The sequence below is a fragment of the Bubalus bubalis genome, chromosome 11 (genome assembly GCF_019923935.1).
Source record: "Bubalus bubalis isolate 160015118507 breed Murrah chromosome 11, NDDB_SH_1, whole genome shotgun sequence".
NCBI lineage: Eukaryota > Metazoa > Chordata > Mammalia > Artiodactyla > Bovidae > Bubalus > Bubalus bubalis.
Window position 1 is genome coordinate 18,754,257 of NC_059167.1, and position 576,716 is coordinate 19,330,972.

The 576,716-nt window shown below is 46.3% G+C and overlaps 5 protein-coding genes and 1 long non-coding RNA gene across 36 annotated transcripts in view; 3 read left to right on the top strand and 3 right to left on the bottom strand.

Moving 5' to 3' along the window:
• The first annotated feature begins 4,051 nt into the window (after positions 1 to 4,051).
• Positions 4,052 to 48,929, top strand: ZFYVE1 (zinc finger FYVE-type containing 1). 8 transcript variants are annotated; one of them, XM_006055198.3, is made up of 12 exons: positions 4,056 to 4,279; positions 5,619 to 6,559; positions 25,474 to 25,978; positions 30,243 to 30,457; positions 39,368 to 39,474; positions 41,779 to 41,887; positions 42,437 to 42,534; positions 42,621 to 42,738; positions 44,120 to 44,290; positions 45,034 to 45,214; positions 45,693 to 45,806; positions 47,258 to 48,929. In XM_006055198.3, the coding sequence occupies exons 2-12, from the start codon at positions 6,077 to 6,079 to the stop codon at positions 47,488 to 47,490; spliced, it is 2,334 nt and encodes a 777-aa protein (XP_006055260.1). In that variant the 5' UTR covers positions 4,056 to 4,279; positions 5,619 to 6,076; the 3' UTR covers positions 47,491 to 48,929. The 8 variants fall into 8 exon arrangements, with proteins under 8 accessions (XP_044780700.1, XP_006055261.1, XP_006055260.1 ...); XM_044924765.1 differs by lacking the exon at positions 45,693 to 45,806 and having other exon boundaries at positions 4,052 to 4,279; XM_044924767.1 differs by lacking the exons at positions 4,056 to 4,279; positions 5,619 to 6,559; positions 25,474 to 25,978; positions 30,243 to 30,457 and adding exons at positions 37,586 to 37,676; positions 37,788 to 37,850 and having other exon boundaries at positions 47,258 to 47,495.
• A 5,289-nt stretch (positions 48,930 to 54,218) lies between these two features.
• DCAF4 (DDB1 and CUL4 associated factor 4) lies at positions 54,219 to 89,113 on the bottom strand. Of its 4 annotated transcripts, none has more exons than XM_025295253.2 (14): positions 88,904 to 89,113; positions 71,162 to 71,258; positions 68,933 to 69,042; positions 68,336 to 68,493; positions 67,534 to 67,616; positions 66,322 to 66,424; positions 64,156 to 64,299; positions 63,412 to 63,461; positions 59,545 to 59,624; positions 58,452 to 58,547; positions 58,241 to 58,338; positions 57,209 to 57,382; positions 56,762 to 56,876; positions 54,219 to 55,222 (listed from the first exon to the last, which is right to left on the bottom strand). In XM_025295253.2, the coding sequence occupies exons 2-14, from the start codon at positions 71,248 to 71,250 to the stop codon at positions 55,029 to 55,031; spliced, it is 1,494 nt and encodes a 497-aa protein (XP_025151038.1). In that variant the 5' UTR covers positions 71,251 to 71,258; positions 88,904 to 89,113; the 3' UTR covers positions 54,219 to 55,028. The 4 variants fall into 4 exon arrangements, with proteins under 4 accessions (XP_025151038.1, XP_025151037.1, XP_006055257.1 ...); XM_025295252.2 differs by having other exon boundaries at positions 58,452 to 58,550; XM_006055195.3 differs by having other exon boundaries at positions 58,452 to 58,550; positions 68,933 to 69,030; positions 88,904 to 89,110.
• A 40,383-nt stretch (positions 89,114 to 129,496) lies between these two features.
• DPF3 (double PHD fingers 3) lies at positions 129,497 to 420,165 on the top strand. 7 transcript variants are annotated; one of them, XM_025295255.3, is made up of 11 exons: positions 239,901 to 240,724; positions 245,453 to 245,613; positions 265,727 to 265,834; positions 285,399 to 285,526; positions 292,400 to 292,495; positions 302,193 to 302,271; positions 327,755 to 327,892; positions 349,186 to 349,314; positions 400,203 to 400,315; positions 408,729 to 408,810; positions 409,342 to 420,165. In XM_025295255.3, exons 1-11 carry the CDS (start codon positions 240,459 to 240,461, stop codon positions 409,410 to 409,412), a joined length of 1,371 nt encoding a protein of 456 aa, XP_025151040.3. In that variant the 5' UTR covers positions 239,901 to 240,458; the 3' UTR covers positions 409,413 to 420,165. The 7 variants fall into 7 exon arrangements, 5 of the variants coding, with proteins under 5 accessions (XP_044780708.1, XP_025151040.3, XP_044780706.1 ...); XR_006542636.2 differs by lacking the exons at positions 408,729 to 408,810; positions 409,342 to 420,165 and adding an exon at positions 353,464 to 353,574 and having other exon boundaries at positions 239,905 to 240,724; XR_006542635.2 differs by lacking the exons at positions 400,203 to 400,315; positions 408,729 to 408,810; positions 409,342 to 420,165 and adding exons at positions 353,464 to 353,574; positions 360,812 to 360,949 and having other exon boundaries at positions 239,907 to 240,724.
• LOC102393161 (40S ribosomal protein S15a-like) lies at positions 231,430 to 231,859 on the bottom strand. The gene has a single exon (XM_044924774.1). The coding sequence runs from the start codon at positions 231,854 to 231,856 to the stop codon at positions 231,464 to 231,466; it is 393 nt and encodes a 130-aa protein (XP_044780709.1). The 5' UTR covers positions 231,857 to 231,859; the 3' UTR covers positions 231,430 to 231,463.
• A 36,607-nt stretch (positions 420,166 to 456,772) lies between the features above and the next one.
• The window catches only part of RGS6 (regulator of G protein signaling 6), a 639,493-nt gene continuing 519,549 nt past the window's right edge, over positions 456,773 to 576,716 (bottom strand). For 5 of the 15 annotated variants that reach the window (XM_044924776.2, XM_025295259.3, XM_025295258.3 and 2 more), the window contains exons 4-19: positions 573,184 to 573,234; positions 569,383 to 569,489; positions 567,712 to 567,763; positions 559,196 to 559,260; positions 555,167 to 555,243; positions 552,517 to 552,598; positions 550,889 to 550,963; positions 548,905 to 549,003; positions 547,757 to 547,818; positions 535,154 to 535,264; positions 520,664 to 520,789; positions 512,164 to 512,350; positions 495,061 to 495,150; positions 490,896 to 490,949; positions 477,675 to 477,741; positions 467,700 to 468,613 (exon numbers count right to left, since the gene is read on the bottom strand). In XM_044924776.2, the coding sequence (XP_044780711.2) occupies positions 468,447 to 468,613; positions 477,675 to 477,741; positions 490,896 to 490,949; positions 495,061 to 495,150; positions 512,164 to 512,350; positions 520,664 to 520,789; positions 535,154 to 535,264; positions 547,757 to 547,818; positions 548,905 to 549,003; positions 550,889 to 550,963; positions 552,517 to 552,598; positions 555,167 to 555,243; positions 559,196 to 559,260; positions 567,712 to 567,763; positions 569,383 to 569,489; positions 573,184 to 573,234 (1,472 nt within the window). In that variant the 3' untranslated portion in view covers positions 467,700 to 468,446. Of the gene's footprint in view, positions 457,229 to 467,699; positions 470,131 to 477,674; positions 477,742 to 490,895; positions 490,950 to 495,060; positions 495,151 to 512,163; positions 512,351 to 520,663; positions 520,790 to 535,153; positions 535,265 to 547,756; positions 547,819 to 548,904; positions 549,004 to 550,888; positions 550,964 to 552,516; positions 552,599 to 555,166; positions 555,244 to 559,195; positions 559,261 to 567,711; positions 567,764 to 569,382; positions 569,490 to 573,183; positions 573,235 to 576,716 lie in introns of those variants that run through there. The other 10 variants (XR_003112242.3, XM_044924782.2, XM_044924778.2 and 7 more) reach the window with 10 other exon arrangements.
• LOC123327977 lies at positions 546,115 to 549,265 on the top strand. Its single transcript, XR_006542640.1, has 2 exons — positions 546,115 to 546,253; positions 548,931 to 549,265. It is a non-coding gene; the product is annotated as an uncharacterized LOC123327977 (long non-coding RNA).

Below are 576,716 nucleotides of genomic sequence, written 5' to 3' on the forward strand. Positions count from 1 at the left end.
CCAAACTGTTTTTATTTATTTATTTAATGTTGTTACTATGTACTCGTGGTCCATGGTCAGCCCACTGATTGAACAAATGTCTCATCAACTCTCACACAACAGGTATATCTCCAAACACAGAAAAGAGATTATATATTGAGCACACTCTCTGTAGCAAATGTCCACTCTATTCACTGTTTTTGGATGTTAATTTTAAATGCCCTGGGCAGAAAATCTGACTGGCACAGCTAGAGATCAAGGTATTTTCTAGTACCTTTTTAACAGAGAAAAAGTTTTTAATTTGTTGACATCTCATTGTATCAATTTTCTCTTTTATGAATTGTGCTTTTACTGTCATGTCAACAAATTCTTTACTTAGCCTAGGTCTTGAAGATTTTCTCACGTTTTATTCTTAAAATTTTATAGTTTTGCATTTTACATTTACATCTATGATCAGTTTTTAATCAATTTTTGTGTAAGGTATGAGGTTCAAGTTGAGGTTAATTTTTTTTTCTTTTTACCTATTTTTTTTGTGTGCAATTACTCCAGCATCATTCTTCCTCAAAGATAAAGGAAAGACAGTCTTTCCTGTAACTGAATTGCTTTTGCACCTTTGTCAAAAATTGGTTGAGTGCATTTCTCAAAGATGAGAAATGGAGAAGGAAATAAGATCTTAAATATGTTATTTGACCCCAAGATTGAGATTTGGCAGAAATGATAATCACCAGATTGTGCAATTATGTGAGCCAAATCATTTCTTTTATTGATTAAGGCAGTTTGATTCACAACTTCTGCCTTAACTACTGGAAGGAAAATACAGCTCATAGGTTGGTGGACTCAAACATAATCTGATGAAATAGATTATTATATTTTATTTTATTTTATTTTTTTCCCCCTCCCCCAGCCGGCTGCCTCTTGCTCCCCAGATTATTATATTTTAAAATGACAAACCTGGAAACCTTTTACTTGTTTTGTATGTCTTGTTGGGGTTAAGACCTTTAAAATGCTGTGCTGAGTGACCTAAGGAAATCAGTAAGTCCATAAGCTTGGTTTGCTTACCTCGTAGATTCTACTTTCTTGTCACCTTTTGCATTATTCAGTTTTTTCTTATTAAAAATTTTTAAATTTTATTTTTTTATGGTGAGATGTACAAATGGGCTTCCCTGGTGGCTCAGAATCTGCAGGAGACCCAGTTTCGATCCCTGGGTTGGAAAGATCCCCTAGGGAAGGGAATGGCTATCCACTCCAGTATTCTTGCCTAGAGAATTCCATGGACAGAGGAGCCTGGCAGGCTTCAATCCATGCAGTTGCACAGAGTGACTAACTGTATTGTATTGTATTGCACTGTATACAAATGGGAAAGTACAAAAAACGTATAATTGTGTAAAGCAAAATCTAGTGAGTATTGGTACAGCTACTACGAAGGTCAAGAGTTGAACACTACCAACAAACACCCAGATGCTTACCATGTGCCCTGATCATATCAGCTCCTTCCATGAGCTAACCACTGGGTTTGTTGTTGTTCAGTTGCTAAGTCAAATCTGTAGTCCCTGCGTGACCCCACAGACTACAGCACACTAGGCTTCTCTGGCTCCTCCACTATCTCCCAGTTGTTGTTCAGTCTCTCAGTCATGTCCTACTCTTTGCAACCCCACGGACTGCAGAATGCCAGGATTCCCTGTCCCTCACTATCTCCCAGAGTTTGCTCAAACCCATGTCCATCGAGTTGGTGATGCCATCCAACCATCTCATCCTCTGTCATCCCCTTCTCCTCCTGCCTTCAATCTTTCCCGGCATCAGGGTCTTTTCCAATGAGTTGGCTCTTTGCATCAGGTGGCCAAAGTACTGGAGGATTAAATGCCATTTAAAATTTTAAAAAGGATTAAAAAATCTCCAAAGTCACTGCAGATGGTGATTGCAGCCATGAAACTAAAAGATGCTTGCTTACTCCTTGGAAGCAAAGTTATGACCAACCTAGAGAGCATATTGAAAAGCAGAGACATTACTTTGCCAACAAAGGTCCGTCTAGTCAAGGCTATGGTTTTTCCAGTGGTCATGTATGGATGTGAGAGTTGGACTGTGAAGAAAGCTGAGCGCTGAAGATGTTTTTGAACTGTGGTGTTGGAGAAGACTCTTGAGAGTCCCTTGGACTGCAAGGAGATCCAACCAGTCCATTCTAAAGGAGATCAGCCCTGGGTTTTCTTTGGAAGGAATGATGCTAAAGCTGAAACTCCAGTACTTTGGCCACCTCATGGGAAGAGTTGACTCATTGGAAAAGACTCTGGTGCTGGGACAGATTGGGGGCAGGAGGAAAAGGGGACGACAGAGGATGAGATGGCTGGATGGTATCACCGACTCTATGGACGTGAGTTTGAGTGAACTCCGGGAGTTGGTGATGGACAGGGAGGCCTGGTGTGCTGCGATTCATGGGGTCGCAAAGAATCGGACACAACTGAGCGACTGATCTGAACTGAACTGAACTGAAATACCATTTTGGAGAAGGAAATGGCAACCCACTCCAGTATTCTTGCCTGGAAAATCCCATGGGTGGAGGAACCTGGGAGGCTACAGTCCATGGGGTTGCAAAGAGTCGGCCATGACTGAAGCGACTTTACTTACTTACTTAAATACCATTTTGTCCTCAAGATATATTAATATCCTCATTTTATGGTTAGGAGTATGAGGCAAACTATTAAGATTATAAAAAATTATTGTGGTAGGTTAGAAATAAAACCTTCTAGGGAAATTTTGTGACATGCTAGCCAATCCTTAGAGCCTAGCTCAAGATCTTTTATCTTAAGTTCATTTCTAAAATCCCTCTTTTCCTCTTCTCTCTTTAAAACCTGAAAATTACAAAGTGCTACAGATAGCTTAGTTCTTAGTATCTTGGTTTGTGATGTGGCTTTCTCAACGAAGTTTTGCTATTAGTCCAACTGTTGGCTATCTGTCCAGTCTTGAAAACATGATTTTCAGCAATATAACCCTCACAAATAACTTATACTGTATTATGTAGATTTGGCTTTACTATTGGTCTAACTATGTCCCTTGAATCATCAGGTAAAAAATTATCTCACTGTAATTCAGGAGATGGGTTCTTGTCCCAGCTTTGTCAATTATTTGCTTTATGACCTTGGCGAGTCACTCAACCATTGGTGTCTCTCCTGGGTTAACAATTATCAGGACAGAGTCAGAGGACATGAGAATTGGCAGGGATCTTTGAGATTACATGGATACAATCCTTTTATTTCATAGAGAGTTGCATGATTTGCCCAAGAGCTTTCTAGAACAATCACAGTCTTCAGCATCTCAGACCAGTGCTCTTTACACCAGACTTTCTTCCAGTGTTGTTCTAAGAAACAATAGAAAAGACAAAAAGTGAAAGCACTGAATAAAAGACAATTTCCAAAACAAACAAACAAACAAAAAAACAGGTAACAATGTTAACCATTAGCTTGTATTGTAGCCTGAAAATTTACCAGGATAAATGTACCTCTCTCTTACCAAAAGCTGATTTAAAACTTGGAAGTTCTGAAGGTAAGTAAGGAAAGGTCAGAGAAATAAATTAATGGAGGAAAAAAAAAATAATGTTTGGCTTGCAGAACATTCCAAGACTACTTATATTCTCATATAAATTCTTTCTGGTCTTAGTTTGTGCAAGACGAAATTGGGTAACTGGAGACTGCCTGTTTTTAACACATTTCTGAAGGAATGGTGTGCTATAAAAGTTACTTGAAATCGAATTATTTGCCTGGCCTATACCACATATTACATCAGTTCTCTAATTTAGAGCCACTCCTTCTCTGGCCACTACCCAGAACAACGTGCTGAAACCTGCGGAAACCACAGTCAGCGCAAAAACTCCAAGTCCCATAATGCTCGAGAGCCTGTCTCTAGCGCCTCTTCGCAGGAGCAGCGTCTTCCGTATCGGGAGTTGTAGTCATTCAGAGGCTTCACTTCCGGGAAGTTGGGGAAGGGTGCTACTCCGAGGAACTACACTTCCCAGGAGGCCGTGCGCACGCCTCTCCGCCCTCGCCGCTGTCAGGCTCCACCTCTCCCGCTCCTCCCTTAGTGGGCTGCAGCGCTCACGCCTTCCTGTTAGTCCGAGCGGGGAGAAGTTCACTCCGATCAGCTGATCCTAACTGACAACAGGAGAGGAGGAAGCCCGGGAGGCAGCGAAGGAGGAGGGGGGGCGGAGATGGAGATGGGGATGGATCCACCGGTGCCCTGAAGAACAGCCCCCGCCTCCACCGGCGCCCCGTGGTTCCCGGACGCCGCCTCGCCGCGACGGAACTGCTTAGTGGTGGGGTTCCCGGGCCGCCGCGGTCAGGGAGGGAAGGGCACGGCCCTGCGCCGGGCGAGCGATAGCCCTGGAGCTCCCTCTGCCCCCGGGAGGAAGGGGGGGGGGGCCGGGTGCGGCTGGGGTGGGGGTGGGGTGGTATAAACAATGGATCCGGCTCTGGCCTCTGCCAGCGTGGGGGAGATTTGGGGGGACCTTCTTTGTTCTTAGATCCTGCTCCAGCCCCTCGGGTTGAGGTGGTGTTGCCTGGGAGGAAGGAAGGGTGAGAAATCCCCGGCTGGGGAGAGGCGCTGAGGTGGGAGTCCGAGTGGGCAGACTGTTTGCTTGGGTCTTGGTGGCTGGAGAGGTATCCTTTTGAAGGTTGGTTTTACATTTTTAATCAATTGTGACAATTTTGATTTTTGTTAACGTTGCGGGAGCTGCTTGGGCACGTCTGTGATTAGGGTGTAAATAAGGTCTACTAGTCATTCCTTCGCCTTCCCTGTTTATCTAAAAATCAGATGGATAGATTGATTTCTGTATGGGAGGAGTTGAATACCTGAAAGGAGGGCTTTACATTTCGTTGGAGCATTAGAATGGGTGTCCAGGCGAAGGGGAGTTAGAAATATGATTGTAGAAGGGACAAAAGCCCCTTTCTTGCTCCACTTATTTTTCTTTCTTTTTTTTTTTAAGTTATTTTAAAGTTGGGTTTTGAGTGACAAAGAGAAAAATTATTTAACTCACTGCATGCCTGGCTTTGCAGTGGGCCATAGTGAAGGAATTCTGTCTCCTGTCGCTCCTTTTTTGCAATTAGAGAAAAGGAGGAAAGGAAGTACAATAGTTATTTTTAAGTACCGTAGAATGGTTACTCTTTCCAGGTTGAGAGTCCTTAATAGGCATCTGTCTAGAGTTGAAACAGCCCAGTTACAAGGGTCTTTGGACCTGCCCAGGACTTTGATGGAGCTAGAGTTTATTATTATTGCTTCTGTAGCTTTTTACAGGCATCTTTCTTCGCCTCTCCCAATTGTGGAGCGCAGGGACGGGTGCAGAACGTTGTCCCTTCAAGGACTGTTTGCTTAGTGCTTTCGATCTGAATCTAATAACTCAAGGAACAGAGAATTTCAGACTGGGAAATAAAGCGACAGAGTCTGTTAAGTGCTTTGATCCTATAAGTAGTTGTTTTTAAAAGGAACAGCCTTAATCATGATTTTGAGGAGAAATTTCTAGGATCAGAATGAGTCAGTATTTAAGTTTCAAGAATGAAATTTCTCTTGGGAGTTTTGGCCTCATATTTAATCACAATCTTTTTATAAAGGTGCACTTCTTTTAGATGAGTGAAATACTTTTCCTGCCTCTATTGTAGGTATCCTCAGAAATATTGACTTGAGGTTGGATAATATTGAAAAGCTCCTGACCACTCTTTCATTACCAAAACCTTGCGGCTGAGGCCCCACCTATGAGCCCACCTCAGTAAATCCATCAGATCTCTCTCAGATAGCCACAAAAGACCCTTTCAAGTTGATTTTGACCACATATTTGCCTGCACTTTATGGAAGATGAAACTATCAAACCAAATCAACGTTGCTGCTGATTCAAGAGTCTTAGAGGCAGAAAATTAAACATTGGAACATTTGTGAGTGTGTGAAGAATTCTAATAGGACATCGATTGTTTTTTTTAAAAAAACAAAACACATTTTTTTAGGGTATTCAGAACCCTGTGGAAGTTGTGTGCAGTCTTCAGACTCAACACCACTGTCTTCACTTGCCCTGGGGAAAGCCCAGTTACTGTTACATGGTAGGTGGTTTCCTTCCAGTCTGAATATGAGTGCCCAGACTTCCCCAGCAGAGAAGGGCCTGAATCCAGGGCTGCTGTGCCAGGAAAGTTACACCTGCAGTGGGACTGACGAAGCTGTCTTCGAGTGTGATGAGTGTTGCAGCCTGCAGTGTCTCCGTTGTGAGGAGGAACTCCATCGGCAGGAGCGCCTGAGAAACCATGAGCGGATCAGACTCAAAGCTGGCCATGTCCCTTACTGTGACCCCTGCAAGGGCCCCAATGGGCACTCTCCAGGTGTGAAGCAGAGGGCAGTGGTGAGGTGCCAGACCTGTAAAATCAACTTGTGCCTGGAGTGCCAGAAGAGGACTCATTCTGGGGGTAACAAAAGGAGGCACCCCGTTACTGTGTACCATGTCACTAAGGTCCAGGAGTTGCTGGAAGAGGAAGGGATGGATGAGGAGACCAAGAGGAAGAAGATGACTGAGAAGGTTGTGAGTTTCCTCCTAGTAGATGAAAATGAAGAAATTCAGGTAAGCGCTCAGTGATCTAGGATTCATGTGGTAGTGGAGGAGATGTGTTGTTGGCAGGTGACTCTCAGGGAACGTCCAGGAGGAGCTCACATTTTAATCGCTAAGAGGCAAGACTTCCGAAAGCTTAAGTTGCATGGAGTCAGATTCAGTCACTTAACCAGCTGCATGACCTTGGGCTGAATTACCAGGACTTTACCTCTCTGAGCCGTAATGTTCTCATCTGTAAACTGGGGGCAGTGCCTGCTTCACTGGGTTGTCGTGAGGAAGAAATGACACAGTGTTTGTAAAGCCTGTTAGATAATGAATACTCAGTATATGATAGCTGTCATTATTATTATTAGCATTATTATCAGAAAGAACTGATTTAGAACCATTTTCTGAATGAGAGCACTTTGGTAAGTTGTGAATACATGTGAATGAGAAGAGACTGTGTGTACAGAGAAAGAAACACGGACTTTTTTGGTGGGTCCCAGGGGAGTGGAAGGCTGTAAGTCATAACCCTGCTAGCTCCATTGGGAGACAGGTCTTTGACAAGTGGGCATTTCCTAAGGGTAGTACCCTCTCCAGATGGGCTCTTATTCTCATATATTAGCTTCTGGTCAGTAGAGGCCAGTAAGGGCATCTGTGATTACAGGACTGGAGAAATATTTAATTCCGGGCTAGGGAGAGGGTGGTGAGTGATAATAGGAGCAAGTTGGGGAAATGAAAGTGTGTGACCGTTGGGCCGTTTGGTAAAGGGGGTAGATGAATGAATGTACTTTCCACTGAAGCTAGCTAGTATCATCATTTCTGTACTTTGGAATGAAGACTGCTTGAATTCACATCCTGGCTTCACTTATGGACTGTATCACCACAGATAAGTTATTTAAACTCCGTGCCTCAATTTTGCTTCCACATCGTAGTAGCAATTGAGAGGATTCAAAGAAATTAGGAATGGAAATGGAAAGGCCCTTATCACCCGGCCTGGCATTTGGAGTCAGCATCAGTTTGTTGTATTTGTCAGTATCAGGGAGTGTTGGTGGTACATCCAGTACTTTTGGTTGTGATGACTCCTCAAGCCTCCAGATTGGAGGAGTACGTTTGTAAGTTACCACTTGGAAACTGTCTAATTACCCTCAAATATTTTTCATCAGTCTTTTTCCTCCTTAGATAAGATTATGGAGATGAATTGCATCATGATTTCTATGTACATGTATTGTCAGCTACTCTGCTAACACAGGCTTTTCTTTCTTGGCTGAAAGGAACTAATAGAGTTATGGAAGAGTGACCCAGATCCCCTTCTGCCTCCCTTGTTAGCAATAATGTCTCCTTTATGGATTATGCTCTAATTGGGTGACAGTGTGGACTAAATATTTATAAATGGAACACTTGGATTTGGATGATTCTTGTTGGTTTTACCACCAGTTCTCTTTAATGTGGAATACTTTGCAGTGTTGTCAGTGCCATAAAATGAGAGGAAGATTTGGGATGACCAGTAATCCTCATGGATACTGGGTCAACACCAAAAAGAGTGTTTCTTAAGGGGAGGAGGCTGTAATTTATTCTTTTTTTTGTAGCATTGATAGATATTTCTTAGTAGAGAATTAAGAAAATAGAAGAATGTATACCAAAGAAGACAAATCCAACTGTTTGTGCACCTGTTTTTCTTGTAATGTGTCATATATATATATATATATATATATATATATATATAATATAATTGGGTTATTCTGTAAAGATTTCTCCTTCATAAACATTGACTACTTCCCAGGAAATAACAGTTTATTAATTGCAAGCAGCTTTGGTTGGGACTAATGGATTAGATGAGAATTTTAGGTGGAGATTTGTTCTCATAGAGTCATAGTGGTAACGTACGTGGAGAAACTATCTGGTTCCCTTTTCTAATGTGAAGGTCTGAAACAATTAGAGAGGTGATTGTCTGATATAAATCTAGATGATGAACTCAGCTCGATTGTAAACTCCTGGAGTGCAGGACCCTGTGTTGTGCCCTGGGTCATACAATGGTGGACATATCAGCCCTTAAATACTTGATTGGTGATGTCACATCTCAGCCTCAGTTTTTTAGAAATGAATATCGCACACATACTTAGTAAAAAGGCTAAAACCATATGAAAGGACATACAATGACAAGAGTTCCCCTCCTACTCCATGCTCTTGGTCTCTTTTGTTAGAACATTCACCATTAACAGTTAACTATGCGCCCTTCTAGAATTTTTGTCACGTATGCTTATGAACATATGTATGCATCTTTTAAATTTTTCAACAAAAAGGGAATCTAATATACTTGCTGCTCTGTCCTTGGCTGTTTTTCACCAAAGGATACTTGTAGAACTTTCCTTATCTCCACTTTGGGGTTTACCTCATTATTTAAAGGCTGCCTAGTACTTGGTTGAATGGTTTTTCTATAATTTTAGCCTATTATGGGATGTTTGAGTTATTACAACCAAGGATGTATTGAATATTCTATAAATCTATTTAGAAATGGAATCTTTGTCAAATGATATGTGCATTTTACCTTTAGATCAATACTACCAAATTTCTGAACCTTATTTTTTTTGTTCCTGCAGTGCTTCTCTGAATCTCCCCTGGGTTCTGGTCTTGGCTCATCATAGTTAAAATTTAAAGAGCTCTTACTGTGGTACTTGGCACTATGCATAGCATTTGCGCTCATTGAATCCTGATGACAGATAGCTCTGTATTAGTTTCTTACTGTTGCTGTAACAAATTATCACAGATTTAGTGACTTAAGACAAGTTTTTCTATTATAGGTCAGAGATCAGAAGTCCTAAAATGGATTGATGGGGCTGTGTTCCTTCTGGAGACTATGGAAGAATTTGTTTCCTTATCTTTCTAGCTTCAAGAAGCCTCTTGTGTACTTTGGCTTGTGGCCCCACCACCCAGCTTCAAAGCTAGTAGTGTTAACATCTTCTAATCCCCTTTTCCATCTTTTTTCTTCTGCTGTCACTTGCTTCTCTGCCTGTGGCCCTTCTGCCTCCCTCTTGCAAGGATCCTTGTGGTTACATTGGATTCACTTGGATAATCCAGCATATTCTCCCCACCTCAAGGTCCTTAATTCAGTCATATCTGCAAAGCCTTTTTGCCCCATGATGTGACGGATTTGCAGGTTCTAGGCACTAGGATGGCATCTTTGGAGGTGGGGTGGGGGCACTTTCACCCTACCACAGCCTGTGAACTAAGTGTAAGTCCTAGTCAGCTGGGCAGCTATAACAGAATAGCATAGATGGGGAGGCTTATTAACAACAGAAGTTTATTTCTCACGGTTCTAGAGGCTAGGAAGTTCAAAATCATGGCACTGATAGATTCAGTGTCTGATGAGTGTTTGGTTCATGACAGCTGTCTTCTCATCATGTCCTGACGTTGCAGGAAGAACCTCTCTGGAGTGTCTTTTATAAGCACACTAATCCTGTTCATAAGATTTCTACCCTCATGACTGAATCACCTCTCAAAGGCCTTACTTCCTAATGCTATCACGTTGGGAGTTGGATTTCAACATATGCATTTTAGGGGAATACAGCATATCATCTAGAAGCAGTGTATTTTCTTGATGAGGACACTGAAACACAGAGAGATGAAATGACTTGCCAAGGTCAAGTTACAATAAGTGGCAGAGGATTTGCGCTCCAAGATCCTTGTGCTATAATACTTCTGTTCTCTCTCACCAAGTCATTTAAATGTTCTAATCAAACTTCATTCTGGTCAGTAGCATCAGCTTACCAATTCCTCATGGCTACTGTGAGGATCAAATGAAACACAGCTCTGTGTAAATGCAGGACTGTTAGCATTGAAGAACTCCTTCCTCATATCAGTGAAGATTTCATGATTTAGGCCCCGATTTTGCTTTTCTCTGCATGTTTCTAGGCATTTGTGGGCTTTGATCATTTTCAGTTGAGTGCATAGGGATGATTTTAGCAGCTTGTAGGCTGTTACTGTTATGTGAGGTTCCCTCAAATTCTCTGGCCTAGAATCTCCTAAGATTTGTTGTTTGTGATCTGCATATTATTTAGTTTCTTTTGGAAGACCTGGGAGGACAAAAAGCTTCCTTTTGGAGGTGACAATTTTATCATTGACCCGTTGCCATTTGAGTGTATACTGGAATGGCAAATTTGGGGAGAGATTGACTTTTAGTCTCAGAAGCAGGAACTCATTGGTGGCTCTTAAATGGACACATTTGGCCTACTAGCCAAAGACATTTCATTCATTCATCACCTTTATGGTGTATATCTGCTGGTGCCAGTCATTTTCTAGGCTCCAGAGATAAGGCTTGGTCCATGCCGTCATAAGAGCTTACCATTAAGGGAGGAAAGCAAAGTTCACACATGTAAAACACATAAAAAAGGTGGTTTCAATGTATAATCAAGGAAGAGTGACTGAGAAGCCACTTTTGCCAGATGGTCAGGGAAGGTTTTATTGTAGAGGTGACTCTTAAGCAAAGACATGATGGTTAATACCACCTGGGGAAAGAGACCTCCAGACAGAGGAAAATGAGAACAGAAAGTAGGTGGGCTGGCATGTTTGAGTAGAGAAAGAATGCCTGTGTTGCTGGAGTGAGCTGACAGAGAGTGGTGAGGATGCAGGTGCAGAGCTAAGCAGTTGCCGGATGCGTGGGGCCTTGTAGGCCATGGAAATAAGTGTGGATTTTAAATGTTGTGGGAGGCACCAGATTGCTTTATGCTAGAAGGTCACTTGCGCTGATGGAAGTTTTTTAGAGATGCTCTTGACTTTGGTGTGAAGACTAGGAGACTTTGTAGTGTCTAGGAGAGGGCAAGAGGAAAGCAGGGAACCCACGTAGGAGGCTGTAGCAGATGCAGAGGGGAGAAGGAGCCTGGATTTGGTGCAGTTATTGTCATGGTGAGATGGAAAAACATTGATGAATTTGTGGCAAAGTTTGGATTGCTGGTATGTTGGGTGGGTGAGTGAAGGAGAGAACTCAGTAGTGACTCCTAGGCATTTGGTTTGTGCAAATAACACCTACTTAAAACCCCAGACTTAAATTGATAAAACTTTTAAGAACTCAGTTCACATAATAAAGAAAAAGTTAAAGTAATCTCATTTGTTATTATCTAGCACAGTAGTTCTCAACCAAGGGTGATTTTGCTTGCCCCCAGGGGTAGGGGTGGGGGGGCATTTGGTACTGTTTGGAGACTCCTCTAATTGTCACTGCCGGGGCATCAGGGATTATGTGCTTCTGGCTAGTGGGTAGAAGCCAGAGTCCTGCTGAGTATCTTAAAATGCATAGGGTAACTCCCACCTAGAGAATAACCTGGTACAAAATGTCAAGGGTGCTGAGATTGAAACTGATCTAAGAGATGAAGATTTGTTCTGATAGGAGACCTGAATTCCAGTGAAGTGGAAAACATTTAACCAATACACCACTTTTTATTCCCTCTTCTGGTTCTTTCTGTGCCTCAGAAGTAATTTAGCTGAAATCAATATTATCTTTTGGTATATTTTGTAACCTCTCTAGTGAAATGGTTAGACCTTCTGTGTTGTATTCATTGATTTTTCTAGACATTACTGGAACTGTACTTGGAAAACCAGAGACTCATGGGTCCATTATTTAGAAACTCGCAATAAGTAAATGATCCACACTGACAAGAGATCTATAGTTTCTTGAAGTTAGAGACAACGCCCTTAGCAAATAACTCAAAGGTTAGAAGAATAAAGTTCTAACAATTAGAGTTCTTAATGGAGGTAGGGGGTAGTATTTTTCTCTTTGTTGAGTCTTGTGAGGGATTCAGACATCTTGTCTTGCTGAAATATTTCTAGTCACAGAAATGGTGAAAAAATTTATATACATATATATATATATAAAACACAAAATTATACATTTATATATACACAGATCCACATCTAATATATGTATATATAAATACTTAAACCCCAAGTTTTTCTTCCTTTTTACAACCACTCCATTCTTCACTGTCTCTTTTCTACAAACTTGCTATAAGAACAGAGCAGCACACTAACAATCTCTTGCCCCTGTTTCATCCTCATGCTAACTGATCCCCAGTGGTAGGGTAGGGTAGCTGTGTGCTCTTCATGCCAAAAAGCTCTGGAAGTTAAATCCCCTCCTGCTGAACATGTGGGGTGATAAGGAAGCCCAGTGACCCAGGAGTGGTCCATGAGACCCTTAAGAAAGTGTCTCCTGGGGTAGGCCTTCCTAGCCTAGAAATCCAGAGCCCTGAGCCCTGTCTGAAAGGGAAGGCCAGGGTATGCCTTCCTGTCCTTCAGTGAAGTCGGTGGTGGACCTCATCTCACTGAGACCGTTCCTTTAAGAAGACCCATCACGTTGTTTGGCTGCTCCACTTGTTTACAGTCCCAGAATAGTGTGGCTCAGAACACTGGGAGTTGGCCTTTTTTTTTTTTTTTTTAATTGGCTAAAAGAGACATTATTCTAGTGGGATTCAGGAATGGAAAATAGCTGAGGATGTTTTTGTACTGTATGGGAATCCTTGACCCCAAACAGGCTGTGCTGGTCTGTCCCATTTCTTTTCTGCTTCTGTCTTAGACTCATCTGCAGGTGACCCCCTGGGGCCTTGTCCTCTGCTGCCTGGTCTAGGGTACCTTCCAGGGGCTTGCTCTTCCCAGGACCTCTGTTTCAGAGAAGCTGGCAGAAACCCCTCAGGACTTAACCGGTCGGTAGGTCAGGAACCTGGGGATCATAATTGTCTAACTTGTGGAACTTCCTTATTTTTCTCTTCGAATGGTCAGACTATTATAGTATAAGGACTCATTTTGGTGCTGTGGCTGGTTAGCCCTTTGGCAAATTCTGGTCAAAACACAAATATATTTACTCTTGGTTATTAGGTGCCATGTTAAAAAATGTAACAAAAAACCCCTCCCATAGATCTGCTTAGGAGCTGTCTGTCAAAATAATAAGCAGTAATTGGTACAACAGTAGAGACTCCATTTCCCTCCACGACCTTTTACTCATAGAAAGCCAAGTAAAAGTCCCTTTTGTTTAGTAATAGTAGTTGGGGGAGGGCATTGTATGATATTATTGGGAAACTGGGGTTGAGGATGACTCAGACAAACAGGAAGATGAAAGAACCCCTATTATATGCCTCTAATTTCTGCTCAGCATCTTGTGAGCTCACTCAGCCTTGGGCTTATTCAGTTGTAACAGACTCCTGGCATTTAACCTGGGAGGCTATTTTGTTTAGTCCAGGGCTGTTTAAAATTTGACCCATGCAAGCCATCAAAACCACTGTGAGTCAGCTTTTCAGGGAACCTATCTTTAACTATTTCAGGTTACCTCCAGTTTGTATGATTCTAATTTTTTTCTGGTCTGTCAGTTCCTTGAAGTGATTGATTTTTTTTTCTGGAATTTGGTAAACATTTGGCTTTTTTGAGTCGGGGTTAGTATACTAGGCAGATTTCTCATTAAGTTGACGGTGTATGTTTTCCCTGTGGCTGCATCTCCGGGCTGTACTACTCTTGAGTTGGTCCTGCAGATTGTGTCACGTGGAAGCCTTCTGATGGCTGGCTGGACTTTTCTGGGGAGTCCTGTCTGCTTTGGGAACAGCTCCCAAGAGATCAGTTCCGGCTGAGGTTGGAACTGCTAAAATGTATTGAACACATTTGATCAATGGGGAGCAACCAGCGGAAAACTAGTGGGTGAGATCACAAGGAAGGGAAAGAGATAGAAAGTTTTCAGGCAAGACGGATTGGAAAGACCTATGGGAAGGGACACGAGGAACTTTTGGAGGCAGGAAAGGGTGGGTGTTTCCTTGGAGAATGTTTTGTTCATTTTGCCTCTCTTTCAACAGCTTTTGGCCAGTAATTAAGAGGTTTCCTTTGACCTGTTTGTGAGGTCAACTTGGTGGTAGCTGGAATCCTTGGTGGTGGCAGAGAGGTATACCCACCATACGTAAGCACTTGGCCTCTGGCTTGAATTGATGGAGGATAATTCAGTTTTCTTGTAGCTTCTGGAATTTTTTTTTCCTTCCTAATTTTCTTTTGCTTGTGACTGGGTTATTGCTGTCTTTCCCAGGAACTTGACTCTTAGAGTACTTGAACAGACGGAGCCTGGTTCTGGCATGTACTCACAGAGACCGCAGGTTCAAGTTAAGAAGAGAATAAAATCCCAAGCAATTCAGCAGTCATAGAGTATTCTAGAAATTCCTCTACCTCTCAGCCCATTCTCCTGCCTAGTGAATATGTCATCCAATTAATACATGGCTGAACCGTTTTCCATAATCTCTTATAACCTTTCTTTTCAAAGAGTTTAATTCAGTTTATGTGTGTCATTCAACAGCAGTCATAAACATTTATTGAGTGTCAATTTTCTGCCTTACTAGTTTGAGTAATCGCTCTGAAAAATGCTTTAAAGTGAAAATTCAGAGGTTGAGCATGACTGGAGAGGGTTGGTGGGGCCTTCTTTCCTGGGAAGGCCTTGCTGTCTTCTGTCCTTGTCTCTGAGTAGAGGCTGCTTGAGGATCCTGACTCTTCTTGCGTACCCTTTCTGGTCCCGGTGGCTGGGCGTTCAGTCTGTGGCTGGTAGGTCACTGGGTGCACTCTTGTTCCTCCCCGTGTCCTTAGTCAGCTCTGTTGTTTGGAACTGGATCACCTCATGGGCAGCCAGAAAGACAGCCTGCTTTGCCTTTCTTCTTTTTCCTTCCCTCCCTCCTCCTCCTCTCCTTGTTTCCTTCCTCCCCTAATTCTCTCTCCCTCTCTCCTTTTCCCTCCCTGCCTCTAGACTCTTCCTTCCCTCTCTCCCTCCCTCATCTCTTCCCTTCTTCTCCCCCCCTACTTCATGAATTATGAAGTTAAATCTACCATTGCCAGGGGAAAAATGTTTCTTTCCAGCGCTACATGTAAAATTTTAGGCTTAGTGAAAGTCACTCAGTCATGTCTGACCCTTTGCAACCCCAGGATTGTATAATCCATGGAATTCTCCAGGCCAGAATACTGGAGTGGGTAGCCATTCCCTTCTCCAGGGGATCTTCCCAACCCAGAGATCGAACCCAGATCTCCCGCATCGCAGGCGAATTCTTTACCAGCTGAACCACCTGGGAAGCCCAAGAATACTGGAGAGGGTAGCCTATCCTTTCTCCAGCAGATTGTCCCAACCCAGGAATCCAGTTGGGGTTTCCTGCATTGCAGGCGGATTCTTTACTGGCCGAACTACAAGGGAATCCCTTTAGGCTTATGTACCATATTCTTTTTTTTTTTTTTTTGCCACACCATCATGCAGCTTGGGGGATGTTCCCCAATGAGGGATCTGATTGAACCCGGGCCCTCAGCAGTGAAAGAGTAGAGTCCTAACCATTGGACCGCCAGGGAACTGCTTATGTACTGTTTTGGATTGTTCGTACATTTCTTCTCCTTTAATTACCATGAAGATTGCATTTACTGCATTTTTTTTTTAAAGGATTGATCTAAAGAGATTTGGCTTTATAGTGCTGCCTTCCTTGACCACCAGATTTAAAACAGCAACTCCTGCCTGTTCCTATAGTCCTACTCCTCTCTCCTGGTTTTTCTTCACTCTGCTTATCATTGTTTGACATAACATGTACTTAAAACCAACCCTTGTGGTATAACTTACACATAATATAATATGTACATCAAAAACCAGTTTTTTGGCTTTGTCCCATGGCCTGTAGGATCTTGGTTCCCAGACCAGGATCCAACATGAGGCCCCTGCATTGGAATCTCAAAGTCTTAACCACTAGATCTCCAGGGACATCTCTGTAATACATACCTTTTAAGTGTACAGATTTGTGAGTTTCAACAAATGTGTGTACACCTGTGTAACCACCTCTGCAACACTCGAGATGTAAGTACCGCACGCTAACCAATTGCACCCCTGGGGCTCCCATAACGCTCAAGGTATAGAGTGCTTCCGCCCCCTCGGAAGGTTTCCTTCTGACTTCCCAGTCAGTCCCCAGCAATCACTCATCTGCCTTCTACAGCTGCAGATTTGACTTTCCTGGAGTTTCGTGTGAATAGAATAATTCCATGCTGCTTTGTATCTGGCTTCTTGCACTCACCATATGTTTTTGAAGGTCATCCGTGTTGTGTGTCTCGGTTCATTTCTTTGTATTGCAGAGAAGTTCTATTGTATAGATGTACTGCAATTTCTTCATTTGTCCATGGACATTTTGTTTGCCATATATATTGCTTGCTTATGGTCTTTCTTCTCCCCATTAGCATGTAAACTTCCTGAGGGTAGTGATTTTTTTTTAATAGGGGTGCAATTCATGTAACATAAAATTAACAATTTTAAGTGAACGATTCATTAGTATTTGGTACATTCAGTGTGGTGCCACAACCTCTGTCTAGTTCTAAAACATTTTCATCATCCCAGAAGAAAACCCTGTACCTGTTAAGCAGTCCATCCCAGAGGGCAGTGATTTTTTTGTCTTTTTTATGCAACATTTGTTAATTTCCAGTTATAAAACTAACATAGAATGGTCATGTTAAAATACTGAAGATACAGAACTACAAGAAAGTATCCACTTTTATCTTAATTTTACAATGAAAACCACTAGTACCTTTAGTTCTTTTGAATGTTGCATTTACTCTTTGAGTGTGACCTAGAGGCAGACCAGGGCACTGCAACATCCGTCGGCACTTAACAGCATTTACGGCACGCCTCCGCTGCGCTGAGTGCTTGCTGTGCATTCTCTCAACTTAATCCTCGCAGCAATCCTGTGAAGTAAATTACATTGTTACCCTCATTTTACAGATGAGATAATGGAGCCCAGAGAAATTAAATAATTTCTTTAAGGTTTTTCTGAAGTCAGTGAGTGGTAGAGGCAGATTGGACCCCCTCTGCTTTTTTTTTTTTTAATATATATTTTTATTTATTTGGCTGTGTTGGGTCTTAGTTGCAACATGAGAACTCATGTTGAGACAGGTAGGATCTTAGTTCCCCAACCAGGGATCAGATCCAGGTCCTGTGCTTTGGGAATGCAGAGTAAACCCACTGGACCACCAGGGAAGTCCCCCCTCCACTTTAAAAAAAAGATATTTTCTTGGCCACACTGTACAGCATGTGGAATCTTAGTTCTTCAACCAGGGATCGAACCCATGCCCCTTGCAGTCTTAACCACCGGACTGCAAGGGAAGTCCCCAGATTGGACCCTAAGGTGTAGCCTTCCCTAGAGAGAATATAGCATCTAGATATTCTGTGCTGTGTTTATTCACTTACTTAACAAATAAGTACAGATTTCCTATTGTGTGTCAGGCCCTGTCTTAGGGCTACAGTGGTAAACAGCATAGCTTAGACCCTTGCCAACCTGGAGTATGCTCTAGTGGGAAGCTGGAACCAGGAATAATGGGAAAATGCTAACAGAGGTGGTGGGTGGGGACTGGAGGCTGTGATTAAGAGAAGGGTAGAGAAAATTGTCCATGGCGCGATCCAGGTGGAGGTGGATCTGAATCGAGCTCTCGCTTTTTAAAAAATTAAAAACATTTCCTTTGTGGTTTATCACAGGATACTGAGTATAGTTCCCTGTGCTCAGCTCTGCTGTCTTCTGTCTAGCCTGGAGTTGTTACTACTAATCCCAGAGCCTTTACCAGAGCTTCCGTCTGTTTCTATAGCTGGCCAGATGAGTATGCCATGCCACGCCACTTCCATCTTCCATTTGGAAGCTCCTTGGAAGAGTTCCTTGAGGATGATGTGGGTCTTGAGGATGATGCGGTATTTCCAATCCCCAGAATCTAGCATTGCTTTGGAAAGCTTTTCACTCAGATATAAATGGACAGCTGAACTGGGTGAGTTGGGTGAAGTCAAAGAAACTGACCAATGAGCTAAAAATGACCCGTCTAAAAGAATTTGTTTTGTGGATCATCCCTACATAGAAACATTTCTCTTTCCTGCTAGAGGAGCTCTAGGCAGCACTGTGAGGTCATATGTCAGAGGCACCACTGGTAGAAGACATGGGAGGAGAATTCCTGACCTCTCAAGTAATGGAACTCTTTTGAGGACACTGGAGTGGAAGAAAATGATCTTTGCCCTTACCAAATGCGCTCAATGTGTTTGTGAAGCCAATCTTGTGACTTTAGTGGTCTTAAGAAAACATTTGATTGAGAAACAATTGTTTTTTACATGAAACTTGATTGGCACATGCATGGGTAAACACAAACATGTACAGTCCTTTGAGGATAGGATGAAATGTAATTTTCTGAACTAGCTGGGTTGGGGGGAGCAGGTTTACTAGAACTTTCTGGCAGTAGGGATTTGCTGTTGGAAGGGAACCTCCTTTGATTTTGGACTTGAACAGTGGACTGGGTCCTGATCTGTTTGACATTGTTTAAGTAAAATTTTATCTGAAAATTAGGCCATGGACTTAAATCTTTGTCTGGAGTTTTTTTCAACATGATGAAAATGGCTCTGGATTTTTCAGAGAAGAGCGTCCTCACTTTTCACTTCTCCTTTCCTTCCTACAGAAGATGGAAAATGCTACCTAAATTTATACTTAAGTTGGTCTTACACCGTTAGATTAGTGCCAGATACTAGATGAAGCTTGATACATATTTGTTGATTGGTCAACAGAGAAAAAACACAGCCTAAAAGTTGAGAATTAGGTTTTACTTGGTGAGTTTACTGAGGAGTATAGCCTAGGGTAGCCTCTTAGATAGCCCACTCCAGTATTCTTGCCTGGCAAATCCCAGGGACAGAGGAGCCTGGTGGACTGCCGTCTCTGGGGTCGCACAGAGTCGGACACGACTGAAGTGACTTAGCAGCAGCAGCAGCAGCCTCTCAGATGGCTTGGAGGAACTGTTTCAAGGAGTTGAAGGAGGAACCAGAATACAAGGGAGTTTTTGCTGGGGGGAAAAAAAGAAAAATTTTCTAGTCCAACATCAAAAGATCACTGCTAATCACAAAGAATAGAAATCTCAGGTTAATGATTTCAGTGCTTTTCTGTGGGAAGATGCAAGAGTCTGGGCTCATTGAAATTATTCCTTTGATGTACACCTTTACTATCTAGAGTCAGTATTCTGTTTTTCTCCATCCTGAATCCCCTCAGGGTGAACCATGGCAGGAGGGCTGGGGTGGCTGCAGTGGCTGATGGCTGGATGGAGGCAACATTAGTTGTTTACCAGAATGGCAGGCAGCGTTCTTTGTTTACTGAAATGGCAAACAGCATATTTTTTGTGTACAGATTAAATGAAGTAATCAAGTTCTCATTTCCTTCTGAGATAGTGGTTCCAGTTCTGCCAAGATTGAGAATCTGGTTTGGTTTCTTTGGGTTCTGTCTCTTCGTTGGAGCTCAGGCAAAAATGGAATGAAAGCAGAATAAACCAGAGTAGTTGTTCAGTTCCTAAGTTGTGTCTGGCTCTGTGACTTCATGGACTGCAGCATTCCTAGCTTCCCTGTCCTTCCCTGTCTTCCAGAGTTTGCTCAAATTCCCATCTTGAGTTGTTGATGCTGTCTAACTATCTCACTGGCTGCCGGCCTCTTCTTTTGCTTTCAGTCTTCCCCAGCATCAGGGTCTTTTCTAGTGAGTTGACTCTTCGCATCAGGTGGCCAAAGTTTTGGAGCTTCAGCGTCAGTCCTTCCAGTGAATACTCAGGGTTGATTTCCTTTAGGATTGACTGGTTTGATCTCCTTGCAGTCCAGGGTACTCTCAAGAGTCTTCTCCAGCACAGACCCTCACATAAATGTAATTAGTGGGAACTTAACTTTGGGGATAATTTATCAATTTTGAGTAATTTTAGAATCTCAGTGGAGAGGTATAAAATCATCTTTGTTGTCCAAGGGTGGGATTTACCATGAGCGCTGTGCGGGGTGGAGCAGTCATGCCTCCCTTAGTCCTTTCATTACTTTGGAAAAGGACCTGATTTTTGTCCTCAGCTATAAAAACTTAGAGGACTGCGTGTTTGTAATTGGTGCAGATCAGATCCTCTGCACCCAGAGCGACCAGAACTGAGAGGACCTCAGTCCTGAGTTTCTTTCGTTTGGAGTATGTTCCGGTGTCTTTAACTTTACTGCCTCTGCTCTGTTGAACTTTCCTCCTTCCAAGGCTTTTTACTTCGATTTCTGTCCCATCTCGTGCTTTTTCCTCCCTCGGCTGCCTCAGAGCAAAGCCCACACGGTCATTCTTCCCGGAATAATTCTCTGAGGGCCGAGAAGGAATCTCTGAGAGACTGTCATCATTCCCCTTGCCTGCTTGGGTTGCCTTTTTCACTGTTGTAAACTGCTCTGAACTCGGAGCTGAAACAATGTAGTTCATTGAGTACTATAACATTTCATTCTAGAAACTCTCCTTGGAACTTGACACAAAATGAAAAGCTTTGATGGGTCAGACAGTGATAGAGAGAGGGGTGTGTTGTTTGGTTTCTTCAAGATGGGTATGGTGATAGTCAAAGTTGCTCAGTCGTGTCCGACTCTGCGACCCCATGGACTATAGAGTCCATGGCATTCTCCAAGCCAGAATACTGGAGTGGGCAGCCTTTCCCTTCTCCAGGGGATCCTCCCAACCCAGGGATTGAACCCAGGTCTGCTGCATTGCAGGCAGATTCTTTACCAGCTGAGCCACAAGGGAAGCCCAAGCTATAAAGTCAGTATCAATGATACTATGTTGTTTTGCTTAGGGGGAGTGAAAAGGAGTTACCAGGAGCAAGCAGTGAGAGCTTTTCATTTTCAGATAGAATTAGTTTAGATTTCACCCCATCACTGCCTCAGTCCCTGGATGAACAACCTCTGAGCCACAAGCAGGCGCAAGCCCGGGCGCTGCTGCTGTGCCCCTGGGTGTTTTCCCAGCGGGCTCGTCTTTACTAAATAATGACTGGCATTCATCAGGCGCTTGCTGTGTGCCGAGCGTTGTACTGTGCCCTTTGCGTGCCTTATTGCCTTTAGTCCTCTCAGTAGCCCTATGGGTTGTAGAATCTCTTACCATCTCATTTCCCTGAGGTTTCAGGAGTTAAGTAGCTTTTCCAGGGCCACACTGGGCATTGAATTTGGGTGTTTCAGACTTGCCTGAGGTCCATGTGAGCAGGAAGAGGACGGAAGGCAGAGGCTGGGGAGGAGCACCTTTGGGGTGTTGCTCCTGTTTTTGCTGTTGGGTCAGGGCCAAGGACCATTCCCAGCATGTCAAGTTGGGCGGGGTGACCAGTTGGCAGGGCTCAGAGTTAGGTAGCTTATTTCAGCCCAGGAATGGAGCAGAGTCGGGACAGGCAGGTGGTGAATAGGCAGAATCAGTAGAGCAGCAGCCTTGTTCCCTGGCCCCATTCTTCCTTCATCAAGGGGAATCTTCTTCCCTTTTCTTGACTTTCTCTTCTGCCAACTGTGGGCTTCCCAGGTGGCTCAGATGGTAAAGAATCTGCCTGCAGTGGGGGAGACCTGAGTTCAATCCCTAGGTCAGGAGGATCCCCTGGAGAAGGGAATGGCAACCCACTTCAATATTCTTGCCTGGAGAATCCCATGGACAGAGAAGCCTGGCGAGCTACAGTCCATGGGGTCACAAAAAGTTGGACTCAGAGACTAACACTTTCAGTTCACTCTCTTCTGACTGAAAAACGGGTCCTGCTACTTACTCCCTAGGCTGTTGTCTCCTTCCTGGCTCAGGGGAAACTGCCCACAGGTTAAGGATGAATTGAGGAGTATAACAGGGAGCAAAATAATGCGAAAGGCAGAAGAAGGAAAAACGAAGCATGGTTTCAGTTTGCCAGGCATTTTCTCCTTTATCTGTTGATTTGATTAGCAACCAGTACCCAGTCAGGGGAGGCAAGGATGGTTACATCCTCATTTTACATGTGGAAAAATGCAGTCAGTGCATATTGAATGATTATCCAGGGCTCCTTGGTAGAAAAACCAGCCTGAGGTTTGAGCTCCACCTCCTAGAATTCTTTGCGCTAGACTCATCTGCACATGCGCACATGAACTTGTATGTTTAACATACCCCGGGACACCTGGTGCCAAAATCATATCCCCAAATGCTGAGTCCAGTGAGTTACTTATATATGTTATGCACATCATTTAGTGGGTACTTCATTGGTATAAATCTTGAGACATTTAACTCTTAACAGCTCCTACAGGCCCCTTTTCAGGAGCCCACTCTTGAGTGTCCTGGATACCCGTTGTGGTTTTTTTTTTTGGATAGTGGATTCACGATTGAGTTCATTTCCAGGGGACAAAACCCCTGGGCCTCGTCTTCTTCCTCCAGACTGTTTGATGACTCTTGCAGCCGGCCACTCTGACCTTATCTGACTCCTTGCTGGTAGAGGTTTATGGAGCTTTTGTTTTGTTTCTCTTGCGGCCAGCTTAGCAGCTTGGAACGATACTGGAGGAGTGACATGGGTCCAAAGTGGGCTGTTCTGTGTAACTTCTTGTTCCTCTCAGTTGCCTGGGAGATCAGTGAGCCCAGTTATCAAATGCTGCCGCTGTGTTCAGCCCTGTGGACGATCCAGGGTGGAGAAAAGTGATCAAAGTACCTAGCAAGGTGCACTGCATTCATTCATTCGGTAGCTCGATATTGAACTCCTCTCCTGTGCCAGGCCGTATCCCGAGTACTGGGGTGTAAGGGCAGACTCGCTTCTGCCCTCATGCATCTATTGAAGGGCACTGTCAGTGCAGTGGGCATTCAGTAAATAAAATATTGTCATTTAGGCTATTCCTGTAATAATTGTAGTGATGTCATTAATAGAATAGTGAGTGCTTTACCATCTGGATGAGATTATGGGAAATGAAGAGATCATATTATCACACCCAGTGGTCTGCCTCCCTGTAACTTCTCCTTATCAAACCAGCAGACTCTTGAGAGTCAGGAATGTGTTTTCTGTTGTTGTTGTTTGTGTGTCTCCTGGCTGGAGGATGAGAGTTGTAAAGGTTCATCACTCCTTTAGCTGGAGTAGAACACCGTGTGTTTGAATTAGGAGCTTTGACCCTGGGGATTTGTGTTCTGAGAGTTACAGGCCCCTGAGCATCTTCCTGGAACTCCAGTCTGGGATGCATCTCACTGACGCCAGCGCCCTTCCTTCCTGGCCTGACTTTTTTTTTAAATTTCGTCGCGGCACACAAGTTTTCTCTGTTTGTGGCGTGAGCTTCTCTTACTGTGGAGCGTGGGCGCTAGAGCTCACAGGCTTCGTAGTTGTGGCGCTTGGGCTCACTTGCCCTGTGGCATGTGGGATCTTAGCTCCTTGTTTAGGAACCTGCATCAGCTGCACTGAAGGCAGATTCTTAACCACTGGACCACCAGGGAAGTCTCGTGGCCTGACTTCTTATAAGGACTGCAGTGTTTTTAAACTGTAAACAGAGGAATTATGGATAGATGGAGTTTGACTAGTAAGTTGTTCTTTGTTTTTTAATAGTCTTACTTAGATGTAAGTCACATACCATGTATTTATCATCCTTTTAAAATATACAACTCAGTGCTTTCAGTATATTCATAACATTGTACGGCCCTTAGTACTAAGTCCTTAGCATTTTCATCAACCCAAATAGGAACCGTGTACCCACTACCAGTCACTCCCTATTTCCTGCTTCCCTTCACCCCTGGCAGCCACTGATACATATTCTGTCTCTATGAGCTGACCTATTGTGGACATTTCATATAAAAGGAATTATATAATATGTAACATTTTGTGTCTGGCTTCTTTCACTTAATATAATATTTTCAACGTTCATCCATGTTGTAGCATATATCAGTACTTTTTATAGTTGAATAATATTCAGTCATTGTATAAATATACCGCATTTTGTATATTCACTCATCATTTGACGGACACATGGGTTGTTTCCATCTTTCACTGTTATGAATAAGGCTGCTGTGAAGATTCATGTTCAAGTTCTGTATGGATGTATGTTTCTAATTCTCTTGGTTTATACCTCGGAGTAGAGCTCCTGAGACATATGGTAACTCTATGTTTCACTTTCTGAGAAACTGCCATGCTGTTTTCTAGAGTGGCTGTGCATTGTGCATTCTCATCAGCAGCATTTGAGCACTGAAATTTCGCTGTATTGTCACCAGAACTTGCCATTATCTTTTTGATCATAGCCATCCTAGTGGGTGTGAAGGGATATCTTGTTGTGGTTGGTTTGCATTTCCCTGATGACTATGGTGTTGAGCATCTTTTCATGTGCTTATTGATAATTGAATGTCTTTTTTGGAGAAATGTCTGTTCAAATTTTTTGCTTAATATTTAATTAGGTTATATTTTTCTTACTGAGTTGTAAGAATTATTTACATATTCTAGACCATTAGTCCCTTATCAGATATGTGGTTTGCAAATATTTTCCCCCGTTCTTTGGATTGTCTTTTCATCTAATGGTACCCTTTGCAGAATAAAAGTTTTTAATTTTGATGAAGTCCATTTTATCCATTTTTTTCTTTTGTTGTATTGATTTTAGTGTCATATCTAAGAAGACATTGCCTAATCCATGGTTGCAAAATTTCCTCCTATGCCTTCTTTTAAGAGTTTATAGTTTTAACATTTTTATGACCATTAAGTTCTTATATACTGACTGAGGCTTTCAAAGTTCCTGTTAGCTGTTTGCTAGGGGTAAGTGTCGGAGAAGGCAATGGTATCCTACCCCAGTACTCTTGCCTGGAAAATCCCATGGATGGAGGAGCCTGGTAGGCTGCAGTCCATGGGGTTGCTAAGAGTTGGACACGACTGAGCGACTTCACTTTCATGCATTGGAGAAGGAAATGGCAACCCACTCCAGTGTTCTTGCCTGGAGAATCCCAGGGACAGGGGAGCCTGGTGGGCTGCCATCTATGGGGTCGCACAGAGTCGGATACGACTGAAGCGACTTAGCAGCAGCAGCAGCAGGGGTAAGTGTTGGGTGAGAGGCTATTATCCTGGGACTTCTTTTCCTTGTCACATTGACAAGTCAATCGAGGAGCCCTGGCAAGCACTTAATTCTTGCAGGTGTTTCTAGCTATTTTGCAGTTTTCGTATTTCATTGTCTTTCTCCTCCCCCCCACCCCTTTTTTGGGAAGGTAACGAATGAAGAGGACTTCATTAGGAAATTGGACTGCAAACCTGATCAGCATCTGAAAGTGGTTTCCATTTTCGGAAATACTGGGGATGGGAAGTCTCATACCCTCAACCACACTTTCTTCTATGGCCGAGAAGTCTTCAAAACCTCCCCTGCCCAGGAGTCCTGCACTGTGGGAGTGTGGGCAGCATATGACCCAGTCCACAAAGTAGCCGTGATAGACACGGAAGGGCTCTTGGGAGCTACAGTGAATCTAAGCCAGAGAACACGGCTGCTGCTTAAGGTCCTGGCCATCTCAGACCTCGTCATCTATCGAACTCATGCAGACCGACTGCACAATGACCTCTTCAAGTTCCTTGGGGATGCCTCAGAAGCTTATTTGAAACATTTCACTAAGGAGCTCAAGGCTACCACTGCCCGCTGTGGCCTGGACGTCCCCTTGTCCACCTTGGGCCCTGCTGTTATCATTTTCCATGAGACTGTGCACACCCAGCTGCTGGGCTCTGGTAAGTAGATGGGGTTCAGTTGTCACACTTTGACCTTTCTGGGTACACTGGGCTGCAGTAGTGACTTGGCGGTGGTACACGGCCCAGAAAAATTTTTGCCTGGGCAAGACATAAGGACGTGTTTCAAGAAGGATGACATGATCAACCATGTCAGAATCTGCTCATGGGCAGGATGAGGATTGAGAATTGCTGATTGGCTTTGGCAATATAGAGGGCCTTGGTGATCTGGGTAAGACCGTTTCCCAGGGATGGTGGGCCTGAAAGCCTGATCAGAGTGGGATCAAGAAAAGAGAAGGAAAAAACTTAAGGTAGTATTTTGATCTCTTTCACAGAGTTCTATAAAGGGAAGTACATAAGTGACAGCAGGAGGCTAATGTGGGATTTCAGGTTTTCCCTTTTTTGAAATTTAAGACGTGAGGTATTGCAAATACTTGTGTATTGCTGGGAATGATTCACTAGAGCAGGAGTGATGCACAGGTGGAGGGCTGACCTTGGGAGCGTGGACGGCTCATCTGTAACAACAGGAGAAAAGGGAGATTATATGGACACGATTACGGGTAAGTAGGTAGACGTGGTGGAAGTTGTCTTATCGTTTCTGTTTTCTTAGAGAAATAGGAAGCAAAAGCATCGCCCGAGTGGGAGGGTGAGGGAGCAGGTGCAACGGTGATTGGATGCAGGTGGGGGCAAGAGTGTCGGCTCCAAAAACAGTTTGATTATGAACGTTCGTTCAGGTAACAAAGTTATTAAGTGCACAAGGTCACATGCTGACTGCCAGGACCCCAAACTGAAAGAAAAACCAATTCCCACCCTCGAATAGCTGAGAGTCTAGTTAGAGAGGCCACACGTGTTCCATTCCGTGGTGGGTGTCGCTCCTGGAGCTGTGAGTGTGCAGAAGAGGGACACTGTACACATCTTTGTAGGAAAGAGGAGGTGACATTTGAACTTTAGAGACTGGCTAAATAGAGGAGGGGAGGAAGGATGGTCTAGGAAGATGAACCTGTAGTGGTTTGAAGGAGCTTGTTGTGTCCAGGGAACTGTAGGTATTTGTACACTGAGTTCCTGGATTCTGTTCCTACCCATTTCAATGCATTCTCCTCAAAGGATGGGGAGTGATGTTTTTTAAAAGCTTAATTTATACTTTAGGTCATGTCATACTCCTGCTTCCAACCTGTCAGTGGCTTTCCATTACATCAGGATACAATCTAAACTCCTAATTATAGTGTCCTCACTCCTGCCTGTCTCTGAACTCTGCTTTACCCCTTTCACTCCCTCCACTAGCTATACCAGACTTTTCTCTGTTCCCATCTTTGTACATGCTACTCTGTCTACCTGGAACACACTTTCCCCCAGCCAGCCATCCTCTTTCAGATTCAGCTCAACTCTCAGCCCTTTGGAGCCTTTGCCAAGTGTCTCCTTTAAAATGGTCCTTCCTGCACCCTGGTGGTCCTGTCTTGTTAGATCACCCTGTTCATGTTCATCAGGGCAGCTGTCGCTCTCCGAAATCATCCTGTTTGCTTACTGGTTTTTGATCTTTTCCCCTTGAAATGGAAACTCCAGGAAGGCAGGAACCTTACCTGTCTTATTCACTGCTGCTTTTGAAGAGCCTGGGTGAGTGCTTGGCGCACAGGAGGCTGTCATCAGATACTTGCTGAATGAAGAGGCTCAGTGTGTCTGAGGCTTAGATTGTGTGGGAGGGAATAGTGGACACAGTCAGGGATCAGATCATGCATGGATGGCCTTGATTTAGGTCTCAAGTATGACAAGATCCCTTGAAGGATTTTAAGTAGGGAGTTAATGTGATCAGATCTGTATTTTCAAAAAGATCCCCCACAGCCTGTTGCAGGATGAACCAGAGAGGCACGTGTAGAGGCAGGGAGGTGGCCAGGAGCTTATCACAGTACTAGGTGAGGAGTGATGGGGCCTGAGCCAGGGCAGGGCAGCAGGTGAGGAGTGGACAGACTGGGACCCTATTAAGGAGTTAGAATCCGAAGGATCTGGGTCTAGGATACCTCCCATAATTAGCATTTTTATGCCACTTTGGATCTTCACAGCTTTGGTGAGGGGAAGGTCTAATTTCCTGTTCAGGGTTTTGAAATAACCAGCCTTTCAAAGTAACTTTTTTTCCCATAGGCTTTACTTAAAAAAAAAAAAATCTTCTTTATTTTTGGCTGTGCTGCATCTTTGCCGCTGCACGGGCTTTTCTCTAGATGCAGCTTGCGGGGGCTGCTCTCTAGTCGCAGTGCGCAGGCTTCTCATTGCGGTGGCTTCTCTTCTTTCGGAGCACAGGCTCTAGGGCGTGCGGGCCTCAGTAGTTGCGGCTTGCGGGCTCTAGAGCACAGACTCAGTAGTTGTGGCGCATAGGCTCAGACACTCTGCAGCATGTGGGATCTTTCCGGAATAGGAATCGAACCTGTATCTCCTGTGTTGGCAGATGAATTCTTCACCACTAAGCCATCAGGGAAACACCCCCCCCTCCTTTTTTTCTTTTGCTTTATGCCTTGCACTATGCTAGGTGCTTGCTTGTTTTTTTAAAATAAAAGCTGAATAACAAAGATAACATTTTTTTCCTTAAGTTTGTAAACATTTTTATTTTTTTGCCTGTGTCACACGGCATATAGAAGCTTAATTCCCTGACTAGGGATCAAACCTGTACCCTCTCCAGTGAAAGTGCAGAGTCTTAACCACTGGCCTGCCAGGAAATCCCAACATTTTCTTAAAATAAATGCAGACTTAATTTATCTTTGTTACTCAGCTCAATCAACAGCATCTATATTTTACAAATGAAGAAACTGAACTCAGAGAGCTTAGGTTATGTAACCAAGGAGGTTCCAGATAGTAGACCGCAAAACTGGGATTCTGAATCCAGAGTTGTTTGTGGATCCAGAACTTTGGCTACTTTTCTTTGATGACTGTACCTTTAAAAATTGAGCTAAGGTCATATTTCCAGTGTTTAATTGGAATGATTTTGTTGTTAAAATATTAAAGGAAATTATGCTGTATGACTCAGGGAACTCAAACCAGGGCTTGGTCACAACCTAGAGGGGTGGGATGGGGAGGGAGGGGGGAGGGAATTTTCAAGTGGGAGGGGACATAGGTAAAACTATGGCTGATTCATGTTGATGTTTGGTAGAAATTAACACAATCCTTCAATTAAAAAAATAAATTTTAAAAATAACATAATCCTTTGTCAGCACAGAATCTAGTTTCTAAGGAATAAAATAATTTAGGTTTAAAAAAATATTAAAGGAAATTAAAACCAAAAGTCCTTCCAGTTTTATCTCCAAAATGAGTATGGAATCTGTTTATACTGCTGCGCCCTAAATTTCTGGATGAAAGTTGGAGAAACTACGGGAAGGCTGATACCCTCACACGATGGTAGTTGTCTGCAACTTCACCAGCATAAGACCAGCGCTTCCAGAGCAGCTATTTATTTTCAATGCTCATTAGAAGGTGACTGGTGAAATCCATCCATAGGATGGAAGACTATGTAGCTGTTAAAAAGAAGGAGATGTCTCCTCACAGTGTATCAAGTGTACAAGGACACACACTTACCGTATGTTATTAAGTGATGAAAGCAAGTTGCACGTATGTGTTGGGAATTATGTAGGAAAGAAAGTCTGAAAGGGTAATCACTGGACTGTAGTTCCCTTTGAAGAGTAGGAGGGAGCAGAGGACCTACGTTTCTTTCTTTTTGTGCTTTGACATGTTTGGATTTTTTACAATGAGCACACTAAAAAACAAAAAGACACTTCTAGTTAAGAATCCATCTTATAATGCAGGGGACTCTGGTTCGATCTCTGGTTGGGCAACTGAAACCCCCACATGCTGTGGAGCAGCTAAGCCCTCGTGCCGCAACTAGAGAGCCTGTGAGCCACAATGGAGATCCCTCGTGATGTAGCTTAGACCTGCTGCAGCCATTAAATAAATAAATATTAAAATTAAATAAGTGGCTGATTCTTTTTTTTTTTAAAGTTACTTCCTTGAAGTGTAACACACATACCAAAAAGTGCACAGTATATCAAAAGTGTATACCTGAGCACTTTCACAAGCTGAGGGTACCTGTGACTTCAGTACCAGGCCCCACTTCACAGAAACCCCTGCTCGTGCTTCCTTCTAGGCAGCTCCTTCCATCCTGACTTCCAACAGCATAGAGCAGTTCTGCCTGTTTATGTACTTATATTTACGGAGTTGCACCACATATTCCTTTTATAATGAAAGACAGGAGACTTAAGAAAGGCCCCTGTTCACACACCTGTTTCCGCAGATCACCCCTCCGAGGTGCCGGAGAAGCTCATCCAGGACCGGTTCCGGAAGCTGGGCCGCTTCCCGGAAGCCTTCAGTTCCATTCACTACAAGGGGACGAGGACCTACAACCCTCCCACTGACTTTTCTGGGCTTCGGCGTGCTCTGGAGCAGCAACTGGAGAACAATACCACCCGTTCTCCCCGGCACCCGGGCGTCATCTTCAAAGCCCTGAAGGTCAGTTGGTTTCTGGCCTGAGTGCTGCTCACTGGGGGACCAGTGGGTGGTGAGGACACTCAGTTCTCCAGCTTCTGTCGGTGCTGGTGATTAGAAACCTGGGCCGGAAAGAGAGGGTCTGTGAAAGGAAGGGCATGAGTGCAGTGTGTTACCTGTTGAATGGCGTCCTCTGGCCGGAACTTGAATCTCGGATAATAATTAAAAGGTCCTCATCTTGGAGAAAAACCTTATTTTACCATTCTTTATAATAAATACATCAACTCAGTTCCTGCCAAGACTGCTTCTGTTTTAAGGTTTACTTTGTATACACCTCTGTGTTACCATGCCTGCAGGTGGAGGACAGAGGAGCAGGAAGGGAACAGGGTCTTTGGAGCAGTGCTGGGAGTGTGGGATTTGGAGAAAGGACACTGTTGACAGGAAGACTTGAGCTAGGGATTTGAGGGTGCCCTGAGAGTTAGGGCATAGAGCCCGAGACTGGAAGAGATAGGAGAACCGGTTTGCATAAAGCTAGGCCGGCCCTGGTTGACCCAGGAACAGACTTTAGGCATATGCTGATTTGCTTCATCCATGGAGTCTAAAAGGTTTGCGGTGGGACACAATGTAAGCAATTTCTGCATCTGGGTAAACTGTATATGGAAGTTTGTTACACTATTCTTGCAACTTTTCTACAGGTTTGAAATTACATCAAATTGAAAAGTTAAAAAAAAAAACAAGAGGAGGGAATGAAAAGTTACCACTCAGACAAGTTTATGGTTTTTGCATAGTGGTTGCAAAAGGCTATGTTTAGTAACCTCACAAAATTCATATCTTGAAATACTTTAATGCCCAATTAGTATACATGTACTAGTATACATATATATCCAGGGGTTTGGGAGGTGACTGGGTCATCAGAATGGAACCCTCTTGAGTGACTTTAGCACCCTTACAAATGGAGCCCCAGAAAGCTCCCTAGCCCCTTCCACCAAGTGAGGACACTGAGAAGGCATCGTCTGTCAACCAGAAGGCAGACCCCCACTTGGAGGCTGCCATGCTGCACCCTCATCTTGGATTTCCAGCCTACAGGACTGTGGCGAATAAATTTCTGTCGTTTATAAGCTTCCCAGTCTGTGGCATCTCATTATAGTATCCTGATTGGACTAGAAAAACTTGGGACTCCGGAGTCAGACAGAGTTGTATTGGGATCCCAGTTCTGCCATTTACCTGTTGCTTGGTCTTAGGAAATTTGTTCGTTCATCCATTTAGCAAATAAATGAGTGGATCTCTGTGTCAGAGTTTGAGGTGCTGGAAATAACCGTGGAGAATAAGATAGACACCAATGTTTGCCCTTATAGTATACTTCTTCAAGGGCTTCCCAGGTGACTCCATGGTAAAGAATCTGCCTACCAGTGCAGAAGATAACGAGTTCGATCCCTGGGTCGGGAAGATCCCCTGGAGGAGGAAACGGCAACCCATTCCAGTATTCTTGCCTGGAAAATCCCAGAGAGAGAGGAGCCTGGTAGGCTAGAGTCCATGGGGTCACAGAGTCGGACACGACTGACCACATATGTCCTTGTAATGACTTAGAGGTAGTCAGGTGGAAGATAACACCCAAATATTGCGAACATTCTTAAATGGAGGCTGAATCCGTACTATGTTATACAAAGGGCTGTAAAATCTGATCCTTAAGACTATTGACAGCTAGGCCAATGGCTGCATTATAGAGTTCCTTAGGTTTTCTCAAAGTTAACCTGCTTAGTGTTTACAGAAGCCCTGAAGGGACACCAGGTGCCGTGAGCAGTGACCTGTGCTCAGAGTTCTTGGATGCCCTCCTCCAGGCCGGTTTGTCAGGTCCTTTTCTGCTGTTATTGTTGTTACATTGTGTTTTTATGAGGTGATATGATTCATGAAGCTTTCTGTGATTAAAAAGAGCCTGGTCAGCTGGAATTTTGAGGATTCTTGGTAACTGTTGGCCTCAAGAGTTTACCTGGATCTTGTATTTCCTGTTCTCTGAGGCAGGCTCTGTGCTGTACTGAGATGTGGGCCCACGACTCTGTCCATGGGATGGAGTTACCTGTTTAAGCTTGTGTTTCCGGCTCTCCTCAGGGAACTCTGGGGTCTTGCAACTTGTTCAGATCCTTGAAAAAATTGTTTTGTCTTTTTCTGGTTGTTTTTAATCTTCTTTAAATTAGAAGTTGTTCATTCTCTGATAATCACGCTTAGAGAAAGCTACCTTCAAGGTCTGAATTAGGCAAATTGACCTAGGAGAGGTTTATTGCTGTTAAAATACTCTTAACAGAAGTCTTCATAGTTCAAAGCAGTGTATAATATAATGGCCATTTATTTTTGTCCACTTATTTTTTGTTTTATGTTGTTGTATTTTCTTTTTTTAAGGTGGCCTTGCATTCTTTTTTTGGAACAAAAGAGTGGGGATGGTCATAAACAGATAAATTATCAGTGCCAAAATAGCTTGTTTGACTTTCTGTTTCTCCCATTTTTTTCTTTCTCTACTGGTATTCTTCACCTTTTCCAGTGCCTTACTGACTCCCTGAAGAAACACTTCAAGAAGCCTTGGGATATATTCTAGTATGATTTATATGATTTTGTTTCCTCTGTGATTTTCTCTTTATTTTACATAAGATACACAGGAATATTGTTAGGAAAAAAATGTATAAACCTTTTGGGAAAATTGGGAGGCACTGTGTGCACTGAGGCAAGACTGTAATGGCCAAATAAAGAAATTGCAACCCTCTAGCAAGACCACCACCGTGCAGGGGTGAACACTGACAGGTTAGGCAATAAAATGTCAAAGAGGATATAAAGCACTGTAAACTCTTACAAACTTCTGGTTGAGGTAAAATTAGTACAGCCACTTTGAAATGCAGTAGTATAAAGAAATGCATAATATATATTCCAACCATGTCATTTCTAGAAACTGGCCTTAAAGCAGCTCTTCCACAGGAACACAGAGACCTATATGAGGATGTTAATGGCAACAGCCTTGTAATAGCAAAGAAAAAAGCAAACTAAGTGTGCAAAAAATAGATAAATGGGGCATTATATGATTCTTTGCTACTTATTTTAAAAAGAGAATTGGGGTTGTGATGTATCTGTGTGTGCTTATATACTTTGCTTTTTTTTTATGGAGTGTTGAAGCCTAGCATTTTTTCCATGCTATTAAATATCCTATAAAACCATGTTTTTTTTTAAATAGCTGCGTGCTTTTTCATTTATATGGATGGATCATTTTTTATATGTAGTAGTTCTGCCCTTATTTTAATAGTACTTTCCATTTTTCCTTATATTTTCTGAGTACCTAAAGGTATTGCCCCGGAGAAGGCAATGGCACCCCACTCCAGTACTCTTGCCTGGAAAATTCCATGGATGGAGGAGCCTGGTGGGCTGCAGTCCATGGGGTCGCTAAGAGTCAGACACGACTGAGCGACTTCACTTTCACTTTTCACTTTCATGCACTGGAGAAGGAAATGGCAACCCACTCCAGTGTTCTTGCCTGGAGAATCCCAGGGACAGGGGAGCCTGGTGGGCTGCCATCTCAGGGGTCGCACAGAGTCGGACACGACTGAAGCGACTTAGCAGCAGCAAAGGTATTGCCCACATTCTGCCTAATTCCTTCAGGTAAATTGCAGCTCCCATTGCTGCTGGCCAACCTTTCTGTGGAGTGTTTACTGATGTCATGTTCTGTGCTCTGCACTGACATGTATTTTTCATGTTATCCTCATACTAACTCTGAGGTTGAGAAACAGAGGCACAGAGAGGTACACTAATTTGCCCAAGATGGCTTGTCTGGTGAGTGGTGGAGAATTTTTTCTTTTAATATTTATTTATTTGGCTGGGCCAGGACTTAGTTTGCAGCCTAGCACTCGGGATCTTCAGTCTTTATTGTGGCACGTGGGATTGTTTTTAGTTGCAGCATGTGGGATCTAGTTCCCGAAGAGGGATTGAACCCAGGCCCCCTGCATGGGGAGTGCAGAGTCTCAGCCACTGGACCACCAGGGACGTTCCAGTGGTGGGGATTTGAACCTGGTAGTCTGGCTCCCAAGTCTGTGCCTTTAAACCCTGGGCTGTATTCCTTCTCAGTAGTTACTCGACTTTTAAGAAGGTCAGAAGATGGGTCGTCTTTAAAGTTTCCTGATGCATACTGCCAGTTGCCTTTAGAAAGGACATTCTTATAAGTTGTATTTGAGTGTTTGGTTACTTTAAAAAGTTATTTTTTAGATTGTAAAAGCAATGTGTGTTTGTAATGAACAATTGAAATAGTACAGATTCAAATAGTACAATCCAATAGTAAGGTATGACTTGAATCCTTTCACTCCTGTCCCCCTCACTGTATGGTAACTGTTATAATACTTTCTGACATACGCTTCCAGAAATTTTTGGTGCTGCTTCAGTGCATTCAGAAATATATGTATGTAATGTTTGTATACATTTTCTCCCTAAATAAGTCAGATCATAGAGAAGTTAAATCTTTTTTTCCTTCCTCATATTCTTTTCCTGTTCATTATTAAACAGGAAATGTGATTAATGAGCAAGATTGAGGAGTTGTAGAATGTGTGTGTGTGTGAGCATGTGTGTGTGTATGAGACCTTCAGTCACTTTCTGCTCTAGCGACTTGCCGGTGTGTTTCCCATTCATTCTGCTGAGCTAGTCGCTCTTCCTGCCATTTAGCCTCTTTGTGGTCCAAGCCCCAGTTCCTTTTCTCCAGGGGAATTTTTCTCACTTCTTAACCTCTCACTCGTTTGCTAAGTTTCCACAGTAGCAACAGCTCAGATACCTACCAGCAGAGCATATTCTCACTGATGAAGTAAGTCTGTTTAAAGAAAAGAGATGCTCAGGTCCCTATTGACCAAGGAAATTGAATATTGAATTAACTGTTGTTGCCTGTATTTACAGTTATGAATAATGGAGAGAACCATTTTAAGGTTGGATTCTTACAGGTTTTATGTAATACCTCCTTTAGCCTCCGATCTCTAAATGTAGGAACTCTGACTCTCTGATTCTGTCACATCAGGAAGCACCTATTAAGTATTTACGAAGTTATTATACATTTCGGGGAGGGGGAGGTGGCATCGTGGATTACATAAGAGTCTCCATTTTGAATCGGAAAATTCACTGCTAGCCATTGATGACTGGAGTGAAACTTACAGGTTAGATAGTAAGAGCTGTACTGTTGTCAAGGCAGCTAAAGTTCAAGATCATCTAGTCTCCAGGCAACCTTTTCCAGACTGACCTCAGATACTTTCCCAAGCTTTCTCAGGAAAGGTCCTTCCCTGCCTCTTATGGCTTTGGGGCCTCAGGAGGGAGAGAGCCCAAGAAACCCTGGAATGATGTGAGGCTTGGAATTCTTGAAAGAGATGAAGTATATGGATTAGGTGGTAATATTCACACTGGAAAGAAACAGGTTATAGAGGAAGGAAGACAGTGTCTCCTTACCCTTGTATCTAAAACACATGAGCATCAAGCTTTTTTTTAACAGTTATTGTTATGTTTCCATACTTTTTTTTTGGCCGCATCATCCAGCATGTGGAATCTTAGTTCCCTGACCAGGGATCAGACCTGTATCCCCTGTAAGGGGCGTGTGGAGTCTTAGCCATTGGACTGCCAGGGAAGTCTTATTCCCATACTCTTGATTCATGTAAGTCCTCCTGATGCTTGTCAAGGTCTGATTCATTACTGACTGCCGGCTCTTCAGTGAGTTGTGAGAGAAATACGATGCTTGTGTTACCAGCATTTGAGAGGATGGGTGGCCAGCATCTGAAGAGGTGAGGCTGGTTGGTCTTGGAGTTCTCTTTCTGATGTCATAAGAAGTTACTGTTGCCTTGGCAAACGTAAGCCAACAGTTGCCTAGGGCCGGTGACAATGGAGGTTCTATGGGGATTTGTCTCATGGTGATCAGGCTGCAGATTGTTTCATGCTAATAAGCCTTGAGATATTTAGAAATGTCCTCATTTTTCTGAAGATCTTCCAGAGAAGAGAAGTGAATCAGGCCACTTGAGTTTGGAACAGAAAAAAACCTTATGCTGTCACTATTATTGGGCTGCAATTTTACATTTGCTGGGGAGTGGCATGCCTTCTGAGTTCAACCCAGCTGTTGGATTCATGCTAAATTTGATATTTTTCCTAAGAAAAAGTATTACTTAGGCTATCCTTTCAGTTACCTATTTAAAAGAGAAACCGAGGGCTAAAAATGCTCTTCTTTGGGTTTCATTATACATCTTTAGTAGCTTCTGCAGTCCTTATTTAGCTCTCTTTTTTTTCTTTCTTATTTTAACACTGCATTTGGTACTTAAGCATCTTTTTGCAGCTAAATATTCACCCACAAATGCAACCAGCCATGAAGACCAGGGAGCTGTCATGGAAAGGAGAGAAGCTCTTATATCCCTTCTGTTAGCTGGATCAGTTGGTGAGGGTATCTGAAGGATAAAATTAAAGAATTCTCAGCATAAAAAATAAAAATATTAATCGTGGCAGCTCACGGTTTCTGAGCTCTCAATCTATGCCAAATGCTCTATGGAGTAACTTCATTTGATCTCACAGTGTAATCCATGGAGACCCCTGCTCCAATAGCCACCCCCATTTTACAGATAAGGAAATTGAGGCACTTGAAGAGCTACCAACTACAGGCTGAAATAATTTTTTGTCGGGGGGTCCTCACATTTATGCAAATTTTCCATTTGGTTTCATGCTATACCCAAGTTTATTTTTTATGTAAAAATAACTTCCTGGGACTTCCTGGTGGTCCAGTGGTTAAGATTCTGTGCTTCCACTGCAAGGGGGTTCAATTCCTGGTCGGGGAACTAAGATCCTGTATACCACATGGTGTGGCCAAAAAATAAAGCAAAAACTTCCTCCCCAAATCTTTCAGTAAATTGACACATTAGGAAGATGATTCTCTGTTTGCCCACCAGCTAGCCCCAGAGGGCTGGGCACACAGCTGTTTGAGAAACACAGCTGTTTGAGAAATACAGAAAGAGTTATCAGTGATTTGGCCAATCAGGGAGTAGTTAGGCATAAATTAGAGAGGCCTGTGGGCGTGGGATAAGACCTGGTGCAGAGGCAGGGCCAAGGTGAGGAGGAGAGGGTGGGTGGGTTGGTGTGTGCGTGGGGCTTGGTGTGTGCGTGGGGCTTGGTGTGTGCGTGGGGCTTGGTGCTGGGGCACTTCATTGCAGAGGTCCTAGTTGAGTACTTGTTAAGACGTGTGCTGGACTGAGAGGAGGATCCAGAGGTAGTATGTGCCTTTCTTAGTGTTTGTGATCTAGTCTGGGAGATCAGATACATATATCAGGCTTACAGCTTTGCCTCATCACTTACTACCTGGTTCCTATGTTGAGGACAGGAGGTGCTCAGAGAAGGCAGAGTGTGATCTTCCCAGAGTGGTTGGGAAGGCTGCATGGAAAAGGTGAGACCAAGGATAGGTCCTACTCAAAAGTAGGAGAGAGGAGGATGGTGTAGGCTTGACTCTGCTGGGTTTGCATCTTGTTTATTCTCTTCAATATTCACATGTATATTCCTTTATAGTCTGTCTCCAAATCTTACTTGTTTTCCCTTAGTTACTTTTTACAAAATTACTACCAAGAGAAAAGGACGTATATGTATTAATCGTAGATTGTTTTTTTGGGTCCGAGTCAGAGATTGCCACTTGGTCAGCCGTCACTGGCAGGTGGTATTTTATGGGCATGTTCATTATCTTTGCAGGACCTGAATTTGAACGCACATGGGTGAGTCCCACACCCTTAGTCTGACACATTCTTTGCCACTACTCTTGTCTTGAACACCTGACCTGACTCAACATTGAGAGCTTGTGCTTTTGAAAACAGTTGGTTTACAACTCAGGATATTAGGCTTCATTGGGAAAAAGGAAAAGGAGTTTTAATAAATAAGTGCCCTTAAGCAAAATTCTGTTTAGAACTTGAGAATCTTAGTTTAGAACCTAACCTGCCCCTTTTCTGAATCTCATCTTAAAATTTCTTTCACCTTTTTACTAAAGAAAGTAGCATCTTGTCCTGTTTTAAAGCTACTTTTATATCTCTTCCCCTGAGTAGTGCCTAGGCTGCCACAGAAAGAGTCGAGACTTAGGAACTGTGAATATTTAATAATTTTTAAAGCCTAGAAAGCCTATTTAATTCATATGACTTTTTTCACTGCATATGACTGAAGGCTTGAAGGGGGAAAAGAAAATCAGCCTGAAGAATACTTTCAATTTAAAGTAGTGAATACAAAGAGGGTTAAAAATGGAAGCTTCCTTTAAACATAAAAATTTCAATCTGTTATTTCACATACCTTTATCTTTCTTCTTGGCATTTATTTTGACCGTTTGCTGTCTTTTAGGTTAGTTACTATAGTTGATAAAAAGGCTGCCAATGCCTAGAATAATTCCTCCTTGCTTTTTGGCTGATAACCCTTTTTTCTACATAGAGATAGTTCTGTGGCCAATAAACTCCAGTGAGTGTCTGTGGTTAGAACTGGTGGAGATGCCCAGAAAACTCCCAGCACACTTCTGAGCTCTGTCTCTCTCCGACTTGAAGACAAGCCACCTTCTCAAGTGTTGCTTTCTTTCCCAGCTTCACAAAGATGAAATGGGCATTTGTCAGTATCTGGTGGTTTTAAATGAAAAGTGGAGTGTGTGACATGTTTATAACTTCCAAGGTCATTAGGAGAGAACAGTAATTTTGCTTCCTTCTGAGCTCTTGGGAAATGGGCTGGTTCTTTCTGAGGTTTCCTGTGGTGAGGATTGGTGTAAGTCAGGCCAAGAAGGTGGAGGGTAAGGAGCAGAAGTCGCTGGCTTCCCGCTTCTAGCCGCAGAACCGGTAAGAAATAAGCCAGCCGTGAGGGCGTGTTAGAAGGGCAGCCAGTGGAAGGCCCAGAGCTCCGAGCTCTCTGCTGAGGCCCTTCGCGTGTCACCTTCCCTCCGCTCAGGCTCTGAGTGACCGCTTCAGTGGTGAGATCCCCGATGACCAGATGGCACACAGCTCCTTTTTTCCAGACGAGTACTTCACCTGCTCCTCCCTGTGTCTCAGCTGCGGGTAAGTCCCCACTGTGGGAAAAGAGCCTCAGAACAGTGCTTCACAGACTTCCCTGTGCCTGAAGATCACATGGGGTCTGCTTAAGTTAGACTGTGACTAAAGGATGGAGTGGGGCCTGAGATAGGGTATTCCAACAAGTTCCTCGGTGAGTCTAACGGTCCAAGGACCACACTTTGAGGTTGCAGGGGATTACAGGACACATGGTTATGAAGAATTCCCCGAAGATTCCAACCGGTTTAGATGTGAAATTGACTGGTTTGGGTAACTTTCACTGTAGAAAGCTTTCAGTTCAGTCCAGTCACTCAGTCGTGTCCGACTCTCTGCGACTCGATGGACTTCAGCACTCCAGGCTTCCCTGTCCATCAACAACTCCTGGAGCTTGCTGAAATTCATGTTCATCGAGTCGGTGATGCCATCCAACCATCTGTCATCCCCTTCTCCTCCTGCCTTCAGTCTTTCCAAGCATCAGGGTCTTTTTCAATGAGTCAGTTCTTCATATCAGGGAGCCAAAGTATTGGAGCTCAGCATCAGTCCTTCCAATGAGTATTCAAGACTGATTTTCTTTAGGATTGACTGGTTTGATCTCCTTGCAGTCCAAGGGACTCTCAAGAGTCTTCTCCAACACCACAGTTCAAAAGCATTTAGCACAGAAAAGAAAAAGCACGGAAAGCTTTAGGTTGCCCGTGTTTCTGTGTTTCTCTTACCAGAGCTTTCAATTCTAGTCATTCCATCCGTTCACTGTGCACAGCACTGGGGTAGAATCGGTCCTAGTGGATTCCTTTCATGATGAGGACAGATGCCTAGAGCACCGTAGAATTATCCAGGGAGCTTTCCAAATGATTGAAAGACTTTGCCTCCAGGGTTTCTCACTTACCAGATCTGGGGTGGTGCCTCAGCACTGGTGTGTTTAAAACGCTCCTCAGGTGATTCTGATGTGTAGCTGAGTTGAGAACATTGAGTTAGGGCAGTATTCTCAAACTTTATGTATGCATCGCCTCGGGCTTTTGTTAAATGCAGATTCAGAATCAGCAGGTCTCGGTGAGATTCTGTGTTTCCAGCCGGCTCCTGGGTGATGCTGCTGGTCCTTGGTTACAGGGGAAACAGCAGTGATTCTCAATTTTAGCATGCCTCGGGAAAACCTGAAGGACATGTTACAACAGGTAGTTGGGCCTTGCTCCCAGTTTCTGATTCAGTAGGTCTGACGTAGGGCCTGAGAATTAGCCCTTCTGCTAAGTTCCCGGGTGATACTGATGTTGCTGAATGGGGACCGCACATTGAGGCTCACTGGATTAATATGAACTGTTGATAGCTACTCGGTCACAGGCCAGTGACTTGTTGGATGGAGCCTGGGGGTTTAAATGCAGTGTGTCAGGGTCAGATAGCAGACTCTGTCTTGTAGACACTGGCCCACCTCTCCACTGCTTTCATCACTTCATCATCTAATCCTGTCCTCCACATTTGCCCATACGGGGGAGACCTGAGCCTTTTCTGTAATGAATCGCCTTTTTGCATTGATCCCTATAGGCCACCTCCTGGGCCACCATATTTGCTCTGAGTTTGTAACAAGGACGTGATTCTTGGATTATACAGTCTGCGCCAGGGAGGACTGAGGCTTGTCTTAGAGAGGAAAGAGGGATGTTAGTTGCCAGTGTGACTTCCTTTAGCGGGCCCCATGAGCCCAGCAAGAGAGGCTTAGACTCTGTTGGATCATCATCACTTTTCCATTCTAACTGTGCCTCACCAGGGTTTCCAGAGCTTTCCCTTCTGTCACAGTGAAATTCTAAAGTCCTGGTCCCTGGTTTTGCGTTGTCAGGAGAGCAGAGCTCACTGTTCATTTGGAAGGTTTTCTTGTTCAGCTTAAGCCTCCTCTTAATGCATTGTCAGAATTTGGGGGTCAATTTTTGTTTTGCATCTTGGCAGCCTGTTTTGATTAAACTTCTTATTTCATGCTCTTTGGATGTTTGAGTTCCCTGAAGGCTGTTCAGGTTTTCTCTCTCATCAAGGTGCTGTCTTCTGGTTCCTCCATTCCTATTGAGGGACCTGGTGGTTTTCCAAGAAGAGATACCCTTTTGGCCCTTTTTCCTCATGCAAGAGTAATAGGTACTCTACCTGTGTAGCACTGTTGATTGCAAGTATGAGAGAGGCCCTTAGTTTCCAAAACAAACTGCTGTCTCTCTGCTCCGTATTTGGGGCCCAATTAGTAACAGGGGGTCTAGTTTTGCCCTTGCATCTGGCTTAACGCTTGTGCGTAAGCGGCCCTGGCTCCTTTTGGCAGCTTCATGTCAGCTTTGGTGCCTCCCTCAGGGCTGGATGTAAGAACAGCATGAATCACGGGAAAGAAGGGGTACCTCATGAAGCCAAGAGCCGCTGCAGATATTCCCACCAGTATGACAACCGGGTTTTCACCTGCAAGGTGAGTCCGCCCAACCTCTCCTCCAGCAGCTGGCTTGCTGGCCACACTCTCCTCTTGGAAGACTGGCTCAGGACCACTCTTGACTGTTACCAAAGTATTTGATATTCAAATTGAGTCTATCTGAAACTTCTTTCCAGCTCCAGCCATTAAAAACTCACATGTCTGTTGCCAGGGGCCCCTTGGTTAATTTTTTTTAAGCTTAAACCTCCCCCCTTATCCTGTTGAGCCTGTATGCCGGGTTCATCTACATTGACTGTTTATTCCTAAGAGTGAAATTGCCCTTCAGAAACTTAGTTTGGATGAATTTCTCCTATGACAGTGATAGAATTTGTAGCTCAGTTTTGGGCCCCTGGGATGGGTACACATTCAGATCATAATCATTCAGGGCACTGACTTCTTTGAAGAAAGACTTTCCTCTGCTCTGCTAAAACCCAGGGTCCGTAAACCCTCAGCAGGTCTGGTTTGCAGGCAGTGGGGCCAGACAGGGGTGTGGAGAGGCCAGGGGTCTGGTGGACAGAACAGAAGCTGGCAGAGTGCTCCGTGTTTCAGGCCTGCTACGAGAGAGGCAATGAAGTCAGCGTGGTGCCCAAGACGGCTGCTTCCACTGACTCCCCCTGGATGGGTCTTGCAAAATATGCCTGGTCTGGGTGAGTTTCAGTGGCTGGCAGTTGGGTCTGTCTGTGTCTCCAGGCCCCTGGTGTGGGGTTCCAGTATCTGTCTGCCTTCCTTGTAGGTACGTGATCGAATGTCCCAACTGCGGCGTGGTCTATCGTAGCCGGCAGTACTGGTTTGGGAACCAAGATCCTGTGGATACGGTGGTGCGGACAGAGATTGTGCACGTGTGGCCTGGAGTAAGAGCTGTTTTATTTTTCTGTTTTCTCTTCGGGTTGTCCAGTTATTCCTGTGTATGGGAAAGTGGAGCTTGTTTACAATGGTCGTTAACCATGAATTTCAGTATATTGATGGTTTAGGAAGCTATGATCTGGAGTGCCTTTTTTGTTCTAGACTGTTCATTTTTATCCCATTTCTTGCATAAATATTAGAAACACGACTTAAACTAAAAATTGATATATAAATTGCCTTAGCAAATAAAACTTTCTTTTCATATTCTCCTCACTCATTTTCCATATGTATGTTTGTATAGATACAATTATAATTAACGTGCCACTTAACTGCTTTTTCTCATACCACAGTTTTGCTTTGTTTCCATATTGCTTTCACTTTTCATGATTTTCATTTGTAATAACTGTGTAATATTCTGTCTAATGTTAAAGTTTGATTTCCCCATTCTCTTCATTTTGAACATTCATGCTGTTTATGATTTTTTTATTATCAAAGAAAATGCTATCGTGACCATCTTCATGTAAGAAAGCCTTTTCTTTGTCTTGGAGTATATTCTTCTTGAAGTATATTCTAAGAAGTATAATCACTATGGACCTTTACTGTTTTTAAATTGGGTTTTTTAATTCAAGATGTTGGAAAAACAAATCTATTTATGAGGCAGTGATACAGTGCTTTCATTCTGCATTAAACCACGATTCACGCTTGGAATTACCCATCAATCACAGCACATCCAGTGCCTTTTCCCTTCATGGAAGAAAGATAAGCGATCTTCTATGTGTTGTTTGCTTCAGTCGTGTCAGACTCTTTTCAACCCCATGGATTGTAGCCCACCAAGCTCCTCTGTCCATTGAATTCTCCAGGCAAGAGCATTGGAGTGGGTAGTCATTGCCTTCTCTAGGGGATCTTCCCAACCTAGGGATTAAACCCAGGTCTCCTGTATCATAGGCAAATTCTTTATCATCTGAGCCACCAGGGAAGCTCTTTTCTATAAGGGACTTTTTTTACTTGGTGGTGTTCCCCTTTCTGGGTGATTCCTAAAGCAACAGATCCTAACCCAGCCTGGGGTGGGGGACCTCTTGGAGGAGGTGTCCTCTTTATAGGATTATTTATTTCCTGGGTTGTATATCTCACAAGCAGAGTAAGTTCTGAATTGAACAGTTGTGGACCAAGTCCTGTGGTCATCTTGAAGAGTAGTATCAGCAATGACTCATAGGATGTGATGTTGCTTAGAAGCCAAAGGGATTCTGATCTGACCCTGCTCTTCTCTGCCAGGGAATCTGTGGTTCTGAGTTGGCTGTGATGGGTATGTAACTCACCTGAGACCCCTCTCCCTCCTTCCCTTTACTCCCGTCACTCAGAACATGATGGGAGCCTGTGTTTTCATTTCAGACTGATGGATTTCTGAAGGACAACAACAACGCTGCCCAGCGCCTCTTGGACGGGATGAACTTCATGGCTCAGTCGGTGTCTGAGCTTAGCCTTGGGCCCACCAAGGCTGTGACGTCCTGGCTGACAGACCAGATCGCCCCTGCCTACTGGAGGCCCAACTCCCAGATCCTGGTATGGTGGCAGGATGCCCTGGGTCCCTGGCACGGCCCATTCTCCTTGTGTTGCTTCACCCTGCCCTTAGCTTGTTCTGCGAGGAAGGCTTGGAGTCTCTGTCCCAGCCAGATGAGCTTCCAGAGTGCGGGAAAGGGTGGGACACACCTAAGACAGCCAGTGTCCTCTTTGTCTGCTGATTTCCCCTGTTATTTTCTGAGTATTTCCCTTGTGGTGGATTTTAGTTCACTTTCCCACTAGAGCCAGTTGTTATTGGTCAAATGTCTGAGGTCATACCTATAGACTGGAGAGGAAAGGGAGCCTTTAGAGGTCATTTAGGGTCACCCCCAGCTTGATACACAAACCTCACGGCTCCCACATCAAGGGAGCCCCCAGATTTGGCCCAAACACTTGTGACAGGAGACCAGTTCCTCCTCAGCTTCCCAGAGGCTCATGAGAAGCCGTGAAAGAAATGAATCCTTGTTGCTTGTATGGCTGAAATTACATAGTCCTTTCTGAGATCCCTGTGACTCGGCCAGGTGGATGTGAGGTACCTTTCCAGCACTTCTTGGAAGAAAATGTTAATCACAGCTGTGCTTCAGTGAGGGTGTTCCATGTGGCTGGAGGTCTTAGGTCCCCTCTGTTGGGACCATCAGCGTCCTCAGATGATCCTCAGATGATCCAAAAGACTCCCTGGGTTGACTTTCTCAGCTGAGCAGACATGAATGACACCTGCCTCTCTGTTTGTTTTGGGCTTGGAACAGAGCTGCAACAAATGTGCTACATCCTTTAAAGATAACGACACCAAGCATCACTGCCGGGCCTGTGGGGAGGGCTTCTGTGACAGCTGTTCCTCCAAGAGCCGGCCGGTGCCCGAGCGGGGCTGGGGCCCTGCGCCTGTGCGGGTGTGTGACAGCTGCTTTGAAGCCAGGGACTCCCAGTTAGGTAACGTGGGGCCCAGGAGCCGCAGGGTGGGGGGGCCTCTCCTTGGCACTGGGTGTCGGGAATGGGACTCTCGCCTGCCCAACCCTGTTCCTCCCCGCCTCACTCTTTGAGAGCAGTTGCTCCCCTGGTCTTGCCCAGGCATCCTCTAAGCTCTTTGTTAACTGGGTCCTGGGGGCGCTGTTCCTTGGGTGGGGGAGGGTTAAAGCTGTCCTGTGTTTACCATAGGCTTAGACTGAGTCTTCTCCTGGAGGAGGTTCTAGGTCATGCTCCTGGCCCACTGTAAAGGAAGGTTATAAAATAGCCCCAGAGGCCTGAGGTAGAGGAGTGGCAGACCTCACTGGCTGTGGTGTGCGTGCCCACAGCCCAGACCCTTGCCACCCTTGCAGAATGGCACAGGGTGCCCTGGGAGAAGCGTCTAGAATTTTTCATTTGGGAAATGACTCAGAGGTGATGGCATTTCCTTCATCATTGTCTACAGATGTCACTGAGGCACAGGGGGACGACGAAGGTGGGACGCTGATCGCTCGGAAGGTGGGCGAGGCCGTGCAGAGCACTTTAGGAGCTGTGGTGACAGCCATTGACATACCACTAGGTGGGCCTGGTAGTGCCTCTCGGGTGCGGTGTGTGTGGGTGAGGGCTCGCGGAGTGCCGTGCCTTGGGCTGTTGTTTTGTCAGCCTGCTGACCTGGATTGAGTTGGGCAGCAAGGACGCGACTGAGAATTTACTTTCCCTGCTTCATGCTGAATACCTTGGTGGTTTCATGTCTATTCCTGGAGGCCATCCTCTTAGGCCATCTATTGCTGCGTAATAAACCACCTGAAAATGGAAAGGCTTAAAACAGTCACGTCTCAACAGGACAGGCAAGCATTCTTCTCTAAGTCGCATTGCCGGGAATTACTGCTGGACTTTCCAGTATGGCAGCTGGACGGGTCTTGGGGGGCCAAGCCAACCTCACTTACACGCTGGCTAGCCTGGCAGGGCTGCCTCGAAGGCTGGGCTCAGGAGAACTTCCCCCTCACCCCCATTCCCTGTATTCCCCACGCCTCTGCACATGGTTTCTCCAGTGCTGGCGACTCCTTACATAGTGCCTCAGGGCTCTCAGACAGGCCTGGGCCTGGAAACCAGCTCTTCTGCTAGAGCCTGCTGTAGTCACAGAGCCTGCCTAGATTCAAGAGAAGGGGCAGGGCCTCAATCTGCCACACCAGCCAAGCTGTTATTCCTTTAAGATTGAAGACAGCCACTCACCTGATGTGAGGGGGCGGGCTTATAACCAGGATGGGAAGAGGGAGATGAAGGGAAACCTGCCAGTGTGCGGAGGGCTTAGGCAGGGCTGACTGGGCCTGGGGCATTCCACCCTTCACGGGGGAGAGACCAAGGGCTCCTGGGCGGCTGTGATGACAATTGCTTGCATCAGATTTGATCACATGGCTCACAGAAGGAGCTGATGACAGGCTTTTGACTTGAGAGTGTAGAAATAGATGGACTGATCCAGCCTGGAGGCTCAGGTTGCATCTGCTCTCAGGTGACCAGGAGGTGCAGAGGCCGCCCTTGGCAGAACCTTCCAACTGTGCTTAACAGGCACTCACTTGCTGAGCACTCACTGGCTGTTGGGTCCCAGCTCATCAGACACTTTATTTCTTGTAATCTTGTAACTACTTTTGAAGGTGGGTTGTTATAGATGAGTAAACCCAAGGCCCTGAGACTCTAAGGAACCTGTCAATCCCACAGCTAACTGACTCAGGCTCAGTGGAACTGGGATGAAGCTGTGTCCTGACTCCAAAGCCCGAACTTCACCATTCCGCCAGTGGTTCTTAATTCAGCCGTAGTTTAGGCTCACCTGGAGAGCATACTAGATAGGCACATATCAGTGCCAGACATCCTGACCTGTGTGGTAGCGGGTGAGGGAGCCCTGGGTGGAAGGGGTGATGTGTGTGTGCTTAGACTGTGAGCCAGTGAAGTGTCTGTCGCTGGCGTCTCGCCCGGTGGGACTCGGGGTGCTGGGTCCCGCGTGCGCCGCCCCTCATGGCCCCTTCCGTGACGCAGGTCTGGTGAAGGATGCAGCCAGGCCGGCCTACTGGGTCCCGGACCATGAGATCCTGCACTGCCACAGCTGCCGGAAGGAGTTCAGCGTCAAGCTCTCGAAACACCACTGCCGGGCCTGCGGACAGGGCTTCTGCGACGAGTGTTCCCACGACCGCCGGGCTGTCCCCTCGCGAGGCTGGGACCATCCTGTCCGAGTCTGCTTTAACTGCAATAAAAAGCCCGGTGACCTTTAACCCCAGCTCCCTCTCCGAGTCCTTCACAATTCCTTAGGTTCTCAGGGTTAGAAACGAGGTCGTGTTGAGGTAGGCCCTCCTCCTGGTCACCTATGGCGGTGTGTGTCCTCTCTCCTCATCCCGGGGGCCCCGTTCCCACTGTGGGGTGGCGGGCGGGGGGTTGCAGACAGCGAGTTGGGGCGAGCCGGGCGGCGGGCCTGAAGGCGTGAACCCCGACAGGGCGGGCGGCCCGAGCAGCTTAGAGCAAAGGGGAATGAACTCGAATCCACTGCATTTTAATTCAGTTAAAAATAATAAGTATATAAATATATATATACACACACACACACACACCCATATATACATACAAAAGGAATGTGGAGGCATTCAGGCTGCTGCTGGCCGTGAACTCCCGCGCGGTCCGTCCCCAGCAGGGATCCGGGGGCAGCGGGCAGCAGGTCTTCCCCCACAAAACCGAGCCAGGTCCAAGGCCACTGCACCGCTAGCCTCCCTCTGCTGCTTCTCTCCGAGCCTTCGAAGCCTTCGCGCCCCTCAGCTGCCAGGGTAGGAGCTTCCCAGGGACCTTCTGCTGGGGGTGGCCTGCGGGGGAGCTTCCTGGGCCCTCCAGAGTCAGATCCCAATCCCTGGCCTTGGCCTGTGTCAGAGACCACCTAGCTTCGCGTGCAGGTCACGGACGGGTGGAGGGTGTGGTAGGGTCCCCGGACCCAAGGAGTCCCCAAGCGCAGTTGACGTGATGTCCCTCGAGCGGGGGCGGGCACAGAAGGAGACGGGCGTTCCCCAGCAGTGTTCCCTGCTTGTCGATGCTTCCATTCGCTCCACCACTTGGCTTTCGCTGCCCCGCAGTGGAGCACCTGCCCCCACCCTCCCCTCCCAGCCCCCGTGAGCCCCCCATCTACTGAGTGTTGCACTAGGGTTCTTGCTTATTTTGAAGTGTCTTAATTCTTTATTCCCAGACACACGACCCCTTGAGCTGTTGGAGGGGTGGTCATGAGAAATCTTCCAGGGAAAGAGCACAGAACGGACTGTTAGTGGTTCTTCAAAGTATATACAAACATTTCAGCGGATCATTACGAAAAAGTTCTCCAGTCCTGGCGAGAGAAGTCAGATGAACTTTTGTTTCTCAAGAGCTGGGACATCCATATCTGTCGTGACTGGAAAGAGACCATTGTGCTGAAATCCTGTCGTCATGGTGGATTTTATCGTCAATGGCCAAAAAGGAAGAATTCAAAGTGACACAGTTCTTCACTGAACTGGGGGGTGGGCCAAGCTTCAGGGAGGTACGTGGTGGTCACTCTTGGTGTGTCACTGTGACGTGAGCCCTGGAAATGTGTTGGTCCCTCTCACACCTGTTTCCTTCCTGCCTCCCGTGGCCCAGTGACTGAGGCCTGCTCTAGTACTGTGTATTAAATTCGCCGTTATAAAGGAATCTTCCTGCGGAATATGGACTGTGGCTTCTTTCCTTTAAGTTCATCAGTATTATCTTGCTACCTCTTTCTAGTTGATGAAAAGTGAAAGAAAGTGAAGTCGCTCAGTCGTATCTGACTCTTTGCGACCCCATGGACTGAAGCCTACCAGGTTCCACCGTCCATGGGATTTTCCAGGCAAGAATACTGGAGTGGTGGCCATTTCCTTCTCCAGGAGATCTTCACAACCCAGGGATTGAATCTGGGTCTCCCGCAGTGTAGGCAGATGCTTTACTGTCTGAGCCACCAGGGACGTCCCCTAGTTGATGAAAGCTGGTGGCTTTTCAGAGCAAAAGCCAAGTGAGAGGTGTATTTTACCTGTGAATATCTCAGTTTATTCCCTGGGAATGTTCTCTCCCAGAAGAGATTAGGTGTTACTAGTGACCTATGGAAGCCCTGGGAAGAGACTCTTCTCCTTTTGTATCTGCCCTTTGGTGTCGATCCTCTGCCCTGCCTTGCTCTGTCTGTTCGGCTCCCGTTGAACAACTGGTCACCGTCTCTTGTCCTGTCGTGTGGGGCTGCCCCTGAGTGTGGTGTCTGCTGGACCACACAGGAAAGATGCAGAAAAGTCTTCCGAACTCGCTTTCTTAGATTAGTCAGACCAGGAGAGGAGAAGAAGGTAACCCGGTATCAAAATAACCAAAAGTTCTCTCTCTTGTCCTACACACCCAGTGTTCATCTTGGTTTTGCGGTGGCTGCTTTAATTCAGATGAGGCCAAGAGTGCAGGTGGGTGGGTGGTAGGAGCAAGCAGGGAGATGGGTCCGGAAGTCACCTGTAGGAAAATTAGGTTTAAGGAGATCTTACACTTCCAGAGCAAAAGTAAAAATTCCATTCTCTCTGACACCAGGGGGCCGAATAGATTTCTTGAGCAGGAGACCTTGTTAGCTCTCTCACTCATTAGTAGGCCTTAGGCAAACTGCTTTCTTTTCAGTTTTTTTTTTTTTTCCCTCAGTATATTGGTGATCTTCACCTGCTTCATAGGGTCCTAAGAATTAAACGGGAATAATGGTGGCAAAACATACTCAGTGTCTAGATGTGGTAAGTAAGTGCTGGGGAAGCTAAGCGCCCTGGAGGTTTCTGTGAAGCTCAGACTCAACAGTTCAGTTCAGTTCAGTTCAGTCGCCCAGTCGTGTCCGACTCTTTGCGACCCCATGAATCGCAGCACACCAGGCCTCCCTGTCCATCACCAACTCCCGGAGTTCACCCAGACTGACGTCCATCAAGTCAGTGATGGCATCCAGCCATCTCATCCTCTGTCGTCCCCTTCTCCTCCTGCCCCCAATCCCTCCCAGCATCAGAGTCTTTTCCAATGAGTCAACTCTTCCCATGAGGTGGCCAAAGTACTGGAGTTTCAGCTTTAGCATCATTCCTTCCAAAGAAACCCCAGGGCTGATCTTCAGAATGGACTGGTTGGATCTCCTTGCAGTCCAAAGGACTCTCAAGAGTCTTCTCCAACACCACAGTTCAAAAGCATCAATTCTCAGCGCTTAGCCTTCTTCACAGTCCAACTCGCACATCCACACATGACCACAGGAAAAACCATAGCCTTGACTAGACGGACCTTTGTTGACAAAGTAATGTCTCTGCTTTTGAATATGCTATCTAGGTTGGTCATAACTTTCCTTCCAAGGAGTAAGCGTCTTTTAATCTCATGGCTGCACTCACCATCTGCAGTAATTTTGGAGCCCAAAAAAATAAAGTCTGACACTGTTTCCACTGTTTCCCCATCTATTTGCCATGAAGTGATGGGACCAGATGCCATGATCTTCGTTTTCTGAATGTTGAGCTTTAAGCCAACTTTTTCACTCCCCACTTTCATCAAGAGGCTTTTTAGTTCCTCTTCACTTTCTGCCATAAGGATGGTGTCATCTGCATATCTGAGGTTATTGATATTTCTCCCAGCAATCTTGATTCCAGCTTGTGTTTCTTCCAGTCCAGCATTTCTCATGATGTACTCTGCATATAAGTTAAATAAGCAGGGTGACAATATACAGCCTTGACATACTCCTTTTCCTATCTGGAACTAGTCTGTTGTTCCATGTCCAGTTCTAACTGTTGCTTCCTGACCTGCATACAAATTTCTCAGGAGGCAGGTCAGGTGGTCTGGTATTCCCATCTCATTCAGAATTTTCCAGTTTATTGTGATCCACACAGTCAAAGGCTTTGGCATAGTCAATAAAGCAGAAATAGATGTTTTTCTGGAACTCTCTTGCTTTTTCCATGATCCAGCGGATGTGGGCAATTTGATCTCTGGTTCCTCTGCCTTTTCTAAAACCAGCTTGAACATCAGGAAGTTCACGGTTCGCATGTTGCTGAAGCCTGGCTTGGAGAATTTTGAGCATTACTTTACTAGCGTATGAGATGAGTGCAATTGTGTGGTAGTTTGAGCATTCTTTGGCATTGCCTTTCTTTGGGATTGGAATGAAAACTGACCTTTTCCAGTCCTGTGGCCACTGCTGAGTTTTCCAATATGCCAATATGCTGGCATATTGAGTGCAGCACTTTAACAGCATCATCTTTCAGGATTTGAAATAGCTCAACTGGAATTCCATCACCTCCACTAGCTTTGTTCATAGTGATGCTTTCTAAGGCCCACTTGACTTCACATTCCAGTATGTCTGGCTCTAGGTGAGTGATCACACCATCGTGGTTATCTGGATCGTGAAGATCTTTTTTGTACAGTTCTTCTGTGTATTCTTGCCATCTCTTCTTAATATCTTCTGCTTCTGTTAGGTCCATACCATTTCTGTCCTTTATCGAGCCCATCTTTGCATGAAATGTTCCCTTGGTATCTCTAATTTTCTTGAAGAGATCTCTAGTCTTTCCCATTCTGTTGTTTTCCTCTAAGACAATTACAGATGAAATGGAGTGGAGGACAGCTTGCACAGATGCCCAGGTGAGGGTGAAACATGTCCCAAGAGAAGGGGCAACAGGGTAAGGTGTGTGTGTTCACATCTCGAGGCCACGTTTTATCTCGAGGCATAAGAAGCTATTGAGTGCAGGGATCTTTGGGGAAAGGTCATTCTCGTGGCGGTGGCCTGGAGAGGGAGACTTCAAGGAATGGGCCCGGAGGCGTCTACCGTCTTAACATGAATGGAGAAATTTAGCCTGCAGTTGTTTTCAGAGATGGTTACAGGGAACATTTAGACCAGGACAGAGTGAGGGCTCACAGGTAAGAGGTAAGCAGGTGGTGCCCTTGTTGTGGGCACCGAGTGTTGACCTGTGGGCATTTCTGGTGACCAGTCTGTGCTACTGTTCTCATCCGTTAAGAAGGCCACGAGCAAGGAAACAGCAAAGGGTTTATCGGAGCCTGGTGCTGACGCCACCCTCTGTTCATTCTAGACCTTTCATTGGCACCCGGAGGATCAGGGCAAAAGGCCCTAACAGACCTGCAAGTGAAAAATGCCTCCAGAGTGTATGACAGACTTAGTCTTCAGGACAGTCTTAACAAGCAGTGTGCCAAAATGCTTTATCAACTTAGCAGTGAAGTTTAACCACTTTTCATATCATCTAGACCAAATGTTAGGAGCAGTGACCACTAACCAAACATAAGAACAGATTGCTAAATTAAGAAGTTTTGATCATGTCCTCACCTCCTTTTTTTTTTTTTTAAAGCCTAAGGCAAACATACAACTAATTCTTTGACAACTGTATTTGCCTAGTAAGAAACTTGGGCTATGGCACAGTTGACAAGGTGTTAGGAACGTGTTTGGGAATGTGATGTGCTCAGTCATGTCCAACTCTTTGCGACCCCATGGACTGCAGCCCACCATGCTCCTCTCTCTGTCCATGGGATTTTCTAGGCAAGAATATTGGAGTGGGGTGCCATTTCCTCCTCCAGGGGATCTTCCTGACCCAGGGATTGAACCTCCGTCTCCTGGGTCTCTTGCATTGCAGGTATAACCACCGGCTATATCTCAGAGCTCATCAGGTACTTTTTTGAGTAGTCAGTTGTCTCCTGTCTCTGAGAGACAGTGTACTGTTCAAAAGTGGACTGAGTAGCCACAGCTTCTTTGCAGTACAGAATTGTGGCAAAAGCTCTGCACTAGAGGTGCGATACCAAAGATACCGTCTGTAGAAGGCAGATCCTGTTACGAACAAACTTGTGAGAACTTAGAACTTCCGGGGGTGAAAGTATGAGTGATATTAGGGTCATAGCTTAGCACTTATGCTTGTTTGTGCTCTTCGGGTGGGGGCATGTCACCAAAATCAATCCAAAAGATTCTGCTGTGATTGGTCAGCTGGACCTTTCAATCATAAGGCTATTTCCTGAGTCCTCCATGCAGGTCAGCATGCCAGGGCTGCAGAGATACAGGGGTGATGTCTAAATGATTGAACACCTAAGAATTCTGGTAATTGGCAAGCTTCTTAGCCTTTGAGTGCCAGAGCCAGAAAAACTTGTTTACTTGGTGATTAAATATGAAATGCTAGCATTGCCCCAAGCCGCCTTGTGCTTTCTCCTTAGCACTAGCAGTGTGATACCCCAGTACTGTCAGCAACTGGAGGAGTGTGGAAAGTAGAGGACGTGGTCTCTTCTGGTACCAAGTGCCAGGTCTGTGATCTGTGGTCAATTTCTCTGCCCAGAAAAGGATGTTGATAATTTTTATATTATTACTACTGCCCTACCTCCTTTATGGGTTGTTTTAAGGGTCTAGTCAGGTTAAGATAGGGGAAAGTCATTTATAAAACCTAAAGCTCTGAAAACATTTATTATAACATACAGCTCATCTATTGGATGACCATTCTGATACTCTAATGAGTTTTGGATTTGTTTCTCTGTACATTAAGTTGTAGGAGGGTTCTGGCAGGATACATATGTGTAACACTCAAGGGGGTAACTATAGAGTGTGTTAATTGGTGAAGCACATTGGACTAACAACAGAGAGATGCAATTACCAGCTGCAGGTCTGAAGGGACAAATGGAGAGAAGTTCCTGGAATCCAGAGAGCTGTGTTCCAGCAGAAGCTGTAGCCTGGGGTGGAGGGAAACAGCCACAGCCCTGCAAACCCCAACAGGAGGGGAGCCAGAAACTAACACTCTCCCCCCAACTCCTGCCCTCTGCTTTCCTGCTGTTATGTTCGATTGGCTGAACCCAACCCAGGCCAGGGAGCCTGCTGAAAGCTTTGCAGAAAAGCCATGAAAGCTGGCCTCAGTCTCCATCTTTTGTTCCCTCACCCAAGATCTGAGCAGGTGTTGCCGTAGCTGGTTTGATGCTACAGAAGCCAAGCATCACGAGGTTCTAAATCATGAACAGAAGCGACACACCATGTTGTGGTTCTTTATCTGGTAGAAAGACCCGCTCTTTATATTAACACTCTGTATAAACATCTCACAAACCACTTCTCTTGGATTACAAAAAGGCCAAGCCCGTTTTCTTTGAATTGGGGCCCTTGAATGGATGTTCAAGTCACCACGATAAATACAGGAGCTGCTGTATCTAACATTCTGGAAGGTGCTTCAAGAAACGCACGCTAAGGCCTGCCTAGCATCTGAAAGGATCCACCTTTCTTTTGAAAGCCAATGAATGGTAATAAATGAGAATCTGAGAGATCTGACACTGGTGTTGAGTGAGTTTGAGAAGGCTAATTTAATGATGACCAACTCAGCCTTAAAAATCTTCTTCTAGAGACTCAGAGAAATGACTTTCCCTTCTTCTCACCTGGCTTTCTCAAGGATGTCTTTCTGGGACCCAGGCACTGACTACTAATAGTCTCATCAGGCTTCTTGAAAGGGCTTTTGGTGAAAAAAGCAGCTTTAGTTACTGTCTATCTTCAGCCTTTAGAAAATTATTTTTTGTTAAAAAAAGGGGGAGAGAGATGCTAAGGAATTCAACAAGAAATAGGCACCTTTTGTGAAAAGGACTTTCAAGGCTCACAACTTAACCGAGATCACTTTACTGAAGTATCTCCACATAAAACATAGCACCTCTTCCTCCGCAGCTGGATGGGTGGTACATGTGCACACAGATGACCCACTTAAAATGCCCTCACTGGAAACAGCAATTGTGGCAAAAATACGGCTACCTTAGCTCCCTTGAGTAACATTCACACCCCTCCAGGCCGCACCCTGCAGAGTTAGCTGTAGGAGAAGCAGTAAAGGTCCTGCCGGACAGCCATGAGCAGCCCTGGTGCTCCCCGGGCACCCCCAAGCCGAGAAGAGAAGGCCACGCTGGGGATGTCGGCCTTGGAGGTGGGGTATGGGGAGGGTATGGTTCTGAGTAGCTGGCCGTCGTGGAGGCTCCAGATTCTCGTGTAGCAGTCCTGGCCCACTAAGAGAGGGAAGACGTGCGGCAGGTTAGTGAGAATGCACAGGACCAGGGCGGAGGGCAGGGGGTGGAAACTGTGGCCCTGGCTTCCACGATTCCTAAGGGCTAAAGGTGATTCCACATGAGCCAAGCAAACTCACAACGGAAACTGTCTCTACAGATAAGATGTCCCTTTTGAAAATTAAAGTCACGGGTTGCCCTGGTGCTCCAGAATTGCGAGTTGCCAGTGTTCAAAGGGACAAGACGCAAAGGCTGGCTGTGACACCCTGGGTGGTTCATGGGGCATCTTGGCTATTGGGTGGCCCATTCTGTTTCTCTTGGTGACAAGGGCTGTTCAAGAGGGAGCCCAGCCCACCTGTTCTAGATGACATGCAGCTCATTTCCTTTTTATGAGATAGTAACCAGGACGATCTCTTTAATTTCATTACATCCCGGGGCAAACTGGGTGATAACTCTCTCCAAAACATTTTCTGCTTTAATGATTCAGTTCATAAGACTTTATAGTCTTCAGTATTCACAGGTCAGAGGAAAGAGACACCAGACACCACTGATTACAGCAGCCTGGAGAGCCAGTATACGCTACTGGGGGAAAGGGCAGACCTCAGGCATCACAGACTTCAGTGTGTGCTTCCGACCATCTGAGTTGACTCTATGACCTTGGGGGTGGGTCAGTTCGGGTTGTGCAGTTCAAGGATTACTGCAGTCAGCCCACTCCCTACATCTGCTTCTCAACAAGGCTCGTATCTTTCCTATCGTCCAGAACACAGAAACTCTTCTGTAGTGAAAACTTGCGGAAAACAGACTTAAGGAAGCTAATTGCTGGTGGTGTGGTAAGAGTAGTAAAAAATTCTAAGAAAGTTCTAGCGAAGTGATGCTTCTCAGCCACAAAAAATTTCACAGCAGATAGGTACTTTCTGTAGGAATATTAGAAAATTTGAGATCTGTGAAGACTAAGAACATACGCCTTAATGCCAAGGGCCTACTATTTCATTTGTGAAAGTGCTGAATAATTATATAATATAATCTGTGATCAACTCGTAACTCCTTTCAAGGGGGTTTGGTGCTCGAAAGCTCTGCTTCTATTCTACACATCATGGGATCACAGCGGTGGTCGTAAAGGGACTGGGCATTGGTTCCTTTACAATGACCTTCATCTCTGTTCTCAGCATCCTCTGGTAGAAACATGAGTACCAAGAACAGGAGCTCAAGCTTTGCGACAGGATGGCCGCCCTGAATGCGGACCTGGTGAACAGACTTAACCCCCACACCCAGGTCTCCTAAGTTGCTGTGTTTTATTGCTCCTCATTGGCCTGTAACTGAAGTGATGTCTGCCCAGTGACATGGAGACAAAGGCTATCCACATGCTGGGGGTTAAACTGTTGCTCACTGATGGCCAACTTTGCACCCTATCTTGACTCCCAGACCCCAAGTGTCCAAACTCCCCTTTATTCAGCTTGCCATAGAGTCATGTCTTCTCTGCTTTAGCTGCTGGGGGTCCTCAGGGTCAGGGTCAGTGGGATGGAGTGCCTTGTCCCCAGCTACCTGCCACCACGATTCCTTCCTCCTCGTGCACGTGCAGGGGCAGGTGGGCATACTCGTTCACGTGCCCTTCGTACTGCCTGATGCACTTGGTGGTCCTCAGGTCCCACAGCTTGATCTGTGGGAAGAAGCACAGAGGCTGGTACTGGTGAGCCCTAGGCATGAAAGCCAGCGGGGGCGAGGTGGTCTCCACAGACCTCTTCAAGTGAGAAAATGTAAGTCGCCTGCTCTGAGTCTGAGAACCCATCAGAGGCACCAGGACAAGTGCCCCATCCCTTTAGACCAGATGGGGCTCCGAGTGGGCGGCAAAGCAACTGCCCTGCACACCTGGCACCTCACCTGGTCTCCACGTGCCTCTCTCCTGCCACGGTCTGACACAGGAGTCTCTCCTGCAGAGCCCCTCCCCTGGCCCAGAGCAGCTCCCGCGGCTGCAATCAGCAGTACCCCTACCGTTCCGGCCATGTCGGACGCCATCAGGCACTGTTCTTCTTGGAGAATCTGCACAGAGGTCACTGCAGAGTCGTGGAACAGGCGGGTGGCCTTCCAGCCCTTGCCCTGATTTTGACAACGCAGATCAATGGCAAAGATTTCGCCAGAACGACAGCCGTTAAACAGCAAAGGAGCCTGTGGAGAGAAGGACTGTTTGGTACCTCCCTCCACGTCTGCGAAGGGTGAGTCCCCCAGAACATACCCCCTGTCTCCCTTCTCTGGATCAGAGGGATGGGTAGAGGCAGGCTGGTTAGGGTTCGAGCTTCAGCGGAGACAGAAGGGTTTCTTATCAAAGGTCAAAAACTGGACACCACGTGTCCCTCCAGTGTCCTCCCCGCTGGCTGTGATGGGCCCTTAAGGCCTCACCCTGAACCCCTCCCCTCCCGTGAAGTGAGGGTGTCCCGTCCCCGCCCAGGTTGTGAGTGAGAAAGTAGGTGATGAGAGTGGAGTAAAACAGACTAGAAATCCAGGGAAGACACGGGTCCCAAATAGAGTAGGAAGATGGCTGAAGAAACCAGAATGATGAGTTCTGTGCTTATTGCCAAAAGCAGGTCAGCATATCTTTTCCACCCTTTGAAAGAAAGGTGGCATTTTCTATAGGTCAAGTCTTTGAAATGTAGTAAGGACCAGAATTTTAATTTTTAAATTTATCAAATGGGTAGCTTGACAACTGCATATAAAACTGTTACAAACTGGGACATAATTTATACATTAAAATTTTTTTACTGTCCTGCTGGCTAATCTAAGTACTCAAGAACTAACACTTCATTGAAACTTTAGGAAGTTGCTGAAAGCCAGCTGAGCCAGGCCTTTCTAGATCAGCCAAATTTCATTCAGCACTGACTTATTCACCCATGAATCACTTCGGATGCCCTCTTTTTCCCTATAAATGAGAGAGGAGGACTAGATTTCACACAAGGGAATCCCATTCCAACCCAGCTCAAGGTCGCCTCTTGGGAAACTCGGAGTTAGGCCCTCCCCAATGCAACCAACCGTGATAGCAAACTGCTGGGTCAAGACGTCACTGCTGGTCCCAAACGACTGCCGGTGTCCCGTCACCACGCTGGTCACCAGGACTCGCCGAGACAAGCCTGAGAGAGACAGAGACAGGGCGGACAATGTCCCTCTCGGTCCGGGGAGAGGAACTGTGGACTGGCGTTTCGGGTCTGTGCCCTCTGTCACCCTGGGCAGCTGGGTGGCTCACCTGTACTAAAGCAGTTGTTTGCCTGGATGTTCAGGGACCACGCGCAGGACCAGGCCCCGGGGATCCGGAAACTGCAGAGCATGCCAGGCCGGTCTCCTGCTGAGGGAACAGTGTTTCAAGTCCAGCTGTGTGATCTTAAGCAAACTTTCTGTTCATTTTTTAAAATTGATAAAACATACATTAAGGGCACAAATCATACTATACTCCTTAATGAGTTCTCTCAAAGTAAGTAGAGCTATGTAACCACCACCCAGGTTACTAGAACATTCTAGTACCCTGATACTCTTCATGTTTCTTCCCAATTACTACCCTCCTCACTCCGGCCTAAAGGAAACCACTATCCTGACTTCTAAAAGCATCTCTTGGTTTTGTAAGGCAAATTCTGAACCTCTTTTTGCCTCAGTTTCCTCATCTGTAAAATGATGATACTACATCCTCCTGCTTCACAAACTGGCTGTATGATGAAATGCTAGGCACAAGGCTAAGTGTGCATTAAATCACTTAATCTTCCATGTAACCCGAGGGGGCAGATGTTTACTTTCCAGAGGTTAAGCAATCTCTTCAAGATGGTTAGGGGCAGAGCTGGGATTCATGCCAGGTCTACCTGAGAGGCCTGACCCTTGTCTCTGATCCTAATTCTCTGAAACTGAAAACTTCATATCCAGAATGCTGCCAGGCCGTCAGACTGCCTTCAGCCATACAGAATCTAAGTATCCCTGACAGCACCTTCCATCCAGTAAGAGCTTAACAGATGCTCTCTTGGTGATCGTATATAGGCAGCCTAAATAAATATGTTCATCTCCTATATTGGTTACACATGCTTTTAACTGTTCTGGCTGCTGAAAAGACCCAAAAGGAGGGGATAAGTGAAGATGTACACGCTTCCAGTACAAATCCTGGGTGGGGTTTAAGGAATCCTCCCAGGTGCTCTGCAGACTGTCCCCATCCTGTGAGCTCCCACTTGGACTCACCAGCCTGTGGTCCCCACCCGTCTTGTCCAAGCCATCACCACAGAGCTTATGCTGCTGCTGGCTGCAGCTCCTGGGAGGCAGAGGACAAAGATGTCCCCCAGCACCTCCTTATCCATCAGTACCTGCATGATTACTGACAAACAGTGACGTGGGGAGCAGGGTGGCACAGCCTGGAGTCTCTGCAATTCCCATGAGGCACAGCCTGGAAGAGCTGTTAAGGACAGTCAAGAACGAGTCTCCTCCAGGAGGAGAATGGGCATCAGCACTCTTCAAAAAAATCATCCACATTTAACAGGCTCACATTTTCCATATTTAGTTTTGGATATTTTAAAAGGAAAAAAATGTCACAGATACACTTAAAGGCCCCTTTTTAACTCCCCCCACATAGAATTGCTACTCTAAAACAAGTCTGAGTTCTAGGCCTTAATATTTCTACTACACAGTATTTGTCCTTAAGCAATGTAAAATAAAGAAGCATTTGATTTTAAAATACATGTAAATGGCGTCACACACAATCTTCTACAACTGTTCAATGGTACATTGTCTTCGAGACGTAATTGTGGTCGTGTTTGTAGCTCTGGTTCAACCACTTGCACCACAGAGCACTCCTTTGTATGAACAGACCACAGTTTATTTATCTGGGATCCTGCTGCTGAAGTGGGTTTTGCCCCCGCCCGCATCCTTTTTTCCTCTCTTCTTGTCCTTCTGTCTTCCCCTCCCATGTATGGGAAGCTTCTCTTACGAGTTTCTTACACCTGTGATAAGGATTCCACTTTACACTACAGTGTGCCATATACGCACAAACATTTGAAACAGGAGTTCCGTAAAACATTCACCCTAACTAAATAGGAAACCGGCATCTTCTAGTAGTTTCCCCCATTCTCCCCCTACACCGAAACTTGGCTCTATCAGACCTTAAAAACTGTGTCTATCTGAATGGGTATAAATTGTTTTTCAATTCGCATTTCTCTGGCTACATCTGATAGTCATCAGGCTTCCCTTTCTTTGAGCTGTCACTTTATGTCCTTTGCCTGCTTTTCTACTGGACCGTCTTCTGATTTGGTTCCTTTCCCTTCAGAGTTTCAATAGAAACCTGTGTTTATTCCCTACTTCCTTGCCTTTTACTCTTCAACCCACTGAAATCCAGGTCAGACCTTCATCTTTTCAGTGAGATGTTCTCCACCAAGGTCTCCAGTGAGCTCTTAATACCTAAACCCGATGAATGCCTTCCGGTCCTGCCCTGAGCCATGCAGCACAGTTTCTAATGGCACACTCCTTGGCTCCATAAGCACTCCCCTGGCGTTCCATCCTTGGACCTTCTATCGCTAAGACACCCCAGCCTAGGCTCTAAAGCCTCGTAAACTCGTGTCTCTCCTCCACTCCTGCTCATCAGTTCACTCTCTCGACACTACTCTGGGTCCTGCAGCAGCCTTCCACCCAAGGTCTCATCCTCACCAGTCAACCACCCTCACTGCCATTTGAGAAGTGAATCCATGACCACCATTCTCTAGGGGCATCCCACAGCCCTGAGGATGTGGTTTTGCAAGGTCCTACCTAGCCAAAAACATCATGGCTACCAAGCCACTTACTGCTGCCCAATGTGCCAAGCTCGCTTCTCACTCTTCCTTCTAATGGGTACTCTGTCCCCTCCTTCCCATGTGGGAGTCACCTCCAGAAAGGTCACCCAATTCCTGTACTCTACAACTGCCCCATGGCCATCACTGCAGACTTGATCACCTGTTGAGGTGCCCAGTTCCTACCTTCCACAGGGGTTGCAGATACTCAATAAATGATGGAATGAATATACACACTTCATCGAAAAATGTACATCTGTGCCAAGCAGGCAACAGTCTTGACCACCGGCATGTGTGACGTGTGGGTATCATGTTGCCTTGGGTGGTAAGCCTCATGTTAAGTATCTCTAGTACCGAGGCTGTTGAAATTATACATGAGAACCCTGATCTGGGCAGCTCAGTACTTTCTTAAATAAATTTCTTTTCCCTTTAAGTTTGTAGGGCAAGGATGGGAGAAAGTCCTTACCCATGTTATTATGGCTGAAACCCAGGTTACACTCAAACTCTGCACGGTACTTGCAAGGGCCAGTATCAAAGATTTAATCCTTTAATAGGCCACAGGTCAATGAAGAAACTAGTTAAGTGTAGAAAAAATTCAGTTGACCCTTCCGCCATTCCAGAGAAAAGAGCAGATGGCTGGTCTGAACCAGGTGTCATTTTGTAAAGGGAGAAAGTTCAAGACCTTCAGTAAAAGCAGCAGGTGTGTAAAAGCCTGATTACCTGAAATGACCACCAGAGGGCAGGCTGCTGATCAAACAGCAACAGACCCCAGTCATTAAACCCCACTACAGGCATACTTTGTTTTATAATGCTTTGCTTTACTGCTCTTTGCAGATAGTGGACTTTTTAAATATATTTTTAAAACAAATTGAAAATGTGTAACAACCTGATGTTGAGCAAGTCCACTACTATTGCTATTTTTCCAACGGCATTTGTTCATTTTGTGTTTTTCTGTCACATTTTGGTAATTCTCACAACATTTCAGAATTTTTCGTTACTATTTTACGTTATAGTAATCTGTGATCAATGATCTTTGATGTCTATTGCAAAAAGATTGACTTGTTGTCAACAAGTCAAACTCAGATGGTGATTAGCACTTTTAACAACAGTATTTCTAAGATAAGGTGTGTACGTTGTTGCTCAAATATAATGCTGCTGCACACTTACCAGGATAGTGTAAACAACTTTTATATGTACTGGGAAACCAAAAAATTCATGTGACTTGCTTTATTACGATATTCTCTTTGTTGCAGTGGTCTGGAACTGAACCTACACTCTCTCTGAGGTAGGCCTATAAATGAATTTTCATCCTCACAAAGAGAAGCATGGAAAAATGCTATATTGTCTGAAGATCAGAAATGGGAGTGAGGTTCTTGTTTTGCCTTTTTAAAGGCTTGATCTCTTCTGCCCTCTGGTTAAGATCAAGACAGTAACAGGTAGTCCTATCACTACACAAACCCCACCAAACAAAAGCCACCTAAAACTTTCTACTTACAGAACACACACAGTTTGTCTTACATAAAATTTATAATCAGATCCTAATAAAACCCTTTGAAACAGAGTGTTGTGGAACAAATTAAAACAAAACAAAACAAAACAAAACAAAAAACACTCACTCCTTAAAAAAAAAACCCCACAAACCAAACTAACAGATTCCAATTGAGGCATCCTTTGTTGAGGACCCATGACATGGCCAAGCACTGTGCTGAGTGTACTCACAGATGTTAACCAGTTAACCTGAGGACAGCTCTAAGTTAGGTAAAACAAGGGGTCACACAGTTTCAAGAGCTCATTTGTTATGGAAGTAAACCACAAGACTTATTAGCACGCGGCTTCAACTTTGGGTCCTTCTCTCCATGAAGGACACGGTGGACAGCTGACCTCTGCACCATCAAGAGCCCCCAGGGAGCCCAGCTGCCCTGACTGGGCACTGTGTGCCCTACAATCTGGGAAGGGAAGATGGAGACTAGAATGAAGAGCGCTCTGAAGAAGGCCCAGAGCCCAGAGCCCCAGTGCACGTAGGGACACCCTTTCTGCTGTGCCCTCAGCCTCCCCGCCCTGCCTGCAAGGTTCCCCTTCCCTCTGTCTCAGGAGGACCTGGGGTCCCTTTTCACAGCTTTACTGTTCCTTTGCGCTTGGTTCCTCTGCTAAAGCACTGACTCTCGAGCCCAGGACTCTGTCTGATACGTGGTGCCATCAGCACAGTTTCAGCACTTCAACTACTTCTCTGTGCTCATGGGGATCCTGGTTTTCTAGCGGATGCGCTGTTCTTTCCTTCAGGGGAGACATGCCTGCAGAATGGCCCAGACCTCTGGACACCAAGACACCGAGACACAGTCTTACAAATCCCACAGGCGCCCAGGTCTACACCAGTGTGCAGCCTGCCCACCAAACCTCTTCACTGCCCAAAGATATAGAACGTGGGAATCCAGGTGATTCAGCGAGGCCCAGCACATGGCGTTCACCTGGTGAGGAAAGACAAGATGGAAAGACTGGTCTGACTGCCAACTTAGAATCAGACGCTTTCTTACAGAACAGACACGTGACTGCTTTCTTCAGGTCTCACTCCTTGAATAGGGGCTGGAACGAGCTTCTGAGGACAAGGAAGCTCCCTGCCCATCGTGTAGAACCTTGAGGGCAAGGGGAGGAAGCAACTCCTGGGCCGGGGTCCTTCATCATCAGCATGGCGGGGGGGGGAGGGCCTCATAATGAGGCATCTGGTATCCCGTCCAGGGAGGGAATGGATTCTCTGCAACGGATCTCACTTAACCCAGAAACCATTTTCAACCTGTGTCTGTCTTGTGGCCCAGGTCTCAACCAAAGAGGAAATCACAGCTTCTTACAGATGCCATGACCCCAAATCAATGTAAAGGCTGCCCCCTAGTCAGCAAGCAAGCCTCTTACATTTATGTAAATTTTAGTGCTGGCTAGACTGGCTGGGAGATGGATGGAACACAGGATGACACAGTGGGAGGACCCTCTGCCCACCGTGGCACACCTCCCAGGAGCTAAAACACAATGTTTTCCCTTGTGAAAATGAGGTAACAGAGCCCTGCCTCCTTCACCAAGCTCTCCTCTCCTCTGAGTGTGGCCAACTACCGCAGTGCCCTGGATCCAAAGGCAAAGCGGCTGCCAAGGCTATCGTGCAGGGCAGCGTACCTTCCGGTTGGTGAAATAGAGGTTTTCGTGCATGTGCACCCTGAACGTGGGGGTCTTCAGGCCGTGCAGGCTGATGATGCCGTACTTGGAGCCCCCGACTTTGACATCGTTCACAGTGAAGAGCCGGTCACTGTTGGTATCCGCCTGGAGAAGGGAGGTGGACTGTGGGTGACTGCCCAGGCTGAGCCAGGTGGGCTGCCTAAGACCAACTGCCCAGTGCCCACGCTCTCTGTGCATTTGCACCAGGCGAGGGCCCCTGCCCATGGGGATGCGGCGTGACCTGACTTGCCCCTACATGGTGTAGCCATCACCGGGCAAAGCTAACAGGTATCTAGTCTCACAACTCAAGGGCAAAAACGGCAGTGAGGGGCACGGCCAGCAAGTCTGACCTCACTCAACTGGCTGTGGGAGAGTCCTAACGTCCACCCAGAGGACTGCTCAGATGAGCCTTATGGTGACACAGCACGTGGCCATCATGCAGGCCACACAGCAATGTGGGAAATGCTAGTTATAACTGGCAAGGGCTAAAAGATTCCTATTACACAGCTACTGTGATTACCACTGCAGGAGACCCCAGTTCGATTCCTGGGTCAGGAAGATCTGCTAGAGAAGGGAAAGGCTACCCCCTCCAGTATTCTCAGGCTTTCCCTGTGGCTCAGCTGGTAAAGAATCCGCCTGAAATACGGGAGATCTGGGTTTGATCCCTGAGTTGGGAAGATCCCCTGGAGAAGGGAAAGGCTACCCACTCCAGTATTGTGGCCTGGAGAATGCCATGGACTGTAGAGTCCATGGGGTGGCAAAGAGTCGGACACGAGTGAGCGGCTTTCACTTCACTATGATTACCACCAAGTAAAAAAAGGCACTGCGTGGGGAAAAAAATTGTAATAAAAAGATGGCACTGGGATGTGGGCTATTTTTAAGCTTTTCTTTTCTCGTTTAAAAAATGCGGTTAATTATTTCAAAGCAAAACCTTTATATGTGTGTTTTTAATATATATGTATAAATATACACATATACACACCCGTTTGGATGCTGGTGAAAACACACTCCCTTTGCAAGTTGACTCGGCAAGAACAGGTATGTTCCTGAAGAATCATTTCCATGGCTAGCGTCGGATTGAACATATGATCCCTGGGTGACAAACTGGCCTTCCCACCCCTCTGGCCACACCTGCCATCCAGGCGGGGAGGGACCTGCAGGCAGCAGCACCGCAGCGTGAGGACCGAGGGCCCAGGCCGTGCTAAGCGGCAGGCGCACAGTGACCTCTACTGTCCCCGCCCGGTCTACTGGAGGGAAGGGGCTCCGGAGGGGAACCCACCACCAGAAAGGATTCTGCTCGATTCAGGTCAAACTGTACCCCAAACACAGGAGAGAATGTGAATCCTGGCCCCCAACACCCCTTCCGCAGAAGGGTTCTGCTGCCGAGGTCTCCTGGGGCCGGACCTCAATGGTCAATTCCATCGCCTCAGCCTCCCATCCTACCAGCAGACCACTGAGGTTCTCTCACTCTCCTTGACTGGCCCTCTGCCTCCAGGAAGGCCTCCTGGGGTTGCCAGTCTAGCTCAGTGGTCTGACTCCTTCCGTCTGTGGTGGACACTCTGATCCTCTGCCAGCATTTCTCTGGCCCCTGGCTTCTGGTTTGGGTCTAACCAGAAGTGGGAACTTTCTGTTCCCCAGAAATGATGCAATGGATGAGGAAACGGAGGTGTGCTGGACGAGCAGGCCCTGCTACTGAGGTCAGGGACAAAGCAAGAGACGAATACGCCATTGCTTCTGAAGGACGCTGGAACTTCAGGTTTGGCCACCAAATCCTGCCCAGCACGGAAAGGACTAGAGGCCCCTGGTCCACTGTGTACTTTCTCACCTGTGTACACAACACACCCAGTGGAAAGTTACTTAGTGATGGGTCTCCGTTGGCAGTGCAGACTGTGGCTTTAATGAATGTCAAGTGACACAGCTGTAGTGGGGGTGACAGCGGTCACAGCACAGCCTGTCCCGCCAGCTTGGCATCTGCCGCTGGTGGCTGCTTGTTAGAACCGCAATACCTGATTTCAAGGCTAGAGGCTTCTATGCAGTCAGGCTTGATGGAAACCAAAGCGAAGCCACGAATAGCCCAGGGGACGGCCACTACACCCCGGCACCCGCGGACGGCTCCCTTGCACTCACCATTATCAGGTTAAACTGGTCACTTGCCAAAGCGGAGGGATCCGAGCTCTGAATTTGGACTTTTTTCCTCTGCATACAGCTCACTCGCAGCTCGTGGGCTAAACTGCAGAGGAGAAGGAGAGCAGCATGGGAGGGTGGACGCCGCACGTAGGTATCCATGAAGAAGACGCAGGGCTTCTGCTCTGTCCCCAACCCAGAAGACCATCTTCGTGGGTCAGTTCTCTCTCTGTGTTAAATCTCAGCAGTGGAGCTGAACAAGGCTCCAAGAAAGCTCGATTTAAGAATCTTAGGAAAACGACAGCAAAGAAATGCCCAGCTCACTCATGGTGTCAAAGAAGGGCACACTAGAAAGATTGGTTTTGGATCATCTAATGTAACTCTTTCTCTTGGGATGAAGAGCATGTGACTGAACGGAACAACCTGCGGCAGGGCACACAGTTCACGTGCAGCCGCCCATCTGATTGGCTCCTTTCCTCTTCACCAAGGACTGAGCATGTCTTCGGGTGAAGAACTAGACCTTTAACTCTTTTCCACCTGCCCTGGCTGATACTGCCTGTAGGGCCGGCCTTCCGGGGAGGGGCCTCCCCAAGGGAGCCACCCCCACTCATGTTGTTTCTTCCCCGCCCAGCTGTAGCAGGAAGCAGAACGCAGGGGCTAGGAGCTCAGGCTTGGGGGTCAGATGGATGGTCGGTCCCCTTTCTACTTTTACCCTGAACAAATCATTCCACTCTGAGTCTCAGTCTCTTCGTTTGGAAGCTGGGGGAAGGGTCAACCTACCTCACAGGTCTGTAGTTAGAACTGTAGACATCACAAGTGTTTGAAATTTAGTACATACCCATTTAACGTGCCATTTTTGCTGACAACTCGTTAGAAGGAGAAAAGGAGGCAGAAGTCTGATGGAATGAAGTTAAAGGACCTTTTACTTAACTAGAAACAAACTACAGGTAACGAAGAGGAAACACCTTGAGAAATTCCTGCCCAGTTTCTCTGCCTAGATGCATTCCCCACTCTCCCTGGCTCTAGAGGGAAGGTGATGCTCCCAGCGCTGACTTCAGCAGCAGAAGGCAGGCTGTGGGCTGGAGCGCCTCCACTGTGAAGGTTCCTCAAAGAGCAGCTATGCACGCTATGCCGACTTAATTCTTGGACCATGGAAATAAAAAAATACGAAAAGAACACTGATGAAGAAAACATAACCATGAGGCATTATCTTACCGGCAGTAACTGGTGGCGTTGAGAAAACCCAGCTTGCTTTTCTGGAGTAAGGAAGATGCATTGAATCCCAACCTGGCTATTTTCTAAATTAAAGAGAGAAAGATGCGATGAAGTTTTCTGTTATTGTATAATGGATTCTGTTTTCAGGATGTGATGAAGAAACAGGTACTAAGTTGACAGAAATTACACGCATGAAAATCTGATCCTCTCCTTTGCTAGTCTCCTCTCCTTGGAAAGAGGAAAAGCCTATCACAAGACAGTACGTGAGAGCTGCAAAGTCTGCTCGGCACCCCTCTCTCCAAGGCCCCTGTCAATTTAAACCTGAGATGAGGCCACTGAGCTAGCGAGTGCAGGAACGGCCCTGGCCACTCAGGTCTGCACCGTGCTTTCCGCTGGAGCTACAGTGGCTGTGGGGCCTGGATTTCTATTCCACTGCTCCTGTGATCACTGAGACATCCTGGCCTCTCATTCCCAGAAGGGGTCCTGGAAACCCTCCTATCCAAACCACATGTTCTGGTTTTCCACTGAAAATATACAGTCACAGAGGCTGTATCAGGTTGCTAACCAAGAACCTCCGGGGGAGGAACAGAGTGTCAGGATTACTGATGAAACCCAGCGAATGAGAAAAGGTGGTGGTGGGAGGAGTATCTTGCCTGTTCCTATTCTCTTCATCAGGTCCCCTTCAGGGAAGTGTGCTACGCCGAGTCTTATGGGGGTTGTTTCACTGATGCCTCCTTGCGGCAGTGGGTGGACACTGGCAGGAGTGGCGGGGATGGGGCAGCCCCTGGGGTGCGGCACCTACCTTTCCCTGCTGCTTCTCTTCCTCTAGCAGCTTCAGCCTCTTGCGCTCCATTTCCTTCTGCCGGATACTCTCCTTTGTGAGTGGGTTGCAGTTGTTATGGCCAGGCAGCAAGCGGAAGTAGCGCTTCTTTTCAGGATCAAAGTAATAACCTGGTAGATCTTACATCAAAAGAGCTCTTACATCAAAAGAAATAAAATTCAACTTAAAACTCCATGAATTTAGCCACCCAACGAAGAGCCCAGGGGCCTGTCCACCACCCCTCCCGTTGCCGGTCCTTCCGAGGGACAGCAGGCGGACGAGCACTGCCAGTCTCCACCCTGGGCCCGAGTTCAGCCCTGCGGGGAGCCGTTTGCCTCAGGATCTCGGTTCTTAACACACTCGGCTCCTCCCTTGAGTGTTTCAACTTGCTCCCAGGATTTCCTCTGAGTAAGGAATGGGCTAATGACACACCTAGAGTGTACCACACACGAGTGAAGACACACGGGGCTGAGGAGAAGGACAGCCAGAACAGACAGAACCAGATGACGAGGGATGACTAGGTTTCACCTTTCCCCGCAGGCAGGCCCCAGAGGAGCCCTGTCCGGCAGGCGGCCTTACCTGGCACAGAAGAGCTGCCAGCTGAGCTGGAGGTCGAGGGGGCCTCACCATGGCCATCGCTGGAACCCTGCGGGCTCTGCTGCGCCCCTGCGTCCTTCCTGCAAGAGTAACTTGCGGCCAGTGAGTCCCAGTCATTCTCTGACCGTGGGGTCCTGCAGTTCCACAGCCTTCACATTCCCAACCCTCGATTACTTGGGAGGCACTGACCCTTCTCTTCCTTGGAAGCAGTTTACCTACTGCCAATATTCCAAAGTCAGGGCAAGGTTTGGCTTCTCACCCTTTACAGGATGCAGGTCACAGTACTGCCCCTTTTGTATCTCCTCCTTTGAGCATTTTCTGAGGTCTTTTGGAATTTTCCAGATGAAAATGAGAACAGAACTCTTGGCCAATAAGAATTTTACCAGCTGGGCTCATCTGTCAGCTCAAGAGTAGCTACAAGGCCAGGTGAATTCGAGTCTTTACTGGATTCAGCCGTACAAAGAATTTATATTTTACTTGGCTACCCAAGCCTACAGTTGGAGAAACTGGGGTTCGGGCACAGAGGTGATTTCCTCAACAACACTGGGACAGACCCATGGTTTAAAGACTCATTCTGCAAAGCTACAAGCAGCTCCTGTGGCAATTATAGGCTGAAGGATATAATGATAGAACAAAAGACCTAATTTTAGAATTCTGATAAAGTCCAAAATTATGAACTTTCCCTGCCCCCTATAACACTGAAAGGAATACAAACTGCAAAAAAAGCATAAAAAAAAAAAATCAAATAACTTTCTTTTTGCCTATAAATACAATACAGTTTCAGAGAATATTATTTATTCTCCCTTTTTATGGCCCAGAGCTTCCCGAGGCAGTTCATCTGTTATCAGCAGCAAGACAGAGAGGGATTAAGTGTCATGACAGATGTCTACATTTCTAGTCCAAGGACTGCGGTTCCCTTCTTTCCACGTGGAGTGCAGAGGACTGCCATCCTGCGTGTTTCCACACGACTCTGCCAGGCTGAGTCAAGGTACTCTTCTTACACAGACCACATTCTAGTGCATGTTGTGCTCTTGGGGGAAGGCCTGGGGCCCATGGTTCTCCTTATACAACGTATCAGCACTGGGTACTATCCTCATCTTTCTACAGCACGGGTCAAGTTTGGGATTTCAGCTCAGAGTCCCTATTAGCTTGAACCAGGTGAGGCCTGCCCATACAGGAGGCCTGCTCAGAGCCAGGGATCCTCATGGGGCTTTACATACACTACTGTGACCCTCGCAAGAGAAGCACTGTATAAGAAGAGTGACTCAGGGTGACCAAGTAGCTTGCTCGATTTCACACAGGAAAAACGCAGTGTCAAACCCAGATATCCTAACACCCTTGTTCCTTCCACAAAAATCTGATGCCTTATTAAAATTTAAATTTTAGGGTTTTTTTTTTACTCTTTATCTATTCTAGAGAAGCATACTGGCATTCGACAGCTTCTGATTCTATAATTAGAAATTTGTCCATTTTAAAAGGAGATCTGGAGAGTGGAAGAGTTCTGAAATTGGCAGATAGGTCTCCTTTGGCGAGGAATGGGCTGTAGAGACCTCCTAGGGCCAGAAGTCAGGTCAGCAGCCCTGAACTGTGAGGAGGTATCCTCTCCTGGGGTGGGGTGTGGTGAATCATGTCCTGAAACTAGACTGTTTGTACTTCATTCATGCAGAAAAACAAGTGTGGAAAATGTTTATTATAGGGATTCCACCTAAGTATATGCTGTTTTATTTTCTAAGCTGGGTGGTAGGTACATGATATTCACTGTATTATTCTTTATACCTTTCTGTATTCATTAAATATTAGCTATTATATATTACATAGCCTTCCTTGGGATTTAGGCTGAATTAATGAAATTAGGTTTCTAAGAAAGCTATTTTCAAGGCTGAAAAAGAGAGAGAGAGAAAAAAGGTCCAAAAAATGGAGAAACAGCTCCTCAGTAATACCAGACAGTGTTTAAGCCTGTGGCTAGGGCCCTGGCCACAGGTCATGGTCACACGGAAGAGAAAGATGAGTGTGGCCATCTCCTCACTACTCAAAGTGTGGCAGATGGGCTGGTCCACGGCAGAGCCACCCCCGTGGGAGCGTGTGAGATGTGTAGACTGGTCACCCCCCCCCCCACCCCCCCAGATGCTGCATTTGGCCGAGACCCTTAGGGAGTTACGTGTGTGTGAGCGTGCTGGCCGTGCTAGGAAGACACCGGGCAACAGCACTTGCCTCTCGTTAGAGCCATGTTGTCTGAACCAAGCGTTGTGTCGGTGGCCCCTTCTCCTGTGCCTTCTACTCTTCCAGCTGCTTTGATGCATTTCAGCTCCTAAAAGACAGAAAGAAGAAACAAAAAGAAATTACATGCAAACGCACGTGCGCACATCGTTCTCTTCTGTTTGCTTTTGACAGTTCAGTTCCTTCACGTACAGAACTGGGAAAGCCGCCACCAAGCCTTACCTAGAGAAGGCCTGCCACGAGGTGGACGCACGGATAAAACCCAGCGCCTGTAGCCACTGTCTGTCTGCAGCCTCTTACCTCATGACAGACACTTGGCCTGCCAACCCGCCAGCCTCCACTCCCCGGGTCACTGTGTGACGTGTGGACAGACTCTCACAATTACTTTTCAACTGAGGTCTGAGCCTGCCTTGAGAACCTTCTTCAGCTAGTCTTTTCCCTACGAGATTAACACCAGAGCTATATAATAACTATTCTTTCAATCCACACACATCCCTGATTCATACAGAACAGTTAATAGTGAACACTTTCTCTTCCTCAGTATCGAGCAGGAAAAACTGTGAACAAATTAAACAGGGCCAGTGCCTGTGATGTCTTTATGTGCTTTAGAGACTGTTTTAGCTTCCTGAAGTACATTAACTAAAGGCAAGGGTGTGCGTGTGCATTTGTTGAAATGATGACACTCATGTTGCCATAACTATTTCAAGTGGCTTTTTCAAATCTTACCTTGTATAGCCTGAATTTATCACTTAGTTGTCAAAATGTCATAAGTTTTAACATTGGGAATCACACTAGGAATTCTTAAGAGACTGAACAGTAGTATGGAGGCCAGTTGCTGCAAGATTCATGCTTTCCCAACACCTGGTTGGGATTCCTTCCACACTCACTGGAGATACCGTGACATCCGACTGAATGTACTTTATAAATGCAATTAAATGCCATGACAAAAATTGGAAAAATATTTCTAGGGCTGAAATACAACCAAAGAACAGATTAGAAAACCTACCTGCCTTTGTACAGGAGACAGGAATCAAGACCATCCCCAAGAAAAAAAATGCAAAAAAGCAAAATGGCTGTCTGAGGAGGCCTTACAAATAGCTGTGAAAAGAAGAGAAGTGAAAAGCAAAGGAGAAAAGGAAAGATATACCCATTTGAATGCATAGTTCCAAAGAATAGCAAGGAGAGATACGAAAGCCTTCCTCAGTGATCAATGCAAAGAAATAGAGGAAAACAATAGAATGGGAAAGACTAGAGATCTCTTCAAGAAAATTAGAGATACCAAGGGAACATGTCATGCAAAGATGGGCTCAATAAAGGACAGAAATGGTATGGACCTAACAGAAGCAGAAGATATTAAGAAGAGGTGGCAAGAATACACAGAAGAACTGTACAAAAAAGATCTTCATGACCCAGATAATCGTGTGATCACTCACACTCACCTAGAGCCAGACATCCTGGAACGTGAAGTCAAATGGGCCTTAGAAAGCATCACTACGAACAAAGCTAGTGGAGGTAATGGAATTCCAGTTGAGCTATTTCAAATCCTAAAAGATGATGCTGTGAAAGTGCTACACTCAATATGTCAGTAAATTTGGAAAACTCAGCAGTGGCCACAGGACTGGAAAAGGTCAGTTTTCATTCCAATCCCAAAGAAAGGCAATGCCAAAAAATGTTCAAACTACTGCACAATTGCACTCATCTCACACGCTAGTAAAGTAATGCTCAAAATTCTCCAAGCCAGGCTTCAGCAATATGTGAACCGTGAACTTCCAGATGTTCAAGCTGGTTTTAGAAAAGGCAGAGGAACCAGAGATCAAATTGCCAACATCCACTGGATCATGGAAAAAGCAAGAGAGTTCCAGAAAAACATCTATTTCTGCTTTATTGACTATGCCAAAGCCTTTGACCATGTGGATCACAATAAACTGTGGAAAATTCTGAAAGAGATGGGAATATCAGACCACCTGACCTGCCTCTTGAAAAACCTATATGCAGTTCAGGAAGCAACAGTTAGAACTGGACATGGAACAACAGACTGGTTCCAAATAGGAAAAGGAGTATGTCAAGGCTATATATTGTCACCCTGTTTATTTAACTTATATGCAGAGTACATCATGAGAAACGCTGGGCTGGAAGAAGCACAAGCTGGAATGAAGATTGCTGGGAGAAACATCAATAACCTCAGATATGCAGATGATACCACCCTTATGGCAGAAAGTGAAGAACTAAAGAGCCTCTTGATGAAAGTGAAAGAGGAGAGTGAAAAAGCTGGCTTAAAGCTAAGATCATGGCATCTGGTCCCATCACTTCATGGCAAATAGATGGGAAACAGTGGAAACAGTGGCTGACTTTATTTCTGGGGGCTCCAAAATCACTGCAGATGATGATTGCAGCCATGAAATTAAAAGACGCTTACTCCTTGGAAGCAAAGTTATGACCAACCTAGACAGCATATTTAAAAGCAGGGACATTACTTTGTCAACAAAGGTCCATCTAGTCAAGGCCATGGTTTTTCTAGTAGTCATGTATGGATGTGAGATTTGGACTATAAAGAAAGCTGAGCGCTGAAGAATTGATGGTGTTGAACTGTGTGGTGTTGGAGAAGACTCTTGAGAGTCCCTTGGACTGCAAGGAGATTCAACCAGTCCATCCTAAAGGAGATCAGTCCTGGGTGTTCATTGGAAAGACTGATGTTGAAGCTGAAACTCCAGTACTTTGGCCACCTGATGTGAAGAACTAACTCATTTGAAAAGACCCTGATGCTGGGAAAGATTGAGGGCAAGAGGAGAAGGGGACGACAGAGGATGAGATGGTTGGATGGCATCACCAACTCAACGGACATGGGTTTGGGTGAACTCTGGCAGTTGGTGATGGACAGGGAGCCCTGGCGTGCTTCGGTTCATGGGGTCGCAAAGAGTCGGACACAACTGAGCGACTGAACTGAACTGAACTTGCCTTTATTCCCCAACTTCTACTTTTGAGTAGGGAGTGCCTTGCCTGTTAGCATCAAACAGAGCACTGAAAGTCCAGACCTACGTTCCAGAATTCACTATTTATCCAAAGACTCTGTGTCAACCTATGATTGTGAGTTGGGGTTAATTCGATACAAATGAACAAAAATTAAGTGAGTATAGTACTTAAACATTTCATGAATTCTGTAACGAAGTCCTTGATTTGCTTCCTTTCAGTCTGCTTCCCACAGAGTCACTGCACAATTTGGATTAGTTTAAGCAGCCACTCTAGTCCTGTGCCAGAAAGCATATGCAGCACTGAAGCACATCATACAACCATGCTGACTTGGAACCATCACCAATGTTTCACTTTCATCCTCTGCCGGGACATCATAAACTGACCTGGTTTTATTTACTCCTAGTTTGGTTCACTGCTGACAATACGGAGCATTATCACTCTCCTAAAATCCTTTCCACTTCCTTCTAGTCACTGTTAGTACATAGCACAGCTCCCTACTTCACCCAGAAGACAGACGTTACCAGCATGAATACCCCAACTTCTTTCTCATCCCCTGCGCAAAGGTCTGCCTTTACTAACTCCTATCACCTCCGCTCCTGTCTAGGAGAAACACGTGGCCCTGTGCCGTTTCCAGGCCAACCCATCCCTCCTGACAGTTTCCTTCTCAAACTCTGCCGACATCTGTTCTCATATGTTTACTCAATTTCCCACTTTCCTTATCTCAGCGTATAAACATGCTCCAGCTTTTCATTTGTATGTGCTCCACCTCCAATCCAAAAGGAACAAGTGTTCTGGAAGCACAATCTGTATGTACACACCCTACTTCTTTATTTTCCAATCATTCCTCAATGCAGTCAGGCCCCCTCTATCCTCACCCTTCTGCCAAAATGCTCTTACTGAGGTGTGAACTAATGATCACCTACCTGCCAATGTTAGTGGTCTCTCTTTAGTCCTGATTCTCACGACATGTGACACCACAAAGTTTCAAGCTTCTTGAGGTTCCTGGAAGAGCTTTCCCTTGGTTCTCCCCTGACTTGTCAAGTTCATCCTTCTCTCATTTCTCCTGGGCCACCCACTCTGTGTTTCCCAACATTCTATCCCAGATGCTCTTGATTCCATACTTAATAGCATCTCACCTACAAACACAGTTTCACCTCTATCCTAGCATCCCTCCAGAGCAGGGGTCCCCAACCTCCAGGCCTCCAGACCGGTACCTCCTGCCAGATCAGCGGTGTCACTAGATTAGAAGCAAGGCACACAATAAACGAAGCGTGCTTGAATCATCCTGAAACCACCCCCCTGGAAAGCTGTCTTCCATGAAACTGGTCTCTGGTGCCAAAAGGTTGGGGACCTCTGCTCTAGAGCATCTAGTTCTCATGAAAAGGCCACCTCCTGTCTACTTCTACATGAAGCAGATTCAACGTGTTCCAAAGAGTTCATAATCTCTCTCTAGTTTCCTAGCCTGCTCTCTTACCTATCTGTATTTCCCGTCTCTGAAATTCCACCAGTGCTTCACCCCATCCAAGAATATAATTTTATTAATTTTCCTCAGTAACCACTTTAATGGCTCCTGAATTTACATCAATTACCTTAAGCCTCAGACAAAAACAAAAGTTGTATTTATTAAAAAAAAATAATAAGTTAATTAGGTCCCATTTGTTTATTTTTGCTTTTATTTCCAATATTCTGGGAGGTGGGTCATAGAGGATCCTGCTGTGATGTATGTCAGAGAGTGTTTTGCCTATGTTCTCCTCTAGGAGTTTTAGAGTTTCTGGTCTTACGTTTAGATCTTTAATCCATTTTGAGTTTATTTTTGTGTATGGTGTTAGAAAGTGTTCTAGTTTCGTTCTTTTACAAGTGGTTGACCAGAGTTCATTATTACCGACTCAATAAAAAGATAATGGTGAGTCAAAGGCTTCAGATCACCCAGCGGGAGGCGGGCCACTGGCCCACCAGCACCAGTGTCCTCAACAGAGCAGCGCACAATCACAAAGACACAGCTAATAAAAAAAATGGCAGCTGCTGGTTTTGGCTGAAGACAATACTTCTAAACTACCAACTCACACAAACAGAGGTTCAGGCAATGCAACAGAACAAGGGAGGCTGACAAGATCAAGCCGGAGTCATTTTTAAAAGTCATAACAAATAGATGTTGACCAAACATGGAAAAGAATTAAGAGTGGGATGAATCGGTATCTTTCTGTACTTTTAAGAAGTCTATTTCAGGGGTGGAGTGTGTCTTCCCCAAATGCAAACGTGGTTCAATCTCAATAACCACTTTATGGACCAGGTTTGCACCTACCCCTCTGCGTGGAACTCTGTACTCTCACCTCCCACCATTACATGTGATGTGAATTCTTTAAAACAAAAATCCTGCTTTGTTCTTTTTTCTATTCCTGGCACTCAGTAGCTGGCTCTTGGTAAATGTTCACTGAGCTAAAACCAACTGACCAACATCTAGCCAACCAACCAACCAGCCAACTCTGCAGCTATTTTAAATCCCAAGTAGCTTCCTTCTGCTCTGGGTATTTTCATTTGATATTCAACATACATTACAAAGTGCCCACTCACGTCAGGCACCGGGCATGGAGGGGCAGGCAGAGATAAATTGTGGTTCCCGTTCTCAAGGGACTCGGTGCTTAGAGGGAAGATGAATACGTGAACCAATTCCTGCCATGCATCTTGAGGGTGCTACAGGTCTCTCCAGGTGCAGTGGGGGAGAAGGCAGTGACGGCTCGGAGTGGAAGAGCCAGAGGGGACACTGAATTTGAATCCAGCCCGTCAGGCAAGGTGGCAGTGTGAGGAGTCTGTGAGCACTTTTTGGTGTGGCCAGAGCCTCAGGTACAAGGGGTTGGGAGATTGGGCTAGAGGCAAGCAGGGTCAGATACTGAGGTCCCTGGGTGAGTAACATTAGACCTGTATTTTAGAAAGGGCATTTTAGAGGCAGCGGTGGAGGGAATGAGCTGGAAGTTAAGGGCTGCTGCAGCAACTCAGGTTAGATGAACCCACCAAATGGAAGTGACAGTGACACCTGGGATAGAGAACCCTGAAGTTAGAAAGATGTAGAAGGGAAATTTCATGGGACAGCTGGGCAGAGGGCAACTGAAAACTGACAAGTGAATAACTGGCAGTGTTCTGACCTGAGAGTCCAAGAATAAAGAAGGAAGGGTGGTTTGGGGAACAAAGTCTGACCGTGAACAAGCCAATCTCAAGATGTGTTAAAACGGGCCTGAGAATCCAGAGGGGAAATGAGGTGAAATATACAGATTTGAAAGTCATCAGCACACGGTAACAGATTGAGACAAATGTGGCTCAAGCCAAATATACAGCGAGGATTAAAATTCAAAATTAGAGACAATTTTATTGGACAGTAACATGAAGTCAGCACAATCAGTTTTTAGATTGGTGTTTCTCTACCAAGGACGATTTCACCCACCAGGGGACATCTGGCAATTTCCAGGGACATTTTTGTTTGTCACAACTTGGGGGTGGGGAGGGGTGGACTGCTCTGGCATCTAGTGGGTAGAAGCCTGGGATGCTGCTAACCATCCTGTAATACAGGACAGCCCCTTACAACAAATTATCCAGCTCCAAATAGTGCTGAGGTTAAGAAACTCTGCTCCAAAAGGAAATACTCAATAACAATTTTGCTGGGGATAAAATGCTGGCTCTCAGCTCCTTGGGAACCACTCTGCCAAGCACAGATATTAAATAAGATGTGTTGTGGCAGGCTGAGCTTGGCTTTGCCTTTTAGAGTATCTTTCAAGCACTTAAAGGAATAAAGAATAATAATTTCTAAGATACCATTATTCTAGAAAGATAATGTTAATCTCAAACAAATAAAGAAACATGACATAACTTTTTGGAAAAAGTCTGAGCACTACTTATCAAGTAATTTAAATGTACATGCCTTCTTCCGGGCATTGATCCTAAGAAAATAATCCAAAAGATTGTAAGAATTATATGCAAGACATTTACTACAACTTTCCAACTTACTTTATGAAGCTAGTAGTCCTTTGTTGCCAAAACCAGACAAAGGTATCACAAGACAAGAAAACTACAGATCAACCTACTTTATGAACACAGACACTATTCCTCAACCATATGCTAGCAAACCAAATCTAGGTTCAACACTAAAAAAAAATCAGTGCAATACACCATATTAACAGAATAAATGAGAAAAAAACAAACAAACACCCATGTGATTATCTCAATAGATGCAAAAAAAAAAAAAAAAACTGGACAAAATCCAACATCCTGCTGGACGTTGGTCCTGGTGGTCCAGTGGTTAAGAACCCGCCTGACAAAGCAGGGGACATGGGTTTGATCCCTGGTCCAGGAAGATCCCACATGCTGTGGGGCAACTAAACGTGCGTACTGCAACTACTGAAGCTTGTGTCCTCTGGGGTCTGGGCCACTGAAACGAGAAGTCCGCACAGTGCAACTAGAGAAAGCCTGGCCCACAGAAATGAAGATTCAGCGCAACCAAAAATAAATAACATTCAAAAACAAAACAGCTCTTATCTTAAAAAAAAAAAATCCAATATACTGTCATGACAAAAACTAGGCACAGAAGGTAACTTCCTCAACTTGATAAAGGGCATTGACAACCCCCCCACAGCTACCACCATAATGGTAAAAGACCGCAAGCTTTTCTCCTAAGATCAGGAACAAGACAAGGATGTCTGTTCTTATCATTTCCATTTAACACTGTCCTGAAAGTTCTAGCCAGGAACAATTAGGCAAGAAAAAGAAATAAAAAGAATCCAAACAGGAAAGGAAGAAGTAAAACTATTTATATCTGTAGATGACATGATGTTATACATAAAGAAAATCCTAAAGAATTCACATATACACATATGCACAAAAACTATTGGAGCTAAGAAATGAGTTAAGCAAGGCTGAAGGATGCAAAATAACTGTACTTCTGTACATGAGCAGTGAATAATCTGAAAGTGAAGTGAATACAAATCCATTTAAAATAGCATAAAAAAGAATAAAGTACTTAGTGATAAATTTAACGAGTGCACAACTCTATACATTGAAACTACAAGACATTGTTGAAAGAAATTAAAGAGGACCTAAATAAATGAGAAGACAACCATGTCACGGATTGGAAGACTTTAGATGGTCTACAAACTGATGTACAGATTTAACACACTGCTATCAAAATTCCAACCGCCATCTTTGGAGAAGTTACTAAGTTGATCCTGAAATTCATATGGAAATATAAGGGACACAGAAGAGTGAAAATAATCTTGAAAGAGAGCAAAGTGGAGGACTCACACTTCCCAATCTCAGTGCTACAGTAATCAAGGCATCGGTATTGGCACAAGGACAGCAACATAAATCAATGGAGTAGAACTGAGAAATAAAGAAAGAAAGAAATCCAGAAGTAAATACATAAATACATATATCTATGGATGTATAAATATATACATCCATATATTTATGGATGAAATAATATCCAGAAATAAATCCATATATTTATTGGATATTTTATAGAAAATTTTAAAGAAAATTATTTATCTATTTCTTTTTAGCTGTGCTGGGTCTTCGATGCTGAGCATGGGCTTTTCTCTAGTTGCCTCAGGTGGGGGCTACTCTCTACTTGCAGAGCGTGGGTTTCTCATTGTGGTGGCTTCTCTCGTTGCAGAGCACAGGCTGTAGGGCACACGGACTTTAGGAGTTGTGGCTCGTGGACTCAGTAGCTGTGGCACCCATGCTTAGCTGCGCACAGCATGTGGAATCCTCCTGGACCAGGGATTGAACCCATGTACCCCACAATGGCAGGTGGATTCCCAACTATTGGACCCACCATGGAAATCCTGAAAACTGATTTTTGACAAAGGTGCCAAGACAATATGGGGGTGGGAGGCGGCAGCAGATAAAGAAAAATCTTTCAACTGCCCAAAGCTCTGGATATTCACCCGCAGAAGAAGGAATCTGATTCCTATTTCACACCATATATAAAATTAACTTGAATGGGTCTAAGCTCTCGAACTATAAAACTTATGGAAGAAAACAAAGGTATTAATCATCATGAACTTTGAACAAGCAACACTTTAAGTAGGACACCCAAAGCACAAGGAAAAACAGCTTAACTAGACTTCATCAAAAGTAAAAACTTTTGTGCTAAGAACACTATCAAGAAAGTGAGGATGAAACTGGAGCCGATTATACAGAGTGAAGTAAGCCAGAAAGAAAAACACCAATACAGTATACTAACGCATATATATGGAATTTAGAAAGATGGTAACGATAACCCTGTATGGGAGATAGCAAAAGAGACACAGATGTATAGAACAGTCTTTTGGACTCTGTGGGTGGGGGTGGGGGCGGTGGGGGGGGTGGGGGTGGGGGGGAATGATTTGGAAGAATGGCATTGAAACATGTATAATATCATATAAGAAACAAATCGCCAGTCCAGGTTAGATGCAGGATACAGGAAGCTTGGGGCTGGTGCACCGGGATGACCAAGAGGGATGGTATGGGGAGGGAGGTGGGAGGGGGGTTCAGGATTGGGAACACATGTACACCCGTGGCAAATTCATGTTGATGTATAGCAAATACAATACAATATTGTAAAGTAATCAGCCTCTAATTAAGATAAATAAATTAAAAAAAAAAGAAAGTGAAAAGACAACCCACAGAATGGGAGAAAGTATTTTTAAATCATGTATTTGATAAGGATCTAGTATCCAAAATATATATACAACTCAACAAGAAAAAAATAACTCAATTAAAAATAAGGAAAAAAATCTGAAAACAATTCTTCAAACATATACCACTTAGAAATGTGGTAAACAGCCACTTAGAACATGAAAAGATGCTCAACATCATTAGTCATTGTGCTGTGTGCTTACTCACTCAGTCGAGCAAGACTCTGTGACCCTGTAGGACTGTAGCCCGCCAGTAGCCTCTGTCCATGGGGATTCTCCAGGCAAGAATACTGGAGTGGGATGCCATGCCCTCCTCCAGAGGATCTTCCCAACCCAGGGATTGAACCCAGGTCTCCCGCATTCCAGGCAGATTCATTACCATCTGAGCCAGTGTCCGACTCTTTGCGACCCCATGGACTGTAGCCCACCAGGCTCCTTGGTCCATGGGATTTTCCAGGCATGAATACTGGAGTGGGTTGCCATTCCCTTCTCCAGGGGATCTTCCTGACCCAGGGATCGAACCCAGGTCTCCTGCATTGTAAGCAGATGCTTTACCGTCTGAGCTACCAGGGAAGGCCCCTCATTAGTCATTACTGCTGCTGCTGCTAAGTCGCTTCATTTGTGTCCGACTCTGTGCAACCCCACAGACGGCAGCCCACCAGGCCCCGCCGTCCCTGGGATTCTCCAGGCAAGAACACTGGAGTGGGTTGCCATTTCCTTCTCCAATGCATGAAGGTGAAAAGTGAAAGTGAAGTCGCTCAGTCATTACCAGGAAGATGCAAATCAGAACCACAATAAGATACCACTTTATGTCTCTCAGGATGGCTACAAAAAAAGAAAAAGAAAAGTACTGGTGAAGATGTGAAGAAACTTCTGGTGGGAATGTAAAACACTACACTCACTATGGAAAATAGTTTGGCAATTCCTCAAAGGATTACACACAGAGTTACCATATGACTTAACAAAATCCAGCAGAAATGAAAATATATGGCCATATAAAGATCTGGACAGTAATGTTCATAGCAGTATTATTCATAATTGCCCCAAAGAGTAAATAATAAAAGTTTCTATCAACTGATGAATCAGTAAAAATATAGCACATCCATACAACAGACTGTTATTCAGGCATAAAAAAAAATGTACTATTGACGGAAGCTACATCATGGATCAACCTTGAAAATACTATGCTAAGTGAAAGAATTGGGACACAAAAAGCTACATAGTGTGTGACTTATTTGATGTATATGAAATCTTCAAAACAGGCACATTCAAAGAGGCAGAACGAGAGAAGTGGTTTTTCAGGGGCTGAAGGAGGAGGGGTACAGAGTATGGGGAGCATAAAGGGCCAGGTCCTCTTTTTTTTTAAAGCTTCCTGAAAGCCTATTTTTCTGTTATGAATAACTGCTTTTTCCAGTTATCCCCAGATGAGTTGATAAAGACTCTGATTAAACTGTTTTATGCTTCTAAGAATAAGAGTAACTATTACATCTTTTTATTATCTAGGTGGTAGCTTTGAAAAATTTGTATAGAATTTTAAATGATTTATGATGTTCCATGTGTTCTTGTTTGTTTTCTTAGGTAACATTCCACCAAATTACTAGTGCCATATATAACACTTGAGTATGACAGCAGTTAAAAAATGTTCTAAATTATAATTGATTTACAATGTGTTAATTTCTGCTGAACAGAAAAGTGATTTAGTTACACACACACACACACACACACACATTCTTTTTTAAAGTATTCATTTCCAATATGGTTTATCACAGGATACTGAACACAGCTCTGTTCTGTGCCGTAGGACCTTGTTTATCCATCCATTCTACATGTAATAGCTCACATCTGAGAACCTTAACCTCCCACTCCACCCCTCCAACCCGCCTCCCCCTTAGCAACCACAAGCCTGTCCTCTATGAGCATGACAGCAGTTTCACTTGTCTTAAAGTCAGAATCAAACTGAATATGACTTTAAACTAAAATTTATGCTTTGTGCATTTGTAAAACATGGATATACTGGTATCATATTTCCTTTATTCTACTCGATTATGCACTTGTTGAAAGGTAAATTTACAGATCAAATGATGGAACTTAAGGATTCAGTGAAAGTGTTTTTTTTTTTTTTTTTTCTCTTTTTTAAATAGAAAACTTGTCTTTTTAGTTAAAGCTTCATGGAACAGAATTTATATTTAATCAGAATGACTAGACAGGATCCTTTTGGGAAGTCAATCTAAAAGAAGCTAACAGGAATTGGTAGAACTTTTGGCTTTTGATATTTACTTACTACAGGCACAGTGTAGTAATATGAAATACTTTGAAGCCCATAATTAAAAAAAAAAAAGTGTCAGAGTTATACAAAAAGACCATATATCACTGGGTAGGAAGTTGACTAGGTAGGCAGTGAAGTGACTGGGTGTGTAATATTTTTTAAAACCTTGATTTTGGGTCAGCATAAATAATCCTTTAATTTTCCCTCTACTTTCAGCCGCATTCCATTTTGATGTTTAGCAGAGCAAACCAGAATAAAGTTCTATTAATTCAGCAATCTGAAATCTGAGTCACATTAAGATAAAAATGAAAATGAGATGTGTACTAAGGAAAGTTAGTTTCCTTCTTCTGTAATATCTAATTCATCTTCTTATTGATCCTTTCTTAGTCCACAGGTGGACACTTGTCCTGTTCCAGACAGTGAGCTGAGCAATCTCTGAAAAGGACTCTGTGAATGTACTCTTACAATATATGTGAGATGGATAATCAGGTGAATACCTAGAGCTTCTGAAAACCTCAGAGCTTCTCATCAATCTTTTGTATATTTTGGTAGGGAGCAGTATATACCTCTGAAGCTTTGCTGAGAAAAAGCATTTCAATAATGATAAATTCTGAAAATACAGTCTTCATATCCTTTACTTTCTGCTTTTCAGAACTGCCAACCATTTCCTCCAGATGAGGGCTGTCTGTACAGCATCCACTGTAGCTCTTTATAACTGGGTTCATCAGAAAATAACACGTCCAGTGGAAGGGTGTGCTGATATATCCTTTCTACTTCAGGCAGCTGTTTGGCGACTTCATTTCTTGATGATGATGTCACTGTGAGGTCATCACGTTTCCTTTATGGTTCCTTCCACTCACTGCTGTGGCGTGCAGACAATCCTGAAGGTCAGCACAAGCTTCAGCGGTTTTTTGGCCCCTACTTCAAAGCTGGGGTCTTTAGTGAGGCTCTCATGTGGGCAAGTCGGCTCTGACTCGCAGCCTGGCAGCTTACTGTGCATGCGCGCCAAAGATTTGCACAGCTCACCAAACTGCTCCTGGACTGGAATGCAAAAGTAGGAAGTCAAGAAACACCTGGAGTAACAGGCAAATTTGGCCTTGGAATACAGAATGAAGCAGGGCAAAGACTAATAGAGTTTTGCCAAGAAAATGCACTGGTCATAACAAACACCCTCTTCCAACAACACAAGAGAAGACTCTATACATGGACATCACCAGATGGTCAACACTGAAATCAGATTGATTATATTCTTTGCAGCCAAAGATGGAGAAGCTCTATACAGTCAGCAAAAACAAGACCAGGAGCTGACTGTGGCTCAGACCATGAACTCCTTATTGCCAAATTCAGACTGAAATTGAAGAAAGTAGGGAAAACCACTAGACCATTCAGGTATGACCTAAATCAAATCCCTTATGATTATACAGTGGAAGTGAGAAATAGATTTAAGGGCCTAGATCTGATAGATAGAGTGCCTGATGAACTATGGAATGAGGTTCGTGACATTGTACAGGAGACAGGGATCAAGACCATCCCCATGGAAAAGAAATGCAAAAAAGCAAAATGGCTGTCTGAGGAGGCCTTACAAATAGCTATGAAAAGAAGAGAAGTGAAAAGCAAAGGAGAAAAGGAAAGATATAAACATCTGAATGCAGAGTTCCAAAGAATAGCAAGAAGAGATAAGAAAGCCTTCTTTAGTGATCAATGCAAAGAAATAGAGGAAAACAACAGAATGGGAAAGACTAGAGATCTCTTCAAGAAAATCAGAGATACCAAAGGAACATTTCATGCAAAGATGGGCTCGATAAAGGACAGAAATGGTATGGACCTAACAGAAGCAGAAGATATTAAGAAGAGATGGCAAGAATACACAGAAGAACTGTACAAAAAAGATCTTCATGACCCAGATAATCACAATGGTGTGATCACTGACCTAGAGCCAGACATCCTGGAATGTGAAGTCAAGTGGGCCTTAGAAAGCATCACTACGAACAAAGCTAGTGGAGGTGATAGAATTCCAGTTGAGCTATTCCAAATCCTGAAAGATGATGCTGTGAAAGTGCTGCACTCAATATGCCAGCAAATTTGGGAAACTCAGCAGTGGCCACAGGACTGGAAAAGGTCAGTTTTCACTCCAATCCCAAAGAAAGGCAATGCCAAAAAATGTTCAAACTACCACACAATTGCACTCATCTCACACGCTAGTAAAGTAATGCTCAAAATTCTCCAAGCCAGGCTTCAGCAATATGTGAACTGTGAACTTCCAGATGTTCAAGCTGGTTTTAGAAAAGGCAGAGGAACCAGAGATCAAATTGCCAACATCTGCTGGATCATGGAAAAAGCAAGAGAGTTCCAGAAAAACATCTATTTCTGCTTTATTGACTATGCCAAAGCCTTTGACTGTGTGGATCACAATAAACTGGAAAATTCTAAAAGAGATGGGAATACCAGACCACCTGACCTGCCTCTTGAGAAATTTGTATGCAGGTCAGGAAGCAACAGTTAGAACTGGACATGGAACAACAGATTGGTTCCAAATAGGAAAAGGAGTACATCAAGGTTGTATATTGTCACCTTGTTTATTTAACTTCTATGCAGAATACATCATGAGAAACGCTGGACTGGAAGAAACACAAGCTGGAATCAAGATTGCCGGGAGAAAGATCAATAACCTCAGATATATAGATGACACCACCCTTATGGCAGAAAGTGAAGAGGAACTAAAAAGCCTCTTGATGAAAGTGAAAGAGGAGAGTGAAAAAGTTGGCTTAAAGCTCAACATTCAGAAAACGAAGATCATGGCATCCGGTCCCATCACTTCATGGCAAATAGATGGGGAAACAGTGGAAACAGTGTCAGACTTTATTTTTCTGGGCTCCAAAATCACTGCAGATGATGACCGCAGCCATGAAATTAAAAGACGCTTACTCCTTGGAAGGAAAGTTATGACCAACCTAGATAGCATATTTGGAGAAGGCAATGGCACCCCACTCCAGTACTCTTGCCTGAAAAATCCCATGGATGGAGGAGCCTGGTAGGCTGCAGTCCATGGGGTCGCTAGGAGTCGGACATGACTGAGCGACTTCACTTTCACTTTTCACTTTCATGCATTGGAGAAGGAAATGGCAACCCATTCCAGCGTTCTTGCCTGGAGAATCCCAGGGACGGGGGAGCCTGGTGGGCTGCCGTCTATGGGGTCGCACAGATTCGGACACGACTGAAGTGACTTAGCAGCAGCAGATAGCATATTCAAAAGCAGAGACATTACTTTGCCAACAAAGGTCCGTCTAGTCAAGGCTATGGTTTTTCCTGTGGTCATGTATGGATGTGAGAGTTGGACTGTGAAGAAGGCTGAGCGCCAAAGAATTGATGCTTTTGAGCTGTGGTGTTGGAGAAGACTCTTGAGAGTCCCTTGGACTGCAAGGAGATCCAACCAGTCCATTCTGAAGGAGATCAGCCCTGGGATTTCTTTGGAAGCAATGATGCTAAAGCTGAAACTCCAGTACTTTGGCTACCTCATGCGAAGAGTTGACTCATTGGAAAAGACTCTGATGTTGGGAGGGATTGGGGGCAAGAGGAGAAGGGGACGACAAAGGATGAGATGGCTGGATGGCACCACTGACTCGATGGACATGAGTCTCGGTGAACTCTGGGAGTTGGTGATGGACAGGGAGGCCTGGCGTGCTGCGATTCATGGGGTTGCAAAGAGTCGGACACGACTGAGCGACTGATCTGATCTGATCTGAGCTGCGCAGGTTTTTCAGGGTACCGCTTCCTTCCTCTTCCCCAGGACACCATTCCAGGCCAGGCGACCAAATCCCGAAGGTGCAGCCCGGAAAAGGCCGGGCCTGGGAATCTCAGACCTAACCAGGAAGCCTCTCTCCTGGCCTCTGTGCAAGTTGGGTCCAGTCCTGCCAAAATTCAGCACGGGGCCGAGGCTCACTGCCCCGTCCTACCCAGCACGTGGCCCACAGCAGCTTCCTTGGGGAGTGATGAAAATGTCCTGGAATAAGATGGTTGCAGGGCTTCCCAGGGGGTGCTAGTGGTAAATAACCTATCTGCGAATGCAGGAGCCATAAGAGATCCAAGAGACATGGGGTTTGATCCTTGGTTCTGGAAGATCCCCTGGAGAAGGGCATGGCAATCCACTCCAGTATTCTTACCTGGAGCATTCCATGGGCAGCAGAGCCTGGTGGGCTAGAGTCTACAGGGTCGTAAACAGTCAGACACCATCTAGTGACTAACGCAGCACGCACACACGCAAGATGGTCAAACGACCTTGGAAATATTGTACAAAACCTGCCGAACGGTGCATTATAAAAAGGCGAATTATATATATCCAAGTGAAAGTCGCTCAGTCGTGTCCGTCTCTTTGCGACCCCATGGACTATACAGACTGCGGAATTCTCCAGATCAAAATACTGGAGTAGGTGAAAGTGAAAGTGAAGTTGCTCAGTTGTGTCCCACTCTTTGCCACCCCACGGACTATAGCTTACCAGGCTCCTCCGTCCATGGGATTTTCCAGGCAAGACTACTGGAGTGGGTTGCCATTGCCTTCCCCTTTTCTAGGGGATCTTCCCAACCCAGGGATCGAATCCAGGTCTCCCGCATTGCAGGTGGCTTCTTTACCAGCTGAGCCACCAGGGAAGCCCAAACAAAAATTTTCCTGCTACAAAAGTACTATGACGTTTATAAATGAGACATATCCTAAATATCCAGCGACAGATGAGTTAAGATTATAGAGGTTACTGGACTGCAGCGTGGGAAACGCTACCACCACTGGCTTGAAAAGCCCCACATAAAATGACCTCTGCAGGGGGCTTGCCCTGCCCACCCTGCGTAGTATTTAAAACCACCTCACAAATGAAGGAAATCAAGGCTTTGAAGCCTAAATATGGTACCCAGAAAGATACAATGGAATGGGGGTTGGGGGTTGGGGAAGGGATTCTACTCCTGCTGGTCTGCCTCAGGACACCACCTCAACTGCGATCTCCACGATTATTTAAAACTAGAGTTTGGGGTTTTGTAATTTTGTTTCGTCCTGGAAGCTGTGGCCTCAGTTTTCTTTCTTTAGAGCTGTTGGATTCAGAGGACAAGGTCTGTGGACCACCCCATGCCCGTCCAGGGGAAAGGGGAGGGGGTAGTCATGGTTTCCAAGGTCAACTGGGGAGATGACGAGGCTTCTTGGACATAGCTAGTGCTAGCTTCGTCGCTAAGGCACCTCGGTGCGGAAGTTAACTTCGGGAAGTGTGGTTTCACCCCGTGGCCCCACCGCTTGCTAGTGACCTCGTGTAAATGCCAATTTCACTAGGGCTCGTTCTGCGTCCTACAGAGGTACTGCCGCCGACCTCATGGGGTTAGTATGCGGAAAGCTTCGATAATGCTTATAAAGCAGTTGGTAGTGCCTAGCACTGTAGGTGCTTGCCTTAACTGCTATGCTGACCTGTCTGAAAGCCAACCACAATCTGAACTTCCAGGTAAAACCGCCACCAAGAGCCCGCAGTCCAGCCACTGGCAGCTATCGGGTGGCACCTTGACATCACAATTTAGAAAGAACGCTCCATCGGGGCAGACACGGAGCGGCGAAACTCAGGGCCTTCCTCTCCCGTCTCTACGGCTGTAAATCGAACAGGACGAGCAAGCTCCACGCGCCCACAGACTCCACTCAACCAGAGTTAGCCCGCCCAGCCCCCTACCCACGCCGGGGTCCGGGCGGCTCCTCCTCCCCGCCCCTTTTCTTGGGCCTTGCCCCCCACCTCCTATGTCACCCCGAGCTCTATCAGAGGAGCAGCAGCAGCCCCCGAACCGACGCCAAAAGTACTCCAGTCAGCGCAGACTTACTCGATCAGAGGATTTTTTCCCGGCTCTCCCTCGGGCCCAGGGTCCACAGGTGCCGGGTGCGAAGCGTGGAAGACCCGGAAAGACCGAAGGGTAGCGTCTGCCACTTAGTTGCGTCCACTCTCACGTTGTCGCAGCGGATAGGGAGATGGCAGCCGTCCCTCCTTTCTCATTGGACGCGTCTTCTGACGGGCTATGCCAATAAGGGTGGATCTTAGGGAGGGGCGGGGTTGAGGTCTCGGCTCCGCCCAGGCCTGGAGAAAAGACAGCGAATCGGCGGCTGTATTCTTTGGGCTCCGCCCTTTGGGGCGGGGTCAATCATGTTTCGGGTGGAGACAGGCGCGTTTTGGGGCTGGGCCTGGCCGGGCCGGGCTGGGCTGGAGGCGAGTTGAAAACTTCCCAAGCTGTAGCTACCCCACCCAGCACCGGGTATTTTCTGTGTCCAACCCGGTTAATCCAGCCCAGGAAAGTCCTCTCGCTGCTTGGGACCCCCTCCTTTAAACTTACGGAGGAGGAAAGAGTCTGTTGTGGAAAGGGCGAAGGAGGGTCTGAGATGAGAGGAAAAAGGAACCGGTGGTGAACTGGTGGTGACGTGTTCGGTTGTGTCCTCTGGTAGCTTGAGACTGCTGACCGTAGGTCTGCGTGGCTCCAAGCTGCAGAAGAGCGTGCCCTCAGCTTCAGTTCGGGAGCTTCCGCTGTAGATCAAGTTCTATTTCCTTCTTGCTGTGTGACCTTGGGGAAGTCTCTTCCGTTTCTGTGACTTGATTTCTTCTGCTGAAACAAGGAAGTAGATCTAACGTTCTGATGTTCTCTCTAGTGGAAAGTTTGTTTATACAATGAATAGTTCCAGTATTGTCTCTCTGTGCTGTGCCTGCTCCAGGTGTCAGCTGACATGAAAGATGGAAAATGGAATCCTGTGTAGGGCCCTTGACCAGAAGTGGCAGTTTGCTTTTTTTTTTCAGATTTGGTTTATCTTTATTGTAATTGAAATATAGTTGATTTACAATATTGTGTTAGTTTCTGGTGTACAGCAAAGTGATTCAATTTTGTATATATATATATTTCTTTTCCATTATGGTTTGTTATGTGATATTGTCTACAGTTCCTGTGCTATACAGTAAGACCTTGTTGTTTATTCATTCTATATATATTCTGGAAATCACAACCTCCCACTCCATGCCTCCCTCACTCCCCTTCCCCTTGGCAACTAACTACAGGTATGTTCTCTATGTACAAATGACAGTTTTGTGAGGAGAGCTGGGTTCAAATGGGCCAGGCTTGGTTGTTGCCATGAGCAGACCCGGCACACCATGTGCCCTGTTAACCCAGGGCCCTGTGAGTTGCTAGACCCCTTAGAAAATAGATTGTGGGGTTAATCAATTGTAGTCATGTGTGAAAGCATTTCAACAAATAACAAGGAAGGTAGGATTCTGCTTCTCAAGAATTTTATATAAGAAAGGGTATGAATGGGAAGAGATGATCAGAGTAAGGAGAGAAGTCAGAATAAAGGACAGCTTCATGAAGCTTGAGCTGCCTGGAAGAGAAAACAGAAATTCTAAGCTGAACCAACAATCTGACTGGAAGCCTGTTCAGGGAATAGTGAAGCAGTGAAGCAATCATTTTGACTGAAAGGGAGGGGAGTCTTGGAAGCTAAACTGGCAGAATAGGTTGGATCAAATGTCAAGGGTAAGGAGCTGGCAGAGGGAGCCTCTGTAGGTTTGAGAGGTAGGGAGTGACAAGATTAGAGCCGTGATTTGGGGAGATCATAGCTGTGATTTGGGCAGCACTGTAGAAGAAACTGGAGAGGAAAGATGTGGAAGTCACCTGCGAGTCTCCGTAGAAGATGAGTCCCTGCGGAAGGTAGACAGACCTGAACCAGAGTGGTGGCAACTGGGATGGAAGGGAGGGGTAGAGTCAAGACAGATTTCAGAGGAGGGGGAATCAGTAAGATGTGAGGAACTCTGGGAAGAGTCAAATGGGATTCCAGGAGAAGATCCAGGGTCACCAGAGGAAGTCAGAAGGAGTTGGCTTGGGGCTTGCTGAGAGAATGAATGACAAACATCCAGCCCCCAGGCTCTCTTGAATATTCACTGAGTGAACTGGAACAGCCTTGGGGATCTAAGGTAGGCACACCAGAAAAAGGATAAAAATATTTGCAAATCAGTGCCCAAAGGAAGCTTGGCCTTGGGCAAGTCTTGGCATTTGTGAACTCTAATTTCCTCATAGGTAAAATGAGGATAATGATACCTGCTGAAGTTTTTTTTTTTTCATATATATATTATATATGTCTGTATATACACACACAGGATATTGAATATATTTTTCCTGTGCTGTTACACCTGTGTGACCCCATGGACTATATAGTATAGTCCATGAAATTCTCCAGTCCACAATACTGGAGTGGGTAGCCTTTCCCTTCTCCAGGGGATCTTCCCAATCCTGGGATCGAACCCAGGTCTCCTGTATTGCAGGTGGATTCTTTACCAGCTGAGCCACAAGGGAAACCCACATATATATATATATATATATATATATATATATATATGTCTGTGTATACACACACAGGATATTGAATATACTTTTTCTGTGCTATACAGTAGACCTTGTTTATCAAAAAGAGTGGCTGTGAGGAGAAAACCAGAAAGCACCTTACTGCTTGATCTGTAACTTCTATGGACTGAGCATCCTTTATTATGTGGATGACTTGATATGTGAATAGTGCATATTACTTATCAAAAGTAAGAATAATTCCTTTTTCTCATTTCCTCTCCAGAATTTGAAGCCAATGCAAATAAGTTTTTCTTTGAAGTGGCACCTAAAATGAGTCAGCATTAACTTTGACTACATTAAAAAAAAAACAATACTTTTTGAGTCCTTCTCATATGTCACATATATACGCCCTTTCCATATATTTGTTCTTTTAATTACCACAACCCTATGAGGCATGTACTATTAATATCACCACTTTATTGATGAATTGAGTCACAGAGAAGTTAGGTAACTTGCTCAAGCTGGTGAAAGATTGAAGGCAGGAGGAGAAGGGGATGACAGAGGATGAGATGGTTGGATGGCATCCCTGACTCAGTGGACATGAGTTTGAGTGAGCTCCAGGAGATGATGAAGGACAGGGAAGCCTGGCGTGCCGCAGCGCATGGACTCACAAAGAGTTGTACATGACTGAATAGCAGCAACAAGTTGGTGAGCGGCACAATTTGTGCTCATAAGGCAAAAAGTATCATAATGAAAGTCTAAAAACATACTTCAATTTGGTATAAAATATTTACAACTCTTACCACAGAAAAGGCTAATTTTCCTAAAATATAAAGTGCTCCTACAAATAAACTCAATAGAAAAAGGTGCAGTGGCTATACCAACTATGCAGAAAAGGAAGTCAACATGAAAGGATGCTCAGCCTCACTCAAGGTAAGGAAAATAAAGTTGAGAACTCCTCTGACCTACTCTTTTTCATAACCAGATAGGCAGAATCCAAATGTTAATACTCAGTGAGGCTCCTGGGCTTCCCTGGTGGCTCAGCAGTAAAGAATTCGCCTGCAGTGTGGGAGATGGGGGTTTGATTCCTGGGTCGGGAAGATCCCCTGGAGGAGTACATGTCAATCTACCAGGAGCCTGGTGGGCTATGGTCTGCTGCTGCTGCTGCTGCTAAGTCGCTTCAGTTGTGTCCGACTCTGTGCGACCCCATAGACGGCAGCCCACCAGGCTGCTCCATCCCCGGGATTCTCCAGGCAAGAACACTGGAGTGGGTTGCCATTTCCTTTTCCAATGCATGAAAGTGAAAAGTGAAAGTGAAGTTGCTCAGTCCGACTCTTTGCAACTCCATGGACTGTAGCCTACCAGGCTCCTCCTCCCATGGGATTTTCTAGGCAAGAGTACTGGAGTAGGTTGCCATTTCCTTCTCCTGGGCTATGGTATATGGGGTCACAAAGAGTCAGACATGACTAAAGCGACTGAGCACAGCATAGCATGGTGAGGTCCCCATGCAAGCTCTAAGGGAGACAACTTGGCAATGTATCAATATTTATCAAAATTAAAAATGCACATACTTTTGACCTAGCAGTTACACTACTAGGAATTCACCCTAAAAATACATTTGCTTATATGAAAAATAACTTAGGTACATGAAATATTTTGTAATAGTGAAATTTTGGATGCCATCTTAGGGTCCATTATTTAGTAGTTTAAAAGGTAATGATACATTCGTTCAGTGGAATACTGTGCACTTAAAAAAATAAAAAGAGTCTCTTTGTATGCTGAGGTAAAAGTATCTCCAAAATAGATTCTTGGTGAAAAAAGCAAGGTGAAGAGCTGTATGTAAAGTATTATATAGGGTAAACAGTAGGTGTGTGTATGTATGTATATCTCCCTGGAATGATAATACTCATTACCTGTTGGGACCTGGGTGGTTAGGTGACAGGGATGGTAGAGAGTTTTCACCCTCTTGCACCTTTTGAATTTCGACTATTGGCTTATATTACTTATTAAAATATAAACTTTAAATATTAACGAAATCCACATATTACACACGGCAACCAATTGCAGGAGTTGTTCATTTTAAGAAAGAAAGTGAAGTCGCTCAGTCATATCTGACTCTTAGCGACCCCGTGGACTGTAGCCCACCAGGCTCCTCCGTCCACGGGATTCCCCAGGTGACATGTAAATGTGTTCTGTAGGAACACTTGTCAAATCCCATCAGAGAGACACTAATCTAAAATGTAATCAATACAAGAGAAACATAATCAATGTGTCCACTGTATGATAACAGTCCTCCCAGAGCCCAGAAGAAAGGATTCTTTTCATCAGAATGTGTCAGTGTTTATTCAGTATCAGGAGAAGGCAATGGCACCCCACTCCAGTACTCTTGCCTGGAAAATCCCATGGATGGAGGGGCCTGGTGGGCTGCAGTCCATGGGGTCGCTAGGAGTCGGACATGACTGAGCGACTTTACTTTCACTTTTCACTTTCATGCATTGAAGAAGGAAATGGCAACCCACTTCAGTGTTCTTGCCTGGAGAATCCCAGGGATGGCGGAGCCTGGTGGGCTGCCATCTATGGGGTCGCACAGAGTCGGACACGACTGAAGCGACTTAGCAGCAGCAGCAGCAGCAGCATTCAGTATCCATGGGATGTGAATGTCTTGGTCACTGGAAATCTCGATCCAGAGTAATTCTCTCATCCTTTTACTAATGTGAATTAAATATCCCACAAAACTCTTCCAACCCCTTAGTATGACTACATGTTCACTGAACTGCCAATGACTGATTCTACCACTTAGGACATGATTCTGGGAAGGAGAGAGCCCTGAGTAACAGGCAAGAATATTATGGGCACCTGGAAGTTATGTATCCTGGTAATAATTGACCTGTGGTATTGGTATTCTTGGGTGGTCTGAAGCAGTTTCCAAGGGTCCAGCCCAAGTAACTGATAATATCAAATGCTGGAATCCACAAACTCGACTTACGGTACTGCTAGAATATGATGGAATTCCAGTTGGGCTATTTCAAATCCTAAAAGATAATGCTGTGAAAGTGCCACACTCTGTATGGCAGCAAATTTGGAAAACTCAGCAGTGGTCATAAGACTGGAAAAAGTCAGTTTTCATTCCAGTCCCAAAGAAAGGCAATGCCAAAGGAATGCTCAAACTACCGCACAATTTCACTCATCTCACATGCTAGCAAAGTAATGCTCAAAATTCTCCAAGCCAGGCTTCAACAGTACGTGAACCATGAACTTCCAGATGTTCAAGCTGGTTTTAGAAAAGGCAGAGGAACCAGAGATCAAATCACCAACATCCGTTGGATCATTGAAAAAGCAAGAGAGTTCCAGAAAAACATCTATTTCTGTTTTATTAACTATGCCAAAGCCTTTGACTGTGTGGATCACAACAAGTTGTGGAAAATTCTGAAAGAGATGGGAGTACCAGACCACCTGACCTGCCTCCTGAGAAATCTGTATGCAGGTCAAGAAGCAACAGTTCAAACTGGACATGGAACAACAGACTGGTTTCAAATCGGGAAAGGAATACGTCAACGCTGTATATTGTCACCCTGCTTATTTAACTTATTTGCAGAGTACATCATGAGAAATGCTGGGCTAGAGGAAGCACAAGCCGGAATCAAGATTGCAGGGAGAAATATCAGTAACCTCAGATATACAGATGACACCACATTTATGGCAGAAAGTGAAGAATTAAAGAGCCTCTTGATGAAAGTGAAAGAGGAGAGTGAAAAAGTTGGCTTAAAGCTCAACATTCAGAAAACGAAGATCATGGCATCCGGTCCCATCACTTCATGGCAAATAGATGTGGAAACAGTGGAAACAGTGTCAGACTTTATTTTTGGGGGCTCCAAAATCACTGCAGATGGTGACTGCAGCCATGAAATTAAAAAACACTTGCTTCTTGGAAGAAAAATTATTACCAACCTAGATAGCATATTAAAAAGCAGAGACATTACTTTCCCAACAAATGTCCATCTAGTCAAAGCTATGGTTTTTCCAGTAGTCACATATGGATGTGAGAATTGGGCTATAAAGAAAGCCAAGCTCTGAAGAATTGATGCTTTTGAACTGTGGTGTTGGAGAAGACTCCAGAGTCCCTTGAACTGCAAGGAGATCCAACCAAAAGGAAATCAGTCCATCCTAAAGGAAATCAGTCCTGAATATTCATTGTAAGGGCTGATGCTGAAGCTGAAACTCCAATACTTTGGCCACCTGATGGGAAGAACTGTCTCATTGGAAAAGACCCTGATGCTGGGAAAGATTGAAGGCAGGAGGAGAAGAGGGCGAAGGGGAAGAGGGCATCACCGACTAAATAGATATGAGTTTGAGTAAGCTCCGGGAGTTGATGATGGACAGGGAGGCCTGACGTGCTGCAGTCCATGGGGTTGCAAAGAGTCGGACACAACTGAGTGACTGAACTGGACTGAACTGAAAATGTTATTCTTAGCTAGTAGCATCAGCCTGACTAATTTAAGAGTTCATAAAACATGCTTGATTCAGAAAATTTAAGAAACAGAGAAGCACAAAATAAAAAATACACCCAAATAATCTGTAATAAACTCATACCTCTCAAGAAACCACTGTTAATATTTGGATGTCTGTTTCTAAGCATGTATTTGTTGTCATTGTTTATATAGTTCATTAATTCTTCAACAAATATTTATTGGGACCTTGGAATGCCATACCTGTGCTAGGTGCTAGGGGTATAGTTGTGTTTTTTTAATAATTTAAAAAAATTTTGAAACAATTACAAACTAAAGATTCAACCAGTCAATCCTAAAGGAAATCAACCCTGAATATTCACTGGAAGGATTGATGCTGAAGCTGAAGCTCTGATACTTTGGCCACCTGATCTGAAGAGCCTACTCATTGGAAAAGACTCTGATGCTGGGAAAGATTGAAGGCAGGAGGAGAAGGGGGCAACAGGGGATGAGATGGTTGGATGCCATCACTGACTCAATGGACATGAGTTTAAGAAAGCTCTGGGAGATAGTGAAGGACAGGGAAGCCTGGCATGCTGCAGTCTATGGGGTCAAAAAGAGTTGGACACGCCTGAGCGACTGAACAACAACAAACTAAAAGAAAATTCCAACTAGTACAGAGACTTTTCACATTGGAATACTCTTAGTTGTGTTTTTTCAAATGAGGATGTTCTCTTACATACTCTGTCAAATTCAGGAAGTTAACATATTTATACCACTACCATCTAATCCTTGGTTCCACTCAGTTATCACCTATTGTCTCAATACTTTCCTTTATGGCAAAAATATCAATTCAGAATCACATGTGTTTAGTTATATCTGTTAAGTCTTCTTCAGTCTTTCTTTAATTTTAATAACCTTGACACTTTTGAATATTATAGTCCAGTTAATTTGTAGAATGTCCTTTAGTTTGGGTCCTCAATTTGGTTTTGTCTTCTGTTTTCCATGATTGGCTCCAGATTGTATCTTCAATAGGAAAATCAGAGAAGTGACAGCATTCTTCTTATTGCTTCCTATCAGAAGGCACATGATTTTGGTTGGTCCCATTAAAGATGATGATGTTAATTTTCACTTCTTGATTAAGGTGACAGCAGGCAGGCTTCTCCTATGTAAAGTCATTCTTTTTAAATTTAAAACAAAACAAAACAAAACTTAAGTCATAGAGGCTCACAGGAATTTGCAGAAATAGTCCAGAGAGGTCCCTGTACCTTTCATATAACTACCTGTGCTAATATCTCATATAACCATGGTACAAAATCACTCTTTATTTTTTTGTAATTTGGTTAGTATTTATGAGTCTATGTAAATATCCTATTCTTTATCAAACATTTAATTAATTAACCTATTTATGGGCTTATGGTTTCCTATGTTTTTCAGTGGGCTAAATCCATCCTTATCATTTATTTTGATGCTCAAATAGTCCCAGATTTGCTCTTCCTAACTACTTCTGTGTCCTTTTTACTTGCCTCATCATTCTTTTCTGGAAAAAAAGATATTCCAGGCTCATCTTGTTCTTTTTCTGCCCAAGCCTGAAATGAGTCATTTACCTAAGGTGTCCCAGTCTCACTTAGTGGAAATTGGTATTTAGAAGCCAAGATTTGAGTGCTAAGTGCACTCATTGCTGTTAGGGTATCCCTGTTCCAAGTATACTGCAACTTAGGGTTAAAGTTGGAAATATATACCCACACACTGTCACATACAACACAAACACATGTACACATTTACATCTATATTAACCCTATCTTGATAACCATGAGTTCACGCCAATACCTTCAATTCCAGTCCATCACCTTGGGGCTCATTCAAGTTTTTTCTCTTTCTATATTTGTATCTCCCTTCTCCAACAGTAAAATTATCATTATCTTTTTTTTTTTAATTTACTTATTTGAACAATCCCTCTGTATGTGGTCATTCATATAGCAGTCTCTACCACTGTCCTCTCCCCACTGCAGATGTCCTTCTAACCCCACATGGGTTCTGAGAATCTGTGTTGGGTCATACTCTCCACCCCCCACAAAGAGGATGCCAGCACTCCATGTGAAAATGTAGTTTTGGAGAGACAAAAATCCTTCCTTTCTTTCAAGGAGTTTACATTCTAATGGTGGGGGAAGGGGAACAAAGAAATAAAAGGTAAAACATGAGGTAATAAGTGCAATAAAAAACAACAACAGGATAATGTGATAAGAAGTGACTGAGGTGCTATTGTGGGTTGGTGATGCTGATTATTCTCTTCATGCACTCCCCCAATCCTTTTCTGGCTCTGTGCACGTCTACAAAGTGTTTTATGTTGGCTCCTCTGTGACTTCCTTCCTTTTTACCCCCTTCTTTTTGGCCACGCTCTGTGGTGTGTGAAACTTCCCTGACGGGATCAAGCCTGGTTCCCTGCAGTGGGAGCACAAGAGTCTTGACCACTGGACCACCAGGGAAGTTCTGCAGCCTGCTTTCTTTTTTTTTTTTAAGTATTTTATTTTATTTATTTATTTTTTTAATTTATTTTTTTAAATTTTATTTTATTTTAAACTTTACATAATTGTATTAGTTTTGCCAAATATCCAAATGAATCCACCACAGGTATACATGTGTTCCCCATCCTGAACCCTTCTCCCTCCTCCCTCCCCATTCCATCCCTCTGGGTCGTCCCAGTGCACCAGCCCCAAGCATCCAGTATCGTGCATCGAACCTGGACTGGCAACTCGTTTCATACATGATATTTTACATGTTTCAATGCCATTCTCCCAAATCTTCCCACCCTCTCCCTCTCTCAGAGTCCATAAGACTGTTCTATACATCAGTGTCTCTTTTGCTGTCTCGTACACAGGGTTATTGCTACCATCTTTCTAAATTCCATATATATGTGTTAGTATACTGTATTGGTGTTTTTCTTTCTGGCTTACTTCACTCTGTATAATAGGCTCCAGTTTCATCCACCTCATTAGAACTGATTCAAATGTATTCTTTTTAATGGCTGAGTAATACTCCATTGTGTATATGTACCACAGCTTTCTTATCCATTCATCTGCTGATGGACATCTAGGTTGCTTCCATGTCCTGGCTATTGTAAACAGTGCTGCGATGAACATTGGGGTACACGTGTCTCTTTCCCTTCTGGTTTCCTCAGTGTGTGCAGCCCGCTTTCTGACTGAATTCAACCAGTAGGAGACTGGGGGAGTGGGAGGAGAGAGAATCCCTTGCCTGCTTTGGGATGTATTTTCTGGCAGTGGCCCCTCGCCTGGCTCCAGTGCTTATCAGGCTCCCCAAATTCCATTTCTTCCCCTTGTCCCTTCAAGGCCCTTGGTGGTAATAACTTCTTTCTGTTACTAGCTCGTGGGTGCTCCAATGGTCTTGTCTTGTCTCTTTTTATCCGGCTTACACCTTTGTTAATAATATCTTCATTAAAATCCCTTGGATCATTGCGTTGGAGTCTATTTCAGGAAAAGGCTCTTTCAGGAAATGACTCTTTTTGTTTAAACAATATGGTTAATCATTTTTCAGGTCAATACATATTCTTATACTATATGATTTTCAAAAACTCAATTTGATCAGTTAAAAAAGGAAAACATTAGCCAGGTTTGTCCTTCTGGAATTGTGTGCAAAGTGAAATCCCTCCTTGTCCTGCACCTAACCTGAGACCTAAGAAGCTTGAGTTGTGCTTTCAAGGAGGCAGCATTGATCTTGGAGAGGCAGCAATGATTGGTGGCGTGAAGTAAGCTGTTAATTCCCTGCCCAGGAATTGAACCTGGGTATGCCGGAGAAGGCAATGGCACCCCACTCCAGTACTCTTGCCTGGAAAATCCCATAGATGGAGCAGCCTGGTGGGCTGCAGTCCATGGGGTCGCTAAGAGTCGGGCAGGACTCAGTGACTTCACTTTCACTTTTCATTTTCCTGCATTGGAGAAGGCAATGGCAACCCACTCCAGTGTTCTTGCCTGGAGAATCCCAGGGACGGGGGAGCCTCGTGTGCTGCCGTCTACGGGGTCGCACAGAGTCAGATACAACTGAAGTGACTTAGCAGCAGCAGCAGCAGCAGCATGCTGGATGAAAACCAGGAATCTAGTCACCAGACCAGAAAGGGTTAGAGGCTAGAGGTTAGAAGCTATTTTCCCTTGGCTCTTGCCCCTAGTGAAAAATGCATTTCTCATGGAGACAAAAACTATAAAAGCAGGTACATAGTTTATTATTAGAGACATAGCACAACAAGTGGGAGAGCACACAGAGAAACTGTTACGCTAGAAGAGAAGCAGAGATACACACCTGGAGAGAAAGACATGGGCACCCTCCTTAAAGAGGAGGAACACAGAAAAGAGGCGGTTAAATTATTTACATAGGGCAGTTCTTCCAGGTCTTTGTCTTCCTTCTGGCCAATCACCTTGTTTCGTCCTCCTTGGTTAATTTGTTTCAGGACCTTCCCCATAGATGTGCACGCATCTCTCAGCCAATATGGATCGCGACGCAAAGGCATCTGGGAGAAGCAAGATTGATTGTGGCCTGGCATTGGCCCCTGACTTTTGACCTCTGAGGAGTCTTTCTGCGCATGTGTAGTGTTTCCCTTGCCGCAAGGAGGGGGAATATGTGATCTCTTGATCCTTTACTCAAACAAGGTTTAACTCCTCTATGTTTCTGTCATGACTATTATCTTAAGGGGTCTTCCCTGGTGGCTCAGATGGTAAAGCGTTTGCTTGCAGTGCAGGAGACCCAGGTTCAATCCCTGCGTCGGGAAGAACCCCTGGAGAGGGAAATGGCAACCCACTCCAGCATTCTTGCCTGGAAAATCCCATGGTTGGAGGAGGCTGATAGGTTGCAGTCCATGGGGTCTCAAAGAGTTGGACACAATTAAGCGACTTCACTTTCTTTTTTCATTCCCTCAAGGTGTCCACAAAGAGACAAAGCCTGGCTATTTACCCTGTTTCTGTTGTTACTTCCATTTAGGGGGGCAAACAGGAGGCTGATTGTAAATGCCTCACCTGGAGCCACCTATCTCTGTTTCAGGAAATGCAAACAGGATGCTAGTTTTAAGCGTCCACCTGGAACCCATTTGTAAATAGAAGGCCGGTTGTAAGTGCCTAGCCTGGGGCCCGAGTGTTTCCTGCTCAGTATGCCGGATGTTGTGACTCTGCACCCTCATGGCATCCAGATTAGCTCAGAAATGCCTTTTTTGGCCTCTTTCGGATACAGAGTATTTTCATCAGGATTCATCCTCAGTTGTGCATTTCTTTAGTCCCTGCCCACCTAAAGAGGGTTCTCAGCCATTAGGCATCAACAGAGCCCTTTCTGGGTTATGCAGGTCGTTGCAGGAGCCTACTTCTTTTATTACCATGTCTCCTTAGTGCTGGGCTTCCCTGGTGGCTCAGATGGTAAAGAATCTGCCTGAAATGCGGGAGACTGGGTTCAATCTCTGGGTTGGGAAGATCCCTGGAGAAGGAAATGGTAACCCACTACAATATTCTTGCCTGAAAAATTCCATGGGCAGAGAAGCCTGATGGGCATCAGTCCATGGGATGGCAAAGAGTGGGACATGACCGAGAGACTAGCACTTTTGCTTTTTTCACTTAGGGGCAAGGACTGTGGTTCCATTCAGAGGATTCTGCAAATAATTAAAACCCCACCCCCATCCCTCAGGAAACATTTGCAGGCCTGGAGGTCTTCCCAGGATGGTAAAATGGAAGTGAGAAAGGGCTTGCCGGAAGAGTACCTTGCTAGAGCTTCCATGTGGTTAGTTGCTCAGTTGTGTCTGACTCTTTACAACCCCATGGACTGTAGCCCGCCAGGCTGCTCTGTCCATGGGATTCTCCAGGCAAGAATATTGGAATGGGTTGCCATGCCCTCCTCCAGGGGATCTTCCCAACCCAGGGATTGAACCCAGGTCCCCCTCATTGCAGGTGGATTCTTTACCGTCTGAGCCACCAGGGAAGCCCAGAGCTTCTGTGAGCATAATTCAAATATTTCCTCAGCAAGATTGAAGACCATTAAAGGAATTTGCCTTGTTTCCCGTGATTGGCTTTATCAGTGTCAACAGCTTTATAGAAGTAGGAAGCTGTAGATTGAGAGAAGGAAAAAAATATCCTGCAGAATAAGAGCAGGAAAAAAAAAGATTCATGCATGTAATTGTTCCAAATTTAATGCCTCCCTGGTAAATTCTGCATTTGAGTTTCTGTTTAGCACTGATAGGAGGATTGCCTTTAGGGGACAGGAGGAAGGGAGTAGGGAAGAATTCGGCTTCTGTTTAGATTTAGGGAACTACAGTGGACTTGAAGCAGAACTGAATTCATCAAGAAACCCACGTGTACTTGCACCTGGGGAGGCTTTTTACAAATCTGGTGGGAATGTTATTCCTGATCCCAGGAGAGGAATCTGTGGTGTTTCTGTTGTATTTTCTAGAATCATATATATAGACAGTCAAGTAAACCAAGAAGGCTAAAGTATGGAACCTCTTCAACCACAAATAGCGTCCTCTCCCCCTCTCTCAGATGAATCAACACTGAAAGCTATATGCTCTCACAAAATTCATTTCTTCCTTGTTTTGTCCTAAATTTAACTATCTAGTCCTCTGTTAAGCATTAAAAGAGGTAATTTGAGGTACTGTGATCCCACTTTTCCAGATCAGAGAAATACTACACTCTGGATAAAGAAGAAAACATTTGAAGGTGTTTTTTATATTGGAAGGAAGACACTTTTTTTTGGCCTCACCTCATGGCATGCAGAGCTCCCCCCATCAGGGATCAAACCCAGGCCCCCTGTAGTGGAAGCTTAACCACTGGAAGCTCAACCACCAGGGAAGTTGACACACCTTATGAATAACGTCGCTTATTACTGTTAACGATCATCTCAAATGCGGTCTAGAGTGTAAGACTGTGCCATGGAGTCAGTCAGCCTGTGTTCAAATTCCTGTTCCTTCCCTATTTAGCTGTAGGATCTTGGGCATGTTGCTTAACCTCTCTGAGCCTGTTTCCCCAAGTGGAAAGTGATGATACTAAGGCTATCCATCTCCACGTGAAGATTAAATACATGTGGATTTTGCAAAGCACTTAGAACAGTGCTTGACCCACCGTGAGCACCTGAGAACTCAGTGAAACAGAACCTCTAAAGTTGCACTGTAATCATCTTCCACACAGTGGGCATCCCAGAAGCTCAACTGTACTCTTTTAAGAGAGCGGGGAGAATCGCAGAGGGTGGTTTCCAGGCTTCCTTTTTCCCATTCTGAGGCATAAGTGTGATTTTCCACTCTCACGTCTGAAGTGATAGCTCCTTCAAACGAGGCTAAGTGTCAGCCATGGTAGGTTTTGTGGCAGAAGCTTTAACCACTTCATTTTACAGTGGAGGCTTCCGCAGAACAAGCTTCTCTTTCTATAAATGGCTTCCTCTCACTGCACCTTGGTGGACGGGGTCTCATGGTGGGATCGGCTCATTTTCTGGAGCTAAATAAACATTCGTTCCCACTAGCCCACGGTGCTAGTGCCGCTAGTAATGAGCGGGACATTGCCCACTGCTGCCGATGCCATTAGGGACGCCCTGGTAGAGTTGTGTTGATTGCCAGGGGGGGTGTCAGAGGCAGAGAAAGCACAGCTGGGCTTTCCGCCCCCAGCAGATCGTGTCACGCAAGCAGCCAGAGCAATCATTCTTAGACTAGTGAAGTCAGGACGTAAATTCTAAGGGGAATAAAAATGGGTGAGATAAAGGCTTTGAGGTCTGTGATTTAGAGTCGTTTTTCAGGTTTCTGAGATGTTGAATAAATTAAGGTAATATGACAATGCAATTGAAAGGACACTTTGTAAGGGAGTAACAGCTTGAGCAGCTCTGTATTAAGGAATGATCTCTGAGTTGGTTTTGTTGTCAGAGTTTGCACTTTCTGGCCGAAGCCTACACTCTCCATGCTCAGTAAATATGCATTTTAAGTGCTGAGCTGTGGGGGAAGTCTTCAGAATGAATAGGGCCCATGGCAGTGCAATATGCATAGCATAAGTGTGACAAAATCCACTGGTCCCTGGACTGTAAGACCGAAGCAGCCTCTGCAGATACTCTGAGCTTGTGCATGGCCATCTGGTTGGCGAGAATGCTGAACTGATACCAACATGAGATTGTTGTAGGAATAGGTGATTCTCAGAATTTGTTTAAGGTAGGCTGGACTATCCAATGCAAAGTGTGTGTAGGTGCTGATTTTAGATGAGGATATTTTTGGCTAGATGGACTGAGATTTGCAGATAGATGGATGTCCTAGTTACTCTTCTTCATGCAAAGCACCAGAAAGCCAGTCAGGCTAGCACAAGCCAGAGCAGAATTTAGCAGAAGGATTTTCGGGTATGTCATGGTGTCTAAACCAACCTTCCTTCTCTTGTAGCTCAGTCAGTAAAGAATCTGTGTGTAATTCAGGAGACCAGCTTCCATCCCAGAGTCAGGAAGATCCCCTGGAGAAGGAAATGGCCACCCACTCAAGTATTCTTGCCTGGAAAATCTCATGGACAGGGGAGCCTGGCAGGTAACAGTTCATGGGGTTGCAAGAGTCAGACATGACTTAGTGACTAAACCACTACCAAGGTGTCTAAGGGGAGGTGGCACTGGAATTAGGAATCAGGAACCCAGGTGATTTTTATCTTTGCCTTTTGAAAGCTACATGAACTCTCATCTCTGCTTCTCTCTGCACATATGATTCTTATCCTTGACATAAATCTCTGCAGCCTTGCACCTACCCTGATAAGCAATAAAGTTAAATATAAAAGGTCTAATAATGTTTTAGAAATGAGGAGATATAACTAAACAAATCTAAAGAAAAGAGGCCTCTGACAAAAAAAGAAAAAAAAAAGGTAGAACCCAGAGTTCAAGAAAAATGAAGAAAGATTCAGATTGCCTTGGCATCAATTGGCATCACTAGGAGGGAAGAAACGTCCAGGTCCCCCAGCGATAATACCATGAGAGTGGAGGGAGCCAGGACTGTCAAACTGCTCTGAGTGAGGCACCAGGCAGGAACCTGGTGGAGTCAAGAGGGAGCTGAAGGAAGAGAGACTCTTATATTGTATAATTGCTGAAATCAGGTCTGTGTGTTTGAGAATTTTTTGACTGTCCTGCTGACTCAGGTCTAGGCAATATGGGTAATAAATTGGACATGTCCTTGCCAACCTAGTTTTATAGTTTGCATTGCTACTAGAGAAAGCTGGCCTAGAAAAGGTGAAAAATACTCTGTAAAAATGAAGGTTACTTCACTGGTGATCCAGTGACTAAGACTCCACACTTCCAATGCAGGTTATGAAAGACAGAGTTTCATCCCTGAATCAGGAAACTAGATTCCATGTGTGCAACTAAAGATCCTGTGTGCTACAACTAAGACCCAACAAATATTGAGTATAGTTCCCTATGTTATACAGTAGGTCCTTATTGGTTAGTTTATATTTTGCAGTGTATATATGTTAATCCTAGACTTCTAATTTATCCTTCCCTTGCCCCTTTGGTAACCATACATTTCTTTTCTATGTCTGTGGGTCTATTTCTGCTTTGTATCTTCTTTTGAAATTTTTAAAAGATTTTAAATTTATTTTTTAACTGAAGGATATTTGCTTTAAGTATCTTCTTTTTTTAGATTCCACATATTGCAATAGAATGTAAGTGATAACATATGATATGCTATTTGTCTTTGGCTTAACTTGATGTGATAATCTCTAGGTTCATCCATGTTGCTGCAATGGCATTATTTCATTCTTTTTTATGGGTAAGCAATATTCTATTGTGTATGCATACCACATCTTTATCCATTCAGCTGTGGATGGACGTTTAGATTTCTTTTATGTCTTGGATATTGTAAATAGTGCTGCGATCAACACTGGGGTACATGTGTGTTTTCAAATTATAGCTTTCTCTGGATACGTGCCCAGGAATGGGATTGTTGGATCATATGGTAGCTCTATTTTTAGCATTTTAAGGAGCCTCCATACTGTTTTCCATAGTGGCTATACTAATTTACATTCCTGCCAACAGTGTAGGAGGGTTGCTTTCCCTTCACACTTTCTCCAGCATTTATTATTTGTAGACTTTTTGATGATGTTAATTCTGACCAGAGTGAGGTGATACCTCATTGTACTTTTGATTTGCATTTTAGAGGGTAAAAGTTTGATGAAGTAAGGATATGTACATAATTTCAAGATATTGCCTAGAAATACTTATTAATTACAAAGTGGGAAAGGGTGATTTATACAGTGGAGAAACCTGACAGAAACCACCTTAATAAAGTGACCAAAGTTAGTATCACCTGTCATGACACAAATTTAGATTGGGCACCATCTGCTAATATGCAGTGAAAAGAACACAGCATCACTTTTGTAGTATTCCTGACCAAAACACATCACTTGAAACTATTCATGAGAAAACACCAGATAACCCCATGTTGAGGGACATTCTACAAAAATAACTATCCTGTAATCTTCAAAAGTTTCAAGGTTATAAAACATAAGGGAAGTCTGAGGAACTATTCCAGGTTGAAAGAGCCTAAAGAGATGATAGTTTTATGCAACATGTCACCTGAATTGGATCTTCTAGTTTTCTAAAGGGTATTATTGAAACAATTAACAAAACTTGGAATGGGACTTTATATTAGATGGTGATCATGTGTAATGTTTATTTTCTGATTGTATTTTGGTTATGTATGGGGAATATCCTTGTTTGTAAGTATTATACCACCAAGTGTTCAAGTATGTTGGGGCATCCCATTGGTAACTTATTTGGAAATGGGCAGGAAAACAAAAGGTTCTTTGTCCTAGTTTTACAAATTTCTTTGCATTTAAAATTATTTCTAAGTTACAAAATTATCTATACAATGGAGTATTACTCAGCCATTAAAAAGAATACATTTGAATCAGTTCTAATGAGGTGGATGAAACTGGAGCCTATTATACAGAGTGAAGTAAGCCAGAAAGAAAAACACCAATACATTATACTAATGCATATATATGGAATTTAGAAAGGTGGTAACAATAACCCTGTATACGAGACAGCAAAAGAGACACTGATGTATAGAACAGTCTTATGGACTCTGTGGGAGAGGGAGAGGGTGGGATGATTTGGGAGAATGGCATTGAAACATGTATAATATCATGTATGAAACGAGTTGCCAGTCCAGGTTCGATGCACAATACTGGTTGCTTGGGGCTGGTGCACTGGGACGACCCAGAGGGATAGTACGGGAAGGGAGGAGGGAGGAGGGTTCAGGATGGGGAACACAGGTATACCTGTGGCGGATTCATGTTGATATATGGCAAAACCAATACAATATTGTAAAGTTAAAAAAAAAAAAAGAATCCACCTGCCAATGCAGGAGACACGGGCTCAATCCCTGATCCGGGAAGATCCCACATGCCCAGAGCAACTAGGCCCGTGTGCCACAATTATTGAGCCTGTGCTCTTGAGCCCGGAAATCACAGCTTCTGAGACTGCATGCCATAGAGCTCGTGCCCTGCAACTAGAGAAACCACCACAAAAAGAGAAGCCTGTGTACCATGGCTAGAGAGTAGCCCTTGCTTGCTGCAACTAGAGAAAAGCCACGCAGCAACAAAGACTCAGCACAGCCATAATAAATATATATTATAAATAAATAAAATGCTCTGTCAATCCAAGAAGGCAAAAAAAAAAAAAAAAAAGGAGAGAAAAAGGAACATAAAACATATGAAACAAGAATCAAGCACATAGTATTTAATCCAAATATATCAGCATTTACATTAATTGTATATGGATTATATTATTGTAAACATATTACAATAATATATTTGTATACATATTAATTGTATATGTATAATTTACAATTATATTAATTGCAAATGCCTCAGTTAAAAGACAAAGATTATCAGACTGTATAAAAAACAAAACCTAACTATCCACTATTTACAAAAGACACTTGAAAACCTAAGGACACAAAAAAATCTGAGAATCAAAGGAGAGTAAAATAATACCTTGTTAAATAGAAGAGACAGCTGTGTGGCTGTGTATTGAACAACATAGATTTATTTTAAGGCAAAAAGCATAACTAGAAATAAAATGGTCACTTCATGATGATTACCAGTTCAATTCACTAGGGTGATATGATATATCTACCTTGAATATATTAAAATATGTTAAAAAGTTGACAGAACTAACAAGGAGAAACTAGCAAATCCATAATAACAGGCTATTTTAATGCATCAGTTCAGTTCAGTCGCTCAGTTGCATCCAACTCTTTGCGACCCCATGGACAGCAGCATGCCAGGCCTCCCTGTCCATTGTCAACTCCTGGAGTTTACTCAAACTCATGTCCATTGAGTCACTGATGCCCATCCAACCATCTCATCCTCTGTCGTCCCCTTCTCCCACCTTCAATCTTTCCCAGCATCAGGGTCTTTTCAAATGAGTCAGTTCTTCGCATCAGGTGGCCAAAGTATTGGAGTTTCAGCTTCGCCATCAGTCCTTCCAATGAATATTCAGGGTTGATTTCCTTTAGGATGGACTGGTTGGATCTCCTTGCAGTCCAAGGGACTCTCAAGAGTCTTCTCCAACACCACAGTTCAAAAGCATGAGCTCTTTGGTGCTCAGCTTTCTTTATAGTCCAGCTCTCACGTCCATACATGACTACTGAAAAAACCATAGCTTTGACTAGATGGATTTTTGTTGGCAAAATAATGTCTCTGCTTTTTAATATGCTGTCTAGGTTGGTCATAACTTTTCTTCCAAGGAGCAAGCGTCTTTTAATTTCATGGCTGCAGTCACCATCTGCAGTGATTTTGGAGCCCCCAAAAATAAAGCCTGTCACTGTTTCCACTCTTCCCACATCTATTTGCCATGAAGTGATGGGACCAGATGCCATGATCTTTGTTTTCTGAATGTTGAGTTTTAAGCCAACTTTTTCACTCTCGTCTTTCACTTTCACCAAGAGGCTCTTTAGTTCTTCTTTGCTTTCTGCCATAAGGGCAGTGGTGTCTGCATATCTGAGGTTACTGATATTTCTCCTGGCAATCTTGATTCCTGCTTATGCTTCATCCAGCCCAGTGTTTTTCATGATATACTTTGCATATAATTTAAATAAGCAGGGTGACAATATACAGCCTTGACGTACTCCTTTCCCTGTTTGGAACCTTTCCCTGTTTAATGCATGTCTCTCAATAATTGACAGGACAAGAGGACGAAAATCAAGAAGCGCCTGAAGGATTTTGAATGACACAATGAACAAACTTAATTTAATGAACATATCAGTATACACAACATTGCATCCAATAACTGCAGGATACATATTCTTTTCAAGACCAAGTAGTGTTTACCAAACTTGGAGATATCATAGTAATCTTTGACAGACTTAAAATGACTTAAATAATACTGTGTGTTTTGTGACCACAATGCAATTATACCAGAAATCAGTAGCAAAAAGATAACAAGAAAATAAATCCCCTTGTGTATGCAAATTGTATAAGGTGTCTTTAGTTAGGTTATCCTGCAAGTAAACAACCTCAGACTCTCCTTGACTTACTAACACATTTCTTTTCCATTCATGTTAATGTTTTTGATGTTGCAGCTCTGCTCTACCCAAGCTATGGGTTAGCCTCAGGTCTGCTTTCCATATCTTTTTATTCTGGGATCCAGGCTGAAGAAGGCATCTCTAAGTGGGACATACCTTTCTGTGGCAGAAGGCACTGGAGTGCAAAACCCCCAGCCAAACCACACAATTTAGTGTAAAAGCTCTGCTCCAATATAGCATACATGTAACAGTCCTTGGGCCCAAGAAAGCCACATGGTCAAATCCAACATGAATGGGTATGTATTATCCTATTACAGTTTAGGAGGGAATGACTAATTGAGAAAAATAATATATCTACATCTTAAATTAAGAAATCCATATCTATGTAATCCACGATTCAAAAAAGAAACCACAATGGGCATTAGGTAAAAAATTGAATTGATAATTAAAAAACCCAGCATATTAAAACCCTAGAATGCAGCTAAAGCAATTCTTAGAGGAAAGTATATACTTAAATGCATATGTTAAAAATGAAGAAAGACTGAAAGTCAATGGGATAGGCACTCACTTCACCTCAGGAAGTGAGAAAAAGAACACTCCACACTAGTTGTGTCTTAGGAGGATACTGAGTGGCTGGGGGACAGGAGTAGAAAGAATTATTTTTCACTGTATATCCTTTTTATCTTTTAAATTTCGCATCATATGCACTAACAGTTCTTTTTAGGAAAACACAGTATTGAATATGGCTTATAATGCATCCATTCCTTATATACATTTGGCTTGAAGGGCTTGAAAGGAAAAAGAAAAAAAACAAAAAGAAACCAGTTTAGGAATAAGAAGGGCGATGTAACCATCGTCCAAAACAGAAAGATCAGAAGGATTTTGAGAGACTGTGACACACAACTCTATGGCTTCAAACTTGAAGCCTTTTAAAGGAAAGGATTATTTCCTATCAACACACAGTCAAATTTGACCTAAGAAGACATGAAAAACCAGAATAGATTACTTACCATAGGAGAAATCAGAAAGATGATTCAAAATTTACTATTTAAAAAATCTACTTTTTAGGACTTTCCTGATAGATTGTACAGTGGATAGGAGTCCCCCTGCCAGTTCGGGGGTCACAGGTTCGATCCCTGGTCCAGGATTCCACATGTTGTGGAACAACTAAGCCCGTGGGCCGCAACTACTGAGCGCTGGTGCTGAAAACACTGAAGCCCGTGTGCCTAGAGCCCATGCTGCACAGGAGAAGCCATGGCAGCGAGAAGCCGGGGCACTGCAACTAGAGAGCAGCCCCCACTTGCCACAACTAGAGAAAGCCTGGACACGGCAAGGAAGACTTAGTGCAGCCAAAAATAAATAAATAAAATCTACCTTTTAAAAATGGGGGCCAGGTAGATTCCAAGCTGAATATATTACCTAACCTTTAAAGAATGGATGATTCTGAAGTTATTTAAAATATCCCAGTCTATAGAAAAAAGGTAAAATCCTCCAATTTGTTTCACAAAGCCAGTATAATTTTACAACCAAAACCTGATAAAGGTAGTGCAAAAGTAGAATTATAGACTGATCTCACTAATGAATATGTGTTTGCATAAAATTTAAATAAAGTATCAGTAAGTAGAATCAGGCAAACAGAACCTAGAAATCTCTCTCTCTCTCTCTCTCTCTCTCTCTCGCACACACACACACACACACACACACCAGTAAGTACAAACAACAAAAACAATAAAACCCTCCTATAACCCTCCCTGGTTACAGGACTGGGAGAGCTTTGTTAAAGTGATTCACTATCAGGACACCTGTCAATAAAGTCCATGATTTAAATAACGGAGAAAAACCTTGTGATCATATCAGTAGCTTCAAAAATACATTTGATAACGTTTATCTCATTCCTAAAAAAATTCTAATAGTAATAGAATGAAATAAATATGTTGAAAGCTATCTACCGAAAGGGCTTCCCTGGTGGCTCAATAGTGCCTGTCAATGCAGGAGATGCAGGTTTAATCCCTGGATTGAGAAGATGCCCTGGAGAAGGAAATGGCAACCCACTCCAGTATTCTTGCCTGGGAAATCCCATGGACAGAAGAGCCTGGCGGGCTATAGTCCATGGGGTCACAAAGAGTTGGATATGACTTAGCAATGAAACAACAACAACAAATATACCAAAAACTAACAGTAAGTACTATCATTCATGGTGAAATATGAAAATAATTTCCGTTAAAATCACCATTATAATTTGACTGGCAAATCCAATAACAAGAGAAAGGTTATCTTTTTGTTCCTGATGATATGATTACATACTTACAGAAACTGAGAGACTCTGGTTAAAAAAAGATAATTTGGTATTGAGGATAGATTTTAAATAAAGATCAAGAACTTTACTAAATGTGTAAATGGGGAAAAGTATTGCATTTATAATAGCAACAAAAATAATGAAATACTTTGATAAAAATCTCATAAGACATAGGACCTGGATAAAGAAAAGTACAAAATATTATTATTACTAGTATAAAACCACTAAAGTCTGAATAAGTGCAAAGCCACATCATGTTCTTGGATATAAAGACAATATTTAGATGTCGGTTCTCCACAAAATAGTATGTACACTTAATGCAATTCCACTTATGATGCTCATAGGTTTTTTTCTTAGTTAGATAAAATAAACTTTACACAAAGGATAACTGAGATACTGTGGGACAAACTATCAGATATTGGAACTTATTGATGTAAGAATTGATATTGCTATAGGAATTGTTAGAGCAGTGGATCACAACTGAGAATTCAGAATTGGTGCACATAAGAGGTTAATACATACTAAAGGAGATTTGAATTTAGTAGATAAAGGATGAACATTTTTTTTTCTTTAGGATGAACATTTTTAAATGATGTTGGTTCACCTGGTTATTCTGCCAGAAGAAAGTAAATTTGAACCTCTATCTTACTTCATACCCACAAATAAATTCCAGATAGAAAAAGATAAATATAAAAAATAAAATATTTTATGAGGTAATTTAGGAGGCTACATGTATTTTCTAAAGATCAAGGAGATCTCTTTCACTAAGACTAGGAATCCAGAAGTTATAAAGAAAAGATAAATATATTGGACTAAAATATTTTAAAACCATTTATATTATAAATGGTATCATAAACTAAGTTAATGGGCAAATAATAATATCTGTAATGTGATGATAGAAATAATTTCTATAATCTTAATAAATTTCAGCTCATATAAATTGACAAGAAAAATACTAAGTAATGCAATAGAAAAGTGAGCAACAGATATGAAGAGAAAATTCACTCAGCAAGTCCAAATATTCTCTGTATAAAAATATGCTCAAATTTCTTGATGGTCAGGACAAGGCCATAGGTAGCACCTTCCCATAAACTGGAAAAGGTCAGGGCCCTTCCTCCACACTGAACACAGAAGGATGCTTGCTTTTGCAAGCCATTTGTGGACTGGATTTCAGCCATGACAAAGTGTGTACAAGCTGTATAATGCATGCAGTGGTCTGGACTAAGAGAAATGCAAATTAATAATGGAATATTGCTCTATCTCCATTAACCTGGCAAAACTTGAGCTATGGTACCTGTTGCCAGCAGGGATGTGGGGGAAGTATGCTCTCATACATTGGAGTTGTAAAGTGTTCCAGCCCTTTTGGAAAGCAATCTGGAAATATCTATTAAAATTAAAAATACATATTCCCCTTGACCCCAGAATCCTACTCCTAGGAATCTATTCCATAAAAATAAAAGTGCTAATTTGTAAGGACATGTGTGAGAGAATGTTTATTGCAGCGTTGTTTGTAGCTGCCAAGAACTGGAAACATGATGAATGGCCATTAATCAGGGAATGGCTGAAAAATTAAAATACATTACTCCATGGAATATTACATGGCCATTAAATGGAATGAATTATAGCCTTGCCAGATGTCTGACAGAGATTTCCATGAGATACTGGTTAGTGAGAAGAAAAAGATGCAAAATGAGTATCACGTGATGCCATTATGGTAAAAAACAACCAAAAAAACCCTCCTTACATATGTGGGAATATATGAATATGCATGTGTGAGTGTGTGTGATAACAAAAGGGAACCTAAATGCACTCTAGGTTGTTAATGTTGAAGGAAGAGAGGAAAAGAGGGAAAAAGTTGTCCATGATAAAAACAGCAATCCCATTCAGGTAAAATTGTGGAAATATCTGTTCCTAGGTGTGTACATATGTGTGTACGTAAATACAACAAAGGAACTTCACCTCAGTGTTACTGGTTAGGATGGTGAGATTTCAGTGGACTTTTATTTTCATGATGGTTTCTTTATTGCTGCTGCTAAGTCGCTTCAGTTGTGTCCGACTCTGTGCGACCCCATAGACGGCAGCCCACCAAGCTCCCCCGTCCCTGGGATTCTCCAGGCAAGAACACTGGAGTGGGTTGCCATTTCCTTCTCCAATGCGTGAAAGTGAAAAGTGAAAGTGAAGTCGCTCAGTCGTGTCCGACTCCTAGAGACCCCATGGACTGTAGCCCACCAGGCTCCTCCATCCATGGGATTTTCCAGGCAAGAGTACTGGAGTCGGGTGCCTCCGTGTATTTTTATATCCAGGAAGAAGATGAAGTTATTTTCACTTTGAAAATAAAAATGACAAAACTCAAATAAACCCCAAACCAGAAATACTAATATGACCCAGTAACACACACATTCTTATTTATAGTTGGCTGGAGGGGACTCAGCCTGAAAAGGGGATGGAAAAGAACGAACAAAGCGAAGGTCTATCACTCTGAAGTACTGCCTCCATCGCCAATTATGGGGCAGCTGGGAAAATGTTTAAAGTCACACATATATTAGCTACAGCATCTCTTTTTGATGGTTTCCCTGTGTCAGCAGAATTATTTGCTGCTTTTTGTAAACTTAGAAACCTTCAGTGGAAGTTTGATATTTTGGTATTTGTTTTTTTCTTTATGGGAGAATACGCGGAGTGGAGAGTCATGAGAGGGGAAAGGACTGTGTAAGGAAGAGACTGGGAGGCCTCTCTAGCAGTTGGGTCACCTCGTTTCAAAGTTGATGCTTTGAAGCCATACAATTTTTATCTTTTTTGGCTGCACGGTGCAGCGTGTGGGATCTTAGTTCCCCAACCAGGTATTGCACTGCGCCCCTTGCAGGGGACGCACGGAGTGGTAGCTACTGGACTACAAGGCAAGTCCCCGAAGGAGTATGGTTTTATCCGTTTAAGAAAGAGTTTTCCTCCCCGCTTTCCAGATGGCTAATGAAAATGGCATTATGTGATGTTACAAACCCAGAACTGCACATTTTAGGTTGAGAATGAGATTCACTTCTGTGTTTTGGACTTGAGAGAAGAGTTATTTGGACTGGGGATTAGAGATTGGGAAACCTGTTGACCTAGATTTAAGTCTGTGTTGGTAGTTAGCCCGGGTTTACTTTTACTCAGTTATTTTTTCACAACTGAGAAAAACAACAGAAATCTTTCCTGCCCATAAAATGAGCTGTCCTGAGAGTATGTCTAAGAGCTGTTGAGAGATTTAAATGGGCTCATTATGGGTAAAGTGATTTAGAATAGGGCCTGTACCTGGGTAGCTCACCGAGTAAGTATTGCTCTTACTGTTTTTACTAGTATTACTATCAATCTTTTCTTATAGGGTGGGCTTGACTGTCTGCTTGCACGGTGCACATTTTTTTTTTTGGAAATGGCTAATAATACATGTCATTGATGTAATTTAAGATCGAGATGCTATGTGTATTACTTTCTGTATAATACTTCATCCAACGCTGTGAACTTGAGGGCACCAAATTCTATTTGGTGGCAAAATTAAATCAATGGTTACTTACAGTCACCACATAATGACACTTAGGGATTTAATAAGATATAAAAAATACTTCTGATTTCCTTAAATAAATGGGGTTTTCAATAAAATCATGTGTTACTGATGCTTGACTTGGGATAAGACACATGAAAAGTACAGGTTGTGGGGATGTGCTGTGCTCAGTTGCTCAGTCATGTTAGACTCTTTGTGACCCCATGGACAGTTGCCCGCCCCAGACTCCTCTGTCCATGGGATTCTCCAGGTAAGAATACTGCAGTGGGTTGCCATGCCCTCCTCTGTGGGAGTACCTAGCAGTTTTTGTCAAGGGTGTCTTTTTCTAATAATTAAAAAAAGAATTTTCTGATGAGTAGTGACAGAGGATCTCTCCTTGTCAGACCCCTTTGAGCTCTGTTCCTGATTAGGAAGTCTTAAATAAAGACTTTCTTGCCATTTGAAAAAAAAGAATCTTTTACAATATCACGCACTGAGGACGAGTTAAGGGGTTTTGCTCTTGGGTTTGGTGTTCTGTTTCATCCAGATATGATGTCCTGTCACCTATGTGACCTCTATAGTTCTGAAAGCAGGGTCTTAGAAGGCCATTACTAACACTTTGTACCTCCTTCACCCTCCCTCGAGTTCTGGATGAGCTATTTTGACCCACCCACTGGGAGAGCACTCCTGGCATTGGAAGGTCAGGAGCCCTGAAAAGAAGGCAGGAGATGAGAAGGCCTCATTCCTCCTGCATTAGCTGTGAGTCGGCAGAAGAAACCCCCTGCAGGGCTTCCAGATTTTAAAAGCACCCTGGTGCTTAATGACAATTGTGTGAGTGCAGAGCAAATGCGGGAGGACTCTGCCCCTCTCCAGCTTTTTTCCTCATTCCATTTCTGTGAAAATAGCAACTAGTCAAATGTGCTGACCAGTGGTAGCCTTAATTTTTACTCCTAGGGCTCAACTGCCTGCCTTACTTTTGGCAATGTTGAGTAAGTTCCAGCTTGTGTTTGGCATCTCTCCTAAAGGGCTCTGTCTGTGCATAGATTTGTAACCCTTTCCTAGCAGCACTGACTTCCAGGCAGCGCTAGTGGTTAAGAATCCGCCTGCCAATACAGGAGACTCAAGAGACGTGAATTCGATCCCTGGATCCGGAAGATCCCTTGGAGTAGGAAGTAGCAACCGGCTCCAGTATTATTCTTGCCTGGAAAACTCCATGGACAGAGGAGCCGGGCAGGCTACAGTCCATGGGTTGTAGCACACCAAGCAGCACCATGTGCCTTGTTGCATTTAAGACATCCGGTCGCCCTTTAGTCTCTTGATCCTGGAAAGAAGATTGGGAACAATCCTGTGCGTTCTTAGTCTGTGCTCTGGGAACCTCTCTCCAGACTGTCTGAGGCATAAATGTCTGTGACTTCTAGGCCAAACGAATAGTCATCGGATGTATCACCCATCAGGAGACGTGGCCTGTGGGGCTTTTCCAAAAGGCAGGGCAGGGCATCTCAGGCCATTCTGCTGGATATTCAATTTCAGGCAACTGACCATTCGTTCAGGGGACGTAAATACAGGCTGTAGATACAACGTGCATTCTCATAGAAAGAAGTAGAAGGTGTTGTAGATTTCGTTAGTGAAGAAACTAACATGGTGTGTGGCATATAGCACAGTGAAGTTGTGTAGGGATTATCTTTCTCATTTCTCAGAGTAGGCAGCCTGCAGGTTCCAGTGCATTGCTGACTGTATCAGCAATTGTCGCACTCTGATTAAAGTAGTTCATTGCGCGCTGGGGCTGTTTTTTTTTTTCTTTTTCCTTAAGGAAAGATTGTTGCAATCTTCCTGCACAAAACTGGTATAGCCAGGGAATATTTGGTCCATATACTGTCAACTCCACTGAATATACGTTTCTGGCAACAAAAGAAACTGGACTGGCAAGCAATTTGAGGTAAGTCCATGTGGTTATTTTTTCTTCACCTCACAGTGAATCACAGATCTGATGCCAGAACTGCTTTGGAACTAGGCATTTTTTCCCCCCATCTGATGCAGGATGGATGATAAATAGATCAACCATGTTTTACTGCTCTAACAGTATGGGGGGGTCATGGGTAACTTTTTCTCAGAGGAAAGCCATGTTCCCCATCTCCCCCAGCTTTGCAGATGGACTCACCAAAGCTCAGAGAGGAAAAGGTGACCTGCTTTTATGACAACATGCCCATTTGGTTGACCCAAAGGAGCAGTTCCTTAATTTCAAACAGGTGATCCTGCCATGGTTCTTATTCAACTGCATCACTCAGAAAACATCCTAAAATGTGGAACAATCAAGTTTTCCGTTGCTGTATCCATTTGACAGGTGGCATATTCATTACATGTCAATGATGTGGCATTAATTCAGGACTCTTTGCCATGGACCTACTGTCGTTAAATCATTCAACAAACATCTTATGAATACCTACGATGCTCCCAAACCTCATGACAGTAGGACTCCCTTGTATCATCTTGATGCTTTTTCAACCCTCTTCTGCCTTGGAAGGTATCTATGTAAACATTGCTGGTTTGGCAGTTTCTTCCAGGGCTGGAACCCTGCATGATTCCAAACGTTGCGCTTTCAAAGTCTGTCTTCCCTATGAAATGACACTAGAGGGCGCTCAATTGCCAGTAACAAATTTGGGCGGGTGGACTTCGCGCGGTATTTCAAGACTTCTGTTTTATTCTTTTCAGTAAAGAACAGTTGCACAACTCCATCCTCCTACTAATGGGTGTCAAAACAGAAGACACTCTCTTCTCTTTTGGTGGACTAGATGGACTAGATGTTGGTTTCCATTCCGGCTTCCTCCCTGAAAATCCAGGCTTTTGAAATATCCCTGTTAACAGTGAGTAACTTGCTAGTACACACATCCTGGATATTAACATTTAATTACATCCTCTTGTCGTCCACCACATCCACATCTAATCCTTAGATATCCCAAAAGGAAATTCTTGAAAACACGGACTCCATCCATTATAAACTCAAAGACTTGACCGACAGACTAATTTGGCTCTCATTTTGCTTTGGGTTAATGTCCTTTTCCTTGTACGCAGGCACATCTTGCCTCCCATTTTGGCTGGGAATTATCTGGCTTCATGGAGGAGGAAATGGCAACCCACTCCAGTATTCTTGCCTGGAGGGTCCTATGGACCGAGAAGCCTGGCGGGCTATAGTCCACGGGATCGCAGAGTCAGACATGACTGAGCTGCTAACACTATCTGGCTTCATTGGATCTAGGGGAACACACACTATTTGCCTCTGACTCCCCCTAACCCCACCATCCCTTATCTTCTGTTCTTGCCCTTCTTTGTACCTCTTAAGCACCACCCAGGACTCAACCTTTCATCTTCTTCCTAAGGAGAAGGGAGAAATATTTCTCAGGTGCTTACATCATCAGTTGCTTTTCCTTATGTCACTTGCACTGTGACATGAATGTCTTCCCAGAAACCCTTAAGAGCTGGTATCTGATATCCCCATTTTACAGATGAAGAAACTGAGGTTCAGGATTAAGTCATAGGTTAGAGTTTGTATACCTTGTAAGTAGTTGAGCCAGGATTTAGTCCTGAAGTTTTCTGATTATGCTTTCCTCTGCACCTCCCTCCTTACTCTTCAGTATCATCATCAGTGTTTCCAGTCATGTCATTCCTTGTCACGTTCCTTGGTTTTACCACATGAAAGTTTACCAAAATTCACAATGTAGGATAAATACTAGCTTAAGAAAAACATTACACAAATGAAAATGAACCTCAATTCTGATGAAATCTGCCCTCCTATCCCCTCCTTATATGGGTTTCCCAGGTGGCTCAGTGGTAAAGAATTCACCTTCCAATGCAGGAGACTCAAGAGACGTGGGTTTGATCCCTGGGATGGGAAGATTCCCTGGAGTAGGAAACAGCAACCCACTCCAATATTCTTGCCTGCAAAGTTCCACGGACAGAGGAGCCTGGCAGGCTACGGTCCATAAGGTTGAAAAGAGTCGGACATGACTGAGCGCGTACACTCATGCACCACCCCCACTCCTTATAACTAAAGATTAAAAAGAAATCAAACTTGGGATAGGAGTAGCTTTGGTCATTAAGTAAAAATGCATTCTTGGTTCAGCCTCCTCGTTATGAAATTTCACCTTAGAAAGCATCCCAGAGTGGCTAATATGTGACATTACAACACTTATATTTGACTTTACAGAAAGACCAGAAATCCAAAGGCCTTCAGAATCTCTGTTAATGAGCTCATTTGTTTGGAATAGTTATAGCTTCAATATTTGAAGCTTTCCATGGCAAGGAATTTCCCTCTGTGTTATTTGGTATGCGGTAAGAGGTTAATATGAATATAGAATTATCAAGTAGAAAGTTGAATTTCCTCCAGTAGACATGCTTTCTACTGTCCAGTACGGTTATAAGGGAGAACTGGCCATAGAGATTTCTGGGGTAGTGGGCTTCTGGCATTATTATGAGTAGAGATTTAAAAAAAAACCACTTTGAGATATAAATTCATTTATTGTACAGGTCACCCTTTAAAGTGTACAGTTGAATGAGATTTATTGTATTCACAGATAAGTGCAACCATCACCATTGTCAACTTTAGAACTTTTTCATCACCTGAAGAAGAAATCTGGGGAATTCCCTGGTGGTCCAGTGATTAAGACTTGGTGCTTTCATCGCGGGGGTCCAGGTTCAATGTCTTGTCAGGATTTAAGATCCCGCAAGCCACTCAGTGCTGCCAAAAAAAAAGGAAATCCTTTCATCTGTTCCTCTCCTGTTCCTCGAACCTGCCCCATCCAGTCGTAAGTAACCACTAATACAGTCTTAGTCTATGGGTTTCCCTATTTTGAACTTTCATATGAATGGAACCATATAGAATGTAGTCTTTTGTGACTGTTCGCTTTCCCTTAGCATGATGTTTTCAATATTCATCCGTGTTGTTGCATGTATCAGTACTTCATTCTTTCTATTGTGTGTATATACCATCTTCTGTTCATCTGTTCATCTGTTGATGGACATTTGACTGTTTCTACCTTTTGACTACTAAGAATAATCCTGCTATGAACATTCATGTACAAGTTGTTGTGTAGACATATGTTTTTTACTTTAAAAAATTTTTATTTTGTGTTGGGATATAGCTGATTAACAATGTTGTGATAGTTTCAGGTGAACAGCAAAGGGACTCAGCCATATATATACATGTATCCATTTCCCCCCAAAGTCCCCTCCCATCCAGGCTGCCATATGACATTGAGCAGAGTTCTATGTGCTATACAGTAGGTCCTTGTTGGTTATCCATTTTAAATACAGCAGCATGTACATGGACATATGTTTTCACTTCTTGGGGATCTGTACCCAAGAGAGGAATTGCTGGGTCATACGATAATCTGTGTTTATTATTTGCAGAACTGCCAGCCAGTGTTCCAAAGCAGCTGCACTATTTTACAATCCCACCAGCAATGTATGAGAGGTCTGTTTTCTTCATATCCTCCTCAACACTTGTTATTTGAGTATTTGATTCTAGTCATCCTCATGGATGTGAAGTAGAGTTGTTTAATAGGATGGGATGTATATTACTAGATATAGTTATTTACGCTTTTATGTATCCTTTTAATTATTAACCATCTGCTTGGTCTAGGGCCAGGCTCCAGAGATTTAAAAGTGCCATACCTTCCATCCACATTTTGTGGGGTAGAGAGACAGAAAATGAGACACTTTAAAATATACATATATTTTCTTTCTTTTTTTGGCTATGCCACATAGCTTGTGGGATTTCTGTTCCCCAACCAGAAATTGAACCTGGGTTCTAGCACTGAAAGCCCAGAATCCTAACCACTAGGCCACCAGGTAACCCACCCCCCCCACCCGCCCCAATATATTTTAATGTAGCTATGGGTAAAACTGTGAAAACCAAATGTAGCAAGTGATTAATTTAATCCATTAAATCTAGAGATCCATTTAATCTATATAGGTTTACATCCTATACCCTACCGAATGGGTATGAGTAAAATATTTAGTATCAGCTTTATTAAAAGCCTTTTTAGAAACATGATGGTTTTCGGAGTCATCATGAGTGAGCCCACTTGTGTTTAGAAAATAGCCCTTTTTTCCAGAATTGTCAGTGAGTTCCAACTATTACAGTATGGCAATTATATGAAGTTTTGTCTATTGTGCAAAGATAAAATAAGTTGGCTGGTGAGAACAGAGAACATATGGTGACTTTGGGAATCCAGGTAACCAAAATAAATTTCATTTCTTGTCTGGAAACTTAATGATCCCCTTCCATTGGATTTTTGCTTCTCTTCTTTACCAGAACCAATCGCTTCCATTTCGTCTCCTCTTGCTGCAGTCCTGTCTCATTCATCCTCTATCACTATTTTCTTTCCGGGGGCAGGGGGGTTCTGGACTCTGTGGGAGGAGCTGTCCCCAGGCTGGCTGCCCCTGTTGGCTGAGATGCATTTAAAATGCACTGAGTCCTCTGTGGACTTCAGGAACGTTTTCTCACCTCCTTTTCTTTTTTTTCCCCTTGAGTAGAGTAAACACGGAGTTGAGGTCCTTTCGCAGCTATGTAGGCCAGAGTTCATCGCCTAGAGCGTCAGAGTAGAAAACATTGGCGATTCAGCAGGCCTCTGTCCCGGTCTTTGCCAGAGTGCGGGACATTTTAGGTCCTGTGGCGTCTGTCCACCTCTCCTGCTCGTGGACACCTATTTTTATATGGTGGTGTAAATATCTGCAGAACACCCAGACTTGGTGTGCTCTCCTGTGCTTGGCTCTCCCACTTCTCCTGGATGCGTCCTGCCTAGTGACAGAGGAGAAGCCGAGGTCATGTCAGTGGTTATGAGTGAGGGAGACAGGTGCCTCAGGGTGTCTCCACACTTAAAGCCATACCCCGCAGAAAGCCCTCTTTGGGGGGTTCTTGGGGCAGCCATTTTGCAGATGAAAGGCAGTTTCTCTTTACCCAGGAAATGGCTCAGGGGGTGGATTTATTTTTTTATGTGTGGATGCAGTCTGAACGGAAGTCGGGTCCTTTGTGTCTTGGTCCAGGCATGGTTCTCGTCCATCCCCGTGGGGGTAATGGTGGAAGGAAGGTCCCCGCTTCCTGCTCCATTCTGGTCTTCTCTGCAGGAGGACCTTGCCAGGGGCTTTGATTTAGGAGGCAAGAGCTGCCACAGTTTCAGATATGGCATCCACGCGGATGAGCCAAGGGAGGACTTGGAAAATTTTGGTCTTGGCAGGTAGAGAGAGGAGTTAGCTCTCTTTAAAAAAATGGACTGCGTGAGAGCTCTACAACCAGTGTTTCTATCGGGAAAAACCGAGGCCCACGTGTGATGGGCCTTAGTGAGCCAGTCCTCAGAGTAGACTGTGATTACGCCCTGTGATCTGAGTGGAGGAAGATCCTGTGTAAAAATATCCCGTTTGCTGCCTTTCGTGGTTACACCTGAGATTCTAATCAAGTCACTGCTTTTGTGTGTGTGTGTGTACTGTGTATTTCATGAAGTCTTGATTCCTTTCTTGTGAAGGTTTTGGGGTGTCCTAGAATCCCCTGCAACTATCCAGGAGGAAGACTTCTTTAAGCCGATTTGGAGCATGGCCTGAGGGAAAGGGTGGGGATTAGCAGGAAGGGATTTGGAAGAGGCCCTTAAGGTGCTTCCCTGGTGGTTCAGAAGGTAAAGAAAAACCTGCCTGTCAATGCAGGAGATGCGGGTTCCATCCCTGGGTTGGGAAGATCCCCTGGAGGAGGGCATGGCAACCCACTCCTGTATTCTTGCCTGGAGAATCCCGTGGACAGGGGAGCCTGGGGGGCTACAGTCCACGGGGTTGCAAAGAGTCAGACACGACTTAGTGACTGAACAACAACAACAGCTTGATGGAGGGTAGAGTCCATCGAGGAAAGAAAAGCCAGAGGAAGAGGGTATAAGAGTATCCTAGCCTAGGTCGCCACTCCCCCAAGGAATTCATACGAACATTATGGGGGAGATTGGAGAATGAGGGGTTATGATTTTTATTAAGACAAGCCCCTCTCCCACAGTCGAAAGTCCTAGGACTTCATTGGTCTCCAGTCTTTAGGACTTGGCCTTGACTTCATGTTTCTCTAGTCAGGGGGAGCTGGCTGTTGGCATTGCCGGGAGCCAGAAACCTGGCATTATCCCGGGCCCTTCTCATCTCCCTCCAGCCCACGGCAAGTGTGCAACCATGTCCTGAGGGTTCTACTTCCTTAGAAATCACACATTCTGTCCTTTATCTTCATCCCAGTGCGAACGTCTCCTAGCAGGCTCCCAGCCCGCCGGCTCAGTCTCTTGCCGGCTCAGTCTCTTTCCAATCTGCGGTTGCATCGCTGCTGAAATGAGCTTTCTAAAAAGGCACCAGCTTCATTTTCACCCCAGCTTAAAATCTTTAAGTGTTGCCCGACTGCCTTCCAGACAAATCTTAGCCCTGGCAACGTCCGCATCCTCACCTCTCTAGCTTTTCCTGTCTCACTTGTCCCCCCGCAACTACCTTCCTATGACGGGATCCCCTGAAATCATGATGCCCTCTCCCACCTCCGAAGCTTTTATGTGAGCTACCACTTCTGCAAGGACATTTCCTCTCCCACAGGTCATCTGAGACTCAGCTCAGGGATCATCTCTTCTAAGAGGACAGCCCTGACCTTCCTGTCTGGTTGATGCCTCATCCAGCCCCACAGTGTCCCCTGTTCTTCCACCTCATACATCTTCACTGCCTTCTCCCCCCTTCCCATATCTTTCAAATATGAGTCCTTTGAAGGTGGGGACTCTCTCAGGTCTCACTGCAGCCTGAGGCCCAGCAGAAAGGAGCATAGTGGAATAGAAGAGGGAATCTACAAATACTTGATGAATGCATTAGCTGTTTTTAGTCTACATTTTGCATCTGGAAAGTCTTTTACTCCTTGACTATGTCTGAAATCTACCTAATCAGGGTCCAAACTTTCTCCATGAAGCCTTTCCCTCCAGCAATGTTAGAGGTACTTTGCTCCCTCCAAAGAGGTTCTTTGGCATGTATCACTTCTCCCTTGTTTTATACTAATTTCTGAAAATCTTGATACCATGAAGTCTGGAAAACCCAAAGGAGTGAATGCATTCAGTGAACACTCAAGGATAGGATTATGGGCTCCATGCCAGGAAAAGGCGAGACTGGTTGGGCAGGCCACTTTTCCCTTTTAAGTCACATCAAGTAATTACACTACTTGCTTATAGGGTTGGGCCTACTATTTTTATTCTCTCTCCAGATGGATGGGAATTGCTTTTTGAGGGTTGTTTCCATGTCTGGTTTATTTTTATTTCACCACCTGTGCCTAGCACAAAGCCTCCCTCATAGAAAGCCTCTGATAGATGAGTGAATGAATGAACTGAGTGAGTGGAAGCAGTGTGCATTGGTTTCAATTCAGCTTGTCCTGAAATAGGTTTCACAGGTTTGGCCCTAGGAGCATCTCCCATATCCAGGCTTTTTTTTTTTTTTCCTATGCTTTGAGATTTTGTGAATGGATTAAGAATCCCACCACCACCTATATCCCCAAGAAGAGAGAAAACCAGATTACTGTTTTGTTTTGTTAAGTCTTTTGCTGTGCCACGTGGCATATGGGATCTTTCTTAATTTCCCAGGGATCAAACCTGCAACCTGTACCCTCTGCGTTGGCAGCATGGAGTCCTAACCACTGGACCACCAGAGAAGTCATCAGATTACAGTTTCCAGCCCACACCTCTTCAGCTCAGTGCCTATAATACACCAGAGCTGGTTCTGGATTTCAGGGGAACCAGCACGGCCAACCAGCTGCCAAGGCCATGACTGATTGTTCTGGGGATGAAAGGAGGGATTGAGGGTGAGCTTGTTCTTGTTTTTTAAACACCCACAGGACTTCAGACTCCTTCAGCTTGCAGAGACTGCTGGGAACTGCCTTTATTTTGGATGGCTTTTGTGGTGAGCTTCCTCTTTCATTGACCTCTCTGGCTATTTGTGAGGCCTGTATCTCCTCTTACTTCTCTCTCTTAAGAAGTCAGGTGGAAAGGCTGACACTTGCTACAGAAATGCCATTCTTCCACTGTTTCTGGATGGGCATCTCCTCACAGCTTTGATTCACTGTCTGCTGAGACAGTCTTCAAACTTTTAAGAGAAAACAGATTCCAGTTCCCCTAGTGGTTCAGGTACTTTGAGTCCTTGGTTGCACCCCAAATGGTACTTTGGATGAGTGTCGTGGAACACATGCTTAAGCTGGACCAGGGAGATTTGCTAACTGATGTCAAAGCTGAATCTGAGAGGACTACATGGGATGGATTAACATGACCGAGAAAGGCCTCAGCCTTCTTTCCCTAGTCACATACACTGTCTAGAGTAATGCTGTACCACAGAAACACAACATGAGTATTTTAAAATTTCTTAGTAGCTACATTAAAACAATTAAAAGGAAAGAGGTAAACTTAGTTTTAATAACATTTTTAATTTAACCTAGTAAATTAAAAGTATTTTCATTTCAACATGTAATCAATATGAAAATTATCAATGAGATATCTCACCTTGTTTTTTGGTCCTAAGTCTATGACATTTGGTGTGTGCTACTGCTAAGTCACTTCAGTTGTGTCCGACTCTGTGCGACCCCATAGACGGCAGCCCACCAAGCTCCCCCGTCCCTGGGATTCTCCAGGCAAGAATACTGGAGTGGATTGCCATTTCCTTCTCCAATGCATGAAAGTGAAAAGTGAAGGTGAAGTCGCTCAGTCGTGTCCGACTCTTAGCGACCCCATGGACTGCAGCCCACCAGGCTCCTCCGTCCATGGGATTTTCCAGGCAAGAGTACTAAACTTATAGCACATCTGGATCCAGACTAGCCATGTTTCAAATGCTTAGGAGCCACGTATGTCTCACGGCTCCCATATTAGCACAGCTCTAGACTCTCCAGGTGGGGTGAGGAAGTGGTTACTTGGGGCCTACTCTGTCCTTCAGATGAAGTCACCTAACCAACTAAATCATGCTGAAAGCTTTGGGGAATGGTGGAGTATATTCAAATATATGACTATCTATAGAGCCTTAGACATGGGATTTTAAAAGTGTCTTGATATTACAGTCAGGAAGGGGGCATTTAGGGGATTTAAGTAATTATATGACCCTTAACTCAATTAGCCCTATTTATTATTTCATTCTCATCAAAGTTGTTCTTTGCTTATTTTTCTTGGATTAATGAGTTAAAAAAACAAAACTTGATGGACACTCACTTTCTGACATGTCTTTTTATTTGGATCCCCTTCATTCCTTATGCCATCAGGAAAGAATTAAATACCTACATAAAAAATAATAATCAGCCTTAATTGAGAGCTTGCTATGTGCCAGACACTTAACATGCATTGCTTCATTCAAGTAGGTTCTATTATTACTGCCATTTATCAGATGAGGAGACTGAGACATTCAAGTTCCTAAATACATTTGCTCAAGATGACCCAGCTGGCAAATGGTGACCTCAAGCAGGTAAATTCTAGGGCCCAAGCTTCTAAATCATATACAGCACTTCCTTGCAAAATTAAAGTAAAATTTAACATTCTTCCCAAATTTTTAGGGTTATGGTCTTGTTTAAACCTGTCTGCTCTAAGTTCTTTTACTTTTGAGCATTCTGGCAAAAAACATGTGTTTTTTTGTGGGGTGAGAGCAGTACATTTTTAGTCCTATTTGAACAATTTAGCCTCATTGCAGATGGGTCAGACTATCTGCAAATTGACAGAACTTGCCTTATTGTAGAAAAAAATCTTGATCTATGACATAAAAACCAAAGTTAAATTAATAATAACTCTTATATGTCTTATAATTGATAAAAGGTAAATTCACAACTTAAAAGTCATATCTATGTTGACAGAGTTAAAATGGCATTCCATTAAATTATAAAAGGCAAGGCTATGCTACTTAAGAAACCAAAATCCTGTCTTTAATTCATATTTTTTAATTCAATTATTATAAAATATAACATAAATGCTTAAATTCTGGATTAGTTCCTCACAGTGGAGACAGATCTAGTCTGCCATTTTCAGATGTACTGGATATTTAGGAATTATGCTTGTTTCTGCATCCTGCTCTTAATAAATGACTATACATACTTAGAGTATGTAATATGTAATATAAATATATTTTCCCTCTCCTATTGTAAGCCTTGTTCAGGGCAGGCACTACCTTTTCTGATTATTTATCAAGTGCATATATTAAAACATGCCTTGCCTTCCAATCTGAATTGCTATGCTTTAAAAAAAAATTTTTTTAATCAGAGGATAATTGCTTTACAATGTGCTGGTTTCTGCTGTACAACAACATGAATCAGCTATAAGTATACCTATATCCCTTCCTTCTTAAGCCTCCTTCCCATCCCCCACAGTGCACCCCTCTAGATCATCCCAGAGCACTGAACTAAGCTCCCTGTGCTGTGCTTTTGATATCTCAAAGAGGCTTTGGGAGTTCTGACTGATAGTTCAAACTCATACTTCTTGGGCTTTTTAATGTTGTCAAGGCCCATCACAGCAAAGTATTAGCGTTTGAACCAATCCCTTGACAAATTAATAAAGGACCAGACTTTTCAAATTTTAATTTTAGAAAAGGGGAATAACTTTTCAAATTGTAAGATGCTGTGCAAGAGGTTACACAGGGAGGTTGGGATTAGCAGATGTATGATGCAGATGTAAACTATTATACATAGAATGGATAAACAACAAGGTCCTACTGTATAGCATAGACAACTATATTCAATATCCTATGATAAACCATAATGGAAAAGGATATTTAAAAAAGAATGCATATGTATAACTGAACCACTTTGCCGTGCAGCAGCAATGAACACAACACTGTAAATCAACTGTACTTCAAAAAAAAAAAGTTACACAGCAATCTATAGAACTTGACTCTGCTGTTAACTTGGCAGAAAGAAGGGGTTAAAAATGTCAAGTCTTAGAAACAGACTGATTTAGTCCTCTTCTGTTTATCTGTAACTCTAATAATGTATGGAGTTGAACTCTGAAAATTCTGGAACATAAAACAATTTTTATTTATTGTATCCATTGCTTTGAGAGCAGCACTGAGAAAAGAAGTGAGAGGGCACAGTTTTGAAAAACTGGCAATTTGGCATCTCCTCTCCCCCTTTTTTGCCCCTCCCCCACTATCTTAGCTATTTGACCCGATTAAACAACTTTGGGACGGGAGCCAGATTTCTGTATGCTAACGAGGCCGCTATTCATGATTTAGTGCGATTTCATCCCCCCAGAGCTTCCAGGCTGCCCGGTGGAAGCCTGGCTTCGCAGAAGTCTTCTGATTTTGTCAGGGGTTCATCAGTGAGTAGTTCACACTGGCTAGAAGCAGACAGAGACTTTCTGAACGCCTCGGGTCACATCGGATTATTCATTAGCAAAGTCTTTTCACCTTCTATCTAATCAGCTTAAGGTGACTCCAGAATCTTGTGTGCTACTCCCCGAAAGAGACCCTGGCAACATCCAGCCTAGGTTCCACAACTTTTGGCTGGTTACTCGCTTTCTTGGGAGCAGAAAGTTTGCAAAGTTCCTTTAAATCTCCTCTTCCCTAAGCCTAAAGGTCAGGGTGCCAGAGCCCAGTTAGCTCCCAAGTCAGCCGGAATCTGACCATTTCAGAAGTTTCTGGTGTGTGTGAGAAGAGAAGAGGGGGTAGTCGGGAACCGTCAGAGTGACCACCTCGCATTACGTAACGAAAGCCCAGGGAGCGAGCTTGACATCGAGACATTCCATGGGGAGGGGAGCTGCTGTCCTGGAGTCGCCAGAACGGCGGCGGCAGTTCAAGAAGCCAAGAAGGAAGGTGCCCGAGATAAAGACAACACTTCGGGAAGGAGAATATAAAAAAGCCGCAGGACCCAGAGGATTAGCAAACGACAGGACACGTATTAGACGAAACGGCAGCCTTTCAACTTTTGCACGGGAACAAGGGGATTTGCCGTTTGGGGGATTTAGGAACGTAACAGCAAAGCCAAAAGCTAATGAATGGAGTTCAGCGGTTTGTTGGCGCTTCTTAAATATTTCTATCCAGTACTTAAATATTTTTGTCCAGGAGCGCAACTCTCTGCAGTTATTTAGAAAGTAGGGATTCAAACCAAACTAAGATACTCTCCGTGCGTCTCCACTTTCCCCAATCCAAAAAGGAGCTGCTCCCGCGGTACTGCCCCTTTAAGACCTGCTTGCTCTCGGGCTCTACAAAAGGGAGTGACCTCTGGGCTTTGACAGCTCCCCTAATAACTACCACCGTGCAGGCTCCGCCCACCTGGCGACCAGCCGCGCCGATTGGCCGGCGGGCCGGTATCCCGTACTCTGATTGGCTCTCCGCTTCCCCTGAGCGAACCTTTAGAACTCTGAGACAGACAATATTCTGTTACATTGTAGCAAAATGGCGACTGTCATTCACAACCCCCTGAAAGCGTAAGTAAGACTAAAAAATGTACATATTCCGCGTGGTTTCAATATGAAAAAAAAGGCGCCTTCTGCGTGCGGAGCGCTGCCAATGCACAGCGCTTACAGGCACCTACAGCCGTGGCGGGGCTTCTCTCTTTTCTTTCAGCTCTTACTTCTTCATCTTTTTTTTTTTTTTTTTTTAAACCCCAACGCGCAGAAATGTCAGGAGATGCAATTAACAAGGAGAAAATTGTTACATTTGTGTTCTTTTAAATTGGCGGACCGAGAAGAGAGGGGTTGTCGGTAGGGGAGCCAGGCGCTCGAGAGCTCTACAGCTAGAGGATCGTGGGCAGCTCGGGGACAGCACGGTCCCCTGAGTCTCCCCGGCTTCGCGGGGCGGGGAGCGCGGCGCGCGGCGCGGGGGTGGCGGGGCCGGCCCTGCTGGGGGCGAGCGCCGGACTCTGTGGCCGCCTTTGGCGCACTTGGCTGAGCCCCGCGCCTCCGGAGCCCGCGGCCCCCCGCCCGGCTTCTAGGTCCTCCGGGGCGACCGGACCGCGGCAGCTCCGGAGTTTGCAGGGCGCTCTCTGCCTTCCGATCGCTTGCGGGGAGTTTGTGCAAACCTTCCGGAGTTGGGAGGACCGCAGGGGGGAGCAGCGGGTCCCGGGAGCCCTGGGGCCCAGGTGGTTGCCCGGGGCTTTCCTGCCGGGGCAGCCCCCGGGAAGGTGACGGCGCTTCGGGCGGTCGCCGGTGTGTCTACGGCTGTGTTTGTCCGGGAATGGGCTGTAGTAAATGAACGACTCGGGTTAACTTGGGGTTGATTTGGAGACAGGAAAGAGCTGCAGGTCTCAAGAATGGTGTTCTCGGCTCCTGCGGGTGAATAACCGAGGCGAGCGAGAGGCAGCTTATTGGGGAGCTCGCCGCCCGAGCCGGCAGCGTCTGCTCCCGGCCAGAGCGAGGGGCAGGTGCCTCTGGCCGCCGCCGGGAGACTTTGAGCGGACGCCCAGATCCGGGACGGAGGGGGGCGGGCTGGGCGAGGACACGCAGGGGCCAGCCCCGGGTCCCACAGCCAATTCCTGTCCGCCTTCCTCCCCCACTCCTTTTTATCCTGGCTTCCTTCCTTCCTTCCTTCCAGTCGGTGGAACTGTTAAGCCGCCAAGTCCGCTCGCGATCGTGGAGCCGGGGGTGGCTTCGGAAAACTAGCATCGCTCTAAAAGGGGTGCTTCTGGCAGTGATATTGGCAGAGGGGCGCTCCCTCTGGATCGCGGCGCGACGTGGGTGGGTGGCTGGGTGGGGGGTTTGCGCGCCTGGGATTAGGACTTCGCAGCTGGGCTGGAAGCCGCGGGCGAGAGGAGAGAGGGAGGTGCGGGTGTGTGTGTGCGGCGGGGGGTGGGGAGGGGGGTGCGTTTCGTGCCGAATTCTCTACGGTGCGTGGCGGATGCCCACTCTGGTTTTTTCAACTCAGCGCCTCCGAGTCCGCACCCGCGGCTCCCCTAGGAGTTGAAAGCCAGGTTCGCACGCGGGGTGGGAGGAGGGCAGCGGGGGGGTGGGTCTTAACGCGAAGGAAAGCGCCGAGAGAATGGGAAGTGTTTGCACCAGCTATCTCCTATCGGTAATAGGGGAAAAGGGTAGGAATGTCCCAGATCTCGGAGTTTTACATGTATATATATATACACACACACACACGAACGCTGCTAAGAGGACATTGGAAGCTGGGGCTGATTAGAGAGCAGCTCCCGCTTCAGTTCTCGCTCGGAAGCTCCGATGCACTGCACTTGAACGCCACAGTGTTTCACCCAAGGAAGCAAATGTTTTATGGCAGAATAAATGGGCGTAACTTCGCGGCATCCCCTCTCCTCGTCGCTCTCGCTAGCCACATCGCTGATGCTGTGAGTTTTTAACCGAGCCCACAGCTGATTTGCAGTTTTCACATTTCCAGGCGAAAAGGCATAGCGGGGCGGATACCTCCTGGTAAACCAAGTTCGAGAAATCTATTTCGCCTGTGCGCCAGGTTTGTTTCCTATTGGGAAAGCGGTACCCTCGTTACCGTGGAACCCGCTTACGCGCGGGCGGGCGCAATATCTCTGTACTCATTCCTGCCCGCTCCAGTTTTTTGTTTCTGTTTATTTTTGGACCGCTGAAGGGTGCGTTTTGCGGGGAGGGTGTATGTGTGGGGTGGGGTTAGAAGTGCGGAAAGAGACAGAGTCGCGGGCTGGTTATTGGAATTAGTTCTGAATTATTACACTTATACTTTGTATAATTAGAAACAGTTGCAATGTGATGTATTTGTAATTTCGTGTCCACACACACACTAGCATACACACGACACTCCAGTCGGCTTTTTCTAGGTGGCAGTTGAATGGTCATTTATAATTAGCCGCTCATTTTTTGCATCCCGATCCCTTTCCCTGGGGGTAAGTGGGTGTAAACAATACCACCAACCAGCCGAGCCTCCTGCGCCCTAGACGGTTTTTAAACTCCTAACACAGGAGCATGCACGACGTTACAGGGAGACCTACATCATCTGCCTTTATTTTGAAAAACAACTTGTTTAATAGAACATCTTATATGTTTCATTTGTTTTTGAAAGTTGCTGATCAGGAAACAATACACACGTGAATAAATTATGCATGGGATAAATTAGAACAAAGCGCAGAGACACATCAAGCGGAAGGGATGGATGGTGGTGCTGGGAGGAGGGGAGTAGGGAGAAAGGTTTGGAGAGCTATGTTTTTATCCTCCTGTGTCCCTCCTGACAATGAAACGGAGCTGAACAGCATTAGCATTTTCTCTGTCTGCGTTCAGAGTCTTTTTCTTCCTTCCCTTAAAAAAAAAAAAAAGCCACACTAAGGACGCCCCCTATAGAAACTGGTCACACAAAGGTTTGCTCTAGGACGGGGGATAAAGTGGCAGTAGGTAATGTTCTGGGAAGAAACGAGCAACACCTCTTTAGGGCTCTGCCTAAGCTGCGTAGGGACCATTTTTCATTATACCAGCTTTTTCCATGTGGAACATTCAGTAATTCAATAGCTTGAATAACTGGACGGCACAGTTTGAATCTCATTGCTTTGGGGTCGGTCTTCTGTTGGGACCCGAGCTCCTGGACCCACATCTTCACTCTCAGCAGTTCAGCTTTCTTCCTGCCTGTCTTTGATCTCCCTTCAACTCCCTTTCTTATTCCTCCTCCTTGTACCCTTCAGCCCCTTCCTCTCTGAAGTTGACAGCCTGGCTTCTCTGTCTGTTGTCGCCTTTAACATCTTATTACTGCCCAACAGGGTGTTAGAGGCAGAAACAGGAGCCGCTTGGACTGATCAGATCACAAAGGGAACGCGGCAGGTGGGCCCACAACCAAGCAGTCACATCTGGGCAGTAGGATATGAAAGCATCAATGGACATGTATGATGTGTAAATAGGTATTGCACATTATTTAATTTAGCAGCTACATTGTCTGAGCCTAGATGTGTGAGTCACCCTTATTTCTTACATGGACAAGCAAGATAAGGGCCATGTAAGGTAGTAAATACATGTAGGTAACATAAATATGGATTTGATAATCCATTTGTCTATGTGTAAGTCTGCCACATTACCTATCATATTCTGGTTGATTGCTACATACCTAGGGAACATAATGCCTTTTTTTTTTTGCTCTCCTATATTCTTAAAAAATTAAAAAAATTATTATATTGGGGCATACTTGATTGATAAACATAATGCTTTTAATATAAATTCTAATCTTATTTGATATTCTACTTCACATTAAACACCCTCCCTCAAATCTGCTATCAACACTTTAAACAACTTACTCTTTTATTAAGTTATCAAAACCCTGGTTTGTATGTACTTAACTGGGAATGTCTGCCACCTTCTGCCAGACTGGATTATGCACATATATATCTATTATACTAACTGCCTGCTTAGAAAAGAGTAACTGTTATTATTATTTAATTATTCCATATAAACCAACAGGGATTTATCCCAAGTAACTATTTGTTTATAAATAATGAGACCAGTAGACTGGTCATACCTATAACATGTGAACATCCAGATATGTAGTTGTATTGAAACTATTTTTGTAAGCAGTTTCAGAGGGTAAAGCGTCTGCCTGCAATGCAGGAGACCTGGATTTGATCCCTGGGTCAGGAAGATCCCCTGGAGAAGGAAATGGCAACCCACTCCAGTACTCTTGCCTGGAAAATCCCATGGACAGAGAAGCCTGGTAGACTACAGTCCATGGGATCGCAAAGAGTCGGACACAACTGAGTGACTTCACTTCACTCTCTTGGTTGGAGGCTTTTTTTTTTTTTTTTTTTAATAATCTCTGTTTTGAAATTAAGGATACAACTCTGGGAGAAGCAAATATACTTACTCAGCCAAGGTCAAACAGCTGGTCATGTGTATAGATGGACCTCAGATCTTCGTCTTTTTATTCATTCTCTGACCTGGACACCGTGTATTCTAATCTAAAGTGGTTTTGTGCCTGTGAAAGTTGTGAAATTGTTGTCACTTAGAAGCCAGACCTCACTCTTGCTGTGGCACTCAGCTTAGATTATCAGAGAGGATGGCGCAGAGGGGACACATTCCTGGTTCTAATCTGCTTCTGGCTCTTTCTGTTGGGGTGGGGGGATTTGGGTAGGTACTAAATGGGGAACACTGGGGTTGGGATTTGTGAGCTTTCAGCTTTTTATGGACATTATTTTAGCCCCTTATGAAAAAGGACCCTCAGACATTTTAAGCCAACAGATGCCTAAGAACCACCTTCTGCATCTGCTTCTGGTTGCCACTGGGGTGAGGGCGGAGGGAAGCCTTAAATTCTCCAAACTTCATTAGCACACATTAATTTTCAGTGGGAAGAATGTCTGGTTTTGATGAGATACCCATAAAGGTTATTAATTTCTGCCAGAACCCAAATGAAGGCATCATCTCAGAAAACTGCTGGGCCTGCAGACCACCTGGGAGACATTCAGAGGTCTCCAGTTGAATGGGAGTTGCTCAGCTCTAGAAAAGTGGCCTGGAATTCAGAGGCAACTTAATTGGAGACTTCTCATCCTCCTTTGTCTTTCTGGAACCATGCAGGTGGCTGAAATTTAGGTACATCTGAGAAACACCATACTATCTAAAGCTGTTCCAGAGCCATCTGCTCAGATCAGTGCAGAAAATAAAATGCCATGGTCACCAAGCTTTGTTTTGAACTTGCACCAGAAAAAGAAAGGAAACTGAGGCTGATGTTTCAGTTTTGAAAGTGCAGCCATCCTGATTGGAGTGGTGCTAGGTGTGGGTCATGAAAAGCAAAGAATTCAGGCCTGTCTATTATCCCAACCTCTGCAAAGTATCTTTTGTGGTTTCTGAGTGTTCTGAAAGTCACTAGAAGACAAATGTAGCCCAACGTGGCAAGCCCCTGACCAAAGAAATGCCACAACCACTGAAACAGTTTTTTTCACCCAGCCATGGTTTTCCAGCAGGGGCCTATGTAAGCATGACCCTAGCATTAAATAATCTTTAAACATGTAGGTATTTAACAAGAAAAGATAAAAATGTGGCCTGGGGAGAGGGGATGTGGAGGGGATAGGTAAGTGGATAAAACTACTGTGTGGTCTGGAACTCTGAGAAGATGATTGTTTAACAGCAAGAGAGACTGATGTTATGATCTATTGCAAGTTTCAAAGTTTTCTTTAGTTGTGTGAGCAACTGGGGAGAGATGAGGTGTTGTGGTGTTTTTGTAATCTGTTTTTCTTATTGGTCCGGTTACTAGTGTTTCGCAGTCTGTCAACCCATATGGATGAATGGAGCTAGCATCGTAAAACTGTCACTGAAGGAAGGTTTTTGAAGCCTGTGATTTGCATCAGAGTTTTAAAAGCAGTGGTTAGGAGGTGTTTGGGTGGGGGGAGGGGAGAAGAGGAGCAACCTGTGCTGGGAATGTCTAGGTTGGGTGTTGTGAATAGTAGTAGTGGGTGGGGGGTTACAAGGGAAGAGAGCAGCCTTGAGCAGGCTAAGATTTAGGGGGCTGTGTTTGGAAGCAGGGAGGGGCAGGAATAAACCCTAATAATGGGGTTCAAATAGCCCACGTTGAGACCTCCACCTCCAGGCCTTAGTTCTGAGTCCAGGGAATAATGATGGCACATGTCTAACCCCCCTTTGCACCCTCTCCTCCCTCCCCGAGTCCAGAGCTTGCCGTCATCTCAGGTTGCTATGAAATGAGTGCGTTTTTCTCATTGTTATTCACTTTGAAAATCTGCTGTGGTATTAACTTCAACTGGAAGCTCCACCAGAAAAGGCTTTTCAGCCCTCACACTTTCACCGGTCACTGTGTGGCCTTATTTCAAACTCCGTCCCTCTTACACATTTGTTTCTCACCAGTGGCGATGCTTTTGTAGCTTCAGAAGTAAAAGCTTCAGGGAGAGGATCCAGAGATTTGAGCTCGGTTTTTAGCCCTACTGCTCACTAGCTATGAGACCTTAGACCCAGAACTTCTCTGAGCCACACATTCCTTGTCTTAAAGATGAGGGTGATGCACCTTGATTGCCAAATTCCTTTCCAGTAAAAAACTGGTGGCTCTTGGACTATGGTTGATTAGGAAGGATGAGGAGGACAGTTAGGGACCAGTGTTTGAATTCTTCCTCATTTTTTAAGTGTGGCTCTAAAAGGGAGTTAAGACTGGTAGACTCTCCTGTAGTTTCATCTTCTCTGGTCCAGTCTTGCCACCTTCTGTTACCACTTGGGCTCTGATCTCTCTCTTCTCAGGGCCCAAGGCTGAGGGCCAGGTGGTGGCCCATTGAGAACGTGGTCTTTTCTTCTGATTCTCCCTTTTGAACACTTTTCTCCTCATTAACACTCCAACCAGAGGATAAAGACGGGAAAGAGAAATGAGAAGATTAATTGGCCTATTGTTTCTGTTTACAAGCACTCAGATTAAGTTTTTGGTTGTGCAAAAGACTAGAATTATTGAGAACATCTATCTTTTTCTTCCTGTTTTGTGTAAATGTATGGTAGAAGAAAGGGAACCAAGCAAAAGATTTTCTTCTCTGGATTTCATTTATCTACAGTCTCCTTCAATCTACTCTTCTTCTAACATGGCACCCGTCCCAGTTAACATGGAAATAAATGCTTATTTCATTTCCATTTGGGCACTTGCAAATACCTGACCATTCAGTGAACTGTAGTAGGTGGGCCTGTACTGATGTCTCAGTGAGCTTCCTCTGTTGTACCCCGTGATGCTGCTGAGGAAATGGAGGTGTTCAGTAGACACACAGTCTGGCCTTATGCAGGTGGCTATTAGCAGTGTCTAAAGTGGAATTCACTGCCTCTCCTTCAGTGACATGCCTCCAGAACATCCCAGATTCCTCTGGAGGCATTATTATCAGGCTTTCCTTTGGTTGACAGTTCCCTTGGCAATTTTCTACAAGTCTGAAGGAGGAAGAGGGGGTTGTTAAAGCCATCAGAGAATTCACAGAAGCCTGAATTGTGAGAGTTAGGCAAAATGAAAGAAAAAACAAAATGGTCACCCTGACCTCCAGCCTCCAGAGGCAGTCCCTTAAATTTTTTTGTACTTGTGGTAAGATGTATCAATATATAACATGTATATTTAGCATGTATGGCATGTAGACATACCATTTTAGCCTTTTTTTAAGTGTTCAGTTCACTGGCAATAAGTACCTTCATAGTGTTGTATAACTATCCATTGTATTCATTTCCAGAATTTAAAAAATCATCCTAAACACACTCTATATCCATTAAACAATAGCATCCTCTGTTTTAATGAGGATGTCCTCCTCCCACCGCATCCCAGTTTCTGGTAACCACCACTGTACTTTCTGTCTGTATAAATTTGCCTATTCTAAGCACCTCATATGAGTGGCATCATACAATATCTGTCCTTTTGTGACTGGCTTATTTCACTTAGTATAGTGTTCTTAATGCTCATCTGTGTTACAGCATGTGTCAGGATTTCCTTCCTTTTTATGGCTGAGTAATACTCCATTGTACATATATGCCTTATTTTGCTTGTCCATGCATCCGGGGATGGATACTGGGGTTGTTTTCACCTTGTGGCTATTGTGAATAATACTGCTATGAACATGCGTGTGTAAGTAGCTGTTTGAATCCCTGCTCTCAGTTCTTTGGGGTATATGCCTAGACCCCCTCTTCATTTTTAGACTTATTTAAATTCATGGAGTACATTTCTAGATAGTACAGGCAACTCCTTTCTTCTGAACTTAAAAAGAATACTCATGGCATCATAGAATTCAACCTCTTTACCCCCCCTCCCCCTTTAGGACTACCCCTGTTTTGGGGGTGGGGGATAAATGCCCCAGGAACTCAGAGACTCACTTCTTTTATCCCCAGCCATGAGGATTGCCTTCATCTTGTCACCACCCCTCACCCCCAGCCCATTGAGGGCAGGGGCTCCCCTTGGGGTCAGGGTCTGGGTCTGGGGAGGCCCCAGAGGCTGCGGCACTAGCGGTCACCTGGTGGGGCTGGAGCGAAGGTTTCCCAGGCAGAGTGGAGGTCTCATCAGGCAGCAGGCGTTCCTGCTGGGACACCTGGACACAGGACAGCTTGAAGGTCAGGAGGTAGTAAATCTGACCTATCTTTTCATAAGGCAAGAAGGGCTTGTATCTCCTTTGGCCTCCCTTCCCTGCACTCAGCCCTGCTTACCTCCCCTTGAAGGGCCCCAGTGAAACAATGGATGTGAAAACACCTCAGAAAGTGTAAAGCAGAACGGGAGGTGTTACTAGAGCTGCAAAGTTTCTCGTAGCTAACGGGGGCCTTCTCAGAGAGTCAACAATATCACATGTATCAAACATCACTTTACTATATTAAAACTAAAATAAATGAAAAGATCCTGGCATTACACATCCTATCTAACCATTGTTTCTCAGGAAATGCAAAGCCTCACTCATCCAGCTGTGTGTAAATAGCCCTGGAATCTCAGTGGGGTTTTCCCATCTTCCGGGTTTGAAATAGGTGAGAATAGGAGCTGAAGGGAAGACTTCATTTCATTTTCCATTGTCAACCCCATACTGAGTCCATCCGCAATCAGAGGAAACAGAAGCTGGCGGGCAGAGGGAGCGTTCTCCTGGAACTTGGGCTGTGGTCATCCGTCATTCTCTGGCTCCTTCTACCAAGAAGACTCCAGGGAGAGAGAAGGGGAGAAGGTGGGGCTGGGGTTTAAATCTGCTAGTAAGCAAGGAGGGTGCGATGTTGGCGTAAGGGGGTCAATGGCAAGAATTAATTCTTTGTATATGAGTAGATGTGGGCAGCATGGTGGTGAGGGTCAGATCTCAGAATAACAGTTATTTGCCAGCCTTGGAAATGCTTCAGATTCAAGCTTGCTGCAGAAACACAGCAATCCTGTACTTTATAAAAGCAAATTAAATGAGAAATGTCATCCTTGCTCCCATTCTCCTCAACTAAGGACTCTTTACTTGTCTTTGTTTGGCTGCTAGTTGAGCTCAGTGAGAACTGTCTCACCCTCTTTGGAACTTTCTTCATCCTGTCCTGGCCAGTCCTGCCTGCCAGTCTGCCTGTCAGTCCTAAGCAGCATAGTAGCCTCCCTCTGGGCATCTAGGACCTTCCACTCCAAGGAAGGCCTCCAGTCTGTCTGTTTCTCCTTCCAGATCCTTGATCTTTGACAGGACAAAGTAAATGCTTGTAAACCGGGAGGCGGACTGTTCCCCTAGGCGTCTAGGGAAGCCACTGTTGTTTGTGGGGGTGGGGGAGGAGGGGAGGCAATGTGGTGCTAGAGGTGGGGGAGGGCAGGGTGGATGGGGTAGTCGAAGTGGATAGAATATATTCTCTCCTGCTAATTATTTTCCCCGAGGACTTAGCCAATGCAGAACCATCTATTATCGTGGGAGCGCTCTATGGTGGTTCTGCCTGTGATGAATGCTAAGTGGAAACAAGCAAGAAAAATTAACAGGCGGCTGCTTCTGTCCACCTAATTAAAATGCATATCCAAATGCATAATTCCTTATGTTTCCCCATGCACACACTCCCCTTCCAATCCCAATTCTATGGAGGAAAAAACCCCTACTTTCTCCCAATCATTTCTCTTGATTATACTTCCATCAAGAGAGAACTGGAGGGTTCCTTTAGAATAGTGAAGGGCCATTTTTGTAACACTCTAAAATTGCTGGTTTTTTTTTTTTTTTTTGCTTAGATTGGCCCCCAAAATTCTGAGCTCTTTTTTGTTTAAAATGAAGAACAAAAACTTTATCTGACTGCAGAGACAAGGGAGAAGGAAGGAAGTAGAGAAAGAAAAGGGTAGGGGTAGAGAGAGAAAGCGAGAAAGAAAAAAGAAAGTTCCCACAGTTTCCACTGACCTTTAGTTTTGTGCTGCAAGTCTGGCTTGGATCAGCAAAGAGAATTTTGAAGGTCTTTTCTATCTCCTCTTCCTCTTCATTCCTTTCTCTGACTTGGCACTACTTCCCTCAGCCCCCCAAAGAAACATAGCCCAGAATTTTTCAGAGAGATTTTAGAAGGTGCATCTACCTGTGCAGATCAGGTAGAGAGAAAAAAGCAAAAGCCTCTGTCCTGGGGGCAAGATCAGAGATGCTGACATCAAGGTCCCAAGTATGCCTTAAACAAACAATACCTCTTCATCCCTCTCTTCCTCACTTTTTGTTCATCCAAATGATCAAGTTCTCCCCCTTGGAAGAACAGTTTTATTCAGGGGTTATAAAATATTTAATAAGATATGAAACTTAAGTCACTGTGTTCAATGCCACGTCACTGCCATCTTGGCAGTGGTGCCCCTCCCCCGGGCAGCATCCCCCCACCCCCCCATTCTTGAAGCCCCTTGACTGCCCTCCACAGCAGCCCCAGCTGTTGATTTATCAGGGCCGGCTGGCTCAGCAGTGCATGGAGATTGCTTTTAATTAACTCTCTTCATTTTTCCCAATCTTCAGGGAGCAGCAGCCCTTTAATGATTTTAATATTTTATCTGGATTTATATCCGCCTTATTTGTTGTTGTTTGACTTCCGCATTTGTTCTTCCTGAATTGCTTCCAGACTGATCTATTTGTGTGCCCGTTTTCCCTGTCCCCCAAGGCCTTCCAGGAGGAAGGGTGCTGAAGAAGACCCACCCTCTCTTCCCAAGCTGTCTACCACGGCACAGGGAGAGGTGCCTAGTGTTGGTCTCTGCCATGGTTTGGATGAGAACTTTTGCCTTAGGAATCCCAGTCTCACCTGGTTTAGCTGAAGGAGTTTCTGAGCTTCTCATTAAAGGGAAAAAAAAAATCTGAATTTTAGAAAATGAAAATTTTCTAATCTCTTTGCCTCTTTCATGTTTGCTGCCTCTATGAGGGAGTGAGTGCCCTGGAGGGTTGGATAAAAACTTCCAGGGCCCCGAGGTCTGTCATCTTGCCCATGCCAACCTGACATAGTTTAATGGAACTCCCTGGAGGATGATGACTTCAGGGCGGAGCTGGAGGTAGGTGCCTTTTCCTACTGTTCATGGGGTTCTCAAGGCAAGAATACTGAAGTGGTTGCAGTCAAGTCTTTATGCCACTTTCCATGTCTTTAGATGTGGCTGGAATTTGCTCTGCAACTGCAAAGACGAGTACTTGTAGGTACGGTCTGAAAGAGGGCCTGCAGAGGGACCAGTTGCCTTCTCTGTTTGAGAGTGCCTGCTCCCTCAACCCTTGATTCTCCATTTCTGCGCCCACTTCTTACACACTACCATCTGAACACCTTCCCACCTCCTACTTCCAGCTTCCTTTTGGCTGCAAAGTCTGCCCCTTCCCCCAACATTCCCAGAGAGGCCCTGGCAGACAAACTTGCATGGGGGCTAGTTTTCAGAACCAACTTGTCCACAGAATACCCTTTTGACATCTCGGTTTGGTGATGTGTCTTTGGGGTTATTTGTTGCTAGGCAACGGCCAGCTAAAGTTTGAGTCTGATCTGGGGAATTGCAGTGAATTGCCCTGGGTGACTTGTATCCACATTTAGGGACTTGGCTTTACAATCCTTCGAATAGGAAGTTGAGAAGATATTTTTCCGTGTGCCTTTCTGGAAAGAGGAATTGGTTTGTAAAAGCCTAGCCCACCGACTGGCACACAAGTGTCTGTACTCACAGTGTTTGTTCTGGTGATGAAAATGGTGATTTCTTCCCATCTCCTTGTATTTATCCCTTGAGGTATGCTAGCTTTGAAAACCTATGATGTGTCAGATACTAAGCTATCTGCAGGATGCAGAGACAGAAACCATGGCTTCTATATCACAGTTTGGTATTCAGGCTACTCAGTGTCCCATTGAGTGTTTCTTCTTCATTTTTCCTTGGCAATCACAGGCCCTTTTGAGAATCCTGTGAAAGTTCTGAATCGTCTCCCCAGAAAAAATGCATATCTGCATCTGATTTTATGAGTTCACAGATGTTGAGGAGCCCATCAGTGGATGCTAGAGTCCATTGGCTCCAGGTTAAGAACCTTAGATTGAGAGATGTGGGTGAGCTTGTTACCCTGAAAGTCTGCTTCTGTGTCCCTGCTCAGAGAAGTCCCTAACCCTTCCCACCTCTCCTGTAGTCTCACCAAGTGGCTCGTACCTCCTCAGCCCCACTCTGCCCCAGTTGCACATGATGAACACCTACCTGCTCATCTTCCAGACACTTCCAAGTCCCCTCCTCTCCAGCAAAGCCCTTGGTACCCTCAGGTAGAATTGGCCATCCCTGCCCTTGGCCCCATAGTCCCAAGGATACTTCCCTCCTGGCCACTGAAACACTTAACGCTCGTTAGTTAAAATGGAAGGCCCTAGAAGGTTGAAGGGTGGTTGCCTGGACCTTTCTGTCTCTAGGATCTAGCATTGTCTTTGTTGTTCATTAGTCACTAAATCGTGTCTGACTCTTTTACGACCCCATGGTCTGTGGCTCACCAGGTTCCTCTGTCCATGGGATTCTCCAGGCAAGAATACTGGAGTGGGTTGCCATTTCCTATTCCAGGGAATGTTCCTGACCCGGGGATCAAACTTACATCTCCTGTGTCTCCTGCATTGGCAGGTGGGTTCTTTACCACTGCGCCACCAGGGATGCCCAGGATCTAGCAGAGCGGATGTCTGATAAATGTGTGTGGAATGACCGAGCAAATGAAACCAGCAGGCTCTTCCCGCCTAATTTGCTTCCAGCTCTTCGAAATCAACTTGTTTCTCATTCTCTCCCTGGCAGGAATTTGGAAGAGGCAGCAGAATTACTCTCCCCAAATTCTTCAACTTCAGGAGTTGGAAGATAGGCACAAGCTTACCTTGCTTGCATGTGGCATGTGAGGCTGTGATGGCTGTCAGCGTCATTTATTCCAGCCCCTTGTTTTTTCACCACTTCATCCTTGTGGATCTAAAAAACTTGACTTTCCTTCCCTTTGGTCTTGAGAATTAAAGGCAAGTCTTTTTACTCTGCCTTCTTTCAGGGATTAACTAACCCGGGGCTTGCAAGTAGCCACTGATAAATCAACCGTACTTTTATTAAGTGCCTACTTTGTGCTCAGCTGTGTATGGGATTTCCTTTAGCCTTATTTATACCTGAGGATTCCTATGGGTTTTTAAGATGAAGAGATCAGGAGGTGCTAGTACTACAGTGGTTTGACCCAAAGTTGGGGTCCCGTGAGAGCCTATTGCCTGCCTTCTTGAGCTTTGGAGGTGACTGTGGCCCAGTCTCTGTTTTCAGGTGTATATTCTTCAAGAAATTTTCCTGTACTTTAATCATGCCTATGTAGGTATAACTTTCCCTATGACTCTATCCCAAACATATTCAATGCAGGTAAATTTATTTGGGGGATCATGTTGTTGTTGCCGTTCAGTCGCTCAGTCTTGTCTGACTCTTTGAGACCCCATGGACTGCAACACCCCAGGCTTCCCTGTCCTTCCATCTCCTGGAGTTTGCTCAAACTCATGTCCATTGAGTCGGTGATGCCATCCAACCAGCTCATCCTCTATCATCCTTTTCTCCTCCTGCCTTCAATCTTTCCCAGCATCAGGGTCTTTTCTAATGAGTTGGCTCTTCGTATCAGGTGGCCAAAGTATTGGGGCTTCAGCTTCAGCATCAGTCCTTCCAGTGACTATTCAGAGTTGATTTCCTTTAGGATTGACTGGTTTGATCTCCTTGGGGATCATGGAAAGGCCTTTATTCTTCATATTGAGAAAGAGAAAAATCTCTGTCCTCATAACTCTTGCTGCTTTTCCACCCTCCAGATCATTCAGTGTTGTGGCCCTGGAGAGGCCTGGTTCTGAGTCAGGAGGAAGGTGAAGGCCAGAGGTGGAGACAGGCTATTCAAGTCCAGTTTTAATCAGTCTTCGTCCACCAGACATTCTTCAGTGTGGAGAGCTAGGCAGAAAATGCTGATGGTGCACAAAGTACAGGCTGGAGGAGCAGAATCCTCCCAAAGAGTTTGTGAATTCAGAGGGGTCACACCACACCAGCACCTACTCTGAAAGTGAACTTGCCTTCCATCCTGGGTGGAGCCCTTTGGTACAGAGGGTGCACGTGGGCCTGTCCAGTTCCTCGTGCTCATTTCCTTTCTGGGCAGCCATCCCAGTGTAACAGACACTTATACATATTCTGTCCTCATTTTATCTAATTACACACATCTCTGGGGGATGGGAAACAGGTTTGGATCATTCGCTTTTAGGTCAGTTATGCACAGGGTAGCTGAGATGAGCAATGATCTATGGAGTTTGATGAAATTCGGGAAGCTCCCAGAGTTCCCTGGTCCGCAGCACACCAGGGGGCATTGTTTGCCATCTCAGGGGCTGGAGATCCCAGTCAGCGCAGGGGAGGGATGGAGCCTGGCCGGTTCGTGAGTCTGAATGTAGGAACCCTTCTGAGATTGAGCTCGCCCTTGCTATCCTTGGAGCAACAGGATTCCTTTATTATTTGATGATCTGCTTAACTGAGAGGGGGCTTCCCCAGTGGCTGAGTGGTAAAGAATCTGCCTGCCATGCAGGAGCTTCAGGAGACACGGGTTTGATCCCTGGGTCAGGAAGGTCCCCTGGAGGAGGAAATGGCAGCGTACTCCAGCATCCTTGCCTGGAGAATCCCATGGACAGAGGAGCCTGGCGGGCCACGGTCCATAGGGTCTCAAAGAGTTGGACATGACTGAAGCAACCTAGCATGCACTCACGCATGCTAACTGTGAGGACCCAATTCTATAGGTCCCTCTTCTGGTGATCATTTGTGTTCACTCATTATCTGCTTAGTATATGTTCAGTTTCCTGAGAAATACAGAACAAAAGAAGCTCTGATCAATGCAACAGTCTCTAACATTGCCCAGTGTTTCCAAGAGTTCCTTGTCTTCTTTGCGACGTAGATGAATTGGTCTGGACAATACAATAGCTCTGGAAGGTCCATACCTTTCTCCACAAACCAGAGCTGGCAGCCTTGGGCAATCCAGCTTCCTGGCATCTCTCCTCCAGGCTCTATGGTAGCTTTTCAAATACCCAGGAAGGAAGTGAAAATGAAAGTCGCTCAGTCCTGTCTCCGACTCTTTGTGACCCCATAAACTATACAGTCCATGGAATTCTCCAGGCAAGAATACTGAAGTGGGTAGCCTTTCCCTTCTCCAGTGGATCTTCCCAACCCAGGGATCGAACCCAGGTCTCCCGAATTGCAAGCAGATTCTTTACCAGCTGAGCCACAAAGGAAGCCCCTAGGAAGGAAAAGCCCACTGGTTACTCTTTTGTTTTCTTTTGCTTTCTGCTTTTTATTTCATTTCTTGACTCAGACCTAAGGCTCCCCAGCACTCTGAGAGCCCTAGATCGAGGAATAACCAATGTGATGCTTCATACCAAGCTCTGCACCTCTAGCCTGGGTTTCCTTCTGACCTCTTGTCCTCTTTGTCTGCGCCCCACTGACATCCTTCTCCTTTTCCCTGTGCATCACACCTTGATCAAAAAGTGTTGAAGAGGTACAAAAGGAAGGAAAGAGTATTCTATCTAGTCCCCGGGAGGGCACACTCATTCTCATCAATGGGGGAGCAGGGAGTGGGGAGGAGGAAAAGGCGAAGCTTGCACACAGCAAATGGTGAGAAGCGGGAGAGAGGAAACAGGGACCATGAGGTTTCCTGGTGGGAAGAACTGTGCTCAGTGGGCAGTTCAGCCCCTGAGGGGTCTGTGAAATTGGAGGAGAGAAAGTGGCCTGCAGTGGGGATGTGCCAGAGAAGGTTTCAGGGAGAAGGTGGCTTTGAGCTGAGTTTGGAGGAGCAGAGGGATCTGGTGAGGCTTAGGAGCGTTGGAGGGTGAGGATGGGGAAGGACGGGCACGAAAGGGATGATTTGGGACAAATAAAAGATTTGGGAAGCATCTGAGTGACTCTTTGGAGAATCTTCTTCCTTTGTGGTGGTGTGAGTTGGAGGGGAAGGGCCAGTTGAGAAGGAATGTGTGGAGGACAGCAAATGGGTCCATTTGGCTGGATGGGAGTGGGGGTCCATGAAAGTGAAAGTGTTTGTGACTCAGTCCTCTCCGACTCTTTGCAACCCCATGGATTGTAACCCACTGGGCTCCTCTGTCCATGGGATTTCCCAGGCAAGAATACTGGAGTGGAAGAAGTAGAGAAGAGCCATTCTCTTCTCCAGGGGATCTTCCTGGCCCAGGGATTGAACCTGGCTCTCCGGCATTACAAGTGGATTCTTTGCCATCGGAGCTACCAGGAAAGTAGGAATCCATGAATAGAAGGTAGAAAAGGGGAAATAGCCTGGGGCCGGGTTTTTCTGAGTGGAGCCGCACTTTGGCAGCCAGTTTCTGGGAAGAACTGAACACTTCAGAGATTGAAAGAGAACTTCAGGGGGAGGTAGTGGGTTGTCATTATGTGTCCCTCAGCAGGAGGATTGTCATCTGCAGGGACTCTGTCTCACTCATCCCTTGGTTCCTTGGTTATGTGTTCTGGGTTTTTTCCACTGCACCCCCAGAGGAGGTAAGACAGAGGAAAACTCTAGGGAGCCTGGGCTGGTATGAGCCCCCCACCTCAGCAGGTACAGGACAGCCTTGGTTAGCCATCCAGGCAGGTATGCCAAGTGAGGCAGGATGATGGGATAAAGCCCATCCAAGTGCTGGATCTAGAAGTCTTTCCCCGTCTCTATGCTTTATCATCACCCCCTTTCTTTACAAAAACAAGGAAAACCGTCCATAAATGGTTATAAGTAAAACATACAAGTCCATTCTAGGGAGGAAAACATAAACACTGACCCTCATAGCACAATCACAAGTCTAGTGCTCCGAGGATTAGTCTCACGGTTCAAATGGGAGTGGGGTGGGGGTGGGGGCAGTGAGGCTGCAAGTCTCTAAGACTGTGTTTCTTCCCCTAGGGGATGGAGGTAGTTTATTTTGAAGGTAGTTCTTTTCCACTCCTACCCAGGCCCCCCGTACTCATTCAAACTGCCCACCCAATGCCCACTCCCTCCTGCTGAAAGGCCTGGGCCCCCGGGGAGCTTTATTGATAGGCTTGTGTCACCCCAGTCCTCAGGTTGCTTGGAGAGCTCAGATGCCCTGTCCTAGGGAGTGAGAGGGTGGTGAGCAGTGGCCATGTGGCTGGAGAGTCTGGGTCACATCCAAGCCCCGTGACTGTGGGCAGGATCTCTCACCCCTCTGTGCCTCAAAGTCCTCATCTGTCAAGTGGGAGAGACGGTGCCTGCCTTTGGAGGGTTGTTGGAAGAATCAAACAAGTTTATATACATTCAGGGTTAGAAGAGTTGGCCCATCTTACCCTCTTAATATTAATAGATGTTGGCAGTGACTCTGCTTTTCTATCTGCAAAATGCAGACACACTAGCTGATTTTTTCTCACACTGGCATCTAAGGAAAATGAGATAATAAGTAGGAGAAGCTCTGATTTTCTTAGCAGAAAGAAGTTCTAGAATTCAATGGTGTTACTGTCAGTAACTCTTGGAACCAATGTGCCAGGAGAGACTTTGAGAGGGATTTATCTCTGGGATGCTTTGTCCAGGAGCTCAGGTTATTGCATGCTGCTGGACAGGTGCTGATCTTGGGTCTTTCTGAGAAGAACAGAATTGCACAGATGCAGAAACGCTGAGGTGAGCTGTGCTGTGACCGAACTCTGGGCTCCTGCTTCTAGTTACTGCCGCCTCCTCCAAGGGGGAGGCAAGTGCTTCCTGCCTGAATGGGCTCTGCCCTAGAACAGGGCTTGAACAGCCTTCAGACCAAAGCGGGTGAGGGTGGGAGCTGGCCTGTGTGCTTGCTGCCCATGTGGCCTGCCGCCCCTTTGTCAGACACCTTGCTCATCTCGGCCCTCCTGTCCGCGGTGGGTGTGTGTATACATGTTCCCAGCACACGCTTTTTGTAGGCAGCGATCTGTGCTTGACAAGCTGGCATTCCAAACTCCAGATCTTCCAAACACCAGACCCCTATGTTATTTTTAACTGTCCAAAGTTTTTTCCACGAGGTGTAATTGATGAGACTCAATAGCCTGGTCAGAGACTCTAAACTTGAGTTTGTTTTGTCTCCCTTGAACGGGCCTGTGTCCGATGACCAAGCAAAAAAACACTGTTTCGAAACTGACTGGTCTAAATCTTCCCACCCGTCCCATCCCCCACTTCTCTTTAGGGAACAGAAGTGAACACCAAGATAACCTGAGCTTGCCTGTTTCTGTGGCTCCAGATAGGAGAGAGGCAGATCCCTTCCGCCCGTGACCTTCTCCTCCCTGCTCTCTCTCTCGGAGTCCCGATAGTGAGGGACAAAGCTACGTTTTCAGAGAGATAACAGGAAGGGCATCGAGGAGTTGGGCATGCAATCTCTTCTGGCCTTCTTTTTCAGCCCCCACATTCCCCGAGGGGTAAGTCACATTCTCCTCGTCCTCTGGGGACAGTCCTGGACAGATGCTGTTATTTCAGCGTGCCCGACCTCTTGTGACATTGAGTGACCACCATTCTTATAACACTGGAGAAGAGTCTCAGCTCTGCACACCCAGGACAAAGTGGCGCCGTCTCACACTGGCCTGCCATTTGCATTGTGAATTTCTTCAGCCTTGTGTGTCATTTCTGTTTTTCGTCCACACATCTCTCCAGGCTGTGGTATACTTGGCACTCACGTTAATCAAGTGTGCACAAGGTACCAGTTACTGTGGCACTGGGTATACAGTGATAAGCAAAACCGATAGAAACCCCATCTTTGTGGAGCTTGTGGTCCAGTTGGGGAGATAGACGTTGATCACATACATATGTAAATAAAAGTTGAATCTGTGTTATGTTGGAAGGTCCAGGAAGATAGAAGAGAGTGTGATAGGGGGAACTGTTCTGGTCTGGTATGTTGAGGGAAAGTTGCTTTGAAGAGGCAATGCTTCATTGCACGCAGAGGGGGACAAGCATGTACAAGGGTCCCATGGCATGTTGGGAGAACCAGGGAAGGCTGCTGTGCCTGGAGCGCAAGAGAGAAGGGGAAACTGTGGCTTAATGATAGCGTAAGAGATGTCAGGAGGGACCAGAACATGCAGGGCCTTGATGGATATTTTAAGAGCGTGTACTTTCTCGAGACTAAGAGCAGTGAGCAGCCACGGCAGGGTTGAAGTCAGGAAGTGACTTAGTTCCATTCATAGTCTAAAAATTGCCCCCTGGCTACGGGGAGATTTAGCAGGAGAGCCTGGGAAGGGAGGTATGAGTGAGCTTCTAAGAAGGCTTTTCTGGGTAAAATTTAGGAAATAAAAACATGATGTGTGTGTCCATGAAGGACAAGATGTGAGCTGGACAAGCATGTGGCAGTAGAATGTCCCCTTGAACTGCCTTCCCTGTTTCCACTTGTTCGCAGTCCCATTTGGTAGTTTATAGGAGCTGACAGCCCGCCCCCATCCTCGGAGGTTTCCGATACTGGGGACAGGTCTGTTTTCCTCCCAGGCAGAGTCTGGAGCTGTCTCCTTCCCTCTGCTCTGCATGCTGTTCCCTCCAACTATCCTTTGAGCAACTCAACATGTGGCCTGAGGACCCTGTACACAAGGGACCTGGGTGTGAGTGGTGAAAGGTGGATTCCTGGGCTGCCTCCTGGATCTTCAAAGTCAGAATCTCAGGGGTGAGGCCATGTAGTCTGGTTCTTGTTTTTTATAAAGTTTGAGAACTGCTGTTCTTCCAGCCCTGCACACTAACATTACATCAGTTTCTGCAATGATGCTTTAAATGTGTGTGTGCTGGGGGTGGGGCCGGGGTGGGGGTAGATGGGTACCAAGTGCTTTCAAGGCACAAAAGGTCTTCTTTGGGCCCCACAGTAACGTGCTCGAGGAGATAAGGCTCGGGTAACTTCAGTTAACAGATGGCGTTGGTGGGAGGATGGAGCTCCAACTGATGTCTGACTCCAAGTGCTTTCCTTTGCTTTCCTCTCTTCCCACCTCTGGGTGGGCAAGGTTAACAAGGACTGACTTCTAATTTCCAGGTGTAGTTCCTTTAAAAAAAAAAAAATCCAATATGTTTTTTGGGGCTCAGGGGATCCACCTAAAAAGTGAATATCCAATTAATATGTGAAAGGGTGGAATTCGGTAAGTTTATTATAATTATTATTTATATGTGTTTATATGTATTTATATGTGTATATATGAATATATATATATACTTATTATAACCTTTTAGTATGGAAGATGTCAAACCTGTACAAAAACACACGGAATATCACAAAGAATCTCCGTGTATCCATCATCCAGCCTGGCTTTAACAGTCATAAGAAGGGTGGGCGTCTGTTCAGTTGTTCAGACTTTGCTCTGTGGTACTCTCATTTCTTTTTTCATTTATTTACTTATTTATTTAAATTTTTGTATGGGATTGTAGTTGCTTTACAATGCTGTATTGGTGTCTGCTGTATAGCAAAGTGAATCAGCTATAATAGTAGTGTTAGTCGCTCAGTTGTGTCTGACTCTTTGCGACCCCATGGACTGTGGCCCGCCAGGCTCCTCTGTATGTATACATATATCCCCTCTCTTTGGTGTTTCTTCCTGATTTAGGTCACCACAGAACACTCAGTAGAGTTCCCTGTGCTATACAGTAGGTTTGTGATGCTCTCATTTCTGCGTCCATTGGACGAAATACCTGGTAGGGGATCAGGCATCTTTCAAAGCACCCCACCAGCTAATGGCTGGAGAGGCACAGAACTTTTTTTGATTTAATTTGTTTGTCAACAGAACAGCTTGTAGACAGAGCTTGTGCTTGGATCTGTGGATCTAAGAAATACCGTGGAGACCATTGGTAGTCTCTCTCACAAGTCTGACGTGACATAAGAGGCCAGACAAGCTCTGCGGATAGTCCTCAGGCTCTGCACAGTTAATAAGAGGCAGGTCCTCCAGCCCTGCCTTCCTTACACAGCACTGAGGGTCTCTCGACATCTTTGCTCTAGCGTTTCCCAGCATGAAGTTATGGGACAGAAACCCCACCAGAGCCCTGGTGGTTGAAATACCAGTATTTGACCATCTCAGCTTTTGCTTCCTCTTTGTGGAAAAAAAAAAACCTTGGTGGAGCCTGCGGGGTAGCATACTGGTGAAAGCAAAGTGGGCTCTATGCTCAGTCTCCCTTAGCTCTGCCTGCCCTGAAATGCTAGAAGCCCTGAAGCAAAATATGACAAATTAGCAGGTGTCATAGGCTTTCAAGAAAGGAAGAAATGGTTTCACAGGCCAGCTTCCTGGAGGAGGTGGGAGTGGTGGCGGGTATTGATGGATGGGCAGAAGTCAGGGAGCTGAGGATAAAGATGCTGTTCCTTTAAGAGGGGAACGAATCTCTCAGCACTGCACGTGGACCAGGAATTCTTTAGCACCCCCTAAAGCGGAAGGCTCTGTACTTCACAGTGAGGGGGCTACCAAGACACAGGAGATATGCTTTCTGTTCTCCGGGAACTTTCTGTCTAGTTGAGGGACAAGATGAGGGACAAGACATGTGCTGAATATTAATATAAGTGGGAGACTCTAAGATGCTAAGATGCAAGTTGACTTTTAAGATAAGCTTAAAGAAGAGTGTAGTGGAAACCAGAAGGTGAGTTACAAGCAGCCGTAGTAGGAATATCAATGGCCGTGGATCCGGGGTCTTCTGCGTGTGCGGCTGTGGTCCAGATGCGGTGATAACTGCATCGTTACATGGCAGCTTTTAAAGAGTCATGCTCCTTCCAGCTACCATCTCTTGAACACCTGTGTCTGCTCAGCAGCCCTGTGCTGTGTGGTTGCACACAGGAACTCATTTAGTCCTCTTAGGAAGCAGGCACTATTAACTGTTATACAGGTAAGAAAACTCTGAAGAGTTTAAGCAGCTTGCCCAAGACCTGAGGCATGGACCTGGGTCTGTCCGTCCAAATGAACCTGGGTTCAAAAAGGAAGTGTGAAAAGCAGCCAAGCTGAGTAGTTGGGAGGGAGAGGGGTGGACAGGTAACAAAGGACCTATTCTAGACACCTGTGTGAAGAGTGTGGTGCGGATCCTGTAGGTGTTGAGGCATTATTTAGGGTATGGCAGGATGGGCATTTGAAGGTGGTTAATTTGCAGGATGGTGTGAGTGGGGAAGCTGCGGCAGGAAGTGACTGTGGTCTACGAGGGGGTGGCGGTGGGAATGCGCCTGGTCAGACTGAGTAATGAAAATCCTCACAGCCCATCAAACTTAATTAAAATCAAATAAACACTCCAGCAAACCCATCTCATACCAAGTAGGGTGTCAGGTGAGCTGCAGGGACATAGCGCTTCGTCCTTATGTAATACCTGTTAAGTATGCCTGTGCTTTGCATCGACAGGCCCCCTTACACAGCCACAGAGTCAGCTTGGTCCTTGGTGCCCCTTCTCTTTTCTCTTTTCTCACCCCTTTCCGTTTCTTCCTGACAGCAGTTGTTTCAGTATTTTGCCGTTTACCCGAAATCCCTCTCCATCCTCTCCCTCTCAGCAGATGATTTCCCCCAGACTTGTTCAAGAAAATTGAAGCCACGAGGCAAGGAACTTCCTTGTCATCCTTGCCCTCGGCCTCATCATGATGAAAGCCACCTCTTCTGAGGCCCCACCCCCTGCCCCCCGCCCCGGCCCACCCCTCTTCCTGCATAACTCTCCCATTACCCTGGTATATTTTTTTCACAGTGCATACAACCCTCAGAAATTATCTTTATGCATTTGTTTACCTGTCTTATGTTTGCCTTTCCTCTTGGAATTTATGTGCCACGAGAGCACAGACCGTACCTGTCTTGAGCACGGCAGCATCCATGGTCTCAGCACATAGTAAATGCCTGGAGCAGTGGAAGGTGCTCAGACGTGGAAACAAATAAGTGGATTCGCATGACTTCCGCTGGCACTCATGAGTTGATCTTCTCTCCTCCTGACTGTCCTACTGCCTATTTGACTCCATCAGGTTGTCCTCCTCAAATTTATGTTCTAAATAAAATTTTCTTCTCCCCCTAATGCTGCTTGTTCCTCTTGGGGTTCACTATCATTTAAACAAAAACCTCAGGGTCATCTTTGGCTCTTCTCTCTCCTCACTCCTATATACACTTAGTCCCCAAGTCCTGTTGACTTAACCTTGGCAATACCTCTGGACTCCATCCCCTTATCCATTTGCCTCTCATTCAGGCAACAGAAGCACTCACAGGGATGCTGGCAGGAGCTTCCTAATTGACTTCCCAACCTGTAATCTCTCCCCATGTCAAGTTGTCCCTACCCACAGGGAGAGCTCTGCACTGTTTGGTTTCTCTTTACTTGCACCAGCACCTACTGATTGTAGATCTATCCATCTGCCCATCTGCCCAACCATCTATCCATCCATGCGTGCATCTGCCCATCTATCCATCCATCCATCCATTCCATCCATCCATTCATTCATCCATCTATCCATATAACTACTCATCCATCCATCCACCTATCCTTTCCATGCACCCATCTATTGCCTATTTACTGAGTGCCAATTGTGTGCACTGTGGGAGGTGCTGGGTAGAGAACTGAGAGCACATTCTTTCCTTTCATATCAATTTTCAACCTTGTAGGTGGAGACAGATATACACAACCTTGACCTTCACGTGTTACAGGTGCTTTTTATTCATTCATCAACTATTTATTGAGTTTCCACCATGTGCCACACACTGAAGGTGCTGGGGATACAGCCAGTCCATAAGGCAAGGTCCCAGCCTTCGTAGAAGCCACATGCCAGCAGCGGACAGAAATGCAGGTATAAATGCTGTGGGGAAATAAAGTGAGGGTGAGGGGCGCATGTGTGTGTGTTGCCCCCTGGAGAGGGTATTCAAAGATGGCTTCATAGAGAGGGTGATGTTTGAGCAGAGACCTGCAGGATAAGAGGGAGTGGCATGTGCAGACAGCTGGGGGAAAAGTATTCCGAGCAGAGGGAACTGCTGACGCCCTTTGCTGAGGCTCTGCTGGGCTGGGAGTGTGCTTTGGAGACTGTGTACGGGGCATGGTGAGATACAAAGGAGGGGAGGAATTGCCCTGCTGGACGGGCCAGGGGGCACTCCTCAGAGGAGGTGGCCAAACTCCCTAGCATGACGATTCAGCCTCACATTGCACCACCTATCCATGAACTCTGAGCTTGAATCATGCCAGACCATGGACTTTCCACCTCCAGGCCTTTGCTTCTCTGACCGTCTCTGCCTCCTCTGTCTCCTACGCCTCTTCCTGGTGAACATCTGGTTCCCACTCACCCTTCAAGAACTCAGCCACCTCCGACCAGAATCAGTCGCCCTCTGTGGGTCCCACAGCACTTTGTTCATGCCAATGGAGCACTTAGCACAGTGACACCTGGTGAGCTGAGTCTGGGCCGGTCACTTCCACCTGTTAAAGCTCCTCGCATGAAGGAACCGTATCTTGGACCTTCCTGGGTCCCCAGCACCTTGCGCTGTATGGGCACACAGTAGGTGGTTTGATGCGTGTTGTGTTGGAAAGCATCCTGTTTCGTCACCAGACCTCTCTCTATTGACATATGGGCAGACATACATGCCCCCTTTCTACACATCAGTTACTTAAAGTTCCGCAGTTCCTAATGAAAGCAAGAAAGTCATGAAATTAATCTGTCACCCTGATGCCGGCTTCACTCAGCTGACTCATGGCTTGGGAAGGGGTTTTTAAACATGCGTTTCTAATCTCTGTGCTAATTTCTCTTCCCTTTCTCAGTCATCTTCCCCTCAGACTTGCTGGCGGGAGCTGTCTTTGGATCTGGTGGTACCTGCACCTCCTTTTGAATCCTTTGCACAGGTGTTTTCCAGCTTTGGGCCTGAGAAGAGGGGAGGTGGTCTCTGATTTAGGAAGGGTAAGAGGGAGGAAAAATGAAATGAGGTTTCCTCCCCTCTCGAAATTCATTAGAGCTTATTTATTTGCTTGAGAAAGGCCTAAAATACATGTTTTGCTATGAACTGGATCATATGTCTGTAAGGGGATTCCAAGATTTTTCCCCTTGTCATGTGGAGTTAAGAATATTTCCAGGTGTCCTGGGATTAATTTATTAAGTCAGCAAATAGTTACTGGGTTGTTGTTTAGTCGCTAAGTCGTGTCCGACTCTTCTGCGACCCCATGGACTGTAGCCCACCAGGCCATGGGATTTCCTAGGCAAGAATACTGGAATGGGTTGCCATTTCCTTCTCCAGGGGATCTTCCTGTCCCAGGGATCGGACCTGTGGCTCCTGCATTGCTGGCTCCTCCCTGAGCCAGCAGGAAGTCCCATTTACTAAGTACTTAGCACTGTTCTGAGTGCCGGACATCAGCAATGAAAAACAAGAGCAAAATCCTGGCCTTCTTCCAGCTTACATTCTAGTGGAGGCAGATAATGGTGATCTAAGTAAGTAAATGACTGGGATGGTGATTAAGTCTATGAGGGGGATGGAATAGGGGGTTTGGGGAGGACAGTTAAGGTGGCCAGGGGAGATTTCACTGAAAAGTGACATTTGAGGGTCATCTGGGGGAAGAAGATTCAAGGCAGAGAGAGCAGCGAGTGCAAAGGTCCTGAGGTGGTCCTTACTTAATTTGCCTGATGTTTTGCAGAATAGCAAGAATGCCAGTGTGGCTGGAGTAGAATTAGAGAGGGGGAGAGTAGTGGGAAAATTTAGGCTTATTTTTGGAGTTGGGAACCTACTGGAGGGTTTTTACAGCATCAACCTAGCTGCCCAGCTGAGGGTAAACAGATGAATCAGGGGCTGAGCAGGGAAATGGGTAAGGAGGCAGTGGCTGGGACCAGGGTGGTAAATTGTAAAGGTTGTAAAAAGTGGCTGGATTTGGAATACATATTATAGATAGGAAGGCAAGTTTTTGCAGAAAAATTGGAAGTGGGGTATGACAACAAGAGAGGCATTATGGATGACTTTGAGGTTTTAGACCTGAGCATGTAAAAGAATGGAATTGCTGAGATGGTGAGGATCGAGGGGCAGCGGGCATATGTGGGCCCAGCTTTGCCCTTGTTAGGCCTGAGATGCTCAGTCAACATCCAGGTGAAGAAGTCCAACAGGCAAGGGTGTAGATGCACCTGTTTTTTTTTTTTTTCTGGCTGCACTGTGCAGCATGTGGAATTTCCCTGACCAAGGATGGGACCCAAGTCCCCTGCAGAGGAAGTGCAGACCACTGGACCACCAGGGAAGTCCCAGCACCTGCCCTTGTTGACCTCCACCTGCGGAAGAGAGTAGGATGTGGTCCAGGGAGTCTTGTTGGGACCTGGATGCAAATTGGTTGCTCAGGTTCTGTACCATTGCCCTTTATTTTTTAAAAATTATTTCTTTAAATCATACTTGGACTGAATTCAAGAAATATTTACCAGCATTAACTATTTGCCAGGCATTGTGTTAGGTGCTGAGGATAAAACATAAAAGTAGCATTGAAATGTTTTTTTCCTCTTGGAGTTTATAGTCAGTGGGGGAAAGTGTGCAAAGCATGCATTTTTATTAGAACAGTGAATGGTAAATCCACAGTTAATATGAGAATAGACCCTTTGTCTTGATGAATAAATTAAAACCTTTACTCATAACACTCTATTGCTATTATTGTGATAAAAAAGAAAATTTGAAAATGTTTGTGGTTTTTCCAGATTGAGCTTTTCTTGCCAAAACATTTGATTTGCAAGTCTTTGTGCCCTGAGTGCAGGCGTAAGGGATTCATTGAACACTGCTAAACGTTTTCCCATGACCAAGCATTTACATAGGAGGCCTCTGGTTGTGTTATTGAGGTCATATAAGTCATTCCTGGAAGGGAAGTTTTGTTTTTAAAAACTGCTACAGTCATGCATGCTAGTAAAACTTTACCTAGTTCAACATCAAACATGGATGTGAAAACTTTGCCCAAGTGGCAGCAAAGGTTATAAAAAATCTGATATGAATGTGGCATGCAGTGAGGCCTGACTGCCCTTTCCTTGTCCATCAGTTACTGACCCAGTGATTACTTTGGTCTGGTCTTTGTGTCCCATGAAATGGGGAACTGGGTTGGGGTGGGTGTCTTGCCCGCAGCCTGCTACACACAGTGAGGGGTTGATACAGGACCTTGCTTCAGACATAACGTACCTTTCAAGAGCAAGGTTCTAATACAGAAAAAATCTGAACCAAGGATCCAGATTGATAGAACCTATCTTTCAAGTATTGTTGCACTTTCTCTCCACAAATATTTAGAAATGTCTTCGTGAGATACATGGAAGAAGAACAATTATGGGACTTTTTATATAACGTTTCAACCTCAGCATAAATAGAGTCCGAGGTAAAGGTCATCTGATGCCTGAGACTGGCACTGACCACTGCCATCAAGGACATTTGGTTGGGTGAAATTCTATCTCTTGACATCAGATCACGTCTTTCTTTACTTTGGACAAGATTCCATGTGATTCAAGGGTGTCTTAGAGAATAGACCCCTGACCCTGAATCTTGGCGCTACATCTCCAGTAGCTCACCCTCTGTGTGGATGGCACTCTTGTCTCATTCACCACTGATCCCCAGCCCCTGACTCAGTGCCTGGCCCAAGGTAGGAGATTGGCAAGTATTTGTTGAATGGGTGAGTGAAACCCATCCTCCACCAGTCAAGCTGTTCTGCCTCTAAATAAACAGAGCCTGATAGTAGCTGACTTTGAACAGCAGTGTGTGGGAGCATTGCTCAGGCACATCCCTTCTGTCCCCTGGGCAGGGGTAAGATCAGATACAGTGGCTTAGGTACCAGAGTATGCCAACAGACCTGATGGATGATTTTAGAAAGTTTGGGGGAATGGTGTGGGAGTGGAAGAGAGCCACAGGAAAAATGAAGTTAAACTGTAAGAGTGAAAGAGAAGAGTTAGCCTAGGGTGATGAAAAGCTTAGGTAGAAAGATTGCTGGCTGGGGACCTAGCTAGCTTTTGGGAAATATTGCTTCCCTGTTGTCCTTGAAAGAGGTTCCTCTTTTGCTGTATATTGTGAAAACTTTCAAGCACAGTATAGCGCAGGGGTCCTTAATCCCCGGCACCTCCATTCCTTGCATTATTACCTGAACCATCCACCCCACTCTGTCCATGGAAAAACTGTCTTCCACGAAACCAGTCCTTGGTGCCAAAAAGGTTGGGGATCACTGGTATAGTGAACCTCATATATTCATAACTCAGCATCAGCAATTAATAACTCAGAGCCAGTCTCACCAACAGTCTACCCCGACCCTCCCACACCAGGGATATTTTGAAATAAATCCCAGATGTCGTTTTATCTGTAAATATTTCAGTAGGTCTCTACAAAACACAAGGATTCTTTATAAAATCATAGTCACAATCTCATTGGAGTTCATAATTTTCTAATATTATGAAATATCCAGTTAATGTTGAAATATATATGTCTGTGTATATATGTCAGTCAGTTCAGTTGCTCAGTCATGTCTGACCCTTTGTGACCCCATGGACTGTAGCACTCCAGGCTTCTCTGTCCATCACCAACTCCCAGAGCCTACTCAAACTCGTGTCCATCGAGTGGGTGATGCCATCTAACCATCTCATCTTCTGTTGTCCCCTTCTCCTCCCACCTTCAATCTTTCCCAGCATCAGGGTGTTTTCCAATGAGTTGGTTCTTCGCATCAGGTGGCCAAAGTATTGGAGTTTCAGCCTCAGCATCAATCCTTCCAATGAATATGCAGGACTGATTTCCTTTAGGATTGACTGGTTGGATCTCCTTGCAGTCCAAGGGACTCTCAAGAGTCTTCTCCAACACCACAGTTCAAAAGCATCAGTTCTTAAGCGCTTAGCGTTCTTTATAGTCCAACTCTCACATCCATACATGACTACTGGAAAAACCATAGCTTTGACTAGATGAACATTTGTTGGCAAAGGAATGTCTCTGCTTTTTAATATGCTGTCTAGGTTGGTGGATATATGTATGTGCATATAAACAGGCATATATACTATTGTTTTAGTGGTGTTTCAAAATGAATTTATTATTTTTACAAAAATGATGTATATTTTTTACTAAAATTTCAAGCAGTGCAAAAATGTAAAAAGATGAGAGCAAAAATAATCACTCCAGATCCATTAGATGAACGTCTTTTTAGATACCTCTCCATGCCTGTGTACAAAGAAGAACAAGTAGAAGATGGACTGTCAGAAAAACTTTTTTAGTGATATATTAAAAAAGAATCACTGAATAGGACACCCAAGGTTCTTGAGCTTTTGCATAAGGCAGGGCTAGATTGCAGAGTCCTTGAGGGCAGGGCTGTGCCTGAGTAATGTTTATATATCCCCTCCCCCATCAACTCAGATGGCATTCTGGTGGTCAGGGACTGTAGTTTGAATTGAGGGGACCCTTAAGAAATTACTCAGTCATCTTATGGGATAGAATGGCCCATGAGTTGAAATCACTCGCCGAGATCCCACAGCTACTTAGGGTGCGTGTAGGGCTGGAGCCAGAGTCCCATTTCAATGCCCTGTCTCCGGTCCATGAGACTGAGTGAGTGGTAGCAAAATGGTCCAGTGCACAAGCTTGGAGTCAGACACACCTGGGGCTTGGTTCTTCTCTGAATCTTTCTCGTGACTTCATGGCTGTGAGACATCTCTTACCGACAGAGTTTGCCTACATCAAAGGGCTGTTGCAAAGAGTAAAGGAGATATTGCCTAAAAGCCTGTAGCATGGTTCTTGGCACATGCATGGTGCTAAGTCAATTCAGTTGTGTCTGACTCTTTGCGACCCCATAGACTGTATGTAGCCCTCCAGGCTCCTCTGCCCATGGGATTTCCCAGGCAAGAATATTGGAGTGGGTTACCATTTCCTACTCCAGAGGATCTTCCCAACCCAGGGATTGAACCTGGAGCTCCTGCATTGTAGGCAGATTCTTTACTGTCTGAGCCACCAGGGAAGACCTCTTAGCACATACTAGGTGCCAAATAAATGTTAACTGTAATTATTATTATTTGTACTAAGAGCAGCAGCAGTATTCATAGTTCCATCATTTTCTTATTCTACTAGAATTGTCAACTGGAACTCAGAAAGTTCAACCCTTTTCTTGCCTCCATTCCCCTCAGGTTCCTGGTTGCAGATCGAACACGGTGCAACCATGTTCACGGTTCAACTATAACTGTGACTTTTGCTTTCTTCCTGCCACTGGGAAGCGAAGATTCTTTCATGTGGGAATCCTTTTCCTGTATTGCATAAGCTTCTGGTTGGCCGTTTGGTGGTCAAGGTTCGTGCGTCTTCTCTCTGTAGGTAGCTTAGTGGTGCTGCCTTAACAAGAGCTTCGCAAATAATTATTCTAAGCTCTTCAAATAGAAACGCCGGGCAAAGGGCTGGGTGCAAGACATCTGGCCTTCCCTGTCGCCCCTTCAGTTTGCTGACTCAGTAGCTCTTCCAAGGCCCTCCTCCAGGCCCAGGGTCTGTCAGGTCACTAATGGAATCTGCTGGAAGCAAATTAACTCATGAAAAAAGGGCTCACAAATCACTCCAGCTCTTGGTGTCTGCCCCAGGACGGCTGGCACATCCCCATTCACTCGTAAGACCTCGCCTCACATTTCATAGCTCTCTGGGGGAGCCCCATGTTTTCTTGCCTGGTTACTGAGGAACACTGGGGCGGTGCTGGCATCTCAGCCCCCACAGCAGACCTGTGGCCTGTGTGCGTGAGGCGGCCATCTGTGCCGCCTGACACGTCTTCCTGTGTGGGAGGCCTGAGCTGGCTCCATGCGTTATTCACACTTCTGGCTTTGGGTTGGCTTCACTGTTTGCTCCAAGTGGAGGCTAGGAAAAGGTGTGTGTGTGTGTGTGTGTGTGTGTTTGTGTGTGTAGGGGGGCAGGTCTTAAACATGGTCTTTCCTTCTTCCCTGATCACATGAGTTCTTTTCAAAATATTGTCTCAGGTGGGGTGGGAGCTGTGCTCCACCTGGGTCTGTTCGGTCCCCTGCAATTCGTGGGATGTAGTTTCTTGGAGCGGTGTTGGTTTTGGGGGGCTTTCCCGAAGCATGCTGGGAAGTGCTCGCATTCTTCCGGAAGTGGTGGGCTGCTGCTCTCTCATCCTTCTTCCTCTCTCTCCTCACCCCTCTCGCCTCCCCCAGTGTTGCCTCATGGGTCCCTGAGTAAACTGAGGGTGTTCTGGTGAGGGGTCCTCCTGGCTACAGTTGGGGTGATAAGAGAAGAGGGAATGATGTTCTCTTCCTGCTCCAGAGAGAGGGGTCCGGGGTGGGGGGACAAGATTTTGTGGCATCAGAGAAGCCCCAGCAGCATCCTGTGGTAGAAGAGAATTTGAGTGATGGAGAGGGGACAGGACAGTGACCGATAACATGCCTGGGCTGGGAGGAACCAGAGATGTCCCCTTCCTTGCTCTGTCAAGGGAGACAGTCCATGTCATGCCTGCCTGGAGCTGTTGCTTGAGATGAGCTCTGTGAGAACCCAAAGAACAGGCCAGGCCTTAGAAGATGCTCATTGAACACTTATTTCTGTCTTTCCTTCCAACTCACCCAGATCTTTGATAGCAGTGGTTGACCTTAGATTCTCAAACGCCTGACATTTCGTAAGAATAGAAATTACACCTGAATGCAGGAATCATTATCTGGGGCTGCTGCTGACCACACATGCCTCGAGCCATTAACCACTCCCCGACCCGGAGGTTTGACACCACCCACGTGTTCACTCCTGGCCTCGCCATCTTCTCTCTTGGCCTCATCACTGAAGGATGTCCATGTTTGCTTTGGACCAACATGGGTTAAAGTGTCAGTAGAGGGGACTTCCCTGGTGGTCCAGTGGTTAAAACTTCATGCTCTCAAAGCTGGGGACCTGTGTTCAATGCCTAGTCAGGGAACTAGATCCCACATGCCACAACTAAGGGTTTGAATGCCATAACTAAAGATCCCACATGCTGCAACCAAGACCTAGTGAGTCACTTAGCCGTGTCCAACTCTTTGTAACCCCATGGACTATGCAGTCCATGGAATTCTCCAGGCCCAAATACTGAAGTGGGTAGCTGTTCCCTTCTCCAGGGGATCTTCCCAACCCAGGGATCGAACCCAGGTCTCCCAAATTGCAGGCGGATTCTTTACCAGCTAAGCCACAAGGGAAGCCCAAGAATACTGGAGTGGGTAGCCTATCCCTTCTCCAGCAGATCTTCCCAACCCAGAAATTGAACTGGAGTCCCCTGCATTGCAGGCAGATTCTTTACCAACTGAGCCATCAGGGAAGCCTATAACTAAGACCAGGCACAACCAAATAAATAAATTTTTTTTTTTAAAAAAGAGAGTCAGTAGAGGCCTTTGCTTTCCCTACTATGCCCTTGGCCAGTGGGACTCTGAGACTGTCTTAGTTAAAAGATTCTGTGCAGAAGTAGGGCGAGCTCAAGGAGAGAGCTCCAGGGTGGTACAGAGGAGGTCTGAGTTCTGTATCCTCAGGTGGCTGAGCCTTCCAGACTCAACCCAAGACCCATATCGCTGAAATTCATTTCAATGTTCTGAATCAACCAATACTGCTTCTACATACCACACTGCCCTAGTCAGTTCCCCACTCTGTACCTCAGTTGCTTTTTCTAAAAACAGGGCTAATAATAACGGGCTACTATCTTACCAGGGGAGGCTTCCCTGGTGGCTCAGGTGGTAAAGAACCTGCCTGCAGTGTGGGAGACCTGGATTTGATCCCTGGGTTGGGAAGATCCCCTGGAGTGGGGCATGGTAACCCACTCCAGGATTCTTGCCTGAAGAATCCCATGAATAGAGGAGCCTGGTGGGCTACAGTCCATGGGGTCGCACAGAGTCCGACATGCCTGAAGCAACTAAGCATATAACACATCTCACCAGGGACAATAATGAGCTGGCATATGGGAAATCTCTTTGAAAAGAAGGCAAAGGGTGGGCTCAATTCCTAGTTCCCTTATTTGTATTGTACTGTGTTGTATTTTTTCTTCCTGTCATGACAAATAAGCCATTTGAGAGATCATTTCATTCATCTCACAGATAAAAAGGTGGCGAGGTAAGTGTACATCATCCTTGCTTAATAAATCAGAGTGATCGTCGCTGGCGAGTCAGGACTGGAGCTCAGGAGCTGGGCCCTGGGCCTCCCAGTTTGGTCTCCCCACCCCTTCTGCCTGTTACTTTTTCATATTTCATATCAAAGTCTCAATCGTTCTTTCAAGTCCTGTGTAGTCTGGGCTCTGATCATCCGGGAACTGCGCAATTCTTATTAATATTAAAGGTGAGAGTTTTCTTAGCCTTCTTCCCTTCGTTTCTAAATCAGTCTCTGGAAGGAGAGGGCAAAAGTAGAACTGGAAGGACGGCTAAGCCCCCCAAGGAATGCTTTCTGGTGTGTTGCAAATGCAGGCTCCCTCTGGTGACTTTAAGGATTCTGATGAGTGAAGTGTGAAGAGTAACTGATTAGCTGCAGAACTTCTGTGACTATTAGAGTCTTGATTTCAGGGTCAGGCTGAAATCGACAATTTGATCCTGCTGCACAGCTCTGCCAAATGCCAGGAGTTCAAGAGACCCAGAGTGTACATTTTCCTTCATTTCAGCCTCTTTGTCACTGATTTGCTGATAATAACTGTATCTAGCAGTATTCGTGAGGAAAACAGATGGAAGTGAAAATTTTGTAAATGAATTGGATTTTCCTGTTGGCCTCATCACTTCAACTCCAGGGTGTTGTTTTTTTGAAAACTTCATTTCTAATTACTTTGCAAATGATAAGGGTCCTTTGAGATTTAGATCTCCATTTCTCAAGCTTCCAACAGCAGTATTCTCTAAATAAACACTTAAATGATGGAAGAGGTTGGTGTCATTTGAAAAGTCCATTCTCTAAGAGAAGGAAAAAAAATGATTTTAATAATTGGAGGGATTCCAGCCTATCAGTTGGTTTTGTGAGTTTGTGTGTTCTGGCCATTCATAGGGACTAAGAGTTGGGAGCAGGAGCTATGTCTGATTTGTGTAGAAAGGTGGCTTTTCAGCTGTTTCTCAGATAATCCCTAAGGAAGTCAAGTCTAGAAGCCTCAGCTGTTTCCTAGGTGTTGGAGCTACATTTCTGCCTCTGTCTGATACAGCTTCACCCTCCTCTGTGAAGTAGGTTTCAAGATACTGTCCTTTCTTCGCTTGGATGAAGCAGCCTGCGTGTTGACAATATTGTGACGAAGGTGTGTAATATTTTTTGTAAAAGACAGCAAGCTCTTTCCAAGACTTACTTGCTTACTTTGCAGGGGTATGGGGACAAAATGCAACCCATGGGGGAAAAATGATCTTGGAGTGACTTTTCATTTCATAATTTTAAACCTTTAAGAAGTGACATACTGATTGTAAAAAATGCACAGTACAGGACATGGAATGAGAAGAAAAAAAAAAGAACAGAAAGAAAAGAAAAAAAAGACTTCTTCCCCTCTTACCCATTCTGCTCCCCACAGTTAAGGACACTTTTTGTATCTCCTTCCAGATATTTTCTATGGCTCTGAAAGCATACACATGTATACAGAAGGCTATGTCAGAATAGTTGTTGGTATTTAAATAAAAAAAAAAGTCAGTCATAGAGTGATTTCCTGTATTTCTTTGACTATATGGTAAATTGAGAGCAAACTCATTCAGTTTGTTGTTGTTTAGTTGTGTCTGACATTTTTGTGACCCAACTCCATGGACTGTAGCCTGACAGTTTCTGTCCATGGGATTTTCCAGGCAAGAATACTGAAGTGGGTTGCCACTTCCTTCTCCAGGGGATCTTCTGGACCCAGGGATCGAACCCACATCTCCTGCATTGGCGGGCAAATTCTTTACCACTGGGCCACGGGGGAAGCCCAAACTCATTCAGACTCTTTAGGAAAGCCTTTCTATAAAAACTTAAGCATCTCCAACAAGCCTATTTTTGCACATGGCATGGGTTCTGTTTAGTGATGCAAACAGCACATTGTGTACAGCAAAGAAAGTGAATGAAGTATTTGACAAAGCACAAACTAAAAACATTGACCGTAGAAATCCCTGTGTAAGGTTATTGCCTGTGTGTGGAGAAGAGATTGTGGGGTGTTTTTACAGTATTTTTTTTATCAGTGGCATACAACTTTTCCAGGTATCTCGCAGCAAAATATTAAAGGTTGAATAAACGTGTAATGTGAGAATGTGTGATGTTTATTGCCAAACACAGTGACAGGCTGTGATCCTTACGAATGTGAGCTGTGGGAACTTCTGGACTGGTCCTCTTGAGATGGAGAGACCAGCCAGGTGGGGGATGGCCTTGGAGTGCACACACAAATCCAACCCCTCCCCCTTTCAAGAGACAGGGTGGGGGTGCCCAAACAGGCTTGGTGTGGCAAATTGGATCCAGATTTCAGTTTTCCCCCTTCATGTTCAACCTAGGCGCTAATGAAGGGGTTTTAAGCCCAAGTCCAATCATTTGAACTCTGGTTCCCAGCTTGGTGTACACAGAGCCATGATCAGGGCTCTCACCCTGTTTCACTTTGCAGCTTCCTCTGGAATGGGAGCCTTGGGGGACACCCTCAGAAGCAGTGGCTCCTTGGCAGCCTCCTCCGTCGCCCTGACTCTGTAGGTTCATCCATCTCCTGCAACTTGACTCTCTCCAGAGAACTGATCTCGGAGCCCAGGGCTCTGTTTTCTCCTCCGCTGTCCCTTCAACTACCTGCGGCCCCTCTTAGCTTCCACATCCTCAAAAGGGATAATGTTCTCCTTGAAAGCGTCTTTTGAGGATTAATTGATGTTTGCTCTATGCTTTGAAGAGAGAATCCTATCAAGTCTCGCGGCTGTCCTCAAAGCTGGCCCTGGTTCCAGCTGGTGCCCAGCCTGGCCAATGGGGATGCAGGGCGTGTGCACCTCTCTCATTGGCTGCCTTTCTGGGCATATCATTTGGCTGCTCAGTACCCACGTTGAAGGCGATTACCTAAATAGGAGGCGCAGATCCTCAAGTGGATACTTTGTACATTGTATGTTTTTTCACTTGGAGAAAGAGTATTTGCATCAAAATGATCATCCCTCGGGAAGCCAGTTTGTGGCCATCTGTGACATTTTCTCCTTTGGAAATTGTTCTTTTCTCTCTCCTTTAAAAAAAAAAAGCTTCAGAAGTGAAGGAGCTAGTGGAGTTATAATCTGCCATTTCCCAAAGAAGTCCCTTTGCCAGGCCATTTATATGTTAATTGCGTGTGGTTTAGGGAGGAAAAGGATGCTACCTGGTTCATGATAAGCACATTCATCTCAATGAATTCTTTGTTGGAACTGTTTAATTGAAGAAATGAAAACTGTAATCTCCTTATTGGAAAGATCCATATTATGCAGTGTGAGTTAAGAACCTGAGGGTTCCATGGAGAAGATGGATAAGAAAAAGCTAAAAAGAAAAAAAAAAAAAGATTTGTTTTTAGGATAGCTCAAACAAGGAGTTAAGAAAACAAACCAGTCAAAAACATCTGAGTTGTCTTGTAGTTGTGGAGGACAAAGCTGGAGGGCAAAGCCAGCTAAGCTGCTGGGGTCCTCTTCCAGGTCCTAGGACAGGCGTCAGTATGGGACAAGAGATTGGGGACCTGCTGCTGGCTGTTCCAATGGGGCGTTTCAAGGGGAGCCAGCCTTGCCTATCAGTCCTCCAGCCCCCAATCCTTGTAAAGTCTCTCAAGCCCCTGGGGTGGGGTTGGGGGGTGGTGAGGAGGGGGTAGGAGTGGGTGGTTTGTCTCTCAGCACAGGTCTTTTTCTTTTTCAAAAAATATTTATTTAATTAATTAATTTATTTGGCTGTGCCAGATCTTAGTTGCGGCCCGTGGGCTCTTCAGTCTTCTTTGTAGCATGCAGAATCTTTAGTTGCTGCATGTGGGATCTAGTTTTCTGACCAGGGATTGAACCTGGGCCCCCTGCACTGGGAGCGTGGAGTCTTAGCCACTGGACAAACAGGAAAGCCCCAGTACATGTCTTCTTAACAGAAAGCAATGTTTCTAGATTATATTCCCAGGTTCCTGAAAAATCGAAGACAGAGTCACCCTGAACTTTCATTCCGTCACGGTGCCATCAGCAGCTGCCACCCCTTTTCATGGGGCAGTGGGACGGACACTGGCTCACCAGCTGGGGCACGTGTTGGCTTCTCAGCCATGCGGGAAGTTCATAAGAAGATAGTGTGTTTGTCTAGAAACACATGTGTGAGCACACATGCATGTGCAAACACACACACATATGCACACACACACATACACACATCATCCCGGATCCAGGCCAGAGGGAATTACCTTACAGAAAGATTACATCTCAGCAGGTTCAGAGTGTATAACCTGAATAAGAGATTTGAGAAAAGTTAATCGGGGCATGGAGGTAAGATGGGGAGAATCAGATTACCATGGCACACGGTAAAAGAGGTGTTTGTGATCTGTGTGGTGAAAAGCACAGTGCCTTTCTTTGGCCTGTTCATGCGTTCAGCATAGCAGTGGGGGTGGGTAGTGACTAGAGAGGCAGCAGCAACAGACCTGTATTGGAGCCTCTGTGATGCTCTGGACAGTTCCTGGGACACCCAGGAGCTTGATAATAAATAGTATCTAATGATTCCAGCCCTGGCTTTGCTGATGAACTCAACTTGGAGATCTGGAAGAATGCACTCTCTCCCCACTTTCTCAGTTTCCTCATCAGCAAAATGGAGGCACGACAGCAGGCATCGCAGACACAAGTGCCCACAGGAGCCTGGCAGGCTGTGGAAATGAGTGAACGGAGGTCTGGATGGGAAAAGTAGAGCAGGGACTGGCGTGGACTGTGGTAAACTGGAAATTCACCCTCAGGCATCAGGATGTCTGAATTCAACTCTAGCCATTTGCCACACGGGAAAACAGGGCCCATTGTTGCCAGGACTCCTGATTTTTCTCTTTTTTCAAGTTAAAAAAATTCTGCATTTATTTTTGACTGGGTTGCATCTTTGCAGCGGGCTTTCTCCATTGCACTGTGCGGGCTTCTCATTGCACTGACTTCTCTTGTTGCAGATCACAGGCTCTAGAGCACAGGCTCAATAGTTGTGGCATATAGGCTTAGAGCCCTGCAGCATGTGGGATCTTCCCGGACCAGGGATCGAACCTAGGTCTCCTGCATTGGCAGGTGGATTCTTAACCACTGGACCACCCAGGAAGTCCAGGACTCCTGATTTTTCCAGAGACACTTGAAATCTGAATGTGTATATAAACTCTAACAACTTGACATAAGTAATTCGATTTTCAGAAAGCATAGTACAACAAAACAAAACATACTTGGGGGCCACATTCGACCTATAGTCATTAGGTTTGCAGCCTCTTAGGAAAGCTGGTGTGAGGAGGAAGGAGCTGGTGGAGGTGAAGAATGGCTGTGAGGATAAGGTGGATGTGAAACCTGGACCACACTGTTACCAAGCTTGGTGGGCAGGTCTGGACTGTGCAGCTTTGAGGAGGAGGGTTTCAAGGCCTGGCAAGAACTGTGCATGGAGGCGGGCAGGGATGCACACCCAGGAGAGGCAGCCGAGGGGCAAAGACAAAGGCTGTGGGTGGCAGTGGCGTGGGTGGTGGGTGCAGAGGTCAGGGCAGTCCAGGGCCAGAGGAAGCAAGAGGGAGCGAGGCAGGCCCCGGGGCCGAGGCTGTTTGCCCTCTGCCCTGCTGTGGCCCGGCGGGTGTGTGCAGCCTGTCATCAACTGTGCACAGAGGAAAAGCGTCACGCCCACACGGTAAACTCAGGGCATTAGGCACCTATTCGGATAAACACAAAACCTGGCCCAGCCCTCCCAACGTGTCATCATAGTAGGGAACAAAACCTGTCACACATGGAGAGAGGCAGAGTAGCCTCGTGGGTAAGAAGAGAACGAGTTTAGGGTTCAAACAACTTGGATTTGAATCTGACCTTTGTCACTTATGGCCATGCGGCTGGGGCAAGTTACTTAACTTCTTTCTGAGCCTGGTTTACTCATCTGGGGATAATGAAAGTTCCTACCTTTTAGGGTTGTCGTGAGGATTAAGTGAAAACGAATGCTGTAATGTATGTGATGTGCTTAGTATAGTTCCTGGTCTGTAGTAAGAGCTCAGATTGAGCTCTTCATTATTGTGAGATAAAGCAGTAACCTCAGCTAACTTGTGATTAAGCACAAAATCCATCGTCTCAGCAGAGAGCTGACACAGACTCGGTACAGGTGTACTCCTCCCCTGTTGCAAATGTTTCCTGACACATCGATTCTCTGGCCCGAGCGCCTGTTTGCTAGGAACGTGGGAGACGCTGTACCCACCTGGATAAGGATCTTCTACTGAGATTGGGTAGGGCTTCCCTGGTGGCTCAGATGGTAAAGAATCTTCCACATCAGGTGGCCAAAGTATTGGAGCTTCAGCTTCAGTGTCTGTCCCTCCAATGAATATTCAGGGTTGATTTCCTTTAGGATTGACTCGTTTGATCTCCTTGCAGTCAAAGGACTCTCAAGAGTCTTCTTCAAAACCACAGTTTGAAAGCATCAATTTTTCGGTGCTCAGCCTTCTTTATGGTCCCACTCTCACATCTGTACATGACTATCGGAAAAGCCACAGCTTTGATTACATGGATCTTTGTTGGCAAAGTGATGTCTCTGTTTTTTACTAGACTGTCTAGGTTTGTCATAGTTTTCCTTCCAAAGAGCAAGTATCTTTTAATTTCATGGCTGCAGTCACCATCGACAGTGATTTGGGAGCCCAAGAAAATAAAACCTGTCATTGCTTCCACTTTCCCCCTTCTATTTGCTGTGAGGTGATGGGACCATTTGCCATGATCTTAGTTTTTTGAATGTTGAGTTTCAAGCCAGCTTCTTCACACTCTTCTTTCACCCTCATCAGGAGGCTCTTTAGTTCCTCTTCGCTTTCTGCCGTTAGAGTGGTAACATCTGCATATCTGAGGTTGTTGATATTTCTTCTGGAAATCTTGATTCCAGCTTCAGTTTCATCCAGCCCAGCATTTCGCATAATGTATTCTGCATATAAGTTAAATAAGCAGGGTGACAATATATAGCCTTGTCGTATTCCTTTCTCAATTTTGAACCAGTCAGTTGTTCCATGTCCAGTTGTAACTGTTGCTTCTTGACCTGCGTACAGGTTTCTCAGGAGACAGGTAAAGTAGTCTGGTATTCCCATCTCTTTAAGAATTTTCTATAGTTTGTTGTGATCTACATAGTCAAAAGCTTTAGCATAGTCAATGAAACAAAAGTAGTTGCTTTTCTAGGATTTCTTTGCTTTCTGTATGATCCAATGAATGTTGACAACTTGATCTCTGATTATTCTGCCTTTTCTAAGCTCAGCTTGCACATCTGGAAGTTCTCAGTTCACATACTGTTGAAGCCTAGTTTGAAGGATTTTGAGCATAACTTTGCTAGCATGTGAAATGAGTGTAATTGTCTGGTAGTTTGAACGTTCTTGGCATTTCCTTCTTTGGGATTGGAATGAAAACTGACCTTTTCCAGTCCTGTGGCCACTGCTGAGTTTTCCAAATTTGTTGACATATTGAGTGCCACACTTTAACAGCATCATTTGTTAGGGTTTTAAATAGTTCAGCTGGAATTCCATCACCTCCACTAGCTTTGTTCATAGTAATGTAAGTAAGGCTCACTTGACTTCATACTCCAGGATGTCCAGCTGTAGGTGAGTGACCACACCATCATGGTTATCCAGGTCATAAGAGGACCAGCTATAAGCCTTGAGTACGGAAATATCTTGTGGTCCTCATGGGAGCCTAGGCTTGAGAATCAGACTTCTAGGTTGAAATTCCAGCTTTCTCTTTCATCTGTGACACCTACCCCAGAGGGTTGGTGTGAGGATTAGATGTTAACCTACATGAAGCTCTTAGGAGATGGTCTGAACCAAAGCCAGGGCTCAGGAAGTATAAACTGTTCTCATGGGGGAGTGAGGGTGGAATGTGTTTGAGAGTCTCTTGACTCAAGGATGCCTGGAGAATTGCCCATGGGTTCATCACCTCTTTCAGGTTTATATCTTCCCATAGGCCTTGTCTCTCTGGATTCAACATTGGGCATTGAACCGTTGCCCCCCTCATCATGGAGAAATGCTAATGAAGATAAACAAAGCTATCTGAACAGGCTGGTGTTTTGAGAAAATAGAATCAATTTGTGTTAATCTGGACTGGAAGTAAGGGAAGAATTTAGAGAGGATGTTTCAAGGTCACACTTAGCTTTCCATAGCTTGAGTAGGATCCAGTGCATTTAGTACATGGTCCACAGACCTCTTCTTGAGTGTGTCTTTGAGTAAAGAGCTCTAGTGAAGTGAAGTTGCTCAGTTGTGTCTGACTCTTTGCGACTCCATGGGCTGTAGCCTACCAGGTTCCACCATCCGTGGGATTTTCCAGGGAAGAGTATTGGAGTGGGGTGCCATTTCCTTCGCCAGGAGATCTTCCTGACCCAGGGATTGAACCCGGGTCTCCCACATGGTAGGCATTGTAGGCAGACACTTTACAGTCTGAGCCACCAGGGAAGATCAAAGAGCTCTAGAAATTATTTTTAAACTCTGCTGCTTAGCTAAATAAAAGGGATAGTGAGTCCTCACTGGGGGCCAGGGAGGACTTTGACCTTGGGGAAGGCCCTGGTGGCCTTTCTAGGGCCCTTTCAGCAAGAGGAGAAAAGTGGAAAAGCTGCCCCCACTGGGTACTGCACTGGCAGAAATTGGGGTGTCTTCTTACCAGGAACTGGTGTTCTGTGATACGCAGAGCGTATCACATTTTCCATCTTCTACAGGTGTCATGTGGAAAGAGAACCTCTCTTGCTTCAGAACAAGAGCCTTAACTTTCCTTGGCAACTCACACAGTGAATAGATTTTAGCGTAAAAATAAATAGACATTGGAAAATGGTTTTCAACCAGCTTTCTGTACTGCCTCATCTTTGGGTCTGAGGAGCTCTCATACCTTTTTCAGGTCTTTTTCTAAGACAGGATCTGTTTAGAATTGGACCTCACACTCTTCTGGAAAGGAGCATAGGATGCCATGTCACAATGGACACCATTTTTGATTCTCTAAAAACATTTGACTCCCAGGAAATGGGATGGACATGGGAGAAGGGAGCACATCCTGGAAGTTTCACATGTTTTTAGGAATCCTTGTCCTTGTAGACAGGCCAGCAAAGATGGGCCAGGGGCATGAGTGTAGCATCTGGAGGCCTGGGTCAGAGCTAGTTCAAGGGCAGGTAGGCAGGAGGTTGTGTTCCTGCCTGTTGCTCATAACCTTTGTTGAACTTCTGGATTTGACCTCTAGGTATTATGAAGATCCTACACCTGGCTGGCCTGCGACTTTATTGGCCACGACCTAGAGTTTTCACCCACATAGTCTTCAGCTCTGTGAACCTCCTTTCTTCCCTATTACTGGTTCCTAGCTAGGCTCTCTTAGCATTGGGATCAATCTTTTATTTTTCTTCCCTTAAGAAAGGCTTATCAAGTGGATAGAGCAATAGTGGGACCTGATTAAACTTGGGTCTCCCATTCCTGGAGGCCTCAAATGAAACTTTGGGGTTATCTCTGCATGAGGTTTTATGTGTAGGTCCCAAGGTGTTCATCATAAGACATCCACTGTACAGTCTGTGGCTTGACCACAGCATCCATGGGGCACTCTCTGAATTAATAATATTTCAAAAGAGACAGATCTTGTAATTCTCTTGAGATCATAATTATTTTACATTGTATTTAAGTTTGTGTGTGTATATATGTGAAGAGTGCGAATTTGTTGTGTAAACATTAAAAATGTGCTGTATGTGTAGCTATCCTGCTTTGCATTTCTTTGATTTTTTAATAACCTGGGCACTGTCTGAGAGGCCCTGTATTGGAGCCTGCTAGATTAGTGGTGAGCAATCCATTGTACACAAGAGGGCAATTCAGGGAAAGTAAACAAGCATATTTACGGGTTCTTATTTTTTTTTCCCTTCCAATCAAAATGAAGAGAGTTTTATTGAGTTTCATGACCCAGGAGAGGGTGGGGCATCAAGGAATGTTGATCCTTATAATTTACTCTACTGAGAAGATAAGATCAAGGAATTTTATTCTTAGAATGTACTGAGAAAACAGATGGTGCTTTTTAGTCATTGAAAACTTACATCCACCATTTGGAGAGTGTTTTCTAACTTTCCATTCTTGAGTTAGACCTCTGGATGCCTATGTGAGCTTTATCACTGTACAGACTAATCCTGTAACCTATGAGTTGGTGTTTTGTATATGTTAGTACCTCTTGCCCAGTATAGTGCCCAGCACATAAAAAGGGCTTGGCAAACAGAAACACGGGTTCTATTCCTGGGGTTGGGAAGATCACCTGGAGAAGGAAATGGCAATCCACTCCAGTATTCCTGCCTGGGAAATCCCATGCACAGAGGAGCCTGGTGGGCTATAGTCCATGGGGTCGCATGAGTCGGACATGACTTAGTGACTAAACAACAACAACAACAAAATGCTTGTTAGAAAGCGCCATGGTATAATGGTTAAGAAGGCAGATTCTAGCCAGACAGCCTAGTCTGTCACTTACTGGCTGTGTGAGTTTGAGCAAGTTTCTTAATCTCTCTGGGCCTTGATGTCAGTCTGCAAAGTAGGGGTTGTACAATCTTTACCTTATAGATGGAGATTGAATAAGTTAATGTATGTGAGCACTCAGAGCCATGCCTAGCATGTATAAACCCTGCATACGTGTTAGCTGTTACTATAAATATTGTTATTGAACTGAATGGAAACCCCATTTGCCTGTGGTATTAGGGACTTTATAGAGAATCTCTTTCCATCTCTGGCTTCTAATTTGTCACCATTGATCAGCTTTTCTTCCATTCTCTATCTGTAAACATCGATTTGATTTCCATATAAAATAATGATGTCTTTTCCCTTCATTCCAAACATTTTTTAAAGAGAAGAAAAACAAAAAACAAAGCCCCCAAATGTTTCTGAAGCAAACCTGGGTCCAGCTGAAATGGATAGCGCAGTGGATTAATTACCCGGGTGGAGTTTGCACATCTAGATTTTGTAAAACCACTCCTTTCCAAAGAAAGTGCCAGTTTCTCTGTGGCCTCTTTCATCTCTTCTCACAGAAGCCTCTTCTGAGACATTTAGCTAAGCAGTCTTTGCATGGACAGGAGAGCTCCCAGGAGTGATGCATGCCAGACGAAATCTGGCTCCAAGAGCCCTGTCCACCTGACTGCTTTACTCTTAGGGACTTCCCTGGTGGCTCTGATGGTAAAGCATCTGCCTACAATGTGGGAGACCCAGGTTCAATCCCTAGGTCGGGAAGGTCTCCTGGAGAAGGAAATGGCAACCCACTCCAGTATTCTTGCCTGGAAAATCCCAAGGATGGAGGAGCCTTGTAGGCTACTGTCCATGGGGTCGCAAAGAGTTGGACATGACTGAGGGACTTCACTTTCACTTTCACCTTCATTTTCGTTCCATGTCTTTTTTTTAAGTTTTAAAGTTCAAAGTACATCATACATACAGTGTGTATATGCTAAGTTACTTCATACGTGTTTGACTCTTTGCAACCCTATGGGCTATAGCCCACCAGGTTCCTCTGTCCATGGGGATTCTCCAGGCAAGAATACTGGAGTGGGTTGTTATGCCCTTCTCCAGGGATACATACAGAAAAGTACACATTTATGCAGCTCAATAAATTCTAACAAATTAAATTTACTTATATCACTGTCCATGTTAAGAAAAAAGAGGACAGAAGTCCACCTGTGCCCCTTCCAGTTACTACCACACCTCCTGCCCCATCCTCAAGGGTGACCATTCTGATTATAACCGCCCATGGGGTGGAATCTTCTGGCGTGTTCACTTCAGTGTCTGGATTCCCCCGTCAACATTGTGAGATGCCTTCATAGTATGGGCTGCAGTTGTAGGTCTTGCATTCTGGGTACTGGGTAGTATACTGTCATGTGAATATACCGTGATTTCTTTGCTCTTTCTATTCTTGTTGGGCATATGGCGGTTTCTGGTTTGTGATTTCTCTGAGTTGTGCTGTGAGGAGACCTGAAGTGTGCCTACCTGCCAGTGGGATGGCTAGGTCCCAGGTAGGCTGTGTTCAGTTGATGCTGCCAAGAGCTTGTTCAGAGCAAGGGGTGCCCATCATCTGCTCAATTTTTTTTTTTTTAAAGCTGAGCCACCCGGCATACAGGATCTTAGTTCCCTGTCCAGGGGTCGAAACTGCCCCCACCCTCCACCACCCCCCTGCAGTGGAAATGCTTTCTCTTAACCATTGAACCACCAGGGAAGTCCCTCATCTGCTTGATTTTATGAAGAAAAGTATTCCACGTTCAGATTTGATTTGAGTTTTAGAGCAGAATAACATTATACTAACTCTGCAGATTTTTATCATTTGTATTGCTCCCCTGTGATGCGTTATGGTTGGATGGCATCACCAACTCAATGGACATGAGTTTGAGCAAACTCCAGGAGACAGTGAAGGACAGGGAAGCCTGGCGTGCTGTAGTCCATGGGGTTGCAAAGAGTCGGACACGACTGAGCGACTGAACAACTCATGCGTTATGAGCCATATGGTAACCCGACAAATTCACTTGAGTTGCTGAAACTGCTTCTTTTCAGGAAGGTTCTTGAAAGGCTTAGAACTGCTACCTGAAATGGGAGTTTTAGGGATTCCCGTCCCCAAAGCACCTCCTTTTTTCACGAACAGAAAATCCTAATTACCACATCCCCTGCAAAAGGAGTACACCCATCTCCACCACCTTACACTTTTTACTGAATGCAATTTAGAGCTTAGGGAGCTTTTGAGTGAAAATCAGACATCAGTGAGATTTCCGATTTTCCACAATCTGCTCACTGGACGATTCCTCTTATAACTCGTTACAGCTGCTCCTCTTTGGAATGTGACAAAGCCTGGCGGGTGGAGACTCAAAAGTCCTTCCAGCTAGTCCAGACTTTGGGTTGTAAACAATTGCAGTGCAAGGTGCTTCCGGAAGGCAGAGAGACAGAGGCCTTTCCATCCAGTCCCAGCAACTTTCTAAAGAAGGACTTCCAAGTCTTAGAGGGAGTTGAATTGAAACAGTTTTGGCTCGCCCTCCCTTCCTTGACTGCCAGAACAACAAGCTAGAAGCAACATCCTATAGAATAACAGCAAAAATAGCACTTCACACATGGCTCCCTCACAAAAGCACTCCCGAATTCCGCACCACCAGGCAGTTATTATTTTACTTTACAGATGGGAAAATTAAGACCTAGAGAGTTGACACAGTAGAGGTGGAGGTCAGACCCAAGCCTGCAGTTTGCACTTCTAAAAGCAGAGGGCTCCTATTCTAAGGGGACTTTTAAGGATGATGTGACCCTATTGGAGCTCATGATCATGTCTTTTGATGGATGACTTTCACATCCTGGGCTTGGGCAATTTGTCTGGTTAGAAAATCATCTTCGGTGAGGACATGTGTACAAGGAGTTTATTGCTATTTTGTATGTAATGGCCAAGAATTAAAACTCAGTGAATACCTGTCAGTAGGGAAATGGTCTGATAGCAGTGGTACCTTCATCCTGTGGGTCATTACAGAACCATTAAAAGGATTTGAGCAACATATGACAGAATAAACAAGAGGGAGAAGAGCATATATCTCTCCCGAAACCCCTATTTATGTATGTTTGTGTGTGTAAAATTACTTACATGGTATGAGGAAAAACATGGAAGGACACAGACTAAAATATTAACATGGGCCACATGGGGAAAGCAGGGTCAGAGTTGGGGTGCTGATGTGGGAAGACAGAATACAGGAAGAGTGTAAGTGATAAAATGCATTTGAATAAATTATATATATACACACACATATACATAAAGAAACTCATAAAAAGTATATGCATAAATAAAAAATTCAAACAAACAAAAGAGTGGTTCCAGTAAGAACAAGGCTGTGAAGCCTTGGGTCAGTTAGCTTGGCAAGAATGAGAGCTCAGTTCTGTGGCCAAAGGCTTTACCCTCCAGGTCAGTTCTGTTGCAAGTGAAGGCCATGGGTCAGAAGGGGTCAGGGAAAATGTGTGGGTGGCTGAGCACAGACACCCTGCTGTGCCTGGCAAACTGAGACTTACAGGTACAATCTTTGAAGAGTCTATTACATATTGGCATTTTCATAACGTCTCGCAGCTATCTTTATCCCCATTTTATGGATGAGGAAAACTGAGAGCAAACGCTCTCAGTCACATAGTGAGTGAGTGGTGCTGAGATTCAAGTCCAGGTCAGAGTCTAGGACTCCTGCTTTTAGGCCTCATCACAACTTGGAGTTCACATCCCGCCGCTTTTAAGGAGATGATCAGGGCCGGCCTGCTCTGATCCGAACTGAGATTTCTGCAGGGCTCGTCTCACAGATGTGTGTCCTAAAGGATGGGTTTTGCAACTGAAGCCAGCCGAGCCACCATCTAGTGAATGTTTCCTGTGTGTACTCGCTGGCCTGGTTTTGGATGGCAGCGTTTCTTACCTGTGCAAGCGCAAAGCAGTCTGTTCGGGCTTCTGTTCCCAGGGGAGCAGGGCTCCATGGAAAAGTAGGGCACCTGGACACCTACCTGAGGACAGGTGAAAGGCAGGCTGGCTGGTTTAAAAGGAGGACAGTGTTAGCAAGTCTGACATCTGGCCCCCGAACCATATCAGCAACGTTTTGGGGAATAAATGCTTGGGCTTTCATGGGGATCTGTCTCCTACTTCTTCTCACCGCCCGCCTTCCCCCCCCCCGGAACCCCGCCCCAGCCCCACTAAACACAAAAGAACTAACAGTGATGGCTTGTTTGGTGGCTTGGTAATGTGGCTTCCATCTAAATCCCTTAGCGCCTGTGCTGTCACCAAGGGTCCCTGAAAGTGAATACGTAAGATAAAAATCTCGGGTCTGCATATTAATGTCACCTGGGATGACCTTTCTCTGTCCTTTACCTTGGTTTCCTCATTTCGTAAAATGGGCATTGGATTTTTTTTTTCCTGCTCAAGATGAAAAGAATATATTTGTGATGTATAATTTTTTTTTTTAAACATAAAAAACATGTTATAGATCCAGTACGATAAAGTCAGTTCTCTGTGTTAGTTTTTGGCTGCAAGTAGCGATGCTGCTGATGCCAACAGCAGGCGCCATGTTTTACGTAATAAGTCTGGAAGTTTCCAGCGCTATCGGGCCCCTCTTTTGTACCGGGTGCTGTGTCTTAACAACGTCAGTGATGACTTCCGGGAGCTGTCCTGTCGCCTAAAGGTTAAGTTGACTGCAGAGGGTGGGCCGGCTGCAGGAGCGGCCTTCCTGGGCCCTACTGCCGGTCAGCGTGGCAGATGGCCGCCATTTCCCTGGTGGGGCTGCAGCAGCTGGAGCTCGAGCCGCCTGCCGCCTTCCTTCACTGCCTGGCAGAAGCCCCGCGGATCCCACGGCGGAGGACGAAAAGAGGAGAAAGCATACAGCCGGCTGTTGTGTTCACTTGAGGGTTTCGGGCAAGGCTTTCCCATGCCTGAGTTTTTGCTGTCTGCCCACAGGTTGTAGACTGAGCCTCATGGCCGGGGACAAACTGCCTGGTCTCTCAGAGCTTTGGTTTCTAGTGGAGCAAAGGCGTTAAGATGATTGTGAACAGTCATCCTGTATTAGTTCTTTGAAGACTGGGACTCCAGTACCTGGTGCAGTGCTTGCCACACAGTAGGGACCCAGAGAAACGCTTTTCATTGGTATGGAACCCCTGGAGCTCCATGGCTAGACAGTGTGGAAAGCAATCATTTAGGAAATATTTTTCTTTGCTCTTTTGCATTCTTCAGTGCATGATAAGTAGGGGGTTTGTACGTCTTTTCCTCCATCTTTCTTCTTTGCGTTCATTTTACTTAAAAAGTGATTGCCTTCTGCCCTGTTGAGTAGAGCTGACAGGACCTTGTCACACATCCCTGTCCTATTTGCATTTCTGAGCACTGGTGGAATCTGTGTTCTGCATAAAGGTAGAGAGAGATTGACCAGCTTGGGAGGAAAGCTTCTCTGTGTCCTGGGAGCCACTCCTAATTCTTCCCTACCTCCATTAGGTCTGTAGAGTCTTCTGAGGTCCCGGACGCTGTAGTTTACCCAGGTCTAGATTAAGACAAGGGCTGGAGCTCCCAGTGGGCTCCCAGGCATTGGATCGGAGGATGTCCTTTAGAAAAAAGGGGAAAAAAAAAATCCACCTTGATGGAATGATAAAAGGAATGACATCACAGTAGGCATGGCAACTGCAGGGTATCATAATCTCCCCACGAGGTGGTCAGAACCCCAAGGGAAGACCTGGTTTCTTTGTGCTCTGCTTCTCGTTGGGTGGACAGGGACAGGGAGGCATGGAGGAGGGGTTGCTTACCCAAGGGCTGGAAGAGGCCAGAGGTTTTGCTTTTCACTCCAGAACTGCCTCCCTGCTCTGACAGTCTCTCCGGGGTGGTCGGGTGCCACCTAGAAGCATTTTCATTCTCTCATTTCATTATCCAGTGTTACCCTGGGAGTTTGGCGGGAGAGGGGGAGCAAAAAGAGAGAGAGAAGCGTATCATTGGAGAGGGAAGTAGCGATGAAATTATCGTCAGGAAGTTCTGCGGAACCCTGGAGCTCCAACCTCAGGCTCTGCTGCCCGGAGGCTCCGAGCTCCTCTGATAAACTCACAGTCCATCTTCTGTCCCATCCTTGGCTTCTCGGGGCCTTGACTTCTGCAGCCGACGGTGTTGAGCTGGCTGTCGACCATGTAAGTTATGCTAATTTCAAAATCACTTGTGTCCAAAGCCCAAAGAGATTTAGAGCCACTGCCTGGGGCACTGTGTGAACAGAGAGCTGCTGTATTTGCGGCGAATGGTGCCGCTCTGGACAGCTTGGAATGCTGGCCCACAAGGTCATCTGGAAACGCAGTGCAGGGGCGTTGGGTGTTGAATAAGGGGCAGGAACCAAAAGGTTGCCATTCTGGGACTTCTGGGTACCCTGGGCCCAGAAATCATTTCTCTTTTCTGTCTTCGTGGAGTAACTATGTCCCAGGTCATGCCTCGTTGCTGTCTGTCTGTAGGTCTGGTCTGCTTGTTTAGCATTTAGGGTCTTAGAAGTGAGGCAGCCTCACCAAGGTGGGAGTAGCTATCAAGAGGGGCCTGTTCCTTCTCTACTCATCAGCAGAGCCCCCACCCCTAACCTATGGACATTTGAAGACATTTAAGAGTCTATTGAGAAGCATGCTCTTTGGCATCTTTAGTTAGAATGGAGTTTTAGCTTCTTTAGTCAGAATATCTGGGCAAGTTGGAGAAATTGCTTACCCAGCTCCTCTTGCCTATGGGAACTTTGTAAAGTGAGTTTATTGTCTAAAATTTCTTTTATTGAGATAAAATTCCTGTAATATAAAGTTCACCATTTTAACCATGTACAATTAATTGGGTTCTTTTAGCATTTTATTTTATAAATTATTTATTCATTTAAACAGTAAGGATTAAAAAAGAATAAAAGTAGACCTATGTCATTCTTCTACCTGAAAACAAAGTAATTTCTTATATTTATATCCAGTCAATGTTCAAATATTGATTTTTCGTAAAGTCTGCAGTTGAGCGGTCTCAGTATATTCAGTGTTGTACAAACATTACCACTATCTAATTTCAGGACATTTCATTACCCTAGAAAGAAATCTGTTACCCCAAAACAGTCACTTCTCATTCTCCCCTCCCCTAGGCCCTGGCAAGCACGAATCTGCTTTCTGTATCTATGAATTCCCTTGGTTTGAATATGTCATATAAATGGAATCAGACAATATACGTGGCCTTTTGTGTCTGGGGTCTTTAACTTAACATGTTTTCAATGTCTAACCATATTGTAGCATGTTTTTCCTTTTTATGGTAGAATAATATTCCAATGTGTGAATATTTTGTTTATCCATCCATCAGTTGATAGACATATGGTCTGTTTCCACTTTTTGGCTATTATGAATAATGCTAATATGAGCATTCAAGTATAAGTTTTCATGTGGGCATATGGTTTCAGTTCTCTTGGGTATATGCCTAGGAGTGGAATTGCTGGGTTGTATGATAAGTCTATACTTAATTTTTAGAAACTGCCAAACTATTTTCATTTAAAAATTATTTTTATTTATTTAAAAAAGTTGTTTTAATTTGTTGAAATTTTTTTTTGGCCACACCATGTGGCACATGGGATCTTATTTCTCCAACCAGGCGTTGAGCTCACATCCTCTACAGAAGGAGGGTGGAATCTTAACCACTGGGCCACCAGGGAAGTCCTGCCAAACTTCTTTTAGAGTGGCTGCACCATTTTACATTCCTACCAGTGGTATATGAGGGCTCAATTTCTCCACATCCTTGCTGACACTTGCAATTATCTTTATGATTACAGCCCATCCTAATAGATAAAAAGCGATACCTCATTGTGGTTTTGAGTTGCATTTCTCTGATGATTAATGATGCTAGGTGCTTTCATGTGCTTCTTGACCATTTGTATATATTCTTTGGAGAAATAGCCATTCAGATTCTTTGCTCATCTTGTAATTGGGTTGTTTGTCTTCTTGTTGTTAAGAAGTGAGTTTATTTTAATACATCATTGCTCCTTCCTCAACTCTAGCATGGCGTGACCAGCCTGTGGAAGATAAAGGAGTTTAGTGGGTCACTTAAAAGCAGACTGAGGTCTCTGCTTCTTACGTCAGTCAATGTTCTTGGGGGTGAGGGAGCGCTCCTCTTCCTTGCCCCCCCTTAAAACACTTGGGTTCCCCAGTTTCTTAATTCAATTCTTGTTTTGCTCTCAGTTTCTCTCTAGTTGACCACATCCACACCCGTGACATCATGACTATATATATGCTGATTACTCTCAAATGCATATGTCTAACCCAGACTTCTCTCTGGGGCTCCACATTTACATATCCAGGTGAAACCTCAGCATGTTCAGAACTTGCTACATTCCTCTGCCAAGCCTTCTCCTGGACTCCCCACCTGGATGAGCAGCAGCCACATCTCCCAAGTCAGCAGAGCTGGAAGTCACCTTGGACTCCTGTCTGTCAGGCACGTCTGCCCTCTTCCTCTCAAGGACTGTCCCTTTGCTTTCTTTAATAGCCCTCTCTTATTTGTCCTCAGTTCTTCACTCCCACTCTAACTGTTCAGATCTTTGTCATTCCAATTAGACTCCCTAGTTTTGAGTTACTGCCATCCATCCTCTGCTGGAATGATCCAATTATATCCATCCCATCTTAAAATCCAGTACTTCCTGTTGCCACACCCCCACCCCCGAAATAAACATCTTGTTCCTTTGTCCAGCATACAGGCCCTCCTGGATCTGATGTCTACCTATCTTTCCAATCTCATATTCTTCTGCTCCTTCTCCCTTCAACTCTTTCTTTGATCATTAGGAATTCTTTCAAGTTTCTTGAATGGGTTGCATTCTCTCAAAACTTCATGCCTTGAATGCCACAGTATTGGCATAGGTTTCATATGTGTGGTCAAGGGTAGAGTTTTAGGGATCCCATATGACCCAAATTAAAAATTACTTTGAGTAGAGAACATGGTGACTGTGGGTCAGATGTGGATTTTGATTCAAGAATTTATATGAAAGAATTTCCATGCTATGCTATGCTATGCTAAGTCGCTTCAGTCGTGTCCGACTCTGTGCAACCCTATAGACGGCAGCCCACCAGGCTCCGTCGTCCCTGGGATTCTCCAGGCAAGAATACTGGAGTGGGTTGCCATTTCCTTCTCCAGTGCATGAAAAGAGAAAAGTGAAAGTGAAGTCGCTCAGTCGTGTCCGACTCTTAGCGACCCCATGGACTGCAGCCTACCAGGCTCCTCCGTCCATGGGATTTTCCAGGCAAGAGTACTGGAGTGGGGTGCCATTGCCTTCTCCAAAGAATTTCCATACTGAATAGAAATTAAGCTGCATTCTGTTGTATTAATGAACCTCATATATTGAAAAGAGGATGAACTTCTTTTGGATTCTGATTTTGCTCCATCCATAACTTGTTGTAACTAGTTACTTTCTGAAACAAAACCACCGTGATACATAATGTGACAAGCATATGTGTATTTGGGGAGCTGATGGGACAAAATATTTGAAATCAGTTACGGATCCCAAGGTTGCTGAGCACCAGCATCACGTATTTTTTGGAGCCCTACACCTCTAATCTCTGGAAGGTCTTACAACTTTTTCTAAGGATGTTAGTCCTTAGATAGAGAAACTCTATGAAATTGAGGGAGTGAGTCCTGATTCCTTCCAAATCATTAAAACAAATTAATTTAGATTATGAACTAGTGTTTTCTCTCCCTGAAAGTTTTACTTGGAAAAATTTCACACCCTCTGAAAAGTTACAAGAATGGTAAAAGGAACATGTCTGTTGTTTGCTTAGAGTCGCTGTTTACTAGCATTTGGCCACGTTAGTTTCCTGTCTCTCTTCCCATTATATGCACATGTGAGCCTCCCTCCAGCACCCTCCGTCCCCCAAATGGTCTTTACAGTTCTCTTTGTGTTTTGGTCATAGTATCAAATGGTCTGGAGAAGACAGATGATTCATGATGGAGCAAAGAAGGGAGTTGCTAGATTCTCCTGCAGAAACTGATTTATTCTCTTAACAGTTTCCAAATGGATGGAGAAGCCGTGAGACTAGATCAGTAGCCTCTTCTGAGAACTTGTTAAGACTTTCCTCATCTGGGGCTGCAGATGTGATCAACTATGCTTTCAGGACGGGTGAGGTTTCGTTCATAACACACCTTCCTCTTCTCTGGGTATGTTTTGGAGCCCCTAGTGAAGCCATGTGCCGAAACTGAAGCCTCAAGCTCTCAGCTCAGCGCCGCCTGGAGCATGCTGGGATGGTCCTGAGCAGATTCCGTTCTCTCTCCGAATCTTAGTTTCCCCGTCTGTAAAATGAGAGCTTGGGTCAACTGCTCTTTCAGTCCCCTCCTTGTGATTCTGTCCCATGACCCTGTGATGGTGAGAAAACCTTCATCCTTTGGGAAATTGTCGGAAGATAGATATTTTATGTACATGTGAGGTGAGCCCCAGAAATTTATGATGGCTGGGCTTTGGCCAGGACCATGTCTGGTTTATAACAAGGACTGTTTTCCCCCTTGCAAGGGCTACCAGTGCTCTGTCTGCTGAGGCAGGAGGTGGGCTTGGTGGGGGTGGAGGAAGCAGCATGAACTCTGACCCCTGTCAGAGTCTCTCCACCTCCCCTTCCTTTGAGGTTGCCTGCTTGTTTAATTTGTCACTCCCTTGTTTCCCACACCCTTTTATGGCTACTTTTGTTCAAGGATATTGCCACCTCCTTTTTCTGTCCCTGGCCTGCCTCCAGTTTAAATATCTCAAGGAGGCCGGCAGCAACCTGACGATGTTGATGAAATGGGTGACTTTAATGGTGGGCCTGAGCAAGGCTGTACTCTCATCCTCGGCGGGGCGAGAGCTAGTCAAAGTCCAGGTAGCGGATGGATAGTGATACTATTCGTTAGAGGATTTCCCCAGAGTTCTTATCCACAGAGCAGGGGTCCTGGAGTGGCCAGACTTCATTCATGGGTTTAATCCCCATGGGGAGATTTTGAGAAAGTTCTCGTAACAGAGGGAAGAGGTTAGGTGTGGTGGGATTGGGGAAAGGAACTGGTGAGAGCAGGGTGTGATTGGGGGTTCATCTATTTTTTCAATAAATGTTTATTGAAGACCTTCTACATTATGTGCAAGATCCCTTTACCCAGAACATCCTAAATCTGGGTCGCCATCCATATGTGCCAGATGCTCTGCTGTGTGCTATCGAAGAGGTATAGAAGTAACATTAGAGTTATAGAAATAATATTAGTCATTGTCATACCCCCTCTCTCCTGACAATCACGTGCCAGGCATGTTGCTAAGTGGGTTACATCGATTCTGCTTAATCCTCCCAACTCTGACAGGAGGTCCTGCAGGAGAGGAAAGGGAGGTTTAGAGCAGGCACTTGCTCAAGGTCAGGCAGTGAGTAAGAAGCAGAATTGAGATGTGAGGTCAAGTCTGATGTCAAATCCCATCTTCTTAACCTCTCATTCCTCAAAGCTGGTTTAGGGACTGGTGCCAGTTTGTGAGGAGGTTTTCACCACTCTAGAAGATAAGGGTAATAAATTAATAACTAGTTTGTTAATAAGGCTTCCTTTTTTAATTCACTGGTTCTCGGCTGAGATGATCTTGTCCCCCGGGGCTGTTTGGCAATGCCTGGAGACCTTGTTTAATTGTCACAATTTGGGAGTGCTACAGGCATCTCCGGAGCAGTGGCCAGAGATGTTGCAGACCATCTCCCCGAGTACAGGATGACTCCCCAACAACACCCCCCTGCATCCCTGCCCCGCCCCCGCGCCCCCCGCCCCCCCGCCCCACAGCAAAGCTTTATCTGGACCCACGTGTCAATTGTGCTTAGTCAAGGAACTCTGATTTTATTTGAAGAATTATCCCTAATCTTCAAACTATGTTATTCTGAGCTGTGCAATATGTATTAAATGTCCTTTCTTTTAAGAACCTGAGTAGTAGATGGCAGTTGGGTTTTAGAACGTCCTTAGCTGGCAAAGTACAAAAAGTTGACAAGACTATGGTGATCCCTATAATTTTTTTTTTTTTTTTTCTGTTCAAAAGTTTCCTGAACTTTGAAATCCAAGCATCTAAGAACTGCTCAACCTAGGTGTGATTTAAAAAATACTGTTTGTTAAGGATTAAAGAAGAAAACAGTCTCACATAGCAGTGAAGGCAATGCCTAAGGCCACCACGGGGACCCTGGACTTGATAGACTCACTAACATTCATTGACCTCTTGGTGCCTAGGACTCTGCCAGGCCCTTTGGGAGGTCAAAGGAATTTTGCATTCACGGGCTTGTCATCTTTGTAGGGTGAAAAGCGAACCCGCATGAAACAAGCAGGGAACAAGGAAGCAGCCTGGCAGATAACGACGGCTAAGTCGCTGGTTGATGCTAACATGGCAAAGCAAGGGGTTTCTACGGGGAAGAATTTTAGGTTCCTGGCGTGGGTCTGTCATCAAGTAGGCTATGTGACCTTAGGCAAAGCACTGAATTTCTCTGCCTCTTGCTTTCTTATTGGTTTCCTGTCTTGGCCGAGCTCACCTGAGAAAGCCTCCTTTTCCTCCTGCCTCCAGTGGGACACCCAGTCCTGTTGATTCTGTTCTGGAAATGTCTCCAGAGCCTGCTGAGTCTCTTCCTATTCCAGTGCATTCTCTACTCAGCAGCCGGAATAATCTTGCTAAAATACAAATCTGATCACATCACCTGCCTCTGCTTAAAACCCTCGGTGGTTTCCTCGTTGCCCTCAGGACAAAGTCCAAGCTCCTTGGCTCTGTGGTCGGGGCCCAGCCCACCTCTTTAGTCTCGTTTCTCAGGCTGTGCCCTTCACCCCCACTCATGCCATAGTCTGGAGACAGCAGGCGGCTTACTCTTCTCTGAGCACAAACAGCGGCCCACCTCCCTGGAATCTCCTTTCTTCTGTTTTTCACTTGGCAAAATCTTCTAAGGTCAGTCATCTCCTCCGGAAGCTGCCCCAAGCCCTAGAGAACAGAGTGCGTGTCCATCTCTCTCCCCTACCGTGCTGTGAAGCTGATGGAGGGGGGGTCCCACGTTAGCTTTGCTCTGTCTTGTAAACTTCACACCCTGCGTGGTACCAGCACATGATAGGTGCTCAACCGTTGCTGAATGGAAAACAAATGGAGAGAGGAGGAGAAATCTAAAGTGGAGATAACAGTGTTTATTCTTTGTTGCCACCCAAGGTTACTTGTGGCATGAACATGAGATAATATTTATTGAAGAACTGAAAAATGAGAGGCTAAGCAGACGCAAAAGAATGTATTCATCATTAGTTTCAAAAGGTGACATTGTTAATTTTGGAACCATGGGTGAAAAAACCTTAGAATTCCCTCCATCATATCACCATTAATGTGTATGCACATGTGTTTATGTGCACGCCCGCACACACACACACACACACAGAGCAGGTCTAAGAGTGAAGGTTGTTGGGTGCTGGAAGTTGGTGTGTCAAATAGAAAAGTCCAGATGGCCAGAATTTTGCACAGTTCAGCAGAAACATGTCTTGTTGGTGCAGGAACAGACATGGCATGGATTGTGACTTGGTGGCCTGGGCCTGCTTGGGGCCTCTAGTGACAATAGGTCCTCTTCTTTCCCAGAACTGGGACTGAGCGTAGAGAGGACAGTGGCAGGAGGGAGGAGGGGCTTGGCTTCCTTTTTCTTTTGTGTCCCCCTTTCTTTCTCCTCTTTCTGACTCCTCTGTTTTCTGAATATCGTCTACCCCAGTCACCCACACTGAACATGGTACATCAAACAAAGAAGAAGCAAAGAAGTGGAAATAGATGTCTGGACATGGGTAGCACCTTGCAAATATTATTGTGTTAGCCTGTATTATCCTTCTCTGCGCAGGCCCCTTATTCCTGCACCAGCCCCCAGACTGTCACTCCATGCAGGGCAGGTGTTTTCTTTGTATTCTCTTGTACCCTCTGCGGGTGCCTGGCACCCTAGTAAGTGTACACAAGTGTTTGCTGAATAAATGAGTGAGCTCACTGAGTCAGAATGAAGTTTACCTCTTGTGCCAGTTCCCAGGTGTTTCGTCTCTCTCTCTGGTTTCTGATATTTTCTGAGACGAGGGATTCTTTTCCTTTTACCCAGATTGAGGACCAGGTGATTTGTGACCCTCCTTCGGGACACACCCCCACTGCAGCCCACAGGTCTGATTTTCCTCAGAGGCATCAAGTCCTGGGCTTGGATCCCTTCTCTTCTCAGATCCCTGAAGGTTGCTCTGTCCCAGCACAGGGGGAGCAGGGCGCTGCAGGGTGCAGGGAGAGAGCCTAAAGAATTAATTTGTTAATCTTTATTACAAAGGCCGCTTCTATTGTTTACAGGCCATTAGAAACCATTATCATCTTCCCAGGCTGGGCAGACAGCAGCTAGCTGCTTTGATGCATGTCTTGGAGCGATAAGGAAAATTTATCCCTTCAGAATTTCTTCTTGGTTTATTGTTTGACGCAACTAGCAACTTTCTCTCCAGAAGTCCCCGGACTCAGGCAACTTTTTCAAATTGTTGCTGGAGGAGGTTCAGATTAGGATCCTATAACTCTGGAACTGGAAGAGACTGGAGATAAATGATTCTCCATAACCTACCACCTTCCTCTGTCACCGTCACCCCTATTTTTCTCCCCAGAGCAGAGCGGTTCCTGGATATACCACCTTCTCAAGGAATTTGCGCCTATTGAGCTCTGAGCAGGGCGGACTTTTCTTCTGACTTTCAGCAAATCTTCCTGTCTGCAGGATCATGTCTCCTCTTCTGGGAAGGCTCTAGAACTCTTCCCACACCCTACATTGTCAGCCCCTTACCCAGCACCCCTGGAGTGCTGTGCACTTAGGTGGCGGGGTTATCTTTACTCTGCCCTCTTCGATAGGCATATCTAGCCTTCTCCTGGGTGGGCTGGGCAGAGCCCTTGAGGGCCCTCACCCATCTCCCAGACAATCTGTCTGCTCCAGGGGTGGTTCTTGAGGGCGTGACATTTCATCTGGACAGATACGGGCATCAGGATATAGAACACATCCACCTTGCTGTGGCCAGGTTTTTGTCCTGTGATCCTGTGGCATGTTCTATGTCCTGGACCTGAAAAAAAGTCCCTCATACTGAAGCCTGAATACTGAAAGTCACTTTTCAGCTGATTGGTTGAAGAGTTCCTGTGTACTCTGTAAGAGATGAGCTAGCTTGCCTGATCCTGGTCACTCACATGCTTTTTGGACAAATGAATGGATGGATACAGGAATAAGGGATGTCAGCCAGGACCAGGTCACTCCTTATGGGGCTGTGTATTCAACTCATTAAGTATTTGATGAGTGTCTGCCATGAAAGAGTTGGTTGTTGTCGTTGTTCAGTCATTCAATCGTGTCCGACTCTTTGTGACCCCATGGACTGCAGCATGCCAGGCTCCTTTGTCGTCCACCATCTCCTGGAGTTTGCTCAAATTCATGTCCATTGAGTCACTGATGCTATCTAACCATCTCACCCTCTGCCGCTCCCTTCTCCTTTTGCCCTCAATCTTTCTCAGCATCAGGGTCTTTCCCAGTGAGTCGGCTCTTCACATCAGGTGGCCAAAGTATTAGAGCTTCAGCTGCAGGAAGAATTGGTGCTGGGGGTCAAAAGAGGTTTAAGACCTGGTTGTTTGACATTCAAGTGTTTATATCTAGAGGGAAGTGAGACTCTTATAAGACAAGGCAGGTAAGCACATATGGGAATAGAGAGACCTCGAGTTGTTGGAGGAGTGTAAAGGGCAGTGGATTAATTGCAAATGAAGGGATCAGGAGAGCTTTGGGGAGGAGATGGTTTGTAAGGATCACAGTGAATAAAAGAAGAGAAAGGAAAGCAGATCCAGACTGGTAAACAGCAAGTGCCAACGTTTTGATACATGACAGTGCCTGAGCTTGCCACAGACCAGGCCTGGCAGCCCCACCGAAAGCCACTTCTGTCTTCAGCCAGTGAGGCTCCAGATCCATCTCGGACAACACCAAATAATCCCAGGAATGTTTTCCAGGCGTCTGACCCCCGGGTAAGGCTTGGGGCAGACATTCCTGTCCTCTAGACTTCACAGGGGCCCCAGGTTGCCGGAGTTTGCTCTTTGGAGGGTGCACAGGACACACTCAAGGATGCCCTAGAGTCAGTGAAGGGGGTGGATAAACTTCCAGCGCTGGATTCCTCAGTTTCCATTAAGTCTCTTTGCCCTTCCCCCAGCCAGTCTCATTGCTAGGCCAAGCATCACCCTATTCTGAGGTCTGCTCATGCTCTTCCCCCCTCTAAAAGAGCCTTCCTCTTATTTCTGTTTGTCCGATTTCATCTACCCTTCAGCAGAGGCCCTGCCTCCTTCTGGAAGGATATGCATCTTTTTTTCTGAGCTCCCAAAGCAGATCCCCTGCTGAGGTTGGTGATGGGTCTCTTCCCTGTCTATCAGAGGCATGACACAGGATGACTGCTCCAGAGATGAATGAAAGAATGAAACTTCATACTGTCCCACTTTTATTCCAAACAAGTATCTAAGGTCAACATGTTTTAACACATTAAAAAAAACCTTCCAAATCCCCCTGATTTTTTGTGTTCTCAGGATAACTGCTTAGTTACCTTCCAGAGAGTGGGAGAAAACCAATAAAGAGAATTCTTAATCTCCCAGAGCAGGACGGAGTGCAGAAATGTCTTGGAAATGGAAGAGTCCCTTGGCTCTTTGCTCCAGCAGCACCGCAGCCCATTTATAACTGTGGGCGAGGGCTCCCTCTCAGTGTCGCTTATCTCTGCCTCACATTCACAGACTCACTAGTCTGGAGTCTCCCTGGATTTTGGCCAAGCCAGTTGGGAATGCATAATAGCTGAGATATGGGATGGGCCGAGCTTGCCACGTCCTTGCGTGCTGCTGTGAAGGTCTCCCGTCTCCCCTTCTCTCTTCCCTTCCAACCTCTTCTCTGGCATTGGGAGCTAAGCTTCATGGTCCCACCTCTCTAATCTTTGAAAGAAGGCAGATTCAGATTCCACGTTTGCAGGTGGCTGTGCTAGTAATTATGGACACCCCTTGGAGATTGGGAGGGGCATTTGGGTAAGCAGATTTAGACCAAATGGCATTTAGCTAGCTGCCATTTTGAAATCTCAGCTAAAGGGTCTTTTGAACTTCTGAGCTCTGTCTATAAAATCTCCCCCAGCTCACTTGCTTTTTATGACCAAGAGTTTGGTTTTGCTTTAGTGGCTTTCTGTTTTGCTTTTTTTGCCCCGGCCAGAAATAGGGATGACAAAGGGAAAGGCCCCTGGAAAGAAGATTCTAGCCTTCCAGTCTAGAAGATGGGAACAAGGGCTGCTGGGAAATTTGATGAGGTCCTGTCGGTGGCGGGGCAGGGGTGGTCTGGAGCCTGCACTGGAGGCGTTGGGGGAGGCAGATGGCGTGGGATCATGCTGTTAGTGCTCTTGCCCCAGGAGCAGCTCTGTTCAGGTGGTACGGTGGGTGCAGTGGCTGACAGAACTACAGAGTAGTTGTGGAAGCTGCAACTTCCTTGTTGAAGATGGTCTTGGGCACTGTTAGAATGGATAGTTTCCATGCCAAAGACAAAAGCTGAGTCACTAGCTGGAGTTACCAGGGATGTTCTAGCATGTTCTTCTCTTCCGGTGTCTTTGATGCAACATCATGGGACTCTGGACAATGGTCCAGTGCTCTTTAGGTGAGTGGGATGGTTCTGACACACTCATGAGATTGTAATAAAGCCACATGCCCTTGTTTGTTGTTTTACCTTTAAAAATTAAGTGTTTGTGTGTGTGTGTATGCATGTGTGTACGGGTGTGTGTGAGGGGGTGGGGCAGGGAGGGAGAGAGAATGTGAAGCATTTACCCATTGCTACAGGCGTGGGAGTGCGGTGAGGTGATGGGTGGATTGGTTATGGGACGAGGTGCTGGTATGTTTGTTTCTAGAATGGTAGGTTTGATCATTGTGAACCTTATTATTATTATTTTTGTTTGATTTCATGTTAATATTCCTCCCTATATTAGTCTGCTGTAATAAAGTACCACAAACTGAGAGGCTTAAACAACAGAAATTTACTGCTTCACAGTTCTGGAGGCCAGAAAGCCAAGACCAAGGTGTTGGTGGGCTAGGATCCTTCTGAGAGTTTTGAGGGAGAGCTCTTTGGGCCTCTTTTAGCTTCTGGAGGTTTGCTGGCAGTCTTTGATGATGCTTGGCTTCTAGAAGCATCACCCCATCTCTGCGTTCATCCTCATACAGCGTTTCCCCTGTGTGCCTGTCTCTGTGTGCAAATTTCCCCTTTTTATAAGGACATCAGTCATACTGGATTAGTTGTTGTACAGTCGGTAAGTGGTGCCCAACTCTTTTTTCGACACCTTGGATGGTAGCCGGCTAGGCTCCTCTGTCCATGGGATTTCCCAGGCAAGGATACTGGAGTGGGTAGCCATTCCCTTCTTCAGGGAGCTTCCCCACCCAGGGATTAAACCCTTGTCTCCTACTTTGGCAGGCAGATTCTTTACCACTGAGCCACCGGGAAGCCCATACTGGATTAGGGCCCACCCTAACTACCTCATTTTACTAGTTAGTTTACTAATAGGTCTGCAATGACCCTGTTTCCAAGTAAGATCAGATTCTGAGATACTGGGGGTCAGGACTTTAACATATGCCTTTTGAGAAGACATGATTCAACTCATAATACTTTCCTTTCTTCTCCTAAAAAATGGCGTTTTTTTTTTGTTTTTTGTTTTTTTTTTAAAGAGGGCTTTACTTTTTGAAAAAGAAAGACCTCTAAAGTGGTAAAAAATTAACATGCTACAGAGAGTAAACAGGAGAGGAAGATAAGTCTCCTCCCATCCTCACACCTTAGTTCTTCAGTTTACTTGTTTTTTTAGCCATACCTCTCAGCTTGCAGGATCTTAGTTCCCAGGCCAGGTATTGAACCGTGGCCATGGCAATGAAGGGCTTCCCAGGTGGCTCAGTGGTAAAGAATATGTCTGTCAATGCAAGAGACGCAGGTTCAAACCCTGGGTCGGGAAGATCCCCTGGAGGAGGAAATGGTAACCCACTGCAGTATTCTTGCCTGGGAAATTCCATGGATAGAGGAGCCTCAAAGAGTTGCACCCAACTTAGCGACTGAGTGCACGTGCATGGCAGTGAAAGCTTGGCATCCTAACCACCGAACCGCCAGGGAATTCCCCCTCGTTCGTTAACACAGAGCCAACCACTGTCACTCATTTTGTTTCTTCCCTGTTCTTTCTGGAGTTGCTCTATGAGTATAAATGTGTATAAGGGGACAACAGAGGATGAGATGGCTGGATGGCATCACCAACTCGATGGACATGGGTTTGGGTGGATTCCGGGAGTTGGTGATGGACAGGGAGGCCTGGCGTGCTGCAGTTCATGGGGTCGCAAAGAGTCGGACACGACTGAGCGACTGAACTGAACTGATCCTTTTATCCCCCTTAAAATAGCTGCATTCTAAATGCCCTGTTCTGCACCTTGCTTTTTCAATTTAACAATAAATTTTAGAGATCCATATCAATAGGTATATGTCTGTCCTATTTTTAACAGATGTACTGTATTTCATTGTGTGGATACACCATGATTTATTTAATTTCACCTCTCTTGATGGGTATTTAGGTGATTTCTAATCTTTGCTGTAATGAGAAAAATTATATATACATTTCTTTACCCACTAGTGTAAGTCACCTGTACAGCTCCTTCTTAAAAAGTTCATATATAGTATATAAAAGTATATTTTAAAAATATTTGTCAAGTTCCTACTCTGGACAAGCATTTGCTATTTCATCATACTGATATTCATATTTACTCAGCATAGTGGCTTGTCCTAAGTCAGTAATGAAAATTCTTGCATACTGATCTCTAGTTTTGATTATTTTTAGCATAGGTTCCTAGGAGTAAGTCAAATAATCAAGAAATTGTTGTCTCTGGATCCTTATTGCCAAACTGTATTCCGGAGATGTACCAATTTATGTTTTTGCCAGAAGAGTGCTTATCTTGCCCTACAACACTAGCCTTATCATTCAACAAAAAGTATTGCTAATTTGGTATGTGAAATATGGCATTTCATTTTTAAAATGTTTTACTTGTTTATTAGCTATGCTTGTTTCCTCTCTTGTAGCTCATCTGTGTCCTTCGGCCTTTTATCTGTTAAGGTGTCAATGCTTTTTATATCAACTTGTGTGGGCACTTAATGATGTTGTTGTGTCACATCTGACATATATGTGGCAAATATTTTTAGTGCTTTGTGGTTTGACTTTTATATTATTTTAAACCAACTTTATTATGATATTATTTACACACAATAAACTGTACTCATTGAAGTATATCGTTCTCTGGATTTTGACAAGTGTATATTCCCATGTAACCACACCCAGAACAGACTGTTTCTATCATTCCCCCCAAATTCCCTTGGGCCTCTTTGCAGTCCACCCCATCTCTTGCCCCAGGCAATCATTGATCTGCTTTGTGACTCTATAGATTAGTTTTGTTGATTCTAAAATTTCATGTAAATAGAATCATACTGTATGTGTTTTTTTAGAATCTATCTTATTTTACTTGGCCTTTTTTTTTTAAAGGTTTACCCATGTTAATGTGTGTGGTAGTAGTTTGTTCCTTTTTATTCCACTGTATGAATTTACAACAGTTTTTTATCCATTCACTAGGTGATCGACATTTGGGTTGTTGTCAGTTTTTGGCTACTATGAACGAAGCTGTTGTTAGCAACTGTGTACAAGTCTTTTTGTAGACATATTTTTTCCCCTTGGGTAAATTCGTAGACATGAAGCTGCTCAGTCATATAGCAAGCACATGTTTCTATATAAGCGACTGCCACACCCTTCTGAAGTGGCTGAGCCATTTTATATCCCCAAAATGTATGAGCATTTTGGTTGCTATGCATCTTCACCAGCACTTAATATGATCAATTTTTAAAATTTTAATTATTTTAGTGGGTGTGGTGTCTTATAGTTTCAGTTTGCATTTTCCTGAGGACTAATGATACTAAGTATATTTTCATGTGCTTATTGACTGCCTGGGTCTATTTAAATCTTTGCCCATTAAAAAAAAAATTGGTTTGTCTTCTCAGTACTGAAATGCTAGGGTTCTTAATGTATTCTAGATATAGGTCCTTCACCACATATATGTATGATGAATAATTTCTCTCAGATTGTGTTTTGCCTATTCATCTTCCTAACAGTGTTTTTTCCCATTGTGGTGAAATATATGTAACATAAAAGATGCCATTTTAATCATGTTAAATATACAATTCAGTGGCATCAATTTCACTAACACAGTTGGGCAACTGCTATTCTTGTCTTTAAGAGTCTTTTGAAGAATAGAAACTTTTAAGTTTGACAAAGTTCAACTTATTCTTTTCCTTTTGTGTTTCTTGCTTTTGTGTCCTGAGAAAATTTTGTCTATACTAAGATTTCTCTTTATGTTTTCTTTTGGAAATTTTATAATCTTAATGCTTAATTTAATTCTATGATCAATTTGGAGTTGCTTTCTGTATTTACATGAGGTCAAGTTTGATTTTACTTACTTATTTTTGATAGTGATATCCACTTAAAACAAGTAGAAGTTAGTAGATGTTACTGTTTTTCTTTTGTGAGCCACTGATTTATTTCGCTGCTGTTTATCTTAGAAATTCCACACTCCCATTTAGCTATCAGATGGATAATCACCTATATAATTCTTTCTTTAAAAATTTTTTTTAAACCTCAATTCTTTGATTCACTTGGAATGTGTTGAGGTTTATGTGAAGAGTTGAAGGACGCATTTGATTCTCCCTCAACAGTTGAGTGAATAGTGGGAAGGGGAGTTCTTAGGGGAGATATATCTTCCCTGCTGGCTCAGCAGGTAAAGAATCCCCCTGTCAATGCAGGAGACACAGGAAGCGCAAGTTCGATCCCTGGGTCAGGAAGATCCCATTGGAGAAAGAAATGGCTACCCACTCCAGTATTCTTGCCTGAAAAGTCCCATGGACAGAGGAGCCTTCTGGGTTACAGTCCATGGAGTGGTGAAGAGTCAAACATGACTGAGCAACCAAACACACACAGATACACACAGTGGGGGTATAAGGGAAGCAGAGGGTAGAGCTTTTGTGAAATGGGGGCCACCTGGCCTCGCCTGGCGAGAAGTAGTTGTGGGACACAAGTCAGAGAGGCTGGCAGGGGCAGTAGCAGCCTGTGGAGGACCCCCAGACTCTGTCCCCTGGGGTGGGGGGCACAAGCCACTGAGAGTTATGATGGGAGTGTTGCTTTAGCAATGTGTAGGTTGGTTCTGATTGGGGAGAGACAAGAGGGAATGAGAACAGAAAGTGAGACCTGGCAATTTCTAGCTTTAAAGAGAGGATGGGATGGGGGTGGGGGTGGGGAATTGCCAGTTCTTGATTCCCGAAAGGGTGACACTGGAAGGTAGAATTAAACATTGACCTTGAGATTCAAGATGAGCAGTTGGTTAGAACTTCTCTGCTTTAACCAGAAATAAAGAAGGCAGAAGAAACTGGCTTTCCGAGGGGATAAAAGAAACAAAGAAAATGACATTCCTTGAGAATATAATCAGAACAGTTCCTTACCTTTTGTACATTTTGAGTATGCAAAATACTTTTATGTACTTTCTTCTACCTTTTGAAACGCTTTTGTTTATGCATTGTTTGATAGGCAGGGCGGACTTTACCCCATTATCCGTCCTACAGGTCAGGAAAGGTGAGGCTCAGTGAGGTTAGCAGGCTTGCCCCAGTTCTCTTCTCTAAGCTATAGGCACTTGTGCTGTGGGAGAGCGTCCCAGGGTAAAGAACCCTCCCATCAATGCAAGAGACGTGAGAGATATGGGTTTGATCCCCTGGGTCGGGAAGATCCCCTGGAGGAGCACATGGCCACCTACTCCAGTATTCTTGCCTGGAGAATCCCATGGACAGAGGAGCCTTGGAGGCTACAGTCCGTAGGGTTGACTGAAGTGACTTAGCATGCACACATGTACATGGTGTGGGGAGCAGAAAGCCCGCAGTAAATTCTGATTTGGATTTTACACACTTGCTGCGTGAGTGTGGCCAGCCTTCTTCCATCCCCAGCTCCTCAGCTTTCTGATCTATGAAGTGAGATTGATAATAGCTGCACCCTTAGCCTCACACAATGGGAAATACAAGGAAAATAATCTACTTGAACGAGTGCTGACATATAAAAAGCAGGATGCAAATATCAATCTTATTCAGGTTATAATTTCATCCAACTGGGGCTGGGAATCAGCTGGCCCCAGGGTGGGGAGAGCCAAAGACCCAAGGTCATGCTGACGCCACAGGCTGAGTTGCTTCTAAGTGTCCAGAGGCAGGGGTCATCTCTGATGGAGTGGGCAGGAGGCACAGGGCTCTGAGGCGTGGTGGAGGTACCCATTCAGCTCCCAAGGCTGGAGGTCTTCAAGGTCAGTGTGGGGATGTTTGACGGCTCACATGTACTGGGAAAATCTCTGGATTTGGATTCTGAGGCCTTGGGCTTGAACATTCAGTTCAGTTCAGTTCAATCACTCAGTCATGTCTGACTCTTTGCTTCCTCTTGAACCACAGCACGCCAGGCCTCCCTGTCCATCACCAACTCCTGGAGTTTACCCAAACTCATGTCCATTGAGTCGGTGATGCCTACCAACCATCTCATCCTCTGTTGTCCCCTTCTCCTCCTGCCCTCAATCTTTCCCAGCATAAGGGTCTTTTCAAATGAGTCAGCTCTTCACATCAGGTGGTCAAAGTATTGGAGTTTCAGCTTCAACATCAGTCCTTCCAATGAACACCTAGGACTGATCTCCTTTAGGATGGACTGGTTGGATCTCCTTGCAGTCCAAGGGACTCTCAAGAGTCTTCTCCAACTCCACAGTTCAAAAGAATCAATTCTTCAGCACTCAGCTTTCTTTATAGTCCAACTCTCACATCCATACACGACTACTGGAAAAACCATAGCCTTGACTAGACAGACCTTTGTTGACAAAGTAATGTCTCTGCTTTTTAATATGCTGTCTACGTTGGTCATAACTTTCCTTCCAAGGAGTAAGCATCTTTTTATTTCATGGCTGCAGTCACCATTTGCAGTGATTTTGGAGCCTCCAAAAAGAAAGTCAGCCACTGTTTCCCCATCTATTTGCCATGAAGTGATGGGACTGGATGCCATGATCTTAGTTTTCTGAATGTTGAGCCTTAAACCAACTTTTTCACTCTCCTCTTTCACCTTCAAGAGGCTCTTTCGTTCCTCTTCACTTTCTGCCATAAGGGTGGTGTCATCTGCATATCTGAGGTTATTGATATTTCTCCCGGCAATCTTGATTCCAGCTTGTGCTTCCTCCAGCCCAGCGTTTCTCATGATGTACTCTGCATATAAGTTAAATAAACAGGGTGACAATATACAGCCTTGACGTACTCCTTTCCTGATTTGGAACCAGTCTGTTGTTCCATGTCCAGTTCTAACTGTTGCTTCCTGACCTGCATACAGGTTTCTTAAGAGGCAGGTCAGGTGGTCTGGTATTCCCATCTCTTTCAGAATTTTCCACAGTTTATTGTGATCCACATAATCAAAGGCTTTGGCATAGTCAATAAAACAGAAATAGATGTTTTTCTGGAACTCCCTTGCTTTTTTGATGATCCAGCAGATGTTGGCAATTTGATCTCTGGTTCCTCTGCCTTTTCTAAAACCAGCTTGAACATCTGGAAGTTCATGGTTCACCACGTATTGCTGAAGCCTGGCTTGGAGAATTTTGAGCATTACTTTACTAGCGTGTGAGATGAGTGCAATTGTGTGGTAGTTTGAGCATTCTTTGGCATTGCCTTTCTTTGGGATTGGAATGAAAACTGACCTTTTCCAGTCCTGTGGCCACTGCTGAGTTTTCCAAATTTGCTGGCATATAGAGTGCAGCACTTTCACAGCATCATCTTTTAGGATTTGAAATAGCTCAACTGGAATTCCATCACCTCCACTAACTTTGTTCGTAGTGATGCTTCCTAAGGCCCACTTGACTTCACATTCCAGGATGTTTGGCTCTAGGTGAGTGTGAGTGATCACACCATTGTGATTATCTGGGTCGTGAAGATCTTTTTTGTACAATTCTTCTGGGTAGTCTTGCCACCTCTTCTTAATATCTCCTGCTTCTGTTAGGTCCATACCATTTCTGTCCTTTATTGAGCCCATCTTTGCATGAAATGTTCCCTTGGTATCTCTAATTTTCTTGAAGTGATCTCTAGTCTTTCCCATTCTATTGTTTTCCTCTATTTCTTTGCATTGATCACTGAGGAAGGCTTCCTTATCTCTCCTTGCTATTCTTTGGAACTCTGCATTCAAATGGGTATATCTTTCCTTTTCTCCTTTGTTTTTTGCTTCTCTTAATTTCACAGCTATTTGTAAGGCCTCCTTGGACAGCCATTTTGCTTTTTCGCATTTCTTTTTCTTGGGGTGGGTCTTGATCTCTGTTTTTCACCATGTCCTAGACCTGGGGTGAGATACTTGATTTCTCTGCACCTTAGTTTCCTTATCTTTGAAATGTAACATCATATATCCTGGAAATACTGAAATTCCCGAAACTTGCTATGCCTCTGTGTCTTTGGTGAAACTCCTGCTTCTTCAAAGCAGAGGTGGGAGGCGGGGAAGAGAGATGCTCTGCTGGTGGCCTTGAGGAAGGGACATGCGCCAAGGAGTGCAGGTCATCTCTAGAGACTGGAAAACATAAAGGGATTTTCTCCTCAGAGCCTCTAGAAGGATCTAGTTCTGCTGACACCTTGACATTAGCCCCGGGGGACTGATTTTGGACTTACAATCTCTAGAACTATAAGAGAGTAAATGTGTAGTGTTTTAAGCCACTAAGCCTGTGATAATTCATTACAGCAGGAATAGGAAACTAATACAATGCGCTTAAGATTCATCCAAGTTATTGCATGTATGGATGCATTCCATTGTATGGATGTTTCACCACTTGCGTATTCATTTATCAGTTGATGAACACCTGGGCTGCTTCCAAGTCTGGGGCATTATAAATAAAGCTGCTCTGAACATTTATATATGTAGGTCTTTGTGCGGACATATGTTTTCATTTCTCTTCAGCAAATGCCTAGGAGTGGGATTGCTGGGTCAGAAGTGTATATTTAATTTTATAAAAACTGCTAAAGTGCCTTCCAAAGTGGTGCATTCCCACCAGCAGTATGTGAGAATTCCAGTTATTCTATATCCTTGCCAATGTGTGGCATTGCCAGTCTTTTTAATTTTAGCCAGTATAATAGATGTTCAGTGATATCTCATTGTGATTTTAATTGCATTTTCCTGATGACTAATGATGTTGAACTTTTTTTTTCACAGGCTTTTTGGCTATCTGTATTACTTCTTTTGTGAAATGTCTATTCAATTCTTTTGGCCATTAAAAAAATTGGGTCATTTGTCTTATTATTGAGTTTTAAGAGTTCTTTATATATTCTGACTACATAGACTTTATCAGATATATGATTTGCAAATATTTGCTTCAAGTCTGTGGCTTGTGTTTTTATTTTCTTATTAGTGCCTTTCAAAGAGCAGATGTTTTAAATTCTGATCAAGTCCAGTATATCAATTTTTTTTCTTCTATGGATTATGCACTTTGTGTCCTATCGAAGATATCTTTGTGCTGCTGAGTGCTGTGTTATGTTGCTTCAGTCGTGTTCAACTCTCTGTGACCCTACGGACTACAGCCTGCCAGGCTCCTCTGTCCATGGGATTCTCTAGGCAAGGATACTGGAGTGGGTTGCCATTTTCTCCTCTTTGCTTAATCCAAAGTCACAATGATTTTCTCCTTCATTTTCTTCCAGAAGTTTCATAGTTTCAGTTCATGTATTTAGCTGTATGATCCGTATTGAGTTAATGTTTATATATGGCGTGAGGTAAGGGTTGAGGTTTTTAAAATGAAAAAAAAAAAAAATTGGTAATGCCTTTGACTAGTTAGGGTACCAGGTTAATGCTGGCCTTGTGAAATGAATTAGTATCCTACTAGGTGCTGCAGGGAATATAAAGGTCGGATCCAACCCTTGCTGCAATCATACACATAAACATACCTCAAGTATTATAAAGGCAGAATTTAATGAGCTCCATAAGGAAATGCTTCTGGCACTGCAAGAATAAAGAGGGAAGCCATGGGAAGCCTCAAAAAAGCCTTCCTGAAGATGGTAACACTAAAAAAGTGCTTTAGTAGGGCTGCAACTTTGCTCACCCCTGGGGCTAATGTCTGTTGAATGATGCTCTCTTCTGGGCTCACAGAATAGAACATGGATGGTGTCCACTGAGAGTTGTAAACATAGAGGCCCTGCTAAAACAGGTCTACCAGCTGAGAGACTATGGGGGCAAGGGTGCTGTTAGAGGGGATTCAATTAAATTCATGACTGGTTGTTTTATATACATATCCTTTTGTCTCCCCAACTTTTAAATTAACGCTCATTGATCTGTATCCTCCCCACATTGAATAAGGTGCTGGAGGCCTTGGAGAGGAAGATGGGGAGGTGGGGGACCAGCCCTCCTGGAGCGCCCCTGTCTCTGTGCTCAATCTCAGTCCTCCCACCAACCTTCCAATCACAGCTTTAAAATAAAAAGAGAAAAATTGGCTACACCATGCAGCATGCCTGATCTTATTAATATTTCCCTAACCAGGGATCAAACCCATGTCCCCAGCACTGAGAGCAAGGACTCCCAACCACTGGCCCACCAGGAAAGTCCCCAGTCACAGCTTCTCTATCTCCACTTTTGCAGATTAAAAAATGAGTCTCATAAAGATTCAGTGCCTTGCCAAGGGTCAGTGGCTAGTGAGTAGTGGAGCTGAGATTGCCATCGGGTCCCCAGCTCCCCTTGGCCTCTCTGGCACTCTCCCCCTCGGCTCGGAGACGACTTCATTTCCGAGGAAGGCAGGCACACAGACAGGAAAGGAATGGGTGCCAGGGGGAGGTCAGGATGAGATATTTGTGAGTGGGTTTGTTCTGATTTAGCAAAAACACTCAGCTCTGTGGGCCGGGCTGCGGCTGACTGGCTGTGTGGTCAGGGTTTGCAAAGCTTCCAAAGATCCTTTTGCTAGAAGGGCTTTAAAAGCTGCAAGCTCTCAGCAGTTTCTATCAGTTGGGATTTTCTTCCCTCCAGACTGAATCCTGTCAGGGTTTTACTGGCTTCTGTGTTCCCAGACTGACCTGTGTCTCTGTCATCTGAGCTGCACGGCTCTGTCCTCTCACCACTTCCTGTCCCCGGTATCTCCTCGGGAAAGGGTTCTTCACCAGCTCCATCTCCTGGTCCCCAACATCCGCCTCGTCACTCTGTCAGAACCCTCTGGTTTCTCCAAGAAGTTGAGCACATCAGGGACAAAGGAATGCCAGGACCTACTTTTGATCCAGATTTGGGGGTTTGCTTCTTTTCCTGGTATCATATTTTTAAAAAATAATTTTGCAAGTTTTTCAATCTATTTAAATTTAAATTTTTTTTTTTTTTTTTGGCCATACCCTGAGGTATATGAGATCATAATTCCCCAACCAGGGATCGAAACCATACACCCGGCATTGGAAGGAAGAGTCTTAACCACTGGACCATGGGAGAAGTCCCCGGGCTCATATTTTAAAAGAGCTCTCAAACACTAGGGCGCCGTGAGAAGTTACTGCTTGAGGGGCTGGGGTGAGATCCGAGGTCACCATGTATGGAAGTTCCCCTTGTCCCCAGTCCTTGTTCTGATGTCCCGACCACGTGGAATGACCTTATCCTCAGACCCCTCTCAGTGAGCCTTGCTGGCTTGCCCTGGGCATTGGCTTCTTGTCCTTTGCCTGGTCACCATGGGCCCTGCCCTGTCACCTCAGAGGCAAACAGACAGGGCTTGGCCAGGCTGCTGGCCTCGAGGACAGCATCACACCGCTCTGCGTCAGCAGTAAGAGCGTCCGCTGTCACCTGCACCCTGGAGCCCCTCCCCGTTGCCCCAGGAGGCCTCTGTGCCCTCCGGCGCTGGCCCCCACGCCCAGCGCCCAGCGCTCCAGGGATTCCTGGTGGCTCCCGGTGACTTCACGGGAAGCATTCTGGGTTGGTTCTCCTTGCCTCCACCTCCTTCTAGGACTTGCCAAGGATGATGCCTCCAAGCCCCTCCCAGCTCCCAAAATACCAGTCCTGCCTGCCGGCCCTGCCAGAAAATGCTTAGCACATTAGCAGGTTTAGCCGCCGCAGTTGCAGCCATTTAGGAAGCTGCAGAGGCACATAGATTTCATTCTGGAATTCTTTCCAGCTGCTCGCTATTTTGACAACGCTGGGTGGCACCGTTACCAGGAACCTGCAGGGCCTGTGAGCTGGAAGTGGCAGGGGGCCTGGGGGCTGGGGTGGTAGGCGCAGCAGTCTTTTCTCCTTGGCTGGTCTCCCTCCTTGCCTTCTGGAGCTTGCTTGGAACCGATCTTGGATGCCAGCCGTGTATTTCCAGTTGCCACTGTGCTGCGGCTTCTGCTTGCGGGAGAGGCAAGAGGCCGCAAGGCAGAGTGAAAGGAAACGGCCCCACCAGACATCTTCTTGGACTCAGAAGACCTTGCTGCAGTGGCCCTCCGGCCACTTATTGGCTGAGGGCTCTGGAGCCAGTCACCAGCTCTCCAGAACTCCACTGTTCCCATCTGTAGAGGGGATCACATGACCTGATGCCTCTCCCGCACCCCTCCACCGCCCCGCACCTCAGGATAAGATCTGGGATGTACAAGAGAAGGATGCACATGAAAGTGTTTTGGATAGTGGCAAACATTTGCATTTCTGTGAGCCCCTGGAGGGCAGGGACTCTGTTTTGTTTATCTTTGAATTTCTTTCACCATGTTGGTTTGTTGGATAGGAAAGTAAATATGATGACTTTCTGGAAGTTTCTCACTTGCCCATTGATGGTCAGTGTGGTGAAGAGAAGTAAGGTTATGGGTGTATTAGTTTGTAAGGGCTTTTGTAACCAGATATCACAGATTAGGGGTCTGAGGTGACATTTATTGCCTCATAGTTCTGGAGGCCGGAAGTCCAAGATGATGGTGCCCACAAGGCTGGTTCCTTGTAAGGGAGACTCTGTTCTAGGTCTGTTTTAGCTTCTAGAGGTTTGCCGGCAACTTTCGGTGTTTCTTGGTTTGTAGAGGCATTGCCCTGATCTCTGCCTTCATCTTCACAGATGTCTCTGTGTCCAGATTCCCCCTTTTTATGTAAAGATACCAGACATGTTGGATTAGGAGCCACCCTTATAACCTCATTCTAGCTAGTTACATCTTTAATAGCCCTATTTCCTGACATGGAAGGCAAGGGATCTTCTGAGCCCAGGGGCTAACGTAGCATAGGGAAGACCAAGGCAGTGTGCCAGGCCTGACTGGGAAAAGAGTTCTGATGCAGAGGCAGGGCCTTATTGGGTAAGGGACCCCATTTTATACTACCATTCTCAGATTTGGGGAAGTGGATTGTTCTCCATACAAGCAAGACTCATCTTTCTTCCCACTTGGAATTGTGGGTGCTCAGGTATCAAAGCAGGACACTGCTGAGTAAATGTGGTTCCCATTCTCTGCCCTGCCCTTCCTCCTTCTGAAATTGCACTACTCAGATGGGATTCAAACCAGCCCCAAACTTTCAGATTGGGATTTGAACCCATGGATGAGACTTTTCCTCAGCCAAAACTTGAACTGGGACTTGGACCCATTAACTTTTAATTAAGTTCCTTGGTGGCTCAGATGGTAAAGAATGTCCTGCAGTGCAGGACACGTGGGTTCAATCCTTGAGTCGGGAAGATCCCCTGGAGAACACGCTCCAGTATTCTTGCCTGGAAAATTTCATAGACAGAGGAGCCTGGTGGGCTACAGTCCATGGGATCACAAAGAGAATTGAGTGACTAACACTTTCACTTTGAGGACTTAATGAAGCTCAGATTCTTTATGCCTCAGTGCAGAAGGAATTCAGCAAGAGACAAAGTGATATGTAAGAAGTGAATTTATTTTGAGAGACATACATTCCACAGACTGGATGAGGTTCATTGCAAAAGGTAAGAGCAGCCTGAAATATGGGGTGGTTAGCTTTTATGGTGGAGAAGGCAATGGCACCCCACTCCAGTACTCTTGCCTGGAAAAATCCCATGGATGGAGGAGCCTGGTAGGCTGCAGTCCATGGGGTCTCGAAGAGTCAGACACGACTGAGTGACTTCACTTTCACTTTTCACTTTCATGCATTGGAGAAGGAAATGGCAACCCACTCCAGTATTCTTGCCTGGAGAATCCCAGGAATGGGGGAGCCTGGTGGGCTGCCGGCTATGGGGTCGCACAGAGTCTGACATGACTGAAGTGACTTAGCAGCAGCAGCAGCAGCAGCTTTTATGGGCTGGGTAATTTCATCGGCTGGGCTTCCCTGGTGACTCATTGGTAAAGAATCCTTCTGCCAGTGCAGGAGATACATGTTCAGTCCCTGAATTGGGAAGATCCTCTGGAGAAGGAAATGGCAACCCACTTCAGTATTCTTGCCTGGGAAATCTCATGGACAAAGGAGCCTGGCGGGCTATAGTCCATGGGGCTGCAGAGAGTCAGACACGAGTTAGTTACTAAACAATAACAATTTCATAGGCAGATCGTTCCAACTATTTTGGAGAAGGGGGAGGGATTTCCAGGAATTGGGCCACTGCCCACTTTTTGGTTATTTATGGTTGGCCTCAGAACTGTCATAGCACCTGTGGGTGTGTCATTTTACACATGCTAATGTGTACAAGGAGCAAATACTGAGGCTCAAAGTCCTCTGGAAGTTGAATCTGTGGTTGTTTTGGGTCTAGTTGGTTCTAACTAGTTTATGTCGTATTCCCAATTTATTCTTTAAGGACTGTGCCCTGCCCCCTTCCCTCCTGTTTCCCTTTGTCATCCTCTTTGTCCCCCACCACAGTTTCCCACGCTAGCAAAGTAATGCTTAAAATTCTCCAAGCCAGGCTTCAACAGTACGTGAACCTAGAACTTCCAGATGTTCAAGCTGGATTTAGAAAAGGCGGAGGAACCAGAGATCAAATTGCCAACATCTGTTGGATCATCGAAAAAGCAAGAGAGTTCCAGAAAAAACACCTACTTCTGCTTTATTGACTACGCTAAAGCCTTTGACTGTGTGGATCACAACAAACTGTGGAAAATTCTTCATGAGATTTGAAGACCAGACCACCTGACCTGCCTCCTGAGACCAGACCAGACTACCAGACCAGACCAGACCACCAGACCACCTGACCTGCCTCCTGAGAAACCTATATGCAGGTCAAGAAGCAACAGTTAGAACCAGACATGGAACAACAGACTGGTTCCAAATTGGGAAAGGAGTACATCAAGGCTGTGTTTTGTCACCCTGCTTATTTAACTTATATGGAGAGTACATCATGCGAAATGCCAGGCTGGATGAAGCACAAGCTGGAATCAAGATTGCTGGGAGAAATATCAATAATCTTAGATATGCAGATGACACCACTCTTATAGCAGAAAGTGAAGAAGAACTAAAGAGCCTCTGGATGAAAGTGAAAGAAGAGAATGAAAAGCTGGTTTAAAACTCAACATCTGAAAAACTAAGATCATGGCATCTGGTCCACGGCAAATAGATGGGGAAACAATGGAAACAGTGACTGACTTTATTTCCTTGGACTCCAAAATCACTGCAGATGGTGACTGCAGCCATGAAGTTAAAAGACACTTGCTTCTTGGAAGAAAAACACTGACCAACCTAGACAACATATTAAAAAGCACAGACTCATTGGAAGGACTAATGTTGAAGCTGAAACTCCAATACTTTGGCCACCTAATGCGAAGAACTGACTCATTTGAGAAGACCCTGATGCTGCGTAAGATTGAAGGTGGAAGGAGAAGAGGGTGACAGAGGATGAGATGGTTGGATGGCATCACTGACTCAATGGACATGAGTTTGAGCAAGTTCTGGGAGCTGGTGATGGACAGGGAAGCCTGGCATGCTGCAGTTCATGGGGTTGCAAAGAGTTGGACACGACTGAGCAGCTGAACAAGAACAACAAACTTCCCACACCACTCACCTAAAGAGGGATGTATACAGTTCTCAAATAGAACCTCAAGTTTTACTCTTTTATTCACAGGGGTCCTCAAAGGGTCGGCAATGGCCTGCTTGCGTCAGAATTATTTTGGAGAGCACAGTGAAAAATCAAGCTCCCAGTCTCCACCCTAGTCCACTGAATCAGGAGAGGGTGGGGTGGGACAAGGGATCTACCTTTCATAGTTGCTCCCCAGGGACTCTTGTACACACCTGGGCTGAGAACCCCTCCCAGGGTCCTACTTCCTCTCCAGAGCCTTCTTCGCTTCTGGTTCCACCCTGGCTGTCCAGACCCTGCCCTTCCCCACAGCTGGGGTCTGAAATGCAGGGCACCTGTTTTCTGCAGCCTCACGCCCTCCCTCCTTCCCTGGGGTTGAGCATCTGGAAGTTCTGGTGGACAGAGGGCAGTCAGGTGTAGGGGAACAGAATTTGCCACCCCCAAATATGTCTCTTTGGCATAGTAGTTATTTTAAGCTGATTATTTTCTGAGAAACAGCCAACAGGGAAAAGAAAAACAAACTGAACACTGAGTAGGAGTTACTGTTTTGTAAGAAATATTTACATTTATAAGGGAAATTTCCTTTCATAAGGGCTTCCCCCTCACGGTACCAAAAAGAAGCTGACCAGATCTCCCGAAGCACCACCCACGAGGAAGGCGATGACCTCAAGCTGTGGGACAACCTTATCCTTTTTTACTGTACTTTCCTGCTCACCTCCCACAGATGACTCCCTGCCCCCCCACCCCCCTTCCCCCAGCATTCTCTTCGGTCTTTAGCCGAGAATGGTAATTAAGGTGAGGACTTTGGCCATTTTGGGGAGTTACTTAGTCTTCCTGAGTTTCCCCCATGTGTACATGTTATTAAATTTTTGTTTGGTTTTCTCCTATTGATTTGTCTCATGTCAAGGTAATTCTTCGATCAGCCAAAAGAACCTAGAACTGATTTTCCTTCCAGACACGGGCTTGCATATGGGTTGGAAAAGAGGGTGGCTGGTGACCTGTACTCACTTGCTGTTGTCTGACTCTTTCCCCATGTCTTCGTATCCTTCCCCTGCTCCACTCTGCCCCAAGGCTTCATGTGGAGCGACCGGGTCTTGAGTCATCAGGCAGTATCCCAGCAGGGCTGGGCAGCCCTGCACCCTGTTTGGAAATGGTATTAAAGTTTCCGGTGACTGAAAGAGAGGTAATATTCTGGAGTGAAGTCTTTGATCTTAGCAGAAGTGTGGGGTTCTTTGAGCACCTCTGTTTTGTCCCACATCTGTCCTCTGCTCACATTAGACCTTCTTCAAGGCTCTTTGTTCTCTCCCATATCCACAGTTCCATTTTGCAACACCTTATCAGAAAAAACACACCATTACCAAAAAATATCCCCCCATCAAAAACAAACAAACAAACAAAAAAGCACCAAAACAAAATCCACAAAAACTCAGTACATTTTAGCAGCTTAAATATTTTAGAAGGAAGAAGTACTGTTGTCCTACTTACTAACAGAGTGGCAATTAATCACCCATAAGCTTTACATTCTATCCTGTGGAGCCCCTGCCCCATTTCTTTTTCTGAGATATACAAGCTGAAAATACAGGGTGTATTCTTCATAGGCTCTTAGGAGCTCACAGTACATTGGAGCTAGAATGTAAGCCCTGTAATGGCAGGAACCCACTGTACCCCAGAGTCTAGAAGGTGTCTGACACGTAAGAGGTGCTCAATGAACATTTTTTTTTTTCTTTTCAACCGAATGAATATCAGAGCTGAAAGGCACTGCCAAGTTCAGCTTGGCCAGATGAGCAAACAGAGGCTCAGAGAGGTGAAATCATTCACTTGAGTTTGCATAGCAAGTAGGTGGTCTGGCCTGGGGGGTGGAACTCAAATCAACAGGACTGTTCCTGAGCTCCCCAGACTATCAAAATCCAAGCCATGGCTTCTGAAGTACATTCTATAAGCCCAGAGACCTCTGGCTGATTCCTTGGTGGAAGAAGCTGTTCAGACCCTTCTGTCTTTCTGGGTCCAAGATCTCAGAAGTTTGGATGGAAGCAAAAAGCTTTTGGGAAGGGTTTTCCCCCTCCCAGAATAGACAGCATCTCTGAAAACAGTACTTGGATTTCTAGGCTGACATTATAAACACTACCTCATCCTAAAAGTAAATGGTGAACTATTTTCACACACTCTTAAAATTTTAATTTGGAAACCTCTTGTCCTTGGAATGCAAAATTCACCAGGCTTTTACATGCTGTGGGCAGAGCTAGTTTCTAGAACTTTCTTGCCAGCTCCACTTGTGGGGAAGGACCAGTGGGATTTGACCAGCTCAGTGACTTTTACTGTTTGAGTTCAGAATGTCTTGTTTGTTTGAAAATGTTCACTCAGTTCAGGGTTCTCCCCTCTGCCCCTCACCCCCCTACCCCAACACACATACTCCTCCTTTACAAAGCAGAACACTTTCTAGTGGCTGGTGGTGAAAAGGTAAAATTATTCACGTAAGCACCAGTCAGATAGTCCTAATTTCACCTTGATCTGTTGCCCTCCTAGGCTGACCCTTACTCCATTTCTGATCTCCCCGCTTCCAGATCTTACATCCGTCTTTGACCCACTCCTTTTCCTAATTCTCACTCTATTCTAGACCTTTCCCCTGGTTCTAACCCTCACTACATCCCTCACCCCATCTCTGAGCTTATCTTTTCCCATCTGTGAGGTCAGAGAAGGATGACCTCAGGGAGGGAGAGGGATTTTCCTTGTCTTAGGTTACCTGGTATTTTTTAAAAGTTGAAAGTTTAGTGGTTTGTTTTTTAGGCAATGTCAAAAGGCCCTTCTGTCAAAACTAGCCAAGTCAAAGGGCAGTATGACGGTTATGCAGGAGTCAGTATCATGCCCCCTTTCTAACCTGTTAATAATAATAATAAAGCATTTATGGAGCCTTTGTTATGTATTAAGTGTGACATTAGTCACTTTCTCTAGTACTTATTTGTCAAATCCTCACAGCAACTCTAGGAGTCAGATATTTTAATTTTTATTTTATTGGTGGGAAAACAGGAACAAACATCTTAAGGCAATTGCTCAAGGGCATACAGTGAGTAAGAAAGGCAGTTAGAAAATTATGGACACTTATGTCATGATAAGTGAAGTGTTTCCTTCAAGGTCCCCCTTGTGGATGTCCTGCTTGGATATCTTGGTGCGGTGTGATGGCAGCCTCTGAAATGCTCAAGATCAGAGAAAACACTCCTCCTTAACCCCGTAGGTAGGTAGGCAAGCACTCCCTTGGGCCATGCTAGAAATAAACCTGGGAACAGCTTTCCAAAGAGACAAATGGTATAGAGATGGGATTTGGTATTGGATTTCTCCCTCATCTTGCTTCATTTTAATTAATATTTAAGCACTGGGCAGTATGGCAGGGACAACAGAGGATGAGATGCTTGGATGGCATCACCGACTCAATGGTTTTGAGTAAATTTACTCAAAACTCAATGATTTATTTGAGTTTAATTATTTACTCAATGATTTTGAGTAAACTACGGGAGTTGGTGATAGACAGGGAGGCCCAGCATGCTGCAGTCCATGGAGTCGCAAAGACTTGGACACGACTGAGCAACTGAACTGAACTGAACTGGGCAGTATGGGGACAAAAAAGAGACCAGCCTGTCCTCCAGGAGCTCACAATGTAAATGAGACTGATGTGATTAATTCTGCAATAAGGCACAGGACAATGAGCTAAGGGACAGTGGCTCGGAGAGTGGAGAATTTGGGGAGAGAGTGACACAAAATCATGTCACATTTCAGGAGTCACTTGGTTTTTAGGAGAACCACTGACTGAAGCCGCCTTCCCTGGCCAGACACCGTAGTAGGCACTTCCATGAGTTATCTTACAACAGGAGGTCCTGGTAAGGAACATGGAACTAACAAGCTATCACCAATGGGAAGAAATTGGGAAAGGTCAAATTGGAGAGTGGAGACCCCAGTCCATACGTCCTCCCAGAATCCTTCTCGCTGGAATCCATCTTGGCTGAGTGATGTGTACACCATCAGGAAGGACCCTGAATCAAATGACTGGCCAGAGACAACCCAGAAACTAACCCCATCACCACAGAACCTGAGACTGTGGGCCACGTGACAGAGCCATCCTCCTATTTCCCTTATCTTGCTGCTCTCCTCCCGGGCACCCCTTCCCAATAAAATCTCTTGCTTTGTCAGCAAGTGTCTGAATGTTTTGACAAGAGCCTACTCTCGGGCCCTGGAAGGGGTCCCCTTTCTCGCGACAGTTGCATGGCCACTACAGGTTTTCGGCACTTCCAAAATGGCGTTCCTTGCAAGAGCAACCCCTCCTCTTTCTCAGTGAAAGAAATTATTATAATGCAAAATGTTTTTCAGAGTTTGCAGGGCTGAACTTTGTTGTTGCTAAAGGTGATGAACGTGGAAGTGATGTGAGGTGAGGGTTGGAGCCAGGGTGGAGGATGTGGAGAGATGGGTAGAGGGGTAAGGATTGGGTCTTACAATGGCCTGAGCCCCTTAACCTGGCCCCCGCTGAGGGAACTTTCATTGAGGGAACTAACTGAAAGATTAAAATCAAGGTTCTGCGGATTTCAAGGAGAACACGGTTAATACTTATCAAATGTTGGTCAGGCAGCATCATGACCAGGAAGTGGCAAAAAAAGGGAGGAATTAATGACTGTGAAAAAGTAGTTCTGGGGAAGGGTAGGAGCTCTGTGGAATGGACAGATGAGAATATGGTGTATTTGAGGAGCTTCTCAGGAAATGTAAGGAACGAGGTGGGGTCATCACTAGAAGGGCCTTTGACGATTTCAAAGCGTGATCGTGCAGTCCCCCTGTTAGTGTGTGGGGCAGGTGAGAGGAAAGGAGGCTGGGAAGTGTGGAGGCCTGAGCTGGAGGAAGCCCTGTTTGGAGTCCAGGAGAGGCAGAACACAGGGGCTGTGGTTCAGGGGGACTGGCTTCTTTGGCGACAAGAGACATTTTTTCCTTAGGGACTAGAGACAGTCATCTTTTCCACACCTTAGCTGTTACCAGGACCCACCAAGATGACCCCGTGTGCCCGTTATCATGTGGCTCCTGCTCCTTTCCTCCAGGTTCAGGCTTCGTCTCAGCTTTGTAGGCGGTAGGCATTCTCCTTCCTCAGGCATCCTCCTCCTCCCTATGGAAATAGGTCCCGGCCGGGGCCGGGGCCTGCGCTGTGAACGCAGAGGTGTGTGTGTCTCCAGGGCTGGTCAGGGGCTCTCCTGTGGAGAAGGAGGAAGCTAAGCTCAGGGAGGAAAGTGGCTGCATCTTTGTTTCCCTCAGTTGCTAGCTCGATGCATCGCAGAACCTCTGTTTCTTGAAAAAAAAACCAAGGAAACAGCTAGTTATGGCAGAGTGACGAGAATTCAGATATTCTGATTTTTTTTTCCTTTTTTGGCCACTGTATTTTCCATGACACCATCCAGGGCTCTGTGTATTTTATACTCAAGTCCCTGGAAACAGTTTCGCTGGAGTAGTGAAATGACATCTCTATATTAATAGGATGGATTCAGTGAGAAGAAGCAGATTCGGGTCCCTTTGAGGGTTTCCTGCGTGTCATCCCCCAGCCTTGGCACTTCCTCATGGCCCCGTTCCTGCTACTTCCTCTTCTTTCTGCCTCCTTATTGAAAAACGAACAAACAACAAAAAACCAACCTCCTGACACCTTATCAATTGCAGTGAAAGAAGGCCTTGTACATAAATAATTACATGGGGGAAAAAAACAAGTCCTGCCCTCAGATAAATGTGAGAGGGTAGTGGCTTGGGCAGTGTTCAGTCTTTATTTAAATTAGGGATTCTGCGGATTGTCGTTGTTTTGCTGTTGTTCTTGTGGGCTGGTGTGCAGTAGCCCAGTGTTCACGCAATGCCTTGACTTCACAGCCGCTTCTCCTAGGATCATTACAGAATGGCATAATGTAGCCATTGTTGTCTTCCACAAAGAAGCACTGTCATAGGGTGATGGGATAGGGCCGGGGGGCGCAGGCGGGCAGCGTGGATCTGGAAGGCGGATCTTTGTGCTGGTGTGAGTGTGTGTGTCCTGGACAGCCATGCTGGATCTTGAATTATTTTTCTTATTCCATTCTTTGAATCCCTAGCCACCTGTGCCTTCTTTTCCCCAGTTATTCATCCCTGATTTCCCTCACCAAGGTCCTATTTTAGGCTGCTCTATACTCTTCCCTCCTAGGGTTATCCCTGGGCCTAGTGTGAGGACTTCAGCCAAAGATGCTGAACTAGGATGTTTGAAGGAAGTGTTTAAAATTGTTTCGGTGAAGTGATTCACCCGAGTCTGATGGCTCAAGGGCTTGTGGTGTTACAGATGACCTCAGAGGTCATCCAGGCCAACCCCTTTCACTGGACATCTGAGTTGTTCAGAGCCCTTTCACTGCAAAGCTCGTGTTACTTCTGGGACATATTGGATATCTATCCGCTCATTCATTCACTCACTCAGCATAAGCTTGCCAAGCACTTGCTGTGAGGCTAGCGCCTGGGCTAGGTGGTGGGTATATAGTGATGAGAAGAAAAGGGCACCAATCCTGCCCTCATGGATCGTCCACTCCAGGTGCCCATGTAGGCAGGTGAAAGGTCTGCAGGTATCGTTAGGCCCACTTGACCCCTGTGGAATCCAGGGCTGGGCAACACGCTGGCATCGACTCTTGAAGCTAGAAATTAGGACCAGATCTTCATGGCCCATGTGCCAGCCAGGGCCAGGCAACACTGTTTTTTTCTTTTCTTTTTTTTTTAAATGGTAGTGAGATCTCTCAGACTGAGATCTCCCTTGGAGATTTTTATGGTAATACCTGCCTCTCATTTCTCCCTCTCTCCTACCTCCGCCTCTCACCAGACTCTTCTGCGCTGGGGCTGGGGCTTACATGTAGAAATGTTTTGGAGTCCACCCACAAGCACCATTGGCATCTGAATGGGAGGGCTACCTATGTTACCATGAACCTCAGAGGCCATGGCCTTCTCAGTTCACTCTTAAAGATGCAAAGGACAGGTTTCACTGAAGCCAGGGGACACAAGGAGGGCCACTGAGCTGAGGTTCTGTGAACAAGCTGAGAAGAGAGAAGCACTTTTCTATCCTCGGAAGGAACCTGCCTCAGTTTTGCCACCTGGAAAGGTGAATTTATACTAAAAATGTATGCTCTTTATCTAACATTCAGCTTTAATTGGGAGTGCTTATTTTATCTGGTGACATTACAGGGCGGGGTGGGTGGAAAGGTGGGCAGTTGGGCGGGGCCTCTGCTTCCCCCCGGGGCTGATGACGGCAGGATGGGGTTATTGGAGCCCCGAGGTTCTGAAAGGTGGTGTGACGGCAGGTATCAAATGAGATCGATCAGAAGACGAGAGACTGAACGTCTCTGCTGTTTGTGGCCTTTGGAGAAGTCACCACGGAGGAGTCGCACTCGCACAAACCAAGAGAAAAAGAGTGGTCTTTAGCCTTGCTTCTTACCCAATCACGTCTGAAGATACATTCCGTAAAATAAACAGATGTATTCCCTTTGTGTATATTTTAAAAAGAACCCAAATTCTTTCCTCCTGGTGAGTTAAAACAAACACCCAGGGCTGAAAGTCTGTGCTCAAAAGTGTGTCTCAGGCCCCCGGCTGCCTGGGGGTGTGTGCCTAGAAGTGGTTGCTGACAGATACAAGGGGCTGAGGGCTCAGCATCTTTGTGCCCATTCCCAGGAGTTAACTTGAACTCGGTTTTCTATGTGATTCTAAAAAGCATAGTGTATGACCACTGGGCAGGTCCTTGGAGATGAGCCAGTCTGAAAACCAGGAACTCTTGGAACTGACCAGCTGTGACCAGCGAGAGCACATTTGCTGGCTGGTACCCACACACTGCCGTTCATGGGTGCCATCCCCTTTCCTCCTCTGCGGGTGTTTCTTGTCCATGGCTCATCCGATGTTTGTGGTTCCCATGCTCTGGCTCTGAGTCATCCTGAGGGCAGAAGCTGGGTGGGGATGGTATCTACCATCGGGGTTATTCCCGAGGAAGCTAGTACTTCTTACCCCCAGTAAGTACCCCTCTTTTCCATTCTTGGAGTGGTTCTGTGTGCAGCTCTATCTTCCCTCTCTCTTGTAAGCAGTCATTTCCCAGCTGTAAGGAGAGATGGGATGTAGAGCCTCACGTTTTGGGTTAGTGCCTCATCTTTGTGGCAGCCAACCTAGTCTTGTCCAAATGTGCTGAGTTTGGGTGCTGGTTTCCTGGTCGTCCCCACTGAGCACCTGCATCCCAAGCAAAGAGACAGCTGAACCTGCCTGGTTATGGGATCACCCCTCAGTAATCCCCGGAAAGGTCCTTCTGCTCAGAACTTTGTGGTGACTTCACAAAGACCGTGAGATGGGGACCATGATTTGTAGTGGGGTGAATGGTATATGGTTTCTTAAAGTGATTGCCTGAAGTGTGAGCATGCACAACACGGTGAATAGTTCATGGTGTGGTTCTGTGTGAACCACCAGTTACCTCCCCGAGGTCGTGGTGATGCCATCAGCCCGGTGGCAGAGGAACAGGCCTTGTCCTTGCTCTGAGCATCCTCTCCCTCGCTGCTATCTCTTTGTTTCTATTTCTCAGTTCTTCGAGCCCCTTAGTGTCCCTCCATGGCCATCTGGACTCCTCATATCCTTGTTTCAAGGCCAGAGCCCATAGATACGTTTGTGGACATCTGCCTGCAGTGATTCCAGATCCAGTCATGAGAGCACAGTGCCCGCATCCTCAGTAACTCTGTGGCTGCTGCCCAGATCTCAGTGGATGCTGAGAATAGAAAGAAGTTACAGCCTTGGGCCGGTTTTTTCATGTGACGTAGTGCCTGTGAATGCTAGGAATGGTTTCTTCTTGTACAGCAGTATTGGTGGGATTATGTTAACTACTCTGGCTTGGGGGCCAGAGAGGAGAATAACTACGGGGTGAGTGCTACCCAGAATGTCTTGTCCCCCAGTGTTCCTAAGACCAGAGCCACATGGAAGTAAGTCCATGGCTATTTCCTTTCCTGTGTTATCAAGTGATCCCTGACTGCAGTGGCGTGAGGGTATTATTTGTCTCATGCCTGTTTGTATGTAGGCTCAATTTGCAAACACATAACCACTTGCCAGGGCTTCCCAGGTGGCGCTAGTGGTAAAGAACTTGACTGCTAATGCAGAAGATGTAAAAGAGGTGGGTTCGATCCCCGGGTCAGGAAGATCCCCTGGAGGAGGGCATGGCCACCCACTCCAGTATTCATGCCTGTGGACATGAGAATCCCGTGGACAGAGAAGCATGGTGGGCTACGGTCCATGGGCTTGCACAGAGGTGGACATGACTGAAGCGACTTACATATGCAGCCACTTGCCTGTCGGCCCCATCCACTCATCCATCCATTAATTGATCCATTGGTTGATTAACTGATCCATCCATGCATCCATCTGTCCATGCATCCATCTGCCCACCCATCCAGTGATGGATGGTAAACTTATGGGACCAGAAAGGTAAAGTAAAATGAGGAAAATGGGCTTGTTAGATACAGAAGGGAGTGGTGGGGACTGTGGTAAGCTGGAGAGTGCAGTTTACTGAGCTGCCGTATACAGCATTCCCTGACTCTGACCTCCTCTCAGGCTTGGTGTTCGGCAACACTGACGGTTACAGTGAGCCACCTTCATCTCACAGGCACTTAGGTTGCCCGCCTAAATCTGTTTGGATGGGGCGCCAGGCTTCTTCCTCAGCCTTGTGCAGGGTCTTTCGGTAAAACCAAACCCTGGAATGTGCACTAGCCAGGGCTTTTAAATGCTGCAAACGGCAAGAAACTCAACTCAAACTGCTTAAGCATAAAGAGGAATGTATGGGCGCATGTACCTAACGTTCAGGAGTATATCTGCTTCACTTGGGACTGAATCTAGGGGCTCAACAAGGTCATCTGGATTCCCTCCACCTCTCCTTTCTCTCTTAATTCTGCTTTCTTCTACACTGACTTCCTTTGCGAGAGGCCTGCTCTGTGGAGTCTCCCAGCAGCATCAGATACACATTTTTATTAGCTTTTTCATACCAAGAGAAAGTGCCTCATTCCCTCAGAAATTCCAAGACCGATTCGAATTTGCCTGCCTTGCAGCACATGTTCATTTACTTTTGATGCAAGCACTAAGGCTTGGGGAGGTGGTTTTCTCATTGGCCAGGGCTGGGTCACAACCCTCTCCCTAAAGCTGAGGGATGGAAATGAGTTGATTTTACTCAATTGATGGTGGGGAGAGCTGGTTCACTGGAGGAAAATTGAGGTCTTGTTACTGGAAGGAGGTGGCATGGCAGCTCAACAGATAACCCATGGCCACCATAGACAGGGAGGATGGGCTGATGCACAGACTGGGCCCTTACTGTAAGCAAGACTCAGGACACTGAGCAGGACCAGAGCTGCTCGCCCCTTCAGCTCTAGCCCCCTGGTTTCAGTAGCAGCCACCGCTCCCCTCTGTCCTGCCCTCATCAGGCGCAGGATGAGGGTAGCCCTGGGCTTCGTGGGCAGCGGCTCTCCTACTCTGCCTCTCCTCTGCTCTGAGACTCTTGGCTCTAAGGGAACCTGATACGTCTGTGTGTGTGTGTGTGTGTGTGTGTGCTCAGTTGTGTCTGACTTTTTGTGACCCCCATGGACTGTAGCCCTCCAGGCTCCTCTGTCCATTGGATTTTCCAAAGAATACTGGAGTGGGTTGCCATTTCCTTCTCCAGGGGATCTTCCCAGACCAGGGATCCAATCCACATATCCTGCATTGGCAGGCAGATTCTTTACCACTGCACCACCTGGGAAGCCCAGGGAAACCTGGTACTCACCTCAGAATTATGACTTCCAAAGGTTTTGGAGTTTGGAAGAGGGCAGTAATCCAAGAGGGTCCCAAAGTGCTCAGAGCACTCTGTAATCTTCCAACCTGGTCCTGCTGTTGGAGGAGGAGTTGCTGAGACTGGTTTCAGCAGTGCTTGATTTGGGCTCAGAACTTGGCTAGGCTGATCCCATGACTTGGCCCAAGGCAGGAACTGAGGCTGTTGGAAGAGTCATTCTTAAGAATATGGAGACTTTGGTTCCATCCTGGGCAGAAGCTGCTGGAAGAGGAGCAGGACCAGGCTGTATCCTTAGCAGGTGGCAGCCTCTGGTGCAGCCTAGAGAGGACCCAGAGTTCTCCATTGGGACTTTGGTCCCAGAGAGTAAGTCAGGCAGATGTTGGGTCCAACCTCAGTAACATGGAATCCTCAGTGCCAGAAATACCACCTCTTGGATTGAGCAACAGTTTTCTCCTCACCATCAAGGATAATTTTAACTGTTTCCTACCTTGTTTTTGTTGTTGTTGAAAATATGGTGACCAGACAGCGGAATGTGAGAAGGCAGATAGATAAAGGGTAAATATACCTCATAGAAGGATATATTTATAAAAGCACTTGAAACTGTCAATAAGTAAAACTCTGTTAAGAAGTAGAATTATCGATAGCGGAAAGCACTCAAGAGACTTGACACTCAATCTTGTTTGCTACAACAACCCAGTGAGGGAATGACAGGGAAAGGTCGTTTTCTTTTTAATATCACTTTACAGAGGTAGAAATGGTGATTAAGAAAATTAACAAAGTCTTGCAGGTATTTGAAGAGTTGAGTCTAGAACTTAAATCTCTAAACAACTAATCTATTTTTTAAATCACCACACCCTTCTCTGATGGCTCAGTCCGTAAAGAATCCGCCTGCCAGTGCAGGAGACCTGGATTCAATCCCTGGGTCGGGAAGGTCCCCTGGAGGAGGAAATGACAACCCACTTCAGTATTCTTGCCTGGAGAATCCCAGGGACAGGGGAGCCTGGTGGGCTACAGTCCATGGGGTAACACGAGTTGGACACGACTTAGTGACTAAACCATCACCACCACATTATAAGTTCATGTGAAACTTTCTTTTTCACTTTACTATAAACTTTCCAAAAAAAGAATGCTGACTGAGAATATTAAAGAAAGTGAGTCTTTTATTAGGTATCACATAACTAAATATGAAAATATTCTGAAAAAAATCTGAAAAATATTAAAATGGTTTAACCATAGCATCTCAATAGAATTATGCAATCCAACATAGTTCAACTTTCCAGCATGGCATTCATTAATTCCAAGTTTTATTGATTCATTGATTCAGTACTTTATTCATGAAGCAGTTACTGTGTAACTATTATACACCAGGCCTTTTATTGGCTGTTGAGGACGTAAGGATGAAAGAGACACTGATTCCTACTAGTTTTGCTTCTTAACAAAATGCCCCAAGGCTTAGTGACTTCAAAGAGCAACCATTTATCTTGCTTACTGTTCTGTGGGTTATCAGTTTGATCTGGGCTCAGCTGGGTGGTTCTTCTGATCTGGGCTGGGCTCACTTCTGTGTCTCTGGTCAGCTGCTGGGTAGGTTATGGGCTGGTTGGACTAGAATAGCCTCAGCCAGGACAGCTTATCTCTGCTTCTCCTCTATATTCACCCAGCAGGCTAGTCCACGCTTGTTCACATGCCAAGCAACTAGGCAGGTTTTCAGGAGAGCAGAGTGGAAGCTCAAAAAGCCTCTTGCAGCCTGGGCTTGGAACCGGCACAACCTAGCTTCCACTGTAGTCCACTGGTCAAAGCAAGTCAATGAGGTTATCCTAGCAGACTCTTCAACTACAGTTTTATTATATTGGCTTGGTCAAAAAGCTCATTTGGGTTTTTCTGTACCATCTCATGGAAGAAACTAGATGAACTTTTGTTAGTTGCTCAGTCATGTCCGACTCTTTGTGACCCCATGGACTGTAGCCCACCAGGCTTCTCTGCCCATGGAATTCTCCTGGCAAGCATACTGGAGTGGGTAGTCATTCCCTTCTCTAGAAGATCTTCCCGACCCTGGGATTGAACCTGTGTCTCCTGCACTCCTGGCAAATTCTTTACTCTCTGAGCCACCAGAGATGAACTTTGGGGCCAACACAATACTCAGTCTCCTCTCCAGGTGCTATGCTTAGTCCACTGTCTTGCTTCTCTTGTCACTTCTCCACACCTCATCCTACCCCATTGGGAAGACCCACCCTCTCTCCTTTTTTCCTTCTCCCTAATCCTACCTACCTTTCAGATTCTACCTTCATAAAACCTTCTGGAGGTGATTCTAGAGTCAACTGACCTCTCAGTTTCTTTTATTGGCAACAATACTTATTTCATTTACCACTCACAAGGTATTTGAATTAGGGGCTAAAGATGCTAAAAGTATCCTCACCCTTCCCAGGTGGTAATATTTGTAAAGAACCTGCCTACCAGTGCAGGAGACATAAGAGGTGCCAGTTCGATTCCTAGGTCAGGAAGATCCCCTGGAGGAGGGCATGGCAACCCACTCTACTATTCATGCTTGGAGAATCCCATGGACAGAGGAGCCTGGCAGGCTGTGGTCCATAGGGTCGCAAAGAGTCAGACATGAATGAAGTGACTTACCATGCATGCACAAAGAGGTCTACTTTCTAGGAAAATGGAAATAATAAAGCCTACCTCATAGAGTTGTTCTAAGGATTAAATGAATTAATATGCACAATGCCTTGCATAGTGTCTAAAACATGGTAAAGTCCCTATGAATTCAACATGCCAAGGGTGTTACATGATATTTAACCAGTAAACCATGTGAGAGGCAAGTTTTCCTGTCTCCTTTACAGATGAGGAAAGTGATGCTCACATAAGTTATATGATTTCCTACAAATCACATAGCTAATTTAGCAGGAGTTCTGAAATTCAAATTCTAAACCTCTTTTAACCTCACTTGAGATACTTCAGTGATGGAATGAAATAACCCAGGATGAGGCTGTAAGATAAAATCCTTTTTCCTTTGGTCCCTGCCTCAGTTTGCTCATCCACAAAATGGGAAGGTAGAAAGATTCATGATGGGGACTGTTGACTATAACCTGCAGCCCAGATTAATCGCAATACAAATTAAAATAATACTCAATTATCTGTAAGAGAAACACACATAGGGGAATGGAGTATGAGTTTGTGGAGAAGAGTGCTTGGGCTTTGTGCATGTATTCTTTCTTCAGAAAGTAAACTGAGCTTCCTGTTCGTGGACTGTATCCCAACTAGGAAATTCTGAGCACGAATCTTAAGTCTTTGGGTGTCTCTGTTGGGTCCCTCTGGCCTCATAGCATCAGTCTGCATTGGGCTGAGTGGCCCTTCTGCTTCCTGGGGCCTGACTGGGCCTGCTGGTGTTTGCGGATAGTCAAGTAGTTCATATCAAACTGGTTTATTTAGTGACTGGACCTGATCAGAGCAGTGTAACTGACCAGTGGACTAGTGGGCAGCTCACTGGTTACCACTGACTAAACATTTATTGTGAACCCAGCATAGAGAGAAGGGTGTGTTTCATTTTTTATTCCTTATGCTATAAGTGGAAAATTAGTACGTGCTTCTAGCTGGGGATAGAAGCTGATGCAGACACTAGGTCATGGAGTGGGAGGTGGATGTCCTGTGCATGTAGGCACTGTACACCTGCCACCTGAATTAGATTTTTGCTTCAAATTTATTAAAAAATTGAAGTAGAGTTGCTGTACAATAGTATGTACGTTTCAATGTACACCTTCAATATTCTCTAGTTTAGGACAGAACCTTACTCCTCAGAATCTCACCATTGCTGTAAGAGTTTTCCAGTGCTCTTCGCTGCAGAACCCACCTTTGGCAGACAGAATAGGGGCTCCTTGAAGATGTCCACACCCTAACCCCTGGAACTTTGAATATGGAGAAAGGGAGTTGGTGGATGTGATTAAATGAAGGACTTTGAGAAGGGGAGGTTATCCTGGATTATGTGGCTGGGCTTGATGTAATCTCGGGGGTCCTGGTAGAGGGAGGTGGGAGGCTCAGACTCTCACGGGGATGTGACAGTGGAAACAGAAATCGGAGTGATGCAATGGAGGAAGGGGTCACAAGTTAAGGAATGTGGGCCACCCTAGAAGGTGAAAAAAGCAAGGAAACAAGTTCTCCCTTAAGGCCTCCAGAGGGAATGCGACCTGGCTGACACCTTGATTTTAACCCTCTGGGACTCATTCTGGACTACTGCCCTCCAGGACTGTCAGATTCTGCGTTGTCTTATGGCACTAAGTTTGTGGCCACTTGTTAGAGCAGCAGAGGGAAACCACTACACCACTTTTCCACGTGTCCTGTTGAATATTCTGAAGTTCCAGCCTGCTCAGGCTTTCCCTCCTTTGTGACCAAGTGCCCTTTCAGAAAGGGGCTAGCAGCCCTTGACCCACCCCTAGGGAAGGTCTGTGCCATGAGTTAGGTTCCTGCTGGCGTGGCTAGTTTGCATGGAATCATTCACATATGGTTGTGCTTCTGAGCATGGACCCTATTGGCTAGATAGCTGACTGGTGGTAGGGGTGCTAGCTGAGCCATTGAGCTATTTTATTTTTTAATATATTCTGCTGCTCTTCATCCTTGTGGACAGGGAGGCCTGTGGAACAGACAGTACTGTCTGGGAATGACCCCCAGCTGTCTTTTCTGCCACTGGTGGTAGAAGCAAGTGGGGGTGGGCCTCCACATCATAGTAATGACAGCTAATATGGATTGATCACTCAGAGTGAGGCTATTTCATCTGTTCAGAGAGGCCTATGATGACGGTCATATTATCCCATTTTACAGATGAGGAAAGTGAAGCTCAGACTGGTCAACAGGTCACACAACAAATAAATGAGAAGCTAGGACTCAAACCTGGCCTCCTAATGCCAGCGCCCAGCCCTTTACTGAAGTGCTTTGCTGCCCCTCCCGTGGTGTGGCATGCCCGGAGCAGGCACTCCTGCCTACTAGCTCAATGATTGGATGGCCGTCACTCAGGCAAACCAGGGGCAGCTTTGTGAATCCCCATCCAAGGATTCAGAGTAGACTGAGGGGCTGCCAGGAAGCCCAGCTGGACAGCGAGGAATTTACTCCTGCAGGTGCACAGACAGCATGGAGCTGGCTGTCTCGCTTAGCATCTTGTACCTGGGCTTGCGGGTGGACCTGACTAAATTCTTGAGTTTGCTGATGTCAGGCGCCAAGCAGGAAATGGGGGTGGCGATCCCTCAAGGTCTCTATTTTCCCAGGGCTTCCCTCACCCGTCTTTAGGTGCTCCAAATGGCCCAGCTAGGGTGGGAGTTGAGTGTGGGTTTGTTAATTTCCTTTGTTCCTTCTCGAGTATGGAAGGGAGATGGGAGGAAAGAGTGAGGATGGAGTTAAACTTAGTGTGAAGCTGCAGGCTGGAGGGGAGCCCACGTGCCTTCACGTGCTTAGAAATTACCCACGTCCCTAATAAATTGGCAGCTTGTGTGGCTGCTTCCTCCCTTTTGGTTTCTTTTATATCTTGCTTTTGTGAGAGAGAATTTACCACTGATGAGCCTCACGCCAAATAATGAATAGAAGGCAAGTGACCCCAGCTGTCTCTGCCCTATGCCATCCCCAGGAACGTCTTGTCAGCCCTAGTGGTCGTCTTTGCCCAGCCAGTTTGTCTGGGACGATGCTGCTTCATTAAATTGCCTCATGACTGCTGTCTGACAGTTTTGATTTCCTTCCTCTCCAGGTCCCCCACAACTTATTACTCTATGTGCAACATTGGGCAGAGCAAGGCAAAGATGTTGATTTTCCTTCTTTTGTTCTCGGTTTCTCTGAATATTAACTCCATCTAATCATGTTTGCCATTCTCCTATCTTTTGTGTTGTTCAGTCACTAAGTCACGTCTGACTCTTTGCTCTTTTGCTGTTGTTGTTTAGTTGCTAAGTTGTGTCTGACTCTTTGCGACCCCATGGACTGTAGCCCACCAGACTCCTCTGCCCATGGGATTTCCCAGGCACACATAATGGAGTGGGTTGCCATTTCCTCCAGACGATCTTTCTGACCCAGGGATTGACCCCAAATCTCCTGCATTCGTAGGTGGATTCTTTACCGCTGAGCCACCAGGGAAGCCCTCTCCTATCTTTGCTGCTGTGTCACTTCAGTCGTGGCTGACTCTGTGTGACCCCATGGACTGCAGCTTCTCCCACCAGGCTTCTCCGTCCATGGGATTCTCCAGGCAAGGACACTGGAGTGGGTTGCCATTTCCTTCTCCAATGCATGACAGTGGAAAGTGAAAGTGAAGTTGCTCAGTCATGTCCGACTCTTAGCGACCCCATGGGCTGCAGCCTACCAGGCTCCTCCATCCATGGGATTTTCCAGGCACCCAGTACTGGAGTGGGGTGCCATTGCCTTCTCCCTCTCCTATCTTTAGGGAAGATTAAATTGTTGGTATTTAAAGGGAAGATCAGGGAATCTTTTTGTTTTGGCAGCACCATGTGGCATGCAGGATCTTAGTTCCCTGGCCAGGGATCAAACCTGTGCCCCCTGCATTGAGAGCACAGACTTTTAACCACTGGACTGCCAGGGAAGTCCTGGGCAGGGAATATTTTTGATTAGAGTGAAAGTATTCAAATTCCAGTAGTGCACAGATTTAAAACTGAGTTCTGTGTGTTTCAACATGGTCTTTTTTTTTTTTTTTTTAAAGAATATTTTCTGTTCTGGATGTTTTCCAAACAGTCTGTAAAATGCTGTGGGAGCCATTCACCTAGAGACGTCACATCAGTGATTTAAGATTTAGAGGGACTAGGGGAGAGAAGGTTCAGGAAGGCCCTGGAGATTTGGGGCCCATCTCATGCTGGGTCACTGGAAACGTCCTCAGCTAATTGGACCTCGTCCTGTCAGGACACATCAGACAGGGTCTGGTGGGGGTGGGATGGTCTGGCTGCGCAGGTGTCACTGCTGTGGGTCCTGGGAGTGCTTTGTTACTCTGGGGAACAAGCCGGCCAGCAGTCATGTGGACCGAGGTCAGGAGACTGTGCTGAGCTGGGTTCTCCAGGAGCCCAGGAGCCAGGACTGAAGTCTGGACTATTTTGGGCTGTGTGGTGGCAGAGTTGGTGTGTGTGTGTGTGTGTGTGTGCATCATTATGAGTCTATATCCTCCAAAAATCACTCCCAAGACTAAAAATGTGTGTTTTTTCCACCATTGCCTTCCAAAAAAGAAAACAAGTCTTTAGTCTTTGAATTGTGTTAATGGGGAATATTAGGTCCCACAGCAGGAAGTCTTTCTCCCTTTTTGTTGCCACTTGGTCCCTCTGCCCTCCTCTTGAGTTTCCTCGAGACTCTCTGGAGCATGGACATGGAGGGTCCGAGCCTGCGGGTGGGTTTGTTGAAATGCTGGTGTGTGCCCCAGGATGAGCACACGGCTCCCTGACGGCTCTGCAGAAAGGAGTGGTGGGGGCATGTCATTCCAGGCAGCCTGGAGCCCTCCACTCCCTTCCCTGGCCCATACCTCCACTCCACCTGACTCCCTGATGCCCCTGGGTGGCCGGTGACTCTGGACTGCCTCCCTGGACTGGGTTTGAGTCTGTGACCTTCTTGCCGAGTTAAGGGGCTGGCCTGTGAGGTCGCCTGGACTGGTGGGAAATTAAAGTCTGAGGATATGGACTGATATGTACTTTGATCTCCCTCCTCGGCCACTTAGTAGCTTTGTGGCTTTGGTTAAGTTCCCTGTCCTCTTTGAGCTGCAACCTCCTTATCTGTCGGTTTCAGGGAGGATGTCCACACGTGGCAGCTGAGTCCCATACCTGCCACACTTACGGATTACAAGTGTGATCGCTGAGGCTGAGGGGCCACCGGCTTTGTGTGAGTTACTGGTGCACCATCCGAGGGGTCCCCAGCAGGCTGCTGCCAAGGAGCCTCAGTCCAGCAAAGGACACCCCTGCCCTGGATACGATCACCTGTGCTTTCCCATTCCAGTCCTGGGCAGAGGCTGTGGTCCCTGCAGGGCCGCCCTCTCCCCCTCTGTGGTTGGCAAAGGGCAGAGTCTGCCAGGAAAACCTTCAGCCAGCGAGTCACCATTTATTTATAGGTCTTGGAGGGAGACAGCCCCAAGGCTGTGGGGAAGGGCCTGGCGGAGGCAGCTGCAGGGAGCAGGGGCAGCCAAGGGGGCAGTGATTGTGGTGGGGGGTCTGGAGGAGGTGCAGAGGCTGGGCGGAGTTTGCGTGTTGGAGACTCGGGGTTCCAGCGGAAAGCTGCTGCTTCACCTGGAGATGGCTATTTATGAAAGTGTAGACAGGGGAAAGTACAAGGAGATGGCAGCGCCCCAGGATGAGGTCAAGGGGAGAGGGGACAGTCCCTGGGATGGCAGAGGGTGGCTGTGTGTGGAGAGGTTGCCCGACAGGAGCTGGGACCTTTAGTAGAAGCTGCAGCCACCCAACAGTGACCCAGCGAGGAGGTGGCTGAGGGTATTCAGACCCCATCTCACTCTTTTCCTTCTCTCTGATCTGCCCCTGGCACCTGTGGCTGGCCCAGGCCACCAGAGGCAGAGGGGAGGGAGCAAGTGGCTGACCGTGCAGGACTCCTGGGGCGACTTGGCAGGGAGAAGCATGGCAGAGGGAGAACCGGGAAGGGCCAATGGAAGAGATTCGGGGAGGCAGACAGGATGGGGGCTGAATTCAGTGTACTTCTGTGTGGTCTTGGTGGAGTGTGTAAGCTCTCCAAGCCTCAGCTTCCTCATCTGTAAAATGGGAAAGGTAAAGACAGTCTCTGCCGCATTGGGGTACAATGAAATACTAAGTACTCAGCAAGGTTCCTTGTGTACTGTAAATGAAGATCAAACAGATCAGCTGGGTTCACATGAAAGTGTCCAGCTGAGCAGCTGCCATGTATTGTGTAAGGCCTAGGGGGTATCATTTATCCAGTGCCCGCATGATACTTACTGAGTGCCTCCTCTGCCAGGTACCCAGCCTTAGGCACTGGGAATACAGGCGTGAACAAGCCAGACCAGTCTTTCCTCCAAGGAGCTGACGTATCTAAGCGGGGGGAAGATAGGTAGTAAGTAAATATAAATAAAATAAGTTTTAATAGTTGGCAAGATGCTGAAAAGGCCATAAACCAGAGTGATGGGTGAAGAATGGGTGCTCTCTGAGGGGGTGGGCTGAGCAGAGTGGGAGGAGCAGAAGCAGCCAGCCCTGTAACGACCACAGGGTGCCTGTAGAGGGGGCTGCAGGCCCCCACCCAGGAGGAGGATGGCGTCTGGAGGCAGACAGGCTGCGGGGAGCTGGGCACTGGTTGGATCATGGCGTCACCATCTAGGGTGAGGGGGAGGACTGGCGTCTACACATGCGCAGTGACCATTAGCTGGTTTTCTTATTATTTAATACATATTATTATTTTAGAAAAGGGTGGTGTAAGTAGATTCAGTTCAGTTCAGTCACTCAGTTGTGTCCGACTTTGTGACCCCATGGACTGCAGCACGCCAGGCCTCCCTGTCCTTCACCAACTCCTGGACCTTACTCAAACTCGTACCCATTGAGTCGGTGATGCCATTCAACCATCTCTTCCTCTGTCGTCCCCTTCTCCTCCTGCCCTCAATCTTTCCCAGCATCAGGGTCTTTTCCAATAAGTCAGTTCTTCGCATCAGGTGGCCAAAGTATTGGAGCTTCAGCTTCAGCATCAGTCCTTCCAATGAATATTCAGGACTGCTTTCCTTTAGGATTGACTGGTTGGATCTCCTTGCAGTCCAGTGGGTACAATGTAAAACGTTCCCATGGATTAGCAAATGTTTACTATCAAGGCAGCGCGAGTGGAGTGTTTGAAGAGCACAGTTCTGAGACAGACTTGCCTGCTTGCACCCTGGCTCGGCTAGGTTAGAATATCATGCTCTCACTCTGTGGCCGGGGGTTCAATCCCTGGTTGGGGAACTAGGATCCCACAAACTGAGGCCAAAGGGAAAAAAAGAGACCCTAGCCCCTCAAGGCAGTGTATGATGGTTACTGCATGAATGGCCAGACCATTACTGGACGAGGTGTCATCGGAGGGCTGGGGGGCGGGGCAGGGGGGTGTGGACAAAAAGGCTTTGAGGAGAGATGGGAAGATAACAACAACAACAAAAATTTCTTTTTAAAAAATGCTGTCCAGATCTGATGGCATCAGTCAGGTGAAGACAAAAATAGTCCAATTGGTCTGCCCCAGAGCACTGCTCTTGCTTTTCCTGTGCAGCCCTTTGCCAGCTTCCCCAGGCCCTGCCTCAACCTCCCTCTCGTGTCTATCAAAAGGGCCCAGCTCACTGCCCCGCCCCCCTCCCTCCCCCCACCCTCGCTCTCCCTCCTCCACCCGGACACACACAACCTCCTTCAACCTGCTGGACGCTGTGAGACTCTTCTACTTTCAACTTCCCTCAGGCCAGAGAGAGAAGGAAAGGTTAGAGGTCAGAGGACAGGAGCTGGGAAGCTGGGAGGTCCAGGGTGGAGGTGGAGGGCAGTGTGGGTGGAATTAGCCAGAACCCTGTGTTGTCTGGCAACTGGCAGATTCTTCTGGTAAGATAAGTGGAACCCTCTGCAAGGTAATTATTAGAGAGCATAAATTCCCCAGATAACCTGTCCTCAGAAGAGATATTGATGGCCCTGGGGCAGGCCTGCACTGCAGGCTGCTCCCTCTGCGATATTGACTCCTGTCCCACCTCCTCCTCCCTCTCCTCTTTCTCCTTCGTTCAGTTCAGTTCAGTTGCTCAGTCATGTCCGACTCTTTGTGACCCCATGAACCACAGCACGCCAGGCCTCCCTGTCCATCACCAACTCCTGGAGTTCACTCAAACTCATGTCCATTGAGTTGGTGATGTCATCCAACCATCTCATCATGCTCTGTCGTCCCCTTCTCCTCCCGCCCTCAGTCTTTGTCAGCATCAGGGTCTTTTCCAATGAGTCGGCTCTTCGCATCAGGTGGCCAGAGTATTGGAGCTTCAGCTTCAGCATCAGTCCCTCCAGTGAATATTCAGGACCTCCTCCTTCGTTACCTTTCCTCTAATCAGCTGCCCTGCCCATCCCTCCTCCCTGCAGACCTCAGCCTCTTCTGGAGCTTTCTTTTTGCCTGCCTCTCAGCTCTCTTAATGGCGGAGTTCCTGGAAGACCGTGTGGCCACGTGAATACTTGTGGCTTCAGCAGGGTTGGTGGAGGAGGGGCAGCCCTGTGAGGAGGAGTTTCTAAGATGGGAAGGAGGCTCTAGCTTCACTTGGGCCAGGGTCCCCAGAACGAGTCAGGGTCAGGGCCAGGACTGGACCTGATCCTGGGGATTGCAGCTCAGGTCTTAGCAGTGTAGGCAGGTTGTAGATACCCGTTGGCACATCTCTGCTCTTACAGTACTTTCTGAAGCCCTCTCTTCTCTCCAGGGCCTCCCAGGCTTTGGCTGCTATTCTGTAAACATTTATGTAACAAATATAAGAAGAGGCAAAGGGCTGGGTAAGGGGCCGCCAGAGAAGCAGGGTCGCTGGGGGAGTCTCTCCTTTCTTGTCCCAAACAATTCGGTTCTAGCCCCAGACCTGCACCCCGACTCTTGACCAAACTGGACCTGTCTGGCTTAGAAGCCCACTTACTGCCATCACGGACAAGTTCTGAATGGGGGGAACTTATCGTTCTCTGACTCTACACAGCTTATCCATAGGGTGACCTGATCATCTGTCAGCAAGGCAAAGGCACTTTTGAGAGGGAAAGCAGGTATTAACTTTTACGCAAAGACCTCGGTGTGAACCGGGACTGTTCCATATAAACTGGGTCCTACTTCTTGAAGTTCTTTGCCTAAGATGATGCTGGTAAATAAAAGCCTCTCCAACTTTCTACAGTCCTGGTGGTGTTTTAGTATGACTTAGAGATTGGACAGGGGTGATGGGGGTGGGAGGTGGTGGTGCTGCCTGGCTGGCCTGCCTTATCCCTAATTTGGTTCTGCCCGTCATCCATCCTTTACAATATGCGAGGGTGAGTCTCTCCATTTTACAGATGGGACCTGGGGGCCCAGCCAGGCTGAGAGACTTGCCTACCCACAGGGCCTAAGTTCCATCTCTGACCTGGAACCGAGGTTCCAGCCTTGATTCCCACCTCAGGCATCAGGGGCCAAGTCCCATCCCTCTCTGTTCCATGGGATGGAACATCCTCATCAAAACGGCCAAGAGCTGGGATGCTTCTGTCAGCCTTGTGCTGATCCTGATCACTTTCTGGAGAAGGAGAGAGATGGATGAGTGAGGCAGGGAGGCACGAGAGGCAGAAGAGGCAGGAGTGAGAGTCTCTGTTGTGCTTGGTTGTTCCTGCAATTTTATTTGGAGTGACGGGGGACGAGTGAGTTTTGACGCCTCCTCCTTGACAGAGAGCACCCCAGGCAGGGGCGCTGCTCCCAATCCCTCTGCTGTCTCAGCAACAGTCTTTAGCTCACCAGGAGGAAATGAGGTCTGTGCAACAGTACGAAGCATCATTTTGCCCTTCGACTCAGAGTGCTTCATAAGTGAAAAGGGGCTTTTGAGGAAGGCTTGGAAAAAAAAGTTTTAAGCGATGAGGTTTGCTCACTGTGGTTAACGATAATTATTAAATAGGTAGGGTGAGCTAGTGCATGTTTTCCTTATTATTAACTGTATTTATGGGCTTTTATTAAGTTGTGCCCAGCTGAGATAATTGTAAAACTATCTGCTTAAGACTCTAAGGGTTCCCATTCTATTTTCTTTCATTTCAAAGATGGAGTCTTTTCGTTATTCAAGGCTTATGCTATAAACCAGGAGTCGGCACACTTCTTCTGTAAAGATCCAGAGGGTAATTGTTTCAGGCTTCGCAGGCTGTGTGGTCTCCACTGGAACCCCTCAGTTCTACGACTATAGTGTGAAAGTGGCCACAGACAATGCATGACCGAATGGGTGTGACTGTCTTCCAATAAAACTTTATTTACAGAAATTCATGATGGGCCAGATTTGGCCCAGGGACTATAGTTTTCAGGCCCCTGCTGTAAACAGAGGAGAAATTCCTAAACTAGGAGCCTGAAGACTGAGGATTGAATCTCAGCCCTGCTGATGTGTGGCTGGAGGAAGTCACCTCACTTCTCTGGTGGTTGATTTTCCTTGCAATAGAACAAAGGTATCAGACGAGATGATCTCTAACACTCTGAGTATTAAATCCGACTCAAGCTTATGATAACCTGGCATCTTTCTTTTCCTCCCTGCAGTGGATGTTCAGAACCACAGGGCCTCTCAGAGGCCATAACCACTTGTCTACCTTTGGGATGCATTTGGTTTCTAAACCACACAGTGGTGGTGATGGTGGTTTAGTTGCTAAGTCATGTCTGACTCTTGTGACCCCATTGTAGGGGGCGGGGGAGCTACACTCTTGTGTAGCCCATCAGGCTCCTCTGTCCATGGGATTTCCCAGGCAAGAATACTGGAGTGGGTTGCTGTTTCCTTCTCCAGGGGATCTTCCTGACCTAGGGACTGAACGCAAGTCTTCTGCATTACAGTCAGATTCTCTACTACCGCACCACCCGGGAAGACCACATATGTAATATTTTGATCGGGCTTTTCACTGCGGTGCCTTCTCTTGTTGTGGAGCATGGGCCTCTCGGGGTCTTGGTCGGTAATTGAGGCGTGTGGGCTTAGTTGTTCCATGGCATGTGGGATCTTCCTGACTTAGGAAGATGGCTCAAACCCATGTCTCCTGCAGATTCTTCACCACTGAGCCACCAGGAAAGCCCCCTGCCTTACTTGAGTTACTGAGGGTGACTCTGTTACAGGAAAGTCTACCTCTGGACTATTTGGCAGAGGATCCCAAAGAGAAACAACTAAGATTACCCAGCAAATCGGTGATGATGTTAGAGAAAGCAGATGCCTCCAAAAAAGGAAGTGTTGCTCAAGTCATTCTAGTTCTGGAGGCTCTACTCTCTGCGAAGCGGTAGCAGTGTCCCATTGGAGCCGATAACGTAGTGGCCAAGAGCGAGGTTTTCTGCACTGAAATTTCCCGGGCTTCTGTCTTCACAGCGCCACTTAAAACCCTAGGCACATGACTTAAAACTCTCTGTGCCTCAGTTTTCTAACCTGTGGAATAAGAGGAAATATTAAGATGGGGTTGTTGCGAGGATGAAATGAGATTATGCGTGTGAAGTCCTTAGAACAGTGCCTGGCATACATAGTAAGTGCCCAGTAAATGGAAACCTTGCCCCTATTATTTCTATGATCATTATCATGTTGTCATTCCTCTGTAAATATGTAGAGGGTGTCTCTTCCTCATTTTTATTTTTTTCATTTAAAAATTTTATTTTATTTTTTGAAGGATATCTTAGAAGCTCAGGGTTTTTATTTTTATTTTTTGGCCATACTGTGTGTGGCATGCAGGATCTTAGTTCTCTGACTAGGAACCAAACCAATTGCCCTCTGCAGTGGAAGCTTGGATTCTCCTCCCCCTCCCCCCCCGAGGCATTTTATTTGTATGTATTACATCCCTAGAAAAAGAATCCAAGGATTTTCCCTCCTGTATGTTTTCGTCTTGCTTCTTCATGGTCCATGATGCCAGCTGAGGTTGTCAGTACAATGAAACCAAACTGACGGGATGGGAGCAGGTTATTCTGCCATTTTTCTAGATCTTTGAGTTGCACATCAAATCTAGGGCTGATCACTCCACACTTATTTAGCCTGCCTGTGAGGTTCACAACAATTTTCCCAGCCCTGTGATCATCAATGATTTCAAATTTGCCAATGTAACCATGCTTCATCATCACTGTTAGAAACCTGACGATGACTTTGGAGAACAGCCTAATAAGGACCTGGCGTTTGCCTCTCTTTTCGGCATTGTTGATACTCTTGAGAGTATCAGCCAGGACATTCATGCGCACCATTCTGGCAGCACGGAAAGATGGCAGAAAGAGCAGAAGCTTGGATTCTTAACCACTGGACTGCCAGGGGAGTCCCTCATTCTCATTTTTATACCAGACTCATCTTCAACTTTTGGGTTATGGATGTGGCCTGAATGCTTTTCTCCCGTCCTATATGTTAAGTGACTCTTGATGAGGTAGAAAGACTGAGGGAAGAAAATGGGGAAAGGCATGGGAGGAGAGGAAGGGAGGGAAAAAGGAATGAAGGAAGGAAGGGAGGTAGCGAGGAGGGAAGGAAGGGAGAGGACTTGGGAAAATAGGTCCATGAGGAAAGGAGAATCAGGTTCTAAATGCATTCATGTTTCCTGATACTTGTAGGGATGGGAAGAAAAACAGACCTCCTTCAAGCAGGATGGAGGTTTTGATGTCCTTTGTCATTATCCTGGGATGTAGAGGTCATGAGGTATTTAGGTATTTCTAGAGTGCACTCACCTTTCAGTTTGGTTTTGAGTTTTCAAGATATTTCTACCTCTTCCACCAGAGAATTTAAATTTCAGGACAGGCTGGTCATATTAGCCTGGCTTCGTTCTGTCCTTATTAAAAGGTTTACAGCTTTGTGCCTCCAAAAACAGCAGACCTGAGACAGTTTTCCCAGGGGGTTGCCAAGAGAAATTGGGGTGACTCTCAACCTTGCGGCAGGTTAAATGAGACTCAGTTCTCCTTTGTTCGGCTTGATGTCCCTTAGAAGGACAGCCCAGAGATCACTCGGTCTGCAGGGCGTTTGCTTCTGCAGGCTGATTTTAACCAACTCTGACAGGAGGGCAGAGGCCCCCAAGCGGGGTCAGGACCACAAATCCCATCCCAGCAGGTGCATGATGGGGAGACAGAGCCCTCCAGATGACCTTCAGGTTCCCATTGATTTCCCATCCAGTGGTGCTTCCCCACCCCCATGCTGATCCTGCCCCGGCCACCACCCGTGGGCTCGGCTCTGGCCGAGGACACGGATCTGCTCTGTAAGAAAGAACATGCAGAGGAGAGGTTAATTCAGAGAGAGGCCCTTTCAGGGAACTGGAGCAAATTACTCTGGAGACCGTGTTCTGGCCACCGCTGCTTTACAGTGCCGATATCAGTCCTGGAATGTCCTTTTTCGGGCATAGAAAGGAGTGGCTGATGGCATGAATGGCAGCACTTATCCGCTTGGCCCCACTTCTCTTCAGGCTTTGGGTTGTGTAGGTGGCATTGTGGGGTCATGAGCAGGATTTGGGCATGGATAGTAGACTCCCCCACTGTCTAACCCGCTGAGTCTGTTGGGAAGATCACAAGTGAGAAGATGCTGGTGTGATTCTTGCATTGCTGGGAGCCTCTCCCTAGCACTGACCTTCTTGTCCCCCAGAAGGCTGGGCTTCCACACCCTGCGAACTCTCTGCTGCAGGTTGGCCTGGATCTTTCTGTATTTGTTCAGCGTTATCTGATGAGCATTTCCTATGTGCCAATCCTGTGTTATGTGTAGGGGATCCAGCTGTAGGCAGTGAGATAAAGACCTTGCTCATCCAGGGTTCACAGTTTTGTTATGTGGCAATGATCAGCAGGCCAAGAGAAAACAGAGAGACTTTTTTTGAGAGTGGTAGATAGTTTGAAAAAAAAAAAAAAAAAGAATATGAGATAGTAAGGGTTAGCACAAGAGGGGAGTAGGTTGGGCTACCCTAGTTTAAATAAAAGAGAAGCCAGCCATGAGATCTGGGAGAAACATATACCAGAAACAGGAAAAAGCATGTGCAAAGGTCCTGAGGTGAGGTGATTTTGGTTTATTAGAGAGACAGAAGAAGTGCAGTGAGGAGGCCAGCAGGGATGAGGGGGCAGGAGACAAGATGAAGGAGGAAAGTTGGGCACAGCCCCATAGCCACAGGAAGTTGTTCACATTATATTCTAAGTGCACTGAGGCCATTGGAGGGATTTAAGGAGGAGAATGTCATGATCAGATTTCATTTTAAAAAGATCACTTGGTCTGCTGCACTGAGAATTGACTACAGAGCACGTGTTCTTTGTGGCTGTATTTTAAATGCCAGACGAATATTCCTTTTACTGGGGAGAGCAGCGCTGAGGCTCTTCTACTCCAGCGGGAAAGATGGGGTCTGAGGATGTATTTGCCCAAGACTTGACTCTAATCCATGGTCGGCTTCTCTTGGCAGTCACACTCGGGAGACAGCATGCTGGTGCCCAGCACACAGCTGGGGTTTCAGAGAGGACTCAGTCTATGAACCAGAGAAACTAAAGATACTTGCTCAATCAATAAAGTTTCTGTGATGGGTGTGTGTTTTCTAAGTATGCTTCACCCTAAATAAAGCATCCCCCCTCCCCCACTTTTGAAAGTTGGTTGCATTCTACACATTCTTTAGGCTCCAGAGGAGAGATTTATTTTGTCACGTCTGGATGCCATTTAAAAGGCAAACCTTGGACACCAGAAAAGCGGCGGTTTTCTTCCTCCCCAGAGCATCCTCCTCTTCCGACTCCCCGCCCCCACCCTCCCATTATTTACTGGAAGGAATCACTCTGTTTTCCTCCTGCCTCCAGTCTCCTGTCCTTGGCAGCCCCTTGACTTCCACCCTGAGTTGTGTATGTCATCAGAACACCCAGTGGCAGCTCAGAAATCATGGCCAGGTTCAATATAAATTCCGTCTTGCTTAGGCAGCTTTGCATAATAAGTCCCTGAAAAGTCTTCACCAGAGTAGATGCCGGAAAAGCGATTTATTAGGTCTAGCAGGCCTGAACGTCAAGACTGAGTGGCGTTTCAGGCCACGATGGGCGTTTTAGGGTTCAGATTCTTCGTCTGACTTGGCTTTTGTAAGGCGATACCCTCGGCCCCCAGACACCTTTCCTGTGATGTTAGGAAGGTCAGGGTCACCTCCAGAGGGACCACTCTAAGGAAGTCAGGATCTCTGTACAATTGCCTCAACCAGGTCTCATGGGTGCTCTGTGAGAGATGAGGACTTCTGTGGGACTCGTTGGCTGCAGTTGAGTGCTGCCAGGTTAATCCATGCCTGTTGCCTGAAAACATCTCCCACAGGAACAAAACAAGCTGAGTTAAAGTCAGTTAACCAGGGTTTCGCACTCTGCTATTAAAACATGGCTGAAGGGTATCACAGGGCTCCCTTGTTCGTGCCCTTGCTTTGCAGGTTAGGGAAGCTGTACTTAAATCCGCGAGTCTTGGGACCTCCCCTGGTGGTCCAGTGGTTAAGAATCTGCCTTGCAAGGTAGGGGACTCGAGTTCGATCTCTGGTCAGGGAACTAAGATCCCACGTGCTGTGGAGCAACTAAGCTCGTGCACCGCAACTGGAGAGTCCGTGCGCCTCCAACAGAAATCCTGCGTGCCGCACTAAGACCCAATGCAGCCAAATAAATACATAATTAAAAAAACAAACAGAAACAGTATAAATGTACTTAATTAAAAAAACCCAAAACTCGATTTTCATTGTTCACTGAATCGCTGGGGGATCTGTCAAATATCCAGATGTCTGGATTACGTGCACGCTCTGGCATCAACATTTCACACTGCCACCCACCCTCCCGCCTGTGTTGATTCTGACACAGAACCAAAGTTTGAGAACCACTGCCCTAGATCATTCTTCTGGAAGGCGGGGTGATGGCGTTCTTGATAAACACAGAAGGGGTGTTTCCCGCATCACCAGAGTAAGTCTTCCTGGGGGTGGTCTGATGATAGCACAGCTCGGCATTCAGCGAGCTACTCAGGAAGTTCAGAGAAGAGGAGGGTTAGTTCTGCATCTTGGCGTGAATGCTGTAGATGGAGAAATACAATCTCAAGAGCTGAAGTGACCTTTTTAAAGAGGATGAAGAGAATTCAGTAGGATTTGAACTTACAGGATCTCTGTTTTCAGATGCCTAATCCTGTGCCCTGGAGAAGCCACATAACTTCAGGCTCACCTCATTTTCATATGGAGAAAGAGGGCCCCCTCGCATCCCTCAGCTGTGACACTTGATGAGCTTGCTGAGGATGGCATGGCGTTTCCATCAAGCAATCCATAGTTATCACAAGCTTCTACGTTCTCAGCACAGTGCTTGGTGGGGATAGCACAGAAGTATAGACCTCTTAGTCCCTGTCTTCAAGATGGGTGGGGAGAAAGAAGGACAGTGGTAGAGACTGGCCAAACATGAATGAGACAATTAAGGAGATCAGAGAGGCAGAGAGCAAGAACCACTGGCTAGAATAACTGGGGAAGCTTCCTGGAAGACACAGGGCTTCAGCCAGCCCTTGAACAGGGTGAGATCAGCCAGGCTGAGGACAAGAGGCAAGAAAATTCCAGATAGGTGGGGAGGGAGGGTTCTGAGTAAAGTATTTTGTTGGAGTCCAGGGAAGGCCTGACCTGACCACCTGACCTGCCTCTTGAGAAATCTGTATGCAGGTCAGGAAGCAGCAGTTAGAACTGGACATGGAACAACAGACTGGTTCCAAATAGGAAGAGGAGTACGTCAAGGCTATATACTGTCACCCTGCTTATTTAACTTATATGCAGAGTATATCATGAGAAATTCTGGGCTGGATGAAGCACAAGCTGGAATCAAGATTGCTGGGAGAAATATCAATAACCTCAGATATGCAGATGATGCCACCCTTATAGCAGAAAGTGAAGAAGAACTAAAGAGCCTGTTGATGAAAGTGAAAGAGGAGAGTGAAAAACTTGGCTTAAAACTCAACATTCAGAAAACGAAGATCATGGCATCTGGTCCCATCACTTCATGGCAAATAGAGAAATAGCAAAAACAGTGTCAAACTTTATTTTTCTGGGCTCCAAAATCACTACAGATGGTGACTGCAGCCATGAAATTAAAAGATGCTTAGTTATTGGAAGGAAGTAAGGAAAGTTATGACCAGCATATTAAAAAAGACAACATATTAAAAAGCAGAGACATTACTTTGCCAACAAAGGTCCATCTAGTCAAGGCTATGGTGTTTCCAATCATGTATAGGATGTGAGAGTTGGACTATAAAGAAAGCTGAGTGCTGAAGAATTGATGCTTTTGAACTGTGGTGTTGGAGAAGACTCTTGAGAGTCCCTTGGACTGCAAGGAGATCCAACCAGTCCATCTTATAGGAAATCAGTCCTGAATATTCATTGGAAGGACTGATGTTGAAGCTGAAACTCCAATACTTTGGCCACCACATGCGAAGAGCTGACTCATTTGAAAAGACCCTGATGCTGGGAGAGATTGAAGGCGGGAGGAGAAGGGGACGACAGAGGATGAGATGGTTGGATGGCATCACTAACTCAATGGACATGGGTTTGGGTGGACTCCGGGAGTTGGTGATGGACAGGGAGGCCTGGTGTGCTGTGGTTCATGGGGTCTCAAAGAGTCAGACACGACTGAGTGACTGAAGTGAACTGAGGGAAGGCCTGTCTGCTTCATATACACAGGAAGGTCAGATAAGGATTTATTCATTCACCCGTTTACTCATTCCTCCGTCATCAACCCAACACAGCAAGCTCTGTGCTGGGCTTGGGGACAGAGCCAGGTGTGGTGTCTGCCCTGGGGGCAGGCTTTGATCCCTGTGATCCTTGTGCAGTCTACTCTGCTCTCCTTGATGCTGGAGGCTGGCCTCGCCACCCTGCTGCCAGATGTCTTGGGATGGAGGTTTGGCTGGGCGCCTGCCAGCCTCAGAGACACTGCGGTGGTGACTGTTGTGTGCATGTGTGTCACGTGGAGGGCAGTCAGCGGGCTCAGGCAGAGGCGAACAGAGTGGCAGGGAACACTGCCCTTGGATGGAAGGATCAGGAATCACCATTGGTTACCTCTGAGTTAGAGGTTCTATCTCATCTATTAATAATCATTTCAGACCTGAAGTAGGAGCTTATTGTGGGAAGGAGAATTTAGGCTCAGGGAGGGTAAGTAACTTACCCCAGGGCTGTGAAGCCAGTGGGCAGTGGCGCTGGACTCAGCCCTGCCTGATTCCAAGTCTCTGATCTACCCCAATATCAAGACCCTCCAAGGGCCTTGACAGCTCAGTGGAGCAACTTAGGACCTTTGGGCATCAACGTGGCTTCTGTACTGAGTACAAAACTGAAGACTGAGAATGAGGGAGATTTCTTTTTGTCAGCTGGGGAGGAGAAGTGTTGGAGTGACTGCATTCAGTAGACTGCTGAAATAACCAGGGGGTCATGCTGAGGACTGAGTGAAAGTGCCTGCAGACATTGTTTTAAGTTTTCAAGGTTGCCAGTAGACAGTTGTATAATCTCAATCACCAACCTATGCTTTACTGCTCTCATCTATCATAAGTGAGTGATACATGAGTTGTTGAAAGCAATTCGACAAAGAAGTTTTGGGCACCTACTGTGTGCTGGGCTCCATGTCAGATGTTGGAAGTGAATCGGTGAAGAGGCCAGCTATGCAGGGCTCCGGGGAGTGCCATTCACACTGAAGTTTAATATGAAACGCACCCCCTCGTGTGGTTTAGTGCAAAAACTAAGTGGCTGTGTGTAGTGGCCCTGCCCTCATGGAGTTTATAGTTTACTAGGGGAGACAAATATTAAACACTGAGTTGAGTTGAAAGGGACATTATTAATAGTATTATTATTTTTGTTGGAAGAAGACAGAATGAGGAGGAAGGGAACTGATTCTCTGTCTTACTCATTCTCTCTCTGTGTGAGTGTGTGCTCAGTTGTATCCAACTCTATAGCCCTTCCTATTTAATTTATTTATTCTAAAATATTTATTTATTTCATTTGGCTGCATTGGGTGTTAGTTGCAGCACGTGGGATCTTTGTTGCGCTTTGTGGATTCTCTCTAGTTGTGGCACTCAGGCTCAGTACTTTTAGCTCAGGGTCTCAGTAGTTGTGGAGCACTGGCTTAGTTGCCCTGTGGCATGTGGGATTTTAGTTCCCTGACCGGGGAGGGAACCCTCGTCCCCTCCATTGCAAAGTGAAAGTGAAAGTAAAAGTCACTCAGTCGTGTCTGACTGTTTGTGACTCCCATGGACTGTAGCCTGCCAAGCTTCTGGGTACAAGGGATTTCCCAGGCAAGAATACTGGAGTGGGTTGCCATTCCCTTCTCCAGGGGATCTTGCTGACCCAGGGATTGAACCCGGGTCTCCTGCCCTGCAGGCAGACGCTTTACCTTCTAGCCCATTCCCTGAGCCTCCATTGCAAGGTGTATTCTTAACCACTGCACCACCAGGGAAGTCCTGAGTCTTTGTTTTATATAAGAAACTCTGTCTTAACTGGGGCTGCTATAGCAAAATGCCCATGGAGTAGGTGGCTTAAACAACAGACATTTATTTCTCACAGCTCGGTGGCAGCAAAGTCTGAGATCAGGGTGGCAGCATGGTCTAGGTGAGGTCTGGTGAGGGCCCTCTTTTCAGGCTGCAGATAATTGGTTTCATGCTGTGTCTTCACGTGGCAGAGACAGAGAGAGAGACACACACACAGAGGGAGAGAGAGAGAGGAGAGAGAGAGAGGACAGAGAGAGACAGGAGGGTTGGGGGAGAGGAGAGATAGAGAGAGGAGTGGGGGGAGAGAGAGGGGAGAGAGAGAGACAGAGAGAGAGAGGGAGAAAGAGAGGGGAGAAAGAGAGGGGGAGAGAGAGGAGAGAGAGGAGAGAGGGGAGAGAGAGAGAGGAGAGAGAGACAAGAGGGAGAGAAGGGAGAGAGAGTGGAGAGAGAGAGACAGAGAGGTAAGAGAGTGAGAGAGAGAGGGGAGAGAGAGAGGTAAGAGAGAGGAGAGACAGAGAGAGACAGAGAGGGAGAGAGAGGGGAGAGAGAGAGAGACAGAGAGAAAGAGGGAGAGAAAGAGGGGAGAAAGACAGAGAGGAGGAGAGAGAGACGAGAGGGAAAGAAGAGAGAGAGGAGAGAGAGAGACAGAGAGGGGGAGAGAGAGAGGGGAGAGAGGAGAGAGAGAGACAGAGAGGTAAGAGAGTGAGAGAGAGGGGAGAGAGAGAGGAGAGAGACAGAGAGAGACAGAGAGGGAGAGAGAGGAGAGAGAGAGAGAGACAGAGAGGGGAGAGAGAGAGAGGAGAGAGAGGGTGGGGGAGAGAGAGAGATGAGAGAAAGTACAGAGAGGGGAGAGGGAGGGGAGAGAGAGAGAGAGAGAGAGGAAGTGAGCGCTCTCGTATCTCTTCTTATAAGGGCATGAATCCCATCGTGGGTGATCTACTCTCATGACCTAATTACCTCCCCAAAGTCCCATCTCCAAATCCCATCCATTGTGGCATCAACACCTGAATTTCAGAGACAGGGGGACATGGTTCAGTCCACAGCAAGCACTAAACTTGGTTTTCTTTCAAGGGCAGCTTTAGGAACAGTTAACTGTGAGGAAAATGAAGAGGCTCCCCCCCAAACCTTGCCAAAGATTGCCCCCTGCTCGCTAGTTCTTACAAAACACGACACAAACGGGAGACGGTTTCCACGCCACCGTCAGAGTGAAACACATCTCAGTGCAAACAGGAGGAAGGCATCGAGTTGGCAGAGCTGAGTTTTACTGGGTGTGTGTGCGGGGGGCGGCTGTGGATGTGTGGGCCGCTGAGTGAGCCCGCAGGAAAAGGCCAGGTGCCGGCGATCTTGCCATGGCCCGGGCTCCTCCTTATCTCAGCTTATCTCTGTTTCTGAGCACAAATAGCTGTGATGGGCCAAGGTCCTGATTTTTACAGCCAGAAGGGACCCGTGGCCATGGAGCAGGGAAGGAGAGAGGACAGGGGAGCTGCTGGAGACATGAAAGAATTCGGGGCTGGCTGCGAGCAAGGGCAGGGGAGAGCCAAGGACACTGGGCCTGGGAGAAGCAGGGCTGGGCTCCCTCAGGTCCCCGCTGCCACCCCTCAAAGCCTGGAGACCGGGGAGGGAGCAAGGCTCCGGCCCGACGTGAGGACTTCGCTTTTGGACACAGGCATGAGGTAGGGCCGGACACCCATCCCCGGGTCAGCACACGGGAACAGGGGGGCACCCTGAAGAGGGAGGGGGCCTCAGGGGTCTGTGTTGGAGGGTCGGAGCTGAGAGTCCATTCAGGACAGTGGACGTGGACTCTAAGAGCACACATTGGGGACTACCCTGGTGGTCTGGTGGTTAAGACTCTGTGCTTTTGATGCAGGGGGCACAGGTTCAATCCCTGGTGCGGGGTTGGGGCAGGGGCGTGGAGGACTAAGATCCCATCTGCCCGTGAGGATGGCCAAAAAAAAAAAAGAGAGAGAGAGCAGGCGTGGTTTTTGAGAGAGGGAGGTGGAACCGTGAGGATGAGGAGCCGCTGTCTTAGAGGGGGTCTGGCAGGCTCTGCAAATCACACATGGAGCCTTGTCGGCAGTCATTTTGGAGAAGTCTTATTTTTTCCACTCTGAATCCTCTTTGGTGCCTGGAATCCATTTCTCCACAGATATGCTCAAGGAGGGCGCCTGGAAAGCTCTCAGAGGTAGGATGGCTCTCCCTCTCCAGAAGGGGTGGCTCAGGATCCCACAGAGCCCCTCACGAAGGCCGGGAACTGCAGCCAGCTCAGCTCCAATCCTCAGGCCGGGGGGTTCCTGCTCTGGCTGGGGGCCTGGCAATTTGTCCCCCTGCCTTCCCTGCATCTGATTGAAGCCTTAAGTGGCCCAAAGTCAGTGTTGATGAGAATATCCTTCTCCTGTGCCTTGTGCCAGCTTCTTCGAGCCCAAGACATCTATCATCCGGGGGAAAGTCTAGCCCCTGGGTCTGGGGCAGACAGGTGATGGCTGAGGCTGGGCCATGCCTGACCCACCCCGGGGTGCGCCGGTCACCACTCCACAAAGTGAATCATTCACTGTCAGCCTTTCCCTGCTCCCTCTGCCCCGTGCGGCTTTCATGCAAATGTCACCCACCCCTGGCATCCTATCAAGTAGGAGTTTTTTTCCCTAAAAAGAAATGCTATATGGGTGGGGAAAGAGATAAATTAGGTGTCTGAGAGTAACATATACATACAACTACATTTAAAAGAGGTAAACAACAAGGAGCTTCTGTATAGCACAGGGAACTACACTCAGTATCTTATAACAACCTATAATGGAAAAGAATCTGGGGAAGAATATATATAAATATATAACGTATATTTATGATATATATATGTATCTGTATAACTGAATCACTTTGCTGTACGTTTAAAACCAATACAACATTGTAAACAACATCGTAAACTGTGAGTGCTAAGTTGTTTCAGTTGTATCTGACTCTTACACGACCTCATGGACTGTAACCCACCAAGCTCCTCTGCCATGGGATTTCCAGGCAAGAATACTGGAGTAGGTTGCCATGGCCTCCTGCAGGGGATCTTCCCAACCCAGGGATTGAACCTGCGTCCTTTAGGTCTCCTGCATTGGCAGGCGGGTTCTTTACCAGTAGTGCCACCTGGGACTTCAATAACAAAAAGAAATACCATGCTGAAAAGGACATTTTCCCCTTCTCCTGTTTAACTTGCTTTTCACAGGTTAGGGAGAACTGGCCATTGATTTTCTTCTAGAGAACAGAGCAAGCCCTGTGCAGATTTGGCTAATTAACTTTTGGAGAAGTGCCGCTTGAATTTATCAAAGGGTGAAGTCTCTTTTCCCCTCCAGTGTCTTAAAAAAGGCTTTAAACTTTTGTTTCCGAATCTCTGCCAATGCCTGGCCTGTTTAAAAATGACTTCCCTGGAGACGATGGCAAAGGGTGATGGTTGTCATATTTTTGTAACTTCAATCTTCAATACAGTTGTTCCAGTCCTCAGAAAATCTCTTCTGTTTACATAAAAGAGGTATCATTCACACAAAGATTACATTTAAAAATACACATTCCCCCTCAGCATGCCTGTTACTAATAACATTGCATGTTATGAAAGTGGAAAGTATTTAAGATGAAATTAATTTTCACCCAGCGAGCCACTTTGTTTGACTTTTTCGTTCCATTTGGTATGGGGCATGGACTTGGCCAAATGCACTTCTCTTTGTCAGCAAGTTCACCTCCTTGTTTCTCTTTTTTGGGATTGACGCTGTTAGAAATGAGTTCCGGGCACATCGAGAGGTCTCATCTGGGATTGTATTGTACATTTCTTTTGTATTGGCTTCCAGAAGTTTGTTTTTCTAAATGGAAACCCTCTTCTCTCCAGTCGATGAGTTTTAGTGTACAGTTTTTTTTTTCTTTCTCCCTTTCTTTCTCTTCCTTCCTTCCATGGGTTCTCTTTCAGCAGAATTTCTGGAGTTGGAAGAGTTAACATTTTTGGCAGCCTGTCAGAGGATCGTGGGAAGCCAGATAGCGGCTCCTTGCTTAGGATGGCTCTCGGTCGTGCGGTCTTGTCAATTCTCACCCATGTGATGTGGCTGGTCTCTGTTCCGTGGAGGGAAGCTGGAGCCCCCAGGACACCCCGGACAGGCTGTGTGTCCGAGCTGCCCTCAACAGTTCTGTGACACAGAGCTGCATCGCCTTAGCAGAGGGAGGCAGTTAAGCTGGAGGGACACAGTCGCAAATGCTTCCCAGGAAACAGTTGCTCATTTTTGATCAATCTCATGGTCCTTGTTACTAACTTTGATTACATCAGCTTATGCGCATTTCTGTTTTACGGCATTCTGATGGGCTTTCATTCCCCCTCCCAATTCATTGTCAGCTGGGTGACTATTATAATTTGATTACAGTTAGGTTTTGCAACTGCTAGATGCTTTCCGAGCTGTTCTGCCTTTCTTGTGAGAGGGAAGATGCCCAGAGGTAGAAAAGGAGGTTTGTCCACAAGTAGCTTCCAAAAGATGCCTCAGAAGCTTCAGTGATTGTATCCTCTCAGAATAAGGAATTTGCTTTAAACTTTTTGGTAGAATCTGACACTTTGACTTTTAAAAAAGAGTAAGAGGACAAATACTATGTGATAACTACCTATATGTGGAATCTAAAAACTACAACAAACTAGTGAATGGAACAAAAAAAGCAGCAGACTCACACATAAAGGGAACAAGCTAGTGGTTACCAGAGGGGAGAGGGGAGGAGAGAGGGGCAAGACAGGGGTAGGGAATTAAGAGGCATAAACTTTTATATATAAAATAAACTGCAGAGTTATACTGTACAATACAGGGAGTGTAGCCAATATTTTATAAGTGGAATATAACCTTTAAAAATTGTGAATCACTATATTGCACACCTGTAACATAAAATATTGTACATCAACGACACTTTAATATAAAAGAGGACAGAAGAATCCATTTAAATTTTTCCTTTTTTTTTTTTTGCTCTTCTAAATATTTTGGTTAAGAAATATTTTAAACTTAGACTTCCCCACCCCCCCAACCCCCATTTTAATGTCTTTGTGTCTCCAGAGACCAAAACAAAGGGGCATTCATAATGTCCCTTCAAAATGAGCTATCTGATTCTCCCTTTTGGCTCTGCAAGTCCTGTGGCTCTCCTCCTTCTGTCTTTTCCTCCTCCTCTTCTCTAAGAATCTCTCTTTTACCTGGTAGACATTATGTTATTACAGCTGCAAATTCCTGGGACCATTTATTCACCTCTGTCATGTACCTATGGTTTGTTAGGTATTTGATCTTATTGATTATGTTTGTGTTTTATTACATTTGATCGATTATATCAATGTTATATTTTTGGTCTTTGAAAAGGACAGTATCTTAAAAATTAGTAGCATCACCCAAAGATACCAAAGATTCAGGAACCTAAAATTCACTGGGCTTAATCAGATTACCACTCCAGTAAACCTGAAAGGTCTTTCTATTTGTGGATTAAACTCAGGGAATCAAATTATTTTGAGTCCCTAAATTCAGCTGTTAAATGCTTCTTTCATTTGTTTTCTATCAGAAAGTTATTCTTCTTCAAGTGTGTGGCTTTAAAAGGTTGGTACATGTCCTTCTTCATTTCCTCGCCCCTATAATAGCTCTGTGTTTACAGGGTGTTTCCTCTGACCCTCTAGTCTTTTCTATTGGGTGTTTCTCTTCTATTGTAATGGAAGTCTTTGTATCCATGCTGGTGGTTTCAGTCCAATCTGGAGTGTCTTTGCTGGTTACCACTGAGGAATAAGTGTGGCTAATGGGGCATGTTAAGGGGCAGGGGCCTCTGGAAGCTGGATGTCCTAGCAGACCCCATGCAGAAAGTTGTACCAGAGCTACCTCCTTTCTGGAGGGGGACCTCATGCTTCCTGGGACAGGGACATGTTACTCTTGTGTGTGTGCTAAGTCACTTCAGTTGTGTTCGACTCTTTGCAGCCCCATGGACTGTAGCCCATCAGGCTCCTCTGTCCATGAGATTCTCCAGGCAAGAATACTGGAGTGGGTTGCCCTCCTCCGGGGGATCTTCCTGACCCAGGGATCAAGCCTGAGTCTCTTACGTCTCTTGCACTGGCAGGCAGGTTCTTTACCACTGGCACCACCTGGGAAGCCCCATATTACTTTTACTGGTGGTTTATTTTCAGGGTCCTAATTTCTCCGTTAATGGGGTCTCTAAGTTACCTGGTGGATTTGGTACAGGAAATAGGACCTGTTGGAGACCTGAAGCTGAGTTGGATTCTGCTGCTTGCCAAAGCTCTTGATCCCCATTGTCTTGGTCTTCATAATTGCAAAATCTTCCCTGGCAAGTGGGTGGGTGACTTCAGTTTCCTTCTGGGTGTGTTCTGGTTTTCCCTGGCCTCATTGCCTCCCCTGCACTCTGTCTCCCTGCAGGCTTGGGGACCAGTTCTACAAGGAAGCCATTGAACACTGCCGGAGTTACAACTCTCGCCTGTGCGCAGAGCGCAGCGTGCGCCTCCCATTCCTGGACTCGCAGACCGGGGTGGCCCAGAACAACTGCTACATCTGGATGGAGAAGAGGCATCGAGGCCCAGGTGAGCCATGCCACCCCAGGGATGTGCTCACGTTCAGGCTCCCAGCCTGGATGCAGGCTGATCTGAGATTGTCCAGGAATCCCTGCAGCCTGGGTGGGCGTGGAGGTGGGACAGGCTGTACAGGGAGCCTGGAATACTTTCAAGAAACTCAACTGCTTCTGTAACTCTTGGCACGTGCCCCGAGGATGATGCGGGACATTGAAGCCACACTGGCGGGAAGGGGCAGAGAGAAAGAATTCAGGATGTTTAATCCCTAAAAGGGAAGACTAAGGCCATGACAGCCTGCTTCACCTTTCGCTCTGTGTGTTGGTGTAGCTTAGTGGCTCTGAGCTGGAAATCTGAAGTCAGATTTTGGTTTGAGGCTGAGCTTTGTCATCAAACGTCTTGCCCTCAGGTTCTTCATCTGTAAAATGGGGATACTAACAGTACCTACTTTAGGACTTTGTCAGGATTAAATGAAAATCTTCATAAACAACTCATAACCTGTGTTGGGCACATAGTATGTACTAAGGCTTCCCTGGTGGCTCAGTGGTAAAGAATTTGCCTGCTAATGCAGGAGATGTGGGTTTGATCCCTGGGTTGGGAAGATCCCCTGAAGAAGAAAATGGCTATCTACTCCAGTATTCTTGCCTGGGAAATCTCATGGACAGAGGAGTCTGGTGAGCCACAGTCCAGGGGTCCCAAAAGAGTTGGATACAACTTAGTGATTAAGTGACCAAAACAACAAAGTATGTTTTCCAAAAATGCTGCCTGTTATTGTTGATGTTATTATTATTATTATTATTGTTATTACCATGACACTAGTCTTCTAGGCTTCAGAGAACAGAATAAAGACCACTGGGTGGAGATCAGGGAGGTAATTTAACACAGTTTTCTGGCTCTATATTGGTATATTAAAAAAAATGTATTATAAAAGGTTTCAAAGCCATGCAAAAGTGGAGAGAAGGGTAAAATGAATTTCTGTGCATTGTTCACCCAGCCCCAACAGTGATCAACTCATAGCCATTCATTTCACTTATACTCACCTTCCACTTTCCTCCTTGAACCCAGGTTATTTTGAAGCAAATCAAGACAGCAATATTATTTCGTCTGTAAATTTTTCAGTCTGTATCTCTAAATGGTAAGAACATAAACATACCAGCCTTATCTATCAAAACTCAAAGTTAAAAATGAGACATTAATAGCATCAAATATTTGTTCAACATTTATTTCTCTGTGTAATTGAAATCAGGATCCAAATAGGACCTCTACATTAAACTTGGCTGATGTGTCTCTTAAGTCTCTTTAAATCTGTAGGTCTCTCTCACTTGTTACTTGTGGAAGAAACCGGGTTGTTTGCACTGTAGGGTTTCCCAGCGTCTGGATTTTGTGATTGCATCCCCATGGTGTTATTCCTGTGAATTGGTAAAAACAGATTCAGGTTCAGTTTTGGGGCAAGAACAGTTCCTAAGTGGAGATATGTGCTTTCATCAGGAGCCTCATGGGTTCTGGGTATTTCTCTTTTATTGATGTTAGCAGCCCTTGATGAAAATTGCCTAGATGCTTTACTTTATTAAGGGTGACATTCAATTTGAGGCTATCATTATTTCTTCATTTATTGGGTCTACATCATTTATAAAGAGAAGCATCTCCTTATTAAAATTTTGGTTATTGTGGGATATAGTGCACATATGAAAGTACGGATAAATGATTTCCCCCCTTTAGTTATCAGTTTTCAAAATAATGAGCTGGTTCCCTTGTATTCTCCAAAGATGATCAATAAAGTTATTATGATTATCTTGAGTACCATCATGAATCCACAGACTTAAACATATTGGATAATTTTAATCCATTGCAGCTATTATTCTTATCAATGCTTAAATTGCTCCCATCTTTGGACAGCTCAGTTGGTAAAGAATCTACCTGCAATGCAGGAGACCCCAGTTTGATTCCTAGGTGGGGAAGATCTGCTGGAGAAGGGATAGGCTACCCACTCCAGTATTCTTAGGCTTCCCTTGTGACTCAGCTGGTAAAGAATCTGCCTGCAATGTGGGAGACCTGGGTTCGATCCCTGGATTGGGAAGATCCCCTGGAGAAGGGAAAAGCTACTCACTCCAGTATTCTGGCCTGGAGAATTCCATGGGCCGTGTATAGTCCATGGGGTCACAAAGAGTCGGACAGGACTGAGCGACTTTCACTTTCACTTTGGACAGTAGGGTTTATGTCCACTAGTGCTGAAACAGCCTAGTAGTTTCTGTAGCATTCTTGCTGTCTTAATACTGGGACAGATGTTTCAGGCTCATCTTACGCACATCCTGCCCCAGACCCTGAATCAGCCATTTCTTTAAGAAGCCCCATTTCCTCTTTGAAAGACTATTATTTGGAGACTACAGTCTGGTGGCACCTGTTGCTCCTGGGCTGGTTGTTGATTCTAGGACTTTTCAGTGAGCAGAACTAAGAAATATGATTTCTTGTTTCTTTTTTCTTGTTTCTCTTTTTAAGAGAAAACACATTGTTAAATTTACTGATATAGCCCATTCAATTCAGTTTTACCCAGTTTTAACTTAACTATCTTCATTCTCTATCTCCTCTCTCCCACACTGAAAAGAATACTGGCTCTTTATGATGCCAGCATAGTTTTTTTGCTTTATTCTGCAATAGACCCACAACAATATCAGAATAAAATGAGACTACCAGCAATAAGGTGACTGAAATGGTTTAAGTTTTTATTTCTTTCTTTGCAGTTTTTTGTTGTCTTTAGCATATTCCTATTAAGGATGTAGAGTCAAATTACTGTGTTTTAAGGTCGCTTGAAATAGCTCCTCAGTGTGTTTGTAGTACTAACTCAACACACAGTTGGATTTATTTGTTTATTTTTGCTTTCACTTGTTAGGTTTTACTGTTTTTTTTTTTAATTTTATGTAATTACTTTGTCTTTTTTAAATTAACTTTTTATCTTGAAATAACTGTAGATAGACAGGAAGTTGTAAACGTAGTACAGAGAGAGCCCCTTGTGCCCTTCACCCAGTTTCCCCTAAGGGATATATCTTGTGAATTATAGCAGAATATCAAACCCAGAAAAGTGAGACTGGTGACGTGTGTGTGTGTAGTTCGATGCCATTTTATCACATGGATAGATTTATGGAACCACCACCACAGCTGAGACACAAAACTATTCCATCACCACAAAGGTCTTCCTCGTCCTGCCCTTCATAGTCACACCCACCTCTTCTCTCTTCATTTAAGTCCTTTCACCCTCTTGCATTTGTAATATAGCATCTTAAACATTTCCTCTACATACACTCAAAACCATGTCAGACAGACTTCTACTTTTTGCTTCAACTGTCAAACATAATTTAGAAAACTTAAGACAAGTGTCTATTGTATTTCCTCATATCTTTGCTCTTTTGTTCTTGTGTCTTCCTTTCTGATGTCCCAAGATGCCTGCTTTTATAATTCCTTTCTGATTAAGTGTTTTCTTTAACCATTCTTTTAAAGTAGGTGTGATAGTAACAACTCAGTTTTCCTTCTTCTGACAGTGTCCTGATTTTCCTGTTATTCCTTTTTTTTTTTTGTCTTTGTTTTTGGCCATGCCCACACAACATATGAGATCTTAGTTCCCTGACCCGGGATCAAACCTGTGCCCCTGCAGTGATGCACAGAGTCCTAACCACTGGGCAACCAGGGGGTTTCACCCTTCATTCCTTGAAGGATATTTATTCTGTTGTTGGATATAAAATTCTGGGATGATAGTCCTTTAACACTTAAAAAATGTCTTGCTTCTTCCTTTCAGCCTCAGTAGTTTGTGATGAGAAATCTGCTGTCATTCAAATTATTTTCTCTCGAAAGTGAGGTGTCATTTTTCTCTCATTGATTTTGAAAGTTTTTGTTTTTAGTTTTCAGAAATTTGATTTTGATATGTCTTGGTGTAGATTTCTTTGAGTTTATCCTTTTCGGAATTTGCTCAGCTTCTTGAATCTGTAGGGGTGTGTATATATATATATATATATGTGTGTGTGTGTGTGTGTGTGTGTGTCAAATTTGGAAAAATTTCAACCATTATTTCTTTGATTATAAGTTTTAGCCTCACTCTTTTCCCCTTCTTCTTCTGGGATTCCACTGGGAAAGAAAATTCTGGGACTTCAAAATGTTAAATTTTTTGTTATAGATGCAGAAGTCCCCCAGGCTCCCTTTTTCTTTCTTCATCCTCCTTCTCCCTCTCTTCCTTCCTTCCTTTTTTCCGAGTCTATTGGGTCACCTCTATTTATTCTCTTCTGGTTCATTACGTCTTTTATCTATTCTCTTCATTCTGCTCTTAAGCCCTTTCACTGAGGGTTTGTTTTGTTTTCGTTATCGTGTTTTTCAGTTCTAAAATTTCCATTTGGTTCTTCTTTGTATCTTGTATTTCTTTGTGGGACTTGTTAGTTTTTCATTTGTCTCAGTCATTAACAATTAGTTGTTTGAAACATTCTTATGATGGTGACTTTAAAAATCTTGTCAGATGATTCTAACACGTGGTGGTGTTTCCGTGTTGATGTCTGTCGTCTTTTCTCACGCAAGTTGAGATTTTCTTGGTTCTTCATAGGAGTGATTTTGATTGAATCCTGGACATTTTGGCTGTAATGTTGTGAGACTCCAGATGTTATTTAAATCTATTTTCACACACCTCCTCTGACACTGTGCCGACAGGGGAAGAGAGGTGCCCCTTGTTACTGTCGGATGGATGTGGAAGTCCAGGTTCCCCATTCAGTCTCTGTTGACACCCCAGAGCGGGAGGAGTACCTCATTATTGCTGGGTGGAGGTGGGAGTTCAGACTCCCCACTAAGCCTTCACCAGTGCCTCCCTAGTTGGGAGGAGGAAGCATGCCTTATTACTGGTCCCTATACAGCCTCCACTGATGCCATGGGGTGTCACTTGCCCTCCTCTGACACTAAACCAGCAAGGATATTAGGATGCCCTGCTGGACTGGCTCTTCCCTGGTCCTTCAGCTAGAGAGAGCAGGATTTTCTTGGGGCTTTTTTGGGTCTACATTTGTTGGTGTTTCTGGATAATCAGCTTTTATACAACTCAATCTGGAGTGTATAAAACAAAACAAAAAAATGCCCGAAACTTGCCGCCCTGTCATTTCTTGGGTCTGAAAGTCCCTAGCTGGTCATTCTCTTTACCTTTCAGTGTCTTACTTTTGTTGTATAAACAATGTCTAGGAGTTTTAGTTGGGCTTAGTGGGAGGAATATGGGAGAGTATATCTACTCTATCTTTCCAGAAGCAGAAGTCCCTGGGTTGCTTTTTTTATTAAAAAAAAAAAAGTTAACAACTTTATTGAATTATGACTGACATACAGCAATCTGCACATATTTAACATGTGCAATTTGACAAGTTTTGACATGTGTATACCTGTGAAACCCTCACCACAATCAATATAATGCACATATCCCTGACTCCCCAAAGCTTCCCTGTGTCACTTGTAATCCCCCCTTTTCTTCCTCCTCCCTCTACCTGTCACCTCTCCCAAACCCTAGTCACGCGTTCTATACTGGAATCATACAGTATGTACTTCTTTTTTTGGTGACTGGTGGATAAGGTCCTGACTTCTTTCACTCAGCATAATTATTTTGAAATCACCCATGCTCTAGCATGTATCAATGATTTATTTGTTGTTTATGCTGAGTAATATTCTATTATATGGCTACATCACAGTTTATTCATCTGTTGGTGGACATTTTGATTTGTTTTTAGTTTTTGGCTGTTATAAATAGAGCTGCTGTGAACATTTGTGTGTAGGTCTTCACATGGACGTATATTTTCATTTCTCCTTGGTAAAGTACCTAGGAGTGTAATGGCTATGTCATAAGGAAGGTCTGTATTTTACATTTTAAGAAACTGTCAGGCTGTTTTTCAAAGTGGTTGTATCATTTTATATCCACCCCAACAATGTACAAGAGTTCCAGTTCCTTTATATTCTCACTAACACTTGGTATGGTCAACGTTTTAAAGTTTTAGCTAGTCTTATTTTTATACAGTGGTATCTCATTGTGGTTTTACTTTGTATTTCCCTAATTAATGATGTTGAAGATCTTTATATGTGCTTATTTTACCATCCTTTGGTAAAATGTTCAAACCCTTGGACCATTTTAAAATTGGGTTGTTTGTTGGTTTTCTTATTAATGAAAATAGATAGTTCTTTACATATATTAGATTCAAGACCTCTCCAAATTTGTCCTTCTTTTTTGAAGTTGTTTTGGCTACTCTAGGTTCTTTGCGCTTCCATATGAATTTTATAATCAATTTGTCAATTTCTACAAAAAACATGGTGGAATTTTGATTGAGATTGTGTGGAGTCTATAGATCAACTTGGGGGAAACTGACATTTCTTAATGTTGAATCTTCCAACCCATGGATATAATGTATCTCCCCATTTATTATTATTCTTTTTCATTTTTCTGATCAATCACTTTTAGTTTTCAGTGTATGGGTCTTTCACATTTTTGTCAGCTTTATCTCGATATACTTAATATTTTTGATGATATTATAAATAGATTTTTTTAAATTTAAATTTTCTGATTTTTCTTTGCTAGTGTACGGAAATGCAACTATTTTTGTGTATTCACTTGTGTCCTACAATTTTGCTATACTCATTTATTAGTTCTAGTAGCTTTCTATAGATTGCATAGCATTTTCTCTATAGTTGATTATACTAGTGAATGAACAAAGCTTTTTGATATAGATGTGTTTTATTTATTTTACTTGTCTATGTAAAGTGACATATTGTCTATGTAAAATGACAAGTACTATCTATGTAAAATAACAAGTATTGTACAGGAATGTCCAGGACAATATTAAGTAAACGTGTTAAGAGTGAACATCCTTTTGTGGTTCCTGATCCTAAGGTGAGAGTATTCATTCTTTTATTTTTAAGCAAGATGCTAGCTGTAGTTCTGTTTGTTTTTTTTTGCTGCACCACACGGCACGCAGGATCTTAGTTCCCCAACCATGGATCTAACCCTGGCCCCTTGCACTGAAAGTATGGAGTCTTAACCACTGGACCGCCAGGAAAGTCCCAGCTGTAGGTTCTTTATAGCTGCTCTTTATCAAATTGAGGATGCTCCTATCTCTAGTTTGACAGTTATTTAAATCAGTATTTGGTATTGGTTTTGTCAATTGATTTTGCTGAGTCTATTGAGATGATCATGTGATTTTGCTTTTGTTAATTGTTAATATGATGAGTTATACTGATTGGTTTTTGAATGCTAAACTAACATTGCATTCCTAGGATAAACCCTACTTTGTCATGACATGTTATCCTTTTTATATATTGTCAGATTCACTTTGCTAAAGTTTAAGTAGAACTTTTGCATCTATCTTTATGACAGATATTGGTCTATAGTTTTTTTGTTTTTTTTTTTCTTCTCCTTGTGTCTCTGTCTGGTTTAGGTATTTGGATGGTGTTGGCTTCGTTTAATGAGTTGGGAAATATTCTCTCCTTTTCATTTTTCTGGAAGAGTTTATATGTAGAATTGATATTAGTAGCTGCAGCATGCAGGCTCTGTAGCTGTGGCTTGCAGGCCCCAGAGCGCATGGCCCTTAATAGTTGTGGCACTTGGGCTGAGTATTTGTAGCACATGGGCTTAGTTGCTTGGCAGCATGTGGAATTTTCCCAGACCAGGGATAGAACCTGTCTCCCCTGCACTGGCAGGTGGATTCTTACCCATTGTGCCACTAGAGAAGTGCTAAATTTAATTTCTTTAATGGATATATAGGGCTATTCAGGCTATTTTATCTTCAGTGAGCCTTGGTAGTTTGTGACTTAAAGGGACATGTCCACGTCATCTAAGTTATGCAAAATGAGTTGCATAAGATTGTTCATACTGTTGTTGTATTATCTTTTTACTATGTGTAGAATCTGTTGTGGTGTATCTTCTGTTATTCCTTATATTGGTAAATTTGAATTTTTTCTTTCACCTGATCAGTCTGATTAGAAGTTTGTCGATTTTATTGATTTTTTTTGAAAGAAATAGCTTTTGGTGTGAGTGATTTTCTCAAATTTTTCTGTTTTATATTTTGTAGTTTCTGTTCTGATCTTTAGTTTTCCTTTCTTCTATTTTACTTTGGATTTAATTTGCTCTTCTGCTTATTTCTCAAAGTAGAAACTGAAGTCAATGATTTGCAGTCTTTCTTCTTTTGTGATATAATTTCTCCCTAAGAATGAGGGTTTAGCTCATTCTTTAGCCTTGTTTCATAAATTTTGGTATTGTTTTCATTTTATTCAATTGAAATGTTTTCTAATTTCCCATTTTATTTCTCCTTTTGTCCATAAATTATTTAGAAGTATGTTATTTAGTTTCCGAACAGTTGGGAGATTTTCCAGAGATATGCCTTTTATTTATTTCTACTTTAATACCATATGGTCAGAGAATGCTGTGTATGACTTGGATCCTTTTAAATTTATGGAGACTTGTTTTATGGCCCAGAATATGGCCTGTCTTGGATAAATGTTCTCTTTAATCTGGAAAATAATGTGTATTTTCCTGTTGTTAGTTGGAATGTCCTATAAATATCAATTAAATCAAGTTATTGATAGTACTGTTCAAATTTTCTACATTCTTACCAATTTTTATATTTGTTCTGTAAATTATCAAGAGAGTAAATTGAAATTTCTGACTGTAATTGTGAGTTTTACTATTTCGTCTGGTGATTCTTTTAGTTTTTGCTCCATATATTTTGAAGCTCTATTATTAGATACATAAACATTTAGGATTATTATATTCTCTTGATAAATTGATTGCTTTGTCATTTTGTAATGACCCTTGAAATATGTTAATATTCTTTATTCTGAAATTTGCTTTCTCTAATATTAATATAGCCATTCCAGTTCTACTTTGATTAGCATTAATATGGTATATTTTTTTCATCTTTTACTTTTAACTTATTTGAGAATTTATGTTAAAAGCAGATTTTTTAACAGGTAGTATTTGGCTATATCTTGCTTTTTAAATGTAATTTGACGATCTTTGTTTTGTTAATTTGGATATTTAGACCATTTAAATTTAATGTGATTATTTTTATAGTTAGGTTTAAGTCCTAACTATAAAAATATCATTTTACTATTTGTTTCCTATGTATCCATCTGTTTGTTTTTTTTTCTCATTTTCTTTCAGGGATTAATTAAATTTTTTGACTCCATTTTCTCTCATTTTTTGGCTTATTAACTAAAACTCTTTCTTTTGTTATTCTAATGTTTGCTTGGTGTTTATAGTATGCGTGTTTAACTAATTATAGTTTACCTTTAAGTGATATTATACTGCCTGGTGAATAGTGTAAGGACTCTACAATAGTATGGTGGTAAACAGAATAATACTATCCTACCCCAAAGATGCACATAGCTTAATCCCTGGAACCTGTGAACATGTTATTTTACATGGCAAAAAGGACTTTGTTAATGTGATTAAGTTAATGGACTTGATATAGAGAGCTTATCCTAGATTATTCAAATGGGCCCAATGTAATCATAAGGGTCTTTAAAAGAGGGGGCAGGATGGTCCGAATCAGAGTAGGAGATGTGACAGCAGAAGCAGAAGTTGAAGCGATGCAACAGAGGCAGGGGCTACCATCCAAAGTGTGTAGGTGGCATCTAGAAGTCTGAAAAGGCAAGGAAGTAGGTTCTCCCTCAGAGTCTCCAGGAGGGATGCAGTTCTGCTCACACCATGATGTTAGCTCATTCAGTAAGACTAATTTTGGAATTCTGACCTCTGGAATTGTAAAATAATAAATTCATATTGTTTTAAGACTCTCTGTGGTGATTCTTTACAGCAGCAGCCTTTGGAGACTAATACAAGTGTACTTGAACATAAAAGCATTGACTACTGACCTTTGTGCAACTGCTGTCATTCATTTTATTTTTATATATGGTGTAAACCTCATAGTGCATTGTCATTATTTTGTTTAGTCCACATCTTTTAAAGAATTTTGAATAATAAGAAAAACTTCTTATATGATTCAGTTCAGTTCAGTCGCTCAGTCGTGTCCGACTCTTTGCAACCCCATGAATCGCAGCATGCCAGGCCTCCCTGTCCATCACCAACTCCTGGAGTTCACTCAAACTCATGTCCATCGAGTCGGTGATGCCATCCAGCCATCTCATCCTCTATTGTCCCCTTCTCCTCCTGCCCTCAGTCCCTCCCAGCATCAGAGACTTTTCCAATGAGTCAACTCTTCACATGAGGTGGCCAAAGTACTGGAGTTTCAGCTTTAGCATCATTCCTTCCAAAGAAATCCCAGGGCTGATCTCCTTCAGAATGGACTGGTTGGATCTCCTTGCAGTCCAAGGGACTCTCAAGAGTCTTCTCCAACACCACAGTTCAAAAGCATCAATTCTTGGGCACTCAGCTTTCTTCACAGTCCAACTCTCACATCCATACATGACCACAGGAAAAACCATAGCCTTGACTAGACGGACCTTTGTTGGCAAAGTAATGTCTCTGCTTTTGAATATACTATCTAGGTTGGTCATAACTTGCCTTCCAAGGAGTAAGCATCTTTTAATTTCATGGCTGCAATCACCATCTGCAGTGATTTTGGAGCCCCCAAAATAAAGTCTGACACTGTTTCCACTGTTTCCCCATCTATTTCCCATGAAGTGATGGGACCAGATGCCATGATCTTTGTTTTCTGAATGTTGAGCTTTAAGCCAACTTTTTCATTCTCCTCTTTCACTTTCATCAAGAGGCTTTTTAGTTCTTCTTATATGATTACTGATATACTAAAAGCCATTTCTAATGTTCTTTATTTCTTTGTGTAGATCCTTAATTAGATCTAGTATCAATTTTCTTCTGCCTAAAGTTTTCTTTTAACATTTCTTGTAGTCTAGGCCTGTTGATGATTAATTCTTTCAACTTTTGTGTATCTGAAAATATCTTTAGCTTGCTTTAGTTTTTTAAAAGTTATTTTTGCTGGGTATAGTCTCTAAATTGACACGTTTCTTTTTTCCCTTTCAGTATTACAATGATTGAACTACTATTTTCTTGCTTGCAGAGTTTCTGATGAGAAATCATCCTTATCTTTGTTCCTTTATTTGTAATACAGCTCTTTTCTCTGGCTGCTTTTAATATTTTCTCTTTATCACTGTTTTTGAGCAATTTTGACTATGATGTACATTGCTACAGTTTTTTTCATGCTTCTTATACTTAGTTCTGTTGGAGCAGCAGGTTTATAGTTTTCATCAGACTTAAAATATCCAGCCCTGTTTCTACAAATATTTTTTCTTCCCTCTCTTCTCTTTAGGGATGCTAATCAGACACATAGTAGGTTGTTTGAAGTTGTCTCACTATGCTGTTCTGCTTTTTTTTTTTTAATTCTCATTTTCTCATGGATTTTTATTTTAGATAGTTTTTAATTGCTATGTTTTTAAGTGTTCTAATCTTTTCTTCTCTAATGTCTAATCTGACCTTAATTCCATCTGGTATGTTTTTAATCTCACACATTGTAGTTTTCATTTTTATAAGTTAAATTTGAGTCTTTTAAAACAGACTGCTTTAAGCTTTTAAACATGTGGAATATAAATAATAACTGTTTTAGTGTCTTTCTGCTAATTCTAACATCAGTGTTAATTCTGGATTGGTTTTAATTGTTTTTTTCCCTCCTCTCATCGTAGGCCATTTTGTAGCTTCTTTACATGCCTTGTAATTTTGAATTGGATGCCCAACATTGTGAATTTTACCTTGCTGGGTACTGTATATATTTTTTATTCCTATAGATATTCTGGAACTTTGTTTTGGGTCACTGTCAAGTTACTTAGAAACAGTTTGATCTTTTCTTGTCTTACTTTTAACTTGAACAGTGCTTAATCTAGGGCTAATTCCCCATTAGCAAGGCAAGACCATTCTCTGTACCCTACCCAGTGCTCCATGAATCATGAGGCTTTTCCAAAGTGCTGGTGGGAACAGACTGTTCCCAGCCCCTAGGGCACACCAGGCACACCTATGTTCTTTCAGGTGGTTCTTCTCTTGGCATTTAGTAGGTTCCTCACAAGCATGCTGTGATCAATACTGAGCTGAATACTTGAAGGAGACCCTTTGTGTATCTCCACAGTTCTTTCTCTGAGCAGCTTTCTTGTGTTTGCTGTGTTTTTTTTTTTTAATTATTTTTAAAGTGTTTATTTATTTATTTAAATTTTGGCTGCACGAGGTCTTTGTGGCAGCACATGGGCTCTGCGTTGTGGCACATGGGCTTTCTTTTGCTGTGCCACACGGACTTAGTTCTCTTCGGCATGTGGAATCTTAGTTCCCCAACCAGGGATTGAATTCACATGCTCTGCATTGGAAGGCAAGTTCTTAACCACTGGACCACCAGGGAAATCCCTGTTTACTATTCTTCTCCTTGAATTCTAGTCACCTTGGTCTTCCCAGACTCTCAGCTCTTTCTCTTCAACTCAAGAAGTCAGCTGAGTTCTACCTGTGTTCCTCCTCCATGTGCTGCACTCTGGAAACTCTCAAGCAAGTAAGCTAGGGCAATCACAGGGCTCACCTTGCTCATTTTCAGTATCTAAAGGATCACTGTCCTTCATCGCCTGATGTCCAGTGTCTTGAAAACTCTTGTTTCATTTTTTTTCTATCTTGGCTTCAGGTGGGAAGGTAAAGCTGGCCCTTGATATGCATCTTAGCCAGAGGCAGATGTTTGCTTTTCTTGTTCAATCACTAAGGTGTGTCCTGCTCTTTGTGACCCCATGGACTGCAGCACACCAGGCTTCCCTCCCTGTCCTTCACTATCTCCCAGAGTTTGCTCAAATTCGTGTACATTGATGCCATCCAACCATTTCATCCTCTGTCACCCACTTCTCCTGCCCTCAATCTTTCCCAGCATCAGGGTCTTTTCCAGTGAGGAGGCGCTTCGCATCAGATGGCCAAAGGATTGGAGCTTCAGCTTCAGCATCAGTCCTTCTAATGAATATTCAGGGTTGATTTGCTTTAGGATTGGCTGGTTGGATCTCCTTGCAGTCCAAGGGACTCTCAAGAGTCTTCTCCAACACCACAGTAAGAAGCATCAATTCTTTGGTGCTCAGCCCTTTTATGATCCAATTCTTACATCCATATGTGACTACTGGAAAAATCATAGCTTTGACTATATGAACCTTTGTCAGCCAAATGATGTCTCTGCTTTTTAATATACTGTCTAGGTTTGTCATAGTTTTCTTCCAGAAAGCAAGAGTCTTTTAATTTCATAACTGTAGTCACTGTCTTCAGTGATTTTGGAGCCCAAGAAAATAAAATCTGCCACTGTTTCCATATTTCCCCTATTTGCCATGAAGTGATGTGACTAGATCCCATGATCTTAGTTTGCTTTTATATTTTAATTTTCCTTTGTAATAATATCAAATATTTACTGGGTTTAAAGTCAGATCTACAAAGCATGGTATATTCAGAGAGAGAGTTTAGCCCTCTTCTATCTCTGTTCTTTTATCCTGTTCCTTTCCTCTTTCTATTTTCTTTTCCTTTTCTAAGAAAAGACAACTTTCTTTTCTTCTTGTTACTACTATTATTATTATTATTTTTGTTCTATCTGTAAGTAACTTTAAAAAATAGTTTTTGGTTTATCTTTCCATTAAAAAAAAACATGTAAAAACACAGTATGTATGCATCTGTGTATGTATATCCCCATTTGTTAAAGAAATGATAATATAATATGCACACTATTCTCTACCTTACATTTTTCACTTAATGATATATTCCATTGCAGTGTACACTCCCCTGCCCCCACTATCTCCTCCCCCCACTTCTTTCCATAACTTCATTATAGTCCATTATGAGGCTGTACTATTATTTATTCAACCATGTCCCTATAATGGACATTGGATTGCTTTCACCTTTTTTCTAGTATTGAATATACCACAATGAATGCATATTTTTGTATTTTTGTGTGTGAATCTGTGATAGAGATTCCTGGAAGTGGAATTGCTGGGTCAAAGGTCAACATATATGCAGTTTTGTTAGATATGCCAAATTCTCTTTCATAGTGTTAGTTGCTCAATCATGTCCTACTGTTTGCGACTCCATGGGCTGTAGCCTTCCAGGATATTCTATCCATGGAAGTCTCCAGGCAAGAATACTGGAGTGGGTAACCATTTCTTTCTCCAGGGGATCTTCCCCACTCAGGGAGTAAATGTGGGTCTCCTGTGTTGCAAGTGGATTATTTACTATCTGAGGCACCAGAAACTCAGACACAGGGTTGAGCCCTTTTGCATTCTCACCAGTGGTGGATGAGATTGGTAGACATATTTCTAACAATAAAATATTTCAGCAGCATAGGAGACTGCTTCATGGAAGGGTAAGGACTAGAATTATTGAAACAGAGGCCAGAGTGGAGACTCAAGTCAGGGATAGTGTAGAGGCAATTCTTGTGTCTGGTAAGAATAAGATTCAATAACTTCTAAGCTCCCGTTCCATGTTATAATGTTGATACTGTAAACATTTCTGACAAATTTAGAAAGAATGTCCCAGTCAGTATCTGATTCTCCACACATTTTATATACTCTACTATAATGTTTTTGTATTACCAAGATGCATTTCCCCATGAGCACTTTTAGTTGGTGATGTGATAGGAAAGGAGAAATAAATTCCACAAGAAGTGGCTTGAGGAGGGTGGGCAGGAGGGCCAGAGTTCTTTTCCTGAGCGTTTTGGCAAAGGGGGCTCTGTGTTTCAAGCCTGCTGCGTGTGGGCCGGCGATGGAATGGCTGTCCTCACAGTGAGAGAGCAGGGACCGTGAGGCGCTACCCTGGAACAGACGAAGAGCTCACTGAATGTTAGCGACTGTCCTGTGGCAGGTTTTTTTTTTTTTTTTGACCTGGACCATGTTTAAAGACTTTGTTGATTTTGTTACAATTTTGCTTCTGTTTTATGTTTTGGCTTTTTGGCCACAAGGCATGGGGGTGGGATTTTAGCTCCCCAACCAGGCAGTGAGCCTGCACCCCTGCACTGGAAGGCAAAGCTGTAACCACTGGAGCACAAGGCAAGTTCCGCTGTGTCAGGTTTTGAGTGTGATGGGACCAGTGAGGGACTTCGGGGAGGTCTCTGGGCCAGAAGAAGCAGGCAACATTCTGGATTTGAGGTCTACCTTGCCTGGGCAGTCCTGTCACATGGGACACTGCACTTGAATGTTAGAGAGGAGCTCCCAAGAAGAATAGGAGGGGAGGCTGGAAGGGGATGTTTGGCTAGCCAGATAGAGAGCCATGCTGGCTGCTGGCTGAGCTGCCAGGTACCCAGGACTCCAGACTTTCAGGGAAGAGAAAAGGCACTGTGGTCTGGGATGGTTCAGGAGTGCTTTACTGAAGAGATAGTCCATACGATCCGGGCAGCTCTTAAATAAGCCAAGAGAAGAGAGGAGGACAGAGCACCAAGAAGTGACGCAGCTGTAAGTGCTTGGGAAATACATCTTCCCTGCCCCTCAAGCCCTACCTGGGGCTTATTACTCATCCTTCCAGCTCTGCAGACTTGGTCCAAATTGTCATCTTCAGCCACAAACAGTGCACCTATCATCTGTGGGCCCTGGGGAAATAAATACGAGTAAGATCTGATCTAATGCCAAGTTCCTTATGTGGGAGGTTTTCAAACTACAGCTGCCTTGGTGAATCTCTGCTATTCTGGCTTGGAAGGATTGGGCTGGACCCCTTTTCAATACCGACTTCTGTAGTTTGGACGCCCTGTCTTGCTGGAGAGTCCCAGGCTCTCGGGCAGATGTAGTCACCGCCTTTTTCCTCTACTCTTATTGCCCTCTAGTTCTTCGTTCTCTCAGCTGGCTCTCCTCCGAACCCAAGCAGGTGGGTGGGATGGGCGTTCGGGATGCAGATGACACCTGTCCACTCTTGGGATCAAGGGTCGACAAACTGGCATAGGTAAGCAACAGGAAGGTAGATTTTGATTTCAAATAAGGATGAGGTGAAACTGCCACATCGACAGTGACCGACAGTGGGGCAATGTGTCCTGTGAAGCAATGAGTAGGGTACCTCGGGCCACTCTCTGAGCTGCTGTGGGCAGAGCCCTTCTCTGGGTGGGCTTGAACTGCCACTGCTCAGCTCTGTTCTGGGGAAGAGGAAGATATTCTGATTCTTCTTTTCAAATCTGTTCCCATCCCATTTCATCTTCTGAATTCTTAATGGCTCATGCTGTGTCTGTCAGAGAGGCTCATAACACTCAGGATCCACCTGCTGAACGTGGGCCATGCATGTGACAAGCAATTTACATGTGCAGGCACCCAGCTCATCCTGCTGAATTTTCCTATGGAGCCAGTTCTTCCTGCAGCCAGTGGGTGAGTTCCTGAGTGGGTGTGTGTGTGTATGTGTGTGTGTGTGTCTGCCATGCTCACACTCGTATATAAGTGTACCTGGAATTGCAGCTCAAAGTAATAGCAAAGCAGTTTGCTCAGTGGGGTGTGTGAATGGAGGGATTGCTGTGGTCTTGGTTACTGGGAAGGCTGGTCACCCACTCTTGTCTCCTGCCTTCCTCTCCTCTATATCCATCTCATTTCCCCCATCCCCAGACTTCCTCCTTCAGGTTAATTTCCCCAGCTGCAGCTGTGCCTCCCTCTTCGCCACCCCCTCCTCCATCTACCACACAGACACATGGGCTTTGAGTTATGTGCCTCCTGTTCTAATGAGATAAACAACATAACTCTCACGGGGCTCTGCTCATCCCTGTGTAAGTGGAACTCCAGGGCTGAATGTGTTGGCCCTATAAAGGCACCCTGGTGCTTGTCAGCCCAGGGAGGAGGGCAAGGAAGGGGGCAGGAGCCCTGAGAGAGCTCCTGGGGGCATTTGCTTGTTGATAGGAGTTGAAGCAGGCATCAAAGGGGAGCCCGTTGCCCCCCTTGTGGCTAGAGGAGCAAAGAGCAGTCATGTCATGCCAGATGGGGGCCACATGGGCAAAGAGTCCAGGCTTGTTCAAGTCAGCTAACTCCTGATAATTAAGAACTGATGTCTGTATGAGACTTCATGGCTATAAAGAGCTTCTTCTTGAATATAAGCTAATCCCCCAACAGTCCTTGTAAGGTAGGTATTATTATCACCTTTATCCTAAGGCAAGGAGACAGGCTCAGAGAGGTATGGTGAAATTCCCAAGGCGACTCGAATGGGGGTATGAGGACTCGTGCTCATCCTCTGCACTGTGGGGCTCCTCCATCCACCAGAGAAAGTTACAGAAGGAAATAAAGACAGTCCCTTCTTCTGGGCATTCAAAGTACTTCCTAAAATGGACTCCCTCGGGAGAATGGACCTATAGCTGAGTGGCCCGAGGCAGCTGACCAGGCAGTGTGGTGATGGCAGCCTCAAGGAGGGTGGATGACTTGGACAAGGGCTAATGATTTCAACCTCCGGTCACTTAGACCTTTGTGAGTGTGCTGGTCAGGACCAGTTCCTTTTCATGGACCTGTTTTTGGTCAGAGTGGAAATACCATGAAAGCAGCCTGTGGGCAAGAAGGAGCCTACAGCACAGAGACTCCCTTCTTGGGGTGGGTTGGGTGGGTTCTGTGTTCAGTGCAACAGGTCCCTCTTGGATGGTTTGGAGGTGGGTGGAGGAGTCTCCTGGAGTCAGAAACAGCAGGAGCCAAGGGTCATCCACTTCTGTGTTTCTGAAACTCAACCATTCTGGTTGAGAATGCCAGGCACTGTGCTAAGGTTTGGGGATACTTGAGATGGACATGACTCCTGCCACCTTGCATCTTATTAAACCAGTGGGGATGACAATCTAGTAAGCAAGCAGTTAATGACAATGGCTTGGGAAAGCTACAGGAAACCTTGTGAACCTACTGGAAAAATGATTAGACTGGTCTTGGTACATCAGAGGGAATATCCAAGTAGTAACTCTTTGGTGCTTAGACATCCAGAGTTTCTTTGTCAGATAGTATGACAGTCTATAACGTGCGTTAAAACAAAGAGGTGTTCAGTTCCCCCCACACCTCCATGTGGACGGGGTAGCTCTGGCATGGTTTGGGGCATTGGTGTTAGTAAGTTCTCCAGGTGATTTTTGGCTTCAGCCTGGATTAAGAATTGCTCATCCAAGATGAGGGGGCATTTTAAGGGACAAGTTCTGGGATATGGAGCAGCAGGTCAGCCCTTATACTTGGCCTTCTCTGGGATCCTGGGGAACACCGGCCCCAGCGGTGGCCAAAACATCTGGAAGGGACTCCAACTCAATGTACCCATTTATAGGAATCATAAATTCATTCACTGTTCAAACAAAACAAAATTTTGTCTCCTTCAATGCTGGAGTAGTTGCCTCTGCTCTGGACCCAAACCAGTGTATGGGTAGAGATGACAACACAACTGAAAAATGAATGAATGCAGGTATAACAGTGAAACTTTTGCAGGTTTTTCTGTAAAAAATGCAAAAATGAAGACATTTTTTCTCTTAGCTTTTATTGTTTTTAATTTTTAAAAGACTTTTTGATGTGGACCATTTAAAAAATCTTCATTGACTTTGTTACCATATTATTTTTGTTTCATGTTTTGGTTTTTTGACTTTGAGGCATGTGAAACCTTAGTTCCCTGACCAGGGATTGAACCCGCAAGCCCTGCCATTGGAAAGTGAAATCTAACCACTGGACTGCAGGGAAGGCCCTCTCTTAACTTTAAAAGCCCCCAAATGGAAGACAGAACACGGGAAAAGGGTCCTGATGTTTTGCACCCATGGTCCGAGGTCTAGGAAGGGCCCCTTTTGTTGGGGAGGGGGGCTGCCTGTCTCTAACGGTTGTTACGTGCCATGTTCATCTACAGAAGACGGAGTTGTGACTTCCGTGAACTGGAACATATTCTTTCCCTCACTCACTCGGCAAGTGTTTCATTTGATTCTTCTCTGTGTCAGCCACGGTTCCAGTTCTGGGGATTCTGATGTCAGGCTTTTCTCTCTAATGGTGGGGGTGGGTCAGTTGACTTGCTGGTTTATTTGGGGGTGCATCGGGCAGGCTTTTGAATCTGCAGATCACCTAACCAGTTTTCAGCCCTCTTCCTCTGCCCTTAGCCTCCATCCCCTGCCCTCTTCTCTGGGAACAGACCAGGGTCTAGTGTGGGAAGTCCGTGTTCTTCCAAGGCCTCTGGATGCCACACTGTGTGCCACGTGAGCCACAAGAGTGTTGGCTGATGAGCAGGAAGGCTCCTCATGGGGTGCTTGGCCTGAGACACTACACAGGTATGGCGCTTTCATGTCAAAGGCCAAATCCAAGTGGAGGCTCTTGTTGGGAGACCGTGTGATCCATAAGCCCAGCACTGGACTCCGGCCTGTTTCTTTTTGGTAAAGCCCAGGCAGGGATGTGGGCTTCCCTTGTGGCTTAGCTGGTAAGGAATCCTCCTGCAATGTGGGAGACCTGGGTTCGATCCCAGGGGATTGGGAAGATCCCCTGGAGAAGGGAAATGCTCCAGTATTCTGGCCTGGAGAATTCCATGGACTGTATAGTCCAGGGGGTCGCAAAGAGTCGGACACCACTGAGCGACTTTCACTTCACTTCAGACAGGGATGTACAGATATGCCCGCTGTGCAGGCATGGAGCCTGCTCCCAGGAAAGGCTTATATTCTGAAGGAGGTTGCCAGGGACTCCCTTCGGCTTCAGCGAGCTGCCAGCAGCTGTCAGTGGGTGGAAGAAGCCAGCGGGTAGGAGATCTGGCAGCCTGACTCTGTTTCCTTGAGCTGTTTCCCCATCCAGGCTGTCTGCAGGTAGACAGAATGACGCCTGACGCCCACCTTGAAGGGCACCTGCTTGGCCTGGGCAGAGGGGCAGTTGATGGAAAGTAGCTGGACATACACGGCCTTGGAAACCCCACGATGGGGATAAATCTGGAAAAGTCCCTCCTGTGTTTGAGGTCTTGCTGATCTTTTCTCTAGGCTAAGAAAGCAGAACTGATTTTGGTAACAATGAAGACTCACTTTTGGGATGTGCCTACTGAGACAGCAATGGAGAGCAGTCAGAGCCCCAGGGTCCTGGGCTCAGGGGGCCTAGATTTTGCCTGGGCTCCACCATTTACCAGGTGTGTGACCTTCACACACCCCTTCACTTCTCTGGGCCTCATTCTTACTGTGATTGAGAAGGTCAGACAGGGTGGTTTCCAAGGCTCCATCCAGCCTGGAGCCTTTAACCTTTATGTCTTCTCTGTCCACAGGCCTTGCCCCGGGCCAGCTGTACACATACCCTGCCCGCTGCTGGCGTAAGAAGAGACGATTGCACCCGCCTGAGGATCCGAAACTGCGGCTGCTAGAAATAAAACCTGGTGAGTGCCCGGTGGAACTTGGCTGGGCCGAGACAGGAGAGGCAGGGAGTGCTGGGCTGGCCAAGGACGAAGTTGCTCTGCGGAGTTTTCTGAGAGAGTGCATGTGCCCCCAAGGCACTTTCAGGAAATAAACACATTCACCTACCCTCCCCCCCCCAACACCCCCAAACTTCTCGCCCTCTGGGGGGTGGGTCTCAGGCCTTCCCCTTCCTTTTGTCTTTCTCTTGCTGCCCCAGGAGAGGAGAGCAAGCAGGTGCAGGGCGGGAACAGGCCCAGGATGAACGACTTTCCAGCAGAGCTGAAGGAGTTGCAGCTATCTGGGGCTGGGTGATACCTTCGCGGGGTTTCAAGTAAAGAAACCTAGTCCCAGACTGTGATCTAAGGAGAACAGTGCCCTGTGCACCTTCTCCCACCTCATTGGGAATGAACTAATGGATCATCTTACACAAGAAGGGCCAGTCACTAAAAATGGAACCCATCTGGGACATAGAAATAAAAGAGTTTGAGTTCAGGATTTGCTTCTAGGTGTCCCTGATGGCTTTGTGGCCCTGCAGAAAGAGTTGGTTAGTTTCTTTACTGGTCTATTATTACACTTCTGAACAGATGGCTGTCTTCAGACCTTGTGGGCTGCAGCAAGGCCAAGTGATGGCCCTGGGTCCTTAGCTTTAAGGGAACCTCTGCTTTGGGGGATGCCGGAGCTGGGATGTGACTCAGGAATGCTGTTAAATGGAATAAAGGCAGAGCTGACTTGCCCCCTTCCACTGTCCCCAGACAGCACAGACCTGGCAGGGGTGGTTGTCTGGCAATGTTACCTCATGCCTGCCTTTCCACACTGGCTCCCGAGGCTGTGTTTTTTTTCCTGCAAAATCTCTGCTAAACCAGTTGTTCTCATGCTTTCTTACAGTTCCATTGATAAGCATGCTTCAACTGCTCACTCTAACCCAGATTTCACTTGTGAAAAAGTTTTATTTGTTAGGGGTAGGTACTCCACCCAAGTTCTCAAATGGCCTTGCCTCATTTACAGACCCTTGCAGACACTCCAGGGTGATGACTGAGGTGGTCCCAAACTCCCTGAGATGCAGGTTATAGGAGAACCAAGTCTCCTGGAGCAGGATTATGAGCCACATGTATCTTTTTGCATTTTCTAGTAGCCACATTAAAAAAAAAGAAAAAGAAACCTGGTGACAATAATTTTAAACAATAGATTCTGTTTAACTTAATAATATTATTTCAGCATATTATCAGGATAAAAATTATGAATGAGATATTTTTCTTTTTTTGGTATAGTTTTTTAATTCCAGTGTGTATCTTAAGCTTTTAACACATTTCATTGTAAGCTGGCTGCATTCAGAGCTAGACTGCCACACGTGGCTAGTGGTGACCATGTCAGCTGGTATGGTTCTAGAATTACATTCCAAGTGTGGTCTTGATTATCAGGATAGGCATCACTTGGGAGCCTTTGGTCCTCACCCCAGACCTGCTGAGTTAGAATTTGCATTTTATCCAATCCCAAGGACTGCATCCTCAGAACACATGTTGAGGTTTGAAGATTTACAGGTGGTTGGACCACAAGTCAGGATGGCATGAATCCACACCATCTACATGCCTTTATTAAACAATTATCAATATGAACAATTTATTTTGGAGGTGTTGGCTCCCTCCTCCCTTGTTCCAGATCTGGAAGTGGTCTGATGAGTGAAGAGGTAATCCCTGACTTGAGCCTTACCTGGACCCATTTAAATTCCACCCTAAGCAGAGCTTTGCAGTAGGTGCTATAGTGAGAGGGTGAGCCCACGCCCGTTGGCTGTGTAGACTTGAGTGAGGGGACTATTCGGGTGTCTGTCGCTGGTTGGATGTGTCTCTGTGTTGGGGTATGTGAACCCTCTGGGTGTATTTCTGCATCTGTAAATAGCACGGTGGTACTTGGGATTCCTAGCCAGCCTTGCAGCTTCCTCATGAGGATCAAACAAGCAATATGTAATAGTATTTGCCATTTCTTACCCTTTCAATTAAAAATTAAAAAAAACTGAGTAGGTCATGCAGTCACATCCCAAAAATATAAAAGGATATATTTTATAGTGAAAAATAAGACCCAGGCTCCAAAGAGGCATCAATGGTACCAGTCTTTGGGGATTCTTCAAGACACAGGTTATGCACACGCAGGAATTACATCTGTATGACTTTCCCTTCCTCTTTTCATGCAGCACAACCACCTTGCATTTTGCCCTTTCCCTTAAAAATGTGCCTCAGGCACTGGCCATGTCAATATGTAAAGAATTTCTTCATTTCTTTCCCACAGTTACACGATATTCCATTGTATGAATGCACTACAACTTATTTAACCAGTTCAGTTCAGTTCAGTCGCTCAGTCGTATCCGACTCTTTGCGACCCCATGGCAGCATGCCAGGCCTCCCTGTCCATCACCAACTCCTGGAGTCTACCCAAACTGTTCCCAATTTTCATTTCTCAGGTGCTTAGTCATTCAGTCATGTCCAACTCTTTGTGACCCTGTGGACTATAGCTTGCCAGGGTCCTCTGTCCTTGGGGATTCTCCAGGCAAGAATACTGGAGTGAGTTGCCATGCCTTCCTCCAGGGGATCTTCCCAACCCAGAGATCAAACCCAGTTCTCCCACACTGCAGGCGGATTCTTCACTGTCTGAGCCACCAGGGATATTTTTCCAATCTAAGCGGTGATGCAATGAATATTTTACATGTATATAGTGAAAATGAAAGTATTAGCTGCTCAGTCCTGTCTTGACTCTTTGCAATCCCACGGACTATATAAGGGCATCTCATATGTAATTTGTTAAAGGATTTTATTATAAATGCTTGACATCAATTTTAAATTGTCTTTATTCTTTTTTAAAGTCTTTATTCTTAATGTTTATTTAAAAAACCTTTCTTAAGAATACTTTATATCAGACTAATTGGATTATCTTTTATAGAATCAAAAATGTTTAGCACTGTAAACATGTCAGACATCATTAACTCCAATTCTTTATTTTATTAAGGTCCAGACACTCCAGTATTTTTGGGCTTCCCTTGTGGCTCAGCTGGTAAAGAATCCACCTGCAATACGGGAGACCTGGGTTCGATCCCTGGGTTGGGGAGCTCCCCTAGAGAAGGGAAAGGCTACGCACTCCAGTATTCTGGCCTGGAGAATTCCATGGACTGTATAGTCCATAGGGCTGCAAAAAGCTGGCATGAATGAGTGACTTTCACTTTCAGACAAGTTGGGAGATTTGCTCAAACTTACACAGCAATTCCCATGGGAACCAGCAGAGAATCCAGGTTGCTTGATTTCTCTGTTCAGTGCTCCTTCTGCTTCCTCATGTTGCTGATAGGTGTACTAACTTAAAAGTTATCAAGGTTTTTCCCTTAAAAACTTTATTTTATGATTAGAAAACTAATATATTAATTATTAAAATGCATCCAAGAGATAGCTGTAATTCCTTCAGTCATAAACACCAGACATTCAAGTTGAATCTGCGTAAGCAAAAAATGGGAAGTGGTTGACATAACAGTGAATCCCAAAGTGGATTTGGGTTTCAGGCACAGCTTCATCCAGGGGCTCAGATGTTGTAGTGGGGGCTCTGTGTGTCTCTTTCCACCTCTAACACTGTCTTCTCCTCATGGGGAATGCAAGGTAGTCACTAGCAGCCCAGACTCAGCACTCAACACAGCTGGCAGAAAGGCAGTCTCCTTCAATATCTGTGTTGGAGAAATCCCTGGAAGGACTGATTAGCTGACTGGGTTCATGTTCACTCCACCCATCAGAGCCACCGGCGGATGGAGCGCTCTGGTCGAATCATCATTGTAGCCAGTATCTGAACAATACACTGTTGGCTCAGATGGTAAAGAGTCTGCCTGCCGATACAGGAGGCCCGGGTTTGATCCCTGGGTTGGGAAGATCCCCTGGAGAAGGAAATGGCAACCCACTCCAGTATCCTTGCCTGGAGGATTCCATGGACAGAGAAGCCTGGTGGGTTAAAGTTCATCGGGTAGCAAAGAGTCAGACACAACTGGGCGACTAGCACCCACACACACAAAACGTTTTCATTTATCATTTGCCACTTCCTTTGGTCTTTAACCATAGCCCTGGAGGGAGAGAGGCAAGGGAGAGGTAAAAGTATTATAAGCCCATTTTATAAGTCAGGGAAGTCAGGTTTCTGGCAAAGCCAAGGAGCATCTACTGTGCTGCTCATGTATCTGAGGACTTAGAATCTCATTGTTGGTGGGACTGAGGCAAGAAGCTACGTTACCAGTGTCTGGTCCTTCTGGCTACAGACATGTACTCAGGCACGTGGGTCTCCAGGAAGCTGAACGTAGAGCAGCTGGGGTCACAACTGACTTTGGACTTGCCCATCCTTGGGTCTAGGGAAAGGAAAAGGAAGGCCCCTAGGGCGGTGTCCTGTAGCCACGTGCCCAGCAGTACCATGTCCGTATCTGTGATCTTTGAGAGGTTTCCTGGGGCTCAGTCCTCACGCTTGGAGTAGACGCCAAGGTGGCTGCTCCTCTGGTGAAGGCCCAGCCTCAGAGACGGCCAGGGTCCCGGGGGAGGACCCTCTCTGTAAGGATGAGCGCCAGCCTGGTTGAGGATGGGCCCTCAGAGGTGTAATCATATCCTCAGGTGGCAGAAGACCCCAGGCAAGTCAGGCCCGCCCAAGGCAGAATGGCTCCCCCATACCTGCACCTAAGTGTTGAGAAACTCAACAATCCAGGGCTGGAATAAACAACTTTACAAATGACAAGAGATCCATCTCAGGTGAATTTGTTCCCTCTCTGGGTAATCAGACCTACTCTTAAGCCTGCTAAAAACAAAAATAAAACCCCCAAGGCCTTGGGCCAAATGTCAGTCATTTCTGTATCCTGTTCTGAGTGTGTACCACCGGGGCAGGCCTGGCTCTCAGGATGTGTACCACCTCACCAGCCTGCGGCTATAGGTTGTGAGTAAAGATGCCAGGGGAGCATCTGAGAGTCAGAGATAAGGAGCCTCAGGCTTGAACCTCAAAGCGTCAGGGCCTATCCAGAGAACATGAAGCAGCATGACCAAAAAAAAAAATGTACCACCCTCTTCCTGGAGGCTTCACATGTTTGCCTTTGAATTTTTCACACAAGCCAACATTTCAGAAAAGGTCCTTCACCCAGAGCCTCAGCTCACCCATATGGCACCTTTGTGTAAAAGTAGAAAAAGATCCCCTGGCTGGGCAGACATTTATAAATGATGCCCCTTCTGGTGGGTTACGAGGCACATTCTGGATCTCAGCTCTCTTCTGTCCCCTTGGCAGGTGTCCCTGCGTAGGTAATAACACATGCCACCTCTGAGAGGCTCTACCATCATCATTTATAAAATACACAGTCCTCAGCTGAGAGGACCTCTCCCCTTTTATGGCGGCGGGGTGGGGGGAATGTCCTCCCAAAGCACAGAATCGACTTGGACAATATTTCAAAATGACTCTTTCTTATTTTTATTCCATTTGATTTGGTCTCAAAGAGGGCTGGTTTTTTTTTGTTTTTGTTTTTTTTTTTTTTTATCCATATTTTCGAGTGTGACTCAGGGTAGAACCACTGAACCCAGAGTTCCTGGGGGAATTTGCTGCAAATTTCTAGTAGGTGGAGGCAGTCAACTGGGTGGATGGAGGCAGACCTCCCTGGGAATTGGGGGGCAGCTGAAGGGAACAGATGAGGAGCTAGGGATCTGCTCTCTTTTACACGCGGAAGTGGAGCTGGGTCTAACCTGTATGAAGGTTCATGCGCAGTGCCTGTCAGTATTTAAAAATCACCTGCCCTTTGACCTACCAATTCTGTGGCTAGAGAATTTTATCCTATAAATAAATATGGACTCCCAGTGGGTAAGGTTGTCCATTGTGGCATTGTTTGTAACAGCAGCAGCAAACAGAGAATAGAAGCAACCAGTAGGTCTTTTGGCAGGGGACTAGTTAACCATAGAATACATTCGTAAAATAGAATAGTATTTTGTCCTTTAAAAGAATGAGTAGGAGAAAAAAATGGAAAGACATCCAAGCTATATTGTTTAGTGGAAAGAAAAAAGCAAATTGCCCAACATTATGTATAGTCCTCTTTGGGCAAACCTTGGTGAAAACTGATAATCAATTTGTCCATCCTGGGCTGAATCTCTTTAAATTTATGGAAACTGGAAGATTGAGTTTATGTTGGAAAAAAACAAATGAGTGACCCAACCACCCTTGGCACCCTTCCACCACCCAGTCCCCATGGCTGCCAATCCTTTCCTCTGTCTTCCCTCCCAGCCTCCTGGTGTGGGTTCTCCTGAGTTCCGCTCGACAGGCTCTAGGGATGCAGTTATGTCTGTGATTCTTGGAGCCTCCCTTGGGCTCCACCATCAGCCAGTCGAGTCCTCTGGGGAGAGAGAGACAAAGAGTTCCCCTGATTTGTGAGAGATGGGGCATTGGCCTGGAGCAGAATTGTCTCAAAGCATGAGTTTCCTTCCATCTCAGACCTTTCCATGCCTGATAAGGAGCTGCCACAAGCAATTTGTCATGCCAGCACCCGGATTGCCCCTCCTGTCTTCCTTTGTGATCCTGCCTGAGTCCAGCCAGTGGTGGGCAGCTTTCAGCTAAAAAAAAAAAGGCCACGGTGGAATGTGGCTTAGAGTTGTCCTTGACCCCAGGTCTTCAGAGCTGAGAGTTTTGTCAGGAAACCAGGTCAGGGTAAGGGGCGGGGGATCCACTCAGGAAATTTGAGGGACTTTGGAGCTGATCTCAGCCAGGGTTGCAGAACCATCCACTTCTGGTTCAGCCCTACACAGCCCAAAGCTCATGCGTGACATCGCAGGGCGGGGAGTGGGGAGCCGATGGTGCCTTCTGTGAAGTCATTTGTTCTTGGGCTAAATTATACACTGATGGAGTACTCCCCAGGCCTGCTGTCCTCTTCCCATCTCCCTCACTGTGAATATGCCATCCTGCCCATGTTTCTTTACTACTTGCTGAAAATAAAAATGTGTCTGTGTGGGGGTGGAATGAGGCTGAGAGCTGGGGTGAACTCTTTGGAATTTGAAAGCATTCTCAGCGTCCCTGGACCTATGTGTTTCTCACGCCTAGCATCATCCCTCCAATCAGTCTTGAATAAACATCTTGCAACCTCCTACTTGCCTGGGCGTCTGAAGGACAACACACACAGCATTATTTCTCTCCGCTGACTGACAATGGAGCTCAGTGTTCTCTGCATCTTGCGTTTGGCTGCAGGGGCAAATGCAAGGTGTTTCATGGCGCAGCCATCGCGGTTCAGGCAACGTGAAGACAGGCAGGGGCCTGGTGCCAGGGAGGGGCCTCCCCTGGACCATTGCCCCCAGGAATGGAGCTCTGTCCTTGCGAAGGGGAAGCTGAGCTGGCAAGAGAGAAAGGTGGATAGTAAATATCCATCAGAAGGCCCTGAAGAGTGGGGCAGATGTTGGGCAAAAGCCAGCTGATTGAGAAAGAGCCTTTTAACTTCACTGTTTTTTTTGAATAAGGAAAAAGGGCTGGGAGCAAACTTGTGTCCTTCTGGGTTAAATGCTCAGATAGTTTGCTTAGATCAGTTTAGCATCTTCTCGTTCCAGACCTTTAGGTCCTCGTGGTCTAGGACAGGCTTTGTTTTAGAAGTTGGGACACTGTGGCAAGGAATTAGGCAGTGAATTTCCCAAGGGGCGCCTGTGGTGAAGCCAAGGAAAGGAACCTGTGGGGAAACCTGTTGGAACTGGCGCCATGTTGCTCTGGGACTCAACAGGCACATCCGCCCTGGGGTCTCAGTAGGGCTCCTGGAATGTACCTGAGGCCTTGCCAGTCTCCTTCTGCTCCAGGACCCTTGGGGACCAGCATATCTCTTGCAGATTCCAGGGGTGATGGGAAGGAAGGCAGCCAGGAATAGGGTTCTGGTTCTTTCTCTTGCGTGTTTTTTTTTTTGGCTGCTGTTCAATGACTGGGCATGATTGACCAGGATAATCACCACCTCCCCCACATGTTATTGAGGGAACATGAATGGTCGGGCAGAAACCCTTGGGGGATGGTAGTTGAAGGTACGGCTCAAAGCAGAGCGTGCCACAGCCAGCCACCAAGCAAGTCTCAGGGACCCTCGTGGGGGTGCCTCCTAAGGGGACAGTCCAGGCCTGAGTCCTGCCTGCAGGGGCAGTGATGGAGCGGCCTGCTTTGCCCGCCTAGGGTGCTGTCCCTGCCGCACCGAACTGCCAGAACTCTACAGATGGGAGCGGGCCGCGGCCAACTTCCCCAGCTTTTGAAAATCCTGCATCTTAATTAGTTCCCTACTGCTTTTGTACATGGCCCACATTTTAATAGTCTCCGGGCTTCTTCCACCATTTGCTCTCTGATGTTCAGCTCGATTTCTCTTCTCCTCGAGACAGTCCCTCCGACTCCTCCGGCACCCTCCCAGCCCGGGAACAACTTACGGAACGCCGATGTGCCAAGCATGTAGCCTGAGATTGATGAGCCTGTCAGCTGGCTCCCTCTGGCCCCCCACCCCACACCCGCCTCCCCCTCTCCTCCTCACAGGGATGAGCTAGTGGAGGGTGGGGGGGCGGTGGGCGAGATGGGGGCACGCAGGGGAAGGACCCGTAGAGCCCCCAGCCAGGTGTGAGCCAATGGACAGCGTGACCTTCTCCCGGTCTGCAGAGGGGTCCGGCTGTGCCCTTCTGCGGGAGGAAGGACGCTGGGCTCCCCACCCCATCTGTCAGTGCTTATCTGTCCCTGTGCGGGGGGTTGCCTGAGCGTGGTACGGCTGAGAGAATGGATGCCTTCAAGTGCATCGGGGGAAATGACCAGTCATTTATCTCTTTCCTGCAGTGTCAAGAGCTGCAGCCATCCATTCTGGAGGCCGGCAACAGCAGCTTCTTCAGCTCTTGTTGGCCTCGTGAGCCAGAGAGAGGTGGGCAGGCCCCTCCAGCCCCCGCTTTGTGCCCTCCTGGTAGCCTGGGGACAGGCGCTGGGTCTGGGGAAAGGGGCCTGGGACTCTGGCACTGACCTGTGGGGCTCTGGGAGCCGGGGCTGGCCCAGGAATTGGGCAGCTGCTGGGAGTCGGCCGGGCTGTGTGCCTAGTGGCTGCAGGGATTGCACGACTGGTTTTGCAGTTGGGCTTGGCGGAGCCACGTTTAGAACATAGCTTGTGAGACTGTCTCCCTGTTATACCAGGGCCTGTGCCCTTGTATCTCTCCCTCCTGGAAGGTGCACAGTTTGAGTTCAGAGGCCCATTCAATACTTCATCTGTATCCCCAACACCCAGTACCTGACTTGGCACATAGTAGGTGGACAGCAAAGATTTATTAAAAGGATGAAGGAAAGAAAAGGGCCTCCTGGTCTCTCATCTCGAGCTTGAAGAATGTGGCTTGGTTCTCATCATGCCCCTTGCACAGAGGAGGGAGCTCGAGCGGGCGAAGGGGAGCCTTTAGAGCTGACCTGGCCTTCCCGTCCACTGCCCAGACTGGCCTGGGCAGTGGTGGGGGGGTTCTGTCCCGGCTTTACCATCTTGCCTGTCTTTGGTTTGAGCTCACAGGGGGGCCTTCAGTATGTTGAACACCTGTGCTCTGCAGGAGAAAAGGCCTCCAACAGGAATCACAAGACCAGCATTCAAGTCCCGACCCTTCCACCCCTGGCTGTGTGATTTTGAGCCGTCACCTACCACTCTGGCCTTGATTCTCCATCTGTGAAATGTGTATCATGGCAGCTGCTCTGCTTGTTTGATTTTTCCGAGAGTCCCGCTGGAAGGTGGGGCTGCAGGGTTTGGCAGATGTGAAGAGGCACCGCTGATGCCACCCCCACATAGCGCTGCTGGGTGGGCTGAGGGGACCTCAGCTGATGCTGTTCCTGTCCCCAGTGTGTGCTCGCTGCAGGCAGCTCACCGCCCAGCTGGCAGAGTGTGTGCCGTGTGGCCAGAATGGGAACACATTCTGCCTTACAGTCTTTAAAAGCCCAAGGCTAGCACCTTCTGTCCTGAGAAGACCTGGCATCTGGCTATGGGATCTGCCTTTCCCAGAACCACAGCTTGCCCAAGTTCACCCCTGTGTCCCAGGACTCGGTCCTCTGGCATCCGCTGCAGGGAGCACAAAGAAAAACTTGGAAGGCTTCCTCTATGTTTTACGAACACCTGTCATCCCATGGTGCTAGGCTGGGCCTGCCTGGCTGGGTCTTTTCTCCTGCCCTTGGCCTAGGCTGATCTGCCTTCTCCGAGAACCTCTCCTCTGTGGACTCGCCTTGGTGTGGCTTCATTCCTTTGCTCCTTGGCACTGGGCACCCATTCTCCACACCTGGCCTCTATCCTGATTCACTGTGTGGGGATGTTCCCTGCTCAGGGGTCAGGGGACTGCCCTCTGGATGTATCTAGCCACCAAGACATAGGCATCATGAGGACAGGGCCCTTTCCTAAGCACTGGCTCATTGGTGGTCCCCTCACGTCTACCTTCCTTCAGTTAATTTCAGAATGATCCTATTGAGATATATACATCATATTGTCACCCTTTGCTCGAAACTGCTGGTGTCTTCAGAAGCTGTTGTTGTTCTGCTCAGTCGTGTCTGACTCTTTGTGATGCCATGGACTGCAGCATGCCAGGCTTCCATGTCTTTCACTCTCTCCTGGAGTTTGCTCAAACTCATGTCCATTGACTCAGTGATGCCATCCAACCATCTCATCCTCTGTCGTCCCCTTCTCTTTCTGCCCTCAATCTTTCCCAGCATCAGAGTCATTTCCAATGAGTCAGCTCTTCGCATCAGGTGGCCAAAATACTGGCGCTTCAGCGTCAGTCCTTCCAATGAATAGTCAGGGTTGATTTCCTTTAGGATTGATTGGTTTGATCCCCTTGCAGTCCAAGGGAGTAAGCATTCTTGCAGAGGCCTACACAGCCCTTCAAGGCCCCAGCACTCTCTGAACTGGGCTCTTGCTCTCCCCCCCGGCTCACTGTGCTCTGGGCAGACAGACCCCAGCTTCAGAGCCTTTATGTGCTAGCTCCTTTGCCTAGAACATCGTTTCCTGACGAGCAGTGTGGCCCCCTCCCTGCTCCTCAGGTTAGTGCTTTCCAGACCACATTTATTTTATTTATTTATTTTTTTTTTTGGATGATTCAGCGTTTTTTTTTTTTTTTTAATTTTATTTTATTTTTAAACTTTACATAACTGTATTAGTTTTGCCAAATATCAAAATGAATCCGCCACAGGTATACATGTGTTCCCCATCCTGAACCCTCCTCCCTCCTCCCTCCCCATTCCATCCCTCTGGGTTGTCCCAGTGCACCAGCCCCAAGCATCCAGTATCGTGCATCGAACCTGGACTGGCAACTCATTTCATACATGATATTTTACATGTGGACCCACCCTCCCATCACTCCTGATGTTCCAGATTCCCCTATCGCTGTCCCCCCACCCCCTCTTTGTTTATCTCCAAAACGATGATTACTATCTGCCATTCTATGGGTCTTGCTTGTTTATTTTCTGTCTTGTTTCTATGCCACTAGAATATAACTTCTACAAGGGCAAGAATTTCTGTCTCTTGTTCATAGCTGTGTCCTCAGCACTTAGAACAGAGCCTGGTATACAGTAAATGCTCAATAATTACTTGTCAAGTGAAAGAATAAAGCATGGGCTCTTCCATGTGGTTCTGCTATGACCTCCAAATCTTCTGGATGCATCCCCCTTTCGCACCCCCACCCCCCAAATTGGAGCAGCATCTCAGCTCCGAGCCGAGTCCCACCCTCAGCCTCCTCTGTCTTCTGCTCCATACTTGGCTTCTTTGCTTCCACTCCCCCTGGGCCCATGTCCAGGTTGGGGGAGCTGTGTCTCACCACATCTGATGGTCTGAGTGTATTAGAAGGGGAGTTTTGCTTAGAAGTGCAAGGAGAGGGAGACTTTAGGAGGTGAAAAAGAGGGGCTCTCATGAACCGAGCATCTCCCTGTGCAGCCCCTCTATGTCTGTGATCTCATCTGGCCCCATAACAACACTGGGAAGTGGACTGTGTTCTGCAGATGAGGAGACCAAGGCCAAGTGTGCTGTGAGGGTACGAGACCTGAGATTTCACCCCAGACAGTGATCAGTATTCTTGCACCTTCCAGTGATCCGTATTCCCTTGAACCATTTCATCACTCCATCCAGTCCCGCTGTCCTTCCCCCCCTCACCTTCCCGCTGCTGCTGCTAAGTCACTTCAGTTGTGTCCGACTCTATGCGACCCCATATATGGCAGCCCATCAGGCTCCCCGTCCCTGGGATTCTCCAGGCCAAGAATACTGGAGTGGGTAGCCATTTCCTTCTCCAATGCATGAAAGTGAAAGGTGAAAGTGAAGTCGCTCAGTCGTGCCCGACTCAGCGACCCCATGGACTGCAGCCCGCCAAGCTCCTCTGTCCATGGGATTGTCCAGGCAAGAGCACTGGAGTGGGGTGCCATTGCCTTCTCCAATGCATGAAAATGAAAATTGAAACTGAAGTCGCTCAGTCGTGCCCGACTCAGCGACCCCATGAACTGCAGCCCACCAGGCTCCTCTGTCCGTGGGATTTTCCAGGCAAGAGCACTGGAGTGGGGTGCCATTGCCTTCTCTGCACCTTCCCGCTAAGTTCTATCAACTTGGTTGGTCCACTAACCAGCAGAGTGGTGAGTTTCCTTCAGCAGTGTGGGTGTTTTCCTGTGTCTCAGAGGTGGGAGATTGCTTATCTGTGGTGCCAACCTCTGGGTCCTGCTTCCAGGGGCTCATCCTTGCGTGTTGGCAAGGGGTGAGGGGGTTGGCAGAGCAGAGGGTGGGGGCCACAGGCCTTCTGGGGGGCATGATCAGTCCTCCTGTGGTGTGGATATCCTGGGCTTCTAAAACAAGTGGTAACAAGGACCTACAGGGTGCAGCCTGGGTGATGGGTCCTCATTGTGAACCTCATCTATTTTGAGCTTTATGAATCACAAAGCAGGGAGTCAAATGCAGCCAAGAAAATGGCACCCCTAAGGAATGAGCAGATGGACTCCGGGGGCCCGCCACCATCTCAGGAAATCAGGGCTTCAGTCCCTTCCAGTCTCCTCCCCCGTGGGGTGAGTGATAGCAATCCCCTCCTCCTCCTTCCCCGTGAGCCTGAGAGTCTGGTGGGCATAAATGAAATAATGATTCTTAAGCATTTTGTTCCTTGTATAAATCCAAGGAAATGTGATGAGCTTAACTCCTCAAAATAATAAGCAACCAGAATAGAAGACTGCCCGTTTGTATTTTTTAAAGAAACTAGAGTCAGGTGGGGAAAAAAAAATCTGAGCACTCATGATGCAGCAGGAGGACTGTCTGCCATTGTCTGTGGGATTTCTCCCTCCTTTGCACCATGGCTCTATCTCCAGGCTCCTGCGTCAGAGAGAGCCCGTGATGGATGGACGGATGGATGTGGCTTGTCGGGGTGTTTCACCACGATTTCCCTTGGGGCAGCCTGTCTGTCGGCAGAGCACAGCCTCCCCAAAGATGGTATCTCTTGCAAACTCGACAGCTAACAGACAGCTCCCCTCTTTGTATATTTCCCCAAAGAAGAACTGTCTTAATCTGTTTTTTATATGGCATATTTTATTATAATCCATATATGACTTGCAGGTTCCCAGTCCTCCATTCCGAGCCAAAAAAAAATGCACGAGGAGTCAGAGGCTCCATGAGTCCGTGACATCCGAGCGTTAGCATTTTTAAATGACCTGGGATTTAATTACTCACCGTGCTCCCATGTTGCACTTTTGGGTTCGTCTTGCCTGCATCCTGTTAATGAGCTCAGTGGCTCCAACAGCCCAGTGGAAGCCTTGCATTTGGTGCGTTGGGTGGCAGGCTTGGGGCACCTATGTCAAAAGTCTGTGGCTTTGATCTTTACCCGAGAGGATGGCTGCTCCGTCCACAGCCCTGGAGAGAAGTCATTGCTCTTCACTGGTGATTTTTTTTGTTTTGTTTTGCTTTTATTTGTGCTTTTCTTTCTTTTTCTTTTTTAAAAAGACTTCTAGGCTTCAATCCTTGTTTGTCTAAGAGGTTTTTTCTTATTTGGAAACCGATTTGCTTCGGTTTGCACAGAAGCTGTCTCTGGTGTGATGGATCGTGCTGGAAGTCACCCAAGGAGTATCTCTGTTCCCAATTAGAAGTGGAGGCAAAGCTGCCTATGGGGGCCCGGAGAGGCGGCTGGCTTGGGTGACAGCTGCTGCCGCTCTGCAGAGAGTAACGATCCGTGGGTTTATGTCCATGTGTATAAAATCAGGCTAATTTAAAGATGAATTATGTGTGTGTGTTTTAGACCATTTTCTTTTAATGTTAGGTGTTTGATGGCTCCTGTCAGGTTATGTGGTCCCCAAATTTGCTTGAGGATCAAAATGAATACGCTTTTAAAAAATTATTAAACCCTATATCCAGATGAACCATATTAGAATAAAACTGAATCAATGATGTCCCTACGGGCTGCGTAGGGAGCGTGTCTAGGACGTGCATTGTGCAAGAGCTTGGACCTGTTACTTTATTTTGCCTTCATGCTGGGACCTCCTGTGGTCCAGAGGCAGGGAGTGTACCCTCTGCTACCTTATGGGGAGGGCACTGTCTAGCCTGTCACTCTGACCTTGCAGGCCTTACCCATAGTGCTTTGAAACCAGGTTTGCCAGGGGTCAGCTAGAATGCTGTTTGGGAATGGCTCTCAGATGGGTATCAGGTAGACAACGCTAAGAACTGTATTTAAAATGTCCTCCCGGTTTTGAGAAGCAAAATTTTAGCAAATGTTGCTTTTAATGCTATACACCTGTAGTGTTTCATAGGGTAACCACCAGTCACGTGTGGCCATGGGACACTTGAAACGTGGCTAATCTGCATTGAGTTGTGCTGAAACTGTAAAATGCACACTAGATTTCCAAGATTTAATGTGAATGAAATAATGTAAAATATCATGGTAATATAAAATATGGATTACATGTTGAAGTGATAATGTTTTGGATATATTGGGTTAGATAAAATGTATGTTAAGACTAATTGTACCTGTTGCTCTTTGCTTTTATAAATGTGGCTACTAGAAAATTTAAAATTACATGAATGGCTTGCATTATATTTCTGTTTGACAGTGTTACTGTGCCATTAAGTCAGAATCATTCAAACTTCAATGATAATAACAAATAGCATTTGTAAGACACTTAGAACACCCGGGCTCTTTACATATATGATCTAATTTTGAATCTTAAGTTTTAAATAGGAAAAAGGGTGAGGAAAAAAATTGATAGCCTCTTTTCCCCACTGTTTCACACACTAGTTTTTGTGGGGATCTTTTCAGAGTTTCTTTATGGGGTATATTACCACATTTAATTCTCATGCTAACACTATGAAATAGATACTACGATAATTCCCATTTAACATATAAGGAGACAGGGACTTAGAGGTTGAAGTAACCAGCCTGTGGTCCTTTGGCTAAAACATGACAGGGCCAGGGATTGACATCAGGGGTTTCTGAGAGCAGAACATCTATGAGCCGATTAAATACTTTGGAAAATTTCTCTGTGACCCTGGGAAAGTCTCTATGTCTTTCTGGGCCCCACATTTCTCATGAAGTGATTGGACTCTGGATGCTGTTGGGGGGATGCTTCTAGCTCTTCAAATGTAGGAGAGCCCATTCAACTCTTCCCATTTTGCTTCTCTTCTCCCTCTTGCTTCTGACCTTGTGCCCATCTCGGAGGGCCAGGACCAGAAGACCAAGAGGGTGGATTGAATGATCAGAAAGCAGGATGGAGGAATAGCGGGGGAGGAAGAAGGAGCAGGGGGAGGAGGAAGAGAAAATTTCCTAGCGATGGAGAATTCTGTGAGTTCAGTACTGTTGTGCTGAGTGAACACCCATAGAGATGTTCACATAGAATACAGTCAAAGACCTTGACACAGACCTGCCCTCGGCCTCAGCAAAGGTCTGCCTTTTATCTTGAAATATGAAAACTGTGGAGAGGGTCTAGGAATGCAGTGAACATGCACGAAGGTTTGGAAAAAGACTTTTCATGGAAGGACCAGATAGAGGCAAGGTGAAGTTCATACAGACTAGCAATTAGAAGAATGGGTTCTGAGGCAGACTGGGGATAAGGCGGGATTTTGCCCCTGACCAGCTTTCTGATACTGGGCAAGTTCTAAGTCTCCCTAAGCTGCAGCATCCTTATCTTGAAATGGGATGATAACTGTACTCACCTCTCGGGTGGTGGGGATTAAGTGATACACGGCAGTAATATCTGACACAGTATGAGTGTTTACTACCTACCAGGCATTCTGCCACATGTAGATTGTGTTTATCTTCCCTTGTAGTTCAGTCGGTAAAGAGTCTGCCTGCAATGCAGGAGCCCCTGGTTCAATCCCTGGGTCAGGAAGATCCCCTGGAGAAGGAAATGGCAACCCACTCGAGTATTCTTGCCTGGAGAATCCCACGGACAGAGGAGCCCGGCAGGCTACAGTCCATGGGGTCGCAAGAGTCGGACACGACTTAGCGACTAAACCGCAACCACCGGGCATTCTGCGTGTGCACAAACACATCAGTGCTTGTTGGGGCTGAGACTGCAAACTACTGCTAATACAATGAGTGGGGCTCTCATCACCATCTTTACTGCGTCTAGGAAAGATCATTTGGCTGCATTCTTGTCCTGCTGAGTGGCTCCTGGTGAAGTTACTTAACTTTTCTGAGCCTCGGGTGACTCGTTTATAAAATGAGATAATTAAAGCAGATGATCTGTAAGGCCTTCTCAACTGTAAAATACTGTGCGGTTCTGGAAATAGAATTTATTTAGTGTTGAGAAGGCTGAGGGGGATACTAAAATATGGACTTCATATATATATAAATATATATATATATATATGATTCTTATAAGTTTGAAGGATGGTGAACAGCTGTTCTCTTTTGGCTGAGGACAGGGCATGAGGCAACACATTTTAATCGTTTGAGATTAGACATTTGGAAGACTTGGGAGAAAGACTAATGTATCACTGGAGCAGGCTCTAGAGCTGCACACTTTGAACTCATCAAGGCAGACGGTTGGCTATTTTTCTGACACTGAGACGTAACTTCATCACACAGTCCTTCCCTGAAGCCTTGATCTTAAATAGATACCCCACCCTCCACGGCCCCCAGCACCATATTCTTCCTTCACAGTTCACCGTGTTGTTTTCCTCCATAGCACTCATGACACTTTGCACATTTATTTTGTACTTTCCTGGTAGCTCAGACGGTAACGCATCTGCCTACAATGCAGGAGACCTGGGTTCGATCCCTGGGTCGGAAAGAATCCCTGGAGAAGGAAATGGCAACCCACTCCAGTACTCTTGCCTGGAAAATCCCATAGACTGAGGAGCCTGGTAGGCTACAGTCCATGCGGTTGCAAAGGGTCAGACACGACTAAGCTACTTCACTTCACTTCGTTTAGCACTTAATGTCTGTCCTTTTAGATTAAACCATGTAAAAGCTGGATTGGTCATTATTTGGCTCATCGCCTGTGTACCTGTTCTAGCACAGTGGTTCTCACATAGCAGGTGCTCAGTAAATGTTTGCAGAATGAATAGATGGGTGAATGAGTTTCAGGGGCGGTTGGCTTGGCGGTAGTGCTTCTTGATAGAAGTGAACCCTCTGCTTGCCTTTTTTGGTAAGAAAAATTCCAAAGACCTTACCTTTCCAGAATGTTAGATACTGTTTCTCCTTCCCATCATCATCTCCTGGGGTCTGATCACACGTGCGTGTGAGTTTCTTCAGTTTTGATGGGCTGCCGAGTGCCCTTCCTTGTAGGCTGGTCAGCCTGCATCTGGTTCTAGTGGAAGAGACAGAAGGGGTACGTGGGGTTTCATTTGAGGGAGAATAAAGCCCGAGGGCTTCCCTGGTGGCTCAGATGGTACAGAATCTGCCTGCAGTTTGGGAGACCTGGGTTCCATCCCTGGGTTGGGAAGATCCCCTGGAGGAGGGCATGGCAACCCACTCCAGTATTCTTGCCTGGAGAATCCCCATGGACAGAGGAGCCTGGCGGGTTACAGTCCATCGGGGTCACAGAGAGTTGGACATGGCTGAGTGACTGAGCACACCCATACAAAGCCCAGTGGAACATGGCTTGGTTGTGTTGACTCTTTCCATTTGCTCCCCCAGATCTGCTTTTTGTCCTTCTTTGCACTGACCTGTGCCCCCGGAAGTTGACCTCAGTGGCTTTCTCAGTGAAGTTGCCTTGACCTCTGGCTTCCGGTTGAGGTTGGCCAATGGAAGGACGGAGCAGGAAGACCAGGGAAGGAGAGAGCGGTTGGGCGTGTGTGCCTGGGTTCTCTGGCCCACAGGCTCACAGAACTCCTACATGAGAGCTTGCCCAGGCTCTCTCCAGGTCTTGCAAACATGCTCTCTCTGTCTCTCCAGGAATAGCAATGCTCATAACTCCCAACTGTTAACTCCCCTGGGTGCTTCCCCATTCCTGTCCCCTTGTTCCTGTCTGCTTTTCTGTGAATAGTCCCCACACTGGACTTCATACAGATGGGCCATTCGTTCCCCCGGCCATTTGCTGGGGCACCTCACCCTTGTGGTCTTGCACCATCTTTCCTGATAGAAGGTTGGGACCATGCGTCTAATTGCAGGGTCTGGGGGTATGAGGTACAGGGTCCAAAGAGAGGGTTGGAAGGATATTTTGTAGTTAATCTGAGTGCGATCACCTGTTCCTGAGGTTTCTGTTTTTAATGAAACAACAACGACAACAAAACTGACCAGAAGACCTCCACCCATCCTCTGGGTAGGAGATGGGAGGACTTCTCGAGAAAGGGGGTTCAGTGTCTCTCTCTGGTTTCTCTCATGGGCAGGGCTGGCTCTGGTTGCCACTGCTCAGGTGACCCCATGACCTCCAGCCCCAGGAAGCCAATCAAACTCTGATGTCTTCAGAACACACGGCCCGACTTGCAGGCACTGCAGCTCCTGGCTGCTGATTGGGGGCCTGTTAGGCATCCGCTCTTTCATTCTGTTTCTTCCCTGGGCTTCAGAGGCCTTTACTTCCCCGGTGAGTTGATTAGAACAGCCTCTCTGAGGTTGAAATAGCTTTTCACGGAGCAGACTGGAGCTGGGCAGCCAGCATGGCCGCGGGGAGGTCATGGAGTTGACAGATGAGAGTTGGCATGGAGGGAGAGGATAATAAGGCTTGAGGCCAACATTGGTGCACCGCTTTAGAGTTTTCAAAGTGCTTCAGTGTGAAGGAACACATTTATGCTCCACAAAATGGCCTGGTGGGGGGGCTGGGCATTGTCAACCTTACTTTGTAGGTGTGCAAAAAAGGGCTGGGGGTGGTCCTTGAGAGCCTTGCCCAAAGTCACAGGGTCAGAGAGTGGCGGAAGCAGGACAGAGACACTGCCCGTCTGACCCTGTGTCCATCAGGTGCCCCTCCTACCCAGCCTCCGCTGTCTCTGAGGGAGCAGGCAGGGCTGGGCTCTGGCTAGGAGACTGGGAACTGGAGATGGAAAAGCCGGACCCAACTTCAGTGTTTGTGTTCGACCAGGAGGAGAGCACGCAGGATGCCTCAAGTCCTTCTCAGATGCTGCGGCTCCTGCTTGCCCCCCTCTTGTCCCTCCTGTCCTGAGTGGGCCGACGCTGCTTTTCTATTTTTCAGAAGTGGAGCTGCCCCTGAAGAAGGATGGGTTCACCTCAGAAAGCACCACCCTGGAAGCCCTGCTCCGCGGTGAGGGGGTGGAGAAGAAGGTGGACGCCAGGGAGGAGGAGAACATCCAGGAAATACAGGTATTTCTGTGCTTGTGGGGTAGTGGGGGCCAGCTGGGAAGGGGGTGACCCCGAGCATCACTGCCCTGCCTCCAGAACTGCAGTCCCAAGTTGGGGCCTCCTCTCCAGGGCCAGGACTGCGTCTCCACTGCTCCGAGGCACCGTGGCTGGGAAGCTGGCCTCTGTCTCCCCGTTCATCCACTCAAAATGGAGTTTGGGAGCCTGTGTGTGCCAGGCACTGTGCTATGCCCTGGGGACACAGTGGTGAAGACGACTGACCGAGTCCTCTCCCTGGCAGGGCGCCAGCAGCAGAAAACTTGGGTGGACGGCAGCCAGCCTCCCAGGGAGCTCCCCCGCAACCCCTGCCTCACGCCCCATCCTCCTCCGCTCTAGTTCACTGGCCTCCTTGTCCTTCCCCGGCCCGCCACTCCTCCTTCAAGGCCAGTGTAGAAGTCACGCCGCCCCCTGCCTGGCAGGGTTGGTGGCTCCTGTCCTCGTGTGTCCACCACCCTCTGTGCACAACCCAGCTAAGGCTGTCACCAGGCAGGGTCACCAGGCAGCCTTATAATGGTGCACTCTGTTTCTTCTTTATGTTTCTTGAGTCTCCATTGTTGGCACAGCAAATTGTAATAATATTAATACAAATATGAAATACCAGTGTTTAATAATTAAGCATAATGAGATTATTAAAATTAAATCACGTTTATACTTTGCATTAAAATTTTATATTTTATGTTGTACATGTATATGGCTATAAAATTACATCTTTATTATTAATTTTGCATTCAATTTAATATTTATGTATTAATTTATTAGCATGGTAATTAAATGACTACCAGTTACATGTTTGGTTTGCTTTGTAAGGACCGCCAGCATGCGGATTCTGTCCAATTGGGGACTGGGCCTTCGTGTTCACCATTGTACCCTTGGGGCCTTGCATGAGTCCAGCAGAGTTAGGTCGCAATAAAGGCATTGAATGAGTCCATGAACGTGGCCTCCTCTGCAATTCCTGCCTTCAGATAAATATGTGCTAAGTCGCTTCAGTTGTGTCCGACTCTTTGCAGACCCCATGGACTGTGGCCTGCCAGGCTCGTCTGTCCATGGGATTCTCCAGGCAAGAATACTGGAGTGAACTGCCATTTCCTTCTCCAGGGGATCTTCCAGCCTCAGGAATCAAATCCTTGTCTTAAGTCTTCTGCAGTGGCAGACCGGTTCTTTACCACTAGCGCCACCTGGGAAGCCCCAAAAGAGAACAGGCTCTGTTCTATCTAGAGCCTGAGCAATTAATCACCAGGCTCCTCTGTCCGTTGAATTCTCCAGGCAAGAATACTGGATGGTCGAGTCTCTTCTGTTTGGTCGTCACAGCATGGCTTCTCAGAGTTACAGACCTACTAAAGATCCTTATTGATGCAAACCTTTATTTGTCTGACACACCTTGGAGTCATCTTCAGCCCTGTCTTTCTCCCATACCCAGTATGCGTGCATCAGGTGTCCTGTCCACTGCTCCCTTAACGCAAGTCCAGAGTGTAGCTCTTCTCCCCATATGTTCTGCTGCTACCCTGGTCCAGGCTCTCGCATCTCCCATCTGAACTGTTGCTGTTGGTTTCTGAGTAGCCCCTGCTGATGACTGACGGGGGCCTTCCCTGTGTGCAGAGCCCTGCACTGGCCCCTGTTCTCCCGAGTAAAAGTCATGTCCTGTCCCCTCCCTCTGACTAGCTGCTTCCTCGTGCAGGCTCACTGGGCTCCAGGCACCCCAATCTTTCGCTACTCACTCTTTTTTTTTTTTTTTTAATTTTTAAACTTTACATAATTATATTAGTTTTGCGCTACTCACTCTTACACCAGGCACGCTGCACCTCTGGCCGTGCTCTAGCTGCTTCCTTTGCCTGCAAAGTCCCCTCCCCAGACGTCTGCTCGGCTCTCACCCTCACCTTCTTCAAGTTCAGCCCCTGTCTCTTCTGCTCTGTGAAGTTTCCCCTGACTGCTGAATGTAATACCACATCGTGTGTCCTCCCCAGCCCCCAGCAGTCCCCATTCTCTTACTCTGCTTTCCTTTTCTTTTCCCCCAAAGGGTTTATCATCTAACATAACTTACAATTTACTAATTTATTATCCTATTGTTTGTTTTCTGTTTTTGTTTCCAGCAGAATGTAAACTCTTCGAGGGCAGAAATCTCTTGTCTATCTTGTTTGCACCTCTTTTGTATCTCAAAGCCTAAACAGTGTCTGGCACATAGTAGTTCAATTCCGTTCAGTTCAGTCCCTCAGTCATGTCTGACTCTCTGCGACCCCATGGACTGCAGTAGACGCACAATAAATATTCATTGCGTGGATGCACGAGTGAACAGATTCCTGTGAGTTGCCATCCCCCGTCCATCCCCTCTCCATGTCCTGCTTTAATAGCTGACTTTTCATCCCCAAATGCAACTCTGCTTGTACCACACCCTTGTTTAAAAAACTCGGCCTAACACGCTTTTGTTTCCTGCTAAATAAATGCAAAATGATGAGTGTGATCTTCTTGGGCCTCCTCTCTTGGCTCCTAACCTAGTTTTCAGGCTTATTTCCCACGATTCCTTTACTCCTTCTGTTCTCCAGCCTTCTTCCCTCCGTGCCTCTGGTCATGCTGTGCCCTTTATCTGGCGAGCCTTTTCTTCCATCGCCACGTGTACAAATTCCTCCCATCTATTAGGCTCAGCCCCAATAGCACCTTCCCCGTGAAGCCTTTCTTGATCACACCCACCCCCTAGTTCTCTTTTTACCCCTGGCATTTAGAGCACCTAGTATTTTCTTTTTCTTCCTCTGCTTTTTTTACTCTTCATGTATTATACCCCATTTTTTGGACTTTTAGGTCTTTGAAGTCACCGTCCGTCCATCTGTAACGCCAGTTAAGAGTATTTTTGCACAGTTAGTGTAATTTGACCAAGTCAGTGAAGGGACAGAGCCATTGCCCAGAAGTCCTGATGCTCCAGTGATAGGCAGCCCCTTCTTTTTTGGGCTGGAGATGAGTTTGAGTCCTTCTCGGGCAGCATTAGGCCAGTGTGCAGCTTGTCATTGTTGAATCATCACCATCGCCCTCATCCCTGATGTAAACTGAAAGCCTACTGTGTGCAGAGCATGGGGCTGCCATCCGCTGTGCTAGAAGCCAAAACCAGGACCAAAAGCCAGATGAGTGTACATGTTTTTATTGACTTTGATTGTTAAAATAAAGTATGCATGTGGCAAAGGAACCGTTTTGTTCATTTTCCTTTCATTCATTCATTCCACCAAAATTTATTGAGGGCCTCCTCTGAGCAGGCATTGTGCTGGGTTCTGGGCAAACAGGGAAACCAAGGAGAGACCTGTCCCCACCTCTTGTGCTTGTGTTCTAGTGTGACGTATAGATGGAAAGCAAGTAAACGAGTCAAACAGCTGCCTTTCAGGATAAGCGTCATGAAAAGAACAGAGCGCCAAGGCTCCGTCTAAAGGAGGGACAGATTCTAGGTGGTGTCCTAAGGCAGACAAGGGCTCTCCCCCAGTCCTGTGGGAGGAGGAGGTGTCAGCAAAACGAGGGACCTGTGGAAGGGCTTTCTGGGAGGAGGAATGGTGCTCTTGAAGTTCTCATGATAGATCTGAGCTCATTGCATTGAAAGAACAGAGGCTGGTGCAGCGTGCCAGGGAGGGAAGGGCCCAGGATGGGACTGGAGAGGCGGGCAGGGCCAGACCTGGAAGAGACTCATGATTTCATGGGACATGAAAAAGCAATCCGTTCGAGGGGTTTTAACCAGGGCAGTGAATTTGTGTTTCCTGAAGACCTGTCTGGCTGCTGTGTGGAAAGGAGACTGGATGCAGGGCCTGCAGTGGAAGGAGGGGAATCAGCTAGGAGAATTTTGCACTGTTCCAACCAGTGATACTGGAGTCTTTAAAGAAGAATTCCTCTGAAATGCAAAAAAAAAAAAAAAAAAAAAAAAAAAAATTCCTCCTTTTTAAAAAAAGCCAAAAAGCACAATCACAAATGATCATTACCATCACTGTAAACATTGTTTAGAGTCTCAGGGAGAAAAGTTATTTGAAAATGTGTTTGTTTTCCAAGTAATACCCTTGGCCAGGGAATGTAGGTATGTCACGGGGGGGGTGAGCTGCATCCCTAGCTGGACACAACTGCCCTGCTCTCCTGGTACAGGATGCCCCTCTGCTTCCTGAGCTCTGAATACGAGTTCTGTTTGTGAGGAGCTCCTGGCTCCTTCTGTGCTTTCTGGTGTCAGGGCCATGTTGCAGGAAACGCAGAAGCACGGGAAACGCCGCTGTCACATGTGAGGCCCGAAGCTCAGACCAGAGGTTCTAGAGATGCAGGGAGGCTGATGGGAAGAGGGAGGGAGAAGTCAGTTTCCTCCCAGACGTTGAGACTGTGCAGTGTGTCTGGGGACAAGTGCAACGGCCCTCCCCAGCTTTTGCCTTCTAACCCAGAGTCTATATGGTGGGTAATAAATGCCTTCATAATAAAACAAATTCGAATGGAGTCAGAATTGCACTGAGATGCCAGAGGCAATGACCTTTAAAGTCAAGACACTCAGAACTTACCATGATTAAATGACTTTCAACACCCAGAAAGTTTGCAAGGTGGCTCTACAAACAGCAAGAGCACATCTTGTATTTATGCCACATCTTTTCACTGAAGGCTGCAGAGCACCTGACTTGTCACTGTCCCACCGGTCTTCCCCCTGATGGTTCAGGAAGCCAAGGCGCAGAGAGGCTGGGCTGCTTGCGCTGGGCCGAGACCAGCATCCCCGAGCCGCGGGCCACAGATTGTGTCCAGTTGCTGCTGCTGCCGCTCTATAGGTGTCTAAGGTTGGCTCAGAGAGCCTCAGTGCTCTCAGCTGATGGTTTCCCATATGAACCTGGTAGAGAAGCCAGAGAAGGATTTACTATACCTGTTTTGCGTTCTTTGGGAGAATTTGGTTAATTAGCAATATCCTGACCACAGTGATGGGAATGGAACGCTCTGACAAGAAGGCAGTGGGAGAAGGCCACTGGAAACTCACCCCTGGGCTTCCTGCATTGAGGGCAAGCCAAGGGCATGGCCCAGGAGGCCACCTGAACAGTGAGGGTGACACTAGGAATCAGTGCCGTGCATGCTGCCTTCTAAGCCTTTTCATAGCTTGTGTGATTGTCGCACCATCCCCACAGGATGGGTGGATGCTGGTGTCCTGTATACCTTGGCGCCGCCCACCTTTCCAGCATCGTCTTCTGCCAGTCTCCCCGAGCCGCTGAGCGCTGGCCACACTGGCCTCCTCGTGCTCCCTGGACAAGCTGTGCTCACCTCCCTGCTTCTGGGTGTCTGCTCGTGCTGATGCCTCTGCCTGGAATACTTTCCCTCCTCTTCTCCCCTCAGTCCTTGTTCCCAAGGTTAGTCCCTGTTCATCCTTTACATCTCAACACCCTTTGTTCACTTCCCCAGGTGAGCCCTACCTGACCTCAGATAAGGTAAAGTTTCTTTCTAACAGCCTCTCACAGCGCCTTGAACTTGTTTGCCGCTGTTTTCATAGCAGTTATAATTATATGGTTATGTATGCTGTTTGAATCTGTTTTCCCTGCATTAGGCTGGAGAGTCCACTGGGGCCAGGTCTGTAGCCACACTGTGGCTGATCTAGGACAGCTCCTATCTTGCAGTCAGCCCTAGATAAATGTTTGTTGATTGACTGAATGAATGAGTTCCTATTTTGTAACTGGGGAAACTGAGGCATGAAGCAATGATGACTCTCCCAGGGTCACACAATCAGCTTACAAAGAAGCTCCTAGGACCCCTGACATGGAATCCATGGGCTCCCCTTCCCCTTATCCCACTTCTACCCTGGGGGAGGGGAGGCTGGTCCTCTGCCATAGTCTCTTATCCCTCCCTTAAACCTGGAGATACAGGTTTCCATTTTCTTGCCTCCCACCAAGTGAGGGAGGTGCTCAGGTCCTCTAAGAAGTATCATAGTATGCCTTGGAATTCTCAGACACAAGAGCTAGGAGAGAAATGGAAACACTGAGCTGATGAACCTGACCTTGCTTTGGTTGTGGATTCTGCTACATAATCTTGAGCAGTCGAAACGGTTTTCAGCCTCAGTTTGTTTACCTGTAAGATGGAAGTTGGCTTCTCTGCTGCAGTATGACTTGCAGGGCTGTTGGAGAGAGAGAATTAAATTGAAGCTCTATTACAATCCATTTCTCTTAAAAGAAATAACAATGGGAGATGAGGAATAACACATGCATGTCAAATTCTGGTCAGATGGATAGGAAGTTACTTGTTTTCATCAAACTAGGCAGCATTCCAGAATGTCAGGGAAAGGAGAGGTGTATTTTCGTATCTTTGAGGTGGCCCTTGAGGGACAAAAGGAAAATTACATAAAAGTAAGCTTTGGAAAAGACCCTGATGCTGGGAAAGATTGAAGGCAGGAGGAGAAGGGGAGGACAGAGGATGAGATGGTTGGATGGCATTACCAACTCAATGGACATGAGTTTGAGCAAGCTCCAGGAGTTGGTGATGGACAGGGAGGCCTGGAGTGCTACAGTCCATGGGGTCGCAAAGAGTTGGACACGACTGAGTGACTGAACAGAACTGAAGTTTTGACCAGACATCTTGGGCCTACATAGAAGAGTATCCTTACTAGAGTATTCTCTTTTTAGAAAACACTTTGGGGGCAAAAAGTGTTGAAAAGTTTGGTATTCTGGGAGGACTTGGCTGGAAGGGTCTTGGGAGAGAGAGTCGGTACAGCCAGGAGATCCAACTCCTGGCCAGCGTTTTGGAGGCCGAGCCGCAGCAGCATCTTCACTGTGCTAAAAAATAACAACAAACACAACCCCCTCCACGTTACCCTCTGAGGATTTTCTCCTTTGTGCTTTATTTCTCAATGCTTCTATTTTCTTCTTATTTCAGAGGGTTTTAGAAAATGATGAAAATGTAGAAGAAGGAAATGAAGAAGAGGATTTAGAAGAGGATATTCCCAAGCGGAAGAATCGGACCAGAGGACGGGTAAGCTGGGGATGCCAGGAGGGAGGGAAGAGATAAGAGAGGTGAGGGGCCTGCCAGACAACTGGACCCCAGATTCAGAACCCCACTGCAGCTGGATAGGGAGTGTATCCATGGTCTTCCTTGCAGAACACCCAGAGAGGAAACTGCCAGAAGAGCTCTGGTCCCAGGTGGTAACCTGCCAGAGTTTAGAGCTGGCTAGAGGGAGAGACGGAGAAGGCAATGGCAACCCACTCCAGTACTCTTGCCTGGAAAATCCCATGGATGGAGGAGCCTGGTGGGCTGCAGTCCATGGGGTCGCGAAGAGTCGGACATGACTGAGTGACTTCACTTTCACTTTTCACTTTCATGCATTGGAGAAGGAAATGGCAACCCACTCCAGTGTTCTTGCCTGGAGAATCCCAGGGATGGGGGAGCCTGGTGGGCTGCCGTCTCTGGGGTCACACAGAGTTGGACACGACTGAAGCGACTTAGCAGCAGCAGCAGCAGAGGGAGAGAAGTGGCAGAGGGCACAGCGAGGGGATGGGGAGGGTGAGAGTGAGGTGTGGGCGAAGGTAGAAGATGAGGAGAATGTGACTGCTGGCCCCATTCCTCAGTCATAGAAGAAGGCTGAAAGTGTCCTGTCCCTAGGGCTGCCCCGGTCTCACAGGTACTGCTTTGGCATACCTTTCACCAGGCAGAGAGCAGAAGCATACTGGGGAAGCATGGCGGGGCCATAGCTGATGGCAGCTGTGGTAAGTTTTGGAGGTGCGTGGGCCTGGAATGCGGCAAGAAAAGGCCAGAAGCCTGAGGAATAGCAGATGGGAAATCCATGGTGGACGGAATAAAAATATGAGGCTGACCCTTGGGGGGAGGGAGCCAAATGTGAGTGGCGCTCTCAGGCGTTTGGGGTGGTCCTCCAGAGTCCTCACGCTCAAGGCCCAAGGGGTTGTCTGTGGTCACCTTCAGGGGTCTGCAGGAGTATCTGAAAATAACCCGGTGGAGCGGGCGTTGTGGGGATGAGCTGCCACTTTCCGTCTGGAGAATTAGTGCTCTGAGGCCGGTCTGGCTCCTTCGGGCTCTGGATGGATGGTTACTCCTTCCCCGGATGAGAGGCTGGTCCTAGATGTCCTCTGGGCTTGGGTCAAATGGTGATTATGGCAAGGCTGTCTATTCCCCGTGGCTCTTGAGTCTGAGTATACATCAGAATCATCACGAGAGCCTATCGAAATGCAAATTTGCAGGACCCACTCCCAGAAGTTGTGATTTAGGAGGTGCGGGGTCGGGCCTGGAAGACTGTATTGTAAGCAGGTTCCTGGGTGACTGGTGCCGGTGGCCCAGCAGTGCCCACTCTGGGCTACGGTGCTCTGACCTGGACAGGAGCTGGAATTTCTCAGTCTGGACAGGGCCGCCTGCTGATGCCACAGCTCAGCTTCCTCCATGATCAGTGCTTGGACATTCTTGTTTAATCTTTTCTTTGCTCCCACTTTCTGCTGGTTTGTAAGTTTGTTTGTTTTTTTTCTGTGTAGTTTTTTTTTTTTCTTGAATGTGGGCTATTTCAATGCAAGTCCTAGACTTTTTTTTTTTTTTCATTTAACCTGTGCCATATCTTAACGTATATCTCTAACAGGCATCATTATCATACCTAATAAAAATAACTATTCTAATATCCTCCACCTTCCCTGGTGGCTCAGTTGGTAAAGAATCTTCCTGCAATGCAAGAGACCTGAGTTTGACTCCTGGTCAGGAAGATCCCCTGGAGAAGGGAATGGCTACCCACTCCAGTATTCTTGCCTGGAGAATTCCATGCACAGAGGAGCCTGGTAGGCTACAGACCATGGGATCACAAGAGTCGGACATGACTTAGTGACTAAACCACCGCCATTCTGGTATCCAGTCCCTGATCATTTCCCCCTGATTTTCTCAAAATTGGCTTTGGCAGTTTGAAACTTGTCTTTTGCATTCTATAACATACTTCTTCCTTGCTATTTCCTGTCACATACATACTTTTTTTCACCTCCATGCCATTTATTTGTTGAAGAACTTGGGTGGTTGGTCTTGTAGAATTTTTCATATTCTAGATTTGGCAGAGTGGTGGTATCTAATATGTCCCTGGATCCTCTTTATTTCCTGAAAACTAGTGTTTTGATTAGAGACAATTAGATTGTGGATATTCGTGTGTGTGTATATGTAAATACCTTTTTGGTGGGGCTAGATTCTTTCCTAGGAGTGATGTGTGTTTCTTATTGCTTCACATCTGGAGGCGTATGCTGTCCACTGGTTCTGATTTTAGTGGTGGTAAAACTGATCAGTAAATTTGGATGTTGTCAGCCAGAGCTCTCCTTAGAAAAGTGCCTCATCGTGTTTTTACCTAGTCTTCTTAGTGGCCACTGATAAATTTGCCTGGACCCATGCCTTCACTGAGGGTTACAAAGTAATGAATGATCTAGTTCTATTGTTAAAGAAGACTTTAGAATGTGGGCTTTCTGGGCCTTTTGTGAACGCCAGTTGCTGTATGCCTGTAGGCCAGTTTCCATCCCTTCTCTTAGCCCAAACCAAACTTACTCTAGTAGATCGTAAACAATGGTTGTTTTAATATCTCAACTCCCTGAAATCTAGGCATTGAACTTGCAGTCAGCAAATATGAATTGGGTGTCTTCTCTGTAAGAACACCATCAGAAGCAGCAGCAACAGTCATCTGTACTGATTGTATACTTCCTATACATCAGGCAATGACAAGGCTCTTCACAATAAGAACTACGTTACTGAGAGTGATGGTAGGTCCTTTATGCTGCATTCTGTATTCATTGTCCACTGGCCACTTGTGGCTACCAAACACTTGACATGTTGCTCATGCAAATTGAAATACGCTGTAGATGTAAAATATTCACCAGATTTCGAAGGTGGTAGTTTAGTCACTCGATCGTGTCCAACTCTTGCGACCCCATGGACTGTAGCCTGCCAGCCTCCTCTGTCCATGGGATTTCCCAGGCAAGAATACTGGAGTGGGTTGCCATTCCCTTCTCCAAGGGATATGTCTGACCAAGGATCAAACCTGAGTCTCCTGCACTGCAGGTAGATACTTCACCGATTGAGCTACCAGGGAAGCCATAGATTTCGAAGACATAGTATAAAAAGAACAGTGACCATTTCATTAATGATTTTATATTGATTACATACTGAAATAAAGATATTTTGGATAGATTGGGTTAAATAAAATATATTACTAAAATTAATTTCATCTTTTTCTCTTTTCACTCTTTTCAAAAATTTGGCCATTGGAAAATTTAAAATGGCATGTGACCCCCATTGTATTTCTCTTGGTCAGCACTGCTTCTTTCTTTCCTATAAGTTGGTATTATTACTTCTGGAGAGATTAAGAACTTGTTCAAGGTTGTCCAACCCAGTAAGGAAGACGTGAGGATTTGAACACAGGTCTGTACTTTTCCACTGGGTCATGCATGGCCCAGTGCCCAGCGTGTGGCCATTGGCCAGTTTGTTGAATGAATGGTTTAATGATAGGAAAAGAACAAAAAGTCTTATTTGAGCTTTCTGGGAGGTGAGAAAAGGCCTGAACACAGCAAGGGAGCTAGATGGGGCCTAGGCTAGTTCTGGGCCCATCCATGCTGGCTGAGGGGCAGTCAAATGGCTCTACATTGTGCAGTAACATGGTGGACATGTCACCCATGGTGGGAACCATGGAAGGACCTAAAAGTTACAGGTGAGCCTGCCTGTGCTGGAATAAGGAGTGGAGACTGCTTCATGCACAACCTCAATGCAGCTACCCTTTAATATGTATTCAAGCTGCTGCTGGAGCCTGGAGGACAGTCACTCCCGTTTCTGCTGTCAGGACTGAGATGCAGTCTGAGGCTGTCTCAGTGTGTGGTCCCTGGGCTTCAGCATCAGTGTCACCTGGGAGCTCATTAGAAATGCAGATGCCAGACTCCACCCCATTGGGCTGAATTGGAGTCTGCACTCTAACAAGACCCCCAGATGCTCTGTGTGTTCATAGAAGTCAGGGCTAACGTAGTGATGGCAAGAACAGTCTCTACCTTGTCTGAACTCTGAGTTCAAATCCTAGCTTTACCACTTACTAGAGTTTGGGTCAATTATGTAACCCCTGTGACCTTGACCAAATAATGTAAGTACTGTGGATCTCAGTGTCTTCATCATTAAAATTGAGTTAGTAATTCACAACTGATTTTGAGTGCTTAATAAAGGTGATATATTATTAGGAGAGGACAAGCAAAGGGAATAGCTCTCTGACTTTGACAATGGAGATTCCCTGAGAGGTGAGGGAAATTTAGACCCAACAATTAATAACTGGCCCTAGTCTTTGGTAGCTTTAATGCAACAATAAGCCCTACTATAAGTCTATGGTAACTTTAGCCCAACAATCAAAGCTCTTTAAAATTCATGAAATTCCTGTGAGTCATCCACGTGAGTGTTATCAATCAGTTGATCAATCAGTAAGTGTTTATGATGCAGAATGGTGTAGTCCAGTGCTTCTCAAACTTTAATGTGCATATAAAGCACCTGGTGATATTGTTCAAGCGTAAATTCTGATGCAGTAGGTCTGGTGGGTGGCGACTGAGATCTTGCTCTATTAGCAGTATCCCAGATGATGTCAGTGCTGCTGGCCTGAGCACTGCACTTTAAATAGCAAGAGTGTAGAACAGTAGTTCTCAATATTTATTTGGTCTCAGGGATTCTTCACTCAAAAATTACTGAGAGCCCCCAAAGCTGTTGTTCTGGTGGCTCATAGCCAGTGCTATGTCCCATGTTAGAAACAAACAGAAAAATGTTAAACTTAAGAGTACACAAGCACATAGACTGATGACATCACTGTGCGGTGTAGCCCCTGGAAAACGCCACTGTGCACTTGTGGGAGGATGAGAGTGAAAACTTTCAAATAACACTTTGGTACTATTACAAGAATAGTTTTGACATCAGAGACTCCCTGAAAGGGTCTCAGTGACTCCCAAGGATCCTTGGACCACTATTTGAGAACAACTGGTATAGAGCAACTAACTCTCTGCTTGGGACTGAGTCTATCCTAGTTGAGAATCTTTTAGTTGTAGAAAACTCAACAGGTTAAGCAAAAATGGGAAGTATTTGAAAAGCTGCTGAGCTATTGCCCGAAATTTGAGCAATTTTGGAAGATTCAGGAAGGACCAGAAAGTGGCAGGGATTTAGGGCAGGAAAAAGTAAGGAACCCAGGGAGTTTCTGGTCTTTATTCCTTCCTCTTTATTCTTCTCTTACAAGATTGCCTCTTCTGCTTCTCTGTGCATGTGGCCCCATAGTTCCTGAATTATGGGTCCCTAGTTCAAGTGACCTGTACTGACTAGAGTCACTATTTTCCAATTTGAAGTCTGTTGGAGGTAGAATCTGATTGGCCCAGCTTGGGTCATGTGTCTACTTCTGAGTCAGCCAATCAACAGTAGCCAGTGGGGCAGGGCCCTGTGGTGCAATCATGGCTGCCATGGCCCACCAGTGTGTGAATGGGAGGTGGAGTGGGGAGGAGTGGAGTGAGATGGGCAGTTCTCAGAGGGGGGAGGGTGGTTTTTTTGGACATCAGTCTCAAAGTCTTCTGTAACAGATTCTGGAAACCTGGGCCTCCGTCTTCCACATAGGCTCTGTGACTATGGGCAAGTCATGAGCCTTTTCTGAACCTGTTTCTTCAAGTACCAAATGGGAATGATACTAGTCGGTTAAACTCAGATGGTATTGTAGGAATTAACTGAGGTAATATATAAGAAAGAACTTTGGTTGCTGTGTGCCCTGCATAGTACTAAGTGTCAGGGGTTATAATAAAATATGGAGTGTCATCTTTGCTCTCTGGGACCTTGGAATTAAATTGAGGAGAAAATGCTAATAGTCATGATACAATTAGAAAGCAGCAGGCTTCTGACTGTGCACTTACCAAATGCAATAAGAGTTCAGAGGAAAGAGAAATCAACTGGGCAAGGATGGGAAATAATTTATTGAGTACTTCCTGTAGACTTAGTATTGTCCCCTGTGGTTTCACACCCCCTTATTAGCACTGCAACAACTCTGCAATAAAGATGCTGGTCAGCCCATTTTACAGCTGAGAAAACTGACACTTAGACAAGTAACTTGTCCAAAAACACATGCTAGTGTTTAAAGATATGTCCGTCTGACTTTAAAACTGATGCTTTACTCCTTAGTGTGGCAAGGGGGAGATTCTTGGAGGAGTGGCACGTTAACAAGGCTAAAGCGTGGACCAGATATGGCTGGGCAGAGTAGAGGCTGATCCATGACAAGGATCAATCAAAACAAAGACTGGGATGTAGCATGAGCATGAGGTGATCGTGGTGGGGTTGGTATTAGGATATCCTTGGATAAATCAGTAGGCTTTGGTTGGCTGTGACTGAGTATGTGATTGAATGGATGACCATGGGCTCCTGTTCTTTACTCCTTTTGTCTCATGAGTCTGAGTATCATGCAGGATGCATTGGGTAGGGCAACGCAGAGGCGGAACCCTAGCTGGTGAGTTCTTTGAGCAGCTCAAGGGTTAATTGATGCCCCTGGATTAAGATATGGAGTAAAAGGGGAATGCAAAGCCTAAGATGTCCTCTGAAGGAAGACAATACCAGGTGGATACAGAGAATGAAGGAGAAGAACCAAAGACAATTAACTTACTGACTGACTGGTGGACTGATTCATTTATTCAGCAAACATTTATTAAGTGCTGTTTAGGTGGTTGGCCCTGTGCCAGTTTCCAAGTATAATGGTGGTCCAAATAGTGCATTTTCCACACTTACGCGGGGGAAACAGAAAACCAGTAAGTACACCAACAAATAGATAGTATAGCATTGTACGTGCGTGCTCGGTTGCTCAGTTGTGTCCACCTCTTTGTGAGCCCTTGGACTGTAACCTGCCAGGCTTCTCTGTCCATGTGATTCTCCAGGCAAGAATACTGGTGAAAAGTGAAGTGAAAGTGAAAGTCGCTCATTCGTGTCCGACCTTTTGTGACCCCATGGACAATATAGTCCATGGAATTCTACAGGCTAGAATACTGGAGTGGGTAGCCTATCCCTTCTTCAGCAAATTTTCCCAATGCAGGAATTGAACTGGGGTCTCCTGTGTTGCAGGCGGATTCTTTACTAACTGAGCTACCAGGGAAGCCCTTAAGAATACTGGTAGTCATTCCCTTCATCCAGGGGATCTTCCTGGCCCAGGGATCGAACCTGGATCTCCTGCATTGCAGGTGGATTCTTTACCATCTGAGCCACCAGGGAAGCCCAGCATAATGCCAGATAATGCCAAGTGCTGTGACATGAAGCAGGATGGAAGGCATGCGTGAACATACATTGGTCAGGAGGGCTTCTCTGAGGAGGTGACATGTGAGCAAGACAAGTAGGATTCTGAGTTTCCAGGCTTGAGATGTTGCAGGAGACTGGAAGAGTGCTTCCCTGATAGCTCAGTTAGTAGAGAATCTGCCTGCAATGCAGGAGACCTGGTTCAATTCCAGGGTTGGGAAGATCTGGAGAAAGGATAGGCTACCCACTCCAGTATTCTTGGGCTGCCCTGGTGGCTCAGCTGGTAAAAAATCCGCCTGCAATGTGGGAGACCTGGGTTTGATCCCTGGGTTGGGAAGATCCTCTGGAGAAGGGAAAGGCTACCCACTCCAGTATTCTGGCCTGGAGAATCCCATGGACTCTATAGTCCATGGGGTGGCAAAGAGTCGGACACAACTGAGCGACTGTCACATACATACATACCAGCCACTGGAGGCATCCCTGGCCTGTGTCCCCCATGCCCTGGAGCCACGATCCCTGTCTGCAGTTGAGAAAACCGAGGTGCAGGGAGAGAGTGGGAGCGTTATCAAGCCCTGGCTCTCGTCGGGGGCCCCCCTCCCTCTCGGGCTGCTCCCAGTTCTGGCTCCCCTCCTCTCCTCCCTGGCAGGCGGGAAGTATTTTTAGTCTCCCGAGCCCCCTCCCCGAGTCTGCCTTTGCCTCTGTCATTCTGCTTGACTTGCTTTCACCTGCTCCGAGGCGGCTGTGACAGGGCTGCGGGCTGCACACGTCAAGCTGTCCCCGGCTTCTCCGAGGGGACGTTGTTGGGGGGTGGGCGCGGGCAGCTGAGGGTGACCACCCTCAATGTGGGCAGGGAGGGAGGCCTGTCAGTGCCTGGGGGAGGGCGGCTGCCAGGGCCACACAGCTCCCTCTTGGGGTCAACTCTGCGTAATGAGGGCGAGGGGAGGGGGCTGCTAGCTGGCGGGGTGTGCAGGGATGGTGGGGCGGGCAGAGGCCAGGCGGGAAAGCACCCTGGAGGGGAGGGGAGGAGGGGGGGAGGAGGGAGGGGGCATTTTGTAATTTGTTTTGGAGAGAGACAACCGAGGAGGTGGTGGCCGCCGTAGCTTGGCAGGTGGTTGTTGATTGTGAACTGTGTGTGTTTGGGGAGAGGGTGTACATCATGCGACTGGGGTACAGGCCTTTCCGCTATGATGTCCCCAGGGAAAGTGTGTGTGTGTGTGTGTGTGTGTGAGAGAGAGAGAGAGAGAGAGAGCACCTCAGGCCTTTTGACTGTGAAGCCCCCCGGGACCACTTTTCCAGGCCAGGTCCCGTTTGCCCTGCACACCAGGTGCTGCCATGTTTTATTTCTCTTCCACTGAGCCTTCCAGTCTCTGTCCCCAAAGACCCCAGCAGGCCCTTTCCCTGCTTGGGAGTTTAGTGCTACTCATTACCAGAGAATAACCCGGAGGAGGCTAGGGTGCTACCCACGTGACCACTGTAGGACTCACAAAGGTCTAAAAATAAACCCTGCCATGTTCTCATAGCCACTGTCCCAGGGCTGCCAAGCTGCCAGCTTCCTCTCTGGCTGCTCTTGTCAATCCTTGGAGGTGGAGCCCACCCCTCCATGCCGCCCCCCAACCCCCAGATGATGCTGGCCCTTTCTGGGAGATGCACACACGGTGGGGGTGTCAAGAGTCCAGCCCCAGGAGACTTTGAGGTGTCAAGGTCTTGGCCACTGGCTGGAGACCAGAGGCAGACCACACAGGGAGGCCTCAGCAGATGCCCACCCCGTGGAGTAGGCTGAGCAAGTGGGGAGGGGAGTGCCCCACGGGCCTGGGCTCCTGCCCCAATTCTGGACTTGGCTTGCTCTTGAGAGACTTGAGCTGGAGGGGGTGTGAACACAGGAGTCTGGGGTGATAGCTGCACGCTCATGCTACTTGCTCTCATTTTCTTCCATCTTGGCTGCCGAGAGGAGTGGGTTTGGCATCTGCGTGTGGTGTCAGCAAACCTAGGGGCTGAGGAGTTGGAGGAAGAGGTCCTGGGGGCAACAGTAGAGGATGGGAATTCGGACTGCCCAAGGCTCTGGAGTCAGACTGTCTTGAGTTTACGTCCTGGCTCAGCACTTAGTGACCAAGTGACTTTGGGTGAGCTACTTCACCTCTCTGTTGCCTCAGTCTTCTCATCTGCAAAATGGAGATAACTCCAAAAAGCACTGCTTTTTGGAGTTGTGAGGATTTAGTGAAGTGATACAAGTGAGTTGCTGAGTCATCTGGGCAAGTTACCTAGCCTCTCTGGGCCTCAGTTTCCTGGCCTGTAAAGTGGGGTTGGTATAGGTACGAGTGGAGTATAAGGTTGAATGAGGAGATCCAGGTGAAGCGCTCAGGGCCTCACAGAACACACGCTGGGGAACCACAGTGATTGTCATCATAACAAGCACCCCGATATTCCCATGTCTCCCCAGGCCCGTGGCTCCGCAGGTGGCAGGAGGAGGCATGACGCCGCCTCGCAGGAAGACCATGACAAGCCCTACGTCTGTGACAGTAAGTACAGCAGATGCCACCTTCCTGCCGGGGCCCCCACCCTTCCCTGAGCTGCTCCAGCCCGGAGCTTGCTGGCTCCTCCTCTCGGGCCTGGACCTCAGCTTGCCTGCTGGCTGCCACCTCACTGCAGTCACACCTGACCTCCTCTGGCCGCTCCCCCAGGCCTGGTGTTGCTGCAGGAGGGAGAAGCCAGCCTGGGAGGCCCCCCTGCCCTGTGCTCCTTTCCCTGAAGTGGCCTCCTTCCTGGCTTTCCTCTGGCTCCCTCTCTTTCACTCTTTCTGTCTCTGTAAGGCTCATCCTCTATTTCTTTTTCTGTTTCAGAGAATTACAAACAAAAACATAATTCAAAATCCTCCAACAGAGGTGCTTGGCTCCGGCGGCTTTTCATTTGTTTCCCTTTAATCTCCTCTCTCTCCTTTCTCTCTCTCTCTCTCCTGTCCTAGGTAAGGCATGAATCTTTCTCTGACGATGACTTAGTTTAATAAATGGCCTGCGATCCATCTCCCGCCTTCCTCACTGGCTTCAGGAACATCTCTGGACAAGTGACTCCCTGGATCCGGGGTTTAGGGTCCACAGACAGAGCTGGGGAGGGACTGAGGAGGGCAGAGCTGTGGGAACAGTGGCAGCAGGTGGACCTTGGAGACCTGCAGCTTTTGGAGGGACTGCTTCAGCCTGAGAGAGCTTTGTCTTTCTCACCCACCAGAGCACTGGGCGGTGGGTTTAGATCCTTGCCCTAGTTATCTTCTCACCAGATCGGGCGCCATCTGCTCACTCCATGGCAGGGGCGGCCCTCGAAACCGCCCTCCCTGACCATCTTCCCTTCCTGCCTTCTCTCTGAGGACGCAGAGCTCTGCCATGGGTGAGAAGGGGCTGCGGTGGGACCACTGAGGCTGGGCTGGGCACGGTGGTCCCTCGGGTGCCCCTCCCACCCTGCGGGGCACAGGCAGTGCATCGGGGGTGCTGCATGTGTTTCCTCCCCCTTTGCTGGCCTCTTGATTTCCACAAGTTGTTCTGTGCCTGCTGGGGTGACAGCTGGTTGGAGAACATTTTGCTAGAAGAACTCAAACTCCATGACCCCCATTTGACTGTTTAGCACACCGTGCAGATGACAGTCCTGAGATGAGTCCTGCAGGTAACAAGTCTCCATGCCCAGGTGACCCAGGTTCAGGATGAGGAGGGAGCAGGGCATGGGGGTCTGATGTCTCTTGGCAGTGCCGGGAAGTGCTTGCTTCCTCCTGGGTCTTGCTTCCTGGAAGGCGTTCAGTTTTGTTCTGACACATAAAAGCCCAAGCATGCTAGCCCCTCGGGAGACTGGTTCAGGGCTGGGAAGGGTGCTTCAGACGCCCCGGCAGCAGGCTTTCCCGCTGTGTCTGGCCGGAGCAGCCCAGCTATCAAGAATGCCAAGAGCTGCTTAGGAGCCGGGGCAATGCAGCTCTTTTAAAAGCCTGCATTTTCTTAGGTGATTTTCTGCCCCCACAGACAGTGGGATTACCTTTTGCTCTGTCTCTCCAGCTCTCATCAGGTTCCCAGCCTATAATAATCCCAGACACACCTGTGCACCTCTTTCCATCCTCCCCTCGGTTCCTGTCTTTGCTCCTTTGTCTCGGAGGTCTGCCTCCCTAGCGTTAAATCCAGGGCGTGCCCTTTGTGGGTGTCCCCACTTGGCCTGGCTCACACCCTCTCCCCCAGCTCCTGTGGCTTTGTTTAGGGGCTCTCATTGCCATTTGTGGGTTCTCCTTCCCCTCCCCGTGGGGTCTTGTCCTCCTCCTGTGTTCCCTGTGGTGCTTGGGAGGCCTGATTACAGGCTTTCTGGAAGTCTCTGCAGTTGGTTCTGCCTACACAGGGCTCCCTTTTCCTCCCTCGATGGAACAAGGTCCGCCATGAAATGCCCTTCTCTAGTCTGGCTCTCTTAGGAAACTGTGGCAGCTCAGTGATTAATAGACTTTATTTTTATCTGGTGCCCTTCAGACATGTGATCCTTTGGGATAGGAATGACCTTTGGAGAGGTCGCAAGGCCCACCTCCCACCCCCGATCTGAGCAGGGAATGCTTTTAATAATCTCTAATGCATCCTAAGTAGAGAGGTGTCTGGTCAACTCCTCGAATGTCCCCAGGGATGGTGTTACCATAAGCTGCCCTTTCTTCCATGATTCCAACTGTGCTTTGAATGATTGTTTTTTTCCCTTAATAGGAACTGAAATTTTTCTTTCCTACAGGCCCGCTTAGCTTTGTGCATCTTTTCCCAACCAATAGGCACATTCAGCATTTCATCTGTGCTGGAGGCCCTCTTCACATCTCCTTGTATTCTTGGTTTACCTAGGAATACATCGCATAATTTCTGTGCTGGCCTGCTCTGAATCCCCTTCCAGGTTTAATTTAAACTCAGTACTCTCACTGAAAGTAGTACCAAGGCCAAGTGGTTCAAAGAGTAACAGACACATTTCCTTGTTTATTTTACGCATTGGCTCTTACCACCACCTGCATCTGTAGAGAGCAGAAGTAATTGGCCACCCTCTCACACTGTGCACCATCTCAACCACTTCCCACTTGGTGCCTGTCCTGACCCCCGGGCTAATGCCTCTCCAGGTGTGTGCTCTTTTCTACTTATGCATTTGATTATTCCTGCTTCCATAAATCACTCTGCATTTAGCCCTATTGAGTTTCCATAAAGAGATACAATAATATGTGACTTCAATATACAAGATTCAATAAAGGCAAATTTAAAGACAGTGCCCAGTAGTTAAATTTCATTCTTCACAGATTCGCAATCCCTGCCATTTTTGTATTGTGTGTGGTTTGATTTGCATAATCCCCACTGCATATTTTGAGTTATTTATGAAAATATTAGGCCACCTTGGACCCCACCACCTCTTCTCAGGTTTCTGTGGAGTCCTTGTAGCTAGTTTTTTTCAGGTGTGATTGTATTTAACCCTTCCTGGTATCTATTCCTATACAGTCATCCTGCTCTGCTCTCAGTCCAAGGTTCCCTTTCAAGATGAGTGGTTGAAATATTATCTTACCTGCTAACTTAGGTGATGGATAGTTTACTTGTTACCTTTCACTCAGTCCTTTAATTTATTCCATCTCAGGGAAATATTCAATCATCTAAACATAATTTATTTTTTACCCAATCCTTCATTTTCCAGCAAGTAACCAATCTCTATTAATTATCCTGAAAGTCTACCCAGCTTGAGGATTGAAGCTCTGTTTTTTCCCTTTTAATCTCTTGCTGAAGGGGAGAGAGTGTTCAATCTCTTCAAGTAAAGAACCTGCATAAGACTTTATAGGAAAGGCTATCGGTGTTGGTCAGAGTGTGGGCCTGGACGACCTGTGCAAAGATATCTGAGATGTTATTAAACCTGCATCTTTTGAGAGCTTCTCAGGGGATACTTAGGAATACTGGGAATGATTCTTCTACTTCATTCAAATCCGAAGGCTTCTGGCCTGTGACTGATCAGCCCTTTTATTATTCCCTGCTTTTCACATCTGAACGTTCTGGAGGCTCCAAGAATTCTCTAGGCAGAGTGTCACTGGCTCGCATTTCTGTTTTAGTTGTTCTCTTTAGAATCTTTCCTCTTCTTTCAACATTGTTATAAAACTCAGTAGTCTAATATAAAATTCAGCAACCCAGCAGTTGACTTTAATTTACTCAATAGCTTTAAATCCCAGTAATATAATTTACTCCCTTTTATAGGTGGGATGATGACAGAGGATAGACCTGTGTGAGAAATCCTTGGGTTTGAGCCACTAGAGTATTTTAAAGATCATTTCAGGCATTTGCCACTTTGCTTCCTAACTGTTCCCAGCTCTGGATTTTCTCTTTTCATGACTACAGCAGACTCCTGCTGAGAGACTCACTTTTCCATTTTCTCAGGCTTCCCTGATGGCTCAGTTGATAAAGAATCTGCCTGCAATGCAGGAGACCTTGGTTCGATTCTGGGTTGGGAAGATCCCCTGGAGAAAGGGATAGGCTACCCACTCCAGTATTCTTGGGCTTCCTTCATGGCTCAGCTGGAAAAGAATCCGTCTGCAATGCGCAAGACCTGGGTTTGATCCCTGGGTTGGGAAGAGCCCCTGGAGAAGGGAAAGGCTACCCACTCCAGTATTCTGGCCTGGAGAATTCCATGGACTGTATAGTCCATGGGTCACAAAGAGTTGAACACAACTGAGCGACTTTCACTTTCACATGTTCAAGGAGCATCATGGGAAAGAAGATGGTGGTGGTGGGATGATTTTTAGGTAGAGGGAGAATATTTGTCTCTAAGTTTCAGTCATTTAGGGAGGAACAATGCACCCATTTGCCCTTCTGTGGGGCACAATAGAAGTGATTTGTGAAGTTATTATTTTCTTTCTCTGTTTTTAAAAAAATTAAAAAAAAAGTTAATTTAAATTTAATTACATTGTAGGAAAAACACTTAGCCTGAGACCTACCCTCTTAAATTTTTAAGTGAACATTATAGGTTGTTGAATAGGGGCACATCATTGTACAGCAGGTCTTTAGAGCTTGCTTGTCTTGCTTGATGGAGACTTTATACTCGTTAATTAGCTATTTCCTATCACCCATTCCCCACCAGCCCCTGGCACTACCATTCCAGTCTTTGATGCTATGGATTTGACTACTTTCGATAACTCATATAGATAGAATCATGCCATACCTGTCTTTCTGTGTGGTGCTGTGCTTAATCGCTCAGTCACGTCCGACTCTTTGTGACCCAATGGACTGTAGCCTGCCAGGCTCCACTGTCCGTGGGGATTCTTCAGGCAAGAATACTGGAGTGGGTTGCCATGCCCTCCTCCAGGGGATCTTCCCGACCCAGGGATGGAACCCAGGTCTCCCACATTGTGAGCAGATTCTTTACCATCTGAGCCATCAGGGAAGCCCATTTGTCTCTCTAGAACTGGCTTATTTTGTTTAGCACAGTGTTCTTAAGGTTCATCTATGTTATTGTATATTGAATAACGCAGTATTCCTTCTAAAGGATGACTAGTGTTCCATTGTGTGTGTGTGCCACATTTCTGTATCCATTCATTCACTGATGGACATTTAGGTTGCTTCCATATATTGGCTATTGAGAAAAATGCTGCAAACCTAAGAGTACTAATATCTCTTTGAGATATTGATTTCAACTCTTGGATAAATACCCAGATGTGGGACAGCTGGATCATATGGTAGTTCTACTTTTAATTTTTTAAGGAATCTCTGTACTGTTTTCCACAGCAGCTGCACCATTTGGCATTCCCACCAACAGTGCACAAGGGCTCCGACTTCCCCACATTCTCGCCAACACTTGTCTTTTGCTCCCAGCCTTTTCTGATTATGGTGATAGCGTCTGCTAATGGGTGCTTATGTGTGCAGAGCATGGTGCTAAGCATTTTATATACATTGCTTCTATAAATCCCAGCGCCAACCTTGAGAGACAGGGACAATTGAGCTCACTTTACCGAAAAGAAACAGGCTCAGAGAGGTGAGGGGACTTATCCAAGGTCACACAGCTAGTTAATGCTAAACCTGGGGTGTGAATCCTGTTTCTCCAGCTCCAGAACGGACACACCCCAAGACATCTTCGCACAGACTGCTGGCTAATATGCCCTCATCCACACTGATAGAGAATTTGGTTCTGTGTGGCTCACGGCAAACTGTGGAAAATTCTTAAAGAGGTGGGAATACCAGACCACTGCACCTGTCTCCTGAGAAGCCTGTATGTAGGACAAGAAGCAACAGTTATAACCAGACATGGAACAATGGACTGGTTCCAAATTGGGAAAGGAGTATGTCAAGGCTGTATATTTTCACCCTGCATATTTAACTCATATGCAGGGTACATCATGCAAAATGCCAGGCTGGATGAAGCACAAGCTGGAATCAAGATTGCAGGGAGAAATATCAACAACCTCAGATATACAGATGTTACTACTATACAGGCAGACAGCAAAGAGGAACTAAAGAGCCCCTTGATGAGAGTGAAAAAGCTGGTTTGAAACTCAACATTCAAAAAATGAAGATCATGGCATCCAGTCCCAGCACTTCATGGCAAATAGATGGGGGAAAAAAATGGAAACAGTGACAGACTTTATTTTCCTATTTTCCTAGGCTCCAAAAATCACTGCAGACAGTGACTGCAGTTATGAAATTAAAAGGCGCTTGCTCCTTGGAAGGAGAGCTATGACAAATCTAGACAGTGTATTAAAAAGCAGAAACATCACTTTGCCGACTAAAGTTTGTATAGTCAAAGCTAGGTTTTTTCCAGTAGTCAGGTATGGATGTGAGAGTTGAACCATAAAGAAGGCTGAACGCTGAAGAATTGATGCTTTCAAATTGTGGTGCTGGAGAAGATTCTTAAGAGTCGTTTGAAGTGCAAGAGATCAAACCAGTCAATCCTAAAGGAAACCAATCCTGAATATTCATAGGCAGAACTGAGGCTGAAGCTCCAATACTTTGGCCACCTGATGTGAAGAACTGACTCATTGGAAAAGACCCTGATGCTGGGGAAGATTGAAGGCAAAAGAAGACAGGGGCAGCAGAGGATGAGATGGCTAGACAGCTTCATCAACTCAATGGGCATGAATTTGAGCAAGCTCCAGGAGATGGTGAAGGACAGGGGAGCCTTGGCATGCTGCGTTCCATGGGGTGGCAAAGATTTGGACATTACTTAATGACTACACAACAGCAATAACAAATATGTCCTGCTGCACACCGAAAGAGACTTTGGTTCTCCTGAAAGCTGAGGAAACAACAGGCTTTGACGATAAATGAATGAGAAGCACATTTTATTTATGAGGTGAGGCCCCGTCCACTGTTGACAGCTGGCTTCCCGGTGTCAGGTTGGCAAGCTGGAATCAGGTAGTAATTATAGCTGAAGTGGAATGGAATAGTTTACATAATTTTGAGCCTTTTCAATTTAAATCTATTAAAATCATTCTACCTCCCACCCCTAACTGGGTTATTAGGATAGATTAGTGACAGAAGGCACACAGATGTGATGGAAGCCCTCCTGGGAACTTGACTCACCTCTGAGTCCTGTCAGTCTCAACTCGGTCTCCATATGAGCAAGAACTTTGTCCCCTACCGCCCTCACCCCACTGATGTGTAGTTTTGATTGTGTGGCCCATGACTTCACTGTGTTGCCTCCCTTCTAGAAACCTGGTGGGCTTGTAACTCTGTCCAGTTCGGCCAGTGTCAGAATAGGGCCTGGGTCTTCCGGGTGATAGACCCCAGGGAGCATGTTTGGGACAAAAAGCAGGATCTGGGGATAGACCCCCTTGATCTACCTTGATTCCACCCCTCAAGTGGCTATGACACCACTTTTCTCATTTGTCAATGATGGGGAGCTCCTTTTTTTTTCTTTTGAAAATTTTATTTATTCACTTTTGCTGTACTGGGTCTTCATTACTGTGCACGGGCATTCTCTAGTTGCAGCGAGCAGGGGCTATGGTGCCCAGGCTTCTCATCGAAGTGGCTTCTCTTGCTGTGGAGCACGGGCTTTAGGGTGCTCAGGCTTCTGTAGTTGTGGCTCCCAGGCTCCAGAGCACAGACTTAATAGTTGTGGTGCACAGGTTTCATTGCTCTGTGGCATGTGGGATTTTCCTGAATCAGGGATTGAACCTGTACCTCCTGAGTTGGCAGGATGATTCTTCACTACGCAGCCACCAGGGAAGCCCTGGGAGCTCCTTTTGTAAAAAAAACTGTCTGCGCTGGATCTTAGTTGTGGCATGTGTGATCTAGTTCCCTGACCAGGGATCAGACCTGGGCCCCCTGCATTGGAAGTGCGGAATCTTAAGCACTGAACCACCGCAGAAGCCCCAGCTCCTTTCTTGAGTCTCTAGACCTCCTTAGTCAGATGCTTTTCCCCCATCATGGGCTCCTTTCTTCCCAGGCTTAACAGAGAGGCTCTTTCCCTGGGACATAGTATGTTGGGGTATAGGACATTAGGAGACCGACATGCAGGGGCCTAGAGCAGCCCCAGCTGCTCCCACAGTGTTTCAGAAACTCTACTTGACTTTGTGCGTGCGTGCATGCGTGCTCAGTCGCTTCAGTTGTGTCCGACTCTTTGTGACCCTATGGACCACAGCCAGCCAGGCTCCTTTGTCCATGGGATTCTCTAGGCAAGAATACTGGAGTGGCTTGCCGTGTGCTCCTCCAGGGCCGCTTGACCTCAGCCTCCTTAAAAATCACTGCCGTTTCCCCTCGTACCTGAGTGCACAGGAAGAATCAGATGACCACTGCAGTCTTATTAAAAATTTTCTGAGGGCATTAAGGCCCCACATTCTCTAAGGCTCACATGCTTCTAGCTTCGAGCTGCAGCAGAAAAGCCAATAATGTGGGCTTCAGGCTGGCTGCCCTTGTCGCTGGAGGGAAGCCGGGCTCATCACTCAGTTGTTGTGGATATTATCTCGAGGGTCCTTGTGTGGGGTGCAGCGGGGAGGGGTGGGACAGGCTCCATGCCCCAGAAACATGATTTGTGAAGCAGGGCCCGTGGCATGGGATTGATCCCTAGAGACCCAGTGCATTTGCTCCTGCAAAGCTGGGACTGTTTAAATATTTAAGTGTTCTCGCATCATGGACGCAGGTTGCAGGTTGTCACAGCAGGGCTGGTCAGAGACAGGGCTGGGGAGTGATCGAAGTTTCTCATTCATGCCCTCAGACCTTCTCACTCTCTCAAGAACCGTGTCCTTGATCACCAAACCTACGGTTGCCTTGCCTGTAACCCACACCCTCTTTTTATTTTATTGAAGTATAGTTGATTTACAGTACAGTATTGTGTTAGTTTCAAATGTACCGCAAAGTGACTCGATTATATATACATATATTTTATATATTTATGTATCATATATATTCTCTTTTCAGTTGTTTTCATTATAGGTTATTACAAGATATTGAATATAGTTCCCTGTGCATGCACGCTAAGTCGCTTCAGTCGTGTCCTACTCTTTGGGACGCTATGGGCTGTAGCTCGCCAGGCTCCTCTGTCCATGGGATTCTCCAGGCAAGAATACTGGAGTGAGTTGCCATGCCCTCCTCTAGGGGATCTTCCTGACTCAGGGGTTGAACCCCCATCTCTTATGTCTCCTACATTGGCAAGTGGGTTCTTTACCACGAGCGCCACCTGGGAAGCCCAATAGTTACCTGTGCTAAATAGTGAATCCTGCTGTTTTATCTATTTTGTATATGGTACTGTGCATCTGTTAATCCTGTACTCCTAATTTATCCCTCCCCTCTTCCCCTTTGGTAACCTTAAGTTTGTTTTATACCTATATGCAAGCCCTCTTGTATTACTTTGTCATCCAGTTAGAAATAGCATACGTTTATTGTGGAAAAATCAAAAGTTACAAATAAGCATAAAAGGAAAACTAAAAATTACCCATAATCTTACTCTTCAGAGATAACTTGAATTTTATTTCATTGTATCCTGTTTTAGGGTTCTCTTTATGGTCTCCATCTACTATACCCTCTCTCCCCCCTATAAATAATATGTACCACGTTAACCCATCCCCCACTCAACAACACACATGGACCATCCTTCCATGTCAATAGGGACACTTTTATGACAACATTTCAGGGCTATATGGTGTTCCATGATATGGCCATGTCCCAGTTTGCCCAATCATTGTTTCACTTATTGGATGTTTGGACCAAAACTTGTCCGTGATTAAAAACAGTCTTGCAGCTCTATCTTTGCATAATGCTTTTATTTTTCCCAGAAGCAGAACTGTGGGGTCAAAGGGCCTGGTGCACAGCCTTTTGATTTCTCTTATTTCAAGTCCTGGTTGGGGCTCAGGGAAGTGGGTTAGCAAGAGCTGCACGAAGGAGGTGTGCTGACTTTGGTGTGTGAAGCCTGAGGTCAGACTGTGGTCCTGCCGCTTGTTAGCTTGTTATCCAGAATTTTTCAAGAAAATCATCTTGCTGCTGGGAGTGTCCATTGTCCCGAGGTGTGAACCGGGGATGGATGCGGTTGAGAAGCTGCCTGTGATAATGTCTATAAAAATGCTTGCACATGCATGGTATGTGCTTAATGACTGTTTCTTCCACCTTTGCCTTTTCCTCATTTCCTCTGTCTCCAGTGTTGTTGGCAAGAGAAGGCTGCTGTCACAGGAGGAGAGAACACAGGCAGTTTTCTTTGAGTAGAAAGGTAGTGAGCACCATAGGAATCCAGGGGAGGGCATGGCCAGGGCCAGGGACTGAGGTGGCAGAGGGTGCTTCCCTAGGATGCCACACAGGTCCTTGGTGAGGGTATGCTGAACTGACTGAGGTCTCCAGGGATGGAGGGGTATGTGGGAGTCAGCAGGGAGGTAGTAATAGTAATGGCAAAAGTCTGCTGATTTATATTATGGGCCTGGAATGTTCCATCGGTTTCATCTATCCTAATTCTTTTTTTTCATATTTAAATAAAATATTTAAAAAATATTTTTTACTTTTTGTTGCTATGCGAGAGCTTTCTCTAGTTGCAGCAAGCCGGGGCCACTGGCTGCGGTGCACGGGCTTCTCGTTGTGGTGACTTCTCTTGTTGCAGAGCACAGGCTCTCGATGGCACAGCTTCAGTAGTTTTGGCTCACAGGTTCTAGAGGGCGGCTTCAGGGTGCATGGTGCATGGGCTTAGCTGCTCTGCAGCATGTGGGATCTTAGTTCCCGAATCAGGAATCAAACCCGCGTCACCTGCATTGGCAGGTGGATTCTTAACCCCTGGACCCCCAGGGAAGTCTCATCTATATTAATTCTTTAATCCTTGATAAAGTACTAGGAGATAGATGGTGTGATCATCTCCATCCTACAGATAAGGATTCTGAGGAGGAGAGGGTTTTTTTTAACTTTCCTGAGGTTACACAGTGAGTAACCGGCAGAGCCAAGATTTGATCCCAGTGGGCAGTCTCTCTCTCCTCTGCAATCTCGCTATCCCCCACTGGTCACTCACCTCCTCCTAGAGTCTGCCTTGCCTTATATATACCTCTGCATAGGCTGCCTCTCACATCGCATGATAACAGTTTGTCTATTTGTCCATTTTTCCAGCTGGACGGTGAGCCCCTGAGGGCAGGGGCTGTGTCATATTCAACTTGCATCCCAGACCCAGCCCAGTGGTTGCTCCCAAAATGTTGATGAATGTGGGTTGCACACACCAGGATAGGAGATAGACCAGCGTGGCTGGCACAGAGTGTTTGGGGAGGGAGATTGGGAGGTACAGGGTTGGATAAGGATGCTTGAAACACAAGGCTGAAGTGCTTAGAGTTTGGCCTGTATAGTCCACGGCGAGTCGTAGATGGTTCTGGAGACATCTCTGGAACGGTTCATCTCTAGGGTTAGGTGTTCAGGGAAGAGAGCCCGAAGCCTGTGGCTAACAGGAGCCTCTTCTGGGAAGGAGAAGACATGAAGTCTGGATGGTGGTGACGACAGGAAGAAAATGGATAGGGCAGACAGGCGAGCCTTAATGAAAAAGAAACTCGCAGAACTTGGCAGAGGACAGACAAGGTGTAGGGTGCGAGAGAGAGGGAGGTGGCAGGAATAACTCTTGAAGTCTTGAGCCTGAGTAGTGGAGACACGAGGGAGGCTTAACTGCAATATTCTAGAGGAGGAGGAGGTAACGTGGCAGGATATCCAGGCAGGGATGTCTCACAGATGCTAATGTACAGGTGTTCCCCCAGAGTTAGTGAGGGACTTATACTGATGTCATGGGTGGATGGGGGCCTGCTTCAGGTAAGGTTCATTGAGACATACTCGGTAGGCTGGGTCTCACAAATAAAGCATCTGAGGGAGCATTTAGGTCAGATATTCACCCAGATATCCCATAAGAGAGGACACTGGCCAGATTCCCAAATGTTTGGGGGCTGCCACACTTTAAGATATTGCATCTGATTTTTTTTTTTTAACCTTTATATGTTTATCTTCCTCAGAACTGTGGACAGTTATATTTATTATTGAAATATTTTCAATGAAGATTAAGAAAAGAATGATATTTTACTCTTTAAGTTAATTGTTGTTGCTGTTTAGTTGCTAACTTGTGTTCGACTCTTTTGCGACCCTACGAACGGTAGCCCACAAGGCTCCTCTGTCCATGGGATTCTCCAGGCCAGGATACTAGAGTGGGTAGCCATGCCCTTCTCCAGGGGATCGTCCCAACCCAGGGAGTGAAATCGTGTTTCCTGCATTGCAGGCAGATTCTTTACCACTGAGCACCACGGAAGCTAAGGATGGGCTAATGTATGATTCACTAGAATGAAGAATCGAAGGCAGCATCTCTATAAGGTCCTAAGAAGATGGCTCTTGAATCAGAAGCCCAGGATTTGCATCTTTACTACGACATAACCTAGCCATGACCTTGGGCAAATCATGAAAACCACTCTGTGCCTGGGTTTCTTTTTCTGTCAAGTGAGGACAATAAGATTGACTTTAGAGTGTTTTCAAGAGGGTAAAATGAGACTGTTCTGTGTGAAAACCATTAGTTCACTGCCTGGTTCATAAATACGCTCAATAAATATTTATTTTTTGTACTAGGTCAAGAAAGGGTACTTATTTCACACTTAGGCTGAGTCCCCAGTTGTGTTCTGTGCTCTGGCTGCTGGAGTTGTGAGGGACCAGGGAAGCATTCTGATAGAGCTAAATTCATGATCAGAAATGGCTAGTGTTTAGTGAACATTTGCTGTGTGCCAGGCAGTGTGCTAAGTACTTTAAAGGACGGACTCATTCAGTTCTGGTAAAGGATCCGCCTGCAATGCAGGAGACCTGGGTTGGGTAGATCCCCTGGAGAAGGGAACAGCCGCTACCCACTCCAGTATTCTGGCCTGGAGAATTACATGGACTGTATAGTCCATTGGGTCACAAAGGGTCGGACACAACTGAGCGACTTTCACTTTCTTTCACTTTCATTCAATTCTGACAATATCCATATGAGGTATAAAACTATTATTATCCCTGTTTTACAGCCAAACAAACTGAGGTTTGGAGAGATTAAGTAACTTGCCCAAAGTCATACCGGAGAAGGCAATGGCACCCCACTCCAGTACTCTTGCCTGGAAAATCCCATGGATGGAGGAGCCTGGTAGGCTGCAGTCCATGGGGTCGCTGAGTCGGACATGACTGAGTGACTTCACTTTCACTTTTCACTTTCATGCATTGGAGAAGGAAATGGCAACCCACTCCAGTGTTCTTGCCTGGAGAATCCCAGGGACGGGGGAGCCTGGTGGGCTGCCCTCTATGGGGTCGCACAGAGTCAGACACGACTGAAGTGACTTAGCAGCAAGGTCATACAGCCAATTAACTGGCATAGGACGACTAACCTCAGAGTTCACAAGAATTATGTTACCCTGCTTCTCAATGGTGCAATAAAGAGTTCCACCAACACATTAAATGCTTTGGTGTGGGGAGTTTCTGCATTTCTCTGCTGGGGATACAGAATCAGGTTATAGAGTATTTTGAAATGGAAGCCCTGTTGCTTATCTCCGTTCTTCTTGTGTTTTATTTTGTTAAACCTGTAGCCACATTCACATACAGTAAATTCCTCAAATATGCAGAACGTTCTCCCTTGATGCAGACACAGGACTTGTGGATCACTGGCATTTGGTAGATCCTGGCTCTGGGCTCTCTCCTAATACGTGGGTCAGTGCAGGCCCTGGGGAATATGGCTCTGAAAAATCCGGATGTTACACCCTATCCCTCCTCCAGACCCTTGTGTTTCTGTCCAGAAGAGTTCAGCTTAAAGTAAGTGCCAAGGGTGGCCTGAAAGAAACATGAGGCCACAGAGAGGCCTCTGCCGACCTGGCTTGATGGGGCGGGGAGGGGCGGAGGCAGCTGCTGGGTGGATCCTGTGGCTGGGAACCTACGTCATTTTTTTGTCACAGTTGAGGGAGTCATTGCTGCAGGAGGACCCAGAGGACACAGAGAAACTAAGAGATGTGCAGTGTTAGAATGGGAAGACTCAGAGATGGTCAGAGGCAACCGCCATGTTTTACAAATAGAGAAACCAAGCCCAGAAAGGTTTTTTTTGTGTAAGGGTACATGATGGGTTAGTGTCATCACCAAGGCCAGACCCCAGGTGTGCAGAGGGCCACCCGCACTGCCAGCCTCTGGCTCGAGAGGATGGGGGAGGGAAGCCCACCTGGGCTTGCCCAAGAGGACCTTCTTGGTGCCTGAATGTTGCAGGACCTGGGCCATTCATTGGTGAAGCCATCACTTTCATTGCTTGAGTTCTATACAGCCATTATTGACTCTTGAGAAAAGACTGGGTGTTTAACTTAGTCGTAGGGATTAACACTCCACCCTGCATACACAAGTCTGAGCTAATGGCTTTTTGCAGTCCCCTGGGTTTAGTCCCAAGCTCACTCACAGCAGGGCTTTTCTCACTTGGTGCTTCTCCTCACTCTGGGCGGAGGGGGGGAGGATTGATGTAGACATTCCTGCACCACCCCCTGATGGTTCTCCAGAGAGAACACTGATGGTTGTCAGGGAGGTGTCAGTGTTGGTTGCTCAGTTGTGTCTGACTCTTTGTGACTCTATGGATTGTAGCCCACCAGGCTCCTCTGTCCATGGAATTCTCCAGGCAAGAATACTGGAATAGGTTGCCATTCCCTTCTCCAGGGGATGATTCCTTCCCGACCCAGGAATCAAACCCAGGTCTCCTGCATTGCAGGCAGATTCTTCACCATCTGAACCACTAGGGAAGTCAGGACGGTGTGGGGGTCCCCAAACAGCTGGACCAGCCTGGTCCTACTGGTATGAGTCCCCTGTCTAGATGGCCCCTGTTTTTTTATGTCCTGGCCCCAGCTGGCCATAGAGTTCAACCTTAGAAGGGCTGAATGACAGAGAATTTGATGATGGTGTGACTGTGGAGGTGTGGGCAGGATAAAGGTACCAGCAAGGGAGGGGGAACCCTCCCCATCCTGAATCCCAAGGAGCAGGGAGGACATTGGCTCACAGGGGAGACTGGATCTTGGGGGAGGGTCACCCTGCTCCTGGGGTGCTGCCTGAGCAGGGACAGGCATGGAGAAGATCCCCAATGCCTCTCTCCTCACCCTCCATCCTTCCCAATGACCAAAGTCCACCGGAAGCAGAGGGCACGAGGCCATAGAGGTCAGCTCCGGGCAGTGGGAGGGGCAGTGCATGGAGACTGAGTAGCGCATCTTTGGGTCCGTGTGCTTCAACAGGCCTGAGTTCAAATCCCACCTCTGCCATTCAGTGAGTGGTCTCAGTGCCCCCAGACTCAGTTTCCTCCTCCGTGAGATGGGGTGACAGTCCCTACCTCCTGAGCTATTGTGAGGCTCCGTGTAAGAATGTGTGCCTGCCCGATAATCTGTAAGCAGGCTGCCTTGGAGGCATTGGCAGGTGACAGGCCCCGCTGGGTCAATTTTTACAGAAAGGGAAGTCGAGCTGCAGAGCAAGGGAAGTGGCATCCTGAGGGCTGTATGGAAGTACCAGGGGGCAGAGCTGGGAAAGAGATGCAGCCTGGTGACTCCCAAGGCCCAGGCTTTGTCTCTTGGACACTCATCCCGTAATTGCTTTCAGTCGCTGCTTTCAGGCTCTTGGAAACCACTGGCTCAGATACCCACTGCGTGCTCCAAGTTGGGCTGATGAAAATGTGCCAGAGTCATTAAGTTATCAGTGGGGAAGGCGGCCGCTTCTCCCCGGCAGGAAGGATTCTGCTGTCTCTGCAGCCGGCTTTGTTCACGCACACTGCCCTTGATTGTTCCTCCTCCTCCTCCTCTTCCTCCCTCCTCCCCTGCCTCCCCATCCTCCCTCATCCTCAGAAGGAGTGAGGGATGTAGGGTTGAAGTGCTGTTGGGGGGGGAGGTGGTGGTGGCATCGTGCTGTAAATATTCTGGGGCAGCCCTAAAGGTATTCATAACTCCAGACAGGAGGTCCTGCCTGGAGACTCCAGCTCTGGTAGGGAAGTGGGCAAGCTCTCATTTTGCAGCTTGACAGATGGATTTGCCCCAGGGGAAGGAGAGAGAGGGAGGCAAGCTGGACCTTCCTCGTTGTCACAACCGGCCCTCTCCATGTGCGCCGCGCTGGGAACACATGATCCAGGTGCGAGCTGCCAAGGTGAAAAGAAGGACCTTAGGTTGTGCACAGGCAAGGTTGACTGGTCCCGGGGTGCTGGCTTCAGAGGCGCCTGGCCAAGGAGCCTGCCCTGGGGAGGGAGATGGGAGCCAGAGGAGGGGGCGAAGCCCTCTCTGAATGCTTCAGCCATCTTGGGGCTCCGTCTGATTCTGCACGACAGATAATTCCAGAGTGAGATTGCTGACGTGATAAAAGGATGGCAGATGGTTCTAATACTTTATTTTCAGAATGTATCTTCCCCAACATTCTATTTTCTTGCAACTCCATCACCCCAGACTTCAGAGGAGAAACTGCTAGTTCCTCCCACCCCCCCACTGCGCCTTTAGGGTTTATTCCCTTTGTGGATCCGCAGTGTGGACGATGGCTGACAGCGGCTGAGGCTTACTGCGAGCCCTGCACTGCTCTCACGTAGCCTCCCAGCTGTGCGGTAGGTGGGCTGCCGCGATCGTCCTGTTTTCCCGAGAGGATGCTAAGGCACAGAGAGATTTAGCCACTCGCCCAAGATCACACAGTCAGTCAGCAGCAGAGCTTGGATTTGAACCCAGGCAGTTCAGATCAGCTTACCCACATTCCAAGACAGATCTTGTCTCTCTGAAGGAAGGGTTGCCCTAGAAGCAGGGCCAGAGCTCTCGCTGGCACTAAAATGCCCACTGTTGAGTGACTAACCACTCTGGCCAGGTTTCCTATTAATAGTTACCTCAGAGGGGAACTTTACTCCTGACTAGAGCTGGCTGGGTCCTGCATTCACTGTGGCAGCCAGGATGGCTGTTTGGAATGACTTAGTCCCAGATCTCCACCCCCTGCTTCCATAGGTTTCCAGGACCAGATGCTTTTTTTTTTTATCTGTCACATCATGCAGCATATAGGATTGAACCCATGATCCCTGCATTGAAAGGTGGCATCTTAACCACTGGACCACCGGGGAAGTCCACCAGATGCATAATTTGCAGGGCTCAGTACAAAATGCAAATGAGGGGCCCTTTGTTTCATAGTATTAAACATTTCAAGGTGACAGCAAACATTTACATTTAATGACAGCAAAACATTAAATTAAGTGTGGGGCCCTCCTGACCCCGGGACCCTATCTGAATGCACTGGTCTCCCGTTTACAAAACTGGTTCACAAGTGTTCAGAGTGGCAGGAAGATGTGATGAAATCCATATAGAAGGTGAAAGGGTGCTGGATGTTCCTTCTCTTCCAAACCAGTCAAAGCAGGATTTCCAAGGCATTTCTTTTCATCTTGCTGCAGCAGTCTGATCTAGAATGCACTTCAGCCAAAATAAATCTTAGGAATCTCTTGGCCCTAGGATGAAGTCATCTGAAGGACTGGGACTTGGGTCAGCAGCTTTGTTTTGGGGTCAGGCATCTTGTTCAATGGGCTTCCCTGGCGGCTCAGATGGTAAAGAATCTGCCTGCAATGCGGGAGACCTGGGTTCCATCCCTGGGTTGGGAAGATCCCCTGGAGGAGGAAATGGCAACCCACTCCACTATTCTGGCCTGGAGAATCCCCATGGACAGAGCCTGGCGGGCTACAGTCCAGGGGGTTGCAAAGAGTCGGACATGACTGAGTGACTAAGTGCACACAGCACATCTTGCTCCATGAACTCCAGTCTCTCCTAACCCTGCCTTTCAAACTCCCCTCTCCCTCCTGCCTCTTTCCCCTTAGCCTCCGAGCCTGCTCAGGATCTATTCTGTTAAAGGACAAACCCTGATCGGTCTCTGTGGACTCCACAGTCCCATCTATCCACCAACTGACTCCTTCCTCTTCTGCAGCCATGCTGGAAGGAATGGTCTGTCAGCCCCATCACCACTTCTTCATTCCCAGAAGCATCCTAGCTCCCTGCAGCCTTACCTTGTCCTCTGGGAGTCTGTGGGTTCCGTGCTCACTAGGTGACCTCCTAATTGCCGAGCCCGGTGGTCTCTTCTCAGGCCCCATCCTTCTTGGCCCTCTGGGGCATCTGACCTTATCCAGGCTCTGCCTCTAGAAAATGAGGATGTGTGTGGCTGTGAGCAAATGTCCTCGAAGCCCCAGATCAGGCCTGGCACGTGGTACACAATCAGTAGCTGTTAGCAGGAACCGAGACTGGTGGTGTCATCTCTAATGTCACCTGGAAACCCTGCTCCTCTGTCCTAGGTTACTCACTCCTGTGTGAGTCTTTCTTTCTTCTTCTTTATTTATTTTTATTTATTTGGCTGTCCCCGGTCTTAGTTGCAGCACGCGGGCTCTTCCGTCTTTGTTGCAGCATGTGGATCTTTAGTTTGGGCATGTGAACTCTTAGTTTTGGCATGTGGGATCTTAGTTCCCCACCCAGAAATCAAACCCCTCTGCCTGCATTTAAAGATGGAGTCTTAGCCACTGGATCACCAGGGAAGTCTGGTGGGTATAACTTTTTCTGAACAAAAATTTTATGTTGGTTTCTCTTTCTCCACCAGACTCTTAAGATACTGGTGTTTTCTGAGTTCTGTCCTGTGTCCACACCTTTTTTCTTCCTCTCCTCATTCTTTCTTGATCCGTAAGTTCCACTGCCACCCTGCCAGCTCCAACATCCGCATCTCCTTCCTAAAACTCCAGGTATATAAGCCAGCCACAGACTGGGGAATCCTGCTTTAACTATGGTAGCTCTTCCACGGTGAGGGTGGCGGTTTGGAATAACTTAATCCAAGATCTCCACCCCAGACTGAACTCATTCCCTTCCTTCTTTAAATCTGAGTTTCCTGCTACATGCTTCTACCCCACTGCCCAAATCAGAAGCCTGGGTGTTTTTATTGCTTCCCTTCAGTTCAGTTCAGATCAGTCGCTCAGTTGTGTCCGACTCTTTGCAACCCCATGAATCGCAGCACGCCAGGCCTCCCTGTCCATCACCAACTCCCGGAGTTCACTCAGACTCACGTCCATCGAGTCAGTGATGCCATCCAGCCATCTCATCCTCTGTCGTCCCCTTCTCCTCCTGCCCCCAATCCCTCCCAGCATCAGAGTCTTTTCCAATGAGTCAACTCTTCGCATGAGGTGACCAAAGTACTGGAGTTTCAGCTTTAGCATCATTCCTTCCAAAGAAATCCCAGGGCTGTTCTCCTTCAGAATGGACTGGTTGGATCTCCTTGCAGTCCAAGGGGCTCTCAAGAGTCTTCTCCAACACCACAGTTCAAAAGCATCAATTCTTGGGCACTCAGCTTTCTTCACAGTCCAACTCTCACATCCATACATGACCACAGGAAAAACCATAGCCTTGACTAGATGGACCTTTGTTGGCAAAGTAATGTCTCTGCTTTTGAATATGCTATCTAGGTTGGTCATAACTTTCCTTCCAAGGAGTAAGCGTCTTTTAATTTCATGGCTGCAGTCACCAACTGCAGTGATTTGGGAGCCCCTAAAAATAAAGCCTGACACTGTTTCCACTGTTTCCCCATCTATTTCCCATGAAGTGATGGGACTGGATGCCATGATCTTCATTTGCTTCCCTTAGCTGACATCAAGTGTAGGCCCCGAGCTGAGCACTGAGGCTGCATCAGTGTCCAGACACTCAGGGCCTGCCATGCTTGCTGCTAGTGGGAGAGACAAGTACTGATACATGACTCATCCTGGGAAGATAACACACCAGGGTCCTAATTGTGATTGGAAATACTGGAGAACTGAAGGATCATGAAGGATCATTAACTGAAGTTAATCAGGCAAACTGGGGCTGGGGGACATTCTGGGAAGAGGCTTGTGCAAAGGCTCTGTGGTGGAAAGAAAACTGTTTAAGAAATGAAAGGTCAGTGGGCAGGAAATCCAAGAAGGAGGCAGAATGTGGCTCCAGGTGAGGCTGGGGAGGTGGACGGGTGCTGGATGGTGCGTGGCCAGGAAGCCAAGTTGGCCGAAGTCTTTTTAGGCTCCTCCTTGCTGCTTCCTCCCACCTGCTCCCACTTCTACCAGATTCTCTCTCTTTAACCTCCTTCCTATCCTGAAGTCCTCATTGTTCACACATTAAAAATTAGAGTAGCCTCTGTTGTTGTTGTTGCTCAGTCGTGTCCGACTCAATTTAACATTAGATTTAGGTGATTTCAGTATGTCTTTATAGTTACATCAAATACTGGAATGGGTTGCCATTCCCTTCTCCACAAAATCTTCCCATCCAGGGATGGAACCTGGGTCTCCTGCATTGCAGGCAGATTCTTGACCATCTTAGACATCAGGGAAGCCCTAAAATAGCCTCCTGCCATCTCCAAATCCATCTTTTGCATTAGAGTCTTAAGCGGTATCTCTAAAATATAAATCTGATTAAGTAGGTCCTCCGGATACACACAGTCCTCCCCTGGCCTCCCACTGTTGGAATGAAGTCCTGCCCACCTTCCTCTCCTTAGTCTCCTCACACCCAACCCGAAGCCTGCTTCCCACCGGCTTTACTAAACATCCTGCAGGTCCCAGAGGTGCTGGTGGAATGTGCTTTGGTGCCCACAGGCCCTCCTCCTCTGTCTTCCTGGTGATGTCCTGCTATCTCACATGCCATAGCTCATCCACCTCCCCCGGGAAGCTATCCCCCAATCCCTGCCTCAAGCCCAGGCACTGGGCCCTCCTCTTTGCCATGCACAGGCTCACAGTGGTGCATGGGTCCCACCTCCCTCCTTGCTAGCTGATGTGTGTATCCCCTCTGCTAGACTGCGGACTCCTGGAGGGAGGAGACTGGGGCTCATTCATCTTTGTCTTCTGGTACCTCAAGACTGGGCACACACTAGGTGTTTAATAAATGTTTTCTTGAAGACCTGGTGACAAAGGGATGACATTGTATAAGCAGGTGGTAAAAAATGAAGCTCCACCTGGAAAGCTCTGCATGTAGGGATCGTGGTTAAGGGGTCTGGCTTCCAGGACCTCCATGTGCCGTCTGGTTCTGTTACTTCTAATAATGGAACACAGATCTCAGGGCTGCCTTCCACTGCCCCTGCCTGCCACCACCATCCATCCAGAAGGGCAGGCAGACACAGGGTGGGAGTCAAGCCTCAAAATATTCAATCTTCTAACAGTGGTTCTCAAACTGTAGTGTGTATTCAAAGTTACCTACAGGGCCTGTTAACACACAGATTGCCAGGCTCTACCCCAGACTTTCTGGTCCGGTAGGCCTGGGGCAGAACCCAAGAATCTGCATCTCTAACAGCTTCCCAGGTGCTGCTGAAGGTGCTGGTCTGGGGATTACTCTTTGAGAATCTCTCTTCTAGCAAAAGGATCTGCTCTAAGACAGTTACTCTCTGTGATGTTGGGGAAGGAGATAAGGGAAGCTTTTTGCTTGGATTTGGTTTTGTAGGTTTCAAGAACTATTAGTGTGAGATTAGGAGAAGGCAATGGCACCCCACTCCAGTACTCTTGCCTTGAAAATCCCATGGACGGAGGAGCCTGGTAGACTGCAGTCCATGGGGTCGCTAAAAGTTGGACATGACTGAGCGACTTCACTTTCACTTTTCACTTTCCTGCATTGGAGAAGGAAATGGCAACCCACTCCAGTGTTCTTGCCTGGAGAATCCCAGGGACTGGGGAGCCTGGTGAGCTGCTGTCTATGGGGTCGCATAGAGTCGGACATGACTGAAGTGACTTAGCATTAGCATTAGCAGTGTGAGATTAATGTGGATAGATGGAGCCGGTTCTGCACACCTACGTCCTCCCCCATCGCCTGGTTTTCTACAAAGTGTTGCTGGGTTCACTCATCAGCTATTCAGTGGGTATGTTTTGAAGGTGTAAAATGTGTTTGGCAGCATGAGAGGTAGAGTCGTTGCCATCAAGATGAAATTGATATGAAATGGTCCTAGGCGAGGCCCTCCAGTGCAGTCCTGGCCATAATTTAAGGAAATCAAAGAAGAAATGTCCGCTTGGGTGGGTAGTGAGTTCCCCATCAGTGGAGTTGTTCCAGAAAGGCATCTAGAGTGTTCGTGGGAATAAAACAATTGGATAGCTAGTTAGACCACATGACTCTTAAGATCCTGGGATTCTGTGATTAAGGAAGACAGTGTGGTGGCTCAGTGGTAGAGAATCCGCCTGCCTGGGCACTCAAACCTGGTGCTCTGGGAAAACCCAGAGGGATGGGGTGGGGAGGGAGGCGGGGGGGTCACGATGGGGGGACACATGTATACCCGTGGCTGATTCATATTGATGTAAGGCAAAAACCACCATAATAGTGTAAAGTAATTAGCCTCCAATTAAAATAAATAAATACACTAAAAAAATAATAATCCGCCTATCAATGCAGGAGACCCAGGTTTGATCCCTGGGTTGGGAAGATCCCCTGGAGAAGGAAACGGCAACCCACTCCAGTATTCTTGCCTGGGAAATCCCCCGGATAGAGGGGCCTGGTGGGCTACAGTCCATGGGTCACAAAAGAGTCAGATACAACTTAGTGACTAAAACAACAACAACAAGCTGTAACCACAACAAAACTACTCAAATAAAATGCGGAGGCGTGTGTGGTGGGAGAGCTGCAGAGGCGGCTGAGGTGTCCCCGTATCAGTACTGAAGTTATTGTCCTTATTTTAATAAACACATTTACTCCTCACCAGTAATGTGCTTGGTAATAAAATGAATTTATGTCCAGTGACCCCGTAATTTGCTGTTTATTGCTCTTAGATCATTTAAAAGGTTAAATAGAAAAAGCCACAGGCAGGCCCACAGCGTGCCTCAGAGGTCTCCTTAGGGCCCATTTCCTGAGTGAAATGGAATTGAGATGTGTAGTGCCATGTTATTATTTTTTTTTTGCAATATTTATGTATGCCCGTGAAGAGGAGAGAGAGAGAGGGAAGCCAATTGCAGGACTTGAATTTATAGTTACTAGGTCAACAACTTGATCAACACTTGAATTTCAGACTCACCTTGTTGAGATAGTCCAGACAATTGCCAGATTCCGTAGTAGAGGTAAAGGTGAAAGTCCGTCTTTCAGGAGGGTCCAGCGCCTCCTGCGGCCTCGTGTGGTAGACCACACTGAAGCCCCTCACCCCTCACTACTGTTTCTTGAGCATCTATTAGGTGATGGGTACTGAACGAGATACTTTACAAATGTTACTTATAGTCCTTCAAGGTAGGTAGTACTATTGTCGTTTTCAGATTTTTAAAAAAGTCACATAGGGATTATGTGTCTTATTCAATTTCACAGAGAACTCAATTCATTTTTGGAAGTCAACATAACTATGTGATTGAAAAGCAAGATAAAAGATAGGTGAAAAATTACAGACCTATCTCAAGTCTGAGTGTAGATGTAAAATTAGAAAATAGAATGCAGTAGCATATCAAAAAGATAATACGCTCCAATCAAAGGGGGTACATTCTAGGAATGCAAGAATGGCTCAATAGTCGGAAGCATTAGGAAATCAACATAATTCACCATATCAACAAACTAAAGTAGCGTCATATATTAGTAGATGCTGAAAGGCCAGCTGGGAAAATTCTCCTGTAATAAAACTAACTCAGGAATAAGACGAACTACTTAAACTTGATAGAGAATACAGCTTAGTCACTTACAGTGAATCCTAAATAGCGAATCACTAAATGCAATTTCACTACAATAGGAAAAACTTACTTCTGCTGTCTTAGAATATGGTCTTGGTGATTCTTATAAATGAATTAAGCTAAGAAGATAAAATAGTTTGTATAAATATGAGAAAGAAGAGATGACATTATCTATTTTTGCTGAAGGTTATAATACTTGAAAAACCCAAGAGAATCTAGTAAGAAAGGGAAAAAAAAGTTGCTCGGTTATGTCCCACTCTGAGATCCCGTGGACTGTACTCTGTGAAGCTCTTCTGTCCATGGAACTCTCCAGGCAAGAACACTGGAGACAGTAGCCATTCCCTTCTCCAGGGGATCTTCCTGACTCAGGGATCAAACCCAGGTCTCCTGCATTGCAGGCGGATTCTTTACTGTCTAAGCCATGAGGAAAGAAAGGAAACCCCACCAGAAATAATAAGGGAGGCTGGTAAGAGCATTGAGTCACAGCTCTTCTCTATACTGTGGAGGTCATGCAGCTGGTCAACTTTGGCCCCTGGAAGTGGGATTTGAACCCATGTCTGATGATGAAGCCTGTGCTCTTTCCACCTTGTGAAGTGTTTACTCTCACAGCTATAACCCAGGCATGTGAAGGGAGAGTCTCTTAAAGCTGCCAATTTCAGCTGGTCCAGCAGATTGGCTGGGGTTTGCTCTGCTGGGGAGAGGTGGGGGCAAGATGAGAGAGTCAGCACAGGATTTTTACGTGAAGACCCTCAAGACTTCTGCCACCAGAAGTGCCATCCCTCCAGGGGCTGGGATGTTGGGCTTTGTGGTAGGCAGGGGGGTGACAGTGGTCTAGTCTTAGCCATTTATGTGCTGAGCAGACAACCAAGGGAGCTGCCCCTTTCATCTTTTTGGCCCCAAGAAACCATATTTGTGTTGCTTGTTGCCCTTGTCTCCGACTGTCCACTTGAGTGGTAGGGCCTGCCGGGACATATTTTTTAGAGATTTGGGGTATCAGAGACTCCTGGGGCCATCAAGGACACAAGTTCCTGGCTAGCACATTTACCAAGGATGCCTTGGATTTATGGTTTTCATGGTGGAAATGGAATGTGTTTTTCTGGCACAAAAATCACATCAAAAATATGATCCACATAAAGCTTTTGTACTTCATACAGAGTCAACCAGAGGGTGGCAGAAGGAGAACTGCACAGGAGTCCAGGAGACCTGGGTTCTGGTGGCTGGCTCATCCATAACTGGCTGTGTGTTCCCAGGCACATCGCTTAACCTTGCTGGGCCTCACTTGCCTCATCCATATACGGGACATTGGATTAAATTAAATAGACTCCAGTCTGTGTGTACTAAGTCGTTTCAGTCATGTCTCACTTTGTGACCCTATGGACTATAGCCTGCTAGGATCCTCTGTCCATGGGATTCTCCAGGCAAGAATACCGAAGTGGGTTGCCATGCCCTTCTCCAGTCGATCTTCCTGACCCAGGGATTGAACTTGCTCCTCCTACATCTCTTGCATTGGCAGGCAGTTCTTCACCACTAATGCCACTTGGGAAGCCAAAATAGACTCCTAATACCTTTTAACTTCAAAGTTATAATAACGACCACCCTTCCCATGTGCCCAGCTCTGTTCTAAAGTGCTTTGCACAGAGATTAACTCATCATAACAACTCAAGAGTGAAGTACTATTGTGATTCTCATTTTTCCTCTGAAGAAACCTGAGGCAGAGAGGGCAAGTGACTTTCCCAGGGTCTCACAGCTAGGAAATGATGGTGCTCTTACTCAGTTCAGCTTCTGGGGTTTTTCTTTACCTGGGTCCATGCTGTTATAGCGCTGTTGGTTCTGTCCAGTGGGTGAGGGGTGTTGGGAGTGGGAGACACTTTTTCAAGGAAACTAGCTCTGGGGTGGATGGATGAGCCACTGCCTGGGAGATTGATGGCAGCGGCTGCAGACGTTGCTGACATTTTTGTTTTCCTTTCTTCTTTTCTTCTCTAGTCTGCGGCAAGCGCTACAAGAACCGGCCGGGACTCAGCTACCACTACGCTCACACTCATCTGGCCAGCGAGGAGGGGGATGAGGCCCAAGACCAGGAGACCCGGTCCCCACCCAACCACAGAAACGAGAACCACAGACGTGAGTTCCCAGGTGCTGGGTTGGGTGAGTGGTAAGGTGGATGGGCAGGGCTACAAGCTTTTCTTTCTGTTCACCTGTGGGATTGTCTGCTGGCACCTGTGGATTGGTCTCAATGATTTGTGATGAGTTGGCTATTTCAGCCTCCCAAATACCCCTGTAGGTCAGCAGAGCCCCAGGCTTAGAGTGGGCTGAGCAGGGGTGGCACACCCAGTTCTGTTCCCAGAGGACAGAAGGTAAGTGTTAAGGCCAAGGGAAACCTCTTTACCTGGCTATTGTCAAATGCCAGACCTGGCAGTCTTTTTCCCCGGCTCCAGAGGATCCATTCACAGCTGCTAATCTGAGTTGGGCAAAGCCCTGGGGTGTGTCAGTTCAGACAGACCTTCCAAATGTCTCCTTGGCCATAAGAGACACAGGATATTCTTGATCCATCGTCTTGGCTCTCGTAAGGTCACAATTTGGGTAAAAAAAATACTGCCCTAGAGTTTCCATGCTCTTCCCTTGAGCCCTCAATCAGCAAACATGACCTGGGTGTGCTTGTCATTGGGGATGCTGCGCTCTGGAGAGCCAAAATGATTCTGGAATTTGTGTTTCCATTTCTATTCTTTCTTTCCTTCTTCAGGTTCCAGTTATGAATTAGAGAGTTGCAAGGGCTTAGCATTCACCACTTCCCTCTATGACATTCTTTATGGTTTCTGGACCCACCCCAAACTCAGGATGGGATGGGATGATGGGATCTTTAGGGCTTGCTTCGAAATGTGGGTCATTCTAGGATGATGGGGTGAGGAATAATTGTGGACATGCCATATGTTTTTTATTTTGTTCAGAAGATTTTGTGGTATGGGTTCCTATAGCAAACAAGTCAATGTAATACAAGGGATCAGACCTTTAAAAATATTCAGATTCTGGAGTTTGAGGGTGACTCCTGTGCATGTCAGTCAGTCAACTCAGTCAACTGATGTGAATTGACTGCCTTCAGCCAGTGTTTGAGACAATGAACACATGTTGGCCAAAACCTTTCTTTGGATTGGTCTGGGTTCTCCCTTAACCCCCAACCCACTTTCCCTTTGTAGCATTGCCTTCTGTCTTAGTTCCTCGGATTGCCCCAACAAAGTACCAAAGGCTGACTGGCTTACCAGTGATTTGTTTTCTCATAGTTCTGGAGCTGGAAGCCCCACATCAAGGTGTCATCAGGGTGGGTCTCCTTGGAGGCCCCTCTCCTTGGTTTGCAGGTGGCCGCCCTCCTGCTGCCTCTCGTATGGTCATCCCGTTGTGCACATATACTTCTGAGGTTATGTGTGTGTCCAGATTTCCTCTTTTTATAAGGATACCAGTTAGCTTGGATTAGGGCCCATCCTAACAAGTCTCATTCTAACTTGTGCTTTTTCATCATCTCTTTAAAGGTCCTAGATCCAAATATAGTCATATCCTGGGGGTTAGGGTTCAACATGTGAGTTTGGGGGGGACATGATTCAGACCATAGCACCTTCTTTAATTCTCAGTCTCTTTAAGAATTCAAGCCCTTCGTGAACCTCTCTTCTGGTGCAAGCCCGACCGTTTATTTTCTCACCAACTGTTGTTATCTGGACAGAACCTGAAAGCAGGCAGGAGGTGCCCTCCTCCGCATGTCAGCTTCTGAGTAGTCACAACGCTGAGGTCTCTGCCTCCTCCCTGGGGAGAGGTTCCCTTGGTCTCATCACCCTTATCTTCCAGAAAGGAATATACATTGACCTGTACCAATCAGCTGGGTTTTGCATTCTGCCATCTCTCCTCTCCTCCTGTCTCTGATCTAAGTGGCCAAGGCATAGCTATTGTCTCCTGCCTCGAGGAGGCCATGAGTGCCTTCCTTTGATTTAGGTTGCTATCTGGAAGGCGTTGATTAGCAAAGGTTGCTCTCTCTAAACTATTTATCAGCCTGGTGTTATTTCCCACTCCCCCCAGTGCTGGCTTGTGGGCTTCCTTGGTGGCTCAGTGGTAAAGAATCCACCGGCCAAAGCAGGAGACAGGACTTTAATCCCTGGGTCGGGAAGATTCCCTGGAGAAGGAAATGACAACCCACTCCAGTATTCTTGCCTGGAAAATCTCATGGGCAGAGGAGCCTGGCAGCTACAGTCCATGGGGTCACAAAGAGCTGGACATGACTTAGTGACTAAACAACAGCAACTGGTGCTGGCTTATCTCCCCTTTAAGGGCTTCCCTGGTGGCTCAGTTGGTAAAGAGTTTGCCTGCAATGTGGGAGACCTGGGTTCAATCCCTGGGTTGGGAAGATCCCCTGCAGAAAGAAATGGCAACCCATTCCAGTATTCTTGCCTGGAGAATTCCAAGGACAGAGGAGCCTGGTGGGCTACAGTCCATGGGGTCACAAAGAGTTGGACACAACTGAGTGACTGACACTTTATCTCCTTTATGGTAGTGATGGTTTAGTTGCTAAGTCGTGTCTGACTCTTTGCGATCTCATGGCCTGTAGCCCTCCAGGCTCCTCTGTTCATGGGATTTGCCAGGCAAGAATACGGAAGTGGGTTGCCATTTCCTTCTCTAGGGGATCTCCCTGATCCAGGGATAGAACCCAGGTCTCCTGCATTGCAGGCAGATTCTTTACCAACTGAGCCACCTGGGTATCTCCTTTAAATCTCTTCTCAAATGACAGGCCGTTTTGTTGCCCACGCCACAGGGTTAGGCGTGCCTCTCTTTGGTCTGGATCTTTTTGTGTGTGTGCATGGTGATGGCAGCCACAGAGGAGGGCTCCTTGTGACCTCCAGGTATACCATGGGCCCCAAGTGGACTCCTTCTTAGCCGTTCCTGCAGGCCCCTCCCAGCTGTCTGTTGACTTCCAAGGTGGGCACTGGCCCCTGTTATTCTCTGTCCACCGAGATCTCCTCACGCAGTCTTGTGGGTCATTGTCCTTATGTCCTCATCGTGAGGCTGGGCAGCCTTGCTTAGGGAGGAAGCTGCATCTTTTCTCCTGGATAGAGACGAATCCCTGAGTATCCAGCCATGTGTTCCCCTCTCTCAGAGGGTTTGCCAGCGAGCACTCTTGTTCCAGCCCCGCTCCATCCCCCTCCTCTCATCCTGGTCATGAGAAATTGGGTTCTTCATAAAGGATCATGCAACCACTGGAGGGGTTTAAACTACATAGAAAAACAACAGCTGTTGCTGGGCTCATCCAGGGCCTTCTCATATGAGGAAGGTTCTAGAACCCTCACAAGCACCATTTTGACAACATCTCCTCCCAAGGCCTCTGAGAAGTCTGTGATTAACTCTAATTTTACTAGCAGGGATGGGGGAGATGGGCTGTAACAGAGATACCCTCAGTGTCCACAGAGCCCTCCCTCCCCTCTTCCCCAATTTTTCTGGATGAATCCAAGAGACAGCAGCTCTCTTCCTGGGCCCCCTGCACACAAACACCAACTGTTTGCCACTCCAAGTGTGTGCCCTGCTCCCTCCCACACGTCCCTGGTGAGCGGCCCCCTCACCATGTTCCCATGCGCTCTAATTGCCAGCATCATCAATACCCAGTCATTAGCTGCCCCCGCTATTTGGGGGTGGGACACCCATCCTGCCCCTAAATGCTACAGGGGCTGTGCAGGGAATCGAAGGTGACAAGCTTCGGCAGCATTCTGAGGTCTTAGCCTGTGATCCTCCCTTGGCAAGGCTTTTGGAGTGGGGGAGGGAGGCAGGAGCGCTCCATCCGGGAGGTTCATCTCCAGTTCCCTGCCAGGAAAGGTTCTGGATGCCAGTGAGGTGGGAATGCTGACTTTTTCCCCTTTGAGCAGAGCTGCAGGGGGACCCCAGCTGCTTGTGAGCACAGGCCTGTGGGAAAAGCCGCCCTTACAGACGCTGGAGATGTCACGGGCATCTGCCTTTGCACCACCTGCAGCTGCAGAGACCTTTTGACTTTGGTCCTCCTGCTGTCCCTTGTGCATCCCCCCAGCTGCATCTCCAGCAAAGCCCATTGCTCGTCCCTGCTCCTGCCGCTGCTGAAAGGGCAGAGTGGAGTGCCGGAACCTGCTCTGACTGCCCCTGCCCCCCGCCTCCTGCTGCCCTGTACTGTGCTCCTCCGGCCTCCGGGCCCCCCAGCTCTGCTGCCTTTGTTCCTCTCCTGGGCCCGCATTTTCTCCTAGATATATGCTGCTTGCCTCCCCGCACATCTGTCCCCTTTGCTATGTGCCCTTCCCTCTCTGCCTCAACTCCAGGCAGTGCAGGGCTGTGTGGAGCTCAGACACCCCTCCTTGACAGACAGGACTTTTCTGATGGGGTCCTCCCTGCCTGAGCTGCCACCCTTCTCCTCCCTGTAGGAGGCTGGATTCTTCCTACTTCTTCTATTAATATTTCTCTGTCCACCTTCATCTACTTTCTTCTTCTTTTTTAAGAAATATTTTATTTATTTATCTGGCTGCTCCGGGTCTTAGTTTTGGCACATAGGATCTTTGATCTTCACTGTGGCATGATCTTTAGTTGATGTGGGATCTAGTTCCCTGACCAGGAATCGAACTTATGCCTCCTGCCTTGGGAGCAAGATATCTTAGCCACTAGACCACCATTAGACCCTTTCATCTACTTTCTACAAATGCCAATCACCACATGTGCACATGTGTGCCTATATGCGTACAGACAGACAGATGGACACACACACATGCACAGACTGTATTTATGTGAATAGATGGAGGGAAGGTTTGGGCAGGTTTGGACTCTGACAGCTGCCACTCAGGGGTGTCCTGTTGCAACTCCGTCAATGCCACCTTGGTAAACAGCTGCTGCTGCTGCTAAGTCGCTTCAGTCGTGTCCGACTCTGTGTGACCCCATAGATGGCAGCCCACCAGGCTCTGCTGTCCCTGGGATTCTCCAGGCAAGAACACTGGAGTGGGTTGCCATTTCCTTCTCCAATGCATGAAAGTGAAAAGGGAAAGTGAAGTCGCTCAGTCGTGTCTGACTCTTAGCGAGCCAATGGACTGCAGCCCACCAGGCTCCCCTGTCCCTGGGATTTTCCAGGCAAGAGTACTGGAGTGGGTGCCATCGCCTTCTCCATTGGTAAACAGCACTGGGTTACAATTCAAAACTCCTTTGACACAGGCTCACAATGTCAAAGCTCTTCTTGAATTTCTTTTTATCTTCTTTGCACAGTGGTAATCTATTATAGACGATGTTTTCAAGGTATCTTTCTTTGCAGGTGGTGTGAGTATGGGCATTTCTGAGGTCATGGACCTGTATGAAAATATGAATAAATTCAGTCTAGTATATTAATCAGTCCGTCCATCCATCTATCCATCCATCCATCCATCCATCTGTTGGTTTAACGATCATGTATCAAATACTGTCTTGGTCCCCGACCTTGGAGAGCACGCAGTCGTGAGCAGGAATGTGTAACAGGGTTTGTACAGAGTCTGATGAAGGAAGCCAAGGGCTCAAGAGCATGGCACGCTTTCTACTCCAAGGGCAGCAGTGCTCTAAGTGTGGCTTCAGCATCACCTGGGAACTTGCTGGGAATGCAGTTTTCTGGCTCCACCAGACCTTCAGAAACAGACTCTGAGGGTGCTGGTCAGCAATCTGTGTGTGTGTGTTTTAATAATTTTATTTATTTATTTAATTTGTTTTTTGGCTGTGCTAGGTCTTTGTTGCTGCACGTGGGCTTTCTCTAGTTGCGACGAGCAGGGGCTACTTGCTAGTTGGGGGCCGCAGGCTTCTCATTGCTGGTGGCTTCTCTTGCTGCAGACCACAGCCTCTAGGGTGTGTGGGCTCAGTAGTTGTAGCTCCCGGGCTCTGGAGCACTGGTTCAACAGTTGTGGCACATGCGGCCTTAGTTGCTCCACAGCAAGTGAGCTCTTCCCGGATCAGGGATCGAACCCATGTCTCCTGCATTGGCAAGCAGATTCTTCACCACTGAGCTACCAGTGAAGCCCCAGCAATCTGGGTTTTAAAAAGTCCTGCAGGGCAATGAAAGCTTCAGAACATGAGAACATTGAAAAAACATGAGGGGATTTGCAAAGGCTTCCCTGAGGAGGTGGCCTTCAAGTTAGCCCTTGAAGAACAAGGAGAAATTGACTGGGTGGGAGAGAGCTTCCCAAGCACAGGGAACTGTGTGCACAGGGGCAGAGGTGTGAAGTAGCATGTTGCGTTCAGACAATTAGTAGTAGTTGGGTTTGACAGTGGCATTGGAGAAATGGTGGAAACATGGGCAAGGGCCACAGCTTTAAGTATCTTCTCTGCCAGGCTGGGTAGTTGTCATCCTATAGGAAAAGGAGACTTTATTTTCTTGGGCTCCAAAATCACTGTGCATGGTGACTGCAGCCATGAAATTAAAAGATGCTTGCTTCTTGGAAGGAAAGCTATAACAAACCTAGACATCGTATTAAAAAGCAGAGACATCACTTTGCCAACAAAGGTCTGTATAGTCAAATCTCTGGTTTTTCCAGTAGTCATGTACGGATGTGAGAGTTGGAGCATAAAGAACGCTATGGGCTGAAGAATTGATGCTTTTGAAATGTGGTGCTGGGGAAAACTCTTGAGAGTCCCTTGGACTGCAAGGAGATCAAACCAGCCAATTCTAAAGGAAATCAACCCCGAATATTCATTGGAAGGACTGATGCTGAAGTAGGCCACCTGATGTGAAGAGCTGACTCATTGGAAAAGATTCAGATGCTGGGGAGGATTGAAGGCAAAAGGAGAAGGGGGTGGCAGAGGATGAGGTGGTTAGATAGCATCACCGACTCAGTGGACATGAATTTGAGCAAACTCCAGGAGACAGTGGAGGACAGAGGAGCCTGGCCTGCTGCAGTCTAGGGTCGTAAAGAGCTGGACATAACTTAGTGACTAAACAACAAAGGAAAAGGAGAGTCATCACTAGAAGTAAGAATAAATGATTTATAGAGAAATATATGTGGCATATTATTAACTGTTGGGCTTCCCTGGTGGCTCAGCTGGTAAAGAACCTGCCTGCCAATGTAGGAGACACAAGAGATGGGGGTTCAATCCCTGGGTTGGAAAGATCTCCTGGAGAAGGAAATGGCAACCCACTCCAGCAGTCTTGCCTAGAAAATTTCATGGACAGAGGAGCCTGGCAGGCTACAGTCCATGGGGTTGCAAAGAGTTGGACACGACAGTATGCACGCATGTGCACACACATACACACACATTATTAATGGTGGTATGGCATCTCTTTCTTATTTAATAGCATAAATGATTGTAGAATGCTCTCTACAACATACTTGGAGCTTCTATGAAGGAAATGTGTTTTAATATATGGATCTATAAAATTTATTCCAAGCCTATGTCTCAGGTTCCTGGCATGGAAGTCGGGTTGCCCTCAGTCCCAAGAGGGCTCAGTCTTCTGTTTAATAGCGGTGGCCTGGCATATAGCTAGGCTCTCAATATCTGTCAAGAGAAGAAAAGTCCCCACCCCAGTGTGCCTGTGGAGGGCACGCTGTACTCTGCAGAACTGAAAGAGGAGAGCTGAGTTGATTAAGGGTAATGTTGGCTGATTAGATAATCTGAAAATTAGTCTGATAATGTGCAAATTATCTAAAAGAAGCATATGATGTCATTGCCACACTGATGGGGAAGATGGAACAGATGTTAGTCTTCTGACATCTCTGTCCTCTAGCATATGGCCCAGGGGCAGCAGATACAGCTTCAAGAGAGAGAGTGAAAGTTATGTTTCGCATGAGCTTAAGAATTTTGGATCACTCTGAAAGGTGCCTGAGAAGCTTTATAACCCACACAACCCACCCCACCACTTACCCAACCTTGACACAGGAAGTTCAGGTTTTGATCCAGGGCTCTGTCTGAAAAAGTGAGCTGCCCACTCCCTAAAGAGCAAATTTGGAACACGGGTATTCCTTAGGTGAATTATTATTTCACTGAACAGTTTATAGATTCCAAAGCAAAGAAGAATCTGAGGGGTTGCTCTGACCTTGAAGGTATACTTGGAGTCAGCTCTCCAAACCGGTGGATCATCCACACTCTGGACCCTGTGGCTGAGAAAATGGCACTGGAGTTGGCCCGGCCTGTGTGCGAATCATGACCTGGCCACCTTGCCATCTTCTGTGTGTGGATGTGGGTCAGTTACACTTCTCTGCTCCTTTGTTGCCTCATCCATGAAACAGAGAGAACCATCTTGCTGCCCCTGTGGGGTTGTTATGAGTCTCTAGGCGATGCGGGTGTCTGGCACCTGGCCCTCTTGACGAGAGTGCCTACATCCCGCCTCCATGCCCTTTGGGCCAGCAGAGCACGTGCAGACCACAGATGGACGATCTGAGTCATGGCCTGTCTGTGGCTATGCGATGCTGAGAAGCTGACTGTCTATGGGGTCTCACTGGCCTCAGGCGAAACTATCAGAGCCTGACTCAGTCCTGGCACAACCTTTGCTAACTCTTAGATATATACACATAAGCTAAACGTGAGTGTTTATTGAGCACTTACTGGGCATACGCCCTCATGGGGCCACGTGTAACTGGGGCTCCTAAAAGAGAACACGTAGTGTTGGCCCCAGGAAATGAGACGGATATGAGACACCGGGTAGGAGGAAGCTGTGGGGTGGAATCTAGCCGGTGTCTGGCCCTGAATTTCCCGTCCTGTTTCCCCAGGATCGGGCATCTACCCACCACTTGTCTTTCTGTGAGCCTCTTATTTCCCTCACATTTTTGGCCTAATTACCTAGAATGTTCAGGATTGAAGAGTTCCATGGTCTTGATCAGTGACAAGGACGATAATACTTGCTGACATTCCTTGAATGTGTCAGACACTGTGCTAGGCGTGCCATGTTTATCTCATTCATTCCTCACAGTAACCTTATAAGGTAGGTGCCATGTCTCCTAGAGGACACCAAGGCACCCAGAGACTGAGGGATGTGCCCTTGGACACGGAGCATGAATGTGAATTCTTCAGTCATGTGTCACTTCTTGGGAAAGCTTACTTATTTATTACTGTGATCTATTTTTCCTGCCTTTTCAGAAATAAAATTGTTTTACAGAGGAAAAGAGAGTGAGAAAGACATGGTGGAATACCTAATGGTGCCAGGCACTTTATACGCATCATCTCATGTGATGTCTGCAAGTCCATGAGGCACATGCTTCCCTCTGATTTTTACGGATGAGGAAACGGAGGCTCAGAAAGGTTTAGGAACTTGCTCCAGGTCACACAGCAAGATGAGAAGCTGACATGTGAATGTGCTTAATTTGGACACCATTCAGTTATGTCAGGACACTGGAACCTCAAGTGATGAATCCCAGTCTCAACCTGGGATGTTTGCTGTGGTCCTACTGATGACCCTTAATGTTCCCCTATAGGTCAATTATCAAGTGCATCACATTGCATAGTGACTTTTCAAAAGAAATGAATGTATTAATGGGCAATATCGAAGTCAGCCTGGGCTATATAACAAAATACTATAGACTGGTAGCTTAAACAATAGGAATTTATTTCTCACAGTTCTAAAAGTGTCTTTTAGATGGTCAGTGTCTTGTGGGGGACTCTCTCCTTGGGTTGGAGATGGCTATCTCTTTGTTATATCCTCACATGGCCTTTTCTTGGTACATGTTGCTGCAGGGCCAGGTGAGCTAAGTCCCTTCAGTCGTGTCTGACTCTTTGTGACTCTGGTGGACTGCAGCCCACCAGGCTCCTCTGTCCATGGGATTCTCCAGGCAAGAATACTGGAGTGGGTCGCCATGCCCTCCTCCAGGGGATCTTCCTGACCCAGGGATCGAACCTGTGTCTCTTATATCTCCTGCCTTTGGCAGGTGGATTCTTTACCACTGGCACCACCTGGAAAGCCCCACAAGTAGGTAGAGAGAAGCAAACTCTCTGATGTCTCTTCTTATAAGGACACTCATCCCCACCACGAGGGCCTCATCTCTCGATGCCATCACACTCAGGGTGAAGACTTTAATATGTGCATTTTAGGGGAGAAACAATTCAGACCATCAGATCAGATCAGTCGCTCAGTCGTGTCCGACTCTTTGTGACCCCATGAATCGCAGCACGCCAGGCCTCCCTGTCCATCACCAACTCCTGAGTTCACCGAGACTCATGTACATCGAGTCAGTGATGCCATCCAGCCATCTCATCCTCTGTCGTCCCCTTCTCCTCTTGCCCCCAATCCCTCCCAGCATCAGAGTCTTTTCCAATGAGTCAACTCTTCGCATGAGGTGGCCAAAGTACTGGAGTTTCAGCTTTAGCATCATTCCTTCCAAAGAAATCCCAGGGCTGATCTCCTTCAGAATGGACTGGTTGGATCTCCTTGCAGTCCAAGGGACTCTCAAGAGTCTTCTCCAACACCACAGTTCAAAAGCATCAATTCTTTGGCGCTCAGCCTTCTTCACAGTCCAACTCTCACATCCATACATGACCACAGGAAAAACCATAGCCTTGACTAGACCATAGCAGGCATATTTAATCTTCAGAACAAATTTCAGCTATTTATGACATTATGTGGAACCTCCTTTAGAAATTCTGCTTGAGACTTGTAAATGAGTTTTGCTATGGAAAAAAAAAAATCACACATCTCTCTGTTCAACCATTTTCCTGCGTCTTTCTCTCTCATTCTATGGCTCAGTCTTTCCAAGTTCTTTTTATCTCTTTCTGGCCTTGTTCTTTAAAAAGGTAATGCTGTACCTGAAGTGAAAACCCTAGGACTCATCCTTGGCGCTGTTTTCCTTCACCACCCATATTGGCTTACCACCCATATTGGCTCCCTTTCTCCATCTCCAACACCACCAGCTTCAGCTCCTGCTTGGATCATTGCAACTTCTTTATTGGTCTCTCTGTCTTTATTCTTATCTCTCATAGTCTCTTCTCCATGGAGTATCCAAAGTGGCCTTTTAAAAGTATAAGGTAGATTATGCCATGCCATGCTCTCAAAACTTTCATCATACTTGAATACAATCCAAACTCTTCACCTTGAGGGCCCACATTTTTGCTTCTCAAAGTGTGGTCAGCAGTTTCAGCATCGCCTGGGACTCAGGTGACCAGCTTGTCCAGGTTGGCCGAGGACATTCCCAGTTTTAGACTGAAAGTTCTGTGCCCTGAAAACACTTCAGTGGCAGGCACACCTGGATACTTGGCTACCCTGAGGGGGAGCTTATAAGAAACGTGGGTTCTCAGGCCCTTCCTGAGCCTATTAATCCTAATCTGAATTTTAATGCGATCCCTAAGTGGTTTGCTTGCACCGTGTTCAAATTTGAGAAGCCCTAGCCTCCAGGGACTGCCAGCCACTCTGACTTGACTTCCCTCGGGTGTGTGGTTGTGTGTGCCTGTGGTAAGGTAGTATCAGGTGGGCCAGCTAAGAGCCCCACTGCCTGGGCTCAAGGCCCATGTAGCTTGACCTTAGACAAGCTTCCTTTTGCCTTATCACCTGTCTGAAATGAGAACATTTATGCATCTATTTGTGCTCAATTGCTTCAGTCCTAGCCGACTCTGCAACCCCGTGGACTGTAGCACGCCAGGTTCCTCTGTCCATGGGATTCTCCAGGCAAGAATACTGGAGTGGGTTGCCAGGCCCTCCTCCAGGGGATCTTCCCAATCCAGGGATTGAACCTGAGTCTCCTTCATCTCCTGCATTGCAGGCAGATTCTTTACCACTGAGGCACCAGGGAAGCCCTAATGCATCTCCACCACAGGGTTATGTGATGGTGAAATAAGTGAATTAGTATATAGTACAGCACTGACAGATGTGTATGACACAGTGGGATATGTCTGTGACGTGTCTCGTTAGAGCTGTGGTCCTCCAGCCTGAGCGCGTCAGGAACACCTGTTCCTTAAACACACACACTGCTGGATCCCATCCCAGAATTTTGGATTAGGTAGGTCTGGGGTGGAGGCCTAGAATTAGCATTTTTAAGAAGTCCCTGTGTGAACCACTGCCTTAGAGAGGTAGAGCTTTCAAAAACCGCTAAGCAATCAGTGTTTGCCTTTAATTCTTTTTTCTTTTGGAGGTACTGAGTCACATAACCAGGAATAATGTGGCACTGTTAAATCTAGGGGGAACTTGGTTTTGATCCTTTTCCTAGGACTCTGTCCTACCGAAGGTAATGTCTGTGTGGCTCCCAGCACCCGCTTCCTGGCTTGCTTTCTGGGTGTGGTCCTTGTCTGGGCCCTTACCCCAGGGCTGGCCTGCCCATCAGCTCCATGGTCCTTGACTCTCTCCTCCTCCTCAGGTCTGAAGCTTGGGGCTCATCCTTTTCTTTTTCCTGAGTACTGTTTTTCAGTCTGAAAGACACAGAAAATGCTGGTCCTTGGCAGACGAATGGGGTTGACAGGCCTGAGTCCCATGGAGGTAGTGGCGAGGAGGGGTGGAGAGAGGCAAGGCAGAGAGGAAGAGAGGAAGGGGGCTTGCCGAGTTCTGCCATCACGATAATAATATCCTGATGAGTGAAGCGGACCAGGCTTCTCCTGCTTGACAGCACCGGGATGGCCTGCCATTCTCTTAGGGGAACGACGCCACTTCATTCACAGCCTTTCTGACATTGTTCCTCTCAAGTGAAACGTTCTTCCCCTCAGCTGACTCATTTGGTGGCAATAACAAGTTGCTACGCCAGGGCACGAACTGACCCACATGACCTGCCGCTGGAAAATGAAAACATCTCCTTGTGCTTTTCCTTAATCAGCACCAAGAAAAGTAATCCGCTTTGCTTCATCTTTTTCTCACTCTTCCGAAGCCTCAGTGACAGACCCCCGGTTGCTGGCCTAAGGCTGGAGCACAAAGGACATTACTGTCGGGTCACGTGACCATCCAGTCCCAGAACTGGGGATGTGGGGTCCAAACTCCTGGCAAATGGCAACTCTAACCAAACACATCCATTAAGAGGGAGACATCAGTGTGAACAGACATGTGCTTTCTGATTCTACAGCACAGTGTCTTGGAGTAAATATTTGCAAGGTCTGTGTCTAACGGTTTGAATCTTGTGTTTTATAAAGACAGAGGGAAGAAGACAGATATAAAGAAGGCTGGGATGACTGGCATACACTTAACATTTTCAGGAAGATTCTACAGCCACCAGAGCACATAGTAAGTCAGGGCCTAATATTCTCACTGGCTACTTCAGGGCGCCTGGCAAGACAGCAAACATGGGGTTTAAGGGGCCCTGGGGGCCAACTGAGACTGGGAGTTCTTAACTCCTTCCATCTTGGCTTTCCAAGAAATGCCTAAGGGAGAGGCTTCCCGCAGGAGGGCAGACCTGTCGACTTCTCCACCACTGCTTTATTCTCTCTGATGCCCCCACCCCCAGTCTTTATGTCCCCCGTTACAGCCAGGACTGATGCTGGAAGTGCCTTAGGACGGTCAGTCAGTGCTCAGGAGACACTTTGCATCCCCTGAGTTCCTGATCTTTGACTTCCCTTTTCCCGGCAGTTGGTTTTCTTCCCCTCCCAAAAGCCTCTGTGAAGATCTGCCTATCTTTTCATTAAGTATTTATTGTCAGCTCTGTGTCAATCACTGTGTCAGGTGCTGGGGATTCAGAGATTAAAGACACCGCTCCTGCCCTCAGGGAGCTCACGGCTCACGTGGAGAGAGACGCGTACACAAACGTGAAGCAGGGATGAAAGGCTGAGTTCCTCGGGGTTTGGAAAACTTCGCTTTTCTGTCTCTTCTTTCCCCCTATTATAATCCTCAGATAATAGGCCTAAAGGGGGCCTTACGAGGACATCTCGTATATTCTCTTGCCTCTAGATGGGCACACATTCAAACAAACCTCGGCCACGGACATCTTCCCAGGTGCAGAGGCCTCTCCCGAGAAGCCTGCTCCCCCACCCAGGCCTTCACCTGTTGAGCCGCGCTCGTGTCCAGCTTTCTGACAGCAGTGTGCTGCCGTTTCAGCCTCTGTCTCCCGTTGTCCTGGACAATATGGAGTCTGGCGACTTAGGCCTATCCATAACCCCAAAGACTTATTAAATCAGCCCTCGGCCTTCTCGTCTCCAGAAGGACTCATCTGGGGGCCTGAAGTCATTCTGCCTTAGCAGCACCTCTCCCAAGTCCCTGTCACGCACTCGCACTGTGTTCAATGCCAGGTGGCAAGATGGTGCAGGAGGCCTGGCGGTCATGTGCTGAGTGGATCCGGGTGTCTGTTTTCCCCTGGGCTCCCTGGCTGCCCCGTCTTCCACATTCATGGAGGAGGGCATCGTTCGTCTTCCCTCTGGAGTCCCGGGGAGGGGCCGGAGTTGCTATTAGGTGGCCAAGAAGAACCAGCCTGAATGGAATCCCAACATTTTTATTCCTGGGATCTGTGGGATTTATTTTTTCATCAGTTCTAGGGAAGCAATGAAAAAAAGGTGTCAGGCCTTGGGGATAATTTATATGAGTAAACACGTAAGGAGTAGGGTGAGCAGGAGCATGAGAATTAAGGCCATTTATCCAGGCTTGGAGGCTCTGTGTGCCCTCTGGTCCAGCCTTCCCCACAGTCTTTATCTCATCACTTTAACCCTCTCGTGGCTCTGCTCCACTTGGGCCCAGCACCGATCTCTTCCCAGCCCCAGCCTTCCGCTGCCTCCCCCTCCCTCCTCAGGTCCCTCATTAAAGGCTGGGTGGAAGGGAGCAGGCGGCGGCGGTGGCCTCCAGCTGAGGCCTGCTCGCTGATTCTGAAGGGAAGGCACGTTGGCTCCCCCCATACCTCCCGCCCCGTCTCTGCAGCTTCCTCCGCCAGCCCAGCCTGTCCCGTGTGCCCTGTGTGGCCAGCCTGGGGCTGCCTTCCACCTTCTCCCTCTTTGCCTCTCGCTTCTCTTTAACTCCGTCCTCTGAAGATGTGCTCTGTGCAGCCACATGGCACCAGGCTAGGATGCTTTACACTTGAGAGATGAAGTAATAACAGGTGGCAAGACCAGAGGCTGCCGGAGCCCAGGATTCCGGTTGCCATGGCAACATGTCAGACCTGTGGAGGGACCGGAACTGTCAGCCGTGGAGGGTGGTGGGGGAACGAGGGAGGGGTTGGGGGGGGCGCAGAGAGGCACAGCGCCTCCTGGAGGGCTCTTCTCCCTGCCTGCCCTGGGTTCCTTGAGCAGCTGTACCGTCTTGCTAGCCGGCCCTGGCTGGACAGCTGCAGGCCTGGGCTCGGGTGGGGCTGGGTGGTGGGCACGGAACACGGCCCGAGGCTGTGCACCCTGGCAGGCGGTCAGAGCATCTGCTCGGGACGTGAAGTCATGCTTTTGTGGATGTGCCATGGAGGAGCCTGAACTTCCAGCTGGCTTCCTCCTTCCCTAGACCCTAGGGAGGAGGCTCTGGTCTCGGCGGAAGCAGGTGAAGTGTTGTTGCTGGTGGCCAGCCTGTGGTCTCCATGCGTTCTTCTCCTGAGTGGCAGGCGAGTCACTGCAGCAATCAGACCAAGAGAGGGGCCAGACAGCCCTGTCCTGGTAGTAGATCGGTGGAAGGCTCGGGGCCTTGCTTGCCCTTGCCATGTGTCCTGGCTGAAGTCAGAAGTCCTGTGATGTGCTCGTGTGCTCTGACACCTTTCCTGAAGGCTGGCTCACCCTTTCCCCAGGGTGCTGGTGGGATTGTTTGGGACCTGGCTTTTCCTTTCTCTTGATTTATCCGAATACTCCCTCCCACCTTTTGTTATTATTATTGTTTGGCATTTTTTCATGAACTTTGTTCTTGATTTCCATTTTTTTCCCTTTGAACTTTTTAAAGCTACCCCCCCCTCACCCCCTAGGTGAACCCCTGAACTCTCAAAGTGTTAGAAAGTGTTAGTCGCTCTCATGTCTGACTTTTTGCAACCCCATGGACTGTAGCCCACCAGGTTCCTCTGTCTATGGAATGCTACAGGCAAGCATACTGGAGTGGGTAGCCATGCCCTCCTCTAGGGGATCGTCCCAACCCAGGGATCGAACTTGGGTCTCCTACATTGCAGGTGGGTTCTTTACCATCTGAGCCATGAAGGAAGCTCTCTCAAAGCTCACTTTATTTTCTCAGCAGCTTCTTTGTCTCACTTATATGATCTCAGCCCATGAACATTAATCAACAGAAAACCAAATCCATCATCGCAGACGCTGCCATCGACATGCCACTCGGGTCGTAGGCCTCCCCGTCATCCTGTTCTGTGAAGCGGGACTCAATTTCCCATAAGCAGAAGCGGAATGTCTATTTAAATACTACTGGCAAGGTCTGGGCAAGCTTCCTATTTATAGTAAAATCCTTTTTATAATGACCTCATAGATGGTGCCAGGAAATTGCTCACGGATGGGTCAGGCCAAAGGCCAATAAAGCCATGGTGTGAGCTTTACTTTAAAAAATTCCTTCATGAGCCTCTGGAATCCTCTGGAGAAGTGTTTTCATGGAGTCTATGACAATAAACAGGGCCACCAGGATGGATTACTGTGGTAGAGACATTAAATGTAAGTTCAAAGGAAATTTCCGCTTTTATCAGGCCAATCTCAATACTTTTTATTGCTTTGGGCTTCCCAAGTAAAGTAATGGGTGAATCACATTGACTTTAAAGAGATTTATGAAATATTTTATATGCAGAATTGGCTCTGGACTTCCTGGAGGCAGAGAAGTGTGATTAGAGACAGAGTCTCTGGGAATACTGACAACCCAGGGGGTGAATCCCGCTTCCTCCACATCTTAACTAGGCCCTGAAGCCAGCCCCTTCATCTCTTTGGGCTTCAGTTACCTCATCTGTCAGATGCTCCCTACTTCACAAAAATGTTGTGAGAATCAATGAAATAGTATATGAAAAGCATCAGGGTAAGACATGTTACCATCTTGTAGTTGTCATATATGTCTGCTTCTTTATCTTCTCAAAAAGTGGTTGAACAGGGGGCTAAGTGGGTAGGCACAACCTGTTGTTCCCTTCTCATGAGACAATCCTAGTCTTTACTTTCCTTGTGTGTCTGTGTATAGGACAACGTTGTACCTACTGTAATAGGGGTATACTGCTGCTGCTGCTAGGTCGCTTCAGTCGTGTCCAATTCTGTGTGACCCCATATACAGCAGCCCACCAGGCTCCCCAGTCCCTGGGATTCTCCAGGCAAGAACACTGGAGTGGGTTGCCATTTCCTTCTCCAGTGCATGAAAGTGAAAAGTAAAAGTGAAGTCGCTCAGTCGTGTTCCACTCTTAGCGACCCCATGGACTGCAGCCCACCAGGCTCCTCCGTCCATGGGATTTTCCAGGCAAGAGTACTGGAGTGGGGTGCCATTGCCTTCTCCGTAATAGGGGTATAGTCTAGTGTTACTCTTCCAGCAACCCAGGGCCCTTGACTACCCACTCTTGTGTACTCTTGGAGCTAGCTAGACATGACCCAGACCAGATGACCGATCAATCCATTTGGACACGACCAGCTCTTCTCTCTGGGGATTAGGGAAATAACCTAGGCAGAGAGGGCTATTCAGAGTGACTGGTAACTCTGCCTCTGTCCCCCTAGGAGGGGCTCCCGAGGCATCCCTGGGTTGCTTACCTACCTCTCTGCCATCCTTTCCTAAGCTGTTCATCTCACATATCATTGTTAACCATTTCCTGTGTGCAGGACACGTTGGTTTTCTAACAATGAGTTGGATGTGTATACTCCCCTATTGGAAGGAGTAAATCATTCACTATGGGGGGATGAGGCAAGTGTACACATGTATAGACGGGGGGAAGGTCCTAGAAGTGACTTCAACAGCATGCTCTCCCCAAGGCCTGATAGGTCATTTCTGGCTAGAGAATTGGGAGCACTCCATGGGAGAACCCTCATTGTAAAACTAATCCTAAAAACCCCCAAAGAGTAAGAAGAGAACCAGATGAGAAAGCTGTTGGTTAGTCCATCCCATGCCATTTTACCAAGATGGATGGAAGCTTGAGCTCACTGTCATGAGAGGAGAGTAGGAATTGAAGTAGAAAGGATTTCACTGGAAAATGAAGTCTAACTGCTGAATATCACTTGCTACACTGGGCCCTCACTGGGATAAAACTGTACCCACCCACCTGGCCTGTCACAGCTGTACACACCAGGGCCTGCAGTTAGAAGTTTATCACCTTATTCATCCCTTTGGCTGGGAATTTGTATGCTGCTGCTGCTAAGTTGCTTCAGTCGTGTCTGACACTGTGCGACCCCATAGACGGCAGCCCACCAGGCTCCGCCGTCCCTGGGATTCTCCAGGCAAGAACACTGGAGTGGGTTGCCATTTCCTTCTACTATGTATGAAAGTGAAAAGTGAAAGTGAAGTCGCTCAGTTGTGTCGGACCCTCAGCGACCCCATGGACTGCAGCCTACCAGGCTCCTCCATCCATGGGATTTTCCAGGCAAGAGTACTGGAGTGGGGTGCCATTGCCTTCTCCGGTATGCTGCTGCTGCTGCTGCTGCTGCTAAGTCGCTTCAGTCGTGTCCGACTCTGTGCGACCCCATAGACGGAGCCCACCAGGCTCCCCTGTCCTTGGGATTCTCCAGGCAAGAACACTGGAGTGGGTTACCATTTCCTTCTCCAATGCATGAAAGTGAAAAGTGAAAGGGAAGTCACTCAGTCCACAAATATATGTGGAGACCCTGCTCTGGTTCAGTTTCCTCGGAAGCTTTGCTTCGTCAGATGAATTCAATTCTCCTCTTTGGTCTTTCCCTGTAGGTTCGATTTCTCCACCACTGTCTGCTATGCTCTACTAGACTGTTTCTGAATTTTTTATTTCTTGCCAGGTTCAAATCCCTAGTTTAATATGGTGTTCTACCAATGGTCTGTTGGTGGTTAAAAACTGTAAAGAATTATCTGGGCTTTCTCTTTTGTTTTTTGCTGCATAGGGTCTTAGTTGTTGTGCTCAGAGGCTTCTCTCTAATTGTGATTCATGGGCTCTGGAGCACGTGGGCTCTGTAGTTTGTGGTACACAGGCTGTCTAGTTGAGGTGTATGGGCTTAGTTGCCCTGTGGCATGTGGGATCTTAGCTTCCAACCAGGGACTGAACCCACACCTGCTGCATTGGAAGGCAGATTCTTTAATCACTGGACGACCAGGGAAGTCCCTTTCTGGGCATTCTTATACTCTATATTCTATGTCTTCATTTTGATAAATCACAAGGGATACGGTATGTCGGAGAAAAACTAGATCCTTTGGTTGCTTACAGATTTTGTGAAAGGCGAGAAGTCTGACATAAAAAGGAGTCCCTAGGAGAGCAGGAAAGAAAAGGGTGATGAGACTGGGCCTCCTGAGAGGTTCGGTGTGAAGATGTACATGGAGTTCTTTGATCTCTCGCCATGCAGGAAGCTACCTAAGTTGTGATTGGCATTTCCACATTTTATATCTAGTTCATACCAGTCATGAAACTTAGCTTTGGTTGACACTCAACCCCTCCATTTGAAATAACCCACTTCTTTCTGTTCATCTTTTGACTGATTTCCATGATAGTTGCTTAATGAAGAAACCCTGAGTTTGTTTGTTTCATAAACATACTTGGATTTCCTTGAGAGAGTTCTAAAAATGGTTAAGATGGCCATTGAGTGAAGAATAAGAAGAAAGGGACTTCCTTCTGGATTTGGGCAATGAATTTTACAGGCAGAGTAAACTTTTTGCGGACATCCTGCTTTTTGGAGATTATTTGCAGAACTATTCTGTATGATGCACATTTGTCTTTGAGATGCAGTGACTGATGAAGAAAAACTCACATTCTCGGAGGCTACAGGGTGTGGCCCCCTTCTCTGTTTACCCCAGTCAGCCCCCACTTTTCTTGCAGAGAATTGTCTGCCTCCCTGAAGATGAAAATCAATGACTTAGAAACTGATTAAACAATCCAAATAGCAACTGATAAATGGATTAACCCTCTATAATGTAATTCTGCGAGCTTTTGTCTTCCGCCTTCCCCAGGTAAGTTTTTCTATTCCTGGAGGCAAAGAAGAGGCATGGAGGAAGCAGAGGCCAGGGGGAATCATATTAAAGAGGGTGAATCCGTTTATCACTTACTGTCTGGATGGTATTTCTGCTCACATATCTGCTTCCTTTTACAGATTTGTACCCTACGGGACCCTGATTAATGTTAGCCAGTGAATAATGAAAGACAGTGGCAGACGTTGGAATTGGGGAGGAGGAAGGTACCCTTGTGGTTTAGGCTGATCCCATAAACAGAGAGACTTTTCTTCTTTGTCACAGACAGAGAGTGTTAATATGACAAAGAAGTGTCCACAATAGGGATCGAAAAACAAGGAAAATGAAAGCATTTCTCCTCATACAAAGAACCTGTCCAAAGCTTTTAAACCAGCCCTTAGAAACTGAGATTTCAGTGCTCGAGGACATGTGCTGTTTTCACAAGCTTTGTTTTGAAAAATCATGTCCCAGGATATTCCTTTGCTTTTGTGTAAGGCCTTTCGGCAAGGGTGCCTTGTGAAAATCTTAAGCCTCAAGATATGCTCATTAACTCACCATTCACTCCATGTCTGGTGTGTTGTTGTTCAGTTGCTAAGTCATGTCTGACTCTTAGCGACCCTGTGGATTGCAGCATACCAGGTTTCCCTGTCCTCCACTATCTCCCAGAGTTTGCTCCAGTTCATGTCCATTGAGTTGGTGACACTGTCCAACCATCTCATCCTCTGCTGCCCTCTTTTTGCCTTTGGTCTTTCCCACCACCAGAGTCTTTTCTACTGTACTGAGTCTTTGCCTCAGGTGGCCAAAGTATTGGAGCTTCAACTTCAGCAACAGTGCTTCCATTCAGGGTTGATGTCCAGTATGAGACTGAGCCAAGTGTCCAGTTCTGATTCTAGGGATCTGCTGATTAACTAGTCCTGGGTGCTTTCCATAACCAATGAGTCTGGACTTTAGGGAGATGGATGGGCTGAACAAGAGTGGACACCTATGTACCCGCCAACATGTGTATCAGAGTCCCCAAGAGCATCTTCAGGGTCCTTCCTGGAATGATTCCCTCATCCTTGCTTCTTTGTTTTCCTTTTCAGAGACAGAAGGACTATTTCCTAAACAGGAGCCTCTTTCCCTAGGTAGGGCAAGGCCCAGGTAGCGGTCTTTCTCCTTCCCTGTAGTCACAGCACCACTGAGGGTTGTCATCTGATGTTTGGACCCTGAGGGCCAGTTGTTCAGGGATGAGAGAAGTTCACTTGACTCGTAGGCTCTCTGGATGCTTCAGTGATCCAGGGATGCAATTAGAGGAGCAGGGTTATTTCTCTACCAACACAGAACTAACAAATATTGCAAAAATCAAACTCGGCTCTGAATGGCTTTCAAGACATTAGTACCATTGAACTGAGGAGAATCATAAAACTTGGCCCAAGAAAACAGCCTGGTTGTAACCAAACCTCAGATTCTAAACCTCATATTCTTTCTGGAGCAGATTCAGCCACACCAGCAGGAGAAGAGGGGCCAGCGGAGACTCACTTTAGCCTAACACTGGGTTTTTTTTTAAATGTTTCCACAGCCCAGAAAGGACCGGATGGGACAGTCATTCCCAATAACTACTGTGACTTCTGCCTGGGGGGCTCCAATATGAACAAGAAGAGTGGAAGGCCAGAGGAGCTGGTATCCTGTGCAGACTGTGGACGCTCTGGTGAGTGTGGCCCCTTCTCTCATCGTGTGCCCGTAGACCAGGACCTCTTCCACTCTCATTCCTCTGCCATCTTACTGGGGACAGGGACTGAAGGGTGGGTCCAGAAGTGATGGTGGTGATTTTTCGAGTGCAAGGGGGATTTTTTTTCCTTCTTGAGTCTTAAGAACTAAAATCTATGCTCTGGGATCCAGGGAAAAGGGAAAGAAGAAGGTGTGGGCTTGTGGCTGTTCGGCCTTTCCATGAGGTGGATATTTCTTGGTGTGTGTTGTTATGGACGACGGTGAGACAGTGTGGAAACAGCCGGAGACAGAGGCAGTGTGCTTCCTTGTATCGGGTGATGTGCACGTCACAAAAAGACGTGTTTGTTCTGTGGAAGTGCCCGGGGCAAACCGGAAGAATGTGGAGACATGAATGTTGAGAGAGCTGCCACACCTAGAGTTGTGGGGGAGTCAGAGACCCCTAGGCTTCTGGGTAGCAGCATAAATACCACCTCCATTGGCCACTCATCCCATTTTCTCATGTGGAAAACCAAAGAGAGCCTGGAAGATCAAGGAGGCAAAAGGGCAGGTGTTCTTAGGACTCTTCTGGAGTAGGCTTGGGATGTTTTGAATTTTCATCTTTAATCTATTCAAAGACTAAACCTGGTATTGTTCTTTCGTCCTTAAAATGAGTTCAGTCTTCAGGCTTTTGTTTTGCTTTTTCATGTTGGATCATGGTTGGCTTTTCATATTGTTTTGTGTTGTAGTGAGGCTCAAGCACAAGGCAGGGAGGAAAGCTTCAGACTCATCTTTAGTCTCATCATCCGCTGACTAGTAGGTGAAATTCAGTTCTGCTGGATGGTTGGTTCCAGCAGCTGGGAGTCATGGCTCCTTCCTACCTTTCTACCCAGCATGTTCAACTCCTAGTCCTGAGAGAGGGCCTGGGATGACCACACCTGGCTTTACTATAGCAGCTCAATTCTTCCCTGGCTCTGTCCACAGACTTTAGCTTTTAGTCCTTTAATATTTGGTTTTGGATTGTTTACGGTTTAAGATGGCAAATCAGTAACTGGAAAAGCATTGTGGTTTCTACTGCACACAACCCCCCACATTTAATGCTTAAGGACCCTGACAGGGTGGCCCATCTGCGCAATTCTGTCAGTTCCTTTACTTGCCAAATGTGATACCTAATGTTGAACTTTTTATTCTACTGGTGCCAGCTTAGACGAGGGGGCCCATGTGATAGTGGACTCTGGGATTTAGACACTCGAAAACGAAGCAAACTCAGAAAGAAAACGAAGCAAATGAAATTCAGTTCAGCATTTTTAAAGAGAAAGCAATCAGACAAAATCTCTACCACCAGAAGCAGAGTTACTTGGCGGCAAGGTATTCTAGTCAGAATTGTATGGACTGCTGTGGGTTGAAGATGGGTTAGAGAGGGCAGCTTCAGAATTCTCAGTGAAAACTGCTGAGATGTCCCCTCTTCCTTTCCTACAAAAGATGGGGTACTTGAATGTGATCCGTGGGGGACCAGAAGTGGGGAGCTGGCTTTTCCTATCCAAAGCCTCTCTCTCCCACAGCCTTAACTCAGCTTATTCTTCCCAGGATCTGTCTGCTATGTGACCCAGGGGGTCGTTTTATACCAGCCTAGGTGTTCTCATTGCATTCACCAAGGATTAGTTTTGGTGGATAATTTAGTCTAGGTCTGACTCTGATGTTCCTGAAATAGTTGACATCTGGGGAATAAACAGGTGGCATTAGCCCATGGGATATGCTTTGTGAAGGCAGGTGGGTGAATACTTCTCTAGGGCCTCCCTGGAGTCCTTCCAAGGAAGAGTGTGGAGCTTGGGAAAGCTGTCTTTTCCTTCCCATCTACTCCACTACCTACTTCTCCTGGGAGAAAAAATGAGATTCCTGAAACTGACACTGTAAGTGGAGCCTTGTGACCTCAATGGGGGGCAGTCCTGGGGCCCATTTAGAATGTGAAAGAGTTTGTACCCAAGTTTTATAGATTTCAGGATACTGTCTTGTATTCGGCTTTGCCACCCCTAGTTCCCAGTTTCTGAGTGCTCTGAGTTAGACTGAACAACCCCAGACTTTCTGGAGTAACTTAGACCTGGGCGTGTTTAAGACCTGGAGCGTGCGTTCACGTGCCTGCATGTCTGTGTGCACACACGTGTGATTGTGAGTGTGCATGTGTGTGGGTGCAACACACAGATGTGTCCTCAGGGGTAAACAAAACAAGAGGCTCTTTGAATACCTACCACTTATCAGACTTTCCAACTTCTTTTTGCTTTCAGTGCAAATGAACTACATGTTGTAAGGGCAGAATTGAAAGGGTTTGGGAAGAATGGGATTAGAAACGGGTGAAAATAAAAATAAAACGGATGGAGGCTTAACCACCTTGACCGGGTTATCTGACAGTAATACCTTTGTAAAGCTGACTGTCAAAATGAAGGACAAACATTGTGCAAAGAACCGCCAGCTGAAAACAACAAAGAAATACCAACCAGGCTTAAAAACCACCAAGAAAACTCATTGTCTGGGGCGGGTGGAGCGAGCGTGCATGTGAATGTGTGCCTTCCGAAGAGAAGAAAGAAAAAGATCGTGGTTGAATCTGGCGCTGTCAGAGCTGCGGACAAATATATTGTAGTAGAGACGATGCCTGTCTGGGGAGGGGAGAACCCTTTTCCTTGGAAATGTTGGCTTTGTCCTCTTACCCCAAACCCCTGTCACCAGGTGACGCACCCAGTTAATCCCTTTGGTGTGGAATGATGTATGATCTTGCTATTAAGAATAACACTGTAATAATGTAATAAGAATATTAATAATGCTGTCTGTTGCTTAACCCATGTGCTGATATATTCATCATACATGTCAGCTCATTTGGGAGGAGAAGGCAGGAAGGAGAAGGAGGCAGCGGCCGCAGCACGCACCACGGAGGACTTATTCGGTTCCACGTCAGAAAGTGACACCTCGACTTTCCACGGCTTTGACGAGGACGATTTGGAAGAGCCTCGCTCCTGCCGAGGACGCCGCAGTGGCCGGGGTTCGCCCACAGCTGATAAAAAGGGCAGTTGCTAAATGCACGGGACAGACTCTCTGGGCAATTAACCATCACCCTGTGACTTTGGTCATTGTTCTGGTTCTGATGTATTTTTTTTTAAGTGAAAGACAGTTTAGGTTTTCCCTTCATCCTGGCTTTTTCCTTTCACCTTCCACACGTTCCTCCCCTCCTTTCCCTCTATTTAGGGTATGCACAGCAGAAGCACAAACTACTGAAAGGAAGCAGAACAAAGAGCAGAATTAACAGTCCTTCAGAGAGATGGCATTGTGATGTACTATTTATTTTCCATAGATATGGGAAGTTAGGTGGATTAGCTCTTTTTTTTTGGGGGGGGGAATCTTTTTGACATGAGCAGAGTTGATTTCCTCAGTTTCCCTATTTATTGGCAAAATGAAGAGAGGAGGAACATTGGGTTTGGAAACAAAGAACCAATAATGTTAAAAAAAATGATTATTTATATATTCTAGCTAATATTAGTAGACCTCCTTTTTTTGAGACAGAGAGGGAGAGAGAAGGGAAATCAAATAAATGAAAGTAATATTCCATGTAGAAGAAAGCCTCCGTGGGGGAGGATTGATCCAAGGCGACCCCATCAGGAGGAGGTCCTCGATCGGAGAGGGTGGCGCCATCTGTACCCCATGGAGTCGGCGGCTCCCCACAGCAGACCCCTCCCTACTTCTCCTCCTCGACCTTCCCATCTTCCTCCCTGCTTGCAAGAACGTGTCAGCAGCTCCCGGGAAGCCGGGCCGCCCATATGTGGCCTCCATCCAGTGCCTGGGCCCCAACCAGCGGCGCCTGCGGGATCCTCTTCCTCCATCAGCAGAGCTGCTGTTTTGTTGTTGCTGGTTTTTTCCTCGCCTTCCTCCTGGCAAAGAGCGATTCCCAAACTCAGGAATGGACTCTGAGCAGAAAGTCATGGACTCAGCAGTGACAAAACCACCTGAGGCTGTGCTCATGGAAGAAAGAATGTTACCTCACCGTAGAGTTCCCTCTCCCCTCGCCCCTGTCTAAAAACATATAAATACCCATTGGATGATCGAGTCTCCCATATTTCTTCTGTTTTTTATAGTGCCCTCCAGGCACTTTGTTTTATGTTTCCAATAGCACCTCCTGAAATAAACCAAAGCAACACTTGCTCAAGGCCCCTGGGGTGATGAAGACCATCCACCTCGTTGCCAGTCCCAAGGATAACGGCTGTGCGGTCCTTGTCCAAAGGTATGTCCTGACTGACTTGTCTTATAATGAGGGAATACCATCCTAGTTGTTTTGTTTTCTTTATGTTTTTTCCTTCTTTTTTTCCTTTCCCCTCTTCTAACTTGTCTTTTGTTTTTCTGGGTTTGGACCCCCTTACTCATGCGGGAGTGGCCCCTGGAGCATCTTTCTACCCAGCCATCTACTGTCTATGTGTGTGCATGGATACTTATGTGGGCCAAGGCCCAGGTGTGGGATATGAGTCTTGCTTGGACCCTAGGGGGCTCCGTGTGGAGAATGGGGGGTTTCAACTGCAAGAGAAACGGCTGGGGGAGTGCTTAGCTAACTGCCTCCTTTGGCTATGCCTGGAAGCAGAACCCAGGGAATTGAAGTTGGAGTTGGCTGCTGTCCTGGGGTAGGAGTGAGGGGACTGCATGTCTAGGGTGGAATTCTTTGCTCTAGGTGCCAATTAAAAGAAGATCTCTGATTAGGTACAACATTTAACCCAGTTGATGTGAAGATTCTGAATTCCCCACTAAGCGTGGTCAGGGTCTCCAGCCTTCATGAGAGTATAGGTGCAGAGACATAGGCACTGCCCCTTGGCTTGGGTTGGGAGACCTAAGAGGCCACCCAGGCAATAGGCTGTAAGTGTCTGGAAGGATCTGCTTTGACAATCCAGCCTTTGCAGAGCCTCATGAATTAGACCTCTCATTAAACTAATATACCAACCCAACAGAAGCAAGGACCAAGCAAAGAAACCCACAAATGGACTCTTTATGCTTCCCTTTCTGGTAGCGTGAGACAGAAAGGGCTTCCACTTTTCTCCTGCTTTAAATATGTAAGTGCTTTCCTGGGCCTTTGTGCTCAGTTGTGAGAGAATGAGGGTAACTATCTCACCCACTTGGGAGATGGTCTGCCTGATCTGTATGTGGCCCTGTTCTTAGAAAATACGGCATAAACCTCCAACATTGTAATATTCCTGCATGCTCACATGGGAAAAAGCCAATGTAGCTGGTTACCATTGATTTCTGCTGAGGGGCTTGCAACCTGCTCTTGCTATCTTTCTTTACCCCTTTACTTCATCTGTTCTGTTACTTTGACTCGGGCATTGGATTCATAGACTTATAACTTGCTCCCACTGGTAAAATGGGAGCTTCTATACACTAATAAAAATGTATCCAACCAATCTATATGGTCATTTGAAATCTTGTAGTTGCTTGTAGTCCTGAAATTCTCAGTGACAGCTTGACTTTGAACTTGAAATTAAAAAAATGCATATAATCAAAGCAAATTATGAAAGTTCATCTAATTTCAGAGTCTAGCTTGGGGTTCTGAAGGGGAACCACGAAGGAATTGTCTAAACAAACTCCCATGCAAAGATTTATGAGGATGGCTATTGCTCACCTATTTTAGTTTTACTGGCATAACTTGATCTTCAGTGTCTCTTGTTTAGGGTGGTAGATGTTCTCATCTTTCTTAGTTGGTGTAGCAAAGGTGAATGTAATCAAGCCTTTTAGCATTACTTGAGTACCTTATCTTGCTTATAGTATCAGAATCTACAATCTTTAAAAAAAAACAACACAGGAAAAGAACTGGAAGGGACTTTGAAGATGATCAGGTTCAAGTCCTTCACTTTTCACTGGGAAAGATCAACCCAGAGAGACTGAGTTACATTCAAGAGAAGGAAATGGACATTGCTTGGAGGCAGATGTCTTAAGGGGAACAAAGAAAACTCTAAAAGGGAGCTTAGGAGGAGGAAGCTGGCTGTCCTGGCTTTCCAAGTGCCTTGATGGTCGATGTTATAGTTTATCCTCCTTTCTTTATATAGCAATGGCAAACCATTTATATGCCAGGCCTTGTTCTGTTTTCCCTGGAACTGTTCATTTAATCTTCTTGACTATCTGTAAGGTAGGTGCTTGTATTACCCACAGTTTACAGATGAGGAAACTGAACGTTAGTAATTAAGGAATGTACTTGAAGTCCCAGAGCTAATAAGGAGCCAGATTTTGATCCTTGGCAACCTGACTCCAGCACTTATACTATTTACTTTTAATATTGTTCTGCATTGCTCCTTGCATGTTCCATATATGGACTATAGGTATATATAGATATATCTCTCTTCCTTTTTCTCAGGTCCACCTGAGAACTTTAAAAGGTAATCAGTCTTATTAAAAGGAATTTCAAAACTGAAGAGTAAGCAGTTAGATCCCCCAAAGGTAATTCCAATTAAAATTCTGTGCGCAGCTTTATAAAGAGCTCATCTTCTAAACTACCATTTCTAGACATTCCCTCCTGATGCCTATTAGGGACAAAGATCTACTTTCTTGCAACCTCAGAAAACTGCAAGAGTTGTGTGAGTAGTCAGCATATCTGTTGTTTTGTTGTTGCTTTTGTTAAGTATCGATACTCAAATATTAGTACAAAATAAATTAGAATCAACAGGATGAAAATGGTCTGATTAGTTTTCTCTGTCCTCAGCTCAGTAAAGTGCCACCCCAAATCCTTCAGAAATGTCACCTAATTTTCTGAATCCTAGCCCAAAGATAGGAGAATCAAAGATAGTAGAACCTTCTAAATTTGTTGCAACATACAAAACCCCTGGGGGGAACTCTTTCTGTAAAGGTGATTATCGTTGTTGTCTACCTGTTGTTTTTTCCTACCTAGGACAGTCTAATCCTTTACATCTGTTACTGAGACTATGTAGAGAGCAGACCCTCTAATCACTATTAACACTGGGAGTGAGAAATTTGCATTTAATTTTTTTAAAGGTACTTTAAAGTCACTAATGCGATTTGCTACTGGTATTTTAGAGAGAAAGATTTAATAAAAACATGATGTTCACATCAATAGTATCCTTTTAAGTCTTCCTGCTTACCTTGCATCTCTCTTTGCACCTAATGGGCTGCAGCCTGGTATTGCCTTTATATAGCACTTGAGGGAACACAAGATTATTACTCAGGGAGAGAACTAAAGGCTGTTTGGAGGTTCTCACTTCATGGTGGAATAAAATTAATTAATATTATCCCAATATGCCTCCTGTTATGTCTGATGAATATCATCTTGAACTTGTACTTAAAGTTTGAGCAGACTCATGTGTTAGGAATTTTTCTATGGGGGATTTTGTTGACTCTTCTGGAAGTGAAGTTACTTGTGCCATGTATTTTCTGAGTGAGGCATTTTTTGAGTAGAAGCCTAGAGTACAAAAGTCTGAACTTAATCCCTTTGTGAGTTTGTTTCCATGAATCTCTGCCATGGTTTCTCTATCCCTAGAATATGGACATTCCTTGTGTGCGTTACTTGCTCAGTCGTGTCTGACTCTTTGCAATCCCACGGACTGTAGCCTGCCAGGCTCCTCTATCCATGGAATTCACCAGGAATGAATACTGGAGTATTCTCCAGGCAGAAATACTGGAGTGGGTAGCCATTCCCTTCTCCAGGGGATCTTCCAAACCCAGGGATCGAATCCAAGTCTCCCGCGTTGCGGACAGATTCTTTACCATCTGAGCCACCGTGGAAGCCCTGGACATTCCTTACCCTATCACAATACATAATCAACATTACCTAACCATGATTCTTCAGACAACCTCGTGAGATAAAATAGATTTTCTTTATACCCATTTTGCTGATGAGGAAACTAAGGTTTGATCAGGTTAAATGACTGGTCTGAAGTTCCAGGGTCAGTAGGTGGTGTCTGGGTCTCTCTTGAGTACGATCAGTCAAGGGCTTTAAGGTCTTTCACTCAAGACCTCGCTGGATTGAAAAGAGGCATCTGATGCTGTAAAAAACAAACCAAATCAACCCAACCCAACCCAAACCGAACTTCTAAATCCCAGCCTATTATCCCCTTAGAATCCTGTTGAGAGGTGGCAGTGTCTAAGTTTTCATGAACTTCCCCAAAGAACTGAGGTTGACTGATGGTCAGTGTGATTGCTGGTGGTGACATTGGAGTGGGGTAGGTGGAGGGGTGAGGTGGCAGGGAGTGAAGACCTCAGACTCTGTTTTGGTCACATACCCAAGTACTTCTAACACTGAAACACTGAATTATACGATTCTGTTGTGCTTAATAAAAGTGATTTCTGACCATTTACTCAAAATAGGAAAAACCGTATAGGGAAAATCATTCAACTTGATTGATTTATAAAACAGCTGAGAATGACAGAAGATCCTTGTCAGAATGAAATTATTGGCTAAAAAGCATTTGCAATTAGGTTTTCAAAGTGTTTTAACACTGGCCCTTCGCCAATAACTGACTTAAATTTTTTTTTAAGTTTTGAAATAGTTTTCATACTTACAAACTTGCACAAATTATACAAAGATTTTCTATATACTCTTCACCCAGATTCTTCAATTAACTGCAGTACAATGATCATAACCAAGGAATTCACATTGATGCAGTACTACAATCTACAGACTCTATTCATGATTGATTTACTCCATTATGAGTGACTCAGAAATTTTGCCTTTAAGCTGAGGTTAAAGCTAGTATGTTTGTAGAGTATAATATTTTCATCCATTTAGTGGCTAGGGACTGAGTAATAGCAGCTCAGCCTTGTGAAGGATAGGATGAAATTAAACACAGGGTCAGTGGATTTATTTGGAATCTAGCTGGGCAAACTAGATATTAGTAAGTAGTTAAAAACATATAAGAGTTTCATGGGATGGTATGTGAGTATTTTTGCTGTGGATCACCAGTAATCAGGGAGATTTTCTTGGAGGAAGTCATCCAGATCAACAAAGAGCTGTAGTTTGACTATTGCTATTTAATCTGTAGGCAAGGGTGTCTATTGTGAGAGAGAATGAAGATAGTGCTGAATAAAAAGCAAAACTGGGAATCACAGCCTGAAATGTAAAATGGCAAAAATCACAGTATTTTTTAAAAGTGCTTAAGTATTGTTCTTTAGCATTTTGTCCATGTCCATAGCATTAGTGCTTATCAAAACATATTGTGATTTTTTGGTAGTCTTTCTCATCAAACAGATGGTGTGTTTCCTTGAAGGTAAAATGATGTCATGTATGTCCCTCAGACAGTACCCGACACCATTGTGCCATAATTGTTTGTTGAGATAAACAGAACTGAGCAACGTTTCTGAGCTAATTAGTGGAAAGATTTAGCGTCTCCTTCTATGCAGAGTGGATGCTTAAGAAATTTTCTCGGCAGAAAAGTTGAAGCCATAGCTGGACACAGCATTAAGGTCAAGTGAAGGAGGTAAATGAAACCCAGAGGCAGTGGGGTGGGGGGAGGGAGAGAGAATGAGGACATGAAGATGGGGTGAGGGGCAAGTAGGAGATCTGTGGAGTGATGGAAAGTAAGCCTCCTTAAGGCGGCTGAGAGCAGAAGACTGAGATGTAAGAGGACATTCCCAGTGGCCCACACTTGGCCCAGAAAAAATAAATAGATGTAGGAGCAAAAAGTTGAGAAGCAACCAGCTACTTTCTAGGTGGCTTAATTAGGGTAGAAGAAGAATGTATATGTGAGTGTGTTTGTGTGTGTGTGTTGGGGGGTCAAAGGTAGAAATTTGAGGAAATGGAAAGGATGTGGGGTATGGTTATGAGACAGACTCACCAAGCAAGCAATGAAACGAGGCCGGGTGGGTGGGGATCTGGGCCACTGGGGGAGGGACTGGAAGACTCCTGGCAGAGGGTGAAAGTCTGATGGATGCCCAACTTGGCAAGTGCTCTCTGGGGGCTCTGGAGAGAGGCCAGCTGGTTCTGTTGCTGGAGTGAAGGGGCTGGAGGAGATGGAACAGTGAAGAGATGAGCACAGGGGAGGGTGAGGAGGGGAGCCTGGGAAGGGACAGCACAGAAGCAGATCTGAGAAGGGGACAGGGGGATGGGATGGGATGCAGAGGAAAGATTCAGGAACAGGGGTGTAGGGAGGGTTTGGCGGCAGGTGGAAATGAGGCCCTTCTCAGTCTCCCTTTAAAAGCATCGGTGGATAGATAGAGTCCTGGCTTTGGAAGTGCATCAAATCCAGTCCTGTACCCCTGACCAGTGATGCCTTGGGTACCAGAAGCGATGGGGGATGGGAAGGGGAGGTGCAACTTGGAAGAGGCTGAGCAGCTCATTTGGTTTTTTGGGGTTTTTTTTTTAGCTCATTAGATTTTGAACTTTGTTCCCTGCCGGCTTGGCCGCTTTACAGTTGAACCCTCCCCTCTCCTCCTCTCACCAGTCAGAGTGAGCTGGACACCATGGGGAGACCCATCTCTGCCCTCAGGAACTGCTTCTTGGGGTGAAATGTGATAGTCCTTGGTTTTATTGCTTATTCCTTTGTGCCGACTATTCCATTCCAAAGACCAGAATAACCTCGCAGACTTCATTTCAGCTAGAAGCAAAATCCTTGCCCGGCTGGTTCCCATCCAGGCTAAAGGGACCCACCTGGTTTGAACTGCCACCACGTTCCAAGGTTGACTCTCGGGATCACTGGGCTAGTTGAGGACTGGAACAGATATCTTGGCTTGATTTTCTCTCTGAGTAATTCTGACACCCTGGGGCAGGATGGAGGGATGAGAGCGTGCACATGAAGCAGTGTCCTTTTCGCCTTAGACCAAATGGGGCACCCGTTGGGCTTTGCTGTGACTACTACTGGTCCCGTAGCATAGATACTACTCATTTCCATTTAAGTGACAGGTGACAGATTCTATCATAATGGTCCTTCTGGAGTATTTCAACAGGGAAAAGATTGTTTCATTTCTAAGTAGAGGAGAAAAAAGTAAAGTGAAAGTGAAGTCGCTCAGTAGTGTCCAACTCTTTGCAACCCCGTGGACTGTAGCCTACCAGGCTTCTCTGTCCATGGGATTCTCCAGGCAAGGATACAGGAGTGGGTTGCCATTTTCTTCTCCAGGGATCTTCCCGACCCAGGTATCGAACCCGGGTCTCCCGCATTGCAGGCAAACGCTTTACTGTCTGAGCCACATTTTGCTAATACCCAGTTTTGCCTGCTACAGCCACCTAGGAATTAAAAACCTAGCCACGCCCTCTGTTTCTCGTGTCATTCTGTTGTCCAGGAGCAGCTGATCTCTCCTATTCCTGGCTGATGTTGAGCTGCTGATGTTGAATGAAGGCACGAGAGACAGCTAGTCTGGTGCTCGTTGTGCATAGCGTGGCCTCATTCGTGTGGCAAATTGTTAGTTGTTTCCGTTTTTTTTTTTTCCCCCGATTCATTTCATTTCCACCACTTCCTTAAATTGAAATCTTTCTTTTTTAGGCAGTTGTCCTATGCTGTTGTTTTTTGTTTTATCTCTCATTGCCTTTCCCTCTGCAGTCAACGCTCTGACCTGGAGACTCCGGCATCCTTCAAGCAAGCCGTATCTGAAGAAGGTGGAGAGAAGCTACGAGAATCAGCACCTCCTCTTCCTCTTCCTCCTCCTCCTTCTCCTCTTCCCTTGCCTGGCCCCCTCCTGCGCATGCGTTTCCGCCAACACAGGAGCCTGGATTGTGGACAAGCCTCCAGCGCAACTCAGCTCGGCTCAGAGAAGTCTCGGGAATGGCCTCACTTTGTGCAATAAGAAGACTTTTTTTTTTAATTCTCCATTACTTTTTTTTTTTTAAGTGTCTGTGAGAAAATATCCAGGTCAGACTGGAATCGCTCTACCGTAGAAATAACTGAACACAAACAGACTTACAGGGAAAAAAAAAAGAGTTAACTATTTTATTTATTTCAATATTTAAAAGAAAAGGTGCTGATCTGGCACAGTATTTTTGTTTAAAGTACCTTCAACTTTAAAAGTTAAAAGCAATTTTTGTGAAGACATGAAAATCAATAGAGGACTTACTGTAAAATAAAGACTGCATATTAACTCTAAGGAAAAATACCCCGCATTTTTAATAAGAGAATAAAGATCAACTCTGCTCTCTCAGGCTTTTTAAAAAGCCATTCATGTATGTTCTTTAGGTATTTTTATTTCTGCAAGTTGGAAGTGGTAAGTGAGGAGTGATCAGTTTTTTTTTTTTTTTTTTTCCTTCTTCAAAAGTCTATTGAAAGTGTTTGATTATGTGTTAAGACTTGACTGAAATAAATTAGCCACAAGGGCTATCAGCAGTCTCTCTGCTCCCCTCTAAAACAGTCAAACAAACAAACTCTCCCCTCACCCCAGGCAAGCCCCATTTATCTGATGTCAAGAAGCAGCCTGCCTCCTGGTTATCGTGTCTGATGAGGCCTAGTTCTGAAAGGAATTCCATCTAGCGATTAAATATATCTCTGCAAGTTCAACAGATTTAAACACAGACAGCTTTGTTTAAAATAACCCAGTGAAGAAAGAGAAAGAGGAGGAAAAAAAGAGAACAAAAAATAAGCATTTGCTGGGATGATACTGAGTCCATTCCCTGACAACTCCTAGAGGAGACTTGCAAAGGGAGCCTTCTGCTGATCTGGCTTCTAGATGTCCCCAAGGGCGAGGAAGGCCAGCCTGACGGATGGAAAGCTCACACGTTCAGTTGCTGATGGGGAAAAAGGCAGGTGAACGGTCCTTTTATGGCCATGTTAGTGGACGTGAATGTGACCTATGAAATACATTCAACATTGTGTCTGCAGCCTAGGGAAGGAGCTGGGGTGACTGGCTGGGCCACTGGGCTTTGCTCCCGGTCTCTTGAGTTTCCCTCACTGCTAAGCAGAGTCATAATAATCAATGTACCGTCTAACACTGGATATTCCTCTCAGGAAAAGTCTTGGGTGACAGTGTTAGTGGGATGGTTCCGAGCCCGAGAATATCTCTTTTACCTTAGCGAGGGGAGTTGGAGGGGCACAGAATTCTTGCCAGTCCGTTCAAGGCCAGTCCCTGGGGGAGATCACCAAGAGTATCTTTTTCCTTTTTTTTTTTTTTTTATCATTTTGTTCTTTCTGTGACATTTTCTGATAGAAAGTGTCCTTTATCAAAATGAGAATTATAATAATAATCCACTCTCCAACCATCTCCCACAAGTTATAACATGCGTAGAATTGTGATAAAGTTTTGCATAATGTAGGGTTTGTATCAAGTTTGTGTAAGTTTCGGTTAAAATAAAAGTCTGTTTCCAATGCTCCTATAGCATCTCTGTAAATGTTGCTTTTCCATCCTCATCCTCCATGAGTTCAACTTTCACACTGGCCTATAGTAGGGGCTCCTGAAAGGATTCTGCCCATTCTCATGCCCAGGATCTGTTGAGCCCCATTGTTTTGTTTAGAAGCATAGTCCAGAACAGAGGCTGCCACTGGCTTGGCTGACAGGTGGTGACTTGGAAAGTGCACGATGTCCAGGGTTGGTACCAGCATCCGAGCTTTGAGTCCAGAGTTGCTGTTGCCCACCCACCATCACCACAGCCACTGCCACCCTCTCCATGGCCAAAATGGAGCTGTGGAGAGCTTGGTTATGTGTACTGACTTAAGATACCCATCCAATGTTGCTGTCACACCCTGTGCTAAGATAGTTTTGCACAATAATGCACGATGTAGTGTGTGCTTGGGAAAAGCTGAGAGGTTAATGCTTCCACTTCTTGGAAGGTAGTGGTGTAGGCTCCCCAAGCTGCCAGTTGGCACAGCTGTAAGCCTGCCCCCCGCCCCAAGATAAGTATCTCCTTGAGTGTGAAGGTGGACACTTCTCTGATGGGTCCTCTAGGTCAGAGTGAAGCAGGCCAGCCTCTCAGGCCAGGTTTGCCCCCTGAGTGTTGCCAGCTCACACACAGGCCAGATGGAGATGGAACAGGACACTATGACGGTGCCTCTAGCATGTTCCATCTTCCTTTAGACATTATGGATTTATACGTTTCTCTAGCAGTAAAAAGGATATTCCCCCTGATATACCCTCCTTAGGGTTTTCTTCTTTTTACTGTGGGTGAAATATACATGATATTTACCATTTTAACTTTTTGAAGTGTATGGTCAGTAGCATTAACTACACTCACATTGTTGTGCAACCATCCCCACCATCCATCTCCAGAACTTTTTTGTCTTTTTCAACTGAAGCTCTATATCCATTAAACACTGTCCATTTCCCCCTCCCTAGCTCCTGTCAATCACCATTCTACTTTCTGTCTCTATGAATTCGATTATTTGAGGTACCTCATCTAAGTACAATCATACAGTATTTGTCCTTTTTGCCAGACTTGTTTCTCTTAGCATATCTTCAAAGTTCATTCATGTTGTAACATGTCACAATTCATTCCTTTTTTCAGATTGAATACCATTCCATTGCATGTATATATTACATTTTCTTTATCTGTTCATCTGTTTATAGATACTTGAAGTAGAAGTTTTGATCATTTATTACACACTACCCACTTCCTGTGTGTGCATGCTAAGTCCCTTCAGTTGTGTTCAACTCTTTGAGACCCCATGGACTGTAGCCCGCTGGGCTCCCCTGCCCATGGTATTCTCCAGGCAAGAATACTGGAGTGGGTTGCCATGCCCTCTCCAGGGGATCTTCCCAACCCAGTGATCGAACCTGCATCTCTTATGTCTCCTGCATTGGCAGGCAGGTTCTTTCCCATTAGTGCTCCTGGGAAGCCCACCCACTTCCTACAGTGACTCAGATTTGAGATGCCTAAATTCAGAGGTTACCTAGGGATTTAAATATCTTCTTAGGAAGGAAGTGATTGCACCTGAAATTCTTCTACTTTGTACCCTGGAAGAGGGTACTTTGCCTCCGAAGGGCAAATACTTTCTACCTAAAGTGTGTTTTGTGTTAGTGCTAAATCGCTTCAGCCATGTCCTACTCTTTGTGAGCCCTCAGACTTTAGCCCGCCAGGTTTCTCTGTCCATGGGATTCTCCAGGCAAGATTACTGGAGAGGGGTTGCCATTTCCTTCTCCAGGGGATCTTCCTAACCCAGAGATCAAACCTACGTCTCTCTTGTCTCCTGCATGGGCAGGCAGGTTCTTTACCGCTAGCCCCACCTGGGAAGCCCCTATAAAGTGTGTTTTACTTCATGACTAAGGCTTTCTCTGTAGAAACTGTCTTTGGGATGCTTGTAGGGACAAGATATCTAGCATGGAGCTGTAAATAAGGACAGAGGAGACCCTGCAGAATCTAATGTATCTAATGGCAAGTCATGAGGCAGAGATTGCCTTTTCTAAATGTCTGACGGTTTGTTATTGGCAAAGTACGCTTATGCTTTCGGTTTGTTGGTGGTCACTGACCAGGAGGGTGGGGGAACGTGTACATGTGAGCCAGAGAATGAGAAAAAGAAGTCATTTCTTCTCATCCATTTGGAAATACTGAGTTGACCTAAAAATTTGTTGGGGTTTTTCTATAAGATGTTTTGGAAAAAGTTGAACAAGCATTTTTGCCAACGCACTATATTAATTTGTATGAAGAGTTAGCTCTGGGTTTGAATTCAGATGCCTACAGGGCAGGTATCATTAATGAGTAAAACAGGCCAGGGATGAGAAAATGAACAGTGCCAGGGAGACAGGGAGCAGCCTTTATGCTCAGCTTTGGGGGATAACAGAGAGGGTTGGCGGTAGGTATGGAGAGCCAGAAAGCTCCTGCAAGCACCTGTGCCCTGAATGAGGCAGCTCCCACAGCTCGAGGTGGTGCTGCCTGCAAGAACGTGATCCCAGGGTACCCATGTCCTCTGGTTTTTCAAGAGGGGCCAAAATTTTTAAATATTTGGGAGATCTCCCTATTTTAAAATGTTTAATGTAAATTAAAAACACTGAAGAACCACTTTGTGTGGACAAAATCAAATGTGAGCATGTAGCAGATAACCTTTGAAGACTTTGGGGTAGCTTGCCAAGGGCTTCCAGGTGGTGAGAGTTGAAGAAGTTGAGGTTAGGTTGCCTGGACCAAACTCCATCATGACAGCAGATCCTTGACTTAGCCTGTGAGTGCGTCTGGTGGTATCCTGACTTAGACCTGTTTCATGCTGGGAATGGTCCTTTGGTGGCCCTCTGGATGGAGCTAGGTCATAGGAATTCAGGATGTGGTTCCAGGAAAAAATGTTCCCCCATCCAACCCTCTGAAAGATCTCCTGTTTAAAACTCTGGGCACAGTTGTAAGTTTAAAGATATGTTTTTTATTTCACATTATTATTGATGATGAGTTATCTGTTATATCACATTCCTTTTATCCTTTTTTTTCTAAGAACTTCAAATTATTCCATATGATTAGAACTGAATTCACTTTATTGTATCCCCAAACCCCCAAGTTTAAATTCACAACTTCTTTTGATTTAAATAAAACATATTTATACATATATGATATCTTACAAAATGTCTTCTGAAATAAGTTACATATGCGATTCCCTGGTGGCTCAGACAGTAAAGACTTTGCCTGCAATGTGGAGACCCAGGTTTGATCCCTGGGTTGGAAAGATCCCCTGGAGAAGGAAATGGCAGCCCACTCCAGTATTCTTGCCTGGAAAATCCCATGGATGGAAGAGCCTGGCAGGCTACAGTAGTCTATGGGGTTGCAAAGAGTTGGACATGACTGAAATGACTTCATATCATATATCATGAGATGTAAAATACTTTTAAATAACAAAAATTCTAGAGGGATATATATATTATGTATAATTATATTTTATTATATAATGTATATTGATACTACATTATATTTATATGAAGGGGGCAGCAGAAGATGAGATGGTTAGATAGCATCACCGACTCAATGGACATGAATTTGAGCAAATTCCAGGAGATAGTAGAGAACAGAGGAGCCTGGCATGCTGCAGTTCATGGGGTCGCAAAGAGTTGCATCCAACTCAGAGACTGAAAATCAACAACAACATATTAAGTGTATTTTATATATTATTATTATCATTCTAGAATTTTTATTTAGATTTCTCTTGAATTTTATATCTTTTATGTATCTTATTTCAGAGGACACTTTGTAAGAGAGTCAAACCAGATTTTATGCAAAGTGAAAGTGAATAAACTGTGTTAGTTGCTCAGTTGTATCCCACGCTTTGCGACCCCATGGACTGTCTAGTTCACCAGGCTCCCCTGTCCATAGGATTCTCCAGGCAAAAATACTAGAGCGGGTTGCCAATCCCTTCTCCAGGGCATCTTCCTTACCTAGGGATCAAACCCAGGTCTCCCACATTGCAGGCAGATTCTTTACCGTCTGAGCCACAGGGAAGCCCATTTTATGCAAAGCAGTATGCAAAAACTAGTCACTTGGGTCACAGTTGTTTTTTGGTTTTGTTTTGTCAGGGTGGAAAGGTTATTCCAAATAAGCAATTTGTTTCCCTTGTGGTTTATAATGGAGGGTTTGAAAACTTTTTCTATCAAGACCCAGACAGTGAATATTTCAGACTTTGTAGTTCAGACATCTGTTGCAACTACTCAGCTCTGGAGTTGTAGCATGAAAGCTGCCTGAGTTAGTATGTAAATGAATGGACATGGTTGTGTTCCAATAAAACTTTATTTACAATAATAGGCAGCTGACCAGATTTGGCTCAGGGGCCATTGTTTGCTGATCCTGATTTAGAAAGCAACTATTATACTGTTAAGTTGGGTGGTGATAATTTTATGGTATTTTCCAGGTCTCAGGACTGAGGAAAGAAGAATTTCAAATCATCAGGTGAAGGGCTAGGAGTGCATTCCAGGGTCAGCAACGTCTGCTGTATTGAGATCTATGTGAAGAAATGTTTCAGAGCCAAAAATTCCATCACAAGATTTTAGAGAGCTGTCTACCGGAATTTCCAGTTTGAGTGCCGAATACAAACTACAACAGTGCAGAGTTTACCCAAAGAATCTGTCAATAATCCAACCAGCCTGTGTCCTAGTCATATATAATAGTGACTCTGGGGACATGATGAGTAATATGGTTCATCTCTGGTAACTTAAGTAGGAAAAAGGCCAACTTTAGAATAGTTAGATTTGTGCGGATGGTGCCTACAGGCCTGGGGAACGTAGGCAGCACTGTGTCATCTGTATCAGATAAATGATAAAGGGCATTTCGTGGAACCTGACACGGAAGGCGTGGAGCGGCTGTAGTTAGAGAAATGGTCTCTCTCTGGTGACTACTGATTCTTCTGTGATTGTGTGGCTCTCTGAAATTGTTAATCGTGGGGGTATTGAGGATGTTACTGTGATACCTTTATTCCTAAGAACTCAGACTCCTGTGTGGTCATTCAGAATCAGGAGACTTCCCCCACCTTCTTAACTTCACATCCCCTAAGAACTGATAAGACATCATTTCCCTCCTTGGACGGTGGAGAAGATTCCTGATGCTAGGCATCCTATTGAATTAAAACCTTACAAATTGAATAGGAGATTATCCTGAAGGGTAGCCTATGAGCTAGTCATGCTAAGTGGCAGCATCCATGTCAAATTTATCCATGATGTCCTCTTTAGCCCTTGCTAGAAGAAGCTCAATTGTTTGGAAACATACATAACTTTCAGATCTCAGGATAACTTTTAGTGGTGCTTATTGCTAAATTCCCCTACTCATTTGCAAGTTTCCTTAAAAGAGACAGGGGTTGAGTTGGGCAGGTTGTATATTTGCTCCATTTGCTGTAAGCTCTGCCCTGTGAGCACATCTGAGTTCACCCACTTGTCAGTTTTGGGGCATAGACTGGAAGGAGAAAGAGTCTTCAGACCAAAAGTTAGAAAATCCTATTATGACTCATGTTAATGTATGGCAGAAACCAGCACAATATTGTAAAGCAATTATCCTCCAATTAAAAATAAATAAATAAAAGAAAATCCTGTTTATGTTTTACATAAACATGGTGTGAGCAGCACCCTCTCTTTTGTGCTTCCACCAGGTATTTCCTTATACCAGAGTAGAAAATACTTGCTGAGAGGTGAGAACAGTGGTCATCAATGGTTTAGCACCAATCTAACTGGTAACAATTATGTTGACTGTGCTGTTAGTGATCACCTGGCAAGGCATAATCATAGCTGAGATGGATCTGGAAGTCCTAGTAGAACATTAGCTGAAGGAGTGTTGTGTTGTTTATTTTTAAGTAAGCATGATACCAGGATGTGTTATATTGGGAATACTGTGCAAGGGCTGGGAAGTACTTTTCCACCCCTGTTTAATATTTGATACCACCATGTTCAAATTAGCTGAAAATAACTGTGTAAAGGTCCGTCTAGTTAAGGCTATGGTTTTTCCAGGGGTCATGTATGAATGTGAGAGTTGGACTATAAAGAAAGCTGAGGGCCGAAGAATTGATGCTTTTGAACTGTGGTGTTGGAGAAGGCTCTTGAGAGTCCCTTGGACTGCAAGGAGATCCAACCAGTCCATCCTAAAGGAGATCAGTCCTGGGTGTTCATTGGAAGGAGTGATGTTGAAGCTAAAACTCCAATACTTTGGCCACCTGATGCAAAGAGCTGACTCATTGGAAAAGACCCTGATGCTGGGAAAGATTGAGGGCAGGAGGAGAAGGGGATGACAGAGGATGAGATGGCTGGATGGCATCGACTCTATTGACATGGGTTTGGGTGGACTCTGGGAGTTGGTGATGGACAGGCAGGCCTGGCGTGCTGCGGTTCATGGGGTCACAAAGAGTTGGACATGACTGAGTGACTGAACTGAACTGTGGAAAAATCAAAAGATGCAATAAAGATTATTAACAACATGTTTAAAGGGGTGGAAAATAAATCCTTTAAGGAAGGGTTAAAGGATTTGGGCTCGTTTAACTTGAGGAAGAGATTAATGGGTCATTTAATAACCATCATTATTTGTATCATTGAGAAAAAAGAGACTGACCAGTTGTCATCTAGAGATGACAAGAGGAACACCTTGGGCCTTCGAACAAATTGACGAACTTCTTTTGCCATCAAGGGTTTTTGACAATTGAGGCTGAAATAGAACTCGCTGCTAGTCAAGCATTTCTCCTGTGTAGAATTAGGGGCATGGACCAGATTACCTCTTGGGGGCCAACCTGGGTCTGCAGTGCTTTGAATTGCAGCTGGGCAACCTGAAAGAGTGCCTGACTCACCACCATGGAGTGGGAGACAAGGGAAAAATTAGTCTCATGAATGCATATTATGATTACTAACTAAAATACACTTCTAAGCTTGCTCCTATGCACCCTGGAGCAATGTCCCAAGCCTGTATGGGGACTCTTCTGGTTTGGATAGTGTGAGACACCAGCTGGAAGAGTGAACGTGGTGGCAAGAGACATTTTCCTTCAGAGAAATACCCAGTATGGGTAAAAGGAAGTAAAAAGCAGCAGAAAGGGATAGTAAAGCCAAAAGGCCACTAAGTAAAAACGGTTCTGCCGAAACTCCATCTGAATTCCCATTTCTCATGTGGTTGGACCCCACCACGCCCAGTGTCACCCTTGGCACATGGACTTCATTGTTGCTCATGCGGTCTGGAAATTATTCTCAGCTGGATTTTGGTTGAATGACTTCGCTGACATTCCTGGTTGTGTACTGTCTTCTCCCCAGCTTGGTGGGGAAAGAAAGGTCTTATTAGAAGACAAGGTTAATTTTATATCTGTATGTATTATATGAAAATTCTGTTTGGGAGAGGGGGTGATCAGGATGCTTTCTAAACTTAGAAAAGAATGCCTATAGATTAGTTTTGTTTGGTATTTGATTTAAAGAAGTAGCAAGGATTGTTCACTGCATTTAGTGTGTGAAGTCAACTTTCTGTGGTCCAGAAGTATAAAAGAGGTTGGAAACGGAGGTGACTTGTGTAAGAAGGGGTGGAGGAGGGGCGTGATGAATTGCTAGCATTAACACTTATGCTGAAACTTCTACTTGGCTGGTGGTTTGAAATCTTGAAAAGTTCTTTAGTTAAAATAGATTGTTTTCCCTCCCTAGACATCAACATTTCATCTATAATTGAAAAATAGATCAATGCGTTTTGACCACATACTGTTACTTTGCATAATGACCCTCTAGTTATTGGCTTGTTTTATGCTACCGATCAATTAATCAAACATTTATCAAATGCCTTCTGTGTGGCAATACTGTGCTAGGTTTTGCAGGACATAGAAGATGAGCAAAGGGGAATTGAAACAAACTTTGGGGGATACTTTCTATGTGCTGTAAGGGCTTCCCTGGTGGTTCAGATGGTAAAGAATCTGCCTGCAATGCGGGAGACCTGGGTTCAATCCCTGGATTGGGAAGATCCCCTGGAGAAGGGCATGGCACTTCAGTATTCTTGCCTGGAGAATTCCATGGACAGGGGAGCCTGGTGAGCTATATAGTCCATGGGGTCACAAAGAGTCGGACACACCTGAATGACTAACAGTGGGCTAGTCATCAGTGGGCTTCTTATAGATGTTAGCTTGTGAAGGCCATGTTTAGTCTTTTCAACTTAAGATTATTATTCCTATTTCACAGAGATGGAAATTGGAGCTCAGGGAGATGGAATTGATATAGCAGTCACAACTGGTAGCGTCTGCTACTTCTAACCGAGGATTTTCTGGCCCTGAGACTCTCTTCACTGTATAAGACATCTTTTCTGCTCATGAGGAGGAGAGACAGGTGGTTAGTATATTATTTAAGACAAGACCACCTAATTTTGTGCCAAGTTGGTGCAAAATCTAAGTATCAGCAGAGTGCCGGCTGAAGTAGGTCTTCACGGAAAGATGAGTAGAGTCAGGTGGGCAAAGAGAAGGCGGGCAGCTGACGGCAATAGTGGGGAATGCCAGAACAAAAGTTCAGAGGTGCCAGTGACACTAGGTTTGAAGCCCATAAAGATGAGCCTGAAGGGCATGGGGGAGGTCCTGGGCTGTAGTGAGAAGACTTAGTAATATAAGTAGCATCCGCATTGTGGTGGGGCCTGATCCACAGCAAATGAAAATCAGGAATGGGAGAAAGTCATGGGTGTTTTGAGTTCTTGAGCAGCAGAATGTGATGTTTAAGATGGTTATGGGAGCAGAGCCCCCCTATGCATGTCAAGAAGTTTGGGTTTGTACACGCTTCCCACTAGACTGCCTCTGACCCTGTCCTAATTGTAGGATCCTAACGCTTATGGGGAAAAGAGGCAATCAGAATTCCTTCAAAAGGACTTGTAACAGAACCCCAGTATATCTTGTTTTCTGTGTGACACTGTCCAGCTGATGAAAGGTTCATCTTGCTTGGTATCAAATGGTTCTGTGGGCATTTTCCACTAAGTATATCCTGAAACCAGAGAACTTGCTCTTGTACTACTGACTGCTTTGCAATGCATTTGGAGAGGAGTGTGGGATATCCCGAGAGGCGGGTTGGCTCAAGAGAGCTTTGTATCTACAAACCAGTTGAAATTTGGGATCAAAATCTATAATTGTCTTGCTAGTCAAGTTAGAGAAAGGGTTTATTTGCATAGGTACCCTTTAGACTGAAAGGTCAGTGAGGAAAATCAAGGAACTCAGGCTTAGATTCCGGCCACGGCCTTTGTTTGGGTGTAGAAGCTCCTTTCGGTACCATTGTCTGGATACCCTTAGCTGATTTACATGTTGGAGGATCAAGAAGTTGTGAGGCTGCAATCTCCTGTCCCCACTTCCGTGTCTCTATCCCAGGCTCGTACTCCACACTTCATCTTGTTGACGGGCTCCTCACTGGCTCCCAAGGCCGGAAGAGTTGTAGCCAGGTGTGAGGAATATGGATTATGAGTCCAAAGACCATGGGCCACAGTGGCCAAGGATGGCTGGCTCTTCCTAAGCCACAGCCATTACATCCTCCATGGTATCTTCCTATCAACCTGGACAGGGTTAGCCCTGGACCACTTAGCAGATGAGAGACCAAAACTCAGAAGGGTTAAATGACTTGGCCAAATCTACACAGAAGTGGGAGGGCCCAGATTGAGCTTCCATGTCTTCTTTCTGATATTTCCATGAGTGCATTTGTATGCTTGTCACTCACCTGTAATGTCCAGTGACAATTGCCTTGGCTTTAGGCACAGCTAAAGGTGGAAGAGCCCTGGACTGAAAAGGTGGTTTGGGGAATTCTCTGGCAGTTCAGTGGTTAGGGCTCTGCTCTCCCACTGCCAAGGGTCCAGGTTTGATCTCTGTTTGGGGAACTAAGATCACACAAGTTGTGCAGTGTGGCCAAAACCAAAAAAAAGTGTGTAATCTTGGGACTTCTCTGGTGGTCAAGTGGTTAAGACTCTGTGCTTCCACTGCAGGGGTCTCAGGTTTGATCCCTGGTCAGGGAACTAAGAGCCCATATGCCACACAGTGGGGGGAAGAAAAAGTAAAAACCGTTTATCTGACAGCACAGAATTGAAACCCATAATAGAAGAATATCCACCTTCCCTGGAAAAAATGATTGGATGGCAGCCTTTGGATCTACCCCTTCCCCTCCCATTCCCCAACGTTGATGTAGCACCTGGGCCTCTTACAACACCGTCTCACCAAACTCTTTTAAAATTGCTCTCCCCTTCATCTGCCTTCAGACTGTAACACTGCCAGGAATCTGTTGTAGCCAGTGTTCCGGGGCTGAGTTTTAACTGCCTCTAGTGCGATGTTCTGGGAGTTTCATGCATCCACCTATAGAACCTACAAACAGGCTTGAAATTTCGCTGTATGCCTCGCAGAGAACACCCCAGGCCTGCCTCTAATGGTGAGTGAGGTCTATCACAGGCAGGGCCGAGAGCGGGTTTGGCCCCGCAGAGGCTGAGAAGGTTGGCTTCTGGAGAAGTCTCTCTGCCTGGTAATTGACGCAGGGAGACAGAGCATCAGAGACGGCAACTTGCCCTCCCTGCTCCCTCTCCATTAATGCCAGGAAAGTCGGCAGCTGCTCCCCCCTTCTTCCTCAACGTCCTGGTCTCTCCGCTGTGCTAATCACAGCTCATTTCTGCTGCATGCCTCATTTGGGGGAAGAGCGCTCCAGGGCTCCCAGAATGTGAAGAGAAGGAAGTGAAGGATGGTTGGCCAAATGGGTCAGCCCGTCGCCACTGGGACTGTCACTCTCCTCCCCGGAAGGCCCCTGTGCCTAGTCCAGGGCTCACTGGGCAAGAATCTCCCCTTGTGCTTTTCCCGGGACCAGGTGGGGCTGGCTTTGGATGCTAAGGAGAGAAGGGAGACCAGGCTCACTGAGCACCAACACGTCATTGTGTGTGCGCGCTCAGTCGTGTCTGACCCTTTGCGACTCCATGGACTGCAGCCTGCCAGGCTCCTCCATCCATGGGATTCTCCAGGCAAGCATACTGGAGTGGGTTGCCATTTCCGGATCTACCTGACCGAGGATTGAATTCACATTTCCTGCAATGGCAGGATGAGTCTTTACCATTAGAGCCACCTGGTTCTCTAATTTCCTTACCTCCTTTAATGACCTGTGACATTGGGCCCATTTTACAACCTGAGGGAACTGAAGTGGAGAAAAGTTAAATACTAATTTGCTCCAAACTCGGCAAAGGCATTTGTCTATTTGATTTCAGAGGCTGTGCTCTTTCTTGCCATTTTTCTTTCTTTCTTTCCTTTTTAACCATTGCCCAGGGAGGGAGACCCTCCCGCATCTTCCTCCTCTCTCCTTCGGCTTCTGTTCATTCTTTTTTCCTCTCCCCAGCCTCCTCCGGGAACCTGACTTTTTTCTGTAGAAACCAGAGTCTCATTGGCTCCAGGGTGAATCCATCCTCTCTGGGAGTCCTGTTACCCATTGGCTGGCCAGCTCTGCGGGTTTAGGCATATGCTAATGAATGCAGGTTTCCCAGTAAAGGACAGACTGGCAGTTGCAAAAAGCCAGCTGCCCTGGTCAGGCTCCTCATGCTGGGCAGCTCCGTAGGACCATTTTAGGTGGCTGTGAGCCTGTCGGGAAGGGAGCAGAGAGTTCGCTCTCTCTTCTAGGCAGGGAACTTCTCCTTTCCTGGGACTTCTTTCTCTTTCATTACTTCTTTTTAAACCCCCGGGCCCCATTTGGTTGACCTGCTTCCAAAGAAACTCAATTTCCATCTTTATTAACTAAGGAATCCAACCTGGTATTGGTCAGAGGATCTTGAAAATTCCAGGGTGCCATTTTAGTGAGAATGTGACCTTAAAAAAAATTACATTTTTCCTCCATACCCCTGTCTTCCTGCCTTATTCCCATTGTCGAGTACCCCATCTGTGAAAGCCTTAGAGCTATCCCTTCTGGAAACTTCTACCTTTCAGGAGTCTGTTGAAAAGGGAGCTGGACGCAGAGTGGGTGGTACCCAGGAATATTTTGGCCGCGAGGTTCCAATGTGCATTCATCCTTCCGGAAGGCAGAGTCTGGGAGGAGTCAGCTGGTGAGGTCCCAGGGGCTCTTGTTTGCAGCAGTGAATGAATGAGAGAGGGGCAACAGGAAGCAGGACACCAGCCCCCCTCAGGGGGATGCTCCCAGGGGCCCATCCTTGCTGTGAAAAGACTTAGTAGGCCTGGGTGAGGGTCCCAGCCTTGCTGCCACCATGCCCTGCGACCCAGGGCTCATTGTTTCACAATTTGGGCCTCAGTTTCCTTGTATTTTTTAAAGAAGGGGTTGGACCAGGTGGTCCAAGGTTCACTCTGGTGCTGACAGTCAGAGGCTTGGGTGGAGCAAGTCAGAAATGTGACATCAGCCTCTCCTGTCGGAGAGATTGGTTTGCATTTTAACTGCGGCCTTTTGGAGGTCAGGTTTTTAAGCCCCTGGGGTCGCTTCGGTGGTGGAAGTTTCAGGCACAGTTACAGGGGTCAGTGGAGGGGAGGTGGCAATTTATATCCCTGCCCTCTCAACTACTCCCCAGCATGACCACTAATCATGGAGGTGTAGACGCCTCCTCCATCCTCTCTGTCCACTCGCCCCCGTGACTCCCCCGGCCCCTCCACTCCATCCACCTCATCCCTGGCTGAAGAGGCAGATGGAGACCCGGCTGGGTCAGAGGTAGACAAGCATCTTCCCGGTGGGTCTGGGCGCCTGCGGAATGCACACCTGCCGAGATTTGAGAATTGTTGCTGTTTTCCCAGCTCTGACTTCCAGAGTCAGGCCCCGCTGTCCCACCCTCTGGGCCTGTTTCAGACGAAGTTGTGTTGGTCCCCAACGTTGCCCTGTCTTGGGCTGTCGGGTGCAGAGGCCTCAGACCTGATCCAAAAGAGGAGGAAGTTGAGACACGGGAGAGTCATTGCAGAGACCTCAGAGCTCCGGGGGTGGGGGTGGGGGGGCAGTGGGCATGAGGCTCTGGACTCCCAGTTGAGCACTCTCTCCCCCGCCTCCAGCTGTCCCTTTCTTTAGGCTTGGTTTTCTCCCCCTTTTGGTTTCAGGGAGCTAATTAACTCCTTTGCCTTTTAAGCCCTTCCAGTTCCTCACCTTTAATTCTGTGAAGGTGGGGTTTGGAGGGGGCCTGACCTGGTTTTGCCCTAGGATAATTCAGGACTGCTTTTAATCCCACATCCTAGATTAGCTACCAGGCTGGGACAAGCCATCCCCCCAGATCCTCACACCACCCTGCAGAGCCCTCAGGTTCTGTACACCCCGTCACCCCGGCCCCCCCTCGCCAAGCAGCCTGCAGAGTGGACAGGGGACAGCCTGTGGTGGAGAGGGAAGCAGGACTTCGGCGCAGGTGGGCAGCCTCCGACCTGGGGAGCTGCTGGATGGTCAGTGCACCCTGGAGGGCTGCTCATCGCACCCCCACCCCCTGACTGTGTGTCAGGAGAAGGTCTCTCCCACTCCTGTTTCTTTTGGCCCGAGGGGAGGTTGGGGTAAGATGTGATCGGCATCTCGCCTCTGGTGGTCCTGAATAAATGACCTCATTGCTCTGAGCTTTAGTTTCCATCAAATGGGGACAGTGACACCCGAGTCGCAGGTCGTTTTAAGAATTAAATGAGGACCTGTGTTCAGAGTGCCTAGCACCCAGGAAGCACGTTGATAAATGGTAGCCATTAGTAGTAATCATACTAATATCCCTCTAGGGAAGACTCAGAGAATTGAGTTTCTGCATCTTGTTAAAAATTCAGCTAGAATTCTGGTTGTGTCTCCTGAATAAGCAAGGACCCAAATCTTTTCTAGGTTCTTATTTTCATTCTCTTATGCATTCCTTCTACCTCCCTTCTTCATTGTCTCTCACCTCTTTCTGTGTCTTTCTTCCTTCCCTGGTCCTTGCCCCAGCATGGACTAATTCTTCCACTTCTCAGTCTCTCTTTCTCCTCTCTGTTCTCATGATGCTGGAAACATGATGACTTCTTTTCTTATTCATGAGCTGAAATGCATCCTGGCAGTTCTGAAAGCTGGTGCCATCAGCCTTTCTGCTCGCTGTGAGTTCCACCTCTCACCCCCAGGAAGACACTGCAGCCCCCTGGCTGTGGGCTCCCCTCCTGGCTGCAGGGTCTGTGCCACCCCCTGGAGATGAGAATTTTCCCACAGTGGTCCTTTGCCATCTTGGTTCTTACTTACTTTCTATTCTTCGGGTTCCCCACCACCAGGGCAGTGGACTTGTGAGTCTGTGACTCAGCGGAGAGGTCTGTGCTGCAGATATCAATTTGGGAATGACAAGTGTGAGATGATATTTGAGGGAATTGAGTCAAACTAGATAAAGAGAAGAGTCTGGAGTAAAGAGGAGGATCCAGCAAAGGAGACTGAGAACGGGCAGCGGGGAGACGGGAGGAAGGCAGGTGAGTGTACTGAGGAGAGAGTGTCCAGGAAGGTGGAAGCACAGGCCCTGCCGAGGAGCTGTGCTAAAAAGAGGAGCAGGACCTGGGCCCTTGATGGAGGCAGATGCTCGGTCAGGGTCTTCTTGGGAGATGGGTGCTCTTCTAGCATATTTGGATTTTTTAGATTTTTTTTTTATTGTGGTAAAAGTCACATAAAACATACTATTTTAGCCATATTTAAGCGTACAGTTCAGTGCACTAAGTGTATCCACATTGTTGTGCAACTTTCACCATCTGTCTCCTGAATTTTTCCCCTTCCTAACCTGAAACCCTGTCCCCATTAAACACTAAGTCCCCAAACCGCTCCCCCCCACCCCAGTGCCTCCACCCTCTGGCCCCTGGCATCTACCAGTGTACTTTCTGACTCCAGGAGTTTGACTAGTCTAGGTATCTGGTATAAGTGGTGTCGAACAGTTTTTGCCTGCACCTCATGGATATTGGTGCTTCCCTGGTGGCTCAGATGGTAAAGAATCTGCCTGCAATGTGGGAGACCCAGGTTCAATCCCTGAGTTGGGAAGATCTCCTGGAAGAGGGCATGGCAACCCACTCCAGTATTCTTGCCTGGAGAATCCCACGGACAGAGGAGTCTGGCAGGCGACAGTCCATGGGGTCCCAAAGAGTTGGACTCAACTGAAGTAACCGAGCAGGCATGTATGCAATGTATATTGGAATGCATTTTTTAAAATTTTTTAAATTTTGTATATTTTTTTAATTTTTAATTTTTTTTAATTTTATTTTATTTTTTAACTTTACAATATTGTATTGGTTTTGCCATATATCAACATGAATCCACCACAGGTATACACATGTTCCCCATCCTAAACCCTCCTCCCTCCCCGTACCATCCCTCTGGGTCATCCCAGTGCACCAGCCCCAAGCATCCAGTACTGTGCATCGAACCTGGACTGGTGACTCGTTTCATATATGATATTATACATGTTTCAATGCCATTCTCCCAAATCATCCCACTCTCTCCCTCTCCCTCTCCCTCAGAGTCCAAAAGACTGTTCTATACATCAGTGTCTCTTTTGCTGTCTCGTATACAGGGTTATTGTTAACCATCTTTCTAAATTCCGTATATATGCGTTAGTATACTGTATTGGTGTTTTTCTTTCTGGCTTACTTCACTCTGTATAATAGGCTCCAGTTTCATCCACCTCACTAGAACTGATTCAAATGTATTCTTTTTAATGGCTGAGTAATACTCCATTGTGTATATGTACCACAGCTTTCTTATCCATTCATCTGCTGATGGACATCTAGGTTGCTTCCATGTCCTGGCTATTATAAACAGTGCTGCGATGAACATTGGGGTACATGTGTCTCTTTCAATTCTGGTTTCCTCAGTGTGTATGCCCAGCAGTGGGATTGCTGGGTCATAAGGCAGTTCTGTTTCCAGTTTTTAAGGAATCTCCACACTGTTCTCCATAGTGGCTGTACTAGTTTGCATTCCCACCAACAGGGTAAGAGGGTTCCCTTTTCTCCACACCCTCTCCAGCATTTATTGCTTGTAGACTTTTGGATCGCAGCCATTCTGACTGCCTTGAAATGGTACCTCATAGGGGTTTTGATTTGCATTTCTCTGATAATGAGTGATGTTGAGCATTTTTCATGTTTTTGTTAGCCATATGTATGTCTTCTTTGGAGAAATGTCTATTTAATTCTTTGGCCCATTTTTTGATTGGGTCATTTATTTTTCCGGAATTGAGCTGTAGGAGTTGCTTGTATATTCTCGAGATTAGTTGTTTGTCAGTTGCTTCATTTGCTATTATTTTCTCCCATTCTGAAGGCTGTCTTTTCACCTTGCTTATAGTTTCCTTTGTTGTGCAGAAGCTTTTAAGTTTAATTAGGTCCCATTTGTTTATTTTTGCTTTTATTTCCAATATTCTGGGAGGTGGGTCATAGAGGATCCTGCTGTGATGTATGTCGGAGAGTGTTTTGCCTATGTTCTTCTCTAGGAGTTTTATAGTTTCTGGTCTTATGTTTAGATCTTTAATCCATTTTGAGTTTATTTTTCTGTATGGTGTTAGAAAGTGTTCTAGTTTCATTCTTTTACAAGTGGTTGACCAGTTTTCCCAGCACCACTTGTTAAAGAGATTGTCTTTAATCCAATGTATATTCTTGCCTCCTTTGTCAAAGATAAGGTGTCCATAGGTGTGTGGATTTATCTCTGGGCTTTCTATTTTGTTCCACTGATCTGTATTTCTGTCTTTGTGCCAGTACCATACTGTCTTGATGACTGTGGCTTTGTAGTAGAGCCTGAAGCCAGGCAGGTTGATTCTTCCAGTTCCATTCTTCTTTCTCAAGATTGCTTTGGCTATTCGAGGTTTTTTGTATTTCCATACAAATTGTGAAATTATTTGTTCTAGCTCTGTGAAGAATACTGTTGGTAGCTTGATAGGGATTGCATTGAATCTATAAATTGCTTTGGGTAGTATACTCATTTTCACTATATTGATTCTTCCAATCCATAAACATGGTATATTTCTCCATCTATTAGTGTCTTCTTTGATTTCTTTCAGCAGTGTTTTATAGTTTTCTATATATAGGTCTTTAGTTTCTTTAGGTAGATATATTCCTAAGTATTATATTCTTTTCGTTGCAATGGTGAATGGAATTGTTTCCTTAATTTCTCTTTCTATTTTCTCATTATTCGTGTAGAGGAATGCAAGGGATTTCTGTGTGTTGATTTTATATCCTGCAACTTTACTATATTCATTGATTAGTTCTAGTAATTTTCTGGTGGAGTCTTTAGGGTTTTCTATGTAGAGGATCATGTCATCTGCAAACAGTGAGAGTTTTACTTCTTCATTTCCAATTTGGATTCCTTTTATTTCTTTTTCTGCTCTGATTGCTGTGGCCAAAACTTCCAACACTATGTTGAATAGTAATGGTGAAAGTGGGCACCCTTGTCTTGTTCCTGACTTTAGGAGAAATGCTTTCAATTTTTCACTGGAATGCATTTTTAAGGTTAACTTATTATATGTCCTATAAACAGACTGTACTTTCTTTCTCCCACCCACTGCCCTGGCCCCATTCTTCCAGCATATTTGTATGCTGGCAGAACAATTGACTAGAAAGAAAGAAATTGATGTTTCAAGAGGGAATTATAGAAGGAACAAAGTTCCCAGGAAGATGTGAGAAGTCGGGCTCCAGGCACAGGTAGGAGCTGGGAGAGTTGCTCCTGGCATCAAGAAGGAGACAAGTATAGGGGCACAGGGGTGAGGAGGTGGGTGGAAGCACGTGGAGAAGATGAGAAAGTTTTATTCTTATCACTTAAGTATTTTTTTATATGTCTAAGTCAACAAGAAGAGTGTGAGGAAGGGTCATGAGGTCTGGGAGATTTGAGAAGCTGGAACAATGTGGGAGAATGGTTTGCCAAGTTTTGTGGTCACCACTCAGTGTAGACTGGTTAGCTCAGTGGTGTGATTTTCTATACCTGGGTTCATCATGGAGCCCATGGAGGGTTGGGCTTATCTGGAGTTAGGGTGAGTAGGAAAGAGGGAGAAAGAAGTGAGCAGGTAGATGCAAGGGTGTGATTTCAGGGATGGATATGGGGTCGATGGCTATGGGCTTATGAGAGGTGGTGACCGAGAGGATGATAAGCGGTACGAAGTGTGAAGTCAATGTGTTGGCACCCTTGACCCATGAATTGATGGCATCCTCAGTAAGTTAGAACCAAGCTGGTTATTACTAGTTGTGCTCTTTTGATTTTAGCTCAGGTATATCTCTCTTAAAAATAATTGAATAAACACTAAAATAGTAAATGGTGAAAAGCAATGCTTGTTCTAGGGCTGTTGGATTCACTCATCTTTCAAAAAGTCCAGTTTAATTAGGCTGCAAAGATTCTCAATGATTCATGATGACACAGTGGAAATGACATCTTACGTCTTTTCTACCCCAGTCAGATCAGTCCCACAAACACTGGGATGGGCACTTGTGTTTGTTCTCATTAACACAAAGGAGATATTCTAAGTGCGTTGCTGCCTGAAAGGCCTTATCTTGGAGATGGAGTGTGTGTTGTCTTTTTCTGGCTGCTGGGAGGAGGCTAAGGCCTCCTGTCTATGCACAAGACCCCCAGGTCGGTGGCAAACAGAAATGCTCTCAGGAAGACAGCTTATGTCTGGACACTGGCCAGTATGAATTGATGTCCTTTGTATCCAACAATCACAGGACTGCCTGAAACACTTAAGAGTATGTTGACAGTAGGCTCTGAGGTTGAGAGAAATACAGAGTTTCTGGGAATGGGAATAGAGGTTTATTTGTTAGTGCCAAGACAAAGCCAAAGAGTGGGAAAACCTTGCCTTGGGAAAGAATGTTTTCCATTTTAGTAAAGCAGGAGCACATACCCTATCCTCACAATAGAAAGATGAGGTGGGCAGAAAGATTTTGGAGACCTCATTTGACCAAGATGGATTCAAGGTCAGAATAGCCGGTCAACTTATCTGTGGTCCTGCATACCTGCCTCATGGCATAGCTTGCCCTGTGCGGGAGACTCAAGGAGAATCTAGAAAGCAGAGGGTCATTTAGTGCAGCCCAAGGACCTGGCATCAGGGTCTGCATGTTTAAGCCCTCTCCAGGGTACTCTGGAGCTGGAGAGCCGCTGGGTCAGCGGAATGGCCTTGCGGTGGCCTGAGGAATTGGGCGGGCCAGTCCATGGGGTCGCGAAGAGTCCACCCTAGGAACTTCTATTGGGGACACTTCTATAGGGACACGACTGAAGAGACTTAGCAGCTGGAGCAGCAGCAGCAGCAGAAACTAATATGTCCTCTCTGCGTTCTTTGTTCTCCAAAGAAAAAGGAAAAACTCCCCCTGAGGACAGGAGAGTGAAAGAGGTGTATTCTCGGAATGTGTGTTGAAGAAAGGGAGCAGACTATGATCTTCAAGGAGACTGAGAGACTGGGTAGAGGGCGCCTCGGTGGGTAAGAACCCGAACAAGGTAACCTGGTTTAGATCAGCCTGCTTGGGGCCTCATCCACAAAGCAACTTTTGACTTGCCATCTCCATCTCAGCCACGGAGTTCTGCCCTTGACAGTGGCCACGGGGTGCTTGTGGGGAGGCTGTGAGCATTCTTTCTGCTGTCATTCTTAAAGGTGGCACATAGCAGGTACACTGGCTGTGATTGGACAGTTTGCCCAGCCTCCTCTCAGCCCTTTGGTTTCCTTGTCTGCATTGGAGAGCAGAAATGTCTTCCCAGAAGTGGACTATTTGGGCTGGACTTGAAGGCTGAATAGAAGTTCCTAGGGTGGGCACAAGGGGAAGTCATATTTCATGGATCCTTTTATTCATATGTGACTGGGTGGAGCCACTCATTTGGTGAGAGTCTTGTTGATGGAGAGGTAGGGAGGGAAGTCAGAGTAGAGAGAAAGAAGATTGGGTGGGGTTTCCCAGGAAAGGAGGGAGTGAGTTTAGGACAGCGTGTCTTGTTAGCATCTTGTGAAAATGCAGCTTTTAAGTTCATAGGTCTAGGGTGGGTGTTTCTAACAAGCCCCCAGGTGATTCTCATACCCCTGGTTCATGTGCCTACACTTCATGTAACCAGAGTATAGACTACTTGCTTGACAGGTTTGGCTGTGAATGGGAGTTGAGAGATGGGTCAGAGAGACCTTTGTGTGCACAAGTGCGAAATGCAAAGAGAGAAGGGAGTTTGGGGGATGGGGGTGGGGAGAGGGAGGGTGACTGCAAGTACTTTTCCGTGTGAGACTGTTGCAGAGGGTGTAGACGAGGTCGAGTCAGTGGTCAGGAAAGAAAACGAGTCTTAAAAGGGCAGTTGTGACCAGGCAGCAAAGAGGCTTGTAACACTAAGGAGCTTACTTCCCACTGTGAGCAATGAGAGAGGCTGGAATTATTTAAGGAGGGGTGGGTTGGTACCTCATAACTGATGAAGTAGAAAAAAAAATATGAACTACTTTTAAAACTTTTTCTGTTTAGAAAGGGTCTTTGTGATGATTTTCTGTGCACACAGAAGTATGTGACAGTAGGAATACTGTCTGTTAGTCCAACCACAGAACAAGGCCACCATCTGGTTTGCGGTCTTAGTGGTTTTGATTAGGGTCTCTGACTCACAGAAAGGGAAACTGGAGTTAAATAGCTGGTGACTTCCTGAAGGTTCAAATCGTTAATTTTCACATGAGACTTTTAACCTATTAAGCTTAATAGCTTCCCGCTCAGAGGTAGCAGCTCGGTTTCTTCTTGCATGAGAATTCACAGGCCGGTCATGGTGGACTGGAGAAGGAGCCAGGGTCTCGGTGTGAAGAGTAAAGAGAATGTTGCATTGATTAATGATGTCTGCTGTCAGTGTGGTGAAGAGAATGTTGCATGATTAATGATGTCTTCTGTCAGCATGGGATGGAATGGTGCTCCCTATTTAGCTCCCTCAGAAGGGAGGTCAGATTTCTGGTGATGAATATCCCCTCATACCTATTCCTCAGGTGAACCAGAGCCATTTTAGAGATACTCAGTCCTTAATTCCCCTGGTTGTGGAATGGTGTTGATCGCCATCTAATCAGAAGAACTTTGTGAATCTTCAAATACTTGTGAGGCTCTTGTCTACATTTGCAAAGTACCAGGAAGGGCTCTTCTTTTGCATTACTCTAATATTGATATTAAAAAACAGAGACATTACTTTGCCAACAAAGGTCCTTCTAGTCAAGGCTATGGTTTTTCCAGTAGTCATGTATGGATGTGAGAGTTGGACTGTGAAGAAAGCTGAGCGCCGAAGAATTGATGCTTTTGAACTGTGGTGTTGGAGAAGACTCTTGAGAGTCCCTTGGACTGCAAGGAGATCCAACCAGTCCATCCTAAAGGAGATCAGTCCTGGGTGTTCACTGGAAGGACTGATGCTGAAGCTGAAAGTCCAATACTTTGGCTACCTCATGCGAAGAGTTGACTCATTGGAAAAGACCCTGATGCTAGGAGGGATTGGGGGCAGGAGGATAAGGGGATGACAGAGGATGAGATGGCTGGATGGCATCACCAACTCAATGGAGATGAGTTTGGATAAACTCTGGGAGTTGGTGATGGACAGGGAGGCCTGGCGTGCTGCAATTCATAGGGTCGCAAAGAGTCGGACATGACTGAGTGACTGAACTGACTGACTAACTGAATATCGATGGGTGTTTTTATACTGAATAAACTATGTGTCTTAGGGCATCATTTCTATTAAATCTGAAGACAGATGCTGGTCACTGGAAATAGCCATTGATTTGCTTCCTTTTGTTCTAGCACAACTCCTTAATTTATCCAGAGGAAAAAAATAAAGCCCATGTAAATCCAACCCCTCTAGCTTTCTAAATAAACAGCAAGATCAATTCTCATTCATGAGTTTGTTGGATAAATAGTTGTTTGATTGTAAGGAAAAGTCAGATTAATCTTAAGATGAGAATTTGGCTGCTGGAAAATGATCTATGAGTTGGACTGAGTGCCCCCCAAAGATGCAGGATGAGTACAGAGCTGATGCTGCCTTTGTGTTGGAGGTTGCATTAGCTGAGCTAATTCAAGGCCAGACAGATGGTGCCGGATTTTGCCGTACTCCCATGGAACCTAAGGATGTGTCTCCATTAAGTAGGGTTAGTTCTGCATTATTTTTGTTTTCTTCTTGTTGAGGATGTGGAAGGATATCAGGGACCTCAGGGACTTTCAAGGAGCCTGGGCGAGAGGCTTCAGGGAACCTGGTTCTTACCACTATCACCCTCATTTTTCATTCTCCTGCCATCACGACTTGGAAAGCATATTAGTGACATGGAGGAAATGGGGGGTGAAGAGAGAAAATGATGAGTTGGTGAACACTTGCTGCGGCTTCAGAGTGGGGAGGTAGGATTGTAGGTGTCTTGACTGTGATGCAGTCTGGTGAATGCAAAAGGGGGGCCTTTTCTGCTCTTTTGTTCTTCTAATAAGGTGAGTAAGGAGCATTCCTATCCACTGACAGCTGGCCCAGCAAGGCTGTATGGGATGGTGCGCTGAGGAGAGGGGAAGGACACCTCCTCACCTCAGCCTCTGGCAGAGGAGCTGTGGCCAGTGAGGTCAGGGGACCTCTGTGGAGATTCTCGGGTGCTGAAGCCCAGTAATGTCCACAGGTTTCCTGCAGCCTCCAGGCCCTCTTGGCGTGGGCTGGACTGGCTCACTCCACAGCAAGTCTTCCCCAGGGTTTTCCAGGATTAGTCACTGCCAGATGGTGAGGACTCAATGCCTGGCCTTGTGTGAGCAAGCCTGGCTTCCTGAGGGATTTCGCATGAGGCATGGAACACTGAGGCCCAGAAAGGTCTTCGGGAACAAATAGTCACCTTTGTGTGGTATCAACTGAGGAGACTGAGGCAAAGAGGAACTCAGTGACCTACCTGACAGTGCCTTAGGCAACTTCTTGTGAGTAAAAGGGGGATGTGCTGTCAGATTTAACAGCTTCAAGTACGGAGGTGAGCTCAAGCTGGGCCACCACACTTGTGTTGACTGTGTTGGGTGACCATGGCGTGGGGTGAAGGTGGGAAGGAAAGAGTCCAAAGGACAAGCCTGTGAGGACATGGCTTCTAGCCCTGGCTCCACAACTTGCTGTCTGCCTGAGCCATTCTGAGCTTCAGTTTCCTCACCTGTAAATCAGGTGTATTTGTATCTGTCCTGCCTGCCTCACATGATCAGCAAGGGGAATCCAAGGAGACCAGTGAGTAGAAAGGTGTTTACTTGAAAACGTTATGAGAATTACCATTAAGAGGTCTAAGCATTGCTTTCTTTAGCCCACACACTGGCTATAGGTGGCTGTTCTGCTCGTATCAGTTTGTGGAACTTCTGGGGAGTCTCTGGCTTTCTAATATGGTGGGGAGTAAGGGCAGGGGAGTCCTTGTTCCAAGGAACCTACATGGAAAACTTGTTGGAGGTGAGAGAGGGGCTCAGGAAGGTGGAAGGAGGGTGGAGCCGGTTGAGGGTGAGATGGGACTAGAGGTCAAGCCCAGAGGCCAAGGTGGCAGCCTCTCTGGTGGAGAGTCCCCCTCCGGCCCACACCGAGCAGACACGTTGGGCCCAGGAAGCTGCAGACATGCTCTTGTTGCCCAGTGAGGTTTCACACCTATTTACTTCTTTTTTTAGTCACCCTCACATTGTTGCATAAACTGTCTTAATTTTTAGTATCAGCTCTTTCAAAGACGATTCATTTAAAAAGTAACAGCCCTACATGGAGGAGAAGTGAGATAAGACCCCAGACCCCACTTCTGCCCTTCCTTGTTCAGGCCAGCACTGGTCCTTCTGTGGCGGGGACTTGCCTAAGTGGGAGTCCTGTCAAGTACCTGGTTTTCTAGAGCTTTCCCGCAGACCTCTTACTGTTTCTCCTTTGTCACTGCTTTAGTTATCTGTGACCTGTGTAATCCCCCTGCAATGCAGTAGCTTAGAACAACAAACATTTCTCATGTCACAGCTTGTGAGGACCAGGAATCTGGGGATGGCTCAGCTGGGCGGTAAGTGTGTGTTCTCTCAGGAGGTGGCGGTCACGATGTTGGATGGGGCTGTGGTCATCTCCGGGCTGCACTGGGGTTGAAATGTTGCTACAGGCCCGCTCACATGATGTTGGTAGGGTTCAGCTCATCTCAGGCTGTTGGACTGGGGGCCTCAGTTCCTTACTGGCTGATGGCCAGAGGCTGCTCTCAATTCCTTGTCATGTGGATCTTTCCATAGGGCTGCTCATAACATAGCAGCTGACTTTTTTCCCAAGGAGGGAGAGGGAGAGAGGGACAGAGGGAAGGAGGAGGGGGGTGCCTTTTTTATTATTTAGCCTCCAAAGTTGCGTATTGTCACTTCTTTTTTACTGTATCTGTTCAAACAAGTCAGCCCACGTTCAGCGATTGGGGAATAGCCTTCATCTCTTGAAAAGAGGAGGATTGACAAACTCGAGGGTATTTTTAAAAAGCACCATAGTCACCAACATTACTGCCTGGCGATCATTTCCTTCCTCCCCACTGCTCAGTCTGACTTGCAGAGTCGCTCTCCTGCCTGTGGTGCCAACAACCCTCTTGGATCTGACCATTCTTAGAGAACACGCACGGCCACGTGACCAGATTCTGAAGCCTCCGCCAGGATCTGCCCCAGCCTTGCAGGTGGGGCTCTGACACCCGAGACTGAAGAGCTTCAATCCAAGGTCAGGAGGAATGAACTGGCTTCCAGAGACTGGATGCAGCTCCTAGGGCATGGATGGAAAGTGATTCTAGCAGGGCCTCACTTTGGCCATGGAATCTACATCAAAAAATGACCCCTGCTATCAACGAATGGCATCAGATAAAGGCAATACTCCTAAGACAGTTTTATATGGTGTTTGCATATAAACACTATAAACTTAGCCTGATGGACAAAGCCTGTGGAAGGAGAAGCATGTTGTGAGGTTATCTACTGGTGAATTCTTCTCTCTGCAATGCTGAAACCACCCAGTCATCCAGAGAGGGATGAGGGTCCACTGCTTCTGGGGATCACTTTACCTGGTTCTATTCAGCACTGACTCACAGTGTAATACTCAGTTCTTTTCTTGCTGAACCTCTCCCTTCATGTTGGTGGCCATCCCATCCTCTTCCTTGGATGCCATGAAGGTCTCTCTCCAGGTTCTCCTCATTTTGTGACTCCATTGTCTCAGTCTTTCTCACTGAGTTCTCTTCCTGATGCCCTTTCATGCCTTCAGTTCCAATGGTTACCTTCTCCACCATTCCCCACTTTTAATTTTTCACTCTGTAGTCTCTCCCTGGGGCTTCCCTGGTAGCTTAGCTGCTAAAGAATCCGCCTGCAATGTAGGAGACCCTGGTTCGATTCCTGGGTCTGGAAGATCCCCTGGAGAAGGGATAGGCTACCCACTCCAGTATTCTTGGGCTTCACTGGTAACTCAGATGGTAAAGAATCCACTTGCAATGCAGGAGACTTGGGTTTGATCCCTGGGTTGGGAAGATCCTCTGGAGGAGGGCATGGCAACCCACTCTAGTATTCTTGCCTGGAGAATCCCCATGGACATAGGAGCCTGGTGGACGATAGTCCATGGGGTCACAGAGTTGGACCTGACTACGTGACTGAGCACAGCACAATCTCTCCCTGTGTATCTCACTAAGTGCCAAGGCTTTGTCTACCACCCACATCTGATGATTCCTCAATCTATATCTCCAGCTTGGTCCTCTCTCCTGAGTAGCCCTGTATTTTCTCACCTACCCATGGACAACTCCACTGAATATCTCATTACAACAAATGCAATATGCCAACATTGAATCTATTGTTACTCTCTGCAAGCCTGCTGTCTCCTTCTCAGCTAACAGGGTTATCATTTACTCTGTGTCCCAACCTAAGAATCTCAGTGTCACTTTTTACTTCTCCCTTTTCCTCACACCCATGTCTAGGCAGGTATCCTGTCCCATTGATTAATCCTACCTCTCAAATGTTTCCTACATTTATCTAGGAATGTTTCTAGGCTGGTCCTGGCTAGTGCCCCCATTAGAACATAAGCTGCATAGGAGTAGGAGCTTTTGTTTGTGCTGCTCACTGCTTGGCACCTCTCACAGTGCCTGGCACATTGTAAGTATTCAATAAAAACTTTTTGAATAAATGGATATTGTACCTGGAGCTGTCTCCACTATATCCACCCTCTGTCCTGCCACCAGAATCATCTCTCTAAAGCATGTGCACTAAGTCGCTTCAGTCTATGGGATTCTCCAGGCAAGAATACTGGGCTAGGTTGCCATTTCCTTCTCCAGGGGATCTTCCCGACCCAGGTATTGAACCCATGTCTCTTATGTTTCCTGCAGGCTTGTTCTTTACCACTAATGCCACCTGGGAAGCCCGTGGCTTCTCTAAAGCATGGGTACAAGCAAATCAGGTCCCTCCTTAAAAAACCCTGAGGATTTCTCACTGCTTACAGGGTCACATTCAGATCTGTGTATCTGTATAAGAGGCCCTATACATCTTTCCTCTTACCTCTCTAACATCATCTTTTGCCATTTCCCTTTTCCCCTGCTCCTCTTGAGCTACTCTGCTTTGCCTAGACGAACCATGCCCTTTAAATTTCCTGCAATTTCCTCTCCCTGTAATTCTCTTTATTTTTTTTCCTTAGAAAGCTCCTATTCATCCTTCAAGGCCCAGCTTAAATGCTACCTCCTCTCAGTGACACTCCCCAAGCTCCCTATTATTTACTGCTACTCCATCTGTAAGCACTTTATTTCTTCCCCTATTATAGTACTTATTGAATTGTATGATAGTCATTAATGGGCTTCCCAGGTGGCACTAGCAGTAAAGAACCTGCCTGCCAATTCAGGAGACTTAAGAGACACAGGTTTGATCCCTGGGTTGGGAAGATCCCCTGGAGGAGGGCAAGGCAACCCACTCTGGTATACTTGCCTTTGGAATCCCATGGACAGAGGAGCCTGGCAGGCTATGATCCATAAGGTCACAAAGAGTTGGACACAACTGAAGTGACTTAGCACAGAATAGCACATAGCCATTTATATGTGTGTGTGTGTGTGTGTGTGTGTGTGTAACTTATAATAGTTATCTGGTGCTGTATAACAAATTACTCCAAAATGTAACAGCTGAAAACATAAATATTTATTATCTCATAGTTAGTCTGGGTTAGAAGTCTAGGTGTGGTTTAAGCTGAGTGCCTTTGGATAAAGGTCTCTTGCGAAGCTGCAGTCAAATTGTCATCCAGGGCTATGGTCTCATCTGAAGGATTAACTGGGAGAGGATCCAATTCTAAGCTCTCTCACATTGTTTTTGGCAGGATTCATTTCCTCCCAGGTTATTGGACTGAAACCTCTTCAAGGATGTCTCACAACACTGCAGCTGACTTCCCTAAGAGCAAATGAGTGAGAAAGCACAAGACAGAGTGTCAAAGATGAAACTTAATATTAGGAGTGATATCCTATCACTTTGGTCATATCATACTTGCTAGAGGTGAATCAGTAAGTCCAACCCACCCTCAAGGAGAGAGAATTACATATGCTTATGAAGAGCAGGAAAGTGAGATCACTGATAGTCATCTCAGAGGCTGCTTGTCATGCCTCCCTAACCTGAGCTCCTCAAGGCAGGCTCCATGCCTCATTCATGTTTGAAATTTCAGCACTTAGTACAGTTCCTGGAAGGTGTAAGTACTCAGTGAATTAGGTCAAATTCAGTAGAACTATTTTTCTGTACAAACCTCATCACAATGAAGTGAATTGCTAAATCAGAAGAACTCTCAAAGTTAGACTGAAAAATGTTTAAAAAAATAAAATGTAAGACAAAGTGTTTAAGTGTCATGGACACACTCTAAGTCTTCTATTTCTAGGCATGTCTATGATTGCTTGCCAGTCTCACATAGAAAAGGCCAGAAAAGCAAGAAAGCATCATTTTTCTTTAGACTTGGTACAGATTTGAAATATTTTTGAAAGAAAGAAATGGAATGCCATCTCAAATTTCCTTAGATAACTCAAAAACTTAGACCACCCGTGAATCCATCTTCTGATTCATGGAAGATCAGCAGTTGGAGGATCACAGATAATCAAGTGTTGATTAATCACTGCTCTTTTCTGCTACTACCATCAGTGAGGCCATAAAATCCTCCAGGAAGACTTTAGGATCTCCACTCTGTACAACGATTTCTTCTACAGGTTTACTTTTCCAAAGAAAATTCAGAGTCTTTAGCCAGGGCCCGTGGCTGGATGCTCATGATGTCCAGAGAGGTCTGAACTGCATAGCCAATGTCAGAGACTCACAGTGGAAACTGATGTTGGGCTCTGGAGGATGATTCAGGCTGGCCTCCGTGCACTGCTATGGGACAAGCATCACTTTGGCAGATAATTACCTACAGTCTACAGTTCCAGTTAAAGATTTAGGAGAGTCAACCTGAGTTGCTCATGTTGGTGACTCTCTTCTTCCATTTCCTGCATATCTGCCCACCACTACACAGCCAGCTCAACCTGAATCTAGTATTGCTCATGGGTGAAACCTTTTCCAAGGCCTCTGATGCCTGCAGATTCACTGGCAGTCCATTTGTACAGGCCCGACTTATTGCATCAGTTGGGTGGTATAATTAATGAAAAGTTGAGCACTTTCAGTGTCTAGATTTCTTGTGCTTTTTGTCACGGTATTGGTCTAGGAGTGGGCTATTTCAGTGGAAGAGTTGCCAGAAATTCTAGCAGAACTGATTATTTACATTTCCTTCTTAGTTTCTTTTACTCTGAGTATCAGCTGGCAAACTTTAGAAGGCTTGTTTTGTCCAACCAGATGGACGAAATTTGGATCAAGAATATCTCTAAAAATAGTGTTGATGAGTGGCATAGGCAGAGTCACAGCTTCCTGGGTAGTAGAGTCCTATCCTTTCATTAATATGTTGGAAAACTAATGTGCTAGAGGCAAAGTGACTTGTCTCAGGGACTCAGATGCTGCATCATATCTCAAATTGTGGTACTTGCTCCATGAGGGCAGGTTTTGATTTTCCCACTGCTGTATCCCCAGTGCCTAGAAGAGTGCCTGCCACAATTATTTAGTCAACAAATACTGTTGAGGGAATGAGCACATGAATAAATTATCTTTGGTCATCAGTTGCAGTGACTAATTAGAGGCCCCGGGATCATTACTGTGGTCATTGACATCTTTCTGGTGCCTTGGTCCCAACCTGGGCCAGTCAGGTAAGCTATATTAAACCAGGTCAAGGCTGACCCACCCCCTGGTTTTGCTTTACAAAGACTGACTGCAGGTTTATAGATGAGACTACTCAGACCACACTTGACAATGAAAACTTGGGGGAATTTCTAGGGCCATTTGAGAATGGCACCATATGAAGCCCTTAATGGTTTAGCCCACTAAAAGCACTCCTAATAAATGGCAATCCGCTCCAGTACTCTTGCCTGGAAAATTCCATGGATGGAGGAGCCTCGTAGGCTATAGTCCATGGGATCACAAAGAATCGGACACGACTGAGCAACTTCATTTTCACTTTTCAATGTTCTTGCATGAATGTGTTTTCTATGATTATTGATGACAATGATTGAAGTTACAATCCCTGTGGCTTGCCTCCTGTGTGGCACCTGTGCGCCTTGAGTTTGACAGCTTTGAGAGAGGATAAGCAGACCTCTAAGAGGGGTGGAACTTGCTGATGGTAGTGTTCTAGCCCAGCAAAAGGTAGCCATGGCATTCACCATCATTTATTTTGAGTGTGTTTTTGTTACTTTGGTCTTATCCTTTCTACTCTCTTTCTCCTCTTCATCCTTGTTGAAGGACATCAAAATGATGAGAAAAAGGGAGCCATGCAGATATCTCTGGAATTCCATTGTGGTCATAGATTTGTACATGTCCTAGTGTTAGAAGTAATATCTGGGGCAGATGAGAGGTGAGCCTGAGACCATTGCAGAAGGTTTGCAAAGAAGGCCTGGAGAAGTAATCAGTATGGGGAAGCAGTGCCTGAGTAAAAGCTTGTCACAATAGAGGTACACAAAGTTTGAATTCTTGCCTGCTCAGAATTGGTCTCCATCTCCCTTTACAGACTAAGTATAAAGACTCAGAGCCTCATTCCCTCCTCTTGACAAACTGGGTCTCAAAGTGGAGGGGGATTGAAAGAGAAAGAGAGAAAGAGAGAAAGGGAGAAATAGAGAGAGAGAGACAGGGAAGGAGAGAGAGAATAAGGGAAAATGAATGGGTCTGATGGAGTGAGATGGTTTCCCCAGGTGGGGTAGTAGTATTTTTTTCTCCTCAAATTACTCTTTAGCATGTATGATTCAGATTTGATTGCACTGTGCATGAATTCTTTATAGCTGAAGCTTCTTATGTATTTTTGCAATATGTAAATATTAGAACTTGTATGTGTGTATGAATATAGAGAACTGCTAGAAATTTGAGCCAAAGTATTTTCTAATGAAGGCTTATGGAGACTTGTTTTTGGTGCTATTTCAGGTTGGAATTGATCCTACATATTTTACATAATATGATTTCTATAAACCAGGCATGAGACAGAGGAGCACAAATTTGGATTTTGCAGTTACTTGCCTGAGAACCAGGGATATTTAGGTTTTCCTTTCCTGAGAAATTAGTTTTTAAGAGTTCAACATTGATAAATAAGGTAATAAAATATAATTGGATGTTTATAATTTCACAATGAATAAATAATAGACCATGCTACTTCCACAGTTATTTGTATCTGTTTTATTTATGTTTTCAGCAAATACCTAGAGAGATAATTTTTTTTCCTGGAGCTCTAATTTAATCAGTGATGTGGCTTAGCCTAGTCCAAATTAAATATTGGCAATAATGAAATAAAAAACTCTTTTAATAAGGATCATAATGTAAGAGACACATGTCATAGTAGTTTGTAGATTTCTTTTTGCCCAGGGTTTGTTGAAAATGAACTGTGTTTCTCTCCCTGTGCTGAGTACCTGCAGAGTGATACCGACTGGTAACTTCTGGAAGCGTCTAAGTCACAATTGTAATATGAACTCAATCAACAAGGTATATTTAGATATTTTACCCCTAGAATGTTGCAAATATCCATATGTGTGGGTAGCTGTGTATGAGCATGTGTGGAAGTAGGCAGCTGTGAACCTAAAACTGACACTGGTTTGGCCTGGACATTTATCTGTGTGCCTTCCCACTCAAATACCACAACTGTTCACTGTCCCTGGAACATTCTCCGCGTCTATGCACGTGGGCTCTGGAAAGACATGAGACGTGTCCTTCAGGGGGCAAGGGGGCATTTCCTGTTTTCAGATGCCTGCCTTCTCTCTTTCTTTTTAAAAATTACTTTTTATTGGAGTACAGTCACTTTACAATGTTCCATTAGTTTCTACAGCAAAGTGAATCACCTAAACATATACATACATCCCCTCTTTTTTGGATTTCCTTCCCATTTAGGTCACCACAGAGCACTGAATAGAGTTCCCTGAGCTATACTGTTGGTTCTCATTAATTATCTGTTTTATACATAGTATCAATAGTGTATGTAAGTCAATCCCAATCTCCCAATTCATCCCACCTCTTCTTTTCCCTCTTTGTTTCCATAAATTTGTTCTCTATGTTTGTGTATCTATTTCTGTTTTGCAAATAAGATAATCTATATCTTTTTTCTTAGATTCCACATATAGCGTTAGTATACGATATTTGTTTTTCTCTTTCTGACTTACTTCACTTTGTGTGATAGTCTCTCCTGCCTTCTTTTTTCCCCTGAGTTAGGGAGACTGTAATTTCGTACATACCAACTCATGAACAGTCTTCTTTCTGAGAAGCTTCTCACACCGCACTGGTTTCCGTTTTCTACCCAGCTGCTGAAATAGCACCCTGAAGCCAAATCTCTGTTGTCTGAAACCCCTGTCCAGAAGCTAGGTCTCTGGACATGGTGGTCCGGGGTTACATTTTCTGTTTCAGCTTGTAGGGAAGATTGAGGTCCATTTTGGAAGGTGGTAGGGTTTCCCAGGTGGCACTAGTGGTAAAGAAGCCACCTGCCAATGCAGGAGACATAAGAAATGCAGGTTTGATCCTTGGGTCAGGAAGATCCCCTGGAGGAGGGCATGGCAACCCACTCGAGTATTCTTGCCTGGAGAATCCCATGGACAGAGGAGCCTGACCAGCTACAGTCCATGGAGTCGCAAAGAGTTGGACATGACTGAAGTGACCTGCACAGCACAGGGCTGGATTTAGAATGTCTCTTTATGCGAACTTCACCACTGGACCAAGTAAACAAGTGGGCAGATTTATTGAAGCCTCCTGATAGAACCAGTTTGGAGGAACACTTAGGAAGGGCCTTGTTTTTAATGATCTGACTAAGATGATTCATGCATACCACCCCACTTTCTAAATCCATTTTGGTAATTGGAATCTTATAAATGTCCTGTTGAATCATCTCACCCGGGGGACCTGGGAAGGGATGTTACCCCTTCACTCCACTAGGCGCGCATGCATGTTCAGTCATGTCTGACTCTTTGCGAGTTCACTCCACTAGGATATTCAAATAGCAATGCAGGTATTCCTTGCTTTAAGAAAACTGGAAATATGGAAAACTCAGATTTCCAAGCAAGCACATTAAAGAATGATTGTTAACTTTACAAAAGAGATAAGGACGGAAATCCCTAAGTAGTGAGTGACCATAAATTGCTTTATTGCGAGTGTGCCTCTATTTTGTGCCACCTTTGAATTGGAAGGGCTTCCCTGGTGGCTCAGCTGGTAAAGAATCCGCCTGTGATGCAGGAGACCCAGGTTCGATCCCTGGATCGGGAAGATCCCCTGGAGAAGGGAAAGGCTACCCACTCCAGTATTCTGGCCTGGAGAATTCCATAGTCCGTGGGGTCACAAAGAGTCAGACACAACTGAGCGACTATCGCTTTGAATTGGAAAGACCATTACCCACTTCTAAAGATTTTAGGAATTTGTCCTGACCTAAATAAGGAATTCTAGTAGTCAAACTTAGGTTTGGGCTTCTGGTAGTTTTCCTTGAAACTTCTTGTTTTGTCCAACAGTGTGCATTATTCCAGTCATTTCCATGGTAGATAAGAAGCCTTATCCTTGCAGTTTTATCAAGGAGACACCTTCGCCAGTTTGTAGAGACAGGCACAGACAGGTAACTCTTCTGGTGGCACAGAAAGCAGAACCTAGTTCTGGGTGTAGCGTTTGCTCCTGCTAACGGCAGCTTGGGTGACTTACCTCTTTGCGTCTCACCCTCCCGGGCTGAGAAGTTGCATCATTGTCTTTCCTCTCCCACTCGAGTCTGAGTTCTGAGTGAAGGAGCTCTATAGGCAGAGCTGAAGCGACTCTGAAAGTGAGAAAGTGTGAGTCGCTCAGTTGTGTCTGAATCTTTGCAACCCCATGGACCAGCAGACTCAGAGCCTCGCATTTTACCTGGGGTGGAGGCTGTGTGAGCTCCATTCCCATTCTTTGGGTTTAAAGTCTTAGCGAGGAGGCTAGTGACTGTCTCAAGACAGGAACACAGAGAAAGCCCATGGGATTTTTTTTTTCAGGGGGGAGGGTGGACTTCCAACAGGAGTTTCTCAAGCCCACTTGCTACTGCTCACTGGTCCAAAGCTCTTCTAGAAAATGTCTTCAGAGCTCAGCACACCGGTTGCAGAGGTCTTGAACAGAGTTGGAGTTCAGTAGATACTTGTGAAGTGCAGTTGGCTGCCTGAAGCTTGCACCCCCCCACGCCACCACCCACCCTCAGGGGCGTCCAGCAGGCTGTGGGGCTCCAGGTCACGCTCTGGAATGTGCTGACTTTCCTTCCCAGGGAAGGCAGCACCACTTAGGGTGTTATTATTAGTAGCGCAGCTTCTGCTCTGCTCTGGCAACATGCCCTCACTCAGGGTCCTTACTGAACAACGACAAACCCACGAACCTTGGCAGTCCACACAGCCGACCGACCACCCTCTCCTCCTCTGGACCACTGTGACCCATACTTGCTGGTCTTACCTCTCTCTGACCATCCTTCCAATTTCCTCTGTTGGTTCTTTCTTTTGATCTTCAAACAGTTCTTTAAAGCTCAGTCCTAGATCTTTTCCTCTCTTCTTTCCTCTTCTTTTCTCTTTTCTTAGATAATTTCATTAATTCTCATGGTTTCAATGACTGCCTATTTAGCAAAACTTCCCTGGTGGCTTAGATGATAAAGAATCTGCCTGCAATGCAGGGGACCTGGGTTTGATCCCTGAGTTGGGAAGATCCCCTGGAGAAGGGAATGGCTACCCATTCCAGTATTCTTGCCTGCAGAATCCCATGGATAGAGGAGCCTGGTGGGTTACAGTCCATGGGGTCGCAAAGAGTTGGACACAACTGAGCGATTAACACACCCATTTAGCAAAAACTCCTAAATTTATATGTCTGGTCTGTACTTCTCTTTTGAGCTCTAAACCCCTGTATTTGACCTCATCTACTTGATGTTTCCACCCTAAATATCACAGACTTCCCAAATTCAACCTGCTCAAAACAGAGTGCTTCTCTCTTCCATTTGGTCCCTCTGTGCTTTCCGTAGTCTTCCTCATCTGTGTAAGTTTCACTGCATCCCACCTCTTTTCTTACGTCAAAATCTTGAGACTACTTCTCATCCTCTCTCTTTCCCACACTCTGAAACTTCAAATCATGGCCAGGTCCTGCCAATGATTTCTTTAATACTTCTCAAATCTTCACCTCCATCATGCTTGCCTTTCTCCTGCCAGCAGCGTCTGTCTTCAAACTAGTTTCCTGGTAACAATTCTTACATCTTTATATTGCCTTTGCCTCCACCCCCAGTTCTTTCCTTTGACAGCAACTCTTTCCTTTCTCCCTCCCTCCCTTTTCTTCCTTCCTTTTTGATGACAATTTTTTTGTGTGTGTTTTCCTTATTTAAAAAGATCTTTTCAACTTTTTACTTTGAAATAATTATAACTACATGGAAAGTTATAAAATACATTACTGAGAGGTCCCATGCATGCTTTGCTCATTTCCCCCGATGGTAACATCTTACATACCCATAGTACTTCTGTAGGTATGTAAGTACACTATGAACCAGGTACACTATGAACCGTAGTACACTCTGTTCCACAGTACACTATAAACCAGGCGATTGACAGCCATGCAATCACAGACCTCCTTATTTGTGTTACTGGTTTTATACTCACACACATGTGTTTATGCATGTATGTGTATTGTTCTATGCAGTCTTATCACATACATAACTACCACTGCAATCAAGGTTCAGAATTGCTTCAGCATCCAAAGTTTCCCTCTTGCTGAAGGAATGCTCTTTTAGATCCAAAAAAGAGGGGATATATGTAAACATATAGCTGATTCACTTTACTGTACAGCAGAAACTAACACAACACTGTAAAACAACAATACTCCAATAAAACTTAAAAAAAGTGAAAAATCTAATAATCTTAGAAAAACACACAGAGTAATCTAGTCACTGCCTTGCCCAAAAGGCTTAAATGATTGTAAAGCCCCAGATCCTTAATGAGGGGCACAACGTGCCCGGGTAGTCTGACTCTAGCTCGTCTCCGGGTGCTTCTCACCCACCTCCCCTCCTGCTTTGCTTGCGAGCCTCTGCCTACTGGCTTTTCCCTTCCTTTGAGTTTGCCCAGTTCCTCCACGGCTCAGTGCCCTGCCCCTCCATGCACCATCCTCCACACACGGAATCCTCTCCCTCACCTATCCAGCTAATCTCCTCATCTGCCAGGTGTCAACTCCAAGATCTTTCTCAGAGAAGGTTTCCTTGACATCTCAGACTAGATATGAACCTCCTGTGATTTTTCATTGCCAATTATGATTTTCCTTCATGGCACTTATCACACAGCTGTAAGTAAATAGGTATGTGTATAGTTTATTAATTTGAGTTCTCTCTGACCAGACTAGAGGGATCTGGAGGTAGGGATGTGTGTGGTCTTGCTCACCAGTGTATCTTTTCTGTCTGGGACCATGACTGCTCTAGCAGATGTCCAATAAATCCTTGTTCATGAAGCTGGCTGGGTGTGGCTGGGTGTGCACTGAGGCTGTGGAACTGGGCAATGACAACCTGCTAATCCAGGTATCTGCTCCATGAATTAATCATCAAACTTCCTGGGTGTCCAAACATGGGCATCTCTGGCGCACACCACTCAGAATCTCAAGCTGGTGTATTCTCTCCTATTCCCATCCCAGTACTCTGTGTGAGAGAGCGGGGTAGGGAACAACCCTGGCCAGCATCCTTAGATATTTGAGAAGCCATCAGATATCAGCTGGATGTTCATCCAAGCTTTTAATGTAAGGTCTCTCTCCCCTGGGTCACGGTGTTGCTTTGAGCAAGTTATCGGTTCAGAGCCTTGGGGGTTTCTACCTTGGATGGCCTCTGAGAAGTCCTAGAAAAGCTTTTAGCTCCTCCCCACCTCAATGTTCTCACCTGCTGTTTGCGAAGTGTCCCCAGCTCCCCTCAACACGAGTCCCCACTCTTGCTCTCAGAGATAGCTCGGTGTGGTGTGTGTTGCTGGGCCCGCAGATCTGAAGGGTTTGTCTGTTGACTGAATGGACAGAATGTCCCCCAAAGGACCATGATGGAACCAGCTTTGTGAGGATATGGAAAAGGGGAAATGGGGGTCTCCTGCTGAGTTGTGACTTTGCCAAGGAGTGGTGTTACCATGTAGATCTTGATTCTCTGGGGGGGACACGGGGTTGGTAGAACTGCCTCTAACTGGAGGCCCATCTATACTCTTCTCCTTGGAAGCTTACAATCCTTCATGTGATAGAGGCCAAGCAATGCATGATATGGTGGATTTGGCAGAGTTGGAAGCTCTGGAGAAGGGTGAACCCCCAGAAATAGGCAAACTGTCCATTCTTTTGTGACAGTGTCCATAACAGGCTTCACCCTGAGTGCTCTGCCTTCTGATTCACAGCCCTGAGTGACCTGGGGACCTCATCCAGTTTTCCCATTCCTGTCAAACAGAAGGTCAAAGGCTTCACATTCTGTGGCTCACAGTTGTTCTCTCGCTGCTGGCCTCTGTCTTTTGGGTGAGCTGTAACTGAGGGTAGAGCTCAGCCCTGCAGGCCAAACCTCTGGTGTTGGAACACTGGGGCTGGGTGCTCTAAGGTCACATTAATTTCCCTCCCTGCTCTTGCTATTGGCTTGGCTAACATGCTATTTGGGATGAAGAGAAGAGTTCAGGACAGACCTGGACATCCTTGCAATGATGCTCTACTTTTCCAGCCTCCCTGCTGTTCCTGTGCAGGGTGTGGACTTCTGCTGGTCCCCTGGTCGTGGGCACGGAGGGACACTTTAGGTGGCAGTGCAGAGCCTTCCAGTGCCCCTGAGCTCTGTCCCTGGGAGGCTTACACGCTCTCTCTGGTCTCTTCCCCTGTGCCCTGAGGCAGCATGAACAACTTTGCAGGTCAGAAGGATCAACTCCAAATAGCTCTTATGTTGCTCCCACCACAGCTGATGCTGGGGAGATGATGTTGCTGACTCTCATAGCATCGCCTTGTGCTGTGTGATTTCCTTTCTCATTCTCTATGATCACCACTTTCTGTCCTCATCAACTGGTTACACCTCTGGGGGGACGTGGCTCTTAGGGGCAAGAGGACTTGGGTGACATCTCCCCCCAGCAAAGGGTTACTCCTCACTCCTCTCTTTGGGCATTGATCTACTGTAACTGTGGGTGGTGGTGAAGAGGGCAGGTAGGGCCCCATCCAGGCCCCCAGTTTGCTTCCCAACACATGCTACCCCACCCTCCCTCCAAGTGAGGCATAATGTTGTGTTGAGGGGGTGACAGGTCAGAACCCCTGGCCTTAATGCTGCCATTTCTGCTTCCTCCAGGTCACCCCACCTGCCTGCAGTTCACCCTGAACATGACCGAGGCTGTCAAGACCTACAAGTGGCAGTGCATAGAATGCAAGTCCTGCATCCTCTGTGGGACCTCGGAGAATGATGTGAGTGTGGGTTTCCCACATGGGAGGGGAAATCCAAGGAGCTGGGAGTCCTTTGAGGATGGAGAGGAAGGTGGGATTCTCATCCCTGGGCTCCTGGGGAAAATATCCATCAGGACCCTTCCCCCCTTGACTTTTGCCTTGAGGACCCTTGGGACCCTTGTGCGACAATGACCTTGGCTACTCTTTGTGCCTTTAGAAACAGGTGCAGGAGGTAATGGCCAGAGACTGCCTTGCTGGCCTTTACCCTCAAGGGGTCAGTGATAGACAATGGTGCCCATCGCTTACTGTTGGAATGTGCTTGGGTTTTTACACCACGTTCTGGAATGTGTCGTGTCATTTGGTCTAAATATTAAGCATAATAAATGCAGAATTAAAAAAAAACACTTTTTTATGGAAAATTTCAAACATATACAAAGATAGAAAAGATAATGAGACTTGTGTACCCCATCACCAGCTTCAACAATGATCAGTACATGTCCACTCTTATATTGTAAATGTTGCCACCTCTTTTGCATGAAATTATAATGCTAGTCATAATATCATTTCCCCTGACAATATTCCATACATATCTCAAAAAGATAAAGACTACTTTTTAAAAGATTGTGAATATAAATTTTACAAGTTGAAAACATATAAGGATTTACTTTTTAACAAAAATAACCAAAATATTAGCATAGATTTAAGAAATCAATAATTAATATAATCAAACATCCAGTCAATATTTCTATTGCCTTGATTGTCTTAAACATTGTCTTAATTATCTTAAATTGTTTCCAAATGTTTTTATTATGGTTTATTTGAATTGGGATTTAAATAAGGCCCATGCATTTCCAATTAGTTGGTATGTCTTTAAAGTTTCTTTTAATACATAGGGTTTCCCTTCAGTTTGCTCTTTTTGTCCCCCTTTGATTTTTTTGTTAAATAAATAAGTTTACTTGTTCAATAGAGTTTCCCGTGATTTTATTTTACTGACTGTATCCCTATGGTGGTGTCTGACATTTTCTTCTGTCTCTTTTATTTCTTGTACGATGGTGCTTAGAGCTGGAGGCTTCATCACATCCAGGTTCTCTCTTTTTCTCTGCCTCTTTAGTATATAAAAATAGTATGACTACTTAATAAACAGTGGTGTATACTTTCATCATGAGGTACGTAATACCTGGTATCTCTCTTTTTGTGAAGGTAGCAACTGTTGGTGATCTTCAAACATTGACTATTTTATTCAGTTCAGTTCAGTTCAGTCACTCCGTCGTGTCCGACTCTTTGTGACCCCATGAATTGTAGCACGCCAGGCCTCCCTGTCTATCACCAACTCCTGGAGTTCACCCAAGCTCATGTCCATCGAATTGGTGATGCCATCCAGCCACCTTATCCTCTGTCGTCCCCTTCTCCTCCTGCCCTCAATCCCTTTCAGCATCAGAGTCTTTTCCAATGAGTCAACTCTTCGCATGAGGTGGCCAAAGTATTGGAGTTTCAGCTTTAGCATCAGTCCTTCCAAAGAACACCCAGGACTAATCTCCTTCAGAATGGACTGGTTGGATCTCCTTGCAGTCCAAGGGACTCTCAAGAGTCTTCTCCAACACCACAGTTCAAAAGCATCAATTCTTCAGCGCTCAGCTTTCTTCACAGTCCAACTTTCACATCCATACATGACTACTGGAAAAGCCATAGCCTTGACTAGATGAACCTTTGTTGGCAAAGTAATGTCTCTGCTTTTGAATCTGCTATCTAGGCTGGTCATAACTTTCCTTGCAAGGAGTAAGTGTCTTAATTTCATGGCTGCAGTCATCATCTGCAGTGATTTTGGAGCCCAAAAATATAAAGTCTGACACTGTTTCCCCATCTATTTGCCATGAAGTGATGGGACCAGATGCCATGATCTTCGTTTTCTGAATGTTGAGCTTTAAGCCAACTTTTTCACTCTCCTCTTTCACTTTCATCAAGAGGATTTTTAGTTCCTCTTCACTTTCTGCCATAAGGGTGGTGTCATCTGTGTATCTGAGGTTATTGATATTTCTCCTGGCAATCTTGATTCCAGCTGGTGCTTCATCCAGCCCAGCATTTCTCATGATGTACTCTGCATATAAGTTAAATAAGCAGGGTGACAATATACAGCCTTGATGTACTCCTTTTCCTATTTGGAACCAATCTGTTGTTCCATGTCCAGTTCTAACTGTTGCTTCCTGATCTGCATATAGGTTTCTCAAGAGGCAGGTCAGGTGGTCTGGTATTCCCATCTCTTTCAGAATTTTCCACAGTTTATTGTAATCCACACGGTCAAAGGCTTTGGCATAGTCAATAAAGCAGAAATAGATGTTTTTCTGGAACTCTCTTCCTTTTTCCATGATCCAGCAGATGTTGGCAATTTGATCTCTGGTTCCTCTGCCTTTTCTAAAACCAGCTTGAACATCTGGAAGTTCACGGTTCATGTATTGCTGAAGCCTGGCTTGGAGAATTTTGAGCATTACTTTTCTAGCGTGTGAGATGAGTGCAATTGTGCGGTAGTTTGAGCATTCTTTGGCATTGCCTTTCTTTGGGATTGGAATGAAAACTGACCTTTTCCAGTCCTATGGCCACTGCTGAGTTTTCCAAATTTGCTGGCATATTGAGTTCAGCACTTTCACAGCATCATCTTTCAGGATTTGAAATAGCTCAACTGGAATTCCATCACCTCCACTAGCTTTGTTCGTAGTGATGCTTTCTAAGGCCCACTGGACTTCACATTCCAGGATGATTGGCTCTAGGTGAGTGATCACAGCATCGTGGTTATTTGGGTCATGAAGATCTTTTTTGTATAGTTCTTCTGTGTATTCTTGCCACCTCTTCTTAATATCTTCTGCTTCTGTTAGGTCCATACCATTTCTGTCCTTTATTGAGCCCATCTTTGCATGAAATGTTCCCTTGGTATCTCTAATTTTCTTGAAGAGATCTCTAGTCTTGCCCATTCTGTTGTTTACTTCTATTTCTTTGCATTAATCGCTGAGGAAGGGTTTCTTATCTCTCCTTGCTATTCTTTGGAACTCTGCATTCAGATGCTTTTATCTTTCCTTCTCTCCTTTGCTTTTCGCTTCTCTTCTTTTCACAGCTATTTGTAAGGCCTCCCCAGACAGCCATTTTATTAAGGATTGTAAATAGTGATATTCTTAATCTATGATTTCTTCTTCTTTGTTTAATAGCTGGAGTAATTCTAAAAAGAGAAACTTCCAAGCCTTGTATTTGGTTACCCTCAGCTATAGATTATTTAGAAAAAGCAGGATAAACACTTGAGTCTTATCCTTCATCAGTTTTCAAAATAAGGGAGTGGATTCAACACCTATTCATGATCACAACACTCAAGAAAATAGAAATTGTGGGATACTTTCTTAACATTATAAACTAAAGCCATTATCTTATTTAATAGAGAAATGCTAGAGGCATTTCTAAGATCAGGAACCAGGTAAGGATGCCCACGAATGCTATTACTACTCATTACTCTAGAGATATTAGCTAATGCAACTAGGTAAGAGATAAAAATAAGTACAATAAGTACTTGAGATAACAATAAGTAACAATAAGAATGGTAACAAATTAGAAAGTTTTTCTCTATTTCATGATAGTATATCTGGGAAGCTCTAGAGAATCAACAATAAAGCTAACTCAAACATTAAAGGTAGCAATATATAAAATTATCATACAGAAATTAATAGCCCTTATATGCACAAATAATAACATTATTTGTGTTAGAAGACATTATGGTAGAGAAGCTCCACTTACAATAGCAAAAAAGGAGAAATATTTAGAAATAAACTTAGCTGTAAGTACATAAGACCTAAATAAAGAAAAATTTTAAATGCTTTTGAAAAGACATAGAAATAGATTTGAACAAATGAAGACGTGGTATGATCTCGGAGAAGGCAATGGCACCCCACTCCAGTACTCTTGACTAGAAAATCCCATGGACGGAGGAGTCTGGAAGGCTACAGTCCATGGGGTCGCAAAGAGTTGGACACGACTGAGCGACTTCATTTTCACTTTTCACTTTCATGCATTGGAGAAGGAAATGGCAACCCACTCCAGTGTTCTTGCCTGGAGAATCCCAGGGACAGGGGAGCCTGGTGGGCTGTCGTCTATGGGATCACACAGAGTCGGACACGACTGAAGTGACTTAACTTACCTTATGATCTTGGATAGAATGAAGCCTCAAATTGTAAAGATTTCAGTTCTTCCTAAGTTAACTTATAAATTTGATTTAAACCCAATAAATTCATCAACATGCTTTTTAATGGAACTAGACAAGTTGATTCTAAAATTCATATGGAAAAAATGCAAGATTAGCCAACAAAACACTGAAAGACAAATTATGAAGGGAGTCTACTCCTACCAGACATTAAAACACACTATAATGCCTCTGAGATTAAAACAGTATGGACAAAAAGACCAGTGGAATGGAATAGAAAACCCACAAATCAACCCAGTTACATATGGACATTTAGTGTAAGATAAAAGTCTGGTCTTCCCAGTGGCTCAGATGGTAAAGAATCTGCCTGCAATGTGGGAGATTCAGGTTTGATCCCTGGGTTGGGAATACCTGCTGGAGAAGGGAATGGCAACCCACTGCAGTATTCTTGCCTGGAGAATCCCATGGACAGAGGAGCTCGCTGAGCTACCGTCCATGGGGTTACAAAGAGTTGGACACAACTGAGCAGCTAACACACTAACACACACACACAAAGGTTGTATCTAAAATTATTGGATCAAAGATAGACATTTTCATGAATGGTACTGGGACAACAGGGTGACCATTTGGGAAAAGATAAAATTAGGTCCATATCTTGTGTAATACAGAATAGCAGTCTTCATGTGAACTGGGGATATACATATAAAAAGTAAAACCATATTAGTATCAGAAGAAAACATGGATGAATTCTTCTCTAATCTAAATATAAGGTGAGATTTTCTGTGATTCAGAATTCGCTAGGAATAAAAGAGAATGTTGACAAATCTGACCACATAAACATCTGCATACTAAAAAACACAATAACATAAATAGATAACTGACAAACTGGGAGAAAATATTTGCAGCATATACTACAGATAAAGGAGGCAACGTATTATATATAAAGAACCCTTAATGTTTGAAGGGCAAAGGATCATAAACTTGATAGAAAATGGGAAAAATGTGAAAGATAGTTCACAAAAGATATAAAAATGACCCTTATACATGTGGGGAAAAATGGTTTGAACACATTCATAATTAAAGAAATTTAACTGTAAACAAAATTGAGATATCCTTTCTTACCCATAAAATTAGGGGAAAAAAGTATGACAGTGTATTCTGTGATGAAGTTGTGGGAAAGCTGGCACCCTTATGCATTGTCAGCCGGAAAACAAAGTGGTACAACCCTCTGTTCTACCAGTACCAAACACAACCACCATGCACTTACCTTTTGACTGGGCTGTCTCACCTATCCCATCCTAAAGATATACCCATAACGCTGTGAAAATACATATGCATAAGGTTCTTCATGACCACATTGCTTATATTTGTAAAATATTGGAAATGACCTAAATGCTCACACACAGTATGGGTGGATAAAGGATGGCACAATGAAGTACTGTAAAGCAACAACAACACAAGAGCATCTTTATGAATTAATATGGAGTGATTTCCAGGATATATTGTCAAATAAAAAAGCAAAGTAAAAATATTATCTATGGCACATGGCCATTTTTGTAAGAAAGGCATAAGAAAATATACATATATCTTTTTAATTGTGTAAGAGAAATAGAAGAAGGATAAAGAAACTAGTGACTGGTTATTGTCAGAGTGGGTGGGAATGTACATTCCAGAAAAGGATTCCCATTCTACTGGAACTGTAGCCATACATGAATTCTTGTTCTTAAATACTTAGAACTGTAGCCATATGTGAATTCTGGTTCTTAAATATTTAGGAGCAAGGAACCCTTAAAGTGTGTTTCTCATGGGGGATAGCGTGGGCTGGGTTTTTTTTTGTTTGGCTTTTTTTTGGTAATATTGGCAGGCAGTTATCTGAGAAGCAAATAGAAAAGAAGAGATTATGGTGCTAGATAATTATCAACCTATAAATGATACATTTAAACCCGCAGATACCTTGGTTTCCCTTTGAGAAAGTCTAAACCAGGATATCCTGTCTTCTTATAAAAGTAGTTGTCAATGTATTTCAGATATTAGTAATATTGTTTCTCATGTCTCTCCCTGTTTCTTGTCCCTGTTCTAACTTGTTTTCCCTCATATCATCCCTAAATCATATTGCAATTTAGCTTACTTGAGTTCTGACAATAATGGTGTAACCCTTGGAATAGATTCTCATTTTCATCCTGCATTTCTGACTGCTGCTTCCTAGCCTCTTTTTTTGTCTGCCTGTCCTTAACTTTGGTGTTCCCCAAGCCTCTATTCTTGATCTTCTCCTCAGTAACTTTTTTGAGTTCTTGGTTTTTCAGAAAATTCAATGAAAGCCATGGATTTACTTTTTCCTTAGAAAAATCTACATTTGGATTTATGCAAAATTGTACATTTAATTTCAAGGAGTTCATGGATACCTCTCCATGAGCACAAGTTCAAAAACATCTGCTTTCACATACTCTGGGCTTCCTCTCCCAGGACCTTCATTGCCATCTCATCACCAAAGACTCCCTAACCCATATCTTGTGCTCAGGCCTCTCTCCCGATCTCCAGCTGCCTTCAGGGCATCCTCACCAGGTGATCTGTAGATCTACAGAGCATGTTTATAGCTGAAGTTGCCTTCTGCTTCCCACAGGCCTGCTCCTCTGCTCATGGCTTAATGGATGGCTACCTCATCTGGCTTGTTGACCAAGACCACAACCTAGGAGACACCCTTGATTTCTTCCTTTTCCCTCTCTACAGCTAATCAATGACTCTCAAATGGAAGCAGGCCCCTTTTCTCTCCCCCAACCCACAACCCTAGTTCAGACCATCATCATATGTTCTCTCTTACCCAATGACTACAGTAGCCTCCTAAGTGGTCTTCCGGCCTCAAGAACCAGTCTGTCTCCACCTGGGCATCTATTCTGATACAATGAGATACAGCAACTAGTGAGATCTTTCTAAATTGCAAGTCTAACCATGTCACTCCTCTGTTGCTAACCCTTTGAAAGCTTCCCATTGTGTCCTATTGAAAGGTCTTAGTGTGATAAAAAAAGAGATCTTTCATGGTCTCTCCTGCCTCACTGCTTGCTCACAGGGGTTTCCAACTTCTATATCTACTTTTTCCAGGATCTCTAAACTGGTGAAAGCCAAGGTGAGATTTGATACAAAACTTTGCAGACATCTTATAAGCCATCAAAGCAGACCCAAAGATAACTGAATAGAACAGGGCTGAACCTGGAGGATGGGGACCAGGTCACAAACACCTACTGAGTAGCTCCTATGCACGGAAGTTCTGAAGGAGATGTGGAGATGAGTAAGACAAGGTCTGCCCCCAGGGCTGTGCAACCTGTACAGGCATGGACAAAAGAGCCGTGTTCCAAACGGACTGTGTGCAGACGTCTACCACATGCCAGGCTTGGCAGCATAAAGTGCAATTAAATGTCATAAGAAAGCTAAAGTACATAAGGATGCAAGAGGGGTCAGAGAACTTCCATTTGAGTAGATTAGTGAAGTTTTTGTAGCAGAGAAGTGTTTGAAGACTTGAAGGGTGGTTAGGGAATAGTCCAGAAGAGAAGGGGCCAGGGACTGGGAGAGCCTTCAAACAGAGAGAACTACATGAGCAAAGATGTCAACTGTGTCCTTGGAAGTTAACCACTATGCCGGAAAGGCCTATTCTCATCTGGTCTCCAACCTCCAGCCTCCAAGGAGGATTTTAGGAGCTGACAGGTGGCATAATATCACTTGCATTTCTCTGGTAATGAAACCCTGAAAAGGTTCTGAGGTGTTACGGATGTTACAAGCAAGTATGCTGCCCATTTCATAAATGGAAAGAGTGAGGTCCAGAGCAATTAAGATTTACAAACATTTAAAGTACTGTCTATTCACTAGGCAAATATCCTGAGGAATACAGAAATACATTAAATTAATTTTCTATCCTTATGGAGGCAGAATTGTTGGTGATGTGAGTTCAGAAGCATAAAGAATCCCTTTGGGCTTGGATGTGAGATGGTGGGCTAGGAGGGCTTCTTGGAGAAGGAATGATTTGAAGAGAACACTTACGTGGGAGTAGGGTTTGCATAGTTCAGAAGACAGATGGAGGAATTCCAGGTGTTGGCAAAGCACGTGGCTGTTCAGAGGGAAGCGAGGACTCCAAATGGGGCTGGGAAATGGGTATCCAGGGAGCTTGATTAATGGAAATAAGCTGGTGGCATAGGCCACTGGGGGCCAGAAAAATAATTAACCTAAATAATTCCATATTTCTTCCTCTCCTTCTACTCTGTGTTCCACCAGGACCAGCTACTCTTCTGCGATGACTGTGACCGTGGCTACCACATGTACTGTTTAAATCCCCCCGTGGCTGAGCCCCCAGAAGGTAATAATGATGAGGTCACCAATAACAATAACAGCTACTTCTACCACTTCCTGAGCCCTCACTAAAGTGCAGGCCTTGTGCTAAGGGCTTCACATATCTTGTCTCATTTAATTGTCATATCCTTTCGAGGTAGGTATGACCACTCCCATTTTACAGATCATGCAACTGAGGCCCAGTTCAACCAGCTGAAATTCCAGCTTGAAGGCCAAGGAGATGTTTCCCTGGCTTATGACTGAGATGGTGGAAGAGGTGTGAGTTTCTAGGGGAAACTGGTTCAGACCTGGTGATGCTGGTTAAGAGGCACAACCGAGGAAGCAGGGTCTTCACTGCTGTTCGGCCAATCTCTGTGCACTATTTTCTGAGCAGCATTGTTCTGCTGAGGGACAGACTTCAGCATGTTTTTGGAACTGGGACTAGGTCTCTGGATCATGAAAATCAAAATAAAATGGGGCTGATAAAAAGTTTAGGGCCAAGGGGCGGGGCTTGAGGCTTGGGGAGAGGCTGCTTGTAATGCCATCTCGTTTCTTGTAGGGAGCTGGAGCTGCCACTTATGCTGGGAGCTGCTCAAAGAAAAAGCCTCAGCCTTCGGCTGCCAGGCCTAGGGTCCCCGGTCACACATATAAGGTGACTTGCCATTGGAGAGGCTGAAGCAGAGCCCAATTCAAACCCGATCAAGCCCCTACTCCCATATATCCAGACAGACCAACTGGAAGGAGGAACGCCAATCAGTAACCACAGAGCATACGGACACAGGGCATCAAGGGGCGAGGTGTCTGCTTACCTCCTACGTGCAGGTTTCCGTTCTTCAGCCAGCCCCCACCCCTTGTTTCTGCCAGAAAGATGGTAAATTCTTGAAGAATGACCCCAGCCACAGTCCTGTGGACCCTCCCTCACATTTATCCTAGCACCGGGCCCTTTCACTGGCTCCCCATTTTAAGGTCCCATTTTGTGACCACCCATCCCGTCACTCCTGTGTGGTTTGGTGTTTCATAATATCTATCGTGTTCCAAGAACCCTTCGCACAGCCTCCCTGCCCTCAGCTTCATCTTTCCATCCCGAACTCAGCAGAGTAACAAAGGGCTGCGGAGAAGTTTTTATTTATTACAAGCCTCCCTGGAAATTTCTAGACTCGGGACCTGGAGGCCATCTAGATGATGAAGCCCTGAAATCCCTCCTGGTACCCCCGTCTCTTTGAAGAAGAACTTTTTGCTGCTTTCTGCACCCCCAGCAGATATCCAGTGATATCAGTGACAGCCGGGGGGGTCTCTAGATGGTGCTGGGGAAGGAGGGGGAGGACATGAGAGGTGGGTGCAAACACATGAAGGTACTTCTGAGGCCCTGTCACAGCTGGTCAGTATTTGCTGTCCATCAGGAATGGCTTTGCCCGGGACCAGATTGTCAGAGCTGGGGCATCCTTGAGGAGAGACAGGCCACAGCGGAGCTCTGAAGAGGTCAAGACTCTGCCTTCCACTTGGTCTGGGTCTGGAGCTTTCCCTGGTGGACCAAGAACCCGGGAAGGTGAGTGAAGGCTGCCAGATCAAGAATCTGAATGTTGGTCCTGAGGACTGCAGCTCTGAGAAACCCTTCAGTATTGATGTGGCACCACGGATCCCTTTTCCCGAGTAACTCCTTCCTTCTGCATCATGTACGTTTGCCATTGTCTGCTGAGACCTGACTGGGAGTTTTAGGATGGGGGAAGAAATGATGATTCCCTAAACAAATAACTGGGATGATATGATTATTTATGACCAGGGTGACCATCACGCAGAACCTTCAGCTTGAGGGCTGCTCTTGCCTCCAAAGTCCCCAGTCCATGCTGGATTCTCCCTTTGAAAAAAAAATGTGTCGAGAAGAAAGAGGTGGGGAGGCGCTCAGATGCTGAGAAGTCTGTGTTGGAAGTCAGCCCCGTGGGCTGGAGCAGGCCCGGCCACCTTTGAATCTCCGCAGCAGTGGCCACAGCAGCAGCACACAATAACTGACACATTTCTGGAAAAATCATTTGCCCAAAGGGCAGGTCTCGGTGAGCCGGAGCCTCACGTGTGCTCAGCTTCCTTGAAATCAGCTCCATTTCTGTGGTCTGGCTGCTTACAACAAAGGCCCAGGTTATTTTTAGACCTTCAGCTCCTGAAAAAAGCCCTCCAGAGGCCTAGAGGCTCCAGCCACTTGGGCCACCTCTGCCCGGCTGCGGCCTTCTCGCCAGGACTTGGCAAGAGCCCTCCTTCCTGGCTAATTGCTCTTGGCCAGTGGACCCGGGGCAGCCTGGCGGGGAGCCAAGCTGTGTGGGTCTCTCCCGGGGTCCTTTGCAGGGTGACCTGTGGCCAGAGGCGGAGGTCAGTCTCCTGCAGGGGCCCGCGGCCTTGGAGGGAGTTCCATGGGTACATAATGATCTCGTTTAAAGGGCTGACCAGATTGGATTTCCATCTTCCTCTGGAGGGATTTCCTTCCCCTGTTGGTTGGTGCACCCGTTTTGGATTCTGGAGGCCCAGGGAGGGTTTGGGAAGCTGCCGTGTGGTCACACCATCATCCGTTTACCCGAGAGGGTCACATCGGAGGGCCAGATTTCTTCCCCTGATTGCCCTGGCTCTCTGTCCTCCCACAAAACCCAAAGTGGGCATCCTCAAAGGCTGGTTATTGGTTTTGAAAAGTCACTTTGATTTAATTTTAGGAAAAAAGTCGTCAAGCTGTTCGCAAAAGTCACAAATGGCTTAAAAGCTTAAAAAAGCAAATCTGAAACCAAAACAGTGACCCTGCATGTGACAGACCCTCTTTGGAGAGTGTTCCCCACCTCAACACAGTTGATGGGTAGGGAGGGAGGGGACTGTGTTCTTTCTCCAGACACGCTGGCTGCCACAGAAGCTATGAAGGTGTGATTGAGTCTTGCAGAGCAAGGAAGGTGCTGGAACCTTCCACAGGGGTGAGGGTGGCCAGGACTCTGCACTGAACATCAGGAAGGCCCAGAATTCCCTTTTCAGTTTCACTGCCTGCAGGATGGGCCCAATCCCTTCTTTGGGGACCTCAGTTTCCCCCATCTGGAAAATGGGGATGGCAAAGCCAGCTGGTGAGATGGCACTTGCAGGATACTGCAAGCAAAAATCATGGTCACACTGATCACTTTGTGTATTGAAAAAAGGAAGGTGTTGGTCAACAACTGCTCTTTTTTTGAGCCCCAGAAAATGAGCTGAAATCGTGGGTGCATATGGATGCTCAGGGTTTTTGTTTTACCCCTGCCATTGAGTAGCTGTTTGACCTTGGGCAAAGCACTTAATGTCTCTGAACCTCAGTTTGCCCTTCTGTGAAATGGAGATAATACGTGTCCTGCCTGTTCCACAGTGATATCAGGAGTCTTAAAAGGCATAATGTTATATAAGTCATCACTGGAAAGCTGGGCTTGTCAGGTAGGGACCCCCAAAATGATTTTCACACCCACTTTCTCGTGTGAGTTAACCAAGGTTAGATGCCTTCTTGAAATCGCCATTTTGACCAAAGGGGGTTTATGTTTTAAGGAACAGGCTGCCTGTGGTCAGGGTCACTAGGTCAACCTGTGACAAGAATATTGTGACTGAGCATGGATCTGTGGTGGAAGGTGAGGATGCTGGGGCTGGGGATTTCGGAATGAAGATACTCCCTTCTATAACGTCAGAGCAGCCTAGAAGAGGGCTCTGACCTCTGGGGAGGGCTGTCATTCAGTTCAGTGTAACAGTTGCTTAAAAACTTTGGTTTTTAAAGCCCAGCTCTGCTAGTTTCTAGCAGAAATGACTTGGGGAGATGGCTTAACCTCTCTGGGCCTCATGTTCCACATCTGAGGAGGGGGATCTGGCCTATCCAGCAGGGTTCTTTCTGGGACTAGAGGCAATGTTGCTGAAGATCCTGGCACGGGGCCTGGGTTCCTTGGTGGGGGTGCAGGGGGGGGCCTCCCCAGCACCGTGGTAGCACCTGTCATTGCAGAGGCCACCATGTGGAGGTAAGGATGCTGCTGCCTCTCAGCTCAAACCCCGGGCACAGCCAGGGTGCCCTGGTTCAGCTTCCCCCCAATGCTGTGGCTCCCGCTAGCCAGAGAGGAGGTGCAGCTGCGGGGTCCAAGCTGGAAGTTGAAACCCTCTGTTTCCTGTAGGTATTTTCGAAACGCTGCCTTTGGGGCCTGCAGCCAGTCCAGTGCAGGCACCAGAGTGAGGAAATAGAGAGACAAGGCCCCTGGTGGGATGTTCACCTTCTGACTTTCTTTCTCAACCCCACACTGACTCAGAGCCCCTGAGGCAGGAGCCAGCCGGTCCAAAGGCGCCCCTGTTCCTGTCATTGCCCCGGAGTCAGGTAGGAGGCCTGCACAGGCCTCGGGGGCAGCTGCTTCCCTGGACTTGGCTCAGTCTGTCAGCAACCAGGATAGCAAGCCCGTGGGAGGGAGGCCAGATTCCTTCGGAGCTGGGGAGGAGAGCAGGTTTAAGGTTGGGGGAGGGTTTGGCTTTCACAGTGATGGTTTCATGATACCCTGGAGAGTTTACGCTCATGCTGCATTTGAGTCTTTGTGCTTTGAACACAGCATGATTCCTTTATGCCCTTCCCTTTAAAAGTTCAGATATTTTAAGGAAGAAAAATGAGATGATTATTATTACTCTTCCTATAGGGGCAAATTTAAGAGATAGATCTATGCTCTTGAAGAAAAATTATGGGCACCTTTAGGCTTCCAGACTCAGAGAAGAGGGGCCTCTGGTATCTTCTTTGAGTCCTTGTGTAGGAGGTGAGGGGGGAGCCCTAAGGACCCCCTTCTCTGCCCCCTAGGAGGTTTTCAGTCCAAATGCAGGTTCTGGGACCACAGCCCCCTTCCTCTCTCACTCCCTGAACCCCCAGGCTCTCCCCTGCCACCCACTGTGGGCCCCTGCTCAGGGTGTGCCTGTGTCCCAACCTTCGGGAGACATGGCTTCCTGGGTCAGAGCTGAGTTCACACTCCTGATGGAGGCCCTACTTGCCTCCTTTTCCGAGCTGGACGCTGGTGTCACCTAGAGCAGGCTCACATCCCTGGAGAGGGAGGAAGAGGCGGCCCTGAGGAAGGAGTGGAAAGGGTCAAAGATTTTCACTTTAGGCAAAGTAAAATGAAGGAATTGGGGCTGGGGGAAGGCCTTTGAGGAGGGGGCCAGAAACCTGGCTTCCCCTTAGGAAGAAATCCTGCACCCAAATAACTAGAAGGCATGAGAAGAAAGAGTTGTTATAACTCATTGTTTTCTCCCTAAAGGCCTAAGATTCTGGTAACATGTTTTTTTGTTTGTTTATTTCCCAAAGGCCCAACCTCTGTCAGTTCTGGACACCAAGCCGACTCTACCTTTTTTGAGACCCCCTGGCCTCTGGACCCCTGGGTTGGGGGTGGGGCGCTTCAGAGACCAAAGCAGGCAGGAGTGATGCCCTTCACCCAGCTGGAGGTGGGAGGTACAGTGGGTCTCCTGGTTGATCGCCGTGAATTTTCCCAACCCCATAGAAAAAGCATCCTTTGACACTCGTTAGTGAGATGAGCTGCTGAGGTCCTCCTGGTCTGGATGGAAGGTGGGGCGTGGTGGAGAAAGCGGTGGTAGCAAAGGCCAGGCTGGGTCACTGCCTGCCACCCTGGGAGTGGAGGACTGCCAGGTGTGGCCTCCAGAGGCGTCAGGCCCAGGAGGCCCTCCCTGACCCGGTCCCCAAGCCCAGCTGGCCAGTAGCTGGGACCCAAAGAAAGGGGGGGACCTGGCCAGTCCTCCCCACCGCCCAGCAAGCTGGATGGGGTTCCTCTTCTTCCTGTTGTCTGCTTCCCCTTTTGAGGATCTTACTCCCATCCCCAAAAGGACGTTTTTGGTTTCCCAGTTAGCCCAGTTTCCCCTGGACACCAGGTGAGTCGGGAAGAGGGTGGAAGCACAGATGCTTTCATTTGCCTCAGGCCTTCAGGTCTCCCCACCCAGCCCCATGGCCCTGTGGGTTTCCCTAGGTCTAACTGGTTAGTGGTCAGAGGCAGGGCTCTGCAGCTATCAGCGGGGTTATGACTCCCCCCTTCCCCCCTCCCCCAGTTCCTGAACATTCCCAGGGCTTGGGGATCTGGTCTCGATTCTCCACAGCCACCAGCCCCGGGTGTAGAAAGAGCAGAGCAGGTGGGTTAGTTCAGGGCCTTCCAGGGAGCTTGAGGGGGCTTTGACCGTGGGGAGCTGGGTCCTTTCTAGGGAGGCGGGACAGCTGAGGTAATTGTTCTGGGAGGGAGGCCAAAGGGACAGGAAGCTGTCCTTGGGTGCCGCCCGCCCGGGTGCCCTGGCTGCGGGAGCAGGGCTAGCCGGCCTTTGAGCATCTCAGCAGCTGCTCGGGGCAGGGCGTGGCTGCAGGGCGCCCTCCCCAGGCTGCTGGGAGGAGAGGCCACAGGAAGCACCTCCAGGAAACTGTCAGGGGGAGGGTCGTGGTTTCCCAGAAGGAACAGAGGCCCCCTGTGTGCTGGGAAAGCTTTGGAAGGGGGCGGGTTCCGAGAGGAGGCTCCCTCTGGGCTCTCAGGGGGCCCTGCCCGTGTCCCTCAGATGACTGAGACCTGAGGTAACTCCCCAGGGTCCTGGGTGGGAGGCTTTGAGGGGGCGCAGAACAGGGGTCAGAGGGCCCAGGAACACCCTTGGTCACAGTATCTGTTCCCAACTGCCTCCCTCTCTTCACCCCAGTGCTTTGAAAGAGAGGCATTGCAGGCCTTCCCCCTCTTTGGCCCCACCAAGAGAAGGAAGCATTTGTGCTGATGGTGACATTTCCCAGGCAGGCCAGAGGAAGGCAGGGACCGGGACTGGCCGGCAGCCAGAACCCTCTTCGACAGAGATATAATGACTAATCATGACCTCTAGCCCAGGCAGCGAGCAAAGCGGCCATTCAGGACGGCACCAACCCAGTATGGCAAAAAAAAAAAAAAAAATGCTGCTGTGCTGGGGAAGAGAGAGGGTAAGCAGTCATCGTAGGAAATGAGGGGTGGGGGTGTGAGCCCCTAAGATCTCTGTTCTCCCTCAGCAACACCCCTCAAGCCTTCAGGTTGTATTCATATAGACTGCATCCTGTTTGCTTGTCTCTCTGCATCTCTATAATTCCTATCAATGTTATTAGTATGGATGATGAGAACACAGATGCACATACACACACACACCTGTGGCTTAGGGAACCAAAGCAAACCTTTATGTTGCTCCAGAATGAGAAGGAGAACCTGCTGGTAACCAGAAGCCACCAGACCAGATGCTTTCTTTCCCTGAGGTTCCTGCCAGGCCAGCTCCCCCAGCTTCCAGCCCCTGCACAATCACAGGGAGTTGGAAAAGGAATCCCTGCACTTGGAAAGTCATTGGCAGTGAGGACTCTCTCATCCCTCTCCTCTGCTTCCTTGGGGGAGATGTTTGGCAATAGTTGGGGACCTGGAAAAAAGTCTTGATTCTGCTTTCTGTTGAAAGGATGCAAAGATTTTCTGGGTAACACTGGGGTTGTGGTTTTGTTGACTTTGCCCTTTTATGATCATTCCCCACCGAGACATAGGTTCTCCTCTTCCTTACCCAGCCTTCTCCCTTCCCACACCATCCCTCCCTTCCCTCCTGCCAGGCTGGATGCTGCAGGATGGAGTGGTAGTGGAAAGAAACAGTAGCCCCAAAGAAAAGGAAAACACTTTCTCCCTGCACATTTTCACCATGTAGTTGAAGGCCTAAATTAGGTACTAGAAGAAAAAAAGGAAAACACAAATATGTGAGTGAGAGCATGAAAACATAGAACAGTTATCCCCGAGCAGAGGCGGTGGGGGCAGGTGGCTGGAGAGAGGCAGGGTAGGGAGGCAGGGTCCTGGCTCATCGATGCATCTGGCCCCTGTGGCATTTGGGAAGGCAGAGAGTCACACTTTGGCAAGAGATGCTCAGATGTTTAGGGGACATTCGTGCCCTGGACCAGGGAATGGAACGTGTCTATCCTTGTGCCCACCACTCATCTGCTCCATTTGCCCACTCTGGGCATCTCTCCTCCAGAGGGGCATGAACACATTTCCTGCCTGCCATGAAGGACTGCTGGGCAGGCTGGTACCAGCCCAAACACTTGGTGGGGCATGTACTACAGGCCAGGCAGTATGCTAGATACCACAGGGTCTGGAGGAATAAAGTACATCCCGGCCCAACCTTTCAGTTGCTTTTCAGCCTTAAAATTCCACCCCCTCAAGGCACTCTGATCACATGTCAGATGGCGTGCCATCAGGGAAGGTATGCGTGTGTTTGGTCTCTCTGTTTAGGACATATGTTGGTCAGTAGAAGATGAGCAGGCCTAGGCATCCTGTTATTCTCACCCTCTGGGGCTGGGGGAGAGGAGCGCAGTTGACATCAGCCCGGTTGCTTTTAAGTCTCCCAAGCACTGGCTGCCCTGGGAAGATGAGCATCCTTAACAGGAACGGGAGTGAGATGATGAAGGCACCTGGGCTGGAGTGTGTCACCAGCTGGAGGGACTCAGAACCTGGGCCTCCAGAAGCTGCCTTTGGGCCACTGGGTGATGGGCAGGCAGGTGCAACTGGCAGGGCCTGATCAGAGGTCGAAAGGGACCCTCACAATGGCCTTGTCCAGTCCCCACTGGAGGAAGCAGAGATGAAGATTGGTGGGACACAGGCCTCATGCGTGGGTTGGGTGGACTCCCACAGAGACCCCAGCCAGGCTGTCCCAGTTGCACAGCGTTTCTGACTTAGAGGTGGTGGGGAGGGCATGTCAAAGCTGTTTTCAGTAAACCTTCTCTGTCCTCCTTTGGCCAGGTGCTCGTCAGATCTGAGCTTCATGCTCCACTAGACTCCCACTGTCTGACAGCATCAGAAATTGGCTATTTGCTCCAGCTTGCCCTTCCTCTACACACGTCACAGCCAGGTTCCAGGTTTTAGCTACTCCCTGAAGAAGCTGCCCCAAACTGGCTTTCAGGCTGAGCACCTGGGCTAAGGGGAAGGCTCGCATCTGCCCCTGGGTTGGTGTCAGCTCAGAGTTGGCCTAAAGCAGCCTTCACCTCCTCCGCTGGGCAGGTTCTGGGAAATGCTCTTCCCTGGATAGCAATGGGTCCCAGAAGGTGGTTTTGGTGATCTCTGTGGAGAGTCAGGGACATGAGGCTTTCATGATGCTTGGCTGGGGGTCTGGTTTTAAAGTGCTTGAGAACCCGAAGTGCATTCTGGGGTTTGATCTACCCATCTGTTTGAAAGCCTTTGGGCAAGGCTCTTCTGACTGAACCAGTTTCAGCAGTCTCTTGTGCTGGCAGGAGGAGAGAGAGGAAGGCCATCTGACTTGGATCCCATCTAGGCCAGACTGGCAGCACCTCCCCCAGGCAGCCAGCCTCAGACCCTGAGCCCACAACCAACCCTCTCCCCTACCCCCAGCTCCATGAAGGGTGGACGCTGCTGGCCCAGTGAGCTGAGCCCCGAGATGGTCTTCCCTCCTCTTCTACTCAAGTCTACTCTGAGCAGGCTGAGAATACAGTCTGCTCAGACCCCTTTTCAGCCTGAGGGTGACCCACTGGACCAATTAGGAAGTGGAAGTCTGGGGGAGGGACCGTCCCATCCACATCACACAGTCTACTGGATCAAGAGTCACAACAAGTCCTCAATTGGGTCTGCATCTCGCTTTCCAAATGTGTTTAGACCGAGGGCAGTTGTAAAGCCCAGTTTTGATGACATTCCCCTTTGAGAGCCAAGAAATGGAATATCTCTGCCAGGAAACGAAGATAAATTGATTTTCTTCTAGCTGCCTGAAGTCCCACTGTGCTTCTCCTCAGAGAGAGGCTGATTGTGGCAGCTTTGATGTCTTCCTGGGATTCCTCTGGATAAGCTGTGGCCCCAGGGGTAGGAAGGCTGAAGGGGGTCCCACAGGAGGGGACACTGGCCCCAGTGTCGTGGGAGGAGGCTCAGGCCTGTGCAGGCTCTGGTTGAGGAGAGAGCATGAGAAGCCTGGGAAGGGGTTCCTTGAACTTTCACACTGCCTGACCCAGCTGGTGAAGAGACCCTTGTGCCTCACAGCTTCAGGAATTTACCATCCTCGGATTGCTTTGGGCTGTGGTTGGAAAGGTGGCCCCTGGAGATGTTCCAATGATCTCCAATTGCCGAGGGTCCATTTGTACCTCTAGACCCACAGATAAGAGGCAAGCTGGGTGTCACTTCTTCAGGTGTGGTCACAAGAGAGGAGGCCATTTTCACAGTGTATGCCCATTATTCCAAAATGCCTTCTAGTCTCTTCTACCCGCATCTCTTACATCTCCTGAGTTGTTAGGTGGGTTCTTTACCTCTAGAGCCATCTGGGAAGCCCTACTCTTCTACTCGCCCTGCCTCAACTCTTTGTAAAACTCTTAGTCATAAATGAATGGCCAAGAGAGTTGATCTCCAGCAACAGGAATGCCTGCTAACAAAGGTCTTCCTTTTATGCTCCCTTGAACTCCCTCCTCATTGGACCTTGGGATCCAACACCCATTACCTCCTGCTGACAGGAGAACTTAGAGTGGTCCAGCCCTGAGCCACTCGAGTACCTCAGACAATGTCCAGGATTGAGGTAGACACAGCTTTCATGAGGTTAGAGAGAAGGGCTCCAGACTTAGGAAGTTGTAATGGCCTGAGGAGATCTCCGTTGGCTCCTCTAAAAAGCCACCACAGCAACAGACAGACAAAAGCCCCCGTTCTCCCACCCCACAGCCTCTTTCAGGTGTGATGTGATTGTCGTCTCAGCCGTAGGTGTGTGCCCCACTCTGCTCCTCTGTCTTCTGGGGGTGCTCCTTTCTCCTGTGTGTTAAGTTCCCACTCTCGTGGCTCCTGCTGTGAACAGGGCTGTGACATTTCTGCCCTGTCTGAGGGATATTACAACGTCTCTCAGTGTTTCAGTATTGGAGATGAGGCTGTGCTACATCTCCCAGCGTCCTAAGAGGACACGTGGGTTCTGTGACTCCCCAGAGAGCGGGTGTACTGTGAGCATCCAGGAGGATCTCCAGGTGGGAAGCACCCCACACCTGGAATTGGATCCACTGGAAAGGACTTGTCTGAAAGCCAGGTCCACTGCTTCTTTCAGAAGAGGGCTGATGGGAGGGCTGCCTGTGAGCCAGGATGCCGCCCTCTCCCCTTGCCTTCCTCCTGTCCTGACCTGGCTTCTGGGAGAGGCGCCAAGGAGAGGTCAAGTCCCGTAGCCAATGGGAAGTGGACATCGAGCAGCCTTTATCTTGAGGACCCCTGGACATCCCAGCCCCTCCATGGAGCCCTTGAACCTCCACAAAGACTGAGTCACAGGCCGTGTCCCTTACTTGCTGTGGTTGTATCTTGTTCTGTGGTTGGTTAGCAGTGTTGACGATCTATGTAGTGAATCTTTTTGTCTGCAATTTAGAGAATGTGTAAACAAATAAAAGGTTTTAAAACTCTTGGCAATTTTTGGTTCTTCTCTCCCCACCCACCTTCCCACGCCCCCTGCTGCCCCCCATCTTTAAAAACCATTTGCAAATGTATAGAGCCTGTGTGAGTAGACCCCTTTCGTTCTGGGGTGTCCAGTGGGACTACATGCCTGTGCATGTGTGCTAGGCTCCAGGGAAATGCTGGAGCTTCCAGGTTGGAAGGAGACTCCAGAGGCGAGGAGTCTTCCGGGTCCCAGTTGCTCTTGCGGATGGAATTCTGACCCCATCACACACAAGCTCCAGTGAAGCCACAGTCATGGTAGCTTTCGTGGGCACAGCAGGCAGCTCCACCATGAGCGCCATCTCATGAGTCCTCTGAGAAGATGGCAGGACATCCTGAAGAGAAGAAGCCCCTGAAGTTTCCGGGGGAGGTGAGGCCGTTGATTCAGAGATGACTCACAGCTGAGGTGGTTGTAGCAGTGGGGGAAAGAGAGACCTCAGGCTCAGGACCAATCTAGAAACCAAATGAATCACTGCTCCTCCCCTGTCAGGTCGTCGCCTGTAGGCAGTGAGATGGCTGCCCTGGGTGAGGGCAGGAAGTTCACAGGAGACAAGTCTGCCCAGAGTCCCCAGCCTGCTTAGCAACCTCCTTAAAGGCACAGCCTCTGGGTGAAGGATCTGAACAACGTGGAAGTGATTTCCGGAGGCTACAACTTGGGTGTCAGTCTAAACACATTCAAGGTAAATAAGTAAATAAAACTTCTACTATGTGCTAGGCACTTGGGATACAGCAGAGAATCAAGACCCCACACCCATGGAGCTTACAAACCACATAGGTAATAATACGACATAAGAGGGACGCAGTCCAGGGGACGTCTGGGGAGCCCGACCACAAGCAGGGACTTCTGGTCTCAGTCACTGTGCTTTTAGTTGGAGTCTATTGTGTTTTTTGGAAGACACAGAAGGACATGCAGCAGGGAAAGACGGGGTCTGATGATTAAATGTTCCACTGTCCTGCAATGTCATCACGCACCTTCAGCCTTTCCTTTCAGAAGCGGAGTATGGGGCAGTTCTTTCTAGCAGAGGGGACGTTGATCATGGTTGCAGACACAGGCTGTTGAGCGGAAAGGCCAGGCCTTCACCCAGGATGGTCTCAGGTGGGAGCTGGGCCGGTAGTGCTGAGCTGCTCATTCCAGCACTGGGAGACTCAGGTTCGTAACCAAGTTCAGGCAGGAAAAGATGGCATAAACACAGGGGATCTGCATGTAGGGGAATGTGATGTTTCTGCTCTGAGCCCGGGGAACCAGCTTTGCATCTCAGATTCAATCCACCATTTCTTGAGAGAGGGCTTCCAGGGAGGCAATGGGTCTTAGGGCCCAGGAAAGTGACCTAATATACAGATCAGATACTGATGTTGCTCCAGAGGGTGGCAGGGATGAAGGAGGGAGGGGAAAGCTGGAGGGACCCACATTATGCTTAAGCAAACTCAGAGCAGAACAGGTTTCCTTTGTTCTATTCCTGGTCAGAGGGGAAAGCATGGGGAGGAGGGGCTAAGGAGAAGGGAGAGGTGGGATAACCCCTGGTGTTGGAGAGTTGAAGGGGGTGGGCTGGTGACAGAGATGGTGTGACTTCTCCTTCTTGGTGGAGCAGAAAGGAGTCAGAAGGTCTCAGTCTCATGTTATCTTGCTGGGTGACCTTAGACTTGTAGATATAGCCAAGACTGATACAAAGCCAGCCCCAAGCTTAGGCAGGCTTGGGGAAGGAGCCAACAGATCAGGGCAGTACCCATGTGGAGGACTTGTGCCTGTCCTTCTCCTGGCTTGGGTCAGAGGCTCTGGGATGTCCTGTAATGCCTGACTCCAGGCAGCCCTGGGAAGGACATGATTTCATGCCAGACACCAGGAAGCTGGAAGGCTGGGTCATTCTACAACACTGGTTTTTCAAGTACAGGGGCCTAGGCTTCTAGAAGGGACTTTGGAGATGTCCAGAGGCCTCGTGGGGCAGGGGTGGAGAAAAGGCTCCTAAGCCCCGAACTTGAAGCAAATGATGACTAGCACACAGTTCAGTTCAGTCGCTCAGTCGTGTCTGACTCTTTGTGACCCCATGGACTGCAGCACACAGGCCTCCCTGTCCATCACCAACTCCTGGAGTTTACTCAAACTCGTGTCCATTGAGTTGGTGATGCCATCTAACCATCTCATCCTCTATCATCCCCTTCTCCCGCCTTCAATCTTTCCCAACATCGAGGTCTTTTCAAATGAGTCAGCTCTTCTCATCAGGTGGCCAAAGTATTGGAGTTTCAGCTTCAACATCAGTCCTTCCAATAAACACCCAGGACTGATCTCCTTTAGGATGGACTGGTTGGATCTCCTTGCAGTCCAAGGGACTCTCAAAAGTCTTCTCCAACACCACAGTTCAAAAGCATCAATTTTTTGGCCCTCAGCTTTGTTTATAGTCCAACTCGCACATCCATACATGACCACTGGAAAACCCATAGCCTTGACTAGACGGACCTTTGTTGGCAAAGTAATGTCTCTGCTTTTTAATACGCTGTCACTAGCACACAGTTCTGATTTAATCCGTTTCATATATTGCTGTTTGCTGCTTTAAACACACACACACACCCGTGTAAAAATATCTTTGGGTTTTCATGATAGGAGGAGCCTTTGAGGCTTCAGGAGGCCATTGTGGGCCCACCACCCTCTGCCCAGACATGAGTGGACACCACCTTTGGTCCCAGCTTTCTCCAAAGGAGGCCTGCCGCTGGACGCTCCTCCCCTGGGTTTGTCTTAAACAGCCGGAGCAACATCCTTCACCACCAGGGCTTTCACTTCCTCCTCTGCTGGGGGTCCCTGCAGCACGCCCCTCCCCATCCTGGCTCAGACGGCTGCTCCCCTGTCACCTCCTGTCACAAGCCGCAGCCCCTGCCATGCTCCAGTGGGGCCAGAACAACAGTGTGTTCCCAAGACGGGTGGGTTGAGAACCAGTTTGGGCTAAACTTGAGGTAATTAGCATTGTTAATGCTCGTTCTGTGATATTACAGCTGTGAGCCTCATTAAAGTGCTCTCCAGGGGGAGGCGAGCAGAGATTCAGGTGTCAGCGCTGCTCCTCACACCCGCGCCCGCCTGCCAGCTCCCAGCCTCTTCTCAGAAGCCGAGTCTGCTGGCATCTGGGCCGGCCCGCCGCTCTCAGCTGGGACTCGCCCCTCCTGCCCCCCTCTCCAGCCCAGCAAGCTCGGAGTCTCTTCCATCCAAAGAGAAACGTGCCCTCAGGAGGGAGCAGAATGGCTGCCACTGGCCCTTGTGAACCCCAGACCAGCTCAGAAAGAAAGAGGTCTTCGTGGGAGCAGGAGGCCTGAGCCTGCCTTCTGCCTGCGTCCTGGAGCTTTTTATCCAGAGCGGTTCCTTTCTTCCCTTCCCACCCCTTCAGAGAAAAGCCAAGGCCCTATGCACACCCAGCCACCTGCACCCCCCACCTCCTGGCGGGAGTTCCAGGCTCTCTCGACTGGCATCTGCTGGGGCGGCCCCTCCTCAGGAAGAAACCTGAGTCCCTCTGGCTTCCGTGTCTGGGATTCCTGATTGCTGGAAGCTGAGGCAGGGGACGGACTATTTGCCAAACAGAGAAACATGAAACGTTCCTCAACCCCCTTGAAACCTTGAGGAAAATAATGCCAGCCCTCTCCAGGGACTAAACAGAGGCTCAGCCCCAAAACAGAGGGAAAACACAATTCCAGAGAGTCTCCCTGGGGGGCTGAGGGATCTGAGGAGGGCCTGGCAGGGGTTCCAGACCCTTCGGTCATTTCTCCTTTCTGCTCTCCTCACACCTCTGAGTGCTCTGTGTTCATGGAGATGCTCAGAGGCGGTCATCTCAGCCAATCTGATTAATATAACGTCAATGTCTACTGTGGGCTGCAGCCTGGGGTGAGGTCATCTAGAGCTCGGTGTCAACAGTAGAGGTTCCCCATGGGAACCGCCCGCCAGCTGTGGGGACAGTGTGTACACAAATGGGTCTAATTCAGGATGGAACGAGGGATGGTGGTCCTGAGCGTACGCAGTAAGGGAGAACAGGTCCAGAAGGGTTGGGGGCATTGGAGCAGAACCAGGAGGTATGCTCAGGACTATGACAACAGTGATCTGGAATTCAGCCATGGGCCTTCCAAGTGGAGAGGACGATGGGAACAAAGACCCCCCAACCCCCGCTGCTTTATTCTAGGAACTTTAGTTTGGCCTGAGACCTGTATCATAGGTCCTGGGACCCAGGCTGCCTCTCGGATCTAGGGCAAACTCTGCCATGGAGTCCTAGTTGCTGTCAAGACCACACAGAGGCTGAGAGCTGGCGTTGGAGGCTCTGAGTCCTTAATCTGTGAGAGATAAGTCTGAGGTCTTCCAGCAACTCTCCTGTCATTTCGTCTGACGTGTGGGCTGGGATCCTGTAACTTGTACGTCCTCTCCCCTCCCTCTAGGCATCTGCCCTAAGGACAGCTCCTTTTACTGTGCCCAGGTCTTCAAACCTTAGTGCGCATCCTTAGTGCCTTCCAATCTTCATTTCCCACAGCTACTCAGAGCTTCTCCACCCTTCCATTCTGTCTTTGGTCAATGTGTCTGAATTGGTTCTATGTAGAATGCCACTCCCCAGGTTTTCCACACCCCGCCCTTTTGTACTCATACTCTGTCCACCTTCAGACACTTTAAAGGCTCCACTCAGCCTTCTGTCCTCATGGAACCTTTTCTGACTTGCCCAGGGAGCAGCCATGCCTTTCTTAGAATCCCAACTATGATTGGTACACACCTCTCTTACAGTGCCTGGCACACCCTGCCCCGTTTGTGAGGTTTCTTGCTGGACTCCCCCATCAGGCTGAGCTTTTTAAGGGCAAAGGCTGTGTCTTATTCATGGTTTAATCCCAGCTACCCTGGTACATGTTCAGTGAATGAATGAATGGATACATGGATGGTTAGATGGATGGATACTTAAGTGACTGAATGAGCAAACCAGAGGAAATAAAGTGTGTGTGTAGAGGGGTGTGGAGCATAGTTGGCTTCAGAGATATAGTTATTTTTCCTTCTGGGGAAAGGCCTTGGCAAAATTAGCTGCAGATTTGCCATGGGCACTTGCCCTTCTTGGGAGAAGGCGGCTCTATTGGGTGGGAAGGACTGAGTGGCTGAGTGTTTACTCATCTCTCTCTGCTGGGTGCCTGCAGCACACTTAAAACCTGAATCCTTTGTGTCCCACTGCATTATTAACAGGATCTATATTAAGTGGGCCACCCTGTGTTCCTCTTAAAGGAAATCCACTTGCACTTAAAGAAATAATAAATTATGAGAAAAAAAAAGAAATAATAAATTATGAAAATGATCTCCATGCTTCTCTGGGGTAAAAAAGACCAGCTTTCTCTTTAAAGAGCTCATAAAGGACCTGGGGAAAAAAATAGATGGTTAGATTAGTCCCTCTAATCTAAGCACAAACTCAAATAATTGATAAAGAACACCTAAATGTACAAGGTTTAAAACTGGTGGTTTATAACTACCCTTTGATTTTAAAGGACTCGATCTTCCTCCAACTAGAACTTACATTGGAGAGGGGGTGGATGCACCTTCTGGGGTGATCTTTTCCTTGTGCTTTTGTTGTGTCATAAAATCATTAGCTTTCCTCTAGCTATGCCATTTAAAATATACATTGTTCTCAGAACCATATGCTTTTAATTATGTCTTGAGGCCAAAACTATTATCCCTGGGGATACAGTCCCAATTACCTAATGGAAGTCAGTGAGAAGATACATTTCAGTTACAAAAGTCACTGGACTCTAACACTTGGAGGCCCATTTGTGGACTGGAAGGCAACACCAGGAAAGTTCATGGCTGTCTCAGTGGACACTATGAAACTCAAAACTGCTGGTGGAGGGGCTTTGGGGCCTGAGAATGCTTGAAAGGAAGGCTGGCATTGCCACTTGAAGTAACTGTTGGCAGGAATGTTACATTACCTCCGAGAGCCTCAGTTGCATTACCTGTAAAATGGGTATAATGACACCCACTTTCTGAGTTGCTATGAAGGTTGAAGACAGTGACGTGTGTATAGTGCCTGGTGCACAGGGTCCTTCTTCTCTCTTGTCCTGCCACCCACTCTCTCACACTTTAATGACAGATGTGACAATCGCTTCCATCCAGGAGGAAAGGTAAATAAGATTTTGTCCCTTAAGAAACTTAGGAGGTACAAGAGGGCCAAGGAAAATATGTGGCTGGGGAGTCTGAGACAGGTGGCTTTGCCTTTGTTTCTCAATGGAGATAATTACCTCCACCTTGTATATTGCATCTGTAGAAGATGAAATGAGACTACTCAGGTAGAGATCTTGGGTCTGTACCTGGCACTGGCTAGGTGCCTACGAAATAGTTATGTGGTCCCATATGGTTAAGATTACTCACTGAAATGAGGGGAATGTGGTAAATGTCACAGAGCTGTCAGACGAAGTGCTACGAGAGTTCAGGGGAAGAGGACTTCCAACTGGAGAGAAAGCCATGAAGGCTTCAGAGAGGAGGTGGCATTTCAACACATCAGGTGATGGGAGGAGGAAGAAGAGGGAGATCATTCCAGGCATGTGTGAGGAGACAAGAAAATACAAGAAAATGTGGTTGGCAGTCCAGGCTGACCAGTGTGTAAGGAGTTTTAAGACCTGAGGCAGGGAAGCCTGGGGCTGGAGTCTGACCTGGAAAGCCTTCAGTGAGGGGATGGAGCAGGGAGCTTTGATGGAGAGCTGTTAAAGGTCCCTGAGTACGAGGCATTAGTGTAAACTGCCCCTGTGATTTGTGAACTGCTCTGCATTTGAGGTGGGGATGAGGGAGACCCCTGGTTCTCCGACCAGGGCCCTGTCAGTCGGAGCCTGCTGGTGACCACAGGAGGACAGACTTCCTGGGCAAAGGCCAGATGCCAAGGTTGTATGGGCGGGAGTGCCCAAGCCAGGGGGTTTGGGTTGAGAAGGAGGGCCAGAGGCTGCAGCCCCTTTGCTCTCTGCCCTGTCTACGCCTCTTCCTCCCTTCCTTTCCTCTCTTTCTCTTTCTTGGAGCTGCTGAAGGCTGGGGGAGGGCTGGAAACTACCAGGAACACAGGGGCAGAGACCCTGCTGGGATTGGGAAGGGAACAGGAGAGGCTAGGGAGCTGGGATGGCCAGGGTGTGTCCCGTTGGCCTGGCCTCGCCCTCCTGTGTGTCCTTTGGGGTCTGCAGCCCAGGTCACGAGAGGCGTAGCTCTCATGGTGTCAGGGAGCTGGGCCCCGCATCCGACCCTTGGATAACCCTTCTCTAGTCCATGGATGGGCTTCCAAAACTTGGCTGTAAAGTCATGTGTGTGTCTGTCTGCCTGGTTTCCTCAGGTTCTCAACGGGATCTGCAGCCCCCCCCAGAGCGGAGGCACCCTTGTCCAAGCAGATGAGGAAACTTCCGCCTGGAGAGGGAGCCTGACTCGCTGGGTCCCACAGCTGGTTAACTGCCAGCCAAGGCCACTTGCCATTTCTTCTGCAAAGGGTGTGTGTTGGGAGAGCCGGGAGAGCCGTGGTGCTGGGAGCTGACCCAGGGGTGGGAAGAGCGAGGAGAGAGAGAGGGGAGAGGGAAGAAAGGAAAGCCCAGAACTGCCCAGGGATTAACCATCTGTGTATTTTGTGGGGGCCAGTCCCCCCAGGACACCTGATCCCCTCCTCCAGGTATTGTTCAAGTTTTTTCCCAGGGATGGACTGGGCTGGGCTGGGCTGGGTGAATGGGGGTGGGGCAGAGGGGGGAGGGAAGGGAGAGAGATCAAAGACAGCAACAAGGGGAGAGTGTGCGGAGTAGGGGAGGAAAAGACGGGTGCCCCAGGGGCACAGGACGTGGGCGCCCCTCCTCTGCTGCTGCCCAGGGCCTTGGGGCCTGACAGATGTGAAGGGAGGCTGAGGGCCTCCACCACCAGGATTCTCCACAAACACGAACTCAAGGGCTTGCTGGCTGGAACCTGGGTCTTGCCGTTCGTATTCTCTTCACTCCCCTCAGTCCCACCACCTCTTCTTTCCCACACTCACGGGGCAGCGGTTGCTGGCTCTGAAATCGCAGACTCTGGCAGCAGGGAGGGACCTGAGGGACCGGCCCAGTGGTTTTCAAAGTGGAGCTCTGACAGACCTCACGGGGCTCCCCGAGATGAACAGGTGTGCGGCTGGAGCAAGCACACTTGTGCCTGATTGGCCTCCCGTCTGCATTTTTGTCGGGGGAAGGAGCTCCTTGGCTAAAAAAACACGAATTCTAAGCTTCTTCTCCCCCCACCGCCCCCACCACACACCTTATAGAAAGGGAAACCAAGGTTTAGACTTGCTGCAGGTGACAGGGAATCTGGGCTGGTTCTCAGGTCAGGCCTCCCAACCTCAGACCAATTGTCTGATCTCTTCCTTCTCCCTGGCTTCTGAAGGCCGGAAAGGCATTGCAGAGGAGAAGTGATGGACCTGGGTGGTTTTGGAAGCCAGGGAAAGGATGATGTCTGAGCGCCAGGAGTGCAGCTCTCTTGCCAGCAAAGCCTGGGGAAATTCTCTCCGTTGCCCCGCTGCTAGAATCCTGGGTCCTTCTGCTCCTGCTCAGCAGGGAAACAGGGTTGGGGGACAAAGGGCAGGGGTGGAAGGGAGACCTTCAGTTTCATCTTCTGGAGGTTTAGACTCTTTGCTCCTCCAACCCAGGGGTGTTGGGATGACTCTGTGTCCTTGTCAGCCTGTGGGACGCTCTGACAAGCCTGTCTCTCTATCTTCCAAGGCTGAGTAGACAGATGAAAGCAGCCCCAGCCGCTGAGCCAGTGCTCCAAGCAGAGGTGGCTTCTGGGCAGCTGCTGATGGCCTCATTTGCATATATGCAAATGATGCCTGGCTCCTCTCTTTTCCAGCGTTATCCAGGCAGACCCAGGTGCTGTTGGAAGAGCCTCAGATTCCGCATCAAAATAAGCCTCTTGAATAGGGTATCGTTTGGTCTTCCAACGTGAAATTTCCTTTGAACTCCTAAGTCCCTGGTACCTTTCTCAGTCCTCAGGCCCCGGCTCTATCCCATTCCAGTCGTGTTAGCTTCTCAAAGCCTAGGAATCAGAGCTGAAGAAACAGATTTGGAGATAACCAAGATTAGAGGGTAGAGTTCAACCTGGGCAGCCAGGAGGTTCTAGGTGCTGATCCCCGTTCTGCCGCTGGTTCCGGGTTACCTGAGGTCAGCCTCCTAACCTCTCTGCGCCAAAGTGCACCGATGAGTAAACAAAGAGAGGGACTGAAGGCCCTTTTCAGCTCCAACAGTCTGCAAATGTTTGTGAACATCTGTGCATTAAGGGTGTCTGGTTGTAAATAACACACATAGCAACACAAGGCCACTGAGCTGAAATAGAGTGACATATTAGGAGGACATGCGGGTGTCTCAAGTACACAGGACTGGCAATGACGGGTTCAGAAGGGGAGGGGAAGCAGGGTAGGGAGAACTGTCTGTTCCCCCCATCTCTTCTTTTAGCTCTCTTCTGGGCAACGGCTTTAATTGTGTTTCTTGAGACTGATTATTCTTTGTTCCTCAATGAAAATGAATATCCCTCAATACCAAGTCCAGGGAGAGTAACTCACAGAGACTGAGTCAAATGGCTATCAGGCATCTGATTCCAGGTTCCTAGAAGAGAGCAACTAATGGTCTGGCTTGAGTCAGGTGATCCCACTGGTCCAATTAGCCAGGAGGCCAGGGACATGGAGGAAACACATGGCTGCCTGAGGCCCATAGTCGGACTCTGAGGGAAGGTTTCCAGGGGCTGGGCAGACACAAAAGAAGTCTACCACATCCTACTAAGTATAAGGTGCTGAATTACGGTGAGAGCTACTGAGTCTTTACAATAGGACAGACACTGGGCTAAACATTTCCTACAAGGTTCAACAAACCAGTGAATTAGTTGTTATTATCACATTTAGTCCTTACAGCTATCCTTGCAAGTGGGTTTCATTATTCTGCCCATTTTACTTACTCCTTGGAAGGAAAGCTATGACAAACCTAGGCAATGTATTAAAAAGCAGAGACATCACTTTGCCAACAAAGGTCCATATAGTCAAAGTTATGGTTTTTCCAGTAGTCATGTATGGATGTGAGAGTTGGACCATAAGTAAGGCTGAGCACTGAAGAATTGATGCTGTCAAATTGTGGTGCTAGAGAAGACTCTTGAGAGTCCCTTGGACTGTATAGAGGTCAAACCAGTCAATTCTAAAGGAAATCAACCCTGAATATTCATTGGAAAGACTGATGCTGAAGCTGAAGCTCCAATACTTTGGCCACCTGATGGGAAGAGCTGACTCATTGGAAAAGACCCTGATGCTGGGAAAGATTGAAGACAAAAGGAGAAGGGAGGGAAGAGGATGAGATGGTTGGATAGCATCACCTACTCAACGGACATGAATTTAAGCAAACTCTGGGAGAGAGTGGAGGACAGAGAAGCCTGGTGTGCTGCAGCCCATGGGGTCTCAAAGGGTCAGACACAACTTAGTGGTTGAACAACAACAACCCATTTTACAGATGGGGAGCCTGAGGATTGGTGAGGTTAAATAATTTGCCTAAGGTCATGCAGCTTATACAGCTGAGATTCTCACCTGAGTCTCTCTGAGCATCAGATATTTCTTCTCTAAAACAGTAACTTCTATTCAGTAGGACTATTGTGAAGATTAGTGATGTAAGGTATGACCAGTGGTTGGTGGAGTGCCTGGCATGTAGTAACCACTTATTTAGGGTGAAGTGGCTCTTTGGCCAGTGCTTGAAGTCCTGTAGGGACTGGGGATTCAGTAACTTCAATAGCAGGTAATTCTACCTGTAGGCAGTCCTGACTATTAAAAAGTTCTTTATTTCCTGAGCTTTTGGACTAGAATGAAACTGAACTCTCAGTAACTTTTATCTACTGGCCCTAGCTCTATCAGTTAGGGGCTACGGTAGGCAGAATCATGACTCAAAGATGTTCACGTCCTAGTCTCAGAATCTGTTATGTTACATGACAAAGGGGAACTGAAGAAGGAATCAGTTGACCTTAAAATAGAGATGGGTTTAATATAACCACACAGGTCCTTATGGATAGAAGAAGGAGGCGGAAGAGTCAGCTTCAAAGTGACATGATGTCAGAAAGACTCAATCGGACATTCTTGGCTTTGAAGACAGAAGGGGCTGTGAGTCAAGGACTGTGGGCAGCCTCTAGAAATTGGAAAAGGCAAGACAGTGGATTCTGTAAAACCTCTGGAAAGGAATGCAGCCCTTGAGACCTTGATTTTAGGACCACTGACCCTAAGAACTGAAAGATAATACATCTATGTGTTTTTTTTTTTAAAAATTTTATTGAAGGATAATTGCTTTACAGAATTTTGTTGTTTTCTGTCAAACCTCAACATGAATCAGCCATAAGTATACATATATCCCCTCCCTTTTGAACCTCCCTCCCATCTCCTGCCCCATCCCACCCCTCTAGATTGATTCAGAGCCCCTGTTTGAGTTTCCTGAGCCATACAGCAAATTCCCGTTGGCTATCTGTTTTACATATGGTAATGTAAGTTTCCATGTTACTTGTTCCATAATCTCACCCTCTTCTCCCCTCTCCCCATGTCCATAAGTCTGTTCTCTATGTCTGTTTCTCCACTGCTGCCCTGTAAATAAATTCTTCAGTACTGTTTTCCTAGATTCCATATATAAGGCATTGTGTTTGTCATAGCTATAGAAAAACTAATAGAAATAGAACAGAAAGTAGAAATAGTGAATAGAAAAGCTAATACAGGGGCATTCCAAGGAAATCAGATCTTTGAATCCAGCATTTTGTTCCCCTGTCTTCTCCTCTAGGCTGTACAACCCTGGTTCCTTTAAGTGCACCTCACGTGAACATTTTAGAGTTCAAGCCATATCAGAACCAAGAAGAGACTGTTAAGTTTAGCAGTTATTGGTTCAGTGGTGACTTTCCATAAGAGGTAAGCTACCTAAGGCTTCCCTGGTGGCTCAGTTGGTAAAGAATCCTCCTGTAATGTGAGAGACCTGGGTTCCATCCCTGGGTTGGGAAGATCCCCTGGAGAAGGGAAGAGCTACCCACTCCAGTATTCTGGCCTGGAGAATTCCATGGACTGTATAGTCCATGGGGTGGCAAAGAGTCAGACATGACTGAGTGACTTTCACTTTCACTTTTCAAGCTATCTAAGTAGCACAGACGGATGGATGGAGTCTAGACTGCAAAGGTTGGTGATTGTATGATGGCGGTGATGATGGAGAAGAGTAAATGCAGGTGTAATTTATCACTCCTCAGCCTCTCCCAGCACCCTGCTAAATATCAGAGTAACCTTTAAAGAAGGCCGGAGGCCATCAATTAAATAAACAGATGCCTTGATGGGGAATAGAAGTGTAAACATAGGCATCATCTCATAATTTACTGATGGTAAATCAGCCTATTCATTCAGTGGGCCGTTCTCCATCTGACTAAAGACAGGAAGAAATCCATCACAATGGTGTAAGGACCTTCATGAGCCCCAATAAGCAACAAAACAGAAACAGATTTTGAAAAGATTACAACAGATTACAGAAAAAGGTTGGACATATTTTTCCCAGGGTTAAATTTTTTATTTAAACTAGAGGTTGCATAGGACTTTGTCTGGAATGATTTATGCAATACATTTGGAGATGCAAAGGATGGATTAGATGATCTTTGGATAGTATGCATGCGTGGACAGTATGTGTGTGTGCGTACTAAGTCACTCTAGTCATGTCTGACACTTTGTGACATTATGGACCATAGCCCACCAGGCTCCTCTGTCCTTGGGATTCTCCGGGCAAGAATACCAGAGTTGCCATGCCCTCCTCCTTGGATAGTATATGTCACCTTTTAATTCTAGGATCAAATATTGTGATTTCAGCCTGCACATTCACACTCATGATTAAACCTTATACACAAGTTGCTTAGTACACACTGAACCATAGTTCCAGTGACCTGATGATGTGTATGACATATTCAGCAAAACTGGGCCAGGGATTAATATTGCTAAGGTCAGCCTGGTCATTTTGGGTACGCAGGGTGTAATCTTTCATAATCTTTCATAAGGGTTCACTACTCTTCCGTATCTTAGTTCATCTATAATGGACTGGCAGAGAGAGATGGTTATTAGAAAATAAAATGCACTTAGAGTTCTTCCATGAATCATTTATGGAAGACACCGTGCTTAGCAAAGCCGATGAAAATATGGCTGGTAAGGGCAACTCAGTCACTATTTCTGGATGGCTTTCAAGCATGACTACTGACCACAGAAATGGGCCTGCACGCGCTGGAAAGATTTAGTGTGGAAGGGAAAATGTGCGGGCGGAGAATGAGCCCGAGGGAGCTGGCTTTCAGGAGTCACCCTGTTGTGGTACCCACACTGTGAGGGTCCCTCACATAAGAAGGGGTCCTTTGCCTTACTTTCTTCCATATTCCTACTCTAGGCCAGAGGAGGAGAGGCCAGATGAAAAAAGCAGTTAATTCAACATCACTGAGGTTTGGACAATTAATTTGTAAATATGCAAGCAGCTCCGGAGAGGGAGGAAGTGGTTTCCTCTTAGCACACCCAGTGAAAGATGGTGTGATGTTATCAAGGCTTTTGGGTAACCAGCAGAAAGTTTTTTTAATCCTCACTCTGCCCACACTCAGACTATCAGAACTGTGATAGCCTAATGATAGGGGCCTCGGGAGCCCAAAGAAGGAGAGAATCCGTGCTCTCTGGGTCAGCTATAAATAGAACTTGTTAAGATCTTTCTAGAAGGCTGGGGAAAGCAATCAGCTAACTGAAGAACTGTCAGGAGTTTGCCCAAGGGCACAGTTGGACCTAGGCTTTTTGTTTCCTTCACAGTCGATAACTAAGAGGAAATGCATTTACTTTTTCCAGGTGTGTTTGAATCACAGCGGACCTCCTGTTGGAGAGGTAGTATGGAGGAAAAGGAAGAGGATGAGGAAGAGGAGGGCTGCACTTGGGGCAGGACGACCCCGCTTTGAATCTTTGCTCCACAGTAAATCTCCTACATGTGAACCTTCAAGCTGCGAATTTTCAAAGATGAGAACACGTGTTCCGCCAGTGTCAGGCGTGAGGGAAATGGCAATTTGCCCTTCCTCTCCTATTGCCGCTGATCTTTCAACGCTACCATCTCTCACCTCCCCTCCCTCCTCTAGTCGGTAACTCTTCTTCTCTGTTCACTCAATGTCAGCCCTTGTATGCAAGCTGTTGTACTGTGCCACTGTCCTTTTCAAGGTACTGCAATGTAAGATTAAAAATGTTTTCTCTATTCTTGTGTTTGTTTTCGTGTACTATTTGTGTGAGGAGTATATAAACCTATTACAGTACAGTACCTTAGAGTCGATTGTGTTAGTTGGGTACCTAGGCTAACTTTGTTGGACTTAGGAACAAGCTGGACTTAATGAACATCCCCAAGAAAAAGAAATGCAAGAAAGCAAAGTGCTTGTCTGAGGAGGCCTTACAAATAACTGAGAAAAGAAGAGAAGTGAAAGGCAAAGGAGAAAGGGAAAGATATACCCACCTGAATGCAGAATTCCAGAGAATAGCAAGGAGAGATAAGGAAGCCTTTTTAAGTGAACAATGTAAATGTAAAGACATAGAGGAAAACACCAGAATGGGAAAGACTAGAGATCTCTTCACGAAAATTGGAGATACCAAGGGAACAATTCATGCAAAGATGGGCTCAATAAAGGACAGAAATGGTAGGGACCTAACAGAAGCAAAAGGGATTAAGAAGAGGTGGCAAGAATACACAGAAGAACTGTACAAAAAAGTCTTAATGACCTGGATAACCACAATGGTGTGGTCACTTACCTAGAGCCGACAACCTGGAGAGTGAAGTCAAGTGGGCCTTAGGAAGCATTACTATGAACAAAACTAGTGGAGGTGATGGAATTCCAGTTGAGTTATTCCAAATCCTGAAAGATGATGCTGTGAAAGTGCTGCACTCAATATGCCAGCAAATTTGGAAAACTCAGCAGTGGCCACAGGACTGGAAAAGGTCAGTTTTGACTTCAATCCCAAAGAAGAGCAATGCCAAAGAATGTTCAAATTACCATACAATTGCGCCCATTTCACATGCTAGCAAGTTAATACTCAAAATCCTTCAAGCTAGGCTTCAACTGTGTGAACTGAGAACTTCGAGATGTAGAAGCTGGATTTAGAAGAGGCAGAGGAACCAGAGATCAAATTGCCAACATCTGTTGGATCATAGAAGTAGCAAGAGAATTAAAAAAAAAAAGTCTACTTCTGCTTTGTTGACTATGCTAAAGCCTTTGACTGTGTGGATCACAACAAACTATGGAAAATTCTTAAAGAGATGAGAATACTAAGCCACCTTACCTGTCTCCTGAGAAACCTGTATGCAGGACAAGAAACACATCAAGGCTGAATATTGTCACTCTGCTTGTTTAACTTATATGCAGAGTACATCTTGCAAAATACCAGGCTGGATGAAGCACAAGCTGGAATCAAGATTGTCAGAAGAAATATCAACAACTTCACATAGGCAGATGATGCCACTTTAATGGCAGAAAGCAAAGAGGAGCTAAAGAACCTCTTGATGAAGGTGATAGAAGAGAGTGAAAAATCTGGCTTAAAACTCAACATTCAAAACGCTAAGATCATGGCATCTGGTTCCATTACTTCATGGCAAATAGTTGAGGAAAAAGTGGAAACAGTGACATATTTTATTCTCCTGGGTTCCCAAATCACTGCAGTTGGTGACTACAGCCATGAAATTAAAAGATGCTTGCTCCTTGGAAGAAAAGCTATGACAAACCTAGACAGCATATTAAAAAGCAGAGACATTACTTTGCCAACACAGGTCCATGTAGTCAAAGCTATGGTTTATCCAGTAGTCATGTATGGATGTGAGAGTTGGACCATGAAGAAGTCTGAGCACAGAAGAACTGATGCTTTTAAACTGGTTCTGGAAAAGACTCTTGAGAGTCCCCTGGACAGCAAGGAGATCAAACCTGTCAGTCCTAAAGGAAATAAACCCTGGAAGAGAAGTGGATGACAGAGGATAAAATGGTTGGATTGGCATCACCAGCTTGATAGACATGAGTCTGAGCAAGTTCCGGGAGTTGGTGATGGACAGGGAAGCCTGGCATGCTTCAGTCCATGGGTCACAAAGAGTCGAACACGACTTAGCAACTGAACAACAGCAACAAGCTTTCCAAGTCTTTGTTTCCTTACCTGTAAAATTCTGATAATGAATGGACTGGATTAATCTCACAACGGGTCTCCTGGGTCTCCAGCTTAATGACTGCAGATTTTGGGGTTTCTTGGCCTCCATAATCACATGAGGCAATTTCTTATAATAAATCTCTCTCTATATATATATGGGCTTCCCTGAGAGCTCATTTGGTAAAGAATCTGCCTGAAATGCATATAGCTGTATCTAATCTCCTATTTGTTCTCTCTCTCTGGAGAACCCTGACTAATACAAGGTTCCTTCCTAGGCCTCTGACCCTTAGGCCAATCCACACAGTAGCTGGGGATGACGGTCAGGTAGTCCAGGATCTGCTTCTCTCAGCAAAATACTGTGGGAAGGAGTCCTTTAGCAGGGGCTATCTTTCTGTATTGGTTTTCTGGCATCACTCATAGAGCCATTAGCCAAGTATTCCATAGCCCCTTGCATTACATTGCCCATTAGAGTCACTATCTAAATATATAACAATATGAGAGGTACCCTGAAATGGTGGAAGGGAGATGGGCTGTACAGACAGACAATGATCAAGAGCAAGTCACTTAACTTCTGGAGTCCCAGCATCTCCTCTGCAAAATGGGGATAAATGTATTACTTTTCATGACAGTGCCAAAAATTAAATGAGATGACTATAAAAGTTACTGGTATGTGTAAAGTGCTCACCAAAACCCTAGATTCATTCTTTCCTTCTTCCCCCCACCCTGTTATTGTAATTCTATCTATGGTTGTTTCCTTTTGGTGCTGCTGGTAGAGGTGGTAGAACTTTCTGGACCTCCTGTCTCGGTACTGCAGCATATCCAGATCCTGAGAAATGTAATGGCTGCTTGAACGGCCTCATATCTTCCTTTGTAGGATTTCCCACATTCACAGTCCTCCTCACATTCTCCTCTTCTGTCCCTTGGAACATTTTTAGTAGTTAGCCTATATCTCTATATAAAGGACTCTAATTGAATTCAGCTGTAAGGCAGGGACCTCTTTGGATTTGGAGAAGTCATAGATTCCATGGCAGAATGGGTGATATGGACTTTGAAAGAGCAAGAATCTTGAGATGTAAGTATAAAGCAACATTATTTTTATTTCTATTGTCCTTTTCAAATGCACTCATGGAGGAAAATTTTTTCCTTACCCTAGACAAGAACTCATGCAGTTCCATGACTTTTTTGCACCCTCTTTGATAATAAAAATTCCTGAAGTCATGCTAAGTTATCGGATAGTGTCTCAACCCAGAAATTAGAATGCTGAGACCCATGCAATTACCCAAACCCCACCACTCAATAGCCAGGGCCACTACAGGTGGGAAGCCTGTGGGTGATTGAAGTGTGGGAACAGAGAGTTTCTTCTTCCTTTCTTGGTTCCTCCTCCTCTAGTCCCCCAGGTAGAATTAAGGTCCTGAAATGGAGCAGGCAGGGGAGAAGAGAGGAGAGGGGCAGGGAGGCTCTCGCTTGACTGGCCATAGGGAAGACTGATGTTCTCTCATGATTGGTCCTTGGGAGGCTCTCCATCACCAGGACTGTCTGCTGCAGCTCTCTTGTCCAGGGCAGTCAGTCTCCTCTAGCTCATCACAGAAATCTTCCCATAGCTCACAGGACCTGGTGATCATTTCAGCTTCTCCTTGCTGAGGACTGTTCACCTCTTGGGAAGGCTTCTCTTGGATTGGTCCAAGGTGACCACACCAACTCTCTTTTGTACCAGTGGCTCACATCTGGTCCAAGGGAGACACCCAGGTGTCCCTGCCCAGACCCACTCTGGGAGTTTGTGGGTGAGTCCCAAAGCTGCAGAAATACCTCCTTCCAGCCACGGTGGGAGCAGCCAGCCAGCCCATCTCTCCCTGCCTTTTAGCTTTCCAGGCAGGAATCCAACATGGGTTCACTCTGTCCCCTGAATCACAAAGGATGCTTACCAAGCTTTTCCCCTGAAGTCCCCTTCACTGTATTTGAGAAGAGACATGGGAACTTCTCACTGTCCCTCCTGGTAGGGATGAAGTTCACAGTACATCAATGCTTTTTTTTTTTCCCCCTAAATTAATCTTCTCTACAAATTCTCTCCTTCAATCTCTAAAAGCCAGAGTATTTTATGCCCTCAATGTGGGTGTAGGTGAGAAGTTTGAGTTCCATAATAAATTTTTAGATCTTCCCTTAAAAATGTGCTTCTTCTTTTGGCACCAAATTGTGATGTCATGTCTATTGTATCATGGTGCTTCTGGCAAAACTTTCAACTTAACATCTTTTTATATTTACTTTGCTTCTTTCATAGGGGAACTTCCCTTGTGGCTCAGACGGTAAAGCGTCTGCCTGCAATGTGGGAGACCTGGGTTCAATTCCTAGGTCAGGAAGATCCCCTGGAGAAGGAAATGGCATCCCATTCCAGTACTCTTGCCTGGTTAAAATCCCATGGATGGAGGAGCCTGGTAGGCTACAGTCCATGGGGTCGCAAAGCGTCGGACAAGACTGAGAGACTTCACTTCACTCACTTGCTTCTTTCATAGCTCAGTTGGTAAAGAATCCACCTGCAATGCAGGAGACCCCGCTTTGATTCCTGGGTCGGGAAGATCCGCTGCCACATAAGACCAGAGTCTGCCAGCACCTCCCGTTTGCAACAACCACGCAGCCCCTCCTGCAAGTCAAAGGACACAGTAGGCACTGGATGAATGCTGAGTGGGTGACGGAAGCCAATAGGCTCAATTGGAAGCAGTCACCAGAGAACCCCATTTGCATTTAGTTCCATTAATGCCACAAGTGTGAGGGCTTTCAAAGTGTCAGCACCACCCCAGAGGTATTACATAGTTATTCTGGTCTGAAGCCAATGGAGAGATCAAATTTAGTTCTTCAGTCAAACCTGGTTTAATATGTTTATTATGAAGAAACCATATTGGGTGGGGAAAAAAGGAAAGATAAGACAAAAAAAATCACCCATATTTCACCACTGAGATATTTACTGTAATATTTTCTTAAATATTTATACTTTTATGTATATTGTTAAATAATCATACTCATTTTATGTGCAAATCTGTTCCCTTTACTTCATTTCCAATATCATTTAAAAGTTGTCCCTAAAGTCATTTTGATTCTTTCTATAATGTTTCTTATGTTTATAAAAATAACGGATGCTTACAGAAAATGTAAAAAATGGAAAAGTTTAAACAACAGGCAAAATAATATCATAAATCTTTTACCCAGACTTAGCTACTGTACTTCCTTCCAGTCTTTTTTCCATGAATGTATTTATATGCACTGACAGTATTGGCAATCGTATGCTATGTGTTGTTGGTTTTCAGTTGCTAAGTTGTGTCTGACTCTTTTGACTCCATGGGCTGTAGCCCGCCAGGCTCCTTTGCAATAGGATTTTTCAGACAGGAATACTGGCGTGGGTTGCCATTTCCTTCTCCAGAAGATCTTTCCGACCCAGAGACCGAACCTGCGTCTCCTGCATTGCCAACCCATTCTTTACCACTGAGCCATCAGGAAAGCCTATGTTACATGTAGCTTATTTTAAATACTTCTTTTTTAATTGTTCACATGGTTAAATAAAAATGGCAAGTATAGAATTGCTTAGGAGGAAAAGTCTGTCCCCAGTTCCGATCCTCAGAGGCAGCTGCCTTTAGTCCTTGTGGTATTTTCTTCTGGTGGTTATGTCAGCGCATATCTCCAGTTGACAAGGGTCTACTGCTATTTCCTGCTTATCAGTGTTAGATTTTATCTGCTAAACTTCCTGCTCTCACAGTGTGGCATCTCCAGCCTCGTCTCCTCCATGGTGGGAATTCCTCTGTTGGTTACTTTTTACTGTAAGCATCAAACTTACATCTTTTTAATCTTGGTTTATTAACTGTATACAGTTATTTTGACCCTTCATTTTCTACAGGGAGGGTATTAACACTCCTCCCCCCAAACACACACACACACACACACACCCTTTATCAGCTCTCTTCTCTATATTCCATAGATTAACTTCTGTCTACAGTACTTTGCCTTTTTCCATGTTGACATGTACATGGTGGTGCTCAGTTGGTAAAGAATCCACCTGCAATGCAGGGAACCTCCTACAATGCTGGAGATGTGGGTGTGATCTCCGGGTCGGGAAGATCTGCTGGAGAAGGAAATGGCAACCCACTCCAGTGTTCTTGACTGGGAAATCCCATGGACAGAGGAGCCTGGCGGGCTACAAGTCCATGGGGTGGCAAGAGTCAGACACGACTCAGCAACTAAACCACCCATGCCATCCATGCGCATGGTGGTCCACGACAATAACATTTTCCATCTTTCCTATAAATTCATCTGGAAAAGTAGAACTCAGTAAACTGTGTGTATGTCGTTGGCGCCGTGTCACTGGAGTTCTCTGCAGAGCCATGCCACGCTCCTGGGGTACATTTGCTGCTTGAACAGCTCTGTTTGCTTAGATTTTTGTTGTCTATTTCATCTGTCTTTACCAAATTCCCTATTTCATCCTAACTTTTCCATCCAACCAGTATCCACAGTTTGTTGTCTTGGAGGTTTGTTGTTTGTTGTTCTGTAGGCTCTTTCTCCTCCAGGGTCTTCTGTCCTGCTCCTATCTAGACTGACCACCCCTGAGCCTGCTGCATGGCCCCAGCTGAGAGCCTCAAACTCTTCCTGACACGCTTCCTCTTTTTCACAGATTGCCTGCTTTCCTTTTTTTAAGTTTCTGTTTGGTTGCAATACATCAAGTAACTTCCAAAAACTTGATGTGAAGGCAAGTACATTTTTTGAGTCCTTGGCTCTTCTACCATAACAGTAGATTGATTATTGTGTCAAGTACAGAATTCTAGGTTCAGGGTAATTTACATATTGTATGTAAACTTTGGTGTCTGGCTTTGCTTTCTTGATGTCATGTTTATGAAATTCTTACAGGTTGTTGTACATATCAATACTGTGTTATTTTTATGGCCGATTAATATTCCATTATGGGGCTTCCCTCATAGCTCAGTCAGTGAAGAATCTGTCTGTAATGCAGGAGACCTGGGTTCCATTCCTGGGTCAGGAAGATTCCCCTGGAGAAGGAAATGGCAAAGGAATCTCCAGTATTCTTGCCTGGAGAATCCCACAGAGAGAGGAACCTGGCAGGCCACAGTCCATGGGGTCTCAAGAGTTGGACACAACTTAGTGACTAAATGATGATTCCATTATAAGTAAATGCCACAATTGTTCATCCATGCATCTACTGGTGAACATTTGGGTTGTTGTCAGCTTTGATGAAGTGATAATGAGTGTTCATAGTCAAGTACTTTTTTGTAGACGTATACTTTTATTTCTCTTGGTTAAATACTGAGGAGTGGACTTGCTAGGTTTTGTGGTAAGAGTATGCTTAACTTTATGAGAATCTGACAAACTGCTCTCCAAAGCTGGACTATGTTTAATTCCTATCATTCATAAATGAGGTTTTCAGTTGCTCCATGTCTTTGCAAGATACTTAGTATTATACATCTTTTCAATGTCAGACATTCTGGTTGGTGTGTGATGGTATCTCATTGTTTTAGTTTGCATTTCTCTGATGATTACTGATGTTGAGCATTTTTTCATGTGCTTATTGGCCATTTGCATAACTTCCTTTGTGAAGTGTCATCAAATCTTTTGCCCACTTTTTAACTGGGTTATCGTCTTATTTGGTTCTAATTTTGTTTTTTTGGAGTCAAGTCTTTCGTGAGATAGTCCCATGTGTTTTTGAACCTTGTGTTTTCCCAACTTAATATTGTATTGTGAGCAGTTTTTCATGCAACTACTTTGTTTGAAAACATATTTATTATTTGTTAATATTCTGCCATACAAATGTGTCTTTATTTATTAAATCATTCTCTTTTTATTGGACATTTCTATTTCAACTTTTATTTTATGATTATTCTAATATGTATTCTTTTACAGAAAGCTGGTTTCTCCTTAGGATAGATTCCTGGAAGCTGAGTAACAAGTTCAAAAGTTAGTGCATATTAAAGGCTTTTGTTATCTACTGCCAAATTTCTTCCCAAAAGTTTGAACCAATTTAAAGTGTCACCAGTGGCAGGTGAAAATCACACTTTATGCCACTGCTGCCGGCTCTGAATATCCTTACTTGAAAACGTTTTTTTTAATATTTTTTTTACTAACTTAATAGGTGATAATGGTGGCTGATTTTAAGCTGCATTTCTCAGATTTTTAGTGTGGTTGGATACCTTTCCAAGTGTTTGGTAGTCATTTGTCTTTCCTCTTCTGTGAATTGTTTATTCATCTCTTTTGTTTTCAAATGGGTTTCTGAGTCACATTTCCCAACTCTGCAGAGATCTTGCAGTGGACGAGTGTTCAGTGTTAGAATCAGGGGAGGAGAGAAACGTGCCAGCAGCTGACCAGAGAGCGGGGTGCTGGCTCCGTGGGGCACCCTGGACCCCGGGGGACCCTGCACACTCCTTCCTTCACACAGGCCAACCACTTTGTGAAAGCTGGCCTTTATTTCTGTAAATAGTAAGAGGGTAACATAGTCCCCTAAAGGAGGGACAAAAGCTTGCCTTCTGAGGTTTAAATCGTAACTTTCTGCCTAATGGAGCACAACTGTGATAGGCAGGTCACCAGACAGGGTTACAATGGCCCCCAGGCCAGCAAGTTTTGATAGTAACCTCAACAAAAGAATTGCCAGGCCTCAATAATAAGTTTGTCCCCATAGGGTAGGGGGAGGGGTGCTGTTTTCAGTATCAAAATGGATGTCAAAATGCACCTGGGCCTGTGGGTAAAAAGGTCCCATGGGTCGTAATCCTCAGATTTCACTGGATCCTGCCTCAAACTGATCATGCAGGATGTCTTAAGCCCCGCGAAGGGCCCCCTGAATGTTGGGAGCCCAGGAGTGGCTCACTTAATTCTCACAATAGTTTCTCATGTAGATGTGGGAGTCCCCAGGGATGGGTTCCAGGAGCTCATGACTGACAGGTCTTTCTGGGAATCCCAAGGGCACCCCGCGTGTGCTTGCAGATGAGAGACCCCTTGACAGCATTTATAAGAACCCCCGGGGAACCCCGTATATCAGTTCACAAACAAATCTTCCCCAAGTATCTCTGGGAACTCCCAGGGGAAGTTCCCACAGCATCTTGCAGATAAGAGTGCCCCAGTATTATGGTGGTCCCCAAGTGGTGTCTCACCTCTGTACCTAGCAAGTTCCCCTGCCCAGGTATTCCTGGGAGTTCCCCCCAGAGAGTTGCTCCTGAGTTCACAAACAAGACCTCCCCTCATCAATGTGGCCGCTGCTCCTAATCTGGGCTCCCTGAGCTCTAGTGCCTCCCACTGGACATTGGATGAAGTCACTGCCATCCCTTGGTGGGGGATGATGCCCTCCTCTAGTGGAAGCCTTTGGAGCCTTTGGGATGGCAGAGCTGCAGAATCATTTGAAGCCAAGAGGGGTAGCATCCATTTTTCTCCTCTGTTGGAGGGTAGCCAAGCTGGGCTGGCTGTGCCAGTGGGTTATATGGTGTTTGTCGACAGTTCTTTCTATTTTTACTGACAGTTCTGTTCTTACTGGGATTCAGATAGGAGTCTTGGTGGGCTGGGCCAGAGACACATCCAAAGGACACAATTAGCCTTCTGATGACAGAGGTTTTCTCGTTGGGCTAAGTTTATCACATCACTGCTTCTCCCCCCAGGATGAACCCCTTCCCAAGGAAAATCTGCAGGCTTGCTCTTAACTGGTTGTATTGTTCAGTTAAGGGGTTTATTACAAGATGTGGTATCAGTTTTACTGAAGAGTAAGGAAACCACCCAGGAAAAACACCCAATGACTGTTGGAGCACAAACCCATGCTGGGTCCACCTACACCCACTTTTTTCCTCCTCTCTCTGAGGTAGGGACCAGACAGTAGAACTTCCACTACAGTTTTTCCCAAATACCCAGCATCTCTGCCACCCGTTCTGACCTCCCAGCACATGGCTGCCGCCTCATATTACTCACTTCCATTTTCTGATTATTTGGTGGAAAGTAGGTCACGTGGGGTCTAGAAATGGTGTGGTTTTCAGTCTCTGCAGTGCAGGAAGTGCAAGAAGGGGTTTGGCATGAGTATTAGGTGGTTTGCAGTAGGCCTCTCACAGACATAGACCCAGCTTCTCAGAAACACACAGACACTGCTGACCCTCTGTTTAGGTTAAACCCACGCTCAGGGATGACGGGTCTTCACGGCTGCACACAGTCCAACACCCTCTGGGAGCTGTTGCCCTGGAATGACGATTCATTCTGTCCCTTCTTGTGGCTACTGTGTCTCTACTGTGTCCTTAAGGCATCTTGTTTTGATATTAAATAGATAACATTACTAATTTATTCTCTTATTCTCCTTGGTTGACCACTTGATTCATTTATCAGATGTGTACTGAGTGCCTATTATGTGCCATGTACTGTGACAGGGTTAGGGGATGCAAGGAAGACTATGATACAGTCTTTGTTCTTCAGAATCTCAGTGTATCACTCAGAGGCAAGCGGCACAAGGCATCAGAGCATTATGAGAGAGCTGTGAGTATTGGGGTAGAGGGAAGACCAAGGTGACCTGGGGGTCAGGGGGAGCTGTGGATGGATCACGATGGCTCTATCGTTTCAGGACAGAGTGAGCCCTACAGTGAGTCCTACAAGTCAGAGAGGTGGAGACTGGAAAGGCCTTTCTGGCCCAAAGAGCCACGTGTCCAAAGGAACATTTAGGGAACTCTGAGTCATGAAGAAAGACTGAAGGTAGAGTCCAGGGGTGGGGGTGTGGAGAAAGGAGGACACAGATGTCAATGGGGCCAGGTCATGAAGGATCTGCAATTCCGTGATCTGAAATTCAGATTTAATCCTGTAGAGAACTCGGATTGTATTCTGAAGATAACTGCCGAGGAGTTTCACACTGTAGAGTAATGGGCTTAGATTTGTCTTGGAAACATACGACAGCCATGTGGCAGCCATGTGGAGTATAGATGAGAGAGGACCAGGGACAGCAGGATAAAGACCTAGCCCAGCTGAGAAACTGTGAGTCTTGAACTAGTGGCAAGGTGGAAGGGGAGAAGAGGATGAGGATGGGTGGGAGCCATGTATGGAAGGTAGACCTCCTGGGCACATCTCATCCCTGATGGGTTGGTAGGAGTGAGGCAAAAAGAAGTAGATGCTTTGATGTACCACCTGGAACTCTAGGGCTGAAGGACTTAGTCCTCTGACTGTGGGGAGAATTGCCCTCAGCTGAAAATAGTTACCTTGTCCAAGTTCTCTTGGACCATCCACATCTCTTTCCTAGATAGCTTGTGTCCAACAACAACGTTAGGGTATAGAAGCAACATCTCAGACCCACCTTGAGACAACTCTGAGGGCCTTGCCAGCATCAGAGCCCCCTGAGAGGTGGGCTATGAAACCATGGTTGAGGCTTCACTGGAGTTCAACATCTTCTTTTCTCAACCCTGTTTTTCAACCTTCCCTTCCACAGGTGGAGATCCCAAGGCACTTTCTGGTACGTCTCCTTATGCCAACCGTCATCTAAGAGGCTGCTTCATGGAAAATGCAAACCTGTAGTGGATGATGTCACGCTCCCTGGTTGTGAGCAGAGTGGAATTCAGAAAGAGGAGGTGATTCGAAGTGGGTAGGAGGTTGTTTAAACTTGGAAACGTTGAGCTTGAACTTCCTGAGACTTTTGGAAAGTTCAGACTACATTTCAAAAGAAATGTGTACATTGCAAGTATAGATTTGGGAACCAGTAGTGTTCTGAGATTAGCTGAAGTCTTGAATTGATGCCTTTCCCAATAGGGGGCATATACCAAATTTCCTGGAAATGAAAGTGCCATGATCTTTGGGTTTCTTCCCATTTGGCTTAATGTCTGGGTCCTGACTGCATCCTGAATTCCTGATCCATCGAGTTATTCTGGCTGTCAGCCCTGCTCCCTTAGATTCTGACCCTGGGCTTGGTTCAACCCCATCCTTCAAGCCTCAGCTCCAGTCTCTCCTATACTTGTCCACTTCACTTTAGCCTTGACCCAATGCCCCAAGACCTGGCTTTTCTCCCTGTCCCCGTGATCCAATGCCCAGCCTACTCTTGGTGTGAATCCCTCTTAGAATTCTGAGTATCTCAATGGCAAATATTGTTGAGCTAGTCCCTGTCAATCCCTGCCTTCTCCAGACTCTCTTGGCTGAACGTGGTGCTGCTTTCGCTCCATGTCTGTATCATTTTCTGGACCTTCCCGCTGTCAAGCAGGATTTTACTCTGCAGCCCCACTCATTGTCAGGATACTGCTGTTCCAACTATCTTTGGGCATCAACCTGTCTCACCTTGAGCCTTTGCACTATTCCTTTGACGTGTGTGTGCCTAGTTTGTTCCTCTTTGTCATTCAGATTAGAGTTTCTAGTGTCAGCTTTTCACAGAGGACCGACCCCCTTAGTCACCCAGTCTAAAGTAGCCACCAGTTATCCTCTATCACATCATCCTTATTACTTATCTAACACTTTCTCATTTGTTTGCTTGTCGCTCTGTCTTCCCCTGACAGCAATGTATGTCTCTAAAAAGGATGACCTTCATGGAAATTGTTTGCCACTCTGTCCCCAGACCCAGCATAGTGCCTAGTACATGGTAGGTGTCTTGTAAGTGCCTGGCACATATCAGAAGCTCAGTAAACATTGAACGATTGGCTGACTGAGTCTGTTTTGGGCAGTTGCGGATGCTGGCTAGATGGAATGTAATTGATTGAACACCCCTAGAAATTGCATCAACTGGAATTAAATCTGAAGACCCCCACACTCTGTCTCCAAGTTTCTGGCAAAACCTGAAGTCTCAGAAGCAAAACCTGCCTGAAATATGACCATTTATGTTCTGGGACTTCAGATGCCCCCATGCTTTGGCCGCCAGTTCATTTCATCTCGTGGATGATGATTCTGTCTCATTTTGTTCTCTCCTGCACCACTAGCTTGATTGGTGGTGATTAGCAGAGGGTGGTCCATTCATGTGAAACACCTGCTTCCCACCTGTGTCCCTGTGAGCAGTCAGCTTTGGACGCAGTGCAGGAAGCTGGTGGGTGTCCTTCATAGCTGAGTGGGCTTCCAGAATTTTCTCCAGGAGTCAGATCCAAACTGGCACCATATGGGTGACCATCTGTATGCCATTTTGCCAGCATTGTATTGAAAACATCTGCCAGCTTGTGAAAGAGACCTGGGGAGACCTGGGGGCACTAAAGTGGATTGACAGAAAAACTGGCCCAAGAAAAAGGCTGAGCTAGACGGAGTAGTTTCTACTGTTGTGAGTCAGGGTATAATTCAATTGCCTCCACTTGTCCTTGAAACCAGAAAATACAGGCTCAGAAGACTGTCTTCTTAGTTCACTTCCATCAGACTACTTGGGATACAGTGACTATGTCAAAGGTCATTTTACCCAACCCAGGGTTGAAAAACACATCCCAGCACATCAGATATGATGTGGTAAGGGGACTATGTGGGCTGGAGGCTATGGTTATGATCCTAGTCCTGGCATCATGGCCAAGTCATTCATCCAACACTAGTCAGGCTACACCTATGTGCTAATTACGGAAGGTTCATCTTTGGTCAGTGATAGGACTCACAGAACCAAGAGTCAGCACTTTAGACTGAATGGGACTAGAGGGCTTCCCCGAGAATCTGCCTGCAATGCAGGAGATGCAAGTTCAGTTCCTGGGTCAGGAAGGTCCCCTGGGGGAAGAAATGGTAACTCACTCCAGTATTCTTGTCTGAAAAATCCTGTGGACAGAGGCACCTAGAAGGCCACAGTCCAAAGGGTTGCAAAAAGTCAGAGCGACTGGGCGACTGAGTACACACACCAGGGGGATACATCCATCAAAAGTGTAGGGGAAAGTTTGAGTTGAAGCTGAAGGTCCCCCATCTGAAAACGTTTCTTAGTTCTGCATGTGTGGTTTGCATGTGTGATTCTCTCATCTTTTAAAAAATATTTATTTATTTATCTGGCTGTGCTGGGTCTTAGTTGTGGGCTCTTGGGCCTCGTGTGCCATGCAGGATATTTGGTTGCAGCTTGTGAACTCTTAGCTGTGGCATGTGGGATCTGGTTCCCTGACCAGGGAGCAAGCCTGGGCCCCCTGTGCTGGGAATGTGGAGTCTTAGCCGCTGGACCACCAGGGAAGTCCCCGATTCTCCCATCTTAATCTCCAGCTGCATTCATTCCAAGGGATTGGCCCTTTGGGTCCCTGAATAATTTTTCCGCCTCTTCCAGTATTTTATTTTATGAATTCCACCATTTGATGGTTTTGAAATGCTTCTTAAGTGCTGTGTGCTAGAATAGCCATAAGGGAGACAAAACTGCCTACAAGAGCATCCTTGCCCTAAAGGAGCCCAGAGACAGGCAGGGGAGAGAGGTGTACCTGTCATCCACTGCAACAAGTCCTTAATAGATGGGGAAAGAGTGGAAACAGTGTCAGACTTTATTTTTTGGGGCTCCAAAATCACTGCAGATGGTGATTGCAGCCATGAAATTAAAAGATGCTTACTCCTTGGAAGGAAGTTATGACCAACCTAGATAGCATATTGAAAAGCAGAGCTATTCCTTTGCCCACAAAGGTCCGTCTAGTCAAGGCTATGGTTTTTCCAGTGGTCATGTATGGATGTGAGAGTTGGACTGTGAAGAAAGCTGAGCGCCGAAGAATTGATGCTTTTGAACTGTGGTGTTGGAGAAGACTCTTGAGAGTCCCTTGGACTGCAAGGAGATCCAACCAGTCCATCCTAAAGGAAATCAGTCCTGGGTGTTCTTTGGAAGGAATGATGCTGAAGCTGAAACTCCAATACTTTGGCCACCTCATGCAAAGAGTTAACTCATTGGAAAAGACCCTGATGCTGGGAGGGATTGAGGGCAGGAGGAGAAGGGGACGACAGAGAATGAGATGGCTGGATGACACCACCGACTCGATGGACATGAGTTTGAGTGAACTCCAGGAGTTGGTGATGGACAGGGAGGCCTGTTGTGCTGTGATTCATGGGGTTGCAAAGAGTCGGACACGACTGAGCGACTGAACTGAACTGAACTATCCCAAACTTGGGGGGAGGAGGGATCAGAGAAGGCTTTGAAGTCGGGGGAAGGGACACCTGAGCCAAGCTCTGAAGGAAGAAGAGGATGTAGTCTAGAAGGGAGGAGAAAGGAAAGCATTCCGGGCAGAGGTGGAGCCATGTGCACAGCCTGCTGGTGAGCAAAAGCAGAGCTTTTGGGGCACCATGATCACTTTCAAGGCGGCCTCAGCACAGGCTCATGGAGAGAGAAAGAGTCACATAAAGCATTTGGACAACGTCCTAAAGACAAGAGCTATGGAAGATTGATCAGCAGTATTGGAGGATCAGCCCTGAAATGTCTGGGAGATGATCATGGCTACAGTATGAAAAATGGCTTGGAGAGAGATGGAACTGCATGCAGAGGGCCCAGGTAGGCTGCGGGTGGGAGCCAGAAGCAACTGGAGGGCAAGCGGGGAGGAGGAGGGTGGTTGGGACTGATACACGGATAGAATTTGTATCTGATTGGCTGTGGAGGAGGATGACGGAGAGAATGAGACTCAATCTTAAGACTTGGAGACATGGATGGCTGGGGGTGCCATGAGTGAAAACAAGGACCCTCAAGTAGGAGCAGGTGGGGACACTCTGTCCTCTTTTTGCAGGCTCAGAAGAAGAGGCCCTGGGCTCCAGGAGGCTTTGTCTACAGGGGATGCTAAGGACCCCCTCTTCTCATCAGCATGCTGTCCCCTGAAAGGAGGCTGCTGTTGAGTCCCTTTGGGAAGCCTGCAGGGGCCGGGCTGGCCAGACTGGGCACAGCACACTGCCCACAGAATGAGACCACCTGCCTGTGAATGAGCCCCTAGGGTCTCTGGCCCCGGACTGGGCATATGAGAAGGATCTCATGGCTCGGACTGGCTCTCATGGGGCAGGTGGAAGAGACAGAGGGTGGGGCTTTGGCTGGCAAGCCCTGATTCCTTCTGAAGTTCAGAGAAACACACAGTTCTTACCCTAGATTAGCTGGGAACCCGACTCCTAGCTTCTTGGTTGTGTAGGAAGCTGAAGAACTACTTGAAAGAGATCGTATGCATAGATTATATTAATACCAATGCAGGCTCCGCTTTCTCTGGAAAGCAATTTCAGAGCCACTTCATTCTCCACCTGCATTTGGCTAACGGCCTGATTATAGCCACACTAATAACCTTCCAACACTCTCAGGAGCTGTGTGGGCTCTGAAAGGTGCCGCCCCCTGCCTCCTTGCCCTATTTCCTGCTTCTCTGGGATGGCAGTGACAACAGCTGTTTATTCCTCCCAGGGCCTGAGTTACTTGGAGGAGAGGCAGATGGCTGTGGGCTCATTCCTGAAGTGCACTTCTGGGGACCATCAGCCCCGGCTCCCCGGCTGACAGCCCACACAGGGTTTTACAGGTCAGAGCCTGAGTGATTCCCATGAATATGGATGCCGAGGGTGAGGCTGATTGCCTCTGTCCTGCAGGGCAAAGCTGTCACCCTGGTTGGGGGTGGGGATTGGAATTTTGCTAAGATAGAGGGTTGGGGGGAAGGGTTGTCTCTTGAGTCCCAAAGCAAGATGTTTTGAGATTTAGGATGCTGGCCCCTTGGAGGAAACTCTATCAGGAGAGGCAGCACAGGGAGATACGGGTTGGCTGCCTGGTCTCTCCATTCAATTTCTCTTTGTTGTGCCCTGACAGCAGCCTGGATGGTCAGGGTTCTGCAGGGGGGTTTTGTGATGGCCGAGAATTTGGATGGCTGGGCATCAGGAAGTCTTCCTGTTCTGAGGGGCTTTGGGTCCAGGTTCGTGCATTAGCTAACGGTGTTCCCTCAGGTTGTTCTTCACCTTTCTTTCTTACTGCCCCTCTCCCACTCAGCCTCCCTGGTTCAGTCTGTACCCCCACTCAACTGCTCCTTGGGCCCACCCCAATGACGCCAGCCCACACCGGTGACTATTCGAAGAGTCGGTTACTGCAGTGGGCTGCCCTTGTCACATACTCACTTCGTCCTCATACGCTCCTTCCCACTCGGTGTGCTGCATGGGCCTCATCTTTGCACTGAGATTGTGAGTATCCTGCGCTCAGGGCCAAGGCCCGATTCTGTCCATCACGGGTCTCCTGTGGCACTTGCTTGATGCTGAGCAGAGCATTCTAAGGGAAGAGTCTCCAGGGCATCAGTGGTCATTGTCACTGGATATCACTCTCTGAGGGCCATAGGAGTGCCTCATCCCAAGAGAGATGCCACCAGAGACTGATCCATGGGTTTCTCTTCAGTGTCTCTGAGAATCAGGGCCAGACATTTCCTCCTCTTTCTGCTCTTCCATAGCCCCTTGGATGGTCTGTAGGGACCCTTTAGCGTTCTGCACTGGGTTTGTTGTTTGAATGACTGGCTTCCCACCTGGTGTGGCAGCTGGGAGAGTGCTGTACTCTGTCTTAATCTTGATGGTTTTCTGCTAAAAATGGGACATGTGACTTGTGTCAGTGGTGGCCAGGGACAATGACTGCTCATTCAGAGGTCCTGAACCATTCGGGCTTCCATAATTCGATGGCTTTGCCCAAGTCATTTCTTTTTCCTGAAAGATCCCTCAGCATGCCTTTCATCAATGTCCCCCCGACAAATGCCTATTTACCCCCTGGAGCCTCAGCTCAAATGTCCCAGTCTTCTGTAGTTTCTCCTAATCCCTTACTCCCAGAATTCCAAGATGTTTTATGATTCCTTTCACTTGAGTGCTTTTCACATGAAGCCGCATTCTTGTAAGTGCCCATCCCACTGGCAGACTGCTGCAAATCCTTTCAGGGCACGGACCTGCTTAGTGTGCCTTTTTATCCTAAGCACTAGGCTGACACGTTGTGAGTACAAGATACACATTTGCAGAATTGAACTGAGTGAATTCTGATGCCCATTGGGAGCCATCAAGGTGTTTGAAGCAGGAAATGAATATATTTGGATACTGCTGGAAGTCTTCTGTCTGAGACAGAAATGTGACTGCAACTAGCCTCATTCTGGACCTCAGGGGAGAAAAGAATGAAGCAGAATTCTCAGGATTGGATATCAGATGGGGTGTGAAGGCTGAAGGAGAGGGGGCACCAGAGGATGACTCCCAGGTGCTAGGAAGTGGGGTCTGTGGGTGTCATCAAGGCATTTCCTATGAGAACAGGAGGACGTGGGTGTGTCCCAGAAGATAGCAAAGGTCCTCCCAAACCAAAGAACAATTCAAAGAGCTCTTTCCTTTCCAAAGGAGTAAAATGAGTGTCTTCCAAATGAGGGAAATTAAATTCTAATGGTCAGAGCAGTAGATTGGCTCCGAGAAAGGAGTAGACCAGCCATAAGTCAGAATCCAGGTGTGAAGGGAGTTAGCTAATTTCAGCCACTTGCTGTAAAGGACAAGCAGTTGAGGGTCAAGAGTTCTGGCCCCTGGAGGCAGGGGAGTGGCTTTTACCCTGTGCCAATTCCCAGACCACTCACTGAGCCTCCATGCTTGGCTTGAAGGTGACCCACTCCAACTTCTAATTCAATCAAGATATGATTGGGGGTTTGAAAGCAACATCTCTCTGTGACTGGGGCCGATGGCCTGGAGTTAGATCGCCACTAATCTGAGCTGCTCTTGTGTCCTTCAGACCTAGCAGGAGCAGCTCAGTGACATGAGGAAATGCTTTCTCCTGTAGGGGCTACACTGGGCTTCTTTCAAGGACATGGGGACACATAAGTCATCTTTCAATCTTGGGTGGTAGGTGGGGCTTCGGATGTCACGTGTGCCTGGAGCTCCAGGGTCATGATTTAGAGGGGTGCATGGTGTGAAAACACTTCTCCCTGGGCGAGTTTTTATTACAGACACGGGCAACCTAACGCAGCTTTCTTCAAATGGTGCTCATCTAGATGTTTCCTGGTGACATTTCAGCTATTGCCCCGTCACGGAAAATGAAGCTGCACTAAATGCATGTGTTTTTCAGAGGTGGGGCCCAAACGGGCCACTTGTGGAGGGAGGGAGGGTGGGGGAGACATAGATAAGAGGTAGGTTCTAAGAGCTGGCAACGCTGCAAGGATGTAGAACTGTGGCTGCATTTTTCTCTCTGTTTTTGATGTGGACCATTTTAAAACTCTTTACTGAATTTGTTACAATATTGTTTCTGTTTTATGTTTTTGTTTTTTTTGGTTGTTGTTTATTTTTGGTCATGGGGCATGTGGGATCCGAGCTCCTGGACTGGGGACTGAACCTGTATCCTCTGCATCGGAAGGCAAATTCCTAACCACTGGACCACTGGGGAAGTCTCTTGGCTGTATTTAAATGTAGAGAATTAGGTTTCTTCTTTAGGAGGTTTTGTTCATATATCTGGGACTTAGTCACAGTAGACCACTCTTTTAAACTTTCAGTGTATTTGCTCAGAAAATTTTCATAGCGATATGAATTTCACATGCATATGAATATAGAATTCTGGGCAAGAGAAATTGCTCTTGAGTCAGGGGTAGTTTAGGGCTCTGTTGTTAGTGTCAATAATATCTCTGCCTGTTACAGCTCCGTGTTGGGAAGTTCAGTACAGATATGCAGGAAGGTGACCTTAATAGACAAAAGGCGGGCAGCCTCATGACCCTGGGGGCCCGCCAGCAGCCTCACTCTTAAGATCATGCCAATGGTTCCAGAAGCGAGGTGGTCTTTAAACCAAGTTCAGCGCTGTCACAAAACCCATGTGTTTATTTCACCTGAAAGACATAAGGCATGTCAGAGCCTTGGGCTCTCAAACCAGGGCCCTGGTTTAGAATTCAGTGGAAATCACTATCATGAATGATACTTGCTTGATTTCAGATCTCCTCTGAAAATCTCTCATTCTTTCCAAGGCAGAGTGGACGGCAGGTTGAGGGGGCACTGAGGGCCGAGAACAGGGCCATTGAGAAGCCCCGATTGATAGTGAGAAAGAGGGGCGGTAGGTTCCCACTCTCCCAGCCTGCTTGCATGGTTGAGACCACACCACCGTCTAAGGACAGCCTTGTAGCACCCACCTATGTGGTTCCAGATACTCACTCTGATGACATGTCTGCAAATGAAGTGACATTTCTGGTGCAAATGGTTGAAACAAACAGGCAAAAGGGTTTATGCTTCAAGGTGCAGTAAGCATTGTGTGAGATTCCCAGTGTGACCTGATCTGGCAGCTGCTTCCTGCAAGGAATGGCATTGTTGTGTTGGAGATCAGGGTCCATTTGCTATGAACTATCATCATTCTTTCCTTTCTGTTGCAGATTACAGGATGATGTTATCCCATGAAGACTCTGTGTGCACTCTCTGGGCAGGAGAACACCGCCCTCTTGTTTGGTTGCTGGGAACCCCACAAGTGGTGGGCTGCGTGCATAGACGCCCGCCTTTACATGGCCAGAGACTGGAGGAAATGCCTTACATAGAAAAACTGGGAGAAAAAAACATGTGCTGCTTGTGTGGAAGAGAAAGCAAAAGGTGACAGGAGAACTTCAACCCTGAGGAAAGAGCTGAGACTCTTCCCTCAGCTGTGTTCACGAGACTGAAATTGGATATGAGGCAGGTCTCCTTGAACCCTATAGAGGGGTCTAATGACTGAGAAGTCAAAGGGAGATCATCATCAGACTGTTTCGCCGAGAGGCAAGCCCACAGATGGCCCTTGAAGACCTGGACGGGGAGCCTGGGTGGCAACAGGACGACTTTCCAGAGAGAAGCCGGGCAGATGGGAATGAGGTCCCGAGCAGAAGTCACCCCGCCCTAGGACTGCTCTAGGCTGAGCCCCACACACCACAGGGCTTCCCAAGGAGACTGGCTTACTGCCGGAAGTGATGGAGGTGTGGAGAAGGGCTCACCCCGGGTGCACTTCTGTGGGCAACTGGATGAACCTAGAGGCAGGCATGCCCACCCTCCTCACAGCTGCCGTCCGGCTACCCCGCTGTGATCTTTGTCCCACAGCCTTCTTCTGATGAAGGAACAGCATCTACGGGCCTCCAGGTCACATCTTTGTATACCCCTGGGACAAGGACTCCCCGCCTCCTAGGCTCGTCCTCCACTGCATCTCTGCTGTCCTTCCAAGTGACCTCAGCATCCCTGGCATGACCCCTATCTCCTGCACATGTCCCTCCTGCTCCTCTCCACTTCAGCTACATACACTGGCTGCCTCAAAATTGCTCCTGCTCTGATACAATAGACTCCAAAATTTCTAAATACTACCTCTTATCATTTCACTCCCTTCACGGCTTTTATGCCCAGGAAACCTGCTCCTAGCTTCCCCCTTTAGAATCAGTCTTTAAAAAAAAAAATAAATAAAATAAATTTTTTTTTGGCTGTGAGGCATGTGGTATCTTAGTTTCCTGCCTAGGGATCAAACTCTCACCCCCTGCAGTAGAAGCATGGGATCCAACCACTGGGCCACCAGGGAAGTCCCCTTTCGGATCAGCCTTAGGTCTACTGACCCCACATCATTCTTTTGTTCTGATTTAAATCCTCTGAAATGTTTAATACTCATTTCTCGATTTCCAACCCCCATATTCACTGAGTCACCAGGGGCTTTGTAGTCTACCACAGCATCCTGTGAGTCTGTCCGCTCCCTCCTTCCTCACTGCCAGGCCCTACCCTGGTTTGAGGCATCACGACATCTTTCTTTGGTGTCTAGCTCTGACCTTTCTTTTTCCTTCACACCGGCTCTAGTCCTCCATACTCTGCACGCTCCAGTCATGGGGGTCCAGTCACTGCTCCCTGAACAGGTCAGCCACCCCCTTCTTCATCTCTTCTCAGATAGAATCAGTTGCTTCTTGCAATGTGTGTGCTTTTTGTAATTGTGCCCTTGGCTTTGTGTGCCACTTGGTTAGTTCCATGTCTGTACCTCCCACCAGAAGGTGTGGTCTTCGAGGACAGAACCACTTCTCCTCAACTCTGTAAGATTGGCAGCCAGCTCCACACCTGCCACACGGCCAGTCACAATAAATATTTATAGACGTAAATTTCCCAGGACGTGCCTTCCATCAGAACTGGCTCCCTGGGTCATTTATCAGGTCAGCCACCAAATCCTGCCTCATTCCCACCTACATTCTTTGGGGGCAGATGCATGCCTGCCTTCTGCCAGTTCCTCCTTCCTCTGTGGGGCCAACTGGCTGGCCATTCCTCTTCTGCCAAGCCTGAGGCTGGGCTGTGGAGGGGGCGGGAGGGGGCAGGAGGGACCGGGAATTGCACAGAACGCTGTGTGAGTGAACTGGCAGAAGTTCTGTGGGCTCACCAGCTGGTACCGTGTGGGAGAGAGCCAAAAGGAAAGTTCGTTTTTTTCCTGCCCAAAGCTCGGAGTCCTGAGTGCAGTCACGAGTCTCAGTGCTCAAGGCTTAGGAGTGAAAAGTGTCAAGGTCACCTTTGCCTTCGTGCCGGACCGGGGGAGGGGACTTGTGGATGCTGTGTGTGTCAGTGTGTGTGGGTGTTGCCAGTCACTTGGCATGTCCAGGCAGCTAATAACGTGCCTCCACAGCACAGCGAGAGGAAGAGCCTCTGATCCAATTTGTAATTTATCTTTTGGTTTGATCCCAGAGTTTCCCCCTTTGTTTCTGATGTGATGCATTCATCTGCAGGCTCAGTGAATTCACTTTGGCAAAGCATTGCATGAATAGAAGCATTTACTCAATACATTAGCTCATAGTCACAGGCATATATATGTGTACGTGTGCATGTACCTGTCTCTCTCTCTTTTTGTGTATACATGGACCATCCTTAACCCCCAAATGATGGACTTGCTTTCCAGGAGGGGAATCCAGGATGGGTTTATGAGGGCGGCAAGCAGAGAGCCAGCAGAAGGTGTTGGAGTTGGTTTAGGAAAATTCTGGGTGCAGCCAAACAGCAGTGCGAAGACCTTCATCCTGGGGAAGATGGAGGGAGGTGTCTTTGGTTGGAGAAGAAGTAGAGAGGAGTTATATGTCTTTTCTGGACTTCAATCAAACCCTCTTCCTGTACAGCTCTCAGGCTGGAAGAAAACATAGAAATCATCTAGTCCAGTGGTTCTTATCTGCCTGTGTATCAGAATCACCTGGGATTTTTTCCAGTTTTATTGAGATGTAATTGACACATAACATGGTGTTAGTTTAAGGTATATAGCAGAATGGTTTTATTCATGTATATATTGTGAAAAGGTCACCACAATAAGTTTAGTTAACATCCATCACCTCAAATACTTACAATTTTTTTCTTATGATGAGAGCTTGTGAGATTTACTCTCTTAGAACTTTCCAATATATAACACATTTATTGTTAACCATAGTTTCCATGCTGTAGATAGATCCTCAGAACTTATCTTATAATGCGGGGTTCATACCTTTTGACCACCTTCACCCATGTCCCCCACTTACCCCTGCATCTGGCAACCACCAATCTGTTCTCTGTTTCTACAAGTTTGGGTTTGTTTGTTTTTTTTTCAGATTCTGCATATAAGTGAGATTATGTGGTATTTTTGCCTAACATTTCATTCCACCCATGTTGTGTAAAATGGTAGGATTTTCTTCTTTTTTATGGCTGAATAATATTCCATTGTGTATATACACCATGTTTTCTTCATCCATTCATTCATTGATGGGAGCTTAAGTTGCTTCTATATCTTTACTATTGTAAATAAATCTGCAATGAACATGGGAGTGGGCTTCTGTGATGGTTCAGTGGTACAGAACCCACCTGTCAATGCAGGAGACAGGGTTTTGATCCCTGGGTTGGGCAGATCCCCCGGAGTAGGAAATGGCAACCCACTCCAGTATTCTTGCCTGGGAAAAATCCCATGGACCGAGGAGCCTGGTGGGCTCTAGTCCATTGGGTCGCGAGATTTGGGCACGTTGTTGTAAACAACAACAAACACGGGAGTCCAAGTACCTCTTCAACACAGTGATTTCATATCCTCTGGATATATACCCTGTAGTGGAACTGCTGGGTCTTGTGGTAGTTCTGTTAAGTTTTTGAGGAATTCCATACTGTTTTGTATAGTGGCTGCACTAATTTATCTTCCTACCAACAGTGCACAAGGGTTTCCTTTTCTCCACATCCTCCGTGGCCCTTGTTATCGCTTATCTTTTTGACAATAGCCACCCTAACAGGTATGAGGAGGTATCTCACTGTTAGAACAGCTATTTTCATTTGAGTTTCCCTGATGACTAGTGATGTTGAGCATCTTTTCACACACCCTTTGGCCAATTGTGTTTCTTCTTTGGAGGAATGTCTGTTCAGCTCCTCTGCCCATTTTTAAATTGGGTCGTTTGTCTTTTTGTTATTGAGTTGCATGAGTTCTTTATGTATTTTGGCTATGAACTCCCTATATATATGCTGTGCAAATGCGGCCTCTCATTTCATAGGTTGCCTTTTCATTTTGTTCATAGCTTCCTTTGCTGTGCAGATAGGATTATTTATGAAAAACAGACATTCCTGGGGTTCTTCTCAGAACTTCTACTTTGGAACCTCCAGAGGTGGGGCCTGACTCTCTTTAACTTTTCCCCAGGTGGGGTGGGGCTGGGCTGCCATGAGCTGCCCAAGGCCGCACAGCAAATGGTAGCAAATGCAAGGCTAGCGCAGGAGTCTTCTGACTCCATCCAGGACATTGCCCAGAATGTGCCTGAATGTCCCTGGGGCTTAAAGTTTTGGAAACAAGGCTCATATTAGATGCAGGAGAGTGTTGAGTGGATGGCTTATCCTGCAGACTGCTAATCCACCTAATTTAATTATTTCCCTACATGGGGCCTTCAATTCTCAGTTCAGGCAGAGATGGCTGAAATGGACCACTTTCTCTGGGACGACCTGGCACCTGCTCACCTTGCCTTTGACACTAGGCAGGACTTCAGAGTTGTCTGTGGCTACCTTCCCCTGCTCTCTCTAGGGAGCAACCCCGTTCTCTTGCTGACTTAGTAAAACAGGCTTGGATCTCTTCCTGGTCTACAGCTATTTCACCTCCCTTTGTTCCTCCTTCCCTTCCTCTCCTCCCCACCCCTCCTCCCCCAGTAGCTTTACTGGAATATGATTCACATACCATAGAATTCACTCAATTAAGTGTGTAAGTCAATTGTCTTTAGTATATTCACAGAGTTGGAGTTGTGCAAACCTCACCACAATCAATTCTAGAACATTTCATTACCCCTAATAGAAACCCCATACCCATTAGCAGTGACCACCACCCGCCCCCCAAACCTAGGCAATCACAAATCTACTTCCTGTATCTATAGATTGCTCTATTCCGCACATTCCATCTAAATGAAATTGTCTTTGGTGACTGGCTTTTTCTTAGCATGTTTTTCAAGGCTCATTCACACTGTATTATGTATTGGTACTGCATTCCTTTTTATAGCCAAATAATACTCCCTTGTATGGATGTGTCACATTTTGTTTATGCATTTATCAATTGACATTTATCAATTTATATTACTTCTAATTTTTTGGTCATTATAAATAACGCTACTATGAACATTAGTCTTCAAATTTTTGTATAGCTATAGTTTTTTCTCCGAGGTACATACTTAGGAGTGGAACTGCTGGGTCACATGGCAACTCCATGTTTATCTTTTTGAGGAATTGCCAGACTTTTCTTAAGTGGCTGCAGCATTTTACATTCCCACCAGCAGTCTATGAGAACTCCAATTTCTCCACACCCTCATCAACATTTGTTATTATCTGTCTCTTTAGTTATAGCCATCTTAGTGGGTGCCAAGTGGCATCTCATTGTGTTTTTGATTTCCATTTCTCTGATGGCTAATGAGGCTGAGTTTTTCTTTTCATGATACTGGTTGACCATTTGTATATCTTTTTCAGAGGAATGTCTATAGAGATCTTTTGCCTGTTGGTAGGGGATCTATGAGGGTCTTCCCTGATGGCTCAGCAGGCAAAGAATCCTCCTGCAATGCAGCAGACACAGGAGATTCAAGTTCCATCCCTGGGTCAGGAAGATTTTTGGAGGAGGGCATGGCAACTCACTCCAGCATTCTTGCCTAGAGAATCCCATGGACAGAGGATCCTGGCAGGCTACAGTCCAAAGGATTGCAAAGAGTTGGACAACTGAGCTGAGTGCCTAAGCATGCATGCAGGCAGAAGGTCCATGAAGCACTTCTTGCTCAGTGAATCAATGGTGCCTGGCTCCAATATGTACTATTGCTTCCCTTTGTTTCCAAGCTGGTGATGGACAGGGAGGCCTGGCATGCTGTGGTCCATGGGGTCACAAAGAGTCGGACACGACTGAGCGACTGAACTGAACTGAACTGAAGCTGCTTCTTTTGAAGGAGGAAATGGCAACCTATTCCAGTATTCTTGCCTGGATAATTCCATGGACAGAGGAGCCTAGCAGGCTATAGTTCATGGGGTTGCAAAGAGACACGACTAAAGTGACTTAGCACTAAGTTGCTTCTGTTAGGTGAGGAATTATGCATTGTCCTCATGGTGCGGGTCCTGGGATCATGTGCTTCCTCATATAGGGGCTCATGGACTTTGAGGGATTAAAGAGATGATTTTTTTACTGAAGAAATCGTGTCCAAGGGGCCTGAGGGGCGGATGGCAGTGAGGGCCTGGACAGCAGGCCTGGATCTTCCACCTTCTCTTGGCCTTGCCTCTCTGGGCCTCCATTTCATTCTTTTTTATTTTCAATATTTATTTATTTGGCCACACCAGGTCTCAGATATGGCACATGGGATCTCCCATCTTCGTGTGATCTTTAGTTGTGGCATTCGTGCTCTTAGCAGCAACTTGTGGGATCTCGTTCCCTGATCAGGGAGCGAACCTGGGCCCCCTGCATTGGGGAAGTAGAGTCCAAGCCACTGGATCACCAGGGAAGTTCCCTGGGCCTCAGTTTCTTCATGGATAAAAACAGAACATTGAGGAATGTACTACTGATCTAGGCAATAACGTGAATTGTGCAAAGTGACACAAGCCAGACACAAGAAGCCAATACTGTCTGACCCTCTTCATGGGTCTTCCTGAAAGAGGTGAACTACAGGATCAGAAAATAGATCAATAGCTGCCAGGGATGGGGTTGGGGAGAGGGGATTAACCATGAAGGAATTTTGGGGGATGATAGAATTACTCTCTGGATTTGGGGCTGGTGGTTAGTTACATCACTGTATAAATTGGTCAAAACCTGTAACTATATCTAAAAAAGGGTGAATTTTATTGTGTGTAATTATACTTCAATAAACAATCAAAATGTAAAACACACATGCATACACTCATACGCATATACACACACTCATGCACACATACACACACTCACATTTAGACTAGAAAATCTCCAAGGAACTCTCAGTGCTGATACTCACTGATTCTGTACTATGGGTGTGGTCATGGGAACGGGGGCAGCAAGAGATACCCAGGGCCTCCTCTAGTTTTTAAACATTTCCCTGATCCCACCTCCTCCTCTCCAACTCAAGAGTCTTCATTGCCTTAATGGGAGAAAGAGGGAAAACAGGCTGTGTTGGTGTGGTGGGCCGTTTTAGGAATAAGGCCCTTCCTCTGGGAGGTAGGTGTGTCCATGCGGCTGATGGATGTTCTCTGAGGAAGGAGGCATTGGCCAGTCACTCATCCTAGGTCCGAGGTCTGAGTTGTTGTTGTTGCCATTTAGTCACTAAATCATGTCCTACTTTTTGCAACCCTGTGGACTGTAGCCTGCCAGGCTCCTCTAATCATGAGATTTCCCAGACAAGGATATTGGAGTGGGTTGCCATTTCCTTCTCCAGGGGATCTTCCCAACCCAGGGATCGAACCTGCATCTCCTGCATTGGCGGGAGGACTCTTAACCACTGAGCCAGCTGGGAAGTCCCTGAAGTCTGAGTAAGCACCACAAAATGGAATATTTCTGAACAAGAGCTCAGAATCCAAATGCCAGTGAAGCAGCCACGGAGGCTTGTCAGACAAGCAGGAGTGCAGATGGTGAACTCACACTTCCACTTCCGTTTTCCTCCAGGGCCTGCAGAAGGAAGCCTCCCCACCCCAATGCTCCCCAAACCCTCTCCCCTTCACCCCCACGTCTCTGCCCTGCTATTTACTGAGGCCTAATGTGGGATTACTGATTGAGGCCCTTCAGGTTACACATAGTGAGGGAACAAGGCCCTCTCCGGGAAGAAGAGAGCGAGGGGCCTGTCACAGGCAGAGAAAGACCATTCCTGCACAGGCAAACAAAACCCACACCCTTCTCTGCAAGAAGGGCTGGGAAGCTGCCTAGCAGGGGGTTGCAAAGGCCCTCCACCTTCACCGCCTCTGCCTCTCAGAGCATCTCGAAGATGCAGCAACAGTTCATACCGGCACTCATTTCATGAGTACTTACTATGTACCAGGCATAGGCAAAGTGCTCTACATTAATTCATGACTACCACAGGATTCTGAAATGCTTCTCCCTGGTTTACAATGAAGGAAACCAGTGTTCAGACTGAGGTGTGTGTCCCAGCAGCTGCCATCAGGAGATGTTACTCGCTTTGCTGAAATAAACCAGATGGGGCTGGGCCAGCCCAAGTCTCTGAGAGCATAGAGACCTGCCTTAAGGGCTAGGAGCCTCACAGAGAGCTCCAGGCCAGAGGGCGCTCTCACTGGGGAACACACCCCACTCGAAGCCTCTTGAAAACAAGCCAGAGCCAGCAGCCTCTCGTTGGCCTGGGTGGCTTGCCCTGCGCTGTGCAGGTTGGGGAAATATCCTATAACCCCTCACTGTGAATACTGAAAGGAAGCCCAGGGAAGGGGACCAGGAGTCCAGACATGAGTCTGAGCAAACTCAGGGAAATAATGAAGGACTGGGAAGCCTGGCGTGCTGCAGCCCATGGGGTCACAGTCGGACACACCTTAGTGACTGAGCAACAACCAAGGGAAGGGACAGCGTCATGCCCTTTCAGCCAGAAGTCCCCCAAAGGATGTGGGGAGAGAGGAAGCACTCAAGGGGAAAGCCAGAAAATCGTGGGTGGGCACAGCTCTTAGTGCTGTAACGGGCAGCCCCAAATGCCCACCTCCACCTTGGACCTCAAGCAGACCTCTGTCCTTGGTGGTCAGTGGGAGTGTGTGCAGTGACAGGTTGCTGAACAAAGATCTGGAAATAAGCCAGAGGGCTGGGCTGGGAAGGAGGCGTTCTAGTTTTCTGGAGGAGATGGACACGATCAGGGAGGACAGGGAAGTATGGCTGTTTTGTGGCAGGGCCAGGACCTGTAGTGGGGTCTGCTACACGCCTGGCACCGTAGGGGCTGTTGCAGGTGTGACCTTGGTCTTGACCTTGTAGGGCAGGAAGTCTTGCTCTGGGAGATGACTCAGGGGTTGGGAGACAAGTTTGTTTCCCATGCCAATGGCACGGGAGACCCATTCCCACACTTCCGAGATCATTTCTACTTTCAGGAGCAGAGTTTCTGCCATGAAGCAAACTGGCAGGTGCCAGCCTCATCATTAAAGAATTGCAGTACTGTGGTTCCTTTTTATACCTCCTTCTCTTCCTCCCCTTGTCAGCCTGACTTCAGGTTCTCAGAGTCCTGTAGCTTCGGTGTGAGTGGAAGATGAGATTGTTGGTCGCTCAGGAAACCAAGACTCCCTGTAAAGATCCCCATCTGTGTGTAACAGACTTCCATCTTGGGACTTCAGTTAAGAAAGTCAGATTGGCCACTGAAAGTCAGCAATGGCCACTGCTGGTGCTCACCAGGCCCCTGGGATTTATGGTCGGGCCCAGACAATGGGGCATAGAGACCACACAGCCAAGGACACCCCGACAGAGTCAGGGGCATTTTAGCCTTCCCGTGAAACAGTTGTCCTAACCTACTAGGAGGTATTCCCCACCCTAGAGCTTCTCAGCATCCTGCTTGGGAGTGAGGGGGAAACAAGCTGTGTGTGTGTTGGAGGGGGCGGGGGGGAGTGGGGAGGGGGGGTAGATATTTTTTCTAGCGGTAAATCCTGCCCGACAAACCCCCAAACCAAGGAGCCACACAGAGTTAACTGGTTATAGTGGGTTCAAGTCATTTATTTGTAGACGGTACCAGCATGTTTGGTTCTGGGGTCCAATCCCCAAATTCCAGAAAAATAAACTAATGAGAACCACATGCACTATGAGAAGGCCATGCCGACGTGTCCGTGATCATGCGGTGAGTGGGCAGAGAATATAGACTGGGCACGCTTGGCGGGGCGCAGGGCCTCCCTCCTTGGACAGCTGACAGCAGCTGGCTCTGAGCCCTCAGGAGGGACTTAGGGGAGGGCCAAGGCCGGGTCGTGTGGACCCTGTCCCTTTACGGCCTGGGCCCCTTATTGCTACATTTGCTACTTTGCTACGTTATGGCCCCTGGGCTGTGCCCAGGGGGGCTGACTTATCAGTGGGTGGTGCTAAGGAGTAGACTGCTGGCATCTGCCGTTGCCATGGTTACATGAGCACAGCCCTCTCTTCAGAGGGCCCTGTGGTGAGTTCTCAGGGATTCATTTGGCCACAATTGGACTGTGCCACACACGGTCCTTGCTACATACTCAGCTCAGCCAGCCCCTTTGGGGGGTGGTGACATGTTACTTCCCCCCCAGGACTTTTCAGCTCCTGGACTTTGTTGGAAGATCTCTCTTGCAGACTCAAAGACCAGCAGTGCTCAGTCTTTTCTGGGCTTTTGGGACAACTTCCTAGTGGCGGCTTTTGAAGCCCATGCACTTGAAGCATCATGAGAGGGGTGCATTTTAGGAAAAACATCAACTTCTACAACCAACCGAGGAGCCAGATGGGTGGTAGGCTCCTGGGTCACGCCCTGTTGGTGAGGTAGTTTGAACACACCAGGAACCTCGCTACAGGGAAGGCCCCCAGAGCACGTCCCCATGTGATTCACTGCTCAGAGAAGCAACTTGGAGTGCTAAGAGGTCCCTCCCAGGTGCTGGCCTGTACCCTTGGAAGGGGTGGCCCTGGAGCACAGTGCCTCTGATGGCCCTGGTGGGCTCAGCTTTGCTAAATTCCTGGGGCATAGCAACCCCTTCCCAGCAGGACAGAGCATCCCTTCCTGGAAAAGCAGAAGCTCTCTCCTCTGACCAGACAGCTCCTGCTGCTCTGCTCAGGCCCTGTGGCTGCTGCTGGGCATTTACCCATGCCAATCTACAAGCTTGACTCTTCCCATACAGGCAAAGTCTATGTTAGTCAGATGCCCAGTGTCTGGCGCCTATGTGTCTGCCCCAACGGGTGGGTGGTCACTTCTAAGACGGCCCTGATGCTTTGGCTGTGGGGCTGCTGACATGGTATCTGCCCTGTGAGCTCAAATCAGGAAGAGTTCCAGACCCAGAGACCATGCCCAGTCAGGGCACCTAAGGCAAGACAGGGCAAAAAAAAGCGAAGTTTGTTTTGCTACAGAACCTCCAGGAGTTGGTGATGGACAGGGAAGCCTGGCGTGCTGCAGTCCATGGCATCACAAAGAGTTGGACATGACTGAGTGATTGAACTGAACTCCTTCAAAAGTTTAATCTAGGTCTGAATTTTTGGTTGTGTCAACCAAGCCAGTGGGGAACTGGCCAAGACCAGATTTTCCAAGTGTGTGTGCTAAGTTGCTTCAGTTGTGTCCCACTCTGTGCAACCCTATGGACTATGGCCTTCCAGGCTTCTCTGTCCGTGGGATTTTTCAGGCAAGAATACTGGAGTGGGTTGCCAGGCCCTCCTCCAGGGGATCTTCCCAACCCAGGGATTGAACTCGTGTCTCTGTCTCCTGCACTGGCAGGCAGGTTCTTTAACTGCCTGAGTTCTTTACCTAGCGCCATCTGGGAAACTTTTTCTAAATGTAGTTGCATTCTAAGGTCTGCATGGTAGACTGCCCTTGGACTAAGTGCCCAGCCTATGTGAGCTAGGTCGAGTAGGCTGCCCTTGGATTAGCCAACTTGGGTGGCACAATCCTGTTCTCTCCCCCGTTTCTGGGTGTGACCTGCTGGGGGGGGGGGTGGCATGTGATGGTCGTCACAAGACAGAGTGTGCCTTGGTTGGGAGGCAGGATGAGGGGGTTATTGCTCTGGGTTTGAATCCATCTGAAATTGCCTTCACGTCTATTGAGCCTGCGGGATGTCCCCAGAGGTGTCAGGATGCCCTCAGCCCGCTCCTTCTCGGGGCTGCAGTCCACCTGCCTCTGACCCTTCTGGGGAGCTCCAGGGTAGGCGAAGCCTCAGGAACCTCAGCTGGGTGGCACCAATGTCCTGGCCAGGGAGACCACCCGGGCCCTGACTGCAGCCAGGAGGAAGGACAGGAGGCAGCCAGGATCTTGCCCGGGATAACTAAGGGCACAGAGGGACCTGCTGCTCTAGAACTGCCAGTATCCACAGACCCTGTGCATCAGTGTCAGCATGGGTGGGGCACCTTGGCAGGAGCTGCTTCCTTGGGGCAATGTTGGGTGCAGGGGAGCCTGAGCAACAGGAGATCGGTATGAAAAGCAAGGGGATTCAAAAACATGTGATGAAGAGAGGAGGGGGTCAGCAGACCCCATAACATGGGAAAAGGCTTCAGGGAACTCATTTCCTCATCAAGCAGTTGCTCGGTATCTGCCAGGTGCCTGGTTTTGTGTCCAGGTCTCCTGGAACGAGCAAGGGTTGCGGGCAGTGTCTGCCAGGAACCTGGGTGTATAGCACCCCCTTGGAGACACTCTGAGGATGAAACAAAATGTCTCTAATTTCCACTGTACTTCTAAAAGAGACCAACTACTGCCATGGGGGAAACTGAGGCAGGGGGCTCAAGAATCCGCTGGGGTGCCACCATGATCACGACCCCTCATGCCCTCGGTGGCCCTGCTGTGAGGGATGGAAGCTGGTGCCCTGGGGACACAGCACAAAGGTGGGCTTGGAAAGGTGGTCCTAGGGGAACACCCAGGAGGCAGTGCCTGCAAACAAGCTTATGAGACTCACCAGCTGGTGAATCTGCCCACGTAAGTAAAGAAATACCAGTGATCGCTGTTTTGCTTCTGTGTTTGCTGTTTATACGCTCCCAAAGGATATTTTCTACCTCTGGCCAAGATACATCAAAGGAAGATGGTCATAGTAGTGGGGGGGGGAGGGTATAGGGGTGGGGTGGGTGAGTGTCTGAATTCAAAAGCACGTGGCTTATACCGCTCTGTCCGAGGGCTCATGGGAGTCCCAATAATGACAGTGGCAACAATGAGAGTAATAGCTACCATTTGCCAAGCACCTACAGTGCGCCAGGCACCTGACTCCGTGCTCTGCATGACTCCCTCGCCGCCAAGTTGGCAGATGGTCGTTCTGACACACACAAGTGGATCTTATGTAGGTGTTTGCAGGCTGAGCTCTGTGCTTGCGTTTCTCCATGATCACGGACATTGTGGAGGACAGTGCCTTTGCTAGGCCATCGGAGGACCAATGGGTCCTGCCCTCCCCCCGGGCACAGATTCTGCCCCGGCTTCAGACACAACTGAGACCTGGCCCCGGGGGCCCGGCCACACCCAGGACTCCCAGCCTGAATCCCCCAGCTCCCACGTGGGGCTGTCAGAGGGGAGGATCCCAAGGGCCCCCAAGTTCACCGCCACATTTATTTTAAGTAAGACACGCGGGGACACACCAAGGAGTGAGGGGCTGCAACAGAATAAATTACAAAATAATCAAAAATTTTAAAAGATGGTCAGGACCTTCAGGGCCGTTAAACCACAAGCTCTTTCATTGACATCAGCGCCTCCTCTGGTGTTGGATCCTCAAGACGGTTGACGGGAGAGGGGGCAGCCGCCAGTGCCTTGTGGCGACCCCTTTGAAGGTGGCCTCAAAGGGGGTTGGAAGAACGTGAAGTGCTGCGATCCACGAGGTGGCTCAGTGCTGACGGTGTGATTTGGGGGGGCGGGGCCGTGGTGTGAGGGCAGCCCGGTGGCCGCAGCATGGGGCAGGCGGGAGGCAGCTGGGACACAGTGGTGTGACTGGGGCGGGCGCCGCGGGCGCACCACAGGCGGTGGGTTGTAATACTGAATGTGCTTGGGGGTCGCGGGTCCTCTCGAGTTCGAGTTTGCTGGAAGATGTGATCCCCCAGACAGCGGGGAGGAGTGATGATAGAATGGAACCTCAGGGGACAGTCACGGCAGGAGCCCAGCCGGGCGCTCTCCCCAGAACACGTGAGGGACTGGGGCCTCCTACAGAGCGAGGCATCGGCGCACGACTGTACAAGGAGACGGGGTTGTAAACAGGGGCCTCTGCCCCGCCGACCCCAGCCTCCGAGGGCTCTCTCTGGCCTCCCTCTGGTTCACGCTCCGCGTCTCCCCACCGTGGCCCGGCCCTCACTCCTTCTCCTTCACAGTGACCAAATCTCCCCGCAGGGATGCTCTGTCCGCGGACGTGGAGCGCCGCCGGCTGCCCGCGTGGTCCTCGGGCCCGGGCCCTGCGGCGGGGACCGTCAGGAGGACTGCATCAGGCCGGTGAGGCGCTTGCCCGCCAGTGACTTTCCCTGCGGAGACAGCGACAGAGGGCACCACAGGCACGCACGCACGCACACACGCACGCACAGGACAGACACAGAGAGCCAGACACGTGGGTTAATTGTTGCATGAGCCACGGAGGTGAAACCACTTAGCTCACCAACCCCTCTGATCTCCAGGTTTGGGAGCCTTAACCACAGACAGTTGGACAACCAGCACTCAGGGGCCAGGTTAGAGGGTGAGGGTGTGCTGTCGGTCCTCTTCTGAGTGTGTGGGGATTTTACTTTCCCCAGCCAGGGATTTCAACCCTTGGAGTATCTCTTAATGCCTGTGAGCTGCCTCTGAACTTGATTTAATCCAAGTGAGGAAGGAAAGGTTGGCCGGGGGACTAGTAAGACTCAGGGGTCAGATTGACCCAAGCAGACGATGGCTAAGGATCTGGGTGACTTGGAACTAATGAATTAACTAGTCTGAAGAAGAAAGAAGGAATTCTATTTGAAATGCAGGATTGAGCTCTCCTTGGATCCCTTCTTTAAAATTTTTTTTAAATTTATTTTTCATTCGGCTGTGCTGGGTCTTGGTTGCAGTATGTGGAATCTATTAATAGTTCCCTAACCAGGGATTGAACCTGGGACCCCTGCATTGGGAGCATGGACGCTTAGCTACCAGACCCTAGGAAAGCCCCTGATCCTTTTTTTTTTTTTTTTAATCGAAACTTAATTTTTTACTTATTTTGGCTGCACTATGCAGTTTGTAGGATCTTAGTTCCCTGACCAGGGATTGAATCCAGCCACCCCCCCCCCCCCACCACCTTGCCTCAGTGGAACCACGGAGTCCTAATCCCTGGATCCCCAAGGAATTCCCTCTTCTTGGGGCCTCTTGATGACCAGTTCTGGGACTGGGAAGGTCTGGGGGTATCCGCCAAGGTTTGGGGCCTGGGCTACAGGACACAGGGCAACGCTCTCCATGTTGGTCTCCATCTATGTTACTCAGAGGCTGACTTTGATGACTCCAGTTCAGGAAGTCTTACCAGCCCTTCACTTACAAACTACATAGCTGTTCTTGTTCTTTTGGGAAGAAAAAAAAAAAAAAAAGACTTACTGTACATGGGGCATAGAGGCCCCCTGTGAGAGGCCAGTTGTCCACATGCCCAGAAGGAGGCAGCTGAGGAGCCTCTGATGTGGGGCTGGACACCAGGAGGACAACGAGCAAGGCTCAGTCCCCTGCTTGTTTCCCGGCCATAGTCTGAACCCATCCCCTGCTCACTCTCCACTGAAATCCATAGCATTAGAGAGGGGTCTAGACGAGAGTATGGCTGGACCTAAGCAAATGGATTGTTGTGTCTGAGAAAGCACTCAGAACTCATCTTATTATTGACAGTGGGTCAGCGACACCAGCGCCATCTGCGAGGGTAGCACACGCTCGCCCGTCAGCATGTGCTGCAGCGTTTGGCAGCGTGAGGTTGCAAGGGCCGGCAATTCCTCATGTTCATTTCCAAGTGGGATGTGAGGGCTCGTCTTGTTTACTGGGCTTGGCTACATGTCCGCTGGATGTAATTAGAAAAAATTGATCAGGTTTGTGAAGCCTGGTAGGGTACTCAATAAACCTGCTGATTGATGAATTGACCGATAATGGGCATTTCCAACAAACGAACAATACGGGCTGTGAGTTTGCCGGACACAAGACAATGTGTCATCTGGCTAAGCTCTCCACGGAGGGACGTGCCAGCTTGACTTTGAGAATTCCAATGGCATGGATGGGAGCTTGTCCAGAAATGGAAACACCCTCAGGCACAGTTGGACAGTCTGCATCTACCTCCCCTTTGCTCTGTTTTCCCCCCTTTCACTCCTCATTTTTGCTCATTGGACAGCACTTTTCATTTTTTTCCCTCCTCTGTCTTCACACACACACACACACACACACACAATCTCCCCATCAGCAACCTTATCTGAATCTTCAGATACACTAAACTTAGCCTGCAGCCAGATACATTTATACTGGGCTAAAGGATTTTTAAAATCAGATTAAAAAAAAAAATCTTAGAGTGTTTCAAGTGCCAGTTCTTGCAAATCACTAAAAGAAGGATGGCTACTCCTCTGTGTGCAGTGGGTTAGGTACAACAATAGCTTATAGGTGGCAGAGGCTGATCTGCAAGGACTCCCTCTAGCCTGGTTCTAAGCACACATGTAGCAGAGACTTTTGACTGCCCTTTCTTACACGGAGTTGGAGGCATTTCTCATCCAGGTGGTCACCTGGGACCGTGGCTTCTCCGTGCAGGCCTGAAGGCAGGTGTGTGCGTGTCTGCTCAGTCGCTCAGTCATGTCTGACTCTGTGCGACTCCATGGACTGTAGCCCACCAGGCTCTCCTCCAGGGGATCTTCCTGATTCGGGGATTGAAACCATGTCTCCTGTGTCTCCTGCATTGCAGGTGGATTCTTAACTGCTGAGCCATCAGGGAAGCTCCCCTGAAGACAGGAAGCACAGGGAAATAGGGACTGATGAGTCCAGAGATCTCCAGTCTGGGGGCCTAGTCCCTTTCACCCTTGCCCATCCTTGCTCACAGGAAATGCAACAAGGAAGGTCACTTTCCTCTTGGGTACTGCTCACTGCTGTGGAATCCACACACCAAATACCAGCTCCTCCCTTCCCTTTCCATCCCTCCTCCAACAGGGCCACACATTACGTATCGAGGACTCAAATATATATGTTGTAGGTCTGCCATACAATGGCCTTCATGGCTCTGATTTACCTGGTGGCTGTGAACAAAAGGAATCACTAAAGCTTCTGAATTATAACAGTCTGTTGCCAGTGGGTATGGTAAAAGCCCAGAGACAAAGAAGGTAAGGTTTACCAGGCATCCGAATCCTCATTACAGCTTCATTTTCATTAGTGAGGTCATTTTGGCTGGAAAGGGGGCTGTGGCTGAGAGAGGTTAGAGATTCTATTTCTGGATGACTGTGTGTCTGTCTGTTGGAGGTGAATTTAGCCCTGAGGATCCCTACCCTCCACACCTCCCTGTTCTGTAGAGCTGGCTGGGCTGGGAGGCGCTAATTAATCTCTTCCTGCCTAAGTCCTGGAGCTCAGCCTCACAGCTCTGACTCCAAAGACCTGTGGCCAGCCCATCCCTCCTTCCCCTCCTCTCCCCCAGCTGCTTCCAGGGCTTGGGGCTTCACGGGTGAGGGGTGGGGTGCAGCTGACCAGCCTGGAGAATGTTCCCAACCTCTAGCCATCCAGGTGGTGCTCCTTGGCATTTTTTGCCTCCCTTGTCTGCTCTTGCACCTGTGCATTTACCAAATGCCAGTTCTGCTGCTAAAGGAGGTCGTGAGCGTTCAGGGCGGCCCAGGGGCAGCCCAGCCCAACTGCAATCTGTTCACTAGGCAGTGACCTCGCGGGTGAGGCTGGAAGGTGGTTACTCATGCAGGACGCAGGCAAGGCTACATGCCTGCCTTCCAGCTTGGGGGAAAGAAATCCTGCAATCACCCTGGCTTAGCAGCTGCCTCTCTTCTGAAGAGCTGAGGTTCTTATAATTTTCAGGGATCAAAGTGAAATCTGACAGCGGAGGTGTTCAGAGATGAGCTGCCTCGAGGTCTGTGCTGCTATGAGCTTGCTGGGAGCTCCCAGCTACCTTCACTGCCCAGAGAGAGAGGAGAGTTCCCGCCCTGCACCATCTAGGGCTCTTTCCTCCCTCCTCTTCACCCCCATCCTCCAGTTTGGATGGGTTTGCAGGAGACACTGAGGGAGGAGAGCAGTCATTCTGCCTCTGCCTGGCATCTTGCATAGTTACAGGGGGAAGGCGTTTTTTTCAGGGTGTGAATGTGTGCTGTTCCTCAATGCTGGTCAGTTGGGAATGGATCACTGTGCCAGGAAACTGCTACCAGCTCAGCCTGAGGCCTTGGCGTAGTTGAGTGAAGCAGCTGAAGGTGGTTGAAAATGCTATTAGCCGGCAGCCTTTGTCCAAGTGAAAAAATATACGGTGATTAAGAACTGAGCTGCAGAAGGTACATTCCAGAGACACCAAAGCTTTGCATTCAGACAAAGCGCTTTTCACCTTCGAGACATTTGGCTAAGTTTAATCCAATAGAATTTGGGATCCTTCAATTTCATGGACCATGGGCTCAGGGCTGGGATCACAAACACCCACACACATTCAATTCCCAGCCTCCACGCTTACTAATCATTTCAGCTCTGCAGCCATCTTGATGGCTAGAAGCCTGGAAGAAGGTGGTCATGGAATCCTTTGTTTCTAAAAGGAAATGCACAAAAGGAAGAGCTCCCTTTTGTATGGTGCTTCAGTAAAAATCAACATGCTGCTTGACATGCCGTGGCTCTGTGCATTGCACGTCCCTGTATTAATTAACAAAGCATGCATCGTCACCATTACCAAGAGCTTCACCACTCACTTACCTGGGAGACAGGTGCTAACCTCTTTGACTGGGAGAAGGGCTGTGGTTCAGAGGGTAGCCCTGGGGGATCAGATGGCACACTGGGGACAGAGGAGCCAAGCACTGGCAGCTCAGGGGCAGGACCTTTTGCAGCACTAAGAAAGTGGAGACATCTGAGCTGCTGATGAGATTTTCTTGCTGATTTGTCCAGATGACCTAAGACCACAGTTACAGATTGCAAGTCCACTAAGTCCAAACCCAGGCTACAAGGGGGATGGAAATCAACCTCGGTTGTCTCTAGGGCAGAGGGATGTAATTGACTGAAAAGGGGCATGAGGGAACTTTCTAGGGTGATGGGATGTAGGTTACACTGGTACATATATTTGTTAAATTCATTGAACCATACATTTCAGATCTATTGATTTTGCCACGTGTAATTATGCCTCAAAAGAAAAAAAAAGATTAAAAATAATCCATCTATCACATCTCTGCTTTGAAACTCCCCACCCCTTACTCTTTTTCAGTTGCTGTCCCAGCAACCTTGCCTTTTGGCTGAATTCAACGCTTCCCCCTCTGGTATGGGGGAAACCCAGATTCCTCTGCTTGAGGAACTAGAACTTGCAATAGAACTAATTTGGAACATGATTTCTAGTCTCCATCGATCCAGGCCGATCACCTTGCGCTGACACACAGATGTTTTTCATCCCTGCTAATGAAAAATGGTGTTTTGCTGAATAGGGCTTATGAGGTGACCTCAGCAGGCAAGACGTGGGAGGCCCCAGAGATACGCTGTCCTTTCAAGGAGACTGAAAGGTAACTATGAGTAGTTGATGCTCAAGTCCATAAACGAGGAGTGTGTGTGGCAGGTCTGTAGGGGACTCACTGGGGAGAGCGGTCAGCCCCTGACTAAGAGCTGGGTAGAAAGGAGAGGTCCTGGCTTGCGTTTATCAGGAGGTGGAGGCCAAGGACCTGCCCGACTTCCTAGGTGACTTCCCTGGAGCTTGGTCGCCCTGGTGCCCCTTCTCCATTGAGCAAGGCAAAAGGGATGATTTCAAAAGGAAGTGTAAGGAATTCTGTGGCATCTCCTTTCTCGATGATGGTTAAAATTGGGGCGAGAGTGCCATTTGCTTGGGATAGTTTAGGGCTGAGAAGCTTTGTCGGGGGATTGTGGGAAAATCCACATGTGATAGAGAATCCTTTGAAAACACTTTGACTCTCCTCTTCCATCATCAGAAAGATGGGCAGATGAAGTGGGAACTAGCCAACGGTTACCCACAGCTGATCCATGGCAGAGCTAGGCTGGAGCAGCATCTGGGGAAGAGAGGTTGCTTCTGGCTTTCTCACTCTTTGAGGGGGTGGGAGTGGGGTGGGGCTGGGGAGGGGGAGGGGCAGGCCCCCTGTGACAAGATCCTCTCCTGGGGTCTGTGTTACTCTTGGGTCCTTGCTAAGCTTTCTGATCTCTCTCAGGAGCTGAAGGGCATTTTATTTGGTTTTAAAATATTTTCTTCATTCAACCGTTTAAAAATCAGATACCACAAATATAAAACAAGTCCCCAAATCAAAAGATAGGTTGAAACTGAATTAATTAAAAAAAAACTCAATGGATAAAGAATTAATACACAACGTGCATGCATGCTAAGTCGCTTCAGTCATGTCCGACTCTTTGTGACCCTATGGACTATAGCCCACCAGGCTCCTCTGTCCATGGGATTCTCCAGCAGGTATACTGGAGTGGGTCACCATGTCCTCCTCCAGGGGATCTTCCTGACTCAGGGACCGAACCTCATTTCTTATATCTCCTGCTTTGGCAGACAAGTTCTTTACCACTAGCACCGCACATTAAACCTATTTAAAAAGTAAGGAATATGGTCAAAATAAAAACAATGGATTCTTCTGTAACAGCCCACCGTCTTATGTATGGTAATATAAATAAGTAGTCACATTTTCTCATGTCAACGGTGGGTCTGTGGACTCACACATGCTGAGAGCAATTCCCACAAAATGTTCCTGGAACAATTAGCAGGTTCAGACACCTCACTCTACTCCGTATTGGCAACTAGCAGTGCTTTATTTTTTAACTTATTTTTAAAAATTTAGCAACTATGAGTTGCCAGCCCTCCTGTCTGAACTAAATGTGAGAGGACCAACCTCTATGCCCTACCTCCCAGGGACTTTCTGTTTGAATTTTTTATTCTTGCACGGGGTGGCTTTGCTCCCTCCTTTTTCAAGTGCCCTCCTATTCTACTCACCCAGACCTTGATGATAGCAGCATGGGGACGGTCCCCTTACAAGAGACACAGGTTAGCTGTCAAGGACAGTTACCCACGGCCATCCATTGATCAAACATTGAGCAGCTGTTGTGTGTCAAGTATGCTCTGCCTTTGACAGACACCTGCGCCCATGTCCACAGCATCCTTTCCAGTTAGGTCTCCCTTTAACACCCGCTGGACACATGAGGTTGAGCTACTAGCCTGAGCATATACAGCTGGTCAGTGGCCTTGATGGCCCATCCACCGTCTCCTTGGTACATGACCATCACTGTCAAGGAAGGGGACAGGTGGGAATGCTCAGGACTAGGGACTCCTCCAGGCCCGCTCATACCAGGCCACCTCTCTGGGCAGGTGATTTTCTCAGCCTCACTGAGAAAGAAGCTTCAGTTCTTGGGCATAAACTTGAGAGCATCCAGGACATTTCTGCTCTGCCTGACGGGCTTCCCTTTGACTTTGGCTGCTGGACTAAGCTGAGGCACAGCTCACTGCTGCTTGGTGCTCATGGATTTAAAGCGGTGGCTGTTGGACAGGCCAGTGAGGCTGCCACTTCTGCTTGTGACCTTGTGTTACAGGCGCTGACGCCCCTGGGATCTCCATAGCAACAGTCCCGGGAGGAGAAAGGCAGGTGTGATGTTCACCTTTCCTAAGGAGGGGCAGGCAGATGCTTCACTCCAGTTAGAAACGAATCCCTGCAGCAAGCTGGCTGGGGGAAGCCCTTCCTGGCTGCTGTTCCTGGCGCTCCTGATTCCTGTCCCCTTATCACGCTCATCGCCTCTGGGGCTCTTCTGCAAAGTTTGATCTCTACCTGTTAGTTTTGGTGGGTGATGGGAGAACTTCCTCCACAGTCCCCATCTGTGCAGGGACAAATCAGCCACTGGACAGGCACGAGGGATGCCGAGAGTGACAAGGGCTCAGCAGCTGTGCCCGACATGGGTGGTACGATGCCCAGGCACAGACTCCCCAGCCTCCTGTCCAAGTTGTGCATTTCCACTTTCCCTGCTGCGTTTTTCTCCGTAGGCAGGAGAAATCCCCTCTGTTAGTACTGGATCTCTTATCTCCTTCCTCTAGCTCTGATTGAATAACCCCGGTGCTCTTTCTATAAGCAGCCTGCCCCAAGTTCTCGGTGGATGCAGGGGTGGAGCAGAGGCGGGTATTCTGTTCACAAGGCCCCTCAGTAGCATGCCTTCCTGTAGCTGGTTCCGGGCTTGCCTCTTCCTCTCCTCCTCCTCCTTAACAGTACTTTGGCATCTCTGCATTGGTTCACTCCAAGTTAGGCAAGAGCCAAAAGACTCAAGGAACAGGGACATGGTTCAGTTGCTATTGGCAACAACTTGATTCTACTTTTTTCCCAACTAGGAAGTTCAAGCGACCCAACTATGGCCACAGGGGAGAGTGCTGCTGAAGTTTAGTGGATGAGACAGCAGGTGGGGTCACTGTCTGGGCAGTGCGTTTGATTCTTCTCAGGACCCACGAGGACATCAAGGGCACCCCACCCTCCTAAGGGCACGTCTCATCTCCTGTGAACACATTCACGCAGAACACATCCATGGGTTGGGGTCCTTGGTTAAGCCAGCTGCCAAGGCAGGGTTTCGAAGGCAGAGGTGGTCAACATGCTGACTGTCTCCCACCGCCCCAAAGCATCATCTTTCTGGGGATGTCCAGGTTCTTTTAGAAGCATATGCAAAGAGGGCTGATTCATTTCTCTCTCCTCCCTATTATCAGGAATGCAATTAGGTGGGCATTTATCAGACAGGTATTCCTAATCTGAAAAAGTGCAACAGGGGACAGGTCAAGCAGCATTTTTCAAGACATCTCTGGGTTGATGGAATTCCTAGCCACTGGGAACCTTCTTACTTCCCTCTGAACCCTTTTCACATGTCCCTGCAATGCTGGACAGGCGATGGGTTGGTTCCTTAGCCCTCTTCTCCTCTGGTGGTCTAGCAGGTAGAAAGGTGAGATTTTCCCGTTTCCTACAGGACTTGGCCCTGGGCCACAGATGAAGAGTAATGGAAGCTATAAGGTGGGGACTAAGCTTAAGGATGCTGCTGTTGGATTTAAAAGCATCTTCAAATGTAGTGGGCATTTCTGCTAGGGGCCCAGGAATGAGTGGTAGGATCAGCACCCAAAGACATTATTTGAACATTGCCTTTGGGACAACAGACTCATCTCCCTGCCACTTCTGGAGCCCTTGGCTTCTTGCTTCTCAGGAAGAAAAAACAAAAACAAAACAAAAAACTATAGTGTAAAAAAAAACAAAAAAAGGGAACATCAAAAAAAGGATGCTGCTAACCGTCCATGGAACTAGGGCGCGAGAACAGGAGGGGTGGGTGGAGATGAGGCCATGGACACACAGATCATCTCTTCTGGTTTGGGGAGCACCTTCTGTTGCAGAAGGCCCCCAAGGAAGGTTAGAGCGTGCGGACGCCGGGATCACTCACCCACTGCTGGAAGGAAGCCGCCTCGGGGGTGAAATGCAGCGGCCATTCTGACTCTGCGCCAGCAGCACTAGGCAATTGTGTTTTTAGGAAGGGAAGTGAAGAACAACTTATCCAGCTGAAACCGGTGGCTTTAGGGGAGCCCCTGCCCAGACGTGCACCCAGCAGCGGCAGCAGCAGCGGCGGCGGCAGCAGCAGCAGCGGGCAGGCGGTCCACGCGCGGAGGCACAGGAAGGTGTGACGCGTGTGTGCCGCACGCACCATACACTGGACACGGAAGCGTGCAGCGGCCAGGCAGCACATGCACCGGTGTACGCAGCCGTGCACACGCCCATGTGCGTGTTTACACCACAGGCACTTACAAGAGCGTCTCGTGCAAGGTTCCTAAGCAACCACGTGTTTGGCTGTAGAGCTTTACCTCAGACTCCTAAGATGCCCATCTAAAGCATTTACCTTAAGAGACATCTATAAACCCGATTTTCCTCAGGACAAAGCCATTTGTGTCAGAGGAAATGGCTTCTGTGCTGTTTCTGGGGCTGGTTTACGAGGGATTTCAAGGCATCCCTGGATTTCAAAGCCACTTGGTCCTAACTCCTCCGACAACCCCTCTTTGTAGTACAGCACTTAAAAAAGAGAAGCCTCTGTTTATCTGGCAGAGGAAACAACCACGCACGGGAGGCTGCGTGGCTCAGGGCGGCTCCAGCCGGGCAGCCAGCAATGAGGTGAGGGTTTCTGGGAATGAGGCTCTGTCATGTAGGGCGCTACCTCAGGAGAACTGGAGTTCACGCTCTGCTAGGGGAGAACTAGCTTTGGTCTGGATCTGGAAGCAGGAGGCTTCTTAGGGTCCTGCACCTCAGGGGACGGGAGCAAATGCCAGATCCTGGCAACATAGGCAGTGCTTCCCTGGTGGCCCTCCCCATGTCCTGGCACCACGCTGCTACAAGCCCCCGGGTCCTACAGCTTCCTGGGAAGAGCAAAGGGGCCCTGGGAAATAGACCACAGGGCAGAAGCCGGTCTGCTTGGTACCACAGTCCCCCCGTTCTGAGGGAAAGCAGAGAAACCAGCTCTCTGAGTTGACTTTAAAAATAAGACAGAAAATAGCTACCATTTATTGAGTAGGGTCATGAGCTGGTTGCTCTAATAAATGGATGTGCTTTGCACACACTGTCGTATTTGAGATATCTGTGTCCCCATCCTCAACTGCTAAATAAATACAGTAATACCTACTTTGCAGAACACTGTTGGAAATCAGATAAAGAATAAGAGCTAAGCGTGGGCTGCAGGTAACATCATCATAATAGAAAATAATAACAATACAAAGAGTTACGCTTGAGCTTATATACTGCAAACACTATGCTAAGCATCTTTTGTATTTTTTCCCTCCTAATCACTTACTCTTTTTTTTTTTTAAATTTGGCCACTGCCTATATAGCATGTGGGACCTTAGTTCTCCAAGTAGGGATCAAACCCACACCCCCTGCATTGGAAGGCTGAGCCTTAACCACTGAACCACCGGGGAAGTCCTTAATCATTTCCTCTTATCTCCCTTTTACAAGGTGTGGAAACCTAGGCTTGGAGGTGCTGCCTGAGTCACAGAGTTAAGTGGTGGAACTGGAGGAGAACCTAAGTCCCTCTCAGGCCAAGATATGCACGACACGGATGCCAACACTGTGACACTGTGAGCACCCAAGACACGGCAGCTGTTTTTGCCATGCCCTCATTTAGTGATGGGCTTCCCTGGTGGCTCAGATGGTAAAGCGTCTGCCTGCAATGCGGGAGACCCGGGTTCGATTCCTGGGTCCGGAAGATCCCCTGGAGAAGGAAATGGCAATCCACTCCAGCACTCTTGCCTGGAAAATCCCATGGACGGAGGAGCCTGATAGGCTCCATGGGGTCGCAAAGAGTCAGACACGACTGAGAGACTTCACTTTCATTTAGTGACAACATCCACCCCAGGCAGCAGGTATCACTGTACCCCTTGGGCAAGTGAGCAACTTGCCTGGGGTCTTATCCCAACTCCAGGTGGAGAAATAGAATTCAACTGGGGCTGCCCAACCCCCAGCTCGAGCCCCTCTCTACATTCTGGTGGGCACTAAAGGGATGTTGTTCTCGGGGGCAGAGCTAGTAGGTCATCTTCAGTAGGGGATGAGAATGCAGTTGGGGGAAATATCACTGCCAGGTTTTCAACAGCATTTAACCCCAGATGGTTGGTGCTACTCAGTCATATCCCAGATAGCCAACTACCAGCTGGCTAAAGAGCTGTGCGATGGTTCAGGGCAGTTAGCTCTCAGGGGACAGTTGGAGCCTCTCAAAAGAGACTCCTGCCAGGGCAAGATGCACCTTGCTGGGTAGTTCTCCACACAGTCCTGGGGAGGATGGAAATAAAGGGGACTCAGATATCACACCTGTACAAAGCTGTTGAAGGGCAAGCTGGGGACTCTGGTGGCCACCCTGTCTCTCCCCAACCCCCACCACATGCCTTCCTGGTGATCCTTCTCCTAACATCCTGCAGATCTAGAAACAGTTCAGCAAAGCTGTGATTGAGGGCCAGCAAATAATGGGCTCTGAAGCTGTCATTACCAAGGAAACCATCCTTGAGGATATGACCACAGGATGGTGACCACTCTCAAATGCTAAAGGTTGGATCCTTTACATATTTAGAACCTTCCAGCATTGTTGAGGACAGAGAATCCACCAGCAGTTCCCCTTTACTTTTGCTGCAGCTCCTAAGGTTTGATTGAGTTTTGTGTCAACTGCTCCATGTCTATTTCCCAACTTAACTCGCTATGATGTAAACGCCAGGTCCTCTATCCTTACTTGACAGTCAGTCTTTTTCCATTAGGGGTGGGGATTCAGATGCACCATACTCTTGGTGTAAATGAGAAAGGCCAGGGGGCAGGGAGTAAAACCATTCTCCAGTCCTGTGAAAAAGTACAGTCACGCTCCCCACTTTGGATCTCCATCTCTCTCTCTCCCCTACCTCTGATATCCAGGCATTAATCACCCACAATAGAGTTTTAAAGGCCTGTTATGAGGGGACACGGGAGAAGGAAATGGCAACCCACTCCAGTATTCTTGCCTGGAGAATCCTGTGGACAGAGGAGCCTGGAGGGCTGCTGTCCATAGGGCCGCACGGAGTTGGACACGACTGAAGCGACTTAGCCTGCATGCATGCATTGGAGAAGGAAACGGCAACCCACTCCAGTGTTCTTGCCTGGAGAATCCCAGGGATGGGGGAGCCTGGTGGGCTGCCGTCTATGGGGTCGTGCAGAGTCGGACATGACTGAAGTGACTTAGCAGCAGCAGCAGCATGAGGGGACATAGTAACAATCAACTCTGACTGGGCTTTCTTTAGCTTCAAAATGCATCTTATTAAACCTTTGCTGACTTTATTGGCATCGCCATGTTTAATGAGAGGCCTCAAAGAATTTGAAAGCAAAAGATGAGGAGAGGAAAAAGCCATAAGCTGTAATCACCATAATTATACAATTCCATGATGAGGTGAAAGCAGCCTTGGCAAAGCCTGGGAGAGGAGGGAGTGTCATTTGCAATCAGGTTGGTCCTCAGGACAGTGGGAAAGAATGTGACAGGATAGCTCGTCCCTTCCCTGAGTTGGGCTGAAGATGAGTCCTTACGGCGGGGCCCAGGAGGAGGGGCCCATGAGTGTAATTTCCCCTTGCTCTAAGGTCTCAGGGGGCGTGTTCTGCTCTTGGCCCGGCTGAGAAAGTTGGGTGCCAATTTGTCCACCTGGAACCAGCAAGTCCCATCGGATAAAGGCAACTGGCTCGATCTTCTTTTCTGCTCTCAACAAAACACCCTTTCTGGATGGGAATGATATCAGGCCAAGCTTTCTCCAGTGCAGAGCCAGGGAACCCACCGGCTGTGCTCAGCTTCCCTGAGCCCATGGGTACGAGTGTCCTCCGTCACTAATCTCCTCCCAGGCATTTGGGGAGAGAGTCTTGTTGCCCAGGGCTCAAGTGATTGGCTTAAACAACCAAAAACAAAAGGCAAGGATGACTTCGCCTTGCTTGAATTGCAATTGCTTGAGTTGCAATTGCTTGAAGGGCAGCAATTCCACTTCTTGACAGTGGTCTTGCTCTGACTTTATCATAATCTAGCTTTATTTTTTCCTTCAAGGTAGAGTCAAACCTGACTCCTCTGGATCCTTCTTCTCCAGTCTCAGCAAACTCACTCCATTTGATCTGTTCTCCTTTCCCATAGTTTATTTATAAACCTATGATAACATGCAATGTTTCACAAATATTTAATGCATCTGAGGATTCTCCTTGGAGGAGGTGGGTGGAATCCAGTATAGAACCTGCTCTACAATATCCCTGGCCATTCAACATCTGACTGTTTCCAGGGAGCTCCCTGTTCCTTGAGGTGACATATTCCACCCCTGGGAAGTTGATACTGTTAGAATATTCTTAGTAGAGTGACCCTGCCCATGTCTTCTATCCATTTGTTCTAGCTCTGTCTGGAACAATCCAAAACTGCCCACTCGCTCTGGGAGACAAACACACATATAGTTCCTGATGGAGTCTGAATCTCCTTGCATGCGTGCTAAGTCGCTTTAGTTGTGTCTGACTCTTTGTGACTGTAGCCCACCAGGCTCCTCTGTCCACAGGATTTCCCAGGCAAGAGTACTGGAGTGAGTTGCCATGCCCTTCTCCAGGGGATCTTCCCCACCCAGGGATTGAATCTGCATCTCTTATATCTCCTGCATTGGCAGGCAGGTTCTTTACCACTAGTGCCAGGGCAGGACATGTTTATCTACTTCAGTTTCATCTGACTGGGCTTCCAGAGTCCCCAGCTATTCTTTTCTAAATTGTCTCTAGTTTTGTTGAAGTTCCTGATAAAATAAGAGAGCTTGGAAGCAAGATTCAACACAGTCTAGAGCAACACAGAGAACAATGGAGCACTTCTGACCATTCCACTTTGTTATTACAACCTAAAGATACTTAAAAAAGTGACTGCCTCCCACTTTTACTTCTATCAAGCTTGCAGTCAATTAGAACCCCCAGAGTTTTTAAAACGTGATTACAGTGAAGGCTAGGAATGTCATCCTGTAGTTGTGAGACTGAATTTTTTTTTTTAACATAAATTTTATCTGGTTAAATTATACCTGGTTGTTTGGACCCATCATTCCACCTGAAGGAGATGGTCTTAACATGGCAGACCATACTACCTGTCAAATGAGCAATACCTTCTAGGTGTGCATCTTTGAATATGACTGGCATGTTTGTCTCTTCATCTGAGTCATCAAAAAGGATGTTGGACTAGACAGGGCTGTGGCTGGACCCTTGTGGCCACAATCAGAAACTGCATGTCCCATGGACATAGATCTATGAATTCACCAGCCATTTGGACTCTGGCACTGCCAGGGTAGCTATACACTCTCCACCCCATCCTACCATCCCATCCCTTGAAGTGAAGTGAAGTCGATCAGTTGTGTCCAACTTTTTGCGACCCCATGGATTGTAGCCTACCATGCTCCTCCACCCATGGGATTTTCCAGGCAAGAGTACTGGAGTGGATTGCCATTTCCTTCTGGAACCCGGGTCTCCTGCATTGTAGGCAGACGCTTTACCGTCTGAGCCACTCCCATCCCTTGGGGAGCCCAAAAACAAACACTCCAGGGTCTTTCTCTCCTAGGCCTTCGGGTAATATCACTGAACTGAAGATCCCACTGCTCCAAGCTCTTTTCAGCTCCCCTGTGGTGTCCCAGTTAGCATTCTGCTTCATAGCAACATTTTAGGGATTGTTCCTTCCTATGGATTTGTATCCTGCCTTTCTTCCAGAATACTGTGCTTCCCAAACTCAGAACCAAAGTGCTCATTTGCTGCTTACAAACAGGGAAGACTCCCATGTTGCTTTTCATCAGGAGCTCATTTTGGAGGAATGCCACGGCCATCTTACTTCTCAGCCTTTGAAGTCCTTAGACCTTGAGCACTCTGACATCCAACCCTCCGGTTTGGACACAAGCAGAGTTGGGTCTCTTCTCCCTGACCTTGACATTGGCAGTCTGGTCTGCTTCCTGCTGCTGCTGCTAAGTCGCTTCAGTCGTGTCCGACTCTGTGTGACCCCATAGACAGCAGCCCACCAGGCTCCACCATCCCTGGGATTCTCCAGGCAAGAATACTGGAGTGGGTTGCCCTTTCCTTCTCCAATGCATGAAAGTGAAAAGTGAAAGTGAAGTCACTCAGTCGTGTCTGACTCTTAGCGACCCCACGGACTGCAGCCCACCAGGCTCCTCCATCCATGGGAGTTTCCAGGCAAGAGTACTGGAGTGGGGTGCCATTGCCTTCTTCGGGTCTGCTTCCTAGGTTCCTGCTATTCCAAAGCCTGGCTAGCGCCTGGAGGTTTCTCTCCTGCCCCTTGTGTGATGCCACATCTCCCCTGGCAGGTCCAAGGCAGATTCTGTCCTGGGCAGAAACGGGCATCCCGTCCCCCACTCAGGCCTGCCCTCCCTGCTGCTCATCCCGCCAAGCGCCCTGCCGTCGGTCACCTTCACCCTCTGCCTTCTCACTGGACAGATGGGAGCCCTGGGCTGTCCTCGCGTGGCTGCCTGGGGACAGGTGCCAGAAATCTGACTTCATAAGTGACAAGGAACAGGCTGAAGTCCCACAACCCCATCAGCCGTTTCTCAAGTGGGAGCTCCTTCTAGAAGGACGTCTTTCCTGAGTTGGTGGGGGGTTGAGGGGAGGTGGGAGGAAGGCTCTGTTACGGCAAAGGGCTGCAGGTCAGCTCCCAAAATAGCTTCCCGCCTGGCGCATCCATCCCCGGCTTGCCCCCAGCCTGCCTTGCGGGAGACTGGCAGGGCTGCGATTTGGATCGGAATCAGTGGCTGTAAACACACAGCTGTGCCTTTCTGCCTCACAGGAGTCTTTCACTTGACTGCTCTGCACATTGGGGTCTGGGGAAGGCAGGAGCTGGCCTGGTGGGGGAGAGTGAGGAGGAGGGAGCGGTTTTGCAGTGCCGAGCTCTCCCCTGTGTCTGGGGGCTGAGTCACTGGTGCGCTTTTGCTCGAGTGGGCACTCCTCAGGGAGAGGGTTTTTGGCTGCTTTTGGTTGACAGATGAACCATCAGCTACGATAGCTGGGGGCTTCTCCTTCCCAGAGGAGTGGCAGGGTCTAGGGCTGGGTTTCTCAAAAATGACCACCTCTGACCTTTTTGATAAGTAAAAGTCTCCCCTTTTCCCAGGGTTTCAGAAAGACCTTCTCCAGGGCCCTCATGGAAAACCATTTTATCTCTTTGTTGCCTCTGTATCCTGCCAGCCAAACTGATTCAGCCATCTTAACATTTTATCGTTGGTTTGCAAAAATCAGACTTTTACGTTTTCCTTTTCTAGCTACAAAACTAAAAGAGTAAACATGCTTTTTCAAACTTCACTTGGACCCAAGATGGAGAGAGGAATAGAGACTGGAAGAGACTTAACCTACGGCTGACTGTGACCAGGATAACACGCCCTCTTGTGACCTCTTTTTGAGCATCTCTGAGAGGACGGTGGTGAGCCAGCCCAGAAGTCTCCAGGGACCCAGAAGGGGTGGCTGCAGGAGGGCGGCAGCGTGAAGCTGAGGTTCCCCGATGCTCACACTTCATTTTTTCCCATGCCCTTGCCCCATGCCCAGGGTGACGTGGTAGTACCCGCATGGGGCCCACCTTTCTGCCCAACTGACCTCACCCCACCTCCCAACACACACCCAGCTGAGCATCCGTTCCAGAAGGGTGGGCACTGCAGTACTGGCGTGGTTGACAGGGTGTGCGGTGCTTAACCTGCTCTTTGCGACTTCTCTCTCCCTGCCATCCAGGGGTCACGGTGCGGAATGAGCCCCAAACGATGGGGGCCTGTGGGGTCAGGGGGCTGCAGCACTCAGTTCTGCCAGTGTTGATCCTCAAATCCTTGTCAAGGGATTTTAAATGGACACCGAACTCAGTTCTTTCCTTGGTTTAATTCCCAGCCTCCAGGGTGGGCAGCCACTTTTCGGGCAGGCTCCTCTCTCATCTGAGGGATGATTAGCACAACTCGAAAATCGCAGGACAGAGAAAAGCACAGACCAATAGAACGTCCTAGCTGCAAAGGGTCCTAGAGATGATTCAGTCCATGCCATTGTACACAGGACAAAACCAGGGCTCAGAGAGGGCTAGCGATGGGCCTGAGGTCACACTGCTAGCAGGCTGAGGCTGGAAGCAGGAGTCAACCTGGGCACGGCTCTGCAGAGTTTCCCAGAGTTCTAGGGGAAGTCCTCACTTCCTAGGAGAGACCAGTTCATGCATTCCCTCCCAAGCACAGCTGTGAAATTCACCTCCATCTCTAGGCAGACCCGGGTGTCACTGCTGCTCGATCACAGGGCTCTGAGATCCGATGGGAGCAGGCTGGCACTATATAGCCTGTGACCCTGACATCCCAACGGGGCCCAAGGACTGTGTGCAATCAAAAGCAACTCTAAAGATTTTTAGCCGACCGTTCCTTGTTGAAAGGATCTGTTCGACTGAGGTCAAGGCCCTCTAGGGGCTCTGCTGTCTAGGTGTTTGAGAGCTCATTTCAGCGGAGCCCAAGGCTCTGCCCTGACATGCTGAGGGGGAGGGGAAACAGCTTCCAGGTGGGAAGAAGGCACTGCTGTGTGTGGGTGGGTGGAGAGGGTGGGCTGATCACCCTGGCTGCCTGCCCTCTGCCTTGCCTGGAGGCCCTCAGCCTTCCACTTCCGGTTCAACACCTGGGCCTGGGGCTGGGGGTTTCTGCATGCAGAGCTGCCCAGAAGGTGGGGGGAGGTTATTCTCAAGAGCTTTTCCTTGGCTTCGGGGCGGGGCGGGGGGAAAGGGAGATGGAAGGCGGGTGACAGCTGGCTCCTAGGGCTTCCTGGTCTCCATCTGACTTCCCCGCTGCATTCCTTGGCAGGCAGGACTGAAATGCTTGTCATGGAGATGCCTCTTGGTGCATGCCAAGGCTCCCTCAGCTCCCGGCCCTTGCTGAAGGAGCACCTTGGCAAAGACCAACTGTGATGTTTTCTTAGGAGAAGGATGAACACCTGGTTCTCATCTCTGCTGTCCTCTGAGACCTCCAGCAACAGCTGTTCCTTTGTCCATCTTGGGAGCCTGAGGCTACAGCCGATGAGGCTCTCAAGAGGACAGTTGGGGCTTCAGCTGAGCGCCCAGGCAAAGGTGTCCAGGGAGGCTGATGCCACCGTCCCTTGGGGCTGCCACTTCTCCTAAGTTAAGTGCTGTTCCTTGTACAAAGATGCGGAGGACTTTTTCTATCTTCTCTGCCTCAGAGTTCCTCCTCTGGAGTTCTCACCAGATGGCTTCAGCCACCACCTGAAGAGGGATAATCCACTTGCTGCTGTTGAGTCTTGGCTAATGGCCCTTTGCTACTTCTTGCCTTCCTCCCACACATCCTTCTGTCCTCTGTGTCAGAGTTGGCCCTTACTTTGCAGTAGACCGTGAAGGAATGAGCACGCCCAAGAGAGAGCAGTGGAATGGACAGTCTTTCCCCTCTGGCCCCCTTCACACCCTCGAGGTCACCTGTTGACTGCAAAACCAGGGAGATGGCAGAGAATGGCAGGCTGGTTGGTCCTGAGCAGTGCGAAGTGGTCTTCAGTTAGAGAAGACCCTCCTCTCCCCAGGCAGCAATGCCTGGGACTTCCAACCAGAGAGTCTGAAGAGGAGATGGAAGGCAATGCAAACACAATCTACAGAAGCTTCCTATTGTGGCTTTCATATTTTATAGCCACTGTGTAAGGACGCTTCCCAATGCACAGAGCTGGAGGAAAGAGGCTCCGTTCATCTGATCTGAGGCCATGTCTGAGCACCCCCCACCCCCTCGCTTTAAGAACCTGCTATGTCACAGCTCTTCCTGGGCCCAGGGCTCTTGTGACCAGGGCCACCCTGTATGATGGTGTGAGTCATCTACTGTACAAGGGCAGATGAGGGTTGAGAAGGGGCTGAAATCCAGCTGCACTTTGCTTGGCCAGCTGGGCATCTGTGGGGTTGGGCCCATCAGAAGGATCCTGTTTTCTGCTCTGGATAAAGATGCACTACGGGCTGGCTGCACCATGCCATGGACTTTGAGTGATATTTGCTTCTGAACTTGGGCTGGCCCTATCAAAAAGCAGGCCTTTATGCAAGCTCTATGGCTCTGGGTGGCCAAAGTACACGGTGCCTTGGCACAGCATAACCCCTATTTGCTACTTGCTACCCCAGTTCTGCATGACTCAGAATGAAGCTTCCATTAAAAGGAGTCATGTGAAAAACAATGCCTCTGCTGGGGATCGTAAGGCTCCTTCTGCACTCAAACTAGCATGGCTCCAGCAGCTTCTATGAACCATACTGAACTCCCTTCTAGGATCCCATGTCAAAGGGGGCCTCAGTGGCCTTCCACAGATAATCCCTCCATATCAGGATATAGGAGTCTTAGAACAATTTGCTTTCTCCAAATGTTTCTCCTTTACTAAGAAAAGAAAGAGCACTGCATGGGAGAAATGTTGGACCCAGATTCAGTCTTGATAAGAAGTTAGCCGACCAAGATAATGAACGATCTGGATCAACATTTCCTGTCACCGGTTAGTCCCGAATGGCAGCTGGCCTCACATCCCTGGTCCAAGGACTGCTCAGCTTCACTCCCTCGTTTCCCATGACGTGGATGGTCTTTCTTCACGTATTTCCCAGAACCATTATTGCTCTTGTTCTAGCCTTTCATTGGGTTTTATAGTTCACAGTATACAGAAGATGAAATATTCATGTAGACCTTCTTTCAAAGAAATCAAGCACTTAATGTATATTAGATCCAGAAAATGGCTATCAAATTGTAAGACATATTGGCTGACTGGTTAATTTTGTTTGATTAGAATACTGGGCTGTGAAAACCACATTCTTGAGTTCAAGCCTCAAGTATTCTGAGAGTTGCTACCGCTCTAGAGCTGTGGGTCATTTCCTCAAACTCAGCCTCATCTGGTTACCCGAAGTGGTGTTATCCCAAGATCACAAGGAGGATGGATGGATCGAAACAAGTCCATCTATATTTCTACTACTGGAAACAAAAAATCAGAATGCACGACCCTTTAGAGTCTTTATAGAAAAATAACAGGCAACCTAGGAATGTTTTGGTTTGGAAGGTTGGGCTTTCTCTCATATAGATTCGAAAAATCTCAGGAGCTTAGGAGATTTTTCTCCTTCAGCTGGCCCTGAAAACATCTCTCTAAGTTCTCCCAGGTGTACACTTCAAATGCTTGGAAGGTGTCTGGTGCTTTCTCATTCCAAACACTTTGTTAACAGACCTTGGAGAACCACTGAACCAACACCACTTCTGGGAAGAAGGGACATCAATAAATGCTCCTCGCGGAGCTGCATCGAGATCATGTTTGCTCTCCCAACACCCACTTCTCATGAAAAGCAGCCTAGCGAGATCTGGATGCCTCATCTGAGGACCAGGCTTCTTCTCACAGCCTCAGCCCACGTGGTCAACCTGAAGGGCCTGCCCAGGGTTGCAGGAGTTTTGCTTTCTCCATAATATACTCTGGACTTGTCAACAAAATCCCTGACCATTCTCCACTTGCAGCCTCCAGGCCTCAGAAGAGAGGGAGCAATGAGTTCCCATCACTCTCTATCAGCCATTAGGGGTAGAGGGACTCTCACAGCCTTGCCTCCAACAGCCCATGGCAACTTCTTGGTGCGTGAAGCTGTGTGGCTGCGGCAAACCAGCCATGAAGACAGACAGGGGATCACAGGCCTGACATTCTGCAAGCTCTGATTTCTCATGAGGAAAGACCATAGAGAGAGAAGACCAAAGAAGAGATGGGATGAGCACCCATATTGTAATTGCCACCTACTTGAGTTGCTGTGAAGCTGACATCTAGCAAATTCAAAACTCTGTTTAAATTTGGTTAAGATGCATCTAGCTATGCCAGGTAAACGACCAGGTTGCTGTCCACCCAGAATTCTTAGAATTTATGTTAAAAGGATAAAATAAAGATACTAATCACACAGTAGTCAGGTTTACAAGGACTCTCCCCTGCAACAGAGGGAGGAAAAAGGCAAGTTAGCATCAGTGGGTTTCTATGCTTTGGGAAGCGAAATTTGACAAATTCTATGCATGGGATGCTGGCTCCTGGCTGCTCGCTGGTTCCATGTGAACAGTGCAAGTTGGGCTGCAGGAGCTCAGTAGCTGGTTTCAGGAAAGAAGGGGACTGGCTACTTCCCGTAGGGACTGGCTAAGCCCTATACCTCAGTCTTACAGAATATGTGTGCATGCTCTCGCTTCAGTCGTGTCTGACTCTTTGTGACCCCATGGACTGTAGCCCGCCAAGCTCCTCTGTCCATGGGATTCTCTAGGCAAGAATACTGGAGTGGGTTGCCATGCCTTCCTCCAGGGGATCTTTCCAAGCCAGGGATGGAACCTGCCAATGCCTCTTGCATTGGTAGGCGAGTTCTTTACCACTAGAGCCACCTGGGAAGCCCAATCTTACAGAGAACATTACAGAAAAAGGAGATGAGTCTGTGCTTGACTGCAGACCACAGTTCAGAATCTGCACCGGGCACCACGGGGATGACCTTCCCACCATGGCCATGCCACCCCTTGGCTACTGCCCTGTCACGCTATGCAAAGGAGGCTAACAAGGGGCTGTCAGGGACATGGGAACTCATGCAGAGGCCACCAACACACACATACACGCACACGCACACGCACACATGCCAGCTGGACCTCACCGCCAGAACCCATGCAGCACGGCCGCCTCCTGCACACGCAAAAGCCACCGGCACCGCGGCAGCAGCTCGCCTCCCGCACCCGCGTGGCTGCCAGAGTCCCAGAGGGAAATTTGGATTTTTTTTTTTTTTATGAGCTACAGTTCTGAGCCAATTTATTTCATGGTCCAGCTAGATGGCCTTCTCCCTGGGCTGCTGCAGAAGGTGCATCCACTAAGCAGCCCCAAGGGTGGGGCAGGGGTGGTCCTTCCTTCTCGAAGCCCCCTTGCACAGGAGAGCAAATGTTGGGCCAGGGGCTGGGGGTGGGGGGGGGCGGCGTGCACCCGTCTGCAGGGGGAGCTGCTGGGCCTTTTGTCTTTTGCAAACCGGTCCCTAGGAGAGAAGCCACCGACACTCACAGAAGACCATGGGTGGGTGTGCTGAGGGAAGAGCACTGGGCTCCCTCCCCTCCCGAAGGAAACGACAACCACCACCGAGAAAAACGGAAAGAAAGCCAAAAAACCAAAGAAAACCAGCTGAACTTACCACACTGCGAGTGAACTTTTCTAAGGAAGTTCTACGACCTTGCTCACTTTCTGGCTTTAGGGAAAAAAAAGATAGGGAGAAAAATACAGAAAAAAAAAAAATTCTTCAGATAACACATGGTTCCTAAACAGCAGCAGCGGCAGCTAATGAACCAAAACAAAAGCAAAACAGGGCGGAGGAAAAAAAAAAAACAAAAAAACAGGAAGAGAGAAGCAGCCAGAGCTGTATGCAGGAGTCAGTGGGAGAGACAGGAAACAGAAGCCCAGGAGAGATGGGGCTGCCTCCTCAGAGCAGCAAGGGGAGAGGGGTGTTTGCTTCTAGAAGAGTCATTCATCTTGCTTCTGGGCTGGAGTGGGAGCCACCGGGCTGGGAGCCGGGCCCTGGGGAACAGTTGGGCGATGCTGATCATTGCTTTCAACCAGCCAAGCCCCTATGCAGGGAACAACTGGGGGCCTCAACTGGGGACACAGTCCAGACCAGCTCCCAGGGCCAGTGGGGTGTTGGGGGGATGCTACTGAGATGTCAGGAAATGGCCGTGCACAAGGCGAGGTCATCAAGTCCTCCGTGAGTCTGGGTTAGGACTTTCTCTGAGATCTTCCAGCCAGAAAGTTTGCTAACTTATAGGACATCCTTGAGGCCCCCTAAGGACGCTCTTTCTGTATCCTGAGATTGAGGAGGCTCTCTCTGCCTATGTCTTTTGCAACCCCAGAGGTCTTGGGTCTCAGAAGGAGTATTCTGGACAGAAAATACTCTTCCGGTACCTGGGCAGGTGACTCCTTCCAAGGTTTACTCATAGCAGGCGGCAGACGACAGGCAGCTCAGGAGCCTCCTGGGGAGTCTCAGCTGAGGGCACCCCCTCCCTGCCACCCCCCCCCCCACAATACACAGAGAAGGAAGGGGGGCAAAGCCCTCATTACTCCCCAGACCAGGCAGCTCTCCTCTATGGATAAGGGGGCGTGGCATGTATTTGACCCTCTCCCCAAGTTTCCTGCTTTTCCAAGGTGGGAGGAATTACATCCCAAATACCTGTTAGTTTTTCCTAGAGCCCAGCTCCGGGGTCCCAAATCCAAGCCTGGGAAATCTGGAGAGTACACACACTCACATGGACACACACTCACAGACACACACTCTTACATGGACACCATACTCAGACACACAAAACACACACTCACAGACACATACACTCCCATGGACACACATACTCAGACACACACCCTCATACGCACACACACACTCACAGACACACACAGAGCAAATAATGGAAGTTAGAGAGCTGAAGAAGCAGCCAGGGGTCTGTGGGTCTGCAGGACGTGCTGGAAGCCGAGGGGGCAAAAGGCAGTCACTGCGTGTCACTGGGGACAAGGTCAGACGGCTTCCTTGCCATCATGTGCTATCCCCTAGGCTGGCTGCTGAAGACAGAGAGGATACTGCAGGAGGAGAATGCGACACGAACGACACACAGCAGCAGAGCCAGGTTGGTCTTTGTCCTTCAGACGCAGCACTGAAGGATATGTGCTGGGCTTGCCACCGTACCCAGTCTGCACTCGGGGATGGCAGCACTCAGCTTCAATCCAGTGGGCAACCTGGGGGCCATCCATGTGGCTCAAATCAGGCCGGTCCTAGGCCCCACAGCTGGAATTCTGTGCCTGTCCTTCTCATGCCCTGGCTATCGAGTGGCTACTCACAGAGAGGGACCATCAGCCTGACTCATTTGGCTTCCTCTGCCTTGCAGAGGCCCTTGGAGCTGCCCTGGAAAATCATACTTAAGCGTCCTGGCTATGCTTATTCCCTCAGTCGTGTCTGACTCTTTGAGACCCCATGGACTATAGCCTACCAGGCTCCTCTGTCCATGGGATTCTCCAGGCAAGAATACTGGAGTGGGATGCCATTTCTTCTCTAGGGGAATCTTCCTACCCCAGGGATTGAACCCAGGTCTCCCACGCTGCAGGTGGATTCTTTACCGTCTGAGCCACCAGGGAAGCTGGAGGGGTCCTGGGGGGGTCCTCAAATTGTCCTGGAGGGGTCTTCAAATTGTCCTGAGGGGTCCTCCAAGCCCAGCTCACCTGCCCCCTGAGGACTTGGCTCATCAGAATGACTAAGATAGTTGGATAGAGGATGGATTAGGGAGGAAGGATCGGCAGGCTGTGCCCCCACAGGGCATCAGGGGACTTTGTGAGCAGAAAAGTGAGGCCGCTTTACAGCCCACCTCTTAGCTGGGACTATGGCTCACATCCCTTCATGACCTGAACGTGTCGATCTCATGGTGAGCCCATCCCTGGCAACAGAAGACACTCTGGGTCTACCTGGAAGTGCCGAGCTACAACTCCAGTCCATGCCTGGAGCTCAGGGGGAAACAGAAGAAAAGGTAGGCTTGTCACTGTTTTTAGAAACATCTACCCCCTGAATATCAAAAGGGCATCGGCTTCGGCAAGAGCTTTCAGCCCCCAAGGACACCCCTTGAGCGGGCTGAGATGAAAATTCTAATAAATTTCATTGGTGACATGTCACAGGCAGGCCATCTGTTCCTGCCTCACTTGAGTGACCTCCTCTGTGAAGCTTTTCTTGTACAGGAGGACTTGAGGACCCAGGAACCTCAGTCCCACTCCTTGCGCAGGGGTGTTTTCCCTTTGCACTCAGACTCACAAGGAGACTGAATGGCCTCTGGCTTCTTCTGTGTGTGTGGACACACATGTGGACAGGCCCAGGTGACCCCAACTGCGGGAGCCCATGATTTCCCCACACTGGGATCGGTTCAGGGTCTTGAGCTGCAGGAAATAAGGAACGCTCACTTTGACCATCTCCCCTGAGATCTGGGCTGCCGATACTAAACATCTTCACCTTTCTTGAAAAACTGGGTATCAGAACCATTATTTGGGGGGATGTCAGCCCACTCTATCAGGGCCCCTCCACCTTCATCCTTCTGCTAGGGAGTGGCTGGAGGCTGGGCTTCACGTTGTCCATCAGAGGAGTGACATATGATGGAAAGGATGCAAGCCCAGAAAGCTGGGTCTCGGATACTCTGGGTGTCCCCCAAATCTACTTCTCTTTCTAAGACTCTCAGGGATGGCCTCAGGGCTACCCAAGAGCTCTCCTAGTCTAGGGAGTGACATGGTTACCAGCCATGTACATAGACAGGCTCCCAGCCCATGATGTCACAGCACACAGAAAGAGGGGCTGCATGACTGAGAGAGGCCGCTGGACAGTGTGTCGCTGGACAATCACAGGCTAGGGGACTGCCACCGGGAGGCTGAGAGGGAGAAGAAAGGGATGCACGTGGTCTTAAGCAGCGAGGCACGCGAGTCCTGGAGTTTGGCGTGAGGAGAGCCACACTGAACCCCCTGTGGACCTCAGATCAGACCCGCAAAGTGCAGAGTGTTCACTGGCACACGAACCATGAGCCAACCCCCTACCTTCCCCTTCCCTCACTCCCTGTCCTTCCAGCTCTGCCTTCCCTCCTCCCAGAAATCCAGCCACATTCATTCCTGTTCCAGTCACCCCTCACTGCCTGCATGCTGGGGGGGTGTCCCTGCACCCCCAAATCTAGATCCCGAGGGCTGCAGGGAACCAAGACTTCATTCAGAGTGGAGGAGCTAGGATGCCATTTCTTCTTGGTTAAAAGAAAAGGCAAATGCTCTGGGACAGGTGGCAGATGGGAGAGAGGAAAGGGCAACAACCCCAGGCAGGATTTCTGGTGCCCCATCGCCCCGGAAGAACTCTAAGCCTTTCTATGCAGAGGGGGCTGCTGCAATCCTTGCCTCACACTCATCTTTGCGTGCTGATGAGGGCAGGAAATTCTGTGGGAGGGGGCTGGACCCGGCAGTGGTTTTCTCAGGGGTTCGCTGATGTCACAGCGAACCAGCCCTCTGCTCCTGGGCTGAGCCGCAGGGGCCGCTTAGGTGGTCACTCCCTCCACCATGGGCAGATAGGCAGATGGAGATGCTGGGTACTGGGAGAGAGGAGGTCACACCCTGGACCTCAGCAGGATGGGCCGGGGTGGTAATAATCCTAATTGTCTTCTATTGGAGTGGAAGCAGGGACAGAAGGGAAAGAAGAAAAGGGAAAAGAAAGAAAACCCAAGGGATGGTATTCTCACGTCACACCAGCAGCAAGCAGCAGGCAAAGGTCAATAGAGCTAAGAAAGGCAAGGCTGCCCTTCCAGGGATACCTTCTTCCTGGCCAGCAGCAAGTCCTGGTAAGCATTGGACCGGAGGAAGCGGGCGTAGCTGTCACTCTTCATCAGCTTGTAGATGTGCTCCTGGGGAGGTGGGAGACGGGAAGACATAAGAAAGAACTGTCACCCAACACTAAAGGGAATTGCAACCCAACCGGCCACTGTTAGGAAAGAAACAGCCCAAAGTATGCTGGTGTGAACTTGGAAAAATAGGTAACATGCTTGCTTCGTTGTTTCTCCTCCCCGCCCCCCGACTCAGAAAACATCAACTAAAACCTATTTTCTTTCTCAGCGTTAAAAGATCCTTGAAGATCATGTCCCAGAAGCTTTGTAATAGGGCCTTGGTGCCACATTGAGATGCGCTGTTGCTTAATGATTAAAACCACAGGCACAGCGATGAGAAGGAAGGAACTACCGATGATCCAACCACTTGGATGAATCCCAAAGGAATTATCACGAATGAAAAAAAAAAAAAAAAAGCCCCAGAAGGTTTACACACTATATGATTCCATTGATGTGACATTCTCAAAGTGACAAATTGTAGAAACAGACAACAGATGAGTGGTTGCCAGATTTCAGGGATGGGAGAGGGGCAGGAGGGGCGGGAGGTGCGGTTATAACAGACAACAGGAAGGGTTCTTTGGTGAAAGGCCAGTTCTGTATCTTGACACATCTTACACATGTGATAGAGTTGTATAGAACCACACACACACACACACACACGTACATGTGAGTACAAGAAAAATTGGGAAATCTGATAAACTCAGGGGATGTAGCAATATCAACATCATGGCCATGATACTGTACTATGGTTTTTGCAGATGTTACTGTTAGGAGAACCTGGGTAAATGGTGTGTCTCTATAGTATTTCTTATAAGTGCTTGTGAGTCTAAAAGTATCTCAAAAAGATTAACTAAAAAAAGTAGTCCACAGGCAATGATGCAATTGGGTCAGTTAATGCACATCAGGGCTGCCATCCCATCCTGGAAGAGTGCTCTTAGAGCCAGGTCATGGGGTCTTGTGGGCAAATATGCCAGAGGCTGGGGCATGGTGCCCTCCTGGGCTCTGAGAGCCATTACATTCTGGCCATGGCAATGGATTTTACCCTTGACTTTTAGCTAATTCCTGTAGCCTCGTGATCCCTTTCTAATACATCTGTCCTCATTAAGGACAGGGAAAGCCAGGTTCATTACAAGAGGGAGCTTATTGATTGAAAAAGGGTTATTTAGCAGTTGAAATGTAAGGTAGCACAGCTGCATGGGAAAGCCTGGTTGTCCCAAGAGAGGACCTGTTAAAAGGAGGGTGGGCTTTCCCTAGAGAGGGTGGGATCGTTAGGCGGGGAAGCATCTTCTCTGATGCACACTCCTGTCCATCCCGTGAAGCTGGATAAGGGCCCCAAGGCTTGGAGGAATGGAGAGCTGGCCAGTGAAGAGGATGCTCCATGGAAAGGCTGGACTTGTCATTAATGACCTCTTCCTCGGGTATTCTTCCCAGGGGATGGGTGAGGTAGAGACCTTTCCTCAGTTGGGGGTACCCTGTAGAGGTACCTGGCCATTTTTGAGATGCTGGTACATCCCAGAGGAAGCTGGGTTACATCCAGGGCTTGCTAAAACCCTCTCCCTACCCATCTCAAAAGAAAGTGAAGGCATGGACTTCCCTGATGGTCCAGTGGTTAAGAATCCACCTGCCAATACAGGGGACACTGGTTTGATCCCTGTTGCAGGAAGATTCCATATGCTGCAGGGCAAGTAATACTATGCACCACAACTGTTGAAGCCCACACAACAGAGAATACTGTGCTCTGCAGTGAGAGAAGCCACCCCAAGGGAAACCAGCCTGTCTCAGTAGACAGTACTCCGCACTCACAATTAGAGAAAGCCCATGTGCAGCAAATAAGACCCAGCACAGCCAAAAAAACAAAACAAAACAAAAAAACAAAACCAGAAAGAAAGTGAAGGCAGAAAGCAACCATCAACTTGGTGCCATGTGGGTCCCTCTCTGGCCATCTTACGTGGGACCACACATGGACCTGTTTGGGCACCAGCTTCATTCTTGCACAGATGATCCCATATTTACAAAAGCAGGGTGCAGCACTCCTCATGGGAATGGGACCACTGCAAGGAGCCAAGAGAAACGAAGCACTGGCTTCGATCTGAATCTGCTTTGATGATTCAGATACGTTCTGAGTTAATAAGCTTCATGAGAACATGTGTTGGTGAGTGTTTTCCTGCAAATTTCAGACAAAAATCCAGCCCACGCTAGTTTAAGTTCCTTGTGGGAACAATGTGTTTTTAATCTCTTTTATGTGCATAGCGTCCAGTATGGGGTTAAATGTTAGCGGAATTTATGCGGCTTTTTGGTTCACCAAAATACTGGTCTGAGCCTGCAAATGCTGAGCAAGTTTACAGGCTCCATACTTGTTTTGGTTTAGGATCAGTTTCTGCTCTCTGTATGGAAGGAGACAGAGGATCACATTCAACTCAGAGGAGGTCCCTATGTGGGCATCTTAATTCAGCCCTAATTGTCTCAAAGCCCAGACCTAGAGACATCAGGGTCTTTGCATTTGTTGTCTCTTCAAAGTGGCCTAACATTTACATCTAAGGTATGAATGGAGAAGACTCTGGAGAGTCCCTTGGACTGCAATGGAATCAAACCAGTCAATCCTAAAGGAAATCAACCCTGAATATTCATTGGAAGGACTGATGCTGAAGCTCCAATACTTTGGCCACCTGATATGGAAGACACAATTCATTACAAGAGACCCTGATGCTAGGAAAGATTGATGGCAGGAGGAGAAGGGGGTGACAGAGGATGAGATGGTTGGATGGCATTATTTACTCAATAGACATCAGTTGGAGCAAACTCCGGGAGATGGTGAAGGACAGGGAAGCCTGGTATGCTGCAGTCCATGGGCTCCCGGAGTGGGACACGACTGAGCAGTTCAACAACAAGGTACAGATGCTAACCCAGAGCAAAAATGGCTCACGGTCTCCTTCTTCTTGTCTCAGGCATGGCTTATGTCTGGCCAGCAGAGCCAGGTGGCTCCTGAGTCATCTGGAGAGGCCTGTCCCTCAGGCCTGGACCTTCTCCAAACCCCTCTCCAAGGCCACAGCCCCCTGCTTGATGCTCTGATTTGTCACAAGAATCGAAATGCCCAGGAATATCTCACAAAATTCCCCCTTCTGCCCCAAGAGGAGTAAGGAAACCTCTCCTAGACCAACCCTTCTGGCCTTGAGAACAAATTTCACCCCCAATCCAGCTAATTCCTCCAACTCATCATAGGCAAGAAAAGTCATTGAAAGAAAGAATTTGTCAACTGAGAAAGAACAGAATAAAGCAGATGACTCAGTATTTGTTCCCCAAAATATTTGTTGAGCATTTCCTAGGTGCCTGGCATTGTGTCAGACACTGAGATCACAGCATGATCGAGACAAAAGAGGTCCTTATTGTCATAAAACTTGGATTTCATTGCACAAGGGTGTGCGTGACTAATTGAGCTAAGGGCTACAGGGAAGAAGTTCAGGTTCAAGGTGCTGTGAATGGGTAAAATTGAAGATGAATTCCCTGCCAGAGGTGGGGAATGCTGGTCCAACAACCAGGAAGAGCCTCGTCATGGCAGGAAGAGCTAAGGAGGCGGGAAGTGTCTCCCAGTTCCTGGTCTGGTCAACCAGAGAAAGAAGGATGATCCAGGGCTGAGGAGGAAGGCGCAGCAGACAGTGGTCCCCTCTTCGGTGGCGGGGGTCAACGTGGGTCAGAGGGACAGTTTGGGCTCTGCTCTTGTCCTAATGTCACATGGCATCTTGACAATTTGTTCCCAAGGCCATAGCCAAGGCAGGGACCGTGTGGGAAGACAGTAAAGAGAACATGGCCTGTTGGAGGTGGGCTGCACGAGGTGGTCTCACTCTGCCAACCCTATGGCTAGCTCTTGGCCATCACGATGACCATCTCAAATTGCCCCGTGAGGGAACAACCACAAAACAACCACAGCAGGTTGAAGTCATGGTCTGAGCAAAATGGAATCGAAGACTCAGATCCCTCAGGCCCCCTACTGTGGCTTCAGGCCCCTCTGGCTGGGGCCTCCCTCCCCACAGTCTATGGATCCAGGACTCTCCTCTGCCCTCCTCTCCTCCCCCAAGCAAAGAAGCGGAGAAGCGGAGCCTTTGCTGTACCCACTTATGGAATTCCGTTCCTTCCTCCTCGCCAGCTTTTTCTAAGAAACACAAAGACAGTAAACAGGGGGTGGGGGAACGCAGCGCTGAGGTTTTTTTTCTGGGAATAAGAACTAAGATAGGACTCAGGGTCTTTGGCCGGTTCCCAGATGCAATGAGTTTATCACTGCCAGGGACAGCAAGTGTACAAAGCTCTTGGCAGTGACCCCGACTGATTTATGAGGGGTTCTGGTTTGTTTCCCCTGCTTTGCAGACAACCAGTCTTAAGGAAAATGTATATCCAGGATCTGCTAAGAGCAGGGGAGCTGCTGGCAAAACCAGTGAACCCCCACCCAGAGAATTCCCAAGGGGCCGGAGAGAAAGAAGTTTGCATTTCTCTTCTTTGCTTTTTCTTGTCTTATTTTCCTCCCTTCCTCCCTCCCTCCTCCCCTTCCTCTCTGCCCCTTTATTTGTCCTTCCTTTCTTCCTTCTTCCCTCCTTAGACCCCTCCCTTGTTCCCTCTGTCTAAAAAAAGAGATGATTGAGTTAACTAGGAACATGCAGAACTACCAGGGTCCACATCCGCCTTCCTGCCATGTAGGGAGGCACCTGCTCCAGACGGGGGGAGGCTCAGTCTCACTGGTAGAGAAACTGATGTTCTAAGGCCCGAAGTCACACTGACCATCTCAGCCACGGTTCTCGTGCGGGGAGGGGGTCACAGCCCTGGGCGGGTGACAGTGATGCTTCAGGGATGTCCCTGATGAGCTCCTCCACCTCATTTCCCTTCTTGGGCTCGGCCCTGGGACAGGAGCTTTGCATACCTGAGATGCCAAGGCAGAAGCAAAACCAGCTGGAACCATGGGCAGCACTTTATAAAACCTTTAAAGGGAGTATAATCTATAAAAATACTGAATCGCTATGTTGTATACCTGAAACTAATATAATCTGGTAAATCAAGGGTACTCAAAAAGAAAGATTCTTTCAGAAAAGAAAGCAATGGAGAGAAAGAAAATAGAAAACCCCCCAAAACTCAAGATGACCAGAATCGGTGGAGTCCAAGACACATGCAGGAGGTGGAGGGAGTGAGCAGTGTCTCAATGTCTCAGAACCACACCTGCTACAAATCAATGTTTTGCAGGGAGAGTCCTCAGCTGGAAAGCTCCTTTGTTTTTAGACAAAACCCAGTGGCCCTCACAAGTGCTGGGGAAGGTAATCAGACAAATGCCCAGGCCTTGGGCCCCGAGCATGCCGGAGCAGCTGGATGACTTAAGAACACCCTTACGTCCTCCTCTTGGCTGTGGGTTCCTAAGACAATTACAATCTCATTCCCCAGCTTTAGAGCATCCTCCTGGAGTGGGAGGCCACTCAGCTGGAGCACTGCACAGCTGCCAAGAGCCCTTCTTGGGATTTTCAAGTGTCCTATTTTTCTTTCTTCGTCTCTGTCTTCCACATCCACCCTTCCTGGAACAACATCCAGGCTTTGGGCACTGTTGAGTCCCTTGTGGTCCCCTGAAGGAAGATAAGATTGTGGTGCAAGATGTGATGTTGCTGCATGAGATACTGGAAGGGGGACCAGGCTGGTGGTCAAAGGCTTGGATTCAGGTCCCCACTCACCTTTTTCCAGCCCCACCAAGCACACAGTTAACCAAGGAAATAGAGGGGAACCCATTACAAAAACTGTACACAAGCGAAGTAATGATGATAACTGGCTTACATGAAGGGACTGCCCTTGCCAGAGAGGACGCCGGGGAGGAGACCAAAGACCATAAGATTCCTGGGGAAGGAGAAAAGTTGTCTTACTTTCATTGCTGTTGTTATTTGCTCAGAATTGGTGTTTAGGTTTAAACAGCTTCCTTTTACAGAGGAGGACACTAAAGTCCTACAAATTTGAGTGCCTTGCCGGAGCAGAGTCAGGATTTGAGCCCAGTGTTCTGTGATCCCCCCCAAAGCTCACACTCTTGCCTTGGCACCTGCTGCTGTTCATGGTCCTTCCGTTGGGGTTTCGAGGGAGCCAGTTGTGTGGCTGAGACAAAGTCCTCAATGTGTGGTCAGCAGAAACGTTGGGGGCCTCCTCTCAAGCTTTCATCTGAGTCACCCCAGGGGTGGACTGTTCACCAGCCCCACTTGTCAGTGACAACAACGGCTGGGTCACCCAGGGTGACACAGACTCTGGTTTCTCACCTCACAGATCGTGTCCAGCTTCCCTTCTGCACCAGCAGGAAGGGCCAACCTGGCAAAGCTCTGAGTGCTGATCAGACTCCCGGGAAGTCATAGGCAGCAAGTCTGTGTCACAGAAAGTCACCCAAGAGATCCCTGAGTCTCATCTTTCAAGAGGATATCTTAAGCCAAAGGCCTTCAGACCTTACGCCTGGCTTGCTGAAGTCTAGGGAAAATGAACACTTTTCTCATCATGGGTCCTGCAGGAGGACAGAAGGTGGGACTGCACTAGGGTAGGGAATTGACGGGGATCCTACGTCATTATCTGCCTAATAAACATAGCAAAGACTCCACGGCCATGTGAACAACCACTTGAGTGAGAGACAGTAGCCTCTTGTCCTCAGGATGCGGCTTTGGACAATCATCCCAGGATCCTGTGAATCTTTTTTTCCCCATGTTTTTCTCTCCTCTTTTTAAACTGAAATGGAGTTGGTTTTCAGTGTTGTGTTAATTTTTGATGCATAGCAAAGTGCTTCAGTTACACATATATACATGTGTGTACCAAGTTGCTTCAGTCCCATTTGACGCTTTATGACCCTATGGACTGTAGCCCGCCAGGCTCCTCTGTCCATAGGATTCTCCAGGCAAGAATACTGGAGTGAACTGCCATGCCCTCCTCCAGGGGATTTTCCCAACCCAGGGATGGGACCTGCGGCTCATTATGTCTCCTGCTTTGGTAGGCAGATTCTTAACCCCTAGTGCCCCTGGGAAGACCCATACATGTATACATACATAGCAATATATATAAATTCTTTTTTAAAAAAATATTCTAGGGTCCCGTGGATCCTATATGAGAAGCCCCCATTTGGATTTCTTTATCCTTCTAAACAGGATGTGTGAGTCACTGTTTACATGGAATGCAACATTCAAGCCCTAAGAGAGTGTAAGAGTGAATTATCTTTTGCCTTTAAAGCATCCTTATAAACATGTTCAATTTAACTGGCCAAAGGGCACAGTATTGTGATGCTGTTCAATCCCTGTTCTTAGATAAGAGTAGCTTCAAAGGCAGCTTTGCATATTTTCTTTCACCTACCCGAATACCATGGGTATTAACTTAGACAAATGTTTCCTTCTCCTCTTCAAGGGCATGCGGTTTGGTGCAGGAGATCTCTGCTCTGAAGCATCAACAAAGAAATTTTGGAATTTGCTTCTCTGACGCCTTCTCTTCAGGAACTACTCTTCTGTGTGGTAATAAACAGAATCCTCTCACAAACAACTGATTTGTTCTTTTCAAAATGCATGCCTCCCTCTGCTGTTCATCTCCCTAAAATAAAACCACCCACAGAATAAAATGAGTAATTCCTGGAGTAAGCAGTTCCATAGCATATTTTATTAAAATATGTCTGGCATGGGAAGTCTACCAGGAAGTGTCCTCCAAATGAGGATTAATATCAGGAAACTTGGGGCAGTCTTGTGATACTGGCATACAGTGCCACCACCTCCACCTCTGGGGCAAAGATGAACAGCCTTCACCAAGCTAGGAAGATGTCTGCTTCTGACTCATCTGGGGCAAATGTAAACGTGGGCTCCCTGGGCTCTGACATTTCAACAAAGCAAACGTTAGAAGACTTTCATTCCTTAGTCAAGTTGCTTCTAAACATCTACCTTTAGGTAAGAATAGAGACTCTAGACTCGAGGCTTTTTGTCTGCTCACGGTGGGTGTAACTTGATGGTGTATTTCTCAGCTCTTATATCACCCTGACCTCATTTTGACCTTGAGGTTAGTCTTTGATCTTTCCATGCATGGATGATGGCCAAGTAGAGTTTCGGTAACTTAGACTGGGGTCTGCTTAAGAGAAAAGCCTACTTATCTGTATATTCCCAGAGTCTAGAACATCTGACCCTTAGTAGATGGTCCTAGTTTTGCTGAATTGGCATATTGGAGAAATTGAATTCAACTGATATTTGTTGATCACCTCCTCTATGTACTTTCCAAGGTCGTGTGGCAAGACTTTTCTGAATGGAAAGCCAAGGAACAAATTGCCTTTTTTTTTTTTTATGATAGGTACAACTGAGTTTATCATTCTGGACCAAATTGTCAAGAAAAAAATTTTTCTAAACCACAACTGTTTGCAGAGCATTATTTTAGTGTCATAGGGATTTATAGAAGGTAAGGAAAACCAATTGACTGCTCCCAGGGAAGAACTTCAAATCCAGAGGTGCTGGAAGCCTAGACACTGCAGGTCTAGATGGGGCATCTCAGTAGCTACTGCAGGTCAGGGAAGCAGAGGGGCTTGGACATCTAGGAAACCTACATGGGAACCTGCAGGGACTAAAGTCAACAGGCTGGATTGGTCCACCAGATTCAACTGCCAACCCATCTGCTGGACAGATTTCCAATCCAATTCAATCTCAATGCAGCATTTTCTTAGGCTTGTTACGTTTGGTTTGTAAAGAATGATGTGCTCTTGGACAAGCTGTGCCCAGTGGTGAAAAGTCATCCAGGCCCCTTATGACCTTTGCCATTTCCCTTGGTGTAGAACTTCACAGCCCACAGGTCAAGGTCTCCCAACTCAAATGGGAGAATGAATGTTCATGAAATGGATGGGTGGAGAGATGGACAAGTAACTCAATGGATCCAGTGACACAGTTCTTGGAACATCCTCAGATCAGTTCAGTTCAGTAGCTCAATTGTGTCTGACTCTTTGCGACCCCTTGGACTAAAGCACACCAAGCCTCCTGGAGGTTACTCAAACTCATGTCCGTTGAGTCGGTGATGCCATACAACCATCTCATCCTCTGTCATCTCCTTCTCCCGCCTTCAATCTTTCCCAGCATCAGGGTCTTTTCAAATGAGTCAGTTCTTCACATCAGGTGGCCAAAATATTGGAGTTTCAGCTTCAACATCAGTCCTTCCAATGAATATTCAGGACTGATTTCCTTTAGGATGGATGGTTGGATCTCCTTGCAGTCCAAGGGACTCTCAAGAGTCTTCTCCAACACCACAGTTCAAAAGCATCAATTCTTTGGCCCTCAGCTTTCTTTATAGTCCAACTCTCACATCCATACATGACTACTGGAAAAACCATTGCTTGGACTAGATGGACCTTTGTTGGAAAAGTAATGTTTCTGCTTTTTAATATGCTGTCTAGGTTGGTCATAACTTTTCTTCCAAGGAACAAGGGTCTTTTAATTTCATGGCTGCAGTCACCATCTGCAGTGATTTTGGAGCCCCCAAAAATAAAGTCTGTCACTGTTCCCACTGTTTCCCCATCTATATGCCATGAAGTAATGGGACCAGATGCCATGATCTTAGTTTTCTGAATGTTGAGCTTTAAGCCAACTTTTTCACTCTCCTCTTTCACTTTCATCAAGAGGCTCTTTAGTTCTTCTTCGCTTTCTGCAATAAGGGTGGTGTCATCTGCATATCTGAGGTTATTGATCTTTCTCCCGGCAATCTTGATTTCAGCTTGTGCTTCATCCAGCCCAGCATTTCTAATGATGTACTCTGCATATAAGTTAAATAAGCAGGGTGATAATATATAGCCTTGACGTACTCCTTTCCTGATTTGGAACCAGTCTGTTGTTCCATGTCCTGTTCTAACTGTTGCTTCCTGATCTGCATACAGATTTCTCAAGAGGCAGGTCAGGTGGTCTGGTATTTCCATCTCTTGAAGAATTTTCCAGTTTGTGGTGATCCACATGGTCAAAGGCTTTGGTGTAGTCAATAAAGCAGAAGTACATGTTTTTCTGGAACTCTCTTGCTTTTTCGATGATCCAACAATGTTGGCAATTTGCTCTCTGGTTTTTCTCTGCCTCTTCTAAATCCAGCTTGAATATCTGGAAGTTCACGAAGATCTGATAGACAGAGTGCCTGAAGAACTATGGACGGAAGTTTGTGACATTGTACGGGAGAAAGGGATCAAGACCATCCCCAAGAAAAAGAAATGCAAAAAGGCAAAATGGTTGTCTGAGGAGGCCTTACAAATAGCTGAGAAAAGGAGAGAAGCAAAAGGCAAAGGAGCAAAGGAAAGATATACCCATTTGAATGCAGAGTTCCAAAGAATAGCAAGGAGAGATGAGAAAGCCTTCCTCAGTGATCAATGCAAAGAAATAGAAGAAAGCAATAGAATGGGAAAGACTAGAGATCTTGTCAAGAAAATTAGAGATACTAAGGGAACATTTCATGCAAAGATGGGCACAGTAAAGGGCAGAAATGGTATGGACCCAACAGAAGCAGATGATATTAAGAAGAGGTGGCAAGAATACACAGAAGAACTATACAAAAAAGATCTTCACGACCCAGCTAATCATGATGGTGTGATCACTCACCTAGAGCCAGACATCCTGAAATGCAAAGTCAAGTAGGTTTTAGAAAGCTCACTATGAACAAAGCTAGTGGAGGTGATGGAATTCCAGTTGAACTATCTCAAATCTTAAAAGATGATGCTGTGAAAGTGCTGCCCTCAATATGCCAGAAAATTTGGAAAACTCAGCAGTGGCCACAGGACTGGAAAAGGTCAGTTTTCATTCCAATCCCAAAGAAAGGCAAATGCCAAAAATGCTCAAACTACTGTACAATTGCACTCATGTCACACGCTAGTAAAGTAATGCTCAAAATTCTCCAAGCCAGGCTTCAACATTCTCAGATACTCTGAGACTTAAAACTGAAGCCAGGCAGCCCGTGTGCCAGCCAGTTGACTCCCGCCTGCCTCCTGCCGCCTGCAGAGGCTCTGGGAAGAGGTGAATGCCCTAAGAGGAAGCCTTAGGCTCACGATACTTCCTGTGGTTTCATTCTCTTCTTGAAACCCACCAGCAGTGCTTCAGACAACGAGCCCCGAGATTCGGGTCTCTCTCAGCTCCTATTGCTCTGCCTACCACTGTTTGATTCCTCCTCTTTCAGCTCTAAGCCTTCAATGCTTTCCTACTGTCTTCAGGGTGAGAAAATTCAAATTCCTTAGGAAGACACCCAAGGTGCCCCAGATCTAGCTCCTACACACCTTTTATTTTTGCTTTTCCCCACAAGGAACTCCTTCCAAGAGCAGACATCTTCTTGGGAGTTTAGATTTAGCTTGGAATTATGAGACCTCAGGGAATACTAAGGCCATTAATTTTTGTGAGTTCACACATATAAGGATATAGCACTTATTCAAAGAGTTTTCAGGGCTATTGGCTCATTTTATTTCTCAAAAACCCTTAGAGGGCTTAGAGAAAACATCATCCCCATTTTACAGATGAGAAAACTAAGGCACAAATCATCAAGATCCTTGCCTGAGATGACAAGGCAAGTGGGTGGCAATGTAGCTCTCCTGATGCCTCAGCATTGAGAACAGAACTCAATCCCTAGCATAAAGAACTGAGTCCATAAAAAAAAGCCATGGCTCATTTTTCTTCTTTTTCTCCCCTCATGAAGCTAAATCTGTGAAATTGGAACAACAGAGCAAACAGCTGAGGGCTATGGTCACAGCCCACAGACCTTTATGGAAGATTTGATCTTGGCCCAAATTTTCAAAGAAGCCAAATGGATAGGCAAAACACAAATGCAAACGCTGGGCCCATGCTGACAGGGCGTCTTGTGGGATCTTTCCACAGGAAGCAAACACAGGCAATTAACTTTGCTGTAACAATGGCTGTGGTCACATGAAAAAACAAAACCCTCAGAGAGCGCTTACACCCCCTCCCCTGGGGCCCATTTCAAATGAACCCACAACCCTGTCTCAGTCTTCACTCCAGCTACTGACCCCGGATATTCACATGTTTATTGGTTCTTTGACCCCTGTTGGGTGGTTTCTGATCCCAGTGGGGGGTGTTCCAAAGGGCTTAGGTGTCATCATTCCCACTTCTCAGATGGGCAAACTGAGTGACCGCAAGCAAGCGTAAAGGGCTTACAGGAACAGAGCATGTGGCTAGAATCAGAGCCTGCTCCCCGGCTTGGGGATTTTCGCTGGGGACCAGAGTTTCTCCAGGTCTCTGCATGACAACCAGACCTCAGCTCTGATAACCCAGGGGCAGTGCTATCTGAGCAGCAGACCTGACTGGCAAGTTGGGAGATCTGAGAGCAAGTTCTGGCTGGATTTTAGCCTTCTCCCCCTTACCTGGAAACCTTGAAGTCACACCTGTGCAGCCGGTGCAGGCAGCAGGCAGAGTGGGGATCATGGTACTTACCGACTGACTTCCCCTCGGTCGCGGGCTCTAGAATACTCAACCCCAATGCAGAAACACTCATGGAGGTTGGTGGGTTACTGTTACTACACCAAGGTCTCCTCTAACCCGCTCTCCCATATAAATGAAAGATTAATGGCTCCCAACCCTTTATCTTCTCTCTTTCTGGATTTCTTGAAATGTTTCAATGATTTTCATGGTATATTATCTAGCACGGTGATCTCAAACTCTGCCCCCGCTGTCTACTTCTTTATGTCCTAAGAATGGTTTTTATATTTTTAAGTGACTGAGAAAAATCAAAAGGAGAATACTGTTTCATGAGCTTTCAGAGTCCAAAAATAAAGGTTTTCAACACAGCCGTGCCCACTTATTGATGTATTTCCCATTGTTACACTATGACAGTGTAGCTGTTTTGGTATGGCAGAACTGAGTACCAGTAATATAGACTCTATGACCTACAAAGCTCAAAATTTAAACCGTCTGGCCATTCACGGAAGAAATTCAGCCTTTTAAACCAACTCTTAGTGTAAAAGGCAGGCTACAGAATCAACCTATTTGCACAGCCACTCTATACACATGAATTGAGAGAGAGGAAAAAGTACTAGAACAGGGGTTATCTCTGGGTACTAAGGTTACATACAGTTATGTGAATTTTTTTAAAGCAAATTTGTTAAACACAAAAGTATAAGAAAAGAATATTAATGACATTAATAAGACAAACTTCCAATGTCTTACTGTGGGCCAGACACTGCTAGTCGTTGATATGTTTTATTTCACCTAATTCCCTTTCCACAGCATAGGTACCATTGTATCTCTGTACAGATGAGGGAAGAAGACTGAGGGAGTTTAAGGAACTTGCCCAAGGTCACAGTGCTAGGGAGAAGCACTTGGTGTACTTACGATGAAAACACACTTGAGAAACAAAACGGAATGTGCTGAAAAGAGAAACTGGTTTAGGAAGAGCGCTTTACTAGAAGTCACAGAATCCCAGTCCTTACAGACGATGAGGAGGTTGCAAATGCTTTCTTTGGGTATCCACATGTCTAGTCTACTTCAGTAAGGAGACACAATACATGGGGTTGGCCAAAAAGTTCATTGGAGATTTTCTGTATAATGTTAATGAAAACCAAAGGAACTTTTTGGCCAACCCAGTGTTGTGAGTATTTACCTGAAAAATGGCAGAGAACTGTGCTAATGGAGGCTGTATATCCAGAAGCACGTCAAGGCATGATGTGCTGACTTCCCAAGCTTTCCCATCAAATATTTCTTGACGTAGTAACAATATAAATGTCAAGAAATATTTGATAGGCGTATTGACTAAATTTCAATAGTCAGTTGACTAAACTGTGGTGCTTCCACACTTGAAATGCGTGTGTTAAGTCACATGCGACTCTTTGTGACCCTATGGTCTGTAGCCCATGGGGCTCCTCTGTCCGTGGGGATTCTCCAGGCAGAATACTGGAGTGGGTTGCCATGCCCTCTTCCAAGGGATCCTCTCAGCCCAGGGATCGAACCTACATCTCTTATGTCCCCTGCATTGGCAGGCAGGTTCTTTTCCACGAGTGCCACCAACCAGGCAATGACTGAGTAGTACTGATATGATTATACTGCTGCTCGTTGGCATTGTGAGTTTGAGGCTGCTCTGTGGTGATGTAGGATAAAGCAAATGACATGAAGAACTAACGCTGTCATCGATAGTGCCTTTGAGAATCAGGTTTCTAGAAAAAGGGGACACAGACCTAAGAAAGAAGAGGTTAAATAAAATCCCCTGTAGTTTTGAATTTGAATGCAGAGTATCAGTATGATTCATGATGTATTTTCATCAGAAACAACCACCACCTATTTCCTAGTTTTGGCCACTGGAAAAGTCTAAAAATGATAACCAACCCAGGAACAATGAGTGCCTCGAAATGCCCAGATTATCGTCTCTAAAAATATTTCCCACTAAGAAAAACAAGGGATTCTTAGATTCTTGAAGAACTAGCTGATTCCATATCTGGGGAAGGGCTTGGATCATCTTAGCTTCCCTGATATTTCAATCACATCAAAGACTACCAGGGTCATGTCAGAAGGAGCCAACTGGCCAGAGATGGCACAATGCAAGCAGCAATAACAATAATAAACAAAATGGGTTAAAACATAGCAAATATGCTTAAACCGATGGGTTTACAAGGATACTAAAAAACACACACAGACACCCTAATTGGTCATCATTGGAAGATGACAGTAAACTATTCATTATTTTTAAAATTGGCAAATAGAGGAAATGATTCAAACATATATTCCATCCGTCTTATATGAATTCCATTACTAGATAATCAAACAGTAGATGTATTTGACTATTTGTATTTCACTTAATAAATGAAGAAAGAATGACAGGGTTAGAACATCATTTTGTAACCCCTAATTAACTGACGGATCTAAACTATGAACATCAGTGGCTTCGAAAACCACAAAGGGAGATGGCTAGACATCATACGCCTTCTGACAAGAGAGCGCAGCACAGTCTAGGAAGTAGTTTTCCCCACAAAAATCAAGCTAAAATCTGATTAAATATCTAAGTCAAACTAGGAATTTATAGGAAATGCAGATGGTAGGACACATTAAATAGCAACACAAGGTTGCAAACAGAAAAATCCAGACTGCGGGATCTCTCCAGCACAAAAGACCCAACTTCTTCCTTCAGTAAACTTCAAGGGTGAGGAGAACATAAAAGGAGCCTGTAGATTACAATGTACTTAAAAGACAAGGTGAGCTACATGTGTGGGCCTTATTTGGATTCTGATTTTGAATAAGAATTTTAAAATGGCATTTAGGAAATACTATGAACTTGAACAGTCGCACGACATTTGATGATATTAAGAGATAATCGCTAATTTCTTAAGGTATTGCGGGAATGTTAAGACCAAAGGGTCAGTTTCTGTTAGAGGTATATACCTAAGTATTTACAGATGGAATGGTTAAGTCTTGGATTTGTTTTAAAACTAATGGTGAAAAAGTAGGCAGGGACACAGATAAAATGAGATTGGTCTTATATTGATGATTGTTGAGGCTGGATGAGGGTTCACAAAGTTTCTACTTTTCCATAAAAAATGCCCACAAGTTTCAATAATAAAACATTAAAATAAATCCCTTCTGACATCTTGCTCAGATGGTAATACTGGGCAGGGAGCATGATGGCTCTGACAAATACCCCTTTGAAACATCCCATCTCAAAAAACATGAAACATCTGTTTCATGAATGATGGAGAGTTGTGCTTCAGAGTGTTCACTGGGGACTTCCCCATCACCCATGGAGCTTCTCCATCACCCATGGAGCTTCTCCATCACCCACGGGGCTTCTCCATCACTTATGAAGCTTCTCCATCATTCTCCTCACCAGGATACTGTCACTATGTGCTTGGTACACATACACACACACATACTAAAATCTATCAGAAAAAAAAAAATTCTCGTGACTTGAATATTTCACTTTGAAGCTGCAAAGGGTGTGAGGGACTTGGGATTTCATAAAGCTAAGTCACTGAACTCTACAAAACCAAATCTACCTGGCCCAGGCATTCAGTGGAACTCATGACCAGGGGGTCACATGAAAGACAGTTGTGGTGTTGAGGCTGCTAAGTGTTTCCATTCCGAAGTTCTGAGCAAATAACAAGGCAAATTGGGATGACGGGGACACCGTTTCTCTTCTCATGCCGTTATGTGCACCAGAGACTGAGTTTCCTAAATTAGATGATAATGTCTGTGGGAGGGCAGTTCTCACCTGGGGACCCCACAGGTGCAAGAGATGAAGAGGGCTGAGGAGACAGAGCAAAACCTTAAGCCCTATCACCGGGTGTGGGATGGTGGGAGGAAACAAAATTTAGGGGCCAGGAAGTGAGAAATGGATCTGATGTTTATCTCTAGAGATGGCGTCTCCCAGCCCTCAAGTTAAGCTTGCCGTTTAGGGTGGCTTCTGTTTCTTCCACCAGCTTCACCAGCATCTGTGTGCTAACGGTGCTGTGCAGAGTCGTGCGTCCTTCCCTGTCACCCCCCTGCCCGCCAACTCATGGGTTCCTTACACCCCAGAGCTCATTCACTTATTGGTGACATTGCCTGTTTCCCTGCCTTTCTCTCCCACTAGCCTTTAACTTCCTCCAGGGCAGGGGCTTTGGTCTGTTTCTGATGGTATCTCATCACATGGCACACGGCATGGAATTCAGACGTGTTCCCCAAACATCACTGCGGGATTGGCGGTCACAGTGCAGGGTGGTGGTTATGAGCATGGTCTTGACCCCTGGCCCTCGAGCCCACTCTCCCCACTTTGCTGATGCTGTGCTCTACTTTCCAGATTTTACTATGACTTACTATAGGACTTTGGGTTTTGTAAAACACTTCTGAGATTTTCCTGGAAAAGACATACACATAATGGTAAATTTCTATTTCTACGTAATAACATAACTCATTTAGGAAAGCAGTCCTCCTGGAATTGCACTGTGCATCCACCTGGAATGGTCCCCATTGATGGCCTCATAAATAAAGGCTGAGATTATAACTACATATGACACCTCGGATGTGTGTTCAAGGAGTGGGGTAGTGGGGCTGACACATGAACATCTTGGGACAGAAATGTTTGATGAGATGAGCAAACCTGGGCATCTTCGAATGTGTATCTCCCTCCATCCTTGACGTTCTGACTGGTTATCTCATAGCTGTGAGAATCCAGGTTGATTGCGCTTGGGGCCCCGGGAGCCAGAAACTCTTGCCAGATTTCTTCCACCCTCCTGGCCACATCCTGGAGGGGCTGTTTCTTGAGATCCTGGACTGCCAACCAGAACCTGAAACAGAAGCACAAGGACAGTTCGTTCCAGGGGCTCCGTCAGTAGCTGCTCTGTTGGACGTGGTCCCGGAACTGACATCCCATGGCACTCACTCTTTGTCCCCTAGCTGTCCCAGTAGCCATGTCCCAGGTCATGAAGGCTGCAGGGACTGCTGAGAATACAAAGATGCTCCATCATTGCACTAAATGTATGTTAGAAGATTGCCTTGCTTCTGGTTACCAAAAAGAGATTTTTATCTCTCTACCTCAAGGTTTTTCAGCCTCGGTACTGTTGCCATTTTGGGCTGGATAATTCTCTGTTGTAAGAGTCGCCCTGTACATAGAAATATCTTTGGGTTTGACCCATCAGATGCCAGGGGCATCCTCCCCGCCCTGTGACAACCAGAAAGTTTCTGGGCATTACTGAATGTCTTCTGGGAGGTAAATTCACCCTTGGGAGAGAACCACTGTTTGACATAGAAGCCACGACCCAGACAATGTGAGTCCCTTTTCCATATCTGGTGGGGATCTGTTGGAGGTATTCAAATGAAAGAAAGATCCCAGAAGCAATAGTATCTTGGAGCCATTAAGAATATTTGAGCTGGAAGGACCCAGCCATACATGCTGTTGATGAAGAAACTGAGCCTATTTGCAGCATCAATGTGGGCATGGTGTTCGGCACGTTCCCCAGAGGAGGGCATGGCAACCCGCTCCAGTATTCTTGCCTGGAGAATCCAGGCAAGGACTGGGCTTGGACTGTAGCCCGCCAGGCTTCTCTGTCCACGGGGTTGCAAAGAGTTGGACACAACTGAGCGACTAAGCACAGCACAGCACAGGTGCTCATAAAATGTCTGTTGGATTTCAGGTGGGCTCATCTGGAAAAAAGCTGAAGGGACGTATATCGGGGATCCCTCTACAAAAGATTCTCCAGGGACTGCTGGAGAAAGAAGCCTCCTGTTCATGACTATATTTGCCTCTCATGAATCCCTCAGCATCTGCATGGTGCTGGAGGGCTGGGCGTGCACTGTGAGCTCTTTTCTGCTGAGAACAGCAGCAGCCGGGGCCAAAGCTTGGACAACAGCTCCCTGGGTCGTGACGATGGTTCCCAAGGCAACCCTGGAGAGGGATTTCAGCAGGACTCAGGTCTGGGTGGCATATTTTCTGTCCTGTGAACAAAACAGGCCAGTTTCCCCATCAATGAGACGAGAGGACAGGTCCCTGGCTGTGTGGTTCCTGCAGCCACGGGAATCACACATACTCAAGTCAACGAAAGGGCAGGAACAAGAGAAGCTGAACCATGACATGGAGGAAGGTGCATTCAATCTGTCATCGAATTTCACCCAAAGTAAGAGGCACTCTTTTTTTTTTTTAAAGGTTAAGCATGTTTTTCTGTTGCTGTTCAGAGAAGTGCATGGAGCCATGTGCATGGCCTAACGGTGCCACCCAGTGGCCAACTCGGGTAACGTAGCTTCATTTCCACCAGGAAAGAAGACTGGGGGGCGGGGCCGGGGGGAGTGGTCTCGGCGTGTGGGTCTGTGTTTGTGCGAGACACCAGCTCTGTGAGCTCCAACTCTCCCCCTGCTGTACCATTTGGGATTCTGATGATCTCGCTAAAGAAAACCCTCATGGTTTCCTCGCCAAGACCAAGAGGCAGGGAGGAGTCTTGACGGCTTCACTCAACCGGAAGATGAGGAAGTCCTGCTCCCAGCTGTGCTGCCCTCTTGGCATCGCTGTATCTTTCTGGGCCTCTCTCTCCTCCTGGCTCGTGGGTACAGAGCAGGGGGAGGGGTATGTGGATGGGTCTGAGCATGTCCCATCCCGGTGTAACTCTGCACTACTCTCAGGCCCCGTGGGTGGGTGCTGTAGGGGCAGCCTCATGGTGACCACAGGTCGGGAGGGGCCTGGGAGGTGAGGCCTGGGGCTCCTGCCACTGATGTTGGCCTCACTTGCCTTTTAACACCAGCCCTCTCTCTTTCTGCTCATGTCAGGTCTTTCGTAATCATGTCCTCTGGCTACCCAGGGACAGGGAAACAGCAGCCAGTCTTTAACCAGAGTCCAGACTGGTGGTGGTTGTGGAGCGGGGAGGGAGTTGGGCAGAGTTCAAAGGGGGCTGTTAACTGTTCAGTTGTTCAGAAGGGTCTTTGAAGCTCAGCTGGGAGGAGGGGGTCTCATCTACCCCCTTGGCCATTCCCTAAGGTTCCCCTGGACTCTCTGCCGTCCCACACCCACCAAGGTCTGCCATGAAATGAAGGAGGTGGCCGAGTGCTTTCAAGTGAAAATGGTCAGCTGGTGAAGACAAAACCTACAAAGGCTTTCTTCTCCCAGAGGACCATGTTTGATGGGCAGGTAAAATTTAAGAAATCGGCTCTAAAGAGAGGAGCTAGTGTTGGTTTTTGGAAGGCCTGGAAGGAGGACTGACGTGCAGCTTTGTGAGTCCCTGGCAGCCCTAGGGAGTCACCTCTGGCTAAGTCCTGGGCTGGAAGCAACTCCTTTGGGCCAGCGTCCATCCCAAGCCTACCGGACTCTGCAATTTCTCATACAAATGAGGACACCCGGGCGATTTCCTGATGCCTCAGTCAGGGTCATGTGGATGTCACCTTCTGTCCCTTGTCTCAGTCTGCTCTGAGATGGAGCTCTGGGGAGGCCCCGAGGTCCCTGCAGCTTCTGAAAGCCGCAGGCTCCCCATGGTTCCTGAGGCCTCAGCGGTCCTTTCAGCAGAATGAGTTGGGAGCCACATTAATGCACATCACTCAGCTGGGTATAGAGAAGTCTGGGGAGGGTGGGAAGGGAAATTTCTGAATCAAATTTAATCAACTTTTATACACAAAAAATCAAAAGGTTCCCTTTATCATATAAAACCAAGAATTAAAAAAAAAAGTATAAAAAGAAACAACAGGCATGTTGGAGGAGGAGAAACAGAAGGAGGAGCTGAGGGGAGGACAGGGACGGGGAGGACGGAAAGGAAGAGGGATGACACCCCCCAGACAGCAGTCTTCTCTCCCTGCACACATGGGGACCCTCTCGGCCTTCCATCTGCCTTGGAGATGAGCTGCCTTATCTCTCTCAGGTGACAGTAAAAATGCCGTCACAACCCTATCCTGACATCCCATACATGTTTCCCATCACTGGCTTCGAAGAACCTTTGTGCCAGTTTGAAATTCAGTACAGGCTTGGTTTCCCTTGTGGCTCAGCTGGTAAAGAATCCGCCTGCAATGTGGGAGTCCTGGGCTCGATTCCTGGGTTGGGAAGATCCCCTGGAGAAGGGAAAGGCTACCCACCCACTCCAGTATTCTGGCCTGGAGAATTCCATGGACTGTATAGTCCGTGGGGTCGCGAAGAGTTGGACATGACTGAGCGACTTTCACTTTCACAGGCTTGGTTTGTATTGGCCATCTGTGAGCCCACGGGCCTGAGCTGGGGGCCCTGAGCCCTGGCTGCCCGGCCACCCTCCCCTCAAAAGAGCCCTAGAAGCGCCCCTCGCCATCTCTTACAGACAGATGGAAGGCCCACTGAGGCCTGCGCCAGTCCCACTCTTATCACAAGCCCGCAGGTACCACTGCTTCTCCAGGACACCAGCGGGGAGGACAGACTGTCAGCGGCCCCGGATCCACCCACCCTGCATTAGCCTCTGTGGCTTCTGGAGGCAGAAGGGCTATCACGACTGGCAGGCCAGGCGGATGCGCGGGTACCAGGGAGATCACCTGTCCTGCTTTGCCGGAGTCAGCAGAGTCAGGGCCGACATCCGATCCATGTCATTGGCTTAGGAATGCCAGTGGGGGGGGCAACTGGCCTTCTCAGGGAGGCAGCCTGGGCTCAGAACGCCCCCCCACCCCGGACCAAGCAGCTGGGGATGGGACTTGAGGGCCGCCCAGGGCTGCCCCAGCTGGCCTTCTGTCTCCCTCGGGGCCAGGGTGCTGACATGGATTGGGGTCTCCTCCTCAAGGCTGGCTGCAACAAGGGGAACCATGAAGCAGCGGGCGGCACTCCGTCCTTCCAGGAGGTCTGGCCAGGCCCTGGTTCCTTGCTTACCTATCTTCTCATCAACTAGGATTGTCATGTGTTAGAAAAACCCAGCTTTTCGTTTGTTCCCGGGAAAAGCCAGATCCACGCAGAAGGAAGGGCCTCTGTGCCCTCTGCTGGCCAAGAGAGACTCAGGAACAACTGCTGCCACTTGACTTGGTCTCTGCTTGGGCTGGGATCTCACCACCAGCAGCGCTACCTGAGCTGAGCAACGTTCGCGGGGCAGTGGCCCAAATGCCACAGGTTGTCCGAGTGCCGTGTGAGCACCTCTGTCCCCATGAACCATGTGTTCGGTTCTCGGGGAAGCCCACCGGGCCTGGCCCACCTCCCGGGGTCTTCCTAGGACTCGGGGCAACTGGGAGGCTGGAGCGCTCCAGGACAAACTGCTAACACTCCTGCGCTCTCTTTAATTGCTTCTCCCTTCAGCTGACACTGTGTGGAACCAGGATAATCAATCTGCAGGTTAGAAGAACAACCACGTTCTCTCAGGAGACATTACAGCTCATAAAAAATGTACGGGGGACGCTCTTGGCTGCAGGTTTTGATTTTTAACTCGTGCCCTGCCGAGAGGCAGTGGTGGTCAAGTCAGGGAGGATGAAGACTTGTGCAGGTCGTAGAACTTCCCTGGTGGTCTGGTGGCTGAGACTCTGTGCTTCCACGGCAGGGGGCGTGGGTTCGATCCCTGGCCCAGGAGCTAAGATCCTGCGTGCCTCTCGGCACAACCAAAAAAAAAAAAAAAAAAAAAGATTTGTTGTGCAAGAGAGGGGGCAAAGGTGGCAAGGGGCAAGGGGTTCCTGTCACCCTTCTAGGAAATCACACAGAGAAAAGAGAAGAACCAAGCCAGACCACTCCTTGGGACCCTCTGCTTCAGAACCAGGAGGTCCCACCTTGCATGCATTCTAGAGGCTCTGAGCAAACAGCTGTCTCCCATGGGGAGACACGTGCCCACCCTATCCAAATGGAGCCCTGGGCTCAGCCTACAAGCAGCCTACAACCATGAGCCCTGCTGTCTGCCGCAGATGCCCTGGCCACATGGCCTCCAGTGCTTAGAGATATTGCCCCTCCCTCATTTCACAGGCTCACCCCCCAAAAAATGATGAAAGAAGATGTCAACTTGTATGACCACAGACCTCTTTCCTTAAAGGATTCAGGGTGACCTTTTGCTGTGGTGAGAGCAACACCTATGCCTCTTTGGGGCTCCTCTTCTCTGTATTCTGAAGCGCTGACAGAGATTGAACCACTTGGCTGGTGAGCTGGCAAGATTTTTCTAGGCATCATGCAAAAACATCACGCTCTAAGTACCCTTTTCACTGGAGAGATGCAAAGGAGCTTGGGGAGACGGACATGGAGAAGCCTTTGCAGTGGATCCAGTTGAGTCCCGGTCAGTCTCTCTCTTTCCCTCCCCTGCTCCAAGGCCAGCTGCCTGGGCTTGACCAGTCTGGGGGAGGAAGGACCATCCCGGCATGGCCAGCCATAGATGGGCAGTGTCCTCGAGCTGTGCTGCATGGCATGGCCCTGGCGTCCACCCTTCACAGGGACCACAGGGGAGGTGCAGCCACAGGGCCCCCTGAGGATGCCCTGGGCGAGGGGTGAGATGCATTCAACTCTGCACCTTCAGGAGCTGGGTCACAGCGGACGCCAGGCTGGTATCTGTGGCCACAGGAATGACTGCAAATGGAGGGGGAGGAAAGGACCTGGTTCTAGGTGACCCAAGAGTCCTAAAGTAGTGTGATTTAAAACCAAGCTTCCCCCATATATCCAATTATGCTGAATATCATACAAGTAGAATTTGGGCTTGCAGAGAGGATTTTTAGAAGCTCTTGGGCTATACTTTTTATCTCAGGTTGTTCTATTTCCTTTATCCGCTCTCTTGTCACGGATCACAAGGGACCCTCTTTAAGTCTGGATTTATGCATTCACGCTGGGGGAGGAGATTAGTTACTGCACACTCACACCCGCTCACATGCACTCTCTCACCCAGGACTGACTGCAGCCCTCCTGGAGCGAGACGCTGACAGAGTACAGGTGGTAAGGCAGGAGGGGGCACTGACACCTGCCAGGGACAGCCTCCTCCGTGTGCTCCTGGCCTGAAATGCATGCAGATTTCATGGCCCTGGCTATACTCAGACTGGGCAAGGCAGTGCTGAACCAGTTCATGTTCTCACCCCAGGGCCCCTCACAAGGACCAGGATGCTGTGGTCATCCTTCCAAATCTCCACAATGGTGCAGGTGGCTGAGAAATAGCCAGGTTAAGGGAGCCTCTATACAGCTCCATGGGCTTTTGGAGTAGCTCAGTTGGTAAAGAATCCGCCTGTAATACAGGAGACCCAGGTTCGATCCCTGAGTGGGGAAGATCCCCTGGAGAAGGAAATGGCAACGCACTCCAGAGGAGCCTGGCTACAGTCCATGGGGTTGCCCAGAGTCGGACATGACTTCGTGACTAAACCACAAACCACACACCACTCCATCTTGGGGTCCCCATGGACAGGGATGAGCAGGGAACATGGGGAGAACCCCCAGGGCTAGCTCATGGGGACCAAGCTGAGGGTGGGATTTGAGGCTGAACTAGTCATGCAGAGTCTGCCTGGGCACACCATGCTGGCCACAGAGGGGGTGGTTTCCCACTCAGGACATTTGCAGGCACGGCCTAGGAGGCTGGTCTGAGTACCATCCTGATAAAGTGGTCCAGAGTCAAGCCTTCTATTACAAATACTCAATTAGGAATTGAAGCAAAGTGTAGAATAATGCCTTAGCACAAGAAAAGAGCTCTTCTGTGTCATAACCTGAAATCAGATATACAACCTTATCTGGTTTACAATAGGTACACAGCCTCCTGGAACGGCCTCGCTATTCCAGTTAATCAGCATCTACCCATCCTCCCAGGACTGCGTGGTGTGCGAGGGTCCTTCCACCACAGCTCTGCTCTCAGGGTCTTCCAGCTGAGAACAGCCCCCCTCCCTCTTTCTTGTCTACATCAGTATCTTGTACACTCTTCAAAGCCCAGCTTATGATGTGCCTACTCTGGTAAGATGTTTTGAAAACATTACCAAAATGGTTCTCAGAGTTTACACTCATTTATATTCATTTAATGATTTAAGGATTTCTTGTGTGTTTTTCTCAAGGACCGACAAGGTTGCTACAGGCAAAGATCATGCATCTTGTCTTTCTTACATCCCCTCAGCAGATTCTTGGGGGCTGGAGACAGCATAGGTGTGTGATAAATATCATTTGATTGATGTACGGGACTGATATGGTCTCTAACTCCGAATATATAACATGGATTTTGCACATTAACACTATAGCACACAGTCTTTTGTTCACAGCATATGGTCTTTTTAAAGTAAAAAAAAAATTAATAAAGTCACTCTTTGGAAAAATGCCATTGGAAGATGGGAATTAACCTTGTATGTAAAAGAGAGCCTGGTGCCAATAAAACACTGAGATTTCCATCTTACCCACTGAGAAGCCAAGACTTGGCCAAGATGAGTCAGGGTCTTAGATAAGTCACATTTTCTGTATGTCTCTGTTTCTACATCTAATACAATGAAAGCCTGAATAAATCCCAGGTTACTCAGTTTTACATGACCATGATCCCTACCCCTTTTTACAAGCTCCCTTTCTTTTCTCTTACAATGAACCCCATGTTTTAAAAGTTTTTTTTTCTACTAGACAGTAACTATCAACACATTAGTACATTTTCCCCATCTTGATTACTCACAGATCAATAGAATAATCAATGTTTTCACTGGTGTCAAGTGACCAAAGTAACCACTACATGGAGTTGCTAGAATTCCCCCCAAAAGGAAAAGTATATTTTGATTAGCTTTTATAGTTATGTCTCCAGTTCTTGAACAGTATTAACTGTGACTTTTTGAAATTCTGAAGTGAACCCACTGACCCCTCTTTTTTCTGGTTAGCCTGTCAAGTATTCAGGACCCCAGAGACTGGAAAGTTTTAAAGGGAAAGGTCTCTGAGCTCCCTTTCTGCCATGGAGCTCTATGGTTTTATGGTTTTAGTGTAAGGATGGTGTCATTAAATCCATTCGACCATTGACTTATTATTGAAGACATGTTTCCAATAGCTTGAACACATGTCATCTGGATTTAAAGAACCAAAAATTGTGGTGTTGGTGGGTGCTCATCCAGTGATAATAAAGCTTGAACATAAAGTTTGTTCTCCAACCTTGGCCACATTAATTGGAATTTGAATTTGAGCCATAGCATTTGACTGAGAAAGGGAGGTGGGGAGGGAAACTGATGATGTAAATTTCTTCAGATACTCTGCGCACAACTCAAACCTTGGAGAGATGTACCTGAGGTTTTCTGAACTGAATTCCGACTCCAGGAATCGTAGAAACTGGTCCCGCCCCACCTGGTCCTTCAAGATCTCATCGAAAGAGAAGCCCCATCTCTTCACTCGCTGCTGGCTGGGCTCTTTGCTTTGGGAGAGGGAACAAAGGTTTAAAAGGTGATCAGTACCAGGCAGAAACCTGTGGCAAAGTTTCTTCAACAACTCAAATTTATTTGGCTGTCACAGGCCAAAGGGAAATGTCTCATTTAAGTGACAGATTCCATCAAACCTGTACAAATCCTGAATGCAGACTTTTTTACACCAACATCAGCCAAGGGTAAAAGTCTCTTTAAAGAAGGTGTTTGAAAGAGGCCCCATTGAGGGGATGCTCGCCAAGTGCTGCTTACAGGACATACCACAACTCCACTGATTTGGCTTCCCTGGGCCACTCCTGTCAGTCATAGGTCCAACTCTTGACTCCACCATTTTATTTTTTTTCACTTAAAAACTGAGGATGCTTTGTGAATCTGATCTTTCATCAAAGATGCTGCCCCCACCTCCTGCCCCTTCCTCAATTCCCAGGGGAAAAACAGAGTCCAGTTTAGAACCAATTGATGTTCAACTGATCAGAAATACATCAACTCATCCAGGATAAACCCAATACAGGTGCTTAGAAGCAGAATGTTGCATCCATTCATTGATTTAACCACCACCTGTACAGTGTCTACAATGGTCCAGGCATCGTTCCCAGCCTTCACACCTGTTAACTCAGTGAGTCCTTGAAACTACTCTGAAAAATGTACTAACACCATCCCCATTCTGCAGATAGGGAAACTGAGGCCTAGTGACAATTTACCCAAAGACGCACTAGGAAGGGATGGAGTTGAGGCTCAAGTCCAGACAGTGTGGTTCCAGAACACAGCCCTCAGCTTTGCCATGCTGCCTCATGTCCATGGGACTCTCTCCAAACCAAAGTGTAGGGAGGGGGGACAGAGAGTTAGTTGGTCTTATTCATTTGGTGTTGGAAGATGAAAATATTTCCTTCCACTTCTTTCCATTTACAGTTCCTTTGCTGCATTTACTCCTCTGACTTCTTTAAGCAGCAATAGGTTTCTAGTTCATGAGCTATATACTGCTATCTCTCACTCAAGTGGTAGTATGTGGACCAGCAGTGGAAATCTCAGGACCTATCTCAGACCTGTGGAATTGAAATCCACAGCTTAGCAAGATCCCTGGGTGATTTAAGTGCACCTTAAACTCTGAGACACATTGGTCTACCAATATTTATCCCCCCCTCCTTTTTTGATATCCATTGATTTATTGATGTTTAATTTAGGTCCAAAAAGAATCAGAGGTTTACAAGAACACACAATTACAAAATCAAAACAATAACAAAATCCCCAAACCCTTAAACACAGGCAAGTATGATAATAAGAACAAGTGATGGTAAATCTTGGTTGGTGTCATTTAGTTGCTATGTCACGTCCAACTCTTTTGTGACCCCATGGACTGCAGCTCACTAGGTTCCACTGTCCATGGGATTTCTCAGGCAAGGATACTGGAGTGGGTTGCCATTTCCTCCTTCAGGGGATCTTCCCAACCCAGAGATTGAACCCATGTCTCCTGTATTGGCAGGTGGATTCTTGACCAGTGAGCTACCAGGGAAACCCAAATATAGGAAAGAATAGTAATAAAAACAAGTGATGATAAGTCTTAGTAGGGGATGGTTATTATACCAGAAAAGCTAGGCTAGGGGAACTACTGCCAGTGAACAAAAAAATTTTTAGAGCTTCCCTGGAGCCAAGATAAAAAGAGATTTGAATGGATTGCTCCACTCTCAACGTTTGAAAGAGGTAATATGTAAGTTTGTCAGTAAAGACAACCTTTGCTCTAGTATTGAATTATAAGAGGATGCGTCTCACAAGTCTTTACATAAGGAGCATTGAAGCACAATGAATGATATTTCTGATACCTTTATTTAAAAAAAAAAAGTGCAGGAAGCTTTTACATACAGCTATTAGATTGCCAAAAAGTTCATTTGAGTTTTTTCATAACATGCAAACTTCTCAGAGTTTAATGTGCACTTAAATCACTCAGGGATCTTGTTAAGCTGGGAATTCCAATTCTGTGTGTCTGAGGTGGGGCTAAGATTCCACTGCTGGTCCACCACTTGAGTGGGAGATAACAGCATGTGTCCGTGAATCAAATGCTTTCAACAGAAGTCAAAAGCATGATATTAAATTCTAGGGTGGTGAAGGTATATCTCTGGAGAGCCAAATAACGAAGTATGTAGCTTCATTGTCATTGAGGGCATGACATCCCACTCCAGTATTCTTGCCTGGAGAATCCCCATGGACAGAGGAACCGGGGCAGGCTATAGTCCATGGGGTTGCAAAGAATCGGGCACAACTGAGTGACTAAGCACAACACAGAACAGTTTCATTGTCATCTGGTTGATACAAGAAAACTTCAAAAACTGGTGGAGAAAATATTCCATTCATTTTCAGGCTTTTTGCAGGAGCTCAACAGTAGTCGTCTCTTCACTCCCCAAGTCCAAACATATGCTCCCCATGCAGCTCTGTTGCCAAGGACGGAAGGTGGAAACAGAAAGTGTGTTGGTGTGGAATGAATGCTAGCCACATTAAAAGGCTCTTGCCCACAGGGTTCAGAACCACTACACTGTAGCCTCAGCAAATGATGTAAGGAAGGTGCATTTTATCTGCAAGCACTAAGCTGTGAGCCCTGCACTGTAGCACAGTGTACAGCAATCACATCCACCTATTTCTCTTCTTTTTAAAAATAGACACAAACTTTTTTATGATGTCTTCCATGGAATTTCTCAGGCAAGAATACTGGAGTGGGTTGCTATGCCCTCCTCTAGGGGATCTTCCCAACCCAGGGATCAAACCCAGATCTCCCACATTGCAGGCAGATTCTTTACCATTTGAGCCACCAACAATGAGGAATTCCAAGAAAGATTTTTTCCCAAAGTTCCAGGCTGGGCTTTCTGTAATGAGCCAAGAAGACAGATCCTAGATTCTCTCAAACTCAAGCCACAGAATCAAACTCAACAGCTTTCCAGAGGATAAAAAGCGCTGTTACTATCCCCACCCAGGGGTTGAGGCGAGCAACAAATGGAAGCCCCACCAAGCTGCAGGAACACATCTGCTTCTGCCAGGGTCATGCTGTGACCTGTGATGGCCACCAAGGTTGCAGGGCTCTTCGGGGATGGTGCTGATGATAGCTGTACCCCAATCAGTGGCTGTGCCCAGAGAGCCAGGTGTGGAAAGTTGCTCAGTCTTGTCGTGACTGTGTTATGGACACACCACCAGCATCACTACTTTCTGGTTTGCAAGCAGTGAGTCCGTATTCATCCCACCAGGTTCCTTGGTGGTGGCAGGGGGAAGGGTGGTGGAGGATAAGGGCCATTTTGGGGGTAAGCCAGAGAGCCAGGGGTGTCTCTAGATGCAGAATCAGAGGTGTAAGACAGATGTCTGGATGTACAGAAAGCTGCAAGCTCAGCCTTCAGCAGAAACAAGGCGTTTTGGAGAGATAGGCTACCCTGGCGTGGTGGTTTCCTAGTTGGCCAACATACCAACAAACTGGATGGCTTAAAATAGAAATTGATTCTCTCACAGTTCTAGAGGCTAGAAATCTGAAATCAAGGCGTTAACTGGGCCACACTCTCTCTGAAGGCTCTAGAGGAAAACCTGTTCCATGCCTTCCTCTTAGCTTCTGATGCTGCCAGAAATCCTTGGCATCCATGGCCTGTTCATGCATTACTCCAATCTCTGCCTCTGTCATCACATGGTATTCTGCCTCTGTTAGAATGGTATTCTGTATCTGTATCACATGGTATTCTGCCTCTGTATCTGGCTTTTCACATGGCATTTACTTTGTATGTGCCAGTGTTTCTGTTTTCTCTCCTTATAAAGACATCAGTCATATTGGATTGGACTTCCCTCCAATTGGTGGCTCAGTGGTAAAGAATCCGCCTGCCAATGCAGTCAATGCAGGTTCAATCACTGGGTCGGGAAGATCCCCTGTAGAAGAAAATGTCAACTCACTCCAATATTCTTGCCTGGGGAATTCCATGGACAGAGGAGCCTGGCGATCCACAGTCCATGGGGTTGAAAAAGAGTTGGACACAACTCTTAGCAAATAAACAAGAGCAACATATTGGATTAAGAGCTTACTCTACCCCAGGGTGACCTCATCTTAACTAATTGCATCTTTAATGGTCCTGTTTCCAAATAAAGTCACATTCTGAGATTCTGGGAAGGACTTGAATTTTTAGGTGACACTATTCAACCTAGTAGGTCTTCATAGCTGCTGTAGTGATTTTGAAGCCCAGAAAAATAAAGTCTGACACTATTTCCCCATCTATTTCCCATGAAGTGATGGGACCGGATGCCATGATCTTCGTTTTTTGAATGTTGAGCTTTAAGCCAACTTTTTCACTCTCCACTTTCACTTTCATCAAGAGGCTTTTGAGTTCCTCTTCACTTTCTGCCATAAGGGTGGTGTCATCTGCATATCTGAGGTTATTGATCTTTCTCCCGGCAATCTTGATTCCAGCTTGTGTTTCTTCCAGTCCAGCGTTTCTCATGATGTACTCCGCATATAAGTTAAATAAACAGGGTGACAATATACAGCCTTGATGAATTCCTTTTCCTATTTGGAACCAGTCTGTTGTTCCATGTCCAGTTCTAACTGTTGCTTCCTGACCTGCATACAAATTTCTCAAGAGGCAGATCAGGTGGTCTGGTATTCCCATCTCTTTCAGAATTTTCCACAGTTTATTGTCATCCACACAGTCAAAGGCTTTGGCATAGTCAATAAAGCAGAAATAGATGTTTTTCTGGAACTCTCTTGCTTTTTCCATGATCCAGCGGATGTTGGCAATTTGATCTCTGGTTCCTCTGCCTTTTCTAAAACCAGCTTGAACATCAGGAAGTTCACGGTTCACATATTACTGAAGCCTGGCTTGGAGAATTTTGAGCATTACTTTACTAGCGTGTGAGATGAGTGCAATTGTACAGTAGTTTGAGCATTCTTTGGCATTGCCTTTCTTTGGGATTGGAATGAAAACTGACCTTTTCCAGTCCTGTGGCCACTGCTGAGTTTTCCAAATTTGCTGGCATATTGAGTGCAGCACTTTCACAGCATCATCTTTCAGGATTTGGAATAGCTCCACTGGAATTCCATCACCTCCACTAGCTTTGTTCGTAGTGATGCTTTCTAAGGCCCACTTGACTTCACATTCCAGGATGTCTGGCTCTAGGTCAGTGATCACACCATCGTGATTATCTGGGTCGTGAAGGTGACTGCAGCCATGAAATTAAAAGACGCTTACTCCTTGGAAGGAAAGTTATGACCAACCTAGATAGCATACTCAAAAGCCAACAAAGGTCCGTCTAGTCAAGGCTATGGTTTTTCCAGTGGTCATGTATGGATGTGAGAGTTGGACTGTGAAGAAGGCTGAGTGCCGAAGAATTGATGCTTTTGAACTGTGGTGTTGGAGAAGACTCTTGAGAGTCCCTTGGACTGCAAGGAGATCCAACCAGTCCATTCTGAAGGAGATCAGCCCTGGGATTTCTTTGGAAGGAATGATGCTAAAGCTGAAACTCCAGTACTTTGGCTACCTCATGCGAAGAGTTGACTCATTGGAAAAGACCCTGATGCTGGGAGGGATTGGGGGCAAGAGGAGAAGGGGACGACAGAGGATGAGATGTCTGGATGGCATCACTGACTCGATGGACGTGAGTCTCAGTGAACTCTGGGAGTTGGTGATGGACAGGGAGGCCTGGCGTGCTGCGATACATGGGGTCTCGAAGAGTCAGACACTACTGAGTGACTGATCTGATCTGATCTGATTCAATCTAGTACATCTGGGTTCCTTCAATTACTCATTATTCACAATCCTATTTCTGTGTCTGGGCACCCTATATCTGCTCTTTTTCTTCTAATAATCTGGTCATTGGGATCTATTCTATTAAAAGGTTCTTGGATATAACTTTTATATACATCTTTCTTGTACCTCTTGGTTGTTTGAAGCACCATCCCTTTGAAGGTTCAAGATCAGATGTGAACATGTTGCTACCATGGAATGGTCTCTGTGGTTATAAAATAATTCTGAAATGTTATCTCTGGACATCCATCCCCAGATGACTAGTACAATAACTTTCCCTTGGTCTCACTCAGATAATCCATGGAACTCACAGCCCCTCTATTTTCATCTGTTGTATAGAAAGGCTTTCTCATGACATATCTCTAATTACGGTTTTGTACCATCAATTAACTTTTAAAGGGTTTACGTCACTCTATTTGCAGCTATCTTGTGAGCTCTCTGAGGGCAGAGACCACATCTCTGTATTTATCATAGTGCTTTTCACACAGCACGTGTTTAACACTAAAGGGAAATCAGTAAGAAAATGTGTACAGTAATGCGGATGATGTGCCCTTATATTGACATCGATATGTCCTTATATTTCTAATCGCTAGCTGGATGCCTTTTTTGAACTCTAATTTCTCTTCCATGCCTGTTGCTTCTCACCAAATTCCAGCCTCCCACTGAGCAGCCCAAATTAACACAGCCAAGACAGGTGGCTCTCCCAGGGAGTCTGTCTTTCATTCCAGCTCTTCTCCCAAATTGAGAACAATAAAGCCAGATTCAGAATAAGCATCTATCTATAAAAACATCAAGCTATCTTCAAAAGGTTTCGAGTTACTGGAAAAATTATGAAACAAGGGATTGTTCCTTAAAGAGTGAATAACCAATGAGTCCATCTCAAGACGAAGGTTATTGAAGGAACAATCACAATATTACTTAATGCTCCAAGAAAACCTGAGGGTCCTAATACTTCAACAAGGAGTGGTCCTGTTGTTTGTTACTGTGGAACAAACCATCTTCAAACTCAGTGGCTTGAAACAATGATTTATTCTTCTCTCTCAACATCCCATGGGTTGACTGGGCTCAGCTGGGAGCCCAAACTCCTCACTTTGGGTCTCTCAAGAGTTGTAGATAGATAGTAGCTGGGGGTGGTGTCATCTGAAGGGTGGACTGGGTTGGACATCCAAGATGGTTCATCACATGGCAGATGATGCTGGTTTTGGCCAGAAGCTCAGGCAACGCTCTCAACCTCCACGATCTCCCTGATCACTTGGGTTTCTCACAGCCAACAGGTTTTTAAGAAAGAATGTCTTAGGAGCAAATGTCTCAAATGACCAAGAGCTGTTTTATGATCAGTTCCCAGAATATTACTCCTGCCATACTCTGTTGGTTAAATACGACATCAAGGCCAGCCTGGTTGAAAAGTGAGGGAGGTGTCCCCTTTCCATGGAAGAAGCAGTCCCTGCATACAAAGAGGAAAGCCCTGATGGGGCTATATATGGAGACTGACTACCACAGGGAGGGAGACTGACTAATACCATGGATTTACAGTTCTATCAAACTTGCTGAGTAGCTCAGTGATGGTCTCTGCCCCTCAGCACACTGGGCTAGTTGGGAGTGGATGCCTTTGACCAAGTAGGATGAGCCGGGTTCCTTGTAGCTCTTTGCTCATGTGCCTGTTGCCCAGCAAAGAGAGAAAGTCAAACCAATACCATGTGGGGAGGGCAAATCATGAACCCCAATCCTGCAGGCAATGCCAGTGGCTCTTGTTAGAGCCACTACCTGGCTGATGGCATCTTCCCAGGGACACTTTCCTGGTGGTATTCAGATGACAGTGGAGTGGAGTGAAGTGAAGTGAAGTGAAATTCACTCAGTCATGTGAGTGTAACCTCAGTCTTTGAGACTCCATGGACTATACAGTCCATGGAATTATCCAGGCCAGAATACTAGAGTGCATAGCCTTTCCCTTCTCCAGGGGATCTTCCCAACCCAGGGATCAAACCCAGGTCTCCCACACTGCAGGTGGATTTTTTACCAGCTGAGTCACAAGGGAAGCCCAAGAATACTGGAGTGGTTAGCCTATCTCTTCTCCAGCGGATCTTCCTGACCCAGGAATTGAACCGGGGTCTCCTGCATTGCAGGCAGATTCTTTACCAACTGAGCTACCAGGGAAGCCCTCAGATGACAGAGCTCTCTCCAACTGAGATCTGGCAATTTGGGGCTGATTCTTTCTCAGTGATGAGCCCTGGCAATCACTATCTTCTTTATCTAAATTTGACTTCTCAGAATTTTCACCGAATAGACTTCAGGTACATCCTTTAAAGAGGCAGTCTTGTATTGCCCCCTGAACATTCCTTTTTTCATCCTTGGATTTCTAGATCTAATAGTTTGTCTGAGAAGGAGAGAGGATTAAAGCACAATTTCTTACTATCTATGCTTCATCCTGCCAATTATCCTATTAATCCCTGTTGTTGTCTTTGACTGGTTTGTCTATAAACCCTACATGGCTGAGACAGTATGTTCAACTCTGTAGAATCCAGACGTTATCTGTGAGGACCTCTGCCCTGGGCATTGGAAAGAGTCTGTACCCATTTACTCACGCCCAGGAGAAATCACAACCCACCTCAGATGAACATGAAGTCCCAAACGACCCCTACTGTCTCCCATGCTGCCTCGACTCTTCCATACAACTTCACCCATCTTCACCAAAAACCAACTTCATATGAAGTGTTTGAGAGGGTAGAAGCCTTTACTGAAATTGGAGGGTCTTGAGAAGGGGGTACACATTGCACCATCTAACCCCCGGCAGTTTAGAAATCACATATGCAGTATTCCCACTTTGAAAAGTCCTCGGACACCTCAGCACTAGGGGTTTTCATGGCTCTGAACAGAGGCTTGCTCTCTCTTATCTCTCTGCTCCTCTTTCCACCCTCATTTTTCATGGCCCTGAGGTCTCCCCTCTTGGGGACAAAAAGTACATTCATCTCATTTTCTTATGGGGCACAACCTGTCCACTTGTTGTTGAGTCTCTGCCAACACTCCTGCCCTTAGGGCCTGACTCTGTGCCCCAAGTGACATTAATGTCCTTTGCCAAAAAGGAGGAATCCTGGAGCAGGGAGATAAGACAGCACGTTATTCACTTTGCTACGTGGGTATCTTGAGAAACTTTCTTACTTAGAAGATAGCACATAGTAGGTCTCAATACTCTTTATTAGTTAAATTAAATTAAACTGAAACTGAGAAAAAGATGACCTTTGCTTATTTTGCTGGTCACATTCAGCCTTTGTTTCATGCACAAAGGTTGTTTGGTCTCTAGACTGAACAAGCATGTTGGCGCTGATCCCTGACTCTGTATCACCAGAGGCAGGTTCCCGATCACTGCCAGCGTCTGACTGGGTGGGAATGTCCTGCTGGGAGAAGAAAGAGGGCCTCACATTCTCGTCATTCTCCCTTGTACCTGAGTAACTAGCTTGAAGATGAACAGAACACTGTAGGTGTTAGGTTGGATGCTATGATGACAGTAGAAGCCTGAGCTGTAAAAACAGAGCCAGAACGTAGCTGTGGGGCAGTGAGTCCCCTGGGGACAGAGTGCTGATACGTTTGAATAAATGAACAGGACAGGTGGCTACCATCTTCCCAAACTATCATGCTTTTTGCCTTTTTTTTTTTTTTTTTTTGCTGACTTACAAGAAAGAAGGAGGAAATCCCAATGTCATCAAGGTGAATTAAATTCATGCACTTAACCTCTCTTCCTTTCCCAAATGCCAACAGCATTACCAACAAAATGGTCACTTCTCCATTCACCCTCCATCCAACCTATACTGTCTGAGTACCTACTACATGCCAGACACAGGTCTAGGTGCTAAAATAAACTGTAAGTCTTAGTTAGAAAGAGATCCAGGGGGAGGATGTGATCTAGAAAGACTGGATGGATGTGGGGTGGCCACTACAGAGTGAGTGATCACCGAAGACCTTTCTGAGAAAAAGACACCAATGCTGAGTGAGGCTTGAATGAAAAGGGAAGCCAGCCATGTGAGGGTCTGTGAGAGTGGTCCAGGAGGAGGGAACAGATAAGAATCTGGAGTTCAGTGAAATATCAAAACCAAAATAAAACATAGAGTATAAGAGGCAAATAAATTTCCTACCAGCAGAGGATAAACGTTGAGGAACTTTGGGAACTTGTGAAGCAGGTGAACTGGGGACAAAGCTGATTGTGGGCCCCCTAGGCTTCCAGTGGGGCCATCTGGGAATCAGGTGACTGAGTGCTGCCAGCAGAAGCCTGGGAAAATCGCAAGCCCTGAGCAGCAAGACTGGAAGTAGGGGCAGTTGGCAGGTACTGAATGAGGGGTCATAGGGGAGGAACTCAGAAATATGAGACACGGGTTCCCTGGGCCAAGAGGGTCTCTAAGTAAAAGGGGGACATTTTCTGGCCAGCTTCTCACATGGGAAGTAAAGCCAGAGGGTGGTGCCTGTGTAACCTAGGGCTGGTAGAGCTAATATGGATGAGAAAACATCTCAGCAAGGCAGGGAGACTTCCAAAGATGCTGAGGTTTCCTCCTGCTGCTCACGGGTTTCTGCAGATCTCTCTGTGTCCCCCTAAGATCCCTCAACAGATGGGAGAAGAGTGTCCTTCTTGGGGTGCACCATGGAAAGGAAACTGAATGACTTAAACCCATCAGGCCCGAAACAGAGTGGCGCGCCTGGCTGCGGGAACGTGAGGCTAAGGAAAGGCTGGGCTTCCAGATCAGGCCTGTAATTAGCGTAAGATTAAACAGACAGCCCACCACTGCCAGAAATGATTACTTAGCTGACCTGGAGAGGGGACTAGGCATTGGTATTTTTTAAAATAAGCTCTCTGGGTGGTTCTAATATATAGTGAAAGTTGAAAGCCAAGACCTTCACTTATGCAAACCAGTAGTACCCCAAATTGTCTGAAAGGACCGATCTGCTCTGAATAGTGGCTAGAGTAATGACACAATGAACAGAAACGATGATTCTCTGATCAATGATCCTGTGAAATAAACTAAGTGGCAGAAATAGAGGGGACATATGAAAGAAATCTGAATTCCATCCAGGGCAATTCAAGAGGATATACAGCACTAGAACAGAGCAGGCTGTGAAGAAAAAGCAGTCCAAGAATATTATAAATTCTTGGAAATTAAAAGCACGAGTGTCAACTACCCCTCCCAGCACTCAGTAGGAAAAAAAAAACTTGTTGAAGGATAAAGTCACAGAATGGATACCATTGAGACTGGTGACTCTGAAGAGTAACTCAAGAGATTCTATTCTTGAATATAGAAGAAAAAGACTAAGAGATGGAATTTTTAATAGAGAAAAGATAAGAGATAGTGCTACTACACCTCGGATGACCAGAATTCCTACCAAAGGATTTCCTGAAAAGAGAGGGTAGAATGGAGAAAAGAGTAGCAATAAAGGAGAGGGAGAGAGAGAGAAGAGAAGCAAGTTAAAGAAAGATTTAAGTTCTTGGATCAGATCAAAGGCACTACCAAGGGCATGTCAGAAATAATTAAAAAGAAGTTGCCTTTCTTACATGGGGCTTCCCAGGAGGCACTATCGGTAAAGAACCTGTCTGACCAATGTAGGAGACATAAGAGACATGGGTTCAGTCCCTGGGTCAGGAAGATCCACTGGAGGAGGAAATGGCAACCCACTCCAGTATTCCTGCATGGGAAATTCCATGGACAGAGGGACCTGGCAGACTACAGTTCATAGGGTCACAAAGAGTCGGACACAACTGATGTGACTTAACAGACACACACACACACACACACACACACACACACACACGACTAGACCAGAACTAGGGTAACAAAGCTAACACAAAAGCCAGGACATGGAAGCAACCTAGATGTCCATCAGCAGATGAATGGATAAGAAAGCTGTGGTACATATACACAATGGAGTACTACTCAGCCATTAAAAAGAACACATTTGAATCAGTTCTAATGAGATGGATGAAACTGGAGTCTGTTATACAGAGTGAAGTAAGCCAGAAAGAAAAACACCAATACAGTATACTAACGCATATATATGGAATTTAGAAAGATGGTAACAATAACCCTGTGTACGAGACAGCAAAAGAGACACTGATGTATAGAACAGTCTTATGGACTCTGTTGGAGAGGGAGAGGGTGGGAAGATTTGGGAGAATGGCATTGAAACATTTGTAATATCATGTAAAAAAATAAAATAAAATAAAGTAAAACTCAAGGAAGAGAAAAAGAAACAAGGAGAAAAATTAGATTCAGAAAACAAACAGCTGGAAATAATGTTAACTATGTGATCTGAGTAAATGTGACTGCTTTATATCCCCACGTCCAAGGCAAAACACATCACTAGAGAAAAGGCAAAGAACACAAAAAAACAGGCAAGCCACCAACAAAAAATGAGTATCTAGTAATCGTAAGAATAGATTCTCAAGTATTTTAACAAAAAAATATAGGCAAAATGAGATGTTCATTTTAATCTGTCAGATTTGCAAAGATGAAAAAGATTGGTAATGCTTGGGTTGTTTTTAAGTTATTTCAGAGTTATTTGAAATATATATAAATTGGAAGAAAATATAGTATGTTTACTTTACTCCTAAATGAGCACGCACGTGCTGTGGAGCGCTGCACATCTTCTCAACCCCGCCACCTTCATTTCCTATTCCGTGTTGATTTTTGCCCAGTAATTGCTTTTTATCACAGCAACTGCCCCGAACACCCGGATTTGCAAAGATATGGCATCACTGAAAGGAATATAATGTGATCTAATGTTGAAAACAGGGAACTACCTTAAGTTAGTCGTTTATACAGTATCTGACATAGGTCAAACATCAGTGTTTTCCTTAACGATTTAGAATGTCCCCCGGGAATCCTGTGAGTTCCCTGCAGCAGCCCAGAGTGCTTGGGTGCAGTTTGGGAACCACGGCATTAAACTATCAACAAAGGCTCTTTCTGGAAAGTGAGACTGGGGTGGAGCAAGAGAGAGTTTTCTTTCTTATATACGTTTAAAGTTTGAAGGGCTTCCCAGGTGGTGCTTAGTGGTAAAGAACCCACCTGCTAATGCAGGAGACATGAGATACAGGGTCAATCCCTGGGTTGGGAAGGTCCCCTGGAGGAGGGCATGGCAACCCACTCCAGCATTTTTGCCTGGGAGAATCCCATGGACAGAGGAGCCTGATGGGCTACATTCCATGGGGCTGCAAAGAGTCAGACACTACTGAAGCAACTGAGCATGCATGCATACACAAAGACAGTTTGAACCTTTTATAATGAGCGTCTGTGACTTCTATTCCTTCTTACAAGGTTTCCATCTTAAGAAAGAAGTCAGAAAAAAAGACAAGGGTGAAAGTGAATGAGAGAGATACAAAGAAATGAAGAACAAAATATAGAATTGTCTAGCCAAGGGGCAGAGGGTGCAAAGGCACAACATACTGGATTCCTTCTGTAATCTCCAATGTGGTCTAAGACCCCCTGGGCTTTAGTTGCTTAGCTATTAAGTAAACACACTAGCTTCTCTCATCTGTATGGGCTTCCCTGGTGGCCCAGACAGTAAAGAATCCTCCTGCAATGCAGGAGCCTAGGGTCGATCCCTGCAGTCGGGAAGATCCCCTGGAGAAGGAAATGGCAAGCCACTCCAGTATTCTTGCCTGGAGAATTCCATGGACAGAGGAGCCTGGAGGGTTACAGTCCGTGGGGTCACAAAGAGTCAGACTGAGCAACTAACGCTTTCACTTTTCTCTCATCCACAAGGAACTTCTGAACAGAACCTTTGTGCCTGCTACTCCAGAAGAGCAGAGGGATGAAGACCGCAGCTCTGGGGCCCTCTGCCAGGCTTCTAATCCTAATCCTACCACCTTCTTGCTGTGTGACCTCGAGCAAGTCCATTAACTCCCATTTTCCATCTGTTCAATTCTGAGAATAATGTCTACCTGTTGTGGTGACTCACTGGAAGATACTTACTAGAGGCCAAGTACAGAGTGCTGCTGCTGCTGCTAAGTCGCTTCAGCCGTGTCCGACTCTGTGTGACCCCATAGACGGCAGCCCACCAGGCTTCCCCGTCCCTGGGACTCTCCAGGCAAGAACACTGGAGTGGGTTGCCATTTCCTTTTCCAATGCATGAAAGTGAAAAGTGAAAGTGAAGTCGCTCAGTCGTGTCCGACTCTAGCGACCCCATGGACTGCAGCCCACCAGGCTCCTCCGTCCATGGGATTTTCCAGGCAAGAGTACTGGAGTGGGGTGCCATTGCCTTCTCCAAAGTACAGAGTAAATGCTAGCTATTATTGTTGTTGTTGCTAATGTATGAAAAGCAAATGATCCACAGATTCTTGCCCTCCAGAAGTCAGAACTAGCAACTATGACGGACTGTCCCAGTTATCATAACATCCATAGGATCAGAGAGAGGTCAGAGGGAAGCCATAAAGGATCCACATACAATACTATAAAGAGGTAGAAACCATGAGCAAGGAAATCATTTGGGTGGTTACAGGAGGAGTTTCTGTTCTGTTGATAAAAAGAGTCAAATTAAGATGGGGTATAATAATAATCTCCTATTCTCATGCACTGTGCTCCTCCCCCGACTTCCAAACATTAAAACATTTTTGTTTTTTTTTACCTCATCTCTATGTCCCATAAAGCGATATCATCACTGATCCAGGGATTGGACGGCTCAGCTGGTGTGATCAAAGGGTCATATTCCACGTACTGTTCCGTGTAAGCAATTAAGCTGTAGAAGGAAAGCAGAGCAAAGAATACCACCAATTTCCCATAACAACAGGTATTCTGTTTAACACAAACATCATATCAATCTTCATATAATTCCAAGTTAAAGGGAAAAAAATATGACCCCCGCTCCCACTTCTGACAACTCAAACTGTTTTCATTTGTCCTTGTTCTCTCCCCATGATGGACATATTGTTTCTGCATTATTGCAATCATAGTATACACATACATTTTATATCTTTTTCCCACCTAACTCTTTCCCTGAATCTTGGTGCATCCCTCCCTGGTTATGCTAGCTTTACTGATACACTGGTCCAAACCTGCCTGTGAATCACCCTTCCATGGGGACTGCAGATCTCAGGGCATCTGGGGCACACAGCGGACGCTACAGTTTTTCAAGGCTGCCAGCCCAGTATTCCTTCCCAGCTGGATGGATTTCTTTACTATAAAGCCTTTAAAGTCCTGGCAGACCAAAAGGAGTTAACCTATTTAAAGGATTTTCCCAAAAAGTAACTCAGTTTTTACAGTTATAATTTAAAAAATCATAATCTTTTTAAATAGAATTTCATTTTTTTAAAGTTCATGTAGTTAAAATGATAAAATAGTGCTAAACACTTTCCTGTACAAAAAGCAACAGCAATGTTTTTTTCTCCTATCCCTTCTCACAGAGGCACCTACTTTCTGTCTTTATTTATTTATTTTTAGCATTTACCTGCTGCTGCTACTGCTGCTGCTAAGTTGATTCAGTCATGTCCGACTCTGTGGGTCCCCATAGAGGGCCTCAGATCAGATCAGATCAGATCAGTCACTCAGTCGTGTCCGACTCTTCACGACCCCATGAATCACAGCACACCAGGACTCTCTGTCCATCACCAACTCCCAGAGTTCACTGAGACTCACGTCCATCGAGTCAGTGATGCCATCCAGCCATCTCATCCTCTGTCGTCCCCTTCTCCTCTTGCCCCCAATCCCTCCCAGCATCAGGGTCTTTTCCAATGAGTCAACTCTTCGCATGAGGTGGCCAAAGTACTGGAGTTTCAGCTTTAGCATCATTCCTTCCAAAGAAATCCCAGGGCTGATCTCCTTCAGAATGGACTGGTTGGATCTCCTTGCAGTCCAAGGGACTCTCAAGAGTCTTCTCCAACACCACAGTTCAAAAGCATCAATTCTTTGGCACTCAGCCTTCTTCACAGTCCAACTCTCACATCCATACATGACCACTGGAAAAACCATAGCCTTGACTAGACGGACCTTTGTTGGCTTTTGAGTATGCTATCTAGGTTGGTCATAACTTTCCTTCCAAGGAGTAAGCGTCTTTTAATTTCATGGCTGCAGTCACCATCTGTAGTGATTTTGGAGCCTAGGAAAATAAAGTCTGACACCGTTTCCACTGTTGCCCCATCTATTTCCCATGAAGTGGTGGGACTGGATGCCATGATCTTTGTTTTCTGAATGTTGAGCTTTAAGCCCACTTTTTCACTCTCCACTTTCACTTTCATCAACAGGCTTTTGAGTTCCTCTTCACTTTCTGCCATAAAGGTGGTGTCATCTCCATATCTGAGGTTATTGATATTTCTCCCGGCAATCTTGATTCCAGCTTGTGTTTCTTCCAGTCCAGCGTTTCTCATGATGTACTCTGCATATAAGTTAAATAAACAGGGTGACAATATACAGCCTTGACGAATTCCTTTTCCTATTTGGAACCAGTCTGTTGTTCCATGTCCAGTTCTAACTGTTGCTTCCTGACCTGCATACAAATTTCTCAAGAGGCAGATCAGGTGGTCTGGTATTCCCATCTCTTTCAGAATTTTCCACAGTTTATTGTGATCCACACAGTCAAAGGCTTTGGCATAGTCAATAAAGCAGAAATAGATGTTTTTCTGGAGCTCTCTTGCTTTTTCCATGATCCAGTGGATGTTGGTAATTTGATCTCTGGTTCCTCTGCCTTTTCTAAAACCAGCTTGAACATCAGGAAGTTCACGGTTCACATATTGCTGAAGCCTGGCTTGGAGAATTTTGAGCATTACTTTACTAGCGTGTGAGATGAGTGCAATTGTACAGTAGTTTGAGCATTCTTTGGCATTGCCTTTCTTTGGGATTGGAATGAAAACTGACCTTTTCCAGTCCTGTGGCCACGGATATTCCTAAATTATATGTTTTCTTACTTGCTTTTGATGATCAATTTTAAACAAAGATTAACTTTCTACTTACCAGTCCCCAACTCCCTCCACCATTTCCTCCAAATGTAACACTTATGTTATATCAGTAGTCAGTGTTCATGTTTTGAACTATATAATAATTGTTTGCTGCTGGGCTCAGTAGTGTATTACATTTTTTAAGTGTTCTAACAAATGTGTAAACACCTAGCAATACATTCCCACAGCACATCAGATAATCAATCAGTTCTGTCTCTCTGTCTCCTGGAGGCCCTTTCCCCAAAGTCTTGAGTCCTCTTGCTCTATTCTGAACCGTTTGTTCTATAGGCTTGATGCAAAACCGTCATCTCGGGCCTTCCTTCACTTCGGTGGGAGCCCTGGTTTCCTGGATTCCACGCCTGCCTACTGGTTCTACTCCCTGGCTGTGCTGAGGCACATCCTTTAGCAGTTTCCTAAGAAAGGATACGCAAGAGCTAAATATTTTGAGTCTTTGCAGGCCTAAAATTGCTTTTACTTCATACTTCACTCACAGTGCTGGATATAGAACCCTGAGTTAAAAATCATTTTTCTTTCAGAATTTTGAAGGCATCGCTCCATTTCTTTTGATATCCAGTTTGTTATGGTACTATTGAGAAGTCTGAATCCATTTTAATTTTTGTTCTTTTGTTTGGTTTCTTTTCTCTCTGGAAGCTTAGAGTTGTCTCTTGATTGCTACGCTGCTGCTGCTGCTGCTGCTGCATCGCTTCAGTCGTGTCTGATTCCGTGTGACCCCATAGATGGCAGCCCACCAGGATCTTCTGTCCCTGGGATTCTCCAGGCAAGAACACTGGAGTGGGTTGCCATTGCCTTCTCCCTTTATTGCTATAGTGCTTTCAAATTTCCCCACGACCCTTGCTGGTAGTTTTTATTCACTGTGCACAATGGGCAAAAAAAAATATATATATATATATATACACACACACACACATATTTCCCAGAAATCTCATGGTATTTCTTTGGTAATTTCATAACCTTCATCTCCTTGGTCTTCTCTTTTTATAATTATTTTAAATTAAATGTTGGAATTGAAAATCCAATATTTCTAAATTTTCTCTATTTTTTTTTCTCGTCTTCTTGTCTATTGGTTCTTCTGAAATTTTCTTTATTTTTTCCACTATGGACTATCACTTTCTTACATTTCCAGAGCTCACTCTTGTTTATCTTGGTATCTAGTTCTTATTTTATGAATGAAATATCTTCTTAGGTTTCTGGGGATATTGTGTGCTCAGTCGTTCAGTCGTGTCTGACTCTTTGCATCCCCCTAGACTGTAGCCCACTAGGTTCCTCTGTCCATGGAATTTTTCAGGCAAGAGTATTGGAACAGGTTGCCATTTCCTATTCCAAGGCATCTTCGCAACCCAGGGATCAAACCTGAGTCTCTTACACTGGCAGGCAGATTCTTTACCTCTGAGCCACCAGAGAAACCCAAAGTAGTGGTAGACAAACTTGTTCTGCAAGACCAAAATAGTTAATATTTTAGGCTTGGCAGACCAGATGGTGTCTGTTGCAACTACTTGGCTCTTCTATTATGGCACAAAAGCAGCCACAGATAATTCATGAATAAATGTGTGTGACTGTGTTCCAATAAAACTTTATTTGCAAACACAGGGAGTGGAGTGGAATGGATTTGGCCTGCATGTTATAGTTAGCAGTCTCTTGCCTATGGGCATCTACATCTGGCTCCTGAGAGCAAGGCATGGGAGGAGTCAGGGGTTCCAGAGCTTGTATGCAACTCACTCAGTAATTCTCTTGCTTTCAGCTTGCCCTTTGTGATGTGATGTGTCTGAGTTCTGAGCTAATGGGATTCAATTTCTCCAGAGAATAAAGTGCCCACCTCCTGCGTTTGTCATTAATGGGGAGAGAGGGTCTCTTTGTGGGCTTGGAATCACAGATGCAGAAGCTCCAGAGACTGACTAACTATTCCTCTGGGGTTACCCCAATGCCTCCTTCTTGCCTCCCATGGTCCTGGGTGCCTTCAAGAACCAAAGCCAGATTTTGCTGGGCAAACTGGTTTTGTTATAATTCTCCCACCCCTAACAAAGAGGTCATAATATTCTTCATTCTGCCCCCATTCAATTTATTTTTTATTAAATTTTGAAACATTTCTCATAAAAATTATAAGAGTATCACCCTTGAACTCACCACCCAATATAAAGAAGCACAACATTACAAACAGAGACAGAGGCCTGTGGTCATGCTCCTTAATTCCATACACTTGTGATCTTGGAAAAATGTGTGGAAATTATTCATTCATTCATTTGTTGAGCTTGTGAGTTTATACTATTTTTATTCCTTTACTGACATGTTACTTTTGGGGAGAGAGAGAAGACAAATATTTGTCCACAATATTATTAGTTATCTTAAATGAATTTATTATAATTTATGTAATCATTTCCTTTATATTAGACATTGACTTTTTCTTTCTTTTAGTATACATAGTTCTGGCTACAGTAAAACAGCATTGTTCACGTAAGTTTTTCTGTCTTTTAGGTTATTTATTTAGAATTAATATCCATAAGTGGAATCATTGGACCAGCAGGTATAAATCTTTTTATGGTTATCGATCCAGAATAAAACTTTCCCGTAAGCATTGCCATCTTGAGTGTCACCAGCTTCCCCTGTAATGGCAGATTCAGAGTCACAATTCCTGCTACTGAATTGCAAAGAGCAGGCGTGGCCAAGTAGCTTGCTTCTGAGAATGTGAAGAAATTTGTTGGCAGCTCCATCTCATTGCTTCTCAGAAACGTGGTCCATGAAGCGCGGGACAGGTATCACTGGGAGCTTGTAAGAAATGCAGAAGCTCAGGTCCCACCCAGACCTACTGAGTCAGAATCTGCATTGGTAATAAGATCACCAGGTGAATGATATGCAAGTTTCAGAAGCACCACATCCCGTTCTTCAATTTTCTGAGAGGCTCAGGATGTTTTATTCATCAAATGAAGATGAAGGAGCCTGTGATACTTTTAGTTTTAAACACATTGTCTCATGCACGGACTGTAACCCCACGGGGGTGGGAGGAGCAGTGGACCAAATTGAGAAGCTTTGGTTTCTGGTTCTTCGGTGAGCCATTGAACTGATCTTTGTCCTGGTAGCACAGAAGGTCAAGAATCTGCCTGTGATGAGGGAGACCCAGGTTTGATCCCTGGGTCAGGAAGATCCCCTGGAGAAGGGAATGGCAATCCTCCCTCCAGAAGGGAATACCCACTCCAGTATTCTCGCCTGGCGAATTCCGTGGAGAGAGGAGTCTGGTGTGCTATAAGGCAAGTTCGCCATATATTACCTAATGGACTTGATGAGCCCTCAGGACCTTTTAATAAGAAAATAGGAAAGCATTTCAAGAGTCCTCCAGTTACCCCACAGCTATAAGATAGATGCTTGCAACCAAGACGGGCAGTTCATGCCCAGGGTCCTGTAAATCTCTTGCTGGTGGTACATTTGGTGCGGGCGAGGCTTCATCCATACAAGCTGTCCAGCGTCTCAGGTGAGAATGGACAGGCACGGGAGCTCTAACTGAGCACTGTGATAGCGGGATCAAGAGGTAAGCTGGTGCTGTGCTAGCTCCCAGGGCAGGCATCCCTTTGCCACATGGGCCAATTTCATGCTTCCTGAGGTGAACACATCCAGACAGAGAGGGTGACGTACTCCGACCCCACAGGGACAGGAGCTCCTGGGCTCGGGACCCTCCCCGACCTGGCCCTATGTACCTCTTTGTCTGGCTGTTCATCTGTATCCTTTAATAAACTGTAAGTGAAAGTGTCTCCCAGAGTTCTGTGAGACACTGCACAAATTAACCAAACCCAAGGAAGGGGTCATAGGAACTTCTGTTTATAGCCAACTCAGACAGAAGTTGTGGGGAACCTAAGGACTCGTTATGACTGGCATCTGAAGCGGGGTGAGTGAAAGTTGCTCAGTTGTGTCCGACTCTTCACAACCCCTTGGACTCTACAGTCCATGGAATCCTCCAGGCCAGAATACTGGAGTGGGTACCCTTTCTCTCCTCCAGATCTTCCCAACCCAGGGAATGAACTCAGGTCTCCTGCACTGCAAGCGGACTCTTTAACGTCTGAGCCACCAGGGAAGCCCATGGCGGCGTGAGAGTAAAGGAAAAACACAGGGAAAGGAAGACTGTATTTTTTCCCTACACAGCATCCCAAGAATGAAGTATATACATGGCATCGGTACATAGTATATGAGGGGGAAGAAGGAGAGATGCTGTCAGGCTCCAAGGAAAATGCACAGTGAGGGCTGGCTTGCAGCTGTGGGAAGTGATTACTCAAGGGGAGCAAGGGCATGGAATACAAAGCATTCTGGGAGAGTGACCATCATTCTGACTTTAGACATACAACACAAATGTGCTGCTGCATTCCCTAGGAGATCAGGGCCTCTCCTGGGAAGGAAACCCGGAGACAGAATGTGAGAAGGGTGAACAGAAGAGTGAGTTTGCATCCCCTTTGGTACATGTACTTTCTATGTGCATGTACATGTACCTATGTACATGTACATCCCCTTTGGTACATGATGGTGCACAAAGGGAGACCGGGCAGGAAGAGGATCTGAACGGGAAGGGAATTAAAAGCAGAGCAGCACAGCAGACACAGAAGAAAAAAGGTTGCTTCTTATTAATTCATTCATCTCTCTTTCTTCACAGTGGAGAAAATGGGGAGTAAAGACAATATAAGGAAAGAATTCCTTAGTTATGGGCCACCCAGAGAAAAGATATGCAACAGAGAAACTCAGGTTGAGGGAAGGGCCATGGAGGTGAATGTGGCCCCTTAGACAGAAGAGCATACGCCAGGCCAGCTATCACAGCCTTTCTAGGTCTTGGTCTGGATACAGGCACCCTGTCTACAGTGTTACCTCTGGTGTTTTCTTTCCTATCACCTAACATGAGCTGGGAATGAGAAGCAAGGACTCTGCGGCATCTGGAATCGCATAAAAGCACTGTTGTAATAACCTCTTTGGTCCCCTTTTTTTCCTCCCTGAAACTGTCATTAGACAGTAAGTTCACAGACTTCTATCACCCTAGCAGGTTTTTAATAGACCCTTAGGGTCTGCAGTCCCTTGCTCATTATCTCATTTCATGAATTATACTTCATGATCACAGAGGGGTCAGGAAGCAGAGGAGGAACCTGCTATAATTTCAGGGGGCAGCAGTGATCTCGGACATGGGCAGGCAAGGTGATGGTAAAAAATCAATTCAGCAGTTGGCTGTGATGCACACATGGCTCCCAAGGATCAAGTAAGGATAAGCTAAGTGCAGGAGCAGATAAAAAATCACACAACACTATTTCTCCACGTGGGACAGCTTTGCATGATCCGGGCAGTGACTGGCCAGAGCTCAGTGCCACTAAAGGTGGATAAACAGCAAAATATAGAGACTTTCCAGACAATTTGAAACTAAAATGTATAGGTTTTTGCATTCTCAAAGTTGGTTTGCCTAGTGCAAAGCTGGGCTGAATAAAAAGTGGATCCCCTTGAGCACTCTTGCAAAGAAGAGCAAGACCTCATCTATTTGGCAATTTCACCTATTGAGGAAACATAAATAAATGACCAAAAGGGCCTCGGAGCAAAGTCTACAATGAAATAACATATGCCCCAAGGCTCAATGCCTGTTATTAAGAAGAGCACACCTCATGAAGACTCTTTTCCTCTTGCTTTTGGATGGAGACTAAAGAACTTGATTATTTGATTTTCTGGTGTAGTAGATCCGTTTTAAAAATGGAGTCTATTTCCCCAGTCCTTGAATCTGATCTGGGCCTGTGACTTGCTTTTGTTAATAAAATGCAGCAGAAGCGTCAGAATGCCAGTTTCAAGCCTCAAGGAGCTCTGCACGTTTCTGCTCTCTTGCTTGCAATCCTTCTGTCCCCAGGCGAACAAGGTCAAACCGGCCTGCTGCAGGATGGGAGACCATGCAAAGCTCTGCCCAATGGTCCCAGCCAAGGTCATCCTAAACCAGCTGAACCAAACACATGAGAGATCCCAGGCAAGATCAGTAGAGCAGCCAGCCGAATCCACAGAGGCACACAGACATGAGGGTGGTCCAGCAGACATAGACATATGTACACAGACACGTGAGCACACAGACTGGCAGGTAGTCATGAGAGCAATAGTAAATGCCACTTGTTTGAAGACACTATGCTTTCAGGTGGTTTGTTACTCAGCAATAGCTAACTGATACACCTGGCCTGCTACATATTGGAAATGGGAATAGTTTAGAGAGGAAGAAGGGCTACTGGAGACAAGCCATGCTGACAGAAATAAGAAAACAAGGCAGCAACTAAAAAGCAAAAACAGAGACTCAAAGAACATACTGGTCTGAGGCCCTGATGGCTCAGACAGTAAAGAATCTGCCTGCAATGCAGGAGACCCACATTGGATCCCCAGGTCAGGAAGATCCCCTGGAGAAGGGAATGGCAATCCACTCCAGTATTCTTGCCTGGAGAATTCCATGGACAGATGAGCATGGCGGGCTACAGTTCATGGGGTCACAGAGTCGGACATGACTGAACGAACAGCACTTTTGCTTTACTAGGGGAAAGGGAAACGTTTTGGTAAGACCTGATCACTGACAGAATTTTAAAGCACAATATATGAACACTGACCCTGAGTTATCCAGAAAACTTAACTGAAAGGCAGTATTCTTTCTTTAAGAAGGCAAGGGCATTTTTAAGCAATATTCTCATTCAAAATAGTTAAAATGAAAAGCTCAAGGTGTTAAGCATTATTTGTCTAGAAAATTCATTTGTGTGTGCAGAGACCATACTTTCTAAAGCCAAAACTGGGTGACATTTCAGATGGGCTTTGGTACCGCTTCCAGGAAATGCAGTTTGGTGGCCATGATGTAGGCATTTTAGGACATTTGACCACTCACGGGGACGATGAGACAGAAGAGGTGAAATCAAGATGACCCAGGAAAATCTGCACAGAAGAGCCAACCTCCTTCCTCAAAGGTTCCAGGTTCATGGTATCAGAGGAGGCAGCCCAGGGAGACCCACAGACTGGAGGCTGCAGGGCCAGCCTTTGGCAGCCTGCAGGACTCAATGTCCTGGAGAGTGGAAATGAAAGAGGTGGGAAGAACTGCCATCTTCAGGGCCAGCCTCTTTCCTTGGCCTGTCCTCTGTCCCTCTGGACACCACACAGCAGGTTCATGCCATTTTATGTACTTGAATTCTGCTCCTTTCCAAAGCATCACACTGGAAAATAATAATTGTTCACATTCGCTGCAAGTGTTGTAAGTGCCAAGGACTAGATCAAGCTCTCACAGAGGATTAACTCATGAACCCCGTTAGCTACGCACGACTGCTGTCTCCCCTTTCAAGAGGTGAACCGAGGCACAGAGAGGTGAAGCAACCTGCCCAAGATCACACAGTTGGAAAATGGCAGAGGCGGAATCCAAACCTAGATGGCTGGCTCCACGTCCATCCCCTGCACTGTGTGGTTCTGCTCCTTTACTTTGCAAAGGTTCCTTTTTCTCTTCCCAGCTGCGTCGGCTGCATCCTTTGACTCAATCTTGACTTCTGCCTTTTTCAGAACTGGACTTTTATGATCACCAGCCCTCCTGCCCTCTCCCCAGTTTCAGTTCTCAGAGAACTAAGGGGAAAACCACACGTGCCTGCTCTCGGCGGGCTGCGGTCCTTTGCCCTATGGCTTCTGGCTAATGACCACGATCGCCTGGAGTGGGTCCAGGGAAGCCAGGTCTGCCCACCTGTGATAGCTCAGCCGCTGCCTCTGGTGAGCAGAGCAGTGGCACCCAAGGCCAGTTGCCAGCGCCACCTCCCTATTCTCACCCCCCACTGAGCCACTGACAGACCAAGGCTCCAGGCTGCTTTATCTCCTGCTAACACCCGTCTCCTCTCCCTCCTCCTCTCTATCTGGGGGTTTCCTGTGGCTCTAATGAAAAACCCTTGTGTCACATTGAAAAGTTGCCAGTTACTGCTGCTGGGAATAAAATGCAGTCTCTGCGGGGCGGAGACTCGTGAAAGCTTCAGGCTGGGGAGTGAGGAGGGCAGGGTCGGAATGAATAATCTCTTCGGGTGTGAGCAGGCTCTCAAGCATAATTAGATGGTACCAGGTGAGGCCTGTAAACAAACAATACACCGCTCAGGCTCCCCGCCCCCGCCAGGGCTGTCTCCTTTCCTGCCATGCACACCCACCCAGCTGGCCACCCTTGTGCTGACGGGGTTGGGATCTTTCCCTCCACCCCAAAGATGAGACCAGGCTGGGTGTCCCTTTTGATGTGAGCTCTCAGGTCGCTGTGCGTGGTGGGTAGTAGCTTCCTCAAATCCTCAGAGACCTGGTCAGTCCACCATGGGGTATTCAAAATGCAGTTTCCCTGATCTACTCTGAATCACTGAGTCTAATTGCTAGCACGATGGCTTAAGACTCTCCAGTCTTAACCCCATCCCCGACCTGGATGATCAGGCACAAAACCACTGACCCTAGCAAGCAGACCAATGGAAAGACACACCCACATACATGCTCTCCTAGGTCTGCAAACTTTAGAGTGTCCTTCCACGGCTAGCTCTGGTCCTAGGACAGCCAGGACAGACACTACTGTCCTCCATTCACAGACAAAGAAGCTTGCAGCTCCTCATAGGCTACGACACCAGGGGAGTCCAGGTCCTCCCAGCTGTTTCACTCACAAGCACTCTGCTGGGACGAAGACAACCACAGTGAGGTTTGCAAAGCAACCTCAGAGCCTGGTACTCCAAAAGCCCCACATTATGATAGTGGGGTGAGGAGGCTCCCCAGCCTGCCAGGCTAAAACTGTGACCCCTAGAACACTTGTCTAATGTGAGGTAAGCTCCAGCCATGGCAACCTTCTCAAGCATGTGCATTAGGGGAAAATAGGAATATCAGGAATTCTCAGTGGGGTCGATTTTTCCCCCTCCTGGGACATTTGATGGCGTGTGAAAACATTTTTGTTGTCATAAACTATGACGTGGGGTTTTGGCATCTAGTGGGTAGAGGTCAAGGGCTTCCTAGGTGGTGCAGAGGTAAAGAATCTGCCTGCCAGTGCAGGAGACGTGGGTTCGATCCCTGGCTCCGGAAGATCCCCTGGAGAAGGAAGTGGCAACCCACTCCAGTATTCTTGCCTGGGAAATCCCATGGACAGAGAAGCCTGGCGGGTGACAGTCCATGGGGTTGCAAAGAGCAGGAAATGACTGAGTCACTGAGCACACACAAATGTGGGTAGAGGTCAAGGATGCTGCAGAACGTCATGTACAGGACAGCCTCCTGCCACCAACAAGTATTTGGCCCAGAATGTCAATTGTGACCCTACTGAGAAGTCCCGGGATAGATTCGAGATGCCATCAAAGAGATGAGCCCACATCCAAGGATGTCCTTGGCCACTTAAGGGCAAAGTGTGAATCCCAGTTTGGCATTTGTGTGTGGAGTTTTCTTTGGCTTGATTTTTTTGCTGTTATTTATCTAGAAAGGAGATGTGGATGAACCCAGGGGCCAGCAGAGAAAAGGCTTACAGGTTGAACACACAGCCAGCCCTCCGTGTCAGGTGGGCTTAAAGGACCCACTTTACTGTGATGACCAATAAATACTAAGACCCAGCTCAAGCCCCTGAGCCTTCAGATATTGGTCGCCACTTTAACAGTAGCATATGGATGAATAAACCTCTGGTTGGGGGTTACCTGCTCAGATTTATTCCGTATAGACTCTCCAGGTGGTCTCCCCTCTTTAAAAAAGTTCAAAAACAGACTGTTTCATTGACAAAATCAAGTCTCCCACGAGTTAACAGAGTGGAACCAACTGCTGGTGCAGACTGTAGCACTAAGGCTCCTGCGGAAGCCAGGCTGCAGGTGCCAAATATTTTCTTTACAGCTGATTCGATGCAGTTGGGTGGTTGATGGTGTGTGGAGGCGGAACGCCTCCTGATGGTCCAGTCCCCCCTGTTTGCGCAGCCAGGACCTCAAAGGGCACACATAATTCTTTCCCCCTATAAAGTGAATCTGGGCATTTTACAGCTGAAAAGGGAGCAATTCCATTTGAATTAATCAAGAGGCTGAAGGTAAATGTGCATTATGTCGCTTTTAAGGTCGGTCTTCCTTGATTGACAAGGTCTCTCAGCCACCCTCCTGAAAAGCTTTAGCAACAGAACATTTTTTAGCATCACTCAAGGGAGGTCTGCTATCTTAGCTGTACTCAAACAGGCCTGTGGTGTTTCCACCCATCAGTGTAAGAAATGACTGTGGTCTGCCTCCTGATACACACTCGTCAGCCATAACCCTGGCACATTTCTCCTTTATTGAATTAGAAAAAAATAATAACAGTAAGGGGAAACATACCTTTCAGCCACTTTGGACATTTTTAAACAATGTCTGTCAATCTGTGCATTCAAAAATGTTATCTGGGGAAAGACAGAACAGAAACGTTAAGACTAAACTGGAATATTTTCACCCTTTCACCCCAGGAACCCAAATCCTGTATTTCTACCAACAGCCAAACACATCCTCTGGACAGACTTCTCCAGCCCTCTAAGTTTCACTCCAGCAACTACTTTCCTCTTTAGGAAATTCTTACCACACTCAAGAAATACATTTTACTGTTTAGCCTACATCACATATTCTCCTGTACTGGGTTATGGCTTAAGGCTTGATTCCCAGAAGTGATTGCTAACTTAAAGACAGTCTATATTCTACAAAGCTTAGAAGCAGCATGGAGGTAACCCAGCACCCTAACTATTTGGTTTGACTATTCTCCAGTGATCTCCTACCCAACTTTCACACCTACATCACACCTGTGTGCTTGGTGTACCTACCTGGAATCATTGAGTAGCTATTTTCCATAATCTATTTCCTTTCCCCCACACAATGATAAACTTGTCAAGGTCAGGCACCTCACAGTTTATGCCTTTGGGAGCCCCCTAGAAGCCAGTAAAGCATAATGTAAAAAGTAGCCCCTCAAGTCACCAGTGAACGCCTGGAAAGGAGTAATGTAATTAGTCAGCTACTGTCTGTTGACTTGGGTTGACCGGTTAACTCCTCATCATGGAGGCTGATAACATGGAACCAAATAATGGTGCAATGGCATTGGGAGTAGGGCTTGCTCTATTTGTCAGCTTTCCTTATGAATCAGAGCAGTGAAGCTGGTGGTCCTGAGCTGGTTTACTCTGAAAGTGCCTTACAATTTTAAGGACCCTGTGACATGAGTGCTCCCTACCCACCCCACCCTGCCCCCCACCCCCCAGCTCCTACAGCATCTTGTAGAAAACCCTACCACAGCAGTCAGCCCATGGTGTTATGGTAACTCATTATGTCCTTTTCTACTGACTCTTGAGCCTCCATGAATTATTCACACATGGTGCTCAAAGATTCAAGTCACCCACAGCTGCTTCTACTGTGCTTTCCAGGAACTTAAAGCTCCCTGTGAACATTCAAAAGGTTTTCAAACTGGCCATGTTTCCCTTTGAGAGTGCAGCAACCAATTCACTCACTTGTTTCCGGATGTCTTCTTTTGTAGTTTTCCTGATTGGCTGACTGGGGATGTGCACTGGGCTTTGCGACTGGGACTCTTCAGTCACACCATATACAGACTAGAGAAGAAACGAGACCATTGAATCAAGCAACCTCAAGAGCTGAAGGAGGCCCAAAGGGTCAGCTACTTTGAGCACTCATCTGATGCTTCTGCGCTCCTCTATGACATCCTGACAATAAGTCATCGGCCTGTGCTTGAATTTCTCCAATGATGGGAACTCTGGCTCTTGAGACAACTGGTCCCATCTTTGGGTTATCACTGCTAGAAAATCCTTCCTTTCATTGATGGTCTCCTTGCATAAAAGTGCTTCTTCAAATATGGTCCATAGACTATCTGCAAAAAATTATCTTGGGTACTTGGTAAAGATACACATTGCCAAACTCTACCCCAGACTCACTGAACCAGAATCTTTGTGGGTGGAATTGGGGAGCCTGCACTTTTATCAAATGCTCCAGGTGATTCTGAGACACAAGAAGGTTCAAGAACAGCTAAACATTATGCACAAAGAGACCCCCTCTAGACTTTCTATTGGTTATGCCTCTCTGGTACAAACTTGAGATGGGAGGGTTTCAGATTTGTTCCTTTTCTTCTGACCAGTTTTCTGGACTCAGTTTTCCCACATAACCACAGGTATGGCTACTTTTAATCTGTTCCTTTTGCTAGAAACACATTAAAGACACTCTTTGTTCTGGGAAAGAAATATAACCCTGAAGCGTACAGTTTATAGTTGAAATCTATAATATCACGGAAGGCTCAGATAACGTGCACATGGGCTCCATGAAATTCTGGAATATTTGAATTAGGGGGTCCTTAAAGATGAAATGAGGACATTTCAAGACTAACGTAAAAAATATGAAGATGTTGAATCTGTCATCTGTTTACTCTGGCCTTCCATTACCCTGGTATTGTGAAATGACAGCAACACACTCGCATACTTTCCTGACTGCAATGATAATAACAAAGATTCTTTTATGTACGATTTTAAAAAAGAATAATACAGTGGGTACCAATAACTCAATGAGAACAAAATATATAAGTAAAATGAAGGAGTTGATACATATGTCATGACACATATATAGATGAGAGAGAATCACTGCCCTTTCCAGTACAGTGAAACACAAATGGCCACAGGATCATTCATGGCTGGATGAGTTGGTGGTTTGACTTGGGGGAGATCTAACTATACTAAGACTTTCACTTGTGTCAAAGTATCAAGCCAGGCCCTGTGGGATCTCATTACTTATGGTTCCTTATGTGTCCTTTCCTCTCCACTGCCTCCCCAGAGTCAAGAGCTACTTTGGACCTCTGTACCCCTGAGACTGCTATGGAAATCCTTGGGAAGCCCCTGGTCTGGTGCCCCCTCCTGGTGTTCCTGAACCATCCTGAACTTCCCACCATCACGTGCTGGCTTGCTTCATGCCTACCAGGCTGTGGGCTAGGGACTTCCCTGATAGCTCAGTTGGTAAAGAATCCACCTGCAATGCAAGAGACCCCAGTTCAATTTCTGGCTCAGGAAGATCTGCTGGGGAAGGGACAGGCTACCCACTCCAGTATTCTTGGGCTTCCCTTGTGGCTCAGCTGGTAAAGATCCACCTGCAATGCAGGAGACCTGGGTTTGATCCCTGGGTTGGGAAGATCCCCTGGAGAAGGGACAGGTTACCCATTCCAGTATTCTGGCCTGGAGAATTCCATGGACTGTATAGTCCATGGGGTCCCAAAGAGTCAGACATGACTAAGCGACTTTCACTTTCACTTGTAGGACTTGCCACTGTATTTCTGCAGCCAAGCCCACACCTGCCACTCCATAAACACTTGTAGAATGAACGAAATGGTTTCCAAGGATGAAACAGGGAGAATTACAAATAGCAAATTGTTATTTGAACAGTATTCAAAATGGAAGGGCAATTCCCATCAAGAATTTTGATTCAGCTAAACTAGCGAACCTTTTTAACCTTTTGTGGGTTCTTCAAACGTCGACATTTTCTGATATCCATTTCTGTTGTGTTCACACAGCCTGGCTGAGAAAAAAAACCATATAAATTACTAAGTGACAATCATACCTTCCAAGTTGGCTCAAGTGACACCCTCAGAACCAGTCTTTGTCTTTCCTGTTACACATAATACATGATTACCTCCATTTTGCCATTGACAATTTGTTTTTACAAAGGTGTTTCCATCTGTAATATGTGTTCCTCCACAGAGTTCTCATATGAAATAAAATGACATAGCTCATATTATCTAAGGATGATATGTAGATGGTACAGTGTACAGTTTATAAGAGTAAACTCATTATTCAAAGCAGTGGATGGCTTCAATTAGAGCCTTTGTTATTTCACACACCTAGCCACCTAAGGGCTTCCCAGGTGGCACTAGTGGTAAGGAATCCGCCTGCCAATTCAGGAAACGCAAGAGACGCCGGTTTGATCCCTGGATTGGGAAGATCCCCTGGAGTAGAAATGACAACCCATCCCAGTATTCTTGCCTGGAAAATTCCATGGCAGAGGAGCCTGGAAGGCTATGGTTTTGCTTCTAATCAGACTTGAGGAAGGCTGACATAATTTATTCATCTTAGTTTCATTTCATGAGGAAAATGCAAAATTTGTTTTAATAACATGAAGTTGGAAATGCATCAGATCTCATTATTCATGGATTTTATATTTGTGAATCTGCCTACTTGCTGAAATCTACTTAGAATTCCCACACTGATGCTCGTGGTGACTTCATGGTCACTGGTGCATGTGCGCAGAGCAGCAAAAATGTTGAGCTGCCTGACCTGCATGTTCCCTGGGAGGTGCCTTCTTGTTTCCCCTCCTGCCGTAAACAAGCGTCCTTTTCATGGTCTACTTAGCACTGTGTTTTACACATTTTTGTGTTTTTCGTTGGTGATTTGGCTGTTTAACATGGCCCCGAAGCCCAGTGCTGATGTGCTGTCTCGTGTTCCTAAGGGCACGAAGGCTGGGGTTTGCTTTATGGAGAAAAGAGGTGTGTAAGATATGTGCCATCCAGGCGTGCGCTGTGAGTTCAAAGTCAGTGATCAACAATATACATTAAATAAGGTGGCTTTAAGCTGAAACACACTTTAAACAAGGTTCTGTATTGACTGGTTGATGAAAATGTGACTGGAGGCTTGCAAGCAACTAACCCTGTATTTCTCCCAGGATAATGACTCAGAATCCATTAATTCAGTGCTTTCAATGACCAGTGACTGTGAGTAACATCAATCAGTTGCATTTGAAAGAGAATACTCTAGAAGTTGGAATTGAATAACATTAGAAATGGAAACTGCTTATTTTAGGACTGTAAACTTTGGGGCCCAAAGTTCCCTGGGTGGAATTCCCACAGCTCCACCATTTCCAATTCCATATTTTGTGAATGAATCATTTTTAAAAGGTGGAACTGATATACATACCAGAAGATCTACTGAGATGATCCGAGTGAATGGCAAAAGCAATTTCACAAAGCTTAGCAATTTTCTTAAGAGTGAGACGCCTCGTGGCTAAAGACAGTCTTTTCTTTTAAGTGAAGGAAGAGAGAAAATTGAAAAATAGAGAACCAAGCAGAGCTTTCTCACCACTGGCCTGTGGACATCCCAAAAGGCTCGTTCTTGACTATCCAAAATTTTCCTTTCTGTTTTATCCTTTTTCCGATCAATCCTGGAAGAGTGAAAAAAGGGAAATCAGAGGCTTTTTATTCTGTTTTTCCTTCCTGATCCACGTGCCAGCTCTAGGTCCTACTTTTAGGAGCTTAGTGTACATAGGGCTCTTGGCACCTGTGTGGCTCCTGCTCTCTGCAGAGCTGTATGATATGGGTGCATAGTTCCCTCAAGGAACCCTCAAGAAGCCCACACATGGTAAGAGAGCGTGTTTTCAGCTAGAGTGCAAATTCCTGATTACGTATAATGAATAGGGTGAGCCTATCCAGTGTTCAGGAATGCAGCTGTCCTTTTGAATTATTAAGATTTGGATTATTAAGAACTGCATTAGTTGTTGTCATCCTCCCCCCTCCCCCACCTGATCAAAGGACACTGCATATTCAAGTTATGAGAGGGAATATAACCATAGGCTTGTAATCTTTCATCCTCAAATCCGAAAGTTTGCTTTAGCTTCGGAATCAGTAGAAATGTCTTCAAAATGCTGCAGTTATGTGTTTTAAAATAGGACTTCTCTGGTGGCTCAGATAGTAAAGAATCTGCCTGCAATGCAGGAGACCCGGGTTTAATCCCTGGGTCGGGAAGATCCCCTGGAGAAGGAAATGACAACCCACCCCAGTACTCTTGCCTGGAAAATTCTGTGGACAGAGGAGCCTGGCGCGGGCTACAGTCCATAGGGTCGCAAAGAGTCAGACATGACTGAGTGACGAACACACTTTTCACTTTTCATGTGTTTTAAAAGTCACTTAAACCATCTGGTTCTCTAAAAACAAAGTAATAGCCCTGGTGTATGACAAGATCCAGAAGGCAAATATCACTGGCCTCAGCTGGGGGAGGCACAAATTGCAAGACAGATTTTTCATGTTGTGATCAGGAGCATAGGTAAGAGCCTTAAAAAGCAGCCTGCATTACTCCATGTTATCTAAGTAGAAAGTAACTTCAATTAATTGCTGTGTAACTCCTGGTTCTTGGCTCTCTTGGGAGTACTTTAGTTTACTAGACTAAAAGAAAGTCATAATAACCCTGTGATTTTTGTGATAATTGCTGTGTACTTAAATGGCCCAGAATTATAATGTAATCACAGAGTTAATCAAAATAGGGAATCGAGAAATACCATATATACACAAAGGGGTATTTCCCCCTCCTTTCATAACGTGCGATGATGCTGTGTGGTCCTGAAAGTGTAAATCAGACCTTCTCTTCCCAGTGGTTCCTGAGTGCACTGGCCCAATTCTTCCTCCTTCTCACCCCTCACCCACCCGCCTGCCTTCTCCTTCCTCAGGGGCTGTGGGGAGCACTGAGGTCGGGAGGCAGGCACATGGAATCATGGGTAGGGGGCAGAGGTTGCAGGGGGAGGGGGAGAGGGGTACAGTTCACGGGACCCAAGGGCCTCACGTTGTTTCTGGCTGCAACCAGACTGCTCATCAGCCTGAGCACAGCCCTGGAGGGTGGGCTGCAACACTGCCCAGAGCGTGGGGAGGGGCCCTTTGAAGACCCACAGGGGCTGCTCAGGTGCAAGTGGTGCCCAGAGAAAAGATACTCACCTCCTCCCAGTCAGCATCCTTTCCCCACCCCCTCCTCTGTCCCATTTCTTCCATCATCACTTGCAGCTAAATCAGAGCCCGCTGCCGAAAAGGACAAGAGAGAACCCCACCTGAGCAAGCCCGTTTCCCAGAATCAAAAGGATCTGGTTGATGACCATGTTTCTGGGCTGGGGGACATTCACTGCCCACTTCTGCTTCCTTACAGAGAAAGGCATTTCCACTACACTCCCTGGGAGGGAAGAATATGGAAAAAACACTCTGATTTTCTCCTCCTCTCATCTGTTCTTGATTTAACTTATTGGCACATTTGAAAAAAGAAATAGAGAAAGCTGAGGTTGGTCCACCTGGGCCCAGTCTGGGTCAGTCTGTTCTCAGGACACCTGTTCTCTGCAGGCAGTAAACTTACAGGCTTGACTCTGCCCTCAGATCGGGGGGTGGTACTACAGATACCCAGTTCTGCCCTGGATGGGACACTGTAATTCTAGGGCAATGATTTGTGGTCATAGATCCAAAATCATGTCCCATCACTAGTTTTATCAGTAGCAATCTGACATCTTGGACTCCAAATGTCTGACTTCTGTGCCTTGTTTTTGATTGATTCTGAACCCTTCCCCTTAGGAGGGATGGAGGAGGGGCCACTTGTTGGCTTTCCTAAAACTCCAGTATGTTTTCCTAGAAAGATGAAATTTCCAGACCAACAAGTAAAGTGGGTCTAGTGTTTTTCAGCTTCCGAGCACAGAAGATTTGCAAATCTCCTTGGAAATTGGGTACAGCTTCTTAGAACCAGAGTTATACATTTAGGAGGGACCCCATTCCCTGCTGGAACACACACTTTGGAGATTATTTCAGGGTGTCATGGGTGATAGAAATGCAACTTATCCATCCTGACCTTGATTTCTGCCCAGTTGTTGTCATGAGAGAGACAGTGACCAACCATGGCTGGATGGAAGGAAACCCTGCTCTCATACCACCTCTAAATTCCAGAGAGTCTTTTTCTCTTTGCAAGGGGCCCTGTGAAGTTCACCTACTTGACTTGTGCTTCTGCTTGCATAAAGATGAATTCCCACTTCCTTGCAAAGGCCCTCTGGAGTCTTGCTAAGTTTTCCTAAAGAGAAATGAAAATCAACAAGAAGGCATTAATCATCGTGAGTTTGCACATCGATACTTATTACAAGGCAGCCATCTATTTTGGTTACTTGCAACAAAACAGCAGGGCCCTACTTTAAATCCACCGGACATGAACCCAGTTTGACATTGCACCAGACCCTGTTGTACAGAGAACTATTAATATTCATTTACACGTCCATTAAGGCTGAAGTCTGTGTGGTTCCCCGATTCTTCTTTTCTTGTGTGTTTTACAGGAACATGACTCACACAGCATTTATAAAGGCCACTGAAGACAGGGAGACTGGATGTGATTGTTCAAACACGCAGGGTTTAGGGAAGGAATGAGAGGGGTCTTTGGACTGCAAGACCAAGAATGGAATTCTCAAGATTTGTCTTCTAGCAATCAGGGGGCTAGAAGGTGGCAGAAAAGGAGAACCCAGAGGGCCTTGCATTAGTCACTTTGAAAGTCCAGATTCAAAAGTGGGAAAGAAGGAAGTGCCCAGGTTTGTGATGTTCATGAAAGGAAAACGCAAAAACCATAGGAAAGAAAAGGCATTCTGGGTCACCTTTAGAGGGAGAGGGAAGAAGCCTTTTGTCAAAGTCTGTTGTGCAACCTAGTGGCACAATAGGACAGTGGGGCGGGGTGTCTGACAGGTCCCTTAATGACTCGCCTAATTCTGATGGAATGCAAGGCAAAAGCCCACATTATGCTGTGTGTTTTCATAGAGCTCATGCCAAAACTAATTGATTACCCTCATTAGTGGATTATTAATATAAAAGGAGCTTTGGTTGAAGACCAACGCATGTAAACTCAGTTATTACCAAGGCTTGCTGTGTAAACATTTCAAAAAACCAACCATTTGATTCTCCCTGATAGCTCAGTTGGTAAAGAATCTGCCTGCAATGCAGGAGACCCTGGTTCATTCCCTGGGTTAGGAAGATCCCCTGGAGAAGGGATAGGCTACCCACTCCAGTATTCTTAGGTTTCCCTTGTGGCTCAGGTGGTAAAGAATCTGCCTGCAATGCAGGAGACCTGGGTTCAAGACCTGGGTTTGATCCCTGGGTTGGGAAGATCCCCAGGAGAAGGGATAGGCTACCCACTCCAGTTCTGTGGCCTGGAGAATTCCATGGACTGACTGTATAGCCATGGGGTCATAAAGAGTTGGATGCGACTGAGCAACTTTCACTTTTGTTTCCACTTTTGTTTTTTTCCCTGTTCACAGGAAGCAAAGCTGGTAAAGCCTGAATGTCAGTCAACTGGGAAGCAGTTACCTAAATCATGAAACAGTCATACCATGGAATACTAGACAGCCATTAAAAATGAGACTGTAGATTATTATTGCTGCTATAGGAAAAGTCTCAACATCCTTACAGTATATGACTGGAGAAAGAAGCAGCTTACACAATAAATGTTTACAGTGTGATCTAAGTTTATTATGAAACAAAACTGTATGCATAGAGAAAAGGACTGCAGGCTTCTTTCTTTGCTTTCTTTGTTGTTTGAATTTTTGTTTCTACAAAGATACTATGCCATCAGGAAACAATAATGAAATTATATAATATAATATACATAAAAATAATATAATTACTGAATTGTGAAAACAAATTTTTATTTAGTTTCTAACCACTTTTAGATAGAACTTCAACGTGAAAGAACATTTTAATGCCATATTCTTTACCAATACCAAAGCAGAATGTTGTAGGGCAAGAGAATAGAAAACAGAGTAAAGTATGTTAGGAGTTGGTGCTGTCGTGTTTCTATTTAGGAGCTTTTTTAAAAACACAGGAACTACTGGGAGGGGAGACACAGGATGGAGGGGCCACGTGCTTCTGCACTCTGGTTGTTCCTATAGGTCATGTTTGGGAAGGGATGTAGTCATGTCCAAGTTAAAGCACTTGGTGCTTGATGCCCAAAGAGCCAGGCAGTGGTCTTCTGGGAGAGGGGTGGTTGCTGGCACATGAGGGCAGATAGGGGGGTGGGACTGGGTGCCTAGGATGCTCAGAGCCATAGAACTACCAGGCTGGGGATGCTTGGGGAGATCATAAAGTCCCAACCCACTTATGTTTCATGGCTCCCACGGATAAGCCAACTTTAGCCAGGGCCCAAGGCTCCCGGTGAACTTCTGCTTTGCATCCTGCACTACTGTCTCCCCGCCAGTCCACAGGTCCTGTGATGCCAGTGGGACCAAAGAGTGGAGGGCCCATCCTGTTCAGGAGGTGCCCTCATGCACCCATAGAACCCATGTTCTCTGAGGGCAGGCACGTTCCCCTTGGGCTGCAGAGAAGGGAGTGGTGGCTCAGTGGGTGGGTGGACTTGGTGCTGGTACCCACGAGTGACAAGGTCTGGTGAGCAGGGCCTCACTCTTGTTTTGGAAGACTGAGGCCATGAGAGTGGGAGGGACATGGGGAGATAGGTGAATCTGAAGGTGCTGTTCATGCTGGAGTATCCAGGGGTGAGGAGTCTTCACTGCCCCTGATGTTCCCCATCTCCTGGCTGTCAGCCCTTCAGTCATTTCATGGCTCCACAACACCTCCTCTGGAGGGCCTGTGAAAAGCCAGCCAATATTCTAGGTTTCCTGTGACCTGTACAAACAGTGGTTTTGGGGGAAAGATCTTGCAATCCCAGATTTTAAATACTTAAAACATTATCTGTGACTCTTCAACTTCGCTGTGTTTTGGCTCTATTAAATGGGGGTGGATATGAGCGCGGTGGGGTCTCCAGTTTCTGCAAGCAATCACGCCTTGTGAAAGAAGGAGGAAAGTTGGGAGTGTATATCTCCATCTGACATCCGTCTTGTCTTCTGGATTGGATTTGGTCCTAAGATTTTGCATCTACTGCCAAGTACTGGTGAATTGGGTTTGAAGATGCAATTTTTAAAAATTATCATATATTAAGCTAAAAAAAAAGATCATATAGTAAATTTGTTTTTCTTCTTTTGGTGTATAGTAATATAAATTTTAACACATGTATATGCGTGGTTAACCACCACCACAATCAGGATACAGAATGGTTCCATCATCGCCCCCCACCCCCCAAATTCCCTCATGCCATCTCTTTATATCTGCATGTATCCTGGCAGCCACTGATCTGTTTTCCCTCATGACAGCTTTTTCACATAACTGGAATATCACAGTTTGCAATCTTTTGAGACTGACTTCTTTCACTCAACATAATGTCTTTGATACTCATCCAAGTGGTTGGATTAATAATTCATTCCTTTTCAGGGCAGAATAGTATTCTGTTCCAAGGCTATAGAGTAGTTCATTTAACCATTCATCTGTAAAAGTGCATTTGGATTGTTTTCAACTTTGAGGTATCACACATAAAGCTACTATGGACATTAGTGTACAGGTTTTTGTGTGGCTGTAAGTTCTGATTTCTCTGGGGGTATGTATGTAGTTATGTTAAAGTGGGATTACTTGGTTGCATGTGGTACGTGTGCGTTGAACTTGATGAGAAACTGCCAAACCATTTTTCAGACTGGCCACACCCTTTTGCATTCCCACCAGCAATATAGGAGAATTCCAGTTGCCCACCACATCCTTACCAGCACCTGAACTATCAGTACTTTTAATTTTAGCCATTCTGATGTGTAGTGGTATCTCATCATGGATTTAGTATGTACTTCTCTAATGGCTGTTGAACATCTTTCCATATGCTTCTTTGTCATACTTAAGCCCTCTTTGGTGAAGTGTTTGTTCTAGTCCTTTGCCAATTTTTAGGCTGAGTTGTTTTTTTATTGCTGAGATTTGAGAGTCCTTTATATAAAGATATGATTATATTGTGATGGTAAGAAGAGCTGAGAACAAAAAAAGGGAAATAGAAGAGACTTCCTTTCCACTGTCGGAAGGAGTTGGGGGAAGAAAAAGGGAAAAATGCAAGCTGAGTCAGAGCTGCAGGTAGTTTATACTCTCCTCATACACCGTACCTGGAAAATAATCATACTTACTGCTTCATAATCTGCCAGTTCCAGCCTTGCTTTATTCTGCATTGTCCTCTTACAGAGGTAGATGGCTGAAGGAAGAGAAATTATAAAACATGTAAGACTAGCAGTATGGTGGAATCACAGTCCACCCACTCATTTGTTCATCCACTCATCCAGCCAGCCAGCCCTCACTATATGCCCAGCACTGTGCAGTGAAGAATATGTTTTTCTGTGGATGCCATGCAATCTGACCTCTAGGAATATTTCTATAGGTCAGGATAGGATGAGGACCCCCCCCAATCCGATCCTGACAACCTCCCTTCATCCTCTTCACTGCTTCATCCCAAACATCCTCCATCAGTGCGACCTTTCATAAATATGACCATGTTACCTTCCTGCCTAAATTTCCTGCATTGACACCTTAGCGACCTCAGAAGAAAGGTCAGGCTTCTAAAGGCGGCATGTTTGTTTCTTCAAGATCTAGTCTCTGTTTGTCTTGTCAATCTCTTCCCTCCCACATTCAGGCATGTTGCTCTTGTTGCTCAGTCATGTCTGACTCTTTGTGACTCCATGGGCTGCAGCACACTGGGCTTCCCTGTCCTTCACTATCTCCTGGATTTTGCTCAAACTCATGTCCAATGTGATAGTGATGTCATCCAACCATCTCATCCTCTGTTGCCCTCTTCTCCTTCTGCACTCAATCTTTCCCAGCATCAGGGTCTTTTCCAATGAGTCAGCTCTTTGCATTAGGTTACTAAAGTATTAGCACTTCAGCTGCAGCATCAGTCCTTCCAATGGGTATTCAGGCATATGAGGCTACCAAACCCTTTTGGTTCCACTTCTCTGTGTATGTGTCCACTGCCTGGAGGCCTTTTCCTCTTCCATCTTATTTCCCTCCATCTGGAAACCATCTACCACTTTGAAGACCCAGCCTGGTGTTCCCGATAGCATCTATCCATCCTCAACCATTGGACCTAATTCAATTGTGCAGTACTTGTGAGTTTACCAGCTGTCCCTGCTCCAGGCTGAAGGCTCTTCTCAGGCAGAGGCTGTGTCCTACTCAGCATGGATCCCTGCACCAAGCTCCAGGGCCTGCCAGGTCGAGTGAGTGGACAGTGGAAAGGGAAGACAATTTAGGTGTCTCTTCCCAAGCTCAGGAAGGGCTATTGGCCTACAATTGTCAGGATATTCTTCCTCCAACATGGCCTTCATCACTTCCTCTCCTGCCTCCGCTTCTTCAGTATCTCCTTCCCTCTCCAGTGCCAAGTAGAATGACCCAGGAGAGACAATAGACAAATGGTATGAATGAGTAATAGGATGACTAGGAGAGAAGGTCAGAGAGGACCAGGACTGATCTGCTGTTTGACAACCTAATTATATCAGGAACTCTAGTCATCTCCTTGCTGGGTTAACCAACCTGCTCACGTGGTCTGAAAATTTTCCTGATGCTACAATATGCTGGAGCCTCTGGCAGGAGTCTCCTCTGTATGCCCACATTTCTCACATCATTCGAGTTTGCGAGTGAGGGTCCGTTGTGTTTGTTCTCGAATCTGCTTATGTCAGGCATACCTGTTATTTTAATAACGTACATTCACTAAATATTACACACACTGATGAAATTAATGTGAAAAGAGAGAGTACAGTTGTTTCTATGAAGACCTAGCTGAATGGTTTGGAACAACTTGATAAAGGAGAGTCAGCTAAGACAATTGCTGATAACTTTGGTATGGGTGAGATAACTGAAAAAAAACAAACAAACCATGAAAAAAAGAGTAAAAATATGAGAGAGGTCAACATACAGTTGCTTTAAAAGTATTTTTAAAATTCTTGATGTACTTTAAGGAGGTCAAAACTGGGTGGTTTATTTCAAGTGTGGTTTATTTAAGAAAGAAACTCAAATTATGGGGACCGAAAATCAAAGAGAATCTTTGGTCCTACCTCAAAAGGCTCTTGAATGAATATTCCTTGGTATATTCTCCATTCATTTGAAGTGGTTAAGGTATGCATGTATCACTTTTTCATGATTCTCTCCTTACCAACTTTTCCAGTGAAACAAACCGCTACAGCTCTGCACTGTGTCAGATAAGGGGTGTCTGCTCTGTTAAAAGGTACCTCCGTTGGTCTCTTGGGTCACCAATTAGGCAGCCTGTGGAATTGGAGGCCACTTGTAGCGGGAAGTTGTCACCTGGCCCTGGTCTCAGTGATCCTTAAGCAGTATAGCTACTGGAGCTGCTTTGGCAACACTGCCTTGGACGGTGTTATTTTTTTTAATTTATTTTTGTCTGCATTGGGTCTTTGTTGCAGCACGTGGGCTTTCTCTAGCTGAGGCGAGTGGGGGCGACTCCCTAGTTGTAGTGTGCGGGCCTCCCACTGCAGTAGCTTCTCTTGTTGCGGAGCATGGGCTCTACAGCACATGGGCTCAGTAGTTGTGGTGCATGGGCTTTGGTGCCCCAAGGCATGTGGGATCTTCCCAGACCAGGGATCAAACCTGTGTCCCCTGTATTGGCAGGCGGATTCTTATCCACTGTACCACCAGGGAGGTCCCTCACAGTATTTCGTATTGGCCAAATTAGAAACTCTGGAAAGTCTAACCCAGATTTGGTCTTCATTTAAGCAGGATCATCCCAAGAAATTTCCAGCCCATCTGGGTCAAAATGGATCAGCTAAGTTGAGAAGTACCATGTGCAGAAGGCAAAGGTACCTCTCCTGATGACCATGAGTTATATGGTGGCATGCTGGTGGGCCCCTTCCTGTGCAGTGAATGTCACGCATTGGGCTGTCTGTCCACCCCACTGGGGAGGCAGCAAGCAGCAGTTGAGGGGCCCTCCCTGGGGCTTGTGTGCTTCCTCAGTGGCTCAGCTGTGTTCCCTCTGATACCCAACCCATCAAGTGACCACTGGGAACAAAAGCCAAGTCCTCTTACAGGGCATCCGGGGACTTGCTTTAACCTCAGATGCTGGCTTTTTTTTATGGATATGTGATTTCTCATTGGAAAAATACTTGTCTTTTTTGCCCTCATGCCAGCATCTCACTTGGATACCCACTGCCATCTCAAGCTCACCAGCATCCCACCAGGACAAAAACAGAATGCAATAAAAAATGTTTACAGTCAATAGATTCAGGTACTACATGTACAATTAAACATTTAAAAAAACATTGAACCTATCATATTTCAATGTCCTTAAAAATTGACTCCCTTTCCAAACTTTATGTCTCTACTCAGTTCAGTTCAGTCACTCAGTCGTGTCTGACTCTTTGCAACCCCATGGACTACAGCACGCCAGGCTTCCCTAACCATCACCAACTCCCGAAGCTTGCTCAAACTCATGTCCATTGAGTCCATGATGCCATGATGCCATTCAACCATCTCATTCTCTGTCATCCCCTTCTCCCACCTTCAATCTTTCCCAGCAGCAGGGTCTTTTTCAATGAGTCAGTTCTTTGCATCAGGTAGACAGACTAGTGGAGTTTCAGCTTCAGCAACAGTCCTGCCAACAAATATTCAGGACTGATTTCCTTTAGGATTGACTGGTTTGATCTTCTTGCAGTCCAAGGGACTCTCAAGAGTCTTTTCCAACACCACAGTTCAAAAGCATCAATTCTTAAGCTTCATCAATTTTTCAGCTTTCTAGCTTTGACTAGATGGACCTTTGTTAGCAAAGTAATATCTCTGCTTTTTAATATACTGTCTAGGTTGGTCTCTACTAGTCTCTCTACTAGTGACATCATAATATACCTCAATCTCCTAAATGAAGGTACATACAAATCACTTACTTCTCTATTTCCCCCATACCTTCTAATTACTTTTTAGAACAATGGAATTTTAGCATTGGAAGTAACCTTGGCAACCATCAAGTACAGACCCCTCACTAATAGATGGAAAAATAAAGGCTCAGAGAGCTGAAGTGCTTTACTCATGGGCTAGTTAGTGGTAGAGGTGGAATTAGAATTGAGGTCTAGTTTTCCACTATGACATTCACTGCTCCGTGTACTCATTCACTGACTCATTCATTCTCTCATTTAAAAATCTGAGTGCCTCAATGTATATATGTAGAATCTAGAAAAATGGTATGGATGAACCTATTTTCAGGGTGGGTAAAGAGACACAAATGCATAGAATGGGCAAGAAGAAAAATAGGGAGGAAAGGGAGGATGGGGTGAATTGAGAGAGTAGCATTGACATGTATAAGTGACAGCTACTGGGAGGCTGTATATAGCACAGGGAGCTGAACCTGGCACTCTGCGATGACCTAGAGGGGTAGAATGCTGGTGAGGTGGGAAGGAGGCCCAAGAAGGAAAGGATACACGTGTACATATAGCTGAGTCACTTCACTGTACAGCAGAAACTAACGCAATATCGTCAAGCAATTATACTCCAATTAAAATAAATGTGAGTGCCTCTTCTCTGGTAGCTCAGACAGTAAAGAATCTGCCTGCAATGCAGGAAACACAGGTTTGATCCCTGGGTTGGAAAGATCCCCTGGAGAAGGAAATGGCAACCCACTCCAGTATTCTTGCCTGGAGAACTCCATGGATCGAGCCTGGCAGGCTACGGTCCATAGGGTCGCAAAGAGTCAGACACGACTGAGCGACTAACACTTTCACTTATGTGCCAAGCAATATTTTAGGTCCTAGGGAAATCACCACACTAGCAGCTACCACGTATATGGAGCTTGTTGAATGTCAGGCAGTGGTCTTGGGACTTTCCAAATGTCCACTTACTTAATCCTCATAATAACCTATGAGGCGAGTTCTGTTATTAGCCTCCTTTCATAGGTGAGGGAATTTTTCAGGTTATTCCCCATTTTCGGAGACCCACAGTGGCTCTGAGAAGCTGCTGAACCTATTCTAAATTTCTCTCCTCGATTATGAGGACCTTTTCATAAACTTGTCCATCCCAAATTATTCCACCTTTGTTATCATACTTCAGCAACATAAAATCTTTGAGTAGTTGGATCAAATTCCTCAGCATCCTCTTCTTGCTTGCACATCATGGTCTCTCTCTCAGCCCGGATGCTTGGAGGGCAAGCCTGTTACTCACTCAAATCTGTGACAGAGCAATTGACACAACGTAGATGTTGAAAGAAGGGAAGTTTCTGGTTCTTCCTCAATCCAAGCCACACCTATTCTGAATTCTTAGCTCCAGTGGCACATACTTTCTGGCAAGAGGGCTGCCACAGAACAAATAAGATCAAATATCATCCTGGGAGTACTAATACCAATCCCCACTATGGTTTTTATTGGCTCCTTATTACGTGCCATACACCAAAACTTGCACACATTTCTAATTAACGAAACAATTTAATCCTAACCAACAACACGAGAAGTACTATTACTATTCTGCTTTTAAAATGAGATTTCAGAGGCACAGAGAGGTTAAGTAACTTGCCAAGATCACACAGCTAGGTGGAACCAGATGACAACAGGCCCTTTGTGCTGACTTCTCTCTTGGTAAACACTGATTTTCTGATTAACCAGGAAAAGGTAATGAGTATTTTGTATCCTGAACTTTAACTTCTCCATTTGGTTTCCCAAAATGGAGGTACAGGAATTCAAAATAATTTTGCTTCAGTGAGAGCCTGATATAAATTGTTATTTTTATCCCTGTTCTTACTACCCAGCTAAAATTACAAAAATCTGTAGAGAAAGGGAAATGGTGCCCTGCTGTATGCAGGGTAAGATGGCTGATGGTTGCAGGTTTATATTCAGGCAAATATTTGAATTTTACTTGGGCCCAGGTTTTCTGGTCCCACCATCCTCCCAACCCTCTCCATTGCCTGGAAAAATATTGGTTTTCACATTCACAAGGGTACACGGCTGCTGCATGGAACCGAGCTACAATTATTCAAATTCCGAGTTGGGTTTTGTGAGCAGTATTTCAGCCCCAGAAGCACTTATTTTATGAGCAGCCAAATGCTGCTCCTGTTTCAAGCTGGAAACCTGGCTGGGCCCACTTATCACATCATTTAGGGCGCAGCACAGTTCCAGAGGTCGGACCCGTGGTGGTGCCTGCAGATAGCTGATGAGACAGTCACGGGGCCCTGCCCCCTGCATCAGGGCCATGCTCCAGACTTGGAAACAGAACCACTGTAGCCTCGTAGGGCAGAGGCTTGCCAGGATTCTATCCTCAGAACTATTTCCAGTTGCTGGTTTCCCCTCCCTCAGAAGTATGATCCAGAGCGTGTAGCTTATCACAAGGTCTCAGGACAGGTCCCTGGAGTACCACCCAGCTGCAGCTGGCTCTACCTTCCTGTGAAAACCATCCCGCAAAGAATCCAAGAAGTTACAGGTCTCATTGCATGCCCCAGTCCCATGGAGAGCAGCTGTGGACTGTCTCAGCAGCTGAGTCAGTGATGAGGGTGCTGTGTGGAGGGGCAGACCTCATATGAAAGGAGCATCTGAGTTCAAATTCTGCTGCCTCTACTGAGTGTCTGTTAATCACCTTTGATAAAGAACCAGTTGTTGTTGTTGTTCAGTCGCTTAGTCGTGTTCAACTCTTGGCAACCCAGTGGACTGAAGCATGCTGGGCTTCCCTATTCTTCCCTATCTCTTGGAGTTCGGTCAAACTCAGGTCCATTGAGTTGATGATGTCATCCAACCATCTCATCTTCTGTCTCTCCCTTCTCCTCTTGCCATCAATCTTTCCCAGCATCAGGGTCTTTTCCAATGAATCTGCTCTTCACATCAGGGGGAAAAGTATTGGAGCTCCAGCTTCAGCATCAGTCCTTCCTAATGAACATACAGGGTTGACTTCCTTTAGGATTGACTTCTTCAATCTCTTTGCAGTCCAAGGGACTCTCCAGAGTCTTCTCCAACACCTCAATTGGAAAGCATCAATTCTTCGGCACTCAGCTTTCTTTATAATCCAACTCTCACATCCATATATGACTACTGGAAAAACCATAGCTTTGACTAGACGTACCTTTGTCAGCAAAGTGATGTCTCTGCTTTTTAATACACTGTCTAGGTTTGTCATAGCTTTCCTTCCAAGGAGCAAGCACCTTCTAATTTCGTGGCTGCAGTCACCATTTGCAGCAATTTTGGAGTCCTAGAAAATAAAGTCTGTCACTGTTTCCATTGTTTCCCCATCTATTTGCCAGGAAGTGATGGGACTGAATGCCATAATCTTCTTTCTGTGAATGTTGAGTTTTAAGCCAGCTTTTTCACTTTCCTCTTTCACACTCATCTCAAGAGGCCCTTTAGTTTCTCTTAGCTTTCTGCCATTAGGGTGGTGTCATCTGCATATCCAAGGTTATTAATATTTTCCCAGCAATCTTGATTCCAGCTTGTGCTTCATCCAGCCTGGCATTTCTCATGGTGGTGGGTTAGTCACTAAGTCAGTTCCAACTCTTGTGACCCCATGGACTGTATGTAGCCTACCAGGCTCCTCTGTCCATGGGATTTTCCAGGCAAGAATAGTGGAGTAGGTTACCATTTCCTTCTCCAGGGGATCTTCCTGACCCAGGGATTGAACCCCATCTCCTGCACTACAGGCAGTTTCTTTACTGACTGAGCTACCAGGGAAGCCCTGTACTCTGCATATAAGTTAAATAAGAAGGGTGACAGTGCACAGCCTTGATGTACTCCTTTCCCAATTTTGAACCAGTCTGTTGTTCCATGTCCGGTTCTAACTGATGCTTCTTGACTTGCATACATGTTTCTCAGGAGACAGGTAAGGTGGTCCGCTATTCCCATCTATTGAAGAATTTTCCACAGTTTGTTGTGATCCACATAGTCAAAGAACCAGAACCATCAGCAAATCTTTACTGAGTGCCCACTATGGCTTAGGAATGCACTATGTACTGGATAATAGAAGTGAATGAGGTGGACCAGCCCTGCCCTCATGGAGCTGACAACTGACCGGGCATCCAATCCGAGTACAGTGTGATAGATGCGAGGATGTGGCCTCTCTAGGCCTCAGCCGTATCTGAAGTACAGGGATAGTATAACTTTAGAAGACTGACACATAGATATATTAAACAGTCTTCATGGAGAATACAGGGCAAGAGTCTAATAAATCCCTGCTTGGACAGAGGTAATTCCCTGCTTACCCAGGGCCCAGCTTCACCCACTCTTCGTTTTCTCAGGTAGGGTAACTTTTGTATACCCCTCCATGACCTGTTACTCTTCCCCTCTAACCTCCAACCATCAAAAACACCAATGAATTATTAAAAAGTCTTAACAAGTCTGTGAGAAAGGAAATGGCCAGGGGGGACGTGCCCCCTGGATCCAGCCCTGCCTGAAACCCTGTCCCAGGAAGTAGTGGTCAATGGCCACTGGCCCAGTTCTCCATGGCCCCATAGAATGAGCATGTTGGACAGACCTGAGAAAACTTTTCTTCCCCTCCCACCTTCCCTTCCAATGGCTGCATCCTTCAGTGGGCCCTGCCTTTCATCAGTATGTGGAACAGCACCTGTCAACAATACGAGAAAGGGCTAAGCAGGGCAAAGACCCTCCTCCCCATTCATCATAGTCATCCACACAGCAAAGATGTGTCTTCTGCATTCCTAGTAAGTGTGGGCCATGGCTTCAGTGCTCACCATAGTCCGTGTTTTCAGGTTCCCAGCAATTTGAAGGCCAGAAGTATGGGGCCTGCAAAAGAGCACAGGCGTCAGGACTGAGGATGCCAACTCGTGCCCTCCCCTGCCAGGGGCCCATGGGCAGCCCTCCCCTGGCCCAGGGAGGATTCCTCCCTGACAGGCTCTGTCTGCACGTCCTTTGTGTTGCCACTGCACCCTGACTCTTTCCTGTTCTTAGTATAGCTGAGGCCAGTCAACATTTTAATCTAAGTGTTGAGAAAGAAAATCTCAGGTCAGCCAAATAGATGCAAAAATGAGAAACTTAGTTTGCAGGGCAAAAACTTCATATCCTGAAACAATATAAGTCTAATGCAGGAGTCAGACAAGCACTGTTTACTGGGGCACAAGCTCCAAGTTCCTTTATCACTTTGCTATGGACTGAATGGTGCCCTCTTGAATTTCTATGATGAAGCCCTAACCTACCTGCCCCTCCCCCCAACACATACCAGTGTGACTGGATATGGAGTAAGAAAGTGATTAAGGTTGAATGAGATCACATGGGTGGGGCCCTGATCACACAGGATTAGTGTCCCTGTAAGAGGAAACACCAGAGAGCTAAAAACCTCTGTCACTATGTCTCCCTCTCTCTACCATGTTAGGACACAGTGAGAACTGATCATCTGAAAGTCAAGATGAAAGCTCTTCTCACAAGCTGAACCCCACTTGAGGCTTAATCTTAGACTTCCAGCCTCAAGAGCTATGAGAAATACATTTCTGCTGTTTAAGCCACCCTGTCTATGGTATTGATATTTTCTTATGGCGGCTGAGCAAACTCAGACATTCTTTGACCCTGTCTGAAGAACTCCATTCCAAAGCCTTTTGTTTTAGACCTTGACACAACTCCTTATGCTCTGCTCAAATTCACTGTAGGACAGGATCTGAGAAAAGGAGAGGAAAATGTTTGGGAAGTGTTACTAGGTAGTGAATAGAAATTTCACACCAAAAAAGTATATATAACATGATATAGCAGTAGGATTAAGGACTTTGCTATCCAGCTGATCTAGGTTCCAATCAAGGCTGTCCCCTGGATTGACGAAATGTTCCATTAATTCTCCAGGTACCTCAGTTTTTCCAACTGTAAAATGGGTGATATTTATCCCCCCAAAGTTTTTTCTTCAGAATAAGTGAGATATGTGTAAAGCAACCAGTGAATGGTAAGTTCTCCATGAGGGCATTTTACTATTATGTGGGGGGGCGGGGGGCGTGCAAAAAACCGCACAGACGTTTGCTTTCCCAGAGCTGGTGGGAGGTAGGAGTTGCTTCCTTAAATACCATCAGTTTTTTAGGTAGTTCTAATCTGAGATTGGAGAAGGCAATGGCACCCCACTCCAGTACTCTTGCCTGGAAAATCCCATGGATGGAGGAGCCTCCTAGGCTGCAGTCCACGGGGTTGCTAAGAGTTGGACACGGCTGAGTGACTTCACTTTCACTTTTCACTTTCATGCATTGGAGAAGGAAATGGCAACCCACTCCAGGGTTCTTGCCTGGAGAATCCCAGGGACAGCAGAGCCTGGTGGTCTGCCGTCTCTATGGGGTCGCACAGAGTCGGACAGGACTGAAGCGATTTAGCAGCAGCAGCAGCAGCAATCTGAGATCAGATGATGAGAAGAAAAGGAGAAACTGAAGGCCTACCTGGAAACGATAAAAGGTGCCATCATCCTTCATGGTAAGAACATGGTCCGAGATGGGAAAGACGTAGCCCTGGGCAGCTATAAGGCTTCCCAAGTGTATTGCTTCAACTGAAGGGACAGGGAAGAAGAAAGAGAAGTTATTGCAAAACTATCAGAATGCAGGGCTGCTTAGATGAGGTGTAAGTGGGATGGGGTAGGGTGAGCAGAAAGGCAACTGGAAGTCAACTGTCATCACCCCCAGATCACAGCATGATTGGTTGATAATTTCTGAAATGACTGCACTGGGCTGGGTGGAGATATCAATGGTTGGGAAGGTGACACGTGTCTGAGACGCCTATGGATCCCAGCTCTGAGCGTCTGATATCGTTTAACCCCCCAAGACTTCCAGAAAAAAGGCTGGCTTCCAGGTAGGATCATGAGCTCTGGTGTGGAAGTCTGTAAACAAGTGAGATGCTTCATGTAAAGTACTTAGCAGTATCTGGTGCATGGGTAAGTGCTCAGTAAGTGCTGGCAGCCCTGATTCATATTTTTAGTTTCATTCTCTCTCTTTTTTTTAATCACCATCAGCAATGAATATGCAGCCCACAGTCTTCAGACTCACATTGCATTTCCTGACATGAGAATCCCACCAGCAATGAGGAGGGTATTACTGTTCTCTTATGGATAAAGAGGAATTAGAGGAAGAGAAGGCAGTAGCATAGGGAGTCCAACCTAATACAAACATTGATATTTTTGCCACAACTTGTTGTTTTGTTACTTTAGCACCAGCCATAAGTAGATTCACATAAATAGTTAAGAATTTATATTTACTCTGAGCAGAGCTAAGGAAAAAGAAATTTAGATGCTTCTATCAGACATGATGTGTGCATGTTAAGTCGCTTCAGTCATGTCCAACTCTTTGTGACCCTATGGACTTTAGCCCATCAGGCTCCTCTGTCCATGGGATTCTCCAGGCAAGAATACTGGAGTGGGTTGCCATGCCATCCTCCAGGGGATCCCCCCTCCAGGGGATCTTCCCAACCCAGGGATTGAACCCGTATCTCTTATGTCTTCTGCATTGGCAGGTGGGTTCTTTACCACTAGCCACCTGGGAAGCCCACATGATAATCTTTCACAAATCTAAAAGTATTCTTATCAATAAAAATTAATTTTTGACTGTAGAAATTATTGACATACTCAGGGAGTCTCTAGGAATTATTAATTTCATAAGTTCTGAAGCTTTTAAAGTGACTTGTATTGGCTTTATTTGAAAACTTTTTGGGAGTTTTAGCAAATAATTAAACCTCTTCATTGTGATTCAGGCAAAGTAATTTTAAGAGCTGGCTCTAGAAGGCTGTTCAGTGACAGTGCTACAACTTTCAAGAGGTTGTATATGATCCAGTCATTTTGCATATTGAGAATCTGCTATTCTTCTTTGGAAGGAGTGCATATATTATCACTGGTAGAATTGGGATGAATGGAATTGTATTTTACTTGCTTAGTGATAACCAGTTTGGTTCTGAAATCTATATGCTTCAAGAACCATGAGTCCAGCAGAAAAGGGAAATTTCATCACCTGCTCCTTCTTCAGAGAAGGAAGAACAAAACCCAGTAAGAAGGGGACTTTCATGTCACCAATCTGGAGCTAGAAGTCTCACTACATTCTTCAAAAGGCTTGTGCTTAGAGATGCTGCAGATGGGAAGGAAGAAGGGAGGGAGGGTGGACTTTGGCCACCTGATTTCCCAGGGTCTTTGTTGGCCTCATTTCTGCTGGTGAATTGTCCTAACTACTGCTCAACTACTTCTCAGAAGTCCAGATGGGTTCCAGACCTTGATATCCTGCCAAGGGCATCAAAGTATAATAGACCATGAGAGATAAGACCTGTATCATTCAGGACCTCTCACAGAAGCTTTGCTCATCAGGACCGGAGGATTCCGCAGCATGTTCTACCACTACGTGGTTCAGGGCTCTCAGAATATGCCATTGCTGCTGCTACTACTGCCACTGAAGATAATGATAAAATACCTGTCAGAAGTATGACAAGTATTCCAGAAGGGCAAAGAAAACAGTGCTCTTGGAAGAGGAAAAAACCCACCATGAAGAAGCGTGACTTTTCATCATGCAACTAAACTTGTAGAGACTTAAACAGTCCGGTTTTCAGAAGCAGATAATCAGAAGTCCAGGCTGCATAAGGCAAACACTTAGGGTAGTCAATATGGGTTTTTCCCTTAAAAGGATTAGCATTTATAGTTTTCTCCTGTGGTTTAAGAACTTAAATAGAATTAAGAATTTCCACTCGACATGAGAGTGGTCACTAGTCATGATGGAGAGAAAGGCTAGTGTCACTTCTGTTCATGACCTGCTTTTCTGGCACTCAGATTTCTGGCAACTATGTTTAATTGAATTCTATGTAAATTATAAATTAGGCTTCCCTGGTGGCTCAAATGGTAAAGAATCTGCCTGCAATGCAGGAGACCTGGGTTTGATCCCTGGTCAGGAAGATCCCCTGGAGAAGGGAATGGCAACCCACTCCAGGATTAATGCCTGGAGAATTCCATGGACAGAGGAGCCTGGTGGGCTACAGTTCACGGGGTCATAAAGAGTTGGATACAACTGAGTGACTAACACTTCCACTTCCATAGTCAATGGTCTATTAAGGGCTTCCCTGTGGCTCAGTGGCAAAGAGTCTGCCTGTCATTGCAGGACACATGAGTTTGGCTCTTGGCCCAGGAAGATCCCATGTGACAAGGAGCAACTAAGCCTATACACAACAACTATTGAGCCTGTGCTCTAGAGCCTGGGAGCTGCATCAAGAGAAGCCACCACAGTGAGAAGCCTGCACACCACAACTAGAGAAAACAAAGCCCGCTTAGCAACAAAGACCGAGCACAGCTCTCCACCACCTCAAAACTAACTAAATAAAAATTACTAAAAAAATAGTCTATTAATAGTAACAGCATCAGATTAAAATACAGAAATGCTTGAGCTATCATGGTGACCCCAGCAAGGAATTACAGTTGAAGGTCAGACACCTAGAATGGGCACTTGAAAAAAATCTTTAAAAAGCAGAGCAATCGAAGGCCATTTAATTTGAGGCAAGTAGATCTAATCCCCAAGAACATCAGAATACATTACTGGATGTTTGTAAATATGACTTTCAGGCATCAAGAATACTTAGTTAAGATGGGGAGTGTATAATAACTTCAGAAAAGTTTACTTACCTAGAATTTTTATTTTTTTCCTGGAACCCCCCCCCCACCTCCATTTTCTAATTGTGCTGTAAAAATAAATTTTATTGCTTATTTGCTGGTAGGAGCACAGGTTTGAAAACTGCTTTATTGGCCAGGGTTTGCTGTTGTTTTTCTGGTGAGGTTTTCCTAATTGCATTGCACAATTAAAGTTGAAAAAAATCACTCCTTCACTTCTTGCAGAAGCAGAGAACAGAAGGAGTCTTAGCAAATAATTAAACCTCTTAATTGTGGATCAGGCAATCTAATTTTAAGAGCTGGCTATAGAAGGCTGTTCCGTGACAGTGCTACAACTTATCTTTAATTGCTGTGGCTAACCAGAGTCCATGTTATTGTATCGGGCTCTTTGGCATTCTAAATGGTTGTTCATTTCCTCCAAGGGTAATTTAAATTTAAAGACAGAAACTCAGTGGAGGAAATAAATTAATTTTGTTTGTAAAGGGAGTGATTCCACATCTTGGAATTCACTTGTATAAGCCCAGTTCTCAGGAGGGTAGGAGAAACTGGTTTGGAACTTGGGTATGGCTTGTTCACTAATATCATGTGGGTCAAGTCAGGGTTGAGGGTCAGGTACCTGGGTCCTCGATGGAAAGGTTCTTCATAAGCCACTGTACAATGTCCGTACCTGCAACAGTAAAGCAATTTCAATTGAAGACCTCATGGATGTTTAACTCTGTGCCAGAGGAAACATGGTTACCCGAGAGATCCCTAGGTCCAATTAGCACACACCTGGAGAGCTAGGTAATACTGATACTTTTCCATCCTAACCAACTCTTTCCACCCATTAGGATGCTTCCATAGTCACAATCCCATTCTTTTCCTCAAAAAGCCACGTCTGATGATTCAGGATGATCTTATGTCCACATTTCTAGGGAGCTTCAGGAGGGGACTTCCTGGGAATACATATTTTGATGACAGGCTAGAAGATGTTTTATCACTCCAGAACATTTCCTGAGGGAGGAGACTTCTTTTAGCTCCCTATCCCCAACTGACAAGGCCTGCCCAACAGAGATGACCACACAGGTTCCTGAAAAAACAACAACAACAACAACAAAAAAAAAACCTCTAATTTCTTCTGGCCTGGGCTTATCCTGAATGAATAAGCCCCTGTGTCTGTGGGAGAAACTTCTGTGTGTTCATCCAAACCTCTGTCTTCCATCCCCTGAACAACAACTAGATTATACTTCCAGACCTTCCTACAGTTGGGTGTGGATTGAGTTCTGACAAAAGAATGTGGGTGGAAATGCCATATGCCATTTCCAGACTCAGACCATAAAAACTCCTGTCTGTCCCTCCACATCCCACACCCTTTCATCCCCATCTGCTGGATGAAGGGAGAGAGGGCAGAGCCACAGTGTGGAAGGAGCCTGGGATCCTGAACAGACATGAAGATTGATGCCCATCTGGCGCTCTGACCTGATTGAAAAATATACTTGTGATGTTGAAACCCAGGCATTTGAGAGTTATCTGTTTTAGTATCTAGTATTACCTTAACTAATGTAAATCTTGAGAATCAGAAGGGACTTTTAAAACTTATCTACTCCAACCCTAGCCAAGCATCATCCACAATACCCTGGATAAGAGGTGTTCTAATTTCCATTAAAAAAAAAAAGCCCCCAAGTGCCTGGAAACTCACAAATTCCTTCCTGGCAAGCCTGTCCCAGTTAAATCATCTTCAATTTCTCTGAACTGAAATTGGCCCTTCTCTGAATTCTTCTCTTCGGTCTTAGTTTTGCCCTCTGATGATAGAGAGAAAGACTCAGACCTCTCACTCTATGAGACAGTCCTTCAATTATATGGACAGTACACTCAGTGTATTAGCAGTGCTATCCTAGAGTTCCCCTGCTCCAGGTGAAACATGCCTGGATTCCTCAGCTGTTTCTTCCCATGATATGATTTGGGGTTTCTCACCATTGTGGTCAATATTCTCTGAATATATTTGCTTTTGTTGGCCTCCCTTTAAATGTGGCGCCTAGGACCAGTGTTCTCAGGAAAGTGCAGTTCATGTGGGGATGAAGGTGAAAGTGCAGTCGCTCAGTCGTGTCCCACTCTTTGTGACCCCATAGACGGCAGCCCACCAGGCTCCACTGTCCATGGAATTCTCCAGGCAAGAATACTGGGGTGGGTTGCCATTTCCTTCTCCAGGGGATCTTCCCGACCCAGGGATCAAACCTGGGTCTCCCACATTGCAGGCAGATTCTTAACCTTCTGAGACACAAGGGAAGCCCTAATGTGGGGGTAGAGGAGCCCAATTTTCTGGGAGGTTCTGAACCTCTGGACAATCTACCATTGTCATTCCCATATCTCGCTTTAAACCAGTGCAGATCTTCAAAGGTCTGTACTTTATCACCTCGGGATGAAATGCTAGATGGAAAACAATCTGAAAGGGGCAGTGTTTCCAGAGACCTGAGTCTTGTCATGGGCCTGAGTTGTGCAGTGGGGGAGAGGGCCTGCCATCAGCTCTCCTCGGATTGACTCCCAGCTGAAACACCAGAGAACCAGCAGAGGGGTTGAACAAATAGTTCCCGTTTTCCAAAAGGAAAGTTGCTCAGAAATTTGGGGGTGAGAAGTGAGATCAGTACAGGCCTGAGTGCTAGACATTTTGCTGCTCTCTGGAAGGAGAAGGAATCTTGCCGAGTAGACTGTCTGGTTCTCTGTGTACCACCCTACCCTCCAGCCTCCACTGACCAGCCTCCACTGACACAGCCCTTCAAGTCCCCTGCATTTCAACCTCAAAAGCAGGACTTCTAAGCATTGCTCCACTCTTGCTCCTGGATGGCATCTATGAGCTAAACTTTGGATTGAATACACTCCTATTCATTCATGTTCTTTGAGAGAAAGGGTGAGTATGTGTGTGTGTGTGTGTCCACTTCCTCCAAATTATACAAGTTCAACGTTTGTCCTCGGAAATGAAGAACAAAGCAGAAATCAAATAAGAACTGTAATCCCAAGTTGGGGGTAGGGTGGGGGGAGACTCTAACCTGTTTTTCCCTCAAAAGAAAAATAGTCCTTTTTTTTTTTTTGTGGGTTGCCTAGAAACGGAGAGGTTTCCAGCATCAGCAACAGCTCTCCCCCGGGCAGGAGGATTATCTTTCTGCTGAGCTTGCTGAACCATTATTTATCACCTGCCAAGATTGATTACTCACCCTGGGACAATGACAGCCCTTCCTTTCCCCTGTTAATTACTGTCATCATTAATATCCATGTCACTAATTAGTATTCATTCACATTGAAACTCCTTCCTTGCTATCATATCCGCTCCCCACCCCCCACCCTACCAGGGCCTTCAGCACTATTGTCTGGGTTTCTGTCCTGCTTTGGCTTTCTGCACTAATGTCCGGCCTAATTGTCCACCAGGCTCCGGTTGGCATTCACAGAGCTCAAGAATCACATGTAAGCACAATTTTGGTAAAGAAAGGAAAGCCACAAAAGCCCCTGGCCTTCTCCCCTGGCATTGCGGGGACCACAGACCTGGGTTTCTTGTCGCTGGTGCAGCCATCATGACCGTCATCATTTCATTCGGGGAGCCGGGTGACCATCTTCAGGCCCCCATGGGGCCGAGCTGCTGCCCCTGGCTGTCGAGGCCACCACCCTCAGTCTGCAGCAGCACATACCCCACTGCCTTCCTCAACATGCATGGGCCCTGCCTGGGGGACCTGAGCACCCACAGTGATGCCCGGGGCTGTGGACAGTCTCATTCTCGTGGGCATGGGTTATTGCTTCACCAGGCTAATCCAGGAAGGGCCAGCCTCAGCCTTGTGGCAGATTCAGCCTCAGGAACAAGGAAGGGAAACCTGTCATAATATTATGTCTCTTAAGATGGCTACAATTATTACACTGTAGAATCAAGCGAAAATAGTCCAAATCATTATCAGGGGAAAGCATTTTTAGTCTTCTTTTTTCTCTTCTCTTTCTTCCTTCTTTTCCCCTTCTCCCAATCATTCTTCCCTTCTTATTCTCGTAAGAAATCGAAGCAGATTATTTTTCTATTCTATCCAAAATTGATGGTTGCCTTTTGTTACCATCTGGACTCTGGACTACTGGCCTCTGTTTCTTATCTTTGTCAAGCTGCAGTCCCAAGTGGAGCGGGTCTGGAGCACAGCCTCC

What these genes read in the sequence shown, in the direction of transcription:
- ZFYVE1 (XM_006055198.3), top strand. Translation starts at nt 6,077, where the DNA reads ATGAGTGCCCAGACTTCCCCAGCAGAGAAGGGCCTGAATCCAGGGCTG. An exon ending in TCCCTGTGTCTCAGCTGCGG is followed by an intron (nt 39,475 to 41,778) that starts GTAAGTCCCCAC and finishes TGCCTCCCTCAG; the next exon opens with GGCTGGATGTAAGAACAGCA. An exon ending in TTGTGCACGTGTGGCCTGGA is followed by an intron (nt 42,739 to 44,119) that starts GTAAGAGCTGTT and finishes TTTTCATTTCAG; the next exon opens with ACTGATGGATTTCTGAAGGA.
- DCAF4 (XM_025295252.2), bottom strand. Translation starts at nt 71,250, where the DNA reads ATGCATCAAAGCAGCTGGAAGAGTAGAAGGCACAGGAGAAGGGGCCAC. An exon ending in ACCAGTTTAACCTGATAATG is followed by an intron (nt 64,300 to 66,321) that starts GTGAGTGCAAGG and finishes TCCCTTCTCCAG; the next exon opens with GCGGATACCAACAGTGACCG. An exon ending in GTTTGTCAGTAATCATGCAG is followed by an intron (nt 58,551 to 59,544) that starts GTACTGATGGAT and finishes CTGTTCCCTCAG; the next exon opens with CAGGAGACCGGCCTGGCATG.
- LOC102393161 (XM_044924774.1), bottom strand. Translation starts at nt 231,856, where the DNA reads ATGGTGCGCATGAATGTCCTGGCTGATACTCTCAAGAGTATCAACAAT.
- DPF3 (XM_044924771.2), top strand. Translation starts at nt 240,459, where the DNA reads ATGGGCCAAGGTCCTGATTTTTACAGCCAGAAGGGACCCGTGGCCATG. An exon ending in GCTGCTAGAAATAAAACCTG is followed by an intron (nt 265,835 to 285,398) that starts GTGAGTGCCCGG and finishes TCTATTTTTCAG; the next exon opens with AAGTGGAGCTGCCCCTGAAG. An exon ending in TGCAGACTGTGGACGCTCTG is followed by an intron (nt 349,315 to 360,811) that starts GTGAGTGTGGCC and finishes TTCCCTCTGCAG; the next exon opens with TCAACGCTCTGACCTGGAGA.